General features: G+C 36.7%; 1 long non-coding RNA gene and 1 other non-coding gene across 2 annotated transcripts; one reads left to right on the top strand and one right to left on the bottom strand.

Moving 5' to 3' along the window:
- The first annotated feature begins 128,530 nt into the window (after positions 1-128,530).
- LOC106998492 (uncharacterized) lies at positions 128,531-384,270 on the top strand. The gene is made up of 4 exons (XR_003729452.2): positions 128,531-128,843; positions 132,766-132,828; positions 374,291-374,430; positions 383,783-384,270. It is a non-coding gene; the product is annotated as an uncharacterized LOC106998492 (long non-coding RNA).
- LOC144341196 (small nucleolar RNA SNORD66) lies at positions 206,931-207,011 on the bottom strand. The gene has a single exon (XR_013417981.1). It is a non-coding gene; the product is annotated as a small nucleolar RNA SNORD66 (small nucleolar RNA).
- Positions 384,271-576,716: the final 192,446 nt, after the last annotated feature.

Raw genomic sequence — 576,716 nt, 5'->3', positions numbered from 1 at the left:
TTGATATTCCTTTTAGAATTTTACTTTCTATCTGTAATCTGTAATCTGTAAATCTGTAAATTTACTCTGTATCTGTAATCTGTAACAAATAAACCACAGTCAATAAAGAACAGTCAATCTTCCTTTTCATGTGTAACAATGGGAAATTTGTGCAACCCATGAGGCATTCTGCATGAGAGACAGGATGCTGGATGTAGTCTCCAAGACCTTCTAGCTCCAGTACTTGCCATGTCTTATTCAATCTCCAGCAGTTCTGTGTTGCTTTTTTCCTATTTTAGAGTCTTAGTTATGGAACTGGAACACTCCAAACCTAATTTCAGGGAAAGCAATTTGTATACACATTATACTGGAGATTTTTGAACCTGGCTGACCATTAGAATCTCCTGGGGGAGTTTGTTGAATAGATTCCTAGGTTCTGCTCCCAGAAAACTTGACTTTTTCCAGCTATTTTGGATAAAGCATTTGGTTTCTGCTTCTGTAATAGTGTGGAGAAAGGGACTTTTCACTGTGTCTTCCCAAATTCTGAAATTCGAATATCGTTTTCATCACATTGCTTCTCTGTTTCAAAGAGTAGTGATTTTTAAGCACTAGCATTCTTTCAAGGAAGGAACAGGTATAGATACTTTGGGTGTGTGAGGCTCAATGAGAGTGCAGGCTGGCAAGTGGAGGCCATTGGAGTCTTTGGATATTAGATCTCTTAGCAGCCACTGGGCAGTTAAGATAATTGGAAAAGAATTCAGAAAGAGGGCAAAGGGCATCTAAGCAGAAGCTGTCACGCCTTTCTAACTCTTTCCTTGCTAAGCACAGACATATGTGTGTATTCACTCATCCCTCACCACAGCCAGCTGCTTGAGAGGTTCTGCCCAAACAGCTGGAGGCAACTCCAACCATCCATCAGTGTGGCAGCTCAGTATTCTCCCCAGGCCTGCTCTGTGGGACTTAGGTTAACTCGAAGTCAGTGGATTAATTCATGGGTTAACTCATGACCAACGAAACATTTGAAAATACGGGGCTGAGGAAAACACACCTGGAATGAGCATCAGGAGACAAAAGTTGCAGCTTTAGTTCTGTCATTTGTTAGTAAAGTGACTTCCTTAATGTCTCTGCATTTTAGGGATTTTTTTGTTTACTCAAGGAAGGCTGTAGTAGATAATTTCTTGGATCCCATTTAGTTTTCAATCTATTAGTCTGAGAAGGCTGAGGCTGAGGCAAGGAAGTGATTTCTGATTAAGTTCATTTTTTTTTTTTTTTTTTTTTTTTTTTGAGACGGAGTCTCGCTCTGTCGCCCAGGCTGGAGTGCAGTGGCCGGATCTCAGCTCACTGCAAGCTCCGCCGCCCGGGGTTTACGCCATTCTCCTGCCTCAGCCTCCTGAGTAGCTGGGACTACAGGCGCCCGCCACCTCGCCCGGTTAGTTTTTTGTATTTTTTGGTAGAGATAGGGTTTCACCGTGTTCGCCAGGATGGTCTCTATCTCCTGACCTCGTGATCCCCCCGTCTCGGCCTCCCAAAGTGCTGGGATTACAGGCTTGAGCCACCGCGCCCGACCTCTGATTAAGTTCTATTGCCTGCTATCGTCAAGTATCTGTTGACCAACAACCGCCCCCCCCCCTTTTTTTTTTGAGACAGAGTCTTGCTCTCTCGCCAGGCTGCAGTGCAGTGGCACCATCTCGGCTCACTGCAACCTCCGCCTTCCAGGTTCAAGCAATTCCCCTGCCTCAGCCTCCCAACCAAACCCTTTGATGAGGTTATTTCTCTTTGGAAGAAATCGATGTTTTTGATGAGGTTGGCAACATTGTTTCTACTAAGTATTGACACACCTTTTTTTTTTTTTTTAACGCACTATAGATTAGTCCTTTTTACGTTTCAAAGCCTAAAACTAAGAGACTATGATTTGGAAATGGATCGTGAGTTGCAAACTAATCACTGAATTCCTACCTGTTTGTATAAGGGTTGAAAATTCTCTTGAAGGATTGAGCAATTTCCTGATAGAATCTCAAGATAATTTGTTTTAGTCTGTTTTTTGGTATTCTGAGGGGATTCATAATATGTTACATTTATATTCAGGAATGACTAATAGTGCAGACTTAATCTGCTCTAAATAAACTAATCTTCCACTCAAAATGTGTCCAATTTTCCATGTTCCTTACCATTTAAAGAGGCATATATTTGTAGTTACCTATAATTTTTCTTTTTCTTTCATCCTCCACATTCTAATAGATGGCCAGTTTTACTTGTTTCTACCTCTGAAATGTTGTTCATCAAACTACTGCCACTGACTCATTACTTCTTGCTTACCCTTGCAACAGCCTTCTCCCTATTTCCAATCCTTATCGGCACCAATTTGTCCTTTACTGTCACTAGAAGAGGCTTTTCAATATACCATTCTGACTGTGTCCGGCCCTTGCTTAAAAACCATTAATGACTTGGCATCATTTATAGAATGAAGCCCAATTTTTCCAGTGGGACTTAAATTTTTCTTGTTTGGACATGCCAGATATTCATACATTTTATCTGATTCCAGATATTCATACATTTTATCTGATTCCTCTATTCTGTCGTTCCTGCAACCTGGAGTGTTGTCTCTTCATTTCCACTTCTGTCTGGCAAAGTTCTACTTATCCTTCAACGTCAGGCCAAAAGCGTTCTCTGTCATGAATTCTTACCTAATTATTTTACATCCACATAAATGCTCCTTCATCTGAACTCTTATCACTAATCTTATTACTTTAATGTTATAAAACTCTGTATTTTTTTCATTTCTATATTTCCTCCAACATTAAGGGTTCTAATAAGCTTTAGGTAATCTTCAACCACTGAAATTGATGCAAATTTTACATGTATTTGTGCATTTCTGGTAAGAGTAGCTATATCTTTTATCAAATTTTCAAAATATTCGATAACCACAAATGGCTGATAACAATACTATATACTATATTATAAACTCTGAAAAAAAGTATTTTGTCAATGGAAATTTTAGTATAATGCGTTTAACACAGGTAATAAATAATTCCTCAATAAATAATCAACTGAATAAAAAAATTTGAAAATTACATTTAAAAACAGTTTAATTGGAGAATTGTCTAAATTCATGTTCAGAATCATGCATTGGATTGTTGTTAAAACTTGTTAATGTTTCTAGATATATAGGATAAGAAGGTTTGATATATTTTATGAGAACTTTTTATTTGGCTAAGATACTGTGGGGTTCGATCTTTAATTGGGATTTATCTGGTATATTGGGATATAATTAGAAACCTCTTCAGGTCTCTTGAATTATTCTTATGGTGCCTGAATTAGGAGATAGCCTGTGTTACACTTCAAGTGGGGACCTGAGCTCTGAAGCAGATTCAAATATGTTCCAGCGTCTGTGATCTGGTTTGGCCTGAAACTAGTCTTGGCCCTCTACCTTCCCCTTGCATTCATTGAATCACATCCTGTTAATTTACATTTCAACACACTGTTTGTTTCTCACAGACAAACACTTGAGGAGGCATCCTCAATAGATTCAAGTACCCTCACCAAGCACCCTCACCCTCTGCAGCAACTTCTCCTATACTTCTCTCCACCTCACTTCCCAGTGGAGTTTGGGGGATAACCAGGCCTGATGAAGTAAGACATGGCTGGTAGTTTACCTGTTGATTGGTTTGCTTTTTCTTGTCTTTGAAATTAGGGGGTGGGAATTATTTACAGATTTAGGGAGGGTTTGCCAAGGACAATAGAGCATGATTACAGATGAGAGAGAAAGTGCTGGCAGCCTGAGAGAAGGGTTCTACATACTCTTACTTGTAGTTTCTATAAATACAGAAGGCTGTCTCTGGCATTTAGTGAGCATAATTGATTACAGAGAAAATAACTGTTGAAAAATGCTTTCTACTTTGTAGAATATTCCTTAATTTGCAATATTTACTTATATTGCAAAATTTACTAGAGTAAATCTAAGGGTTTATAGTATGTTTAGAAATAAAATGCATGTACTCAAGAGGAGGATTTTGAGATTTGTAGTTGTATACATGTATACACACAAACACACATACAATCTCATTTAATCTTGACAATAATACTATGAGGTAGATAGGGACAATACTATTAGTCCCATTTGTTTTTTTTAAAAGAAAACGGAAGCTCAGCAGAACAAAATAACTCAACCAAGAAATCAGAACTAAAATTGAAATCCCTAGTCCTGTGCTCTTTAAGTTACATTATACAATAGTAGTAACAGTTTTCAACTCAGTCGTAGTAGTCTGTAACCTGTTGGTAATTTTGGGGGGAGAACAATCTCTTCTACAAAATGAATAGCACAGGCATTTTACACTCTGGGATCAGAAATGCTTGCATGTCCTTTGACAATATGCATACTATTCTATAATATGCATAAATATTATTACCATAAAATATTTCAATTTAGCAATAATAAAGAAATAAAATGCATGTACCTCTACACTAAAAGTTATTATTTTGAGTGAAACAGGGAAGCATCAAGAACTTACTGGCTAGAGATGCTTTGTATAGACGGTTTGGGGGCATTTTTCAAATCTTCTGAGGTAATTCTACAGTGCAGCTAGTGCTAAGAACCAGTGGTAGGAAAGGCAAGGTTGGAAGAAACCAGGGCAGGATGCCAAGGGCCTGGACCATGGCAGTGGCAGAGGAAATGCAGAGGCATTTATAATAAATATTTAGAAAGGAAAGATGATTGAGTTTAAGGAAAAAAGCAGAGGGAGAAGTTGATGTTAACTCTATCATTTCCAATCTGCTAACAGAAATGGCTAATCTTGTCAGTAAGCTGGTTTGATGGAATGGGAGCAGGATAGAAAGACATGAATAGACCTGATTTTAGACCTAAGATAGTAGTAGAGATAGAGTTAGCAATATAAGGATAGAGTTTTCCCTGTCTGAGTGATTTGTTCCAAGCCTTCTTTTGTTAGAACCACAGTTATGATAATAACATTTTTAAAGATTAATAATTGATGGATTTTTTTAAAATATTCACTTAGATCTATCAAATACTCTAAATTGGGTAAGTTAGCAAATACTATCCTATTACGCCTCCCTATGATGGATTTAAATTCAGTAGAGCTGAGGGGAATGGAAGCAACTAGAGTGGTTTCTTGCCTAGCACAGGGCACCTGTTCATGTTGCCACCCTTAAGTGTGGTCAGATTTTTGGACCGTAATTATATTGGCCTTCTTGTGTAGGTAGCGTGGAGACTATTTTTAGGTATAATGGCCTCATAATGGGACTTTTATTGTTTCTGTTTTTTCTGGGGGCCCAGGGTTAAATTCAGGCTTGGTGGGACCCTATGTGTATATTTTGTGGCTACAGACAAAACAGTATAAGGCGTTTCCTTTTGTTCAGTTTCCAGGGTATTTCTGGGAAGTCAGACCATGAAGTATGCCCCAGGAAATTGTTTCTTTGTGGCCAAGACCAGTGTTTACACATTCTCATTGAGGGAATCTTTAATAAGCCATTCCATTTGCACACACATTGCCCAAAGAAGGTATTTTTACCCTCCTTTTATAAAACTTTGGCATTATAAGAATGTATTAAAACAGCAGCTCCATTGTGAGAGGTTATCCAGAACTGAAGGTTTGAGGCTCTTTTTTAAGAATGCTGCACATGTAAGCATCTAAGATGACTTAATCCTGTAGATTTCATGTCTTTTCCTCATTGGAAGGATGGCCCCTTTTTATCTTTGGAGGAAAAAAGTAACACAATGTTTTAGAACTTCTTAGTGTTTTTGTTGGATCTCAAAATAATTTACGAAGAAAGTATAGGAAGATAATTTTGCTTAATTTTACCAATGAGGAAGCCATATCCTTGACCTGGAAAAGTTAAAAAAGAAAAAAAAACATTCTCAAGGCTCCATAGCTCTGCCCAGCTAAAAGTAGGATCTTGGAGAAGGAACTCTGGTTACTTTAACTTTTTAATGTAAGGAATTGTAAAATACTAGAGTTTGAAGAGGTTTAACACAGTTTTGAAAGGGTCTAATGACAGTTCAGTAGATCTGGAATGGCTGTGAGAGGTAAGGCAGAAAACATTTAACTCCCTCTTTGTGTTTGAATCAGGAATATGACATTATTCACTCAAGGGAGAGGCCTTGAATGGCCTGGCTTCAGTGACTTTCTTTCTTTTTTTCCTTTTTGCCTCTACTGATTGTTTTACAATTCAGCTTTTTTTTTTCTTCATATTTTTCTTCTCTATGCTATTTTATGGCCCTCTGCAACATTTACTTCACTTGCTAGCTTCTAAATATATCGTTGTTTACCATAGGATGATAGGAGGTGGGTCAAGATAAGATAGACACTCCAAACTTTTTTGATTGGATGTTGTTGGATGGCAGGAGAGTGTCACATTGGAAGAAGAGTGGAGAAGATATTATGATATTAGGCTAATATTTATCAATATAATGTTGGGAAAATTTCCTCTTCTAAGTCAGGCTTGAACTGGGACATTTACTCTCCTCCCTGGTGGGGTGGGAACTACATGGTCCATAAAATTTTCTAATTCTCTCCCTCTTTGAAGTACTTGAGACTCAAAAATATCTACTGGGGAGAATGGGTCCTATTATGAGTAACACAAATGATTATATATTTATCATCATAATTAATGATATTTCTGCTTTCTCCTCATTCTAGTTTCTGTTGTTGTTGTCAAACAGACTTGTAAGAATTCAATGATGACTCTGACTTATGGTCTATGTAATATACTTCCTGTTCACTGGCTTCTGCAATGAGAAAGGCAGGAGAATGTGAATTGTATATTAAGTTGTTTTCCTGGGACCTGAGGTCTGGCTATGTGATTTACATCCCCAACTCATATTTCCAGATTTCCTGATAGATATGAACTTTTTTCAATATGCATCTTCTTCACTATACAGTAAAATTAAAGATTAACAAGTTCCCTTCCCCCTAGTTTGATGTAATCAGACATCACACTAGTATATTGGAGAAAAATGGAGATTTCCATTCTTCTAATTATCTATTATTAAAAATTCTCTTCCTGTGCTGTTCTGTGCTGTGAGAATACACGGTCTGCCAACTGTCTCTTGATTTTGATTCAGTCTCAGATCTCTGTCCTTTCTACTTTTTCTTTCTTGTCTTCCTTAATTATTAATTGAGCACATACTGTGGCACAGCAATCTGAGATGTTTTGAGCACACAACCAGAAACATATATATTTTGTTTGCATTATAGACAAATAGAGGTTAAAAAGGAAAAGATAAAACTAAATAGAAATAGAAGGTTCAGTAACTTCTTTTATATATAAACAACTCAAAGCGTAAGAGTAATGGAGTGCAAGGAATAGTCTTTTGTCTCACTCAGTTTCAAAAACAGCCTGGGTTGTGTTGCATACTATAACTAATGAAAATATTACCCATGGTAGGCCCCCCAACTTACTGATATAATTTCCATCAAGGCTCATGGCAGTTTTATGTATGCATTCATAAGGGGAGATTCTTAAATACTACTACTGTTCTATATCTAAGGGGCTAAAGTACTTTCAGGGAAGACTTTTTAATCTTCTTGTGTTTGAAAAACATAAAATGAGGTGATGACTGGCAAATGAGAGCAAGCCTGTTTAATATTAAGATTATGACGTAAATTGACAAAAGCCCCAGCATTCCAAGTCCTAGTTGCTAGGCACCTTCTCCTTGCTCCCATCTGAGTATAATGATGTATTGTCAGCCTTAGCTGAGGTACAAAAGGGTTATTAGACTTTTGAGTCCATCTGCTACCCATGCAAAGGAAATAGTCAAACTAACACTGCCTGCTCTTTTCCTTGGTTTCTTGCCACCTTAATTATAGTTCATCTGAGTTATGTGTGTACTTGCTGCCTTGAGTAGAACATTTTCCAGGACTGTAAGAAAGCAGAGTGAAAGCTCAGGTAAGGGAATTGAAGCAGAATTTGCAGTTACAGCTTGGGGGAAGGGGTCATCTGGTGACTTACCCAAGCAATCAAACCAACAGCACGGGCTACCCACAGTTCATGTGGCTTCAATGGCAATTATTGCCAAACTATTTTCATGGAACTTTTCAATTCAAACTTGGTCCTAGTTTTTGTTTTTAAATATTTGTGAGTGTGTGTATATGTGCTTTTTGTTGAGATTGCTATATCAGGGTGTTTTTGTTTTTTTTTTTGAATGATAGAAATTGTCTTTCATTTTTATTTACCTATCCTGTTTTAGATCAGTGGTCAGCCCTGTTTTCTGCTGGGATAAACCTTGTGGAAGATCTCTTCATGCACAAAGTGACACAGGTATATCATTCATCTGGGTCTGTGGCCTAGAAAAGACAGACTCTGAGTTTTGTGCAGCTCCCCGTGAGTTAGTTAACTTCATCTATTTCTTTACAGTCAATTTGAAACTCATTAAGGTTACTATACAACAAAAATTGCTGCTCTAAGAATATGCCAAATACCTTCAGAAAAGGTAACAAAATTTAAATTCTGAAACTCCAAGGAAGTCTTTCTTTCTCTAACTCTTTATAAATGCTTTCAGTATGTGTCCAGGGTGGCTTTTTCTTACTCTTACTCTGTGCAACCAGGACTATTTAGACAACCTTTAGTTTAAAACACAACTTTCTTGCTGCGTTAACTGATACACGCCCCCCGTCCTATACAGTATCAAATATATTCTTTCCTTTTGGGTCTGATTTTGTGTTTTGCAAACCTGTGAGCACAAAGGAACACATTTTGGTTTCTTTAAATAGCATGGAGTTAAGAAATGTGAACAAGCCATTTGCAATGAATGTAAGTGAGAATACATGACTTTCATTATTTCTACAGCTAAAAAATTTTTATTAGTATATTTCTTATTCATTTTAAGAAGCATTTTTTCTGAAAAAATTAAAAAAATTGAATTTGAAATACAAATTTGTCCATATCAATTGGATTTCTTATAACAGTCAACAGTAAATCATGACCCTGGTCTGCATTTGGTTTCCAGGAGTGTTGGTTTATGTGCTAGCAAGGATTAAAATGGCGCATCGGGGATACGTTAGTAGTTCCCCAAACTGTCAAATCATAAGAATTACCTAGGCCTCATTCTCTAGAGATCCAGATTGGGGAAGGAGTAAAGCTGTGAATTTATGCTTTGATTTACTCAGTTGATTTCCGAGGAGCAGGCCACTTTGAGAATTACTAAAGAGACCGTAAGATTTTGTTCCCCCTCTGTAGTTCTAAAATTTCATGACTATTCTCTGTCACGTTTCTAGAAATTTAGAGCTAGAAAGTCTCTTAGATCACATTTAAACTAAACCCCTCATTAAAAATAAAACATTTTTAGAATTATAGAAAGTGCTAAAAATGAAAAATGGATATAAAAAAGAAAAAAGAAGAAAAAAACTTTTACTTCCTATTTTCACCACCTACACATAACTATACTTATGCTTTGGTCATTTTCCTTCCTTACTCTTAAAAATATATATCTTAAAAATGGTAACACACTACATATATGTAAAAATACATATGTATGTTTATAACCTATATTCACTTAATACATGGATAACATTTTCCATATCATTAGAAATCCTGTAAGGTTACTGAGTCAATGGTCCAGCTTTAACACAATTAATTATCTTAATGATTTTCTTACTGTTAGTAACTTAGGTCATTTTCCTTTTAGTTCCTCCTATAAGAGATGCTGAATTAATAGCCTGATTGAAAATTGTTTGTGTACATCCTTAATTATTTCCTTCCTTTCTCAGAAGTTTAATTTCTGGAAATATAGCATGATGGCTGCGTGCATGGACTCTGAGCCATACAGCTTCAATTTGTATTAGTTGTGTGAATTTAGGCAATGTTTAGTGCCTTGGTTTCCTCATGTGTAAAACTGGGTTAAATATTGTACCTATGTCATAGGATTGTTTGAAGATTAAATAAGCTAATATACAAAAAGCACTTAGAACAATGTATGGGGCAGAGTAGAAGTTAAATGTTGGCTATTATTATTCCGGCACTAAAGCAGTGTACATTTGAGGCTTTTTGAGAGTTATTGTGAATTTTCCCTCCAGAAAGGCTGTAGCATTAATGTTCCCATCAGAAAGTTTAGAGTCCACTTTCTTACATCCTTATCAACACTGCCAACTTTTTTTCATTTCTAGATGAAGAAAATGAAGTACAACAAAATCAAGCTCTTCGGCACAGGCTTCCAGGCACCAAGAGATTTGGGACTAGCATACAGATCCACCACCCCACAAACTTACCTTTATCACAGTTACATATTAAGAATTTTATATTTGTACATCTTAATGCACCTTGTTTTGTAGGGCTGATTGAAGACTTTTTTTGCCCTCTGGCGACATTGTAACTGTGAAAGCAATGGACGAATAAAGGAGTCATTATTCTCCAGTGTGCTTTGTGGTTGATTGTAACTTATACATTTTAATTCTCAGAAACAGAAATTGGCGTTTGTAAATATTTATAGGAAAAAATTCCCTGAAAATGCATAATATTCACTTAAACTTTATTGTTCTCTGAAAGTGAGATAAAAATGGTTCTTATCAATGGGTCACTAGAGGGCACTGTGACTCTTCAAGTTCTCAGGTTGCACTGTTTGAAACATTCTCCAAAAGGTTTTTTTTTTAAATTTCAGTGAGATTTTCTCTGGCATCCAGAAAAGTATAGTCAAATACGAAGAGTTTGAGGGGTGCATAGAACCTGATTGTATATGAGCTGATCAGGAGGTTATACTTTTTGGTTACAGGAAAATCCAAATCATAGGAGTTGTTAAAATATGAAAATGGTATGTTTTGATCTACCTTTTCAGCTCCAGGCAGTATTCTGAGCTAGCAACTTCTCATTGTTTTTCTACTTTGGAATATTTTATTTTACAGATACAGTTGTATCTGTAAGCATGACGTAACACATGACATGGATATTTATGAAATATGCATTCACATTATAGTGATTTTAAAGCACTGTTAACCATTATATAATAGATTCTTCCCCCTCAAAGTGACCTGGGCCTTTAGCAGGTACTTTAGAATGTACCTGAAATAGCTTCATTAACATACTTATTTTTACTCTGTTAAGTATTGTGCTAAAAAGAAAACTATTCTTGCCCCCATGATGATATTTTCCACTTGACTGCTAAGCCTGGGTTCAAGTTAGCAAAACTGGCTAACAGCATTGTTTTCCCTTTCAAAACAACTTCCTGAAGGACTTACATACTGAGTAGTGTATCAAGTAGCATCTTTAACAGTAATTTAAATTATGATTTCAATTTACACAACATAAAAACCCAAGAACATTTGAGGTGGTAGTTGCTGGTTTTAAGTTGTTAAATTGGCAAATGATTTACCAAATTTTATTTTATATATTTGCTATTTGTAGTAGATTGTTGAGGAAAGATATCCACGAATCATTAAGTTTGAGTTTGTTCTAGCCTTATTAAGTGGAGTTGGTTTAATTGAGGAGGTGTCTTATAAAGTTTTTAACAATTCAATGCTGGGTTCTTCCCTTAAAAGAAAAGATAAGATAAAAAGACTTTTGATTTCTCCTCCTCCTCCTCTCTGGAAGTCAATCTATAAAAATCACTGTAGTCCCAGTTACATGGGAGGCTGAGGTGGGAGTGTCGGGAGGACCTTGAACCCAGAAATTTGAGTCCAGCTTGGGCAACATAGGGAGAACCCCTCCCTTAAAAAACAATTAGGAAATCAGTCATCCAAGTGGACTGATTTTCTTACTTACTAACCAAACTCATCTTCCACAACGGCTCACCTGCTCTGTTCCCTCTTTCCCTGAATTGAGAGTTTATATTGGCTAGATTATTTAATTCCTTCCTTCCTTCTTTCTCTCAATAATTAGTCTAACAGGCCGTAGGGCTCTATGTCTCCAACTGTGTGTACATTTACTACTTTTATTTCTAGAGTGACATTTTCTAAAAATATCCAAACCTTGCAATATAGCATCTTACTGTACATATGTTGGGTTCAAGTCACGTTTCTGTATCTGAAAGGTTCTTTCCTTTCACTGTAAGGTAGAAGATTTTTAGCAGTGGTGGCAAGTTGTTCCCTCTATATCAGGATTACAGTATGGTTGATGGAAAGTGAAATAAGGGCGAGGGTGGGTATGCTCTGTATCTCCTAGACTGAGTTAGCACTGAAATTGCCTCTGGTATTAGTGGCTTGTTTACCTCTTAATGGTCCCATGCAGATATGGGGCTCACTACTTTAAATATCAATTCTTTTCCTACTTTGGCACTCAGATCAAATCTGCTTCTGCCCCCTTTCTGCAACATGGTAATAATAGCTAATATTGTTATGAATACGTATGCAGGCTAAGCACTTCCTATACATTATAGGGTGCATAGAGGTCTTCATCATACACTATTGACCTAAGCAGGACTAGCAACGTGTTCTTTGAAAATCCAAAATGGAACATACTTCCAGAAAAGTTATCTTGTAGGCAGTAACTGAGAATCACTTGGATGTCAGTGACCTTCAGAATGACTCCAGGTCTTCCTTCACTACACTTAAAAAATAGCATTTTGGGGATGGGATTATGGAAGTAGAATATATGTGATGGGGTCTCTTAAAATATTAAACACCTGTTTTTTCAAACCCTCAGAAATTAGTTTCCTTGCAGCCAATCCACCATTATGATTCCTGAGAAGGAAACACTGCCTGGGGAGAAGGAAAATGGTTGTAAGGAAACCTAGGTAAGACCAAGTAAGCAAAGCGAATGATCAGACAAGCTTGTTTAAGCTTCTCCCACAGAGGCAAACCTCGGCAGGTGGCATAGGTGATAAAAAGTGGAGGGATTTTGGACCACATTACAGGGGAAAACCTGAAGTCGAGGAGGGAAGGCAAGAAGCCTCCTTAATGGGCTTGGAAGGAATTTACACCTGTGCAGGATTTACGTGAGGCAGCTCAGGCACTGGAAAGACAGAGCTGCGCAGGCTCACTGATCACGTGGGACGCCTCCAGTGAGGAGCGGACCTCGGTGCTGCAAAGGCACATTGCAGGGCCCACGCTGCGCAGAGCTGACACTGCGCAGGTCCGAGGTAGGGGGCTAGCTGCGGGCTCGCGGGATACGGGGGAGCCTGGGAATGGTAGGGTTCACTTTGGGACTGGCAATCCACTGCATAAAGGACATCCTAGAAGTCTCCTGTTGCACGTCAGGGGACCCTGCTGAGGCCCAAAAGCCGGGTGAGCCCAGCACGACAGTGGTGGATTCCCGGGCACGGAGATCAAGGCCGGAGATGGCGGCCGAGTGCTGTCTCGGAGGCCCAAGAGTCGGGTATGTCGCCTGCTGATCCTCTGGCAGAATCGGCCAGTACCCCAAAGTGCCCACGATTACCCAGAAGTTACTCTAACCTGGGTCTGTGTGTGTTACATCAGGAAAAACAGGAGTGACCGTAATTGACAGGCTTACTTTTCCTAACTCTGCTGAGCGTGGGCATTGAAAGCCACATTATATCAGTTATAGCTAAAAAAGGAGCCACGTTTTCACGAAACACTTCAGTATAGTGTGTGCTTTTCAGTCTCACAAAGCACACTGTGTTTTTAAAAACACAGAAGATAGAATGAAAAAGTTAAGCTTAATCTGGGGCAGGGAACCGCAAGTCCTATTAATATTTGATGTATTTTCTTCCACAAAGTACACAGTTGTATTGCAAAATTGGGGTCATACGGTGTGTACAATTTTTGGTCCCAATTATACTTTATGCTTTGTTTTGAAAAATTTCCCAATGCTTCAAATATTCGGTGGCTAAAACTTGACTGCACTCTTCACCTTCCTCCTCTCTTTTCTCAAATGTTTCTTCTGGCCTCTTTACTGCCGCAACTGTCTCCTTTATACCTCTCCTGGGTACATCAGGCTTCCTCTTTTTCAGTCATGCTTGCATTTTGGGAAAGTTTTTTAGTATTGCAGCCACCATTAAGTACTCAGAGACTCTGTTGCCTTGTATATATTCTGCTCCATCTGTGAATCAGTGCCTCATTCATAAATTGAATTGGGATTAGGAAGCAATAGGCAGAGTGGCTTGTAATTCTATATATTGAGAATATTTTTGAGAACTAATTAATATGAGCAGCCTTACTGGAAAAAATTTCCAGAACCAGGACAAACCGTGTTTTCTAATCTTGCAGTCAAGTCATAAATACATGTTCTTAGTAGAAAGAAGAGGGAGGGTGATTTTGTTGGGGTTAACATATCATGATCATGAGAAATGTCCACAACTGTAAGAACATGCTTTGCTGAGAATCTGCCTTTCCCCACCTATATAGAGAAGGCAGCTCCTTTTACTAGTGAAAAGTTTATTCTTACCATGGTTTTGAAAAGTTTATTTTTTTTTATACTATGTCTTCAACGTGAGATGCACTTTACTCTCTAACTATGACTGGTGTCTCTGTCTATAGTCAGTATTTTTAAATCTTGAAGTGAGTTTTACTAACATAGTTGTATTTTTGACCTTGACTTTAATCTAGATGAGGAAATGAATCTAGAATGAATAAATGGCTAGTTTTAGGGGTAATTAAAGAAGAGTTCCAGCTAATTATTTCTATATTTTAGATTTGATTTGATTATTTAAATAAGAGTCTATAAGAATATTTTGAAATTACTTCTAAAGAATGAAGCAGGCACTAAAAAGGGAAACATATTCCTCCCCTTCCCCCATCTCAAAGTATACCCTTCCTGTAACAAATCCAGCAAAATTCAAATTTGTCAATTTGCCTGATATTGAAGGGAAATGATTTTGGGTTTGAAATTTTAGACAATGATATTTGCTGGGAATATATGAAGATGGAAGGATAAATAACTAGGAGGAAAGGTTTATTTTAGAAACATTATTTTAAGCTCTGCCTATCTTTGCCTTTTTACTTTCCTGACAAAGGAGAGAGATGCTATTGTGAATTCTATTAGGTTCAGTTATAGTATGTAAAATTATTCTCAGACTGGGCCCTTACATAGCAAATTACATTCTGGAGGTCATCTTTGAGAGCCATTTTCCAGGCATAGCTATGGGAAATACAATTATTTTATAGCAATTAGGAATTTAGAGCCATGGTACCCAGGCTCAGAGCACTGAGTAAAAAGAACTTGAAAGAGAATTAATTTAGCTTAGGCTGAGAAGACTCTTAGTATAAATAGCATCTGGCTATGCTCAATTTAAGTTTTATATATTAGGGAAAAAGCACATGTATTTTGCCTGAATTCAGTACTACACATGATTGCTTAAAGACTAGATATACTGCCATATCTATAAAGTGGAATAAAAGTCAGCTTGGTCTCTGGGCTCTCTTGTACAAAGATAGGACCTTCATGATGGTAGCTAGGTTATGAGTAGAAACTGGAAAAAAGGAGAGGGTGCTCTATATGTATATAATATCACAGGATGAAGTGGAAAAAATAATTATGCAATATATTGTAAATGTAAGGAACCATGTGTTAAAAAAACCCCTAAGAATTATAATAATGTGAGAAGGAAAGTTAAGATTAATGGTAACTTTCATTGTTAGAAAAACTCATTTTTCTTCTATATCATTTGATACCTGCACATGCATTTAAGAAAAGGTGTTTGGAGGCCAGATGCCGTGGGTCATGCCTGTAATCCTAGCACTTTGGGAGGCTGAGGTGGGCGGATTACCTGAGCTCAGGAGTTTGAGACCAGCCTGGGTAACATGGTGAAACCCCTTTATCTACTAAAATACAAAAAAAACCACAGCATAGTGGTGTGCACCTGTAATCCCACCTACTCAGGAGGCTGAGACAGGAGAATCACTTGAACTCGGAGGCAGAAGTTGCAGCGAGCCAAGATCACATCACTGTACTCCAGCCTGGGTGACAGAGCGAGACTCCATTTCCAAAAAAAAAAAAAAAAAAAAAAAAGAAGTATTTGGATCTAGGTTACACAATCCACTGTTCTTTCCTCCAGAAGAACAGTGTACAGCATCTTTGGAGATTTCCTCTCAGCTCCTAAGTGAAGAGAATTGTTCTTAAAAACTCTGTGGCCTGCGGGCGTGGTGGCTTATGCCTGTAATCCCATCATTTTTGGAGGCTGAGGCTGGCGGATCACCTGAAGCTGGGAGTTCGAGACCAGCCTGACCAACATGGAGAAACTCCGTCTCTACTAAAAATACAAAATTTGCCGGTGTGGTGGTGCATGCCTGTAATCCCAGCTACCTGGGAGGCTGAGGGAGGAGAATTGCTTGAACCTGGGAGGTGGAGGTTGTGGTGAGCCGAGATTGCGCCATTGCACTCCAGCCTGGGCAACAAGAGTGACACTCCGTCTCAAAAAAAATCCAAAAAAACAATAAAACAGAAAACGTTGTGGCCTGGAGCTAGGCTTTAACTAGTACAGTTTTTCTACATTATCCTTGCAAGTTTAATGCAAATTGAGAAGAAAGGGAAATAATAATGAGGTTTATTAAGTATTGTATACATTTTGCCAGAGGAAAAATAATGCAAATTATTATTATTTTGAGACTCATTTTCTCTCTTTCTCTCTCTCTGTGGTGGACATTTACCTCATGTGTGGACTGAAAGTCTTTGTTTTACAGACCAAGGGGTACTCAATATATAGCCATTTCTCTTTTATTATTCATTGGTACGACTGAAAAAAATTATATTTGAAAGAAGTCGTATTTATGGAATGTTGTGTTTGAAGATCATATCGTTATTAGAGATTAATAAATTAGTCATGAAAATAGGAAATGTCCTGAAGCCCTTGAAACTCTTATTTGGTATTCGCATTTGCATTAGCCAGTATCTCCCTTTCCAATTTTTAATAGAAATATTACCCTCCTTTCCGCCTTACCTATCATATGTGTCTGTTATATTTAACCAAGTATCTGGGATATATACTCTCAGAATTTAATAAGGAAGTGTTTTCATAAAAATTCCAATAAAGGGAAGGGAAAAGAGAGGCTTCCTTGTGTCTTACAGGTTTTATTGTCTTTTTTCCCCATTATAATCTTGGCACATACTATTACCTGAAGGTTATGACAATGTTCAGAAAAAGTCTTGTGCTATTTGTTGTAAATATCACAAGTTACCAGTAAGTTTCCTTTGTTAAACGATAAATATGGCAAATGGGAAATAACTATCTTCTCAGAATGCTTTTTTGACTCCCCTCTGTCTGGTATTAAAAATGTTGCTGTTTCTTTTTCTTCCTTTGTTCTTCATCTGTCCTCATGCTTTACTTGATTGAAGTCAGTCATATAGTTTCAAAGAATATCTATTCAAAGAATAACACTAGTGACTCCCAGATTTATAGTTGAAGTCCAGAGCCACCTGCTGAATTTCTGACACCTGTGAGCAGAGATCTCCTTTCAGCTGTCCCGTAGACATGGCATGCATTAATTGACTCATTCACTCACTGGATTTTTATTGAGGACCTAATATGTACCAGGTACTTAACATGTCCAGAACTTGCCATTCTACTCGTTTTCTATTTTATCTCCATAAACACTTGTCTCCAGATAACAAAAATCGAAACCTGGGACCAGTTTTCTCCTCATTTCCTTGATGTTGATGATAAAAATATTGGTCTGACACTGTGATAGGCATTTAACGTATTAGTATATTTCATTAAGTCATCTGTTCCATGGTGAACAGATCTATTCTATGCAAACCTACCAGCAAAAGGACAAAGAAGCTGAGGCCAAAGAAAGAGGCTGACAAATCTAGATTCTCAGAAAGAAACAATTAGTAGGTACTTACAAACAGAAGCCGTGTCTTGGGCAGTTGGTAGAGGAGATGGTGGATCCTTTCCCCATTTATCTCCCAAACCCAGGGCTTATATAACATAGGGGTTTGCCTAAGTGCAGGCTTTATGGCAAGCATGTGATGTACAATGCTAAATTAAGTTTAATGTAAAACAGCCTCCTTAGGTATTTTAAGTCTAGCTTCAAGTTTTCTTCCTACACAGTGAACTGTAGCCTAACTGGATGTGTTAACAGGCTATAACCTATTCTTGTGCCAGTCACTGAGTTTTGGTCCATCAAAGGTGACCAGCTGTTCAAATAAGGCAAATGCTGAACTGTAACCAATCTGGCTGTTTCTGTTCCTCACTTCTGATTTCTGTATGTCACTTTCCATTTTCTGTCCATAAATCTTTGAGCACGCAGCTACACCAGAGCTTCTCTGAACCTATTCTGGTTCAGGGGGTGCCTGATTTGCAAATCGTGCTTTCCTTAATTAAACTGTTAAATTTAATTAGTCTAAAGTTTTTCTTTTAACAACAATAGTATCAAGATTGTTTTGACTAAGGGCAAAATTCATGGTAAATATATGAAAGTAGAAACCTTAGAAGCAATCCCCATACTGAGGTTAATCAGAAGTCAATATGGCAGATTAGCATCTAAAATGGAGTTACTTTAGAGTCTGTAATATCAAATCCTTACAACAACTCTATGAGTTAGAAACTACTGCTATTTTTATTTTACAGTCAGGGAGGGAGACATTCGAGTTGAGAGTCATGTATATTATTTAAGGTCACGCAGTTGGTAGATGGGAAAGCCAGGTCTGAACCAAGGTCATACACAGTAACAGGACCAAGTGATTCTCCTTTGTGAAGATCACTGATATGTCCCCCTCTGCTCCATCCTCTCTGCTCTGGGTGTATAGTTCAGCCCATTGACACTTGGCCTGGACTCTTTTAACCATTTTATATTTGTTTTGTATCGCTTCAGTGACTCCTCAGTACTGCTACCAGATAAATCTTTCTAAGATGTGGTCATGTTTATTGTCACCCTTCAATGACTTCTAATTATGTGACATGGTAAAAACTTCTCATTGTGGTCTTCCATGAGCTGTATCTTGCCTTTCTCATATCATCTCGTGCTTTACCTTCTTTGTATTCTATGGTGTAGTCACATGGAACTACTTGAGGATCTTGAAAGTAGCATGTTATGTCATACCTCTTTGCTTTTATTCAGTCTCTTTACTTTGCTTGGAATGTCATTTTCCCTTGGTGCATATATTGAACACCTATTTTCCATTTAGGACTTATGTCCTTTTTTTTTTTTTTTTTTTTTTTTTTTTGCTGGTGAGATAGCAGAATAGGAACAGCTCCAGTCTGCAGCTCCCAGCGAGATGGATGCAAAAGGCAGGTGATTTCTGCATTTCCAACTGAGGTACCCGGTTCATCTCACTGAGACTGGTTGGACAGTGGGTGTAGCCCATGGAGGGCTAGCCGAAGCAGGTTAGGGTGTCATCTCACTTAGGAAGTGCAAGGGGTAGGGGGATTTCCCTCCCCCAGCCAAGAGAAGCCATGATAGACTGTACTGGGAGGAATGGTGCACTCGGCTCAGATACTGCGCTTTTCCCATGGTCTTTGCAACTGGCAGACCAGGAGATTCCCTCCGATGCCTATGCCACCAGGGCCCTGGGTTTCAAGCACAAAAGTGAGCAGCTGTTTGGGCAGACACTGAGCTAGCAGCAAGAGATTTTTTTTCATACCCCAGTGGCACCTGGAACGCTAGCAAGACAGAGCCATTCACTCCCCTGGAAAGGGGGCTGAAGCCAGGGAGCCAAGTGGTCTGGCTTAGCGGGTCCCACCCCCGATGAAGCCCAGCAAGCTAAGATCCACTGGCTTGAAATTCTTCCTGTTAGCACAGCAGTCTGAGGTTGACCTGGGACACTTGAGCTTGGTGGGGGGAGGGGCATCTGCTGTTCCTGAGGCTTGAGTAGGTGGTTTTTACTCTCACAGTGTAAATAAAGCCATTGGGAAGTTCGAACTGAGTGGAGCCCACTGCAGCTCAGCAAGGCCACTATAGCCAGACTGACTCTCTAGATTCCTCTTGTCTGTGCAGGGCATCTCTGAAAAAACAAAGAAACAAACAAACAAATGGCAGCAGCCCCAGTCAGGGACTTATAAATAAAACCCCCATCTCCCTAGGACAGAGCATCTGGGGGAAGGGGTGACTGTGGGCGCAGGTTTAGCAGAATTAAACGTTCCTGCCTGACAGCTCTGGAGAGAGCAGCAGATCTCTCAGCATAGCAGTCGAGGTCTGATAAGGGACAGATTGCCCCCTCAAGTGGGTCACTGACCCCCATGTATCCTGAATGGGAGTAGAGATTGACAGACACCTCCTACAGGAGAGCTCTGGCTGGCGTCTGGCAGGTGCCCCTCTGGGATGAAGCTTCCAGAGGAAGGATCAGGCAGTAGTCTTTGCTGTTCTGCAGCCTCCACTGGTGATACCCAGGCAAACAGGGTCTGGAGTAGACCTCCAGCAAACTCCAACAGACCTACAACAGAGTGGCCTGACTGTTAGAAGGAAAACTAATAAACAGAAAGGAATAGTATCAACATTAACGAAAAGGACATCCACTCAGAGACCCCATCTGAAGGTCACCAACATCAAAGACCAAAGGTAGATAAATCCATGAAGATGGGGAGAAACTAGCACAAAAAGGCTGAAAATTCCCAAAACCAGAATGTGTCTTCTCCTTCAAAGGATCACAACTTACCAGCAAGGGAACAAAACTGGATGGAGATGAGTTTGACAAACTGACAGAAGTAGGCTTCAGAAGGTGGATAATAACAAACTCCTCTGAGCTAAAGGAGCATGTTCTAATCCAATGCAAGGAAGCTAAGAACCTTGAAAAAAGGTTAGACAGATTGCTAACTAGAATAACCAATTTAGAGAAGAACATAAATGACCTGATGGAGCTGAAAAACACAGCACGAGAACTTCATGAAGCATACACAAGTATCAATAGCTGAATCAATCAAGTGGAAGAAAGGATGTCAGAGATTGAAGATCAACTCAATGAAATAAAGTAAGAAGACGAGATTAGAGAAAAAAGAGTGAAAAGAAACGACCAAAGCCTCCAAGAAATATGGGACTATGTAAAAAGACCAAATCAACATTTGATTGGTGTACCTGAAAGTGACAGGGAGAATGGAACCAAGTTGGAAGACACTCTTCAGAGTATTATTCAGGAGAATTTCCCAAACCTAGCAAGACAGGCCAACATTCAAATTCAGGAAATACAGAGAACACCACAAAGATATTCCTCGAGAAGAGCAACGCCAAGACACATAATCGTCAGATTCACCAAAGTTGAAAGGAAGGAAAAAATGTTAAGGGCAGCCAGAGAGATAGGTCAGGTTACTCACAAAGGGAAGCCCATCAGACTAACAGCGGATCTCTTGGCAGAAGCCTTACAAGCCAGAAGAGAGTGGCAACCAATATCCAACATTCTTAAAGAAAATAATTTTCAACCCAGAATTTCATATTCAGCCAAATTAAGCTTCATAAGTGAAGGAGAAAGGATTTTGCTTGTCTGTAAAGCATTTTTACAGACAAACAAATGCTGAGAGATTTTGTCACCCCTAGGCCTGCCTTACAAGAGCTCCTGAAGGAAGCACCAAACATGGAAAGGAACAACTGGTACCAGGCACTGCAAAAACATACCAAATAGTAAAGACCATTGACACTATGAAGAAACTGAATCAACTAATGGGAAAAATAACCAGCTAGCATCATAATGACAGGATCAAATTCACACATAGCAATATTAACCTTAAATGTAAATGGGCTAAATGCCCAATTAAAACATGCAGACTGGCAAATTGGATAAAGAGTCAAGACCCATTGGTGTGCTGTATTCAGAAGACCCATCTCACATGCAAAGACACACATAGGCCCAAAATAAAGGGATGGAAGAATATTTATCAAGCAAATGGAAAGGAAAAAAAAAAAAAAAAAACAACAGTCACAATCCTAGTCTCTGATAAAACAGACTTTAAACCAACAAAATCAAAAGACACAAAGAAGAGCATTATATAATGGTAAAGAGATCAATGCAACAAGAAGAGCTAACTATCTTAAATATATATGCACTCAATACAGGAGCACCCGGATTCATAAAGCAAGTTCTTAGAGGCCTACAAAGAGACTTAGACTCCCACACAATAATAGTGGCAGACTTTAACACCCAACTGTCAATACTAGACAGATCAACAAGGCAGAAAATTAACAAGGATATCCAAGAATTGAACTCAGCTCTGCACCAAGCGGACCTAATAGACATCTACAGAACTCTCCATCCTCAATCTACAGAATATACATTCTTCTCAGCAACATATCACACTTAATCTAAAATTGACCACATAATTGGAAATAAAACCCTCCTCAGCAAATGCAAAAGAACAGAAATCACAACAAACAGTCTCTCAGACCACAGTGCAATCAAATTAGAACTCAGGATTAAGAAACTCACTCAAAACCACTGAACTACATGGAAACTGAACAACATGCTCCCGAATGACTACTGGGTAAATACCGAAATAAAGGCAGAAAGAAAGATGTTCTTTGAAACCAATGAGAACAAAGACACAATGTACCAGAATCTCTGGGACACATTTAAAGCAGTGTGGAGAGGGAAATTTATAGCACTGAATGCCCACAAGAGAGAGCAAGAAAGATCTAAAATTGATGCCCTAACATCACAATTAAAAGAACTATAGAAGCAAGAGCAAACAAATCCAAAAGTTAGCAGAAGACAGGAGATAATTAAGATCAGAGCAAAACTGAAGGAGACAGAGACACAAAAAACCTGTCAAAAAAATCAGTGAATTCAGGAGCTGGTCTTTTGAAAAGATCAACAAAACAGACCACTAACCAGACTAATAAAGAAGAAAAGAGAGAAGAATCAAATGGATGCAATAAAAAATGATAAAGGAGATATCACCACTGATCCCACAGAAATAAAAACTACCATCAGAGAATACTATAAACACCCTTAAGCAAACAAACTAGAAAATCTAGAAGAAATGAATAAATTCCTGGACACATACACACTCTCAAGACTAAACGAGGAAGAAGCTGAATCCCTGAATAGACCAATAACAAGTTTTGAAATTGAGACAGTAATTAACAGCCTACCAACCAAAAAAAGTCCAGGACCAGATGGATTCACAGCCAAATTCTACCAGAGTTACAAAGAGGAGCTGGTACCATTCCTTCTGAAACTATTCCAATCAATAGAAAAAGAGGGAATCCTCTCTAACTCATTTTATGAGGACAGCATCGTCCTGATACCGAAACCTGGCAAAAACACAACAAAAAAAGAAAATTTCAGGCCAATATCCCTGATGAACAAAGATGCAGAAATCCTCCATAAAATACTGGCAAACCAAATCCAGCAGCATATCAAAAACTTATCCACCATGATCAAATCAGCTTCATCCCTGGATGCAAGACTGGTTCAACATACACAAATCAATAAATGTAATCCATCACATAAACAGAACCAATGAGAAAAACCACATGATTATCTCAATAGAAGCAGAAAAGGCTTTTGACAAAATTCAGTAGCACTTCATGCTAAAAACTCTCAATAAACTAGGTATTGATGGAATGTATCTCAAAATAATAGCTATTTATGACAAACCCACAGCCAATATCATACCAAATGGGCAAAAACTGGAAGTATTCCCTTGGAAAACTGGCAAAAGACGAGGATTCCCTCTCTCATCACTCCTATTCAACATGGTAGTGGAAGTTCTGGCCAGGGCAATCAGGCAAGAGAAAGAGAGGGATATTCAATTAGGAAAAGAGGAAGTCAAATGCTCTCTGTTTGCAGATGACATGATTGTATATTTAGAAACCCCCATCATCTGAGCCCAAAATCTTAAGCTGATAAGCAGCTTCAGCAAAGTCTCAGGATACAAAATCAGTGTGCAAAAATCACGAACATTCCTGTACACCAATAACAGACAAACAGAGAGCCAAATCATGAGTGAACTCCCATTCACAATTGCTTCAAAGAGAATAAAATACCTAGGAATCCAACTTACAAGGGGTGTAAAGGACATCTTCAAGGAGAACTACAAACCACTGCTCAAGGAAATAAGAGAGGACACAAACAAAAGGAAAAACATTCCATGCTCATGGATAGGAAGAATCAGTATTGTGTAAATGGCCATAGTGCCCAAAGTAATTTATAGATTCAATGCTGTCCCCATCAAGCTACCATTGACCTTCTTTACAGAATTGGAAAAAACTACTTTAAATTTCATAAGGAAGCAAAAAAGAGCCCGCATAGCCAAGACAATCCTAAGCAAAAAGAACAAAGCTGGAGGCATCACGCTACCTGACTTCAAACTATACTACAATGCTACAATAACCAAAACAGCATGGTACTTGTACCAAAACAGATATATAGACCAGTGGAACAGAATAGAAGCCTCAGAAATAACACCACAGATCTACAACCATCTGATTTTTGACAAACCTGACAAAAACAAGCAATGGGGAAAGAATTCCCTATTTAATAAATGATGTTGGGAAAACTGGCTAGCCATATGCAGGAAGTTGAAACTGGATCCCTTCTTTACCCCTTACATAAAAATTAACTAAGGATGGATGAAAGACTTAAACATAAGACCTAAAGCCATAAAAGCCCTAGAAGAAAACCTAGGCTATACCACTCAGGACATAGGCATGGGCAAGGACTTCATGACACTAAAAGCAATGGTAACAAAAGCCAAAATTGACAAATGGGATGTAATTATACTAAAGCACTTCTGCACAGCAAAAGAAACTATCATCAGAGTGAACAGACAACCTAAAGAATGGCAGAAAAGTTTTGCAATCTGTCCGTCTGACAAAGGGCTAATATCCAGAATCTACAAAGAACTCAAGCAAATTTACAGGAAAAAAACAACCCCATCCAAAAGTGCGTGAAGGATATGAACAGACACTTCTCAAAAGAAGACATTTATGCGGCCAACAAACATACGAAAAAAGGCTCATCATCACTGGTCATTAGAGAAATGCAAATCAAAACCACAATAAGCTACCATCTCATGCCAGTTAGAATGGCGATCATTAAAATGTCAGGAAACAACAGATGCTGGAGAGGATGTGCAGAAATAGGAATGCTTTTACACTGTTTTTGGGAGTATAAATTAGTTCAACCATTGTGGAAGACAGTGTGATTCCTCAAGTTTCTAAAACTAGAAATACCATTTGAACCAGCAATCCCATTACTGGATATATATACCCAAAGGATTATAAATCATTCTACTATAAAGATACATGCACATGTATGTTTATTGTGACACTGTTCACAATAGCAAAGACTTGGAACCAATCCAAATGCTCATCAATGATAGACTGGATAAAGAAAATGTGGCACATGTACACCATGGAATACTGTGCAGCCATAAGAGTTCATGTCCTTTGCAGGGACATGGATGAAGCTGGAAACCATCATTCTCAGCAAACTATCACAAGGACAGAAAATCAAACACTGCATGTTCTCACTCATAAGTGGGAGTTGGACAATGAGAACACATGGACACAGTGGGGGGCATCACACACCAGGGCCTGTCAGGTGGTGGGGGCCTGGGGGAGGGATAGCATTAAGAGAAATCCCTGATGTAGATGACAGGTTGATGGGTGCAGGAAACCACCATGGGACATGTATACCTATGTAACAAACCACATTCTGCACATGTACCCCAGAACTTAAAGTGTAATTTAAAAAAAGACTTATTTCCTTTAAGAAGTTCTTTTTTGGTTTCTGAATATAGTTGACTATTTTTATACTTCTATTATTTCAACTATAAAAGTTTCTTTACTTAATTGTTTACATGTTGGTCTTCTCCCCTAGCTTCTGAGCTCCTTGAGGCCAGAGACCATCTTAACTATTGCATCTAGAACAGTATGTTAAGTACTGTGAATGATGGCTAAGTGACCCTGTCTATATAGCTCAGATAAACTACAGAATTTGCAAGAAGTTGCTCAGAGTCACAGAGTATTTTATAATTTTGGATTCTTCTTCTTATTTTATGATTTCAAGATTAAGAATGTGTAAGAAGTTCATGATTGGCCTAGAATTAATATTATTTGATTGGGTAACGATATTACCTCACTTCCTCTACTAAAATTTCAGAAAATATGAGTTTTTTTTTTTTTTTAAGAGATATGGTCATCCTGTGTTTCCCAGGCTGAATTCTCGAACTCCTGGGCTCAAGGGATTGTCTTGCCTCAGCCTCCTGAGTAGCTGAAGCTACAGGTGTGAGTTAATGTGTTTGGCTTAACCTTCATTTTTTACTTGGTTCTCAGTTACTTTAACCATATTTCTTCATAATTTCATTTGTATGTATTATTTAATTCATGATTTCCCAATGTTTCTTTCTTTCATTTAAAAACAAAATAGTGCAAATGTGTGGATGAAAGTATTAGTAATCTCTGACATTGTGGATCTCAAAAATGCAAAAATGTTTATCAGTATTTTGTTTTAGGAGCAGCCGCATATCAACTGCTGAAAAAGCAAAATAAAGCAGTATAGAAACAACCACATCAAAAGATAGAGTTTGATTTGTTTTGGTGTATCTCTGAGTATTTTCTCAGGACTGATGATGGTGATTTAAGAGGCCAGTTTCTACCGTTGATTATTATTTTAAGAATGTTCGTTCATTATAAATCAATAGCTTTTCTTTAAGAAGCTATTATTTAATAACATCAAGGTACTCCTTTCTGCAATGCAGTAGAAAATTTTTAAATTTTTAAAATATGGGTTAAAGTTTTTCTTGTTCTATTAATGGAACAATATTGTCTTTGAAGATATGTTTTCATGCGTTATAACTTACATGTTTATAATACTTCAATTTTTGGTAAGTATTTTAAAGTATGTGTACAGTTGACCCCTGAACAATGCAGAGGTTAGAGGCACTGATCCCTTTGCACAGTTAAAAATCCACATGTAACTGACCCTCCCAAAACTTAACTACTAATAGCCTACTATTGATTGGAAGCCTTACCAATAACATAAATGGTCAATCAGCACATATTTTGTGTATTATATATATTATATATTGTATTCTTACAATAAAGTAAGCTAGAGAAAAGAAAATGCCATTAAGAAAATCATCAGAAAGACAAAAATATATTTACTTCATTAAGTAGAAGTGGATCATCATAAAGGTCATCATCTTCCTCATCTTCATGTTGAGTAGACTGAGGAAGAGGAAGAAGAGGAGAGGTTGTTTTTGCTGTCTCAGGGAAGCAGAGGCAAAATAAAATTCACATAGGAGGACCCATGCAGTTCAAACTCATATTGTTCAAAGATCAGCTGTATTTGCATAGGAAAAAAATCAATGAAATGCTTGTATGGTTCATCATTGGAGATAGTATTTTAGAAGACTTTATTTCTTTTATGTTTTACTCATATATGTTTGCATGATATAAATAATAGAGGGAAAATGAGATACATTAAAAAAATAAAAATTCTTGTATACACGTAAATATAATTTTAATGTAATGAAATTTTTCTGGGAAATTTTTTAAAGCAGGACTCAGCATTACAAGGCTTCCCCAAAACATATTCAATTCTCTATACGTGTTAATGAAAAAGGGAAATTTTACTGAAGATATCAAAGGGAGCGAGGAATAATTTAAAATTACATACTACATATAAAACAATAAAATTCCTTTTTAAATTTCTTACAATTGTTTTCCTGGTGTAATCCATATCACGTTTTCCTCCAACTTCTTCCCAAATACTTTCTCCAGCCATACTGGGTCTTGGCTTCTTTTCCCTCTTAGATTTTTCTCTTCCCTTCTTCTTCTTCTTCTTCTTTTTTTTTTTTTTAGAAGAGTAATCATAGCTCTGTTGGATTTTTTTGATTTTTCATTCTTTCACTCAATAGCCTAATCAACTGACAAAGGGAATGAAAAATAAAAATGAAAATTATTACAAACACCGGGGGGTGGTGCTAAGATGGTTGAAGAGGAACAACTCCAGTCTGCAGCTCCCAGCGTGAAGGACGCAGAAGACGGGTGATTTCTGCATTTCCAGCTGAGGTACTGGGTTCATCTCACTGGGGCTTGCCAGACAAGTGGGTGCAGCCCATGGAGCAGGATGGGGCATCGCCTCACCAGGGAAGCGCAAGGGGTCGGGAAATTCCCTTTCCTAGCAAAGGGAAGTCGTGACAGACAGCACCTGGAAAATCTGGACACTCCCATCCCAACACTGCACTTTTCCAATGCCCTTAGCAAAGGGTGCACCATGAGATTATATCCCCCACCTGGCTCAGAGTGTCCCACGCCCAAGGAGCCTCGCTCATTACCAGCACAGCAGTCTGAGATCGAACTGCAAGGTGGCAGTGAGGCTGGGGGAGGGCCACCTGTCATTGCTGAGGCTTGAGTAGGTAAACAAAGTGGCCAGGAAGCTCAAACTAGGTGGAGCCCACCTCAGCTCAAGGAGGCCTGCCTCCCTCTGTAGACTCCACCTGTAGGGACAGGGCATAGCTGAACAAAAGGCAGCAGAAACTTCTGCAGACTTAAACATCCCTGTCTGACAGCTTTGAAGAGAGTAGTGGTTCTCCCAGCACAGAGTTTGAGATGTGAGAATGGACAGACTGCCTCCTCAAGTGGGTCCCTGACCCCCGAGTAGCCTAACTGGGAGGCATCTCCCAGTAGGGGGGCGACTGACACCTCATTCAACCAGGTACTTCACTGAGAGGAAGCTTCCAGAGGAAGGATTAGGCAGCCATATTTGCTGTTCTGCAGCCTCCGCTGGTGATACCTAGGCAAACAGGGTCTGGAGTGGACCTCCAACAAACTCCAGTAGACCTGCAGCTGAGGGTCCTGACCGTTAGAAGGAAAACTAACAAACAGAAAGGACATCCACACCAAAACCCCGTTGGTAAGCCACTATCATCAAAGACCAAAGATAGATAAAACCACAAAGATGGGGAGAAGCCAGAGCAGAAAAGCTGAAAATTCTAAAAATCAGAGTGCTGCTTCTTCTCCAGAGGAACGCAGCTCCTCGCCAGCAAGGGAACAAAGCTGGATAGAGAAGAACTTTGATGAGTCAAGAGAAGAAGGCTTCAGACAATCGGCAATAACAAACTTCTCTGAGCTAAAGGAGGATGTTCAAACCCATCGCAAAGAAGCGAAAATCCTTGAAAAAAGAGTAGACAAAAGGCTAACTAGAATAAATAGTGTAGAGATTTCCTTAAATGACCTGATGGAGCTGAAAACCGTGGCACAAGAACTACATGACACATGCACAAGTTTCAGTAGAGATTTGATCAAATGAAAGAAAGGGTATCAGTGATTGAAGACCAAATGAATGAAATGAAGCAAGAAGAGAAGTTTAGAGAAAAAAGAGTAAAAAGAAATGAACAAAGCCTCCAAGAAATATGGGACTATGTGAAAAGACCAAATCTATGTCTTATTGGTGTACCTGAAAGTGACGGGGAGAATGCAACCAATTTGGAAAACACTCTTCAGGATATTATCCAGGAGAACTTCCCCAACTGAGCGAGGCAGACCAACATTCAAATTCAGGAAATACAGAGAATGCCACAAAGATACTCCTTGAGAAGAGCAACTCCAAGACACATAATTGTCAGATTCACCAAAGTTGAAACAAAGGAAAAAATGTTAAGGGCAGCCAGAGAGAAAGGTCAGGTTACACACAAAGGGAAGCCCACCAGACTAACAGTGGATCTCTCTGCAGAAACTACAAGCCAGAAGAGAGTGGGAGCCAATATTCAACATTCTTAAAGAAAAGAATTATCAACCCAGAATTTCATATCCAGCCAAACTAAGCTTCATAAGAGATGGAGAAATAAAATACTTTACAGACAAACAAATGCGGAGAGATTTTGTTGCCACCAGGCCTGCCTTACAAGAGCTCCTGAAGGAAGCACTAAACATGGAAAGGAACAACTGGTACCAGCCACTGCAAAAACATGCCAAATAAGACCATTGATGCTAGGAAGAAACTCCATCAACTAATGAGCAAAATATCCAGCTAACATCATAATGACAGGATCAAATTCACACATAACAATATTAACCTTAAATGTAAATGGGCTAAATGCTCCAATTAAAAGACACAGACTGGAAAATTGGATAAACAGTCAAGATCCATCAGTGTGCTGTATTCAGGAGACCCATCTCATGTGCAGAGACACCCATGGGCTCAAAATAAACGGATGGAGGAAGATCTACCAAGCAAATGGAAAACAAACAAACAAACAAGCAGGGGTTGCAATCCTAGTCTCTGATAAAACAGACTTTAAACCAACAAAGATCAAAAGAGACAAAGAAGGCCATTACATAATGGTAAAGGGATCAATTCAACAAGAAGAGCTAACTATCCTAAATATATATGCACCCAATACAGGAGCACCAGATTCATAAAGCAAGTCCTGAGAGATTTACAAAGAGACTTAGACTCCCACACAATAATGGGAGACTTTAACACCCCATGTCAACATTAGACAGATCAACGAGACACAAAATTAACAGGGATATCCAGGAATTGAACTCAGCTCTGCACCAAGCAGACCTAATAGACATCTACAGAACTCTCCACCCCAAAAGAACAGAATATACATTCTTCTCAGCACCATATCATACTTACTCCAAAATTGACCACATGGTTGGAAGTAAAGCACTCCTCAGCAAATGTAAAAGAACAGAATTATAACAAATTGTCTCTCAGACCACAGGGCAATCAAACTAGAACTCAGGATTGAGAAACTCACTCAAAACTGCTCAACTACATGGAAACTGAACAACCTGTTCCTGAGTGACTACTAGGTACATAACGAAATGAAGGCAGAAATAAAGATGTTCTTTGAAACCAATGAGAACAAAGACACAACAAACCAGAATCTCTGGGACACATTTAACAGGATGTAGAGGGAAATTTATAGCACTAAATGCCCACAAGAGAAAGCAGGAGAGATCTAAATTTGATGCCCTAACATCACAATTAAAAGAACAATAGAAGCAAGAGCAAACACATTCAAAAGCTAGCAGAAGGCAAGAAATAACTAAGATCAGAGCAGAAGTGAAGGAGATAGAGACACAAAAAACCCTTCAAAAAATCAGTGAATCCAGGAGCTAGGTTTTTGAAAAGATCAAGAAAATTGATAGACTACTAGCAAGACTAATAACGAAGAAAAGAGAGAAGAATCAAATAGATGCAATTAAAAAATGATAAAGGAAATATCACCACCAATCCCACAGAAATACAAACTACCATTAAACAATACTATAAACACCTCTATGCAAATAAACTAGAAAATCTAGAAGAAATGGATAAATTCCTGGACACATACACCCTCCTAAGTCTAAACCAGGAAGAAGCTGAATCCCTGAATAGACCAATAACAGGTTCTGAAATTGAGGCAATAATTAATAGCCAGCAACCAAAAAAAGTCCAGGACCAGAAGGATTCACAGCCGAATTCCACCAGAGGTACAAAGAGGAGCTGGTTCCATTCTTTCTGAAACTATTCTAATCAATAGAAAAAGAGGGAATCCTCCCTAATTAGTTTTATGAGGCCAACATCATCCTGATACCAAAGCCTGGCAGAGACACAACAACAAAAAAAGAGAATTTTAGACCAATATCCCTGATGCACATTGATGCAAAAATCCTCAATAAAATACTGGCAAACCAAATCCAGCAGCACATCAAAAACCTTACCCACCATGATCAAGTGGGCTTCATCCCTGGGATGCAAGGCTGGTTCAACATACACAAATCAATAAACGTAATCCAGCATATAAACAGAGCAAAAGAAAAAAACCACATGATTATCTCAATAGATGCAGAAAAGGTCTTTGACAAAATTCAGCAGCCCTTCATGCTAAAAACTCTCAATAAACTAGGTATTTATGCAACGTATCTCAAAATAATAAGAGCTATTTATGACAACCCCACAGCCAGTATCATACTGAATGTGCAAAAATTGGAAGCATTCCCTTTGAAAACTGGCACAAGACAGGGATGCCCTCTCTCACCACTCCTATTCAACATAGTGTTGGAAGTTCTGGCTAGGGCAATCAGGCAAGAGAAAGAAATAAAGGGTATTCAATTAGGAAAGAGGAAGTCAGATTGTCCCTGTTTGCAGGTGACATGATTATATATTTAGAAAACCCCATCATCTGAGCCCAAAATCTCCTTAAGCTGATAAGCAACTTCAGCAAAGTCGCAGGATACAAAATCAGTGTGCAAAAATTATAAGCATTCCTATACACCAATAACAGACAAACAGAGAGCCAAATCATGAGTGAACTCCCATTCACAATTGCTTCAAAGAGAATAAAATACCTAGGAATCCAACTTACAAGGGATGTGAAGGACCTCTTCAAGGAGAACTACAAATCACTGTTCAGCGAAATAAAAGAGGACACAAACAATTGGAATAATATTCCATGCTCATGGATAGGAAGAATCAATATTGTGTAAATGGCCATATTGCCCAAGGTAATTTATAGATTCAGTGCCATCCCATCAAACTACCAATGACTTTCTTCACAGAATTGGAAAAAACTACTTTAAAGTTCATATGGAACCAAAAAAGAGCCTGCATAGCCAAGACAATCCTAAGCCAAAAGAACAAAGCTGGAGGCATCACGTTACCTGACTTCAAAGAATACTGCAAGGCTACAGTAACCAAAACAGCATGGTACTGGTACCAAAACAGAGATATAGACCAATGGAACAGAACAGAGCCCTCAGAAATAATACCACACATCTACAACCATCTGATCTTTGACAAACCTGAGAAAAACAAGAAATGGGGAAAGGATTCCCTATTTAATAAATAGTGCTGGGAAAATTGACTAGCCATATGTAGAAAGCTGAAACTGGATCCCTTCCTTACACCTTATACAAAAATTAATTCAAGATGGATTGAAGACTTAAATTAATGTTAGGCCTAAAACCATAAAAACCCTAGAAGAAAACCTAGGCAATACCATTCAGGCCATAGGCATGGGGAAGGACTTCATGACTAAAACACCAAAAGCAATGGCAACAAAAGCCAAACTTGACAAATGGGATCTAATTAAACTAAAGAGCTTCTGCACAGCAAAAGAAACTACCATCAGAGTGAACAGGCAACCCACAGAATGGGAGAAAATTTTTACAATCTACCCATCTGACAAAGGGCTAATATCCATAATCTACAAAGAACTTAAACAAATTTACAAGAAAAAATCAAGCAACCCCATCAAAAAGTGGGTGAAGGATATGAACAGACACTTCTCAAAAGAAGACATTTATGCAGCCAACAGACACATGAAAAAATGCTCATCATCACTGGCCATCAGAGAAATGCAAATCAAAACCACAATCAGATACTATCTCACACCAGTTAGAATGACAATCATTAAAAAGTCAGGAAACAACAAGTGCTGGAGAGGATGTGGAGAAATAGGAACACTTTTACACTGTTGGTGGGACTGTAAACTAGTCCAACCATTGTGGAAGACAGTGTAGTGATTCCTCAAGGATATAGAACTAGAAATACCATTTGACCCAGCCATCCCATTACTGGGCATATACCCAAAGGATTATAAATCATGCTGCTATAAAGACAAATGCACACGTATGTTTACTGCGGCCCTATTCGCGATAGCAAAGACTTGGAACCAACGCAAATGTCCATCAATGATAGACTGGACTAAGAAAATGTGGCACATATACAGCATGGAATACTATGCAGCCATAAAAAAGGATGAGTTCATGCCCTTTATAGGGACATGGATGCAGCTGGAAACCATCATTCTCAGCAAACTATCGCAAGGACAGAAAACCAAACACTGCATGTTCTCACTCATAGGTGGGAACTGAACAACGAGAACACATGGACACAGGGTGGGGAACATTACACTCCGGCGCCTGCTGGGGGGTTGGGAGAGGGGGGAGGGATAGCATTAAGAGATATACCTAATGTAAATGATGAGTTAACAGGTGCAGCACACTGACATGGCACATACATACATATGTAAGAAACCTGCATGTTGTGCACATGTACCCTAGTACTTAAAGTAAAATAATAATAATAAAAAAGAAAATTATTACAAACACCTGAAGGCTCAGAGGAGATGCTGCAGACACTGTCAGTTCTGAATATCCACGTTTTTGCTAACAGAACACAGATTTTGTTTGGAATAGCAATGTGCCCCTTCCAGTGATGGGCCATAAATGATCTAAGCCAGTGTGCCTCAATGGAGTCACTGTGACATTTTGGGCAGTGCAAGTCTTCATTGTAAAATACTGTTCTTAACATTTCAGTGCTTTTGGAATCACTGGCTTCTATGCACTAAATGCCAGTAGTACTATTGGTATCCACACCATCATTATGATCAAAATGTTCTCATGAATATTATGACATTCCCTGGGGATGGGGAGAGTGATGTTTCTACTGGTTGAGAATCAACCAGTGTAAGCTAATCATGACATTCCTGCCTTCTGCTTCCCAGATTTCACATAGCTAATTGTAGCCCTGTGATCCACTTAGGGGCACTGAGACCTAAAGCAAGTCAGCTATAAGGGCTTCAGAAAAAGCATTCTTAATCGAAAGGATAGATGTAGCCGTTATTGCTCTTTGCTTTCTTCTTCTTGCCCTGCATGAAGAACTAGAGCAAAGATGTAGAAGCCATTTTGTAATCATGAGGCAACAAACTATTCCAAGAATGGTGGACTAAGTAGATAGAAGGATCCTGGATCTTAAAAGATTTTCTCCAACACTAGCCTCTTTATCTCTTCTTATTTAAGAAAAATAAACTCCTTTTGTCCTATTGACTGTTAGTCAGGTCTTCTATTACTTGCAGCTAAAATCACTCCTAACTGAGAATATGATGCATGTCAATGGATTCTTGTATCAATGTCAATATGAGACAAGAATTGAACAACCTTAGTCAAACCCCCGTTTACAATGTGCTTCATTATGCTTGGTGAAAAAATATTATTCTATGAAAATAAGAATGCTATTTAGAAATTTTTAAAAAAGTGACAACTGAAAATAATATTTTCACATATATTTAGGAAAAACCCCACAAATACCTAAATCCACTGGAGAAATAGCCATAATAATCTCTGTTTCCCCCAGGATCTAGATGTTTCTTAAGCCAAATTCAAGAAGTTTTAAATTTATTTTGAGAGGAAGAATTGATTTATTTCACTTGAATTACAAACTTAAATACTCAGGGTTGGTATCTAATGCAGTCTGTGTTCATCTAGAGCAAAGAGAGACATTGAATATAATTCTTACTTGAGCATGGCATTTGAGGCTCTTAAGATTCAACAATCCTTATTCATTGTGTCCTTTCTTCTTTCAGTTGTGACATCATCTTAGGTGTCTATAGTGTTCATGTCTATAGTTCTTTAGCGTTTCTCATTTTCTTTGTTGTTTCCAGACAACTTTACTTCCTTTCTACTTATTCACCCCTTTCCATGACCACAACCTGGACTTTGTCATAACCTAACAGTTCTTCCTAAGAAATAATAAACCACTGTACAACTTCCTATCCTTCAGAGTCTCTCATTCTGTTACTTCAACTACACAGTTTTTTTTTTTTCCCCCTCCCCTCAGATGGACCTCCAGTTTCTCCAGTTTTTTTTTTTTTTTTTTAAACCTGTGTGCATTCTATTGGTCACTTTCTGTCTTTATTTTATTTATTTATTTATTTATTTGAGATGGAGTCTCTCTCTGTCGCCTTGGCTGGAATGCAGTGGTGCAGTTTTGGCTCACTGCAACCCCTACCTCTCAGGTTCAAGTGATTCTCCTGCCTCAGCCTCCGGAGTAGCTGGGACTACAGGTGTGTGCCACTACGCCTGGCTAATTTTTGTATTTTTAGTAGAGACAGGATTTTGCCATGTTGTCCAGGCTAGTCTCAAACTCCTGACCTGAGATGATCCACCCACCTCTGCCTCCCAAAGTGGGATTATACGCATGAGCCACCATGCCCAGTCCCGTCTTTATTTTTTATATTACCCAGTTTAATTTCTGTGGTTCATCATTTCAACTAGTCTTTAAGCAGTTTCCTAAACTTCCTTACATTTTACATGGCCTAGTCATCTTTTTATCTTATTTCTTTAGTTCTACATAGAAGCTCAATGTTTCTATTCTCTTGGACTCCTGCCATGCACATCCTCCTTTGCCAACCACTCCTCTCTTAACAGAATCACATGTATTTTACTTTACAAAGAAAATCTACACTATATCCATCTTTTATTCATTCCATCCTATTATAATTTTTGTTTAAGAATAATCTCTCTACCTGAGCTCTAGATCTCCTCTCTTATCATTTTCTCAGTAATCTGGCTCAATGAATTATTCCCTCTCTCCTTCTGACATATTCGATTAGAATTTAAATAGGGCAAAATGTCTCCCATTTTGTAAACAAACCATATTTAAATCTCTCATCCCTTTCTGAGTACTCTTGATTTCTCTCCACTCCCTTGCAATCAACCATTTTGAGAATTGTTTACACTTACTGCCTCCTCTTTTATCTCCTATTCCTTTTTAAACTCAATGAGATATGACATCTACATCCACACACTGCGTTAATTCCTTGGCGTGGCTGAAACTCCTCTCTTTGAAGTCACTAGTGATCTTGCTAAAGCCAAGAGACATGCCTCAGTCATTATGTTATTTGATCTTTTTTAGTATTTGACACTATTGATCTTGACACACTTTTTTTTCCTTTGACATCCATGACAGATGAGGTTTCCTTTACCTTTTTGGGTGTTCTTTCTTATTGATCTTTGCAGGCTTCTCTCCCTTAGGAGCCTTTCTTATAGCCTTCTCTTTTCATTCTTCAGTTCTTGTAATAGGTCATCTATTTCTGTGACTTGAAGTATCAGCCATACGCTGATGATTCCCAAGTGAATGATTCCTTTGCAACAATCACATTCGAACTTAAAATCAATATATTCACCTGCCCATTAGATGTTTTCACTCAGCTATCTTATTGGTATTTTGAAATAACATATCATCTGTTCCCTCCAGTTTTCTTATCCTCCATTGTTTCTAATCTCTTTAAATAACATAATCCAATTATTTCAGGGAGAAACTTGGAAATCATCTTTGACTTCTCTCTCTCCGTTGTGTTCCATATCTAAATATAATTACATTCGATTTGTTCCACCTTCTAAATATTTCTCTGATCTGTTAACTTCTCTCTGTTCCTATTATTATTTTCCTGGTTTGAATTGACATCTACTTGTCATCCGGATTAATGCGAAAGTCTTCGATTTCATGTCCATGCGTTAATCTTTCCCTCTTTTAATCTACTCAAATGCGTATGTTATTATATTATTTGCCTGCTTAAAATCCCTCCATGACTTCTAGTGAGACTTATAATGTACACTCTTAAGCATGGCTTATAAGGCCCTGTCTACTTCTTTACATGTATCACTCACCCCTTAACCTTTTTTATTCTAAGCACTAGACATCCTAAAGTTCTTTCAATGCATTTTCGATATTCTGTTCTCCTGCTTTCACAGTTTTGCACATGCTCTTTTCTTCCCATTCTTACTTCTCTAACTCTTACTCATTATCTATATTTCAGCTTCCTGCTCATGTGTATTATTGATTAGACTAAAAGCTCTGTAAGGGCAGTGACTAGGTCAGCATGGTACCTTAATGTCTGGCACACTACATGGTACTCAATAGACACTGACTGCTGGACTGAATGAATAAGTGAATGAATGAAGTGACTTCTAATCAATTAAATGTATAGAGTAAGTGAAAATTTGGGACAAAAACCTCTCCCAGTATATGGATATGAGCTCCTGATTGGCTGATGTTTCCATTTACTGGGAAAGTGATCAGGAAGTGGAACCATTTTGGGAATGAGGTGTCTAAAATATCCATGTGGAGATGTCTGGTAAGTAGTTGAGAATATAGGACTGGTCTCAGGAGAGGGAGATATGCTGAAAACTTTGATTGGGAGTTGTCAGCTGAAGTGGTCTGAGAGAGCTCAGGGAGAGGCTGCAGCATGAGAGGATAAGAGAGCAACTAGACAGATTACTGAGGAACACTAACATTTGTAGGGCTGGGTAGAAAAACGAGGAACCACAAAAGCATTTCAGTAAAAGCCAACAGACAGGTAACAGGGGAAAGCACCCTGTTTTGGTGTCATATAAGCAAATGGAAGAGACTTTTAAGGAGGGATGATTGATATTGTCAGATTAATTCTTTTGTGCCTTCCACAAATTGAGTTTTGACAGAGGATATAGTGTCAGATGTCATTTGTGTACCTTGCTTCACTACAAGTTTCTTGCATGCAGGGATACTGTCTTGTTTGTACGTTTAATCTCAGACTTAGCTCAACATCTGACACGTAGTGGGGTTTAATAAACAGATGAACATAAATGCATTTGCTCTCATTAAGTGATGGACTCAAAATGTATGGCAGCATAGCTAATTTCATTCTATAAGAAATGTCTTCTAAATCATGCTTGGATTCAAAGACATTGGGAAAAGTAGAATATAGTTCGGTCCTTCTCACTGGATAATTAAAAAATAGGCCAACTATAATAAACATTTTCAACTTTAAGATCCCTCACTTTTCCATGTTTTTCAACACCCTCTCCCTTTGCTCTGTTAATCTTACAGACATAGTCAATTCTGACTTTCTCATTCTGAGGAATGTAAAGGAGATCTGATAAAACTAGGTAATTGATATCAAAGCGTTTTAACTTAAAATGTTAAAAACTCCCAGGGATGCTTTCATCATAAAGTGAGACTCAGTATAATTTAATGCTTACTTCTCAGTAAGGACTTATTTTTTTAGGATGGCAGTGGTAAGAGTGGAAATGGTAGGAATTTTGAGGGAGATGGAAGAAAGATCTGTTTCTGTGTTTGTAAGTACACTACCCACCATTTACCCTTAAAGAACTTGCCCTAAAAGGCATGTATGGAGAGAGCATTGGTTCTTGACAAACACCTGGTTTGAGTCCTTACTCTTCACTTACTAGCTGAGTATGTCTCCAGCTTTCTGAGCTTTAATTTCCTCATCAGTAAAAGGAAGGTCATAATAACTTCCCTCTTGGGTTGTCCAGAGGAGCAAGTGAGATTGCATATGTGCAGCTAGTTTGCACATGTAAGTCTACTATTATTCTCTGCAGGCACTGCATGGAAGTGTCTAATATTGTTGTGCTGTGTTTCAAGTCTTGTTTCCACTATTTGGTTTGCTGTTTGAATATTACAGGGCTGCAAAAAAGTTTATGATATTATTGTATAATGTAATTATTTGGAGGTAGAAATGTTACAGATATGTAAATGTGTTAAGCCTTCTTCTCACTTTTTTCCTTTTAAGTATAAACCAAAAGCCTAGGACACAAACATTATCTTTTTAGTTTGGTCTTCCTGGAGACATGCAAAGTCTTCAGAGAGGTGATTGGTGTCCATACTTCCCACGCAGCTGCAATTGAACCTGTACAATTACCTCCAGAGTATTGTCTTGGCTCCAGTCTGTTGGATAATTGCCTATTCGAACAACTTTGCCTTGGATAATTTCCCTTTGTCTAACCATGGGACTCACAAATCTACGCACAGGGGGACAGATTTCTGAAAATGATATTTGGCCACAGATAGTTGCAATTTCAAGACTTTTTCAAAGGGTGATAATGACATATTTTTACTGGACAATGTAAGTTTTCAAACTTTGAAGATACATTTTGGGATCTAGATTATTTATGCATCAATGTAGAAAATGCATTGCTTATCCATCAAACTGTTCTAAAATGTTAAGGTCATGAATAAGAATGTTCCACACCCCATAAAATACTTCTCCTGCAGTACAACTTAACCGTGAGGGAATATTGTTAAATATGTAGGAGTTCTACTTTGGTATTCAACAGAGATATAATTTTTGGTACTATAAAATTAGAGAAAAAAAGACCCGTTTCCTTCATAGTATGTTTTCCTTGTAAATTTAAATGTTTAGAAAGGAATATGCAGAGAAAGATTTATTGTTTTTTTGATGCCTTCTTCATTTCTGAATTTTATGTTTTGGTTTCATCATAAAAATCTGGTCGAGTGGCCTGATGGTTATCTTATTTGTAAAATCTGTTAGGGCATAATTATATTCTCTAGAAAATACTATGTGCTAAACATGGGTCAAGAACACTCAAAAAGCAGGATAAAGCAGTATACTATTCCCAGAAAAAAAGAAATAATATCAAGAGTCATGAGAGAGACTTAGAGGTGCTTTCTACAGGATTTCCAGATTTCAACAAAATTGTTTTACCCTGAATAATGGCAGGTTTAGTCTTAGCCAAAATGCAACTGGGCAATCTGTTACTTCCCATATGGAAAGCAACTGTTCAAGTAAATTATATAATTGTACATTACAACTTTGCTTCTGTCATACATTATAAGTTCAATTCTGTCCCACACTGAGACCATTGCATGACTGAGCCAAGTTTAGTGTTGCTGGAACCAGCCATTCTTGTCGTTGTAGTTATATCCAGCAAAAAGTGAATTCTCTTATATATTTGTTCTCCTTCATTTCTTGGAAATAGAAAGTCTGTCTGGACCTGTTAGTAGATGTCACTTTTATCCTGATTTGGAGAATAAGTCAAGCAGGTATTCTAGAGTCCATGTAGCCTGTTTTGAAATGAAGAGCATAACGTAAAAGGATAATTTTTTTTTTTTGCATTTTTATTCTAAATGAGAAGAAAAAAATGAGAAGAAAAGTTAAACACTGAAATTCATAGGGAGCCTGCAAAACCCAAGAATGACTACATGGACCTCTTTATTTTCTCACAGTGATACTCTTCTTTGAGAGAGTTGAGCTCATGGTCTCTGGACTGGTGCTTATAAGGCAGTGCAGAATGTTCCCTGTTTTGTCATGTTGGCAAAGAAAATTACCCCACTGCCATGATTGTCAGAATGATGCAGCACCTCTGAGGAAAGGGATTACTGCCTTATTGTAGATAGGTTAGTGTGAGCTATGCCAAATGTTGAGTGGGATTTGTTGAGTACCATACAAACACAATAAAAAAACTCTAGGTATTTCAACTGTGAGAAAATAAAAGTGTTGATAAGAAAAGAAAAAAATGCAAAAGGGAAAATAGTCATTATTTCCTCAGTTCTTTCAAGAGGCAAAAAGATGATTCCTAAAAGAAACTGAAAACCTTTAAAAAAGTCATAGAAGTTACTGTCAGGAAAATTTTATTAATTTAAGTGAGGCACTTATTTATTTATGCCATTAAGTAGTATGATTTACTTATTTACTTATAATCTCATTTTTACTTGTAATTAACAATTACAAATCAAATGATAATTATACATAATTATGGAATACAATATGATGTTTCAATGCATGTATACATAGTATAGTGATTAGATTGGGGTAATTATCATATTCATAACTTTAAACATTGCTAATACTGGTCATGCTCTGTAGTAAATACAAAAGCTAAGACATGACACTTCCTATGATTTGTCTGGCTCTTTACCAGTGATTTTGTTTTCTTTTACTCAGTTTTCAAGGAGATGGTATGAATGCACAATTATATTCACCTCTAAATTTCCAATGTTTAAAATATTCTAGAACTTTTCAGATTAAAAGGAATGCCTTTCAAAATATGGGCAATGATATTAAAATATAAGCTTTAAACTTTATTATTCATTGCATAAGTAATGTCTAAAGTAGTTTAAGCCGTTTTTTAATGTGTGTGTGTGTTTCTTTTTAAACACTATACAATGACCCTTGTTTGGAATTGCCAAACCATTCATCTTGTTGCAGATTCACAAAGTAAACTTATTTATGTAGTCTGTCTACCTTTAGAAGTGACTCGTGTAAAAGATGAAAAAGCTTATAGTTTCTTTACTGAACAAAGTATATTTTTCTACAAATGTCAGCATTGAGCTATGCAAAGAGCTTGATAAGTACTTGAGGAACGCAGAAAAGTTGCACTTTTTACTATTGTTAATCAGTAATTGTCTCGCTATATCTGTCATTTATAAGTTTATTGTGTGTCATTTATATTATAGAATCATAGATAAGGAAATGAAGGGTAGCAGCAATGGATCAATTTAAAAGCACACATTGCAGCAGTAAATAAGGGTAACTTTTGACTGTTTAAAAATTGAAGAATAATAAATTGTAAAACTTTTAAAGTTAAGCTACTGTAGAATTTTCAGTTTGACAAGTTTATACACCTTTTATATTTGGTTCCACCACTGACTGTAATTAATTAAGACATCATTGTAAATAACTGCAAACTGTCCAGTGAATAACTGACATATCAATTATTGTTTGATAAATAATGTGAAAAACTAGATGTATTCTTGAATGCCTTCTACTTACTTCACCAAAACCCAGTATTCTGTAAACTGGTGATATGCCCCTAAGTCAAGCTGTATCTTCAGTCTGTACCTGTGAACTTCCTTCTCTGTCTGTTATTATTTTAACTGTCTCTTTCATTTGTCTGCATGTTAAGATACAAACAAGAAAATATTTTTGTTATCTTTGAAAACTATTGCTTTCATTTCTCAAATCTTCAGAATATGTAGAAATATATATTCTGACTGATTATTTTGGAGAACCTAGGAAAATGTGAGTTATCTATATTTCTAACACGATAAAGTCAGTAATAAATAAATTAGTAAAGTTCATGCCTCCTGTTAGGAAGACCCAGAAACCTGTACTGAAAATTAAGCTCTGATTTTTATTTTAACCAATAAGCAATGCAGAAAACTTTCCAGAAGTTTTTTCTTTTTTTCTCCCTCCGTGTTATATGACAATTTGGTACTTCATTTTATATTTGGAAGTACTTTTCCTAACTTATGATGCAGCATCAGAAGTGCACAGAAATCTACCATCAATAGCAATAGTACTTTTGTGGAGGATAGAGAGTTTTTTTCTAATGGATAGCAGGAAGTAAAATGAGCTCAACTAATGGTGTTACTCAGTTTGCCTCTAACTGAAGGGATTTTCTTAGTTTTAAAAGAAGAAGAAAAACCATAAACATTAAAAAAGGAGTTAACTCATTGTATTATTTTATGAATTAAAATTTATTTTCCCGCCTTGAACAGTGTAGAGGAGAAATCACACCAGATTAGCACAAACATAAGACAAAGCCATAAATTTGAATTTTCAGAAGCTCTGACTGACTACTGAATGCAGGATTTATTTTGAAGACCTTCTGGTAACCTCAGTTATAATGTTTGCTTCCACAGAAGGCTCAATGAGTCAGGGAAGTAGTCCACATGGTCCCTTTATGTCATAACCGGCATGTAAAACTGATTTCCAACTTGGGGCTCACACTTCTGTTCCAAACCTGAAACTTTTGGCATCAGAGCTCATGCTCTTATGGCCAATTTGGATTTTTAAGCAAAGAAGCTAATTTTAAAAGTCTCTTGGACAACAAATGACTTAAAAAATAAATTTTAATGATTTAAATGGAAACAAACCAGAAGTAGCTGGATTAGATTTCTCTTAAAATGTACATGCTTAGTGATTAGGAGGAAAAAGTGGCTGAAAAAAATTCTGTCTGTTTTTTTCCTTCCAAACCCCAAATAGTTGAACAATTAAGTAGCTCAAAAGACTCAAGTTGGGACATCTTTGTGGGAAATATTTCTGGCAATAAAAGTACTGCTAATACAAGAATGAGAGATAATAAATTTCTCTTTAACAATGAATTTTATGGTTTCTAAACGTTAGCCTCAGTGATGAAATTATTTTATTGAAGTTTTTTTCGGAATAGATTGATCTGTTCAGAAATTTTAGGGACAGAGGGAAAAATAGGCAGATATTTGAGGGAAAATGTTTGGTAATTAAGGTTTTCCTAGATGACATTTACTATCATTGTGTTTCCCAATGCTTTTAATACCAAACTATTTTTAGGTGTCTACATTTTCTTAGCCATTACAGACTACATGTAAATGGGAGCGGGTGAGGAGACCAGGCCTCTGAAAAATGTGGGCTTGATTTAGATGCTGAAAAATTTTGTTAAAGAAGGATGTGTGTGATGGGGAAAGAAATCTAGATTAGCAGGAGATTTAAGTTAGTAGATAGGCGGAATCATGGTAGTTGTTTGGATTCGAGGAGGTTCAGTAAATAATGTCCCTCTCTTAATGTTTTTGGATTAACTGAGAAATGAAGTAGGGCAGATGGGAGATGTTCGTAAAGCTGATGTTGGAGATTGCGGTGTAACTGTAGGTAAAAATAATGGGCTTCCTCTAGATAGACTCCAGAGCTAAGCAGCCTTCCCCACCATGTCTCAGATAGCACAGGACAAGGCAGGCACTCCTCTGCAGGGTTAGAACTGCCCCGTACTACTTTTTGCAGCACTGAATGTTTGCTTTCTGCAGGCAGCTTGCTTCCAAGAGACAGAAAATGGGGAAACCAGCCAAATGTGCCGTTTTATTTTTCTTAAAATTTTCAATCAGTAAGTCTGTATGTCTGTCTTGGGGAGGAGGGAGTAAAGTTTTGGCAGGAGCCCATGAATGTTACTTTAATGGGGTCCCCTTTACATGGAAGTAAACATCAAGAGGCGGAAAGAAGTGTTTTTTTTGAAATTTTTGTTGTTTTAACCCCGTGGTTATAAACCAGGATTGTTATCTGCCTCTAGGAAAGTTTTTGGTTGTAGCAGTGATTGCAGCATACTGATTATGTTTAGTGGGTTGGGGCTAACAATGCTAAAGATCTTACAATGCACAGAAAAGTTTTATTAAAGAAGGATGTGTGTGATAGGGAAAGAAATCTAGATTAGCAAGAGATTTAAGTTAGTAGATAGGCGGAATCCTGGTAGTTGTTTGGATTCCAGGAGGTTCAGTAAATAATGTTCCTCTCTTAATGTTTTTGGATTAACTGAGATATGTAAGGAATAATTGTCCCAATAACATTGCCTCCCTTATAAAGGAAGAAATGTCCCAATTAACCCCCTAGAGACAACCGGAGCCTAGCCCATTGGGTTTTGTCTGCTTCATGGGCTGGGGAAGAGATCAACACTCAGCTAAGAACAATCCTGCTTTGCCTTCCTGAGTTCACTGTCTCAATGCAAACCATCGCTTCCTTGTGGATCCTCTGGTCTATTGATGACAACATAGATTTTGTTCCAGTAGGCTCTGAAATGGGTCAGAATAGCACATTAATTAAATAAATTCCAAAAGTGATTTCCAGGACAGAAATTTCATCCCATAGTCCAGTTCCCATAGAAAACTATGACCTGCCAAATTGTTCAGTGTAACTTAGAAGTTATAAAATGAAATCCAATAACTACATTAAGATGTTCCAAAACTAAATAAGATGCCCTAAATTTGAATATAGAATCTGTATTAGGGTTATCCAGAAAAACAGAACCATAGGATATATCTATATGTATATCTACATCTATATTTGTATCTGTATCTATATGTGTAGATACATAAGAGGAGATTTATTATGGGAATTGACTCACATGATTATGGAGGTTGAAAAGTCCCATAATAATTCTGTTTGTAAACTGGGGAAGAACCAGGAAAGCCAGTAGTATAATTCAGTTTGAGTCCTAAGACCTGAGAACCTGGGAGGCCACTGGTATGATTCCCAGAGTCTAAAGGTCTGAGACCCAGGAGCACCGATGTCTCAGGGAAGGACTAGATGGATATCCCAGCTCTAGAAGGGAGAATGAATTCATCCTTCCATCGCCTTTTTGTTCTATTCAGGCCCTCAGTGGATTGGATGATGCCTGGCCTGCCCACATTGGGGAGAGTGGATCTTCTTTACTCAGTCTGCTGATGCAAATGCTAATGTCTTTTGGAAACACCCTCACAGACATACCCAGAAATAATGTTTACAAGCTATCTGGGCTTCCCTTAGCACAGTCAAATTGATACATAATGTTAACCTTCATAAACACTCTCCCATTAAAAATTTCTTGGGGAAAAATATTCAAAGATCTACCCCTTTTCAATTAAGAATCCAGAAGAATTCAAGTTAATCTAAAGTCCAAAGAATTGAAGTCCAAATTCTTTTGGATTTGTGAGTTAAAAATTTCCCAGAATTGAAGTTTTGTTCTAACTCCAAATTCTTAAGCTTAGTCTTAGATAGTTTCTTGATGTCTGACTAGAATTGCTTTTCTTTCTGCAGTTGTGTCCTGTGCTGTTTCTCACTGGAATTAGTAAAATTTCTTCAAGTTTCCAGAAGTTGTATTGATTCTGAACCAAATCTTTGATAAATCTTATTTTTAAAAAAGATTCTAAAATGTCAACAAACCATCTAAAATGACCACAGCACTGTTTTTTCACTCAGGTAAATCTTAGTCCCCAAAACAGTTATCCCAGGCAAAACTATTTCCCTCACACCTTGTCCTTAGTATTTCCAAAGATGCATGCCAGAAGTTTGGTGGTATATTTATTGAGCTAAGGGCCTTGAAGTAGGTGGCATACTACATTTCTATTTGGGATAATTTGAGGAAAGTATAGTATGGGTGTAGGCAGAGTATAAAGAAGCCACAGGGAGTAGTGTAAACTCCTGGGGTTGGTAATAGGGAGGCTGTTACTACTGCTGGGCCTGAAGAAGGAAGGGAGGGAACAAGTGGAATCCTGACAAGGAGATGACTATGAGAGGCCTCCTGATAAGGGCAGGTAGGAGCCTGGGAGGAAATAGTTCAACTCACTCTGTCCCTCCTTGGACTTTTCTGAACCAGCTGGAAGCACAGGAGCCCATTAATGAGGTACAAAGTGAAGAAAGCTATCTGACATAGTAACTGAGGAGACAAAAGGATAAAATGAAGAAAGAAAAAAATCTCGATTCAGTCTTACTAGAATGCGAGTGAAGTCAGACATCTAGAATCCATGACCAGTGAGTTTAAGCTTAATCGGGAGAAATCCCTTATCAAGAAGTTATTTTTGTCACCATTGATTTACTATATCTGGAGAAGGAAAACATTTATGTATGCTTCCTCAGTCCTCAGAAAGTGGCTATTTTTGTCTTCCTGCTAAGTTTAAAAATTTCAGTCCTGGCAGCCCTACTCACCAACTCTTACCTGAGGTATTTTTCCCCGAGATGTTTTTTACCGCACCTCAGTGAAAATCTGTCAATACACTATCAAAACCTATCCTTACCAAAATGTATCCCTTTGAGCCCCATATTGACCAGTAGCTAATTGTATGCTGTTATATGCTACTGTCTTAGTCCATTCCTGCTGCCTTATACCTTAGACTGGGTGATTTATATGGAGCAGAAATTTATTTCTCAGAGTTCTGGAGGCCGGCAGGTCCAAAATTATGGCACTGGCTGACCCAGCCTCTGGTGAGAGCTGTGTTGTGCTTTATAGATGGAGCGTTCTTGCTGCCTCCTTAGGCGGCAGAGGGAAGAGAAGCAGACAGCTCCTCATACCTCTTAGACCACTAATCTTTTATACCATTACATTGTTGATTCAGTTTCAACATGGGAATCTTGTGGGGACATATTTAGACCACAGCATCTACCAAGCTCAAAATGCTCTGCCGCTTACTAAAAAGCCCTGGTCCCACCTAAAGTCTATCCAACCGTTATTGATTTCGATGTTTAAATTTAATAGACTTTATTTATTTAGAACAGGTTAAGATATACAGAAAACTTGAGCAAAATGTACAGTTCCCAGAGAGCCTCTCACCTTTCTCCTCTGTACCTGCCCAGTTCCCCCTATTCTTAACATCTTGCATTAGTGTGGTACATTGTTACATTTGATGAACCCAATATTGATACATTGTGATGAACTAAATTCCATAGTTTACACTAAGGTTGACTCTGTGTTGTACATTCTGTGGGTTATGACAAATGTATAATGACATGTATTCATCATTAAAGCATCATAGAGAATAGTTTCACTGTCCTAAAAATCATCTGTGCCCTGCCTCTTCATCCCTTCCTCCTGCCAATCCCCTGGCAACCACTGATCCTTTTAATGTCTCCATAGTTTTGCCTTTTCCCGAATGTCATATGGTTGGAATCACACACTATGTACCCTTTTTCAGATTAACTTCTCCAACTGTTATTATGCTCTGCAAATTTCACCTCCTGGTTGTTTCTCAAGCATACAAAGAAGATACCTAGTTTTGTGGTATAGAACTAATTTTACATTTTAAACAAAATTTCAGAATGAATCAATTTACTGTTAGAGAAACTAACAACCCAAGAAGAGCTGATAATTCACTTTGAGTCCAAAGGAAGTAAAAACAAAATGATGTCCCAGCTCAAGGCAGTCAGGCAGGAGGAATTCTTTCTTACTTAGCATTTTCTATTCTAATAACCTAATTGGATGAGGCCCCGTCATGTTAGAGAGAGCAATTTGTTTTACTCAGTCTGCTGATTCAAATGTTAATTTTATTCAGAAACACCCTCACAGACATACCCAGAATAATATTTGACCAAATATCTGGGCACCCTGTGACCCAATTAAATTATCAAATTGACACATAAGGTTAACCATCACAGAGACTGAAAGGAGCAAACTACTCTGTGTGTGTGTGTGTGTGTGTGTGTGTGTGTGTGTGTGTGTGAGAGAGAGAGATAGAGAGAGAGAGAGAGAAAGAGAGACTTGTGAGATCTTTTTCTCTTTCCATAGACACAAATACTATCTAATATATTCACTGAGTTGTGAGTTGCCTAAGAGTGGGCTCGTCTTAATCATCTTTCCATTCTTGTGCCACACAGTATATCTGCTGCAGAGCATACACAGGGTAAATCTTGGATAAATCAAAAAGTGGATAAATAAGTAAAAGTAGCTCTTGCAGTGCAACATACAAAGGGAGTAGGGTCCTTTTTGAAAGAGTTTACCTGATGGCCCAGAGTTTGGCTGTTTGATTTTGGAAATCTATAGTGGTTTTTTTTTTTTTTTTTTTTTTAAACTTTTATTTTAGGCTTAGGGATACATGCGAAGGTTTATTACATAGGTAAACTCATGTCATGGGGGTTTGTCATACAGGTTTTTTCATCACCCACGTATTAGGTTCAGTACCCAATAGTTATCTTTTCTACTCCTCTTCCTCTTCCCACCCTCCACCCTCAAGTAGACACTAGTGTCTCTTGTTTCCTTCTCTGCATCCATGTGTTCTCATTGTTTAGCTCCCACTTATAAGTGAGAACATGCAGTATTTGGTTTTCTGTTCCTGCATTACTTTGCTAAGGATAATAACCTCTAGCTCCATCCATGTTCCTCCAAAAGACATGATCTTATTCTTTTTTTATGGCTGCATAGTGTTCCATAGTGCATATGTATCACATTTTCTGTATCCAGTGTGTCATTGATGGGCACTTAGGTTGATTCCATGTCTTTACTATTGTGAATAGTGCTGCAATGAATATTTGTGTGCATGTGCCTTATGGTAGAATGCTTTATATTCCTCTGGGTATATACCCAAGAAAACGATTGCTGGGTAAAATGGTAGTTCTGCTTTTAGATGTTTGAGGAATCACCATACTGCTTTCCACAATGGTTGAACTAATTTATACTCCCATTAACAGTGTATAAGTGTTTCCTTTTCTCTGCAACCTCATCAGTATCTGTTATTTTTTGACTTTCTAATAATAGCCATTCTGACTGGTGTGAGATGGTATCTCATGGTGGTTTTGATTTACATTTCTCTAATGATCAGTGATGTTGAACTTTTCTTCCAGTGCTTATTGGTCACATGTATGTTTTCTTTTGAAAATTGCCTTTTCATATTCTTTGCCCATTTTTAAATGGGTTTTTCTCTTGTAAATTTGTTTAAATTGCTTATAGATGCTGGCTGTTAGACTTTTGACAGATACTTTCTTCCATTCTGTAGGTTGTCTGTTTACTCTGTTGATAGTAACTTTTGCTGTGCAGAAGCCCTTAAGTTTAATTAGATCCAATTTGTCAATTTTTGCTTCTGTTGTAATTGCTTTTGGTGTCTTTGTCATGAAAACTTTACTCATTCCCATGCCCAGGATGGTATTGCCTAGGTTGTCTTCCAGGGTTTTTATAGTTTTGGATTTTACATTTAAGTCTTACCTTGAGTTGATTTCATTATATGATGTAAGGAAAGGGTCCAGCTTCAATCGTCTGCATACGGCTAGCCAATTATCCCAGCACCATTTGTTGACTAGGGAGTCTTTTCCCCTTTGGTTGTTTTTGTCAGCTTTGCCAAAGTTCAGATGGTCATAGGTGTGCAGCCTTATTACTGGGCTCTGTGTTCTGTTCGGTTGGTATATGTGCCTATATTTGTACCAGTACCCTACTGTTTTGGTTACTGTAGCCCTGTATTATAGTTTAAAGTTGGGTAAAGTGATGCTATCAGCGTTGTTCTTTTTGCTTAGAGTTGTCTTGGCTATTCAGGCTCTTTTTTTGATTTCATATGAAATTTAAAACTGTTTTTATTCTCTAGTTCTGTGAATAATATCATCGGTAGTTTGATAGGGATAACATTGAATCTGTAAATTGCTTTGGGCAGTATGGCCATTTTAATGATAGTGATTCTTCCTATTCATAAGCATGGGGTGTTTTTCCATTTGTGATTTTTTTGTGCAAGGTTTTGTAATTCTCATTGTAGAGATTTCTCACCTTCCTGGTTAACTGTATTCTTAGGTACTTTATTCTTTTTGTGGCAATTGTGAATGGGATTGTCTTTCTGATTTGGCTCTTGGTGTGACTGTTGTTGGTGTAGTGATATTTGTACATTGGGGAATTCTTAAGAGGAATTTATTGGGAACGTCTTAAGAGACTTAAAGAACCCATAAGTTCTATATTTTTAGTGCACTGAAACTCTTAAAAATTAACCAAAGTGGCAGTTTGTCCTTATTTTTAGTGCATACAATTGGAAAGTTAATTTGGAGGATGTACTAGAGTGGCAATAATGGTGCAGTGGAGGCTAAAGTAATAATGATTTACAGAACTCAAAGCATTCCAGATTCCAAAAATATGTGACTTGAAGCTAGACAGAGCATGCCCATTTATATGATTAGGCTTTGTGTCCCCACTCAAATCTCATTTTGAATTGTAATCTCCATAAACCCCGTAATCCCCATGTGTCAAGGGAGAGACCAGGTAGAGGTAATTGCATCATGGGGCAGTTTCCCCCATGCTGTTCTTGTGATAGTGAGTGAGTTCTCACTAAAGCTGATGGTTTTATAAGGGGCTCTTCACACTTTGCTCTGCACTTCTTCTTCCTGCTGCCTTGTAAAGAAGGTACCTTGCTTCCCCTTCACCTTCCACCATGATTGTAAGTTTCTTGAGGCCTTCCCAGCCATGCTGAACAGTGAATCAATTAAACTTCTTTCCTTTATAAATTACCCAGTCTCAGACAGTTCTTTATAGCAGTGTGAAAACGGACTAATACACTCATTTAATTGTTTCCAAATTTAGCTGTCAGGTAAGTCTTTGCTGCTTCTCTGAAATTGTTTACTCATTTGTAAAATAGAACAATAATGCCTTATGAATAGAGTTGTTTTAGGAATTGAATAAGATAATTTACTTTAAGTGCTGAGTATAGAATACATGGACACCAGGGTAGCGTGGGTCTCATCTGGGTCTAACTGGGCTCTAGATATGCATGGGGAGCTGATTCAAAAGAATGAACAGAAATTTTATTTACATAGATTCCAAGGAACCTCCCTGGAAACAACTTTTTGATCATTTGAGTAGTATGTATATCCTAATATTTGAATGATATCTTGTACTTGGATTTTTCTTCCGGCCCAACATTTCATGTTTACATACTATATAAGACTGTGAGAGAAGAGGCTTAACAAGGATGTAAAAAGAGGAAGAGCAGTTTCATAGAAATCTCTGTAAACTATTATGGATATCAGCAGGACTTAGATCCAATTTTTCTTGTAAATGAAGGAGAACATATTTTCTCCCACTTTACCACAGGCCTTTATGTAACATTGACACCCTAAAGCAGTTCTTCTCAACATTTTTTAATATCATGCGAACATAAATACTATAATATTTGTATGTCACTGTGGGGTTACTGGAATAGATCCAGGGTCATCACCTTGGTACTTGATGGAAAAATAAGATAAGGTCAAGGGTAAGGTTAGTACATGAAGCTTGTGCTGGGAGGTACTGTTCTACCAGAGATATAACTAAATTTTTACTTTAAGTTGTATGTTAACCCCAAAAATAAACCCAACACAAAATAAAAAACAGGATCAGTTACAGAGTTCACAGTATTCATGATGTAAAAATAATTCCAGAGTTTTTGTTATTCTTTTTGGTAGTGAGATCAGAGAAAAACATCTCCCATGAGATTTCATTATGAAGACATTATGAAATATGGTAAAAACAAATGTCTTCATAGTCATATTTATGATAAATATAGTGGTGAGTTTAATAGGGATTTAAATAAAATCATCCAGTATAGCCTGACATTAATTCAAATCACTATTCAAGAAAATGAATTTTGTGATGTTTGTGTGGTGGAGAGTATAATATAGTAATGAACTCTGGATACTCAGTTTTATGATGCTCTGGCCTAATCTAAGTATAACTTTTAGAATGGAGTATTTCTAAACCCTGCCTACACATTAGAATCACTTTTGGTACTTTTGAAAGACATGTATGCCTGGGCCCATCTCCACAAATTCTGATCCTTTTGTCTTGGGTGGGGTCTAGGCATAGGCTAAGAATAATAGATGCATGACATTTTCTTCAGATAATCCTTCATAAATATTATTTCTCACCACTGAGTTTGTTGTGAACGTGACACAACAACAAATTTCCTGACAAATATATATTTGTCAGGAAGAGAATGTATTTCCTGACAAAGGCTTGATTCATATGTATTTTATATTTTTAATCAAGTGCAGAGTTTTAACAGTCAGCTGACTTGTAGTTGGGGTTGGCGGTATAGTATAAAATCAAGCAGCCTGACAAGAACACATGCTTAAGAAAGGTGTGAACAGTACCAAGATTCCCTTCAAGAGTTCTGGGCAACTTTTTACCCACATTTGAATGGGTGAAAGAAGCTTCAAAATTCTTGGCCATTGATTATAACCACAGTAACCTGGAATAGTTTTAAAGCAGCTATACCAAACACCCTCCTTGAGCTGTAAAAAAACATCGATAAAACTGCATTAGAATGTCTTTGAGCAATGTGACTTCTAGTATTACTCTCCAAGAAAAATGGATTTCAAAAATATGCAACAAAAGTGAATGATGTGAATCGTTACATGGATATATTAACTATAAATATATAGAAATAAACTAGTTCACATTTAGGGTGAATAAATATCAAAAATATTTATTGGTTTTACATATGTTGATTTGTTGCCTTCCTTGGGGGAAGTATTTAGCTAAAAGATCCAGTTGTCTATTAAGGCTATTTGTAATTCATTATAATGAAAGCATGTCATCTACACACAACAAACGATCTTTAAAAATATATATAACAGTTTTATTAAGACAGAATTCACATATCATACAATTCACTCGCTTAACTTGTACAACTCAGTGATTTTTAGTATAGTCACAGAATTGTTTGATCACTACCACAATCCATTTTAGAACCTTTTCATCACCCCAGAAAGAACCTCCAAACCCATTAGTAGTCACTCCCCATTTCCTCCCAACCTCTGCTTCCCCAACTCTTGGGAACCACTAATCTACTCTTTGTTTCTGTAGATTGTCCTATTCGGAACATTTCATGTGAATAGAATAATACAATATATCATCTTTATGACTGCCTTCTTTCACTTAGCATAATGTTTCCAAGGTAATCCATGTGATAACATGTATCACTTCTTTGTTTCTTTTAATTCCATTACATGGCTATATCACATTTTATTTATCCGTTTATTAATAGATGGCCAGTTAGGCCAGTTTCAACTTTTTGGCTATTAGGTTTTCCTAGGTATTTTATTTTATTTTATTTTTTGTGGCTATTGTAAATGGGATTGCATTCTTGATTTTTCTCTCAGCTTGAATGTTATTGGTGTATAGAAATGCTCCTGATTTTTGTGCATTGATTTTTTATCGTGAAACTTTACTGAAGTCATTTATCAGTTCCAGGAGCCTTTTGGCTGAGTCTTTGGGGTTTTCTAGGTATAGACTCATATTGTCAGCGAATAGAGATAGTTTGACTTCTTCTTTTCCTATCTGGATGCCTTTTCTTTCTTTCTCTTGCCTGATTCCTCTGGCTAGGACTTCCAGTAGTATGTTGAATAGAAGTGGTAAAAGTGGGCATTTTAGTTCTCAATATTTTGCCCATTCTTAAACTGTGTTATTTTATTGTTTTTGTGCTATAAGAGTTCTGTATATATTCTACATAGAAGTCTCTTGTCAGACATATGATTTTCAAATATTTTCTCCCATTCTGTGAATTGTCTTTTCACTTTTCGGATGGTATTCTTTCTAGTGTAAAAGGTATACATTTTGATGAAGTCCAATTTATTTTTTCTTTTGATGTTTATGCTCTTGGTTATCATATCTAAGAAACCATTATTAAATCCAAGGTCCAGAAACTTTTAGCTCTTACTTTTAGGTCTGTGATCCGTTTTGAGTTATTTTTTGGTGTATGTGAAATGAAGAAAGGATCTAAATTTATTCATTTATTTATTTTTGCACGTAGATATCCAGTTGTCCCCTTCCTCATTTGTGGAAAAGACCATTCTTTTCCCACTGAATTATCTTGGTACACTTTTAAAAAGTTACACACACACACACACACTTACATAAGGGTTTATTTCTGGACTTTCAGTTCTATTTCATTGATCTATATGTTCATCCTCATGCTAGCACCACACTGTCTTGATTGATGAAATTGGAAAATGTAAGTCCTCTTATTCTGTTCTTCTTTTCTAGATTGCTTTGGCTGTTTTGAATCCTTTGAAATTGCGTATGAACTTTAGAATCAGCTTGTCAATTTCTCCCAAAAAGCCATTTGGGATTTTGATAGGGATTATGTTTAATCTGTAGATCAACATGGGGAGTATAACCATCTTAACAATATCAGGTTTTCTGATCCATGAACATTTACTTAGGTCTTTCCACTTATTTAGGTTTTCTTAAATTCTTTCAATAGTATTTTGTAGTTTTCAGAGTTTGTTTTGCACTTGTTTTGTTAAATTTGTTCCTATTTATTTTATTCATTTTAAATGCTATGTAAATAGGATATTCTTAATTTCATTTTTTTGGATTGGTCATTGCTGGCATATAGAAATACAACTGATTTTTGTATATTGGTCTTATACCCTGCAACATCACTTCACTTGCTTCTTAATTCCAATAGGCTTATTAGTGGATTCCTTGGTATATTGTATAGAGATAGTTTTACTATTTTATTTCCTTTCTGGATGTCTTTTATTTCATCTTCTTGCCTAATTGCCATGTATGGAACCTCCAATACAGTTTTATCTATTTTTATTTAACAAAATGTTATTATTTTATTTTTCCAAAAGTTATTGGGGTACAGGTGGTATTTGGTTACGTGAATAAGTTCTTCAGTGGTGATTTGTGAGATCCCATCACCAGAATACATTGCATCCTATTTGTTGTCTTTTATCCTTCATCCCCCTCCCAGTCTTCCCAAGTCCCCAAAGTCCATTGTATCCTTCTTATGCCTTTGCATCATCATAGCTTAACTCCCACAGATCAGGGGAACATAGGATGTTTGGTTTTCCATTCCTGAGTTAGTTCATTTAGAGTAATAGTCTCCGATCTCATCCAGGTCATTGCAAATGCTGTTAATTCATTCTTTTTTATGCCTGAGTAGTATTCCACCATATATATATAGTATATATTATATATGCTGTATGATATATATACTATAGTATATATAATACTATATGTAGTATTCCATCATATATGTATATATGTGTATATATATATGTGTGTGTGTATGTATGTATATTTATATATCACAGTTTCTTTATCCACTCATCAATTGATGGGCATTTGGGTTGGTTCTATGATTTTGCAATTGTGAATTATGCTGCTATAAACATGCATGTGCAAGTATCTTTTTCAAATAATGACTTCTTTTCCTCTGGGTAGATACTCAGTAGTGGGATTGCTGCTTTAAATGGTAGTTCTACTTTTAGTGCTTTAAGGAATCTCCACACAGTTTTCCATAGCGGCTGTATTGGTTTTACGTTTCCACCAGCAGTGTAGAAGTCCCTGATTGCAGCATTCATGCCAACATCTACTGGGTCTTGATGTTTTGATTATGGCCATTCTTGTAGTAATAAGATAGTATCATGTTATGGTTTTGCTTTGCATTTCCCTGATCATTAGTGATGTTGAGCATTTTTTCATATGCTTGTTGGCCATTTGTTTATCTTCTTTTGAGAATTGTCTATTCATGTACTTAGCCCACTTTTGATGGGATTGTTTGTTTTTTTCTTACTGATTTGTTTGAGTTCATTGTAGTTTCCCAATATTAGTCCTTTGTCAGATGTATAGATTGTGAAGATTTTTTCCCACTCTGTGGGCTGTCTGTTTACTCTGCTGACTGTCTTTTTGCTGTGCAAAAGCTTTAGTTTAATTAGGTCCCAGCTATTTATTTTTGTTTTTATTGCATTCGCTTTTGGGTTTTTGGTCATGAAATCCTTGCCTAAGCCAATGTCTAGGAGGGTTTTTCCAATGTTAACTTCTAAAATTTTTATAGCTTCAGGTCTTAGGTTTAAGTCATTAATCCATCTTGCACTGATTTTTGTAGTACCTGAGAATGAGGATCCAGTTTCATTCTCCTACATGTGGCTAGCCAGTTATCCCAGTACCATTTGTTGAAAAGGGTGTGCTTTCTCCACTTTATGTTTTTGTTTGCTTTGTTGAAGATCAGTTGGCTGTAAGTATTTGGGTTTATTTCTGGATTCTCTATTCTGTTCCATTGGCCTATGTGCCTATTTTTATGCCAGTACCACACTGTTTTGGTGACTATGGCCTTATTGAATAGTTTGAAATTAGGTAGTGTGATGCTTCCAAATTTGTTCTTTTTGCATAGTGTTGCTTTGGCTATGTGGGCTCTTTTTTGGTTCCATATGTATTTTAGGATTGCTTTTTCTAACTCTGTGAAGAACGATGGTGGTATTTTGATGGGGCTTGCATTGAATTTGTAGATTACTTTTGGCAGTATGGTCATTTTCACAATATTGACTCTACCCATCCATGAGCATGGGATGTGTTTCCATTTGTTTGTGTCATCTGTGATTTCTTTCAGCAGTGTTTTGTAGTTTTCCTTGTAGAGATTTTTCGACTCTTTTGTTAGGTATATTCCGAAGTTTTGTTTTTTTTGCAGCTATTATAAAAGGGGTTGAGTCTTTGATTTGATTCTCTGTTTGGTTGCTGTTGGTGTATAGAAGAGCTACTGATTTGTGCATATTAATCTCGTATCCAGAAACTTTGCTGAATTCTTTTATCAGTTCTAGGAGCTTTCCAGAGGAGTCCTTAGGGTTTTCAAGGTAAACGATCATGTCGTCAGCAAACGGACAGTTTGACTTCCTCTTTACTGATTTGGATGCCCTTTATTTCCTTCTTTTGTCTGATTGCTCTGGCTAGCACTTCCAGTACCTTGTTGAAGAGGAGTGGTGAGAGTGGGCATCCTTGTCTTGTTTCTGTTTTCAGAGGGAAGGTTTTCAACTTTTCCCCATTCAGTATTATATTGGCTGTGGGTTTGTCATAGATGGCTTTTATTACAAGGTATGTCCCTTGTATGCCGATTTTGCTGAGAGTTTTAATCATAAAGGGATGCTGGATTTTGTCTAATGCTTTTTCTGCATTTATTGAGATGATCATGTGACTTTTGTTTTTAATTCTGTTTATGTGGTGTGTCACATTTATTGACTTATGTATGTTAAACCATCCCTGCATCTCTGGTATGAAACCCACTTGATCATGGTGGATTATCTTTTTGATAGGTTGTTGGATTCAGTTAGCTAGCATTTTGTTAAGGATTTTAGCATCTATGTTCATCAAGGATATCTGTCTGTAGTTTTCTTTTTTGGTTGTGTCCTTTCCTGGTTTTGGTATTAGGGTGATGCTGGCTTCATAGAATGAATTAGGGAGGGTTCCTTCTTTCTCTGTCTTGTGGAATAGTGTCAAGAGGATTGGTACCAATTCTTCCTTTAATGTCTGGTAGAATTCTGCTGTGGATCCATTTGGTCCTGGACTTTATTTTTGTTGGTAATTTTAAAATTATTGTTTCAATCTCACTGCCTGTAATTGGTCTGTTCAGGGTATCTAATTCTTCCCGATTTAAGCTAGGAGGGTTGTATTTTTCCAGGAATTTATCCATGTCTTCTAGGCTTTCTAGCTTATGTGTGCAAAGGTGTTCGTAGGAGCCTTGAATGATCTTTTGTATTTCAGTGGTGTCAGTTGTAATATCTCCTGTTTTGTTTCTCAGTGAGGTTATTTGGATTTTCTCTCATCTTTTCTTGGTTAATCTTGCTAATGGTCTATCAGTTTTATTTATCTTTTCAAAGAACCAGCTTTTTGTTTCATTTACCTTTTGAATTTTTTTGTTTGTTTGTTTTAGTTTCATTTAATTCTGCTATGATCTTGGTTATTTTCTTTCTTCTGTTGGATTTGGGTTTGCTTTGTTCTTGTTTCTCTAGTTCCTTGAGGTGTGACCTTAGATTGTCTGTTTATGCACTTTTAGACTTTTTGATGTAGGTGTTTGGGACTATAAACTTTCCTCTTAGCACGACGTTAGTTGTATCCCAGAGGTTTTGATAGGTTGTGTCATTATTGTCATTCAGTTTAAATAATTTTTAAATTTTCATCTTCATTTCATTTTTGACCCAATGCTCATTCAGGAACAAGTTATTTAATTTCCATGTATTTGCATGGTTTTGAAGGTTTCTTTGGAGTTGATTTACAGTTTTATTCCACTGTGGTCTGAGAGAATACCTGATATAATTTTAATTTTCTTAGATTTATTGAGGCCTGTTTTATGGCCTATCATATGGTTTATCTTGGAAAAAGTTCCATGTGCTGTTGAATAGAATGTGTATTTTGTGGTTGTTGGATGAAATGTTCTGTATTTATCTGTTAAGTCCATTTGTTCCAAGGTATAGTTTAAATCCATTGTGTCTTTGTTGACTTTCTGTCTTGATGACCTGTCTAGTGCTGTCAGTGGAGTATTGAAGTCCCCCACCATTATTGTGGTGTTGTCTATCTCATTTCTTTGGTCTATTAGTAATTGCGTAATCATTTTATATATTTGGGATCTCTAGTGTTAGGTACATATATGTTTAGGATTGTGATATTTTCCTGTTGGGCAAGGACTTTTACCATTATATAATGTCCCTGTCCCTTTTAACTACTATTGCTTTAAAATTTGTTTTGTCTGATATAAGAATAGGTACCCCTGCTCACTTTTGGTGTCCATTTGCATGAAATGCCTTTTTCTGCCCCTTTATGTTAAGTTTATGTGAGTCCTTATGTGTTAGGTGGGTTTCCTGAAGACAGCAGATAGTTGGTTGGTGAGTTCTTATCCATTCTGTGGTTCTGTATCTTTTAAATGGGGCATTTAGGCCATTTACATTCAACGTTATTATTGAAACGTGAGGTACTGTTGCATTCATCATGCTCTTTGTTGCCTGTGTACTTGTTTTATTTTTTGTTTTGCTTTTTCACTTGTATTTTTGTTTTATAGGTCCTGTTGATTTATGCCTTAAACAGGTTCTATTTTGATGTGTTTCTAGGATTAGTTTCAAGATTGAGAGCTCCTTTTAGCAGTTCTTGTAGTGGTAGCTTGGTAATGGTGAATTCTCTCAGCATTTGTTCGTCTGAAAATGACTGTATCTTTCCTTCATATATGATGCTTAGTTTTGCTGGATACAAAATTCTTGGCTGATAATTGTTTTGTTTGACGAGGCTGAAGATAGGGCCCCAATCCCTTCTTGCCTGTAGGGTTTCTGCTGAGAAATCTGCTGTTAATCTGATAGGTTTTCCTTATAGGTTACCTGGTGCTTCTGTCTCACAGCTCTTAAGATTCTTTCCTTTGTCTTAACTTTGGATGACCTAATGACAATGTGACTAGGTGAAGTTTTTTTTGTGATAAATTTCCCAGGCGTTCTTTGTGCTTCTTGTATTTGCATGTTTAGGGCTCTAGCAGTACTGGGGAAGTTTTCCTCAATTATTCCCCAAATATGTTTTCCAATTTTAGAATTGTCTTCTTCCTCAGGAACATGATTATTCTTAGATTTGGTCATTTAACATAATCCCAGACTTCTTGGAGGCTTGTTCAAGTTTTCTTATTCATTTTTCTTTTTCTCTGTTGGATTGAGTTAATTTGAAGACCTTGTCTTTAAGCTCTGGATTTTTCTTCTACTTGTTCAATTCTATTGCTGATACTTTCTAGAGCATTTCACATTTCTAAAAGTGTGTCCAAAGTTTCTTGAATTTTTTATTTCTTTTTTTAAAGCTATTTATTTTCTTGAATATTTCTGCCTTCACTTCTTGTATCATTTTCTGGATTTCATTTCCTTGCATTGGGCTTCACCTTTCTCTGGTCCCTCCCTGATTAGCTTAATAACTAACCTACTGAATTCTTTTTCAGGTAAATCAGGGATTTTTTCTTGGTTTGGATCCATTGCTGGTGAAGTAGTGTGATTTTTGGGGGGTGTTGACAAGCCTCATTTTGTTATATTACTAGGGTTGGTTTTCTGATTCCTTCTCATTTGGGTAGGCTCTGTCAGAGGGAATGTCTAGGGTTGAAGCCTGCTGTTCAGATTTTTTGTCCCATGGAGTGTTCCTTTGATGTAGTATTCTCCCCCCTTTTCCTGTGGATGTGACTTCCTGAGCCAAGCTGCAGTGATTGTTGTCTCTCTTCTTAGTCTAGACACCCAGTGAGTCTGTCCCTCTGTGTCTGTGTCTGCACAGAGTCCTGTGATGTGAACCATCTATGGGTCTCTCAGCCATGGATACCAGCACCTGTTCTGGTGGAGGTGGCAGACAGTGCAGTAGACTCCATGGGGGTCCTTAGCTTTGGTGGTTTAATGCTCTCTTTTTTGTGCTGGTTGGCCTTCTGCCAGGATGTGGCACTTTCCAGAAAGCATCAGCTGTAGTAGTGTGGAGAGGGACCAGCGGTGGGTGGGGCCCTAAAATTCTCAAGATTATATGCCCTTTGTCTTCTGCTACCAGGATGGGTAGGGAAGGACTATCAGGTGGGGCAGAGCTAGGTGTATCTGAGCTCAGACTCTCCTTGGCGGGGGGTATTGCTGTGACTGCTGTGGGGGAAGGGGTGAGATTCCCAGGTCACTGGAGTTGCGTACCTAGGAGGATTATGGCTGCCTCTGTTGAGTCATGCAGGTTGTTAGGGAAATGGGGGAAAGCCAGCAGTTATAGGCCTCACCCAGCTCCCACACAAAGTGAAGGGCTGGTCTCACTCCCACTGTGCCCCCACCCAGCAGCCCTGAGTCTGTTTCCAGGTGGTGGGCGAGTCAGGCTTGAAAATTTGCCTGAGGCTTTCTGCCTCCCAGCTGTGAAAGAAAAGGGCTTTATTTCTTCCCCCACCTGTGAAGTCTGCAAGCCGGATTTGCGCCCTCCTCTGAGTTCTGGCTAGGAGGCTTCTTTCCCCGTTCAAATTATTACAAAGTTCAGCTAGCACAGTCCTTCTCCCTGTGAAGTTTTCTCCCCTGCTCCTCTGGCCTCCCTCCTGGTGGATTCCTGTGGTGCCAGGCAGGAATGGGCTGCTTGGGGATCCAGCAAGCTCCCAGGGCCTTTCTGCTGCTTCATCTACCCCTGTATTTCGCTCAGCTCAGCTCTCTAACGTGACTCATCTCCAGGTGAAGTCGGGAACTTTTCTTGCAAACAGGCCTTCAGCTTCTCCAGCAGGGGTGTGTGTTCGGGAGAGAAGGATCTCCCTTTCTCACTTCTGCAGTTGGGGCACTCGCAGTATTTGGGGTGTCTCCTGGGTCCTGCAGGAGCAGCCTGCTTCCTTCAGAGCGTCTGTGGGTTCTCTCAGGATTGCTGGTTTGTCCTTGCAGCCGATCTGGAGCTAAAATTGACAGTACAAGCCTCTGCGTGCTGCTCTATCTGGAGCTGCAATCTAGTCCTGCCCCCTGTCTGCCATAGTCCCTAGATCCCCGCCTCCAATACAGTTTTAAATAGAAGTAGTGTGAGTAGCCATTCTTGTCTTGTTCCTAATTTTAGGGGAAAAGCATTAAATCTTTCATTATTAAGTATGTGGGTGAAATGGTTTGGCTGTGTCTCATCTTGAATTTTAGCCCCCATAATTCCCATGTGTTGTGGGAGGGATCCAGTGGGAGATAATTGAATAATGGGGGCGGTTTCTCCCATACTGTTCTCAGTGTAGTGAATAAGTCTCACGAGATGTGATGATTTTTTAAGGGGTTTCCGCTTTTGCGTGGCTCTCATTCTCTCTTGTCTGCTGGCAAGTAAGATGTGCCTTTCACCTTCTGCCATGATTGTGAGGCCTTCCCAACCAGGTTGAATTGTGAGTCTATTAAACCACCTTTTCTTTATAAATTACCCAGTCTTGGGTATGTCTTCATCAGCAGCATGAAAACGGACTAATACAGGGTTTTTCCCCAGATGCCCTTTATCAGGCTTAGCACGTTCCCAGTTTCTACTTTGTTCATTGTTTTTATTATGAATGGGTATTGAATTTTGTCAAATGCTTTTTTCTGCATTGATTGAGATAATCATGTGTTTTTTGTCCATTATCCTATTGACACAGTTATTTTATAAATTGGTCATGGTATATAATGCCTTTTGTATGTTAATGGTCCAGTTTGCTAGTATTGTACTTTGTTGAGAAGTTTTGCATCTATATTCGTAAGAGATATCAGCCTATAGCTTTTTTTTCTTGTATTGAATTTTTTTTCTTTTAATTGTATTGGGTTTGCTCTCATAGTAATGCTGGCCTCATAGAATTGGAACTGCTTTCTCCTCATTTTTTTTTGAAAGAGTGTTTAAAAAATTTGTATTCATTTTTAAAATAAAGTTTGCTAGAAACTTTTTAACTTTCATCGGTGAAACCAACTGGCCCTGGACTTTTCTTTATGGGAAGGTTTAAAACTATTAATTCAGTCTCCTTACTAGTTATCAGCTTATCCATTTTAAATTTTTTCTTCATTCAGTAAGACAAAAGATTTTAGGGATTTGTTCATTTCATGTAAATTATTAATTTGTTGGCATATAGTTGCTCACAGTATTCTCTTCTTATTTTTGCAAGGTCACTAGTAAATCCTCCCGGGAAAGCTTGGTTTAGAAGAGGGAGGCAGCCAGTAAAAACTTAAATAAGAAAATATCAAGTAGTTATCAGTGTTATAATAAAGTTAAAGTAGGGTGATATGAGGAAAGTGGTCAGGTGGCAATTTTAGATTGGGTGGTAGGATACGACCTTGCTGAGAAATAAAATTTTAATCAAGATGTGCATGATATTAATAATAATGAGCCAGTGATGCAAATATCCATAGCATTCCAGTCAGAGGGAAACCCCTAGTGCAAAATTTTAAGGGGAAACACATTGGTATATTTGAGGAATAGAAAGAAGGCCAGTGTGACTGAAGTGTACTATGTAAGAAGCAAATTAGAGGATGAGGCCAGAGAAACAGACAGGTCCAGATTATATAGAACCTAGTAGGTAGCCATGGTAAATAATTTGGATTTTATTCCAAATAGAAACCATTGGAAGGCTTTAAACAGGAGATTGACATGATCTGTTTTATACTTTAAAAGATCACTCTTGTTCCTGTGTGGAAAACAAACTGTAGGAAGTCAAGAGGGAAAGGCCACGTATGCGAGGCCAATTGTGTTTCATGGGAGCTATTCAGGTGAGAGTAGGCAGTATCTGAATCTGTGTAATAGTGGAAATGACGAGAAATAGGTGTATTCAGGTTACGTTTGGTAGTAGAATCAACTTGCCAATGGCCTAGATGTCAGCGAAGAAAAGAGAGAAAAGAGGAATTCAAGGTTTGTGAGCTGAACAACTCGGTGGATGGCATGAGAGTAGATGATATACGTCATTATTTCTTTGCATGGGTGCTCTACTACCAGGCTATAAACTTGTTGATGGCATATTGTTTTATTCCTTCTTGTATCTCAAGCACCTAGCAAGTGCTAGGTCAGTGTGAACAACAACAAAAAAAATCAGTGATAATAATGCCATGACATACATACGAGGACAGGACATGGAAAGATATCTAACTTAGCAGGGCAATCAGAAAATGCTTTTAAGAAAGAATTCTTAAATTGATTCAGGGAAGAAAGCAGGGGTTAGGGCAAATTTGTAATTTAACACAAAATACTCTGATATAATTTCTAAGCTAGCCTTGTGAACAGACATAAGCTTCTTTTCCTCATAAAATCAAGTCCCTCTTAAATGGCGACTCTAATTTCTTGGAAGAAAGGGTGACACTGGTTAAACTTTCTATATCTCTGTGAGCCCGAGGGACGTGGTCCAATGTACATAGAACCTTAAAGTATGGTATGAGCTTTGCCAAATCTGTACAGCTTTTCCTTCTGTGGTCAGAAAAGTGGTGATCATTAGAACTTATGCTTACTTTGTTGTTCAAGTTAATGTAGGTGTTCTTTTTTTCTATTTAAGTGCTCTTTATGTTTGTTGGCAGTGTTGGCCTTCGATTGTATGTTCTTGGAAGCCTGTGACTATGTTAGATTTTTGATGTTGTTATAACATCTGATACAGTGTATCATGTGTATTTACATGTTAAGTAAGTTTGTTTTTGTGGTGATGTTTTGCTACCTAGTTCTGCTTTGGCTCTCTGTAGAGATTCTAATTTCTAATAATGTCCAGTTGAGATACCTTGACCACCTTCCTAGCTTTTTGTTTATAAAAATTTAAAACATACTGAAAAGTTGAAATAATAGTGCAGTGAATGCTTATATACACTGTATCTAGATTTCCTACTTTTTAATGCTTGAAGCTTTTGCTTAATCTCTGTGTATATACCCATACACACATACATGGACATTCACACTTAATAAAAACGTTTGAAAATTAGTTGCACACATCACGACATTTCACCCCTAATACTTCAGCATGAATGTTTAAGGGACAAGAATATTCTACCTAAATATGAAAACATTATTACACCCAAGAAACTTAACTTTAAATCAATAATATTAATTTAATATAGATTCTGTATTCAGATTTCATCAATTATAACAAAACTGTTTTTTTATAGCCTTTTATTTATTATTTTTCTGGACCCATGGGCCAATTGAGGACCATACATTGCATTTAGTTGAGAAGTATCTTTTAATATTATACATATTTTGTGTTAAATCTATTGTACATCTTGTCTGCTTTTATAGATTCATTTTCAGTCTTTAAGGGTAACATAATTTGACTCTTTTAAGAAGAGTGGATGACATTTATTAACTACATAATAAAATAAGCTGCTTTCCCAGCTGTTGGATAGCCCTGAAGGTTAATTCTGAAAATGACTTTTCCAGTAACCAAGTGAATTGAACTGTTGCTTTAAATATTAGTTTTAATGCTTCTTTCCCAGCCTTTGAACTTTTCACTAAACATTAGTAATTTTAATAAAAATACATTTTGTTTGTAGGCCTTAGAAGCATTTTATCCTCACGAAAATATGGAAAACTTCACCAGATTCAACCAGTTGTAGCTCTTGAAAATTGTTTTTGAAATGAAACACTAAACTACCCTTCCTCAGCCCTCCCAAGTTAATAAATTACATAATTGCTAAATGCTCTGACAGGCTTTGGAGTTTCATAATTATAAAAACTGATGTCAGAGAAGAAATGTTGAAATACTATTAAAAACATCTGAAAAGCACCTCCTGCCCAATTATGCTACTCTAAATACCATAGCAACATTAACCGAACATTTTCTCTATCAATGTAGAGAATTTGGAGATCTTTATTCTTTTGAATGGCTCATTTATTGCTGCATTTTTTGTGGACGAAGCAGTATTATCCAATGTTACCTCCAAAAAGGGTTCTTTTAATTTGATTATTTCATAGGCTCCAGATCTGTAGTTTATTGTTTACGGTTGCAACATGAATGGGAGAAGGGAGGATTAGGTCACTAGTGGCTACAAAGTATTTATATCTTGATTGTATTGATCATTTTAATAAAAGTTCTTGACATTGTTTCTTGAGCCATGTTGAATATGGTTATTTGTTCTTTTGTGTTTTCCTCATCTCCAATTCCCCAAGTTTTCCAATGCTCTTTGAAGTTGTATTTTTAAAATCATTTTCCCCACTTCTCCCCCAAATATATTTTTATGAATCATATACTTAGCTTTTACAATTTAACATTTTTCTTCTTTTTGAGCTCATCTCCAATCCATTTTACTGTTTATACTCATGAGAATTCTATTCTACCTTAGGTCTCTGGAGGTATGTCAACCTCCTTTAAATTTTCCTTTTGCTTCAGAATAATTATCTGTGCAAATATCATTAAAGTGTATCCTAAGCTCTATTGTGTTGGTTTAAATTGCTCATATGCTGAAAAAACTTTAATGAAAATGATCTTTTTCCACTCCTCCAACTTAATGGTCCTGGCTCTCTTTGAGATCTGTGACTCCTATCTCTACTGCATCTTAGCTCTGATCCACTTCAGTTATACTCCAGACCTCCTCATTCATTGCCAGGAAACTTCCACCTCTGAAGTCTCCAAAATTTGTGGAATTGATGTCTTGTTTATTGCCTATTCCACCAAGCTTGCACTGTATTTTCAGTGAAACACTCACTCAACCCCTCCAAGTCCTCATTCTTCAATTTGTCTGTGCTTAGTGTCCAAAGCTAAGCCAGTGGAGAGTCTTGCTTGAACTTTTTTTGAAAGCCATATTTCTGTCTGTCTCCAAGCATCTCTACTAGGTAATCCTGGAATTAACTCAAATTCAGTGTGTCCAAAAAAGAAACTCATCATTAATTGCCCCAGATGAGAACAACTGTGTTTCTTTTGTTTACTGCTATATTCTCCATATTTGGAATATATTGGGCACTAAGGTCATTTTTGTTGGATGAATGAACATATGAAAAGAATTTCCTCAACTAAATTTATTATCCTTCCCAACTTACTATCTGATTCCTAATATCGCCACTTACACACTGGCATGGAGGACATGAGATAGACAGAAATATTCTAATCTTGGAAAAATATGGATTATTTTGGAGAGTTTCTTCAAGGTTGAGGAAGGGGACAGTATTTTGGGAGGTTTTTCATGCGACAGAAATATGTGTCCATTCCTATGCTGAAACCCCAAGAAAGGACAGGTTCTCTGATGGGGTGGTAGGGGTGTGTGTGTGTGTGTGTGTGTGTGTATGTATGTGTGTGAGTGTGTATGTGTGTGTCTGTATGTTAAAACATTAGGAGTCCTGGCCTTTAACTTTTTTCTTCCTAAGCTCTTGATGCTGAAGCAGTCAATTACCATAAATATGGCACAAACATATTTCTGATGATGGCATATATGTAATTGTATATTCTGATTTCACCACATAGCATTAGGTAAACATAATTTCCATGTTGTTACAGTTTTTGTGATGAAAATTCATGATAATCATTGAAGGGATGTTTTATAACTTTGGACACTTCCTCTACTAATACACATTTAGGCTATTTCCACTTTTTCCCATCTTAAAACTGCAATGAATGCCTTAATACATAAGGTTTTTCTTCTTATGGATTATATTTTCAATATTCATATAATAATTTTCCTCTAAAGCTTTGTTTTATGTCTGAATCAAGTTTTAAGTCTGTTTCTCTGAGGATTTTCTGTTTGTGTCACTGTATAAATGCCCAGAAAGCTTAATGTTTCTTCTTCCAAGTCTTTTATAGTTTGAAATGCTTGTTTTTTAGCCACCCACTGTGGATCCAATAATTTTAATTTCTTAGGTATTTATTTCAGTCCACATACCACTGAGGATTTACTGATGTTGAATAAAAAGTCAGATGTTTAAACCAACTCCAACACAGCATCAGCTTTTTTGTTTGTTTGTTTGTTTTGGATAACTATTTCATTTGTTTTTTCTCCAGGGATCCTGATTTTTTTTTTTTTTTGGTCAACCGTAAAACTTTAACAAATAATTGTCATGTCTAGTCTTACAATTAAGTATGAAATCTGTGTGTGAGGTAGATGACACAAGATAAGCCCACCTTATTCTTGTGTTGGCTATGTGGATTCTAGATATAATTATTGTTTAAAAATTTTAATTTAGTATATATTTTTATTTTCTGAAAAAGCAATATATACACATGATAAAAATTTCAAACGTTAACAAAGCATATGTGGTAACAAACATCCTCTAGACTTTTCCTTAGTCAACTACTAGCATCAGTTTCTTTGTTTCCTTTTAATTATTCTACACATACTCTAGCTTTTCTCTATCATACTTATCTAAAACTGTAATGTTTCTGAAAAGAGAAACATCTTGATTTAAGTCATATGTTTATTGTTGTTTTAATAATATATTGTTTGTTTTATTATTTAGATTGTCACAATATAGTTCTTATATTTGGGTTTTCTTTTATCTGTAAATACAAGTTGAGTAAAGATTGGTTCAAATAGTCAGTTTTTTTTTGAGAACTAAAATGAGGGAAATAGAAAGTAGAGAAAATGAATCCGAATGGATGAGAGGTATTGTGAAAGTAGGAGCCAGGACTATTGAGTGTAGTGTTTAAGGAACATGTTCTAATGTATCTATCCATATTTTTATCCTCTCTAAAGTTAGCATGTATGTATATTTTTATTATCCATATTGTTGGATAATACATTATTAAATGCTGTGTAAGTGATTCCCAAACAATGCTCTGGGAATGTTAGTATTTGACAAAATATTAGTAGGTATGTGATGAAACAAAAATTCTATGGTACAAAATGTTTGAGAAAAGTGCTGTAGCATTGATAGTAAACATTTTTAGTAAATTCATAAATTGTTTTTAAGGTACAAGGTGCTAAATTCATCTATCTGAGCTGCTAAGGTCATTTACAATGTACTTGGAATGAAAAGGAAATTTATTACAGAGCTCTATCATTCTCTTAACTCTTTGGCCGATAGATACCTTTGTATCTGGCAGCAGTGTTACTGTTCTTTTTTAGTGTTTGCAGAATGCAATTTTGGCAGTTCCTGAAGGGAATAGAATTTACTGAGGCAGTTTATATTCCTAAAATGCAATAACTTGTTATGTCAGAAGCTGCTTTGAAATGCCAGAAGAAAATATTTCCTCTTTCTCTGCCTTTCTTCCTTCGTAATTGCTATAAACAATGCAAGTTGTCTACATAAACCATACAATTATTTATCTTTAACGTTTGATGGAATGTCTTTAAAAGTCAGACATAGTGCCAGATAGTGAAATGTTTATTTATTTATTTTTCTGAATCTGGGGAATGTGGGAGGACAGCCCTGGCCTGGTGGTGTAGAAGCCTGGTCTGGGGAAGGCAGGAAAAGCAGCAGTCCAATTAATCCTGTTTCACCACCTCTCACTAGCAGTCTTTTATAGTTTAGAAAGGAATTCTGCCTCAAACGCTTTCATGAAATTAGTTGACTGCAAAGTAAATTAATACAAGATAAACCAAGAGGGACTCTGCATTGAAGGCTTCCTCATACATTCCTTGTGAGTTAGGTACGTTTTGCAGCCGATGAGCTCCTGTTTCCCAAGCCTTGAGACTACATTATGTCATGATAATTATTTCTGTATTTGGGAATAAATGCTGTCATTGTTTTACCTCCATTGAAACACTTTCTCTCTTCAGGTTTAGTATCTAGTTCAGATTAGTTATATTGACCTGTGAAATCTATAATAATAAGTTGGCATTTTAGTCAATATTTTGGAATGAAACTTTTACTTATAATCCCCTTATCTTCCTCTTGAAAATGAGAGAGCTGTTTGTGAACTGTGAGGACACCTCAAAGTTGTGGAACTGTTGAAGTTTTCATTTGAACCAATAGCAGAGCCAGACTTCATTAGATGTGATTCTGTAATTGCCACGACATTCCCTGTTCATAACATAAACAAATACAAAAAAGAAAATAAGGAGTGGAAGAAATTTCAGTATAGGACTTGAAAGATACTCTTGGGTCTTATTTGGGGTAAGGGCATATATATATATATACACACATACATTTATTTGTATTTGTATTTTAATTTGTATTATAGGAAACATTCATATTTATATATAAAATACATTTTATATAAATATGTTATTTGAAGTATTTGTGTTACATATATTTATGTTAATATATTTTATATAAAATATCTGCATTCCTAAAACATGTGTATATATTATATAATTTTTAATACTTATTCATATATAAATTTATAAATATAAATAATACATAAAATTGAAAATATAAATAATACATAGCTAGATACATAAATATACATTTAAAAATATATTAAACATTATATATTGTTATATATAAATATATAATGTAGAAATATTTTATATGTGTATGTTATATACACTTATATTTTGGAGGCTTTTATATGATATCCTAGGAATTTCTTTAAAAGAAAAACCAAAAGCAAATACATTCTTGGCTGATCGGGTGTTTTGTGTAAATGTGCCTGGAAACTTAAGTAGGTAATAATGCTTTATTAATTTTTTTAGAAGTATTTAAACCAATTTTTGAGAATGTGAGTGTGCTAGTGGACAAATTTCATCTCAGTAAGAGATCACGCTCTGCTGGCCCCAGTCTAGTTACATATGTATTTTCTACAAACTGGGCACTAGGTGCGGGTGCCTGGCAATGGGCTTAATTGTTTGGTGACAGAAGGCATTAAAAAACTGAGGGAGGTCCCTTGGCACTGCAGAGGGGAGGAGGGAAGAGAGAATAAGAAGCCTGTGATCCAGAATGTTTATTAACTTTGCCTTTCTGTGGAAAAGATCCTTCACCCTGTCACTGGGCATGGAACTGGCAGCTGGGATGTTGTCTCTGGTCCCTGAAACCAGATGAGCGAGGCTGTTGAAGGATGAGTTCAGCTGCGCTCCAGCTACCTCATGCTCTGAATAAAAGTCACAAAGAAACTCATATGCAGGACTGCACTGAGGAGCTAGAAGCTTTTAGCTGCTAGTTTGTTCTGTTTCCAAAGGACTAATTGTTAAGAAGCAGCAAGGGCCATGGTGATGGAAATTATTAATATGTAAAGGTTGCCAGTGAGACTGCTTGAGAAGGTGTTGGTAGGAGTTTTCTTTTGGAGGTGAAGATGCTCCTCCACTTATAATGGGGTTATGTCTGAATAAACCCTTCCTAGATTGAAAATACAGCAAGACAAAAATTCATTTATATACCTAAGCCAGTGAACTTGATAACTTGGCCTAGCCTACCTTAAATGTGCTCAGAACACTAACAGCCTACAGTTGGGCAAAGTCATCTGGCAGCACAGAACCCTGTAGAGGTTGTTTACACTTGTGATGGCTGGCTGGGAGCTGTGACTTGCTGCCACTGCCCAGCAGTGTGAGAGAGTATGGCATCACTTTCTACTGAAGGCATATGGCTTTTACACCATAGTAAAGTAGAAACATCGTAAGTTGGGGCCCATCTCTATAGTAAGTGGCAGGCTAGTATTGAAACTCATAGGTATCAAGGATTTGCTTTCTCCTGTTAGCTCTGTGGCTATGGGCTTCTTGGACTATAGCTCCATCCCTTGGGCACCAGTAGGGCTGAAAGTTCTGTAGTACAGTTGCCGTGCCTGGTGTGTGAGGGACAGAGATGGCAGTCTAGGGTACCTGACTAGATATTCCTCCGTGGTTCCAGAGTAGAGTTGGGTGAATAATTGATGAGATATGACCAGGCATTGTTCCATCTCCTTGTATTTGAATCATGGCCTCTGGATGGAGGACAAAGAATTATGTCAGAATTTAGTTAGTGGTAGTGAAACAGCCCAATTTAGTTGTCTTCTAAAACTTTGCTTCAGCTGACATGGACCTCTAGGGTAAAAAAAAACCCCAAAAAACAAAAAAGGAAATGCTTTGGAACATGAAAGTGATAGAAGGAAACACCCTATTTATCTTTACCACTTCTTCCTAAGACATAAACTCTTTGGAAGTTAAATGTCTGTATGCATTATGTTTTGCAGGGTTTGGATCTTCCTCTGATAGTTCTACTTCATTCTGTCAAAGATCCAATTCCCTAAAGAGTTTTTTCAACATCTTCAAACATCCAGTGAGTGTTTCTCTATGATGTTGCTTTCATGATGCCTCAACCAGGCTGTCTGAGACATCTGGTAGTTCACAGTTCTTTTAAGATTTGGGAGATGATTTAATATTTAAAGAGTAACTTTTTGTTGGAACTTCACATCACTTTTTCCAATTCAAGTTATCAGTATTAACTAAGCTTATGGTGTGCAATGCATGAGATTTGGACCTCAAAGAACATAGGAGATCAGACAGACTTCATACATATTAAACAATTAGAGAACATTACCAGAAAATAAAAATTTAAGCATTCGTTTATGTGGAGGAAGCTCTTAAGTGCAGGACAGATTAGGATAACTTGAGTGTGAGCCCTGGCTCTGCCACCCTGCATAAATCATAGTCTCTCTAATCCTCATGTGTCTAATAGGGATACTATTCACTGTCTCTAGGATTGCTGAAAGGATTAAATAACACCCAAAGGTGCCAAGTGCATCATAGACACTCAGTGCATGTTAGTTAATGCAATGTAGTATGGGGAACACATAAAAAGAAGGAAGAAAATGTGAATGAGATGATGAAGGATGGGGAAGACATGATTAGCAGAGAGGAGTGATGAGGACATTTGCAAGGAGGTTGGAGGGAGAAAGTGAGTTAAGATAGGGAGCTGGGAATGACTTAGGTGTGGCCGTGGGTCCAATTGGGGTGGAGGGTTATATGTAAAGCAATAAGATAAAAAAGAGGACTTCCATGACCAGCTAAGAAGTCTGATGACATCCAATAAGCAGTTGAATATTATATGAACACAAGTGGCATTTTGGAAAGATTTTTGCAGTATGTAAAACTAATGCAGAAGCCCTATGAGGAAAAAAAATTATTATTATCCTTGTTTTCCAGGTGAAAAATAGCATTTGGAAGAGGTTTCAAAGAAACTTCACATGGGTATTTGCTATGTGAATATAGTAATAACATTAATGACAATCAAAATGAAAGAAAACATTAATTCATAATTTAGCCATCCAAACAAATCAGACTGTTTTCATTTTCCCATATTCTCAGTTGGTTTTGCTTTTTTTCTTCCAAGGGAAGGAAAAATTGTTATGAATATTATTTGAGTTAATTTCTGTCAGTGCTTTAAACAGTGTCTGGCACAGAGTAAGCACTCACTACCTGTTACTTATTATTTTTGTCTTAATACACACTAAGATGTCATAGAGCAGAAGAGATAGTCTGTGATGACACAGAGCCTAAGTAAGGGCACTGGGGCAGGTAAATTTTGTGGCCTTCCTAGTTTTACTCACAACCTCGTAACATTCCATGTGCAAACTAAACACAAAGAGAATTCTCAATCTTTTCCAGAATGGAATGGGGTATGACTGATATGCAAAGTTATTTGCTAGCTAAATTCTTTGGTGGCCTATCAGAGGTTTGCTTTCACTAACCTGAAAATGGTGGGAAAGAAAGAACAAATAATAAGTTTATTAAAAAAATTTATGTTCTATTCAATGAGTAATCTGTAGCTTGGATTTATTGTTGGCCTAAAATATAGGTATAATTCTTATACTTTTCTTAGAAAAGATGAATTTTTTAAAAAATTGTTACATTCTTGACAGTTTCATAGGGTAAATACTTGAGATTTTAGTGTATTCTAAGAGTGAGCAAGGCAGTTTATATCATTTTAAACTCCTCATTTTAGAACTTTTTAAAATCTTCATTTTTTTTTTAAAGTCTTCATTTTAAAACTTTTCTGGTAGGCTATGGGAGAGTTAGCAAATGAGTATGTTATATCAGTTACTTAGTTTGCAGTAATTTATTTCTGGACTAGTAAAACTGTAAACTATTCTCTAACTGCTAACCTTGAGTTATTTTTCTAAAGACTTTCTTTTCATGTTTCTAAAACCTTAGCTGTTGATACCACTTGGATAGACTCATTGTTTTTCAAGTGCTGAGATCTAAGTTGTTGAATAAGCAAGACTAACCCTTTGACATGAAAGAAAATTTAGAGGAAAGAAGGATTTCATTAGCTTTTCATTTTCAAGGCTATGTCTTATAATATGAATTTATCAAGAACATGAGTCATATTTTTCACACCTCTGTGTACTTTGGGATATAAACATTTAGGGAGATCCAAAGGTACAAAGACTGCTTTGTGCTGAGGAATATAATAAAAAATTAAGAAACTGGTACTGAAAATAAAACTCCTTTGTGCATTCTTTATATAACTGAATAAGCTTTGTGGGCTTTTGGGTCTTCTCAAATCTCCTTGAAGGGATTTGTGGAACAATTGTAGTGGCTGGACTTGCCATTACACCCTTTCTGTGAAGCCTAGGAGGAAAGAAGGCTCATTTACAGTGTAGTCTGGTAAAATGGGTTACAACTCTGCTGAGAGGAGTGTATCTTTTGTACTTATAAGCAGTATCACAGAACATCAGTTGGTAAATGGATCTGGATTTTATAACTTAGCTGAATCTCCTCATGAAGATATGGAGACATTGATAAAAGTCATTAATACATTCATGTTCAAGGGCTTTAGGTTGCTTTATGCTTTTTTTCTTCCTCTTCTCCCTCTATACTTTCTTTCTTCCTTTCTCCCTCCTTCCCCACCTCCCTCTTCCTTCCTGTGTTCCTCTCTTCCTTGGTCTCTCTCTCTGTTTTTTATTTCATTCATTCATTGTGAAAGCAGCATTTAATAAGATTTCATAAATAGATGATTTTATTCTTACTTCATAGAGAATCTTCAAGATTTTCTGGAGAAGAGATTCAAGCTATGAGGATAGGTAAAAGTAAGAAACCTTTTGTATTTGCTCCTAATTCACTGGTGATATACTAAAGAGAGGTTTTTAAAGCATTACTTATTTGAAAAATCTGTCACTATCATTAGCTTTCATTTTGCTTATAACCTGTTGAGGAAATGATTTTACCATAGAGTTATATACAACACAGATCATTTTTGTTGCTCTCCTGACCCTTTATTTTTTTCCCTCTCTCCCTTTCTCTCAGCCTTCTTCCCTCCCTCCTCACCTTCCTCCCTCCCTCCTTCCCTCTTTCCTTCTTTTCCTGTCTTTTAATCACTTCAGTATCCACAACTCAGCCAAAGTATTAACTAGAGTACAAGCCTTTTTGACAGTTGGACTCTTGTTATTTGGTACCTGGGAGCACTTGCTACTCCTTCCCTCATTGCATTTTGGTATATGCTGTTGGAAAGATGGATTTTGGAGGATTGGATAGCAGAGCGGTAGTCACTCTTACCACAGTCACATATGCAAGAAAAATACAGAATAGGGCCGCAATGAACATATCTTTGATACCACATGTATACCACTCTCGGCTGTACTGGAAAAGATCTGGCTCCTCTTCACCCCACATATGAGCACATGGAGATTTTCTAGGAGGCCTTTTCCTGGTAACCCTGTGCTGTCTCCAGTTACTCCGCTGCTCCATAGATAAGAACTGTAGCACCTGGACAGCCAGGCAGAGATTGGGGCAATTGGGCCCTCTCCTCTGGGATCACTTGGCCCCATGGCTGAGACTGTCACTGAGACAGATGCTGGGAAAAGCACAGGGAGCCTTGCCAGCATCTGAAACCATTCTTTCCAACTTTGTTTCTACATTATGAGGAATCTTTTTGTTTGAAGAATTGAGAAGCAGCAGCTCACTTTCCCTACTTGCTAAACTTGAGGAGTGATAAGCCTGGAACCAGCAGGCACTGTCACATTGAAGAAAGACAACCGAAGAGTGAAGTCATGCACAGAGGAGTGGAATGGAGAGATGGACAATCTGATTTCTTCTGGCAGGATCTGAACTCCTGAATTCTGTCATGCCTGTGACCCAGTACTCCTGTATTTTTTAGAGGATGACGAACGGCTTTCATTTTTCCCCACTTCATGTTTGGAACCAACTGAATGATACCAATAAGAGTTAGCCAGATGGAGATCAAAGTATTAGCTGTAATGCTAATAAAAGCTGAATTAGTAAACATAGTTTACTAATAGACTATACTATTATTCAGGCAGAAGAAATACCACATGAATTCAGAGCACCAGAAGTTTTCCTTATTCTTTTTGGGTACCTGAGCTGATAAATTTTCTTTTGTGCTTTAATTTTCTATCACTTGCAAATGAGAGTCTTGACTAAATTTCATTCATTCGCTCCACCAATTATGAACAGGTATTATGCTTTATTATGTTGGAGTGACAACACTGAACAAATCCTTGTACTCAAAGACTTCACAGTTTAGCAGGGATATGGCTGGCAGGTAGGCAAGTGCTCCCCTGTGTGATAAGTTCCAGGATAGGAGTAAGAAGTGGATGCTATGGGAGTGAATGCCCCACACTCAGGCAACAATAGAAGATTTTCTAGGTTTCTGTGAAGATGGCATGAAGTAATGTAGGTAGAGTTCTTGCTATACTATGATCCATTAATAAATGCTAGTTTCTTTTTGTTTCCTTACTTGAGATAGTACCTGGCACATGAAGAGTACTACAAAATAACTTGCAGAGTGATTAAGGAACTATTGAATAATTTCTGAAATTCATCAGATTATAAGTGGAAACACTTTCAGAGGTTATATATCTGAAAATTTATAATTTTCAAAAACTGAAACCTTGAATATTGCAGTAGACATTAGAGCCAAAAAAACTTCTTTGTGAATATAGCACCAATTCATTTCAGCTACCACCAGATTGTCACCAAAATGCAGCTCTAATTATTACCACCATCATCACCATAACAATATGCCATGGTTTACAAAATACCTTTTGTATATTACCTTATTTTATTTTTAATGAAATTTTTTTAGAACAGGTTTATAATTACAGAAAAATTGTGAAGATAGTACAGAGAGTTCCTACATATTCTATACTCACTTTCCCCCTTATTGACATCTTATAGTTGCACTGTAAGATGCACTATTCATGCACTATTGTTAACTAAAGTCCATACTTTATTCTCATTTTCATATTTCTCACCTGCTGTCTTTTTTCAGTTCCAGGATTCCATCCAGGATACTTCATTACATTTAGTTGCCATGCTTTCTTAGACTTCTCTTGGCTGTGACAGTTTCTCAGACTTTCTTTGTTTTTGATGACCTTGACATTTTGAAAAGTAGTGGTCAGCTGTTTTGTAGAACGTCTCTCATTTGTGATTTGCCTGATTTTCTCATGATTAGATTGGGGTTATGATTTTTGGGGGAGGACCACAGAGGCAAAGTGCCATTTTCACCACATCATATCAAGAGTGCAGACTATAAACATGCCTTATCCTCTTACTGATGGCCTTGATCATCTGTAGGGTTTGTCAGATTTCTCCACTGTAAAGTTATTCATTTTGCCCCCATCTATGGTGTACTTTTTCCTTCATTTAATTTTCAAATTTACAAAGGCCTCATAAGCAATGGTGGTGTCATAAATAGAAATAAGCAAGTTCCGTGAATCATAGATGCGTTATGCAGATCAAGTAGACAATGCTTCCAAACATGCTTTGAGATGTGTTAAGCATATGCATTTATGCTAATATTTTAAATTGATAGTTCAAAGAAATAAATCTTCCAGAAATTTGAGGTCTTGGTATAGGATAATGGGAGAAATGCTCTGGACAACAGAGTCTTTTGATCAATCTGAAAACTTGTATCTTTTTGGGTGACCACCTGCTCTCTTTCAGTACAAAGCCAAAATTATATACCCTTCTGGTGGACACTTGTCAAATACAAATTTATGATGTAGAAATTTTGAGCAAAAGCAGAAGCAGGGGGATCCATAGTGCAACATTTTCTCATATATTTAGGCAAAATTGGAGCAAAAATGGTTTACTTTTACTCTCATTCTCTTTTCATGCTCCTTAACTGAGATCTGAAATATAAGAGAGGAAAAATATGAGGGGAAAAAAGGAGAGAGGACCGGAAGATTTAGCCTGGGAGTGGTAGCTCCTGAGTGATTTATGATGGGCCAGGGAAAGCTTAGTCTTTCTTCCATATTTTCCAGGAAGGATGTGATGAGTTGCAACAACAATCTGGTGACTATTGCAGGCTTGTTTGAATAAGTCCTTCTTTATGCCTGGCTCCTTTTAAACTTGTGTTCTGTACCTACTTCAGGTTAAATGGCTAATCAGTTTTCTCCTGCCTCCAAGAAATAAGTCTCTGAGGAGCTTTACAATTTTACTAGTTCAAGAACATCAACATTTCTCCACATTCAGCTTGAACCAGAGGCGAAGCAATGGCAGTTGTTGCTCTTTGTGAAAATACCTCTCTCTTTGGGCTTTAAATTATATCTTTTTCCTCTCCACCACTGGTTTCCTCTTTTGCAATGGAGTGTTTTCTGATTATTTTCCCACTACTCTTCCAAGAATTCTGGAATCTATGAGAATTAAAGGCACAATCAAATTGATAGCTAATTTTCTTTGTTTGTATGTAGAGGAGTGTCCATACCATTGCTGTGTTCATTAAAAAAGTTATTTAGGGAGATCTTGAAGCAGCAAATTTGATTTTACTTTGTTGATTTATTATTCAGAGATGCTGCTGCAGAATAGCCATTTTGCGGAGTGGGGGGTTTTAGGTTTAGGATAGGCTGTGGGACATAATGTTTAAGGCCATGAAGTTTGGAGCCAGACCACCAAGGTTACAACTGTATTCTACTACTTACTACCTGTGCAACTTAGGACAAAATACTTAACCTCTCTGTGCCTCAGTTTCCTCTTCTGCATTGAGCATAATAGTCCTAACTCATAATCATCCTCCTCATTGTGAGGATTAAATGATTTAATGTATGTAAAACACTTAGACCAGTGACTGGCATAGTAAATTCTTTTTGTGTGCTATTTGTTATTTATAATAATTATAAAAATTCATTGGCATGGATGCTAGACTCTGCATTTGTTCTTCCTCCCTCTCTCACCTTGTGTCCGGGAAGATGGCTGCTGACTGCGAACAGCATTACCTCAGCCCCCTTTTCAGGTGACCTGCAGATGGATTCAGCCCTACGAGGACTGGAAGGTCATGGTGGATAGAAGGCAAAAGAGACGTGATTCTTTTTTCCTTGCTTCTTCCCTGCTTCTGTGTAGCTGTTTCTCTTGCAATAGATGTGGTCCTCTGTGATTCAGCTCCTGGTGGGCAGCCCTTTCTGCAGCTCCAGCTGTCACTGGGCTTCTTAAATACTCTTTCCTCCCTGTCCCCTTTCAGCCCTAGGAGTGGTAATGCTTCCCATGGGTGGTCTCTGGGTGTCTTACCATCTCTCACTTTTAGCTCAATCCCTCCCACACCCTGCCCTATGTCCCTTTAGAAGCCTTTCTTCACTTGAACTATCTGGGGGAGAATTCTGTTTTTTTTTTTCCGTGGAACTGCAACCCATACAAGCTTCTATAACTTTACATTAAGATTTGACAATTTTGGAATGCCCCAGTTCTAAATCTGTTCTTGTTAATAAGCCAGAAAAGCTTCATTTAAAAATTGTATTTATTATTTATAAATATCGTGCCTCTTAATTCTCACATTAAATTTCTTGAGGACAGAAATTTGGATACGTGTGTATGTATGTGTGTGTGTGTGTATTCCTTGTAGCTTTTAGCACAGTGCCAGATATATAGCAGGTGGTAAAAAAAAAAATAACCCTCTACATTCCTATTCAGAACAGTGAACTTGATGGTTTACTCCAGTGACACATTAAAAGCTTTGCAACTATAGCTGCTTTAGTTTAAATCTCTCAACAATTACTTGTTAAGTTTTAAAAGATTTATTGCTTGTGAAAGGTGCCAAAATAATAGCACTGTGGAAGAAAATTCTGTTGTCTCACAACAGACTGTGACTGTCCAAGCTTTCTCTGCCTCCTGCCAGAGAGCCCAGTGGAGCTGATTGAAAGATTGGCTCATTTTTAACTGGAGTTTTAATGTTCTGGGAGACTGGGTGGTTTACCTCCCCCTTAGGAAATTCTAGGAGAGAACTAGGTTAAGTGTTTTCTCTTTCCAAGGAGTCTTTCATACAGCCCTCCTGCTGCATCCTTGAGTAGACTCAACTTCTTAAAGAGGGAGTAGTTAATTAATTTCATATCTATGTACTTTTGTCTGCAGAGGAAGGTGTCTGTAATGTGGGCGATATGGCCCACAGAAATGGTTTGGTGACCTAAATAATCGTAAACAAGATCCTAGATATAACCTGGCTCTTAGCATACAAAGCACTTCAGTGCAATTATAGGCATAAATATTTAACCTTGCTGAGGGCAGAAATGTAAGTGCCTGTGTGAGTTACTTGGACTCGTGGGTCTTAGAGCTCCATTCTCTTAACCTCTAAAGCAAGGGGTAACAACAGCTATCTTGTACATTTATTGTGAGAATTAGAGATGTTTACAGAGCACCTAGAATGTAGCAGGTGCTCAACAAATGTTAGCAAGGAATACTGAGAAAAGCTAGATTGGAGTGTCTCTGTGTGTGTGAACTGAAAATGAATAGAAATGATCACTATGTTTACTTGGTCAACAGTTTTAAAAGGTTGTTTACTGCTTATTTGCAAATAGGCCAAGAGGGAGTCTAAGAAACAAAAGAGAACCTCTTAGGGGCTTTACCAAATTAGTGTCAGGGTAGAATGGCTAATTTTTCAATATCTCAGGAAGATGTTTCAGGCTATTGTTAGAGCTTTGGGTATTTTATTTTATACATCATACTTATTTTACATGATTTGGGAATATTTTAATAAGAAACTGAAACATTTAGTATTCCAGTATTATCAGCTTATTTGGGGTATTTTCATGAACTGAGATAATTAAATCGAGTACACTATTTTATGCACAATAGGATCATACTCTGTTCTTGTCACTTATGTAGCACATCGTCACAGAAGACATTCATTGCTCCTAGCACTATTATTCCACTTTCATAGAAAAATACCTGAGCTTAAATTGTTCACAGGAAAATCATGATAAGAGTGGTTTAAACACTGGAAAGAGGATATATAAGAAATCCAGCAAGAGAGGTGATGGAGAAGAGGCATCGTGATATAGTGGAATAGGTACGGAACTGAAGCCACAGAGCTGCAATTATGCCAGTGGATAGTTGTGGTACTGTATTAGAGTTCCCTAGAGAGGCAGAACCAATATGATAGATCGATCGATCTATCTCTATGCATCCATCCAGTTAAAGATACAGTTGTTCCTTGATATCCTGGGGAGATTGGTTCCAGGACCCCCCACAGATACCAAAATTCATGAATACTCAAGTCCCTTATATAAAATAGCAAAGTGTTTGCCATTTACCACCTATGCACATCCTCCCATATACTTTAAATTATCCCTAGATTACTTACAATACCTAATACAATGCAAATGCTATGTGAATAGTTGTTAAACTGTATTGTTTGTAAGTTTGTATCTTTTATTGTTGTATTTTAAAAATTGTTTTTAAAAAGTACTTTTGGTCTGTGATTGGTTGAATCCATGGATGCAGAACCTGCAGGTACATGTGCGGGCTGACTGTATTTATTTATTATAACGTTTTGACTCATACAGTTATCAAGTTTGATAAATCCCATAATTTGCTGTCTGAAAGTTGAAGATCTCAGAAAGCTGGTGATGTAGCTTGAAGGTCTGAGAGCCTGAGAGCCAATGGGGTAGATTCCAGTATGGGTTCAAAGGCCTGAGAACCAGGAGCATAGGGGGCAGAAGAAGATGGATGTTCCAGCTTAAGTAGTTTAACGTTCCTCTGCCTTTTTGTTCTATTTCAGGCCCTCAATGTATTGGATGATACCTGCCAATACCGGTAAGAGCTGATCTGCTTTCCTCAGTCTACTGATTTAAATGCTAATCTCTTTCAGAAACACCCATACAGACACATCCAAAAATATAATGTTTAACCAGCTAGCTGGGCATCCTGTGGCCCAGTCAAGTTGACACATAAAATTAACTATCACAGTTACCTTAGTCAGTTAAATTCTCTGAGCCTTGGCTTCCTCATCTGTAATAAAAGGGTATTGCACCTTACCATCTTAAAAATTGCTTCTTATGATTCATTTTGCTTCGCTAGTGTATAAAAAAAGATTAGCATTTATTTATCTAATTTCAAAAGTACTTGCTCAATACAGAAAATCTGAAAAACTAAAAAAAAACACCATGCCATGCCCTCCCCTTTCACTTTCATCTATATTCTTCGGGAGTAATCACTGTAATATTTTGGTTCTGCTGAGTTATTCTGAGCACAACTACACTTTTACATTTAAATGCCTTTTTCAGTTAGTAATTAAGTCAAGAAAAAAACTATAAATTTGAGAAAATTTTAGAAAGTGTTTTCCTTTCCTTCCTGGGTGTTAGGTGTATTTAAAATAGCAATCTATGGGAAACAATGCTATCATCTTTGACAGCTAATTTTCCAAAAAATGAATCTAATGTTGGAGTTTCTTAACAGATGGAAGTTTGTTGGTTGGCATTTGCCATAGGAAGGAATATTTTTGGGAATGAAGTTCTTGGAGAAGGCCACTTAGCCCAATCACAAGTGGGGACTCTGGCTAAGGTTTCATGATATGCGCACCAAAGGATAGGCAATCTCCACTAGGTGGTAGTGTTGCCACGTGGCCCAAGAAGATAAGCTGCAAGAAACTGGCTAAAGATTATGTGAATATTAAAGACAGAAGTTTGGACATGAACAGCAAACCTGCTGAGGGCCAAGCAATATGATTTTTGACTTGTTCTAATTGAGAGCCAGCTGAAGACTTGTCTGGAGGACAGTCACATATATTATGTATATGCTTTAAGATGTGTTTATAAACACACACACACACACACACACACACACACGTAAAATAGACATAGGGAATTATGTCATCTGGGAACCAAACTAGAAGAGCAAATTTCCCTCAAAGAGGTAAAAAGTATAACATATAATATGATAATTACATAGCGCACACAAGATGTATTTTGAAATTTTCGGAAATAAACCTTTCAGGCGCAAGTTCTGTTGCCAAATAATAATAATAGCCAGAAGAGAACTATGTCTTGTGGTTTTCTTATAATCCCTTCCAGTTCCTCACACACACCAAATTATACTCAGGAAAGTGGGGATAACACATACTTTTCAGGGCAAATTCAGTAAATTGAACTCTTTGGACCAAAACACTAGCAAAACAACATTGAAAGATCACAATATTTAACTTCTCTTTCAGAGTACACATAAACATCAGGAAAGAATGAAGATGCCCTCATTTAAAAATCATTAAAAATTTTTGGATTTGAAATGACAATGTAAACTTGATTTTCTCAGACTTGGTAGATTTTACTTACAGACAAGTCTTTTTAGGGGTCATTCAATGTTTTAGTGTCTTCTTTACTCTTTACATAAAAAATTGTTTTCCTTTTTGTCTCTCATTTTTTTCTCCATAATGATATTTATATCCTCCCCGTTACTGGAAATAAGATAGATGGAAAGGGATAAACCTCTTACGATTCCATTCTACCATATTTCTCCATTGTAAGAAGATACAGTGGAATTCATTCAGCACAGAGGTAAAAATAGAATTAAAACATTCAATGTACATCAAACTGACATTGTACCTTGACACCTAGAAACTGTACAAGTAGGTGGTTTTAGTATTAGAGTAAAAATAAGAACCTTTAATTTTCTTCTACCAACCTCTTCCTTTTTCTCTGTTCATGGAATGTGCCTCTGAGGTGGATGCTCCATTGAATTTTTCCTAATATTTGTGATTTCTTGCAAGCTATTAATATGTGTGAGTAGCAGAGTTTTGACTGCCATGGGCCTTGGATGACTGCTTTGGTCTGGGGATATTCCTAGGTCAAAGGATGCCCTGAAATTCAGGTGGGTGGCAAGACTGACTCCAGAAATCTAGGTCTACTTTGAGGAAAAATCCAGGAATACTGATCTGGCAAAAACTCTGAAGTCACTTTGGAAGCAGCCAAGATGCTCAGTAGTCTCTTACAGATTAAGGCCAGTGCAGGCATAAACTGGCCAACCATGCCTGCGTGCAGTTGGTTTTGGATGACAGGGATGAAGCTTTCTAAGAGTAAACTACAGTGGCCTCAGCTCTCGGTCAAGTGTGTGTATATGTATGAGTGAGGAGACTTAATTAAGAAGGTGGGATTGTTGTAGTAATTTCCTTTGAGTACTCATTTAAAATTGACTTTAAATGCTATTAGCTCTTGAGGTGAGGGGAGAAGGAAAGGGAGTAGAAGGTTAATTGCTAAGAGTAAACACATCCAGTGGTGGTTCTGCCATAGGCCACTTGAGAGTCAAATTTAGATCCAGATGAGATCTGAGGTATCTTCTGGGCCATAATCCTTCTTGTACCAGGAACCTTTGTCAGTTGTAGTCTGAATCTAATTTTTGTAGAAGGTTGAAAAATTCCTAACTTTGCTAAACCTTGCTAAGGAGTCTGAAGTCTACTTGAGATACCATAAAATTTTATGTGCTTATTACTATAGACTTTGGAACAAAACCAAATATCAATAAATATACAAACAAAAGTATAAAATATTTCTGGTCATATTTAACTTACTTGATTCTTTGGGTAAGGAGATTTTTTTTAAGCTTGGCAAAAATGTTTTACTCTGCCATAATTTAAGAGGAGTAACTGCAGTATGGTGTCCACTCTTTTGTCTGTGAATTTTTATATTTTCAAGAGAATGAGAGCACCATAATATTTTTGCAATCATGGTGGTCTCTTTTTCTTTAAATTCTGAAGGACACCATCGCTGCCAGTGGATAAAATTTCTTCTGGGAGTACAGATAGACTTCCATACAGGATTACTTTGCAGTAAAGTCAGAAATCTGAAGCACATGAATTAAATGGTTAAGCAGTGCTTGCAAGCTGTGATATCAGAGGAAATAACTGCTGTTAAATGAAAGCTGAATAGCAGTGTACAGAGGGAAAAGTTCTCATTTTCATCAGCTAATAATCAAAACAGTTTGACACTGGCCAGAGAGAGCCAAAAAATATGGAAACAATTACTGAGTTAAATGAAATATCACAAAATTACATGTTATTTTGCATTTCGAGTTTTTAAGGTAAAAACATTTCGTGAAGATTCTATTATGTATTGACCAAATAAAAGAAAAATGGTCAGGAGTGGGTTTAAAGGCAAAAGTAAGAAATGTGATATCTTAAGATACAGTGGAAAAATCTTTGGATTATTCTGACTTCCACATGCATAGCTCTACTTTAAATCCCACAGCTCACTGCCTATATTATTAGGTTGGAATAACCAATTCTATAATGGAGTAAAAATGATTTCACTGACAAGAAAAAGATGCCTTATAAGTCTAGTTGGGGTTTCAATCAAATGCATATAGTTCACTTTGTCTTAAACAAGAAAGTGATGGTGATTGTCATTAAAACTCCTGCTCTGTTTTTACTTTTATGGGACCATTATACCCCCTAACTGCATAACACTACAATAACAAAATCACGTTTCCTGCTATTTCAAGAAATCCGAAATGGTGATGAAAGACATTTCCTACCAATGATGTCAGTGGTTATTTAATTGCCATTAAGATGGTAATGAAACTCTTTCTTGTCACTTACACCTGATGAAGTGTTCTTGATCAGATTGTGTGAAAAAATGGCTGCCATTATATTATTGCTGTTTCTAAAAACTAGATTTTCATTGCTTTAATAATGTTAGCAAAGCAAGCTGAATTATGTTTGGCATTAGCTCTTGAATTATTGCCTCTAAATAGTATTATAAGAAATTAAACTACCTTAGTTTTCCATACTAAGGATAACTTACCTTTTTTTTTTTGCAATATTGAGGAAAACCTCATTTTTCCATTACTTGAGATAAAAATAAATCACCCACTCTAGATCTCAAATTGCCTCTGTCTTATTAATTTTAACTACTACTATCATTTTTTTTCCTGAAGTCTAGAGCCATGCTTAAGTCACATCCATGGGACATAAAGCAAATTAAAAATTTCTGGATATTTTTTCTTGGCTTGAGATATTAAGGAATACATAATAGTCATCTCTTCTCTCACATTTATCTTGATATTTTCTGTTACCGGATTAACTGCTTTCTTTACTTGTCTACCTTCAAGGAAAGGCTGGGAGAGAAAGAAAATAAACAAAGACTATAAAACAGGAAGAGAACTTATAGCATCAATTCAGAAGTAGAGAAGCAACATTATCACTGGCATAAGAAACAGTTCCCTATATCTCAAACCCTAAACAAGGCTATTTGATCTTTACCTGAAAGTTGATGATACTATGGTTAGTTGGAAAAAATATCAATGATGGAGTCTATTTCTTAAGCATTATTTTATTTTTATTTTTTGGGGTACATAGTAGGTATATATTTATGAACTGCATGAGATGTTTTGATATGGGCATGCAATGTGAAATAATCCCATCATGGAGAATGGGATATTCATTGCCTCAAGAATTTATTTGTCTTACAAACAATCTAATTATACTCTTTCAGTTATTTTAAAATATACAATTAAGTTATTATTGACTGTAGTCACCCTGTTGTGGTATCAAATAGTAGGTCTTATTCTTTCTGTTTTTTTTGTACCCATTAACCATCTCCCAATGATAGAGTCAATTTTCTTTACCCTTGCAACTGAATTTGACAATGTGACTTACTGTGGTTAATTGGAAACTGGCAGAGGCCAGTGTGATGAACACTTGCATGTTGGAGCTTACCCTATCTTGCTATTCTTTGGAACCCTGAGACTTCCGTGTAAAGAAACTCTGAATGTCCTACTAGAGCTAGCTTGTCCAACCCACGGCCTGTGGGCCACATGCAGCCCAGGGCAGCTTTGAATGAGGCCCAACACAAATTTGTAAACTTTTTGAATACATTATGAGATTCTTTTGCGATTTTAAAAAACTCATCAGCTATCGTTAGTATATTTTGTGTGTGTGACCCAATACAATTCTTCTTCCAGTGTGACTCTGGGAAGCCCAAAGATTGGACACTGCTGTACTAGAGGATGAGAGAACATATGGAACACATATGATCTGTCCTAGCTCAGGTTTCTCTAGACCAACATGCCTGCCAACCCTCAGACATGTGAATGGGACCATACTAGATTATTCAGTCCCAGCCAAGTTGGTGAGGACCAGAAGATCTGCTCAGTCAATTCACAGACTTATAGGAGATAAACATAATTGTTATTTTAAGTCATTAAGTTTTGGGATTATTTGGCATACAAGTAAAAGCTAATTGAAACAAATATAAAACTGGAATATTTGTTTTGGATGAAAGATATTGTCTCACCGAATTTCTGTTTTAATTGCTTTTATTTCTATTATCGAAAAGGTACTTCAGTGGATAAGTTGGTTTTAGTTTCATGAACTCATTGTAGCATGGGTAGCCTGTAAAGATTCAATGACTTGAGTCGTTCTAGTTGAAAACTATACATTTCTCTTGAATTCCTGGGTGCCTCCATAAACTTTGTAAGATCTGGTTGCAATAATCTGTCAAGATATCATCACTTTTTAAATTATCAGCCTTTTCATTTCAATTTTGCCTATATGTTTTTAAACCATTACTTTTTATGTGAACATTTGGGAACCAAACACATTAGCTATTGCTAATTTAACATGACACATCATAGATATAAGTAACATTAGCACTAACACAATTTTTACATTCCCATTGGAATTGGCACCAAATTCTCAGAACTATCTGAGACTTTGCTGTATTTACTGTCAATAAGAATTATATCACAGATGCATGTATAGAACACGTTTGTTCTATCTACTGAGGAATATCTGGATGACAAAAATCCATTTATATTTGAATATATGCTCTCTCTCTCTTTTTTTTTGTTTTTTGAGACAGAGTTTTGCTCTTGTTGCCCAGGCTAGAATGCAATGGTGCGATCTCGGCTCACTGCAACCTCCGCCTCCCGGGTTCAAGTGATTCTCCTGTCTCAGCCTGCCAAGTTGCTGGGATTACAGGTGCCCGCCACCACGCCCAGCTTATTTTTTGTATTTTTAGTAGAGTCGGGGTTTTGCCATGTTGGCCAGGCTGGTCTCGAACTCCTGACCTTAGATGATCCACCCGTCTCGGCTTCCCAAAGTGCTGGGATTACAGGTGTGAGCCACTGCACCCGGCCTGCTCTCTATTTTTTAAAAATTGATTGTATAGGTTGTTGACTGAGTGTGAAACTGTTGGTGAATTCAAGAAATTGCAGGGCTTAGAAATTGCGAGCATTCATCTTATTCTAGGGTTGTCTTGCCTATTGTTATAATTTTGTCTTGACATTTTGATTGATACATGTACTGAATTCCTTTTGGAGAGGTTGATTTGAAAGCTCAAATCCCAGGGATGGACAGAATACTTTTTTATTTTTTGTCCAAGATGTTCAGAGTTGCAATCTTTTCTTTAAAATACATGTTTCACCAGATGATCCAGCTCTTTGGAACCAGCTGGCTGTATATTACTCTGTTAGAAAATAAGTTTTAAAACCTGCAATCTAAAATTTGGAAGAGTTACCCATCTGGATTAGTGACAACTTTGCATTTTCAAAGAGGAAACATAATTCATGCTAAAAGTTATTATTTTGGAGAAAATTATATGTAATGAGTGAAATTTCATATGTTTAATACCTTGCTCCAGGTTTTATTGATAGCAATTTAAAATAAAATCGTTTAGCTTTATGTCAAGGCAGCTATCAAGCCAGCTGTATATCAAACTGAGAGCACCAGACAGCCCTACTTACGAGTATCAATGAACTCAAATATAGAAACTCTCAGTATGAAAGGAAGTAAGTCTACTTAGATCTGGTTTCACATAAAGAATTTATTTTTCTACTTTAACATGTTCCTGTCAATTTTGTTTGAGATGGTATTTGCTATGCAGTAGGTTTAGACTAATCCTGTTGCCTTTTTTTTTCTAAAATAAAAAAATATTTTCATTCGTTTACTTCTGGTGGAGAGGTTAGATTGTATGTGGTCATTCTATTAATAAGAATGGATAAGAATGAATATCTCACCTATGAGTACAGCATACAGTTTCTCTAGCACTGACATATCAAGTCTCAGAGTATTATGCTTTTAAAAAAGGTAGAATTTAGAGTTAGGTAATTTGGGCCTAATCTGCTGATTTGTTGGATAGTCTTCAGTAACTCACTTAACCTCAGTTATAAAATGCTTTGAAATCCTTAGATGAAAGTTTATGTGTTTGAGACAGAGTATCAGACTTGATTCTTATTTTATACAATCCTCAGGGGAAATTTTGAGAGCATTATGTAGAACTAGAATTTGGCACAATAAAATTATCATGGATTTGGGGGTTAAGTGAGCATGTTCAGTCTTTATGATTCTCAACCATTGCAGCAGCTCTGAATGATAGCAAAACATTCGTTTTTGTAGAGAATAGGTGCTGCAGAGAGAAATGAAGGAGGTTCCTCAGTGGCCTGGCAATTAAAGCCAAAAAGAATCTTTGATTCTTCAAAATGGCTTAAACAATGATGAGCATGTGGTGATTTTACAGCTTTTATTCCCAATGAAGGATTAAGAGATAGTTAAATAAAATGCAATTTTCATTTAAAATGTCTCCCTTCATGGACATCCTGCTTTAGGCATATCTGATTCTGGGAGAAGGACCAGGGAAAGCCCTGAGGTGGCACTGGGCTTCACAGTGTCACACATGTCAGGCCTGGTTGCCTAGAATCAGACACTAAAGTGCTATCTCTAACCCTTTCTTTACTGGTCTGAGGATTGCATGTAGCCCTTTGGAAACAGGGTCATTTTCGAGAGGTGTAAAATTTGCTTTTGCCTTTTGGAAATCAGAGATCTCTTAGATTCCCAAACCAAGGTATGATTGTAGAAGGTGTAATATTAGGTTGTTATTAGAATGAATATTCAGACAGGACTGTGATCAGAATGTGTCAACCAAAATCCTGTGGTCCAGGTCTGACACTGCACTACTCATGGAATTAACCTAGTAATTGTTCTGGAAGCCTGGATGTAATTGCACTCCAATCACATTCAAAAAGCTTAGTGAAGGAAACTGAAAACATTTTCAGATTCTTTGAGTCCTTCTACAAAACCTGACTCTGCACCAGTGCTTTACTTGGTTTTGGGGATATGGTGGTTCAACAGACAGACACTATTGGTATACCTGCTAAAGTAAGCAGCCACCCTTCTGAGTGATTGTTGTTTTTAATAAACTTTCTATTCCATGTGAATAATAACCATTTTATATATTGTTCTTCATTTTAGAATGCTATGCTTCAACAGTGACTGCAATCTGAGGTGGTTCCCCCCAAACCATCTAAGATCAACTTATTTCATTTGCCCAATAGGTGTTCATTATAGTAACCTTTATTTTGAGCCTATTTTTTAAGTGATAGGCACTTTCCCTTGGATTGGAACTGAGGTTGTCCTTGGATTAGTATCTGTAATTGGTCTCTGGAAAGGCTACTGCTGTTGTGAGACTGCTCCTGAAACTTGTGATCAGCTTGAAGTGTTTGGTTTTACTTGGTCTCACTGGTTTGTCAACATTTATGTCTTCCTTGACATTTAATAGCTAATGTGCTACCATGTGTCGTTCACTACCTTTACATACTCAGCCCCACAAAACTAGCATGTTGTAGATAATAAATACTTTCACCAAACATTTATTGTACCCCTGCAATGCTCTGAGGAAACACAGTGCTTACCTTCAAAGTGCCTTTAATCTAGAGGGGGCAGATAAGGAAACATTTACAATAAAGGATGATAAATGACAAAACAGACATAAGCCTGGGATATTGGTGAAACACAGAAGAGGATTACCTAAGGATGTCACACTCTAGGATGTCAAAATGAAAAGGACAGAACTCACTTGTACTTGTGATCTATTACTATGTCACAAATTATTATAAAACAAAATGCCTTAAGATGATAATAAGCATTTTTCCCCTTCTCTCACCATTTCTCCACTTCAGGAATTTGGGAATGTTTAGCTGGGTAGTTATAGCTCAGATGTCTTTCATGAGGTAGCAGTTGAGATGCCAGCCCAGGCTGTTGCCATTTGAAGATTTGACTGGAGCTCAAGAATCTGCTGTTGAGGTGATTCACTCACCCAGCTTTTAAGTATGTTTTGTTTGTTGGTGGGAGACCTCAATTCCTTCCCACCAAGGTCTTGTCACAGGACTGCTTGAGTGTTTCCATGACATGGACACTGGCTTCCCACAGAGTTAGTGTTCTAAGAGAGGCCAAAGCAGAAATCCTAATATCTTTTATGACCTGGATTTGGAAGTATTACACCTGTACTTCTGTAGGTATTCTATTGGTTACCTAGGCTAGCCATGAGTAAATGTGGTAGGGACTACACACTGGTGTGACTACCAGGAGGTCAGTACATTGGAGGCATCTTGGGGGCTGGCGCTCACACCAGTCTTCAGGGCTGTTTAGTGTCTTTGAGTCAGTGCTAGTCCCAAGAACTTTAACTCATGTGGGCCTTGGCAACTACCACTGATGATGTGGGCCTTTGAATTTCATATACTATAAAGGTTTCATATGTTACTATTGCTCTTCCTTGAGTCATATGGAATAACAAGATGTTAGGGAAACACTGGATACAATTGTTTCTTAATGCGGTGCTACTAAGAAATTAATCCTGGTGGTGTCATTGGCAGTTAATAGGTTTCAGACAACATCACAGTAAAACAGTGTTTGCTGTTAAACTTGGGGATTACAAAATAAAGTATTATTTCTAATAGTGTTGCTTAGACATTATCATGGGGCTCTAAGTGGGAACTTCTTTCCCTGGAGGCTTGATAATTAGCCAGTTGTGTAGATTGGCCCATATTGTTTGTAGCTTTAATGTGCCTTTCAAGCATTGAGGCAATGAACCATTTAATACTCAATAATGTAAGCATCCTCCACATCCCATCTCAGCATAGTGATGTAGCCAGTAAGTATTTGGGGCTTCAGGCTTGAAATCTTTGTTTTATTCAGAAGGGAAAGTGAATGTTGATGATTAAAAGTTAAAAATTATTACGTATATTGGAAAACAGTATTCTGTTAATACTAGTTTTAGTTTTGTGGTTGTATCAAATGGTGTTAGGAAAAGGGCTTTAACTTTTCTGAATTCTATTAGCCCTTGCCCAACAAGCCAACTCATATAAACATATCATCTAAATACAGAGTATTTGTTATATACACTCCACTTCAATATTCTGGATTATTTTAAGCCCATTGTATATAAAAATCTTAGGGCTGCCACTGTTCCAGTCCAATCACTTTCCTCTTCATATTAACATAGCTATAAATTAATATAGCGAAGACTTTTCAGCCTGTTGGGTTTTGACATGTGTGGTGCATCTGCATTTATCTGCGTGGGATCTGGCCCCTTTTTCCTAATTTGTAATTATTGGGGAGTGTCAAATTGATTGTGGTTACAGTACCTTTTCTGCCTATATCTTGCTTGCAACACAAATTGGTTATTGATCTTCCCATTTAAAGCAAGATTTCCTGCTTTATAGCCACTCTGATACTTTGAAAGAGTGCACAATTTTAGTACCAAGTTTGATAGAGTCTAATGCACTTATGATAGTATTTGATATAGTTTGTAATTTGGTGAAAGTAGAGCTATATTTAAGCACAAAGTTTCAAGCTGCAGAGATTGGTAAGTATATATTTTAATCTTCCCCACATAATTGATCTTCCTTTGATCTATGTAGGTACCCCATTATTAGCAACCCTTTTGCATATAGCTATTATGGTCTCTTCTTTATATTTAACCTAGGCCCTGGGGCACATGTTTATCTATTTAAATTTGTTGTGTGATACACCTTCAATTACATCTTCTCATAGGCCTGTCAACATCTTTCATTCTGTCTTGTCAAAGACTAACCATACTCCCTACTCCCAGCAATGCTCCTATTGTCTATTTTATTTCTGTTGAGTTCTGACTTATCCTTTGGACTTCTGTCTTAAGCAATTTTGAGAAAAGAAACTGGACATGGAAGGGGAAACTGTGATACCCTTTAAATATTAGGGATCTGAAGATCCCCACAGGCCAGGTACTCTGAAAGAGTAGGAATATGGTATTAAGAAAATCAACAAAGCTCTGAGGAAAGTTTAGGAACTCTGATATAGAACCACACTCATAAACTTCTTCAGTTTTTCACGACCTTATGGTCTGTATTCTTTCCTTCCCAATTTGCCTGAATTGCCAACTCTGATTTTTTCCAACATTTCTTCCTTTTTTAAAAAAGTTATTTTTGAATTTTTTTTGACATTCAATTTAGAATTTTATTTATAAACAGAAAGTCATTATTGAAACAGACCAGACACTGGGGAAAGTTGCCTGTAGGAGAATCTTAGAATGAAAGACTATGAATCTTCCCTTAAAGCTCATATATGCTATTTGAAATACTAGCAAATGTCATGTTCATTTCTGCTGAATATACATACATACAGTATATATGTATGTATTCGAGACAGAGTCTCACTCTGTCGCCAAGGCAAGAGTACAGTGGTATGATCTTGGCTCACTGCGACCTCTGCCTCTTGGGTTCAAGTGATTCTCATGCCTCAGCCTCCCAAGTAGCTGGGACTACAGATGCACACCACCTGGCTAATTGTTGTATTTTTAGTAGAGATGGGGTTTCGCCACGTTGGCCAGGCTGGACTCAAGTGATCCACCCGCCTTGGCCTCCCAAAGTGCTGGGATTACAGGCGTGAATCCTACGCCTTCCTTTTACTCATTTGTTTTTCCTCTAGGTATATCCCAAGATCCCTCAACCTTGAAGGAGTCTCACCCTCTTAGCTGCTTCCTTCAGCCTGGCAAAATGGTCAGGAGGCCGCTTTCTAATGGGTCAGTTACTCAGCTCTCCTGGCAATATGCAAGTTCCTTCTTTTGCTGGTAAAAAGAGGGAAACCACTGGGAGAATCTCACACTAATTACCCTCTGTTCCTCATTTAGCTCGTCACTCTCCAGTAGCTCTGAATTACCAGCCATGCCTCTGACTTACTTACTGAATGTTGCTCAAATAATATTTCATGCCTCGGTCACCAGCTCTTCCTTTGTCTACAGCAACCTCCCTTCAAACATTATCTCTGTCTCCAACAGGTGATTTATTTTCAAATTTTATTGAGGTATTTTGGTACATGATATTTCACCTTTTTAGCCCCCAAATCTGAGTTTCTGAATACTAGGGGAAAACATTTTGAAATGATGAGGTTTAGAGTCAATACAAATTCCCCATTTCTCTTAGCCACATTCTAAACTGCTTTGTCCTCTGGTCTGAACTTGAAAAACTACAGGCACTATTCCAGCTTTCATGAGTCCCCATTCCACCACTACTCCAACCCCTTTTGATAGGTTTCTCAGAGAACATTGTGATTATCAGAGGTTCACAGTGCCAATGTCACCACTCCTCCTTTCTTCCTAAAAATCACATGTTCACATACATCTGTCTTTATACTTTTTCTCCTGCTTTAGAGGAAGGGGTAATGCAGTGTAGACCATGTATTTTGACATCATGCAGACAGAATTTGAATCATGGCCCTGGTACTTACTAGTTGAGGGTCATGGTCATTGAATTATTATAGTGTAAGTGTCCTCATGTGAAAAGTGAGCATACTGTCTATCTGATGGGAATGATTACATAAGATAATATATTTAGGTACAAAGCAGAGTGCTCAGAACCCAGCCAAAAATCAACAAATATCAGTTGTATTCCTTTCTCCTTACTTCTTTCCAGTGGAGGCTCCTAGCTCTTCTGTGGTCTTGTTCCATAAACCTGAGAGCTTAGGGTCCCACCCCTTTACTATACACTCACCCTTTTATATAATATACTTCTCTCTAAAACCTGTTTTCCATTTTGCTATTGCCTCTTTTTAATATTCTAGCTTATTGACAAGGTAATCTAAACTTATTGTCTCATTTGCTATTACATGGATCAGAGATTGACTTTCACCTTTATCTGACCATTTAAATTGCTCACATCAAGGTTTCTAGTATCTAGAATAACATGGATACTTCCAATAACATAGATACTTTTCAATCCTTACCTTTAATAACATAGATACTTTAATAACATGGATACTTTTCAATCCTTACCTTTAATAACATAGATACTTTAATAACATAGATACTTCAAATAACATAGGTACTTTTCAATCCTTACCTTTATTGATCTATCAATAGCATACTACTACACCGATTATTCTTTAAAATTCTTATATTATTCCTATGTCTCTGACTGCTCCTTGCAAACTCCATCCTCCTGTCTACCTCTTTAATGTTAGAATTTCAGTCTCTTCTCTTCCTTCTCTTCCCGTCCCTTTTCTCTCCATTCATTTCTCCCGAGGTGTTTTCTTTACACTCAACAACTGCAGAATACTAAGTACATGAGGAATGTCAACAGGATAGACAAAAAGAACAAACTATGGATGCAACTACAGGGATGAGGCTTAAAACATTGTTTGAAGCAAAGAAGTCAAACACAAAAGATTTAGTACCGTATGATCCCAGTTACATGAAGATTATGAACAGGGAGAACTAACTAACATATGGTATTAGAAATCAGAACAATGGTTGCCTGTGGGCATATGGGGATTGCCTGGAATGGTTCCTTGGGAACTTTCTTGGGCTGATTTTGAGCATTTCATTGTATGTAATATTTACCTAAAAATAAAACGTCATTGAAAGTCTTAGAGATGGTGGTAAAAAGCAAATGTTACCCTCTCTCCTCTACCTTCTCCTCCACCTTTCATGGGATCTTCAGAGTATTCTGTATTAAACAAGGTGGGTCTGTTTTATCTCAGGCTGATTTTGGCCATGGCATGGATTTTGTAGTTCAGAAGTTCGACCATCAGGGTGTGACCACCAGAACTGAGGAAGTAGGAAGAAAAGACACCACTGTATGCTAGTCCTAAACTGGGGCTGACACTGACAAGGTCAGATATTTGGTTGCATGATGAGAAAAGTGTTTGCCAGCTTTATATATAGTACAAACACTGAATTAATATAACTGTGTGCAAACAGGATTTGGTTTTTATATTTCAGATCTTTTCAGCATGCTAGGACTAGAAGAGGGATGGAAAGCAACATATGCCAACCTGCCAGATTCCATAAACACAACTATTTGAGGAAGTTCTGGTAAAAACGTACAAGCAGTATGAGTACCACTTACTAACATTTGTAACGATGATGTTAATACACTGTAATCCAATTCAGGCAAAGTAAACAAGTGTGAAAGATTCACTTGCCTCTTTGAGCAATCAAAATGTAATTTCCAAAACTCACATATATCTTAAAATGTATTTATTGGTTCAGCGTATTGAACTGCAATCTGAAGTAATGAGTCAAAGCATCTTGACTAACTCTGATACATTCTCTGCCTGTAAGGCTGCATAGACATGCAGATTGTCAAATCACTTTCCATACCATCCAGGGTCTACTGTATTTTTGCTGAAGAGGAGAGTCCTTGATCTGTAACTCTTTCCTTTACACTGAAAAGTAACAAGAAGTTAAATATAATAACTCGTGTCTTTCTATAGAGATACAACTGTACATATGCAATTGTGAAAAATTTAGCATATTCATGTTTCCCCATAAAAATTCTTCCCTTTACTTTGCACTTTATATAGTAGCTTCATTCATTTATGTTTCCTGGAGCCACACTTATTTATTTTATTAGTTCATAGAAATTGGAACCAGTTTATTCTGTCAGGGTACCATAAAGATAGTTTCAGGAAAACAAAGAAGTATCATTCCACATATGAGACACAATTTTCTGGTTCAATCTCATTTTTTCCTTCATTCTACTTGTCTTACTGAAAGACTTGTATCCAGGTTGAGCTTTCTTCCTTGCCATTCTGCTTTTGCCTCAACATAATACAACCCTCTATTTAAGGCAATATATTCTATTGACATAGAAATGAATTTAAAGTCACAGATTTGACATACTGACTCCATCTGTTAACTAAGCAGTAGAAGTATATGTGCTGGGAAGCTAAGCCTCTAAACCTCTGTTTAGGCGTGAACTCACATGGTAATCTATAAAATTAGGAAGGCTAATTGGATAGTTGTAGATGCCTCAGATAGACTTTTTATTTCTTTCCTTTATTCTATTTGTCAGAAGTTTTTTTATTGATACATAATAATATATGTTTATGGGGTCCATGTGATATTTTGATACATGCATGCAATGTATAATGAACAAATTAGGGTATTTAGGATATTATCTCAGACATTTATCAGTTGTGTTGGGAGCATTTCAACTCTTCTAGTTATTTTGAAATATACAATAAATTATTGTTAACTACAGTATCCTACCGCGCTGTTGAACACTAGAACGTATTCCTTCTATTGAACTGTATGTTTATACCTATTAACCAACCACTCTTCATAGCTCCCTCACTCGCACCCCATCATATCCCTCCCAGGCCCTAGTATCTATCATTCTGTACAGTATCTCCATGAGATCAACATTTTTAGTTACCATATATGAGTGAGAACTGTGACATTTGTCTTTGTGTGGCTGACTTAGTTCACTTAACATAGTAACCTCAAAATTTTATTCTTTCTTTTACTTTTTCTTTTTTTTTTTTGAGATGGACTCTCATTCTGTCACCCAGGCTGGAGTGCAGTGGCTTGATCTCAGCTCACTGCAAGCTTTGCCTCCCGGGTTAACGCCGTTCTCCTGCATCAGTCTCCCAAGTAGCTGGGACTACAGGTGCCCGCCACCATGCCCAGCTAATTTTTTTGTATTTTAATAGAGATGGGGTTTCACCGTGTTAGCCAGGATGGTCTCGATCTCCTGACCTCATGATCTGCCCACCTTGGCCTCCCAAAGTGCTGGGATTACAGACATGAGCCACCGCGCCCAGCCTTATTCTTTTTAATGGCCAAATAACATTCTATTGTGTATATATACAACAAATTATTTTGTTCATTTGTTGTTGGATGCTTAGGTTGATTTCATACTTGGCTATTGTAAATAGTGCTGCAATAAACATGCAGGTGCAGCTGTCCCTTTCATATTCTGATTTAATTTTCTTTGGATATATTCCCAGTAGTGGGATTCCTGAGTCATATAGTGGTTCTCTTTAATTTTTTGAGAAACTGTCATACTATTTTCCATAATGATTATATTAATTTACATTCCCACCAACAATGTTTAAGTGTTTTCTTTTCTCTGCATCTTTGCCAGCATTTGCTATTTTGTTTTTTGTCATTTTGATAATAGCCATTCTAGCTGGGGTGAGACGATATCTCATTGTGGTTTAGGTTTGCATTTATTTGATGATTAGTGATGTTGGTCATTTGCATGTCACTTTTGTGAAATATCTATTCAGATCCTTTCTCACTTTTTAATGGGATTATTTTTATTTATTTATTTATTTATTTATTTATTTGCTGTTGAGTTGAGTTCCTTGAATATTCCGGATATTGGTCCTTGTTGGATGAATAATTTTCAATTTTTTTTCCCATTCTACGGGTTGGCTCTTCACTCTGTTGATGGTTTCCTTTGCTGTGCAGAAGCTTTTAGTTTAATTTAGTCCCATTTGTTTATTTTTGTTTTTGTTGCCTGTGCTTTCGAGGTCTTAGCCATAAAATATTTGCCTAGACCATTAGTTTTCTCCATGATAAACCATTATAATATCCAAAGTTTCTCTTACAATTACTAATACCAAATAAATCAATTAATCAATGTTAGGACTTTCACTTGTTATTAATTAGATTTATAAAGTCATCTTTATTCCACAATATGCCATCTAGCATACTTAGTGATGGCCTTCAGACATATACTGTGTGTCTCACTCTCTCTCCTTGGCCATAACAGACAGGTATATGTGAAAATGTATGTTTCATGTACAGTTGTTGGGTGTGTCTATTTCGTGCATTTTCTCTCTCTCTCCTTCTCTCTTCCCCTATCTAGATACACACACACACACACAAACACACAATATGTGTATGTATATGTATATGTATATGTATATGTATATGTATATAAGGATATTCTGAAAAAATAGATTGATTACATGACATACCCAGTATTTTATTGCCTATTCTCCCTTTCTTTTTTCCATCATTTAGAAGAAATTCAGTGAGCAAATATGATAAATTGATGTGATCATCACTACCATTTGGCCTAGTGAGCTTTTGACTTTGTCCTTCCACACTGCTGTTTTACAACTCTACAGAGCTGGTGCTGTGCATACAGATAGGCACTCAGTCTGCAGAAATAGTTTATGTACTTTATTTCACATATCTGGATACACATTGCACCCAGAGACATGGCTCCCAAGTTCCTGTCACAGGAAATTATTGATCATAAACATCCTGAAAATTGGATCTGGTCTCTTTAATATCATATTTGCTGTTGCAATGGAAATGTTTCCTAATAAAAGTATCCAGACCTGCCAAACCAGTGTAGTGATCTCCAGTGTAATATACTGCTTTCCAAGTACTCTACAATTTTATGATACTAATGTCATGTCGCCAAACTTGGCCACCAAGCTTGCTGCAAAAAGTTGAACTCTTAGCAAAAATGCTTTTATAATGACTCCCATTCCCTTGCCCAGACCAACTTTCAAATCATGAAAGTGTCCAAATTCATTATTAATTTTTTTTATTATTCCTCATTGAGTTCTCTGGTATAGAACTAACCATTTGAAAACTCATCTTTTTAGTCTACTTTATTTTGATTCAGGGCCTTTTGTTGATTCTTTCCATGCAAATTATTTTGAGGCAAGAGGAAGGACAAAATGAGAATTCATATTTTCAGTCTTCCTTCTTACCAGTGTTTGTGTTTTCTTAGGTTAGTGAGTCAGTGTTTCTGAGGATGGCTTGGTTTGTTTTGCTCAGTGGATTTTTTGGTTATGCATGTGTAAGACATTGATTTGTGGCTTTGATGCCCATTTATTCCTTCTTTGTTTTTAATGATTTGAACCCTAACTTAAATATATTTTTTCCAACTTGTTATAAATATTGTTGTTAGTTAAAGCAATGAGAAGCACAAGCAATCCCTGGAGGAAAATGCTGGTGATGTCCTTTTTTATAAAGAGAAATATTGGGTTTGCTTCTGTGTTCTTTTCTGGGACTGAAACTTTTACCTTAGAGTGTGCCATCCTTTAAAATTGTTTTGATTTGGCTTCTTATTCCTATAGGTTTCAGAGTATCTCAGTATCATTTGAAATCGTAGAGATTCCTTTGTGTACACTCTGTTGGGGTAATTTATAACATAAGACTAATTCCAGGATTTATTCTTGCAGACCATGTTTAGAATTTCTGCTCTGTATATATCCCAACTACAAAAAGTAACCCTTGGTATTCCTGTTACTTGTCTGTAATTTAGTTTCCTATCCATGACAAATCAGTCCTCACCATCCTTTACTCAAAATTAATATAAATGTATCTTTTGGTGTAGAACTGTGTCAAAGGAATTTTGAAAATCAGCATTCTACGTAGTACACATTATTTTTATCATAACTTTACTATTAGATACAATATGCCTATGGGAGGAATAATTATCTAATAGTGAAGTTATGATAAAAATGAATATTACTTAATCCTGACTGGAGAGATACAGGCAGAGTTCTCAAGCTAAGGGGTCCTTTTCATTAGAGCAAGAGATTGAATAATGCCAAATAAGGCAAAGTTCTATCCTGATTATTTATAAAACTTGGTCAATCAAGGTAACTATATTCCATACCTGTCATTGGGGTAGAAAATAGAAGAGAGGAATGGTGAAAAGGAATAAAAATATGACCTAAGAAAGGTAGAAAACTCTTCAAAACAGGTAGATAAGTGATACATACATGAGTATTAAACACATATACATAAGTATGGGACTGAAGAGAGTAAAAGAGATGTAAAATGTTTGAATACGCAGGATTTATCTATCTTAAAGATAATATTTATCTTTATTCCTGTTTGTTATTTAGCTTACTAATTTTGAGGACTGTAACAGTGTGTCAGTTTTTGAATGGAATTAGAATGACAGTTGAAAATTCTAGTCATAATGTGAACATATTTTAAATGAAAACAGTTGGCATCTGGAGAAAAATATAGTCTTTTAAATAAATGGTGTTAGAACAAACAAATGGACATCTGTGTGCAAAAAATAAAAACAAAACAGAAAGAATCTTGACACAGACCTTATATCCTTTACAAAAATTAATTAAAAATGGATCATAGATGTAAATATAAAATGCAAAACTATAAAACTGCTGGAAGATAACATAGGAGGAAATCCAGATGATCTTGGGTTTGATGTTGACTTTTTAGATATGACAACAAAGGCACAGTCCATTAAAAAAAGAACTGATAAACTGGATTTCATTAAAAGTAAATATTTCTGCTGTGTGAAAGACATTGTCAAGAGAATGGAAAGACAAACTACAGACTAGGAAAAATATTTGCATAAGACATATCTGACAAACTACTGTTATCTAAATAATATAAAGAACTCTAAAAACTCAACAGAAAACAACATGATTAAAAAGTGGGCCAAAGATTTTGAAAACTCACCAAAGAAGATACACAGATGGCAAATAAGCAAGCATGTGAAAAGATGCTGTACATCATATGTCATCAGGGAAATACAAATTAGAACAACCATGAGATATTACCACAAACATATTAGAATGGCCAAAATTCAGAAAACTGACAATGAAAAGTGCTGACAAGGATGTGGAGCAACAGGAATTCTCATTCATTGCTGGTGGTACTGCAAAATGGTACAGCCACTTTGGAAGACAGTTTGGCAATGTCTTACAAAACTAAACATACTCTTATCATATAATCCAGCTATCATGCTTCTTGGTATTTACCCAAATGAACTGAAAACTTATGTCTACATAAAAACCTAAACACAGATGTTTATAGCAGCATTGTTTATAATTGCCAAAACTTGAAAGCAACCAGGATGTTCTCCAGTAGGTGAATGGATAAATAAATGTTGTACATCCAGACAATGGAATATTATTCAGTGTTAAAGAACTAGAAAGTTATGAAAATACATGAAGGAAACTTAAATGCATATTACTAAGTGAAAGAAGCCAATCTGAAAAGGCTGCATATTATAAAATTCCAATTATATGACATTCTGGAAAAAGCAAAACTATGGTGACATTAAGAAAGCTCAGTGGTTGCCAGAGGTTGCCAGAGTTTAGGGGAAGTGAGGGATATGAAACCAATCTAAAAATCCCATAGATAGCTTTTTTTATTTTTTTATTTTTTACTTTTTTTGAGACAGAGTTTCATTCTTTTCTCCCAGGCTAGAGTTTGGTGGTGCAATCTCAGTTCACTGCAACCTCTGCCTCCCAGGTTCAACCGATTCTCCTGCCTCAGTCTCCCAAATAGCTGGGATTACAGGTGCCACCACGCCCGGTTAAGTTTTGTATTTTTAGTAGAGACAGGGTTTTGCCATGTTGGCCAGGCTGGTCTCGAACTCCTGACCTCAGGTGATCCACCTGCCTCAGCCTCCCAAAATGCTGGGATTACAGGCATGAGCCGCTGTGCCCAGCACATTTTTTTTTTTTTAAACATAGAAATGGACCCTTCTGGTCTTAAAGCTTGAAACTTACATCTGTTTTATCTGAGTTCCTTCTTTAAGAAAGAACCCCCAGGACCCTCATTATAGAACTCAAACCTCACCAGATCACTACATCCAGACAATGAGATAGATGCTGGACCCCTCATTAATCATGGTTGTTTCATTGGCCCTTCGTTGTTCCTGTTTTCTTACACATTGTTACATTTCTTCCCTGCCATATAAACTTCTAGTTTAGTTGGTCAGGGAGATAGATTTGAGATTCATCTCCTATCTCCTCTGCCACAGCAACTGACTAATGCCTTCTTCCTTGGCAATAATGATTGTCTCAGTCATCGGCCTTCTGTTTGGTAAGCAGCAGAACCTAGATCAATACTCTGGTGTTTCAGTAACAGATAAGTGAAGTACAGAGGGTTTTTAGAGCAACAAAAATACTCTGTATAATAATGTAATGATGGATAACATGCCATTATACATTTTTTCCATAGAATCTACACCACTGAGAGTGAGTCCAATGTAAACTACAAACTTTGTGTAAGAATGATGTGTCAATGTAGGTCCATTGATTGTAACAAATGTACCACTCTGGTGAGGGATGTTGATAATGGGGGAAGCATGTGTGAGGGTGGGAGTATATGGGATATCTCTGTACCTTCCTCTCAATTTTGCTGTGAACTTAAAAGTACTCTAAAAAATAAAGATTTTAATAGTAGTAAAAAAAAAAAGAATGGGACAAAACTCCAAATGCTTGGCAACCTCTTTACTGTAAAGTCAGTAAGGAACTGAGGATTGGATAGGAGGACTTAACAGTAGTGAGGAGGGTACTGCCAAACTTGCTGAGAAAAGCAGTTTGTAATTGTTACCTCTACTCACTTACCCCATATTCAATCTATAGAATTAGTGGCTCTGTCCTCATCACTCTTTTAAAAGTGCTCTTGGTATAGTTATCAAATTCTTTTTTTTGAGTGTATATGTTAAATAAGGTTTATTGTTAGCTTTACAGCCTATAGTCTATAAGATGCAACTTTACTGTGTCTTTGCAAACAGGATACATTTTTTTTAAAAAAATGGATCAAAAGTTTTCATTCATATAGCTCTATATGATATATCACAGTGCAGCACTATTCTTGTTACATTATTATAGAAATACTATAGAACCTAGCAGCACAGGGTAAGCAACAGAAATACAATCCCGAGCCATCTGAACAAGATGATTTAATGAATCCTTTTAGCGAAAGTTTAGAAAACACAGAGAAGGAAAAAATACATGCATACTGCAGTCATGAGCAAAATACATTAAACACCCATTTCTTCCTAGGTGCAGGAGGGGGCAATGGTGAAATTTCTGAATCGAAAGTGTCTCTTATTCTCATCCTACTTGCCCTCTCTGTATGCTGTGTGGATCCAGCGCAGTTTGGCTTAAGAGTGATGTGAGGGTTAAAATCATGTTAGAGTGACAGTCTCAAATTAGTAATTCCACCCACTCTTAAGGAATCCAAGAACATCTATAATTCCATCACCATCATTCTGGGAGAAGTGCTTCCCATGTGCTCCATTGACCAATTCTTGGCTACCTGTGGTTTCTGCCATTTTCCTCCTTTCCTGCTACAGCTCAGAAACAGGAATTTATGTCACAGTCACTGGAGGAAGATATAACCACTCTTGCTGCTTACCAAAGAGGCCTCTCCTTCAGTCTGCTGATGTTCCCCAGTGTCAGACATCAGTGGCATTGGGGTAACTGTTGATGCTGGTAACTGTTGTTGTTAGCAGCTTGTTTTAGTTCCCTGTGTAAGTTACTAACATCAGTGTTTCTTCATTATTTAAGTTTACAAATATTTATAAAAATTATGAAACTGGGAATGAATCCTTGGAGCTGAATCTGGGAAAGATCCTAAATCATTATTATTTTTTTAAATAACAGTTTATTCAGATATAATTCAGATACCATACATTTCACCCATTTAAAACATACCATTCAGTGACTTTTTGTATATTCACAGAGTTATTCATCTATCACTACAATAAAGTTGAGAACATTTCAGCATCCCCAAATGAAAGCCTGTACTCATTAGCTATCACGTTCCATTTTTCCTCAACTCCTAGCCTTAGGCAACCACCAATCTGTTTTTTTGTCTCTGTGGATTTTCCTGTTTTGGGCATTTCATGTAAATGGAATCATACAGTATGTGTTCTTTGTGACTGGCTTTTTTCACTTAATGTTTTCAAGTTTCATCTGTATCGTAGCAAGTATCGGTATGTCATTCCTTTTTATTGTTGAGTAACATTCCATTGTGTGTATATGCCATGTTTCATTTATCCATTCATGATTCGATGAACGTTTTGGTTGTTTTTACTTTTTGGTTATTATGAAAAATGTTGCTGTAAACACTTGTGTACAGGTTTTTGTGTGCATGCATTTAAAAAATTTCAGCTTTTAAGTTCAAGGGTACATGTGCAGGATGTGTAGATTTGTTCCATAGGTAAACATGTGCCATGGTGGTTTGCTGCACAGATCATCTTTCCACCTAGGTATTAAGCCCAGCATCCATTAACTATTCTTCCTGATCCCCTACCTCCTCTCACCCTCCACCCTCTGACAGGACCCAGTGTGTGTTTTCCCCAATGTGTCCATGTGTTCTCATCATTTAGCTACCACTTATAAGTGATAACAGTGCATGCATATTTTAAATTTCTTTGGGTATTTACCTAGGAGTAGAATTGCTGGGTCAACTCTAGGTTTAACATTATGAAGAACTGCCAGATTGTTTTACAAAGTGGCTGCATGATTTTACATTTTCACTAGCAATGTATAAGGATTTCACTTTCTATGCATCCCTACCTCATCAACACTTGTTATTGTCTCTCATTTTTATTATAGCCATCTGAGTGGGTGTGAAGTGGTATCTCATTGTGGTTTTGATGTGCATTTCCCTGATGGCTAATGATGTTGAGCAACTTTTCATGTGTTTATTGGTCATTTCTATATCTCCTTTGGAGAAATGTGTGTTCAGAATCTGTTTAATTCACAGATGGAGTATATCTTTTTATTATTGACTTATAAGAGTTCTTTATATAATCTAGATATAAATCTCCTATCAGATAGAAGATCTGCAAATATTTTCTCTCATCTATGTGTTGCCTTTCCACTTTCTTGATGGAATCCTTTAAGCACAAAAAATTTTAAATTTTTAATGAAGTCCAACAGATCTACTTTGTCTTTTGTTGCTTGTGCTTTTGACGTTATAACAGAAGGCTCTTCCTAACATGGAGTCATAAAGACTATTAGTTTAGCTCTTACATTTAGGTCTGTGATACATTTTGAGTTAATTTTTGTGTATGGTGGAAGGGAGGGATTCAACTTAATTATTTTGCATGTATATATCCTGTTGCCCAGGTAAGATGTGTTGAAAAGACTGCTCTTTCCTCACTGAGTTGTCTTGGCACCCCTGTTGAAAATTACCAATTCATTATCCTTAAATCAAACTCTGTGACTCTGATCTCTTTTAATGATGTGGTATTCCTATCCCTCTGGGGGCCACTCAACTCCTCCCATAAGTGTATTTCTCATCAACCTACACTATAAATTCTCCATTCAGACTTCCAGATTACCCTGCAGCAGACAATTCCATTATGAAACTTTATTGTTCCTTGCCCCCAAGTACACTGCTCATTTTTTTTCTCATGGTTTTCTAGCCTGCCTTTCTCAATTTTCCATGACTTCTTTCTCACCCTGCACACAATTTCATTCACTTCCTGATTTCTGTGCTGGCTCCCAAATCTGGACAGTAATTACAGTCAATACATTTATTCTGCACTTCAGACCCTTACTTTTGGATGCCCAGAGTTGACAGCAAAGCTAACATAAATAAAACTGAACCCACTGTTATCTCTTCTCCCCCAAACCGGCTCAATTTCTTGAATTCCCCATTAATGTCACCATCATTAATATAGTCCTTAAGCTGAAATTCCTGGAGTTATTTTAGAGTCTTCTCTGCCTCACCCCCCAACATCACCAAATTCTGTTGATTCTACTTTGGGATTCTCTCTAATATCTGGTCCCTAGTGTTTGTCTTATGCCTAGTTATATTTTTATCATTTTTGTCTACAGTCTCCTACCTGACCTTCCTTTTTCTAAACTTACTCCTTTCACCCCACTGTTCATCCTAATTTCAGAGTTATTTTTCTGTAACATAAATCTTATAATGTTATTCCTCCCTCCAAATTCCCCAAATTTTCGTGGGTTTTTATTGCCCAGAGGATAAAATTTAAATTTCTTTGCAGTGTGTAAACCCCTAAACTCAACGCTTAACCCTGCTTCTTATCTTTCTAGTGTTTTTCTGCCACTCCTCTCCCTCATTCCTAGCCTTTAGCCATATTGAGTTACTATTATTTGTTGAATAGATTCCTCTGTTTTGCACTTCAGCTTTTTGGCACATATTATTTCTGCTATCTTGAGTGGCTTCAAATTCTTCAAGATGAAATATTATTTCCATTAGAGCTTTCCCATTTCTGCGTGGTTAGTTGCTCTTTTTATGCATTTCCTTTTCATGCATTACTCAAATTTTGAAATTTTTGACAAATACCGAGATCATAAGATCATGTTATAGCACTTACCCTATTGAATAATAATTGATCATTCATAAGGGATAAAGCACAAATTAGATTTGAATCAATATTTATTGCCTAATGTATACTTATATATTTAACTATTGAGTAAATAGATGAATGGACTATTTGATATGGCTTGGCTCTGTGTACCCACTCAAATCTCATGTTGAATTGTAATCCTCAGTGCTGGAGGAAAGGCCTGATGGGAGGTGATTGATCATGGGGGTGACTTCCCCTTTGTTATTCTCATGATAGTGAGTTTGGTTGTTTAAAAGTGTGTGGAATTTCCCCTTCACTCTCTCTCGCCTGCTCTACCATGTGAAGATGTGCCTGCTTCCACTTTGCCTTCCAGCATGATTGTAAGTTTCCTGAGGCCTCTCAGTCATGCTTCCTGTACAGCCCATATAACTGTGAGTCAATTAAACCTCTTTTCTTCATAAATTACCTAGTCTTGGGTAGTTCCTTATAGCAATGTGAGGATGAACTAATATACTGTTAGATTTTCCTGCTATTTAGCTTATGAAAGAACTATTATTTTTATCTCACACATTTTATGGAAACTTACTGCAAAATACAAATTCAAGGGAATGCTTATTTATAACAGATAGATTTCTAACCCAAAAAGCACTGTTCTGGGAGAATTTTCTGTCCCTTAACAATGTGAGGTTTGGACTTTTTCCTTTTTTTATTGTAATGAGATCTACAGAGTTTAATAGAAGACACACACTGACCAAAGAAAATCCTTGTAGGTCCATGTACAAATTTACAAAAGTCTTCCGAAGTCCATCATGGGTTGAAATTCTGTCTCAGATATTTTATGTGGGTAGCTTCAAGACTCTTCCCTTTGTTCTGGTTAAATGTCATATAAAGTGATTCCTTACTTTTGTTTCTTGAGTCAGCGTTGCTTATGATTTCTGAATGAGCCCCCTATGGTCTGACATGTTTGAAGCTGAATGTGGCTTGTGGGTCCATGGATTCTTGAGCCGTCTTCCTTACCATTTGGCATTAGAATGGAAGCAGATTGTTAAGATGTGGCATGGTGCTGACACTAATAACTATAATTTACCTCTTTACAGCAAGATATAATGAAAAGTATTCAACTCTCACTAAATACACCTAGGTATTATTCTAAAATGCTAATTTCCATACTTTAATTGTAGTTTATACCTGTGTTAGTCTGCTCTATTGCTGCTATAAAGAACTGCCTGAGACTGGGTAATTTATAAAGGAAAGAGGTTTAATTGACTTACAGTTCTGCATGGCTGGGGAGGCCTCAGGAAACTTACGATCATGGCAGAAGGAGAAGCAAACACATCCTTCTTCAGATGATGGCAGGAAGGAGAAATGCCGAGCAAAGAGGGAGAAGCCTCTTATAAAATCATCAGATCTCAGGAGAACTCTCCCACTATCACCAGAACAGCAGCATGGGGGTAACCACTGCTATGATTAAATTACCTCCCACCAGGTCCCTCCTATCACATGTGGGGATTAAGGGAAACACAATTCAAGATGAGATTTGAGTGGGGACACAGCCAAAGCATATCAATACTTTTTCTAGTGTTTGGGTTCAGGGGATTTTGTGACTTTGGGAGAAATAATACTGCGATAATTTTACTGCATATTTGATGACATTTTTGGCAAATGCCAAGATCATAAGGAGTAATAAAGTTTCCTTGAAGAAGGATATAATTATTTAACATTTTGATTGTAATTATTTAGCATTTTGAGTGGCTTGAAGGTAGTTTCATTGGATTACTTTCCTCTCACATGTTACATACATTTTGGCTATCAATTCTGAGAATAATAGAAATTTCACATGTATAATATAATTTCACATGTATTAATCACACATTTCATTTTAATTTATTCATTCATTCTACAAGCATTTACTATGCATCTGACATGTGTCAGACATTGTTTTAGGAGTAAGAGACGGAACATTACCTTAAAGAACTCTTACACAGAGAGTAAGAAGGGAGCAGTAAGTAAATGAATTATACCATATAACCTGGTGAATCCTAAAAAAGTATAGGAAAAAGAGTTTCTAGAAAAATATATAGAACCTAGGGTTACAGAAGACTTTATTAAGGAGCTTTTACAGTCCTTTGAGCTGAATCTTAAAGGATGAGTAGGAGTTTAAGAAGGCAAAAAATGTAGACAGCTTATTCCATGCAGAAGGAACAGCATGCTCAAAAGCTTAGATTTGTTAAAGGGTGATATTTTCATGAAATCAATTATGATAGAAGAGGCTGCAAAATTTTAAATCACTACAGAAACTCCCTGTTTGTTGCAGCAAATTTGAATACTTCAATAAGGCATTCAAGAATATTCTATTTAATGCTCCAGCAAATGTATATCCATTATGGATTCTGCCTGCTTCCCACTGCAGTCCTGTAGCTTTAATGACATAATCTCCTTAATGTAGTCTACAAGCACTTGAAGACTTTCTTGACACATGTGACACTATTCTGACCCTTTTCTTTCTTTGGCTCACTCTTCCCCATCATAGTTCTGTAATTGTTTAAGGTATATGTACTTTACAATATGAACTTCGGTGGAGCAGAGTCTGTATAATCATTCATAGTGCCTAGCCAAGAGCAATTAACCATAGGAAACACATGAATTCTTGGGGACTATTATTATAGCTCTAAATAAACTTTTATAGATTTTACCTTTATATTTTTATTTTGTTTGTTTTTTTTATAAGCATTTGTGTGTTGTGAAAACACACTTAGAGGACAGTCATGATACCTAAATTTGAGACCCATCTCTATGGCTCATTTATTGTTTGATATATATATTTAAATATCATGGGATGGACCATATGATCAATCAATCTATCATCTATCTATCTATCTATCTATCTATCTATCTATCTATCTATAATCTTTTGTAGTTCAAATATTCTTCTGGTATAGAGCAAGGAAAACTCTGGATGACTTTGTGTGAGGAGATAAATTCTCTGCAACTGCCCTAGCTCCTAGATATGATGATTCCTGTATTCATTTTGTGATTAATTCTTCAATATCTATAATGATCTCAGAGTGCTATAAAATTTTCAAATCAAACTTATAACAAATTCATTTATATCTTTTGAAAATATGCCTTTTATTATACTCTGTATCAGTAAAATCCAGGAAAAGAGGTCCAATAGACAAAGATACAAGACTTGCAAAATCAGTGGTCTAAGTAGCAGAGAGCAGTAGATGTTTAAGGAGAGAAAATTTCTAAGTAAGATGCATATGGGCCAGTGCCAGTTTTCGTTTTGATTCTGGTTATCTGTTGTTGCATAATAACCTATCCCAAAACTTAGTTGCTTAAAAAACAACTATTATTTATTTAACTCTTAATCCTGCAGTGGGAAAGGCTCTTGTTTTCTCCAGAGTGTCAGCTGGGTGGCTTGACAAGGGACTGGAGGGACATTTCCAAGATGACTCACTCCATGGCTCCAAGTTGGCTTTGGTTGTTGGCAGGGAGCTCAGCTGGGGCCAAAGGCTGAGCACCTTAGTTCCTTTCCATATGGGCCTCTTTGTCGAGTACTTCAGCTTCCTTACAGAATTGGTGGCTGGGTTCCGAGAAAGTGTTCCAACAGTCAGGAAGTGGAAACTGCCAATTTTGTTAAAGCCTGGGTGTGGAAACTGGCACCACATTACTTCTGATGTATACTATTGGTCAATCAGCCACAGAGTCCAGATTTGAGAGGAGGGAACATCAAACACACCTTTGAAGGGGAGGAATATCAAGAAATTTGGAGGAATGTTTTAAAACTGCCATGTGTTTCTTCAATGAAAATGTTCCTATTGTATTTATTATAATATTTATTTTCATTGTGAAAAACAAACAATAAAGAAAATTCCCAGGGCTCATTTGATAGGAAATTTGGAAAAACTCTTGGTCTGCTTTCGTAACACTGTCTTTGGTTATCTGTCTAGTTATGTCTACTTTAACGCATCCTTGAGTTAGCCAACCACACATTTGTGTTTTATAAACAAAACATTTACATTTGAGATTTGGTATGTTAATTCTTTATGCTTTCATTTAAAGCTTTTGTTAATTCCAGTTTAGGCCTGGAAGTGATTTTTTGGTTTTTTGGTTTCTCTCTGTGTGTGCTGATCTTTATAAAACACCTTCACCCTTTTATCTTTCAATTTTCTGTGACTTCTGACTCTGAGTCCTATTTTCTACCATACTTATAACAGATACTCTAAAGGAATAATGAGGATCCCTTTTTAGGAAAATGGTGAAACCATTGAGAGTATAGAATTTCTATTTTAGAATTCAGAATCTTAATATTTAAAAAGTACTGTGAAACTCATACAGCTCAGGTATCCATCAACTGCTGCTTGAATTCCTGCTGTAACATCTCTGGCAAGTAATTTTCTAGCTTACACAAATAGTTCCGGTGAAAGTGGTTTAATAGTCTCAGTGGTAGGCAGTGTAATTTTAAAACATCTTTGAATTTTAAAATGTTTTTATTTTATTGGGATAAATTTGTATTCCTGTAGCTTCTTAACATACTAAAAATTCTAAACCTTCTTACCCATGAAAAGCCTCCAGCATTGAAAACACTTACCATGACTCCTCCCTGTTCGGCTGATTCTTCTTACTCCGAACTAAAGTCTTACTTCCTTCAACTGTTCTCTTGACATAGCTTTACATGACTTTCCACCTGACCACTTACCTGTGAATATATTCCTATATTTCTTTTGTTGATGTCCTTAAATGCTGAACAACATTTAAGAATTGAACACTGGGGTCCGGGGCGCAGTGGCTCACGCCTGTAATCCCAGCACTTTGGGAGGCTGAGGTGGGCAGATCATGAGGTCAGGAGATAGAGCCCATCTTGGCTAACACGGTGAAACCCCGACTGTACTAAAAATACAAAAAAAAAAAAAAAAAAAAAAAAAAAAAAAAAAAAAATTAGCCAGGCGTGGTGGAGGGCACTTGTAGTCCCAGCTACTCGGCAGGCTGAAGCAGGAGAATGGCGTGAACCCAGAGGGCGGAGTTTGCAGTGAGCCGAGATCGCACCACTGAACTCCAGCCTGGGCGATAGAGCGAGACTCTGTCTCAAAAAAAAAAAAAAAAAAAAAAAAAAGAACATTGAACATAGCATGCCAGAGGCAGTCTGACAGGGAATGCTCCCTATTTATTTTCAGTTTAGGACAGGTTGCAGGGTGCCTGCTTGGGTTTCTAATAGTCTTAGCAAGGTCTGCTCAATTTCTTTCTTACGTTCTTTCTCTGTCAAGACAGTTTGGGCTTTGAGTTTTAAATCTGGAAGAAGAGAATAAGTCTGTGTCATTTATTTACAATGCAATAGAGAATTCCTTTTTTCTTCCTGTTTTCTTCTGTGTATTCAGAATTTGTTAATCTTGAGGGGTAGTGAAGAACTCAGTAGGCTAAATTACTAACTTTGTCATCTGATTCTTCATCAAGTTATTTGAAAATAATTGTTTTAAAGGCATATGGACATTATAACAATATATTTTTAAAAACTTAAGGATAAGTTAGTGAAGGATTTCTTACTAAACATACATTTTGTGTATTTTCAAGTGAGCAGGTGACTTAAGTGAGCAGTCCGCATAAAGGCAAATGATTGACAGCTGTATGTTGGTCTCAATGTTTAATTTTATAAATAATAGTTAAATTACTGGTTGGTATCATGCTGTTGGAACACTGAATATTGATTCTGAATTGCCTTAATGTAATTTAGGATTACATGGCATTCTTTGGTTACTTTCATCGCCCCATGTCAATTAATTTCTAATTATTTAAGTTAATGAGTTAAGTTCCCTAAATCATTTGTGGATATGACACTTCATGGAGGCAACATGGACACAAATTTTTCTGGCATATTTGTAATGGGTTTAGTTCCGTTTATTCCTTTGTAAAGTTTGACAATCCATGCATAATAAGAGATGTATTTGATACATGTAGGTATTATGTCAAGGGTATTTTCTTAATGTTGAGTCAATTTTGGGAGTATTTTTAGTTATAAAAATGTGAAAATTGCAAGGAGATATGCTGATGTGCTTCCTTGAGGTGTCCACCTGGGTCCATGAAATGGGTGGGTGTGGGGGTACTGCAGCATTACAGGTATGGGCTGAGTCCAGACATGTTCCTTTTGTACCCTCTCAGGCACAAAATGCCAGTAAAGACTGTTCTGTTTGTCAGTAAGAGAGACAGAGGCTACTCATGGCTGTAAGGTAGCTTCCTGCTGGGAAGGCCGTGAACACAGCTGGCAAGTGAGACTGATGCTGGTAGCCCTCGGGGAGAACGACTTGAGTCTTGACATGAATAGGCACTGATTCTGGAGTGGGCTTTGCTTACTTGGTGGAAGATGAAAATGCCAAGAACCATAAAAAACAAACAAACAAACAAACAAACAACAAAATGAGAACAGAAGATACTGCGTGAACTTAGATGGATGACCATCCTTTCCTCAGAGCAAGGGACACATTGTACAGCCCATAATGTCCAACAAGGGGCAGAGAGAGGTCCTCCTTAGAGTAGTAGTTTGGTAGAGAAACAGAACAGGAAATTGAAACACTGGTCACCTAAACGAGGGGGAGATGAAAGCATGATCTGGCTTACGCCTTCACAAGTGTGTGCTCACACTCAACATCAGTGGGGCTAGTGTCCCACTAGATTTTTCTGAGTTTTCTGGTTGATCTGGGGAGGAGGAAATGGGGAGGTTGCTAGTATGATTATGGAATTCTTACCAAGGGAGCAGTGCACTGGTATAAAAACTACATATTTTTTCTTTCTTCCCCCATTTTTTCCCCTTTATCCTCTACCTAATGCAGTAGTCCTAGGACCAAGGCTGCGGATTTTAAGTGCTGGCAGCAGGAAAAATTTCTAAGCAATAAACTGTAACTGTTTTAAAGCTTATATTGAAATTCCTAAGGGCCTGATGGGGATGGGTTGTGTCTTTACACCATCTAGCAGAATGCGGGCTAACAGTGAAGACAGCTATGTTGTCTCGTGGTAAACAGAGCTCACTATGTAACCTTTCCCTATCTGAATGGGGTGGACGGAGGAGGAGCCACTTGCTGGACTGGTATTGCTGCCTCCAATATAGACCCACACAGTGGTGATTCTAATGTCCCTTCCAAAGGTAAAACTGTTTGGGCATTAATGGAGAGAAGGAGAAACAGTAACTGAGAGTAATGACATGAATAAGTGGGTTATGAATTGAGGGAACTTCAATATTACATTAACAACTCAAAAGAGTCTTGGAGCAAAAGCTCAATTATTTTTGATGCCTGAAAGGGTGAAGCTATATATTTGCTGAGATCATGCCTGCTTTTGGAACCTGATAAGATTGAAAGAAAGCCTGCAAACCTGAGTAGTCTCACGCTGGGAGACATTCATACAATATGATGGACTGGACTAATTGTTAATAATTATGCATATTCTTATGCTGTAAGGGATCCATGGTTGGAAAGAAGGGGCTGTCCTATGGTGTTCTGATAATGTATTGGTTTTCATCCACAGTTCCTGGCTCATAACTCCCATAGTCTTTGTTACAGTCTTCTGTTATTGTGTCAGCTGTGTTAGGCCTCAGGGCCAGGACTGAGGAAACAGTATCTCTCTCTTGCCCACCTTTCACCTGCCTCAAGGCAAGAATCTAATCCAGTGGGGCTTAAGACCTTCTGGTGAGAGGGTCCCACCTCTCACTCTGGAGGACGGAATGCTTCTGTAAGAACCCAAGAGGACTGAGTTCAAGGGATTCCAGATAGCTGAACAGATGGAGGTTCCTGGAGGGTGGTATGCCCAGGAGGGTGGTGTGCCCAGGGAGGGCATGTAAACTCCATGCTCCTCCCCCTATACCTCACTATATGCACCTCTTCATCTGTATCCTTTGTCAAATCCTTTATAATAAATGGGTAAATGTTAAAAAAAGTCAAAATTGGTAGAAAGAGACAAGGAGAGAGAAAAATTAGGACTGAAAAATACCATTAATAGTTGCTGTTTGCTGCTGCCAATCCATGTCTCCTTTGCTGTAGTTATGTGCTCTATAGAGTTAGCATCGATGCTATGCATAGATCACATCCAGCGCCTTTGTAGGTATGGTTAGAAAAATATTACAACACCGTAACAAATTAAACTGCTGTTATAAAACAATTTTTAAACTGTTCTTTTACTGCCCATGGAATGCAGAAAATCATATTATTACTTTATCAACCACTGCATAAATAATCGTTTACCACCCTTCTTAAGTACTGTAAATGAAGAACCAAAATCTTCTATAATGGACATGATGGTAGAGAAATTTGGTTCAGATTAATATGAAAACTTCAGCCAATAAACTGTTCCTCTTTGTCTGAGATGAGGCCATTTGGATTTGCCAACCCAAAGTATAAGTAAATGCATCTGCTATGGGTTTGTCCTAGATGACTTTTTTATTTTCCTGTTCAAAAATGGCAATGTGAAATCATATGTGAAAAAATAAATTACATTTAACATGCAAGGCATGAATCCAAGCAGTACAGTTCTCGAAGGGAAATCAAAAGCTAAAGTACACAACATTTGGGGGTAATTTTCAGGAGTTCCTTTGTTGCTTTTTATACATGATTATCCTGCATGAAATATATTTTAGTTTTAATAGCTATTAGATAGCATTATTTTGTGAATGTGAAACAGAGCAACTGAAATTTTAGTTTGAGGCACATAGAAATAGCAGAATTCTCTAGCTTTGCTTACAAATGTTTCTTATGCCTCTTCTTAAATGTTTCCAGGGATAGAAAACTTTTTGCCTTGCTCTGTGGCTAGTTCTCTTTCAAGAAAATTGTAGTTGAAGAGCATTTCTCACACTGAACTAAATATGGCACCTTACAATATTTACCTTTTACTCTAAGTTTTGACCCTTCTAGCTGATAACATTTTACATATTTGAAGATAACCATTATGGATTCTTAAATTTTCTTTTGCTTAAAACAATCAAACATATAAACAAACAAATTTCCTTCAGCTTTTTCACTTGATAGTTGTGATTCCTGTTTGACTTCTGGTCACTGTTCTTCTTAAAATATTTTATTAATATTACTGTAGGACATTTGGGATATAACCATGAAGAGGCAGTGATTTTTCTGATGAACTAATTCTCAATCCAATTAAAATGAAAAAAAATTCTAATTAACTTCATGTAGTTCAGTGTCCATGTTGGTAGGGTCATCGGCTAGAAATAAATTAACACCAAGGAGAATTCAGGCTATGAGCAAGGGAGAGAATTTTGAACTGGAAATGAAATACATGATCCATGCTTGTTCTTTCTCCAAAATTTGAAGTTGCCTGCTGCAAAGATGACACAGGCACTTGCCAACATGGACTTGAAGTGGTATTGTTGTCTGGGGTAAATACCCAGGGTTCATCATCTCACACCAAAGGAATCAAGGATGAAGACACAGTAAGTGGATTTAGGCGCAGAGATTTAATAGGCAAAAGAAAGAGAAAGGAGAACAGCTTTGTTTTGAGAGAGAGGGCAGGTGCCAGAATGGGACTTCTGGCCCACAGTGGAGTGCACTGGATTTTATAGACAGGCTCGAAGAGGTGGTGTCTGATTTACACAGGGCCCACAGATTGGTTGGACAAGTTGTGATGTTTATGTAGCACTGGAGGAAGCTGGTTGTCCCACCCTAATCTGATTATACAATGGGGTCTTTGCCTGGCTAGTGCCATGTCGTCTTCTCCTTACAGTACACGTGATTTGGCAAAGAGAAGGGAATATGGAGCCGCCATTTTGAACATGTCTAGTCTCAGATAGCCTTTTCCTATTGGCACAGGTGCTGGCATTCATCCGTGTGGGCTTCTAGCTTGCTTGTCTATGTTTGCAGCTCAATTTTACAGCTGCTTTTTGTTAGAAAATAAAATGGTTTTGGAGCTGCTTTTCATTAAAAGGAAAACCTTACTGAAGACTTCCTTGCCCTCACTATGCCTAAATAATTTTTTCTTAACTCTTATATTAGAGTGATTTTAGGCAACTAGTAAGGACTATTCTGCATCCAAATTTCCTTCTTTTGTAAGTTTAACCTCGTTAGTTGCAATAAGAACAGTCTCTGGCAAATAGTAAAAATCGAAATTTATTGGCCACCTGTGGACTCAGAACTGAAAGACATTAAAAAGCATAGGAACCAGAGAAGCCCTGTAGATCTAAGGCAAGAAGAAAAGCACATCCATTTTAGGGTGCTTCTTCCATGGTTGGGATGGAAACCAAACATTGTCAGACTTTGAGACACTCTGTCCAAGACACCAAATCGAGGGAGCCAAGGAGATTGTGTTAGGCCCTTCATGCCTGCATTCAAGATTGAGATAAGCAACACATAATCGCTTTATTCCTCTAACTTACTTCTGGATATTCCTAATACCTTTAGTAGGAAGAAAGCTCTTACTTTTAAACAGAGATGTGTTTTATTTGAAGAAAAAATATACAAGAAAGGTAACAGTGACACTTTTAGTCTGAGTTTTAAATAAGAGTCAAGAAATTCTCTCCTATGAATGTTCGTATTAAGATGGAAGCAGCCAGGCACGGTGGCTCATGCTTGTAATCCCAGCACCTTGGGAGGCCGAGGCGGGTGGATCACGAGGTCAGGAATTCAAGACCACCCTGGCCAAACAGCCTCTACTCAAAATACAAAACTTAGCTGCGCGTGGTGGCATGCATCTGTAATCCCAGCTACTAGGGAGGCGGAGGTTGTGGTGAGTGGAGATCGCGCCACTGCACTCCAGCCTGGGCAACAGAGCGAGACTCTGTCTCAAAAACAACAACAACAACAACAACAACAACAACAACAACAACAAAAAACAGATGCGTTGGTTGACTGCTTTACGTGAGTGATATGATGGACTTTCTGCAAGGGCTACACAAGGGGGTTTTGGGTGCTCAAACAGACAAACACACCCAACTCCTCCTTTCAAACCAATTATTCTTATTTTGCCTTTGATAGCCTCTCCCAATGCAACTCTTTAATGCAATATTTGTATTAATTTAAATGACAGACATTTAAAACTACCCCTGCAGGAATTTATCAGTGTCATTGTCTTGATGGGAACTCTAGATTCTACTTCTGACGGCCAATTTGTCTTCTTGGGGGTCTGTCAGTTTATCCCGAGATGAGAATTGTGATTGATTTGGGACAGAGAGTTTACCAGCCAAGTGATGGGCCTTCTTGCTGGGGAATAGCCATAGGAAGTAGATCTAAGGGACTCTGGAGATCATGAGGCTTGGCTGGGAGAATATCACCAATGGTTTTTGATTAAAATGATTATTAGATATGGATGACTATGGTGTACAGAAGCTGCCATGCAGAAAGATTAAGATTTATCCCAGTTCGGAAAGGACTTTTTTTTTTTTTTGAGATGGGAGTTTCATTCTGTCACCTAAGCTGGAGTGCAGTCGTGCAATTATGGCTCACTGCAGCCTTATCCTCCTGGGTTCAAACAATTCTTACACCTCAGCATTCCCAAGTAACTGGGACTATAGGTGTGCACTACAACACCCAGCTATTTTTAAAATTGTTTTGTAGAGACTAGGTCTCACTGTGTCACCCAGGCTGGTCTAGAACTCCTGGATTCAAGCAATCCTCCCATTTCGGCCTCCTAAAGTGCTGGAATTACAGGCATGACCCACCATGACCGACTGCCTGTTCTCTTTAAGACAGGAAAAAATGAAAGGATAATGCAGTGTTTCAAGTAGATTGAAACTAAAAAGTAATTTAAACATTCAGTTTTGAAGAATAGGTTAAGTAAAATAATGAAAAATTGGTGATGAATGAATCATGGAAAGTAATTACCTGAATTCCAGGTAAAATTTTACAGGAGAATATATAATTCAACTATGTGAATTAAAAGTATTAAGAGAACTGGAAAGTAGTCACACAGGAAGGTTATAGCAAACTCTCTCAAAGATAACAAAAGATAAATGTTCTTTTAGTAATGATAGGGAACTAGAAAAGTGATACTGATTTTGTACTTACCTAGTAGCAAATAACTGCATGGGAACACATCTGCTATGTTTTGCCCTTTTCCCTGTGGCATTGGACCCCAGTGGGCCATATTGTTTGAGAATATTTTTTGTTCCTGGGGAAGACATCAGCTTCATTTTGAAGGAATATATGTTACAGGGTTTCTCGCTGTGTTCTCTTGAAATAAAAAGGGAAAAGCTTACTCATAAAAACTTCTGACATCCAGCATTCAGTTGCTATAAGTCACTATTAGTTGCAACTCCTATACTTTGCCAACACCTTGATAGTTGATGATCACAGTGATGACTGGAGCCAATATAACATCTCCAAATGGCTTCATAATAATGAACAATGATTGAATTGTTATGAGAGGGGTATGAGAATTAAGTCATTTTATTATGAGAGTTACGTCATTTCATTATGTTCTAATTCCTTGAATATTGTTATATCATGTGAAAGATATGTGATAAGTGTCTATTAAAAACAGTAACTTTAAATATGGGAATAACAGTTACTATGAACTACTACAGTGGTGAGAAACAGACAGAGGTGTGGGTTGAAAACCAACTCTTGGGGCTGGGCGCGTTGCCTCATGCCTGTAATCCCAGCACTTTGGGAGGCCGAGGCAGGTGGATCACCTGAGGTCAGGAGTTTGAGACCAGCCTGGCCAACATGGTGAAACCCTGTCTCTACTAAAAATACAAAAATTAGCCGAGTGTGGTGGTGGGCGCCTATAATCCTAGCTACTCGGGAGGCTGAGGCATGAGAATCACTTGAACCTGGGAGGTGAAGGTTGCAGTGAGCTGAAATCTCGCCGCTGCACTCCAGCCTGGGTTACCACAGTGAGACTTTTTCTCAAAAAAACAAGAAACAAACAAGCAAACAAACAAAAAAACTACCTATTGGGTACGAGGCTCATGCCTGGGTGGTGGGATTCATACTTCTCAGCATCACAAAATATTCTCATGTAACAAACCTACCAATGTACTTGCTATATCTAAAATATAAGTTGAAATTTAAGGCTGAGAGTGGTGTGATCTCAGGGAGTGGGATCACTAAAAATACAAAAATTAGCTGGGCATGGTGGCACACACCTGTAATCCTAGCTACTTGAGAGGCTGAAACCAGGAGGTGGAGGTTGCAATGAGCCAGTATCATGCCTCTGCATTCCAGCGTGGGCAACAGAGTGAAACTCTGTCTCAAAACAAAAACAAAAACAAAATCCTTATCAAATTGTACACATTAGATATTTACTGTGTATTACATGTTAGTTATACCTCAATAAAGCTATTTTTTTCTTTATTCCTTCCAAAGAAATGTCTCTCAAACAGAATACACGTGCTAGGCGCCAGAGTGAGACTCCGTCTCCAAAAAAAAAGAAAAAAAAAAAAAAGAAATTTAAAAAAGAATTAAAAAATTAATTCTGTTCATTTTTTGGTAAGGGAACTTATTGATATACAAGAAACTGAACTGAGCAAGTAGCAAGTTCCTGGAAACTGGATTTATCAGAGGTTGTACATAAATCCTTCTGATACAGGTGTACATGTGCTCTCCCATGATATTTAGTTCCTACATGATAATATAGGGCCTTCACTTTGGGAGAAAAAGATACCTTTATTTGTTACTACAAGGAGAGGTAAAATTTCAGTCGTCTTCAAAACAATAGCCAGCTGCCATCCTCTAAAAATCCTGAGTCAAGATAATTAGTGAGCTGGGTTTGGTGGCATATACCTGTAATCCCAGCTACTCAAAAAGTTGAGTGAAAACTTAAATAACTCCTGGGATAAAGTAAAGCGAGGATGGCTTGATTTCAGGAGTTTGAGACCAGTCTGGGCAACATATAGTAAGACTTTCTAAAAAAAATAAAAAATAAAAAAAGATGATTAAAGAAACAGTTTGAGATCAGTTAGGGCAACATATAGTAAGACTCTCAAAAAATAAAAAATATAAAAAGATGATTAAAGAAACAAACTAGTTTTTGCTAAGATTGTCTCAAGGACACAATTAATAGTTGTCATTTTTCTCCTCTGCTTTTCAGTTTGGATTTCCCTTATACTTGTCCCAGACTGTAGCTGATCTGGCTTGTTTTCTTGATGGGTGATCTAAATCCTCATCCTAAAGTCATCTAAACCCTTGATTATTTTGCTTTTCTTGAGTTACGATTACTACAACTGTTCCTTGGTAATTGTCACTGAAGAGATGTATTAAAATATTGACAAAAGTTTATGATACACATCAATCAAAGTAGATAGTGGAAAAATAATTTGGTTACACAATTATGTAGCACAATTCAATGTAGCAGCAATGTGAGCATTTATTTGAATTGCTTTTATGTATCCCTTAATTTCAGATTTATTTTGTAGAATTGTTTCAGAAAAATGGTTATTTCAAAATTCAAATATGATAAGAAAGAAATATCCTAGTAGAAGCCAAAAAAGCACACTGAAAGAAAGAATCTCAGAAGCTTCAAAATATCAAAACTAAATACCCTGATGGTTGAATCATAACAATAAGGAAATAATGAGTCAAAAAATATAGATAATAAAAATTTATCAGAAGATATACTAAAGATTTTGAGAATCAGGATACTTTGAAACAGAAAACAACACAGCATTGGGCAGAAGAAAAGAATAGTGAAGACCACAATTTGTATGGTCAACAGAGCATACCCAAAGATCAGCATCAACATCATGTTGGTGAATTCATTTTAATAAGTCTTACAATTTTTCACTTTTTCTTGGTATATTAAGCAATAATTTCATGCAATACTATTTAATAAAATACAGCTTGCTTTTTCAAAATTGTGATCCCTAAAGAATTTTCAGTGAATCAAGCAAAACATACAAGGGACAAAGAAAAGTTGCTCAAGTGGACATTTTGAAAAGAAAAATAAGGTCAAATTTTGAATAGATCTTAGCTCACTTATTCCAAAACTAAGGATGCATATGTTTTGTTTGTAAGCTATTTTCAACAAGATAGATATCATTTCAGTTGCTTGGGTTTCAAATTGCATAACTACACTGAGAAATCGGAAAAGTCATGAAATTCTACACATAAGAATACAAGAAGGTTACGTTTACTTGAATTTTGCACAAACTAGATAAAAATGCACTAGAACAATGTCTGAAGATGTAGACAAGAACAAACACTCATTATTTTGAGGAACTAAAATGAGTAGTTATGATTATTAAAAAATGGAAAGAGATTTCTTCTTCAGCAGATATGATGAAAAGTGGCATTCTTTAAATCAAGGAAAGGTTATGGGTATCATCAAACTAATTATTCAATGTGACTTTTTTCCCTTGACAACTTGGAAAAATTTCAAAAGAAAAAAAGTGACATGTATCCAAAACATTTTTGAAGAATTAATTGATACAATGAGGGAAAATGTATATAAAATAACGGAAGCAAAATAGATAAAGCAGACATTAAATACCATACCATTATTATAGTTTCTATACCAAATTATAACACAAATTTCTAGAAACAAAACTGGATAACTTTTTTCACCAATTGAAAACTATCTGTTACTTTATCTGACAAAATGGAGCAAGTTCTGGACAATTGTAACCAGTCATGACACCCATCCGATGACAATATAGCTGTAATGAACAGCCAGGACGAAAGCAGAAGTGCAGAAGCAGTCTTTAAAAACATCATACATTTATGGGCTGTGTGTTGTGTGCAACACAGTTTCTTAATCCTATTGGAGAAAAAGCTGGCCCATAGCTTCTGAACTGTTTTTTTAAAAATTTACTATTCAGCTACTGCACTCCACCCTGGGCGACAGAGCGAGACTCCGTCTCAAAAAAAAAAAAAAAAAAAAAAAAAAGAAAAAAAAATAAGAAAAATTTACTATTCAGATATCTTGCAATAGCTCCATGTTTTCTGGTGTGTCCCATAGATTACATAGCTTCAACTCAAGCTGATTTAGATTTTTAGGTATAACAAGATGCTGTTCCAAGCCTTTCAAGCTGGGTATAATGGAATTTAAAAACATTTTCAGAGACTTTCAAAAGAAACCAAAGGGCAAAATAGATGTAAGAGTTATTGAAAAAGTTCATAAAGCTAAAATTTTAACTCTATTTTGGAAAAAGAATGTTTCACTAAAATAGGTGAAAATTTATAGGCTCTTGGTTAGGACATTTGTAAAGTGGACCCTCTTTTGTCATGTTTAAATTTACTTCTTAAACAAGAGAATGTGAAGACAAAAGTTAATAGACTATGAAACAAAAGTAATAAAGGTGGGCATTGAAACTAACAGAAATTATTTTAAGATTGAGAAGTGAATTATAACAAAAAAGTGTTTGGATCATAACAAATACAATAGTTTATCAATGTGAAGAGCGAAATTTTGAATGCAAGTAATAAATGCACTCTCTTGGGTTAGTTGATAATCTAATTAATGAAGAGATAATGCATCATACAAACACATTCCAGTAAGATTTAAAAGTATTGCTGACTTGACACAATATACTGTCACCAAAGAAGAGGATATAGAACAAAGAAGAGGATATAGAACTCATGGTATCACAACAGGCATCACCAATAAACAGATTAAAATGTGTAGTCAGTTTAAAGATGATTTGAAATTATTTCTTGTAGAAGAAGATTTGAATTTCCCTGATATTTAATTGCTCACATATGAAAGAAACGAGTCTTTCTCAAATTTGATGATCTTAAAATTTACATGACTTTCATATTAAGAATTATAAAATGGAAAGAAAATTTTCCCACCTATCAATGATAAACAAATATTGACCAAAAATGCTATAGGATGACAGATTTAGCTTTATAGATATTCTCTCTATGGAAAATAAGATTATAAAAATCATTGTCATATGATCAAATGTTATGCAGTCAAAAATTGGTAAGATAATATATGGGTGGGTCAGGCAGTTATAAAAAATATTGTATTTTGGAATGTTTGATGTCAGTTTTTTAAAATTTATAAATTACTGTGATTTCCTTTCTAAATTAAATACTCATTTACAACTTAATTCTGTTTTCATAGTTTTGTATTCTTTTAACCATGCCACCCCATGCATCTCCACAAAATCTGGACCTATACTGGTTATTAGAAAGTGGAAGTAGAGTCCAGATTTCTTTTTCACAATATTTTGTATTGGACAATAGAGAAAGAATTACTTGAGAAAGGCTAGTTTTGTGGCAAGATTTCACAGAATAAGGGTAAACCATAAGTGTGTTTGTAGACAGAGGGAAAAGCACAGTCAGAAGGCAAGAACATCCAAAAGAGAGGAAAGCAAGTTTCCAGAATACAGGTAGGAACAAATGTGGGAGAGAAGAATTGTCTTAGCAAGGAGGAGGGATTCTGCTTCTCCAGGAGTATGATATGGAGAAAAAAATAAGTACAGGGACATCATGGTGATCTCCTTATTATTTATGCTACCATGCTACAGCCATGCTGGTTGGTGGAACTGATCCCAGCTTTGGTTGGGGTTTGGTTCCCGTCTTCCTTGCTCCATTGGTGGGTTCAGACTCAATCCAGTCAACCCATGGCATTTCCTGGTGATAGTCTCAGTGGTGGTTCAGCTAGAATGGTGTTTAGGGTTTTCTATGGTGCTATAAAAGGGACACACACTCCCAGGATGTGAGCATGCTGCTGGCAGCTAGCTTTCAACCAAGGGAAGCTAGCTTGAGGATGACACTTACACAGAGAAAAGAGCAGAATGGAGAAAATAAAAAGAACTGGAACTTGTGCCATGTGCCCAAAGGCTGACTGCTTCTAGAATTTTCAGCGATATAAGCCAATATTTTTCCATTATATCAGCCAGCTTGGGTTGGGTTTACTTTTACTTGCAACTGACAGCATTCTTCTTGCTACAATGAGTGAAGATACAGAGATATTTTGAGATGTAAAGGAGTCAAGAGAATAAATGATGACTTGCCTCTTCTATCTGTATCTGTAAAACTGAAGGAAACATAATCTACAGAGATGTAAGGAACTGCATGTAGGATTGCAGGGATGATAGAAGAGAAAAGGATGGGAAGAACTCCCAAAGGGAATGTTTCACGGAGCAAATATAGATGAATCCCAGCTTTACTTTCCTTCATAATGCTTGTTACTACTTGACATATGTTATGTATTTTTGTCTTCTTCATAAATTGTAAGCTTCATCACGGCAGGGATTTGCTTCATTCATTTATCCATCACATTTCTAGTGAGTAGAATTATGCGTGGCACATGGTAGAGACTGAGCAAGTATTGATGGATATGAATGAAAGAATTAACCTCCAAACATACTTAAGAACCCAACTTACACTGGACAGTGCATCTGTGGTGGAAACCATTTACCCATTTTCTTAACTCTTAGAGAATGCTCTTTAGTCTGGGTACATGAGGGAAGAAAAGAGATTATGGAGTTTATCCATTATTGTGGAATGGCACCTTGCCCAGTGGTTGGCACTTAATGAATAGTAAATACAACATTAATGCTGCATGATGTTATGCACAGAGTGGTTATGGCAGGGGAGAGGTGGTGAGGAAATCCAGTGTGCCAGCCAGGGTAGGGCTGACAGGGTCAACCACTTGGTCCAAGATGGGTAGACAAACAGTTAAGTAAAGTGATTTGAAAGTCAAAATTAAAACTATACCAAACTAATGTCATGCTGAAGCCTTAGTTTTGGAGTTCATAGCATTCTAATTTAACTGTGGAAAACAAACACCTCTAGACAAACTGCTTAAATATAGCTTCCTTCAGGTAAAGAAAGTAATGACAGGACAAAATAAAGTCATAAAGAGATCATTAGAAAACAAAAAGTGGGCCAAAGACCTTTAGAAACAGCTGGGCATGTGTAAGCATCGTGGATGATGTAGGGTCTGAGGAAATCTGTTATTAGGACTTATTTGGAAGTTGGAGAAAAGGAACAGAGGAAGTTCCAATTTCAACCTGCATTAAAAAACAGAAATAAAAAAGCAGTGGAAAAAATGTATAAAACTGGCTGTCATGTTTAAATTTAGTAAGTAGCCTAAAGAAGGTTCCAAACAATGGGCTACACTGTTGTAGCTGCTTATTTTTACTGGGTGTATTGGCAAACGTTTCTCATTTCTTCACGTATACTTTTCAAAGACCCTAGAGTCTCAGGTTTCATTTAGCAGAGTAACAGCTTTCAAATAATAATCTGGTGTCTGTCTTGGCCTCTGGTTCTCCTGTTCCCTTTGTACCCTTGCCCTCTTATTTTCCTTAGTTTCCTCTCCTACCTACCCACTCCCCCGACCCCTGCAGCACACTTTTTTTTTTCTCCTTGTGAGTTTCTCTCCAGATTGCAGAAAATGTCAATTAGTTATAAAAATCATCTCACACACATGAAATGTGTTTGATGACAAAGTCTGGATGTGTCACTAGGGATCCTATTCCAGGGTGGCCGCCATGACCCTACTATAGTTCATTGGTTTTGAGGGTTGGGATCAACCTGAAGGGACTGAATGAAATGAGTCTCTTGGAACTGCTGGAAGGTAGGAGCTACTCTGTATCATTCCAGACAGTGTTGTAATAGAAAGAAGTCTTTGTGAGTAGACAGACCTTGTTCAAATTCCAGTCTTATTTTTTATTAGCTACTTATGATGTTGGATAAGTAGCTGCAACTTTATGAGTCTCAGTCTCATCTGTAACATGAGAATAATAATATATACCTCAAAGTATTTTGTGAAGAGTAAATGAGTAAAGACTGTAAAGTGGTTGTGACAGTACCTTATGCATGTTCTAAGTGGTGGCTAATATCATTGTCATCTTGGATTGATTCTAGTTTCACCCATTTTCCTACTGATGCCCAGCTTAGGCCACATAGAGGGCACTGTTCTTCCAGAATCTGAAGCAAGACTGCAATAGTCAAGGAGTGTGTCACTGGGGTAGAGGGATGCATTTTTCCGTTACAGCGGGTTTTGGTGTCTGAACGAGTGCCCTTAGAGTGAGTTGCTAGTAGGCTTACTATTCAGATTGCTCCTGTTCACATCTTAATGCATTTCTGCTCAGAGCCTGATCTATTCATTCTTGCATTAATCTATTTCCTCAGTACAAAATTTGTGAGCACTCGCTTGATGTCAGGACTGGGTGCACAGTGATACATCAGACCTAGTTCCTATTCTCACATGATATAAAATTCCCTTTTTAGATAATACATAGTTTATATATGGCTTCATTCTGTGACTTGTGTCATAGATGTACCTGCACAGCAACATGGTGACCTTTTTGACCCTGCAATTATTAATCAATTTCATAAGGGTTATGCTGGAGTCTTCACTTTATCTTAGTTTCTCTTTATCACTGTCAGTTTTTCATTATCAGATTAAAATCTCTATAAATTCAGACGGTTTAATTAATTTTGCACAGTTTGTACTTGCAGTTAGTGCATCTTCTTATAGAGCCAATATCCCATTACAGAACATACAGCTGTATATGTTGTTATACAATGACATGCAAAGACTCATACTGTTATTCAAATATGGGAAAATGTAAGGCCTATGAGCTTCTTTTTTCTATTTTAGTGCACCGGCTGCCATCATAGTATTGAATAGCCATTCTAGTAGGTTGAGATGCATTTTCTTAGTTCTAGATTTCCCAAGAAATCAGATACAGAATGCAGGGCATAATTGCATTTTGAATTTGTATCAACAAGACACAATGACGTTTTTCTTTTCTCCATAGTTTTCTTGGAGTACATTTTAGATAAAACAGGTATAAGATTATCGGTGAGGTGTTGTCTTTCAACGTTGCTGTTATCTAAACCAGTCTTTCTTTTTTCTGTTTTTCAGTAGGAGAGTTCTTGTGATGTCTGCAGCCATGTCTGGGGTTTGTATGAGGCTTGGTTAACTTCCCTAGTCCCTATATTTCAGAAGTCAATATTCCTTGGGGTGAGGGGCAAAGCAAAGTCTTGTTATTTTTATAGATGTAAATGCTGTTCTGGTTAGCATGAAATTGTAGGAGCACTTCAGAATCTTGATAATTGGCAATTTATTTGTTTTCTTACTCAGTTTATTTTTGAAATGGAGTTTGACCTTTTGAGTAAAGTTTTTTGGTTTTAAAATTTCATGATAAATGAGAAGTGTAATAATTTGTCTGGCTTCCAAAACTCACATTTTTCTAAATCTGCTATTATCCTACTCCCTTTCAGTTTTAGTCTTAGCTCTAATTTACATTATAGGTTCAATCCTTGTATAAGTCAGAGGAACCTAATTATAACTATAAAAACAACTCATTGGCTTAGGTTTGAGTAAATGTCCTCTGTTTTTGGCACTCCAGTGTCTAAATGATTTAGTTTTCTTTTTAAAATCTCACCTGAAACTATTTGGCTCCTGTTGTGTATTCTGTACTCTCCAGGGAATGGGTTCCTGGTTAACACTGTAGTTCTATGGTGTGGAAGTTCTTACCTTATGCTTAAGTGGGTTATTACCTTGAACTTAAGTTTCCCAGTGACTTAGTTCCTGACATCTGTTTTGGCCATCACCAATGCCAAGAGCCTTTCCTTGTTTGGGTGTCTGCTTTCTATCACCTTTTGTGTGAGCTCTTACTGCTTGATCTACCATGGCTTGGATAGTAATGCAAGTATTTTGCTTAGTTAGTTATACTTTATACTCTGTATGTTCTTTCTCCTCTTTGAATTGCTGCCCAGGGATTTGGCTTGCCACGTGGGCCTGGCTTGGTCTTCTTCCATCTGAATTCAAAATATTCCTCCTAAGGTCAGGCTCAGTACTTCGTTGCATCTCCAAAAAGTTCCATCAAAACAAATCAACAAATTCAATGTTGATTTTCCTCAAGTCTCACCACAAAGCCAAATCTAAAAGTATTGTAGAGTGCTGCAGCATTTACTGAAATTCTCATGAAGTGACAGAAGAGCATACCACAGTACAAAACTTCTTAAAATCTTCTCTAATCATCTTTCTTATCTTCTGCTAGTCTCTCCTATCACATCTTTCTTTCTCCACAAACTATAGCCCCACTCCAACCACAGGGTGGTGTCTCTCTGTGACCTCAGCATTGTAGTCCTTCCCCTCAGCTGGAGTGCTTCACTGAGGAAAACAAGAAACAGCAACTTGGGACTTTTCTAGTACATTCCTTGGGAAACTTGGTGTGTCCTGCTTGAAAGAAAAGCCTAAATAAGATTGCCGAGATCATCCAGAGGTGGGTGACTTTTGCAAATGTGTGTGCTATTCAGTTTAAATAGGCGTGTATCTACTTGTTTGGGTATGAACGTAAATGTATATATGTGTTTTACAAAATTGAGATGATACTACATATACTAATTTATAATCTACCTTTTCATTTAATAAAATGTCATGGACGACTTCTAATTCTCCAATAGTCTTCACTTACATATTTTTGGTAGTTTCAAGAATTGTACTGTATGGTAGTTTCATTATTAATATGTTATCTTGTTAGTTGTTTAGGCTACATACAATATTTTCCTTTTATAAATTGCAATGATTTTGTGCTTTATTATTTCCTTATGATAAAGATAATGGAAACAGGATTTCTAGGTGGAAATGTATGAGCATCTAAAAAAGTTTTCATGCACAATGTGTAATTGACTCCCAGAGTGATTATGCCAATGCCCTGCCCCCTCACCTGGAATATATATACTTACTTTTTCATCATTGTATTAAATGAGGAGGAGTGGAATGCGTTTTTCTTTACATGTTCAATGATTTGATTACTACTTAGGTTAAATATATTATAGGATTTGTCAAGCAATGCAGTCACATAGAACTACCTTATATGTTTCTTTGCTTGCTTGCCTGGGCTCATCCACCGCTAGGTCTTTATTCCTAGTGTTGCTTCTTTCTTTCTCTTACAGGTGGCTTGTGATCTGATTTTAGTCTACATCAATCCCTCTGTTTGCTTTACTTACTTTGCTCATAGGCCATTTTTATACTCGGGTTATTCCTTATCCTATACCACTTTCCAGCCTTACTACTTGACTATGTTGCTAAGAAGTTAAAGATGACCTTAAAGATAATCTGAGAAAAATAGATTCATTTTTGTATAGATTCACACTAAATTCACATTAAAACTACCCATTTGAGGTACTGAGTCTGGGGGCGGACTAAGGATAAGTGGGCTTTGTGGGAAAGCTGGAAGCAGGGATATTTGTCAAGGATCCTTGGGTAATAGCTCTGTTTTCTCCCACAGATGAGGATGTTGTTTAGTGCAAGAACCCAAAATTCTATTATTTGCTTCTAGGGAAACAAATGGGATTAAAGAGATAGTGTAAATTATTTTGGAGTGGTAAATGGTGACGGCATAGCAAGCACCCAGTTTCTCAGAATCACTAAGACCTACCTTGTGCACATACTGTTGCTGACAGCTACTGCTCTGCTGTTTCTCACCCCCACTCCAAGGGAAGGTAAACTTTGAACTCTGCTATGCTGCATTCCATCCTGCTCTCTGCCACCATCTTGTTTTCTATAAGATCTTCTTATGTGTTTGGCTTATTAATCATGAATGTAATCTAATCTTATATTGTGATTGCATGTTGCTTTTAACTTTTATTTTAGGTTTGAGAGTACATGTGAAGGTTTGTTGCGTAGGTTAACTCATATCATGGGGATTTGTTGTACAAATTATTTCATCACCCAGGTATTAAGCTCAGTATCCAATAGTTATCTTTTCTGCTCCTCTCCCTCTTCCCACTCTGCCCCCTCAAGTAGACCCTGGTGTCTGCTGTTTCCTTCTTTGGGTTCATAAGTTTTCATCATTTAGCTCACACTTAGGAGTGAGAACATATGGCATTTGGTTTTCTGTTCTTGTGTTATTTTGCTAAGGATAATAGCCTCCTATCAGTTAGATTTGAGTAGCTGATAAAATGGAGATATTTCTGTATAGTGTATTACAAGGTAATATGCTTATTACCTTGCTTTCCATTTTATTGATGGAGTCATATTTGTTTCATATGAGAGTTGGCTTGCACTTTTACATCCATCAATGTTCCCACAAAAGACACAATCTCATTCTTTTTTTATGGCTACATAGTATTCCATCATGTATATGTACCATATTTTCTTTACCCAGTCTCTCATTGATGGGCCTTTAGGTTGATTCTGTACCTTTGTTATTGGGACTAGTGCTGCAATGAACATGATGTGTGCATGTGTCTTTATGGTAGAATGCTTTATATTCCTCTGGGTATATTCTCAGTAATGGAATTTCTGGGTTGAATGGTACATCTTTGTTTAGCTCTTTGAGGAAACACCATACTGCTTTCCATAATGGTTGAACTAATTTACACTCCCACTAACAGTGTTTAGTGTTTCCTTTCTCCACAACCTCACCAGCATTTGTTATTTTTTGACTTTTTAATAATAGTCATTCTGACTGGTGTGAAATAGCATCTAATTGTGGTTTTGATTTGCCTTTCTTTAATTATCAGTGATATTGAGCTTTTTTCATATGCTTATTGCACATGTATGTCTTATTTTGAGTTTGTCTGTTCATGTCCTTTTCCCACTTTTTAATGGGGTTGTTTGTTTTTCTCCTGTAAATTTGTTTAAGTTGCGTATAGATGGTGGCTATTAAACCTTTGTCTGATAAACAATTTGCAAAAATTTTCTCCCATTCTCTAGGTTGTCTGTTTGTTGATAGTTTCTTTTGCTGTGCGTTAGCTCTTTAGTTTAATTAAATACCACTTATCAATTTTTGCTTCTGGTGTCTTTGTCATGAAATCTTTGCCCACACCTGTATCTAAGATAGTATTGCCTAGGTTGTCTTCCAGGGTCTTTATAGTTTTGGGTTTCTTATTTAAGTCTTTAATCCATCTTGAGTTTATTTTTGTATATGGTATAAGAAAGAGATCCAGCTTCAATCTTTTGCATATGTCTAGCCAGTTATCCCAGCACCAATTATTGGCTTGGGAGTCTTTTCCCCATTGCTTGTTTTTTTGTCAGCTTTGTCGAAGATTAGATGGTTGTAGGTATGCAGCCTAATTTCTGGGCCCCCTATTTTGTTCCATTGATCTGTGTGCCTGTATTTGTACCAGTACCATGCTGTTTTGGTTACTGTAGCCCTGTAGTATAATTTGAAGTTGGGTAACATGATGCCTCCAGCCTTGTTCTTTTGCTTAGCATTGTCTTGGTTATTCAGGCTCTTTTTTGGTTCCATATGAATTTTAAGATAGATTTTTTCTAGTTCTGTGCAGAATGTCATTGGCAGTTTGATGTTGCTTTTTTTTCAACCAATCCATAGCTTCTGTGGGTTAATTATTGCATAGTGGAAAACCCATTTTAATGAAGATTTGGGTAACATAAAATGGAGATATTTTTGTATAGTATATTACAAGGTGTTTTCCGCTTAAAGATGGACTCATATTTGATTCATATGAGAGTTGGTTTGCACTTTTACATCTTAATTTTAATTTATAATCTACTTACCCATAATCTTTATGTCTTTCAGTCTGTATTAGTAAGACTAGCTGATGCTGAATTAACAAAGCACCCCCAAATCACCTGGCTTAACACAATGTAAGATATTTCTCACTTATGCTACCTGTCCTTTTTTTTAGGGAAATTAAATATTATAGATATAGCCCAAAACTCACTATCCTCCCTTTTCTACTCCATCCATCTCTAGAGGCGATCAGATGTAACTAAAGTTAGTGAAATTTATGACAAACTGAATTTCTATAAGAAGTTGGGATTTTGATTGGAATTTCATTGATTCATATGTTAATTAAGGGATAATTGCTGCCTTTGCAATATTGATGTTTTTCTATTTCTGAATATGTCACTCCATATATTTGTCTTCTTTTATGTCTTTCAATAAATTATTATTTTCTCCATTAAGTTGTTGCATATCCTTTATTAAATCTATTGCTAGGTATCTTATTTTTTTATGGGTTTTTAAGAAGTGTCTGTTGCAGACTTTGTGTGTTGGCTAATCTAGTAGCAATTTTCAATCTCCTCTGCAACCAGAGGTGGCCATATGACTTAGTTCTGGCCAATGACGTTTAAGAAGTTCTTATGAGGTGATTATTAAGATTTTTTTTTTTCCTGGTAAAAGAGACAGGTATGTTACTGTGCTGTTCTTTTCTCTTCCTTCCTTCTTGTAATAGAGGTGTGAAAACATATTTCTTGGAGCTACTTCAACTATTCTGTGAATATGAAATGACAAAACTGTGAGTATAAAAAACATGGCAGTCAGGTGGAAAAAAAAGCCTTTAGATACTTGCTGAGATCGTAGAGCAGCTGAAGTACGTAACTTTTTTTTTCCAAGTTTCCTGCCAAGTGAGAAAAATAAGCCTTTATTTGTTTGTCACGGTTGTTTGTGTTTCTATTACTTTCACCCAAACCAGTTCTGACATAGTGGCTATTGTAGTATTAAATGTTTTATTTGTTGTGTTTAGGAATAAAATTATTATTTTATAATCTTGTATTCAGTGATGTTCTTAAACTTTATTATTAGTTCTAATGGGTTTCTATCAATTCTATTGAATTTTTTTTCTCTACCCAATCATATGTTGTGAAGTATGGTAGTGTTTATAAGAATAGTCAGTACAGGAAACTAGGAAGTAGGTACTGAAGGTGAACTATTTCTTTGGTTTGACCACCTTAAGGCTGTATGACTTTTGTTTAACTGTAATCAATTTCATGCAAGATTATAAATGTTTTTGAGTTTCTCATTACTCCCATATAAAAATATAACAGAGCAAGACTCTATTTCTACAAAAAAAATTAAAAATTAACCAAGTGTAGTGGCACACGCCTTTAGTCCCAGCTACTCAGGAGGCTGAGGTGGGAAGATCACTTGAGCCCAGGAATTCAGGGTTGCAGTGAGCTATGATTATGCCACCACACTCTATCCTGGGGAACAGAGCAAGACCTTGTATCAAAAAAAAAAAAATCCAGATATGCTTGGAGTATGGGTTTGACAATAGCAAAGGGGAGATGGTTGAAGAAAACTGTATGAAGTGTGGGATTGTGGTACCACTTACCAAAGAACTCACTTTACTCCCTATTACTGAACATGCTTGACTTAATGGACCATAGAGAGGTCTGAACAGAAGTATAGAAGTAGATTTATTTGAAATACATTCACAAATGGTTAAAGAACAAATGTGAATTCTACTTTTTGCATACACAATTACGTATTTGATTTTTAAAATTTAGAGACTATCTGTAATTATGTTTTAATTGTATCTTTATTTTTTATGTCTGTAAAATTTGTGGAAAACCAAGCTAAGATTAGTCAGAAGGTTTTTTAAAATAATGTAACATTTATTTGGGGTGAACTAATTTTTAATTAATTTTAATTAAAATAATACACTACCTAGGGAAACAAGGGAATTAAATTATGACAAATAATATGAGAGTTCAGCAACATATGTATTTATAGTATTAATATTTGAAAAGTAATAAAAATACTACAGGTTTAATAAAAGTATCGAGTTAGAAGTTTTGTTTATTGTACTTAGTGACAATGTTTTAAGGGTAGATTTGTTTTGTGGAAATGTGAATGTTAAAGCACTCTGATTTAAAACATTTCTTTTATGGTATTTTACTGCAACTCCTTTTCCTATTTTAGATGTTCTGCTTGTAGTAAAATGTCTGCATACTTGAAACTCTGTATCTAGGCAGAAATTACTATCTTCTAATTGGTTGGCAGAGAATGGCGGAGCTGTATGCCTTTTACCTAACTGTAATCAATTTCATGCAAGATTATAAACTTTTTTTGAGCTTCTCATTACTCTCATATAAGCACATAGCATAGGGATACTTTATCTATACAAAACAAAATAAAAATTAGCTTGGTGTGGCGGCACCCACCTGTAGTTCCAGCTACTCAGGAGGCTATGGTGGGAGGATCGCTTGAAACCTTCAAGTAAATTTATGTCAATGTGATACTATTGCTACTGCTTTCTGTTTGATAATTAAACATTTCCACTTTTAATTTGACTCTGCCTACCTTGAGTATCATCAAGATGAAATGTTCTCATTTTTATTTTTTTTTCAATTTCTGAAGTTTTAATATTGAAACTCCAGTTTCCATCCATTAATCACTCTTTCCCTGGCTTTTATAACCGTGTTATTCCATATTCTCTTGTATCTTTTGAAATATTCTTTCATTTTAATTGCTTTTCATCCTCTCTTTCTCTACACATCAACTAGAATGCTTAAGTTAATATGGTTATACTTATCATATGATCTGAAAATTCTCCTCTTAGATATTCACTCCAGAGAAATGACAATTTATACCAATGCAAAAGCTCTTATGCAAACATTTTTAGCAGCCTTATTTATAACAGCTTTACAGTTGTAATAACCCAAATGTCAATCAATGGGTGAATAGATATACAAATTTTGGTATATTCATACAGTAGAATACTCAACAACAAAATGAAACAAACCATTGATACACACAACATAAACTTCAAAACATTTATTCTATGTGAAATAAGCCAGGTACAAAAGACCAGATAATGTGAATTTACATACATGATATTTTAGAAAGGCAAAACTACAGTGACAGAGAATTGGGAATTGCCAGGTAATGAGCCTGTGGGGAGAGGATCTGACTGTAAAGAGGCATAAGGACATGCTTTTGGGTGATGAAAATGTTCTATATCTTGATTTTGGTGGCTATTATATGAGAGTATAGGTTTGTCAAAGCTCATGGAATTATACATTTAAAACTGGTGAATTATATATAAATTATAATTCAATAAAGTGGATTAAAAATACTGAAAAGAAAGACTTCCTTGAGACATCATTTTTGGAAACATGTCAAAGAGAGTTAAAATGCCTCTTTGTGTAAAGGCTTGAATCCTGTTATCCTAATCTAAGAAGTATGTTTGATTGTCTTAAGGTAGTGGTATGGTTTCTATAAAAACCATATTACATTCTAATTAATGAGATTCAAAATATCTAGGCAGCGCAAGACCTAGGCCAGAGGAAGATCAAAGAGAATAGTGACTAAAATGAATACATTCTATGAATCAATTCAAATGAGAGGCAATAGGTCACTATTTAGATATGACTATGAGAAAAAAAAATCTTACATTAATGATCAGAAACACATTTTTGAAATATCTATGTCAAATCTCATGAAATTAGGAGAGACAAGCTTGAAGAGGTCATTGAGTCTACACAAGATATGAAACTCCAGGATGAGTAGGATATCCAGTCTTAGGAGGAAATTCTGGAGATGGATTGACAAGAAAATCTGACAGCAAGGTTTAGTTTACCAATCTTGGCCAGGAGCTAGAAAGAAGGCTGTCATGGCAAAGGGAAACATTATTTTTCTTATATTTCATACTACTATCTACATCCAAGTTTCCAGCCACACTGTCTTGGGCTAAAACAATTGCTGGAAACTTCATTTCTCTTTGCTGAAGTATAATCACTTACAGGTTATTTGAGTGGATATATTTTTCTCTTCCTGTTGGCATTTTTGAATTTTAGATAATTAGATTCTATGCTTCAATGTGAACTGCTTTGTGGTTTATTCGTTTATTAGGGGCAAGTGTGGCCTCTGCCTCTGGAAGATGCCATAGTGGTGTATGTAAACGAGGATGAAGTTTTTGCTGAGGAGAGATGGTATGTTAGCTTTGGCCTTGAGTGCTTGAGGGACCATGATTAAAAGTTGTTCCGGCAGGCATATTAATCTTTTTAAGTTGCCAATTTTGTGGTTTTCCTGTGGAGTTGGTCTAGTTTTCATCAATAGCTGTGGTTAATTTTTGGGAGCAAGGAGTAGCCATTTTAGAGGTGATTCTCCCTTATTCTTTGAATGATGATACAATTTTTTGACTCTGGTTGCTGTGGTATTATACTTTTATATTTCCTTAATTGATAACTGATTAAAAGTGATGGGCTAGAATTTTGCATAAGCTAAGCAGAGGCCTAAGGGTTGTTTACTGACACCTCATGCAACCAATGCAGATTCTCACATTGATGGTTGAGAAAAGGCCATTTGGGTTGGGAGAAGCAAGAGATGAGAACAAATATGAATCGGCTGATGTTCAGGCTCTGTCCATAGCTGCCATTTAACATAGATCTGCATGTGGGTTTTAGAGTGTGCATGACACAATTGCTTATATATGAAGAGTAAAATAACTGATTAGATTTTTTTCATTTCTCTAAGGTACAATTTACATACAGTATAATTTATCCTTTTAAGCATATGGTTCTGAAAGTTTTGACAAACACAAACTCACATAAGCATTTCTATAATCAAGATATATAGTTTTAAAAAAAATTTTAGGGTGCGGTGGCTCACACCTGTAATCCCAGCACTTTGGGGTCAAGGGATCAAGACCATCCTGGTCAACATGGTGAAACCCCGTCTGTACAAAAAATACAAAAATTAGCTGGGTGTGGTGGTGCGTGCCTGTAATCCCAGCTACTCAGGAGGCTGGAGCAGGAGAATGGCTTGAACCTGGGAGGTGGAGGTTGCAGTGAGCTGAGATCACACCACTACACTCCAGCCTGGCAATAGAGTGAGACTCTGTCTCAAAAAAAAAAATTACTTCAATAGGTTTTTTTGGAACAGGTGGTAGTTACATGAATAAGTTATTTAGTGGTGATTTTTGAGATTTCAGTACACCCATCACTGAGCAGTGTACATTGTACCCAATGTGTAGTCTTTTATCCCTCGACCCCTACTCTTTCCCCCAGGTCCCCAAACTCTAATGTATCATTCTTATACCTTTGGTCCTCATAAGTTAGTTCCCACATATGATTGAGAACATGCGATGTTTGGTTTTCCATTCCTGAGTTATTTTACTTAGAATAATAGTCTCCAAATCCATCCAGGTTGCTCTCTGCTGCTCAGTGGGGGTGCGGTATGTGTGTGTATACACACACACACACACACACACACACACATTTTGTTTATCCACGCATTGATTGATGGGCATTTGGGCTGTTTCCACATTTTTGCTATTGCAAATTGTGCTGCTATACATATGTGTGTGCAAGTATATTTTTCATCTAATGACTTCTTTTCCCTGGGTAGATACCTAGTAGTGGGATTGCTGGATCAAATGGTGGATCTACCTTTAGTTATTTAAGGAATCACCACACTGTTTTCCATAGTGGTTGTACTAGCTTACATTCCCATCAACTTTGTAAAAATACTCCGTTTTCACCACATCCCTGCCAATATCTATTATTTTTTAATTTTTTGATTATGGCCATTTTTGCAGGAGTGAGGTGGTTTCTCATTGTGGTTTTTATTTGCATTTCCCTGATAGCAATATTGAGCGTTTTCCCATATGCTTGTTGGCCATTTGTATATTTTCTTTTGAGAATTGTCTATTCATGACCTTAGACCACTTTTTGATGAGATTATTTGCTTTTTTTTCTTGCTAATTTGTTCGAATTCTTTGTAGATTCTGGACATTAGTCCTTTGTCAGATGCATAGATTGTGAAGATTTTCTCCCACTCTATGGGTTGTCTGTTAACTCTGCTGATTATTTCTTTTGCTATGCAGAAGTCTTTTAGTTTAATTAAGTCCCAAGTATTTATCTTTGTTTTTGTTACATTTGCTTTTGGGTTCTTGGTTATGAAGTTTTTGCCTAAGCCAATATCAAGAAGGGTTTTTCTGATGTTATTTTCTAGGATATTTATGGTTTCCGGTCTTAGATTTAAGTCTTTGATCCATCTTTAGTTGATTTTTGTATAACGTGAGAGATGACGATCCAGTTTCATTCTTCTACATGTGGCTTGCCAATTATCCCATCACCATTTGTTGAATAGGGTGCCCTTTCCACACTTTATGTTTTTGTTTGCTTTGTTGAAGATCAGTTGGCTGTAAGTATTTAGGTTTATCTCTGGGTTCTCTATTCTGTTCCCTTGGCCTGTGTGCCCATTTTTATACCAGTACCATCCTGTTTTGGTGACCATAGCATTATAGTTTGAAGTCCAGTAGTGTGATGCCTCCAGATTTGTTCTTTTTGCTTAGTCTTACTTTGGCTGTGCGGGCTTGTTTTGTTTTTTGTTTTTTGTATTTTTTTGGTACCATAATTATTTTAGGATTGTTTTTGCTAGTTCTGTGAAGAACGATGCTGGTATTTTGATGGGAATTGCATTGAATTTGTAGATTGCTTTTGGCAATGTAGTCATTTTCACAATATTGATTCTACCCATCCATGAGCATGGCATGTGTTTCCATTTGTTTGTATCGTCTACGAATTGTTTCATCAGTTTTTTGTAGTTTTTTTTTTTTTTAGAGGTCTTTCATTTCCTCAATTAGGTATATTCCTAAGTATTTTATTTTAATTTTTTTACAGCTATTGTGAAAGGGATTGAGTTCTTGATTTGATTCTCAGCATGGTCACTGTTAGTATATAGCAGAACTGCTGATTTGTGTACATTAATTTGGTATCCTGAAACTGCTGAATTCATTTACTAGTTTTAGGAGGTTTTTGGATGAGTCTTTAGGTTTTCTAGATATATGATTATATCATCAGCAAACAGCGACAGTTTGACTTTCTCTTTACCGATTTGGATGCCCAAGATACAGATATAGTTTTATCATCCCCCCAGATCCGCTGTTTCCCTTTGTAGTTAACTCTTCCTCTGATTATCTGTTTTCTGTCACTATAGTTTTCCCTTTTTCAGAGTGTCATATAAATTCAGTCACATAGTGTATGTATTTTTGAGTTGGCTTCTTCCACTTAGTAATGCATTTGAGATTCATTAATGTTGGATGTATCAGTATTTAATCCACTTATATTCATGAGTGGTATTCCATTATATAGATGTACCACAGTTTATTTTTTTTATTCACCAGTGTAAACATGTATAAGTTGTTTCCAGATTTTGAAGATCATATAAATAAAGATTATTTTTAAATTAGCACCTACATACAAGTTTTGTGTGAACATAAGTTTTCATTTTATTTGGGTATTTAATAGCATTGTTGAGTCATCTGGTTGGTAATGCATGTTTAAATTTATAAGGAACTGCCCAACTGTTCTCATAAGTGACTACACTATTTTGCATTTCTACCAACAATGTATGAGAGTTCATATCGCTCTGCATCGTTGCACACAATTAGTATTCTCAATATTTCATTTAAAAATTATAATCATTCTAAACTGGGGCATGGTACTATGTCATTGTGTTTTGGGTAAGGATGGGTTTAATTTGCAGATGGTCTGGGAGAATACTAACTTTATTTCCAGGATTATTTTGATAACCTGGTACTGATCCATGGTCAAGATAAGAATGACATCAATAAGAGTAATTTATAATTTGGTGTTTTAAACCTAATACTCCCTTGGAGGCACTTGTGGTTTTAAAGTCTGTTTGTAAATTTCCTTCAAACAGTGGAGCTTAATTTTCTATGCTGTCCTCCCCACCCCAAGAGTGGGCTGGCTTTGGTGGTTCATTTTTAATGAGCAGCAAATGATGGAAGTGATAGTGTGTAACATTCAAGACTAAAAGGCATGTGGCTTTCTCCTTGATTCCTCTTCTCTGGAATCACTCCCCGTGGTGAAAACCAGCCAACAGCCATGTCACGAAGACACCCGAGCAGCCCTATGGGGAGGCCCACAGAGGAGAACTGAAGCCTCTTGCTAAGGGTTGTGTGAGTGAGCTGTCTTGGAAGTGGCTCCATCAGCCCCAGTCAGGCCTTCAGTTTACTGTATCCCTAAGTCAACATCTTGAGTGCAACCAGGTGAAAGACACTGAGCCAGATCCACCAAGCTAAGCTGCTCCTGAATTACAGACCTGTAGAGACTGTGAGACAATAAATGTTTGCTAGGGTAATTTGTTATGCAGTAATTGATATAGATTGATGCAGATTTTGGTACTGGATATGGGGTGCTGTTGTAACAAATCCCTACAAATCTGGGAAAGCGTTTGGAATCAGGCAGTGAGCAGAAGATGGAAGGACTTTCTGGGAGAGTCCTGAAGTTCTTTCCTTGATTTTTGCTCTTGTGTTTTAGCTTTAGTGTAAATATTAGGCTTTACCTGATTTTAGGTTCTTACTTTTAAATGCATTTTACAATAGCTGACTCAAGATTATATACAGAGGACCATTTGTTTTAGGATTTTCAAAATGTCACACAGTTACCGAGTAAAATCATAAATCATGAAACACCCTTATTCAATTTCTTAAATATCTCCTTTTTTAGTGATTACTGTAACAGTAGGAAGTCCTTGTCTCAATTTTTGTTTTAAATTTTAATCTCAGTATGAGGTTTTAATGTAAAAAGTTTGGATGAAAATAACTGATTATCTGGTTCCAAAGGACATTTCTAAAAGAGATCTCTTGGGCATAATCCGTGCACCCAAGTTCTCACTGAGTAAGAGATTTACTACTAAGAAGTTTAGTATCATTGGTGGATATTTTACATGTACATTTTTTAAGCTTCAAATTTAATTTCTTTGGCAATCCAAGCTATTCTCTGTATGAGAAACCAGAGAAGAAGCCAGATTCTCGTTCAATCTGGAGGCCCTATGCTATACTAATATATCATACCTGCCTTCCATCAATTCCACAGTGTTACATAAATTGTTGAGTTCTGCTTTTCGGCTTTTTCCTGGCCAAGGTGTGAAGAGGCCCAGGAGAGAGAGAAAAGTAAATCAGAATGTGTATACTGTCTTTTCCTCTCAGTAACCATGTCTGACTTAATCCTTGGCAGAGTCTAAGCACCCTTTTTCCCATGGTTGGGTCTTATTTCTTTCTCTTCTGGGGGTCGTGATGCAAATATTTAAACTTATATTGAATCATTACTATTCAGAATTGACAAGGAAAGGGGAAAAGTACTTTGGAGCACCTACCAAATGCCATTTATATAACACAGTGTTTTAAATGTGTATCAGATTGGCTGGCACAGTTTGGCCAAACTTGTGGTGTTAAATATTGATTAGGATCTCATCTTGTTCAACTAAAACTACCAGCATTTTTCTACTCAATATGAAGGAAATGGTTGCAGATCCTTCTCATGGAGTATATGAAACTGATCTTTTCTACTTGGATAGAAAATTTGGCTGGTTTCCTGAAAATCATCTGGCAGGACATGGTATATACAATATTCCACATAGTTTGAATATTAGCACTAGACCCCAGGCAATCCATTGAGGTCGGCATCCAAGGAATATTTTCTAGACTCAGACTGCTTTTGTGGGAAGTCAGTTATGTTGTTCCTTTATTGTCACGGACTCACTGTCACAGTACTGCCTTTTTCCAGTGATGGGCTCAGTCAGTGGTGAATGCCTGGCAAAAATTAAGCCAATATATACATGTGTGGAATATTCTGTTTGTTAGTTATGCCATTATTTGTTGTACCTGTTTGGTTTTCCAGGAAGTATACTCTAAAATGGAGTTTGGAGTGCAAAAGGGTTGGGTCTAACACCTGTGAAAGAAAAGGAAAGACAGCAGGATTGTATAGGATGAGTCATCAGACTAGGATATAGACCTATTAAAGTTTCTGCCTGCCTGTTGGGCAGCTCTGTCATAAAATCATCATAATGTGGAGTAGTTAGGCTTAAATGCCTAGACTTTTGTATCACCACCTCATCCAGTCATTAGCTAGGGGCCACCTTGAGAAGAATGTGACCTTGGCTCTAAAACTGAGGCAGACCCTAAATAACTAACTTCTAGTGTTTGTTTAGCCAACAATAGTCCTCGTTTCTGGGCACGGAGTTATTTCTTGAAGAGGGATCTGATTAACATATCTCCCTGTATTTGGGTATTTACATGTTGCTAAAGGCAAATCATGTTTTGACTGTTTCCTGTGCCATCTTTACCTCAATTAGGTCCCATAGATATATCTATAAATATATACATAAATGTGGAGATATAAAAATATGGTAAAGCCTTATTTTCTGAAGTAGTTTATTAAAAAAATAACAATCAAAGTGGAAAATGATAAAATGTTTAATGCATATATATTGTAAATATTTTAACTGATTTTTATTGCAGATCTTTTATGTAGGGACAAAACCTTTTCTTTGAGTATAAAAGCCTTCTGACTAGAGTTCCATTTTATTTTCCACACATAAGAAATACCAATAAAACATGATCCTGAAATTACAGTTTTGTGTTATTAAGGTAGGGTATAACTTTATATACTATGAAACAATCTGATACAGGATTCCCTAGATTTTTATTATTTTTCAGCAATATTTTATGGTTTTTTCTTCTTACCAGTTTAACTCAATAGTGTTTGAAAAATTATTCATCTTTATTTAGACTCTTGAAGTTATTCAACCCATTTTTTTTTTTTTTTTTTTTTGTGTGTGTAGAGATTCGGTGTTGCCCAGGCTGGTCTTGAACTCCAGGCCTCAAGTGATACTTCTGCCTCTACCCTCCCAGTCAACCCAATTTTTATTAAAACAACTTTCTTTTCATTTTCACTCATTTTTAAATTTTAGATTATATTTATTAAAATTCATTGCACAAAAGTATAGGTTAGAGAACAAACAGATCAAACTTTCGTATGTATATGACTTAGGAGGTGAGAAAAGAAGTGTTCAGGCTTCTTAGAGGAAGGCATAGTATCTCTCAGACCTCATTTAATTGTGAGCATTGGTCACTATCTTTTGTAGAGGGAAAGGAGAATGCCAATCGATCAGGCAAATAAACAGAAAAAATTACTGATATACCCACAGCAATATCTCCAATGACATCTGTAACTGTATTTATATCTGCTGCATAAAGGACATTTCAGAACAATAAACAGATGATTACCAAAGAGGGATATGGGCCAAATCACTGCTTGGTGAAATGGACTGGGCCATTAAAGCTTGGACTAGGGTAGCCATAAGCATGCTACTAGATTTCTCTCACCTCCTAGACCCTGTTCTGTTGCTGATTGGTCACTCAAGGACATCCTTCTAAGTGGGAGTCTTCCCTAGGCATGATTCACAATACAAGCTGCCTGAGATAGAGTGAGCCAAGTGAGAACTTCAGAAAAGAGTTAAGAGAAGGGTTTGGGGAGAAGAAAATCTTTCTCCTAAATCAGTTCTGTTTATAATTGGTTTCCTGCTCTACCTAAAATCTCCACCCTCTACTTCATGTCCTTGAAATACTCTACTTTTTCTTCGACTTTGGGGATTGAAGAGAGGAATCTTTGTGAGCTAAAGGTTAGCATATGCCATGAATATAATCTTTCTATGTATTTTTAAGTTAAAGAAAATGAACTATTCTTGCATCAGTTTTTGTGGGTCGCCGAAATCTGCGATGCTTGAATAATATTTGCAAGCATCTGACTGGAACATCCCACCAACCTGAGATCTCTTTACCTACTGTCCCAGTTTCCATATTTACAAGGAAGAACTATGGAGAGGAAGTAGCTGATCATATGCTTCACAGGTGCTTCCTCTATTGAGGATCCTTGAATGATGATTAGTTAAGCTGAGAACCCTGGTAAGAGTCTACAAAGTCTTGAATAAGTTAAAGACACAATAGAAATATGCTACAGTGGTCTAATGAAGTGATTCATTTTCAGTGCCAGGATATTTTATGGTTGTCATTGTTTTTTTCTCACTTTGTGATGCAATGTATATTTGTGATTGTGATTGCAATGTATATTTTAAACCTTTAATTTACAAGTAGGTGAGTACATCAATAGGGTGCTAGTATCTATCAAATAGAATGCTGTAGCACAGAAGAGAGAATAGTGGATGCTTTTAAAAAGAAATGGGAAAATTTCTCACCAACTTCTTTATTCTTAACCTTTGTCATGATATTTAAATAAAATATGGTGATTGTTATGTTTGGGTGGAAATAGTTTAGGTGAATATTGTTACATTAGTCAAAATGGTCACCTGTTGTTCGTAGCTCTTAAATTAAAGTTTAGCTGTGAGGCTTTAAAGACATTAATTAAAAAAGAATTATGTAGTCAGAAATTTCTAGGGTCTACATATGTGTGCTTGATGTGCCTATAACAGGTGTTCTCTGGGTAGGGAAATGAAGAATGGAGAGTTGCAGTTTTTAACAGGGTCCTTGTTGTATTACTATCATGATTGTTGCTGTCATTTCTCTTGGAAAAAGTTTAGGAAAACATCAGCAGTTTAAAGTCGTCAGTGGCATGGAGTCATTCAGTAAAATTCACTTCTTAGAGAAGGGTAATGTTTTTTTCTTATGTATGGAGATAAGAAGTGAGCGTTCCTTAAACTACAGTTAGTTAGTTTTGTTTTGTCAGAGATGAAGAACTGTTTTATTTTTAACAAAAAGAGTAAAAGCTTGTGTTTGGAAGAATGTGATATGAGCCATGACCTGTTACTGTGAACTTCTATATTTAAGTGTTAGCCTGGATAAAAGCCACAGTCTTTTTGGATATTCAACTCCCATCAAATGACTGTGAAAGGTCTTTTAGTCCTTACTGGGGTCCCAGGATCAGACAGCACTTTTAGTGGACTTCTTTTTTCTTAATAGAATAATATTTCAATTTTCTGGATCCTTTTATTTTTAGTAAATATCTAATTTTTACTCTGGGTTGCAGTATAAATTATTTACCTATACCTACTTAGGGATAGGTACATAACAAAGGTTTAGTGACTAAATGTAGTTTAAGTGAAATAATCTTTATGCCTTATGAAAATACACAAGTGAGTCATTCTTTATTGGAACTGAAGACTCGAGTTAAAAATTCTTTCCTATAATCTTTTAAACATATGTTCAGCAGAGGAAAAAATCTATTTCACCTGGAGTCTTCTACTAAGTTAATAAAATGTTAATATTTTCCCATGTTATGAGTTCAGACATTTCTAAGGTCCTAAAATTACAGTGGCTAGAACTCTAAATGGGACAACACTAATAGTGGAACTGTGGAGTGAGGAGTGTGGAAGAAGGAGAGATACTCAGATTCCTTTATCTCTGCTGGTCTTACTTTCTCATATTGGCTTGGGCTAAGCAGTTCCAATTGCACAATTAGAGTCTACTCTCCAGATTGTCTGTTTTACTCATTACACAGAAGAAGATTAGACAAAGTGGTGTGTGGTATTGTGAAACTGTGTGTGTGTGTGTGTGTGTGTGTGTGTGTGTACAAAAGGATCTTACAGACTTTTGAGTAAGAGCAGATTGATTCTATTTTTTAGGAGTACATGAGAACCCAATAAGGCCCTCAGATATAAAATCGTCTACTTAAGTTTTATGAGAAGTAAAAATTTGGAATTTAAAAGAAACATGGTAACATGTCATTTTCTTATGTTTTCTTTCTTTCTTTGGTGGATAGCAAGGTTTTTTTTAAATACAAGACTTTTTTATGCTGGTATTGGAACATTTTTCCTCTCTTTGAATGAGAGAGCTTTTGGCACCTATTGATTGCTGAGAACATCCATCTTTCATCCCAAATAGGCAGGATTGACACCTTTGAGGTCCCAGGCACATACATACCCAATAATCCACACAAGTAGCTTTTGGGGCCACTCTGTCATCAGGGCACCTAATTTCAAGAGAAATGGATGAGGTAATGTCTGTAAAGAACTTTGAGAAGGCTAAGCAGCAAAAATAAAATATTTTTAGAACAAGTTATGACATTGGACAAGCAAGACCTAAATGTGTAATGTAAAGCAAAGTGAGAAGAACACAGAATTATTGTGCCAGTCAAAGGCAGCCCTGTGATCACGGCATGAGTGCAGGGACCTGAAGAATAAAAAGATTGCATAGCAGGCACAGAGAGAGACAGAGCAAAGGAGAATCAAGGACTGGATTAAGTGACCAAATGGAGACTAAAAAGCTTGGGAAGGTAGAAGTTCACAGTGGATAACAAAGTAGGGTAAAGGAAGTAGGGTTTGGGCTTCTCTATTTCTCAACTTTTTAAATCAAGTGATTCTTCATTTTAGATTTTTTTTCTCTTTTCCTTTTGTTTTCTCATGTTCTTCAATTGTTTCTTCGGTTTACTTTCTTATTTACACTCTGAACAAAGCAGTGGAATAATCCTGAAACATGATTTTTATCACATTATTTTCTTCATCAAGAGTGTACAGTGAAAGTCTTCATCTATTACAGGAGTTTTTCCATTGTTTTAAAAGATATCTTTCAAATGAAAGATTACTTAGAAGAGCAATTGTAAAATAGTTGAAATTATTTTTGTTCCAGTGCAAACAGAGGAAGGGTGGCTAGAATATTGCCTGCTGATTCTCCCCCTTCTCAGCATCTGGGAGAATTACTTGTAACTCTCTGATCATTGGATGAAATCTAAACCCCTAAGTTGACATCCAAAGACCTTCATGCGATGGCCACTCATTCCTATAATACTTGGTCAGCCTCGCCTCCCCTTATTTTTGAGCATGCCTCTGCTTTTCTGCTCGGGGTCTCTCCATATTGCTTTAACATCCATTTGTATATTTTACATGCTCTTCTTTCCTAGAATGTTCCTTAGTTGAACTATGTACTGTCCTTTTGGACTTGACCAGTGAGGCTTTGTTGCTTTTGACTTATGCCACCCTTTTCTGCTTTTCCTTTTACTTCATGCTCTTTTGCCGTCACTCACACTTTTTCTATTTGTGTTCCACAACAGCATCTGAAGACCGTCAACTTAAAAATTCAATACAACTAAAAGCCTGAAGCAATCTGGACCAGAATACAAAAACACTATTATGAGATCTTTCATCTCTAATAGTTAGAACCTAGAATTACTCCTGATACCTAAAGCTAGGTATTTTATCTAAAGAGGGTGATCTGTGGGCACCAGATAGGTTACTGGTTGGCATAATTGTTCTTTTGTCTGAGTGTGGTATTTGCTCTTCAGTTTATACTCTAGCATGAATCTACCTAGCTTTTCAGTTTATACTCTAGCATGAATCTACCTAGCTTTTCAGTTTATACTCTAGCATGAATCTACCTAGCTTTTCAGTTTATACTCTAGCATGAATCTACCTAGCTTTTGATGTTCCCCTTCTGGGGACTGGATCTTGTCTCTGGCAAGACAGATTCTGATTGAAAGCATGTTTGATCAGGGACGATGGTGTTTCTCTAAATCAGCTTCAGGAGTCTTCTCCATGAAGCTTCTTTGTATAGGCTGCTTTGGGCTTCCTCACAGCAGCAGCCTCAGGACAGTTGGACTGCCAGCACAGTGGCTCAGGGCTCAGGGCTTCCATCTAGGAAGCAAGATGGAAGTTGCAATGCTTTTACGCACCTCATCTCGGAAATCATGCAGCATCACTTTCACCACATTTTGTTGGTTGCAAGTAACTCATAAACTCTCCAAGATTCAAGGGTAGGAAAATTAGATTCTGTGTTTTGATGGAGAGTGGCAAGGTTTTAGAAAAGCATTTGGGACAGGAGATACTGTTGCAGCCGTCTCTGGAAAAGACAGTCTGCCACAGACTACATACACAGCTGTGAGCATTTACGAACATACCACAGATGAAAATAAACTTGGCTTCTTGCTTGGAGAATAGTATAGCATTTTGGACTATGTTCATATTGTCAGTTCTAATACTTTAGATATTTAAATATGATTGATAATTGATAATTTCTTTACTGCCTGTAAATAAGAGGCTAAATGTATCGGAAGGTGACTAATATGTGTTAATTGGATCCTAAGTTTTGGAATTTGTAGTAGGGGCCAATGTTTATTTCTAATGCTTTAGCGATGGCCCATGAATAGACCATAGGGTCTGGCTTGTTGCTAAGTAGAGCTGTTCCTGGAGAGCAGTTCAGCACTGTAATAAAGAAGGGGGTTCCCACTGTGGGCTGAGGGTAAGATGCTGGTTAATATCAGGGAGACAAGGAAGAGTAAAGGTGCTTACTAATTAATTTGTTGGGAAATACTAGAGAGGAGGCAAACAAAAAAAGGGACGTCATAGGTGTTGAAGTAGGTATTTGGTTAACAGTTACACCAGGAACTAGTCTCACAAACATGTCTCACGTGTTAGTTTGAAAGTGAGTTCTTAAAGCAGCAAAATGGCATTGGACACAAGCCTCACTCAAGTTGGTGTAAAGATTAACATCAATAAATTAGCCTGTATAAGATAATATAAAAAACTCATTTTGACTAATAAGTTTGATGAGAGTTGATTTGTCTACAGACACTCTGTGTGAGGTTTTCTACCATTTCATGTTGATAATTATGGCAAATTACTTGGAGATCTCTTCCTATCTCTATCTTCATCTTCATCTCCATCTTCACCTCCCTGTCTAAATGAATGTGTTTCCTCCAAAATTCATATTAAAATTTAATCTTCATTGTGGTGGCATTAATAGGTGATTGAGTCATGAGGGTTCCCCTCTCATGAATGGGATTAGTTGTCTTTTTAAAGGGGTTGACAAAGGGAGTTCACTCTTTTTTTGCCCTTGTATGTTTGGCCATGTGAGGACGCAGTATCTGTACCGTCTGGAGGATGCAGCAACATGGCACCATCTTGGAAGCAGAGAGACTAGCACCTCACAAGCGGATGCTTCAATGTTAAACTTTCCAGCCACCAAACTGTAACAAAGAAATTTTTATTGTTTATAAATTACCCAGTGTGTGGTATTTTGTTATAGCAGCTCAAACAAACATACCATATCTATCTATATCTATATCTATATCTAAATTTATGTGTATATCTCTTTAAGATGTCAGCTGGAGACTAGCTTCTTCTAAAGAACTAGATATGATTGGCTTAAATCTCTATTTACCTTCCATTTCCCTTTTCCTAAGATTTCTGTAATTCTTGTAGGGACAGAGAGAGGTTTATGATCTCATGATAATCTCTGACTTCCCGCTTCTACCGAAGCAGTTCAATTTGTGGATTTTTCCCCAGACTTACAGATATTCAAGTTATTTTCCTCGACAAAGACAACTCCTTTCTGTAATGATTCGTTTTTTGCTGCATAACAAATCATCCCAAAATTGAATGGCTTAAAACAAAAAATCTTTTCATTAATTATTCCCTGGGTTATATGGATTTTCTAAGTCTGGGCTGGCCTGGCTGAGCTCTACTGAGCTCTTTCATGAGTCTGCAGTCAATGGGGGTTAGCATGTAGTTGAATGAACTGGTCTGGTATAGTCTTACTCAAGAGTCAAGAATGGGCAGAATTGTTGGTTTTGTGGGGAAAGAGGTGCTCAGCTAGACTGCCTGAATATGCTCTATGCAGTGTCTCATCCTACAGTGGCTAACCTGAGCTTCTTCACATGGCAATCTCAGAGTATTAAACAGCCACAATTTATAAGTGAGTTTTCAAGCTTCTGCTTGTGTCACATTTACTAATGTCTCATTGGCTCAAACTATTCACATCGCCATGGCCAAACCTAGTGTGGGAGGCAACAACCCAAGTGCATAGGGCAGGGAGGGAAATTATTGTGGTCATTTTTGTAAACACTTTACCACACATTCCTAAGATAAATTTTGATGTCAGCTGTTAAATTTACATATTTTGCATCCTGATCTGACCCTTACTTTCCCAATTTTTGACCAGTGCAAGGAAGTATTTTCCACTTCCTTTGTTTCTGTTTTGAAACAACAACCAGAGCAAACAAAAAACAAAAGCAAAAATCAAATGGGGTTGGGCACTGGGAAAGGTAAAAATATAAAGGGATTTTTTTTTGTTGTTGTTAATACAATGACTGGGAGTTCAACCAGCAATTAATGGGCAGGGACTAAGAGTGCCTAACATTCTTCCAGGAGGGAACAATTTGATACAGCAAATGAGGCTTATTTTGCCTCTGTTGAGAGGCAAATGTACCAAATAAATGCTTTTTCTTTTGAGTGAATTTTCTTCCTCCTTTATTTCACAGGAAGGTAATTTTATGGTGGAGGAAAAGGAACACTGAGTGAGAGGAAACTGAGTTTCTGATCTTGCCTGTGCCCTACTCTGACTGCATGACCTTGAGCCCATCACTAAAGTATTCTAGAGCTCAGCTTCCCAACTTAGGGTAATAGGGATGGATGAGATGATGCTTACTTATTTGTGCATGCATTTCCCCATAATTTCAAATAGAATTTGAGATGGCCTGCAGAATGCATAAAACACGAATAAATATTTGAGGAAATCTATACAAAGGGAAACCAAGAATGGAAGAGTAATGCATAAGGAAAACTGGTTCATAGAAAACACACTTTGAGAATCTATATAATTACTGGAAATAGATGTCAAGTTTGGCTCTAAGCTTCCTGATAACCTAAGTACAAAGAGTAACATGATCTTTATGGGAGTCACAGTCAGTGTGAAAATGAAAATAGAAGATTAGGTGAGGCAAACAATTTTGTCACTGAGATATGAAATAATGTTATCCCTTAAGATATCATAATGATGTGTAGAGAGTTATAGTCTTGAAAGTGTGCTATAGATATGTTAACCAATTTTCACTTGGTGATTTCCTGCAATACCCCCCAGTTCAAATTGATGTCATAAATCTGTAGGAACCCAAACAATGATGTCTAAATGTGCATCTCAGTTGATTTGACTTGTTTCAAGGACAATATATAGATAGCACTTGTTCTTAATGGTGATCCTTCAGGATGCCCTAAGTGAGTATTTATCACAACTAGGTCTCATTGATTTCAAAGCCTTTTCGACCTCTATCATTATAACATGTTTTGGAAGAAAAAAAGATATCTGGTTGTATTAGTCTGCTAGGACTGCCATAAGAAAATACCATAGGCTGGGTGACTTAAATAACAGCAATTTATTTTCTCACAGTTATGGAAACCTGGAAGTTGAAGATAAAGGTGCCATCAGATTTGGTTTCTGGTGGGCCTCTCTTCCTGGCTTGCAGATGGCCACTTGCTTGCTGTCTCCCTACATGAGTTTTCCCTTATGTGTGTGCAGGGAGAGAGAGAGAATTATCTCTGGTCTCTCTTCCTCCTCAAGGACACCAAGTCTATCAGAGTAGGACCCCATCCTTTGCACCTTATTTAACCTTAATTACTTCCTTACAAGCCCTCTCTGCAAATATATTTACATTGGAGGTTAGGGCTTCAATATGTGAATTTCGAGGGGACACAATTCATTCAGTAACATGCTTCTTTAAATATTAATTGATTGACTTACTGAGGGCAAGGATACATTTAACTTAGATTTTTATTTAATTTCATTTTTTTTACATGTTTAGAATTCTGGAATTTTTTAGAATTTCCAGTTTGAAGCTAGTCAAACTATTTTGTTTTTCTTTCGACTCTAGGCATTTTCTGTGGCAGTCCTGCTCTACTTGTGTGTGTGTGTGTGTGTGTGTGTGTGTGTGAGAATTCCAGAGATTTGACATCTACATTTAAAATAATAAAGGAAAATTATTGTAATCTGATGTATCTCACCTCTCAGAATGTCAATTTGGATCATTTCATTAATTACAGGTGAAAGAGTCCCTTTGGCCTGTCTTGAGAGGGTTTCTTTGCATTATGACTCTTATGATACATGAGGGAGATTTGTATTTTGAGAAGCACATGTATGTGCATGTGTGTGCATATACGTGCTTGGACACTGATGCTAAAAATTAAAGTGAAATAAATGCACATAAGTAACTTATTGTTTGTTGATGAGTGATTTACATCTTTTGCAGTATTTCTTGGCAAAGGGCAGAATCCAGTCAATGGTGTCAATCTTATTTAATAACAGAAAATATAGGGCAGCTAACATGTTTTCTGATTTATCCCAGTGGCAGTCCTAGTCGTTCGTCTCCAGCAACAGCTGTATCAAATGAAATCAGAGTAAAGAAGATGAGAAAGGGGAAGTATTGGAGGGGGGGTGATGTTTGAGGTGGAAGTAGCAGTAAAAAGAGAGAGAGCAGAGTTGCAAAAAAAAAAAAAATTGACAGGGTGGTATTTTACTGAATCTTTTTATATTTATGTTAGGATATGTTTTATTGGCTCATAAAATTTAGTCACACGGATAGATTCAAAACTAAAGCAATGAGCCTCAGTCTATTTGTTACCATTTTAACAGCGTGAAAACCATTTTCATCACAGGTGTTTCAAAGGCCCAAAGAGGTTATAGGACTTAAATATTAACATATTATTCTAATAACATGAAGCTGCTACCCTTTGACCCAGAAGCTTTTGACTTTAATAATTTCCAGGTTATCCCTTAGCCAAAATATGTTTCCCCTTCAATTTTCACACTGGTGCACTTTCTCGAATATAAAGTACTGATATAATGAATAAAGCATATCCAGATGAAAGCCTGTCATCTGATACCTCATCCCAACACAATGCCTGCAAATGCTACAGCAAACACTTCCCAACAATGTGCTGCCTCTATCAAGGACAGGGACCCCAGAATATGGACAAGGTGCAGTTTGATAAGATGAAGAGTGAGACAAATGGAGCATGTCTAGGAAAGATTGCCTTGGACATAGGTCTTAGGGGTCAGTACTTGCTTTTTTAATTCCCCATACGTTGGAGGAGGGGATTGGGATGAAGAGACAAAAACAGAGTTGGTTACAGATTGAAAAGCTTTGTGTGAAAAAACCCTCCAGAGTGAAGTCTTCTTCATTATGAAGTGCACCACACACAAAAGAATGACTGCATGGGTTCAAGAGCCATCTGGGAGTGATTGGTAGTCATATTATTTAGCTTCCTGCACATTAGATGGCTGTGATCAGTCAGGCTTTCTGTTCTGTTAGCCACAGAGCCAGTGATTTCTTAAAGCTGTTACTTCTCCTGAGTGAATTCATCTGCTTTATTTTCCGATAGGACGTGCCTAAAAGCACAGAGCGTATCTAACAAGCTGCTATTCACTCAGGTTCAGTAATCTTCCAGTCAGTGACTGCTAAGAAAGAATGGTGGGATTCCTTTGAAAGTTATGTAATACTCTTTTAGGATATTCAGTTCTTATCTGCTGGGTATTATGCACACTCTTTTTTTCTAGTGAGATAGCCAAATTCTCTTCTCTCACTCTTTCTTCCCCGTTTCCTTCTTTTCTTCCTTTTTACTTTGCGTCTACTTTCCCCAGCCCCCATGTTTTGTCAGATAGGAAGAATGAGAAGTAAGGTAAAAAGAGAAAGATTATTTATGGTTGGTGAAGAAAGTTGTAGAAGGAAATACAGATGGTCCCCTGGTGGTAATGTGTTTTGAGTGCATTAGGCTTTCTAGTTGCATGTGCAGGCACACACCCTGTCCCTCAACACACACACAATCTGCGATACTGCTATAGGAATATGCAAGGTCAGGGAGAGAGAGGGAAAGTAAGGGGTTAATATTTATTGAACTTCTCTGGGCCAGGTTCTGTTAGACTACTTAATTTAATCCTCATAACAACACTAGGAACATTAATGAGAAAAGCAAATCTCAGAAAAACTATCTCTGATATGTCATATCTATATATATGAGTTATCAACATTTGGATAGTGCCCAAGCTGTCTAAAAAATACATGTTATTTTCACTAATTTCTCCTTAGCATTATATCACAAACATAAATATAATGACATCAGAAATTCATTGTTGACTCATTTATTCAGAAAATGTTTATGGATTGCTTACACTCTCTAGGAATGTTTTGGACATTGGAAACCCTCTGAGGAAGATAGTAAAGATTCTTGCATTAACTAAGTATTAATTGTGTGTGCTTGTGTGCATGCATGTGTTCATTTGGTTTATGAAAACTACTATGATACTACAGTGTGGAATTACGTAATGATAACAATACGTATCATTACTTGTGCATTTTCTGTATATGAGGGACTCTAGTCTCCTGAATGGGGACTGCATATTAGATTCCTTATAAGTGAGAATTTCTATTTAATTTAAAAGTTTTAATTAATTATATGTTACCTTATTTCAAAGGCAACTTAAAGAGATTCAAATATTATTCAAATAATATGGCAAAACAAATAATTAAAACTAAGTGAGAAATATGAAGTAATGGAAAAACATGAAGAAAATAGATAAGGTGAAGAAAGTAGTAGATAGAGAGTGATGTTGGGAAACAAATTATAGGCCACAAACACCTATGCACTTTTCACCAGAGATGGGGGAAATATGGCAAGGTTCAGGGCTGTGTTGGTCCATTTTGTACTGCTATTAAAAATAACTTTGGGTAATTAATAAAGAAAAGAGGTTTATTTTGGTTCATGGTTCTGCAGGTTGTATAGGAAGCATCTGCTTCTGGTGAGGGCCTCAAGAAGCTTCTACTCATGGTGGAAGGTGAAAGAGTAGCAGTTGTGTCATATGATGAGAAAGAAAGTAGGTGTTGGGGAGAGTGCCATACTCTTAACAACCAGATCTCACATAAACTCAGAGTGAGAACTCACTCATTATTGTGAAGAGGGTGCCAAGCCATTCGTGAGGGATCTGCCCCATGACACAAACACCTCCCATTGGAACTCACCTCCAACATTGGGGATCACATTTCAACATGAGATTTTGAAGAGACACTCATCCAAATCATATAATTCTGCCCCTGGCCCCCCATATAGCATGTCATTCTCACATTGCAAAATATGATCATCCATTCCCAATGGTCCCTCAAAGTCTTAACTTGTTCCAGCATTAACTCAACAGTCCAAAGTCTTATATGAGACTCAAGGCAATTTCCTTCTACCTATGAGCCTGTAAAATAAAATGCAAACTATTTACTTCTAAGATACAATGGTGGTACAGATATTAGGTAAGCATTATCATTCCAAAATGCAGAAATGAACCCAAAGAAGGGGGCAGTAGACCCCACACACGTCTGAAACCTAACAGAGCAGACATTAAGCTTTAAAGCTCCAACATAATCCTTGACTCTTTGTCCCACATCCCTGGCACACTGACTGGTGCAAGGGGGGTGGGGTCCCAAGACCTTGGGCACCTCCACCCCTGTGGCTTTGCAGGGTACAGTCCCCGTGGCTGCTCTTGTAGGTGAGAGTTGAGTGCCTGCAGCTTTTCTAGGCTTAGTGCAAGCTGCTGCTGGCTCTGCCATTCTCAGGACTACAGGGTGGTCCCTTTCCCATAGCTCTACAAGGCAGTGTGTCCTGTTGGGTACTCTGTGTGGGCTCCAACCCAACGTTTTTCCTCAGCACGGCCCTACTAGAGTCTCTCTGTGGGACCACCACCCCTTCAGTAGGCTTCTGCCTGGCAACCCAGGCTTCCCCATATATTCTCTGAAATTTAGGTGGAATCTGCCAAGGCTCTTTCACTCTGGCATTCCATGTGCCTGCAGGCTTATGACCACGTGGAAACTGCCAGAGATTATATCTTGCACCCTCTAGAATGGTGGCCCTAGCTCTACCTGGGCTCCTTTGAGCCAAGGCTGGAGATACAGCAGCCAGGATGTGGGGAGTAATGTCTTGAGGCTAAGCAGGGCAGCAGTGCTCTGGGGCTGGGCCCCCTAAACAACTTTTTCCTCCTAGGCCTCTGTGCCTGTGATGAAAGGGGCTGCCTTAGAAATTTTTGCAATGCCTTCAAGGTCTTTTTCCTATTGTCTTGGCTATTAGCATCTGGCTCTCTTTTAGTCATGCTAATCTCTCTAGCAAGTGATTTCTCCACAGACCACTTGCATTCCTCTACTGAAAATGCTTTTTCCTTTTCTAGCACACAGGCTGCAAATTTTCCAAATTTTTATGCTCTGCTTCCCTTTTAAATACAAGTCTCAACTTTGAGTCATTTCTATACTTCCATATCTGATTGTAGGCTAGTAGAAGCATCCAGGCCACATCTTGAATGATTTTCTGCTTAGAAATTTCATTTGCCAAATACCCTCAGTCATCACTTGTAAGTTTACACTTCCACAGATCCGTAGGGCATGAACATAATGAAGAAAGCTCTTTCTTAGGGAGTAATATGGATGATCTTTACTCCAGTTCCCAGGAACTTTCTTGTTTCCATCTGAGACCCCCCAACCTGGCTTTCACCATTCATATTTCGATCAGTATTTTGGTCGCAATCACTTAACATGTCTTTAAGAAATTCCAAACTTTTACTCATCTTCCTGTTTTTTCTGAGCCTGTCAAACTCTTCTAATCTCTGCTGTTACTCAATTCCAAAGCCGCTTTCACATTTCCAGGTATCTTTATAGCCATACTCAACTGTCAGTGCCAATTTTCTGTTAGTTCATTTGCACTGCTATAAAGGAATACTGGGGACTGAGTAATTTATAAAGAAAAGAGGTTTATTTTGGCTCACAGTTCTGCAGGCTCTAGAGGAAGCATGGCACCAGCATTTGGCTCTGGTGAGGGCCTCAGGAAGCTTCCATTCATGGATGAAGGCAAAGGGCAAGCAGATATGTCACATGGTGAGGGAGAAAGTAAGAGGGAAGGTGGGGGAATTGCCATGGTCTTTTAAACAACCAGATCTCACATGAACTTAGAGCAAGAACTCACTGATTACTGTGAGGAGTGTACCAAACCATTCATGAGGCATCTGCCCCCATGACTCAAACAACTTCTACTATCCCCCATCTCCAACATTAGGGATCCCATTTTGACATGAAATTTTGATAGAACACACATCCAAACTGTACCAGGGGCCCACAAGATTAAAAAAAAAACACACACACACAAACAAACTAGTTGTCCAGGAAAAACATAATACCTGATACTGAGAAAGGAGATCACGTTCTTTATTTGGCCCTCAAGCACCATGCCATGTGAACATAATACTTACTGGAAACAAACAGTCCATTTTTCGTTATAGATTGATGACTTCAGTACATTTAATTCAAAAGAAGTTCAGTTAACACAATTCTAATGGGCAGAGAGAGCAGTTGTATGTAGCAGTAGATAAAGTTCGAAGGGTGGACCATGTAATGTTGTCCACTTACAAAGTTTTCTGATTTTATTATCTTAATCCAGAGAAGGATGACATCAGAGGAATGTGTAGTCTGCCATCAGTCATAAAAATGATTTCTTTCAACCAAGCAGTTAAAAGGCATTGATTCACAGTGAGTTCAAGATTAATTTCAGTGTCAAATATTTGGAGTGTAGATATTCTGGATTAGCTCAACTTTAAGCTTTAACCATCCATCAAACTAAGGAGAGAACTGACATCTAAAAATAAGGCATTATTTATGAATTCAAAAAGGTCCTTACTATAATGTCCTAATTCCTGTGACAATACTCTTATCAAGTTGCTTATGAACTTTTACATCTGCATTTGTGTTTTATTGTGTGAGCCCTTCTTCTCTTCCCTTAAAGAGATCTGTCCTTCATTTTAATGATACTTTCCATGAATCTGGAATAATGTATCAAGCTTATTACCAATATATATTTTTCTGTTAATAAATCCATGCATATACATTCAGAAGACAAGGAATAATTGGCTCATTGTCATGCAAAGTGAAGATTTAGATAATCATCTTTCCATAATTCTTTCTATAATTTCTAAAATAACATACACTATTTTGTGTTTCATACTTTCATTTAGTTTATCCAGCTTTTTCCTGTGGTACAACATGGTGATTGCAACGCTATCTTTTAAGGTTATATGCTATGTATACTATTCTGATGAGTTGATGTATTATAGTTGACTTAGTAATAAAGCTTACTTAACCACTTAAAGGTATTGTGGTGTTAGGAGCAGAAAAGGCAGAGAAGAAGGGGAGAGGAGGAAGGGCCACAATGTGTTATTGCAGAGTTATCCAATAAATGCACTTAAACTTCTCTGCTTTTAAAGATATCAGAAACTTAGAATGTCAAAAAGTCTTTGTGCAATAATAAACACAATTAAGTACAAAATGTAAAATATTTCTTCCCCAGTCTCCATCTCTTATCTCTTGCATTTTACCTGTAGATATAATAGAATATTTTAAATAAAAATAGGAAGTAAACACAAGAGAGGTGAGAGAAAGTTGAGCTGATTGAGTGATATAATAGAATCTGCAGTAAGATCCTAAGTGCTTGATCTAATATAATCCAAATAGTAAGGTCTGGATTTAACTGTAGCTGGAAGTTTTCACAAAATTCCTAAGAGGACCTTTATTTAAAATAATTAAATGAATTGATATTTGCAAAGAGCCATTGTTATGAGGGATACATGTTGGATGTTATTATTACTAATAATAGAACTAAATTTATAAGTTAGTTGAAGAGATTTTACTGAAATGTGGATCCATAGCCTTGGAGAGGAGATGCCTGGCCAGCCACATTTCTTTTGTGACTTCTCTCATCTGACGGATTTATAGTAAGCCAAAATAACTATTAGATCTGAAATATTACCTAATTTCAGAACAGTTTTCTCTAGGCTGCTGTGGACCCTTGAAGGTCTGGGATGGAATAACATGTTCTAGACTCTGGACGGAAAGCTCAGCATGGAAACTTCAAAGGACATCTCCTGGAAAGCAAAGCCTGGGTCTGCAGCTATAACTCACACACCAAGTGCTTCCTCTGAAGTGTCACCCATGAGCTTGGGGAGCTCTTTTATTGCTAATATCACATTTTATACTTCTAAGCATTGTCTTCAGTTACTAGATTTATTTCCATCATTAAAGAATGACATTGCTTTACATATGGTTTCTTGGAGCACAGTGTGGTTGGAGTGGAATATTCTTTAATTTTTCTAAGTAGATAGCTATAATCAGATCCCCATCCAGGTTCTGTCTGTAGGTTTATTTAATAACAGAGTTTAGTTTGTTTTCCTTCATGTTGTCTAACATCATGTTTATTTCACATGTTACAATTTATAGTCTGAGATTCGTTTGGTGATCTGGTTTTGGTCCCTCTGAACAAATGAAACTTTCTTGGGAATGTAATTTTTTTTTTTCCTTAGGGACCATGCTGGATATTTTGTGAAAGAGAAGCAGTGTTTTCTCCCCCGATTAGAGTATAAATTTATATAGGCTTCTGTTTCACTGCATACAAAGGGTTTTGGAGATGGGAATGAGTGGCTGCTGCAGTATGATCTAGTGGAAAGATCAGATCTTGGCTGGAAGTTAAGACCTGGTCCTAAGCTTGATTTTATATAGACCTTTAAATATATATATATAAAAGAAAAAGGAATAATAAAAAATGAACTTCTCTCTGTGTGCATAGGTGTGTGTGTATCTCTTATGTTCCACAATTATCAACATATGGTCAATTCTGTCTCATTTATATCCAGACCCTCTAGCATCCCCATCCTTTTACTTAGAAACATTTTGAAGCAAATCTTAGGTGTTGTATCTGTAAATATTTATCTGTAAATATTTGATTATATATCTAGAAAAGCTAAAGATCCTTTATAAAAAAGACAATCACAATTTTTACACCTAAAAATAAGAAATATCTTTGATACCATCAAACATCCAGTCCGTATTTGCATTTTCTCAATTTTCTTATATATTTTTAATGCTATGTTTGCTTGAAGAGGATAAACATAAGGTTATACATTTTTATTGTTTAATCATGTTACTTAAATCCTTTTAGTCCATAGGATCTGCTTTATTTTCCTTCCTTTTTTGTCATTGCAGTTTTTCTGTTGAAGCAACTGATGGTTTGTCCTAAAGCCCCCATAGTTAAGACTTGGATGATTGCATCGCCATGTTGCCATTTAATACATTTTCTCTCTTTTTATTTCTACTAAATCCATAATCCCCACTTATCCAAGCTTTTGATTTTCCCAGTTTCAATTACTTGTGGTCAGTTGCAGAGAGAACATAGGTCAGTAGAGTATAATAAGGTATTTTGAGAGAGGGAAAGAAATAAAGAGCAATTCACATAACTAATTATGGTATATTGTTATAATTGTTCTATTATTAGTTATTGTTAATCTTTTACTGCACCTAATTTATAAATTAAACATCATCATAGATATGTATGTATGGAAATAGACAGCAAGACAGCATACATAGGGTTTGGTACTATCATGGTTTCAGGCATTCACTGGAGGTCTTGAAACATATTCCCCATGGAAAAGGGGGGACTACTGTAAATCTAAATTCAGATATAGAGAGATTTTTGGCAAGATTACTTTCTACATAGTGTTATGTACTTCCTAGGAGGTACTTGATGTCTTGGCATGTTTTTCTGTGATTTATCAACCTTTGATGTTCATTGTCTAGGTCCATTAATTCATTATGGGTGGCAAAATGGTGATATTCTAGTTCTATCATTTCTTCTTTTCATTATTAGCTGCGGAATTTCTCTAAAGAACTTTCCCTTCTCACTTATCATCCTTCTGAGATATGAGCCATATAAAAAAGGCAAGAAAATTTTTTAATTTTTTTCTCTTTATATACCAGTTTTCAAAATAATGGTGGATCCCTAGATTCTTGCAAAGATGACCATTTTTGGAGGGGCAGTGAGAGTGGGCTATCGAGGCATCATTATGAACACATGGGTTGAAATATAGTTTGTGTATTTTTACATCTTGTTCAGGTATTTAGTTGATTTATGCATGTTGGTTTCTGGGAATTTTTTGACATAATATCAGTACTCTTTGATAGATTCCTAGCTTCTGAAATGAAAAGATGCTCCATATTGATCTTGTGCATTTCCTGTGCCAGATCTGTAATCAATCATTTTTTCAAAAAGCCGTGGTAAGAGACCATAGTCTAAGTGCAAGGATGTGGGAGTTCACTCAGGCTGGTAGGAAAAATTTTAATTATAGTTATAAGAAATAGTAGCAAACCTTCTCGGAAGGACAGAGGGGTTTGCATAAATTCCAGTAATAGATCTGGCTGAAGGCAACCTAATCCTTACCTTGAGTAAATAACTTAGAGTAGATACATAGGAATGTAGAGGAGTTTAAATAGTTTGTTTAGGCTGGGTGCGGTGGCGCACGCCTGTAATTTCAGCACTTTGGGAGTTTAAGGTGAGTGGATCACAAGGTGAGGAGATCGAGACCATTCTGGCTAACACAGTGAAACCCTGTCTCTACTAAAACTACAAAAAAATTAGCTGGGCGTGGTGGTGGGCCCCTGTAGTTGCAGCTACTTGGGAGGCTGAGGCAGGAGAATGGTGTGAACCTGGGAGGTGGAGCTTGCAGTGAGCCGAGATCGCGCCACTGCACTCCGGCCTGGGTGACACTGTGAGACTCCATCTCTTAAGTAAATAAATAGCTTGTTTACTCATGTGGTCCTAAGACCAAGCTTTAATCAACCGCGGGTGCATAATTGCTCTCTTCTCAGGGTCAGCAACCAGGTCAATTACCCTCTAGTGGTGTTTACTCAAAGTCTTTGTCATTTAATGTGTGCTGAATAAATGCCAGCAGGGCCAGCAAGTCAGGGTTGCGGCTACAACTCTTCACAGCACTCTCCTTGGAGTCTGTAAGTGGCCCAGACCCTCAGTGGGACTGACAAGCATAATATCTGTGTCAGTGTACGTTATTCATCTGTTGTTGGGTCAGGGACTGCAGGACAGACCCCTGTACAACGAGTGTTCACTGTTACTGAGTTGGTCATTATTTGTAGTCTTTTTACTAGATAGAGCTTTAAAATAGATACCTATTTTTAAAAGATAAACCATAAATTCTTATTCATACTTAAAATCAGGACTAAGGTATTTTAACTTATCTTACATTTAATCTCCTTTCAGCCTTGCTGAAAATCTTGGTTCTTGGCAACAGTAAGATAAGTACTCATTTGCTTTACCTCACAGTGTATACACAATAATCTCAGATAATTGATGCCAACCTACAATATGATTACTGAAAAGGACTTAAAATGTATAATCAAATTACTATATTTTATAGTTACTTGTAATAAGGAGTCTTTGTGTGGTTATGCTGTTATGTACTTATGTTCATCTTACTTGCAGTTTTTAGGAATTGCTTTTATAAGTTAAATTCATTTTATAATTATATAAAATAATTATATGATGTCAAAGGCAAATCTACAAAATAAGCTACTTATAAAAGTGTCTGGCCTCTATTCCTGGGACCTCTACCCTCTTCACTCTCACCTTTTACAGGTAATTGTTTAAAATTTTTATGGCTTATCTTTCAAGTTTTAGAACCTGCAAATCTATACAAATACTATATATTTGTATTGCCTCTCTTTCTTGGATCAGTGATAGGCTACTATATACTATTTTCTCTATCTTATTATTTTCACTTAATTTATCTATGGATATAACATCACAGTACTATATAGAAATATTTCTTCTGCTTCTTAAAATGACATAAGAGTCCATAGTGTAGATGTACCCTAGTTTTTCAATTAATCACTTGGTGATGAACATTTGAGTTGTGTCCAGTCTTTTGTTAAATAGCACTACAGCAAATAGACTTGCACATATGGCTTTTATCAGAGTATTTTTGGGATACAGTCCTAGCAGTAGGATGGTTAGGTCAAAAGATAAATGTATATACAATTTTGTAAGATATTGCCAAATTTCCTTTTATAGGGATTGCATAGTTTGCATTCTCATCAGCAATATATGAGAATACTTGTTTCCTCACAGTCTTAACAAAAAAGAGTATAAAGTTGACCTTCAAACAAGATGGGTTGGAACAGTGAGGGTTCGTTTATACATGGATGTTTTTCAATAAATATAGTTGGGGGTATCCATGGGTTCCATATCCACAAGGAAACAGGTAAAAGAAACAGAATTCATGGGATGTGAAACTCATGGATACAGAGGGCCAACTTTTCATATAGGAAGGTTCCACAGGCCATATTTCAGGGATTGAGTATGCCTGGATTTTGATGTCTGTAGGCAGTCTTGGAACCAATCTTTTGTGGATACTGAGGGATAACTGTATTGTGAGACTTCTGCCAGTCTGATAGGAAGATGATTTAAATTAACTTGCATTTCTCTTATAAAGACTAGATTGATGATATTTTAAAATGCTTAAAATTCATTTTCATTTCTTTGGCAGTAAACTATTTCTATATACCTAGATGGTTTTGGTTGTTGGGCTTTATTTCTCTATTTTAAACACTCTTTAAATATCAAGAATATTCATTCTTTCCCTTTGATATATGTTCCAGATAATTTTCTCTGCTTGTAATTTATTATTTTTTTTAGTTTATTTTTGTTGCTGTTGATTTTATTTTATTGTGGTAAATGTGAGATCTATCTGCCTCAAAATTTAAGTGGCTATACAATATAGTTAACTGTAGGCACAAAAGTGACGGTATAATAGAATTGACTATAGGCAAAAATTGTATAGCAGAAATCTAGAACTCATGCAGCTCACTTAAAAAAAACTTAACACCCATTGACTGGTAACTATCCATTTCCCCTCTTCCTGTCTCCTGGGCACCCTCCATTCTCTTCTGTTTATGCATGAGACTATTTTAGATATTTCATATAAGTAGAATCATGCATTATTTGTACTTCTGTGATTGATTTATTTTATTCAATAGAATGTCCTCCAGGTTCATCCATGTTGTCTCATATGGTGGAATTTTTTTTATTTTTAAAGACTGAGTAATATGCCATTGTACATATATGTCACATTTTCTTTATATATTCATTTGTCAATGGATACTTAGGTTATTTTCATATTTTGGCTATTGTGAATAATGCTACAATAAACATTTGGGTGCAGATATCTCCTCTACATACTGATTTCATTTCCCCTGGATATATACCCAGTAGTGGAATTGCTGCCTTGTATGGTAATTCTACTTTCAGTCTTTTTTGAGGAACCTCTATACTATTTCCCATAGTAGCTGCATCGTTTTGTATTCCCACGAAAACTGTGCAAGAGTTCCAATTTCTCTGCATCTCTGCCAACACTTGTTATCTTTTGTATTTTTGATAATAGCCATTGTAACAGGTGTGAGGTGATATCTCATTGAGATTTGAATTTACATTTCCCTGATGATTAGTGATGTTGAAAATCTATTCATATACCTGTTAACCATTTGTATGTCTTCTTTGAAGGAATGTCTCTTCAAGTCCTTTGCCCATTTATCAATTGGGTTATTTATTTATTTTCATTAGTGAGTTGTAGGAGTTCTTTATGTATTTTGGATATTATCCCCTTATCAGGTATATGATTTGCACATATTTTCTTCCTTTCCATAGAATGTTATTTCACCTTGTTGATTGTTTGCTTTGCAGGAGCTCTTTAGTTTGATGTAGTCCCACTTGTCTATTTTTGTTTTTGTTGCTTGTGCTTTTGGTGTTATATTCAAGAAATCATTGCCAAGGCAAATGTTATAAAGCTTTTCTCTTATGTCTCCTATGTTTTTCTCTAGGAATTTTACAGTTTCTGGTCTTACGTTTAAATCTTTAATTCATTTTGAGTTGATTTTTTTGTGTTTCTGAAATAAAGGGTCCAATTTCATTATCTTGCATATGTGTATCTATTTTTTCCAACACAATTTGTTGAGATTATGCTTTTCTTGTGTGTATTCTCAGTACTATGGTATAAGAATAGTTGGCTGTTTATTCTTTGGTTTATTTTTGTGTTCTCTATTCTGTTCTGTTGGTCTATATGTCTGTCTTTATGTCAGTGCCATATTGTTTTGATTACTGCAGATTTCTAATATATTTTGAAATCAGAAAGTGTGATGTCTCAGCTTTGTTCTTCTTTCTTAAGATTGTTGTGGCAATTTAGAGTCTTTCATAATTTCTTATACATTTTAAGATTGTGTTTTCCATTCCTGTAAAAAATGCGATTGGGATTTTGATTGAAATTTTATTGTAGGCCACTTTGGGTGGCATGGACATTTTAATAATACTGTTTCCTAATTCATGAACACAGGATATCTTTCCATCTATTTGTGTTTTCTTTAATTTCTTTCATCAATATTTGTAATTTTCAATGTTCATGTATTTCACCTCCTTGGTTAAGTTTATTCCTGAGTATTTTATTTTTTTGGTACTGTTGTAAATAGGGTTGTTACCTTAATTTCCTATTTAGCTAGTTGACTGTTAGTGTATAGAAGTGCAACTGATTTTTCTATGTTGATTTTGTATACTGCAACTTTATTACATTTGTTTATTAGTTCTAACAGTTTTTTTATGGCACCTTTAGGGTTTCCTACATATAAGATTATGTCATCTGCAAACAGATAATTTACTTATGCTTTTCTGATTTGGTTGGCTTTTATTTCTTTTTCTTGCTGAATTGCTCTTGGTATTGTAGAGGACTATGTGCTCACAAACAGGGTGTTCCCCATAAGTCCTGCTCTCGCAAACGAAGCAGGGCGTTCCCAATAAGTCCTGCTCTTGCATACGAAGCAGGGCGTTGGGGGCCTGTTTATATGTAAACATCTTGAAAATCCAGAAAGTCAGGGAAAGGTCAGAAAAACAACGATGTGTCTTGTGACTTGGCAACATTCCACAAACGACTGTATAAAATAAAGCGGGGCGCGCCATTCGGGGCGGCCGCCATGTTTGTCTTGTCTTGTGTTGTCTTGTGTGTTGATTCCTTTGTTTAGGAAACACGTGGACCCCAACATCGTATGACTTCTTTTTTTTGTTGTTTATTTTTACTTCTAATACTACATTGAATAGACGTGGCAAGAGTTAGCATCCTTACCTTTTATTCCTGAGCTTAGTGGAAAAGTTTTTAGTTTTTGCCATGTTAGCGGTGGGCTTACCGTGTATGGCCTTTATTATGTTGAGGCAAATTCCTTCCATACCTGATTTTCTTTCTCTTTAATTTATTTGTGTGTCTTCTATGTGTATTTGTAGTTATCATAAGGCCTATATAGAATAGAAAAGTCTCTTTTAAATCAAAAACTACTTAACTTCAATCGCATACAAAACTCTATAGTTTTACTTCTCTCTTCACAGTTTATGTTATTGATGTCATTATTTACATCTTTTAATATTGTGTGTTCATTAACATATATTTTTACTTATGTTATTCTTAACACTTTTGTCTTTTAACTTTACACTAGTATTAAAAGTAATGAACACCCCATGATTAGAGTATTACAGTATTTTGTTCTTATCTATATAATTACCCTTACCAGTGATTTTTATACTTTTATATGCTTTCATACTGCTGTTTATATCCTTTCTTTTTTTTTCCCAGATGAGGAACCATTTTTAATAAGTTGCCAACTGGTATAGTACTATGGTTTTTTTCCTTTTTCTTTTCTTAACTTTTATTTTAGGTTTGGGGGTATATATTTGTTATATATGTAAATTCATGTCACAGGGGTTAGTTTTACAGACTATTTCATAACTCAGGAACTAAGCCTGGTACCCAATAGTTATTTTTTCTACTCCTCTCCCTCTTCTCAGCCTCCACCCTCAAGTAGGTCCCAGTGTCTGTTGTTACCGTCTTTGTGTTCATGAGTTCTCATCATTTAGCTCCCACTTATTAGTGAGAATATGTGGTATTTGGTTTTCTGTTCCTGTGTTAGTTTGCTAAGGATAATGGCTGCAGCTTCATCCATATTCCTGCAAAAGACATGATCTTGTTCTTTTTTTATGGCTGCATATTATTCCATGGTGTATAAGTGCCATATTTTCTTCATCAAATCTGTCATTGATGGGCATGCTCTTTAGCATTTCTTGTAAGGCAAGTATAATGGTGATAAACTCCCTTAATTTTCAGTTGTCTGTAAAAGTTGTAACTCTTCTGTCTTTTTGGAGGACAGTTTTTTCATGTATTGTATTCTTGGTTGGCAGTTTTTTTTCTTTCAGTATTTTAAATGTATCATCCCACTCCCATCTGATTTGTAAGGTTTCTGCCAAAAAGTCTTCTGATAGTCTTATGAGGCTTCCCTTGTATGTGATGAGTTACTTTTCTCTTGTTTCTTTTATATTGTTTGTCTTTGACTTTTGAGGATTTGATTGTAATGTGTTTCAGCAAAGATTTTTAAAAAATATATTTAATCTATGTGAAGGTCCTTGGGCTTCATGGTTGTGGGTGTTCATTTCTCTTTCCAGATTTGGGAAGTTTTTGGTCATTATTAAAATAATGGCCAAATCTTAATCTTTAAATTAAGATAATTAAACTCATCTTTACATTAAAATAATTAAAATATTTTTAAATTTAGAATATCAAATTAAACTAAGCTTTCTGGTCCTTTCTGTTTTCTCCTTCTTGGATTCCCATAGTGCATATATTGGTTTTCTTAATGGTGTCCTATGACTCCTTAGTCTTTATTCACTTTCTTTCATTCTTTTTTTCTTTTTGCTTGTCTTGTCTGATTAGATAATTTGAAATCATTTGTCTTTATATTTACTGATTCTTTCTTCTGTTTGATCTGATTAAGTCTGCTGTTGAACCCATATAGTGAAATTTTCAGTTCCATTATGGTATTTTTCAGCTCCAGAATTTGTTTATTGGAGTTCCTATCTTTTTGTTGACTTTTGTTGATTTTCTCATTTTGTTCATGTATCATTTCTCTGATTTTACTTAGTGAGCTCTCTTGTAATTTACTTAGCTTCTTTAAGATGAAATTATTTTGAATTATTTGTCAGACAATTCATAGATCTCCATTTCTTTGGTGTTGGCTACTGGAGATTTATTTTGTTCCTTTGATTGTATGATATTTTCCTGATTCTTCGTGTTCCTTGTAGATTTTCATTGGTGTCTGCACATTTGAACAAACAGCTGCCTCTCCTAATCTTTACAGACTTTCTCAATGATGTTTTCTCATTTATTAAATAGGGAATCCTTTCCTCATTGCTTGCTGTGTCAGGTTTGTCAAAGATCAGATGGTTGTAGATGTGTGGTGTTATTCTGAGGCCTCTCTTCTGTTCCATTGGTTTACATATCTGTTTTGGTACCAGTACTATGCTGTTTTGGTTACTGTAGCCTTGTAGTATAGTTTGAAGTCATGTAGTGTGATACCTTCAGCTTTGTTCTTTTTGCTTAGGATTGTCTTGGTTGTATGGGCTCTTTTTTTGGCTCATAATCACTGGTCATTAGAGAAATGCAAATCAAAACCATAATGAGATACCATTTCACACTAGTTAGAATGGTGATCATTAAAACATCAGAAAACAACAGATGCTGGAGAGGATATGGAGAAATAGGAACACTTTTACACTGTTGGTGGGAATGTAAATTAGTTCAACCATTTGGAAGACAGTGTGGTGATTCCTCAAGGATCTAGAACCAGAAATACCATTTGACCCAGCAATCCCATTATTGGATATATACCCAAAGACATATACTGGGTATATACCTACTCTAAAGATACATGCACACATATGTTTATTGCAGTACTATTCACAATAGCAAAGACTTAGAACCAACCCAAATGCCCATCAATGATAGACTAAATAAATAAAATGTGGCATATATACACCATGGAATACTAAGCAGCCATAAAAAGGGTGAGTTCACATCCTTTGCAGGGACATGGATGAAGCTGGAAACCATCATTCTCAGCAAACTAACACAGAAACGAAAACCAAACACCACATGTTCTCACTCATAAGTGGGAGCTGAACAATGAGAACACATAGACACAGGGAGGGGAACATCACACACCAGGGCCTGTCAGGGGATGTGGGGATAGGAGAGGGATAGCATTAGGAGAAATACCTAATGTAGTTGACAGGTTGATGGGTGCAGCAAACCACCATGGCACATATATACCTATGTAGCAAACCTGCATGTTCTGCCCATGTATCCCAGAAGTTAAAGTATAATTAAAAAAAAATATGGATCTCTCTCTCTCTCTCTCTCTCTCTCTCTCTCTCTCTCACACACACACACACACACACACACACACACACACACAATTTGGATTGCATTCAATTTGTAAATTTGCTTAGGGAGCATATCTTTATTTTATTGAGTCATTTTATTGAAAACCAATGTCTAACTTTCTATTTTTTACAGGGTACTTTTGAGTTCTTCTGATGTATTTTATAGTTTTCCTCATATAAATATTGGACTTTTAGATATTTTCTATTCTTTATTGTTAATCTTCTGGTTAGTTTTTGTTTGTAGATATAAAGGCTGTTGGTTTTATAGCTAGCTAATTACTCAATTTTCTTATTGTTTATAATATTTTTTTCATTGAGTCACCTCTTCATTTCCAATTCTAATTCCTTTAATTGTTTTCTCTTTTCTAGCATGGATAATATCTCCACCCCAATGTTAAGTACTTGTATATATACTATCTTTGTGTTAGTTTCAAATTTAGTGGAAAATCCTCTATTATTTTTTCATTAATTAAGTTGCTGGGTTTTGTATTTTAGGTAGTGTAATTCATTCCTGTTTTATTGAGTTAAAAATATGAATGGGCTCTGGATTTTGTCAATGTCTTTTCTATCTTTATGGGGACTGATCACATGATGTTTCTTCTTACCTCTACTAATAGGACTGATTATCCTAATCACTTCTGAATATTGAATTATCTTTGCATTCCTAGAATAAACCTCACTGGGTCATCTATTATGTTTGTTAATATTTTCTTTAAGTGGATTTTTACATCTATATTCCTGAGATTAATCTGTAGTTTTCTTTTTGATGTAATTGTTATCAAGGTTAGAGAAAAATATTATACTTCCTTCACAAAGTAGAGTTAAAATTTTTCCTTTTTATGTTCTAGTATAGTTTAAGTAGCTTTGGAATTATCTAATTTAATTTTTATTTTGTTATCTTATTGAATTTTTATTATTTTCAGTTTCCCACTTGCCAGTGCTGATCTAGAATGTCTAATTTTAAAAGATTTGGTAAAATTTTATTGTGAAACCATTTGGGTCTGATGCTTTTTCGTGAGGGAATCTGTGAACTACTTTGTATATTTCTTTCTTGGCTTTAGATAAAATTAACTTTTTTGTCTCTACAGGGGTAAATTTTCTCAGTTATGTTTTTGTAAAATGTTATCCAGTTCATTTAGGCTTTCAAATTTATTTTCATAGAGTCATACAAAATGATCGCTTCTAATTTTAAATTTTCCTCTCCTGGGTAGTTATTCTAGTTACTTCTAGTTTTGTATACTTATATTTTCTCTCATTTTTCTTAATTAGCTTAGGTAATGTTTTGTCTATTTCATTGATTTTTAAAAAATAACCAGATTTTAGATTTATTGTAGTCTTTCTTCGTGTTTTTTAACTCATCGATTTCTAATTTTATTAATTCCATCTTTCTACTGTATTTTGGTTTGCAGTGGTTTTGTTTTTAATCTTGCTTTTTTGTTGGATATTTAATGAATGTTTATATTTTTCCTTTTTATTGCGTTATGTATTTAATGATGTAATTTTTTTCTCTGATAACTGCCTAAGCTCCATCCCATAGATTCTGACATGTGATCAAGTTTAAAATTAGGGTTAGAGTTAGATTTAGAGGAATCAAATGATCTCGTTTATGTTTTAGGATGGCATTTTTGCTTCAGTGGCAAATCAAAGCCTTGACGTAAGCAGGAAACTACTTATGGCAGTTCGAATAAGAGATGATGAGGACCTTTATCAAGGCATTGGAAGAAGTAAAGGAATAGAAGAAATAGTGTGAATATTTTAGGGGTAGACTTGATAGAATACAGTTACTAATTAGATGAGAGAGGGACAGAGAGGAATAAAAAAAAGAATTCCTGTGATTTTGGGATTGAGATCTCTTATTCAAATTGAAGAACACTGGGGAAGAAACAAGTTTGAGGACCAAGAAGTAATGGGTGGGAATAAGTTTGGTTTTGAGTATATTGAATTTGAAATGCCCGCAGAATATCCAAGTGGAGACATCTAGCTAGATATATTTTTCTAGAGCCCGGGAGACAATGAATTGGATGTGTGGTTTCAGGTGTAATAGCTGAAGCTGTGCATGATCATGAGGCCACTGAAGTCTTTGGATGGTGAGAAGCAGGGTATGGTTGGAAACAAGGCTCCCAGCCTTATTGCTAGTTTTTCTGTAAAATGTGACACCCATCAGGATCACAGACCTTGAGGACACAAAGCCAAACTTTGTCATTATCTCTGAATCTTTTGAGAGGGAACAATCTGGTCAGTGTTTGAGGCTGAGGAGCTTACTCTGAATACATGAATTAAATTAGAAAACATAAATAAGACTAACTGGAGGAACCTCAGAGGAAGCTGTATCCTAAATAAGTCTTGATTTCATTATGAATTGGCTTGGTGGAATGAAAATGGAAGAATAAATAGGATTTAGGTTCAGATTCCTCTGGGTTAGTTCTACTGAGATGTAATGCTTATTCAGATGCATATTAAGTTGAAGGAGTGAGTCACTAAGAGACATGTGATTTGGGGTCAGAGAACATTTGGGAGGGGTGAGCAATGGTGGTGAATGAACTTTTAATGTTTTGATGTTGTTGGACACATTTTGATTGGGAATTAAATTTCAAAAGAGGTCTTGGCCAATCAGTGACTGAAGTGTTTCCTCTGTAGCCACGAGGTGCAAAGAAATGGGAACACAATATGGCAAGGGTGTGGCTGCAGCATGACTCTGGTGCCTCAGGACAGGGGCGGCCTGGAAGGCATACTTTTTACTAGGGTGCAAAATAGAGACATATCTAAATATAAATTTTGGTTGTTGTTGTGGTTAATGTTTTCAAATTTTCCCCTCCTTCAGCAGTTTTTATTCTGTTGCCCTTTTCTTCTTTCATTTGTTAGCCACAAGAAACTAATCTTCTCAAACTTTTTTTTTTTGACTCTTTTGTCCGTGCTTAACAAACACTGTCATTTGTATGTTTACTATTCCATTATCCATCTAACTTCATCTTTAGACGCCCTGTGAGGAAGAATTATTAGTGCTATTTAATATATGAGGATGTCAAGTCATAGAATATTTTAAGAATTGAATTAGCTAACATGGCTAGAGCATTGTAGAGCTGGAATATGAATGTGGATTTCCTGATTTGAAGCTAGCATGCTTTACTTGACTGCATCTACTTTTATTCATAAGGGAAGTAAAGGTGAAGAAGAATAAGATAGCGGAAAGAAAACACACTATTTCAAAGGAGTTTCCAAGCATAAAAAATGTATCTTGAACTGCTAGAAACTAGCTTTGATTTTTTTAAGAACAAAAATTCTCATATGATTTCTAGAGCCTTATAATTTAGGGAAATTACAGCACAATATTCTGTTACAACATAAAAATCCATAACAGCTGTAAAGAAGGGGATGCTCTTTCTTTTAAAGGTGAATTTCTTTTAACTTTTTATGATCTATTAAAGAGCCTATAGCTACAAATGAGGAGGTGAGGGAGCCATAAATTATAGACGTTGAAATACTGAAATCTGTGAACATAAATGTTTCAATAAATACCGAGTGGTATCAAATTTTGCTGTGAAATTCCAAAGTGAAATATAATTCTTTAGTGTGAGGAAAAAAGTCTCCGAGTGAGCAACAGTTAAAGGTGGTCAGCTTGGCTTTTTATATTTTGAAGAGAGAGCAAAACCTTAAGGCCGTTTTGTGTCCGTCCAGAAACAGCCAGGCAACGGCTGTCTTCATGCCAATGGGTTGTTTGTCCTTTTTTTCCACTTTATGCCTTTCTTCTTGTTCTGTATATATACATTATATACCTATTACATATACAGAGGCCTTTTTGACATCAAAGGTTCTGATTCTGCAGCTAGGATAATCTAGAAGATTATACCGACCATAACATAGCAGGCACATGCCAGACACTTGACCCCTAAAAGTGAGTCACAGGCCATGGCATATTTAAACACAGTGAGAAGTGAAGTTAACAGCCAGCATGCTCTTGAACAAATGAGCATTGTTGTCACAATTGAAACCACATGCTGAGTAGTATAACATAGGTGCAACCTAACTGAGAATGTGTGGACAGTTAGAACCATGAATGTATTATTATTATTTTTTTATTTATATTATGTCTGTGAGTCTTGGGGCCCCTTCACTCTGTTTTCTTAGTGGAATTCAGCAACAAAAGCTCAGTTGCCTGGATGGAGTTGGGCACTAAAGGACAGAGTCCTCTCTAGCTGCTGGGACTGTAGAAAGATTTCAGCCACTGCAACAGGCTCCTGAGGACCTGATCTTCCTAAACCATGTCAAACCTGAACTTACCTAAGGGACTACATCACAGCTTTTTGAGCCAGACATCTCTGAATGCAAAGCTATTTCAGTGGTTGTTTATTACTTTCTGGAAAGTTTAGCCATAGACAGATGTATGAAGAGATATTGACCAAACTAAGTGGTTTACGCTTCATTTAGTTAGAAATAACACGTTTATTCTTCTGAGCTCCAATTTTTCAGCTTTAGTGCATCAATTTTTTTGTTTATTGGCAGTCCAAATTAAGACAAGTTAGATATGTTGAATTTTCTCTGCAGGCAGATGAGAATGGTTAAACAATGATTGATTCGTGTGTTCTTTATGTAGTAACAGCTACAGTGGTCTGGAAATCCCATTGGTAATTTCTTTTTGCTTCTGTTCAATATCTTTACTTGTAGCCAGTGATAGCCTCAGGGGAACGAGGAGAGAGAACATAGGAAGTGTCTTCTATTTGTTGGCGGCATTCCTCTCCTTTGGAAAAGGCATGGGGTCTGTGGGGAAGAGTGTAAACTGCTTGGAAAAGGAACCAACGGTACCATTTGCGTTTATTCAGTATACTTTTTCTCACACATTTCTGGGATTACTACTTTCTCCAGGTAAAAGCAAAGGCTGAGGTTAAATAACCAGTCTGTCTGGTAGTAGAGTTCCCTGACTTCATATCCACAGTTCATTTCACCATAGATGATATTTACAGTTCATTTAAAATCTTGTACCAGGGTCTTCTCATGCTTTCTAAGCATTTATTTATTTATTTGACACATTTTTAAGGATCTCTTTTGTATATAACAAGTGGCGGTTATTTGGGGGGAGAACATAAGGAATTATGGCACAGTGCTTTTCTTCAGTGTCTTTTAACTTAGAAGTGAAAAAATGCTCACACACACACTCGTAAGGATAAATTATACAGCAAAAAATTGAGTTCACAAAGCATCATTAGATGAATGGAATATTAAAAAATGCTTTGTAAATTCAGAGAAAAGGAAAAGTCAGCATTTCACCATGGACAGAAATTATTCTTGGGGAAGAGAAGACTTGTGCTGTGTCCTAGTTGCTCTGTAGGGATTGGATGGGAAGACAGGACAGGATACTTCCAGTATTATGGAGTGATGGTAGCCAAGCTGCAGAGGCAAAAAGAGCATTGCACAGGCAGGGAAGTGTGAGTAGACTAGTTTTACCAAGGAGAATGTCGACTTACTCTTTACTTTCTTTCTTTTTTTTTAAGAGACAGGGTCTCGCTCTGCCACCCAAGCTGAGGTGCAGAGATGGGAGCGTGGCTCACCATAGCCTTCAACTCCTGAGCTCAACTGATCCTCCTACCTCAGCTCCCCGAGTAGCTGGGACTATAGTTGCTTGCCGCCATGTCCAGCTAATTTTTTTTTTCTATTTTTTTAGAATAGGATCTTGCTCTGTTGCCCAGACCAGTCTTAAATTCTTGGCCTCAAAGAATCTTCCCACCTTGGCCTCGGAGTAGCTAGGAATGTAGGCATGAGCCACTGCAGCTGGCGACTTATTCTTTAATTTCAACAAAATTGCTTACTTCTCTGTGCGAGGTTCTTGAAATACAAAGATGACTGAGATGAACATGGTTTCTGCCATCAGAAAGGTTGGTGTTTTGTGGGTGATATAAACAATAAACATGGGAATCCATATTCCATTATGAAATAATGATAAATGGGAAAGAATTATTAGAAAACATACAGGGTTCTATGCGTGAAAACAGGATAAAACAATTGGAAAGTAAAAGAACTTTATATGTGGATTATAGCTTAAACAAAACAATATGATGTTGTATAGGTAGTCAGTCAACGGGTTCAATTCTTGGCTCTGCCATTTGTTGGCTATGGGAATTGGTAAATTATCAAACCTGTCTCAGCATAGGCTTCCTCCTTTACTAAGTGGGAATAGTACTATCTGCCTCATAGGATTGCCAAAAAATTGAATGAAATAAATCAATTGTAAAAAAAAACAAAAAACAAAAAACAAAAACAAAACCTAGTGAGCATAACTTTTGGTACCTAGTAGATACTCAATATTAAAACATCCTTCAATCATTCCGAAGTGCCAGAGAAATAAGAAAATGCTACTTTTTCTCTTAGAATAAGATTCTGAAATCTTCACAAACTCCCCTTTTCATCACTAATTTTACTTGTTGGGATGGCTTTGAGTTGGCTAACAGACCAGTCTTAGTCAACAGTCTTAGAATCTGAACATTTCTTTAGTAGCGGCAACACATACGCTTACATATTTGTCTTCTTTACTATTATTTTTGATGTGAGAAGTACGTGCTTTTTTCCCCATTAGTGAATATAAGACATTTCTGCTTAATGATTGGAGGGTGGCAACCAATTTAGCAGTTGCAATTTTTGCATTGATCAAAATAATAATACTGTATAATATCCCTATCCTACCCACAGAAATCCTTTCTTAGCTTCAGGAGTCACTGAAACAAGTTCAAGTTATATTAGGATCCTGAAGTGTTCTTCCTTTCCTCATTAAAGTGGGGGCTCTGAAATTTGGTGGGAAAACATCATCTTTTTTAACCTGACCTGTTGTGTTCCACTAGTATACTGATGGAAGCGTAGTGATGCCAGCAGGATACTCGTGTTGGCAGGTAGTGAGTGTTCAGAACAGGACATGGTTTCTGATATGCTTGGAGAATAACTTATCTGTGAAGGAAAAATTCATACTTTTCCATGTGAATATTCTTGGTGCCATTATTTTCCTTCTGTGGTATCTGACAGGAAGTTACTGAGTCCTGGTAAATATGGCTCTGTTGTTGTTGGAGATACCAAGAAATTGGAGAGGCAATTTCATAAAATAGCAGGGAATTAAGCTAAAGAGCAACTGAACTTCAAGAATCTCTGAACTCATGACACTGGGAAGAGATATTACGGTTTCTAACTGGTCCAGACTAAAGCTCTCAAACTGGATGTCAATAGTCAAAACACTAAATCAATAAAATATCAAATTCAAGCCATTTTATTGTCAAAATAAACTCATTTGTCCTTTGCGCAATAAGATTTTAATCTTTGCTGATGACTGCTGTTCTGTTTTGATTTAGTTCATATATAGGCGTGATACATCCTTCCAGAAAGGATTTTAGGTAGACAATGGACATAGACTTGTAAAGCTGTTACCCAGGAAAAGACCACTCAGAACTTCCAACATACTTTGTGAGACTGGATTTCAAACATTAGTCATACTCTTACTTTAATTCCTCTTGCTTTTGTTTTTATAGCTTTTCTCAATGATTTCCAGCTGTTTCTTGTCCCCTGGCCACTTTTCTTGGCCTTTCCATTCCATGTGGTCACTAACCATGATCGCTGGGCTCAGTAAAGTCTTTGTTATGAGAAAACAAGAAGTGCTCTGAAGAGGACATTGACTCCAGACTCAAATGGAAATGAGAAGTCTGCTGTTCTTGCTTAAATCAAGTGAATAAAGCAGCAAAATAAATGGTGATGTAGATGAAATATTTCACTTCTAAAAGCTCATACTTAATCTGACCAGTAATATCCATAATAATAATACCACTGAAATCCAAACCCTAAAACAAAATACACACTAAAGTATTTTAAACTATACCTGCCAAGAAATAGACATAATTTTCTATCAGTAATGGAAAGTGTTTCACCAGAGCTCTGTCCTGAATTAGGCACATGTTAATTTCCACTAACTACCTGGTCTGAAGTGTGTCAGTCCAAAATGACTGATAGAAATCTGATATAGTTTGGATGTTGTCCCCTCTAAATCTCATGTTGAAATGTAATCCCCAATACTGAAAGTGGGGTCTGATGGAAAGTGATTGGCTCAGGGGGGCAAATTTCTTATGATGGCTTAGTGCCATCCCCTTGTGATAGTGAGTTCTTGTGAGATCTGACTGTTTAAAAGTGTGTGGCACATCCTTACCTTTTCTCTTGCTCCCTGTTTCACCATTTGACATGTCTGCTTCTGCTTTGCCTTCACCATGACTAAAAACTCCCTGAGGCCTCACCAAAAGCTGAGCAGATGTTGGCACCAAATGTGTATAGCCTGCAGACCCTTGAGCCAATTAAACCTCTTCTCTTTATAAATTACCCAGTCTCAGATATTTCTTTATAGAAACACAAGGATGGCCTAACACAAAGCCTATCCATTTGAACACATCTCCCTTCCATGCAAATGTTAAAATGAGAATTAGGTAATGATAACTAAGTTAACAAGTATTTTAGCAAGTATCCAGAAGGCTGAAAGAGGAATAAGTGATGATTAGGGAAACAAAACAAAATGGAGGAACACCATTCGTCCTAGAAGACAAACAGAGGGGCTGCAGCTTTTTTCTGTATTTCTAGATATAGTTATGCACTGAATAATAATGTTTAGGTCAATAATGGGCCATGTATGCAATGGTAGTTCCATAAGATTATAATACTGTATTTTTACTGTATTTTACTGTACTATTTCTATGTTTAGATATGTAAATACTTAACATTGTGTTACAGTTCCCTATAGGATTCAGTACAGTAGTCACATGCTGTGCCGATTTGTAGCCTAGGAGCAATAGGCTAAACCTTATAGCCTAGATGTGTAGAAGACTATACCATCTAGGTTTCTAAAAGTACACTCTACAATGTTTGCACAACAAAATCATCTGACAACACATGATTAAGAGATGATGATGTCTTAATTCCTTCTTTTTTTACCTCCTCACAATCAATAAATAACCCATGCTTACTGAGTTTAACTCCCAAACATCAGTCTGGCATTGTCCTCAAACACCTGAATTTCTCTTTTCTTCTATCATTCTATTGCCTGCCTTAGGTCACACTTTTATTGTCTCTAGTTCTAACTGTTGCTGCAGCTTCTGGTTCTACTCCCTTTAGTTGTGGCTTTATACTAATTCATCTAAAATACAGATCTTACAAACTAAGCCACCTCTTTGCGTTCCCATGACTTTCAGGATCAGCACCTTAGCAGAGAATGCAGTCATCATGGTCTTCATCTTTACACCTTTGACGCCAGTCCCTTTCCTTACCCTTATCACTATGACACTGTTTATGTTCCAGAAGTGCTGAGGTTGTTCTTCTCTAAGATACGGTACAGCTACACATCTCAGTAATTTTGTTCTTGCCACTCATTTTGATTGAAAGTTCATTTTCTAGACTGTTCCTCTATCTCCATGCCTTCTTTTCCTAGCAATTTTTAGTTTATCTTTCAAAATGCTACTTAGCAGTCACCTTCTCTGTGAAATCTTGACTCCTTGCACTTCTATTATAATAAATATCAAATTTTATTTTATTTTTTGTATTATTTTTTCATTTCAATAGTTTTTTGGGAAACTGGTGTCGTTTGGTTACATATATAAGTTCTTTAGTGTACCCATCACCTGAGCAGTGTACACTGTACCCAGTGTGTGGTCTCTTATCCCTTAACCCCTCCCATCTTTCCCCCTGAGTTCCCAAAGTCCATTGTGTCATTCTTATGCCTTTCCATCCTCATAGCTTAGTTCCCACTTATCAGTAAGAACATACAGTGTTTGGTTTTCCATTCCTGAGTTACTTTACTTAGAATAATGGTCTCCAACTCCATCCAGGTTGCTGTGAATACCATTATTTTGTTCTTCTTTTATGGCTGAGTAGTATTCTATGCTATATATACACCACATTTTCTTTATCCACTCATTGATTGATGGGCATTTGGGCTCATTCTATATTTTTTGCGTTTGTGAATTGTGCTGCTATCAATATGCCTGTGGATGTATCTTTTTCATATAATGATGTTCTTTTTTTTCCTCTGGGTGGAGATACCCAGGAGTGGGATTGCTGGATCAAATGGTAATTCTACTTAAGGAATCTCCATACTGTTTTCCATAGTGGTTGTACTAGTTTATATTACCACCAGCAGTGTAAAAGTGTTCCCTTTGTTCCACATCTCCATCAACATCTATTATTTTTTATTATGGTCATTTTTGCAGGAGTAAGATGGTATTACATTGTGGTTTTGATGTGCGTTTCCCAAATAATTAGTGATTTTGAGCATTTTTTCCTATGTTTGTTGGCCATTTGTATATCTTTATTTGAGAGTTGTCTATTCATGAACTTAGCCCACTTTTGATGGGATTGTTTGTTTTTTTCTTGCTGATTTGTTTGAGTTCCTTGTAGATTCTGGATATTAGTCTTTTGTCAGATACATGGTTTGTGAAGATTTTCTTCCACTCTGTGGATTGTCTGTTTACTGTGCTGATTATTTCTTTTGCTGTGCAGAAGCTTTTTAGTTTAATTAGGTCCCATCTATTTATCTTTGTTTTTGTTGCATTTGCTTTTGGGTTCATGGCCATGAAGTCTTTGCTTAAACTAAGGTCTAGAAGGGTTTTATTGATGTTATCTTTCAGACATTTTATGGTTTTAGGTCTTAGATTTAAAGCTTTGATACATCTTTATGTAAGGTGAGAGATGAGATTCCAGTTTTTTTCTTCTACATGTGGCTTGCCAATTATCCCAGAACTGTTTGTTGAATAGGGTGTCCTTTCCCCATTTTATATTTTTGTTTGCTTTGTCAAAGATCAGTTGGCTATAAAGTATTTGGCTTTATTTCTGGGTTCTCTATTCTATTCCATTGGTCAATGTGCCCATTTTTATACCAGTGTCATGCTGTTTTGGTGACCATAACCTTATAGTATAGTTTGAAGTCCAGTAATGAGATGCCTCCAGGTTTGTTCTTTCTGCTTAGCCTTACTTTGGCTATGCAGGCTTTATTTTGGTTCCATATCAATTTTAGGATTTTTTTTTTTGCATTTCTGGGGAGAATGATGTTGGTATTTTGATGGGAATTGCATTGAATTTGTAGATTGCTTTTGGCACTATGGTCATTTTCACAATATTTGTTCTACCCATCCATAAACATGGGCTGTGTTTCCATTTGTTTGTGTCTTCTATGATTTCTTTCATTAGTATTTTCTTTGTAGATGTCTTGTTTCGTTTATAGTTTTTTTTGTAGATGTCTTTTACCTCCTTGGTTAGATATATTCCGAAGGTTTTTTTTTTTTTTTTTTTTTTTTTTTTTTTTTTTTTTTTTTTTCAGATATTGTAAAAGGGGTTGGGTTCTTGATTTGATTCTCAGCTTGGTCACTGTTGGTGTACAGCAGTGCTACTGATTTGTGTACATTAATTTTGTATCCTGAAACTTTACTGAATTAATTTATCAGTCCTAGGAGCTTTTTGGATGAGTCTTTAGGGTTCTCTAGGTATACAGTCATATCATTGGTAAACAGTGACAGCTTAACTTCCTCTTTACCAATTTGGATGCCCTTTATGTCTTTCTACTTTCTGATTGCTTTGGCTAGGACTTCCAGTAGTATGTTAAATAGAAGTGGTGAAAGTGGACAACCTTGTCTTGTCCAGCTCTCAGGGGAATGCTTCCAACTTTTCCGCATTCAGTGTAATGTTGGCTGTGGGTTTGTTATAGATTTATTACTTTAAGGTATGTCCCTTCTATGCTGATTTTGCTGAGGGTTTTAATCATAAAGTGATGCTGGATTTTGTCAAATGTTTATTCTGCATCTATTGAGATGATCATATGTTTTTTGTTTTTAATTCTGTTTATGTGGTGTATCACATTTATTGACTTATGTATGTTAAACCATCCCTGCATTCTTGGTATGAAACCACTTGATCATGGTGGATTATCTGTTTGTATGCTGTTGGATATGGTTAGCTAGAATTTTGTTGAGGATTTTTGCATCTATGTTCATCTGGGATATTGGTCTGTAGTTTTCTTTTTTGTTTTGTCCTTTCCTGGTTTTGGTATTAGGGTGATACTGGCTTCATAGAATAATTTAAGGAGGGTTCCCTCTTCCCCGATCTTTTGGAGTAGTGTCAATAGAATTGGTACCAGTTTTTCTTTGTATATCTGATAGAATTCAGCTGTGAATCCGTCTGGTCCTGGACTTTTTTTGTTGGCAATTTTTAAATTACCATTCACTTTGTTGAGAGTTTCTATTTCTTTTTGGTTTAATCTAGGAAGGTAGTATATTTCCAGGTTCATCCACCTCCTCTAGGTTTTTTAGTTTGTGTGCGTAAAGGTGTTAATAGTAGCCTTGAATGATCTATTGTATTTCTCTGGTATCGGATGTAATATCTCCTGTCTTATTTCTTTTTTAAAAAATTTATATTGATATTTTATTTTATTTTATTTATTTATTTTTTATTATTATTATACTTTAAGTTCTAGGGTACATGTGTACAACGTGCAGGTTTGTTACATATGTATACATGTGCCATGTTGGTGTGCTGCACCCATTAACTCCTCATTTACATTAGGTACATCTCCTAATGCTATCCCTCCCCCCTCGCTGCTCCCCACAATAGGACCCAGTGTGTGATGTTCCCCTTCCTGTGTCCAAGTGATCTCATTGTTCAGTTCCCACCTATGAGTGAGAACATGCGGTGTTTGGTTTTCTGTTCTTGCAATAGTTTGCTGAGAATGATGGTTTCCAGCTGCATCCATGTCCCTACAAAGGACACAAACTCATCCTTTTTGATGGCTGCATAGTATTCCATGGTGTATATGTGCCACATTTTCTGAATCCAGTCTGTCACTGATGGACATTTGGGTTGATTCCAAGTCTTTGCTATTGTGAATAGTGCTGCAATAAACATACGTGTGCATGTGTCTTTATAGCAGCATGACTTATAATCCTTTGGGTATATACCCAGTAATGGGATGGCTGGGTCAAATGGTATTTCTAGTTCTAGATCCTTGAGGAATTGCCACACTGTTTTCCACAATGGCTGAACTAGTTTACAGTCCCACCAACAGTGTAAAAGTATTTTTATTTCTCCACATCCTCTCCAGCACCTGTTGTTTCCTGATTTTTTAATGATCGCCATTCTAACTGGTGTGAGATGGTATCTCATTGTGGTTTTGATGTGCATTTCTCTGATGGCGAGTGATGATGAGCATTTTTTCATGTGTCTGTTGGCTGTTTGAATGTCTTCTTTTGAGAAGTGTCTGTTCATATCCTTTGCCCACTTTTTGATGGGGTTGTTTATTTTTTTCTTGTAAATTTGATTGAGTTCTTTATAGGTTCTGGATATTAGCCTTTTGTCAGATGAGTAGATTGCAAAAATTTTCTCCCATTCTGTATGTTGCCTGTTCACTCTGACGGTAGTTTCTTTTGCTGTGCAGAAGCTCTTTAGTTTAATGAGATCCCATTTGTCAATTTTGGCTTTTGTTGCCATTGCTTTTTGTGTTTTAGACATGAAGTCTTTGTCCATGTCTATGTCCTGAATGGTATTACCTAGGTTTTCTTCTAGGGTTTTTATGGTATTAGGTCTAACATTTAAGTCTCTAATCCATCTTGAATTAATTTTTGTATAAGGAGTAAGGAAAGGATCCAGTTTTAGCTTTCTACTTATGGCTAGCCAATTTTCCCTGCACCATTTATTAAATAGGGAATCCTTTCCCCATTTCTTGTTTTTTGTCAGGTTTGTCAAAGATCAGATGGCTGTAGATATGTATTATTTCTGAGGACTCTGTTCTGTTCCATTGGTCTATATCTCTGTTTTGGTACCAGTACCATGCTGTTGTGGTTACTGTAGCCTTGTAGTATAGTTTGAAGTCAGGTAGTGCGATGCCTCCAGCTTTGTTCTTTTGACTTAGTATTGTTTTGGCAATATGGGGTCTTTTTTGGTTCCATATGAACTTTAAAGCAGTTTTTTCCAATTCTGTGAAGAAAGTCGTTGGTAGCTTAATGGGGATGGCATTGAATCTATAAATTACCTTGGGCGGTATGGCCGTTTTCACGATATTGATTCTTCCTATCCATGAGCATGGTATGTTCTTCCATTTGTTTGTGTCCTCTTTGATTTCACTGAGCAGTGGTTTGTAGTTCTCCTTGAAGAGGTCCTTTACATCCCTTGTAAGTTGGATTCCTAGGTATTTTATTCTCTTTGAAGCTATTGTGAATGGCAGTTCATTCATGATTTGGCTCTCTGTCTGTTAGTGGTGTATAAGAATGCTTGTGATTTTTACATGTTGATTTTGTATCCTGAGACTTTGCTGAAGTTGCTTATCAGCTTAAGAAGATTTTGGACTGAGATGATGGGGTTTTCTAAATATACAATCATGTCATCTGCAAACAGAGACAATTTGACTTCCTCTTTTCCTAATTAAATACCCTTCATTTCTTTCTCTTGCCTGATTGCCCTAGCCAGAACTTCCAACACAATATTGAATAGGAGTGGTGAGAGAGGGTATCCTTACGTTGTGCCAGTTTTCAAAGGGAATTTTTCCAGTTTTTGCCCATTCAGTATGATATTGGCTGTGGGTTTGTCATAAATAGCTCTTATTATTTTGAGATACATCCCATCAATACAAAATTTATTGAGAGTTTGAATTTTGTCAAAGGCCTTTTCTGCATGTATTGAGATAATCATGTGGTTTTTGTCTTTGGTTCTGTTTATATGCTGGATGATGTTTATTCATTTGCATATGTTGAACCAGCCTTGCATCCCAGGGATGAAGCCCACTTGATCATGGTGGATAAGCTTTTTGATGTGCTGCTGGATTTGGTTTGCCAGTATTTCATTGAAGATTTTTGCATCTGTGTTCATCAGGGATATTGGTCTAAAATTCTCTTTTTTTTTGTTGTGTCTCTGTCAGGCTTTGGTATCAGGATAATGTTGGCCTCATCAAATGAGTTAGGGAGGATTCCCTCTTTTTCTATTGATTGGAATAGTTTCAGAAGGAATGGTACCAGCTCCTCCTTGCTCCTCTGGTAGAATTCGGCTGTGAATCCATCTGGTCCTGGACTTGGTTGGTAGGCTATTAGTTATTGCCTCAGTTTCAGAGCCTGCTGTTGGTCTATTCAGGGATTCAACTTCTTCCTGGTTTAGTCTTGGGAGAGTGTAAGTGTCCAGGAAATTATCCATTTCTTCTAGGTTTTCTAGTTTATTTGCGTAGAGGTGTTTATAGTATTCTCTGATGGTAGTTTGTATTTCTGTGGGTTTGGTGGTGATATCCCCTTTATCATTTTTTGTTGCATCTATTTGATTCTTCTCTCTTTTCTTCTTTATTAGTCTTGCTAGTGGTCTGTCAATTTTGTTGATCTTTTCAAAAAACCAACTCCTGGATTCATTGATTTTTTGGAGAGTTTTTTGTGTCTCTATCTCCTTCAGTTCTGCTCTGATCTTAGTTATTTCTTGCCTTCTACTAGCTTTTGAATGTGTTTTCTCTTGCTTCCCTAGTCCTTTTAATTGTGATGTTAGGGTGTCAATTTTAGATCTTTACTGCTTTCTCTTGTGGGCATTTAGCGCTATAAATTTCCCTCTACACTCTGCTTTAAATGTGTCCCAGAGATTCTGGTGTGTTGTATTTTTGTTCTCATTGGTTTCAAAGAACATTTTTATTTCTGCCGTCATTTCATTATGTACCCAGTAGTCATTCAGGAGCAGGGTGTTCAGTTTCCATGTAGTTGAGTGGTTTTGATTGAGTTTCTTAGCCTGAGTTTTAGTTTGATTGCACTGTGGTCTGAGAGAGAGAGTTTGTTATAATTTCTGTTCTTGTACATTTGCTGAGGAGTGCTTTACTTCCAACTATGTGGTCAATTTTGGAGTAAATGCAATGTGGTGCTGAGAAGATCATATATTCTGTTGATTTGTGGTGGAGAGTTCTTTAGATGTCTGTTAGGTCTGCTTGGTGCAGAGTGGAGTTCAATTCCTGGATATCCTTGTTAACTTTCTGTCTCGTTGATCTGTCTAATGTTGACAGTGGGGTGTTGAAGTCTCCCATTATTATTGTATGGGAGTCTAAGTCTCTTTGTAAGTCTCTAAGGACTTGCTTTATGAATCTGGGTGCTCCTGTATTGGGTGCATATATATTTAGGATAGTTAGCTCTTCCTGTTGAATTGATCCCTTTACCATTATGTAATGGCCTTCTTTGTCTCTTTTGATCTTTGATGGTTTAAAGTCTGTTTTATCAGAGACTAGGTTTGCAACCCCTGCTTTTTTTTTTGTTTGTTTTCCATTTGCTTGGTAGATCTTCCTCCATCCCTTTGTTTTGAGCCTATGTATGTCTCTGCATGTGAGATGGGTCTCCCGAATACAGCAAACTGATGGGTCTTGACTCTTTATCCAATTTGCCTGTCTGTGTCTTTTAATTGGACCATTTAGTCCATGCATATTTAAGGTTAATATTGTCGTGTGTGAACTTGATCCTGTCATTGTGATATTAGCTGATTATTTTGCTCACTAGTTGATGCAGTTTCTTCCTAGCATCAATGGACTTTACATTTTGACATGTTTTTGCAGTGGCTGGTACCTGTTGTTCCTTCCCATGTTTAGTGCTTCCTTCAGGATCTCTCGTAGGGCAGGCCTGCTGGTGACAGAATCTCTAAGCATTTGCTTCTCTGTAAAGAATTTTATTTCTCCTTCACTTATGAAACTTAGTTTGGCTGGATATGAAATTCTGGGTTGAAAATTCTTTTCTTTAAGAATGTTGAATATTGGCCCCCACTCTCTTCTGGCTTGTAGGGTTTCTGCCAAGAGATCTGCTGTTATTCTGATGGGCTTCCCTTTGTGGGTAACCCGACCTTTCTCTCTGGCTGCCCTTAACATTTTTTTCCTTCATTTCAACTTTGGTGAATCTGGCAATTATGTGTCTTGGAGTTGCTCTTCTTGCAGAGTATCTTTGTGGTGTTCTCTCTGTATTTCTTGAATTTGAATGTTGGCCTGTCTTACTAGGTTGGGGAAGTTCTCCTGGGTGATATCCTGAAGAGTGTTTTCCAACTTGGTTCCATTTTCCCTGTCACTTTCAGGCACTCCAATCAGATGTAGATTTGGTCTTTTCACATAATCCCATATTTCTTGGAGGCTTTTTTCATTTCTTTTTACTCTTTTTTCTCTACACTTCTCTTCTCGCTTCATTTCATTCATTTGATCTTCAGTCGCTGATACTCTTTCTCCAGTTGATCGAGTTGGTTACTTAAGCTTGTGCATTTGTCACATAGTTCTCATGTTATGGTTTTCATCTCTATCAGTTCTTTTAAGGACTTCTCTACATTGGTTGTTCTAGCTAGCCATTCATCAAATCTTTTTTCAAGGTTTTTAGTTTCTTTGCGCTGGTTACATAGTTCCTCCTTTAGCTCTGAGAAGTTTGATTGACTGAAGTCTTCTTCTCTTGACTCATCAAAGTCATTCTGCATCCAGCTTTGTTCTGTTGCTGGCGATGAGCTGCATTCCTTTGTATGGGGGAGATGCACTTTGATTTTTTGAATTTCCAGTTTTTCTGCTCTGCTTTTCCCCCATCTTTTTGGTTTTATCTGCCTTTCGTCTTTGATAATGGTGACGTACTGATGGGGTTTTGGTGTGGGTGTTCTTTCTTTTTGTTAGTTTTCCTTCTAACAGTCAGGACCCTCAGCCGTAGGTCTGTTGGAGTTTGTTTGAGGTCCACTCCAGACCCTGTTTGCCTGGGTATCAGCAGCAGAGGCTGCAGAAGATAGAATATTGCTGAACAGCGAGTGTTGCTGTCTGATTCTCGCCCTGGAAGCTTCGTCTCAGGTGTGTACCCCGCCGTGTGAGGTGTGAGCTGTCGGTCTGCACCTAGTGGGGGATGTCTCCCAGTTATGCTACTCAGGCAGTCTGTCGATTCTCAGTTCTCAGCCTCTGTGCTGGGAGATCCACTGCTCTCTTCAAAGCTGTCAGACAGGGGCATTTACCTCTGCCGAGGTTTCTGCTGCTTTCTGTTTAGCTATGCTCTGTCCCCAGAGGAGGAGTCTACAGAGGCAGTCTGGCCTCCTTGAGCTGTGATGGGCTCCACACAATTTGAGCTTCCCCTACAGCTTTGTTTACCTACTTAAGCCTCAGTAATGGCGGGTGCCCCTCCCCCAGCCTTGCTGCCGCCTTGCAGTTAGATCTCCAACTGCTGTGCCAGCAATGATGGAGGCTCCTTTGGCGTGGGACCCTCCAGGCCAGGTGTGGGATATAATCGCCTGGTGTGCCATTTGCTAAGACCCTTGTTAAAGTGCAGTATTAGGGTGAGAGTTACCCAGTTTTCCAAGTTTTGTGTGTCTCAATTTCCTTTGGCTAGGAATAGAAATTCCCTTCCCCCTTGCACTTCCCAGGTGAGGCAATGCCTCGCCCTGCTTCAGTTCTCGCTGGTTGGGCTGCACTTGCGGACCAGCACCAACTGTCCGACATGACATGCCCCACTGAGATGAACCCGGTACCTCAGTTGAAAATGCAGAAATCACCCATCTTCTGTGTTGCTCACACTGGGAGCTGGAGGCTGGAGCTGTTCCTATTCAGCTATCTTGGGTGCACCCTGGTATGTATCCTCCTGTCTTATTTCTAATTGAGCTTATTTATATCTTCTCTCTTCTTTTCTTGATTAATATTGTTATTAGTCTATCAATTATATTTATCTTTTCAAAGAACTAACTTGTTGTTTCATTTATCTTTTGCATTTTTTTTTCTTGTTTCAATTTCATTTAGTTCTGCTCTGATCTTTATTATTTCTTTTCTTCTGCTCGGTTTAGATTTGGTTTGTTCTTGTTTCTCCAGTTCCTTGAAGTGTGACCTTAGATTGTCTTTTTGTATGTTTTTGGACTCTTTGATATATGCATTCAATGCTCTGAACTTTCCTCTTAACACCACTTTTGCTGCATTCCAGAGGTTTTGACAGGTTATGTCACTATTATTGCTCAGTTCAAAGAATTTTTAAATTCCTATCTTGATTTCTTTATTGACCCAAAGATCATTCAGGAGCACATTATTTAATTTCCATGTATTTACATGGTTTTGAGGGTTCCTTTTGGAGTTGATTTCCAGTTGTTTTCCACTGTGGTCTGAGAGAGTACTTGATATAATTTCAGTTCTTAAAAACTTATTGAGACTTGTCTTGTGGCCTATCATATGGTTTGTCTTGGAGAATGTTCCGTATGCTGATGAATAAAATGTGTATTCTGCAGTTGTTGGGGAGAATGTTTTGTACATATCTGTTAAGTCCATTTGTTCTAGGGTATAGCTTAAGTCCATTGTTTCTTTGTTGACTTTCTATCTTGATTACCTGTGTAGTGCTGTCAGTGGAGTATTGAAGTTCCCCAGTATTATTGTGTTACTGTTTATCTCATTTCTTAGGTCTAGTAGTAATTGTTTTATAAATTTGGGGTATCTGATGTTATGGGGTGTGTGTGTGTGTGTGTGTGTGTGTGTGTGATTTTGATTTTTCCTGTTGGACTAGTCCTTTTATCTTTATATAATGTCCCTCTTTGCTTTTTTAAACTGTTGTTGCTTTAAAGTCTGTTTTGTCTGATATAAGAATAGATACTCGGGCTTGCTTTTGGTGTCGATTTGCATGGAATATCTTTTTCTATCCCTTTACCTTAAGTTTAAGTGAGTTTTGCGTTCTGAAGTTCTTTCTTCTTCTTGTTTCTTTTGTTGAATCAAAATCCCCTTTCTAGTGTGTTTTGCATTTATCTAAGTGTGTCCTTCATTTCCAGAAGTTATGATTATTTTTATTTATGCTCTCTATTTCTCTGGCGATTATTTCTGTCCATATCCTGTAATGCTCTTTTCATTTCTTTAACTTGGTATTCAACTTTCTGTGGTGTCTCCTTGTTGAGCTTAAAAATCAATGTTCTGAATTCTTTCTCTGGCAATGCAGACATTTTTTCTTGGTTTGGATCTATTGCTCATGAGCTAGTGTGATCTTTTGTGGGTGTTAAAGAACCTTGTTTTGTCACATTACCAGAATTGTTTTCCTGATTCCTTCTCATTTGGGTAGACTATGTTAGAGGGAAGATCTGAGGTTCAAGGGCTGCTCTTCGGATTCTTTTGTCCCACGTGGTACTGTCTTGATGTGGTTTCCTGAGAGTAGAGCTTCGGTGATTGTACTTTCTCTTCTGGTTCTACCCTCCAGGGGAACTACTGCACTCTGGGCTGGTACTTGGGAGTATCTGCAAGGAGTCCTGTGATGTGATGCGTCTTTAGGCCTTTCAGCCTTGAATACCAGCACCTGCCCTGTGGTAGGTAGCTGGGGGAAAGAAGTGGACTCTGATATATGGTTTGGCTGTGTCCCCATCGAAATCTCATCTTGAATTATAGTTCCCATAGTCCCCATGTGTCATGGGAGGGACCCAGTGGGAGGTCCTTCATGAATCATGAGGGCAGTTACTCCCCATGCTGTTCTGTTGTGAATTCTCATGAGATCAGTTGGCTTTATAAAGGGTTTTCCCCCCTTTTGCTTGGCATTTCTTGCTGCCACCATGTGAAGAAGGATGTGTTTGTTTTCCCTTCCACCATGATTGTAAATTTCCTGAGGCCTTCTTAGCCATGCTGAACTGTGAGTCAATTAAACCTATTTCCTTTATAAGTTACCTGGTCATGGTTATTTCTTCATAGCAGTATGAAAATGGACTAATACAATAAATTAGTACTGGGTAGTGAGACACTGCTATAAAGATACCCAAAAATGTGGAAATGACTTTGGAACTGAGTAACTGGCAGAGGTTGGAACTATTTGTAGGGTTCAGAAGAAGGCAGGAAAAGGTAAGAAAGTATGGAACTTCCTAGATATATGGAGAGCTCAGAAGACAGGAAGATTTGGGAAAGTTTGGAACTTCCTAGAGACTTGTTGAATGACTTTGACTAAAATGCTGATAGTGATATGGACAAAAAGTCCAGGCTGAATTCGTCTCGATGGGGATGAGGAACTTGTTGGGAACAGGAACAAAGGTGACTCTTGTTATACTTCAGCAAAAAGACTGGCAGCATTTTGCCCCAGCCCTAGAGATCTGTGGAAATTTGAACTTGAGAGAGATGATTTAGGATGTCTGGTGAAAAGAATGTCAAAGCGGCAAAGAATTCAAGAAGCAGCTGAGCATAAAAGTTTGGAAAATTTGCAGCCTGATGATGCAATAGAAAAAAACCCCTATTTTCTGCGAAGAAATTCAAGCCAGCTGCAGAAATTTGCCTATGTAACAAGGAACTGAATGTTAATCACCGAGACAATGGGGAAAATGTCTCCAGGGCATGTTGGAGGTCTTTACAGCAGTCCCTCCCATCACAGACTCAGAGGCCTAGGAGAGAAAAAGGGTTTCCTGGGCTGCATCCAGGGTCCCCTGTGTGCAGCCGGGACTTGTTTCCCTGCATTCCAGCCACTCCAGCCCTCGGCTAAAAGGGACCAAGGTTCAGCTTGGGCTGTGGCTTTAGAGGGTATAATCCCCAAGTCTTGGCAGCTTCCACATGTTGTTGAGCCTGTGGGTGCACAGAAGTCAAAAACTGAGGTTTGGGAACCTTCTCCTAGATTTGAACGGACATATGGAAATACCTGGATGTCCAGGCAGAAGTTTGTTGCAGGGGTGGAGCCCACATGGAGAACCACTGCTAGGGCAGTGCAGAAGGGAAATGTGTGGTTGGGGCCTTCACACAGAGTCCCCACAGGGTCACTGCCTAGTGGATTTGTGAGAAGAGGGCCACTGTTTCCCAGACCCCAGAATGGTAGATCCACTGATAGCTTGCACTGCACACTTGGAAAAGCTGCAGAAACTCAACACCAGCCCATGAAAGCAGCCAGGAGGGGCCCTGTACCCTGCAAAGCCACAGGAATGGAGCTGCCCAAGTCCATGGGTACCCTCCTCTTCCCTGAGTGTGACTTGGATGTGAGACATAAAGTCACAGGAGATTGTCTTGAAACTTTAAAGCTTAATGACTACCCTATTAGATTAGGGTCTGTAGCCCTCTTTTTTGGCCAATTTCTCCCATTTGGAATGGGAGTGCCTGAGGTGCCTGGGGTAGAATGATATTCCTGAGGTGCCTGGGGTAGAATGACATGGTTTGGCTGTGTCCCCACCTAAATCTCATCTTGAATTTTAGTTTGCATAATTCCCACATGTCTTGGGAGGGACCCATAATTGAATTATGGAGGCAGACACCCCCATGCTGCTATTCTTATGATACTGACTGAGTTCTTACAAGATCTGATGGTTTTTATAAGGGGCTTTTCCCCTCTTTGCTTGGCACTTCTCTTTGCTGCCACCATGTGAAGAAAGATGTGTTTGCTTCCTCTTCCACCACAATTGCAAATTTCCTGGGGCTTCCCCAGCCATGCTGAACTGTGAGTTCATTCAGCCTCTTTCCTTTAGAAATTACTCGGTCTAGGTATTTCTTCAGAGCAGTGTGAAAATGGACTAATACATTCTGTGTGGATCCTTGGTTGTACTTTTGTTTAGCATGCTGTTTCTGTGTTGGTTGGCCTCCAGCCAGGAGGTGGGGCTTTCAAGAGAATATCAACTGCAGTAGTGTGGAAGGGTTACAACCTGGCCCAAGGGGCACCTGGATAGTTATTCTGATTTCTCAGGTGGCGGGAATCATCATAGAGCTCCCAAGAGATTATATCCTTTTGTTTTCAGCTACCAGGGTGGGTAGAGAAAGACCATCAGTTAGGGGCAGGGTTAGGTGTATCTGAGCTCAGACTCTTTTTGGGTGGGGCTTGTTGCAGCTGCTGTGAGGAGTGGGGGTGTGATTCTCAGGCTGATGGATTTGTGTTTACAGGATGATGGCTGCCTCTGCTGCATCATACAGGTTGCCAGGGAAGTGGGGGAAAGCAAGCAGTGACAGGCCTCATCCACCTCCTATCCAGGTCAACAGGCCAGTCTCAGTCCAACCATGCCTCCCCAACAGCACCCAGTGAGAGGGGCTGAGAATTTGTCCCAGGCTACCAGCCTCCCTGCTGAGAAGACAAGCAGGGCTTTCAGGTTTTGCACCTCCTTGCCTGCTGCAGCTTATGTGCTTTTTGCACACCCTGTTCACTCCCTTCTCCAGTTACTGTGAGAAAGCTTCACATTTGAGTGAAATTGTTAGAAAGTTCAGCTGGAAGTTTCCTTCTCCCTGTGGTCTTTCCCCAATTCCACTGGCAGGTCTCCCCAACGACCCCTGTGAGACTAAGTCAAGAATGGAATGGTTTCCCTGGAAACCGTTTGAAAGTGCCCACAGGGCTTTTCCCATTACTTCCTCTACCCCTGTATTTTGCTCAGCTCTCTAAATTTGTCTCTGTTCCAAGTATGGTCAAATCTTTCTCTTGTTATCTGAACCTTCAGGTTCCCCAGTGAGAATGTGTGTTTGGGGGCTTGTGTTTCCCCTTCACACCTAGGGCACTTACAATTTTTCAACTGTCTCATGGACCCTGCAGTGGCAAACTGAGTCTTTCAAAAGGTCTGTGGATTATCTTAACTTTCCTGGTATGTTTCTGCAGTAATTTTTGGAGCAAAAATGTTCATGATATTAGTCTTCACACGCTGCTCTGTCTGTCCGAGTGTGAACTGCAAGTTAGTCCTAACTCCTATCTGCCATTTTCCTGAGCCAACTTGCTTATTTGTTGTGAATGTCTGTTTCTCTTAGACTGTGAGCTTTTAAGGCAGGATGGTATATTTGCAGCTTCAAGGCTCAAGTTTTTTTTTTTTTTCCATCCAATGTAGAAAAATTTCAACCATTGTTTCTTTAAATATTTTTTTCTGTCCCCTCTCTTTACAGAGACTCCAGTGACACTTCCTTTACACTCCTTGAAGTTGTCCTGCAGTCTACTGATGTGCTTTATTTATTTGATTCATTTTTTCCTGTTTCATTTTGGATCGTTTCTATTGCAATGGTTTGAAGTTCAGCCTTTTTTTTTTTTTTTTTGCAAAATTTCATATTTAATTAATCCCTTTCAACTCTGCAGCCATAAAAATAATGAGTTCATGTCCTTTTCAGGGACATGGATGAAGCTGGAAGCCATCATTCTCAGCAAACTAACACAGGAATAGAAAACCAAACACTGCATGTTCTCACTCATAAGTGGGAGTTGAACAGTGAGAACACATGGACACAGGGAGGGGAACATCACACACTGGGGCCTGTCAAGGGGTGTGAGGCAAGGGAGAACATTAGGCCAAATAACTAATACATTTAGGGCTTAAAATCGAGATGACTGGTTGCTAGATGCAGCAAACCATCATGGCACATGTATACCTGTGTAACAAACCTGCGTGTTCTGCACATGTATCCCAGAACTTAAAGTAAAACAACGGAAAAAAAAAGAAAAAAAAATCCCATTCAGTGTACTTTTCATCTCAGATATTGTTGTTGACATCTCTAGAAATTGAATTTCTATCTTTTAAAAAACATCTTCCATGTCTCCACTTAACTTTTTGCACATATGAAATGCAGTTATAACTTTTTAAATATTTTTTTCTGCTAATTAATATTACTGTCAGTATTGGTTCCAAATTGTTTTTTTCTCCTATCATGGCATATACTATCCTGCATCCCTACATGCCTGTTAATTTGTTATTGCATGTCAAACGTTGTGAATTTTTACTTTATTGCGTATTGGATGTTTTCCTATTTCTGTAAATATTCTTGAACTTTGTTCTGGGACACAGTTAAGCTCTTAGCACTGTTTGATACTTTTGAGTCTTGCTTTTAAGATTTCTTATGTGAAACTAGCATAGCATTTAGTCTAGGGACAATTTTGTTCCACGACTGAGTCAAGATTCTTCTGCACATTCTACCAGTTTCTATAAATTATGAGATTTCTAATCTGTCTGGTGGAAACAGACACTATTACTGGGCCTGGGTGAGTATTGGGTACTTGTCTTAGTTTTGGCAGCTATAACAAAGTACACTAGGCTGGTTGGCTTATGAACAACAGAGATTTATTTTTCACAGAAGTTATTTTGACAGTTCTGGAGACTGGAAGTCCAAGATCATGGTGTCAGTGTGGTTGTGTTCAGCTTAGAGCTGTCTTCTGGGTTGCAGACTGGCAGATTCTTTTTGTGTCCTCTCATGGTAGATAGAGAGTGAGCTAGCTCTTAGGCCTCTTCTTATAATGGCACTAATCTCATTCATGAGCACCCCATCTTCATGACCTAATTACCTTCCAAAAACCCCACCTCCAAATACCATTACATTGGGGATTAGATTTTAACATATGAATTTTGGGGAAGGACACAAATATTCAGTCCATAACAATCATGTTCTTTCTAATCGTTTTGGGTAGTTATTTCCTTGGCCATGAATAGTTTCCTCACACACATGTGCTGATCAGTATTCACAGGTTGATTTAAGGAGAACTCTCTACAGGTACCTGAACTTTTTTTCCATGTGCAGGCCTCTGTCTTCCATTATTTTGTTTTGTGATCTCTAACTACCCTGGTCTCCCCAGTATCCCAGTTTCATCACTTCAACTCAGGGAATGTTGTTGATTAGGCAGAAAACCCAAGAAGACTGGCTGTCTCCACCCAAATCTTATTTTGAATTGTAGTTCCAATAATCTCTACGTGTTGTGGGAAGGACCTGGTGGGAGATAATTGAATCATGGGGGTGGGTTTTTCCTATACTGTCCTCATGGTAGTGAATAAGTCTCATGAGATCTGATGGTTTTATAAATGGGAGTTCCCTTACACAAGCCCTCTTGCCTAGTGCCATGTAAGATGTGCCTTTGCCCCTCCTTCATCTTCCACCGTGTTTGTAAGGCTTTCTCAGCCCTGTGGAACTGTGAGTCTATTAAACCTCTTTTTCTTTATAAATTACCCTGTCTTGGGTATTTCTTCATAGAAGTAAAAAATGGACTAATACACTTGGGTACCCTGTCCTTTTGCTATTGGTTGGAAACTCAAGGCAGTAAGTTCTGGCAATTGTGGGATTCCCCTCATTTTGTTTTTCATCTGCTAGAGATCACTGTCCTTTGTTGCCTAATCTCAAATGTCTTAAAAACCTTTGTTTCACATATTGTGTTCAACATTTTTTGTTGTTTCAGATGGGAAAGTAAATCCAGATCTTGTTAGTTGTTACAATATCTTGGCTGGAAGCAGAAGTCCTTTGAAGTTTTTAATTAAAAGCTTATGAAAAGACATCACCACTATATTCTCTAGTTTCAAAAATTCAAGATTATCCAAAATGAAAAGTACTGGGCCCAGATGGGTTCACTGGTGACTTCTACCAACATTTAAGGAAGAAATCATATGAATTCTCAATCTGTTTCATAAGATAGAATTTGAGTGGCTGTTTCCTAGCTCAATTTATAAGACCAGCATTCAATTTACTCTGTTCAATTCTCTCATCACAAAATCCGTAAAATTTCTGAAAAGTAAATAAGTATCATGGTTTGTAACCAGAATAACACAACAAGAAAATAATTTATGTATTGTTTTCTAGAATTGTTAAAATTTTGTGTTGCTGATTATCACCTACTCTACAAGGTATTGGATGACAGGGATGTAACCAGAATTTTTTATTGACTAATATAATTAGGGCCCTGAATGATAAAGCTTTGTTTATTTGATACTTAATTTATGCTATTAAAAATCATTTGATGGTCTATATTGTTCTAATGCAAATGAACCATACTTCTGTGTAGTAATAAGCTTTTGTAGACCAAACGTATATATAGCTACATATGTAGCATGAGTGCCAGAATATTTCTAGCAATTTTAACTATGGAATACAATACCTAGAGGATATTAATTCAGAACTTTAGAAATGTGTCTGATTCTAAAGAGATTTATATTACACATCTTGACAAGGAAGAAAGAATATGAAAGCTAACAGGAGTATTATAAGACAGTGTTTTAGAAAGTGAAGCTCCCAAACCACCTACATCAGAATTAGTATGATTATGGCAAAAACTGCAATTACTTTTGTACCAATCTAATCAGTTGAGAATGATTGAAGTCACGTTGGGGAATGAAATGATACAAATTAAAATTAATTTAAGCAGAGAAGTTCTGGCTTTAAATTCCAATTTTTCCTCCTCCAGAATTAATAAAAATCTCAGCAAGATGTGTTCAATTTCTATTAGTCCTATTCTTCCATTCTATTCTCTATTAAAATAGTCATCTTTTTTTTTGTGTGTAAACTGTTGATTATTAAAAGTGACTTAAGAGAAATTTAAGATAATTAAAAATATGCCTTGTATTTCCTTCCTTTGATACATTGTGTTTGGAATGAAGATCTTTGCAACTGCCCAGGGTTCATATGAAATGAAGAATGTTTGTCAAAGAGTTATCTATTCCATGCATCTTCTATCCTCCACTATGTCATTGTTATTAAACATTTTATTAATATATCTTAATATTTTATTCTCATATATACAGACAGTTAATGTTGTTTTCAGAAATCATTGATTATATTTTGGAGATACTATGCAATTAAAATAATGCAATTTAATTTATAATTAAATAATTATAAGATTCAGAGCCTGTAATGCATAATCTAATTTTAGAAAAACTTATTTCCAATTATATAGCTATTTTATTGTTCGATATGTCTTCTTCAATTGATATTCAAGGCCTTAAGTTAGTTTATTTCCCCATTCAGATACCAGTTCAAGAGGTAGTTAAGCTTGGATCTTAGTACTTAAACATTTCTGTGTAAAGCCAATTGTACTACCTGTGCAAACTATGAATCTTTGAGAAAAGAGACTTGGATGTATTCTGGAAAATGCAATATAATAAACAAAGGCTGGGACTGATGATTTAGATAAACAATGATATTGGACAGTTTATTTTGAATTATCTGGCACTTGAGAAGGAAAACAGGAAAATCATACTGACTTTTAATGAGGAAAGATGGATGGTAACTTGCTTTGGGTTTGACAAGCTATTGGAAAATGTCTCTTACAGCAGTAGTTCTCCAATGCCTGAGACTCAGTTGAGAGCTTTTAAAAATGCTAACTCTCAGGCCCTAACTCAGAGTCTTTTGTGATATGTTTTAGGTAACCCCTATTATTGTTACATATCTATTGTTTTCAGGAACACTTTGAATAATTCTGATGTAGTTGGTTTGTGAGCTTCAATTTCTGAAACACTGTCTTAAAATACTCCTGTTAGCTTTCATATGTTTTCTTCCTTGTCAAGATGTGTAACGAAAAAAATTTAATTTGATTAGAATCTCTGTAACTTTCCATTAATTATTAATATAGGGCTAGGCACAGTGGCACATAACTGTAATCCTAGCACTTTGGGAGGCTCAGGTGGGAGGATCACTTGAGCCCAGGAGTTTGAGGCTGCAGTGAGTTATGATTGCACCACTGCACTCCAGCATGGGAGGGCGAAACCATGTCTCACTAAAAAAAATTGATACAGTACAGATGAAATTTAAAAATTACATATCTGATGTGTCAAACTGGAGAGACTAGGCATGGCAAAAAGAAAGAATAAACAGAAGCTAACAACTTGACACTATTTTCTTTAGGTTTTCACGTGATTTAATATTAATTATTTTAAGTTAGTACTTGTCAAATTTTTAGTTTTATCTCCCATGACCTATACTCAACATAATCTATCAACCAACAGCTGAGTGTAACAGAGCTTCTCCATTAAGATGGTGTTATAGTAATATTTCTCCTTTATCTTGTCGTTTCAGGTATTATTAGAACTTTCTGATACCATGTGTGCTGTTTTCATTTTGTAGTATCCTTCAACACATGTGACTAATTTTTATTATACATAAGGACTTTGAGACACTCAGAACAGAAACTTGGTTGACAACATGAGTGTGTGTATGATGAGCACTCCCTCCTAGAACGGGAAGGTTTAGATATGTGGTTGACCCAAGAGGGAAGTAGAAGGAAGTGATGATGGATAGGGTGAAAGAAATGGGAGATAAGCAGGATGGTAAGAAATTAGAAACAAAATAAACAAAGACGGAAGAGAAAGGAATAGTTAGCTTTGGTTAATACCAAGGTTTAGAACAACTGACTTTTTCTTTAAGCTAAGTGTGGTGGCTCAGCTGTATAGAGTCTACACAAAGGAATGTCTGAGACTGAGCAATATGGCAAGGTTTTCCTCAGGACTGACACAGTCAAGTGATCTGAAGAGTGATTCTTAAGGGCCATTTTCTATTTGCTATAAAAGCATCCTGATCACTTGGGAGGGAAAATGCTAGATTCTCCCATCAAAAGCTAGCACTTTTATTCATTCTTTGGCACGTGTGGTGGTGGTGGTTTTGTGTGTGCGTGTGTGTGTGTATGTGTGTCTGTGGTCAGGGATAGGAAAAAAGTAGCATGAAAGTATGTGGCAGGGCAACTGGCTGTTCAGGGCTCAGACTTAAGGGTGCTGTGGTATGTTGGTTATATCCCTTCAGATGCAGAGTCTGGCCTCCAGATTTCTTAGGCCCAAATCTCAAGACCAATGTCAATTGATGTTTGCTGATTATAAATCAGACTACTAATTTTTTTTAGAGTACATCAGTCCCCAGTGTCTAAAATTGGGAAAGGCTTGGAATGCCAGGATAAATATTGTGTGCCTTATGTGACTGGGAACTAACAAATACTTTCCTGCAAGTTAGTGGAGTAATGAGAATATCTTGTTATATCTTTTTTTTTTTTTTTTTTAAATCAAGTATAACCACTAGTCCAGTAAATTTCTGGCTGTATAGGATATGCAGAGTAATTGCTTATTATATTCAGAATAACAATGGGATTTTTAGACATGAGGTTAACTGAAATTGCTTTTAAATATCCAGTCTCCACCAGATGTTATTTTGGTAGGGTTTCATGAAGAGTGCATGTAAATTAATTTCTTTTTAGTCGTAGATATTTTTGACAATGTTTTGTCAAGCCAGTATGTGTTAATCTGTTTTGTGTTGCTATAATATCTTGTGTTGCTATAATACCTGAGGCTGGGTTATTTATAAAGAAAAGGGGTTTATTTGGCTCAAGGTTCTGTAGTCTGTATAAGAAGCATAGTGCTGGCTGGCATCTACTTTTGATGACGGCCTCAGAAGCTTATAATCACGATGGAAGATGAAGGGGGAGCAGGCGCATCACGTGGTGAGAGGGAACAAGAGAATGAGGGAGGAAGTGTCAGACTCTTTTAAACAACCAGAGCTTGTGTGAGCTTGTGTGAACTCATAGAGTGAGAACTCACTCATTACCGTGAGGACAGGACATTCATGAGGACAGGACATTCATGACCCAAACCTTTCCCAGTAGGCCCACCTCCAACATTGGCTGTCACATTTCAACATGAGATTTGGAAGGGACAAAACATCTAAAGCATATCCCTGTGTATTTATATTTGGGGTATTAATACAGAGTTAGTAATAACTTTATGTCCCATTACACAGAGGAATCAGAATGACTCCCTAAAGACTCTATGCATTAAACTTGATAAGAGTTAAGAAGCTCAAGCTAATGTCAGAGGAGAATTTTACTTCCAGTAGCTTCTACCTTTCCCTCTTTCTATGGATAAGTGTTCTTTCATTTGAAAACCAAGCATTCACTTCCTTTATCAGTAACAAACTACTAAGAAACGCATTACTGACATTTTGGCTCAGAGGTTTGGGACCTCAGAATTTAACTCCAAGCTGGAATTTATGTGCTTATTTTGGGATACGCTTAAGCATATGAAAAACATTTAACTTTCTCTTCTGTGCATCCTACGTTGAGACTATATTAATAAACAAACAAATGGAAGGTATTGGGGGAGGAAGTGCTGGTTGGGATAAGTAATAAGCAAAACTGAGACAGGGCTCTTAGAGAGTACAGCATACAGACTCTATTGACAGAGGAATGGGAATACAATTGTGCTATAAAATGGTGCTTTCAGATTCCCTTGCCTTTAAAAATTTGTATTTCTATTTCTAAGAATAGCCCATGTTCATTGCAAACAATTGGAAAAATATAGAAAGTATAAGATTGAGGAATATCTTGTATACCTCTATTACCCAGAGATAACCACTGCTAATATTTTTATATATGTTGTTTTCTATTTATCATTTTTATAAACATATATGGTAAAATTGCATCACATTGTATGATTATTTGATACCTGGGTTTTAAAATGTATTGTAGTATTGTGATTCTTTATTTCTTTGTCACTAAAAGTTATTCTAAAAAGATAATTTTTAATGACTGCATACTATTTTTCATATGGCTCTTCCATAATTATTTTCTTTCTGATGGTCATTTAAATTTCTTCTTCTCCTTCTCCTCTTTCTTCTTCTCTACCTCCTCTTCCTCCTCCTCCTCCTCTTCCTCCTCTTTCTTTGCCATTATACATTGTGAGGAACATTTTTGTAGATAAATATTTGTCAGTTTCTTGGATTATTTCCTTAGTAATATATGCCTTGAAGTCAATTTCCACATCAAAATCTATGGATAAATTAGCAGTCTGATTTATAATCAGTTATGGCCTTTTCAAAAGCATTTTAAGAAAAAGTTCTGATATAGACTCTGACAAGCAAAGAAATGGCATCTCATTTTACTCTTCTCAGTACTTTTGAAAATTTGAATTTGCACATCTTCAAATTCAAGGCAAAAATTTATCATTTTATTACATGTATTTGATTATCTTCATGGGTATTTTTGTTAGCAATCTTCAGTTGCGTGAGTTTGAAAATCATTTGAAGATCAGTTAATCAAATGAAATCTGTTCCTTGTTTAACCTAGCAAATTTTTTTTTTACACAGAAATAAGAGATACTAAAGAGCTTCAGGTAATATTATAATTTATTTCTGGATCCAGTAATTAGTTCTAGGTAATAGTCCTGGTTTTACAAGTATAACTGAGTCTATAACATTAAGCAAATTATTTGTCTTCTTTAGACTTCCTTTCCTTTTTCATCTATAACATGAGGTGTGTGACTAGAACATTTAAAGATGTATTTTATCTTTATAATTTTATGGCTTCAAGATTTTTAAAAGGTGGCTTCAAAGTAACAATATATGAATTTTTATTGACTACAAAGGTCATTCTACATGAGTTACAAAACTCATTTAAGTTGTATTTTTGAAATAAGTTTATGACCTACCAAGATTATCCTTGTATGAAGCATTAGAAGGAAACAAAAATGTTTATTTGAATATGTGTTGATGTGTTTATAAAAAATTAATCTTATTATGATACTGAGAACCTCCAGTACCCAAGGTTGGGCAAATTCAAGTTCATACAATGAATAGTTGCTTGGTGAACACCTAATTTTTAACAAAGTAAGGCTTCTGTTGGATATTTTGAAGAGGATTACACCTTTTATAATGTCTTTGTTGTTAATGGGCCTGTTTGAATTTTCTGTTCTCCATTAGTAGTAGAATTATAGCAGGAATATATTTCATTTTATATTTATATCTATAGATGATGTATTAACTTTTTTCTGTTCTTACCAATACTCATAAGTTTGGACTAAACTGTAACCATATCATATTTAATGTTTCAAAGTTTAGTAATAACTTCAGTATATGCAAATTTAATAATGAGAATTTCATGTGCTTTGCTTTGGGCTGAAGTAATTTGGCACAAATTATAAAGCAACAGATGACAGTATGTCAGGATTTAAATAGCAACTGATGTTAGACTCTCTTCCACTTAGAATAACTCAGTTTATACCTAGTGATCTTAAGTTGGAAAAAGAAAAATTATAAAAAATGGTTCTAAATTGGCTGTGTTGTGCATAGAGTAGTTATTACCACATTACTGAAATCAAATAAGCCACACCCTTAAAAAGAGCAGTGAAGATTGATACAAACCTTCGGTTTAAGATTTAAATTGAACATTTTCTCATGGAATGGTAGCGAACAACATTTTGGGGAAATAAGTAATGAGAGACTAGGAAATTTGCTAGTAACTGTCATGAAGCCAGAAATCTGTCCCTTACTTTGTGTGTATGTGTAGTGAAGTCCTAGATAATAGTGGATGTGTTTTATTTACCCCATTTAGGCTGAATCACATAGAAAATGTATTTTAGGAAAATCATTAAAAATTTTTTTGGCCAGGCATGGTGGCTCATGCCTATAATACCAGCACTTTGGGAGGCTGAGGCCAGCAGATCACTTGAGGTCAGGCATTTGAGACCAGCCTGGCCAACATGGTGAAACCCCTGTCTCTACTAAAAATACAATAATTAGCCAGGCATGGTGGGATACACCTATAATCCCAGCTACTCAGTAGGCTGAGGCATGAGAATCGCTTGAACCCGGGAGGCGGAGGTTGCAGTGAGCCAGGATGGCACATGTTTATATATAAAATGTAGGCTTTGATAGCTAATGGACTGATTGAGGCTTGGGAAAAGCCATATATGTGTGTATATACAGCTTACTCACTGAACACATAATTTGGATATATTTTTGGCTACTTGCTAAAAATAAACCCATCTCCATAAGAACTGAAGATAATTACTTTATCTTCAGTTAATTTTTAGATAATTACTCATCCTAATTATCTAAAAATCATATGAAATAAGAAGATCTCTTCAAACTGGAAATGGAGGAGCCACCAGAAGGAGTGAGAGTTTAGAATCACTCAGGATGAAGGAGAAGATCGACGAAAAAATACCTTTAAGTCATTTAGCAATGACCAAGAACCACACAGTAGGAAGACCAGGGGTCAAAGCTGAACTGGGGAAAACTAAAGGGGAGTAGAGCTGTGAGCGCCAAGCAGATAGGGGAGTGTAGTTTGGGATGACTAAGGCTGCTTCTCAAGCTCACACCTGTTGACTTGATTTTGTTGTTTGACAGGAGAGATAGAGACGTCTAAGTAACAATGTGGACTTCTGACTGTGGTGGAGAGTACGGAATATTTCTAATTTATATTAAATTTAAAAGGTCACATGACACTCTTAAGAAATCTGAACACATAAGCTAATAATAATAAGCGAAGTGTAAATCTATGGATTAATGTAAAAGTTAAAATGACAATAAAATGTTAAGACAAAATGAGTGTTATTTAAATTTAAATATGAATCCCATATGTATGACTCTAGTACTTTCATATGAAAAAAAGAGTTCTTTTATGAACATTTTTGTTTCTACAATACATGACAGGAAGACAAAAGACTTGACATTTTGATTCTAGAGTGGAGCTCAGTGGAGTGGTTAACAGGACTTTCAAAACTGAACAAGCCATGCTTTTTTCAGTCTTTGTTTCTGGTTCATTGACTAAAGAGACATTTTTTTTCAGACAACCGAAAATTTCCTTTATTTATTCAAGCGCATCTGTGAAATCACTTTTCTTTTAAAAGATATGAAGACTTTCCAGGATAATGTATAGAAGACAGTTCTTTTGAATGTATGCTTGCTGCTTATTCAGTGTTTAAAAAGGAACTTTGATTTCTTGCTGATTTTCGAAGATAAGTAGCAGAGCTACAGATGAAGCCGTAGTAGACTCCAGGGCTTAAATATAGTTATTTGCAATATGGCAGAGAGCAAGTACTCTTAGCTTCATTAACTTAAGAATTCCACCTGGAATGAAGTCACAGGGCTACCTGGAATTTGCATGGTATTATAAGTTCATAATGCCTTCATAACTTCAACATTTCTGGGGGGTGTAGATTGAACATGAAATTTAATTCAGTCTGAATATTGCAGATGTAAATTACTTTCAATTTTAGTTGGAGCTCTAGAAATTCATGAATGAGATAGAAGGCATGGGGTGAGCTCTTTGGCTTAAATCTCTCTGGCTTTCTGGGAACATTTGGGGAACAATTTAAAAGCAGGAGCTTATAGTTCTTATTTTCAGAGTGACAACATGCACAAGAAGGCTATTTAAAGCCTCTTTATTAAATTCAAATATCAAAAATCCAGTAGGCTAAAAAACAAAAACAAAAACAAAAAACCTTCCTACTTTGAGCTCAATAATTTTGACAAATTGGCTGAGCCTTGTTTTCCAGAGAAATGATACATTTATCCATGATCCAAAAGGAAATCTGTTCCTTTTATTTTTCAATGTGTGGTACAAATGTGTTTAGAGTGTGCGTTATGTATTTATTTTTGGGAGTGCTTATTACTGTGCCAATGAATATGCCTTGTATCAAAGACGGGTGTTTCAGCAGCAGATGTTTAAATTATATTTCCACTCTGTAGCAAGTAAAATTATTTTTGAGTGTCAAAATAAATAAATATAGCAGTTTGAGTGATATCTCCCAACTAGAATCTAACCTGAAGAAACTTACCATAAGACAAAAGAAAACATGTTTTTTGGCAAGTATCATAGGAAAGAATTACCTAATACACATAAAATACAGCCTTACTCAGCCAGTTTAAGTAGGATGAACACATGTGATGCGAAGGGCATTTGGTGAGTGAGAATCTGAAGCTGTGGGGAAGTATCTTGAACAGAATGAGAGTAGGTCAGTGAAGATAGGGTTTTTTTTTTTTTTTTTTTTTTTTTAAACATTGAAAGCATTTTTATGAAATGGTCACTTGTAGCTGCATTCAATGTGTATGTTCTCCTTTGCTGGTGAGTTTTATGTACCAATATTATTAAACTAGAGAAATAAGTAGTTGCTACATTATTATCAGTATAACTATCTATCGTTCATCTGTGGATTGTACTTAGGTACAATCTGGCCATTTTTCACTTCTGGATGTAGTTGGTTCCAGTGTCCAGTATGCCCCCTCGCCACACTCATCTACTCAGGATATGTTGTAAACTACACTGGATCAACTGTTTTTTTAATGAGTTCTTTATTCTGTGTTCCCTTCTAGATGATGCAAGTAGATTATACCAATGTGAAGGCTTTTCTGTGGGCTTAGTAATACTCACATTTATGACTGTCAGAAAATTGGTTTTCTCAGCAAATTCTTCTAATTTAATTCATTTATGTTGGCCATAATTAAGGTAGGTTTGGGTTTAGTTGTTAAAAACAAACACCACAGAAATCAAACTGAACTCTGCCTCCATCTTGGCATTTGCAAGAGGAAATTGGAGTGAGGGTTAGCCTTAGAGAGTGTTAGGATATGTGTAGATGTGTGTGTGGAGGACAGATGTATGTGTGTATATGTGGAGGTGGTAAGATTCAGGGCTTAATTTTACTTCTCCAGCAAAAAAGTCCCATTTCTTTTTGATCATTGGTTATTGCCAATGCTTTGTAATACAACAATATGATAACACACATTTACAGGAAACTAATACTGCTTTCCAAATTTAATGTAGAAGTAGTGGGATTCTTTTATCTTTTGACTCAGAGACCAGATATCAGAAGCATGCAAACAAAGGAAATTGCTACAAATAATTTTTAAATGAAAACCTATAGTAATAGTTGAAGTATAATTTGGAGTGTGTCCTGATGATATTATCCCAGTGACTTTATGATGAACTGTTATTATATGTGTGTGTGTGTGTGTGTGTGTGTGTGTGTACTCATTCATTTAATGGAATCTAAATTAAGAGAATGCATCTGGAAGATGCTGGAGAAGGGCCATATTTTTTAAATTGTTGATATCTTTTGAAGTTAGTATCTAAACTCTGGGTATCTGATAATTTAAGTAGGTTAAGTCCTGGAAATTCTGGGTAAATGAACTTGCAAAACCCACAAGTACTTTTGCACCAACCTAATAGTATTTGAATCTAGAGTATCAAATAGACAGTATCCAGTTGGTAATCTGTGCTGTATTCTCAGATCTAGATCCCCTCTCTGAATAGCATGAAGTCTCTTTTGGTGTTCAGTATGTGAATAGTTCCTTGATATTCCTCAGTTTCTGCATGTTTTGTCTTTCAGGGAGTTTGCCTGTGTAAATGGCTCTCAATCATCCATCCCAAGCACTTGCTTCCGACTTTGAATTGTAGAATGAATTAATTTTCTTAGTACTTCATTTTGTGACTTACTGTAAAATTACCCCAACAAGGACTTTGCCCCTTACATATTTGGAAAAATGTTTTGAGGCTAGATAAATGAAGAGGCAGTACAATATATTCTGTTCTTTACCTATAGTCACCATAATTTTGTTCTAGGAAGTTGGTCTTATGAATGTGATCATTAAATATCAGTGGTTAGTACCTATGTGACACTGGCTGACTGCTACTTGGGAGGATATATGGTTAAACTGTATTCCATTCTACAGGGGAGTAGATTACACCCATGCCTGCATTCAACTAGCCATCTTCTAGTGTCTTATGTTCATAATGAGAGACCATGAGAGAAAGTGCAGAGACTTCAGGGCAAACTGTAGTTACATCTATAAAAACAATTTAGTGGAGTGGAAGGAAGACTGGATAAAGACAATCTGAAGACACATCTGGTTTACAGTTTTGTCTTTGACTTTGGCCAGGGTAAGTCACTTAATTTTTATAATTTTTTTCCTTATGTTTACAATGAAGGGGTTCAATTTAGATAACCTGTAAGAGGTTTTAAGAGGTTCTAGGTTTTTCTAGTCCTAATATTCTATCATCCTATATTACTACTAACTACCAAATTATTAGCTTTTTGACAGTTATTGAAATACTCAAAAGTTTTATGCAAGTAAAATGATAGCCCAGGATATTGGCTGATTGGTTACTTGACTAGTCAGTTGTGGAATTGTGCAGGATTCCATTTTGGGACTTGTATTAGGGTTCTTAGGAGAAACAGCGCCAATAGGACACACACACACACACACACACACACACGCACACAATATTCACGTATATAAATTAAGCAATTGGATCAAATGGCTATGGAGAGATCTAGATTCAGGAGAACTAATGATATAGTTTCAATTTGTGTCCAAAGGCCTGAGAACAGGAGAGTCAGTGTAAGTTCCAGGCTGAATCTAATTCTGAAGACCAATGTCTCAGAGACAGTCAGACAGAGGGAGAGAATTCTTGCTTTTTTAGCCTTTTACTTTATTTAGGCCTTCAACAGATTGGATAAGGCACACCCACACTGGGGACAGCAATCTACTTTACTCCGTTTACTGATTCAGATGTTAATTTCATTCAGAAACAGCTTCACAGACACACCCAGAAATAATGTTTAATCAATTATCTGGGAACTCTGTGGCCCAGTCAAACTGACACATAAAAGTAATCATCATAGGATTGGAAGGCTCAACTTCTTTCTAAGAAGAACTTAGAAAAGACATCTTCGAAATTATCTGCTTCACTAGATGACTAAAATTGGTGAGCTCTTTTTCTTTTTTTGGTGAGTTATTGGAAATCATAGTATGGCCAAACATACTGAAATAGACCCCTTAGGATGTTCTCAGATAACAGAACAGTATGGCTCATGAGAAAAGCAACAGCTGATGAGAACACAAATATTTATGGAAATAAGGTGATTAAATAAAAATTAGAGACTGATATGGGTGAGATGAAAATTTTTGGTAAAAATAAATGTCAAAAAATTATGTATTGATTAAAATAATCTTTCTTAAGCTAAGAGTTTTGGAAAATTACCAAATTCATTGGTCTTTTCAGTCATGCTTGTTCAGATAGATGGCAATCCTTTACTACTGTTTTTTTCAACTCAGGAAGAAAAATGCAAATTCATCTATTGTTACAGCTTGGTATTGTGCAAAGAATTCTGGGAGATAAGTGAAAACACTCAAGCCAAAGCCTGGTGTTTCCACTTAAATAGGCATGTCTCTTAATCTCTCTGTTCCTTAATACTTTAGGATATTTTTCTACCTTAATATCTTAATTCTGAAGATATTTTGTTTTTAATCTCTTTGTACATCATCTATAAAGTGGCAAAAAACCAATAACTGTCCATCTAAGAAGCCATACAAACCTAAGGTTTTGTTGTTTCTTTCCTTTATTATAGCCATTTCCCTTGTTTGTTTACTTTAAACTCTTTATAGCAAGAACAAGAATTAGTGAAGTGACATTTACAGGATCGTCACTGCTTTTATTCTAAGTTAACATGATACTTTAATTGGAAACATTATGAAATTTAAAATAAATTTAATTTTGTTTCATTTAAAACTGAAGAAAGGAAATAAGGCTGCTTTTATGCATTTTCATTCAGAAATATCTAACTTTGAAAACAGTGACTCTTTTTGAGCTACTTTCAGTATTAACTGCCCTCTGAGGAATCTCCTTATAATTTTTAGAAACCAAAATCTTCATGCTAAAAGGTACTGCAATTCTACTTTAGAAAGAAATGATATGCTAATAGAAAGCTTAAAACCAAAAAGGGAGAGAGACGGGGAGGACACAATGGAAGTACAGTGGAAGAAGTGGTACAGAAACTAGGGTGCAGGTCCATCTTTCCCACTCCTTGAAGCTGGGCATGGTCATTGTGCCTTGCTTTGTCCAACAAAATTCGGTGAAGTGACTTCATGCCAGTTATAAATGTAGGCTTCAAAAGGCCTCATGTGTTACTGTTTTTCCTTAGCTCAAATCCAGAAGAATAAATGAGTGCTATTTTAACTCACTGAATTTTAAGGTGTTTATAGATCAGGAACTCACTGATATGAGACTGTAAGTTTCTTTTGAATAAGGAGTGTGTCTTACTCATATTTAGATTGTCAGGGTATGGTGACCAGGTACTCAAGTGGCATATTTTGTGAAAAATATAATAGATACAGAAAGTTACAAAGAACAAAATAGTATCATCTGGAACCAACAAAGATAAATTGTTTTCATTTTTTCTTCCAATTTTATTATTAAAATAATGACCTTTTATTTTCTTCCCCAGAGTCCGTCACTATCATGAATTCAGGATGTATCTTTATGATTCATGTTTTGATACTTTAACTATTTTAATATATTTATAAACAGTATAATTGTGCTTTGTGCATATTAGAAATATTTGTACATATATGCATTTGGTTCACATATTATTCCACAATCTGTTTTTTTATTCAATATTGCTTTGTGATCTATATATGATGATATTCATAGTTTTAATGTTGGGAACAGGCCCCCAAATCTGGCCATAAACTGGCCCCAAAACTGGCCATAAACAAAATCTCTGCAGCACTATGACATGTTCGTGATGGCCATAATGCCCACGCTGAAGGTTGTGGGTTTACTGGAATGAGGGCAAGGAACACCTGGTCCACCCAGGGCAGAAAACTGATTAAGATGTTCCTAAGCCACAAACAATAGCATGAGCGATCTGTGCCTTAAGGACATGTTCCTGCTGCAGAGAACTAGCCAGAGCCCATCCCTTTGTTTCAACCCATCCCTTTGTTTCCCATTTTAGTTTATCTGTAATCTATACAAATAATACTATCACTGGCTTGCTGTCAATAAACCTATGGGGAAAACTCTTGTTTGTGGCTCTCAGCTCTGAAGGTTGTCAACCCCCTGATTTCCCATTCCACAGTCTGTATTTCTATGTGTGTGTCTTTAATTCCTCTAGCACTGCTGAGTTAGGGTCTCCATGACTGAGCTGGCCTCGGCAAGTGATGCCCATATGTGGGGCTCGAACCTGGGTTAAAGGGTTGCTGGAGTGACAGTTGGAGAATGTGAAACTATGCTGGAGGACACCCGAGTACTCTAAAGCAATCTCTGTGTTGAGTAAGAAGGGGAGCTCGGAAGAATCAGGGTAACAATGGGACAAGTGTGGGCTCTGGTTTGTTCCACCTTGGAACCTTTTCACACTAATGATGAGGAGGAAGGAGAGTATAGCGAAGTAACATAAGAGTTGACAGAGCAGAGCAGATTTGTTTGCCAGCTAAAGCTAAAGTGGCAAAGGAGGGAGAGGTTTGTCCCTACCCTTCTGCACCCCCTCATTATTTTGAAGAAAAAGAGTGGCCTGACCCTCCAGATCTTTCTTTTCTGGAGGACACTAGGCAAAAAGTAGTTGTCCCAGTGACTGTTTGGGCAGTGGCTCGAGCGACCGCTCTCAGTTCTATTCAGGCAGGAATCCAGCAAGCTAGAAGAGAGGATGATATAGAGGCTTGGCAGTTCCCTGTTAGAATACATCCCCCCCGCCCCCAGATCAACAGGGAAATATTATAGCTACATTTGAGCCTTTTCCCTTTAAACTACTCCAAGAATTTAAACAAGCTATTAATCAATATGGACCAGGTTTTCCTTTTGTAATGGGACTGTTAAAGAACGTTGCTGTCTGTAGTCAGATGATGCCAGCAGGGACGGTAGGATTACTTCTAGGTAGATCTAGTTTAAATTTAAAAGGAGTGCAAGTACATACAGGAGTCATTGATTCAGATTACAATGGGGAAATTCAAATTGTTATGTCTACTTCTGTTCCCTGGAAATCAGAGCCAGGAGAGTGTATAGCATAGCTTCTGATTATGCTGTATGTGGAAATGGAGAAAAGTGAAATTAAATGAACAGGAGGATTTGGAAGCACAAATAAACAAGGCAAAGCAGCTTATTGGGTAAATCAAATTACTGATAAACATCCTACCTGTGTAATAACTATTCAGGGAAAGAAATTTAAAGGTTTGGTAGATACAGACATTTCAGTCATTTCTCTACAGCACTGGCCATCTGCATGGCCAATTCAACCTGCTTAGTTTAACATAGTTGGAGTTGGTAAAGCCCCTGAAGTATATCAAAGTAGTATATTTTGCATTGTGAAGGGCCTGATGGACAACCTGGGACTATTCAACCAATTATAACTCTGTACCTGTAAATTTATGAGGAAGAGATTTATTACAACAATGGGGAGCACAAGTTCTAATTCCAGAGTAATTATACCGCCCTCAAAGTCTACATATGATTCATGAAATGGGGTATGTCCCTGGTATGGGACTAGGAAACAATTTGCAAAGTTTGAAGGAACCACTTCAAGTGGAAAGACAAAGTTTCTGCCAAGGTTTAGGATATCATTTTTGATGGCAGCCATTGTTAAGCCTCCAGAACCTATATCTTTAAAATGGTTAAAGGATAAGCCAATTTGGATAGAACAATGGCCACTGAGTAAAAGAGATACTGGAGGCTTTAGAGGACTTAGTGAGTGAACAATTAGTAAAAGGACACATAGCTCCAACATTTCCCCCCTGGAACTTTCCAGTCTTTGTTATTAAGAAAAAATCAGGTAAATGGAGAATGTTAACTGACTTAAGGTCCATTAATTCAGTTATAGAAACTATGGGGGCATTACAGCCAGGACTGCCTTCTCCTGCTATGTTTCCAAAAATTAGTCTTTAATAGTCAAAGATTTAAAAGACTGTTTCTTTACTGTCCCTTTAGCTGAGCAAGACTGTGAATGGTTTGCATTTACAATTCCTACAGTAAACAACCTGCAGCCTGCTAAGTGTTTTCATTGGATAGTGTTGCCACAAGGCATGTTAAATGGTCCAACAATTTGCTAAACTTATGTAGGGCAAGCAATTGAACCTACTCATAAAAAATTTCCACAGTGTTACATTATTCATTGTATGGACGATATACTTTGTGCTGCCCCCACTCAAGAAATAATACTCCAATGTTATGATCGCTTGGAAAACTTGGTTTCTCACATTGGTTTTATTATAGCTCCTGACAAAATTCAGACTACTACTCCTTACTCCTACTTGGGGACACTACAAGTAGTAAATGACACTACAATAGTGCCACAGAAAGTAACCATACATAGGGATCAATTTAAAACATTAAATGACTTTTACAAATTACTAGGGAACATCAATTGGATACGACCTGCTCTAGGCATTCCTACCTATGCCATGAGTCATCTATTTTCTATCCTCAGAGGAGATCCTAGTCTCACTAGCCCTCAGCAATGAACAAAGGAGGCTGAGGCAGAGTTACAGCTAATGGAGAAACAAGTGCATAAGACTCAAATAAATAGAATAGATTGAGAAAAGACTTTAGATTTGCTAATTTTTTTCAACTCAGCCTTCACCTACTGGTGTTATTGTCCAAGAGCAGGACTTAGTAGCATGGCTTTTTCTTCCACATATAAATTCACGGACTCTTAACTCCTTATTTGCATCAAATCACTACTATGATAGGAAATGGGAGAACTCAGATTGTTAAGTTACATGGATAAGAGCCTGGAAAAATTATTGTCCCTCTCATGAAGGCACAGATACAGCAAGCTTTTATAAATAGTCTTACTTGGCCAACCCATTTAGCTAACTTTGGGGGTATTCTCAATAACCATTTTCCTAAAACAAAGTTGTTTCAATTTTTGAAATTAATTGGATTCTCCCTAAAATAACTAAATTTAAACCAATTAAAGGTGCTGAAAATGTTTTCACAGATGGATTTAGTAATGGTAAAGCTTCTTATTCTGGCTCGAAATGTAAAGTTTTTCAGACGCCCTATACTTCAACTCAAAAAGCGGAGCTTGTAGCTGTAATTGAGGTATTGACTGCTTTTGATATGCCTGTTAATGTGATTTCTGATTCTTCATATGTGGTTCCTTCTACACAGTTAGTTGAAAATGCTCAGTTATGATTTCATACAGATGAATAACTGATGACTTTATTTACCCAATTGCAAACAACAGTTAGGAGTAGAGTACACTCTTTTTACCTTACTCATATTAGGGCTCATACACTTCTCCCAGGACCTTTGACTACAGGGAATCAAATGGCTGATCGCCTAGTTGCTAATGCAATATCTAATGCCAGACACTTTCACAATTTAACCCATGTTAATGCCTCTGGTCTCAAATGCAGATACAGCATTACCTGGAAAGAAGCTAAAGCTATTATCCAGAGATGCCTAACTTGCCAAATGGTGCATTCCTCATCTTTTACAGGAGGAGTTAATCCTCGAGGATTGGAACCTAATTCTCTTTGGCAAATGGATGTCACAAATGTTCCCTCGTTTGGGAGACTAGCTTATGTACATGTATGTGTAGATACATTTTCCCACTTTGTGCTACACGCCAATCAGGAGACTCTTCTGTCCATGTTAAATGTCACCTTTTGCAGTGTTTTGCAGGATGGGCATTCCAGCTTCTACTAAAACAGACCATGCCCCAGGCTATACTAGCCAAACTCTAGCTACATTTTTCTCTATATGGAATATTAAACACATTACTGGTATCCCGTGTAATTCTCAAGGACAAGCCATAGTGGAAAGAATGAATCTCTCCCTGAAACAGCAGTTGCAGAAGCAAAAAGGAGGAAACAGGGACTATGGGACACCACATATGCAACTGAATCTAGCATTATCGACTTTAAATTTTTTGAGCCTGCCTAAAGGCCAGATGCTATCAGCAGCTGAACAACCTCTGCAGAAACCAGCTGCAAAGACAGAAGCACAACAACTGGTTAGGTAGAGAGATCTGATAACAGAAAGTTGGGAAGTAGGTAAAATAATAACCTGGGGTAGAGGTTATGCTTGTGTTTCTCCAGGCCAGAACCAGCAGCTGATTTGGATACCAAGACATCTGAAACCTTATGAGCCAGATGCCAAGGAAGAGATTCCAGGAGGATCCCCAGGACCCCCTGGTTGCAGCCATGTCGAGACTGATCCTGAGGAGGACCCCAGCTGTCACAAACAACATCTGTTGAACACAGCCACCTACCTGGGGACAGATCAAGAAGCTGTCACAGATGGCAGAAGAAAATCTGAGGAAAGTGGGACAACCAGTCACAATGAGTAATTTAATGATAGCTACGATAGTGGCGATCACCATTGCCATGAGTATTCCTTCAATGAGGACTGACACACAGAACAATTATACTTATTGGGCATATTTATCAATCTTGGCTAGCAATAATGCTTGGATGCAGTCACTCTATGACACAGTTATACATGCTTTCTGATCTCAGTATTTACCATACTAAATCTCCTATAATTGAGGCATACAGCCCTCAAAAACCTATTTGTAAACAGAAGTATACCTGGCCAGAAATAATGAATGTACTTGTTTGGGAAGATTGCATTGCAGAACAGGCAGAGGTGCTGTGCAACGATTCCTATGGAATCATTGTTGATTGGTCCCCTAAGGGGATGTTTAGCTTAAATTGCACCTCTCATTCTGCGTGCCATGGCCACACTATGTTCAGCTGGTCTAAACAAAACGGTCAGATGATAGAAATGATAAGAAGTATGGCAAGAGTTCCTATTATCTGGAAACTTGGCAGTATAGTGGCACCTCAACCTCAAATGATATGGGCCATTGTAGGATCTGAACATAAGGATTTGTGGAAACTATTAATGGCTCTTAATAAGATCAAAATTTGGGAAAGAATAAAAAAGCTTCTAGAAGGACACTCTGCAAACTTGCCTTTGGATATTGCACAATTAAAAGAACAAACATATAAAGCCTCCCAGTTACAACTGACCTTAATGCCAGGAACTGGAGTGCTTGAAGGAGTTGCAGACAGATTAGCAGCTGTTCACCCATTAAAATGGATGAAAACACTTGGAGGCTCTGTGATTTCAATGATGATTGTGCTTTTAATCTGTGTTGTTTGTCTTTGTGTAGTCTGCAGATGCAGATCCTGACTCCTGTGATAAGTAGCTCACCGTGATAAAGCTGCTTTTGCTTTTATCATCTTGCAAAAACAAAAAGGGGGAACATGTTGAGAACAGGCCCCCAAATCTGGCCATAGGCAAAATCTCTGCAGCACTGTGACATGTTCGTGATGACCATGACACCCATGCTGAAGGTTGTGGGTTACTGGAATGAGGGCAAGGAATAACTGGCCCACTGAGGGCAGAAAACCGCTTAAGGTGTTCCTAAGCCACAAACAATAGCATGAGGGATCTGTGCCTTCAGGACATGTTCCTGCTGCAGGTAACTACTCAGAGCCCATCCCTTTGTTTCAGCCCATCCCTTTGTTTCCCGTTTTAGTTTATCTGTAATCTATACAAACAATACTGATCACTGGCTTGCTGTCAATAAACATGTGGGTAAACTCTGTGGCTGTCAGTTCTGAAGGCTGTCAGAACCCTGATTTCCCATTCCACACTCTATATTTCTATGTGTGTGTCTTTAATTCCTCTAGCGCCACTGGGTTAGGGTCTCCACAACTGAGCTGGCCTCAACATTTAGTTTATTTGTTGTATTGGATATATGGTATTCATTTTTATGAATTGTTTATTAATTTATTCCCATATTGATGAATATTTAGAATGTTTCCAGAATTTGTACAAACAAACAAGGCTGCAGGGAACATTATTTACTTGTTTGGAAAAGACTCATGTCTGGGACACATGTATAGGAGTTTCTCCAACATATGTATCAATTATTATTATTATTTATTTATTTATTTTTTTTGAGACGGAGTCTCGCTCTGTCGCCCAGCCCAGGCTGGAGTGCAGTGGCGCGATCTCGGCTCACTGCAAGCTCCACCTCCCGGGTTCACGCCATTCTCCTGCCTCAGCCTCCCGAGTAGCTGGGACTACAGGCGCCCACAACCGCGCCCGGCTAATTTTTTGTAATTTTTAGTAGAGACGGGGTTTCACCGTGGTCTCGATCTCCTGACCTTGTGATCCACCCGCCTCGGCCTCCCAAAGTGCTGGGATTACAGGCGTGAGCCACCGCGCCTGGCCCATATGTATCAATTATTAGAACTGCTGAGCCATAGACTATTTCCATTGTCAACTTTATTAGAAATTGCCAGATTGTTCTCCAAAATGATTTCACTGATTTACGTTTCTATTTGAAGTATATGAGACTATGTCCTCACATCCTTGCCAAGTATTGGTAGGCATATTAGTTTTTGCTAATAGAATGGGTATGAAATAATTTGTGTGGTTTATTTTTATTTCACATTATTTCTGATTATAAGTGAGATCAGGCAACTTTCCAGATAGATATTTACCAGACATATATTTGGGCTGTTCTGTTAATTTGCTTATTTTCATCTGGATTATTGCCTTTTTCTTTTAACTTTCTTGGAATTCTTTATGTATTCTGGAAACTTTGTTTATCACATGTGTTACACATATTTTCTCCTTGTTAGTGTCTCCTCTTTTAATTTTTAAGGGTGTCTTTGGTAGTCAGCCTTTAAGTGGGCTCCCTGTGATCCCTACCTTTTGGTATTAATGACCTTGTGTAATCTCTTCTTCCTTGAATGTGGGCTATACTTAGTAATTCACTTCTAAACAAATAGACCATAACAGAAGTGATGGCATGTCACTTCTGAGAGTAGGTTATGAAACAACTATGGATTCCATCTTGGGTTCTCTCTTTCTCAATCTTATGCATGCATGTTTTACTTGCTCTGGTGGAAGCTATGTAATGAGGAGCTTTATTCAGAGATCCATATTATGAGAAACTGAAGTCTCTTGCCAAACAGCCACATGAATGAACATGGAAGCAGATCATCCAGCCCCAGCTGAGTCTTCAGAAACTGTAGCCTGGCCAACACCTTGACAGCAAACTTACAAGAAACCCTAAGCCAGAATCTGGAGCTAAGCCTTCCCAGATTCCTGACTCTCAGAAACAGTGAGAGATAATAAATATTTGTGTTTTAAGCAGTAAAATTTTGGGGATGATGTGTTAAGCAGCAATAGATAACTAATACAGTATGTTTTATCATGTTACTGCTAAGGATGTGATCTTGTTCTTTTTTGTGGCACATACTGTTCCATGGTGTATATGGACCATGTGTGTATGGACCACATTTTCTTCAGTCTTCCACTGAGGGGCATTTAGGTTGATTCTATGTCTTTGCTATTGTGAGTCTTTGAAAGCTTTTTCTCATGTATTCCTTTGTTATGTTGCACTTTCAAATTGATTATGGTATAACAAGGTTTTATGTTTTTATCAGATAATCTTGTTGAAACGTCAACAACAATGTTGAATTTACTTATTTATTTTAATATCTTGTTGATTTCTTGGAGTTCTTATGTAAACAAATGTCAGCAAATAATGACTATTCATGGCTGTCATTCTGATATATTTTTAAAATCTGCTTTATTGAGACATGATTTATGTTCAAAAAATTAATCCGTTTTAGTTTTGATGGATTTTGATATATATGTATTGTGTGTTATTGCTGCTACAATCATGATATAAAGCATTTCCACCCTCCCACCAAATCCTTCATCCCGTTTTGCACTCAATTCCTTCTCCATGCTGTTGGCTCCAGGCAACCACCAATCTACTTTTTAACACTATTATAACACTATAACATTTTGTTTTATTCTTCTTTTTAAAAATTTTTATTTTCTTGTGGTAAGAATGAACACTAAGCATGAGATCTTCCCTCTTAATTTTTTTAAGTGTATAATGCAGTATTGTTCACTATAGGTACAATGATATACAGCAGAGCTTATTCATCTGGTTTAATGGAAATGTTATGGCCATTGATTAGTAACTTCCCATTTCCCTCTCTATTCAGTCCCTGGAAACCACCATTTCACTCTTTGATTCTATGGATTTGATAATTTTAGATACCTTATATAAGTAGAATTATTCAGTGTTTGTGTGACTGGTTTATTTTACTTAGTATAATGTCCCCAAGGTTCATCCATGTTGTCGTATGTTACAGAGTTTTCTTCTTTTGTAAGGTTGAATAGTATTCCATTGCATATATATTCCACACATTTGATATTCATTTATTTCCCAATGGACATTGAAGTTGTTCCTACATCTTGACTATTATATAAATGTAATAGTACTACAATGAACATAGGAGTGCTAACAGCTCTTCAAGTTTCTGATTTTTGTTCTTTTGTAGAAATACTCAGAAGTGGGATTCTGGTCATACAGTAATTTTACTTTAATTTTTTTGAGAAACCTCCACATTGTTTTTCATAGCAGCTAAAGCATTTCACATTCCCACCAAGAGTATGCAAGGGTTCCAATTTCTGCCTATCCTCACCAACATTACTTGTCTTTTGTTTTTTTGATGATAGCCATCCTGATTGGCATAAAATGGTATCTGCTTGTGGTTTAGATCTGCATTTTCCTGATGATTAGTGATATTGAGTATTTTTTCATATACTTGTGGCCATTTGTATGTTTTTTACCGATATATTAATAACGTTGTTTGATTTTGTTTTGCTATAAATTATAGGACTTCCCTATATATTTCCTGTACTATATATTTTAGACATTATCACCCCCGCCTTATCAGATATATGGTTTGCGAATATTTTCTTCCATTACATAGTTTTCCTTTTTATTTCACTGACTGTTTTCATTGTTGTGTAGACACTTTTTGGTTTAATGTAGTCCCACTAACTTGTTTTTGATTTTGTGTGTGCTTTTGATGTCATACCCATTAAATCATTGCCAAGGCCAATGTCATAAAGCTTTTCCCCTATGTTTTCTTCTAAAAGTTTTACAGTCTCAGGTCTTATATTTATTTGTTTAATTCATTTTAAGTTGATTTTTGTGTGTGTTGTAAGACAACACATTTTCATTGTTTTGCATGTGTATATCCAGTTTTCCCAATACTGTTTATTGAGACTATTCTTTCCTTATTGTGTATTCTTGTCACCTTGTGGAAGATCAGTTCACAGTGTATTCTTCGGTTTATTTCTGGGTTCTCTATTCTGTTCTATTTGTCTATATGTCTGTCTTTAAGATAGTAACATACTGTTTTGATTATTGTAGCTTTGTGAATCATTTTAAAATCAGGGAATATTATGCCTCCAACTTTATTTTTCTTTCTCAAGATTACTTTGGCTATTTGGGGTCTTTTGTGGTTTCATATGCATTTAGGATTATTTTTTCTATTTCTATTCTTTCTATTCCTGTAAAAAATGCCATTGGGACTTTTGTAGGGATTTCATTGTAGGGAAATTGTAGGGATTTCATTGAATCTCTAGATCATTGTGAGTGGTATAGACAATGTAACAATATCAACTTCCAATCCATAAGCAGGGATGTCTTTCTTTAATACTATAGTTTGAACTCTGAAAATATTTCATGTAAATATATATATTTACATAAAAGAGGGATATATAAACATATATATTATATATAATATGTATTATATAAACATATATAAGATATAAACATGTATCTTATTTATCTATAGTGTAATGTGAGACTGTAACTTTATTTTCTCTAAATGTATATCTAATTGTTGATTGCCACTTATAGATGATTACTTTTTCCCTCTGATTTGAAATATCACCCTAAACAAACATATATATATATCACACACACACACCCCTCACACAATATACACACACTCACATAAAGTACTTGTATTTCTGTTTTTATATATATAAACTATATAGAGTTTATATATAATATATAAAACTATATAAAAATGATGTATATAATTATATATAATATATAATTTTGAATATTATATATAAAATTTTAAATGATATATAATATAATATATAAATTATATACTATATTAATATATAGTATATATAAATATATATTGATATATAAATATATAGTGTATTATTATATATAATGTGTAGTCTTTGTTATAATATATGAATTATATGTTTTTATATATGTATATAAAATGTGTAGTCTTTTTGTCTGACATTTCACTTAGCCTAGTGTTTTGAGATTCCTGTATTACTAAGTATTTCAGTAGATGGTTCTTTTTATTGCTGATTAATATTCCATTATATGGACATACTACAATTTGTTTATCCATAGAAGATTGATATTTGAATTGTTTTCAGATGGTGGTTGATAAAAATAATGCCCCCATGATGATTTAAATTCAAGTCTTTGCATGGACATATATTTTCATATTTCTTGGGTCAAATAGTAATGTATGTTTTGCTTTATAAAATACTGCGAAACTTTTCCCCAAATGGTTGTACCATTTTGTATTCCCACCAACAGTTTATTTTAGTTGCAGGTGTTCCAACGTCCTTGCCAAACTTTGGTTTTATCAGTTGGAATTTTATCCACTCTAATGGATATGCAGGGGTGTCTCACTGTGGTTTTATTTGCATTTCCCTAATGACTAATAATGTTGAGATTTTTTTCTTGGCTAATTTGCCATACATATTTTTTTTTTGTTGGCACATTATCTACTTAAAATTATTGCCATTTAAAAATTGAGTTGCATGTGTTCTTATTATTTAGTTGAAAGAGGTTCTTACATTTTATTTTTACAAGTCTTTCATCAAATATATGCTTTGCAAATATTTCTCCCAGCCTGTGGCTTAATTTTTTATTTTCTTAACAGTGTTTTAATAGTATCTTTTAAAGAGCAAACATTTAATTTTGATATAATGTAATTTATGAATCTTTTGTAATTGTGCTTTTTGTATGTAAGAAATTTTTGACTCAAGGTTGCTAAGATTTCTCATATGTCTTATTATGGAACTTTTATAATTTTGGTTACACTTAGGTCTGTATTCCATTTCAAGTGAATTTTTGTATATGGTGTGAGTGTACAGCTCAAAGAGGTTTTTTTTTTTTTTTTTGCATTTGGGTACTTGTGCTAGCACCATTTGTTGAAAAGACTTACTTCTCCTTTGAATTGCATTAATATTTATCAAAAATGAATTGCCATAGAGGTGTGCGTCAATTTTTGGACTTTCTATTCTGCTTCATTGGTATGAGATACATTACCTTTTTTTTTTTTGAGATGGAGTCTTGCTCTGTTACCCAGGCTGGAGTGCAGTGGCATGATCTCTGCTGGGCTGAAAGTTCTGCCTCCCGGGATCACGCCATTCTCCTGCCTCCACCTCCCGATTAGCTGGGACTACAGGCACCCGCCACCATGCCTGGCTAATTTTTTTGTATTTTTAATAGAGATGGAGTTTCACCATGTTAGCCAGGATGGTCTCGATCTCCCGACCTTGTGATCCACCCACCTCGGCCTCCCAAAGTGCTGGGATTACAGTCATGAGCCACCGTGCCCAGCTGACAAATTACCTTTTTAACTGTCAAAGTATGAAAAGAAAATTAGAGAGGTTACTTTCATAGCTTAAAAATGTTTATCTCTTTAATCTTTCTGGAAATCTTATTTATCTATAGTGTAATGTGAGCCTGTAACTTTATTTTCTCTAAATGTATATCTAATTGTTGATTGCCACTTATTGACGATTACTTTTTCCCTCTGATTTGAAATATCAACCTAAACAAACATATATATATATATATATGTGTGTGTGTCACATACACACACCCCTCACACAATATACACACACTCACATAAAGTACATATATTTCTGTTTTTAGGCTGTCAATTTTGTCCTGTTGCTCTGCTTTTCTAGTACTGAACCAATTTCCTGCACTAATATTATGCTGTTTCCATGTACATTACTGTGGCTCTGATTTATGGTAGAGAAAATCCTTAAATATTCCTATTTTTCAAAAATTTCTTGGCTATCATTTCACATTTACTCTTCCAACTGATCTTTCTGCATCTTGAAAAAATATATTGCTCCATAATTTTGTTCCTCAGTAGAAAACTGCTAATACTTTCCTTTCGAGAAAGGGTATGATTGATTTTTTTCATCTTATGCACATAGAGAGAAAAGGACTCCACAGGCTATAAAGGAATCAGGCAGAACAGGTTTGGGCATGCCTTCACAGTGTAAACAAATCTGTCTACAGATGTGGTTCTGAAATAATGCGTTTAATAATAATACACTGTAATTGATGTGGTGTCCTATGGCCCCTAGGCATCCAAAGAACTATAACTCAAAGTGTGTTTTCCAAAGCAAAGAACAGAAGGGTTTAATAAAGACCAGAACTGTAGAACAGCTTGATTTCCTACATCTCCTACCATATGATTTAGAAATATGGTATATAGTATGTGAAACTAGAAGATGCATCAGATCTAATTAGAATTTTCTGATGATCTTGTGAGTGTAGGATCTTCTGTATTAATAGCTGTAAACTGCTTTTCACTAGTCCTTTTTTCATCAAGTCAAGTCTTAACACCAAAAAGGAATTCTGATTGGTGCACTGAATCTAAAATTTTTGGCTTCTATTAAACCTTCAGCATTATCTATAGTAATCTCTTGGGACATGTTTCCCTTAAATGCTAAGCTACCTGTAAGAGAAGTTATTTCCCTGGCTTGAGATTCCACGATGTAAATACAGATGTCCATTTTTCATCAGGTTGGATATCCACTATCATACATTCATAATAACCATGATATAATTGACTTTTAGAGAAGGAGACAGCTATGCTGTCCCTCTGGCAGGCTATCATGCTAATGGGGCCTATTGCAGTAAGAGTGAGGTTTTGGGGAGGAGTGCCAGTGAGTGGTCCCACAAGATCATGGAGTCAGAGGTAGAAACAGGATTGTTTGCAAACTCCAAATAGAATCTATGTCCAGGGAGAAATTTTTTTCAGTTTACAATATTATATGCATATGAATATTTCAAATATAGAATATTTTATATACATACCATAATATAGTAAATGCATACCATCTCCCTATTTGACTTGCTAATATTTTTCTCTTTTCAAAAATCTGATAAGTACATTAAAATGTATTATTAAATTGTTTACCAAAAGTGTTTTACAATTTTCCATCCCACTAGCAGACAACATGTAAAACTATCAGATCTAATACACCATGATAAACAACAGATTTTAAATGAGTGTTTTAATTTAATTAATACAAATTATTTGTTTTATTTTACATTTTTATTAGGAAGTTTATGTGTATTTATTTATGATTATCACTGGGATAAGCTGCAGACGATTGCTGCGTAGGTATTATTTAAAATAGATTTAGAAGAATGGTTTAGAATTTACAAGATGAATAAGGGAGAAAGGATATTCTTGGCAGAGAGTGAATCCCTTGAAGAGTTCATAGATGTGCATAAAACATAAGGAATAGTGGTGTGGAATATAATATCTTAGATAATATTGTGGTCTTTGTGCTCTTTTTCTTTTAAAAACATTTATTTTCTTAAAATTTAATTTTATAATTGACAAGTAATAATTTTATATATTCATGGGGTACATAGTAATGTTTTGATACAGATAATGTATAGTAATCAGATCTGTGTAATTAGCATATCTATCATCTCAAAGATTTATCACATTTATCATTTATTTGTGTTGGGAACATTAAATATCCTCCTTTTAGCTACTTGACGCTATGTATTCTTGTTACTTATAGTAATTCTACAATGGTATGAAACACTAGAACTTATTCTTTCTACATAGCTATGATTTTGTATTCTTTAACAAATCTCACCCTTGCCCTCTCTTCCCCCTACCCTTCCCAACCTCTAGTATCCTTTGTTCTACTTTTTCACTCTGAGACCAACTTTTTTTAAAGCTTCCACCTATGAATGAGAACATGTGGTGTTTAACTTTCTGTTCCTGTCTTATTTCACTTAATATCTTAATTTCCATTCACATTGCATTGAATGACAGTATTTCATTCTTTTTTATTGCTGAATAGTATTCCATTGTATGTATATACCATATTTTCTTTATCTATTCATCTGTTGTTTGACATCTAGATTGATTATTTTATCTTGGTTATTGTGAATAGTGCTGCAGTAAGCATGGGGGTAAAGACATCTTTTCAATATAATGATTTCTTTTCCTTTGGATAAATGCCCAATAGTGGGATTTCTGGATCATATGGTCTTTCTATCTGTAGATTTTTTAGGAACCTCCATATTATTTTTTGTGTACAAGCATCTGTACTAGTTTCTATTTCTACCAACAGCATATAAGAGTTCCCTTTTCTCTGCATCCTCACCAGCATTTTTTTTTTTATCTTTTTGATAAAAGCTGTTATAATGGATGAAATGATATCATTGTCATTTTGATTTGCGTTTCCCTGATGTTTAGTGATGTTGAACTTTTTTATATCTTTTTTGGTCATTTGTGTGTCTTCTTATTGATTTGTAGAAGCCCTTTATGTAACAAAGATATTAATAATTTAATCTTAGCTACTGCACAATCTTCTAGTGTATTTTTTTTATTTTTCATGAAAGATTTATGGGCCCAACAAAATATGAGAAAGAGAAGTCATTTTATGTATTTATTTATTATGTAATACTTTTAAAAAATGTATTATTTCTGGACAATATTCTTGTCTGTGAAAATATAGGAATACAAAAACCAAACAAAATTTTTGACTTTGAAGTGCTTACATTCTAGTTGAGAGAGAGAGAGAGGAAGAGTGCAAGAACAAAAAACCAAAAATAAATATATAATATGTCATGTGGTGATAAATGTCACAAAGAAAAATGTAATCAGAATATGGGGTTATGTGACTGGAGCAGTGAGTAAGGGGATAATGGAAGGTGATGAGTTCAAAGAGGAAGCAGGAGGACAAACTAAGCAAATTAGAGCCTTATAGGCAAGAATTGATTATACTTAAGAGCAGAAGCCACCAGAGGGTTCTGAGCAGAGGAATCATGTAATTTTTCTTGCATGACAAAAAGATCATTTGGCTTAGACTTCAAGGGAGTCAAAGGTAGGAGCAAGGAGACCAATAGGAGGCTATTTCAATAGTCCAGGAAAAGAGATGCTACCTTGGTCCAGGGTAGTAACCATGGAAGTAATAAGAAGTGGTCAAGTTGGGCATGGCAGTGTGAACCAATAGTCCTAGCTACTTGGGAGGCTGAGGCAGGAGGATTGCTTTAGTCCAGGATTTGAGGCCGTGGTGTGTTCTGATTGTGCCTGTGAATAACCACTGCACTGGGCGACATAGCAAAACTGTCATCTCTACAGAAAAAAAAGTGTCAGATTTTGTATATTTCAAAGGCAGAGCTGAATGGATTTGTTCATGGTTTGGATGTGGTGTATAAGAGAAAAAAGGTGTCAGGAATAATTTCCCCCATTTTTTACTAATTCAAAGAATGGATTTTCCATTTATTGGAATGAGGAAATCATCCAAAATGACATGTTTGTGGTGTTGGGGAAGGAAAGCAAGAGTTAAGTCTTGAACATGCAGATTATACTTTGGATGTCTATTAGATATCACAGGAGATGTTAATTACAAAATGAAATGAGTTGAAGTTCAGGAAGAGGTCTGGACTGGAGAACATTCACATGCAGATGATATTTAAAGGCATGGGTCTGGATGAGATCACCTGAAAACTTAGAAGTCCAAGAACACACATACACACACACACACACTCTCTCTCTCTGTGTGTGTGTGTGTGTGTGTGTGTGTGTCTTTATCAACTAAACAATTGGAAAAAATCACATGCTATGAAACACAATTGGCTCCTTATCAAAAATTAATGTTCCTTCCATTATCTCCATTTAACATAAACATTAAAGTTTAGCTATATTAAACAATTTTAGAAATATGGAATTTTAGATGACTTTGGAGGTAATTGTTTTATAGTTAGGGAAATTAAATCCCAGGAAGATCTTTCTCAAGGCCACATTGTAGAAGGCTTTGCTAATAGTGTGATTTCTTCTTTATGCTTTTAATCCCTCTTGGAGTTTTTAACACTTCAGGGAATATATGAATTTTATGTAACAAAGATAAGAATGATTTGAAAGCAAAATATGCTGTTCAAATATTTCAGATCCATATTATATTGGCATCAATATAACATGGATCTGAAAATTAGCCATTTGGAAATATCACACCAAATTAATATTTGTTACTGGGTCCTTCAGCTGGGTTCCTAACCAATCTCTTCATTTCTTTGTGCCTTACTACCTCTTATATATATCAGCAACCAGGTCACTGTTTCATTTTGAAAATAACTGCATGGCTATGATAGAAAAGGTGTTTTGTTCACTATGTTAGAGAGAGAAACTATATGTAATGGATATCAGTGTTCAGCTATATTTCACATTGGATAAAAGCTGCAACGTTACTTCACAAACATTTATACATAGTAGAGAATGGAGTTTTGGGCAACAAAATCTACTGCAAATAATTAAGTCTGTGATTGATATCAAATTTTTCCACCAGGTTACTGGAGAAAATTAAAATATTTACTTACTGTTCATTGTGCTTTTCTGTACAGGAGAGAAAACATTTTTCTCTCCTCATATTTCTCTACAGCGATTTGCATTCCACTCCCAAGGGGGAAGTAGTATTGGTGTAATCCTTCCAGCTTCCATCTGCAGTCATTTCTCTGGGGGAAAGCCCACTGCTATTGTCCCCCCATTGGCTGTGGTTATGGTGCTTGTAAGATGCAAGCGTTATTTCTCTATCTCTCCAGGTGGCAAACAAATGGCTCCAAGGTAGTGATTTGGGGGAACATAGTGGAAGAACTAAGCATTCCAGAAGTCGTGTATTTGGATGAGTAATCTTTTATCCATATTCATACTCTATGTCTATCTCACATATTGGATGGAACCCCTAGGGTAAGACCTGTGATTACTTATACCTACAAACTTCTAACATCTCACATTATCTACTTAATGTGATAAATATCATCCTTTTATTGGAAACTCGGTAAGTGTGATAGTCCTGTTTAGTTGCTAGGCCAAAAGACCACCAGGCAAATCATCCCACTTGTGAGTTCTGGAGGAATGGAAGAAGTCTTAACGGAGCAACCTGAATGTGCAAAATCCTAGGGTTGTTTCTTACGCAATAGGAAATGAACAGTGGATTGCAGAGAAAATCATATCCGAAAGAAACTTTCTTAATGAAAATAGTAGTTTTTTTAAGTGCATTCTTTATGCTAACAGTGGCTTTCTTGGCTTCTGAGTAAAATATAAAAAACCCTGATGGTAAGAGGTTGGAACCAATTTTACAAAGGAGTGGTAGGGACAAGAGAGCAGAAGGGACAAATGTTTGATAATATTCATAGCAAATCTGTAAGAAAAACAACAAAAAAAGAGAAATATTTCCTATTGTGCTTACCCAGACACAACTATCTCCCTCCTTCCCTCCCTCTCTCCCTTCCTCCTTCCTTCCTTCTTTCTTCTTCTCCTTCTTCTTTCGTCTTTCTTCTTTCTTCTTTCTTCTTTTCTCACAGAGTCTCACTTTGTCACCCTAACTAGAGTACAGTGGCTCTATCACAGTCCACAGCAGCATTGGCCTCATCGACTTCCTGGGCTCAAGGGATCCTCCCACCTTAGCCTTCCAGGTAGCTGGGACTACAGGCACATGCCACCACGCTGTCTAATCTTTGTATATTTTGTGGAGGTGGGATTTTGCCACATTTCCCAGGCTGGTTTCCAATTCCTGAGCTCAAGCAATCTGCCTGCCTTGCCCTCCCAAAGTGCTGAGATTACACGCATCAGCCAACACACCTGGCTACCCCAGACATAATTTCAATCCACCTTTATGTGGAAAAAAAAATTACTCAAGTTGGGCTTGATATTGGTTGATTTTGCCGAGAATGCTTTTTATACCTCTGGTGGTTTTGAATTATGAGTACACAAAAAAGAAGTTTTGAATATTTTCTTGAGTTAGAGAATTATCTTTTCCCTTTTTGCATTCTTATTACTTGAAAATGTGAAATATAAGTTATAGGCTATATTGTTTTGTAGTACCATGAGTCCATGAGCAGTTTGCCTAGGAAAGAGTAAGTTGTTATTTTACTTTATGGTTCTCTACCTCAAAATATAAAGGACACTCCTACATAGCATGCAGACTTTGAGTTTGGAAACTTTAAAGAGATTTTTGAGTTTACTTTCTTTGTGTCTTTGCTGAATTCAGTGGGCTGTGCCTCGGAGGTGCTGAGTGGGTAATTTATACCCAGTGGAAAAACGGTCCTCCATTAGGCAAAGCCCTTGGAATGCTAATATATTGTTGTGTCTCTAATGGAGTTCTGTTCTCTTTACAGCTCTTGCTCTGAAATGACTGTTCTTTAGTACACTGTGGATTGTGTTGCATAGCAAATTCTTGTTAGAAGTCCTAGATTAAGAGATTAAGAGTACACATGCAACCAAACTTCATATGGAAACTCAAGCATCTTTAATTTGCTTGGGCTAGTACTTTTTTTTTTTTCCCTCTGAAGGAAATCAGCATTCAGAAAAGGATTTGCCTTGTGTGAGGATGTAACACTTTGCAAAACAATCTAAAAATGTAACATTACGTATTATTGTCTTGGAATAATTTTCTTATTATTTGAGTTATTGGCTAATAGGCAATGTAATGGATAGTTTCAATGGCATATGAGGTGGTGCAAGGCATCCAAAAGGAAAAAAAGATGAGGATGTAGGAAGGTTATGGCCAGCAAATGAAGAACAAATGAAAACCTAAACAGAGTTCTTTTCTGGTTTGGGTAATAGTAGGAAAAATAAGACATGAATCCAGATTTTAAAAATAATATTATAATAGTGATTACTTATGGCTTATGGGTGGTTTATGTTGCTTACACATAAAGTAATTATTACTTTGAATTGGATAAATGGAAACTGAGTTTTGGACATTTATAATAAGTATTTGCTTTGACAAATGGGATCTAATTAAAGAGCTTCTGCACAGCAAAAGAAACTATTATCAGAGTGAACAGACAATCCACAGAATGGGAGATAATTTTTGCAATCTATCCATCTGACAAAGGGCTAATATCCAGAATCTACAAGGAACTATTTACAAGAAAATAAAACAACCCCATCAAAAAGTGGGCAAAGGATATGACAGACATTTCTCAAAAGAAGACATTTATGCAGCCAACAAACATGAAAACAAGCTCATCATCACTGGTCATTAGAGAGATGCAGATCAAAATCACAATGAGATACCATCTCATGCCAGTTAGAATGGCAATCATTAAAAAGTCAGGAAACAACAGATGCTGGAGAGGATGTGGAAAAATAGGAACACTTTTACACTGTTAGTGGGAGTGTAAATCAGTTCAGCCACTGTGGAAGACAGTATGGTGATTCCTCAAGGATTGAGAACCAGAAATACCATTTGACCCAGCAATCCCATTACTGGGTATATACCCAAAGAATTAGAAGTCATTCTACTCTAAAGACATATGCACGTGTATGTTTATTGCGGCACTGTTCACAATAGCAAAGACTTGGAACCAACCCAAAATGCCCATCAATGATGGACTAAATAAAGAAAATGTGGCACGTATACACCATGGAATGCTGTGCAGCCATAAAAAGGGTGAGTTCATGTCCTTTGCAGGGACATGGATGAAGCTGGAAACCATCGTTCTCAGCAAACTAACACGGGAAGAGAAAACCAAACACCGCGTGTTCTCACTCGTAACTGGGAATAGAACAATGAGAATACATGGACACAGGGAAGGGAACAACACACACCAGGGCCTGTCGCAGGGTAGGGGGCTAGGGGAGGGATAGCCTTAGGAGAAATACCTAATGTAGATGACGGTTGATGGGTGCAGCAAACCACCATGGTACATGTATACCTATGGAACAAACCTGCATGTTCTGCCCATGTATCCCAGAACTTAAAATATAATAAAAATAAGTATTTACTTCTGTTATTTTTAAATTTCATATGACAAACTTTGATAGGATTTGGTGAAAATAAGTTGTGTGAAGGAATGTTGTTTTGAAATCTCCTTGCATTCCTTGGAAGGAAACTGCATTATGAAGACAAGATTATAGAAGCTGTTATCTGAATATTCATTTAGTTATAATTTTAAAATTATGACTTAATGCATACCCTTACTTTAGTAATTCCGCAAGAATTGTGGAAACATTTGAAACAATGTTTACTTGGTTTTCAGTTATGTAAATGTAGAAAGATTACATATTTTCCACTTTAAAAGCAATTAAATGTATATATATTTTTTTCCTCGTTTGTACAAAGTTCCCAAAAAGAATTCAGTTTTTGAATTTAGAATTTTCCGGGAGCTGTTTCATCATCAAGAGAAACTTTTTCCCTGGGATGTTATAAAAAAAAATTGATCTTAGTTTTTATGAAATAAATAATTTCACATTACTAGATTTATACAACTTTTAATGACTATGGAGTTTCAAAAACACTGTTATTTGATATTTGTTTGTGTTTTTTGCTGTATATCCTCACAAAAGTGGATAATGCAATACTTTTTTGAGAGATCATTTTTCCCCTCATTTTTGATTAAGAAAATACTACCTTCATAAATTAGGTGGAGCAAATGCTATCACTGCTCTGAAAAAGTGATATATATATATAGTCACCTGAAAGCCATGGAACACTAACATTAAAGTGTTTGCTGAGTGGAATACATTTTCACAAAATCTGTGTAAGTTAAATAATTATTGTAATATAGTTTTTAAACTGAAAATGTCAGACATTGTGTAGAACCAATTTTAAAATGTACTCGCTAACATAGTAGATTGTATTATTAAGCATGATTAATTAAGGCTGGACGTGGTGGCTCACGCCTCTAATCCTAGCACTCTGGGAGGTCAAGGCGGACAGATCACGAGGTCAGGAAATGGAGACCATCTTGGCAACGTGGTGAAACCCTGGCTCTGCTAAAAATGCAAAAAATTAGCCAGGTGTGGTGGCATGCGCCTAGAGTCCCAGCTACTTGGGAGGCTCAGACAGGGAAATAGCTTGAAGGAGGTGCAGTGAGCCGAGATTGTGCCAGTGCACTCCAGCCTGGCAACAGAGCCAGACTCCATCTCAAAAAAACAAACAAACAAACAAACAAAAGATTAATTAGCACCTAATTAATTAATTGATTTTTATTCATTCAGCAACTACATATCAACCACATAATCAGTACGCTGCTAGTTATATAGTGATAAATAATATATATTCCCTGTCCTCATGTGATTTAGAGTTGGAAGAGTTTCAGACAAATACAATCTTTCCATCTTCATGCTCCCAAATGCTCATATTTACTGTTCAAAGTAGTTTGTTTAATACAGTCGTTTGGATGGCAGTGGGAAATAGTTTCAAAGAGAAATGACTTCAGAATCAGCAGATCTGGGTTTGAGGACTAGCTGTATCATTTACTATCTTTCCAATATGCGCAAATTACTAAATTCGATTCTCCATCCTCATTGGTATAGTGGGGATCATAGCATCTGTTATCTCAGTGCCCAATGTTAGCCCCGGAGTTTCTAAGTAGGAGGAGGCTAGACGTCAAAATTTGGTTGGAGGAGGGGCCCCTAGGGCTTATCTTGGAGCTGTATTGACAGAGCAAGCACTCTTATTGTTACTTAGGTTGTTATGTTTGTTTGAGATGGACTAATTGAGATCAAGGGAGTGCCTAATCTCTCCTAAGTGATCCCTGGGCGGCACCACTATCAGGACCTAGCCCAGCATGCAGAAATACATACATATATATATATATAGAGAGAGTAATATATATTTCTGTAACATATATGTATATATTCTCTTATTAATATTACATTATTAATAGTATATTATAAATTAATGTAGTAATATATTCTACATATTTCATTATTACTTATATATTACATAGTATATATACATATTTATGTATCCTGTTGATACGTTTTTGGAAATCATTATGTAGAAGGGAAATTCAGCTGAGATCTTGGGTGAAGATTCTCTTTCTAAGCTTAAACACTACTTTTCAGGATTCAGATTTGTGGATCCAAAAGCCTCCATTGGTTTCTGCTCAAATGAGGAGTTGCATGACTTCCAGAGACCTGCTCTGACCACATCATATCCAGCTTCTAACTACTCTCAGAAGGGGAGAGATTTGTGAGGCATTTCACACAGGCTATTCATTTTATGAATGAGTCATTCAGGAAATCATTTTTGCAGATACAATCTTACATTTTTCATTAAATCTCCTTTCTTCTCTTATGGGGACCTTTTGGGAGTTGCTAAAGTGAATTCTTAACACTTTCTTTTTTATACTCTTCATGAGTACTATGTATTAAACTATGAAGGAATATAATTCTTAGATTATATCTGGATGTTTAGAGCATTTAGAGCTCATAAAGAGTGTGATATATTAAGCATAAAATTACAGAAAGTGTTAACTATTTGGTTAAGTTTAGACTGCTTATAGAGTATCCAAAAGATTTATTTAGGTATATAATTCATCTTGTATGTGCATTGATTAAACACAAATACAGCATCACCAAAGACTTTCCAGGCATAAGATATATCAGGGAGAGATATATTACAAACCCAAGTCTGAACTTTAGAGTAATGTTGAAAATCATATTGATTACCTCTAGTGAAAAACTTGCTCTTTGAGTGTTAATCAGAGTTTTCAAGCATAAGACATGCAGAAAGGGGGCTTAGTTATTTTTGTAAATAGGGGTTTATTGTAACGATATGCATAGATGTAAGAAAACTGTCAGCAGTTGAACCTTCAGGCACATGGAGAATTACAATGAAACAGACGATACATCAGAACCTTGAGCAGTTGCCTTTCTGTAACTCAGCTCCCTATCATTTTGTTCTCCCTACCTGCTTCCAGAGGTTTACTCTACAACCAGTTGCTTTTCTTACTCTACTCTTTATTCTGTTTGACTCTTGACTTCTGCTTTCACATGGCTTGCACTCCCTTGTGGTTTTTCATACTGCCATCTCTCCATGTCATGCTATCACTATCATACTAGTGATGTCATATTACCATGATCACTCTCCTGTGTCTCCTTCTTTGTGTCTTTAAAAAGGAATATACAATACTTAATTAGTTACTACCTGGTGTGACAGATAGAAAACCTATGACTTAGATGTCATGAAATAGATCTACTTTTATGTAGCTGAGCCCAGAGCACTCTATGATGAAGGTGGAAAATGCTTAATTTTGCCACTTTCTCTTGCTCGCAATGTAGAACAAATTGTAGCACAATCACATGGCTGGTTGGGTCCCTAAGCTCTTCCAGGGGAGAGACTATTCCTTAGGTCTGTGTCTCCAACACCTAGGAAATTATCTGAGAAAAGGAAGATTTTCAGTAAATATTTATTAATAACACAGAAGAATCCCTTCAATTTTAAGTTTTTAAGGATAGTCAGTGAGACATATTAACTCACCATTAGGAAAATTTGCTGGAGACGGGAGGCAAATCCTTCTGCCTAAGTTTTTTTTTTTTTTAATATAATGGCCATGAATTTGTTTATTGTTCCCATTTCCTTTTGTATTTAACTTTTATTTTTAATTATTATGAGTACATAATTGGTGTACATATTTATGGGGTACATATGATGTTTTAATACAGACAAACAATGTGTAATAATCACATCAGCATAACGAGGTGAGTATAGTGAATAATACTTTATTGTATATTTTAAAATAATTTCTGCCTGAGATTTAAATGTTGCTGTCCCTCAGGCCTGGTTTCTTGGCCTTCTTTCTTTCTCATTCTAATACCTTTTTCCTAGGTAATCTTCTCTATTCCTCTTCTTTATTACCTTGCATATGCCACTAATGACCAAATGGGTAAGTGCAAGCCACATCTCTCTTTTGACTCATCTATTCAGTGCTTATAATTGTTTTATTAATACTTGAATGATACAGAAATCTCAAATTCCCTACGTTCAAAACTGAATTAATAATATTAACCTATCTAGTTCTGCTGCTTCTCCATTATTTTTCAGGTCAGTAAAAGAATAGCATCTCAATCCATTTGCAGCCTATTCATAGCAATTGTGTGTCTGCCATCTGTAAGGAACTGTGCTGGAATGCAGTGATGAATAGGAAAGTCATGGTCACTTCTTTCACTGATTTTTCACCTTTTTGTTCTTCTTTACCCCTCATATCTAATCTCTTACTTAGTCCTATCTTTCTACCAGAAAACGTATTTCCAGTCATCCCTCTTCCCTCCATCGCTACTACCATGATCCAAGTCCAAGCTAGCATTAGTTGTCAGCTGAACTTCCATAACATCCTCTTAAAGTGATTCTGTTGTTCCCATTGTTAACCTCTATTCTATCAATTCCTCTCACTGTAATCATGATAAAAATGCTTTAAATGCAGTTCTTATAACATAATTCTCTGGTTAAACATGATGGAAGGGCTTCTGGTTGCTCTTAGAAGACAGCATAAAACCCTTAACATGACCCATCAGGCCATGAATGACTTAACCACTGCTTACCTCTCTACTGTTGTCTTCTACTACTCTGCCTTCCCTCTCTATGATACCACCACATGGGTGTTCTTTTTGCTCCTTGAGGGCACCCTGCTAGGTGTCATTTCTTCTGCTTGGGAAACTAACCGCTCACTCACTGGTCCTTGCTTCTAGCAGAGTAACTCTCACTTATCCTCAGGGAAGAATTCTAAATATACTGTTTATTCAGTGTCTTTCCTCTGAAATACTGTAATCTCCATGACAGCAGTGTTCTTGACTATTTGACTTACCACCATATGTCTAGCACTAGTATAGCTCTTGGCACACAGCAACTGTGTGATAGATACCTGCTGAATGAATAAATAAATTAGTGTTAAATATTCAGATTTCTGTTTCTTATCAAATGATTCCTGTTTTAGTTTTGTTCTGTTTTGTTTTTGAGATAAAGTGTCACTCTGTCAGCCAGCGCTGGAGTGCAGTGGTGTGATCTCGGCTCACTGCAACCTCTGCCTCCCAGGTTCAAGTGATTCTTGTGCCTCAGCCTACCAAGTAGCGATGATTACAGGCACCCACCACCAGACCCAGCTAATTTTTGTATTTTTAGTAGAGACAAGGTTTCACCATGTTGGCTAGGCTGGTCTCGAACTCCTGACCTCAGGTGATCCACCCACCTCGGCTTCCCAAAGTGCTGGGATTATAGGCGTGAGCCACCATGCCCAGCCTGATTCCTGTTTAAGTCCCAGAATTCACTGAATCTACTCAGTGATCTTATATCAAGAAAAAGATTTCTCATAGTTCTTATGCTTTTCAAACAAGAAAAACGAGATGATGGGAAAAGCCTAACAAATTAGCATTTACAGTTCATTCTATTTTTTAAAAATTTTCATTTTTATGCCAGCCAAAGCACATGAGCTTTATGTGAGATCTTTGCCTGAAAAGTGGCCTCTATTCACTAAGGTGATTGTGTGAAGTATTTTTCATTCCTGCTCTTTCCTGCTTCTGCTACTCTTTGAGATTGAGACATCCATGCTTCAGTGCTTCAAAGGAAGCACCTAGACAAGAACAAAGGAGTAAGTTTTCAGATTTTGGCATCCAAAATAGGATCTTGAGGCCAATTCCTTTGGAAAAAACATTTTTCCAGTGGAATTCCAGTGGAAAAAGACATTGAGAAACCCAAATATTTAATTTGAAAAAGCCAAAATGTGTGGAGAGAAAAGAAACTAAAGCTGCAGAGGTAGGGTAAGAGTATTAGAAACTCAGAGTGAGGAAGGCACAGGAGGTGATATGAGGGCACTTCTCTGTTACCCAGGAATGAGGACAGCCCTTCCTAAACAGCTGTAAGAAAGAATCCTGGAGAGAGGAGACTAGAGAAAGAGAGATGGGGTGCCTGTTTCCTAATCCATGCTTCACCTGGACTTGCACACTTGTCCTTTTGTTGTTATAACTCAAGGAGTTGGATAGGGATCAGCAAACATATCTTGGAGTCCCAAAGCAGAGGAAGTTGTGACAGCTTCCTGCATAAACTCTGGGATGAGGACCTCACACCAAGATGGAGTGACCATAGTAGAGCAGGGATGGTGGAACTGAGATATACTCCAAGCCTTCTGTGGTCAAGAATGGCAAATAGGAGGCCCAGAAGTTCACTCATGTCCTAGTGGAAGTTAAGGAGGCTTAACTTGATGGACTGGAAGAGACCAAGGTTAGGTTTGGAGGGCACAGGGCGTGGTAGACATTGTAGTCCGAAGCCTGGGCAAGGACTACATCAGATGCTAGCACTTGTCCTAAGGAAATGGGTAACTTGATTATATTGTTATCAAGCAAAGAGGGCTCACTACCTGATGCAATAGAAGCCAATACTATGACACCAGGATTTTGAGAAAAGAAAAGTTTTATGTTGAAAGTAGACTCACAAGGAAACAGGAGTCAAGCTCAAATCTGTCTCCTGTGTTGGCTTCAAGGCAGTATTTTTTTTAGAAAATGTTCTGGGGTGGCTTCTGAGATTATTGGCTAATTGGTGGAAGAAAATGGAAGGTCTGCAAAGTCCTTGGGCATGCATGGTGATCTTTTCATGCTTCCTCATGGGTTGCTTATGCAAATTCACGGGCAGTGGTATGAAACACACTGGAAATTCAGGCTGTGATGTCAGTAACTCGTTCTGTGCAAACTCCAGTTGGCCATCTTGGTTCCAAGCGGTTTCAGCCAGTTGTTGTTGTTTTACATCTCATAAGCAGGGGAAGTTTTAGCATTTTGGCAAGTTGTTTCTTTTCTTGTCCGCTGTCCTGCAAACTCAAGATTTAGTCATTAGTTTCTTTAACTCTTTGAGGTACAGTTTTGATGCCAACAGAACAACAGAGGGGTCAGAAGCCAACACCCAAAGACCAAGTAGTGTGAGATGACACAGCTGAAGTCAGCACAGATGCAGAGAAGAACCCCTTTCTTTATTGCTGGGATGTTATGTAGTGTTCTCTTTTTACCTTGATACTATCCCAGAAAAGAAGAGCAGAGAGGAGAGAACCCACAGCAGGGAAATATAGCCCTCATTGGAAGTTTAAACTTTGAAGTGGTTGAGTTTTTGTCCTGAATTAACTGGCACACCAAACCAAAAGTGAAGGGACTGCCTTGTATAGTATAATGATTAAGATATTGGTTCTGGAGCCAGCTTGACTTGGCTCAAGTCCCACGTCTGTCCTTACTAGCTGTGTAATTTTGCAGAAGACTATTTCTCTGTGCCTCAATTTTCTCACTTGATTTGAGGATTAAATACATTATTGTCATAAAATTCTCAGAACAGTGCCTGGCACGTGGTAAATACTCATTGTCAGGTTACTCCAAAGACATTTTGGAAAATGTTTTGTAGAGGGATGGTGAAGGTCTCAGTCACAACAGATTTTCTGAACCAAGAAAAAAAATCAGTTAGTCCAATTTCCATTCACCAAGGGCTAAACATTCTTTCCAGAGGTCAGTGCTCTTCCTGTGTGAAGTAAATGTGATATAGGTAACTGTGGATGCAACTGGCCAGATTTCCAGTTAATCTTCTTCTACTGATTTATGCCTATCCGGAAAAACAAAACCTAGATGCAGAATTGGAAATTCAAGGACAATAGAATTTCTGAAAGTTTTACCATGAACTCTTGTTAGAAGATGTATATTAAATGTGTTTGATGATCTGCTTTTATTTCTCACATCCACCATGATATTCAGTGCTATTGTGTCTTATCCTAAATTTATTGTCTTCTGGCTAAGTGAAAAGACATGGAGGGAGATCAGTTTAATGAGCACCACGGAGCACCTACTAGTTTGTCAGGCATTGTATTTAATTCTGATGTAGCCTCTGGATATATCAAAAGGAAAAGGGCATGGTCCTCCCCTGAGAAGCTCACTTGCTTACAACACACTTTGGGGCAGTGTCAAAAGTTTTATAACATGGTGCTGTGTTAATATGGGATGGAGTGTGTGTGTGTGTGTGTGTGTGTGTGTGTTCACAGAAGTGGGTATTTCCCTCTATTTTAGCTTATTGTGTGTAATTATTTATGTTTTATTCATATTCTCTTATGTTTTTTCTGTTTTTGAGTAAAATTTTTCCAAAGTTTTCCTATGAAAGACTGATAGAAATGGCTATGTAAAGAAGTTCAATTCTCTTTTAATTTTTTTTTTTACTTTGAGAAACTGATATATAATAGTTGTAAATATTTTGGGGGTACATGTGATATTTTGATACATACATACAATATGTAGTTATCACATCAGGGTAATTGGAATATCTATTACATCAAACATTTTTTCATGTTGGGAACATTACAATTCTTTTCTTCTAGCTATTTTGAAATATACAATAAGTTATTAACTATAATTTCACTACTCTCCTATCAAATACTAGGACTTATTTCTTATATTTAACTGTATTGTGCCCCTTGGCTAACTTCTCTTTATCCCCCCTTCTCTCTTCCTTTCCCAGACTCTGATAACACCAATCTACTCTCTACCTCCAAGGGATCCACTTTCATTTAGCTCACCTTTCACATATAAGTGAGAACATGTGATATTTATCTTTCTCTGCCTGGCTTGTTCTACTTAGTGTAATAACCTCCAGTTCCATGCATGTTGCTGCAAATAATATAATTTTATTTTTAACGACTGAATAATATTCCATCGTGGGTGTGTGTGTGTGTGTGTGTGTGTGTGTGTGTGTGTGTGTATTTTATTTATCCATTCATGTACACTTAGGTTGATTCCATATCTTGGTTATGGTGAATAGTGCTGCAATAAACCTGGAAGTATAGATATTTCCTGAATATACTGATTTCCTTTGGATATTTATCCTGTAGTGGGATTGCTGGATCATATGACAGTTCTATTTTCAGCTTTTTGAGGAAACTCTATACTGTTTTCGATAACGGCTGGACAAATTTATATTCCCATCAATAGTGTACAAGTATTCCTCTTTCTGTACTTGCTCGCTAGCATTTATTGTCTTTTGATAAAAGCCATTATAAGTTTTTATAATGTTGTAAAAATGACTTATCGAAAAGACAAAAAATATGTCATTTTGGTTTTGATGTGCATTGCGTTTCCCTGATGATTGTTGATGCTGAGCATTTTAAAAAACATACCTCGTGTCCATTTGCATGTCTTCTATGGAGAAATATCTATTCAAGTCTTTTGCCCATTTTAAAATTAGTTTTTTTTTTTTAACTATTGAGGAATTTGAGTTCCTTATATATTCTGGTTATTCATCTCTTGCCATATGGATAGTTTGGTAAATATTTTTTCCCACTTTGTGGCTTATCCTTCATTTTGTTGATTGTTTCTTTTGTTGTGTGGAAGCTTTTAGCTTGAAATAATCTCATTTGTCTATTTTTGCTTTTGTTGCTTGTGCTTTAAAGGCCTTACCCAAAAAAACTTTGCCCAGACCACTCTTGTTGCATTTACTCAATGTTTTCTTTTACTATCTTTATAATTTCAGGAGTTACATTTAAATCTTTAGTCAATCTTGAATTTGTTTTTGTATATGGTAAAGGATGGGGATCTAGTTTTTTTGTTTGGCATGTGGATATCCAGTTTTCCTAGCACCATTTATTAAAAAGGTTGTCCTTTCCTCAGTGTATGTACTTAGTGCTTTTGTAAAAAATGAGTTGGCTATAAATACGTAGATTTATTTCTGGGCTCTCTGTTCTGTTCCATTGGTCTATTTTGTCTGTTTTTATGCCAGTACCATGTTGTTTTGGTTACTATTGATTTGTGATATAATTTGAAATCAGTTAGTTTAACACCTTCAGTTTTATTTCTTTTGCTCAGGACTGCTTTAGCTATTAGGGTCTTTTCTGGTTCCATGTGAATTTTAGTATTTTTTTTCTGTTTCTGTGAAGAATATCGTTGGTATTTTGATATGAATTGCTTTGAATATGTAGCTCATTTTAGGAATATGGTTATTTTAACAACATTAATTCTACCAAACCATGAAGAAGCACTATTCTTATTTACTAACTTGGAGATGCCATTTTAATCCTCTTTCTGTTTTACTTCTCACCATTTCACGCAAATCCTGAGAATTCTTAAAGTGCTAAGGGTCAATATTTTGAGGAAATCTTGAAATAGTCTTTAATATAACCTAGGTAACTATGATGTCCCCTAATAAAATGTCCCACGTTTTCTTTTCTTTAGTTGACCCTGGCTTTCTTTAGAAGAGATGGATTAGGAACACAGTTTTCAAAACCTTCACTATGCAAACAGGAGTTTGTTGTCCCAAGAGGACTTGGGACTGATTCCTTGATATCCAAGAATGGGCACTCATTTTATTTGTCTACATGCTTAAGCATACTCCTCTGCTATTGGCGAGGGCTTATGCTACATAAAATGAATTTGCACTGATCAGTGGCTAGGAGGCCTCTCTCCTTTCATGCCACCAGGATCTATCTAAGTCCTTGCAGGGCTATAGCTACATTGGCTTCCAATTGTTGTTTTCAAACTCTTATAAAATGGATGACTTCTGCTGGTTGCAAAGGAAGCAACCTAGATCCTCTGTGTAATCTCCCAGGTTAGTCAATTCCTGATTAACAGAAGGCAATTCTTACCTACCTACCTTCCAAACAAGCAATCGGATACTCACTAAGACTTTATTTTCAGGACATTGTCTTGACTGAGCAAAAGTAAACAGTAGTTGCATTCAGTTTTATTTGAATCTATGTATTTTTTTAATGGTAAACTAGAAAAAAGATTTTTCTCTCAAGTTTTATTTTTTCATGCCACTAATGTTGAGAATTTTTAGGGTCATTACCACAAGGAAAAATTATTTGAAAATCTGTTTTGGTGATTATGAGGGCCCAGATGAAAGGAGAAAAAAAAATCAGTTTCTGTATGCTATTTGATGGGATGCATACAATTCTATTAAGAAGCACTTCAATAAATCAATCCAATTAATGGATACAGTTGTGGCTGCGGGCAGTGGCTCATGCCTGTGATCCCAGAACTTTGAGAAGCCAAGGTGGGAGGATTGCTGGAGCACAGGAGTTTGAGATCAACCTGAGCAACAGAGGGAGACCCCATCTCTACAAAAAGTAAGCAAAAATTAGCCAGGTTTGGTAGCACCTGTCTGTAGTCCTAACTGCTTGAGAGGTAGAGGTGGGAGGATCATTTGAGCCTGGGACATCGAGGCTGCAGTGAGCCATGATTGCGGCACTGCACTCCAGTCTGAGTGATAGAGAGAGACCTTGTTTCAAAACCAACCAACCAACCAACTAACCAACCAATGAACCAAACAAACAAACAACAATTCAGTTGTGTAATGTTGTACCTCTGTCTTATGCAGCAGTGATGTTTGCACAGATAGAATCTGAATGTTATAGAGATGGGGTCAAACTAAATTCAAGCATCATGTGGTTTAAGGTCTGCCCAATAATTTTACTGGGAATGTAAGAAATGGGAGTACATTTAGATTTCTCTGCTCACAGCTTATTATTATTTCAGTTACGTATTGCTTAATGTAACATTGCATACCTATAAAATGTGAGAGATTAGAAAATCTTTGAAGATTCAGGTTGAAGATGCTATAATTCCATGATTCTCTAACTTGTGAAGCAATTAGAGAAATGAAACAACTGTGATGGAAATCTCAGTATTTTCACTTTACACTCATAGAATGACAGAGCTTGAAGTGGTTTTTATATCAGATATCTCCTTTTTGGCCCAGACTGTGTTGATATCTACATAACCTTGGACTCTTGGGTTATATCCTATACGGAAATTTGTGTTTCAGTGGGGGCTTTTTAGCTCTTCCTGGCAACATGCCCCATTCTCTCATCAATCCTAAGGTAAAGAAGTCTTACTTATGCCCAGGGTTAAGTGCCTTTGAACACATTGCTCTTACCTATACTTTTAAAAAGTCTCAAAGCTCTTTCAAAAAGTATAGTAAATTCTGCTTTTGTTGGTTATTCTTGTCATGCTCTATTGAGATGTACACTTTACCCTAAAGTATTAAAAGATATTGTTGAGGTTCTGATTCTTTATATTTATATTAATTTAATAAATGACTATTCAGCTTCTATTTTGTTTTTCAAAATTTCATTTTTCTTTTTCATCTGTTTTTGAGCTCCTATGACCCAGGCTAAATGTGAAGTAAACTGTTAGTTCAGAACCAATGCAGCTTTTAAGAATGGATGAATTAATAAAGGTTATGAGAACACATTCATTAGCATTTACAATCGAAAGTCTGTAGTGTTCTTCTGTTGGTTCATATAATATGCTGGCAAGAATTATAGATAATGGCTTTGCCTGTAAAATTAAGACAATGATGCCTTTAATTTTTTTGTTTTTAATTAACACAGTAACTGTACATATTTATGAGGTACAGTATGATGTTTCAGTTCATGCATACATTGTGTGATGATCAAATCAGGACAATGACACTTTGATGGGCTTTTTAGGTGACACCTTGAAAAGTCATAAACATGCACTGAACTGTAATAGGCAGCGTTCGCTGTAAAATACCCATTTCCAGGACATTGTCCATTACTTCTTCCCCCTTCCTTTCTGGTCCATAGGGTTGCTCCTCATATTATTTTCTTGTTCTCTTTCTGGCACAATGAATAACATATGGCAAGTTATCAGCCTCCCTCAGGTTCCAGTGTTCACTGAAGCTGTGATTCTCTTGCCAGATTATGTTGTCTGTATCTCTTTTAGTCACTTTTATATTCTTCTTGCTTCACAACTTGTAAAGATACACCAATGGATACCCATTGGTGCCCACAGATCAGCACTGGGCTGATGACCCGCGTGGTGGTTAGTTTTCACTTTTCTTTCTCCTGATTCAGTGCAGGCAAGGAAATTGAGCAAGAGCCAGGACATGTGGCAGCCCTTAAGTTTCTTCCAAATTTTATGAGCTCGGGATCTTATATGGAGTCTACCCTTCTCTCTATCACTGGCCATGACATCACAGAATTTATACTACAACTCTACCCTTGAAACTTGGGAATTGCTTATTATTGAGGTCACTGAAGGAGTTTGCTTATTGATTCTGAAGCTATTTGGTAACAATTCAGTGTGTAATGTAGAGACCTCATCTCCTAAATCCTGTCTTGTGTGCTCTCTTTTACACACCAGCGTGTAGTTTTTCTTGTGGAATATGCCAGCACCTTTTCTCAGCATGCCCTCATCTAGGCATGCCTCTCCTTGTGCCAGACACTAGTATACTCTATTAATTTAATATTATTCATCTATAGTTATGTGGCTGTGCCAGTTATGCCTATTTTTTTCTGTTCATCTAAAAGATAGCTTTATATTATTATAAATAGAATGCACGTTTAGATGAAAATACAATGTTCATTAGGTATACCATTACAAATCACTGGCCTCTGGCCATGCTTCTCTAATGGTGTAATTTCCATACCCCCAGGGATATGGTTATGTATCCTGTCTTGATTTTGAAGGCTGTAATTGGAAGCACATGTCTTTGACTGGATACCATATATCAATAGCCTTCCTCCACTCTGCCAGAAGAGATGCACCATGCAATACAGTATCAAAGGAAACTCAGTGAATTGTTCTCTTATTTGAGACATATTTAGTCTGTGCTGATACTAGCTCATTGCTAGATTTGAAAATCAAACCTTAGGCTAAGGCTGAGAGGTCTTAGGAGGGGCAACCTTAGTGCTAAATAGATGAGATAAAAATTATAGAGTAGAAAGGGCTCACTTCAGTCATCTACATGGCAAAACCAGCCACCAAATATAACATACATAAACCAGAGTCTCTTATCAGTCACATGAATTTAGTTTATTTACATTATAATTTTCCAGATATGTCTGAACTGATTTGTGAATTTTCAGTGAAAAAGTTGCACTTGTTTCTCTATTTATCTCCATTTAGAAGCCATCATTTGTGAACAGGTGGTCTGGTTATGTTCAAGAAAAGTTTGTTACAAATAAACAAACACCAAATTCTGTAGTGGTTACTTGGCTTGGAGCATGAGATTTACAGTTTACTAATGATCATTTACTGTGGTTATTGTTAGTTTTCCTTCATGTACAAATGTACTGCTAAGCAATACCCAATGAAATTATTTTAAGTGAAAAAAGTCTATTAATAATGAGTAGTAAACACTGAAATATATGTTTTGTGTTTATGTAAAAGTGATTCTGCTTTCTCTTTTTTGAATTATAAATTCTTAAATTAGACTGCATAAAAAAATTCAAATTAAAATATTTTTATTTATTTCACTTTTTGTTTGAATTCTATAGTTCTCACTATAGAAGTTAAAAACGTCATGTAGAATTCCAGCAAGTCTGCAATGCCTTGTGGAAGCCCTGTCTCTAACATTGGTGCTCTGTGCTGTAGGGAAGCACGGCGGGGACCTTTCTAATAGTAATGTGGATGATAGAGTTTACAGGCATGTTGGAAATTATGTGGAAGACAGTGAGTGTGGTTCCTTCATGATCAGTGCCAGGATCACAGATGTCATGTGCCTTTGTTCAGAGGATGTATTTGTGACAGCTGACCAAACCACCTTATGTAAAGGAGGCTGAGTCCTTATTCCCTGCCCTCTTACCCTCCATTCCAGGGCTAGCCAGCACGAGCCAGAAAAGGTCTCTTCTAACCAAGCAGAAGGCTTTTTGCTTTTTAAATATAGAAAATGACTTCAGAATGGTTGACATTCAATAACTAAAATACTGTATTTTTCCAAATGCTTGATTATCCATTGTTTTAAGCTATATGAAATTAGGCTAAATGATAAAAGCTTCTTTAAAGTTTAACTCACACTGTGGCTAAAAAAGAGGATATGCATATAATTTAGTTATAATAGAGAATAAATATATATTATAAATGTAAGTGTTTCTTAGGCAAATTTGAGGGAATTCACAAGATGACTAAATTTGTGGAACTGATGTATCCAGTAAAAACTTACAAGTCCTTGGATCAGTGTTTCCTTACACATTTCATGTCATGGATCACACATACAATGATAGAATGATGCAAAATCAGCTAATAGGTACAATGTACATTATTCAGTTGATGGTACCCTAAAAACCCTGGCTTGACTTCTTTGTGATCTATGAATATAACAATATTGCTAATGCTATCCATAAATTTGTACAAATAGAAAGGAAAAAACAATTATAATATTTCTCTGCTACACTAGAATAAACAGACAAGGCAACTGAGATCAAAATCTGGGGTGGTTGGCTGCCCCTATCCTAAGAGTTGAGGGGACTGATATCTGTGTATGCCCTTAGGCTATGGATTTCTTTCTTTCCTTCCCTCCTTTCTTCCCTTATCATAATTTATTTCAGAAGATCAGTAGGATATAAAAGATACACCTTTTATTCTTGGATTTTCCACTGATTTCCAGGAGTATAAATTTAGGCTAATTTATTTTTTTATTTTTATTTTTATTTTTTTTTTTGAGACGGAGTTTCACGCTTATCACCCAGGCTGGAGTGCAATGGCACAATCTTGGCTCACTGCAACCTCCATCTCTCGGGTTCAAGCAATTCTCCTGCCTCAGCTTCCTAAGTAGCTGGGATTACAGGCACCCGCCACCACACCCGGCTAATTTTTGTATTTTTAGTAGAGATGGGGTTTCGCCATGTCAGCCAGGCTTGTCTCAAACTCCTGACCTCAGGTGATTCGCCCGCCTCGGCCTCCCAAAGTGCTGGGATTACAGGCGTGAGCCATCGTGCCCTGTCAGGCTAAATATTCTTAATTTCAGACCTTCTGTTTCTATCAACAGCTGTTTTGTTGGTTTAAAACAAAAAGCTCTTCTTTAAAACCAAATCTAACTATGCTTTGGTGAGCTCACCATGCCTAGCAGAATACCATTGGCCTGATCAGTATTCACATGATAGTAACTGATGCTGAAAACAACACTAATAACCCCAAAGTTGGAAATGACAGTAATGTGCTGAAAAATCTACAGTGAACTTCAGCTACACTTGCCCAAAATTCAGCTGATGTATTTTTTTGCTATTTTGAATCATAAGCATAAACAATTCATTCTCAGCCAAGGTTCAAAGCTGGGTGACCTTAATCTTTGTATTATATTATGTATATTAGTTCCTATGTATTAGCTCTTATAGATATTTGAAATCCCTTCTTTTCTTTTCTTATTTCTTTTCTATCTTCTCCTTTCCTCCCCATGTCCTTCCCTGCTCTTCTTTCTTCCTCCCTCCTTTCTTTCTTTTTCCAGAGTTTCTGAAGTTTTAAGGCAGCCCTGAAAGACAAGAGAAATGGAAAGACCAAGTGTTTGAGATGTGATATGTGCAGGGAAATAATTATAAATATGGCGTTCTTTATGTTTCTCTTCATATTTCTTCCTTTTTGTCTTTTTATTTCAGAAAGTTAAAAATATTGAGTTCATTAAGAATGACTTTCATGTGGTTACCTTCTGTTGTAATAAAAAATTCATAAAGATGGAAAGTTATCCAGAAATGGAGTTTTATTTAGATTATGAATCAGGTTAATGTTTTCAGTCTATGTTTTAATTAGCAAGGATAACCCTTGGCCATGGTTTGGATTCATCTGGTTTCTGTTCTTCAAACATTTTACATTTAGTAACCTCTAGAAGTTATTATTCATTTATTTGATTTATAAAATGCACTCGTCACCCTGGCCTCTGGGTGTATTTACAACAGTGATGCAAATTTAATTAATACAACATTGCTTGGTTTTCCCCAGCAAGTGGATTTCCTCACCCGCCTCCTGTAGCCACCATGAATCAGGATAAGAGCCAGCTTGAACAGATGGACCATTCAACTAGACTTTAAAGGAGAAATGTAAATTATTGATGTACTGGGAGGGGAAGTGAGTCTGTACAAAATACCTTTCTCTTGCTGGTCAAATGGAGAGTGGATGGAAGCTCCAACAAGGACATGTTATTTGACCTACCTAGCTGTGAGGTAGTGTGGAGAAAAATATGAAAACATTGCTTAAGTTATGCCTTACTCTTCCCCCCTCAAAAGATCCAGGACAACAAAAATTAAAGATTGCTTTTTGTTTGTATCAGACCTCAAATTATAGTGAATGGAGGGTAATAATCTGGTTAGATGCACACATATGAAGTCATCCATGCTTGATTTACATCTATATTTTTCAAAGGTTTCTCATATGTAAAATGGAAATAAAATATACCTAATTCACTGGATTGTTGTGTGGGTTTAATGAGACAGTGTGTACAAAGTGTCTCTCAAGAAGTGGCACGTAGAAAGAGCTCAATAAATATTGGCTGTAGTTTTTCATGGTATTTATAATTAGAAAGTTGCCTGGCTTGGAAGATGCCTAAGTGACTAGTTTTTGGACCCTATAACTCATATTAAAATAGAAATAATATGCTTCCACTATTGAAATGTTTCCCTAACTAATGAATGTTGATGAACATTTCTGGAGAAACTCATTGTGGTACTACCAACATACAATGAGCTAATGGACAGGAGGATTTTCTCCTTGGTTGGTTATGGTGTTGCCAAAACAGAAGCACAAAATCTCTGGACCACACAGCATAGGTGAACTATGCTTATCACCCTTCTCAGGCATTTGCATCATTCCTGTCTACCCCAGAAGAGAGAGAGATTATATATAAGCGTAAGTATTCCATTAATTGCTCAACAATAGGAGTCAGTTTCATAAGATGATAATTTGGGGCTACGGGGAATATAGTAATGAGTGAGAAACTTTGGAAGACATTTATTTTATACTGTGAGACATTTATTGTATTCCGAGGCAGAAGTTGCTTCTAGTCCCAGTGTTTCCCCTATAGCTCCATTTTGTCTCTGCAGGGGATACACATCTGTTTCAGCCATCTCAGCTCTAGAGGACTTCATGGAAATTGAGCCAATCCTAAGACAAAGTTTCTATAGTCTGTGGTTGATCTGGTAGTATCAGTGGGAAGATGAAAGGAGTGTGCATCATCACAGCATTCATGCCATTGTTACTTATCTTTTGGTTTGTCTAGTAACCTAAGTATAAGATTCTATTTCAACATGACACATTAAAAAGGAAAAAAATTAATTAAATAATTGTGCCTTTGTTTACTTAACTCCAAAATATTCATTTAAAAAGAGAAAATAGAGCTTGTCTGGTTGTTCACTCATTAAGCGAATGAATTTTCACTTTTTAAACTACATATTTTTGTTTATCTAGCAATAGTCCTATTTTCTCCCACATCATTAAAATACATAGTCTACTTACATCAGTAATATCTCATGAAAATTCTATGATTTCCTACCACGTGGCATTAGGATTTTACTGGGGTATGAAGTTAACTTGTTCTTTCTTCCCCCATGCAAAATTGGGTGGAATTGACTTAGATTTTGTCAGCGCTTTGAAACCCCAAGGGAGCTTAGGGCCCTTTTCTGTTCTTACCCAAAGGATTACTCAGTCACCAACACACCACATTCCCCAGTCAGGAGGAGAGAGTGCTGCTCTGGATTGACCAAAATGGCAACCCATGCAGAAAAAGAAGGCTCTTTCTTTTCTCATGAGTGTAGATAAAGTAGGTCTGGAAGCAGCTTCTTTGAATCTCTCCCCTTCTCTCACTCCAGCGATAGCTCTGGGATATGTAGTATGGGAATGCACACTCTAGACGTTAAAGATGAGATTCTCTGACACTTCCTCCTCTTGACTCATTTCACTTCTTGGCCCTTTCCCTAGATGAACAGATTTGAGATTTGGCATGTGGTTCTGGGCACTGCATTGAAGTTAACTTCCTTAGATCCGCCTGGGAAGTTGTGTTCCACTGTGGGTGTAGGCCATCTCACTGGAATTCTATAAAGCAATTAGAATGCTTTTTAGTAGTAAAGATTTCACTGGCCCTGGTCATAGTCATTTAAGCATCTTTCATTAAGATGTGACTGGTGAGGAGCAGAATTGGGATATTCCATGGCCTGTAGCCAAATACCATCTTTTAATGTAACCCACATATCCTCATCTATTGCTATTTCAATAGTGAACCTCAACTCCTACTTGAATAGGGTCGATCAGGTTTTTTTCAATGCCACTGTTTGGGAACATAAGACTAAAATTCACTGATAATTATTTTCTCTTGCTCAATATTATGCCAAATGTGGTTGGTCACATCATTTGATTTCTATAATCTCTATCTGCATAGACCATGGGGCTTATTACTTATACAAAGAACATTGTGTATTTGAACCCACAAAGAAACAAACCAGTTGGGAGGATTTTTATTAGGATGGAAATATCTGCAACATCGAGCCATCTAAATGTGCATTGCATCTCTTGGGGAGTGTCTGGAGTGCCTGCCACGTGCTCATTCTCAGAAGGAGCAGCATTGAATTGCATGTGAAAGAAATTGTGGAAAACTTTCCTTTTGGAGTTTAAATTTTGTGACACTCCCAAATCCCATGGAAGACAGAAGAAAGATTATATAAATTTATGAAACAAAATATGTTTGAATTTATCCCATGTCTAACAACATAAATATGAGGTAAAAAAAACATCCGTATGTCTCCCAAAATGCAATTCTGTAACAAACACTAGTTGGGAGAGAATGTGACCCTTCTAGGATTCTAGTCCAGACACTTATTGTAAAATAGGGTAATCAGATGTATTGCAAATTCTCAAATTCTTTGGGGTACAGTTGAGTTGTGGTTTTTAGTTAAAATGTTCAGTGGAATGCTGAGATGAATTCTGTCCTGTATCTTTCTGTCAGCAAGAGGTTTCCCACCATGTGTATTGGAACTAGGCCTGTTATTCTTATTAATTCTCTTGCTAGTACAGTAGCACTATGTTAATTCTGACAGGCTGGTCAGGGTCATATTTGTTTCTAGCCAACTGCATTTTTTGATTCTCAGGCAGTAGACAAATGGGAAACTAGTGAAGAATGGTGTTATAGCTGCCTTTCATTTAATTTTCATTATTGTTAGGTATTTACATCCATTAGCATGTGTGGTCCCCAGAATATGTAATTGTACGTTGGATGCTGTGCTATTCTTTTATGATCTACAGGAGAACACATAGTTATGGAAAATATGATATAATTCTTTATGCCCTAGTGGGGGGAACAGTGAAACTTACATAGAAGTGAAACTTCATGTTTTTCAAGTGAAACTTACATAGAAGCTTAACATATAAAAAAGGTAAAACTGAAGCTGTGCTATTAGATCCAAGGAGATAGAGGGGCCTGCTATGTCTACTTGACTTTCTTTCCTTGTGTTGTCCTAAGAAAAAATTTTCCTAAGTAAATCACAGTGTCTTGAAAGGAAGTGAAATTGCTGAGGTTAATGTTGACAATATTACTTGTTTACTTATGATTAAGTAGAAAACATTATTTATTTATGTTAACAATATTATTTAGTTATTTAACAAATATATATTGAAAGCCCACTATGTGCCAGACTCATTCTGAAGATGATGATAGCATAGTAATAAATAATTGTTGAAAATGTATTGCATTTATCAGGGGTAAATAATCTCAATTCTCTTAATCCTATTAGAGAAGTACTATTAACATCTTAATTTTACAGTTGAAATAACTAAGGCTTAGAGGAGTTAAGTACTGTGTTCGAGGTCCCATAAGTAGCAAATCAGAGAGCTGGAGATTTTTACTCTAGTAGTTTGATTCTAATCCCAAACTCTTAGACATCATGCTCCCTATAATATCAAACACTGATTAAAGGCTTACTATGCTCCAGGCTAAGCACTCTTATATATATTCTCTTTTAATTCTCTCAGTATTCTTTTGTGCAGACATTATTGTCATTACCCCCAATTTTATGTTTAAGGAAACTGAAGCAAACGAAAAATGAAATAATCTCCCTAAGGTCACACATCTGGTAATGGCAGAGTTAAGATATAAACCCCAAAAGCATATATATGCTCTTAAATATGATTCTTTAACAAACAAGAATAGTCCATGGTCTCAGGAAGCTTATAATAGGTCTAGTTTAGATATAGACATGCAAATTAAAATTTTGTGATAGAAAGACCATATCCTCAATGGAAGTGTAGGCAAAAATTTTAGAAAATGTTAATCTTAGCCTAGTGCCCTACTGGCTCTCTCCCTATCTTTAACCTACGAAAAACGTTTATGGATACCCTTTCACCATCTCTAGGATTCCTCTATGTTCTGTCTCCCACCCTTCACTTAAAGCTTTGGCTAGATTTTGGCTTGGTTTGTCTGGTTCTCCTCATATTGGTTTGTACCCACATTTCACTCTTTGCCTATGTCTCAGAAATACACGTACTTTAACAATCTGCCTGCTCTTAGGAGCCTGCTGCAACTTTTCTCTCCCTCTCTGGCCTCTCCACAAATGCATGTTCTATAGCCTGCCCCTGTGCTATACCCTCTCCTTGGATGAAACACTCCACCCTGGGACAGCAATTTGAGTAAGCTTTCTGACTGGGCTGTTGCTTCTCAGAGTAATGGACCAACAACATAGTTATCCTCTGGGAGCTTGTAAGAAATGCAGAAACTTTGGCCTCACCTTAGGCCTACTAATGAGTCTGAATCTCAGTAAGATCCCAGGAGATTTGTATCCTTGAGAGGCACTGGGCTAGGAGGTGAGATCTTACTGGAGATTAGAGGGAGTTCACGTTCATTTGGCGCTGTCAGTGAAGCTCTCACAGTGGAAGTAGTATTTCAGTGATTTTAGAGGAATGAATAGGGGTTTTCCAAGGAGGTAAAGGAGAAATTTTATGCTGGGAAAATAGTACGTGCAAAGACATAATTGGGGAACTATTAGTTCCGTTTTTTTTTTTTTTCCCTGTAGCGTAACACATGAAAGAGAGAAGTGCACATAGTGGTTTTAAAACATGGTTACAAATTCTTTGACACTCCTCTAATCAAGGGTCCCATGAATCTGAGTGGGCTTGTGACTGCCTTGTCCAATAGAGTGTGGTAGAAGTGATATTACTTCCAAAGCTAAACTGTAAAAGGCCCTACAGTTTTGACTTGCTCATAGAACCTTGTGCTGCCATATAGGATGTTTAAATAAACTGAGGCTGTTATGCACATATGCATTAGAATTCATTGAAGCATTTAAAATAAGGAAATAGGATATTTGCAAGACAATTGGCAAGGTAAATTAGTTAAAAAGCTATTTCAGGATTTTAGAGGGAAATTAATTATAAGGCTTTAGACTAGGGAAGTGTTCGTTTGAATGAAGAGAATAAATGTGAAAATTGACTTAGGAAGTAAAATCTGCCGGACTTGAGGTTAAGGCAAAATATTATTTTATTTGGATGAATGGATCATGAGTATTTTTTTTATTTTTTATTTTTTATTTTTTTGAGACAGAGTCTCACTCTGTCACCCAGGCTGGAGTGCAGTAGTGTGATCTTGGCTCATTGCAATCTCAGTCTCCCAGGTTCAAGCGATTCTCATGCCTCAGCACCTGGAGTAGCTGGGATTACAGGCATTTGTCACCACACCTGGCTAATTTTTGTATTTTTAGTAAAGGCTGGGTTTCACCATGTTGACCAGGCTGGTCTCAAACTCCTGACCTCAAGTGATCTGCCTGCCTAGGCCCCCAAAGTGTTGGGATTACAGGCGTGAGCCGCTGAGCCCGGCCAGTATTATCATTTATCAAAATAGGGAACATAGGAAGACAGGGAGATGCTTCGTGGGAAGAGAATGAGTATGTTTCAGAACACATTCAGTTAGATGTATAGACAACTTTATTCTACTTTTTTGGGTTTTGACTGGGACTAATTAATGCATAGGTTACAATATAAAATGTATTCTCTCCTTGATGCCAATTCTGAACAATTGCTGGTGGCTGTATGGAAGGTTGAGTTGAGGATTCTCAGGGTGGTCTTGGCTTGATGGGAGGAAGAGGAATTATCAGTGACTGATGTTTGTCTGGAGCCAGGCCAAGTAATGTGATCATTGGTCTAATGTATATTTTCCCACTTTGATGTTATGGTATGAGGTGTTGAGAAGTGATTTTATTTAGAAGTAGTGATAATCGAATGGAGGTACCATGGGGAACACCAACTTTTATTTCTTATGAAACCTTCCAGTACTTTGTAGTATGATGAAGTCTGCAAATAGGTTTATCTAACCCATCACCATTCATGGAATGATGTTGTGTGGGGACCAAGACACTATGGTCCTGGAGAATTTCAAGAGTTGGCAATGATGATGGAGTAGGCTTCCTTGCATGTGAAAGCAATAGGAAGAAGTAGAATCATGAATTATAGAATTGGAAAGAATATGTGTTTTGTCATTCCAGCCGTCTCATTTTACTGAGAAGGAGATCGAAGCTTGAGATATGACTTGCTTGAGATCACTTAGCTATATAAGCTTTGCAATCACTTGAAATCTATATAATTCGATGTAAATTTTTCTTATTACGGACAGCCAGAACAGGAAGCCAGTCTAACTGCACTGTGATGACATTGGCTTATGATGAACTGGATTGATTGCACAGCAGATAGAAACTGCTATGTAACTGCCCACGGTGAAGCAAGGATTCATCCCACATTGAGGAAATATATTCCCACCCATGACTCTCAGAAGCTGGTCTTCTGCTCGCTGTTGAGCCCAGAAGATACCTTCAAATTTTTAGGAAAGAAGAGATGACTGGGAGAGTTTCCAGAATGGTGGTTTTTGTAACATCTGTAGCCTCAGAACTTAAGAAGAGCAAGCATAAAATGTGTTTTTGCAAATGTTTTTCATGGATTTAAGACCTAAGCTGTTTAACAGATTGTCTTGCTTAAGAAATATGACTTATTTTAGCTGACAAGATGGATTTTAGGAACTGATTGATCCCAGCTGCCAATTGTCAAAGCCAGAGGATGTTCCAAATTGGCAGTCCCCAAAGACCTGGAGTGGATTGATTTAAGGTGGGGAAAGGAAGATTTGGAGGTGGAGAAAATAGAGCTTTATGAAACTAAAGTGATTTTGAAACTATTTGAAACACAAATATCCATTAGAACACAAAAAAATTAAAATAGTTCAAGCTTTATTCTACTTTGTGAGCTGTTCTAATACCTTCTAAGGTTGTAGGTGCCCTCTTCACCTTTTGTTTGCTTCTCATTGGACTTTTAATAGTAAATAGCACAAAGGATAGAGATATATATCCAAGATTTTATGTACGTGTAAAATCTTCACAGCTTCAAAGTTTGAATTGTATACTTTCTGAAGAAGGAACTATGTTTCGAGTTCATGAAATTATTCTCTTTATTTTGACAAATTACCAGGCATCTACATTTTAAGACATGGTGAGGCCTTTTGCTTGGATAGATTCTTGAGATGGTAAATGAGGCATCTGTTTGAAATTCAATTTTTAAATTTTATTGTGATATCTAAGTCCATCTTTGAGCACATTATTGATATTAATATGCTAATAATACTGTTAATAATACCACCTATTGGCTATGCAACTTTAGCTCTTTGTGCCTTACATCCCATAATGGTACTTATCTCATGGAGTTGTAAAGATAAAATGAGTTAACCCATGCAAAGTGCTTAGAATAATGCTGTTTTCATAATTAATGCTTTAAAAGTGTTATTACAATGACAAATTATAACAATGTGGGGGTAATGCTATAGATGTTGCTGATCGAGTACCTAATAAGCTTCTCCATTAGCTGCTAAGGTGTAGGTTAGCCAAAAACATCATTTGTTGTTGTCCAGAGGTTCACATGCCTAGTCTTTTAAACAGTGTTTAGGAGAGATCATCTCTGATGGGTCAAATTGTATGATGAGATTACAAATGTATAGTTTATGCATATTGATATTTCCATTTGCAAGTGGGTTTTGTAGTTCAAGTTGCCATGGTACTGGGTTTCATTCAGGCACTGAATTTATGAGATGAAACTCTCATGATAGCATAAGCTTCCAAAGCACCAATTAGGCAACTAATTATTTGGATTGGTGATATCTTTTTTATCTGCCTTCTTATTGCTTAAAGGTAATGACCATCTCTCTTAATTTACATGGCCTCATTGGAAGAAAAGTCAAACACTTTTGACAATGAATTAGGTTAACAATGAGGGGCATTGTCAGCACTACTAAGCTAGATACTGTAAGTTCTAAAGGGAAAATACAAAATGACAGCTGACTTCTTTCACTTTCCTCAAAGAAAAGTTTCAGTGAAGGGAAAATCTTACCAAATGTAATTGGACAATAAATATTTTAAGAAACCAAAGCATCTGGAGACCCATTTCCCAGAAGAAAGAAAGTACCCTGTATTAAGTGAGATGTAGCATTATGTGAGTCAGTTAATATAAATAAATTAATGATTGACTATTAAAAGTATATAATCTGAATTTTATTCAAAATATAACTAATAAAAATGAAAACATGATGTAATTGTTAGGAGTATCATGACATAATCAGACAGGCATTGGTTTAAATTGTGTTTAGTCACTTTTTAAACTTGTGACTCTGGGCTTATTACAAATGTCTTTGTACCTCATCATGTAGATAATATATATTTGGTAGGGATTACTATATTATCTGGAGTGAAGCAAAGTCAAATTCTGAGAATATGACTAAGTGTATTTTGTTATTTAAATATAATGTCTGGGCTCAGCTTAAGCTTACTCGAGCAGAGAAACCGTAATACTTGGAACAGTCAAGGCAATATTTTAAACCCAGAACTTTCTAGTCTCCTCTTCCTTCCAGGAAAGGGTATTGTCAGGAATAGGAAAATCAAACGAATGAAGGGTTGTCTATGTAAGGGCTTAGATGGAATTATTTCTGATAGGCACCTTCAAGAAGACCAGATGATTCTACTACCCTTTCCAAAAATATTTCATATAAGAAATATCAGAAGAAAACATAGTACATCTACAAAAATAAAGATTAGTTGCGAACTATGTACTAGCTATTATACCAAGTAATTTACATTTTGTGACTTTATTGAATGGATACTATAATTAGCAATGTATAAGAGGTGAAGAAACAAAGGCTCAGAGTGATTAAATTCCTAGGCTTACAGAGCTAGTAAGCTACAGAATTAGGATTCAAACCTAGGTTGGACTCTCTGCTATATTTGGGTATGCCAAATGATGGTTATTGTGTACTCAAATTTTAGATATTCAAAGAAAAGAAATCTACAGGTTGGAATGATCTGGTAAGTCTCAACCAAGGAGGTATGAAGTTATCTGTGTTCTGAAAAGCAAGTAGGAGGGTATTTCAAGTGGGACGATGGTAGCAGGATAAATACAGACGTGTGAAGCTTCACAATACATTCTTGCATTAATTAGTTGACCAGTTTGACTCAAAGAGATTATTCTGTAAGGTGAGCATTCAAAGATAAGATTTTCTTTTAAATAGCTTTATTACTGGGGGGTGGGGCCAAGATGACTGACTAGAAGCAGCAGCCTTTACTAGAAGCAGTGGTGTTCGCAGGCTCCCATTTTAAAAAACATAATAAGCATGTGAATCCTTCACCAGCAACCAAGGCATCCAGGTTCTCTCATCAACATTGACTAGAAGGTTGGCATGACCCAGGGAGAGAAGGAACAGTGTGGTGCAGCGGCCCACCTGAGAGCCACAGGGGCAGGGGAACCCCCTCCCCCCAGCCAAGGGAGGTGGTGAGCATGCTATCCAGCTGGGGAAACTGTGCTTTTTCCATGGACTGTGCAACCCACGGATTGGAAGATCCCACTCATGAACCCACACCACTGGTGCTGAGCGTCCCAACCCTGGAACGTGCAGATTCTTACAGCCTCTCAGCTGGAATCTGCTTAAGCCTACCAAACTCCCAGGGGAAGGGGCGACAAGTGCTGGCTGCCACTGCCTAATGTCTAAGCCTTTTGAGCTCCTTGAGGGAGAGGCAGGAGCCCGCACAGGGACTGGAAACTGCCTAACACACTAAGCCCCCTGGGCAGGCAGAAGGGCAGCACCCATTTCAGTAGCTCTAGGCTGTGCTTTTTCCCCTGCTGGGGCAAGGGAGGCTGAACGGCCTGGTCCCATCACTTGTCCCCATAGCTCAACACAACTGCTGTGGTAGGCGCGGGCAGAGTGCCTCTTAAGGCCTAAACCTAACCCATCTTTCCTCGTTGGGTGTGGCTTCCCTGCAGGATCTCCAATAACTATAGCCAGAGGCTCAGGTACAGAATTTGGATATCCCTCGGCCTGAGACCCTGGATAATAACAATTAAAAGAGCTAGAGAGGCAAGAGTAAACTAATCCAAAAGCTAGCAGAAGACAAGAAATAACTAAGATCAGAGAAGAATTGAAGAAATAACTAAGATCAGAGAAGAATTGAAGAAATAATTAAGATCAGAGAAGAAATAACTAAGATCAGAGAAGAAGGAGGTAGAGACATGAAAAACCCTCCAAAAAGTCAGCAAATCCAGGAGCCAGTTTTTTGAAAAAACTAACAAAATGGATAGAACACTAGCTAGACTAATAAGAAGAGAGAGAAGAATCAGATAGACACAATACAAAATGATAAAGGGGATATCACACTGATCTCACAGAAATACAAACTACCATCAGGGAATACTATAAACACATCTACACAAATAAACTAGAAAAGTTAGAAGAAATGAATGAATTCCTAGACACACAGACCCTACAAAGACTAAGCCAAGAAGAAGTTGAAACCCTGAATAAATCAATAACAAGCTCTGAAATTGAGGCAGTAATTAATAGCCTACCACCCAGAAAAGGCCCAGGACCAGATAGATTCACAGCTGAATTCTACCAGAAATACAAAGGGAGGTGGTACAGTTCCTTCTGAAATTATTCCAAACAATTGAAAAGGAGGGACTCCTCCCTAACTCATTTTATGAAGCCAACATCATCCTGATATCAAAACCAGGAAGAGACACAACAAAAAAAGAATACTTCAGGACAATATCCCTGATGAACATTGATGTGAAAATCCTCAATAAAATACTGGTAAACCGAATCCAGCAGCACATCAAAAAGTTTATCCACCACGATCAACTTGTCTTCATCCCTGGGAAGCAAGGCTGGTTCAACATATGCAAATCAATAAACGTAATCCATCACATGAGCAGAACCAAAGACAAAACCACATGATTACCTCAATAGAAGGAGAAAAGGCCTTCGATAAAATTCAACATTGCTTCATGTTAAAAACTCTCAATAAACTAGGTATTGATGGAACATATCTCAAAATAAGAGCTATTTATGACATACTCAAAGCCAATATCATAGTGAATGGGCAAAAACTGGAAGCATTCTCTTTGAAAACTGGTACAAGACAAGGATGCCCTCTCTCACCACTGCTGTTTAACATAATTTTGGAAGTTCTGGCCATGGCAGTCAGGCAAGAGAAAGAAATAAAGTGTATTCAAATAGGAATAGAAGAAATCAAGTTGACTCTGTTTGCAGATGACACGATTTTATATTTAGAAAACCCCATCATCTCAACCCCCAAACTCCTTGAACTGATAAGCAACTTCAGCAAAGTCTCAGGATACAAAATCAATGTGCAGAAATCACAAGCATTCCTATACAGCAGTAATAGGCAAGCAGAAAGCCAAATCATGAATGAATACCAATCACAATTGCTGCAAAGATAATAAAATACCTAGGAATACAGCTAACAAAGGATGTGAAGGACCTCTTCAAGGAGAACTACAAACCACTGCTTAAGGAAATGAGAGGACATAAACACGTGGAAAAACATTCTGTCCTCATGGATAGGAAGAATCGATACCATGAAAATGGCCATACTGCCCAATGTAATTTATAGTTTCATTGCTATTCCTATCAAACTATTATTGATGTTCTTCACAGAATTAGAAAAAAACTATTTTAAATTTCATATGGAATCAAAGAAGACCCTGCATAGCTGAGACAATCCTAGGACAAAAAGAACAGAGCTGGAGGCATCATGATACCCCACTTCAAACTATACTGCAAGATTATGGTAACCAAAATAGCATGGTACATATAGACCAGACATATAGATCAGTGGAGCAGAACAGAGACCTCAGAAATAACACCACACATCTACAACCATCTGATCTTCAACAGACCTGACAAAAACAAGCAATGAGGGAAACAAGCAATGAGGGAAAGCAATGACAGAAACCATCACTATTCAGCAAATGGTGCTGGGAAAACTGGCTAGCCATATGCAGAAAACAGAAAGTGGACCCCTTTCTTACTTACACCTTATAAAAAAAATAAGATGCATTGAAGACTTAAATGTAAAACCGCAAACCATAAAAACCCTAGAAAAAAACCTAGGCAATACCATTCAGGACATAGGCATGGACAAGGACGTCATGACAAAAATGCCAAACGCAATTACAACAAAAGTCAAAATTGATAAATGGGATGTAATTAAACTACAGAGCTTCTGCACAACAAAAGATGCTAGCATCAGAGTGAACAAGCAACCTACAGAATGGGAGAAAATGTTTGCCATCTACCCATCTGACAAAGGTCTAATATCCAGAATTTACAGGGAACTTAAAGATATTTACAACAGAAAAAACAACCCCATCCAAAGGTGGGCAAAGGATATGAACAGACACTTCTCAAAAGAAGACATTTATGTGGCCACGAAACATATGAAAAAAAGCTCAATATCACTGATCGTCGGAGAAATGCAAAGCAAAACCACAATGAGATACCATCTCACACCAGTCAGAATGGTGATTATTAAAAAATGAGGAAACAATAGGGTGCTAGTGAGGCTGTGGAGAAATAGGAATGCTTTTACACTGATGGTGGGGATGTAAATTAGTTCAACCATTGTGGAAGACAGTATGGTGATTCCTCAAGGATCTAGAACCAAAAATACCTTTTAATCCAGGAATCCCATTACTATGTATATACCCAAAGGAATATAAATCATTCTATTATAAAGACACATGCGCACATATATTTGTGGCAGCACTATTTATCATAACAAAGACGTGAAACCAACCCAAATGCCCATCAATGATAGACTGGATAAAGAAAATGTTGTATGTATATACCATGGAATACTATGCAGCCATAAAAAGGGATGAGATCATGTCCTTTGCATGGACATGGATGAAGCTGAAATATGTCATCCTCAGCAAACTAACACGGGAACAGAAAACCAAACACCACATGTCCTCACTCATAGTGGGAGTTGAACATTGAGAACACATGGACACAGGGAGGGGAAACAATACATACTGGGGCCTGTTGGGGGGTGGGGAGTGAGGGAAGGGACCTTAGAGGGCTTTTCAATAGATGCAGCCAACCACCATTGCACAAGTACATCTGTGTAACAAACCTGAACATTCTGCACATGTATCCCGTTTTTTATTTTTTAGAAGAAATTTTTAAAAAGCTTTATTGAGATATAGTTGACATGTAATACATAGTGAATAGCTAATGTGTACTAATAAGGTTTTTATTTTTTTATTTTTTTATTATTTTTTTTTATTTTTGAGATGGAACCTCACTCTGTTGCCCAGGTTGGAGTGCAGTGGCACAATCTTGGCTCGCTGCAACCTCTGCCTCCCAGGTTCAAGCGATTCTACTTTCTTAGCCTCATGAGTAGCTTGAACTATAGGCATGCACCACCATGCCTGGCTAATTTTTGTGCTTTTTTAGTAGAGACAGGGTTTCACCATATTGGCTAGGCTGGTGTCAAACTCCTGACCGCAAGTGATCTACCTGCCTCAGCCTTCCAAGGTGCTGGGATTACAGGCGTGAGCCACTGCACCCAGCTGATAAGTTTTGATATATGTGCAGAACTGTGAAATTGTCACCACTATCAAGATAATAAACACATCCATCATTGTCAAAAGTTTCTTTGACAAAATATTTGCAAACTATCCATCTGACAAGTTACTATTATCCATAATATACAAGAAACTCAAATAACTCAATAATGAAAACCAAATAATCTTATTAAAAAGCGGTCTCTGGCTGGGCATGGTGGCTCATGCCATATGATCCAATAATCCCACTATTGTGCATTTATTCAAAGGCTAAGAAATCGATATGTCAAAGGGATACCTGAACCAGCATATTTATCACAACACTATTTACAATAGCAAAGATATGGAATCAACCTACGTGCCTATTGATGGACAAATGGATATAGGAAATGTGGTGTATATATATGTATATATACAATAAAATACTATTCTGCAATAAAAAAGAATAAAATCATGCCATTTGCAACAACATGGATGGAACTGGATTCATTATGTCAAGTGAAATAAGCCAGTCGCACAAAGACAGATGTATCAGTTTTTGCATCACTATAAAAAAAATCCCTGAGACTCAGTAATTTATAAAGACAAGAGGTTTGATTGGTTTATGGTTCTGCAGGTTGTATGGGAAGCATAGTGCTGGCATCTGCTTCTGGTGAGGGCCTCAGGAAACTTCCAATCATGGCGAAGGTGAAGGGTGAACTGGCACATCACATGGTGAGAGAGGAAGCAAGAAGAGGCGTAGGGGTGGGGTGGGGGAGAATGGGTCACACTCTTTTAAACAACCAGATCTCACAGGAACTCAGAGCGAGAACTCACTGATTACGAAGAAGATGGCACTAAGCCATTCATGAGGGATCCACCCCCGTGATCAAAACACATTCCACCAGGCCCCACCTTCAACACTGGGGATTACATTTCAACAAGAGATCTGGAGGGAACAGACATCCAAACTCTATCACCCATAATAAATAACATATTTTGTATTAAGAAGAAAAGTTTGAATGTCTTTGTAATTCTTCTCTTCCAGCCCTTCTACTTTTTTACTTTGTGGTTTGCAGGCAACCATTAGCGTGCTTTATTTCTTTTTAATAAATTAACAGCATTGTAAGTATTTATTTCTGTCATTATATATCAGTATGTATTTTCTAGACCTTTATACAAATGTTGTCTGGCTTCTTTGACTCAGGATAATAATTCTGAGGTTCATCTATGTTGTAGTACGTATTTATAGTTCATTCGTTTTGTTGCTAAGTGGTATTCCAGTCCATTCATCTGTTGATGGACACTTGGGTTGCTTCCAGTTTTTGGCCATTAGAAATAAAGCCACTATAAGTGTTCATGTGCAAATCTTTGTATGGACCTATTCTTTCATTTCTATTGAGTAAATACCTAGATGAGAATGTCTATTGTTTTTTTTTTACATGCCAAACTGTTTTTCTAAGTGGTTGCATAATTCTACATTTCTAGCAGCAGTGTGTGAGTTCCATTTCCACTTGGCATGGTCATAGATTGAAAGGAAGGTAGAAAGCAGATAGAGACACAGATGCCTACCAAAGGAATTTGAACTGTAATTTGAAAGCAACAGAGATCCATTAAAGGTTTCAAATGAGGGAGGGACAAGGCATACAAGGTGATTTAGGAAGCCTAGCTTAGATGGCACTGGAATAGTCCGGATGTGAGAAGATAAATGTCTGAACTGGTGGAATGTTAGTAAAAATGGAAAAGAAGGGAAGACGCAAAAAAGGGTTTAAAGAAATTGTTAATGAGACTTGTTTTGTTTTTCCCTTATAGGACTGAAAGGAGAAATTCAGTTGTACTTTTTTTAGCTTGAGAGACTAGACATGTACCATTAATATTAACAGAAAAGTCAGGAGGTACATTTTGGGGAGAGAAAATGAGAAAGAGAATGGGTGGGATTTAGATATGTTGAAATTTAAGTGCATTCAACTGTCTTTCTGGAATATTTTGTGTTTAGGTAAATGTTTGCACCATGCTTCAATTTCCCATGAATTTTAGATGGCTATATAAACACATAAAAGGGGAATGTTGGAAAGAAGTTAGAGGTAAAAGTTGCCAGTGAAATATGGATGGGGAAGCAAAGTAGGGTGTAGGACTGGGGTGGGGGATTTATGGTGGGCTGCAAAGGAGTGGTGGAGGCATGTATTTGGGAGACTTTCCCCCACGTAAATTATAGTTCAAGCTGAGAGATACGGATGACCATTTCAGGGGCCATTCACGGTATTTCTAAAGATAATTCAGGGGTAGAGTGATTGAGAATCCTCTTCTTGTTGTGATAGTTATCATTTTCCAAGTTGGTAGATGAACTAGAGCAGTGGTCCCCAACATTTTTGTCATGAGGGACCATTTCATGGAAGACAATTTTTTGTGGACGGAGCGGTGGGCGTGGTTTCTGGATGAAACTGTTTCACCTCAGATCATTGGCATTAGATTCTCATAGGACCATGCAACCTGGATCCCTCGAATGCACAGTTCACAATAGGATTTACTCTCCTATGAGAATGTAATGCCACCGCTGATCTGATAGGAGGCAGAGCTCAAGTGGTAATGCTTGATCACCCACCGCTCACCTCCTGCTGTGTGGCCCTGTTCCTAACAGGCCACAGACTGGTACTGGTCTGTGGTCTGGGGTTTGGGGATCCTTGAACTAGAGTCAGTCTCTGCCTAGTTCTTTGTTCCAGCTAAGTTTTTCTCACTTCCCATCATTGCTGGGAAAGACTCTGTCCATGTATTTATCTTGATTTAGCCTAGGGATATACAGCCAGGAATTTGAGTCTACTGTTGAATCTTTAAAAGGTATTTCCAGGACTCAACCAACAGTGTTGCATGCAGTGTTACTGAACCTTAGGGAAATGTAGTTTAAAATTTAGCTTCAGGGAAGTTATGCTCTAGGCATTTCTTAGCTTCAGGGAAATTATGCTTCAGACAGTTAGAATTCATATTTAAACAACTTATGCCAAATATTTTTAAAAGTCTCTTAGAGTTTATGGACTAGAGTAATGCTTTATGGACTGCTGGCAGATTATGTGTGTGGCAGTGAGGGAGCCAAAATATGGCACCCACCATGTTGTAATAGAACTAGTTTTTGTGAGAAATGCTTTGGATGGTCATAATGGTGTATATTTGGAGAAGGACTTCCCACTCCAATCCCACCCACAACTAACCACACACATGCTGAGATATCTTACTTCATCATGAAATAGTAACAGTGATACTTCTTAACAGTTTGTAAGAAAGAAAGTGTTTAAGTGTGATTTTTTTTAAAAAGGAAAACACTCTGTAATGATGCCTCAGGAGACATAATGAGTTATGTTGAATTTCGGCCAGTATTTTCATTCTAAAGTGGTTGATTTAAATATAGTGCTTTTTGAGGATTGAGATAAAAATTAAATATTTTTTTCTTGATTCTTTTTCCATTCTCTTTGTTTTAGTTAGGATAACATTCTATCTGTCAATATTGGCATTTCTTGAACACTCAATATTTGTTACATTGTGTAACATCCTGGTTAAGTTCTTTGATTTTTATGAAAGATGGCTGTATCAGTTATCTATTGCTGTATAACAGGTCTCCACAAACTTTAGTGATTTAAAACAATAAAAATGATTTTTAAAAATCTCAGGTGGCTTCTTTGGTCAAGAATTCAGGAATGGCCAAACCAGCCAGTTTTGACTTGGGTCTCATGTCTTGCAATAAGCTTGTTTCAAGACCCAAGGACCTCACTAAAACTTCTTAACTTACAGATTAGGTTGTGAGGACTAAGGACTCCAGCAGCTTGGGGCTGGAATATTGGAGTCTTCCTGCATATTTCTCTATCTGTGTAGTTGCTTCATGCTATTTTTCCAGTATGGGAGCTTCATGACAGGGGGACTTGGTAGATGTTGGCTCTGAGATCTCAAAGTATGTGTCATAGGAGAGAGAAAGAAAAGTGGAAACCATATCATCTTCCATGACCATGCCTGGTCATCAGTGTCCTTTTCAACATAATCTATTGGTTGATGCCATTATGAAGGTCCAGCAGGTTCAAAGTGAGGGAGCACAGACCACACTTCTTGATGGAGAAGTGGTGATATCACACTATAAAAGAGGAGGTGGACTGGGATATGCATTGGTGCCTCCCAGTACTTAGATGGTTGTCTAACATTGATGACTGACTTTTAAGAGTCTAGTTAAATAATAGGGCCTTGAATTTTCTCCTACTCTTTGCTCACTGAAACCTCGGTTGTGAGAAATAGTATTCAGAGAGGATGTTTTAAGTATTCTAGTTTTGTCCCTAGATCAAATCAGATCATCAGACAGCTTTTTGGATCCCTGTAGAAATGCTTGACCTGACTTGACCTTTGTCATGCATTGGGGGAAGCTATGTGAAGTGGCCATGTAAAAGTCACTAATGCACCAAATATAGAGATGTTTAATTTGTACCACTCCCTCTTGCACCAATATTTCTCTTCTCAGCCAGTAGCATGTTGTCCACTCACTTCCCTAGTTAGAAACCTGTGCGTTTTCCTTAAGTTCACCCTTTACTTCATATCCAATTCATCACCAAGTTTTTCTCTTCTTATTATTTCAAATCTATACCCTTCTTTACACATATACCTGGAGATGGTTGTGCACTGTAAGAGATGAAAGCCAATTTGATTTTAATTGTTCATTTTTGGATTAAAATCAATGAGAGAAATCATGAAAAGAGAGCATTTTTCCAACAAACTCCTTAGGGTCCTGAACCACAGACAGACATAGTAATTATTGGACTGATATAATTGCATTTCATATTGAACTAATTAACCATTATTTTTCTTATTATCCCTGGAGTTTTTAACTTTGTCACATTCATACATAGGCTTTGTTGATTGTTATAATTTTTTGGACTGGGGTACAGACGGTTGATATAATCATATTTCTTAGCTCATGGATAGTGCTGTCATGGATTTATACAAGGTTTATTTTCTAAAAATTTATTCTATCTGCATTCTCCACTTATACTTGTCCCACCCACTCCCATAGCTAGCTATTCTAATGTGTTCACTGCATAGTTTTCTGCTTTGATTATACTCTTATTAAATGCTTATTACTGCTTTGTTTATATGTATTTGTATTTTACATTTACATAAATGATATTCAGCTATAGATCTTATTCTGTTTCTTACAGAACTTCTCTTAGAACTATGTTTTAAAAGTACATTCAGATATCTGGTCCAATGCTTCAATTTTACAAAGTAGTTTAAAAAAGTTTCTTTTGACTTAGCCTCAACTGTTCTTTTTTTCACAAATTAAGACAAAAGTATGGGTCTATTGTTTCTCAAATATAGTTTAAACTTTTCTTTCAATTATAAATTTAATTGAAATTTACCATAGCTTGAAAGAGTATCAATCTCCTTCTCTTTTCAAAGGTGCTCATTTTGTACTCATCTTTTAATTCCATTCCTATCATTGAAGGATAGGTTTTCTTTATTCCTAAGAAATCTACTGCTTAAGACTCTTTGTTTAACCATTTCTGACTCAGCAAATGTTTGAAAAAGATCAAAAGCAATGGCACACTGAGCTCAGGAATCCCACTATTCATATCTGAATCTGATTTTAGGGCATATTTTGGGACAGTATTTAACAAATATGCTATAAATTTCTGTCTGGCATTTAACTGTATATTTTTCTAATCATGGGATTAAAGCCTCAGCAACTATGTATTTATTCATTCTGACTATTTACCACCCTCTTGACATACTGACGTGGGTATGGGGAGGTCATTTCCGCCTTTGGCTTGTCTTGGTGAGTATTTGCTGGCTTTGATTAGCAGCACCATGGAGCAATCTGAAATAAATTAGTATCAATGGAATGGAAATCTTAGTGGTTTAAGTATCACTATTAGTATACACAGAATGTCTGAAACTCTACATTCCTGTCTTGGCTGCATCTCCTCATTCCTTGACTTTCCAAGGTTCTGTCAATAAAGTCCTAAGTAGCTGACTACTTGGATAAGATCTAGAAATCAAAAAGACTTTCAACTTTTAGACAGAGGGATCACTTTATTGACCTGCTGAAAGTTTAGGTCCTTGTGGGTACACATCAAAATTAATTAGAGCATTAGGTCAAAAATTAAATTTACGTATTATTCATCTTACTCTTAAGTGGAAGAGCATTACTTGCACATAATGTTTATATCAGACAAATAAGCAGGTATTACTTAAATACTTTGTGGATGGCATATGGACAGAATCAGATGGCAACAATTTCTTTTTGACTTTGTACTTGGCAGAACTCTAATAAGAAATACGTAGGAAAGGCTGGGAAAGGAGCATAGGTTTAGAATTGTTGACATGAATCAATTGTTTGATTGTGCATGACAGGCTTCTCTTTGCCTGGTGCCCTTTTTCTCCTTCCCTTGCAGTTTTCCATGCCCCTCCTTTTTTCCTTAACCCTCCTGCCTGGCACAGAATTCTGGACAATCATCAGGGAGGAATACGTCAAGTTGGAATTGCTGATGGTGAGGATATTTGTTAGCAAACATGAGAAGCCATAAACACTAACTTGCTGGCAAATATGGAGCTGACGGAAAGAAGAGGCGCCCTGTGAGTTCAGTAGGGCTCTTCTCACTCAGGAAGCATAAGGCCATTGACAACTTAGGAAATGCACCTCCTCTCCTCCTCTTTTGCCAGGAAAAACACAACCTTTGGAGAATTGGGGCATAAGAAACTGCTGGTGTAAGGCCTTTCTGTGCCTGCTGGCACTTGAAGTCACTGTTGCTGTGGTTAGTTTTGCTCATTCTTGGTCTCAGTGTGCATGATTTGGGCCTGATTTATCTTTAATTACCCAAGGGCTGTGCAGTTCTGGAGGATTTGAGTAAAAAAATCTTAATCTTGAGATTACTAAAAAGGTCTTTTCCTCTTGAACTGAAGCTGGTGTCCTTTGCTTTTAAGTGGTACTCCTACTGTGTAACAGCAACCTTGTCTTTACCAAAACAACAACAAAAACATCAGCAACAACAGTGACAACAACTTTAGTTCAGGAGACACAAGTTTAGATTGGTTTCTATTTAATTTTTGTTGTGTCCATTTATTTATTTATTTATTTATTTATTTATTTATTTATTTAGAGACGGAGTCTTGCTCTGTTGCCAGGCTGGAATGACAGCTCACTGCAACCTCTGCCTCCTGGGTTCAAGCGATTCTCCTGCCTCAGCCTCCCGAGTAGCTGGGACAACAGGCATGTGCCACCATGCCCAGCTAATTTTTGTATTTCTGGTAGAGAAGGGGTTTCACCATGTTGGCCAGGATGGTCTTGATCTCTTGACATTGTGATACTTAGCCTCCCAAAGTGCTGGGATTACAGGTGTGAGCCACTGTGCCCGGCAGTCCCTGTACATTTTAATGAGTTTTGTGATACTCATGGAACTATGTGAACCGTGAAGCCAATTAGAAACAGGCTCTTTCTCAGCTCAAGATGACAGGTCTCCTCCGTCTCAGCAAAAGTTACAGACAACTAGAGTAATCATGCAAATTCTTAAACAATCAGAATCACCCACTAATCAGAATTCTTTTAACCTTTGAATTTTACAAGAAATAGGTAAACAATAGGACAATAAATGTCAGTGATTAATTTATACTAAACTCTTATAGATTATGACCTAACGTCAGTGCAGCTCTGCTCTATTTCTTAACCTCTGACTTCATAGTTATGGGACCAAAGTAACTGATCTCCAAAAGTATGACCTTAGGGACCTTAAGTATCTGAACCATCAAATATAAATTAAATTATATTCTCTATGCTGTACTCAATAAATCAGAAAAATAGACTAATACATTTATAAACATTTTAGGTCCTGAAGATTGAAATAGGGAAGAATTTTTTTCTTCTTCACTTCTGAGTTGACCAGAAAATTAAATGACCTAGAACATCTCCTTCTCTGAGTTCCAACCAATTGTGGTTTTGGAGTATTTACATGGGGTTCATGTTGCTTGAGCTATGTGGAATCATATTGAACTGGTCATACCCTCATATATCAGGGAACTTAAGTCACTAAGGCACTAGCTTAGTTTTCCAAAGGTGAGTGAGATTAAACTTCTGCCTTTGGAATCAGACCCATATGTGTCTTAGCACACCCAGGATTCCATTCTCCCTTCCCCCACCACCCGGCGTGAGGGCAGTACCAAATCCAGCCCACCTTTAGTCTCCTTTGCCCTCTTTTTACCAAGACCCTGGGTTTTTCTCTCACTAGATCAACTGTTTCCTATAGAGATACCCCAGAGGAAGGCTGTATTAGAAACCCATTACAGGATAATGTTCCAAGAAAATTATTCTTTTGAAGCTTTGATTTGAAACTCATGCTTCTCATTAATACAGGCAGCTGGAAGCTGGGAGACTTGTCTCTGAAAAGAGCTTGTTATGAGCTGGGGAAGCAGCTTGAATCCTCAGCATGGATGTACAGAGTTAAAAGCAAATCCAGGCAAGAAATGAAATCAAGTCTGGAATTATGTATCTGTTAGTAATTTCAGATCCACATGACTAGAGAGCAACAGAGTGGTTGTTCTCTAGCAGTTCTTTTGAAAGACAGATCAGCAAAAAGTTGAAGCAGAGTTTTAATTTTGATTTTTATTCTGATTTGAAAGTTTTTCTTCTTAAATTTAGGCCATGCAGCCATCCCTGTTATCCCTGTTAAGTTCTTGAGACAGAGCACAACTAGCTATCACATATCATCTGATTCTCTCCTTGACATGAAAAAATAGAAGGAAAGAATTCCTTTGGGGACAGAGCATGCTGTGTATCTTTTTATTTTTATTTTTTTAAGGAGAGAATTATCCAGGCAAAACTTGGTTGTCAGTAAAGCTGTTTGTTTTGATTGGCAATCAGCATGTTTAGTCTGAGAAGCAGGGACTTTGGGCTCAGAGGTAAGGCCCGAAGATGAATCCAAACTGGAGGAGAGCAGAGAAACTGGTGGAACAGTGAAGTGGTGGCTTCAGCTCTATTTCACAGAATCAACCTGATTTTTACTTACTCAAGTGGAGTTTTTTACGAGTGTGAAATGTGTACATGTTTTTCTACCTATGTATTTGTGTCTAGGCCTAGGTTTACAAGGAGTATTTGAGGTCAGAGTGGCAAGAGGGAATAATATCGAAGTTCTTCTTTTGGAAGCTGTCATAGATTTTTCCAAAGTGGAGAATGGAATGGATCCAAACCACTCTAGAGAATTCTTCCAGCCTTTTTTCTTCTCATTTTCTGTATCTTGTTCTTTCCACATTTCAATTCATTCAACAAATATTTATTTAATATTTCCTATGAAACTCAGCATAGTGGTTAAGAGCAAGTATTCCCATTAGATCCAAATTTAAATTTCTTAAGCCTCAGTTTTCTCATCACTAAAACAAGGACAAAAATAGTATTTATAGCGATGGTTGTAGTCAAGATTGAATGACATGATCTCTGTTAAGCACTTAGTACAGTATGTCATTCATTTCTCTAATTAAAAATTTTCTCCATGATGAAATCTAGACACTTAGCAATAAATCACAAAGTTAATTAAAACTATATTACTAGTCTTCAGGATGATTTCCCCTAGAAGTGATTTTTAAATTGTAGGGGAGAGAAAGGGAGGGGCAAAAACTTAACGTGATAATTATTTTGACTGAAATTCTCTCTAAAAATATGTGTATCTTCTCTCTGTCTCTCTCTTTTTGGTCATAAATCTCCTTGATTAAAAGGAGAAGTAGAGATGGGAATTTCCTGTTTTGGGAAATGCACAAGGTCAGGGAAAGATCTCTGGAAGGAGAGCAGCTTATTGGACCTGAGCCTGGGTGCATTTGGCTGGCTGAGGACACTCAAGAGCAGACTACTGGGAAACCAGTTATGATATTCAGAGGAGAGCTTGCTTGAAGTCAGGTCAAAAAGTTGACTCAATGCTGGTGCTAAAATTGTTAAGAAAAGACTAGCCAGGAGCCCAGCAGGGCAGGGTCTGATTTTCTGGCTTCAATGAGTAGGCAGAATATGTCAGCAGTGGGTATCCTAGGTTAAGATGTTTTTAGAAACCTAAAGCACTGAAAATATTTGTGCTTCCCACACCCAAGTTGTTTAAAAATAAAACAGCAGTGTATAATAAACAATTTACAGCAGCATATAGCACAAAATTTACATGATTACTGAAAATAAAAGAGATTTTATTTAGATTGTTTTTCTGATAAAATTATTGAGGATGAACTTTGTTTTTGTGTGTCCCTACCTTGCCATGTCCTAAGCATGTGTGTGGTCTGTCTATTCAGCACTATGTCCAGTCCTGAAGGCAGTGATCAGTTAGCAGAGAAAATAAGGCCCAGACTATCTAGACTCATCTATAGTCATCACATAAAGATGAGTGTCTTAGTTTATGTCCCCAAATGGTCACTTTAGGATTATCTCTCACATTAATTACATACATTCAAATCCTTGTCTCAGGGTTGATCCCTGTAAGAATCTAAATTAGACGGTTTGTACCAGAAATGGAGTACTAGGAAGCAGACCATAGATTAGATCACTAACATAGCAACTAGAGGCAAAGAATTCATTTCTGGGGATGTGGGCTGGTGAGACCTCTTGATAAGCTATAATATCACAAATACTAACACTGTTCCCTCTGGTGGATTGGGGTGAGGTGCAAATGGAAAGGGGATGTAGTAGTTCATGCAATAACTCTACACTTGAAATATGTAGGACCAATACTAATCATAAAACCTGTCTATTTGGATGACTGTTATTTATGGTCATAGAAGTCCTGGAGGAAGAAAATAACAGGTTCTTGTCAGCCAAATAGTGTCTTCAGAGGTGGTGTGAAAGCCAGAAGTTCTTCAGACAGTCTTTAAGAACCACTTCTCCAGGAGCCAGAAAACAGATGATGCTAAGAACCAGGTCCAATACTTGATGATAAGGATAGAGAAGTTACAAAGGAAGTTGAACTCATAGCCCTGGAAACTCTACTATAAGGAATAGAAACTTGAGATCTGGGATAAGCACATTTGCATGGCCGGGCTTGAGAGTTTGATGACTTAGATTCTTTTATGCCTCTGGGCTGCAGAAAATTATGCTCTCTCCTCCATGTTAGAAGATAATAGCCTTTCATTGCCTAGAAACCACTTACAGAGGACATAAGGTAGATATTTTGCAAGATGCTGGTTGTCGTTCACAAGCTATGGCCCCTGCCTCTTCTCATTGCTTGGATTAATAATAAGAGTCAAGATTCAACATGGGCTGAATAGGGAAGTATTGCTCTGCTATGAGATGAAAAGAATTACCCAAGGAAAAAACTGCTCTATCTAGCTAATATGCATCCGCAAGAACTAGGGGAAAATGCTTGAATCTTGAAGGTGCTAGAGCAGGAAGAGTAGAATATAATGCTGAATAGGGGAGAGGTTTTTGATATGGGGAACTCTTCTATAACTCAGGATGTAGTACCCTGACAAGGATACCTGGAACTGGCATCACTAATTCTTTTCTGGAAATGCTCCTTGAAGTTGAAAAATAGTGATAGTTTATAGAAAGTTAAGTGGAGGCGTCAGATCTGCCTTCACAGAGTGTTGAGGATGGGACAAGAAGCCCGGAGAGATGTGCATGCTGGAACAGCCTGAATATGTGAGACAAGAGACCAGCCAGGTTCTCTGAGGGTTAGAGATGGCTCCATTCACTGAAATAATAAGGAATTTGTTAGTGGGCATGGGTGGTGTACCCACATCATTAAGAAGCTCAGTGGAGTTGTCCTTCATAGACCAGGGCTGATTGGAACTGAGCTTCTGAGTGTTAATGAGAATGATTGGATTCTGGAGTGGCGGAGGCTAGGTGTTGGCACTTAATTGTCACAGGCCAGGTGAACAAAAATACCATGATGGGCTACACGACTAGGAAGGCAGCTAAGGGACCTTGACACTCAGGGATCTGTGGAAATGGCTATTGTACCATAATGTACCTATGAGTGAGATAAATGTACAGTAAGCAAGGGCATTGCTTGACTTATACAATAAACAAACAAACAGTGGGTTAGCACAGGAATAATGTTAATTACTGCAATGGGAAAAATAAAGCCCCTCAGCTAGGTTCTAGACCTCACCCAGTTTTCCGACCCAGAGTCCTTTGTTTGATAAGAATGCTATATAATTTTCTGCAATGTCAGAATAAGAATGTGAAGCAGATTTTCATATTTTCACATTTTCTCTCATAGGAATGTGGCCATTAACCGGAACAATTTCACAATGGAGAGAGTACAGGTTTACAGAGACCACAGTGTACAAGATTATCTTCACTTTTAACACCACTTACCAGTTCAAAGTTTCCCCAAATCACCTTAAGTTTTACTAATTTGCTAGAAGAAGTCATAGAACTCACCGAAAGCTATTATACTCACAAGTTGTAGTTTCTTACAAGAAAAAGGAAAGATTAAAATCAGCCAAGGGAAGAGTCCAGGAGTTTTCCAAATGTGGAGGTTCCAGATGTCCTCTCTGCATAGAGTTTGGACAGTGTTAATGCCTCCTGGCAGAGATGAATAATGATATGCATGGATTATTGCCAACTGGGGAAACTCATTGGAACTTTGATATGTAGAGTTTTTATTGAGACTCCATGTTCAAAAGCCCTTGTGGCTGACCTGTCTCCCAGCCCTCTGGACGTTGAGCTGTTACTGCACGACTGGAAGCTCCCACCATAAATCACATTGTTAGACTGTCTGATATGGTCTAAAGCCCCCAGCAAACAAAGACACTCGTGTAAAGTATGACCTTCTAGGGGGTTAGAGATTACCTCTCAGAGGTGAGGGGAAAAGGCCAGATCTCTCTTTGGGCAAGATTAAATACTTTACTACACCATCAATATGCAGATCTTCTAAGGACTGCTGGATACTAGATTGGGCTGACAGTAATACCTCAGAAGCTGTAACACTACCAAGGACCTTGTTAGAATGGAGACATGGAGGATAAGTGTTAAATAGAATCCTGGCCTGTGTTCCTCAGACTGTGAGTCAAACTGGTCTAAAGATGCGTCTATGGTATTTACCCAGTTCCTGAGTACATAAGAGGAAATCACTTTTAAGCTGGTAGAACGCTCACACTGGTTCCCTGACCTGGAATTGTAGAGCCCAAAGTGGCAAATATTCTCCTTGCTCTGATAAAATATATGTGTGATAGTTGTGGAAGATAACTGTTAATACTACAGATATTCAGGGCCTGCAGTATCAGTAGAATTTTTAGTTGTTTATTGGTCTTGGTCATAGTGGGGCACACCTTCTTGGTTAAAGGAAAGGTCGTGCATCTTGTGCCTCCTGTCACTAAGAAAAAGGTCCAGGTCATGGTACCTCACAATAGGAAATACTGCCTATCTCTAATTACTGCATATCATGGAAGGCTATCAGTTTTGAGTGGGATCCAGAGAAAGAGAGAACTCTGAAGCAAGTTCAGGGTGTAGTGCAAGCAGCCCTGCTGGCGGAACTATCTGACACACCAGATACAACAATGCTAGAAGTGTCTAGTAGGTAAAAGTGTTCTCTAGATTTTATGGCAAATTAGAATAGGAGAGTTGTAATTCAGACTCCTAGGGTTCTTGAACGAAGTCATGATGCCTGTAGCACAGAATTGTTCCTTTTTAAAAAGCAACTAACTGCCTGTGTTTGGGACACCAAGTTACTATATGACCGAAGTTACACATGATGAGCTGAGTATTATCAGACCCACCAAATTATAAGGTTGAGCAGGCCCAAGAATATCTGGAGGGCACAAGTTTACACAAGCAGGTGGCCCACATTTCATATTGTATCCCTACCTTCGTTATACTAGCACCTACTTCTCAGCTGTCAAAAGAAGAAAAGCTCTGGACCTAGTTCATGGTTAGATTGATCTGACATGTTGATGTAACCTGAAACGGACTACTGTCACCTGATAGCCTCATTCAGGGGTGTCCCTGGAAGATATTAGTTAGGGAAAATCCTCTAAGAGGGTACATTTTTTAATAGTACACTTGGTTGTTAACATTTTGAAGAGGAAGAAATGGCATAAGGTAAGGATATACATTGACTCCTCTGCAGTGGCCAAAGGCTTGGCTCATTGGTGTTAAAAGAAAAACTTCAGTCAATTAAATTTAAAATATTTTAATTGAGCAATGAACGATTTGCAAATTGGGCGGCCCCCAGAATCACAGCAGATTCAGAGAGACTCCAGAAGTGCCTCACAGTCAGAACCAATTTATAGACAAAAAAAGTAAAGCGACACACAGGAATTAGAAGCGAGGTACAGAAACAGCTGGATTGGTTACATTTTGGCGTTTGACTTATTTGAACACAGTTTGAACACTCAGCAGTGTATGGATGGTTGAAGTATGGCTGCTGGGATTGGCAAAGACTCGGTGATTGTTACAGGTACATACTCCTAAGTTAGGTTTTTCAGTCTTGTCTACCTATTAAGTTAGGTTGCAGTTCATCCACAAGGACTCAAATATATAGAAGCACGGAGTTCTCCTCAGGCCATATTTAGTCTGCTCTAACATTGGTAAGGGGTCTAGATGAAAAAGATTGCAAGGTTGAATACAAGAAAGTCTGTGGTACAAACATTTAAAAGGATCTATGGGAGTGGACACCAAACGTGTGGATCTTTGTGTTTTACATTAATGGTCACTAGTGTAGAATGACTGATCCAGTGAAGTTCAACCACACTCTGTCCTCAGCCACCCTTACACGATGGACTCATTAATGGAGTAGTCATAGGACCAGTGATAGAAGCTGTGCATGAGTCCAATAGCATTACCCTCCCTCTCATCAAAGTTATTCTAGCTACTACAGATTTATAGCACTAAATGCCCACATCAGAAAGCTGGAAAGATCTCATATTGAAACCCTAACATCATAATTAAAAGAATTAGAGAGGCAAGAGGAAACAAATTCAAAAGCTAGCAGAAGACAAGAAATAACTAAGATCAGAGCAGAACTGAGGAGACAGAGACATAAAAACCCCTTCAAAATATCAATAAATCCAAGAGTTGGTTTTTTGAAAAAAATAACAAAATAGATAGACTACTAGTTAGACTAATAAAGAACAAAAGTGAGAGGAATCAAATAAAATCACAATAAAAATGATAAAGGGGATATCACCACTGATCCCACAGAAATACAAACTACATCAGAGAGTACTATAAACACTTCTATGCAAATAAACTAGAAAATCTATAAGAAATGAATAAATTCCACCCTCCCAAGACTAAATCAGGAAGGAGCTGAATTCCTGAATAGACTAATAACAAGTTCTGAAATTGAGGCAGTAATTAATAGCCTACCAACCAGAAAAAGCCCAGGACCAGGCAGATTCATAGCCAAATTCTATTAGAGGTATAATGAGGAGTTGGTACTCTTCCTTCTCAAACTATTCCAAACAATAGAAAAAGAGAGACTCCTCTCTAACTCATTTTATGAAGCCAGCATCATCCTGATACCAAAACCTGGGAGAGACTCAACAAAAAAAGAAAATTTCAGGCAAATATCCCTGATGAACATCAATGCAAAAATCCTCAATAAAATACTGGAAAACGGAATCCAGCAGCACATCAGAAAGCTCATCCACCATGATCAAGTCGGGTTCATCCCTGGGATGCAACGCTGTTTCAACATATGCAAATCAATAAATGTAATCCATCACATAAACACAACTGATGACATAAACTGCATGATTATTTCAACAGATGCAGAAAAGGCCTTCGATAAAATTCATCATCTCTTCCTGTTAAAAACTCTCAATAAACTAGATCTTGATGGAACATATCTCAAAATAACAAGAGCTATTTAAGACAAACCCGTAGCCAATATCGTACTGAACAGGCAAAAGCTGGAAGCATTCCCTTTGAAAACCAACAAGGGACAAGGTGCCTTCTCTCACCATTGATATTCAACATAGTATTGGAAGTTCTGGCCAGGGCAATCAGGCAAGAGAAATAAATAAAATGTATTCAAATAAGAAGAGAGGAATTCAAATAGTCTCTGTTTGCAGATCACATGATAGTATATTTAGAAAACCCCATTGTCTCAGTCCAGAATCTCCTTAAGCTGATAAGCAAATTTAACAGTCTCAGAATACAAAATCAATGTGCAAAAATCACAAGCATTCCTATACACCAACAATAGACAAGCAGCCAAATCATGACTGAACTCCCATTCACAATTGCTACAAAGAAAGTAAAATACCTAGGAATGAAACTTGTAAGGAAAGTGAAGGACCTCTTCAAGCATAACTACACACCACTGCTCATGGAAATAAGAGAGGACACAAACAAATGGAAAAACATTCCATCTATCATGGATAAGAAGAATCAATATCGTGAAAATAGCCATACCACCCAAAGTAATTTATAGATTCAATGCTGTTCTCATCAAGCTACCATTGACATTCTTCATAGAATTAGGAAAAACTATTTAAATTTCATAGGAAACAAAAAAGAGCCCATATAGCCAAGACAATCCTAAGCAAATAGAACAAAGCTGGAGGCATTATGCTACCTGACTTCAAACTATAATACAAGACTACAATAACCAAAGCAGCACGGTACTGGTACCAAAACAGACATATAGACCAATGGAACAGGACAGAGACCTCAGAAATAACACTACACATCTGTAACCATCTGATCTTTGACAAACTTGACAAAAACAAGCAATGGGGACAGGATTCCCTATTTAATAAATGGTGCTGTGAAACGGGGTAGCCATATGCAGAAAACAGAAACTGGACCCCTTCCTTACATCTTATACAAAAATTCACTCAAGATAGATTAAAGACCTAAATGTATAACCCCAAACCATAAAAGCCCTAGAAGAAAACCTAGGCAATACCATTCAGGACATAAGCATGGGCAAAGACTTCATGACTAAAACACCAAAAGCAATTGCAGCAATAGCCAAAATTGACAAATAGGATCTAATTAAACTACAGAGCTTCAGCACAGCAAAAGAAACTATCATCAGAGTGAACAGGCAACCCAGAGAATGGGAGAAAATTTTTGCAATCTACCCATCTGACAAAGGGCTAATATTCGGAATCTACAAGGAATTTAAACAAATTTACAAGAAAAACAAAAACAAAAACAACACCATCAAAAAGTGGGCAAAGGATATGAACAGACACATCTCAAAAGAAGACATTTTTGTGGCCAAGAAACATATGGAAAAAAAACGCTCGTCAGCACTGGTCATTAGAGAAATACAAATCAAAACCACACTGAGATACCATCTCAAGCCAGTCAGAATGGCAATTATTAAAAAGTCAGGAAACAATAGATGCTTGCAATGCTTTGGAGAAATGGAAACACTTATACACTGTTGGTGGGAATGTAAATTAGTTCAACCATTGTGGAAGACAGTGTGGTGATTCCTCGAGGATCTAAAACCAGAAATGCCATTTGACCCAGCAATCCCATTACTGGGTATATATCCAAAGGATTATAAATCATTCTACTCTAAAGACACATGCACACATGAATTTATTGCAGCACTATTTATGATAGCAAAGACATGCAGCCAACCCAAATGCCCATCAATGACAGACTGGATAAAGAAAATGTGGCACATATACACCATGGAATATTATGCAGCCATAAAAAAAGAATGAGATCATGTCCTTTGTAGGGACATGGATGCAGCTGGAAGCCATCCTCAGCAAACTAACACAGGAACAGAAAACCAAACACCACATGTTCCACTCATAAGTTGGAGTTGAACATTGAGAACAGATGGACACAGGGAGGGGAACAGCACACACTGGGGCCTATCAAGGAGTGACGGCAAGGGGAGGGAGAACATTAGGACAAATACATAATGCTTTTGGGGCTTAAACCTAGATGATGGTTTGAAAGGTTCAGAAACCACCATGACACATATGTACCTATTTTAAAAGCCTGTATGTTCTGCACATGTACCCCGGAAGTTAAAAATATTTTAAAAATATGTTTTATTTAACTGAATATATAAAAATATTTTAATATGTAATAAATATAAAAATTACTGAGATCCTTTGTATTTTTATACTAAATATTTAAAAACCATGTGTATTTTATATTTAAAGCATATTTCAATGTGGAATAGCCTCATTTCAATTGCTTGATAAGCACAGGTGGGCAGGGGCTACCATTTTTGTCAGCCTATATTTATTGCCTTCCCACATGGTATTTCATAGCCAATAGTAATAATATGTGCTATTCAACGAAAGTATACTCTACATAATATTGTGATGTTCTTAAACGAATACATATTTTATTGTGGAATTGTAAACATGTGGGTCAGCAGGGAATGAAGATGCTCCAAATCTTGCCAAGAATGGGAGAACCATGATATCTTTAGAAGACACAACAGTGTCTTCATAGGTTCTGTTGTGACTATATCTTCCTGTTTTAATTTTTCTACAATGTCTTAATTTCTGCACAGGAGGAAAATCTTTCTTTTCTTCTATCCATCTTAGGCTCATTTACTGACAAAAAATGGATTAACAAAACAAACACAAGTTTATTAACAAGTGCATTTTGCATGCACATGGAAGTATTCAGTGATGAGTAAAAAGGAGTGTTTAGAACATGGACTTATAGGACATCTTAACAATGAACAGTAAATTCATAAAGAAATGGCAAGGCAAAGGAAAAGGACTTTGAGCACTCAAGGGTGGATTGTGGGAAGGCAAATATATGTGGAAACTAATGGTAGATAAGGGGGTTGGTAAAATTTGTTGTGTGGATTTCTCTGGTGCCTTCTCTGGGCTGATAAGGGGATAGGGTTTTTCTTATGGTTGACATCTGTCTTTCCTTGTAGAGAGTGAGGAAGGACACTTTCATATCCTCTTTTTAGGCAAACGAGGGAGGTCAGAGAGATTTCCTTTTATCTGCTTCTTCTTAATGGCCTTCCCTTATGCCAAAGAGGCATATTTTGGAGTGGCATGTTCTGCCACTTTTCAGTTCCTATCCTGTAAATTCTCCAATCAGAGTTTTTTGAAGCATAACCACTTTGATTTGAGAGGGAGTAATTTAGTTAAGGAGTTTAACTTATATAGGTAAATGCTCAGTAAAACATTATTGAAAGGAATTGAATGAACTTAAAGTTAATCACTTTGGAAGTCAGCTGTTTACCCTGGTTATAGTGAAGACTTGAGGATTTTAAAAGCAATTCATTTTTTAATAAGACTCTTTAGTGTTTAAGTTGTAATGGGTATAAAACAGATAAAAAGTAGATTTTATTTCATCAAGAGTTGCCACCAGTAATCTTAGAAGGAATAACTGAAATTTCTTGGGAGAGTTTTGATAATCTCTAGCTGTCATCTTCTAACTCAAAAATTGTTTGTATATGGTTTGTATTTCCATGTTACCTACATCTCATTTAAAAATTATTTCTCTGGAGCTCTTTGCAAGCAGGAAGAGCATTCTCCTTTAGTTCTAGTGTTTAGATTTAAAATTGATAGCTGTTGAATGAATGAATAAATAATAATTACAGTCTTTGTTTTAATTCTTAGGTGTTTTTTCTTTTTAGTCAGTGTTATTGGGATGAAACAGATGTTGCTGGCCAGGTTGCATCTGACTTGCTCACCTTATAATGTCAGTTCATTACTATTTACTCTTAGCAACTATAGTAGATTTTTAGATCCATGTCTTTCATGTTCATAGAAACATATTTTCTTTCCCTTTTCTTTTTTTTCTCAGTTGAACTTTTGCTCTCTTCATATACCACTCTAAATTCCTCTCAAATCTCTTTTATTCTCCTTAATTAAAAAATCATGATGAAGCATAATGGTCTAATATATGTGTACATCAAACTCCAGCCTGGCCTACAGATAAGGTTTCAGTTTCATCTCACTTACTTTGAATTTCTCATGTTTAAAATTAAATTTAAAACCCAATATTTCTCATATGTAACAAAGAAGAAAAATAATCCAACTTAATAGTCTCAAAACATCCACATCAAAATCAGAGTGGTTATAGTCTATTAAATTTTAAAGATCTGACAAGTTTACATTTTTTCTCTCTTAGACTGTATAACTCAATGTGTTCTATGTGAAGAAAGTAAATGACACATGGAATCCACTCTAAATATAGACTCAAGGATTTTATTTATTTGTTTATTTACCAACAGCACAAGTATAGAATGGATGGGTATCTAGTATTTTGTTGCTACTTCAGTGGCTAAGGGAGATGACTGCTACCTTTGAAATATTTTCAGGAAGGATTCGGACTTGATGATCATCAAATCTGGGATTTAGGAAATAGTAGTATAGTCTAAGGGAGTGGAAAGAGTAGAAATAAACCTAAACAACAGACTAACAGATTGTTGTGGCATAAGTGTCTGGTAGTGTGGCCAGCCCTCAATTATCCATGGTATTGGAAGCCAGAGATACATAGATAATTGACATCTATTCCTAGTCCAAAAGCCTCAGTTTAATGAACAGTTTCCACATCCTCTTCATGAACTACTAACAAGGAGCAGAATAGACTGATTTCTGTTCCAGCAGACTATTTCTCCTGCCCAGCTTTGGGTGGGGTTGCTAATGAGCAATATGCTGTCCAAAAGGCCATGAGCCAGGGAGAAAATGAGGGGAAATCAGTAGATGGTGGAGTCCACAATTGGATTATCAGCCTCAGAATAATACAGAGTTGACTATATGTCAATTAAAAAGAAAGAGACAAATAATATCCCCGGTGAATCTTTGATTGTTAAAAAAAAATCTGCCCCCTTCCCACAATCTTTTCATTAGAAACATGTATTCTATGTATTCCAGTGGGTTGATAACTAGTAAGAGATCTGTAGTGCCATGCTTAATTGGAATAGCAACTTACTTTTAGAAGTTCGCTGCACTGGGATTCTGCACCTTCCTTTGTCAACAGCCCACATCATGGCTGGTTTGGTATGGTTTCGATACTCCAACATCACCACAATAAGAATAAGTGATGCAATTTACTGTGAAGGGATTCCCTCCTGGGAAATGCCTGGCGCCTGAAAGCCTTTCCTGTGCATGTATACCGGCAGTTAATCATTGTTTTTGTCTTAAAACAGGGTGGAATTCCAAAATACCACAGAGAGCGAGAAAGAAATGTTTTGCATTTGAGGACAAGGACATTACTGCATAATCTATGTACATTAAAATAAACATTTTTCCCATTTGAACAACTGCTCCATAATTAAATGTAAGTGCCCCATTCCCACATAATATATCCATTCCTGAACACACCAATAATATCCCCATGGAACGCCCTGACATGCCCTCCTTTTCTCTCTGTCTTAAACTGGATGAGTAATTATGAAAACATTCCTGAAACAGTCATGCAGTTTTCTCAGGTCTTTGGCCTACAGCTTGATAGAAGCTAGACCATGTCTGAATGAACGCCGACTTCAAGCATGTAAGAGACATAGACATTTTTGACATGGAAAAGTAAAGTCTGAATCTTGAAACTGCTTCACAGCCATTCAGTGTATTATCAGTATATTGGTGACTTGATTGGAAGGATCACAAAAGCTTGAAGAAATGGCTAATTGTTCTAGTTTTATAAGTAAACATGCATACACATATACACATACATATATACGCCTACATATGCTCATTAAAGGCTGACTTTCTTCTTAAAAATTGAACCATGGGAAAAATGCTCTAGTTATAAAAGATGTTTTATTTTTGTGAATTTTAATAGAATACAAACTATCTTCAAAAAATGCCTGATTAATCCATATGTTTCTATTCCATCAACTTTTCTTTGAAAATATAATAATTTCATGTGTAACCGGAATAATAGAGAGTATATTTATAAACGACCAAATTAAATATGGAAGTAATATTTTTTTCTTGCAAGACTCCCTTTCCAAAACATTATATATATAACAAAAGTCTATAAAAAGGTCATGTTTCACATTACAGATGGGTCTTGTCAAAGTAAAGCTGAAGTAAACAGTTTTTAAATGAACACGTTTTACTTTATTGATTACTCTATGACCTGTTACATTGCAGACAGTGTAGAAATTTATGTGAGTGGATTGACTATATAGGATGGAAAGGGGTGAAGTAGAAAAAGAAATTATAATCTGTTCTTTAAACAAACTTATAACACTTTTTGAGGATGAAATATCCAGAGTTTTTTTGAGTTGGAAGAAATTTGCTCCTTTTTTTTAAAAGAATTAAGGGACATGGCTGACACCAAAGGATAGATTGATGACAGTGGAAATGAAGGCTATTGCATATTGAGGATTAGCCAAGGAAATTTGGTAGCAAATGAGAATCAAGGCAAAGGAGGAGTAAAGCAAGGATGGATAAATGATCCTGAGAAAGTCAAAATGAAGAATACAAGGAACTGGGATCTCAGTAAAGTTCAGGTGAATTTAGTGGGAGTGAAACAACAGAAAGAATGGCAGATTTTGTTCTGAGTAGAATATTGACATAGAAGATTTCAGACGAGGAACAGGGTGATGATAAGGACCAGTCTACAGCCAAGACAGTGTGTTGCTTCCATTCACATTCTCTCACATGCATATGGAAAAGATCAGGAAGGAGAAGCTTTACGTCACCTGCTTCCTTAAAGGCATCCTGATATAGCACACTGGACAAGGGCTGGAGAGACTTGCGTGGTCCCTGGGCTTCTGTGACACAATTCTGTCTCTTCTTGATAAAGTGAGTGTGAAAATATCTGTTTCATTTCTATTTCAGGTATGCTGTGAAGAATAAATTATATATGTGCAAGTCCTTTGAAAGCTGAAAAGTACTATATACATGTTGAGTATTGCTAAAGAATAATTTTTAAAAAGATCTTGGGATATTCTCACTAATACTGTGTTAATTTTTTTTTTAAATTTTAGACTCAGGCTACATGTGCAGGTTTTTTTCGTGAATATATTGCATAATGCTGAAGTTTGGGCTTCTAGTGTACCCATCACCTAAATAGTGAACATTGTATCAAATAGGCAATTTTAAAACTTCACTCCCTTCTCATCCTTCCCTCTTTTTGAGTCCATCTTTATGTGCATATGTACCCGTTGTTTACATATCATTTATTCATTTATAAGTGAGAACATGTGATATTTGATGTTCTGTTTCTGAGCCATTTTACTTGGGATAATGGCCTCTAACTGCATCCATATTGCTTCAAAGGACATGATTTCATTCTTTTTTGTGGTTGTGTAGTAGTCCATGGTGTGTTTATACCACATTTTCTTTATCCAATCAACCTTTGAGGGACACTCCAGTGGCATCCATGACTTGCTATTGTTAATAGTGCTGCAGTAAACATACTAGTGCAGGTGTCTTTATTTAATACAATAATTTCTTTTGCTTTGGGTAGATGCCCAGTAGTGGTGTAGCAGGGTCAAATGGTAGTTCTATTTTAAGTTCTTTGAAAAGTCTCCATACTCTTTTCCATAGAGGTCATAACAATTTACATTCCCTCCAACATTTTATGATTATTTCCTTTTCTCCACATACACTCTAACATATGTTGTTTTTTGACTTTTTAATATTACCCCTTCTGAGGTGTAAGATGATACCTCAAGGTGAATTTCATTTGCATTTCTCTGATGATTAGTGATGTTGAGCATTTTTGTTTGTTAGCTGCTTGTATGTCTTCTTCTGAGAAATGTCTGTTCATGTCTTTTGCCCACTTTGTAATGGTATTATAATTATTATTATTATTATTATTGTCTTGTTGAGCTGTTTGAGTTCCTTGTAGATTCTAGATATTAATCCTTTGCCTGAGGTATAATTTCCAAACATTTCTCCCATTCTGTACATTGTCTGTTTACTCTGTTGAATATTAATTTTGCTGTGCAGAAACTTTTTAGTTTAATAAGTATCATCTATTCTTATTTTGTTGCATTTGCATTTGGGGGTCTTACTCCTAAATTGTTTACCTAAATTGTTTCTGGACATTGTTTAGGCCAATGTCCAGAAGTTTCTCCTGGGCTTTTCTTTAAGACTTCAATCATTTCAGGTCTTATATTTACATCTTTAATTCACCTTGAGTTAATTATTTATGTGGTGAGAGATAAAAGCCCAGTTTTCATTTTACAGCATATGGCTAGCCAATCTTCCCAGCACCACTTACTGAATAGGGTGTTCTTTCCCCGTTGTTTATTTTTGACAACTTTGTCAAAGATCAGCTGGTTGTAGAGGTGTGACTTTATTTCTAGGTTCTCCACTTTATTCCATTAATCTATGTGTCTCTTTTCATGCCAGTACCATGCTGTTTTAGTTACTATAGCGTTGTGGTATAATTTGAAGTCAGGTAATTTCTTCCAACTTAAAAAAACTCTGGCTATTTCATCCTCAAAAAATGTTATAAATTTGTTTAAAGAACAGATTATAATTTCTTTTTCTACTTCACCCCTTTCCATCCTATATAGTCAATCTACTCACATAAATTTCTATCTTTTTTGTTTAGGAATTTAATGCTAAAAAAGTCAGGTAGTGTTATGCGTCTGGTTTTGTTCTTTGTGCTAAGGATTGCTTTGGCTATTTGGCAGTTCTGTGGTTCCATACAAACTTTAGGATTCCTTTTTATAATTCTCTTAAGAATGACAGTGGTACTTTTTGATAGGAATTGCATTGAATTTATAGATTGCTTTTGGCAGTATGTTCATTTTAATGGTATTGATTCTTCCACTCCATGAGCATGGGATGTTTTCCCATTTGTTTGTGTCAGGTATGATTTTTTTCGTCAATGTTTTGTAGTTCTCCTTGTGGAGATTTTTCACTGCTTGAGTAAATGTATTTCTAGATTTTTTTTCATGTGTGTGGTTATTGTAAATGAGATTAAGTTCTTGGTTTGGTTCTCAGCTTGGACGTTGTTGGTGTATAGAAATGCTACTTATTTTTGTACATTGATTTTGTATCCTGAAACTTCACTGAAGTTGTTTATCAGGTCTAGGAGTCTTTGGGAGGAATCTTTAGGATTTTTTATGTGTGAGATCATGTTATCAGTAAAGAGAGATAATTTGACTTCCACTTTTTCCATTTGGATTTTGTATTTCTTTCTCTTGTCTGATTACTCTGGCTAGGAATTCCAGGACCACATTGAATAAGAATGGTAAGAGTGGGCATTCTTGTCTTGTTTCTGTTTTCAATGAGAATGCTTCCAGTTATTGCCCATTCAGTATGATGTTAGCTGTGGGTTTGTCATAAATGGCTCTTATTATTTTGAGGTGTTACTTCAGTGCCTACTTTGTGGAGGGTTTTTATCATGAAATCATGTTGAATCTCTTCAAATACTTTTTCTAGGTCTATTGAAATGATCATATGGTTTTTGTTTTTAACTCTGTTCATGTGGTGAATTTCATTTATTGATTTGCAAATGTTGAATCACCTTTGCATTCCTGGGATAAAAGCCACTTGAATATGATGAATTATTTTGTTGATGTGCTGTTGGATTCAGTTTGATAGTATTTTATTGAGGATTTTTGCATCTAATTTCATCAGCAATATTGACTTGTAGTTTTCCATTTTTGTTGTTTCCTTGCCTGATTTTGGTATCAAGGTGATGCTGGCTTCATTGAATGAGTTAAGGAGGAGTCCCTCCTCCTAGGTTTGTGGAATATTTTCAGTAAGATTGGTATCAGCTCTTCTTTGTACATCTGTTAAAATTCGCCTGTGAATCTATCTGGTCCCGGGCATTCGCTTTGAAAATTTTTTATTTCTGATTCAGTTTTATTACTCACCATTGGTCTGTTCAGGATTTCTATTTCTTCCTGGTTCAATCTTGGGACATTGTATGCTCCAGGAATTTATCCATTTCCTCTAGGTTTTCTAGTTTGTGCACATGGAGACATTCACAGTAATCTGCTTATCTTTTGTATTTCTGTGGTATCATTTGTAATGTCATCTTTATCATTTATGATTGTGCTTGTTTGAATCTTCTCTTTTTTCCTGGTTATACTGGCTAGCAGTCTATCAATTTTGTTTATCCTTTCAAAGAACCAATTTTTGTTGATCCTTTGTATTATTTTATTGGTCTCAAACTTATTTAGTTCTGCTTATTTTTTATTTCTTTTCTTCTGCTATACTTGGGTTTGGTTTATTCTTGCTTTCCTAGTCCTCTGAGGTATGACATTAGGTTTCTATCTTTTTTATTTATATTATAAATGTCTATCTTTGTTATTTAGGCATTTAATGCTATAAACTTTCCTTATAGCAGTGTTTTTGCTGTATCCCAGAGGTTAGGGTATGTTATGTCTTTATTTACATTTGTTTCAAAAAATATTTGATTTCTACCTTAATTTCATTGTTTACTCAAAAGTCATTCAGGGTAAGGGAGTTGGATGGGTCAAAGCTGGGTGATGCTGAGTCAGCCCAGTCCTTAACCAGGCTCTGGAGGAGGAGTGTACCTGTTGACGTTCATGAGGGTCTGGGGTCCCAGTTCTTAGGCTGTTGGGACAAGCCTTCAGTGCAGGGTGGAGGTGCCTCTTCTTTGCCAGAGTCTGTTCAGGGGAAGGATCTGCCTGGGGTTTTCAGCAAAGCAGGCAGCTGTGGGGCCTGCTCAGCTCCTGCTCTGAGGAAGTGGGACAGGCCAGCAGATATTTCCCCTGACCCCTTGAGGTCAAGCACCAGCTGTGATGGGGCCAGCGTTGGGGGAGAACTGCTCTCAGTCCACCAACAAATCACTGAGGTAGGCAATGGAGATAATGCTGTGGACCTCCTGTGGAATGATCAGACAGGCAGTCTTGGGAGGGAATGGCAGGCATGGAGGTTTGTGGCTCAGATGCACCTTGTTCTTGCAACAATGGCAGGGCAGTCTATCTTGGAGGCATGAACATGTCTGGGGTAGCTCTCTTCTGCCAGACAGAGAGCAGGAGCACTTAGGGCAGGACACAGAGCCTTTGCTGGGATGGGTGTCCAGAGTCGCATTTTCGGGCAGCTGCCCAGTACACTGAAGCCTTTTGGGCTCCATTAGAGTTCAAGCAGTGCCTGTGTGTTCTCCCAGCAGCTTCCCCTGCCGGTCCAAAGATCTGCAGGGATCATGGGGACTCCTGTAGCTAAGATCTCAGAGGTGCACAGTGGGAATGTGGTGCCCGGGGGTTCCTTCACTCACCCCTTACTTGGATCTAGTCTGGGTTTAGGAGTTATTCCCGGCACTGGCAACACTAAGCAGGCAGCCCCACTTTTTCTTTCTTCAATCACCATGTTTTCTGTCACCTCTCTGTTAAATTCCGGTGTTTTCTCTCAAAAGATTTGTTTGAAGTGTGGAGATTTACTTGATATTTTGGATCCTCTCAGTGAAAGAGGTGCATCCCAGCTGCATCTAGTCAGCCATCTTAAATCCTTCTCCAAGAACACATTTTTAAATGTCAAAGTGACCTCACCGTGAACTGAGAAGTTAGGACATTTTTTTAACAAATAAAATAAGCATCTTAATTGGTGAAATAAAGGCCTTTATTGTTAAGACTGAAACCTTACCTTGAAAGTTCTTTGCCTCAGACCTGATTCCCAACTCCCCATGTCCCCATGGTGATGGAAGCTTGTTGTTTCTTTTTGGAAACTAAGATGATAACTTGGAATTAAAATACCACTACTCATTCACCTAACCCAGAGTTTTGCCACTGTTGGAAATTCTTGTTTTCACAACCCAATTGCAACACTAGATCTTCATAATAATGACTAGATCCTAATGAATAAAGATGTTGACTTAGATTGAACCAATTTGCTATGATACACTGATCACTTTTATTTGGACTTCTGGCTGTCTTTCCTGAGGTTAGCCCTATAGCCCAGTTTCCAAAATTCTTGTCCCACCATCTTCAATCTTTCATGTATTTCCATTTGATCTGATGTGGAGGTTTCAGCAAGCCTTGTTGTGATCCTTCATGGCTATAGCATTTGAAAATGATTTAAAAGGTAAAAAACAAACCAAACAAAAAAATGCATTACTCTTTTTTTTTTTTTTAGCAAGAGAGTAATAATTGAAGTTATAATATATTTTGAGTATTCTTCAAAGTATATATTTCAAAACTCTTATGTGTAATTAGTCTTATCTGGTGTTTAGGTTTGACAGAAGTATTGCTTGATCTAGCAATAATTTGCAATGGATGGAATATTGCAACATCAATGGTCTTAAGATGTATTTTCCAAGGTAGCAAAATAAAATAAAAAATACCTCATTATGAGAACAAATTTGGGATGAAGTCATAAAGAGTTTTAGCTTGCTTTAGATGCCAATGCAAACAAGAACCATAAAATTGCCTTCTCTGACCTATTATGTCTTGTACGCAATTTTACATTCATTTGCAAATGTTACTGCATAGTAAAACAATTACATTTGGGGAAAAACATATGGAGGTTGAGGTCCTGATACTACATTCCTCTCCTTTAAGCCCTGCTTTTTCCCTCCCTAACTTGCATACACAGAAACCATGAATAGGTTCCAGCTGGCTATCTGTAAAATTGTTCAGAAAAAGAAAACCCCAACTTGAAAACCTTTCTGATGATCTCTTTGAAAAACTATGGAATTATAAGTTTCTTGCAGGAGGCTCAAAATAATAATAATAATAAAATAAAAAAAAGAAAAAAAGGCTCACTTGAGTTTCATGCTGAGGAAAAGAAGTTTAGAAATCTGTTGGACCTGCGTCTAACAAGAATACCACAATTATCAATAGCAAGACCTGTGGAGCTAAATTTTACTCCACTGTCTGCAAAGAATGAGTTTGCTGCAATGTAGTAAACTTATCTTTGACAAGTTTAAGACACTATAATGAAGTGGTTGCATGGGACAGACAGATAAAGTAATTCATCAGATAAATCAGTTCTTTATCCTATTCATGCTTGTATTTAAAAGCTAAGTCCATGAGAGGAATGGGGTAGAGAGATAGTCCTTTGTTATAGTGTTTTCCACAGCTTTCTCTTTTATATGATCCAAGTTTTGTATACATTGTACAAAGTATGGTAAGACCCAGTAAAAAGTTTTGTAAACTATGAAGTGCTTTGCAAATATATGTTAGGAGTGAAAAACAATAAGGCAGATTCCTTGATACTAATATTCAACTCTGCTATGGAATGAGTTGTGGCACCCTCACCCCCGTTCATACATTTTACGCTGAAGCCCTAACCCCTAATGAGATTGTGTTTGAAGAAGAGGCCTGTTGGGAGATGGTAAAAATTAAATGAAGTCCTAAGGGTAGGGCATAATCTGATAGAGCTGGTGCCCTTATAAGAAGAGAAGAGATACCAGAGCTTTCTCTTTCTATGCATACTTAGGAAAGGCCATGTGACCACACAGTAAGAAGTTAGCTGTCTGCAAGCCAGAAAGAGAGCCCTGACCAGTAATCAAATTGGCTGAAGCCTTGATCTTGGACTTCTTGTCTCCAGAAATGTGAGAAAATAAAAATTTCTGTTAAGTCACTTGATCTATGGTATTTTGTTATGGCAGCCTGAACTAATTATTATAAGTTCTTTTAATAAATATTTGCTCAGAAGCTACAGTGTTCTAGGAACTGTTTAGGACAGTGGTCAGCAAACTAGAGCTCATGGGCCAAATTTGGCCAGCTTCCTGTTTCTTGTAAATAACATTTTCATTTTATTTACTCATTTATTTATTTTTTAGAGATGAGGTCTTGCTATGTTGTCCAGAGTGAAGTGCAGTGGCTATTCACAGGCAGGATCAGAGCAGACTGCATCCTCCAACTCCTGGCCTTAAGTGATCCTTCTGTCTCAACTTTCTAAGCAGTTGGAACTACAGGAACATACCACCGTGCTAGGCTTATAAATAAAATGTTATTGGAACACTGCTACACCTAATTTTTTACATATTGTCCATGACTGCTTTCATGATACAATGGCACAGTTGAGTACAACAGTGATTGTATGGCCCGTAAAGCCCAAAATATTTGCTATCTAGCTCTTTATAGAAAAAGAAATATTGTCTAGCCTTGGTCTGGAATTTTGAAATATGACCATCATAACTATACTCCACAACACTTCAGATTCTACAGTTATCTTTTCCTCCTTGCAATTACTTGGGGGAAATTAGAGAAGTGATTTTTTTCCTTTGGATTTAAAGAACTGATTGGTTGTTGTACCATCAGCTAATCTCAGCTAGACATGCTATTTCCTTTCATTGCCTCACAGGGACAGATTGATGATCAATTTGGCAAGATTAGGAAAGGCTTCCCAGAATTACAAAAACCTGAATGTTTTGTCTTTGAGTTTGAAAAATACAGGCCCATATGGTCCATTAATTTCTAATTTCTAAAGCAGGGCACCTAAAGTGAGTCCGTGATGTACATGTTTAACAACAGACTTCCTAGAAAAAAAAAAAAAAAGACCTTGATATGTAGCATTTGCCTATTTCCATAGCATAAATACTCCCATACCATGAATGATTTCAAGTTACCCGCATGTCACTGAACACAGATTTGGGGATTTGGGAAAAGATGTGTAGTGGCTAACCATTTCACCATATTGATAAAATAGGGGCATAGACAATTGCAAACTGCAAAATAATAACAAAGTGACAAACTTTGAATTTTATTATTTTTTAAAAAAATATAGTCAATTTAATGGTAAATATTTAATTTTTAATATTAGTTGTATTTGATAACAGGCATGCAAAATTCTTGAAAATTTAACAATCTGCTTTCATGAGCTGGTGCAAGCAGGCCCAGCGTACCACTGGACTTGAAGTTTAAAATCTTTTTGCAATTTTTCCTTATTCCAAGTATTTTGTATTCAAAGATAAATAACTGTAGAAAAATGGATTGATAAAAATATAAGGTCAGAGACAATAAAGAGTAATTCCTATTTTTTATTCTTTTAAAAATTAACATGAGGTAATTAACTGTGGGTTGCACTTGAAAGTGAATTCATCTTTCTTAGAGTCATAAGATCTCTGAGTTGGGGAACAGACTTAGAAAATATTTTCTTCATTCATCTCCTTGATCAGTAAGGAAATTGAGACCCCAATTGGGTCAGAGATTTGCCCCAGATCACTTCATAAGGGAGTGTGGAGCCAAGACAGAACAAGTTCAATTATCTTTTTACTGCATCAGGCTGTCTTTGAGGATTTTGTTGATCCTTAGAAGGGTGTCTAATTCTCATACTAGGGTAAAAAAACTTCATTCGATGTAAAAGAGTGCTACAGATTTAAAGTAGCACCAAAAAGAGGAAGGTTGAGTTTGTAAACTCCCAGAATCTAGAAAAATCAACTTAAATTTTACATTGCTGGAATTTAAGGTTTAATGTTATGTTTTTCATTTCCTCTAGTTCATGTATATTAAACAGGTAATACTGTTGTAGAATGAGTTTTAGTGGTGATAGCTAAGAGGGTGTGAATACCTGTTTGTTGAAATTATTAAAAAGAAAGGAATCATGCAATGCAAGGATTAAAAATTTTGAGTGGATTAATTCATTTGTCTGTCAATGACAGTTACACTGAAGCAGAATTCGTTTACTGATGCCCTCATTAAGTATTCATTGAGCATGTCTTTTGTATTGGACAGTGTTCTAGATACTAGGGATACAGAGGTGAATGCAGCACTGTTTCTACCTTCATGGCATTTACATCCTATTGGGGAAAGCAAAGTAGAGCAGCAAAAAAAAACAGTGACAGACTGGGAGAGCTATTGTATGTAGGGTGTTCAGGGAAGTCCTCTATGAAAAAAGGTGACATTAAAACAGAAACCTGAAAGAGATAAGAAGAGTCATGTGAATAACTGGAAAGAACAAATGCAAAGCCCCTGAGGCTGGAGAATGACTGGTGTGTTCAAGAAAATTGGAGGCCAGTGCTGATGGATGCTTAGAGGGAAACAGGGAAATATGGTCACTGGAGTCAGATCATGTAATGCCTGTGGACCATGGTCAGCAGTTATATTTTACTCTGTGAAGGGATGCCATTGGACTATTATGCAAATTTCAAAAAAATACCATTCTAGCTGCATTGCAGAGAGTAGACTGTAGAGTTAGGGAGAGAGAAGATTCAAGCAGTGAAACTAGATAGTAGACTATAACATGTACTTTCATATGCACTTTGGAAAGAAAATGTATTTGATCCTTATTATATACATATGTTATGTATGATATATAAATAATATTCCAATGTATCAAGATCAGAAAGCAGAACCACAGTAATTATTTTAGCAGAGTGATTGAAATATATGCAATTGTTCAACAGGCGTTAGGAGAACATACTAAGGCAGAAAGAAGGCACTAAGGAAACATAGAAGTCATAACCACAAAAAGTGGCCACCATGCTTCTTGATGGGGGAACCAAGGGAAGAAGTGAGTGTTATCAGATGCTAGAATCTTAGAACCCAGGAACCCAGAACCGGAAACCAAACATGGAGAAGACAGAGGTGTCCAGCTGCTGCTGCTACTGCAGGAGAACAAAGGAATGGCCTTGTGGAACTGGGACTCAGACTGCTAATGGCAAGGTGCTGCCAGCTGATGCTGATACATTTAGGGTGGTGTGATAAGGCAGATTCTGGGAGAATCACAATGGCTAGAGCCAACTCTTTCTGGAACCAAGTTCTACTACCAGGACTGAAGGACAGTTCCTGGAATGATAACATCAGAAAGAGCAAGCAAAGAGAAAGGAGCACATCAGTTCTTTCCCTCTCTGGTCTTCCAGTCTTGATCTAGTGTCTCTACTAGTAGAAGTTAATATAGAGGCAGCTGGCAAAGGAGAGATGCAGTTTGCTGAGTCCCAGCCCCAGCATTACAAACCAGAGTGTGTAAGTGCAGAGCTTAACAACTGGCTGTAGTTCACCCATTGACTACTTACCATCCATACACATCTGCATATTTGAACTTCCATAAACAACAATAATCATCCTAAGTCCTAGCTGGATTCATTTTCTCTCTCTCTCTCTCTCACACACACATTCCCTCTCTCCCTCTCTCTCTCTCTTGCTCTGTCTCCAAATAGAAGGCTCAATGTCCCAAAGGTTATAACATCCATCTTGGGGAAGTCACACTATCCATCCCTACATGATGTTAATTACTCCTTAAGTTTAGTCCTTGTTCCATTTCAAGAATCCGTAATAAAAAACTAACTCGAAAGTTAACCAGCCACAACAATTCTTATATAAAAGAATAAAAGGAAAGGGGAAGAAAGGAAATATAATAGTACAATTCTAATTTCTGTAAGTGGTCACAAGGCCATAGTTGGTATTTGTGATGTCTTTCTTCCACTACCCTTATATCCTTCTTTACCTTCGACATACTGTTCAATATTCTTTACCTTGTGGAGTGATCCCAATCTTCATTTCTGGAGTGTCTGAATTTTCAGTGGCCCAGCCTTTGCTGTTGTTGCTACTGTAGTTTTTCACTAACTTTTACTATTGGACATGGAACTTCTAACAGGTGTTCCAGAGAATCCTCTGGGTTCTGAAAATTGTCTTTCCCCTTCCCATTTTATAGCAACAATCTGCTATTCTCTTGATGATCGCAATCTATCATCCTAGCCAGTAAAGCAATCCACATCTTTGCCTGTTGGTTGAGTGGCAGGAGGAGCCCAAAATGACTGATAGAAATCTCAACTTTCAAGTGAGTTTTTTAGTGTAATAGTAGGAGTCACTCTCACAACTTCCCCTTGAATCTCAGACCCGTGTATTCTAACTATGGGCATGGGGGGAAAATGACTCAAATATATACTGCATTCTGTAAAACAGAACCCAATTGTTTCTGGGCTTTGTCTGGCAATTGGTGCTATAACTCAGACTTCAGTTGGCTAGTCTGCCATTCTGTCAGGCAAGATGCTTCCAGTTAATGAGGTAACTATTAAGACCTGTGAATTCCTGAGTATAAACCCATTTTCATGCTTCCTTTGGTGTTAAATGAGTTCACAGTAAATAGCAATGGTGTGTAGAGTACCATGATGATCAATAAGCATTCCATATATCTAATGACATTAGTGCTGGCAGAAGTATTATAGACTATGGAGGCAAAGCCACATATAGAATCTGTGTCTACTTGTGAGGACAAACCATACTCTTCCTGACAGAAAGAGTCTAATGTATAAACCTCACATCCAGTAGTTGACTGGTTTCCTTAGGGAATAGTGCCATCTTGGGGTCTCAACACTATTTTTGTTCTTGGCAAGGTAGATACTGAAAGTCGGTAGCCTTCTGAGCAAGCACTTGAATGGTTGAGTAGAGATGCTGAATGACATCTATAGAACATATTATCTGTGTACCTAATTATTGAGAGCTTCCTCTGCATTTAATGTTCTTTGGTAAGCATTCGCATGTGACACAGATCTTCTCTGTGGGTTTATACAAAGTAGAGTTAGCTACTGATGACAAGTCACTTTATATATATTTTTTAAATTTTCAATTGTTGTGGGTCTACAATAGGTATATATATTTATGGAGTACATGAGGATACAGGCATGTAATGCATAATAATCACATCAAGGTAAATGGGGTAACCATCCAGTCAAGCATTTATCCTTTGTGCTACAAACAATCCAATTATAACTTTTAGTTATTTTAAAATATACAATCAAGTTATTATTGACTGTAGTCACCCTGTTCTGCTATACTAGGGCTTGCTCTTTTTTTTCTAACTATTTTTTGTACCTATTAACCATCTCCACTTTTTCCTCAGCTCCTCAGTTACCCTTTCCAGCCTCTGGTAATCATCCTTCTAGTCTTTATCTCCTTGAGTTTGACTGTTAATTTTAACTCCTACAAATAAGTGAGGACACATCAAGTTTGTCTTTCTGTGACTGGCTTATTTCACTAAACATAATGACCTCCAGTTTCATCCATGTTGTTGCAAATGATGGGATCTCATTCTTTTTTAACAGCTGAATAGCACTCCATTGTGTATATGTATCACATTTTCTTTATCCATTCATCTGTTGATGGATGCTTAGGTTGCTTCCAAATCACGGCTATGATGAACAGTGCTGTAACAAACTTGGGAGTGCAAATGTCTTTTCAATATCCTGATTTCTTTTCTTTTGGGTATATACCCAGGAGTGGGCTTGCTGGATCATATAGTAGCTCTATTTTTCATTTTTTGGGAAACTTCCAAACTGTTCTCTTTCTTTTGGGTATATACCCAGGAGTGGGGTTGTTGGATCATATAATAACTCTATTTTTCATTTTTTGGGGAACTTCCAAACTGTCCTCCACAGTGGTTGTACTAATTTTTATTCCCACCAACAGTGTAGAAGGGTTCCTTTTTGCTACATCATCTCCAGCATTTGTTGTTGCCTGTCTTTTGGACAAAGACCATTTTAACTGGGGTTAGATGATATTTCAATGTAGGTTTTATTTGCATTTCTCTGGTGATCAATGATGTTGAGCACTTTTTCTTATGCCTGTTTGACATTTGCATGTCTTCTTTTGAGAAATGTGTATTTAGATCTTTTGTTCATTTTTAAATTAAATTATTAGATTTTTTTTCCCTATAGAGTTGTTGAACTCCCTTTATATTCTGGTTATTCATCCTTTATCAGAAAGGTAGTTTCCAAATATTTTCTCCCATTTTATGAGTTGTCTCTTCACTTTTTCTATTGTTTCTGTTGCTGTGAAGAAGCTTTTAACTTGATGTGATCCCATTTGTCCATTTCTTCTTTGGTTGCCTATGCTTGTAAGGTTTTACTCAAGACATCTTTGATCAGACTGATGTCCTAGAGAGTTTCGCTGATGTAGTAGTTTCATAGTTTGAATTCTTAGATTTAAGTCTTTAATCTGTTTTGATTTGATTTTAGTAAATGGCAAGAGAAAGGGGTTTAGATTCATTCTTCTTCCTATGGATATCCAGTTTTCCCAGCATCATTTGTTGGAGAGATTGTCTTTTCCCCAATATATACTCTTGGCACCTTTGTCAAAAATGAGTTCACTGTAGATGTATGGATTTGTTTCTGAGTTCTCTGTTTTACCCCATTTGTCTGTGTATCTGTTTTTATGATAGTACCATTCTTTTTTGATTGCTACAGCTCTTTAATATAATTTGAAGTCAGGTAATGTGATTACTCCAGTTTTGTTCTTTTTGCTCAGCATGGCTTTGGCTATTCTGGGTCTTTTGTGATTCCATATACATTTTAGGATTGATTTTTCTATTTCTGTGAAGAGTGTCATTTTAATTTTGATAGGGATTGCATTGAATCCATAGATCGCTTCAGGTAGTATTGATATTTTAACAATATGAATTCCTCCAATCCATGAACGTGGAATATCTTTGCCTTTTTTTGTCCTCTTCAATTTATTTCATCAATACTTTGTAGGTTTATATGTTGTATATGTTTTCGTTGTAGACATTTTTCATTTCTTTAGTTAATTCCTAGGTATTTAAAATTATGTGTTGTTAGTATAAATGAGATTACTTTTTTGATTTCTTTTTCAGATTGTTCATTGTTGGCAAATAGAAATCATATAGAAATGCTACCACTTTTTGTATGTTGATTTTGTATCCTGCAACTTTACTGAATTTGTTTTTCAGATTTAATAGTATTTTGGTGGAGTCATTAGGTTTTTCCAAATATAAGATTGTATCATCTGAAAACAAAAATAATTTCACTTTTTCCTTTCCAGTTTGGATGCCCTTTATTTATTTCACTTGTCTGATTGCTCTAGCTAAGACTTCCAGTAATATGCTGAATAACAGTGGTGAAGGTGGGCAACCTTTTCTTATTCAAGAGCTTAAGGGAAAGGCTTTCAATTTTTCCTCATTCAGTATGACACAACTGTGGGGCTGTTATTATGTTGAGATACATTTCTTCTCTGCTGAGGTATTTTTAGGGTTTTTATCATGAAGAGTTGTTGAAATTTATCAAATGCTTTTTCAACATCAATAGAAAAGATTATGTAGTTTTTATCCTTCATTCTGTTGACATGATACATTATATTGATGATTTGCATATGTTGAACCATCCTTACATCCAAAGGATAAACTCCGTTTGGTCATGATGAATGATCTTTTTAATGTATTGCTGCATTTGGTTTGCTGGTATTTTTTTTTTTTTTTTTTTTTTTGTATTTTTGCACCCATATTAGGGATATTGGCCTGTAGTTTTCTTTTCTTGGTGTGTCTTTCCCTGGTTTTTGTATCAGGGTGATACTGGCCTTGTAGAAATGAGTTCAGAAGTATTCTTTTCTTTTTGGGGGGATAGCTTGAGTAGGATTGATATTAGGTCTTCTTTAAATGTTTGGTAGAATTCAGCAGTGAAACCATCAGGTCCTGGGATTTTCTTTGCTGGAAGACTTTTTACAACAGCTGTGATCCCATTTCTTGTTATTGGTCTGTTCAGGTTTTGGATTTCTTCATGGTTAAATCTTGTTAGCTTTTATGCATGTAGCAATTTATCTATTTCCTCTAGATTTTCTAATTTATTGGTATATAATTGCTGATAGTAGTGTATTAGTCCATTTTCATGCTGCAGATAAAGATGTACCTGAGACTGGACAATTTACAAAAGAAAAAGGTTTATTAGCTTACAGTTCCTGTGACTGGGGAGACCTCACAATTATGGCAGAAGGTGAAAGGCACATCTCACATAGTGGCAGACAAGAGAAGAATGCTTGTGGAGGGATATCCCCCTTTTAAAAACCATCAGCTCTTGTGAGACTTATTCACTATCATGAGAACAGCATGGGAAAGACCTGCTCCCTTGATTCAGTTACCTCCCACTGGGTCCCTCCAACAACACATTGAAATTCAATATGAGATTTGGGTGGGGACACAGCTAAACCATATTATTCTACCCCTGCCCCCTCCTAAATCTAATGTCCTCACATTTCAAAACCAATCATGCCTTCCCAACAGTCCCCCAAAGTCTTAACTCATTTCAGCATTAACTCAAAAGTCCACAGTCCAAAGTGTCACCTGAGACAAGGCAAGTCCCTTCTGCCTATGAGTCTGTAAAATCAAAAGCCAGTTAGTTAATTCCTAGATACAATGGGGGTATAGGAATTGAGTAAATACAGCTGTGTCAAATGGGAGAAATTGGCCAAAATAGATGGACTACAGGCCCCTTGCAAGTCCAAAATCCAGTGGGGCAGTCAAATCTTAAAGCTCCAAAATGATCTTTGACTCCATGTCTCACATCCAGGTCACACTGATGGAAGAGGTATGTTTTCATGGTCTTGAGAAGCTCCTCCCCTGTGGCTTTGCATGGTACATCCTCCCTCCTGGCTGCTTTCACAGGTTGGTGTTGAGTGTCTGTGGCCTTTTCAGGCACATAGTACAAGCTGTCGGTGGATCTACCATTCTGGGATCTGCAGGATAGTTGGCCCTCTTCTCACAGCTCCACTAGGCAGTGCTCCAGTGGTGACTCTGTGTGGGGCTCCAACCCCACATTTCCCTTCTGCACTGCCTTAGCAGAGGTTCTCCCTGAGAACTTTACCCCTGCAGCACACTTCTGCTTGGCATCCAGGTGTTTCCATACATCCTCTGAAATCTAGGCAGAGATTCCCAAACCTCAATTCTTGACTTCTTTGTGCCCACAGGCTCAACACCATGTGGAAGCCACCAAGGCTTTGGGCTTGCACTTTTTGAAGCGCTGAGCCATGGCCTCTTTTAGTCGTGGCTGGAGTAGCTGAGATGTAGGGCGTCAAGTCCATAGACTGCAGACAGCACAGGGACCCTGGGTCTGGCCCATGAAGCCATTTTTTCCTCCTAGGCCTCTGGGCCTGTGATCGGAAGGGCTGCCATAAAGACCTCTGACGTGCCCTGGAGACATTTTCACCATTGTCTGGGAGATTAACATTTGGCTCCTGGTTACTTATGCAAATTTCTGCAGCAGGCTTGAATTTCTCCTCAGAAAATGGAGTTTTTTCTTTTCTATCATACTGTCAGGCTGCAAATTTTCCACATTTTTATGCTCTCCTTCCCTTATAACACTGAATGCCTTTAACAGCACTCAAGTCACCTCTTGAATGCTTTGCTGCTTAGAAATTTCTTCTGCCAGATACCCTAAATTATCTCTCTCAAGTTCAAAGTTCCACAAATCTCCAGGGCAGGGCTAAAATGCCACCAGTTTCTTTGCTAAAACATAACAAGAGTCACCTTTACTCCAGTTCCCAACATCTGAGACCACCTCAGCCGGGACCTTATTGTTCATATCACTATCAGCATTTTTGTCAAAGCCATTCAACAAGTCTCTAGGAAGTTCCAAATGTTCTCATATTTTAGTTTCTTCTCCTTAGCCCTCCAAACTGTTTCAACCTCTGCCTGTTACCCAGTTCCAAAGTTGCTTCCACATTTTTGGGTATCTTTTCAGCAGTACCCACTCTATTGGTACCAATTTACTGTATTAGTCAATTCTCATGTTGCTAATAAAGTCATACCTGAGACTGGACAATTTACAAAAGAAAGAGGTTTATTGGACTTACAGGTCCATGTGACTGGGAAGGCCTCATACTCATGGTGAAAGGCATGTCTCTCATGGCGACAGACAAGAGAAGAGAGCTTGTGAAGGGAAACTCCCCTTATTAAAACCATCATATCTTATGAGACTTATCCACTATCATGAGAACAGCATGGGAAAGACCCACCCTCATGATTCAGTTACCTCCCACTGGGTCCCTCCCACAACATGTGGAAATTAAAGATGAGATTTTGGTGGGAACATAGCCAAACCATATCAAGTAGCCACTAATGATCCTTTGAATTTCTGCAGTTTCTGTTATAATGTCTTCTTTTTCATCTCTCATTTTAGTGATTTGGGTCTCAGCTCTTTTATTCTTAGTTGCTCTGGCTAAAGAGTTATTGATTTCCTTTATCTTTTAAAAACACCAACTTTCCATTTAATTGATTTTTTTTTGGTATTGTTTTCTTCATTTCAATTTCATTGATGTCTGCTCTGATTTTTGTTTGTTTTCTTCTAATTTTGGGTTTTATTTGTGCTTGCTTTTAATTTTTTAAGATTCCATGTTAGGTTATTTATTTGAAGTTCTTTTTCTTTTGGGGTGTGGGCACTTATAGCTAGAAATTTCCCTCTCAGTACTGTTTTCACTGTATCTCCTAGTTTTTGGTGTATTGTGTTTCCATTATTTGTTTCAAGAAAATTTTCAACTTCCTTCTTAATTTCTTTATTGACCCATTGGTCATTCAGGAGCATATTGTTTAATTTCCATGTGCTTGTATAGTGTCCAAAATTCTTCTTATTATTGACTTCTAGTTTTATTCCATTTTGATCAGAGAGGAAGCTTGATATTATTCCAATTTTTTGAATGTTTTAAGACTTGTTTTGTGACCTAACATATGGTCTATCCTTCAGAATGATTCATGCACTGAGGAAAATAATGTGTATTCTGGAGCCATTGGGTGAAATATTCTGTAAATATTTATTAGGTCCATCACCACAAGTTACTTTAGGTCTGTACTTCCGAATTTCTCAGCATAGACAAAGTAGAAAACAAGGTAAACTGTATGAAGTGCTACCCACTGGGAGGACTCCTTCACCACTTTTTTTTTTCAGTGGCATTTCATAGTTGGCTCTGCTTAGTGGGTGTGTAATTGCAGCAGTCTCCTTCTAGGTTGTAAAAACATTATGCTGAACCATCTATAAACTAAGACATTTTTGTCCTTGCTCAAATTATCAAAGGTAATTATCCATGAAGTCCTGAGTGTGGACTAGGGGAAAGGGGACAATAAAGCAGGAGTAGGTGATACAGGAGTGTGACCACCTGCTCCTGTAACTTATTTCTGCCATCCAGGTCTCTACAAGCCTAGTCACATATATACTATTTTCACTTGATGGTGATTTGCTTCCATCAGCCAACATTGTAGTTTGTGAGTATCGTATAACACCATCTCAAAATGGATATCTCAGGTCATATGGTTCCTTAATTGTTGTGGGAAGTCAGGGACCCCGAACGGAGGGACCTGCTGAAGCCATGACAGAAGAACATAAATTGTGAAGATTTCATGGACATTTATCACTTCCCCAATCAATACTCTTACAATTTCCTATGACTGTCTTTAATCTCAATTCTGTCATCTTCATAAGCAGAGGATGTATGTTGCCTTAGGACCCTGTGATGATTGCATTAACTGCACAAATTGTTCGTAAAGCATGTGTGTTTGAACAATATGAAATCTGGGCACCTTAAGAACAGGATAACAGCGATTTTCAGGGAACAAGGGAGATAACCTTAAAGTCTGGCTGCCTGTGGGCCAGGCAGGACTCTTATTACCGAAAACAGGTAAGAGAAATATCGCTGAATTCTTTCCCCAGTAAGGAATATTAATAATTAACAGCCCTGGGAAAAGAATGCATTTGGGAGTTTTGGGTTTTGTTTGGGGGAGGGGGGCTTTAAAATGGCCGCTCTGGTCTGCCTTATGCAGTTGCAGACAAGGAAAGAAACACGCCCTAGCCTCCTGCAGCGACCCCAGGCTTGCTAGGATTAGGAAATTCCAGCCTGGTGAATTCTAGTCAGACCAGTGCTCTGCTCTTGAACCCTGTTAAGATGTTTATCAATGACGATGCATACACATAGGAACCGGGAACCTCATTAGTAATTCTAGTTTTGCCCTGACCTTGTGATCTCACCCTGACCTTGTGATCTCACCCTGATCTTCTGCCTTGTGATCTTTTGTTGCCCTTGAAGCATGTGATCTCTGTGACCCACACCCTATTCGTACACTCCCTCCCCTTTGAAAATTGCCAATAAAAACTTGCTGGTTTTACAGCTCAGGGGGCATCACGGAACCTGCTGATATGTGATGTCTCCCCCAGACACCCAGCTTTAAAAGTTCTCTCTCTTATACTCTTTCCCTTTATTTCTCAGACTGGTCGACACTTAGGGAAATAGAAAAGAACCTACATTGAATTATCGGGGGCAGGTTCCCACAATACTTAATGTCTCATACTTAGAGGGTACAGTCTCCATTAGGACCCACTGATAAGCTAGAAGCTATTTTTCAAAAGGAAAATAGTTATCTACAAGTTATCTACAGAAGAAGGCACATTTATTTTTCTAAAATTTGGTGGTTCTGCTCTTCTTTAGGATCTTGCCAAAGTCTTTATCCAGCACCTGTATTTGCCACAGATACTTTGAATGTCATTCAATCATTGAAAAAATCCAAGAAGACCTACCAAGCATTGTACTTCTTTTTTAATGATAGGTGAGTTCAAGGCTTAACAACTTATCTTGCACTTTGGAAGGAAGGTACCACTACCATGCTCCAGATCACTGGCCCCTCTGAAATGGCTTCAAGATAATAGGCCTCTAAATTTTCAGTCACAAATGGAAAATTTGCTTTGCTGTTCAAATTATTTAAGCCATGTAGCTTCTCTTTAAAGTTGTGATATTTCAAGGCTCACTAAAGTCCTTGGGCACTCAGTAAATAGACTTTAAGGATTTAACTTTTCTTTTATCTCTCTCTCTCTTTTTTTGGATGAAATGGTTAAGTGGCCACAGGTGGGAGTTGCACCATCAGGGAAATACCCAGGCCTGATGGCAATTACACAGCTTGCCTATACACCCTGTCCCTCTCCCATCCTTTGCTCATTGAAGATGTCACTCATTGATCATGGCCCTTTTTCTGAGCCTGAATATTGTCTCAGTATTCTTAATACAGGCCTTAAGCCAACCAATTGATAAGAGTTGAAATCTGTTTGCTATTACATGAAACTTCTGCATGAGAATCACTGATGTGTTTGTTAAAAATGTAAATTTCCTGGGCTCACAACAGGGCCTATTGAATAAGAATGGTTGGGCTCAGGAGTTTACTTAACAGGTATTTAAAAAGACAGCTCTAATTTTCCTGTCAGCTTTGTTAATCTTTATAGATAGGTTTCTTTGTGACCCATGGCCCTGACCTACCTTTTCTTATAGTATTTAACTTTAGAAAACTTTCTATTATAACTTCTTTCTCTTCCCCTTAGAGATGTAAATATTCCCAGCCTCTTGCCAGTTTTAAAACTCAAGAATATCTTTCTCAAAGAAAACATAAAAATGGCCCAGAGGTTTATGAAAATATGCTCAACATCACTAATCAGCAGGGGAACGCAAATAAAAATTACTATGAAATGCCACCTCATACCCATTAGGATTGCCATTATCAAAAATACAAGAAATAACAAGTGTTGTTCCATTTGCCACAACGTGGATGAAGCTGAAGAACATTATGCTAAGTAAAATAAGCCAGACACAAGAAGAAAAATATCACGTGTCTTGTAGAATCTTAAAAAATCAAATAGGAGAAAATGGGAGATGTAGGTCAAAGGATACAACATAGCAGATACGTAGGATGAACAAGTCTAGAGGTCTAATGTGCAGCATGAGGACTAAAGGTAATAACAGTGTTTTATATTTGGAATTTTTGCTAAATGAGTAGATTGTACATGTTCTTGCCACATTCAAAAAAATTGGTAACTGTGAAATGTTGGATATGTTAATTGGCTTCACTATAGTAACCATTTTACTATCTATGTATCTCATAACATCATATTATATACTTTAAATATACACAATACAATTCATTAAAAAGAAAAAAAAAAAAGACCTGAGTGTCATTACTTTGAAATGTAATCATCAAGGGAGTGCCTCTATCACTTACCCTTGGTGGAGGGTAAGAGTGTAACTTCAATAAGTACCAACTAGAAAACACAGATGGTCTAATCACATTGACCAGCCTCCCTTTGACATCCTCCTGTACTTTTCTACTGACCTTGCTAGCACTTAAAAACTCCCCTGCCTTTTGTTTCATCACATTGCATTAAATCTCTCTCCCCTCTTGGAATAGTCTTGAATAAAGTCTTCCTTTCCTGTTTAAACTGTTTGATGCAATTTTACTTTGATAGTTTCACAGGTGACTTTCATTAACATTCAAATATAAGACACATCTCTCTAGATACTGAAGGGTAACCTCTAGGGAAATCAGCAGTCATTAACAAACAAACTTCACAAGTACACATTGTTGTTTCTCAGTCATTATCAGTAGGATTTAGTCTTTGAAATGACTTTTTCAATAGGAGCGTTTTAACTAAGCAAAACCTCTTATTTAGTAAATCTGATAACAAACTGCATAAATTTGTCTGATGACTGAGAAGGGCAAGGAGTGCAGTCTGTAGTAATGACTCAGAATGATGCTAAGCAAACATATAAATAAGATCTTAGTGTAGGGGTAGAATTGGTTTAGAGAATACTAGAGTAAATTACCAGCATCCAAACTTTGTGTTTTTATCCCATAAAGGCTCTCAGTTCTTCTCATAAAGCAGTCATAAAACTCTGAGGCATCAATGGCAGATGGCAGAATAACACTGTTAAATGGATATTCTAAGCTATGTCAGGTTGCCTTTCATTTTGAACTGAAGTCAACAAGAAGGATGATCTTCCATAGACCATTCAGTATCTCTGGGCTTCAATTTCTTTACCTGTAAGATAAAGAAGGCTTATCTCACTTTGTAAATATTTTTATGTGTTTTGGCTTCTCTACTATTCCCTCTTTCTGGTCTCTTCCCCCTAGGAAAGTTAAAGTTTCAATGATTCTATGAGTATGCGAACAAGACTTTTTTTAGTGGGTTTTCAATATTTATGTAATCCAGGAAACCAAAAACTTGAGTTGGGTAAGAATTCTTGTGTGAGATGAACATTCCCACTGAATATTTTACCCACTTTTATTACTTATATACTGGTCATATTATTTTCAGGTGATTAGATCAGTGTACCATTTGGATTGCATTCAGGACTATTAAAATTATGATAGATACTGAACAACTTGGGACAGAAGAAAAATATGTGGTTATTTTTGTTTTATTATAAGTAGAAATGTCATGCCGCTGTTTGGTTTTTCTGTAACAGAAATTACTTGACATTCTATTTACTTCTTTTCTGGATTCATGAAGATTTTTGCAACAAATATCAATGTTCATGGTTATCAGTGTTTTATGGGCATAAGCATAAATAAAACCAAAATTTCTGGGACATTTTTCTTCCTTTCATCTATTTGTCCATTTATGACATAAATATCTACTGAATGCCTACTTTGTGGCATTGCAGAGGCTATGTGCTGATGATAAAAAAATTGAAAAGGTTCGGCAAAGAACTACAATATAGAGAGGTAAGTGTTAATGGAGCTAAGTACCAAATATTAAAGGAGCACAGGGCTGGTGTTATGACCTCATGTGGGGAGTGAGGTTTTCTCAGGGAAAGCTTCAGAGATGATTTGACCTGAGTCTTATACAAAGAGCAAGAATTTGGCACATTAAAAAAAGTTGGGAAAAGAAGAGAGCAGAGGACAAAAAAGTTTAGAGGAAGAAATTTTGGAGAAATGATTTTCTAATCAAAGACACAGATGACTTTTGTGCCAATTTCCTTATTTGCATTTCCAATAGGAAGTCACTAACCTTGGTTTTACAGTGAAATTCAGTGTGATGCTGATAAAATGATAACTGGGCCATTACTAAGATTCATGAACATTTTCCCATGGAAAATCCTCATAAAGTCTGCTGTTTCTCACAGATTCATGACCCTGTAAAGCAAGAGGCCTATAAAGAAAAACATTTGTGCTCATGAATCTAAAATCTCGTACCCTCTGCTGTGATTATAGCAGGTTGACTTGAACCTCTGTATAACAAGGGAGTGTAAATACTGTCAATGCAGCCCTTCCTTTTTTGGTTAGGGAGTTATGCCTATTTGGTATTTTCTTATTTACTCCAGGTGATATTAAGCACACAGTTAATCAATTTGAGAGGATTATGTCCCTTTAATTTGCAGAATAACAGAAAAATCAATTTGACCAACTAAAACTTGAAAAGCAATCTTTAAGTGTGGGTATTTTTTTTTCAGTTGTCTCTGGGCTTTTCAAGACTTAAATTATAACTTTGATGTTCCCCTTTAAGCATGATTTTACACCTTATTAGTCAATATTATCAATTCAATGTCCTTTGAAGAAAATCAAAATCAAAATATTTAAAAAGGTGATTGGGATATAATACATTGTTTATTAACAGTTATCAAAACTTTCCTAAGAATGTGTACCATATGCTTTCTGATGACATGGGTAAATTAAAATGATACTGTTCAGATCACTGCACCATCTCTAGTAAGTTGAATATGTTTTGGTCTTAAATGAATCTTTGTTGAGATTAATAATAATTAAAGACACTTTGCCTCTATCATCATAAATTTAGGACATTGGGAAAATATGTATTTTTAAAAATTGTATTTTCTTTAATTTAAATAGCAATGAGAAAATGTTAGGAAGCTCAGTGGTATCTTCCAGGAGATTTACACTTCTCACTCAATTTCTTGATTTTAGATTTCTTTCCAATAGAAAAGCTTAAATTTTGGCACACTTTAAAGCCTAAAAAGATATTCAATGGTCACTGTAGGGAGAAACCCTATTTACAAAGATGTTTAGAGCCCCCAGGTTCTTAAGGGATTAAGGATCTTATTTCACCCCTTCTTATTGGAAAAAGAGGAATTAAGTGATGCATGTACAACCTAGATCCCAGAGTTCTGTGCCTAAGGAATACGTAAAATTTTATGAACTGACTTATGCACTTTCCAAGTTGGATTTGTTATATGTACAGGTATCGGTTTCTTAGTTTTCTCAGTGTTTTTAGGAGCTTTAATACAGGATATTCTTTTCATAATTTGATTGACTTGTATTGCTCAAAATTTTCTGAAAAAATGATTTAATGTTTTGCAAGTAAAAATGATGCATGTTCTTGTTGACTTTACTTAGTTACAACAGAAAGAAAAGAACTATCATATAACATCTAGTACATTAAGAATTAAATTCTAGTTTGGTTTCTTCCATCAGATCAAGAAAAGTACAAACAAACCCTGATTTAATGATGGTTCAACTTACAATTTTTTGACTTTATGATGGTGCAAAAGCGATACACAATTAGTAGAAACCATATTTCAAGTATCCATACAGCCATGTGGATTTTTACTTTTAGTACAGTATTCAATACATAATAAGACATATTCAACATTTTATCTTAAAATAGGCTTTATGTTAGATGATTTTTCCCATCTGTAGGCTAATGTAAGTGCTCTGAGCAAGGGTAAGGTAGGTTAAGCTAAGTTACAATGATCGATAGGTTAGATGTGTTAAAAGCATTTTTAACTTAACAATGTTTTCGGCCGGGCGCGGTGGCTCTAGCCTGTAATCCCAGCACTTTGGGAGGCCGAGGCGGGTGGATCACGAGGTCAGGAGATCGAGACTATCCTGGCTAACATGGTGAAACCCCGTCTCTACTAAAAATACAAAAAACTAGCTGGGCGTGGTGGCGGGCGCCTGTAGTCCCAGCTACTTGGGAGGCTGAGGCGGGAGAATGGCATGAACCCGGGAGGCGGAGCTTGCAGTGAGCCCAGATCATGCCACTGCACTCCAGCCTGGGAGACACAGCGAGACTCCATCTCAAAAAAAAAAAAAAGAAAACAACAAAAAAAAAACCCAATGTTTTCAAGTCACAATGAGTTTATGTGGACATAATCCCGTTGTAAGTCAAGGAACATCTGCAGACTACTGCGGACAGAAAACAAGGTATACTACATCTGAATAGTCCCTTTGTGTATTAGGAGAGTAAAAATCTTGGTAGTTCTCACAGAATTTTTAGAAGAAAACACATTTTTCCTGATGAAATGAAAATGGGGCTCTTTTTAAGGTAAGGATTAACTAATTGAGACTACAAAGAAATACTGCACTCATCTGAAGGTGAGACATTTGTCAGCTATTAAGTTAGAGAGTACAGTTCATAAGACTACTCTCTCTTCTGACACCAATTGCAAGTTTGAGGGTTCTCAAGACTGCCTTTAGGTTTGATAATTTGCTATGAAGACTCACAGAACTCACTAGAAGCTGTTATACTCAAGAGTTATGGTTTATTATAGTGAAGAATACAAATTAAAATCTGCCAAGGGAAGAAGTGCATAGGAGGAGTCCAGAAAACTACCAAATGTGGAGCTTCCATTGTCCTCTGCCTGTGGAGTCGTGGCCAACATTACCTTACCATCAAGAATGTGTGACAACTGTGACAGCATGTACAAAGTATTGCCAACCAGAGAAGTTCATCTGAGCGTTGATGTCCAGAGTTTTACTGGGGCTCCATGGTTGACTGCTGAATGGCTGCCCCTTAGCCTTCATCTCCATAGGCATAGATGCCACATGTCTCGAAGCCCCCATCATAAATCACATTGTTAGACTGTTTGGTGGCCAAGGCCCCAAGTAAACAAAGACACTCTTCCTGGAGATCACCTCCCAGGTAATGAGGGCAAAAGTCAGAACTTTCTTTGGGTAAGATTAACTCTTTAATACGCAGAAACCAATGTGGATAACTGGAGGAAAGAGCTGGATATTTTGAAAGTGAAGTCTCCTTTTCAGAATGTGACCTTTTTTTTTTCTTTTTTGCTGCAGAAGCTACATAAGTAGTCAAAAATGATCAATTAGGAATCAGATCTCAGTTCATGTTCCCTGGTTTGTATGTCTGCTAGGCATGTAATCCAAAAGCTGTTTTATTTTCTTAGCTTCACTTTCAAGGATGATGAAACTAGAATAATCAACCTTGCCTATTTCCTCAATTGTAGTGAAACCTAAATAATAAAAGGTAAAATTGCTTCACAAAGCACTATATAAATGCACTTTATAATATTTAATATCTCTGAAGAAGAGTTTGCAGTTATAAGTTATCAAACTATTTTAGTTATTAATTTTCAAATTGAAATTTTAAGAATATTGTCAGCAAGGAACATGACTGTTTTAAGTAAAATTTAGGGCTACAATATAAAGAATAAATACTTAAATATTTTACTTCAGATATATAATTACCAGCAATAGAGAAGAGGGCATTTTTATGGATAAAACTCTTCTACTCTGCTAAAGTAAAAAAGTGTGAGCTTTAAAGAGAAATAATCCCAGAAACATATATCACTAGGGGACAAATTATTCATATAATGCGTTGATCTACACATCTTATAGGGTTCATGTTATTATTAATAGTGAAATATTTAACCATGGCAGGGACATATTATGCTAATACATTTTATATTGTGAATAATAATGTCAAATATAATTTATAGTTAGCTAGTAAAAAGCTATCTTTGAATAAGACCCTGTATACCTTGGGTATATAGGCATTATTTTAATTTGTTTAGCAAAATGCAAGTTCAGAAAAATAATACTTGTACTTTTTCAAAATTGTTATCATTTGAGAAGCTGAATAACCAGAAGTTATATTCCAGTTACATGCAGAACATTTCATTTACAGAATACTTACAGGAAGAAAATATATCTATGCACACCCATGGACTTTTGCTAGCGGTTATAAACTTGATATATTGTCCTGGTTTATTCTTTTGTTGGAAAAAGAATAGAGAGAAATTATCCATCTGGCTCCTGTCCTGAAGTTGAGCCCAAGAGGGAGGCGATGTAGGGTGAAGACTTAGAATCTTTGCATGAAATGAATGTCTTGCTGACATTGTGAAGCTGTGTATACTTATGAAATGCCAAGGTTCTCTGCATGGTCCCTGTTACCCACCTCTAATTCTTTCACACACAAGGTCTTCCAGATGTTCCTAAGGAGAATGTGTCTCTTTAAAATAAAAGTTATATCCGCCATCATTTTCCACATATTCCTATGGCACCCATTTGCAAGACTTTGTAATAAATTCCCAAACATCTGCAGATAGTATCTCCATAATTACTTTTGAAACTACCAGCCACCTGTCAGCACAGAGATTACTACTATGAAGAATGTCAAATGGGAATTAAAGTTTTTTTTATTAGGTCACCAGCATTCTACCATAGACATATTGTGGGCAGATAGGACCGTTTCAGCACACAATTTTATTAGGTACAATAAATTTGAAGTTTACATGTTCCACAGTTACTGCATATGCGTATTTACTGTGTGCATATGTATTCAGCAGTAACTGAAAACTGCTTAGGATGGCAGTAGTACCTTGGGGTTTGAGTTTCAGATGAAAAAGAGATGTTCAGCTTCTTCATTTCTTGTACAAAAATACATTTGCTTAAAAAGCAACTGGAGCTGCTTAGGACACATTATGCTGCTTCGCCTCATGGAAATGCTGTGAAATTTAATTTTGCAAATACAAAACTGTATGGGAAAGGATAACTCCTAAGATTTATCCTAGGAGGAGAAAATAAAAGAGTTAGAAAGCTGAAGCACTAGTTTGATGTAAGTGGGGAAACAGCTATGAAATATCTCATGGTGCCCATGTGAGAAATAAGAGCAAGGGAGATTGATTTGCCCTTGACCTCTGCTACCCTTCCAGGCCTAATAACCAGCTAATATTTGAATGCCTGTGTTGTGACAGGCCTTATGTTGAGCATTTTATGTGTTATCTCATTTAATATGGAAAACCACCTACAGAATTAGGAATTACTATTGTTATTGTTATTATTACCTCCAGACTACAGTTTTAAAAGATAAAAAAATCAAAGTTTGCCCATGATCACATAGCTAGTCAGTGGCGAAACAGGGACTTCTACCATCACTATTGAGTATGCAAAGTCACCAATTCTCAATGTTGCTAAACCTAGTGGCCATTTCTCAGTCCTCTTCTTGTTTGACCATTAGTAGAATTTGAATAATAGAATATATACTCGAAGTATTCTTTTCTCTCTTGGCTCCAGGGATAGCATATCCTCACTATATTACTCATTCTGGATACTCCTTCAATCTTAGATGGTGCTTCCTCATCTCCTCAGGGCTCAGTTTTGATCTTTTCTTTCCCATTCATGTACTGACGGGATGATTTCATCTAGTAGTTTCAAAACATGCGATACCAGTTCTAGGCAAATGATTCCTCAAGTACATCTCCAGTATGGTCTCCTCCAGACTCAGGATCTCCTCTAGAGTTAGCTATCTTCTGTCTCTCCCTCTTTAGTTGGCTAGAGAGAATAAGACCTGAAGTTCCAGTGTGGACTTAGAGGCCCCTTAGGTCTTTAGTGTAACACAGAGCAAATTTCAGCTTCCTAGAGTAGGCTTCACTTGAGTTTAGGGCTTCAAACCCAGCTAATAATAAAGTTAGTTTTTTCACTGTCTTCCAGTATTCCCGGTATTCTGCTTCCCTTAGGGACCATACGGCAAGGGACAGCTATGGTCTGGGGCAGAATTCATGCATTAAATCTAAATTCCATCTCAACTTTTAACTGTTCAACTTGCCCATTATTACACTTTTTGAGGGTAATTATAGTTGTATTGAATCTTGAGTGTGTATAGTAGTGTTTTTAGATGATGGCTTTTTGGTGGAATTTGAATCACTACTATATGATATGACATACTAAGATATGGTATAATATATACACTTTGTATGAAGTATAGGCATACCTCAGAGATACTGTGGGTTTGGTTCCAGACCACCACAATAAAGTGAACTATCACAAAAAGCAAGTCACATGATGTTTTTAGTTTCTCAATGTATATAAAATTTATTTTTATATTATACTGAGGTCTATTAAGTGTGCAATAGCATTATGTCTAAAAAATGTAGATACCTTAGTTAGAAATAATTTATTGCTAAAGTCTATCATCCAAGCCTTCAGTAAGTCATAGTTTTTTTGTTTTTGTTTTTGTTTTTGTTTTTGCTGTTGGAGGGTCTTTCCTCAATGTCAATGACTGCTAACTATCAGGATGATGGTTGCTAAAGGTTTGGTTGGCTGTGGCAGCTTCTTGAAGTAAACCAACAAGTTTGAAGTCTTGAAGTTGTATGCCAACAATAGTGTTTAGCATATCAATTGACTCTTTTTTTTTTTTCACAAAGGATTTCTCTGTAGCATGTGATGCTGTTTCATAGGATTTTACCCACAATAGAATAGTTTTCAAAATTGGAGTCAATCCTCTCAAACCCTGCTGCTTCTTTATTAACTAAATTTATGTCATATTCTAAATCATTTTTGTCATTTCAACAATATCCACAGCATCTTCACCACAAATAGATTCCATCTCAAGAAACCACTTTTCTTTTACTTATCCATAAGAAGCAACTCCTCATTCATTCAAGTTTTATCATGAGCTTTCAGCAATTCAGTCACATCATTAGGTTTCACTTCTAATTCTAATTATCTTTCTATTTCCACCACACAAGCAGTTACTTTCTCCACCTGTCTTGAACCCCTGCAAGTCATCTATGAGGGTTGGAATCAACTTCTTTTAAATTCCTGTTAATGTTGTTATTTTAACCTTCTCCCATGAATCACAAATGTTCTTAATGGCATCTAGAATGGTGAATTCTTTCCGGAAGGTTTTCAATTTGCTTCACCCAGATCCATCAGATAAATCACTATCCATAGGACTTATAGCCTTACAACATATATTTCTTAAATAGTAAGATTTTAAAGTCAAAATTACTCCTTGACCAATGGGATGCAGAATGAGTGTGTGTTAGCAGGTATAAAAATAGCGTTAGTACCCTTGTACATCTCTATTAGAGCTCTTGAGTGACCAAGTGCATTGTCAAGGAGCAGTAATATTTTGAAAAGATATTTCTTATGAGCAGTAGTTCTCAACATTGGGGTTAAAATATTGAGAAAACATGATGTAAACAGTTGTACTGTTATCCAGGCTTTGTTGTTCCATTTAAAGAGCACAGGCAGAGTAGATTTAATACAATTCTTAAGGCCCCTGGGATTTTCAGAATAGTAAATAAACATTGGCTTTAACTTATTTACCAGCTGAATTAGCCCCTAACAAGAGAGTAGGCTTGTCTTTTGGAGATTTGAAACAAGGCATTGGCTTCTCCTCCTTAGCTATGAATGTCCTAGATAGTATCTTTTTCCAAGAAGACTTTTTTTTTGGTCTACATTAAGAATGTTTAATGATTTGAAAATCTACAATGGTGGCTGTGTAGCCAACCTCATCAATTATCTTAGCTAGATCTTCTGCGTAATTTGCTGAAGTTTTTCTGTCAGCATTTGCTGTTTCATCTTGGACTTTTATTTTATGGAGATGATTTCTTTTCTTCAACCTAATGAATGAATCTCTGTTAGCTTTCAACTTTTCTTCTGCAGCTTTCTCACTTCTCTCAGCCTTCATGGAATTGGAGAGAGTTACGGGGTGCTCTGAATTAGGCTTTGGCTTAAGGGAATATTATGGCTGATTTGATCTTCTATTTGGACTACCCAAACTTTCTCCATATGAGCAATAAGGCTGTTTGTTTCATTTTCTTATAATTTATAGAATAGCACTTTCCTTCAAGAACTTTTTCTGTGTGTTTACAACATAGCTAACTATTTGATGCAAGAAGCCTTTCAGCCTTTCCCAGCTTTCAACATGCCTTCCTCACTAAGCTTAATTATTTCTAGCTTTTGACTTAAAGTGGGAAACATGCAACTCTTTCTGTCACTTGGAGATTAGAGGTCATTGTAGGGTTATTTATTGGCCTAAATTTAATATTACTGTGTCTCAGGGAATAAGAAGGCCTGAGGAGAGGGAGAGAAATGAGGGGACGATTGGTCAGCAGAGCAGTCAGAACACACACATTTATTAAGTTTGTCATCTTATTTGGACACAGTTCATGCTGCCCCAAAACAGTTACAGTGGCACCATCAAAGATCCTTGATCACAGAGTAACACAACAGATATAATAATGAAAATGCTTGAAATATTTCAGATATAAAAAGTGTAACTTTCTATTTCTTCTACTTCTTATCTACTGTTCAGAGATATAAACTTCCATGAAGTAGAAAGTCAGAAGCAAATGTTTTGTTGTTTAAGAATTGTTTTGCTCAATAAATTCGGTATTGATGGAACGTACCTCAAAATAATAAGAGCTATTTATGACAAACCCACAGCCAATATCATACTGAATGGGCAAAAACTGGAAAAATTCCCTTTGAAAACTGGCACAAGACAGGGATGCCCTCTCTCACCGCTCCTATTCAACATAGTGTTGGAAGTTGGCTGGCTAGGGCAATTAGGCAAGAGAAAGAAATCAAGGGTATTCAGTTAGGAAAAGAAGTCAAATTGTCCCTCTTTGCAGATGACATGATTGTATATTTAGAAAACCCCATTGTCTCAGCCCAAAATGTCCTTAAGCTGATAAGCAACTTCAGCAAAGTCTCAGGATACAAAATTAATGTGCAAAAATCACAAGCATTCTTATACACCAGTAACAGACAAACAGAGAGCCAAATCAGGAGTGAACTTCCATTCACAATTGCTTCAAAGAGAATAAAATACCTAGGAATCCAACTTACAAGGGATGTAAAGGACCTCTTCAAGGAGAACTACAAACCACTGCTCAGTGAAATAGAAGAGGACACAAACAAATGGAAGAACATACCATGCTCATGGATAGGAAGAATCAATATAGTGAAAATGGCCATACTGCCCAAGGTAATTTATAGATTCAATGCCATCCCCATCAAGCTACCAATGAGTTTCTTCACAGAATTGGAAAAAACTGCTTTAAAGTTCATATGGAACCAAAAAAGAGCCCGCATCTCCAAGACAATCCTAAGTCAAAAGAACAAAGCTGGAGGCATCACACTACCTGACTTCAAACTATACTACAAGGCTACAGTAACCACAACAGCATGGTACTGGTACCAAAACAGATATATAGACCAATGGAACAGAACAGAGTCCTCAGAAATAATACCACACATCTACAGCCATCTGATCTTTGAGAAACCTGAGAGAAACAAGAAATGGGGAAAGGATTCCCTATTTAATAAATGGTGCTGGGAAAATTGGCTAGCCATAAGTAGAAAGCTGAAACTGGATCCTTTCCTTACTCCTTATACGAAAATTAATTCAAGATGGATTAGAGACTTAAATGTTAGACCTAATACCATAAAAATCCTAGAGGAAAACCTAGGTAGTACCATTCAGGACATAGGCATGGGCAAAGACTTCATGTCTAAAACACCAAAAGCAATGGCAGCAAAAGCCAAAATTGACAAATGGGATCTCATTAAACTAAAGAGCTTCTGCACAGCAAAAGAAACTACCATCAGAGTGAACAGGCAACCTACAGAATGGGAGAAAGTTTTTGCAATCTACTCATCTGACAAAGGGCTAATATCCAGAACCTACAAAGAACTCAAACAAATTTACAAGAAAAAAACAAACAACCCCATCAAAAAGTGGGCAAAGGATATGAACAGACATTTCTCAAAAGAAGACATTCATACAGCCAACAGACACATGAAAAAATGCTCATCATCACTGGCCATCAGAGAAATGCAAATCAAAACCACAATGAGATACCATCTCACACCAGTTAGAATGGCGATCATTAAAAAGTCAGGAAACAACAGGTGCTGGAGAGGATGTGGAGAAATAGGAACACTTTTACACTGTTGGTGGGATTGTAAACTAGTTCAACCATTATGGAAAACAGTATGGCGATTCCTCAAGGATCTAGAACTAGATGTAACATATGACCCAGCCATCCCATTACTGGGTATATACCCAAAGGATTATAAATTATGCTGCTATAAAGACACATGCACACGTATGTTTATTGCAGCACTATTCACAATAGCAAAGACTTGGAATCAACCCAAATGTCCATCAGTGACAGATTGCATTAAGAAAATGTGGCACATATACACCATGGAATACTATGCAGCCATCAAAAAGGATGAGTTTGTGTCCTTTGTAGGGACATGGATGCAGCTGGAAACCATCATTCTTAGCAAAGTATCACAAGAACAGAAAACCAAACACCGCATGTTCTCACTCATAGGTGGGAACTGAACAATGAGATCACTTGGACTCAGGAAGGGGAACATCACACACCGGGGCCTATCATGGGGAGGGGGAAGGGGGGAGGGATTGCATTGGGAGTTATACCTGATGTAAATGACGAGTTGATGGGTGCAGCACAGCAACATGGCACAAGTATACATATGTAACAAACCTGCACGTTATGCACATGTACCCTACAACTTAAAGTATAATAATAATAAATAAATTAAAAAAAAAAAAAAAGAGGAGACTGAGACCCCTTCCAAAAAAAAAAAAAAAAGAATTGTTTTATAAGTTGAACAAGGCCAATTTACTTCTTTCCAGACCATGCTTACAATATTCTCTTTCTGTATTTATTGAGGGACTATAATTTCTAGCATATGAAGCATAGCCTCTGGTGGAGAGGACAGGCATTGGGACATGGGGTTCTGGAAGGTATAATCCATTGTTAGAATGGATAGTGTGAGGAGAAGCCTCTGGGGCTCTGCATTTTTTGAGTTGTAGAAAGTTCCTGGGCAGCTAGGAAAGCTATCAGCCTCCATTCATGAAATGGTATACATCACTGGCAATCTCTCTTTCCAGGCAGCACAAACAATCATATCTGTTTGAAATCATGTATATTGAGAAGATGCAACTTCCTGATTTTCTTTCATGGTCTCTCCAGAGTGAGCTGTGGGATTGTAGTTGTCTATTTTGGGTATTACAAGCATATCATGTAGCACCATCTCTAAACCTAGCCAATTTTTTTCTTCCTCAGTCAACTGGTCACAGGCACTTCCCATGAGAACACAGATGCAGGTTGCAGGAGAGGAGAGGAGATAATGTAGCAGGAATAGGGTCCATGGATATCTGAGTCACTTGCTCATGCAACTGACTTGTAGGTTCAGGACCTCTCAAGCGTGATTTTGTACATTCTACTTATGTTTGATGATTAATGCTACAGTGCAGGCACAAATTTATGGTGTGATGATTCAGACAACACTCAATCCAGAATAGGAATCTCAGGTCACATGGTAACTTTATGGTTGATGATCAAGTATTCACCTCTACTAAGGCCTTATAGTATGACAAAAGGAGAATCATGATCTCCAGAGGAAGGTAGACCATTGCTTAAGATCTAACAGGTCTGTGCTATGATTTACTTATAAAGGCCTGATAAAAGATCTGTATAGCTTTCCTAGCTGCCAAAGAGACTTGAACCACCTGTGGTTTAACCGGATCGTATAACCCAAGTCTCAGAGCAGCTTGCAGGTCATCCTGGAAAAATTGCGTTGCTGTATCTTGTTCTGAGTGCCACTCAAAACTGACAACTTTTTGGGTTACTTGGAAAAAGTTCAGAGTCGCATGCCCGGAAAAGGCACATGTTATCTCTACAATCTAAATAGGGCCATTAGAGACTATTTCTTTCTGAGTGGTAGAGGGAGTCAGACAGCAGTATGACCTTCACCTTGGAAGGAATATGAGCTTAGAATGATTTTTACAGATTTATATGTCAAAAATGGCATTGAAAATAATAAAAAATTTAAATTTATGTCAAATAATATTTTATTGAAATACAGCCATTCTCATTTGATTACCTAATCTGTTTCTGTATATAACAGCAGAGTTTATTAGTCGGACAGAGGTGGTATAGATCATAAAACCTAAAATATTTGCCATTTGCCCCTCTATAGAAAAAAATTATTGCCTCCTGCAAAATACAATTCTAGGCTAATAAATCTATAGAATCAAAATTAAATGGGAAAAATCCTGGGATAATGTGAGAAACCAAAACTTAAGTAGTAAATTAGAGACTTGAAAAAAATTCAACAAATGGTGAACAAATTTAGAAGTGCTGTTAAGGAATTGTTTCTTGAGATTGTGGATCTATGTTGTTTTTATAGGTGACTCCATGTAACATTTGCAAATAAAAAATATTAAAATTATCCCAACTGGATTCACAAAGTCAGTATAATTTTGCATCCCAAATGAAAAATTGAAAACAAATAATGTTAAATGATGTTAAAAATACTGTTTAAAATCCTCTAAAAAATTAGAGAATTGCGGCTGGGCGTGGTAGCTCACACCTGTAATCCCAGCACTTTGGGAGGCCAAGGTGGGCAGATTACCTGAGGTCGGGAGGTCAAGACCAGCCTGACCAACATGGAGAAACCCCGTCTCTACTAAAAATACAAAAATTAGCTGGGTGTGGTGGCATATGCCTATAATCCCAGCTACTCGGGAGGCTTAGGCAGGAGAATTGCTTGAACCCAGGAGAAGGAGGTTGTGCCTCCTGAGTTCAGTCACACCACTGCACTCCAGCCTGGTCAACAAGAGTGAAATTCCATCTGAAAAAAAAAAAAAAAAAAAAAAAAGAAAAAAAAATTAGAGGATTGGGTAATCAAATTTTGGTGTATTAACGAGTTGGAAAATTATTATATAGCCATTAAGACATATAAATATGAATATAATGTTATAGGATATAAGTTTCAAGTGATATAATGTTAAGTGAAAAAAGTCGTATATAAAATTGTTTCTACCCTACATCGTTTCCCTGCATAAAACACATAGATGGAACCAAAGACTTATAAATAAACCTACCAATGCTGACCCTGATCTTGTTAGGGTGTTGAAATTATATAAGATTATTTTTCTTGGTTTTAAAAATCTATTTGAATAAATATTTCATAATGTGATTGTAGTCACTTTATAATAAAATAAAATTTTAATTAAAAAAATTTTAAATGAATTACTGATAGATTTGTGGGAAATGTATTTTCTGGACTATATACAATATTTTCTTTTCCCTGCTAAATTTTATTATGTGAACTTTGGCTTATCCTTATAGTACATTAAATACTTTTTTCATTGTTTACTCATTTGACATTAATGTTTATTTCCTTATGACATCTATAGATTTGATGAATATATCTTTTACTCTGCCTTTATCTATATTGCATATAAAATAAAAATATTTACCACTAAATAAAACCACTGTCTTGAAGTTCTTGACGTACCTTCTTAATGTCAAATGCGGAAGACTATCTCAGTTCTCATTTTTCTGTCTTATAGAGTATTTGACCTCTGCCCTCTAAAGTTTTCTTTCTACTGAACTACAGCCCTGTCCCAGTTTTCTACCATTATTTCTACCATCTCAATGGAAACATTCACTAAGGTTATATATCTTGTTTCTCATTATTTTCCTTGGGTATCTTTCCCACTTCTTATCTCTACATATCACCGCTGTGAAGATTACTCCCAAATATCTATTTCAGGCCTTCCCTCTGAGCTCTGAATAAGTATGTCTAGATGTTTGCTTAAGAATTCAGCTTGGTAGTTCTGCTGGAACTTAAACACAGCATTCCCCAAACTCTCTTCATTTCCTCTGGTGACAGCATTCTTCTTGTCCCTAACTTTGGAGTCATATTTACCCCTCTTCCATTTTCCTGTATCTATTAATAGTTAGTTGCCATTAGGTGCAATCCACCTAAGTGGCATTTCTTGCTCTTTCTCCCCATACTGAGAGGAAATGTGCAGAGTTGTTAAGGGTGTGGCCTCTGGAGACAAACTGCTTGAGTTTGCTATGATCTAGCTCTGTGACTTTGGGCAATGTTTTTAGGCTTCTGATCCTCAGGTCCCTCATTTGCAAATTGGGGAAGGTAATATTATTAGCATATTATCTCACATAATCATTTTGAAGATTAAAGGATAATGTATGTTATGACCTCGGATGACTGCCCAGGACAGTAAGTCCTCAATAAAGCTTGCCTATTATTATTATTTTCATTCTAAGTGCTACCACCTTCATTCAAACTCTTTTAATGTCTCAGAGCTGTTACATTGTGTCACATGATGGATTCCCTGATTTCTGAAGAATAAGTCTATATTATTTTATTTGAGAGATAATTTTAAAGTTTATATGAAACTCACTGAATTCTGCCAAGATTTATGCCTCATGTGACATCTGATGATCTGATGGACCAAATAGGAAACATGCAAAGTAGAGACATTGTATTCCCATCCTCTAGTGGCACATTTAGTGTGAGACCAGCAGGTTAAGAGGAGGCCTAAAAAAAAAAAAAAAAAAAAAAAAAAAAAAACTCCAAAGACAGATGTATAGTTTGGAATGCAAAAATAAAACAAAACAAAGTGCTCACGTAATGTCAATGCAGGCAAAATTAGCTTAGGGAGAATTTACGGATCAGAAGATCCCAGAGCAGGGAAATGGGAAGCTGTGGTGTAGCCTCAGGACATCTCTGTGAGGGTTATTTGGTTATGCAACAACATCAACTAATTCCTCTCTGTAGAGTCATATGCACCCTGGATTACCACATACAAGAGACACAGAGTTCCCCTTTCTGTTTTTCTTTCACTCACAGCCAACCACTTGTAACCTCACTCAAGTCATTAGCTCAGAATGAAAACCTCATTTATATAATTGCTTTACATGCTTCTTTTGCTAATTTGTAGCTGTTTATTTCCCTGAAAGACATTTATGATATTTCCCCATTCTCAGTTTGCATTTAATACTACTAATTTTAAATGGTTCTATTTTGAGTTTCTGACCAAATGTGCATTTTAAAGGGGTGATTTTTAAAAGCATAGAAAGAATTCTCACAGCTTAGAGTTTCCTTGCATCACACTTTCTCTTGAAATGGCACCTGGGAAATATTGACGATTTTATTGTAGTCTATTTCCTCTTGTCTTGTGGCTTATTTCTATCTGTTTCTGTCAGCTATGAAAGATTTATCCATATGCTGAAGAACTGTGAAATATTTTATGAACTTTTCAGAAAGAATGATTGAATATTATGTAAGAGCTTAACTTTGTAAATTTATAATGGGCCTGTGACAATAGAATTCAGTTTCTGCTAGAGCTCCCTGGTTTTGAGCATCATGAAAAGACACCATCTTTGGTGCACTGACGCATTGGATAATTTCCTACATCTGGAAATGTTGGGTTGGATCTTTTATTGTGCTGTCCATTGAGGGGACCAGAAGGTGCATTTAAGCTGGTCTAAGATCAGGAACAGAGAGGTAAGTAAGATGTAATTATCTATCTATCTATCTGTCTGCCTGTGTGTCTGTCTGTTGTCTACCTATCTACCATCTATCCCTGCAGCCCCTCTCTCCATCATGCTGATAATGCTGATAAACACTGATAATCAGTGTCCCACTCCTACATTATCCCTTATAATTGCCTTTGTCTCCTCCCAACAGGATGCAGTATTGAATAGTGTCAAGAGCAGAGATTGTGGAGTTAGATAGATCTGAGTTTTAATCGATCGAGAGCTACTGTTTATTTGCTGTGTGATCATGGGTAAATTGGTCATTAAGTGCTTCTGCAGGTTGTAATGAGGGCCAAGTAGAGAAATGTATATAAGAACTTGACCCACAAAGATGTAAAGGGTGAACAGTCTGTCTCTCTTTTTATTTTTATTTTTTTTGAGCCACTCCTTTCACCTGCACTTCCCAAATCTCTCTTTAAATCTAATTGACTGACTCTGGGGTTTTATTTTTGTTCCGGGTGAACCACTTCTCCCCTTTTTCCAAGGCTAAGGCTTTAATTCTCAATCTTTGGAATTTTCACTTTATTTATCCTCTTGTTCTTGGCTTGGGGCTTCTGGAAGGTTTGTTTAATTGCCAAATCTTATAAGAAATCTCTGGTCAGAGGGACATATACATGGGAGACAGAGGAGGAGGCAGGAGAAAGACAGGGAAAATTTTTCTTTAAATTTTGGGTCTAGCATCCCAGAGGAGGGTTATGCTGACAACTGTTAAGTTCTGAAGATCAGAAGCAAGTTATATAGCCTCATGCATAGGTAATAACTTGCTTCAGTCCTAGGGCAAAACGATGTCATGTTTCATCAACTAGGGACAAACATCACAAATTTAGGTGCCACTCCATCATTTTTCTCACCATAATTGCATTTATTTATCTACCTGTAGTAATGTTAAAACTGTACATTCTTGTTTAATTTTAATCTAGCTATTTAAAATATCTACCTTTGTCCTAACTGCGTAAGCACTGTCTGTCATGGTATAAATGGTTTCTATGGGGTAGAGAGATTGCTAAATTTCAAAAATGATTATCATATACAAAATGTATTTCTTTGATGAGAAGGAGCTGTATACGTCAAGGTCTAGTGAGGAGATAAAAACCACACTAGTAATTCTAACAGAGGATTAATATAAAAAGTGTTAAATAGGTATTGGAGCACTGAAAAGGCAAAAAAGGAAAACTCGGTATTGCAGAATTATTCATTGCAGGAAGCAGCTACTACTCCCAGGGCTTGGGGAATCAAGGGAAGAAGCTATGGAGCTGGGACTCAGACCTCTGGCTGGCAGGTACTGGCATTTCTGAACAGGCTGCTGTGGGAAATGTGGGAAAAGCTAGAAGTGTAAATGACTGATGCCACTCTGCTACTGCCAGAGTGAACGGTCATTGCCAGGGTTAAGCTGCCAGGAACAGCACACGAACAGGAAGAAACAGTTTCTTCTCTATTCTTAAAAATTTTAGTTTGAGTTGACAAATAATAATTGTATGTATTTATGGAGTACAATGTGATGTTTTGCTATAGCTCCAACCTTGAATCCTCCATCTAATGCTCCCATTAACAAAGCCTAACTGAGAATCAGCCAGCAAAGCTGAAATGTGGTTTGCAGACACATATCCTGACAGCACAAAGCAGAGTATAGAACAGTGGGTTGAAATGGAAAAATATTAACTAAATTACCATCTCAAGAATTTATGTGATTACACTGTGATGTTTCAGTGCATATATACGTTGTATGGAAATTAAAACAATGATCAACATATATAAATTTTAAAATTAATGAAAAAAAGAATTTAAAGGACATAGGTTATTCTTTTTTTTTTTTTTTTTGAGACGGAGTCTTGCTCTGTCACCAGGCTGGAGTGCAGTGGCACAATCTCGGCTCACTCTGACTCCCTGGTTCAAGTGATTCTCCTGTCTCAGCCTCCTGAGTAGCTGGCATTACAGGCACACACTACCATGCCCAGTTAATTTTTGTATTTCTAGTAGAGACAGGGTTTCACCATTTTGGCCAGGACGGTCTCCATCCCCTGACCTTGTGATCTGCCCACCTCAGCCTCTGAAAGTGCTGGCATTACAGGCATGAGCCACTGCGCCTGGCTAGGTTATTCTAATTTTGAATGTGTATTAGGCTCCACAGGAAAGCTACCTTTAGGGATTCTAGCAGCAGTAGCTTTTGGAGTTAAAAAATGTGAGTATGTGATACTTATAGTGATAGCTCAATGTCAGATTCCCATATCTGTCAGGTTCAAACACAAATTGGGGCAGAGATAGAAATAGGGGGAAGAATGGGAAAGTTTTCTTTAATGAAGGATATTTCAAATAGGGGCAATATTATTCACTGAAGTTTTATTGACTATATTTGTCTCTTATTCTAGTCTTAATTTAATAGCTAATGTTATGCTTGCTTCTCAATTTAAGACGTTTTAATTTTTTTTTCTGAGTTCTTAAAGACCATCTTCCACTCTCAGCTATTCTCTTCTCCTTTCTCTCTTTCCTTCCCCTTTTTCTCCTTTATCCCTTTTCCTAGAACTTCTTTACCTATTCCCTCTTCTACTTCCTTCCTCCATCTACCTTCCTCCTCCCCCTTTCCTCTCAATTATCACTATTTTATTTGGCAGCTCTTGACTAGAGGTGAGGTTTCAGACACATATTCACGTTTTTTTTTTTTTTTTTCCTGTGACTACTAATAGTTTGAAACAAAGCATTCTCTTGATTAAATTAAATGTTGAATATTAAATCTAAAATGACAAGAAGTTTCATTCATCTTCTCTAAATTTTTTGAAGGTAAGAGGGTATGTTTAATCCAATCGGAAAACAAGCTTAAAAAGAATCTTCCCCTCCATTCTTTCCTTGGTACTTTGTTTCTCTACCTGCAACTGCATCCTAACAGCTGATGTGATGTTTTGGCAGATATGCCCAACTTTATTCTGATGGGACTGGAAAAGACAGAAACACTTACCTGTTGGGGAATTGTCAGTTTTAGTTACAGGCCTTCTAGTATCTGCTTTTCTTTGCAGCCCATGGGCTTTGGAAGTCATTGTCTTTTGTGATGACTGTGATGTATGCAGGCTTCTAGACAGAGTGACTGAGTATGTACCAGTTAGGTTAAGCCTCATTCTAAAGACAGTCTGATGCCCTAATCAGGAAGGCTCTGTTTGGGGATTATTTTCTACATTTTAAGTGAGAATTCTATTACCCAGTGGTGGGTATTTTAAGCACTTCAGTAATTTGTATCAATATCTGTCTTTGACTTTGCTAATGAGCATATTAAATATCAGAAATGGGGTTTTCCTTGTAACTAGTAGCTTGATAACAGCAAGATGAATCTTAGGAATAGATTGTCAGTGATAAAATTAAAGGTATTTAGTATATATGGATTGGCTAAAATATTTTAGAGATATTTCTCATACTTGTCCTAATAGGATATAATAATCCAGTGATATTGTAAGTTTTTCCAGTGAGGGATGGAACCTCAGGCTTGATTTCAGTTCCTTCTCCAGTCACTGATTTAGGTGAGTTGTTGTTGCCTGACTCTGCTTCTGACTATAAGGGAACAGAATCTGGTCTCTGGACTCTTGTGTCTGTTCTGAGGGCAGCGCCAGCTTCATATGCCCATATGACCCAAGGTATCTTGGGTTTAAAGGGATCCTTTTTAATTAAGGGATCTATGCTTGGTTTAATGCTGTCACTTTCTTGAAATTCTTAATAATTTGGAACAAGGAGCCCCATGTTTTTGTTTTGCACTGGGCCATGCAAATCAGCCAGAATTGACTGCATTAACTTTTCATGCAAGGACATTGGGAAGGACAGAGCTGAGACTTCACTGAGTTTGTGAAGGAACTCTTGTGCCTGTTTATTAAGCCAATGCCCATATGTCGGGTAAAATCTGGTTTGAAACTTGCTTCAGTTAAAACCAATGAAGTTGTGGGGAATAGCTAACCCTCAACGCCTTCACTGACTTCCAGATTTTACAACAAAGAGTTGTACAAAACCAAATTGGCTTAGATCAGTTCACAGCAGTGTCATCTAGGTTTTAAGGACTACATAGTTTATCACAGCACAGAGAACTAAAACTCAGGATATGGAACTTTTTAAAATTTTGTTACAGAAAGTTGTGTTAGATGGTTAAAATACAGGCAGCTAGTTGTGCTACCAGGAAACTAAAACCAGATGGTAACAATTAATTATTGTTTTACTTATTTTGCTAAAAACTAGAATTTGTCATTGTATCCCTTTACTCCAGTGCACATTATCTCTGTATACAGTGAAACTGGAAATGGTAGTAGTAGTTTCTATTGTGTTTTTAAATAGAGCATGTGATTTTTGAACGCATCAGTTCATGGACTAGGCAGTACTCTGAAAACTCAGTCTTAGAGCAAGATTTTATTTAAAACTATGTGCAGAGAGGCTGATTATTGCCCAGTAACATTGATTGGTCTGACAGGGTCCTGGGAGATGAGGCATTGCTTTTAATTTTTAAAAAATTTTAAGTAAGACACACTTTCCCCCTCTCTGTTATGACTATGCCTTTTCTTTTGATTTGCAGTTAGAAAGTGGACATATTTTCCAAATGAATGAAAACTCAGTTTGTAATGAAATGGCAAGGGCTCCTTCATGAAGTACAGCCTAGGGACTCATAGAGGCCTGCTTCAGGCTAGACTGGAAATAAAAAAGATTATGCTTGCTGGCCTTTGAGCAACGTTCTGTTGACTGAAAGGTTTTCATCTTATTGTGAAAATGTACAATTCCTTTCTCTACAAACCCACTAGGGACTGTTCTACCTGTTGGTCTGATTGTTGATGCCTTCTGAAGTACATGTTGCCTTTTAAATTTTTTTTACTCTTGTGAATTGAAGAGGAAAGGAAAGTAAGTGACACAGCCTCACTCATTCATAGGTTTACTTATTTTCCCCAAGACAACCCGATGTCTATCTTGTTCTTTAAAAGGCACATCACAGCCTTTGTAGAGGTGACAATGTGGTGGTTGTGGTGGGATGAGGGCCTGCTGCAGGTCTGACTGGCATTCAAAAATGGTCAGTATGATCTGCAACTCCCTCTCTCTCTAAGAATGTACACACCATTTGCTTGGCAGTCTGTGACTGAGTATAAAGGAGGGCATCTACAAGCATAGCTCATCTCTTTCTACATTGTGAACATCGATACTTTATACTTATTGCCTGTCGTGTAAGAAGTTTCACACTTGAATGGATCTGGTAAACTAAACAACAACAAAGGAAAATGCAAAACAACGAAAGTTAAAAACCAGCTTAACTTTCTCAATTTCTTCTATTTTTGGTTGTTTATTGTACCAGTTGTGGGTATGTCCAGTAATTCAGAATAAAGCAACACTTTGAATTTTATAGCTAGACCAACATTTTTTCCTCTTTAATTAGTTTCCGTGGATTTAAAATCACATTGCAAACTTCGGTCTCTATGTTCATTTCAGAAGAAATCAGTACTGAGGTTTCCTTCCCAACATGTGTCCACCACTAAAAAGTCTATAAAGTTTATTAGACTTCTTTCACAAAGGTCATGGAAAGAGAAAATAAGAGTGCTTTATTTTAGATAAAGGCTATGTATTATAATAAGAAGACCATGTCACCTATAGCAGTCAGCATTTTTAATAGCAATAATAAATACGATGGTAAGTCAACATGGAACACATAATTTAATACTAGTAATTATATACCCACAAACCTCATAAAAACTAGGCTCATACTTTTAGTTCAAGTATACACATATCTATCACTAAATGACTGTGGGTTTTCAAATATTTCAGCAGCAAAGTATTTTTTATTCCAGTGCTGGATGGTGTCAGGTCAAAAGACTTTCTTGAGTACATGTTATTCAAGGAAAACCTTACTAAATAGATTTTATGAGAGAGTCACAAGCCCGGATGTATTTACAACTCTGAACTGTGACCAAGCTAAAGAGACTGTAATGATCACATAAATGAAAAAACATGATTGTACAATCTTCATGGCTTTCATAAAAGTGATTTTTTTTTTGCCTAACATTGCAATGTTTAACCCATTTAAAATTTGAAAAACTATAGGAAAATATAAAGGAAGAATACAGTAATGAATATTTCTAACTGGTCCTTTGTATTTCTGTGGAATTCAAGACATAAAAAAAGGAAGAGACGGGGAATATAATACTCTTTCTTTTTAAACCTTTTATTTTGAAATACTTTCAAACTTACAGAAAAGTTGCAAGGACAGTACACAGAAATCTTGTTCAACCTTCATCCTAATTCCGCAACTATTAACATATTTAGCACATTTGCTTTTTCTTTTTACCTATTTACCATCTATCTTCCATTTCAAATGTTTATTGTTAATTTCCATGTGCAAATGTGTTGCAGATGTGATGCTGTTACTCCTAAATAAAGCAGTGTGTATTTCCTACTCATCCACAGTGTATGTATCTCCAAATCAGAAAATTGACATTGATACAATATTATTTTATAACTCACAAACCCCATGAAAATTTCAGTATTTGTTCCAATAATGTCCTTTGTAGAAGCAGACACAAAGGAGAAGAAGAAGGAGAAAAAAAAAAATACAAGGGCAAAAACAAAAACAAAACTTTTATTTTCCCCTTTTTCCTTTCTGGTCCAGAAACCAGGATCAAGAGTTTCATTCAATAGCCATGTATCTTCATTGTCCTTTAATCTGTAGTGACTCTTCAGCCTTTCTTTACTTCTTCATGTAGATATTTTAAAGCTGTACAAGCTGATTATTTTGTAAAATGCCACTCAGTTTGGCTTTGTCTAATGTTTCCTTGTGCTGTGATTCAGAATATAAATTTCTGGCAGGTATATTACAGAAGGGGTACTGTTTTCTTCACAGTGTATTGTACTAGGAAACACATAACTTCCATTTGTGTCATTACTGGTTAAGTTAGTGTCAATTTGGTTTTTCTACTCTGTAGTTCATTAAGCAATATTTTGTACTTATTAAAAATAATCAATACGCGTTTTGTGGGAGATACTTTGAGCCTCATTAAATATTTTGTTTCTTATAAAACTTTCACCCAGTAATAATCTTTTAGATCAGTGGTCCCCAGCATTTTTGGCACCAGGGACTGGTTTTGTGGAAGACAATTTTTCCATGGATGTAGAGAGGGAATGGTTTCAGGATAAAACTGTTCCACCTCAGATCATGAGGCATTAGTTAGATTCTCATAAGGAGCACACAATCTAGATTCCTCGTATGCGCAGTTCACAATAGGGTTTGAGCTCCTATGAGAATCTAATGTCATCGCTGATCTGACAGGAGGCAGAGCTCAGGTGATAATACTCACTCACCTTCTGCTCACCTCCTGTGCAGCCTGGTTCCTAACAGAATGGGGACACTGTGTTGGGGTCCCTGTTTTATGTGATATATAGTAGTGACTAAAGTTTTCACAATTTTTAGATGTTGATTTTTGTCTGAATTAGTTATTTTAAGATGGTTGCCAAATGGTGATTTTTAAAATTCTATCATTTCTTCTATAATTATTAGCTGGAATTTGATAGAAAGCAGAGCATTCTCTCTTTTTTCCCATCTTCCTTCCCTTTCTTCAGTATGAGCTTTGGATTCCTATTATAATCAATGGTCTATGATGTAATTAATTTTAATACTCAGAATGTTCCACATTTGACCAGTGGAAACCTCTTGAAGCTGGCTCCTGAGTCCTTCTGCTGGATCTTTGTAATTGACTGATACTTCCTTTCTGGCACAAGATGTTCTGATCTCACCATGAGTCATGTAAGCACTACCACCATCAAGACGTAGAGCATTTCTATCACTCCTGAAAATTCTCTCAAGCTCATATGTAGTCAACCCTTCTCACCCTCACCTTGTGTTTTGGCATCCACTGATTTGTTTTCAGTTGCGATGGTTTTGCCTTTTTCAGAATGTCATAAGAATGGAATCATATAGTACGTATTCTTGGAGTCAGTTTTCTTTGACTCTGCATGTTGCATTTGAGATTTATCCTTGTTGTTGCATGTGTCAGTAGTTTGTTCTATTTATTACTGAGTAGTATTTCATTACATGAACATACCACAGTTTTTTCACCAGTTGATAGTTATTTGGGTTGTTTCCAGCAAAATTGTTTTGGCAATTATAAATAAAATATTATTTGTATACACATTTTTTAATTGACTTTAAGGACATATGTTTGTACTTCCTTTGGGTAAGTGCTTAGGAGTGGTATTTCTGGTCTTGTGGTATGTGTGTGTTTAATTTTATAAGAAATTATCAAACTGTTTTTCAAAGTGGTTGTATCATTTTTGCATTCATACCAACAAAGTATAAAAGTCCCAATTTATCTTCATTCTTGCCGATACTTGCTACTTTTTTTTAAAATTAACCATTATAATAGTTGTATATTAGTGTCCTATTATGATTGTAATTTGCAATTTTTAAATTATTAGTATGTGGATCACCTGTGTTTACCTTATACCTCTATATCTTCTTTGTTGAAGTATCTGTTAAAATATTCTTTATTGAATTATAGGTGTTCTTATTACTGAGTTATGAGAGTTAAAAAATTATTCTGGATATCTGTCCTCAGAAATGTGTTTTGCAAATATTTTTGCAGTCTGTGGTTTGTTTCTTAATTTTCTTATAGTTATCTTTAGAATAGTAGAAGCTTTCAAATTTGAAGAAGTCCAATTTATTAATTTTCTTCTATAATTTATATTTTCAGTCTTCTAAAAAATTTTTGTGAAGCACAAGGTTGCAAAGATTTTCTCCAGCGTTTTCTTCTAGGGTTTATATTTAGGTCCAGCACAACTTTTCAGTAAGATTACCATCTTTCCACTGAATTTCTTGGCACATTAGAAAAAAATCAGCTGACATTTGGGTGGACCTGTTTCTAGACCCTCTGTTCTAATTAATTGATCGATGTATCTATTTATTTGCAGAGACCACATTATTATTATTGTAGCTTTATAATAAATCTTAAAATCAGGTAGTATGCATAAGTCTTTCAATTTTGCCCTTTCATTAAACTTTTATAGTTTTTAGCTTACAGATTTTGTACGTTATATTTATATCTAAGTATTTTATGTTTTATATTGCTGTTGTAAATGGTACTTTTAAAATTATAATGTCAAATGGTTCATTACTAGCATGTAGATACATAGTTTTTATTTTTATATTGCTCTGGTATCCTACAGTCTTGCTAAATAGACTTCTTATGTCTAGTAACTTTTTGGGTAAACTTTGTGAAATTCTACATAGATAATCATGTTTTCTAAGAATAGAGAAAATTTTATTTATTTTTATAACATATTCCTTTCATTTCTTTTTTTGGTCTATTATTCTAGGTAGGACCTGTAGTATGATATTGGTTAGGGATGGGAGGAGAGGACATTTTTGCCTTATTTTTAATCTTAAGGAGAAGGATTTATTTTTTCCCAGTAAGTTTGACTTCAGCTCAGGTTTTATGCAGATACCCTTTATCAAGTTCAAAACATACTCTTTTATGCCTAATTTTCTTAGAGTTTTAATCATGCATAAATGCTGTATTTTGTAAAAATAATTTTTCTGCCTCTGTTCAGATCATTTTTTAGTCTGTTCATATGATAAATGACATTGACATATTTTCAAAATATTGAACCAACCTTGCTTTTCCCATTTAAACTCCATGATGTTTATATGGGTCATTATGTCTTATTACTCCAGTCATGATGTATTATTATTTTTTATACGTTGCTGAATTTGATTTGTTAATATTTTGTTGAGTTCTTTTTGTATGTTTGTTCATGATTACAATGCATAGTGGTCAGTAGTTTCCTTGTAATTTCTTTGTCTTCGTCTGATTTTGGTCAGGGTGATGTTGCCTCTTCAAATTACTTGGAATGTCCTACGTTTTTGTCTATTTTCTATCAGTCCTTAAAAACATGCAGAATTGGTATTATTTCTTCCTTAAGTGTTTGAAAGAATTTACTAGTGAAACCATCTGGGCCTAGAGCATATGATGTCCATTAGTCATGAACCACATGACAAATAGCAAAGCTCAAAGGAATTCAGAGAACCTCTCCTCTTCTCCAGCTTTCCAACCCATTACTTAGAGGTTTATTGCTTGTTTACCCCTGTGCTTCCATCTTCTGAACTCTGAGTTACTATTTCTGCCACAATTTCTTAAATTGTCTTGTAACTATTTTCATTGATTCCACTTGTCAGCTGGGTTCAATCAAGCTACTGTTATTTTTTCATACTGCTGAATTTCAGGGTGCTCCACCAATTTATAAGATTAATTGAGTTGCTCACAGTGACAAAATTAATTTCTGTGGAGATAGTTTATAAATGCTGAACTTGCAGCTCATTCCATTATGTCATGCCATCTTCCAATCTACAGGCTACCTAATATGAGTTAAGCATTTTCTTGTTTTTGCTTATATTAAATAGTGTTTAGATTTTTGAAGAGGTTTAAGTGTTTGATTTGTAAAAAGCTGCATTTTTTAACCAGACTTACACCTGCATTTTTCAGTGAACCTTGCTGTGTGTGGATTACCTCATATAACCTATTTTCCAAAGAAGTTCAACTCTCAGAATAGATAATTAGGAGTGCTGTGCTCACTTGGATAAAGTTCAAGTCCTTGATTTTTAAATGATTTAAAAGGCCCTTTATAATGATTGCATATTTTGTTCTGGAGACCCATGATTTAATGGCAGGAACTGTAAATGTATGATTTGGTAAAATCAGAGCTCAGTGGCACTGGATGGATACAAATATTTACTTCCTTCCTCATACTGTTAGAATCAACTAAATAGTTAGCTTATTTAGTCTGCATCTGGGATTTGGCTTTGAACAAATTTCTAGCTTAGTGATGGCATGCATGGCACCATTCTTTCCTTCACTCTTGGTAGTTTTTCTTCAATGTTAGGGAATAAAGGATGATCCTGTATTTATTTTATAGCATGCTCTGAATATGTTATTTTTTTCTGTTCTCTTTCAGCTAACAGTGAAGTAGGTGATGCTTGGATGAATATATAACAATGATGTGCTAACTATATCAAGTCAAAAATGCCATGCAGTATTTCTTGATTCAGAAACCCAGCAAAGTCCTTGATTTGAAAACTGTGAATGCATCTCTTTTATCAGCATGAATTTTCATGTAGTCCTTGAATAACATAGGTTGGTTGACAATAAATTAGCGTGGGATAAACAAATAAATAGAAATAATTGGTTCTAATGAAACAAAGAATTAGGGTGTGATTTTGAGATCTCTGTCCTTGTTTTTGTTTAATCACTTGTCAACTAAATAGAAATAGTTGGTTTTAATGAAACAAGGACAAGATTTGGGGTCTCTGTCCTCGGCTTAGTTTAATACCATGACCATGCTTTTCTCAAGTTCCCAACTATATATTAAATGATAATAACGAGTGTGACTTTCAATTTAATAAATTTATTTAACAGTTTTAACAAAAGAAAAGTATTATTATGACAATCAAATCTTCATATAAATAAGTCTACAAGTATGTGTATAAAGGAAGAAAATGGTAATATGGATAATTCTAAATAGTTTTTAGTGGAACTCTTACTGCCTTGTTCCATTTGTGTAGTGAAAGAACTGGAGAATTAGAAGAGATTGTGGATTTCAATGGTATTTCTGAGTGGTGAAGGATGAGAAACATTTTATATCTCTTATACATCAACTTGGATTCCGAGTCTCATCCTAATAGAAGGACGAGAAGATCCACTTCCTGTATCACAGCCTTAGAATTCTAGCCAGATAGGGTGGAGTCAAGTGGGAGAAATATTTGTGTCTTCCCTCAAGGTTCCTGAAGACTCCTTAATGTTTGGCTTTGTAATGCGTTGTATTATGTCAGGTTACCTGATTTGCCTTATAAATGTGCTTGCTTTAACCACATCCTGAGCAAAAAACAAATTACCAAATTATAGTAAGGGGAGTGTACTCTAGAGAACAAAATTTTGCAAAAAAAAAAAAAAAAAAAAAAGTGTACTCTTCTATGACAGCAACAAATTATTTAAGAATATGATAGCACTTCTGAGAATCAATGAATAAATAAGATAAAATGGTGCTGATGAAGGTATTTCCACCTGTGTGGACTTGGGCAGGTCTCTTCAGCTTTTCGTCTCAATTTCCTCATGTGCATTCTGAAGCATTTGAATTTCCTGATTAGTATAGTCCCCTCTGATCTGAACATGCTGTAATTCTCGGCTGCAGAGCACAGAGAGCGTTAAGAGACCTTGGGGATTTGAGACAAGAGACATCAGTATGTGACTTGGTGCAAGGAACAAGGCTGAATACCAAAAGGGAAATGTGCTGTGCATGAAAGACCTGGATTTGTGGCAATTTTTGCTGATCAGTAAGGGAGGAAAGTCTTAAGGGTAAGAATTTTCTGTATTCAAACCACAGTATGAATGTCTGAAAAATGTAATCATGTTTGGAAGATTTATATTTTGGTGAAGACATAAGATCAGATAAGTACATATGTATGACTCTAAATAAAATGTGAAAGGAAAAAATTATTAAAGGTCAAGTCATCTTCCCCATATGTTATCAGAAGAATAGACTGGGAGGGGATTCCAACTGTATTTTATGAAGAAAAAAACATAAAGCCACATTCCTAGACTCAGTGTGTATAAATGTAATATAGAAAGATAGTTTTTTTTGGTACCTTTGACAGTGTTATGGGGTTCTAGCTGAAGCTCATTCTTAGTCGTAGCTAATTTAGACATATCTGAGCCTCTCTGGGAATCTGGTGGAATTCGCCTTCCAGGTGCTTGTTTGTAAGAGAAATTTAGGATTCTTTTTGGAACTAGCCCATCCTAAGGGAAGAAAAAGTCAGCCAGATGAGGTAATCCAACCATGGCCTCAGTCATCAGAGGGACGGGATTCTTTTATGTTTGTCTTGATACTTGTTTCAGAGATATGTTCCTGGATGCAGAATAAAAAAGGAAAGAGCTGTTTTCACTAAAAACTGTTTATGATATAAATGTCCAATGAAGGATTGAATGGTTGCATCAGATGAGTTGTTTCAGTAAAGGGAAGGAGACACATTCTCCCAAAGTAGCTTCAAATAGAATGTGACTCTTGCCTCTCCGTGGCTTCAGTAGGTGAGGTGCAGAATCAAGAGGTACTGCAGCATGGTGGAGGTGCCGAGCACATGCAGAGGTACCTGTGGGAGTGAGAAGTCCAGTAGGGGCAGTAAGCGTCAGTTCAGGTGACTGACAAGCAGGGCTGCAGTGTCCAGAGGACATTGGCTGCCCTAAGGACATTGGGCACAGTGAATCCAATGCTTCAAATGTAAGAGTCAACAAAGATATCCAACTGCAAAAAAGGGGAACAAATTATGAACAGAAATAACAAAGGTAAAAAACCCAAATATTTATTAACAAATGATAAAAGCACATAAAGTTAGAACTAAGAGTATGTGAGAAAGATTGTTAAACACTAATAAAACATTCTATAGTAACATTTTATAGTGGGTCAGTAGAGAATGATGATGGGGATAAGAATAAAGATAGACAGTTGAACATGCACCAAAAGACAGAGATTATAATTTCTATAGATGTTTTTAAGAAAGAGCACTGGACTGAAATAAAGGAAAAGGTAGCAGTTGATAAGAATCTCCTACGCAGCGGGCACCATGCTAGAAGCTTGAAATACATGATTTCATGAAATCCTCTCATCAAACTATTTGCCCTAAGCAGAGCTACTAAATATCAAAGCTGGATTTGAATCCAAGTTGTTCTGACTCCAAAGCCAATGTTTCCCTCTCCCTCCCTTGGAGAAAGAATGCAGACTTATGCTGAAATTTCAGTCAAAGGCTAAGGATAAAAGTGAATTAACAGCAGGCATTTTAGCTCAAGAAATGAGGAACACAGTCCTGTTGTTGAAGAGGGGAAATGATTCTGGCTCTGAGGTTCTTATTTCTGAGTTCAGAAAGACTTTTAAGATTTGTCTAAACAATCTCTTGGCAGCTGTTTCATTGACATATGGGGAAAAGGTGAAATAACCTGTAAAATGAAGTCAGGAGTTTTAACCAAATATGTTTATTAAAAGGAAAGAGGGGGAGAGGATTAGATGCTAGAGGACAATATCATCGTCAAACACCTATTGCCTTACCTCTCTACAAATCTGGTTTTAGAAACAAATGGGGGGCAGGGTGCAGTGGCTCACACCTGTAATCCCAGCACTTTGGGAGGCTCAGACAGGTGGATCACAAGGTCAGGTGATCAAGACCATCCTGGCCAACAAGGTTAAAACCCTATCTGTACTAAAAATCCAAAAATTAGCTGGATGTGGTAGCATATGCCTGTAATACCAGCTACTCAGGAGGTTGAGCCTGGAGAATCGCTTGAACCACGGAGTTGGAGTTTGCGGTGAGCTGAGATCATCCCATAGCACTCCAGCCTGATGACAGAATGAGACTTTGTCTCAAAAAAAAAAAAAAAAAAAAAAGAAAAGAAAAGAAAAAAAAAAGATACAAATGGGAAGATTAGGGCCCAAGAAACATCAGGGAGGGACGTGTAAACAGGTGCTCTGTGAGTAATGCACACACAGAAAGAAGCTGAATGGATACTTGGTTGTATATAAGAAAAAGTTTTGGTTGAGACATGCCATGAATAAATGCTGTGCCTGATTATCTGCTGAAGAACATAAAACCTTATGAATCAATGTTATTAGTTCTACCAGAATTGGGTAAATGTTGACAATTTGATTCCAAAATTCATGTGAAAATGCTAAAAGAGTTAAAATATCAGAAAAAGCTAAAAAGAGTTAAAAAATCAGAAAAAGAAAAAAAAACATTTTTCAGACTTGCTCTATCAGATAATTAAGACATTGTGGTATTGGTGTCAGGATAGACTAATAAACCAATCAAATAGAACAGAGACCAGAAATAGACCACACTTGATGCCTGATGAAGCTGGTACTGCAGAGCAGTGGGAAAAGGGTAAGTTTTAAATTAAATGTTGTTGGGTTACCTGGATACATGTATAAAAAATAACAATTGACCCCTCCATCAGACCATATACAAAAATGAATTTCAGGTCAATTTTAATATAGAAGTAAAAGGTAAAACAATAAGGCTTACAGAGGATGACAAAGGAGATATCTTCATGATCTTCAATTAGGCAGAAATTTCTTAAACAGGACACAAAAAGACTAGCCATTAAGTAAAATATTGGTAAATCAGACTACATTTAATTAGTAATTGTTGTTCACTAAAAGATACCAATAAGAAGTGAAAAGGCAAACTCAGAATGGGAGAAGATATTTGCTATACATTTGACAAAGGTTGTTATATACAGAAACGGACACAGAATTACATATTTGCTCTACATTTATCTGGCAAATAATACATAAAGAACTCCCATGAGCCAATAAAGAAAATCAGACTATCTCAGTAGAAAAATGGGCAAAAGATTTAATAGGGACTCCACAAGAAGATATCCAACTGATTAAAGAACTTATGAAAATAAGTTCAACTCTGTTAGTAAGTAGGAAAATGCAACCTGAAATCATAATGACGAGATACCTCTAATGCATGCCAGATGGCAAACAAACAAAACTGACATACTTAGTGTTGGTTAAGATGTGGAACAACTGGAGCTCTCATTTACTGCTGGTGGTGCAACCTGTTGGGAAAGTGTTTGGAAATGTCTACTAAAACTGAAGACTCTTTTTCTAACCTAGCAATTCCCCTTTTAGATATATATTAAATAACAGTAGCTGTTTATTTTCATTCTGATAATAATGGGAGAAAATGAGTGAATGCTTAAAATACATAATAGAAGAGCCAGATAAAATGATTGGTAACAGTGAATGAAAAGTTTATAAATATTCCAGAAAGGGAAGAATATTGTAATATTAAAAACATAAAGTAGAGGTTAGAATAGTAAGAATATTTGGTGTATTCATTCAGGGAAGAGGATTAAGAACATTAACCTAAGGTCAATTCTTTTATGGTGCAGTGTGAGCCTAACCAATAGAATAGGTGATTCTGTCTTTGGGCATCTTTCTGGTCTCTGCTAATAGTGATTCGAATTGATAAGACTGTTAGCCCACTTTGTATCCCTGAACTTTCCACTTCCCTCAGAACACTGATCCTTGTAAGCTGTTTGGATCTGCCCTCTCTAATGTTCCTTTCTCCTCTCTTCCCAGGAGTATGCTCATTCCATTTTGGGGTCCATTGGTTACTACTGGCTATTTTGCAATTTTGAGAACTGTCAAATTGTATAAATATCATCTCAACGGGAATTGTTCCTTTAGGGAATCTCTTTACAGTAGTAATTTTAAATTCTACTGGTCTACTTTTCCAAACTAGTGGGAGGGAAATGATCTATTAAAGTGAAAAGAGCTGCAAAAACAAAACAAAACAAAATCCGTCAATAAGAATGAGAAGAATGAAAGGAAGAGGACGAAGCAGTGAAGGTTGTAGTCTAAAGGTCTAATGCTGGAAAGCAGGAGTGTACAGCCAGAAAAATGTCAACAGAGGGTGGCAATTTATACAATAAGAACAACTATTAACGTAAGGCTAAAGACATTAAGTGAAAGTTTTAGGAGACTGGAAAAATTAAATAATGGTTTAAAGCAGAGCTGGTGCATGAGATGTCCTATTATAACAGATTGCTCTTTTGAATGGTCATACAATTATGAATCTGGAAAGAATATTCCCGCAGCAGAAGATGTAGGGAAGATCAGACACAGTAACATTCTGTCTCTAAATGTGCCAAAGCAAGTGATTAGGGAGGAAGATATATAAATTTTTATTACAAAGAATCTATTTCTTTAAAGGTAGAAAAAGGAAGAATCACAAAACCATGATTTCTGGGTAGTAAAAATACTGAAAAAGTTAAAACTGATAAAGAGAAAACAATAATAAAGAGAAATGCTCGTTGTTTGTATAACACGCAGAGTCCATATCCCATTTTCACTTTTAACACTTTACGGGGTTCTAGGCTCACAACCCCTCACCCCAGAAGGCTGGCTTTGTAAGCGTTTCCATCTCTGAAAGAAGGGACGTGAAGACATGTTGCATATAGTTTGGTAGCCTGAGCTGCTTGACATTAAGTAATAATCCTGCTACATCCTAGCCTCATTACCTTAGGCAACAAATTTAGCCTCTCTGTGTCTCAGTCTCCTCAACTGTAAAATGGAGATAATAATATAATTTACCTCAGAGTTTTGTGAGGATTAAATGTTATTTAATTATTAAGAGCTCAGTCCATGTTTAGCTGTTATTATCCAAAGCTATATTGCTCGTTAGTGGCACAGCTTAGACTCTAATCAAAATTTTCTGCCTCCAAATTTGGTGCCCTTTTCTGGACACTTTTCTTACCTGTTCCCTAGGAGGAATTAGAGTTTGGGTCTGTGTTCCAGATTTGAGGCCTTGAGAGGTGGGGCCAAAATGTGAGAGGTCAGTTTAAAAAGAATTGGTGCAAAGATGAAGTGTGATCCAACTTCCAAGTCAGTTGATCTAGGTTAGTAAGAAACAGTCCAAAAACATGAGGCCCAGAGAGCCAGAGGGCAGAGAATATGAAGCAGCTCTGAGATGTATGCTCCATAATGGAGATCAGGTAGGATAACAATAGTAGGTTTGTGAAGTGGGACTAGTAGAAATCCCCAAGGCAATGGTGTAGATATTTTATTATTGTTAATTTTCAGCAATGGAAAGCCAATCGTAAATGCTTGTGGAATAATGATCTACTTGGCTTCTACCACTGGCAGCTGGGACCACTTAACACCTGCCTGCAGATCCAATCTTATCTCCCACTTCTGTGCCAATTATGGCCTTTGACAGGAAGATCCTAGGAGTCCAGTAACTAGTCATCGAGTATCAAGTCATCTTTTTAGATGGACACAATCTGATACTGTGCTTTGTTTATTAAACAAAGTCCTTCAGTATGTTAGTTACTTGAGATTTCATAAATTTTCTTAAAAGTGGTTGGAGTAGATGCTAAACCTGAACTCTGCTTACTGAAGCTGCGTGTCCAGAGCCTAAAGCTGCACGTCTCTGAGGTGGAACTCTGCACCTGCTCTGTCCTGGAGCTCTGTCTGCTGCCTGCTCTCCAACCACTCCACCCACAGGACTGCCCCTGTTGCTTACTCATTAGAACTGTATGGTCTAATCCTTTTGGTCAATTTGGTCTCTTGGGCCTGGCCCTGTAAATGAGAACTGCCCTACTGCAGATTAAACATTTCTTTAGGTGTAACACATAGGATGTTTTAATCTTTAAGAAAGTTACCACGTACTAAACATTTCTATATATCAGTGTTAGTGCTTTATACCCATTTTCTTATTTTATTTTTTCCCAGTAAACTATGATATAGATACTATATTGTTAGGCTCAGTTTTCAGATGAAATTAAGAAAATTTCTCAAAGTCACACAGCTGGTAACTGGGAAATTTGGGATTCAAAGCTGGTAACTTCAAAAGCTGAGATATTAAATATTATGCTATATGTTGGTGATAAAAGAAATAATGTAAGAGAGAACATGTAGAATAATCTGAGACACAGTTGCTTTGTAAAGGCAAACTGTTCTTATTTGCATTAAACTCATCATTTCCACCAGAAACATTACTGAGATGCTGCCTTTTTTTTTTTTTTGACATTATATTGTGTCTGAAAGGCAGATGGAGATAATAAAAAGGAAGAACATGAGAAAAAGATTCTTCTTAGAAAAGTATTTCGTAGTCTGTTTGATAAATACTAAACGAATGAGAATTCTGGGCAGCTGTGGAAAGACCCATCCTAATAAAATACTGAGATACAGTCACTGCAAAAGATACAAACAGTCACATCCAACATTGACTAAGAACGGAGGTGGGATATTATGAACTGTACTCTACTGAGGGTCATTTATAAGTGAAAGAGAAAGTCATTGGTGACTAGGTGGATGGCAGTGTTGAAACATCTTTCTCATATGGCCTTGTTAAACTTATTGAAGGGAGACCCTTAGAGCAGAAAAACTAGAATGAATAAAAAGATTTCATTGTGTCAGAACCCAGAACAGTTGTTGTTCCTTTTTAAAAAATAATTCATGAGTCCCTTTGCAAAACTGATAAAATCTATATACACTCTTTGTAAGATATAAAATCCATGTCCCCACACTATTTATTATACAAATTTATGTACTTCCCTGGAGCCTATTCATGGACCCCAGGCCATGAATCAAGAATCCTTGAGTTTGAAGAAGTCTTTTTGAGTTGGGGAGAATTCCAATATTATGATTAAATCCTAGTGAGTACCTCTTGCCAAATACTCCGAGTACCTCTTGCCAAGTACTCCAAATACCTGTGGTATTAGTGACTTGACTATTTGCACTTCCTTGTAAATAGAATGCCTGCTGCTGCCTCAGAATCTGAGGTTTTTCATAATGAGAGATGAGTATAAGTGTCATAATTATTTATTCTATTCTTGTTGATATTTTTACATAGGTAATCTTTTTCCCAAATTCTGCTGAGAGCTTCTGAGATTGGCAAGAGATCTTTTAAAATCTGTCCTGGTGGCTTTCTTTTTGATTGGAATATTATTTTTCCCCTTAAGCCACAGAATTACTCTAGGTTGTGCCATGGAGACATTTTGATACATCAGGCAGCTTTTGGGCCCTAATTCTAGTAGTTATCAAGCCCACTGACAGGCGTGACAGGACCTAGAAACATAATACAGACTTACATAATCAGCCATTCGTCTCTGCCATTTTTATGTTGAATTAATGCTCTGGGCACCTCTTCAAAGTCATACTGTGGAATATTTTTTAAACATTTATTTTTGTAATATTGTTATATAACTTTCTTAAATAAGAATAGTTCATTCTATCCATTTCCCCCTTCCATTCTAAATCAGAAAATAAAGGCACCCAAATACAGATTGAGGCTTTTATTTATTTATTTTTTTGAGACAGTCTCACTCTGTCACCCAGGGTGGAGTGTAGTGGCGCGATCTCAGCTCACTGCAACCTCTGCCTCCTGGGCTCAAGCAATTCTCCTGCCTCAGCCTCCTGAGTAGCTGGGATTACAGGTGCCTGCCACCACGCCTGGCTAATTTTTTGTAGTTTTAATAGAGACAGGGTTTCACTATGTTGGCCAGGCTGCTCTCAATCTCCTGACCTCAGGTGATCCACCCGCTTCAGCCTCCCAAAATTCTGGGATTACAGGCATGAGCCACTGCGCCGGGCCCAGATTGAGGCTTTTTTTTAGTTCTTTCTCAATCTTAGGTCAGTTGATTGATTATTGAGTCATTGTTGGTTACATCCCTGTTAGCCACACCAAAGTCATATGTAAGTAAAGTTTTATTTATACAAAGAAACCTGAAAGGATGGCTTTGAAACATGTCTGCATTGTGGTGAGTTAGATAAGAAAGCCTATTTTTTCTCCTTTTTTTCCAGAATAACACCAATATTTTCCCTCATTTATGGATTTATATGTGATATAATGATAAAGTTGAGACTCATTTGTTAGGTGAGGGGAATATTCAAATTACTAAAAGGTAAAACTAACTTTGTTTAAGCCGGTTTGGCATTAAGCTGCCACAAGGGCAGGGAGGTATAGGTAGATCCAATGGCACTTTTCTCAGTATACATAAGAGCTGTTAGCTCTTGGAATAAGCTGGAGAGAGCTGGGTGCGATAATGAGAAATACAAAATTCAGTGATTTATATTAACAAAGATTCATCTCTTTATCTGAAAATACCATTTTTAAAATATATATAATAAAACCAAAACATCCCTAGTAAATTAAAAGAGGAAAACAGAACACATTTTGTTTTTGGAAAGTTAGAGAATAATAATTAACTGATTTGAACCACCATCTGTGCAGGTGCTAGGTAAGATTTTCTATTTGTCCCTGCCAGTGTACCTGGGCTCTGACTTCAGTGCCCCTGTTTCTCCACTCCCAGTTCTCTCTTGAGAAGGTATTGCCAAAGAGCTAGTCATTAGAAAAGAGTATATAGACACACACACACACACACACACACACACACACACACACGCACACACGCACACGAGGTCTATCATCTTTGTATCAGGTAACTTACTAATAACACCTTAGGAAGAAAATGAAAAAAGAAAATGATGCAATGAAGAGGAGACTGTATTGACATTCTGACATTCTGGACCAGATGAATCAGTGCTTCATAGGAGACACCAAACATACTTTCCAGTATGGCCCAACCCAAGATGTATTTCCAAATCTGCAGACGTGAAAGGTCAGTGTGGTCACCCCCTTGGACAAACATAGATCCTCTGCACATGCAATTTTAATTAGTCATGGTTTCAGAGCAGGGCACCAGCCATTTTTACTTTATGGTGATAGTTTTATGATTCCCTGACAATTCAGTGACTCCACAGATACTAAGTGAGGAAGGCCTCTACAGGATTAACAGAAGAGAGCCACTCTGTTTTAGAAACACATATAGCCTATCTTTTTAGAAATTATTACAAGTGGAGTTTGCACAGTTTTGAATGCTTTAATTATCTCTTCCTGACCATTTTATAATTGCTACGTTGATGTTAGCAATTATAGTTAATCCACAGTTTCCTAAATTGGCACTCATTCAATTTGTCTTCTCCCAACCCAACTGTATGTCAGCAAATGGACAGGCACCTTCCATTGAGAAGCCTCTGTGCCAGCAGGACAGGTATCCTCAGGCCTGAGTGTCTCTGAACAGGCTATGCTCATTCTCATCTATGGAAAACATTTTTGAGTTAATTTATTTCTTTTCCAAACAATTTGAGCACTGCTTTAAGTGACAGAACTGGGATTTGAACCTAGGCCCTTCTGACTTTGGCAGACAAAATAAATAACATCTATAAGTCAGACAGATTTGGGCTGAGACCCTGTCCTGTCTCTAGCTAATTGAAACAGTTTGGTCAAGTTATTTAACCCAGCTGAAGCTATTTTTATTTCTTGACACTTATTTACAATAATAGCTCAAGAGTTTGCTGCTGGAATAAAAAAAAAAACGGATATTAATACATAAAACATTCAATATGGTGCCTGTAGCAGAACAATTATTGGACAATTGGTAGCTAATAATTGCCACTTACAAAGGATTGTATAAATGTACTTAGTAACTCTGAAGGTCTTTAGTTTTGATTTATTTGGTTTTTGTTTGTTTGTTTTGAGACAGGGTCTCACTCTGTTGCCCAGGCTGGAATGCAGTAGTGTGATTGTAGCTCACTATAACCTCTGACTCTTGGGCTCAAGTGATCACCCCACCTTAGTCTCCCAAACTGGGATTACAGGCCTGAGTGCCATGCCTGGCCTGAAGGTCTTTAATTTTTGCTTTCCTACCCTTACCATAAATAATAAAATATTTAAACTCAGTGACTAATATTTTCTGTTACATAAAACTTAATAGTTTTTTGTGATTTTCAGTGGCTAGTACCGATAAGCCATGAAAAATAGGCATTATAAAGACAGGAAAAAGGAGCAGGAATGAACAAGGAATAAGTCATTGAGAAAAGTCTCTCCTTTTATTTCCAAATTTTACATTGAATGAAACTTAAGATTTTGGAAGAAATTGGTAAATAATGAAAATTAAGTTTTGAGAGATGTTGAATGTGACATGGATAAATGTTTTCAGAATCTGCTGTGTTGATGGCTTATACTGTTTGCTTAGATTTGTTTCCAGTCTGAAACTTCACAGGGGACATTGAATAACATATCCTATGATACAGGCCCTGGCACTGGTCACCCTTTCTGAATGGAAGAAGGGCTTATGTAATTGGATCCGGTTTATTTGTTTAGGTAGTGGGGATTCTTAGGTGACTCATTGTTTTCTTCAGTGTAGTCTACTGCATGTTGGAGTCATATTGTCATGTGTTTGGTTATTAATTCTGCTGCGTACCAGTAGTAGGAATTTGAACGAGTTAACTAACCTCCCTTAAACTGTGCTGTTTTTCTTCCAGTTGTAAACTGAAAATAACAATACTTCTCCTTATTGTTGTGAAGATTACACGAAATTAAAGTGGGTATGAGAAGAAAAAAGTAGAGAAATACATAGATCATTAAATACTAAGAAGGAAAGGTAGTTCTTATTCCTCTAGCACAGAGGTCCCCAACACCTTGGTCATAGAGCCATGGTGGTCTGTGGCCTTTTAGGAACTAGGCTGCAAAGGTGAGTGGCCAGTGAACCAGCGAAGCTTCATCTGTATTTACAGCCCCTCCTCATCACTTGCATTATTGCTTGAGCTCTGCCGCCTGTCAGGACAGTGGCAGCATCAGATTCTCACAGGAGCACGAACCCTATTGTCAGCTGCGCATGTGAGGGATCTAGCTTGCACGCTCCTTGTGAGAATCTAATGCCTGATGGTCTGACACTGTCTCCCATTACCCCGAGATGGGACCGTCTAGTTGCAGGAAAACAAGCTCAGGGCTCCCACGATTTGACATTATGGCGAGCTGTTTAATTATTTCATTGTATATTACAATGTAATAATAATAGAAATAAAGTGCACAATAAATGTAATGCTCTTGAACCATCCCCAGACCATCCCCCACCCCCGTGTCCGTGGAGAAATTGTCTACCATGAAACTGGTTTCTGGCACCAAAAAGGTTGGGGACTGCTGCTCTAGAACACAACCAAAATGTAAAGTATCAAACGCAGCTATCTGTCAGTTGCCTGTTAATATAAATTTGAATTCTTCTCCATGTACAGTTTATTTATTTTAATTTAATTAATTTTTTTGAGGCAGAGTCTCACTCTGTTGCTCAGGCTGGACTACAGTGGCACAATCTCTGCTCACTGCAACCTCCACCTCCCGGGTTCAAGCAATTCTCCTGCTTCAGCCTTCCCAGTAGATGGGTTTGCAGCTACCTGCCACTATGACTAGCTAATTTTTGTATTTTAGTAGAGACGGGATTTCACCATGTTGGCCAGACTGGTCTCAAACTCCTGACCTTAGATGATCTGCCTGCCTCAGCCCCCAAGGTACTGGGATTACAGGTCAAGGTACAGTTTATAAGACAGTATTTTAGAAATTGAGATACTTAAATTTTTTACATGTAAGAGCTAAGTGAGGATATTAACTTTTTGAAAATTGTTAGGATGATTATATAGAATTAAAGGAGGCTGTGTGTCCTAATAATAGTTAAGGAGTCTATTACGGTCTTTTGCTTTTCTGAGCTATTTAATTTTTATGCTTAAATTAGTTTAAACTAAAAAAAAATTGATTCACCACAGATGATAGGCTAAGCCAAAATGATTCACTTTTGCCCTAAGGTTGATGCATTATTTTAATTCACAGTTTTTAATTCCTCTGGAATCCAAATGTTACAAATTGAGGATAAATATATTTTAAATGCTTGGAAGACAAGTTTATACACATGGTCTATTTTTTTTGTTTTTCATACGTGCAATTGCGACTTTACAGTCCTTATTTCCAAGACTTCTTTTTGACATTTCTGTGGTTTTGTGTTGCACTCTAGCAGATCTGTGAACCGAGAAGAATTAGAAATAGTGAGTATGGTAGAAGAGCCAAAAGTAGAACATTCGACTCAGGGAAATTGTGAAATGTCCTTTATCTGAACATGTGCCTTAGGCTGGCACATAACAAACTGTCAGAAATTGATGTTGATGCATGATTTTTTTTTTTTTTTGGTGCTATGCTCTGTAAAGCAAGATATTGCAAAGGAAGTGAAAACAGAATTTGTTTCTCTATTTGTTTTGAGACAGGCAAGACTCTCATGTGTGTTTTCTCTGGCCAGGCTTGAATATGGTAGGCAGAGCTGGGTTTTAGTTTTGGTAGTAACAGCAGGACATCTCAAACACTGAAAGAAAAGGAGCCAAAGGGTCTTAGTTTGTTTTAGATTAATGGCAATCATTCTCCATAAAGCAAAGTGCCATCCAATGAAATAATTACTTTGGTATTCTAATATTCTATTGGTCTCCAGTGTTTTGGCATGACCTCATAAAAGTTTTGATTTGTTTGATTTAGCATTTGATTCCAAGTCATCCAAACAGATTTGGGATTCACTTGAGGCAAGGAGAAGTGAAGATACACTTATTAAATATTACCTAGAGGGCTGATGACAATTCTCCTATTGTACAAATGACAAAACTGAAATCTGAAAAGATTGAGATAATTGCTAAAAAATTCTGAGCTAGGTAGTGACAGAAAATCATATGTTAATAAGAAAAATACATTATGAATACAATTCATAGTATTCATTGAAATATTATGGTGAAGAACAAAGATCTATACTTGTTATGTCTATGCTATCTTGAAAATCACATATACTTTTTACTACTTTCTTATCTCTTTTATTGCTTTTGTCATTATTATCATTGTCATTAGAGTCCTACTTCAGATAAGCATTCAAAATTCCCTCAAACACAGAGGAGAGACAATCTATCCAAGAAGGAAAATGCTTGGGACAGGAATGAATGAGTGTCACTGGCAAAAATGGTTACTTCCCAATGATGTTTTGTTGCTCATCATGCTTATTGTGTGCTGATAATTCCTTTTATTTGTGAAGAAGTTAGATCACATTCTTATATATCTAAAGACAAAAAAAATACTTAATAATTTGTATAAATATTTCAAATTTTTTGATGCTATTTTCAGCAGCAAGTTTAGGATTTCAATATGGAACTTTATTGGTTTTCTTTTAATTCATCTGTAGATGAGAGGATTCTGTATACACAGGAGGTATTTTTTCTTCTTAGTGATCTGTAATTGTTAGGAAAACCTTTGAGAAGACAGCTTCAGCAAGAATAAATGTTTTTCTTGAGTCATTGTCTCTATAACAGTGCTGTGTTGAAACAGAGTATAAATCCGACAAAGAATGAATGACCGTATGTTCAATAAGATTATCATTGATGGTTACTGATAAGTTACAGGTTAAGCACGTTATTTTTTCCCCCTCTATCCCAACTTCCAAATCCCTACTCCAGTCACTCAGAAGACCAAAAGCAGCACTACTGAACTGCTCCCACTCCTCCCCTGCATCTTATGTAGCCTGACTTCTCACCTCTGAAGCCCCAAACATACCTCAGCCAACAGATGTTTAACCTGGACAGGAAGCTTGTACTTTGCTCTGAGAGTGGGTATGGAACTATCAGGTGAACTCTACTTTGGAAAGTGTGGTGGCCAGAGAACAATTATTGCTTCCTTTACTTTGTGGCCTTGGTAAGAGCTCAGGAGTGGAACCTCAAAAGTAAGTGCCATATGGCTGTAGAAGAGATGTACTTGGGGTCTACTGTTGTCCAGAAATTCCAGAAGGAATACCTTTGAAATCAATCCTTTGCAAGCTGGACCTTGGATAGCCCAGGCCACCACTCCATGGTGGGAGGAAACCTATTCTTCCACAGTTTTCATCAGACTAATCCTTGCGGTACAAATGAGCTTGACTCAGTGGAGGCAGAATAAAGTCCAGAAAACATGCTTTTTTACATTACATGCCCTCGATTACCTCTGGGTGCAGGACTTAATCTGTTAGTTAGTGAAAAACTTTGGAGGACAGGAGAGATATGCTGAGGCTAAGGGACCAGTCCCCATCTGGGAAGGCTGGACCAAAGCTGACAGGGCCCCGTATCTGAAGACTGACACTAGTCCTGAAGACCAGGACTATTGGCGTTGCAAGTAGCATAAGCTTTAACTGAAAGCAACTTGATTGAAATGAAATAAATTGATATAAAGAGTAGGTTAAACTAATGTATATGTATATTTTGTTTTTAAGATAAGCTATTATCACTATATTCATGGGCATTAGTAATTTATGGAGAGACAAAATAATTAAGAGCCCAGGCTCTGGTGTTAGATTGCTTGGGTCCAAGACCTAGCTACACCACATATGTGTAAACTATCAACTTGACCTTGAGTCTCTGGGTTTGAATTCCAGCTCTGCCATTTGCTAGATATGGAAATTGAGTAAATTACTAAGTTTCTCTGAACTTCAATTTTTTTGTCATCTGTATGTGTAAAACACACCATGTAAAGCACTTAGTATTGTACCTGTCCACAGGAAGCACTCATAGTTAACATAATGTACTGAGAATGGTACACTTTTGGGCCAGTTATTATTCTAACTATACTATATATATTATCAATAAGTGTAAACTAGTATTATTATTGCCATTCTTATTGTTTTGGTCCCTGTGATTTTATTTTGCAACTGTTTTATTACCTTTAAGCATTTCTGTGTTTTCCTACTCTTCCTTTTTATTTCTAGTTTACTTTAGCCTATTACTTCTGCTATGGATTATTTATAACAGTAAAAGAATCAGAGTAACTTAAGTATCCACACATTACACATTAATGTTGGGGTTTAGTCCTTCAGAAGTAGTATAGTTTGGGTGTCAATAAGAGCTATTACTATAAACCAACGTATTGGTATTACTGTATACCAAGCGCTATGATGACAGTAATTGTATCACTCATATTTTACAAATGAAGTGATTAAAATCTTTAGAGAGGCTAAAGAAAATGTGTAGCAAGTGACATAGCTATAACTACTGGTGTAATTAACATTCGAAGCCGGAAGACTGATTCCAGAGAGAATGTTTGTGTATGGTTATAGAACACATGGCTGAAAGGAAAACTGCATCACTAAGGATGAAAAGATCAGTGAGATGTGAAGGTAGAGCTTGATGAGCTGTCCATATGGATGTGGATGTCACTCAGACTAACAGTGAGTCTCTGGTTGTAGAGCTAGGAAAAGAGAGGGAGCCCTCAAGTCAGGAAATAAAGCTTTGACAAGCACATGACACACACCAAAAGGCTGGTGAGTGACAGTAACAAGAAGTGAAGGGTGATACTACTGCTACCACTATTAAAATAATGACAAGTGAATATTTATGAAATCCTTATTGATATGTATGGTACTTCGGAAAAGCGTTATCTCAAGGAATTCTCACAACAATCCTTTGAAAAAGACACTATTATTTTTCCCATGGTATGGATGAGTTAACTGAGTTTTAGAAAAATTGAATAAATTGCCTAAGTCCACATAGCTATTTCAAGTCACCAGTATAGCTATGTGAAATGGTTTTCAAAGAAGTCACCCATCCTTCATCCATCTATCTATCTGTCCCTCCATCCACCCATTCATCCGTTTGCTTAACAAACTTGAGTGTCTTCTAGGTATTAAGCTCTGAGGATTAAAAAAAGTGCCTAAAATCCTAGTACCTGCCCTTGAGTCTGATGAGAAGGAAATTTAAGAGAACAATTGATAAAAGCTATAGTAAAGGTGTAATTTTGTTATTTGTAAAATGAGAGTGCTTTGTTGCCTACTCTTTAATATTTCTTTCAATTCCACCACTGTGATTCTAGAAACAGCAAGAAGTAATCCACAAAAAACGAAACTGTACACAGCCTAGTGGTATAAAACTTGAACCTACTTAACTGTTGTTGGTATAAGACCCATTCATTTTCAATGCTATGCAGACTAGCAAATTTGGCAGCCAGGGAACCCAGTGTGAGGCGGCTGGGCATGATTTTGGATGGGAGACTCAAATTCAATGTTGGTGAAGTGTTTACAGTTTGCATGTGCTTTGCAGGTGTGTGACATCACTTCCCATAACTGATGTGAATGCTGGAAACAGTGGCAGCAGACTGACAGCCTGCCTTTAACCCTTTCCAAACAAGCCATCTTGTGGGCAGATGTTGACCACACCTTCTTGCACATCTCTCTAAATGAGCCTGGAGATGAGCCAATTATTTTCTGATCTAGGCCTTGACATGTGAATGTACAGCCACTGAACTTCTCCGGGAAATGGCATCAAGACTAATTCAAGGGGCTAGGAAACCGAGGGCCTTCCTTTAATGTCCTAGTTAATGGCAATTGTGGGAAAAACAGCATTATTCTCTTGTTTAGGCTGCAAACTTGTTGATATTTTATAATTAAAAAACTTGGGAGGGGGGACATGGGAATGAAAATACGCTTTTTTTGTAGAGGAAGCCCTATTAAAGTAAGAGTGTTCAAAACTAGTAGTGTAAACAAAATTTCAGAGAAGAATATTAAGACTACTTAAGGGAACAAAATCTTTTCAGGTTTCATGTTTTTCATTGCCAAAATTTCTGCAGTGCATCTTTCCATTGATATTAAAGGAAAGAAACCTACTTAGTATAAAAAGTTATGGTAATGTAAAGTCACTTTGAAGCAGTTATTAAAACAGATTATGCTTTCAGTTTACCCGTATCTTTCAATGTTAAATCAGGCATTTGATACAATGCCTCAGTAATGTAGAATGATTGCAAAAAAGTTGCTAGAAATTGGCTAAGGATTTTTCACATTGCCCATATTATATGTTTTCCTGGAACATATGTGTGCATGCATATATACATGTAAACTAGAATGTAAATGTAAGTTTTATATGAATAAAAGTATTAATACTGAATTTATTTTAAAGTAGATTGCATATTAGATTTCCAGTAATTTATGCAAATTTTCCCTCCAATTAGTTAACATTATAAAAATGTTACTAGACTGATACTTTTTTATCTTAGACATTTATAATGCTTTAAGCATTGCTGCAGTTTTTATTCTTACATGTAACTTCAGGGTGAGTAGGTAAGAAACTTGTTACTTGTAGGTTATCAATGGAGAAGGCAGAGCCTGATTCATGAGCTTCTGGGGACTCAAAATACTATTCTTTATCATTATTTCTGGAGTCACAAGGGCTACTTTGAACAACTGAAGAAAAATAGTAAGTCTTTGAAAATAGACTCCACTGCAGAAAGCAAATAGCTATATTCTAGCCTCATTTTTCTTTTTTCTCATATTAGAGTTGGTCCTCTGCATAGGTGTCTGGATCACATTATCTATGAACTGTACTTGAATAAATTGCTAGCTCTCTTGCAGCTGCAAGTGCTGGTTATTTTATTTGAATTTGTAGCTTTTTGATGTTTTCTGGCATGCACAATTTTAAAATTTAGATACAGCCTGCAATTTTTTAAAGTCCTAGACACTTCTGATTGAGTAGGTCTTATTAACTCAGTTTAGAAGTTTGAATCTAAACCTTCACAACCCTCCTTTTGAAAGGTGTCAAGATGTGTGGTAGGACGGGTTATTTTTAATGAAACTAAGCTTGCATATTTTTCAGGTTTTAAGATGAAATGGGTTGTATCTATTAATTTACAGAACTTTAGAGACTGTAGAGACAGGATAGCAATTGACTAGGATATTGAATTTTTAAAGCAATTTCATTTCACAGTATTAAATTGGAATCTAACTGTAATGCTAGAAAGTTTAGATGACAACTTCATTTCTCTAGTACAATTCATTTATTTTCCCTATTCATATGATGCAGGCCACAATAATTAGTTTTGAAAAAAGGCAAGAGGAAACTTAAAAGGAAATTTCTCTTTTGATACCTTATGAAGACATCCACCCCTAAGGATATTTTTCTGTGACTACATTTGTGAGAGGTAGAGTCAACGACACGGATGTAGGCTCTTCTTCCTTCATGGCTGTGATCTGGCATGTCTGAATATACAACTGAAATAAAAATGACCAGTGATCTACCTTGGAAAACTCAGAAGTGAACTGGAGATCCTGTTGCAGCCACACTCAGGCACATAATCAAAACCAGGTTACCACGTGTAAGTTGGAAAATTAAAAATGACATATACTTGCTTTGCTGAGGCGGTCGGGCTCCCCTTGCAGGCAGTGACAATTCATAATCATGCATGAGGAAGGGGCAGTGCAAAGGTCACTGTTATTCACCATATTACACATTTTCATTTTTTTCTAGATATTTCATGGATAACTTTCTTGAGGTGGTGAAATTAAAAACACCTCAAAATGGTATTTCTAGTTCTAGATCCTTGAGGAATCGCCACACTGTCTTCCACAATGGTTGAACTAGCACATGTACCCTAGAACTTAAAGTATAATAATAAAAATACCCAAAATGTATGATTTGCTATTTTTATAAATGTTTTATTATTAGATAATTTTAGATTTGCATGCAGTTATAAGAATTAACACAGAAAAATTCATATACCTTTCACCCACTTTCCCCCAGTGGTAGCATCTTGCGTAACTATAATACCACACCCAGCATACTGGGTGAATCCCTCAGTAATGAATATGTGTCAGTCCATCAGCCTTATTTATAATCATCAGTTTACATGGACTTATTTTGTGTGTGTGTTTAGTATTTATTTTTATTTAGTTTTATTGTAAGTGCAGATTTGTGTGCTCACAACCAAAGTTAAGATGCAGAACAGTTACATCACAAAGATTACTTGTGCTAAACTGTTAATGAAGGATATGCTCAAAAGATTTATTTACCAATTTGAATAGATTTTCTGAGGTTATTTGTATCTAAAATGGTTTGAAAAGACACCAAGTGACTAAGAAGACAGAAGATAAACTCCTCACTAATTTCAAGTGAATTAGTTGAAGGTGAATAGGCTGAAGTTGTGTGAGCTGATCTCTCTGTGGAGTTCTCTGGGAATACAATGAATGACCGTGCTTCTTTATAAAAAAAGAAATTGCTGAGCAGAAAGCAGAGAAAGACTTTAATGGTATCTGTAGCAAAGAATAAAGTCAGGGCTTTAAGGATAGAGGTTAGTAGGCCTTTTGCACAGTTTTAACAAAAGGAAAGTAAAAATTACAGACCCAGATTCTTTTGTATTCTAAAAAAAAGAAAAAATGCAAAGTCAGCAAGAGTGTGTGTGTGTGTGTGTGTGTGTGTGTGTGTGTGTGTATAGCGTTACTGGTCTGTGGTCTGCAAAAAGAGCTTTCTCCCCCTCCCCCGGGAAAACAATAAAAAATTATTTGCCCCTGTATCAAATTTAGGACCACTTACCAAAATGGCTAGCTTGGCAGATGTGGCTGCTTAGCTGGGAGCTCAATTGTACAACTCACTTGTAGCTCAGCATGAACTCTCCTCATAGACAATAGACATTTGTGTTCACACATTTGAAAAATGAACTTACACAAACAACTGCAATTTATACTGTTCCTTGAAACCATAAAACATTAACACTTTTAAACTAATGGGTTTTGGGCTACCCTCAAAATAAAGCTTTGTGTTTTCTGCTGCTGCTCTTTATTTCTAGGTTACTGAAGACCATCTATAAAGGGAAATTGTTAATAGCAGAGAAGTTGTGAGAAGTCAATCATAAAAGCTGCATGTTGGATTTTTTTTCCCCTTCTTTTGTCCCCATTGAATTAAATATTTTTTTTTGTTTGGGTGAGAATGTTGGTTTAGTTATTACATAATTAAAAAAATTCTCCTCTTTTCACTGTTAGGCAGAAAAGATTGCCTGAGATACTGTTGATTAAACCTATTTTAGTATTATCATCTCACCGATCAACTGGACTAAGGTTTATTTTTGAAGACCTGAAATTTACTGCTAGATCTAGATGGTAAAGGTTTAGGAGGATGTATGAATTAGTAATATACCAAGGAGGATGTCATTTCCTTAGAAAATGCTAAGAGGACTAAAGCATAAGAACTTAAGGCTCGAGGTCTTGGAGGTTTCAATTCTGTTGTGCTAGCTCAACCTCATTTCCTAAACTTGCCTCACCCACCCATCCACCACAGGTCCTTATTGCCTCCACCTGCAGGCTCGGCCATTCTCATTGCCTTCTGCAGGACATTTATCAATGATTTTAGCTGCCTTCTCCCAGTCCAGAGTGGATTAGAATGTATAAACCCTCATGGACATGAAGTATGGAGTAGATGTTTAGCTATACAGCTCCTGAGACTTGGGACTTGGTTCCCATGGTTGAATCCTGGGGTCTGTGCTACTCAGCTGTAATTTGTCCCTTCACTTCCCCGTATTGGCCCAGTTACAGGAACTGGGCTTCTGCCCTGTTTCCTACTTCTGAGAATGTTGTTCAGACACTTAATGTAGACATTTCAGGAGTTCCATCTCCCAATTTTGCCTTTTTTGTTCCTTTACCTGGGATTGGAGACTTACTCTGCATCTCATAAGGAGAATGTTTTATTTTTATTTTTCATTCCAATAAATCTTTATTTATAAAAACAGACAACAAGCTGGATTTGGCCCAAGGATACAGTTTGTCAATTCTTGATCTATCATATCCTGGCCATATATCTCCAAATTCTTGTTCTTTGCTATAAAAGCTCATTCAAATGACTTTTTTGGTGAAACTTAAGAAATATTCCCCATTAAGGTTGTGAACAAAGCAAGGAAGTCCAGTATCACTTTAAGAATTTGATGTTCACTGTTCCAGAGTACAAACTGATGCAACTGAAAAAGAAAAAAAAATCCAAAAAGTTCAAATGAAAAATTTGAATAAAAATAACAGAATTTAGAAAGAAGTTTGAGTATAAAATTAGTATAATGAAATTCGTAGTGTTTATTCAAATAGTAATCCTTTAGATAATATAATGGGAAAAATTACAATTTGTAACACAACCAAAAAATAAGTTGTTTGGTAATAAATATAATAAGAAATATTTAAGGTCAATGCAAAGAAGAATTTGAAAACCTGTGATAAATATGAAAGACAACTTGAATTTAATGGAAAAGAATACCTTATTTGTTTATATAAAAACTCATTAGAGTAAAATAACAATTGTATTTTAAATTCTATAGGTTGTATTCATAACAATAAAAATAAAGAATATTTAAATGTGATCTTTTTAGTTGGTAATGCATTTGTTCTGTTCAGAAAAATTTTAATATCAAAAATTAACAATAAAATATTCCTCCTACCCTATACTTAATTCATATAACCCTCTTCCACCAATATAACCCCATTGTTATTATTTTTTCCCTTAAATCATGTCTGTAATACCGCTTTCTAGTTCACTACTTTTGTTCTTAAACATTTTTTATAAGGAATTTTTTTCAGAAGCTAATGTAGGCTCTGGATTCTCTTCGAATAATAATTACAGAAAGAAAGAGAGACACAGAAAGAGAGAGAGAGAGACAGAGAGAAAGAAAGAGAATAAACTTTTGTAAGCAATAGTACATGTATCTGTAGAGTTTTAATTCAGATTTCGAAACGTGCATAGTGCTCTGATAGCCCTCTGAGTTCCATGGATAGATTTCACAGAAGTCTTTGAAACACAAGTCAAGAATTGTTTGATGTATTCTCTTAATCTTCAGATGAAAATTGGGGGCACTCAGGTGGTCGGGAGTGGGCCTTTCTTGGTGGCTTGTCTAGATTTACATAATTAGGCTTTTGCTCAGAAGGCTGGATAATAGTTCAGTTGACTGTTAAAGGAAGAAAAATACTACAACCTTCTTTATAAGTACTAATACCCTTCACTTACTTGATTGTCCTTTTTTTCTTGCAGCTTTAGTTTTTGATTTTGACTGTTCCCTATAACTGTCTTGATTGCATTGCTGGGTGGATATTCATGTGATCTTCTTAGTCTCTCCATCGTTCTTGTTTGCAGTAAAACATTCCTCTTTACCAACATGATTGTGGATTAAAGTAGATCCCAGATAGGGATAGGAGTTTATCTGATAATAATTTTAAAAATACGTCTTATTTATTTATTTTGAAACAGAGTCTTGCTCTGTCATCCAGGCTGAAGTGCCGTGGTTCAATCTCACCTCACTGCAACCTCTGCCTCCCAGGTTTAGGTGATCCTCTTGCCTCAGCCTCCCAAGTAGCTGGGATTACAGGTGCCTGCCACCATGCCTGGCTAATTTTTGTAATTTTAGTAGAGACGGGGTTTCACCATGTTGGCCAGGCTGGCCTTGAACTCCTGACCTCAGGTGATCCACCTACATCGGCCTCCCAAAGTGCTGGGATTACAGGCATGAGCCACCACGCCTGGCCACAGGTCTTAATTTTTAAAAATATATGCATTGGTGGATAATGTGACTTCCTAGAACCACACAGTGGGTGTATTTAATACATTAAATCACATTGTGCATCTGATTCATCTGCTCAGTCTGCTGCAACAAAATACTGTGGCTCAAACACAGAAATTTACTTTTTCATAGTTCTGGAGGCTGGATGTCTGAGATCAGGGTGACAGCATGTTGGGTTCTGAAGAAGCCTCTTTTCCTGGCTTACAGACAGCTGCCTTCTTGTGTGTCCTCACATGACAAAGAAAGAAGGACAGTATACTCTCTGGTGTTTCTTATTAAATGGTCACTAATCTCATCATGAGGGTTGCTACCTCATGACCTCATCTAAACCTAACTTTCTCCCAAAGGCATTATCTCCAAATACCATCACATTGGGGGTATACATTTTGAATATGAATTTTGTGGGGATATAATGTAGTCCATAGCAGCATCTCTGTATGAAGAATACAGTGAAAGGCTTATGGTGACCAATACTTCAAGAACTATGAGTCCTTCAGCTGCGATTTATGTGCTAAGGAAGTAGGGAAAGGAGGGGCAGATAAAAATCACAGACAGAAGGAGAGTAACAAGGAAAGGATACGGAATTTCTCGGGGTAGAAGTTTATTGGATACTTGCATTGGTCTTAAGAATAATCTTTATCAGAATTCAAAGTCGACATACTGGGGACCCAAACAGAACAAGAATTTGTTCCTCCAAAGATAAAAAACATATATTTTATTTTAGCAAAATAATTTGGTTTTGGATTTAGAGTAAAAAGTAGAAGAACAATTCCAAACATTGCTCTTGAGTGCTATTGAACTAACGGAGTAGTGAAGACAAGTGATGCCTGAAAAGGTTTGTTTATAGTTTAAATCTGAGTCAATCTACCAAAATGGAATTTGCTTGTAATTTCCTTTAACAGGGTATACTTAGTGCTTGGAATTACATTCTGAGCAACTTTGTTTATTGAGTTTCCTTGAACTCAACCCTGTGTGGGTCTTGGACTTCACTGGATAGCTGGGAGAGTTTGTGCTGCTAAAAAGCTGAATGTTCTTTGAGCTGGGATGTTGTTATTTTGACAATATTATTTGCTTATTGTTAAGAGGGTGTTGACAAAAAATGATCTCAAGATAATGGCAGACTAGAAAGAACAGTGGGCTGACCAAAGTGAAATGTTCCATTGCATCTTGAAAGAACGGCCTTAAATTCTGATAGAATTCAAGCATTTCTCTTCTGTGAATATATTTCTTTATAAAATTGGGGATGCACCAGCCTAAGAAATGCAAATCAGGGGTTCTGACTTTCAAACAGTGTCCCCATTACTGGGGAGAGAGTGGTGTAGAGCATGAACCTTAGTGTCAGACAGGAATGAATTGAGCTGTGCCATTTATGAGTGAGTGTGACCTTGGGCAAGTTACATTAACTTATCTAATTAGGCTTTAGTTTCCTAGCTTGGTGCTTATACGGACTGGATGAGATAATGTTTAGAAAGAGCTGTGCATAGGACTTGGTACATTTTAAAGCTCTAAGAATGATAGCTGTTATCAGACTGGTAATTCATCAATGCAGTGACTGACCATTCATGCTTGGAAAGAGTTTAAACATCACTAGCAAGCCCAGTTTTATTCCACAAACTGCATCACTGAATTGTGATGCTAACTTTCTCTTTCTTCCTGCTAATAATTATTCATGACTTTGACTACTGTCTCAGAATGCCAGCAAACAACAGTAGATATGTGTAGATTTTCTCTCTTTTCTGGTAATAATAAAATACAAAAAGAGCCTGAAGTGAAATTCAAATGAGAAGCAGCAGTAGACATTCACCTTTTTTTGGGAAACAATTAATTAATTTTGGTTAAGTATGTTTTAATTAGACCTAAACATACAGAACAAGGCTTGCTTATGTGTGTAATCTTAAACTGAGTCAAGATGAAGTCAATTCACTAAGTTTTATGTATTCATCCTATTTAATTGCTATTTGAATAAGGATATATTATTTAAATAGAATTTAATCATTCAAGTTGTTTCTCAAATCAGGGATTTCAGGCATAAATTGAGAGTCAAATATTTCCAAATATTGATATATTGGGTAATTTATGTCTGGTAGGACAGTATTTCAGAGAAAAAAATTAAAATCCAAGATCTTGCAGGAGAAGATTTCTACCTGCCTTCATGCAAAGATCCTATGTTCTTAATGGAAGGTTTGGATTTAGAAAATAAAAAGTAGAATTTCACCCTGAGAGGGTGAAGTAGCCAAGGCAACCACTTCTAATAGTAGGTATTATGACCCAATCTGGTACAGTAGCCAGACCACAAGAGAGGCAAAAATGTTTCATCATGAATAAGGAAGGATAGTTCTATTTTGCTCTATCCTTTTCCTATTACTTTCTCCCATCCAGCTGTGTGGCCTCAGATCAAAATTCTACTTTTATTATACTATAGATGAACCTAATGAGACTCAATAGCTCCATTATGCATTATTTTCTCAACATCTGTTAGCCACAGTTCCTGAACTTAACTTTAAAGCTTTCTCCTTTGCTATTAAAGTCCGATTCATTTGCAATTTTTCATAACCCAATAAAACCACCCCTTTTCAGCCCAAGTTTAAGTTATTTGCTTGCTTGCCTGAGGCCAAATGTGCAGACAAGCTGAACAGTCAGCTAAAGCGTTAACAGGTTATTCTACACTCTGGGTTCATAGTAATCACCTAAAAACACTAGATGGCACAGGAGAGGTATGAATGCAACAAGGAGATCCAAGCCTTCAAACGTGAAATATTTAAAAAATTTTTTTAAGGTTTAAAAGATCAATAATTTAGGATATTCTTGTATGTTCTTTCGTATTTACTTTCCTATTGTTGTCTTGAGCTTTATCCTTGAGATTTTTCAGAAATGGTTGATGTAAGGTAAAATTCTCCTATCTCACTTGAAAGCAAACACTTAAGACAATTATTAGTTGAGTAGTGCCTTTATTTATTCTTTTTAATTAATTACAGAAAACAGCCACACTCATAATACACACCCATCTGCATACTTACATAGTAATGCATACTGTAAATATATATGTTCGGTTATATATGTGTGTGTTATCTTTATGATAAATGAAATATTCTATATCAGGGCACTTAGTGATAATGCACACAATGGTATGTGTAAATGTGCACATGATTCTATTTATTTTTCTAATTATGCAACTAACTAGAGTTAAATAATGAGAAATACTTTTCCAAGAAAAAGCATCTAAACATAGAAGTCAATGTTATGTAATTTCTACTTTTTCTCAGCTTGTAATGAGTACATGTATTCCAAGAAGTTTCATATATATTGTGTTTATTAAACACGAGTTTATTTTATTATTTTCTTTAATGGGAAAATTATAAGCTATGAACAGGAAAGTATATTAAGCAAATAGTGAATGTTAGGACTCAAAAGTGGTACTGATTACAGCAAGAGTACTGTTAACCTTAATTACAGAAATTGTACTCATTTATAAGGCACATTGTACACATGAAGTCACAGGGTAATCAATGGTTTGCCACTGAATAATCTCTGAAATTTAGTGGAGCTAAAAGTGCAAACAGGAAGCTTACAGTTGTTCATGATAAAAAAAAAATCTGCACAGGCATCACTATCAAAGAGTGATAGATTCTCATTTTTAAAAAATAGATCTGTATTATTTGAGTTTTTGTTTTGAAACTTCTTGGACAATTAGTGATAAAGTAAGACCTAGAGAAGCAGTTTTAACATTTTGCTCCCCAATATTTGCAATAGACTTATAAAGTTCACTGGAACAAAAATTGTTTTATTATTTGTAATCTGGGAGAAATATGACTTACCTTAAGTAATTGCTTTGAGAATTAAATATAATGCATGTAAATGTATATATATTTAAATAACCTTAAGCTGAGTAGATTAACAAATTTATTAATGAATTAGGTCCATGAGAAATAAATAAAACTAACTAGAAATACAGAACCACAATATCATCTCCAAACAAAGTTTAAAAGAAAATCATAGAGGCCACATATTTGTAATAGTCATCTGTAAAGAACTGATCTGACTCAGTGGCTTACTCCTATAATCCAAACTACTCCAGAGGCTGAGATGGGAGGACGGCTTGAGGCCAGGAGTTCCAGACCAGCCTGGGCATTGTGAGATTCCACCTTTAAAAAACTTAAAAAAAAAAAATTAGCTGGGCATGGTGGTACGTGCCTGTAGTCCCAGCTACCCAGGAGGCTGAGGCAAGAGGATTGCTTGAGTCTGGGAGTTAGAGGTTGCAGTGAACTGTGATGATGCCACTGCACTCCAGCCTGGGTAACAATGTGAGACAACTTTAATTACTTTAAATTACTTTCAACTTTTCTATATTTTATTTTGGAGGGTATGATTGTATGATACATAATAAAATCATATATAATTTAGTTATCTTTATAGCTAAAAAATTATAGTTATAAACTATTTGGGTAGAGACATCATGCCATATTGGAAAGTGCATGAATTTAAAGTTTCCATGCCCTTAGACAATTTGACATGGGTTGGAATTCTGGTCTCACCACTAATTAACTAGGAGATCTTGGGTACTAAGTTCTACCGGTCTTATTTTCTTTACCTACTAAATACCAGTAGTACCTCTTCCACAGTTGTGACAACCAAAAGTGTCTCCAGACATTGACTAATGTACCCTAAAGGGCAAAATTGCCCCCAGTTGAGAACCACTGGGTCAGAGGTAAAACATAATATACTGGCATGAGAAATGACTTGAACTGAGAACAAATAATGGGATTACATGAATATTTAAGGTGAATAATAATAATAATAATAAAAAACAGAGTTCCGAAAGTAGACTGAGAAGGATAACCACAGAAGAGCCAGTAGATATTCATGAAAGAATGCAGTCAAAGAAACCAAAAACATAAAAAGTTGTGAGAGAGGATAAGAGGAAGACTCACCATTGAACTGACTTCATTTGTGCTTCTAAGGACACTTTAAATGAGAGATCAGAGTTGGCTTACAGGTGATGGGGTTTTGGGAGCAAAATATGCATAGAGGTTTTCAATACTTTTAATTGTGAGTACTTTTAGTTGGGGCTATTCTTTCTCTAGCTTCTGTATGCTCTATCACTTCCTATGCTTTAGGAGAAAGTAGAAAAAGGGGTCAGAGACTGTAGGTCTAAATGAGTATTTTAAATTACATACTATAAAACATATTATTCTTTCATTCCTCAGAAATTTTTTTGAAACTGACATCTTATGAGTTTACTTAAGAGTTTCTAACTGAAACTATAATTACAAACTATAATTATAAATTATAAACTATAACTATAATTAACTATATAGGCGTAGATCTTCAAATTCCCATCTTTTAGTCAGGCAATATCCCTGTGCCTAATACTAATTTTAGTCAAGTTCAAAAAATAATTCTATCATATATTAATATAAAAGTCTATTGGATATCGTGGTATGACCAAAATGTATCATCTGTTCTTCCTTCTCTGTTTCTTAACGGCAGTGTATGTAATTTAAAATACTTCAGCCTAGGCAGTGTCGTGTGTGTATGTGTGCGCTCAGTTTTAATTTGTGGAGTGGGGGTGGGGTGTGGTTACTTAAAATTCATAATAACCAAATATGGAATGCACATGCTGGAGGGGAGGGGTGGTTGGCTAGCACTTGAAAGACGCTAATCAAAATCCTACACTTTGGAGGTGTCTAATCCAAGCAAGTGTTCAGTTCTCTTCATCTCAGATCAACGCCAGATGGCATGGTAATTAGTGCATTGGATGTAGAAATGTTTCTTTCATTGGCAAAATCAGTTATGTTCAAGATGTGGATCTGGGATTGGCTAGATATATTGATCTGGGGCTCCTGCATGGACAGGATTTCAGAATTTAGTGAACTTGATAGCCTACATTTCTTGAGACTAATTTCTTGGTTTAGTATTCCAGACCCATCTGGTATGAGTGTGTTCATCTGAGGGCTTTTTTTTTTTTTTTTTTTTTTCCCCCTGACTCCTACTGGGGTAGCTGAATTCTGCCTCTAGAGTTTGCTTTTTCTGTCTTTCATTAACCTTTTATGCAGGATCCTGTTGAATATCTAAAATTATAGAGAGCTGGTATTTCATCGAGCTTGTAGAGCTGTTTGTGTTAGTATTTTTGTGGCATTTTAACTGTTAAAAGTTTATGTGTGTGGCAGAATGTGGTTTGAACATTTATTTATAACATTATTCTACTCAACAGCAAGGCTGCAGGTAAGAATACCTACTAAAGCTAACAATATGTACCCAAAATAACCCAATAATTGTAAGATACCAAATTGGGTCAGTTTGCTACCATGTGACACTCATTCCTCTGAACGGGAGAAAATAAAAATGCTTATTTCTTTATAGATACCTGAGAAATTTTTGTAACTTAGTGATTAAGATTTAATTCTTTTGTATAATAGTTCAAAAATAATATTTACCTCATGAGTAATAATAGCTAATATTTTCTGAACCCTACACTGAGAATTTACATGTATACCTTATACCTTAACATTTAATAATCACATCTTACAAAGTAGTTAATTATTATTATTATTACTATTATTCCAATTTTTCAGATGAGAAAATTGAGGCACAGTGAGGATAAGTAACTTGTGTGTTCAAGGTCATACGATGAGTAATTAACAGGCCTGAGATGATGAAATCAGGCCATCTGGTTCTTGATATCATGCTTTTAAACACAGCCTTTCAATAGCGTTTAGGTTAAATGAGATAATTTATTTGAGAAATACTTATTAAGATATATATATATATATATATATATATACACACACACACATATATATATACACACACACTCAAAAATTAGTCAAATATAAATAAGACCAAATATTGGTGTAATATGAAAAATCCTAGGATAATTCAATCTTCATGTATATTTAGGTATATTGACTCCTTTTGTAAGAATGGACCTGCAATTATATTTTAAATTAATTATGGCATTCATCTACCATGCATATGACTGGTTCTAGGAAATCATACAAAGAAATTTATCAAAGAAAGGATGCTTATAATGAAGTGAGCCCTTCCTTATTATGCTACTGTGTGTATCTTTATCATGAATATGTTGCATTCATGTTTTACTTTGGTTTTGTTATTTTTAATCCAGTAAAACTTTATTTTTGAGCACAGTATTTCCACAGTTGAAAAATTCCTCAAGAATTTTTAATAAAATTTCCTCACCCAGCAATGATTTTTGCTCCAAAACTTTTTCAGATCTATTAAAAATTTAACTTACCTTTTTGTTAGAAGTTTTCTATAAAGAAATCTGGACTTTCCCGCTAATTGTCGATCAGACCTTGAAAAGTATAATTGGAAACAAGGTTGTTTTTTTTTTTTTTTTCTGTACACTACCTTCACACACTAATTTTTACTGACTGGAGTATTTTCTTGGCTTGGTTTCATTGGAACTAGGCAGGAGATTAAAGAGCTTGCTTTTGTTTTGCATGAAGACAAAATACAATGGGTTTTTTTCCTGGGTATGTATCAGCTTTAGATAAGCCTTCCAAGATCAAGAATGCTACAAAAGAAGTTAAAATATTTCTTAACCAGCTTTAGAGTTTCCACAAATGTGCTCAATTCACCTAACAGCATCTCAATGGGATGGCCAAGGGAATATGGAGGAAAAATGAGATTTCATTCTGAGTTTTAAAGGCAGGAGGAGGGAATGTTTGTTCCATGTGTTCACTCTTTGGAAAGCAGATGATGGTCTGTTTGTCATTAATATTAACATGAATTAGTGTTGCTTACCTCCCACTGGAGCCCTTGTGATATAAAGACAGGGCAGGCCAAACTTAGTCCCAAGAAAGATGGGTAAATACTCCAGAGGACCTAGAGACCTATTGTTTGAAAAATGTAAACAAGAATCAAACACCAAAGCCTATCAGAATGCGGGAGATTTTTTCACCACTGCCAGTGTGCAGTTTGATTGTGGTAGTTTCTATGCTGAGAAACACAGGGAGGGAAAATTCTTCACAAACAGAGTGTGTAGTTTCCTGTGTAAATTGAAATGATTAACTGTTTTCTTTTTTTAAAAGGTGTTTGATAAATGGTGTATCATGTTTGTCTCAATTTATAAAATAGGAGTTAATTTTTTTTCTTCCTTATGTAGGAATTTGTTGTGTTAAGTTATATAAACTAATAAGGAGAAGAGATCTTCAAGAAACCATCATTTAAATTTGGGAGAAGACACAAAATCCAGGTAGTTTATAATGGTAGAAATGAAAATAGAACTTTAACAGTCTATACTGTCATAATGATAGCTAACATTTATGATCATAGTTACCATAGATTTGGTATTGTTTGTAACTTTAGTTTTTTCATTCATAAGTTTTTTCATTCAATAAAAGCAAACCTATAAATATCCTTGTTACTTTACATTTGAGGAAACTAAAGACAGTAGTGATTAACTTTCTCAAGACCTCATATCTAACTGGTGGAGTTCAGATGTAACCAAACACTGATGATACTACTTTCCATTTAGATAATAATCCTTTTCTGAACAAGTACTGGACAAGTTTTTATAAATTTTTAAATGTTCTTCTGGAGGACGTGACATTAACAGATGACTCCACGTTAGCAGTTACAATATGTGAGAAAGCCTGAACGCTCTGCATTTGTATTAGAAGCTGGTCACTTAATTTCTATGGTCTGTGTAATGTATTAAGTAGGGCCTTGACTTGTCAAATGTAAAGAAATGCTGTTGGAAGATTATGATAAATTCTTAAACCTCATCATTTCAAAATTGAGGCAGATTATATAACTCTAAATATTGAGCACCTAAACTCTCAGTAAACTCTGAGTGTGAAATATATGAGTAATGATTTGTACTTTTGAAAAGTGTTTATTCAAAAAGTTCCAGAGTTAAGATGGCCTACTGGATGGAAAGAGTGGGTTTAAGTGGTCATTGAATATCCTCTCAGGCTTTTTGACTGTTAAGAGGCATAACTCCCTTCTGTTCAGAGCCCTTTGATTACTTCAAAGAGAGGGAAAGCCTCTCTTTGGACTGACACCAATCTCTTCAATTTGTCTGGAAATTTAAAAAGCAAACATGTTTATAAATAAGACAATAAAGAACATTGACAATGTCTGATATTATCTAATTTTCAAATATTAAATAATAATTAATTAATTAATATTGGGGCGCTTACTCTTTATCAGAAGCCCTGCTAGACATTTTGTATCACACAACAAATTCCTGCAAAAAGAGGAAAAAAATTACCTCCTATTTTATATCAATGAAATTTTGTTAATGTGTATAGCCAATCAGGAAATGGTACTATTTTAAATTCTTATTTCACAGAAGATGAAACTAAAGTACATTACTTTCCCAAGATCATAAAGAAGAAGGATGATCAGAGATCGTTTGCATTCATGGACAGCAGCATATATTTCTAAGCCTTCCCCAGGGCCATGTTAACTCTCCCACTCTTTGTTATAATATAGTCCAAAGGATCTGCATTGTCTGGACATTTCAGAGAACATCTTATTCATCTACTATATCGATGATATAATTGTATCAAATTAATAAGAAGCGGCAGTTTGTTTTGAAGATTTGGTGAGACAGAAGGAAAGAGAGGAGCACTGTGAAGATTCAAGTACATACAACATCAGTGACGTTTTTGGGAATATTACAGACTGGGGCATGCTGTGACATTCACTCCAAAATAAAGGCCAGATCTTTGTGTCTTTTCTACCCATAAAGAAGAAGTACAATGCTTAGTAGGCCTTTGATTACTCCAGGGTTCTTGTGGTAAGGCAGCAGTAGGCAAGAATGGAGTCAGCAGGCTGGCAGGGATAAATATTTGACTCTGATCATTAGCAAGAGTCAGGGCTGCTGCTAGACAACATGGAAAGGGAATAATATGCTTTGTATCTAGGTAATACATTTGGGCATCTCTTGTCAATCCCATGTTCCTCAGCCAAAGCTGGAGAAAAGCATGGTAGTTAGAGATTCAGATCAACAGCTTGAAGGTCTAGGTCATGCTACAAGACAATCTGTCTAGCTTATTCTCCTAATATCTCAATTGAAATGGCAAGCGGAATAGGGAGGAGAAATGTGATTTTATTATAAGTTTCAGAAGCAGGAAGATAAAATGTTTGTTTCATGCTTGTATTCTTTGGAAAGCAGGGGATTGTATGTTTGCCATTAGAATTAGGATGAATTAAATATCCTAGACAAGGATGAAGGCAATTTGAATTGGCGGTGGAAAGGAGGATGGTGAGGAACAATTATGGCCTGAAGAACAACAGCAGCAGTGGGGGCTATAGTTCATTCCACTAATATTTCTCTTGTAAGTTTCTCCAGAAAACAAGACCAACCAGAATATGGTGGAAACTTTTTTCAGATAGGGTGAACTTACCACGAGAAGGAGTCAATCTGAGTTCAAGGTCTAGACTGCAGTGAATTCTCCACCCAGATTCCCAAGCTGATGTTTCACAACTCTGTCCCTCACTGGAAACATCATTTGGCCCCAGATAACTTCCTGGTCCAAGCAATTCTTCAGAAGACTCGGTTTGTTTCTAGTTTACAGTGTTTGGGGCCTCAGCTGGGAAGACTTGAAGACAGAGAATATTTTTTATGGCTAGAATCTTGGGACATCTGGAGGCATCTACTCTTACATGTCTGAGAGTTGATGCTGGCTGTTGGCTGACACCTTAGTTGGGCTGTCAGCTGAAAGACCTACATGTACAGTAACATTTTCATGTGGTCTCTCAGACTGCATTAGTTTAGATTTCACAGCATAGTAATTAGGTTTTTAGAGCTACCTTCCCAATACAGCAAGACAGAAGTGCTTAGCATTTTATGACCTAGTTTTGGAATTCAGGAACTATCAATTCTGTTGCATTTTATCACACAAGGCAGTCACAAAAATTCACTCTGCTTCAAGGGTAAGGAGATAGACCCCACCAATTGATGGGAGGAATATCAGTGTCACGTTGTAGAAACATGGTATGGAGTGGGGGATATTGTTGTAGTCATCTTTGGAAAATATAATCTGCCACATCAAGGAAGAGACTAACTGCTTTTCTCTTGCTTGTGTATTGTGCATTTTTCAGTACATCACTGATGCCTTAATTTTTTTAAGTACTTTGAAGAAAACATTTCTTTGTCAAAAATAAAAGCAGAAAACAAAGAAGAACGTAAAAAATATCAAAGTCTTCTAGCTGCATATAAGATAAAGTTTAAATTCTTTAAATTAGCATTCAGACATAATTGCTTTTTACCCTCAACTTGATATTACTTCCAGGCATATACTGTGTTAGTTCATTCCCAGTGCTGTAAAAAAAATACCTAACACTGAGTAATTTATTTTAAAAAAGAGGTTTAATTGGCTCATGGTTCTGCAAGCTCTACAGGAAGCATAGTGGCTTCTGGGGAGGCATCAGAGACTTATGATAGAAGGGGAAGGGGAAGTGAGGACTTCACATGGCCAGAGCAGAAGGAAGAGAGTGGGAAGGTACCATACACTTTTAAACAACCAGATCTTGTGAGCACTCCCTCACTATTATGGGAGCAGAACTGAAAGGGAAATCTACCCTCATGATCCAATCACCTCCCACCAGATCCCACCTCTAACATTGGGGATTACAATTCAACATGAGATTTGGGCAGAGGCACAGATCCAAGTCACATCACTCAGCCCCTGATCCCTCCAAAATCTCATGTCCTTCTCATTTTACAAAATACAATCATGCTTTCCCAACAGTATCCCAAAGTGTTAACTTATCCTAGCATTAACTAAAAAGTCCAAAGTTTCATCCTAGACAAGGCAAGTCTTCTCCACCTATGACCATGTAAAATGAGAAACAAGTTAGTTACTTACAAGACACAATGGAAGTCTAGGCATTGAGTAAATATTCCTGTTCCAAAAGAGAAAATTGGCCAAAAGAAAGGGGCTACAGTCCCCATGAAAGTCTGAAATCCAGCAGGGTAGTCATTAAATCTTAAAGCTAAAAAATAATCTCCTCTGACTCCATGTCTCACATCCAGGGCATACTGATACAAGGGGTGGGCTTCCAACCCTGTGCAGCTTGTGCAGCTCCAACCCTGTGACTTTGCAGGATTCAGCCCCACAGCTACTCTCCTGGGGTGACATGGAGTGCCTGCAGCTCCTCCAGGTTAAGGGTGCCAGCAACCAGTGGATCTACCATTCTGGGATATGGAGGATGGTGGCCTTCTTCTCACAGCTCCACTAGACCCAGTGGGAACTCTGCATGGGAATTCCAACCCAATGTTTTCCCTCTGCACTGCCCTAGTAGAGGTTCTCTGTGAGGGCTGTGCCCCTGCAGCAGGCTTCTGCCTGGACATCTAGGATTTTCCGTACATCCTCAGAAATCTAGGTAGAGGCTCCCAAGCCCCAAACTTGCACTCAGCGCACCTGAAGGCTTAACACCATGTGGAAACTACCAAGGCTTAGGACTGGCACCCTCTGAAGCAGTGGCCTGAGCTGTAACTGCGCCCCTATGAGCAATGGGTGGAGCTGGAGTGGCTGGGATGTAGGGAACAATGTCTCAAGACTGGGCAGGGCAGCAGGGTCCTGGGTCTGGCCCAGGAAATATTCTTTCCTCCTAGACCTCTGGGCCTATCAAGGGAGGGGTGACCTCAAAGGTCTCTGAAATGCCTTAGAGGCCATTTTTCCATTGTCTTGGCTCTCAGCACTTGGCACCTCTTTACTTATGCAAATTTCTACAGCCTGCTTGAACCCCTCCCCAGAAAGTAGGCTTTTCTTTTCTACTGCAAGGCCAGGCTGTAAATTTTCCAACTTTTACACTCTGCTTCCTTTTAAATTTAAATTCTAGTTTCAGGTCATTTATTTGTTCACGCATATGAGCATTGGTTGTTAGAAGCAGCCCAGGCCACATTGTGAAGACTTTACTGCTTATAAATTCCTTCAACCAGATACCCTAAATCATCACTGTCAAGTTCAAAATTCTACAGATCCTTGGAACAGGGGCATAATGCTGCTAGTCTCTGCTAAAACATAGCAAAAGTGACCTTTACTCCAGTTCCCAATAAGTTCTTCACTTCCATCTCAGACCTCATCAGCCTGGACTTCACTGTTCATATCACTATCAGCATTTTGGTCATAATTATTCAACAAGTCTCTAGGAGGTTCCAAGCTTTCCCTCATCTCCCTGTCTTCTTCTGAGCCCTCCAAACTGTTCCAACCTCTGCCTGTTACCTAGTTCCAAAGCCGCTTCCCCATTTTCAGGTTTCCTTATAGCAATGCCCCACTCCTTGGTACCAGTTTTCTGTGTTAGTCTCTTCTTGCATTGCTACCAAGAAATACTAGAGACTGGTTAATTTATAAAGAAAAGAGGTTTAGTGGGCTTATGGTTCTGCAAGCTGTGCAGAAAGCATAGTGACTTCTGGGGAGACCTTGGGAAACCTACAGTCATGGTGGAAGGTGAAGGGTAAGCCATGGCATCACAGGGTTCGAGCAGAAGGCCTCACCTCCAGTGCTGGGGATTGCAATTTGACATAATATTTGCGGGAGAACACAGATTCAAATCATATCATATACTGTAACTTATTGTTTATTTATATATCTATGCCAGGATATGTCCTAAAGCTTTTTGCCTTCATATATAATTTTTCCTAATCTCAGAATTCCACCATAGAGTGCTTCCACTGTTCACCTAATAAAGTCCTTAAGGCTTTTCCTTCATGCCCAAATAGGTAGTGATTCCTCTCTGCTTTCAAGCCTACTACATCACCAATTAAGTACCAATCATGTCGTTTATCACAGTGTTCTGAACTACATGTTATTTTAGGACGAGGCAATGCTTTATCATAATTTGTTTGTTAGTAAATACTATTTTCAATGCAGAGGATATCTTCCCACAGCAAATTTTAGAGGAGAGACCTTAACTTTTTCTAACCTTATTGCTTGTGTGAAATAGTTACTCTTTATGATATGGCTCTATCTAACAAACCTGATTGTGGTGTGTTCTAGTTGTTCCAGATTTCAAAACATTCAGAGGGTTAACTCACCTTTCATTGGGTTCCCAGGGTATACAAAGTGTTAATGTGAAAGTATACAAGCTATTTGATAATGTTAGTGATCCACTGAGTGACTGTTATAAAGTAAATTCAGTTGGAATAATGACACAGATTAATTTCCAGAGAAAGCTTTTAAAATGCATTGTATATATTATTTATCCATTCATATGTATTATATATAAAATATATATATATATATAGAACTATCTGTGCACACATGTATACGTGTGTGTGTAGATAGTTTTTTGAAAATTTGTTAAATTTTTTGTGGAACATGAATTTAAACAGTTAATCTTAGGATTTTGATTGCTTTAATTTTGCCAGTATGCTTTGTGTCTCTCTAAGAAAGGCTTACAGTAAAGCAGCATTTTCTATGTTTGTATAGCAATCTCTAAGTTTGTTGGATTATGGGCCCAGAATCTCCTCCAGGAGTTACTTCATTTGGTCATTTTATAATATTATGGTCATAGTATTTATAATATTATGGTAATAGTATGGTCATTTTAATAATATTGATTCTTCCTATCCATGAGCATGAAATGTTCTTGCTTGCAGAGGGCAGCCATGTTACAGTGTGACCTTGCTTCTGCTACTTTGCCTGAGAAAGAACTTGACCCAAAAGAGCCAATGAGTCTTTTCTCCAAGATTTTTGAATTTGAAACTGAAAGAAAATTTGGCCAATTTTGCTTGTGTACCTGGTTTTTGGGTGAATTATAACGTGCAAGAACTGTTAATAGCTTTTCTTGCCATATATGAGTGAAAGAAGGCTGGGTTTTACCAAGAAAAAGAAGAATAAAGTGGGAAGGAGAAAGAGAGAAAAAGTCCTGAGAGCATTTGTGTCCTTGGGTCTTGCTGTCTCAAATCCAATCAGATTCCTGAATTTAGGCTCCATAAGACATTCTATATTCCCTCTTTTAAAAAAATTATTTTAGGTTCAGAGGTACAAGTGTAGGTTTGTTACATAGGTAAACTTGTGTCATGGGAGTTTGTTGTACACATAATTTTATCACTAAGGTATTAAGCCTAGTATCCATTATTTATTTTTCCTGATCCTTTCCCTCCTCTCACCCTCCACCCTCTGAAAGGCCACAGAGTGTGATGCTCCCCTCTATGTGTCCATGCGTTCTCATTATTTAGCTCCCACTTATAAGTGAAACATGCAGTACTTGGTTTTCTGTTCCTGTGTTAATTTGCTAGGGATAATGGCCTCCAGCTCCATCCACATCCCTGCAGAGGACATGATTTTGTTCTTTTTTATGGCTACATAGTATTCCATGGCATATATATGTTAATACTGCATTTTCTTTAACCAGTTAACCAATGATAATTGATGGGCATTTAGGTTGATTTCATGTCTTCACTATTGTGAATAATGCTGCAATGAATGTATATGTGCATCATGTGTCTTTGTAATAGGTGGGTATATACCTAGTCATGGGATTGCTGGGTCTTTGGTATTTCTGTCTTTAGGTGTTTGAGGAATTGCCACACTGTCTTCCACAATGGGTGAACTAACTTATACTCCCACCAACACTGTATAAACATTCCATTTTCTCCACAACCTTTCCAGTATCTTATTTTCTAAATTTTTAATAATAGGTATTCTGACTGATGTGAGATGATATCTCATTGTGGTTCTTATTTGAATTTTTCTAATGATTGCTGATGTGAGCTTTTAAAAATATGATTGTTGGCCACATGTATGTCTTGTTTTGAAAAGTGTGTGTTCATGCCATTTGATTATTTTTATATTTTTTTCTTATAAATTTATGTAAGTTCCTTATAGATGCTAGATGTTAGACCTTTGTCAGATGCATATTTTGCTGCAAAAATTGATTCTGATTCAGTAGGTTGTCTGTTTACTCTGATAATAGTTTCTTTTGCTGTGCAGAAGCTCTTTTGTTTAATTAAATCCTTCTTGTCAACTTTTGCTTTTGTTGCAGTTGCTGTTGGCATCTTCATCATAAAATCTTTGCCTGTGCCTATATCCTGAATCATATTGCCTAGATTGTCTTCCAGCGTTTTTATAGTTTTGGGTTTTACATTTAAGTCTTTAATCCATCTTGAGTTGATTTTTGTGTATGGTGTAAGGAAGGGACCCAGTTTCAATCTTCTGCATATGGCTAGTCAGTTATCCCTGCATCATTTATTGAATGAGGAATCCTTTCCACATTTCTTGTTTTCATCAGGATTGTCAAAGATCAGATAGTTGCAGGAGTGTTGTCTTATTTTTGGGTTCTCTATGCTGTTCCATTGGTTTATATGTCTGTTTTTGTACCTGTACCATGCTGTTTTGGTTACCGTAGCCCTGTAGTATAGTTTAAAGTCAGGTAGCATGATGCCTCCAGCTTTGTTCTTTTTACTTAGGATTGCCTTGCTATTTGGACTCCTCTTTGATTTCAAATGAATTTTAAAATAATAGTTTTCTCTAGTTCTGTGAAGAATGTCAATGGTAGTTTAATGGGAATAGCATTGAATCTATAAATTGCTTTGGGCAGTATGGTCATTTTAATAATATTGATTCTTCCTATCCATGAGCATGAAATGTTTTTCCATTTGTTTCTGTACTCTGTAACTTCTTTGAAGAGTAGTTTGTAGTTTTTCTTATAAAGACCTTTTGCCTCCTTAGTTAGCTGTATTCCTAAGTATTTTATTCTTTTTGTGCAATTGTGAATGGGAGTTTGTTCCTGATTTGGCTCTTGGCTTGACTGTTGTTGGTTTATAGGAATGCTAGTGATATTTGCACATTGATTTCATATCCTGAGACTTCACTTAAGTTGTTTATCAGCTTCAGAAGCTTTTGGGCTGAGACTAATTGGTTTTCTATATATGGGATCATGTCTTCCACAAACAGGGGTAGTTTGACTTCTTCTATTCCTCTTTGGATGCCCCTTATTTCTTTATCTTGCGTGATTGCCCTGGCCAGAACTGCCAATACTATGTTGAATAGGAGTGGTGAAAGAGGGTATCCTTGTTCTGTGCCAGTTTGCAAGGAATGCCTCTAGCTTTTGCCCATTCAGTATAATGTTGGCTGTTGGTTTGTCATATAAGGCTTTTATTATTTTTAGGTATGTTTTTTCAAGACCTAGCTTATTGAAAGTTTGCAAAATGAAGGGATATTGAATTTTATTGAAAACCTTTTCTACATTGTTTGAGATAATCATGTGCTTTGTGTCTTTAGTTCTGTTTATGTGATGAATCACATCTATTTATTTGTGTATGTTGAACCAAACTTGCATCCTGGGGATGAAGTCTCCCTAACTGTGGTGGATAAGCTGTTTGATGTGCTGCTGAAGTCAGTCCGTCAGTATTTTGTTGAAGACTTTTGCATCAATGTTAATAAAGGATTTTGGCCTGAAGTTTTCTTTTTTTTGTTGTTGTTTTTTGTTTTTGTTTTTTGTTTTTTGTTTTTTGTTTTTTGCTGTATCTCTGCCAGGTTTGGGTATCAGAATTATGCTGGCCTAGTAGAATGAGCTGGGGAGGATATCCCACTTTTCAGTTTTTTGGAATAGTTTTAGTAGGAATGGTACCAGCTCTTCTTTATACCTCTAGTAGAATTTAGCTGTGAATCCATCTGGTCCTGGGGTGTTTCTGGTTGGCTGACTATTTATTACTGCCTCAAATTCAGAACTCATTATTGGTCAGTTCAGGGATTCAATTTCTCCCTGGCTCAGTGTTGTGAGGGTGTATGTGTCCAGGAATTTATCTGTTTTTCTAAATTTTCTATGTGCAGAGAGGTGTTCAAAATATTCTCTGATGGTCGTTCATATTTCTTTGGAGTCAATGGTAATGTAGACTTGTCATTTCTGATTTGGTTTATTTGAATCCTCTCTCTTTTCTTCTTTGTTAGTCTAGCTAGTGTTCTATCTTATTAATATTTTCAAAAAATCAACTCCTGGATCCATTGATCCTATAAATTGTTGTTCATGGTTCTAATTTTGGTTATTTCTTGTCTCCTGCTATCTTTGGGATTTGTTTGCTCTTGGTTTTCTGGTTCTTTTTGTTGTCGTGTTAGGCTGGTATGTTGTATCTTTGTTCTCATTAGTTTTGTTGAACTTGATTTCTGCCTTAATTTCATTATTTACCCCAAAGTCATTCAGGAGTGGGTTATTCAATTTTCATGTAATTGTATGGTTTTGAGTGAATATCTTAGTCTTTATTTCAAATTTGATTGTGCTGTGGTCTGAGAGAGTGTTATGATTTCAGTTATTTTGCATTTGCTGAGGAGTGTTTTACTTCCAATTATGTGATTGGTTTTAGAGTAAGTGCCACGTGGTGAGGAGAAGAATGTATAACCTGTTGTTTTTGAGTGGAGAGTTCTGTAGATATCTATCAGGTCCATTTGATCTAGTGCCGAGTTCAGATGCTGAATATCTTTATTAGTTTTATGTCTCAGTGATCTGTCTAATATTGTCAGTGGGGTGTTAAAGTTTCCCATTATTATTGTGTGTGAATCAAAGTCTCTGTGAAGGTCTCTAAAAACTTGCTTTATGAATTTGGATGTTCCTTTATTGGTTACATGTGTATTTGGGATAGTTAGATATTCTTGTTGAATTAAAGCCTTTATCACTGTATAATGCCCTTCTTTGTCTTTTATGATCTTTGTTGGTTTAAAATCTGTTTTGTCAGGAACTTAGATTGCAACCCCTGCTTTTTTCTGTTTTCCATTTGCTTGGTAGATTTTCCTCCATCTCTTTATTGTAGTCTATATGTGTCTTTGCATGTGAGATTAGTCTCTTGAAGACAGCATACTGATGATTCTTGGTTCTTTATCCAGGTTGCCACTCTGTGTCTTTTAATTTGGGGGATTTATCTTATTTACATTTAAAATTAGTGTTGTTATGTGTGGATTCGTTCCTGTCACCATGATGTTAGTTGGTTATTTTGTAGACTTGTTTATGTGGTTGCTTTATAGTTTCACTGGTCTGTATACTTCAGTGTGTTTTTGTAGCAACTAATAATGTTGTCTGTCAGTTTCTGCAATGTTTTATCATGATTTTTAGGTTCCTTGCATTGGGTTACAATGTACTCTTTTAGCTCAGTAAATTTTGTTCCTATCCATATTCTGAATTCTACTTCTGTCATTTCAGCCATCTCGGCCTCATCCCAGTCCTAAACCCTTGCTGGAGAGGTGATGTGGTCATTTGAAGGAAAGAGGGCACTCTGGCTTTTTATGTTTTCAGCATTCTTGTGCTGATTCTTTCTCATCTTTGTGGGCTTATCTACCTTCAATCTTTGATGTTGCTGACCTTTGAATGGATTTTATTTTTTTCTTTTAACAGTCTGACCCCTTTTCCATAGGGCTGCTACAGTATCCTAGGGGTCCACTCCAGTCCCTGGTTACCTCGAATTTTCCAGTACCTGGATGTATCACCAGTGAAGGTTATGAAACAGCAAAAATGGCAGCCTGCAGCCTCCTCTGGGAGCTCCATCCCAAGAAGGTATGGAGCTTTTGTCAGCCTGAGTGGACCTGTAGGAGGTGGTTGGAGACCCTAGATGGGAGGTCTCACCCAGTCAGAAGGAATGGGATCAGCGACCTGCTTTAAAAAAAGTAGTTTGGCCATGTTTTCTTAGAGCAGCTGTGTTGTGCTGGAGGTCCACTTCAGCGCCCACCCCCTCCCTCACCTGTCACCTTGGACACTCTGAAACCCAAGGGCTGGAACAGCTAAGTTACTGAAACAGCAAAGATGAAGGCCAACCCCTTCTCCTGTGAGCTCCATCCTGGGGATACCCAAAACCTCTATCAGCTGAACACCAGTGGGAGTGACCAGAGACCCTGGCTGGGAGAGTCCACCCAGTGATGAGGAACAGGGTTGGGAACAGGTTTGGAACCACTTAAAGAAGCAGTCTGGTCACATTTTCATGGAGGCACCGTGCCATGCTGGGGTATCACCTCCACCTGCTGTCAGCTTGGACTCTCCAAGCCCAAAGGCTGGAACTGCAAAGTTGCCTGAACAGCAAATATGGAGGTCTGCCCCACCCTCTGGGAGTTTTATCCCAGGGAGTTTTCAAATTTCTGTAGACTGGAGAACACTGGTGGGGGTGGCTGGAGACCCCAGTTGGGAGGTTCTGTCCAGTGAGAAGGAAGGGGATTTGGAACCTGATTAAAAAAGCAGTGTGGCCACACTTTTATAGAGTAGCTGTGCTATGCTAGGGTACTGCTTCCAAAGCCCACAGGCTGGAATGGCTAAGTTGCCCAAACAGCATAAATGGTGGCCTGACATTCTATATTCCTTATAGACATTATCCCTTTTTATTAATCCAGTTCTTTATTTTTCATTTTTAACCAAAAGTATTTCAGTTAAAATATCATAGAACTGCCTTTGTTTTTCTCAGAGAATTTTATGGAATTAATGTTACATGAAACTTATTTTGGATAATGTTGGCTATTAAATGGTAAAAATCAAACAAAAGGGACAGCCTCTCCCAATCTCATCCTGTGACAAATTGGACAAAATTCTGGTTCTTCTAAATTCCTAATCTATGGTACATTATCAGTTTTATTTTATATGTACATGTTTCTAAACATAATCATTAAATTTAGAGCTTTAGGACACCTTGGAAATGATGTAATTGAACTTTTAAATTTTACTTAAAAAGAAATGTAAATCCAGAGGAGGTCAGTGTTTTCCTCATGATTACACAGATGAATGGCAATTACCTCAACCGTGCATTTTCCATACATTGCAAACCATAGCATCCCTATTAATAAGGAGTCTCTTTGTGCAAAAACACCTTAGTGAATCTCTCCTTATCCTGCTTGTTTGCAGGAAGTGATGTTTGTAACATTCTAGGTACTTCTTAGAGGTCCACTGCTTTCCCAGTACTTTCTAGTTCCCACTTCATCCTATCCGGATCATGGTGACAACTGTAGCAGTCACTTAAGATACAGAAGTGGAAACCACAGTTCAGATAGAGCTGCCTCCACCACAGAGTCACTGGACAACCTCAGGAATCAGGGTCCATTATAAAAGACAAATTAACCTTTGCCTTTTCTGAGCCATTGCACTTTGGCTGTCTCATTACTGTTACTTTTCTTATACCCTAATTAATATGCCCTGAAAATAAATCCTTATGAATTTGTTGTATGATTAAATTATATATTTACAGCACTTAGAAAAGGCAGGTAAACAAAGTCAGTGTTGAATAAAAAATAACTGTTATTATTCGATTTATTATTTAATTCAGAGATAAATTAGCTCAAATTGAAGACTAAAAGATTGTGGAAGTATAATTGCTATTTAATTTGTGTTAATCTTTCAAGTTGTTGTGGCATATATTATAAGACAAGAAGGAGTAAAATTTCCCATTTACTACCTTACCAGAGATGGTGTAATATGGGGAAGTTTCACATAGGAAGGTGAAAGAGTAATCTGCTTGCTTAATTCTCCAATAACCACGAAGAAGGATAGCAATTAGTGCCCAAATGAGCAATGACTTTATATCTGGGATGGTGCCCAAAAGGTGATGGCCCAAGATGATCCACTCATTCAGGCTTCTGAACTATCACTAGGATTTTGCTTTTTACTAATGTCATTTTCAAAATAGGCAGATAGTCTATCCCTGCCAACAAATTCAATTTCAAAAAGAAAAGAATAATGAAGATTAAAAACCAAAACAAAACAAAGAGTGGGGAGGGGAAGTATATATTCTCTATTGAAATTAAGTTTTATTTTATTTTTTAATTTTAAGTGAGATCCAAAGTGCCTTTGTACTGACATGTGAAATAATCTGCTCTTTTGTGATTGACTAATGAATATCACACAGTGGTAATGGACAGGAAGACAAAGACAACCTCAGAAATAGGTCCTGTGAACCTCACTCGATGCAGAGGTCACTGGCTTTGCTAGAAAACTCAGTGGTTACAGAATGATTACTGGGGAAATGCCTCCCAATTCTTGAGTCAATGCAGATCTGGACAGGGATATATAAAGACATTATTAATTTGGATGAAAGTTTTGTTTTTGCCAATATATCTTTTATTTGGCTCCGGATAAGACGGTTGTTCAGAGCTTTTTGAAAGATCTTAAGTATGCTATTTATTAGAGAAACATTCATTTAATCAAATAACACTCACTTTATAGAGGAAGAAATATTCCTCTGCTTTGAGGGCCATAGGTCATACATTGGAGTATGGCTTTGGTCACTGACAATGCTGACATGATGGGGAGTTTTTTTCTTCTTCCCTTATGAGGATTCTTTTCTGTAATCTCTGGCTACATTAGAAACTTCACTGCTTAACAGAAACAATTGTTCTTTGTTCTCATGGCCAAATGAAAGCTCTTGTTTCCAGTCCAGCTCTGCTGGCAGGTTAGATGCAATCAGGGGTGTCATCAAGGGAAGATGAGAATATGCAGAATACAACCACTTGTTGTTTTTAGAGGCAAAATGCCCACATTTTTGGCAAAGTCAAAGCTAAGCTCATGTGAGAGAAAAGAAGGCTAAATTATGGATCTTTCAATGTGATGGTTAATGCTTTGCACAAATTCAAAGTAAGAGTTGAGAAGTTCGACACTTCTGACCACTTTTATAAGATAGACATCTTCACAGGCAGGCTTAGACATTTTTACATGTTTCAGAAACTCGGAGCTTAAAATGTGATGCATCAAACATATGCATAATGCCAACACCTTAGAGTTCATGTATTTATTCAAGAATCTTTCATTTGATGTCTGCAGTAGAAAGCCTATCATAAAATGATTTGTGGAATATCCTACTAAAAAAAATGGCTGAAAGAATGTAGAGGAATCTCTATTGTTGCAAGTTTGAGGATTTTTAACTAGATTACTATCACACTAGGCTAGGTCTTTCCCTCTTCACAAACACTCCATTTTTCATAATATTGATTAGCCTGCTGCTGAAATAGCTCTCTGGTTCTTTGGTCATTGTTTATGAATTATCTCCATACGGTGAGGTAGCACCTACTTTTGTGATGTAGATTAGGGTTAGGGAATCAGTATAATTCATTTTTGTATTTGTGATTCCTAACTGCACCTGAGAGTCGAAAAAATTAAGAAAGAGGCTAAAATCGAATTCAGAAAAATCCCTCCATGGCTGATAGGTATTGCTAGAAGCTGTGTCACTAGTGTTTTCAAAGATATGTGTCTGGTACAAGTGCAGAGAGAGACGACAGGCTGAATCAGTTGCAGTTCTAGAATGTGAGCTGGCCAGGGAACCATTACAGAGAAGGGCGGGTCACTGAGGAAACCAATGAAAGAGGAAATTTGAAGGAAATGGACATCCTCTTTAATTGGAGCAGTGTTTGAGGGCTGAGAAAAAATCTGTTAAGAGTACTGAGGGAGAGAAGAGTCTCAGGGGAATTGTGAGGCAAAAAAGTTATCTTCAAACAGAAAAATTTCAAAAGTATACATTTAACCATCTGGAGTTTTTTTAAAAAAGGAACATTTATTCTGTCTTTTGAAAGGAAAGACTTGACATTTAATTGCATTTTTATCCCCCAGGAAGAACACATCTTCAGCTTAATTATTCTCCACAGGAAAAATCTGTGTGTGTGTGTGTGTGTGTGTGTGTGTGTGTTCCATATGCTTAGTATGCACTAAACACACATTTTAGCAAAGTTCTATTGGCATGACAAACTAGAGGCAGGCACACACACACATACACACACAAGTAGATGATGTATGTGTGCTTCCAGAATGTTTTTTAAAGCTTAGTTCACGGCTGTAATGAACAATGCTGATTTGGAACAAACCAAAATTCTGGTGGGGTGCTTTGCTGAAAACACTGATTCTTAACATACAACATGGATTCAATATTGACACATCTATTAGTGCTGGCAAGTAGAGTATCATGATTCTGTTAGAAAAAGTAATAGCATCAAGGATCAGCTAAAAGTAGCCATCATGGCATTTTTATCTAAGTTGGTTCAGTGATACTTGTGTTGTAGTCTTATGAGGATTAGTTGAGTCAATGCATTTGAAAGTGCTCTTAGAAGTAGTAAATTTCTATGCAAATGCATGGCACATATATGAGTTGTGTATAAAGGTATTATGATATGACAAAGTCTCTGAGAAAGCATATATATGATACTGATACTAAACTTCAAGTCAGGAATTGGAAAAATGTGTTCCAGGCTCTGGGAGATGTTCTTAGATCAAATGATTTTTTTAGTAAAAATTTATGTAAAATGGTCAGCTGATTCAGGATTAAACATGAAAACACAGTATAATGGGTTTATGTTTTGGTTTAAAAGGACCATTTATTCAATTTTGTTGGTTAGTTTATTCATATGTTTGAGATCTGGCAATGGATGTAATGTGGGTTCCAGAAGAGGCTACCATACATATATTGGATTCCATTAGAATTTAAGAAATTTAACAATAAAAGCACAAATAAATGATTATATGTAAACTACATATAATAAATAATATATATAACTAATATATGTAAACTACTTGTAATAAATAAATATAATAAATTTAAAATTATAACCAAGAAAAAATAAATAAATAATATAAACCAAAGGATAAAAATAGAATGAATATAGATGGACAACAAGGGCTTACAGGATTATGATTAAATCACAAATTTGTGTAATTTTTCAACTTACAAAGTAAATGCAATAAATGTTATTTATAGAAAATGTTGAAAACACAGAAAGCTAGAAAAAGAGAAAAGAAAATCTATAATTTCTCTAGCTAGAAGTAACTATAAACATTTTGATACTTATTGTTCCAGCCATTTTGTTATCTATGAATACAAAACTTTACATACAAATATGAGCCGTTAGTCACGTATTTTTTTTCACATTGCAATATATGTGACCATTTTCCATGACCTTAATAATTATTTGAGAAAAATTTTAAATGGTTGCATATTCTTGTTTGTGTAACCATCATTTACTCAAACAATATGTAATATTAGACATACGTTGTCTCCAAGATTTTGCTGTTATCAGGGTTACTACTCTTACCATATTTGTGTATGACTAATTATTTACTTGAAAAATTTTTCTAAAAAATGACAGAAATTTTGACTGAGTCAAAAGTCACAAAGAGTTGGAAAGCTCTGGGCTTCAGCTGTGTGAATATTGGCTCTCCCACTTCATGTCTCTGTGATTTTGAGTAAGTTAACATCTCTGAGCTTAAGTTGATCTGAAATTAGAGATTATAATGATAACTTCTTCATGAGTTTGTTGTGAGGGTTACTTTGATATTAAATAGGTGTAGTAAGCACTCTTCTTGGCATTCAATGAATGTTAGCAGTTACTATTAATTAGACTATTACTTTATGGTAATCAGTAATAGTAATCAGTGTTTTCAGCAAAGCACTTTGGGGACCACCAGAATTTTGGTTTGTTCCTAATTAGGATTGTTCATTATAACCATAAACTAAGATTTAAAAAAATTCTGGAAGCACACATACATCATCTACTCATGTGTGTGTGTGTCTCTAATTTGTGATGCCAATAGAACTTTGCTAAAATGTGTGTTTAGTGCATACTAAGCATATGGAACAGACAGATGGACAGTGACCCCCAACACACACACACACAAAAGTAATGTTATCATTACTTTTAATGGTGAAAACTGCAATTATTTTTGCACCAAACCTAATGCAATCATTATGTCTCAACATTGCCCTTTGGAAATGTTGTGTCACTTAAAACTATTATCATTTCTATCTCAGAATACATCTTGAAAATTCGTAATACAACAAAGATGTGAACTCATTGTCATATATGGTATAAATATTATTCTAGTATTTCACTTGCATTCTAATTTTTTAGACATTTTATTTGTGTGAGTCAAGTCTGTTTATATTTACACAGCCAATGATAGACCAATGCTTGGCTACAAATACTTGAATCCAACACATATGTGGTGATGTTGACATTCCTTTGTGAAAATTAAGGCCCAAGACAAGGCTCCACATATATTTATTTGTTTGTGAGATGGAGAAACTGCATCAAGACTTGTGAGCATAGTAAGGATTTTGCTCAAGAAATATTTCTGAATGTGTTTCAGAATTTGAATGAAGGTTTGCTCAAATCTCCAGAGTTCCACTTGTTAAATTAGGGCTAAGATGATTTTAGTCTGAAAATATTTGAAAGAAATGGTAAACCATTTCACACCTTCACTAGAAATAAAAAGCTCCATTTCCTTATATTAAAGATTGTTTTGCATCACATGGCTTCTTAGTACAGGTTCTCAGAAGAATTCATTGCAAAATATGTCTTCTGGGGCTAAGTATAACATATTGACCTATCTATTTCATATGAAGAGACTAACTTGGATAATTATGCTGAAAGATTGATATTAGTTAATTTAATTCTTGAGAATAAGTATTTTTTTCTTATAATATTTCAAGACTAAGATCAATTTTCTTTTGATGCCATTCCTAATTTATGGACAATTAAATTATATTGTTAGAATTTTCAAGAATATCTATTCTATTTTCTATGGTATAAACCAAGTATCTACATAATTCCAAAGTTATTAAGAAATATGTGCGTCTACAAATTGTTTCTCATCCCTCAGGAAAATTTGTGACCTGCTTTTCCTCTGGCAGTGGTATTAAATAGCAGGTTGGTTTGAACATCAGTAACCAAAAACCTTTATTGACCTCATACAAAATATCCTACAAATAGGCTGGGCGTGGTGGCTCACACCTGTAATTCCAGCACTTCCGAAGGCCAAGGCAGACAAATCACTTGAGCTCAGAAGTTTGAGACCAGCTTGGGCAACATGACGCAACCCTGTCTCTACAAAAAAATGAAAAAATCAGCTAGACATGGTGGTGTGAGCCTGTAGTCCCAGCTACTGCAGAGGCTGTTGTGGGAGGATTGCTTGAACCTAGGAAGTCGAGGCTACAGTGAGCCATGATTGCGCCACTGCACTCCAGCCTGGGCAACAGAGCCAGACCATCCCCTGTCCCAAAAGGATAACTTACGAATAATCCAGTTCACTGAGTCCAAGGTTGAGGAGAAATCAATAAAACTGTCAAATTCTCTTATATAATTTTGAATCAATTGTGAGACAGATGACAATAAGTGTAATACAATTAAGATTGGAGTAGCTATGTTTGAAGTTTCCTTCATCTCCTTGTAAAGACTGGTCTTTAAACCCACATATACTCTGAAAATATTAAGGAAGAAACTGATGTAAGCTTTACATGCGGGCTCAGTAAACAGATTCATTCTTTTGTGGCAATGAGGATTATTACACAGATATGAACTTAGATTGCACTTATGATTAATTTCATTCGGTTTAGGACTTAATTATTCTAGATGTCTTGATTTACATATGCCAGTTTTCTTCCTGAGAAGAGTTACCACATCTTAGTCTTCCTTTATATTCCTGACATTCTTTAACAGTTTAGGACCCCTTTTAAGTTGTTAATAGACCTGTTGACTAATCAAAATTATTTTGCAGGTGTTCAGTATCATTTTAGGTAGAAGAGTTATCAGGTGACACTGGCTTCAGTTTCCACAATAACATCTTAACTATCAATGCAAGAAGCAATGCATAAGGCTAGACTAGATAGCCTGCTCTCCTGTGCTGACATTGGACACACCTTGGGAAAAAAGTAGATATTTTTTTCTGGTGACATTTGGACTCCTCTGAGTTTTAGGCTTTTTGCTGGAAAGAATGAGAGGAACTGTTTCTTAGAATTGAAAACCTAGACTTTTACCTTTAATCAACCTTAGGGTCTGTTCTCTTGATATTTACTCAATCCCTTTTATACACAAACTTATTTTATCAACATACAAATCTGAAGTTATTAATATTTTAAGAAAATACATCTTTTTAAATACTGAAACTTGAAAATCACACAATCTATTTGAAAAGAAGAATGTATGTCAGGTTAAATTTCTCTCTCTTCTGGCTGATTGAAAGAAGGAAAGAAGAAAATTATAGGCTGGCATAGTAGAAAAATCAAAATTCTAACTTAAGGTTTTCTAGAAACTGAAGTTAAGAGTTGTGGGCTTTAAATAAGAAAGACAGAGAGAAAGAAGAGGAGCGAGTGTGTGTGTATTGGGTGGGAATATGGTTGGGGGATATTTTGGATTATACTTCTAACGTATGATTCAGTGTCAAAATTTGAATTTTAGGATACACATTTCATATTTTAATGAGTTTATTCAAGGCATTATATGGAATTAAATGTCTGAATTTATTATTTGCAAGTCCTGTATAGCCTGACTCAAACCATTTAGCCACTTGGAGATTGTTTCCTCAATTTTAAAATGGAGAGATTGTTTGGCCAATCTGTCTCACAGGATTGTTGGAAACAGGGAAGATCACGTGTGTGAAATTTAAAAAAATACTAAAGATCCAAATAATAATGTGTTCCTTACCATTATTGTGTTTGCACTTACAGTACACACACACACAGACACACGCGCACGTGCACATATTTACATGAACTTAAAGTAGTGGCACCATACATTGAGACCAAGTCTACACAGTGACCTGGGTTATAGGAGACTGTGCCTGGAGTTTGTACAAGCTGACAACATTTTAGTGTGTGCTCACTTGTAAGCATTTACCCTGAGTAAACCTGTGACCCACCATCTAGTAGATGTTTCTGAATAGATTGTTGAGCTACTATGAGCTGTAGTTGTTGACAATCACTGGGAGGTTCTGACCCCATTAATTATGTGTTCAGCAATATAGTATTTGGCACATTAAAAACTGCTAATTATGCCCATATTTTAATCAGAATTTTCCAGTTTATTATAATTTCTTCATCATGCCCAAACTGTCGGAGTAAGCAGCTTATCTCCTAATATCTCCACTTGTCTAACAGATGTTCTCTCTCTCTCAACAGATGTTGGCACTTCCTAGGAAGGAGCCATCCATGTCTGAAGAGAAGAAATGATAATTAACTTCATCATGTGGAAAGCTTTAGAAGGAAGTAGCTTGTCCTTCTATCCAAACCCACCTCCTGCTCCTCACCCCCAATAAAAATAAAAGCCAAACAAATAAAACATTAGCAGTAGCTCTGAGTTTCTCCCTTTCACTTTTTCTCTCTCTTCATCCCTTTTCTCCTCCATTCTTTCCTTCCCTCTTTCAAATCATGTTTACTAATTTAAGAGAATAATTCAATCTATATTTAGAAATCTGACTTCAACTTCAAAAATTATACTGAAATAGCTTCCTCTTAAAGGGTGAACCAGTCATGATAAAAATAACAACCAATAGAATAAAATAATATAAAATTAGCTGAGTTTATAGTTTCTTTTACACCTCCATAATTTATGTGGATTTGGAAATACAGACAGCATACTGAAAACTAAGAAGTTTTCTATGAATTATGAGAATTTGCAATCCATATAGGCTTAAGTCTAATGTTAGAAGATAAAACAAATTGACCTTAAATAACTTTCTGACATAACCTCATTTCATGGATAAAAATCCCTAAAACTCTCATAAGTAAAGTGATTTACTTCAGGACACAAACCAGTTGATTTAGTTTGGATGTTCGTCCTCTCCAAATCTCATGTTGAAATATAATCCCCAGTGTTGGAGGTCGGGCCTGGTGGGAGGTGTTTGTGTCATGGGGCAGATCCATTATCCTTATGAGCTGCTTGGTGCTATCCTTGTGATAGTGAGTGAGTTCTCACGAAATCCGGTTGTTTAAAAATATGTGACACCTCCCCACGCGCCTTGCTCCTGCTCTTGCGGTGTGATGTGCCTGCTCACCCTTCACCTTATACCATGATTGTAAGCTTCCTGAGGCCTCACCAGAAGCAGTTGGGAGTACCATGCTCCCTGCAAAGCCTGCAGAACTGTTAGCCAATTAAACTTCTTTGCTTTCTAAATTACCCATTCTCAGGTATTCCTTTATAGCAATTCAAAAATGGGCTAATACACTAGTTGTGGGCATTATCTATAATGAAAACATACTTTTCTTTCCCAATTATTTAAAATTTTTATTTAGAAATTGGCAAGTTAAAAGATGTGTTCATTTAACATTATACTATTATTTTCCCAGTCCCTAGAAAGGCATTCAAGACATGGTATCTATTCATGAAGTATTTGGTTTTAAATAAGTGTGTTCATGTATAATTAACAGCTTTCTCATTGAGAGACAATATTGAATTGAAGTTATAGATGGTGATTCAGGAGCCATAACTGTTTAGGTTCAAATTCTGACTCCTGTATTTAACAGCAGTGTGATCTTGGGCAAATGGCCTAACTTCTATGTGTTTCCATTCACTAATCTCTAAAACAAAGATAATAAAATCTCCCTCATAGATTTTTACGAAGGTTAAATTAAAGTACTTGGAACAATGCTTGTCTAATGCATAAACATTCAAAAATGTGAACAGTTATTCTTGCCTCATGAACCAGTAAAACACATTTTGTAAGAATGCAAGTGTAATCTTCCTTTAACATAATGTAATATAGAAAACTCTAAACATAAACCAATAAGGGAGGTTATGGGAATAGGATGGAGTGAGGGTAAGTTGCTCATTTATTTTACAAATAAATATTTATTGGCAATACCATGAGACTCAGGTTTTATTCAGTTGGAAAACACTTTTGGTGAGCATCTTTGGGTGCATTGTTTATATTCTTAGTAACATAATACAAGATTTGGAAGCGCCCTTACAATTCCTATTATCTTCTTTCATCTCCCAGAAATGTTAGATAGGTCCCACTCCACAGAAAAGCTACTATAATAAACTAGTCAATCAAAGAGTAAGCATGGATAGAGAAAACATAGTGTGAGAAACAATGTAACTTTGGATTGGGTACCCCTTATTTCTGAAAAATTAGAAGGAAGAGAGTTTTTGTAAAGACATCCTTTTCTCTCGCAGCTTCTGTCAGAATTTTAAGAGGGCAGGCAGAACTTTAAAACAAAGGAAATTGCTTGTTTTTGTGAAATTAACCAGTCTGTTATCAACAGGAAGGACAATATATGGATGCTAATCATTGTGAAGAAACTCATTACGGAATTTTCTCCAATAGGTAGGCAAAAGAGTTAAATATTTTGCTCTAAGATGAATATCCCAAATTGTGGAAGAAAGGGTGAAGTTAAGATTCAACAATTAATTATTCCTTGCTCTTTGGAATTTTGAGACTTATATATCTAAAGTTTTGTTGAGGTATAAATTACATATTATAAAACTTACCCCTATTAACTGTACAATTTGATAAGTTCTGACAAGTGTACACCATTATGTCGTTACCATTTCAGTCAAGTTTACAGACCATTCCTATCATCCCCCAAATATCCCTTCTGATCTTTGTAGATAATTTCCACCTCTCCCTGTCATTCCCTGGAAACTACTAATCCAATGTCTGTTCCTAATGTTTTGCCTTTTTGTGAATATTATATAATTGAACTCATACAACCATGTAGGTTTTATTCTTTTGATTGTCTAGTAGTATTTCATTATCTGGATACACCATAGTTTGTGTACCCATTTACCAGATATGGACCAGTGAGTTGTAACCAATGTTTGATGATTCTGAGAAATCACATATGGGTATTTGTGTGGACATATATTTATATTTACTTTCGGTGAATACCTCATAGCAGGATTGCTGGGTCATAAGGAAGTATATGTTGCACTTAATAAGAAACTGTCAAATTGCTTTCCAAAGTGGCTATACCATTTTGCACTATAACCAGAAATGTAATGCTGTTGCTCCACATCCATATCAGAGGTTGGTACTGTCAGATTTTTTTAAAAGGTATTGTAGTAGAAAGGCAGTGATGTCTCATTGTAGTTTCAATTAGCATTTCTCTAAAGACTATGTTGAGTGTCTTTTTTAACTTTCTTTTCTTCAATTTAAGTTTAGGGGTACATGTGCAGGATGTGCAGGTTTGTTACATAGGTAAAGGTGTGCCATGGTAGTTTGCTGCACAGATCACCACATCATCTATGTATTAAGCCCAGCACTCATAAGCTATTCTTCCTGATGCTCTCGCTTGTCCCCTTCTGACCCTCTAACAGGCCCCAGTGTGTGTGGTTCCCCTCATGTGCTTACCTGTTCTCATTATTCAGCTCCCATTTATAAGTATTTGGTTTTCTGTTCCTGCATTAGTTTGCTGAGGATAATGGCCTCCATCTCCATCTATGTCCTTGCAAAGGACATGATCTCATTTCTTTTTATGGCTGCATATTATTCTATGGTGTATAAGTAGCACATTGTCTTTATCCAGTCTATCATTGATGGATGTTTAGGTTGATTCAGTGTCTTCACTATTTTGAATAGTGCTGCAATGAACATACATGTGCATGTATCTTTATAATAGAATGATTCATATTCCTTTGTGTATATACCCAGTAACGGGATTGCTGGGTCAAATGGTATTTCTGACTATGGCTTTTGAGGAATTGCCATACTATCTTCCATAATGGGTGAATTAATTTACACTCCCACCAACAGTATAAAAGCATTCCTCTTTCTCCATAACCTCACCAGCATCGGTTGTGTTTTGACTTTTTAGTAATAGCCATTCTGACAGGTGTAAGATGGTATCTCATTTTGGTTTTGATTTGCATTTCTCTAATGATCGGCGATGCTGAGGTTTTTTCCATATGTATTGGCTGCATGTCTTCTTTTGAGAAGTATCTGTTCATGTCCTTTGCCCATTTTTTTAATGGGTTGTTTGCTTTTTCTTGTAAGTTTGTTTAAGTTCCTTATAGATATTGGACATTAGATCTTTGTCAGATGGATACATTGCAAAAATTGATTCCCATTCAGTAGGTTGTTTGTTCACTCTGATGATAGTTTATTTTGTTGTGGAGAAGCTCTTTAGTTTCTTAAATCTCATTTATTTGTCAATTTTTGCTTTTGTTGAAATTGCTTTTTGTGTGTTTGTCATGAAATCTTTGCCTGTGCCGATGTCCTGAATGGTATTGCCTAGGTTTTCTTCTAGGGTTTTTATTGTTTTGGGTTTTACATGTAAGTCTTTAATCCATTTTGAGTAGATTTTTGTACAAGGTGTAAGGAAGGGGTCCAATTTCCATGTTCTGCATATAGCTAACCAGTTATCCCAGCACTATTTATTGAATGGGTAATCCTTTTCCCATTTCTTGTTTTTTTTGTCAGGTTTGTCAGAAATCAGATGTTTGTATGTGTGCAGTCTTATTTTGGGGTACACTATTGTGTTCCATTGGTCTATGTATCTGTTCTTGTACCAGTACCATGCTGTTTTGGTTACTATATCCTGTAGTATAGTTTGGAGTCAGGTAGCGTGATGCCTCCAGATTTGTTCTTTTTGCTTAGGATTGTCTTGGCTATTTGGGCTCATTTTTGGTTCCATATGAATTTTAAAATAGTTTTTTCTAATTCTGTGAAGTATGTCAATGGTAGTTTAATGGGAATAGCATTGAATCTGTAAATTACTTTGAGCAATGTGTGGCCATTTTCATGATATTGATTCAATGAGCATGAAATGTTTCTCTATTTGTTTGTGTCTTTTCTGATTTCTTTGAGCAGTAGGTTTTAGTTCTCCTTTTAGAGATCTTTCACTTCCCTGGTGAGCTGTATTCCTAGGTATTTTTTTCTTTTTGTGGCAATTTTGACTGGAATCTCATTCATGATTTGGCACTTGGCTTGCCTGTTGTTTATGTAAAGGAATGCTAGTGATTTTTGCACATTGATTTTGTATCCTAAGACTTTGCTAAAGTTGCTTACCAGCTTAAGAAGCTTGTGGGCTGAGATGATAGTGTTTTCTAGATATAGGATCATGTTTTCTGCAAACAAAGGTAGTTTGACTTCCTCTTTTCCTATTTGAATATGCTTTATTTCTTTCTCTTTCCTGATTGCCCTGGCGAGAACTTCCAACACTATGTTGAATATGAGTGGTGAGAGAGGTCATCCTTGTCTCATACCAGTTTTCAAAAAGAATGCTTCTAAGTTTTGCCCATTCAGTATAATAGTGGCTGCGGGTTTATCACATGTGGTTCTTATTATTTTGAGGTATGTTCCTTCGATATCTAGTTTATTGAGAGTTTTTAACATGAAAGGAAGCATCTATTGAGATAATCATGTGGTTTTTGTCTTTAGATCTATTTATGTTATGAATCACGTTTATTGTTTTGCATATGTTAAGCAAACCTTGCATCCCAGGGAGGAAGTCCACTTGATTGTGGTGGATAAACTATATGATATGCTGCTACATTCAGCTTGCCAGTATTTTGTTGAGGTTTTTGCATCAATGCTTATCAAGGATATTGGCCTGAAGTTTTCTTTTTTTGTTGTATCTCTGCTAGGTTTTAGTATCAGGAGGATGCTGGCCTCATAGAATAAGTTAGGTAGGACTCCTTCCTTTTTGATTTTTTGGAATAGTTTCAGTAGGAATGGTATCAGCTTTTCTTTGTACTTCTGGTAGAGGTCAACTGTGAATCAGTATGGTCCTGGACTTTTTTTGGTTGGTAGGCTATTCATTACTGCCTCAATTTCAGAACTCATTATTGGTCTATTCAGGCATTCGATTTCTTTCCGGATTAGCCTTGGGAGGGTGTATGTGTCCAGGAATTTATCTATTTCTTCTAGATTTTCTAGTTTATGTACATAGAGGTGTTTATAGTATTTTCTGACAGTTGCTTGCCTTCCTGTGGGATCAGTGGTGATATCCTTCTATCAGTTTTTAATTGTGTTTATTTGAATCTTCTCTTTTTTCTTCTTGATTAGTCTAACCAGTGGTCTATTTTATTATTATTATTTTCAAACAACCAGCTGCTGGATTCATTGATTTTTTTGAATCAACGGGATTTTTGGTTCTCTAAATCCTTTAGTTCTGCTCTGATCTTGGTTATTTCTTACCTTTTGCTAGCTTTGGGATTTGTTTGCTGTTGGTTCGCTATTTTAGTTGTGATGTTAGCTTGTTAACTTGAGGTCTTTCTTTTTGATGTGGACATTTAGTGCTATAAATGTCCTTCTTAACATTGCCTTAGCTGTTTCCCAGAGGTTCTGGTATATTGTATCTTTGTTCTCATTAGTTTCAAAGAACTTCTTGATTTCTGCCTTAATTTCATGATTTACCCAACAGCCACTCAGGATAAGTTGTTCAGCTTCCATGTAGTTGTATGGTTTTGAGTAAATTTCTTAATCTTGAGTTCTAATTTGATTGTGTTGTGGTCTCTGTTTGTTATGAGTTTGTTTCTTTTGCATTTGTTGAAGAGTGTTTTACTTCTGATTATGCTACCAATTCTAGAGTAAGTGCTGTGTGGTGAAGAGAAGAATGTATATTCTGTTGTTTTGGGTGGAGAGAGTTCGTAGACATCTTTCAGGTCTACTTGATCCAGAGCTTAGTTCAAGTCCTGAATGTCTTTGTTGATTTTCTGTCTTAATGATCTGTCTAATGTTGTCAGTGAAGTGTTAAACTCTCCCATTATTGTGTGGGAGTCAAGATCTCTTTGAAGATCTCTAAGAGCTTGCTTTATGAATCTGGGTGCTCCTGTATTGGGTGTATATATATTTAGGATAGTTAGCTCTTCTTGTTGAATTGATCCCTATACCCTTATATAATCGTCTTCTTAGTCTTTTTTGATCTTTGTTGGTTTCAAGCCTGTTTGTCAGAAACTAGGATTGTGACTCTTGCTTTCCTCTGTTTTCCATTTGCTGAGTAGATTTTCCTCCATTCCTTTATTTTGAGCCTATGTGTGTCTTTGGATGTGAAATGGATTTCTTAAAAACAGCATACTAATGTGTCTTTTAATTGGGGACATTTATCCCACTTACATTTAAGGTTAGTATTGTTATGTGTGGATATGATCCTGTCATCATGATGCTAGCTGATTATTTTGCAGACTTGTTTATGTGGTTCCTTCATAGTGTCACTGGTCTGTGTATTTTTTGGGTACACACTGTGTTTTTGTAGTGGCTGTTTTTTTAGTGTATTTTGTAGTGGCTGGTAATAATCTTTCCTTTCCACATTTAGTGCTTCCTTCGGAAGCTCTTGCAAGGCTGGTCTCGTGCTAGCAAATTTCCTCAGCATTTGCTTGTTTGAAAAGCACCTTATTTCTCCTTCACTTATGAAGCTTAGTTTGACTGGATATGAAATTTTGGGTTGGAAATTCTTCTCTTTAAGGATGGTGAATATTGGCCCCCAATCTCTTCTAGCTTGTAGAGTTTCCACTGAGAGATCCATTGTTAGTTTGATGGGCTTCCCTTTGTAGGTGACCTGGCCTTTCTCTCTGGTTGCTCTTAACATTTTTGTTGTTTTCATTTTGATTTTGAAGAATCTGATAATTATGTGTTTTTAGGTTGATATTCTCATGGAGTATATCTTATAGGGGTTCTCTGGATTTCCTGAATTTAAATGTTGGCCTGTCTTGTTAGGTTGGGGAAGTTCCCTGGGATGATATCCTGAAGTGTTTTCCAACTTGTTTTCATACTGTCCCTTTCAGGTATCCTAATCAGCCATAGATTTGGTCTCTTTGCATAATCTCATATTTCTCAGAGGTTTTGTTCATTCCCTTTCATTCTTTTTTCTCTAGTCTTGTCTGCCTGTCTTATTTCAGAAAGATAGTCTTCAAGCACTGAGATTCTTTCCTCTGCTTAATTTATTCTGCTATTAATTCTTATGATTGCATTGTGAAATTCTTGTGTGTTTTTCAGCTCTCAGAGGTTGGTTGTGTTACTCTCTGAACTGTCTACTTTGGCCATCAGCTCCTATATGGTTTTATCATAATTCTTAACTTCTTTGAATTGGTTTACAACATGCTCTGTGAATTTTGTTATTTACCACCTTCTTCAGCCTACTTCTGTCATTTCATCTATCTCAGCCTCAGCCCAGTTCTGAGCCCTAGCTGGAGAGGTGTTGCAGTCATTTAGAGGAAAAGGGGCACTCTGGATTTTTGAGTTTTCAGCATTTTTTGTGTTAATTCTTTGTTATCTTTGTAGGCCTATCTACCTTTGATCCTTGAGGTTGCTGACCTTTGGATGGGGTTTTTGTAGTTTGTTGTTGCTATGATTTTCTGTTTGTTTTTCTTTTAATAGTCTGGCCACTCTTCCACAGCGCTGCTGTGGTTGGCTGAGGGTCTGCTCTAGACCCTAGTTACCTCAGGTTTCCTGTACCTGGAGGTATCACCAGTGAAGCTGCAAAAAAGCAAGGATGACAGCCTGCCCCTTTCTCTGGAAGCTACACCTCAGGGGATTACTGACCTATTGCCAGCCTGAACGTGACTGTAGGAGGTGGCTGGAGACCTTGGTTGGGAGGTCTTACCCAGTCAAGAGGAATGGGATCAGGGACCTGCTTAAAGAAGCAGTCCAGCTGCTTTTTGGTAGAACAGCTGTACTGTGTTGAAGATCCCTTTAGTCCCCAATCAGTTTGGGTTCTCCAAGGCCCACAGTCAGGATTGGCTGAGAAGCCTGAACAGCCAATATGGTGGCCTGCCCCACCCCTCAGGCACTCTGTCCCAGTGAGAACACGGGCAGGAGTGGTCAGAGGCCCCAGCTGGGAGGACCTGGCTGGGAGTGAGAGGTGACAACATGCTAGCAGCTGTGGCTCTCAGTGCCTCCTCGGCCTCAGCATCCACTCTAGCAGCACTTGAGGAGCTCTTCAGCCTGCCACAGCACTGTGGGAGCCCCTCTCTGGGCTGGGCGAGGCCAGAGCCGGCTCCCTTTGCTTGCAGGGAGGTGTGGAGGGAGAGGCGCGGGCAAGAACTGGGGTGTGTGCTGCCTGCTGAGCTGGTAGGCCAGCGCGAGTTCTGGGTGGATGTGGGCTCAGTGGGCCCCGTACTGGGAGTGGCCGGCCAGTGCTGCCAGCCCTGGGCAGTGAGGGGCTTAGCACCTGGGCTAGCAGCTGCAGAGGGTGCACCGGGACCCCAGCAGTGCCAGCCTGCCAGTGCTGTGCTCGAATTCTTGCTGGGCCCCTCAGCTGCCCCCCCGCAGGGCAGGGCTGGGGACTGCAGCCCGCCATGCCCCAGCCTCCCTGTCCCCCACCCCCCAACACTCCTGTGCGGCCTGCGCCTCCCTGAAGAGCTGCCACCCCCTGCGCCATGGTACTGGGTCCCATCCACCACCCAAGGGCTGAGGAGTGCCCACGCATGGTGGGGGACTGGCAGGCAGCTCCACCTGCAGCCCTGGTGCGGGATCCACTAGATGAAGCCAGCTGGGCTCCTGAGTCTAGTAGGGACTTAGAGAACCTTTATGTCTAGCTAAGGGATTGTAAATACACCAGTCAGCACCCTGTGTCTAGCTCAGGGTTTGTAAATACACCAATCAGTTCTCTGTATCTAGCTAACTTAGTGGGGACTCGGAGAACTTTCCTGTCTGGCACTCTGTGTCTAGCTAAAGGATTGTAAATGCACCAATCAGCACTCTGTGTTTAGCTCAGGGTTTGTAAATACACCAATCAGTACTCTGTATCTAGCTCAAGGTTTATAAATACACCAATCAGTACTCTGTATCTGCTCAGGTCCCCTTCCACACTGTGGAAGCTTTGTTCTTTTGCTCTTTATAACAAATCTTGCTGCTGCTCACTCTTTGGGTCCACACCACCTTTGTGAGCTGTAACACTCACTGTGAAGGTCTGCAGCTTCACTCCTGAAGCCAATGAGATCACGAACCCACCAGGAAGAATGAACACCTCCAGATATGCTGCCTTTAAGAGCTGTAACACTCACCATGAAAGTCTGCAGCTTCACTCCTGTCAGCGAGATCACAAACCCACTAGAAGGAAGAAGCTCCAGACACATCTGAACATCTGAAAGAACAAACTGCGGAAATACCATCTTTAAGAACTGTAACACTCACCGTGAGGGTTTGCGGCTTCATTCTTGAAGTCAGCGAGACCAAGAACCCACCAATTCTGGACACAGGAGGACTTGCCGTACAACAAGTGGATCGGGGTCCTGCTAAAGAAGCAGTGTGCATCTTTTCTTATGTGTTTCCTTTCCCTCTATATATCTACTTTGGTAAATTCTTGCTTCAAATCATTTGCTCATTCATATTTTTTTGTAGTAGTAAGAGGGTTTTTATACATTCTACATTAAATTTTTTTATCCGATATATGAATTGCAATATTTTTTGTTCTCTATATCTTAATTTTTAACTGCCTTTTGAGCATACATATATAACTTTTGTGAGGTCTGATTCAGCACTTTTTTTCCTTTTTCAGTTTACTTATAACTGACTTTAGCTCTTACCTTTAGGCCTATGAGTTCGTTTGGAGTCAAATTTTGCATCAAGTGGGAGGTAAGTGTCATGGTGGTTTTTTTTGTTTTTTTGTTTTTTTTTAACTCCTTTGGCATATAAATGTCCAATTGCTCCAGCACCACTATTTGTAGAAAGAGTATTCCTTCCTTATTGAATTTTCTTGGCATCATTTGTCTAAAATAAAATTGTCATATCTGTGTGTGCCTATATCTAGATTCTTCTTTTTTTTTTTGAGACAGGGTCTTACTCTGTTGCCCAGGGTTGGGTGCCGTGGCATCATCATGCCTCACTGCAGCCTCAGCCTCCCCAGCTCAGCCTTCCATGTAACTGCCACCTCAGCCTTCCATGTAACTGGGAATAAAGGTGTGCACCAGCATGCTTAGCTAATTTTTTTGTACTTTTTCATAGAGATGGGGTTTGCCATGTTGCCCAGGTTGGTGTTGAACTCCTGGACTCAAGCAATCAGCCTTCTATGGCCTCCCAAAGTGTGGCGATTATAGGCATAAGACACCATGCCTAGCTGCTTCATTCCATTTTGTTGATTTATATGTCTAATTTTTATGACAAATATACATACTACTTTTGTATTAGTCTGTTCTCATGCTGCTATAAAGAACTACCTGTGACTGGGTAATTTATAAAGAATATAAGTTTAAGTGACTTACAGTCCAGCATGGCTGAGGAGGCCTCAGGAAACTTATCATTATGGCAGAAGTAGAAGCAAACATGTATTTCTTCACACTGGGGCAAGGAGAAGTATGAGTGAAGTAGGGGAAACCCCTTATAAAATTATCATATCTCATTAGAACTACTTACTACCATGAGAGCAACATGAGAGTAACCTTCCCCATGATTCAATTACCTTCCACTGTGTCCCTCCCACAATATGTGAGAATTATGGGAACTACAAGTGAAGGTGAGATTTGGGTGGGGACACAGTCAAATCATACCATTCTGACCCTGGTCCCTCCCAAATCTCATATCCTCACATTTCATAACACAATCATGCCCTTTCATCAGTTCCCCAATTTGTTAACTCATTAACACAAAAGTCCAAGTCCAAAGTCTCATCTAACAAGAGATAAATCCCTTCTGCCTATGAGCCTGTAAAATCAGAAGCAAGTTAGTTATTTTCTATTTACAATGGAGGTACAGGCATTGGATAAAAACACCTTTCCAAATGGGAGACATTGGCCAAAACAAAGGGGCTATAGGCCCCATGAAAGTCTGAAATTCAATAGGGCAGTGATTAAACCTTAAAGTCCCAAAAGAATCTTCTTTAACTCCATGTCTCACATCCAGGTCATGCTGATGCAGAAGGTGGGCTCCCATAGACTTGGGAAGCTCCACCTCTGTGGCTTGTAGGGTACAGCCCTCCTCCCAGCTGCTTTCATGGGCTGGTGTTGAGTGTCTGTGGCTTTTCTAGGTATATGATGCTAGCTGTTGGTGGGTCTACCATTCTGGGATCTGGAGGAAGGTGGCCTTCTTCTCACAGCTCCTCTAGGCAATGTCCCAGTGGGGACTCTGTGTGGGAGCTCCAATCTCACCTTTCCCTTCTGACCTTCCCTAGCAGAGGTTCTCAATGAGGGCTCCACCCATGCAGCAGACTTATGCCTGGACATCCAGGCACTTCCATACATCCTCCGAAGTCTATGTGGAGATTCCCAAACCTCTATCCTTGACTTCTGTGCACCTGCAGTCCCAACACCTTGTGTAAGCCACCAAGGATTGGGACTTGCATCTAAAGAAATGGCCTGAGCTGTATCTTGGCCCCTTTTAGCCATGGCTGGAGCTGTAGCAGCTGGGACTAAGGGCACCATGTCCTGAGGCTGGGGTCCTGGGCCTAGCCCACAAAACTATTTTTCCTTCCTAGGCCTCAGGCCCTATGTTGGGAGAGGCTGCTGTAAAGGTCTCTGACATGCCCTGGGACATTTTCCCCATAGTCTTGGTGATTAACATTGGGTTCCTCATTACTTATGCAAATTTCTGCAGCAGAGTTGAATTTCTCCCCAGGGAAATGAGATTTTTTTTTTTTTTTTTTTTTTTGTTGCTGTCACATCATCGGGCTGCAACTTTTCCAAACTTTTATGATTTGTTTTCTCTTGAACACTTTGCCGCTTAAAATTTCTTCCACCAAATACCCTAAATCATCTCTCTCAAGTTCAAAGTTCCACAGATCTCTAAGAGAGGGACAAAATGCCACTAGTCTCTTTGCTAAAGCATGGCAAGAATCACCTGTATTCCAGTTCCCAAGAAGTTCCTCATCTCCATCTGAGACCACCTCAACCTGGACTTCATTGTTCATATCACTATCAGTATTTTGGTCAAAGTCATTCAACAATTCTCTAGGAAGTTCCAGACTTTCCCACATTTTCCTGTTTTCTTCTGAGCCCTCTAAACTGTTCTAACCTTTGCCTGTTATCCAATTCCAAAATCACTTCCACATTTTCGGGTATCATTACAGTAGCACCCCACTCACTGTGGTACCAATTTACTGTAGTAGTTAGTTCATTCTCACGCTGCTACAAAGAACTGCCTGAGACTGGGTAATTTATAAAGGAAAGATATTTAATTGACTCCCAGTTCAGTATGGCTGGGGAGGCCTCAGGAAACTTACAATTATGGCAGAAGGAGAAGCACACATTTCCTTCTTCACATGGTGGCAGCAAGGAGAAGTATGTGTGAAGGGAGGAGAAAGCCCCTTATAAGACCATCAGATCTCATGAGAACTCACTGACTATCATGAGAACAGCATGAAAGTAACTACCCCCGTGATTTAATTATCTCCCACTGGGTCACTCCCACAACGTGTGGGGATTATGGAAACTACAATTCAAGATGAGATTTGTATGGGGATACAGCCAAACCATACCATCTTTGATTTCTGTAGCTTTATATAAATATTAAAATCAGGTAGTGTGGGTCCTCCAACTTTGATATTCCTTTTTAAAATAGTTTTGGCTATACTAATTCCTTTACTGTTCTACAAAAGTTTTGGAATCAACTCATAAATTTCCACAAAATAAATGTTGCAATTTTTGGAGGAAAGTGGTAAATCTATAGAAAAAGTGAATAGGGTTGACCTGTTAACAATATTGACTCTTCAATGAATGAGCACAGCAAGTTTTCCCATTTATGTAGTTTAAAAATGTATCTTAGGAATGTTTTACAGTATTATGTATATGAATCTTGAAAGTATTTTATTAGATTCATGTCTAACTATTTAGCATAAACTTTCACGTAATGCCTGAGGATTTTAGTGTGTGGTGGGCATTTGGGATGCTCACTAGTACTCTAATTCTCTTTTTATTGTGCATCTGGCAACTCTGCCCTTCTCTACCTCCTTGAAAATCAGCATGTCCATATGTTTGTCTTTTGCCAATAGAACATTTCTGAACAAAAATCTTTAAGACTAGATGGATGATTCATCCTGTTCCCTTGCCTCACCACTGTGGAAAAATCATAGGAAAAAATGATACATGCTTATGATATATGCCAGAGTGATTGGAATGTTAGGTACAAGAAAAGCAAGGAAGCTTGGAAAAGTAGTGGTCAGTGACAAGCAAAAGTGCTTGAACTTTGGCTGGACACATTGGCTCATGCCCATAATCCAAGCACTTTGGGAGGCCAGGGTGGGCGGATCACTTGAGGTCAGGAGTTCAAGACCAGCCTGGTCAACATGGTGAAACCCTGTCTCTCTAAAAATACAAACATTAGCCAGGAGTGGTGGCACATGCCTGTAGTCACAGCTACTTGGGAGGCTAAGGCAGGATAATTGCTTGAACCCAGGAGGTGGACGTTGCAGTGAGCTGAGATGGCACCACTGCACTTCAGCCTGGCCAATAGAGTGAGACTCCATCTAAAAAAAAAAAGTGATTGAACTTTATTTTGAAAGCAATGGGGGAACTTTGGAAGGTTTGTGAGCAGGGGAATGAAGCGACCAGAGCTGGGCCATAGAATGTAAATCCAGCAATGGAATAGGGAGGACTAGACTGAAAAGGAGGAGGTACCAATAATGGAAAGAATGTTTAGGAACATTTCCCACTAATCTGTTGAGATCAGGAGAATCATCTATGTTTGTAATAGAGCAAATAGGAAAAAAACAAAAATGGAATAATGGTAGAGATGAATTTGATGTGTGGTTGGGCATAATCAACAGAGAAGACAGAAAATCTTTTAGGAGAAAACTTCCCTGGCAGTTTTGTAGGTGAGTCACCTTTTGGGGCATCTAGAAACTATGCACGTTTCTACTTTAATATTAGAGGTAGCTATCATGGGACAGTCACTTTGTCAGGATTTCCATTTTTTACTGAGATGTGCGATAGGGTTCACACTTTCTCCATGGCAGAGTATGAAGGGAAGGAGAGAGAGTTCTAGAGAGATACTTTCCTGCATTTTGAGACTCAAGAAATGGCCTCCTGATTTACTAAATAAAAACAGGAAAGGAGTTTTGTATGGTCTGCTCTTTTTCCTGGAACTTGAAAGACTTATTGAGTAGTCGTGAGGTGGCTATCGCTGGTGTTTTCCTAATTTTGAATCTAGGACCTATTATGAGATTGAGTTTTATTTTTTCTATTTTGCTAATCAGAGCTCAAGGGTAAGTTTTTCAAAATCTTCATCAGCTGGCAAGCACAGAGGCAAAGTGTGGACATTGTTGTGTTTATATTTATTGAAAATAAAAATTTGGTGCTTTCCCAAGCTTGCTTTCTTGTGTGAGAGACAAACATATTTTCATCAGTTTAAGTGTCCTCTCTCTCCTTTGTTCTGTCCATACGCTATAGAGTTTAAAGCTAGACTGCAGTGAGAATGACCATGACCTGCTTCTAGTTTTCTGAGCATGGGTTTTGCTGTCTAATTGATGACGTTTCCTTTTCAGATCTTGGAATTAATGAACCCTAGTAATGTCCCGGGGCATAGCCTTGTTCCAGTTTATTTTTCTGGCCACTTGGGTCCCTGTGCTATAAGATGTATTCATGCACAGTGAAGGAGTTTGCAAATCTTTTGCATTATATTTCTCTCAGCCTGGAAAACGTATGCATCTGGCAAAGACACCCTCATAGCCAGCTTTATAATTGCTAGCTCTGTCAGCATTGTACGCCCCAAGGACTGATTTGATCCCCACCACTATGCTGCTATGCTTTGTTTTGGGAAGTGATGTTAGTGTTTTACATTTTTTAAATGAATCCTGTAGCATGTAATGGGCAGTAAAAATGTGCTTAATCAATAATTTAAACATACCTTTTAGATAAGAATACATAGACACCAGAGTATAAGACAGACATGGAGCCAAATCTAGCTGCTTCTTTTCACTGTGAATAATGTATAAGGAATGACTTTGGAAGCATCATATCTAGAAGCCAGTAATTTCAAATAATCAGCAGAATATATATCATTAGAATAAAAGTCAGACTCTTTTTCTTGCATTTTCTTATAGAATTTAGTACATCATAGTAATGACAAAATATACAGCGAGAACATTGTCCTCAACTGAGTATTAAAATCTGTTGTTAATCTGGTGTGTTTTAAAAATTGAGAAGAAAGCTGCAGCTGCCTATTGTGTCTGCCAAGTGGTGTTCACATACGAGAGTGAACTTGGCCAATTTGCAGGAAAACTCACCTGTAGGCCAGGTTTTTTCATAAACTCCCTATTCTGATTTCTTTTATTCTTCTTTTTTTCTTGATCTTGGGTCTCTCATTATTCTTCTGTACATCGTTTTAAAATTAAATTGATTCTTAAATTCTATTCCTCTTAACCCTACCTGACAAAATAGTGATGACTTTAGCTCCCATCATATACAGCTCTTTCAAAAAATTAGCTGTCAATGTTATTTATGCTTATGGTATTTCATATGTTTATTTGTTAATTTTTTGTATTCATTTCAATTGGATTTTTATCTTTAGGTGAATTTAGGAACCCTAAGGTGCCAATTGCAGGATTTGTCTTGAAACTCCTAATCACTGGATTTCCTCCTAGCTAGGAGTGATCCCAGCAGTAGCAAGAGTCTTTATTAATAAAAAAAAAAATACTGCTAAGAATGGACTATTAACTGTCTTAAGCATTGGGGAGAATAAAATGAAAACTTACATATGGATTTGGCATCAAAATATAAATCTAATATATGTATATATTGATCAGTGAATGTTATTTTCCATAGATTTTTGTGGTTATTTGATTTTAGTTGAGAATACTCTAAGACTCTGCAAAGCACAAGTTCTATCAACCATAAGCACTTGTAGGCCCAGAAGCCATGCTGTTAGCTTTCAGTTGTCCATGCATAGGAAGAAATATGAACTTCAAAGGAAGCTTTCATGTGAAGAAGCAATTTGAATGAACAGAAAAGTGATGGACTGGAGAAGGCTGGGTTCAAGAAGGCAAAATAATGTCCCACTACTTCATCTTCCATGAGGGAATGTTAGGAGACGTTGAATAAAAAGCAAAATTAGAAGTTAGAATTTCTGGAAACCTGAATGTTGAATTCTATTTATTGATATAATTTATCTTTCTATCCTAATCAGTGAGTAAGCTAGATAGCTGTAGATGTTGTTTGACATTTATGAAGATATAAATACTTCTAAAGCTTGGTATTTTTCTAATTGATCTGGTAGACAATGCAAAATATCTCTGTAGAACTGAACTTACAAGGTTACTTAACTTATAATGAGGGAGTAACTCAGGTGCAGGAAACTGTGGTTCAGTTTTTTCTTGTTTCTGTAGAGAGGGTATAGTTTACCACTCAATTAGATGTGGTCCCTTTCCACTGAATTTAGCATTTAAAATAAATAGGCTTCCAATCAGAGGGGCCTCATTCATTCACAAAAGGAAAGTCAATTCAAGTAGGAGCATGTGTCTGTGCAAACTCATACTGCTGATATGTACAAAAAAGAGGTTTAGTTTACACATGTTTACTATTGCTGCACAGGGATACAAATGAGAAAATCGAGCTGTAAGACTTGATTAAAGTTTCAATATAGGAGCCTTAAAAGAAATAAAATGCCTGTGACACAAGATGCTGAAAATTTCCCCTGGCTTTGCTATCTTGTCGGGTGGCAGTATACTGCCTCTACAGCAAACAAGCTTGATGCTATTGGTGACACAAGATTCTTCCCATGTGGTATAGATCTGTCTCATTTCTCTGAAATGTGTTACCTTGCTTTCCAAAATTCTTCCAATCTTTCCTCTGAAGAAATCATTTCTAATTTGGAAACCTTTGTAGAAGAAATCCATATATTGTTTTACTATTTGGTGGGGAAGCAGCTCTCTTCTTTGGATACTGGATAATAGATTTTGTGAGTATGACAGCAATATGGCCAGAATCTCTGTGAAAAGAATTGCTTTCATGCTGTTATTTGAAAGAAGAATAACAGTCTTTGTTATTGAAGAAATTGCTTCTTTTCATCAAAAATCCTGATGCATCTAATTGACTCTGAGAATATTACCTTTGTGTCCATGCTGAGATTCTGCCTACAGCACAGATGTTGAAACCACAGATGTCCACCACACCAGATCAGAAACATTATTTTTCAAATAGTTTCTTACCTTCTAGCATCAAAACTGAAGATATGATCACAAATAGTAAGAACTCTTTTTTTGTGTAATAGTCTGGGTAAGATGGTACTCTACGTTTGGAGCATTATATATTTGGGGAGGAGGGGAGGCAAAGCAGACTGTCACTGATTATTTATATTATGTTCTTAAAGAAGAATTTAATAAGCACAGTGTTCTAGAAAATGCAACTTTGAAAGGGTCACATTGCCTGGCCACATGTTATATATTAAGGAGAATTAATGAGATTGCAGATAATTTGCGCTATGGTGTTACTATTGCTTGTTAGTGCAAGAGCTGGAGGGTACGTGAACTAAATGTTCCTTAGTTCACAGGGTAGTGCATGATGCATTTTCTTGGCTGTCCTCACAAAGTCATAAATCGATTGAATGAACTGAAAAATAAATCTGAAAGGATTTGCAGAGGGCAAGTACTCATTGGGGGCTATTCCTGACCAAATGGCTACTTGGCTGCATTATCTAGAGAACATCACATAATTTCTAATTGCTTGAATTACTTCATAGGTCAAATGCAGCCCAGACTGTGTCTACATGGCGTTATTGCAACTCTGTAAAATCAAAGCATTCTCTCTTAAAATCAGATCAACTGATTTTGTTTTTCCCTTGAGTTGACAGGTTTGTTTGGTGTTGTATAGGCAAAGCTTCATTTATCAGCAGTAAAACCTCATTCATTTAAACTACTAATTCATAATTTGTGTTATTTTGACTTGGGTGGATCTAAAATTTATCTTAGTACAATCTGTTAAGGACAATGAATAAAATTAGTATACTAATGGTGTAAACTAAACAAGACTGTAGAGGAGATTGGATCAAGATGGAGAAATGAATGCAGAACCCTACTTTCCCTTCCACCCCAAAGACTTAAACAGATAAAATATTTTTATATTTAAAAACTATAGGTTCATAATAACATTGAAAAGCAAAAAGAATGATTATAATCAAACATATGGAATCAGTTGAGGAGAAAGCTACAGCTCCCAAAATGTACAATAGGAAAGTGCAAAATATATGGAAGGATCTTTAGGGGACCTGTAAACTTAGGAATATAGATACCACAACAGAAGTAATCCCCAAAGCAAAGTCTAGCAGTTAATTGGCATGCCATACTGGGACAAACAGGTGGTCTGCTCCACAGTGAATTTGAAAATTCCAAGCCACTGTTTCCCCTCACTGCCTGGAATAGTGAGTGTGGGGATTTGGGTCAGAGAGGAGAGCTGGCCCTTAGTGGTTTATGCTAATCAGGTGAGATAGAAAACTGTCACTACTGTAAAATCATTTGCTGGTACTTCCCTGTTGGTACATTGTGCAACCCCTTTCCCATGGTGAAAAGATATAGTCCATAGTAAATAGAAGTAGTATTTATAAACAGGTGAATAAAGGTTACAAAATACAATTATAAGCACAAAACTGAGAATCATCATGCATTACGGATAGTGAACTGATTCAACATACTATCTAAAGAAAGAGAGCAATGGAGTATGCAGAGAAAGGCTAGAATATAAGTATAGATAACATTCCCAGTGGGAAGAGAAACTGTATATCACCCATGAAACAAGAAATCTTTGAGATAAAATGATATAATTGAAAAAGAATTAGATAGTTTTTTTTTTTTTTTTTTTTTTTTTGAGAGACGGAGTTTTGCTCTTGTTGCCCAGGCTGGAGTGCAGTGGCGGGATCTCGGCTCACTACAACCTCTGCCTCCGAGGTTCAAGCAATTCTTCTGCCTCAGCCTCCCGAGTAGCTGGGATTACAGCATATGTCACCACGCCCAGCTAATTTTTGTATTTTTAGTAGAGACGGGGTTTGTCCATGTTGGTCAGGCTGGTCTCCAACTCATGACCTCAGGTGATCTGCCTGCCTCGGCTTCCCAAAGTGCTGGGATTACAGGCATGAGCCAGTGCGCCCGGCCAAGAATTGGATAGATTTAATATCAGGTTGACATTACTCAAGCATAAACTAATAAGCAGCAAGACTAAGCAAAATAATTCTAGAATATAGCACCAAAAGACAAATAGATGGAAAGCATGAAAGAAGTTAAGCAATAAACAGAACTTTAATCACCAATGCTATAGAAGGTTCTGAGTGAGAAATAATGAAAGAAATGATAGAAAAACTTTCCTAAAGATGAAGATAGACATGAGCTTTCAGGTGACCTGTAAGTGACAAGGTAGGTGAATTGAAAAAGACCCACATATACTTAGATATATTGTGTTTAAACTTCAAAACAAATATATATATATGTAAATATATATATATTTGTAAATATATATATATATATAATTCTAAAGACCCAGAAAGCAAAAAATATATTTCTTTTTTAAAATTTTTTTATTTTTTAAAGTATACTTTAAGTTCTGGGATACATGTGCAGAACGTGCACGTTTGTTTCATAGGTATACATGTGCCAGAGTGGTTTGCTGCACCCATCGACCTGTCATCTACATTAGGTATTTCTCCTAATGCTATCCCTCCCCTAGCTCCCAAATCCTTGACAGGCCCCAGTGTGTGATATTCCCTTCCCTGTGTCCATGTGTTCTCATTGTTCAATTCCCACTTATGAGTGAGAACATGCAGTGTTTGGTTTTCTGTTCCTGTGTTAGTTTGCTGAGAATGATGGTTTCCAGCTTCATCCATGTCCCTGCAAAGGACATGAACTCACCCTTTTTTATGGCTGCATAGTGTTCCATGGTGTATATGTGCCACATTTTCTTTATTCAGTCTATCATTGATGGGCATTCGGGTTGGTTCCAAGTCTTTACTATTGTGAACAGTGCTGCAATAAGCATACATGTGGATGTGTCTTTATAATAGAATGATGTATAATCTTTTGGCTATATACCCAGTAATGGGATTGCTGGGTCAAATGGTATTTCTGGTTCTAGATCCTTGAGGAATCACCACACTGTCTTCCACAATGGGTGGTACATCCGAAAATGGAATATTACTTAGTGCTAAAAAGAAATGTGCTATCAAGTCATGAAAATATACATGGAAAGGGCAACATGACTGAATAGAAACAGCTCTAGTCTGCAGCTCCCAGTTGATCAATGCAGAAGGTGGGTGATTTCTGCATTTCCAACTGAGGTGCTTGGCTCATCTCACTGTGGGGTTAGACAGTGGGTGCAGCCCATGGAGGGTGAGCTGAAGCAGGGTGGGGCATCAGCTCACCTGGGAAGCACAAGTGGTCAGGAAACTCCCTCCCCTAGCCAAGGGAAGCTATGAAGGACTGTGCCCTGAGGAATGATGCATTCTGGCCCAGATACTGTGCTTTTTCCACAGTCTTTGCAATCCTCAGACCAGGAGATTCCCTCTGAGCCTATACCACTAGGGCCCTGAGTTACAAGCACAAAACTGGGCAGTCATCTGAGCAGACACCAAGCTAGCTGCAGGAGTGTTTATTCATACCACAATGGTGTCTGGAATGCCAGCAAGACAGAACCATTCACTCTCCTGGAAAGGGGGCTGGAGCCAGGGAGTCAAGTGGTCTAGCTCAGTAGATCCTGCCCCCATGGAGCCCATCAAGCTAAGTTCCACTGGCTTGAAATTCTCTCTGCCAACACAGAAGTCTGAAGTCAACCTGGGATGCTCCAGCTTGGTGGGGGGAGGGGCATCCACCATTACTGAGGCTTGAGTAGGTGGTTTTCCCCTCACAGTGTAAACAAAGCTGCTGGGAAGTGCGAACTGGGCAGAGCCAACCGCAGCTTGGCAAAGCTGCTGTAGCCAGACTTCCTCTCTAGATTCCTTCTCTCTGGGCAGGGCATCTCTGAAAAAAAGGGAGCAACTCCAGTCAGGGGGTATAGATAAAACTCCCATCTCCCTGGGACAGAGCACCTGGGGGAAGGGGCAGCTGTGGGCGCAGCATCAGCAGACTTAAACATTCCTGCCTGTTGGCTCTGAAGAGAGAAGCAAATCTCCCAGCACAGTGCTTGAGCTCTGCTAAGGGACAGACTGCCTCCTCAAGTGGGTCCCTGACCCCCATGCTTCCTGATGGGGAGGCACCTCCTAACAGGGGTTGAAAGACAGCTCATACAGGAGAGCTCTGGCTGGCATCTGGCGGGTGTCCCTCTGGGACGAAGCTTCCAGAGGAAAATACAGGTAGCGATCTTTGCTGTTCTGCAGCCTCTGCTGGTGATACCCAGGCAAACAGGGTCTGGAGTGGACCTCCAGCAAACTCCAGCAGACCTGCAGCAGAGGGACCTGAATGTTAGAAGGAAAACTAACAAACAGAAAGGAATAGCATCAACATCAACAAACAGGATGTCCACACAAAAACCCCATTTAAAGGTCACCAGCATGAAAGACCAAAGGTAGATAAATCCATGAAGATGAGATAAAACCAGTGCAAAAAGGCTGAAAATTCCAAAAACCAGAATGTCTCTTCTCCTACAAAGGATCACAACTCCTTGCAAGCAAGGGAACAAAACTAGACAGAGAATGAGTTTGATGAATCAGCAGAAGTAGGCTTCAGAAGGTAGGTAATAACAAACTCCTCCAAGCTAAAGGAGCACGTTCTAACCCAATGCAAGGAAGCTAAGAACATTGAAAAAAGGTTAGAGGAATTGCTAACTAGAATAACCAGTTTAGCGAATAACATAAATGACCTGATGGAGTTGAAAAACACAGCATCAGAACTTCATGAAGCATACCCAAGTATCAACAGCCTAATCAATCAACCGGAAGAAAGAATATCAGAGATTGAAGATCAACTTAATGAAATAAAGCATAAAGACAAAATTAGAGAAAAACGAATGAAAAAGAACGAACAAAGCCTCCAAGAAATATGGGACTATGTGAAAAGGCCAAATCTACATTTGATTGGTGTACCTGAAAGTGACTGGGAGAATGAAACCAAATTGGAAAACACTCTTCAGGATATTAACCAGGAAAACTTCCCCAACCTACCAAACAGGCCAACATTCAAATTCAGGAAATACAGAGAACACCACAAAGTTACTCCTCAAGAAAACCAACCCCAAGACATATAATAGATTCACCAAGTTTGAAATGAAGGAAAAAATGTTAAGGGCAGCCAGAGAGAAAGGTCGGGTTACCCACAAAGGGAAGCTTATCAGACTAATGGTGGATCTCTCAGCAGAAACCCGACAAGCCAGAAGACGGTGGCGGTCAATATTTAACATTCTTAAAGAAAACAATTTTCAACCCAGAATTTCAAAACCAGCCAAACTAAGCTTCATAAGTGAAGGAGAAATAAAATCTTTACAAACAAGCACATGCTGAGAGATTTTGTCACTGCCAGGTCTGCCTTACAAGAGCTCAGGAAGCACTAAACTTGGAAAGGAAAAACCGGTACCAGCCACTGGAAAAGCATGCCAAATTGTAAAGATCATTGACACTATGAAGAAACTGCATCAACTAATGGGCAAAATAACTAGTTAGCACCATAATGACAGGATGAAATTCACACATAACAATATTAACCTTAAATGTAAACAGGCTAAATGCCCTGATTTTTTTTTTTTTTTTTTTTTTTTTTTTTTTTTTTTTGAGACGAAGTCTCGCTCTGTCGCCCAGGCTGGAGTGCAGTGGCCGGATCTCAGCTCACTGCAAGCTCCGCCTCCCGGGTTCACGCCATTCTTCTGCCTCAGCCTCCTGAGTAGCTGGGACCACAGGCGCCCAACACCTCGCCCGGCTAGTTTTTTTTGTATTTTTTTAGTAGAGACGGGGTTTCACTGTATTAGCCAGGATGGTCTCGATCTCCTGACCTCGTGATCCGCCCGTCTCGGCCTCCCAAAGTGCTGGGATTACAGGCTTGAGCCACCGCGCCCGGCCTAAATGCCCCGATTAAAAGACATAGACAGGCAAATTGCAGAAAACGTATTTCTTGTGAGAAGTAGAAATCAGATTAAAATTAGACTTCTCAGTGGCAACATTGGAGACTAGAAGAAAGTTGAGAAACATCTTTAGAGTTTATGGGAGAAATAGTTTCACATTCGTAATTGTATATACTCCTGAGTTTGCTTACAATTTATAGAATGGGGATTTAAAATTTTATGTATTTTTCACATTTGCAAAAGCTCAGAATATTTACTCACCACAGATAAATTCTACTACAATATTGTTTAAATAAAATTAAAGAAAAAAAAGGCAAGGAAAAGAAGTGAGTATAACAAATGATAATAAATACTAATAAATTACTTACATAATATTAAAATTATAGTCTTAATTACATAGACACATATTTATTTAGCAGTGCTATTTTTCAGGCACTGCTTTGGGAACTATACATTGACAGAATGTTTAAACATCCATGTTGCAAATGTAAGGAGAAACATTGAAAGACTAAACATGTATGTCTAGCTCTCAAAGTACCAAATGAAAAGAATGAAATGAAAGAATTTGATCAATACAACAAAAGCAAGAAAAAGACATGGGAAGTAATCAGAGGCATGGCTTATTAAAAAAGTAAAACAGATGGAGTGGACCAGCAAAATATATTAAAATATATAGTCATAATCCTATTATAAGTAAAAGGATAAAATTCTTTCATGAAAAGGCAAGGAATCCAGATTAAGTTAAGAAATCAGATCAGATTATTGAATGTATCTGACTCAAGTCTTATAAGCTTCCTCAGAGTCCCTCAGTTGTTTCCTTTCCTCTGAATATACCACTTAACTCTTTATGAAATCACTGGCACTGCCAGTGTGGAGTTAAGAGAGACATGTCTCACAAAGAATTGTATGGCATTTGACAGATGTAGTTGAGTGCCGTCTGACACAAGAAAGACAAAATTTTTCTGAGAGGGCTACAAAGTACCATAAGCATATATTTTATTTTATTTTATTTTATTTTATTTTTTTTGAGACGGAGTCTCGCTTTGTGGTCCAGGCTGGAGTGCAGTGGCCGGATCTCAGCTCACTGCAAGCTCCGCCTCCCGGGTTTACGCCATTCTCCTGCCTCAGCCTCCCGAGTAGCTGGGACTACAGGCACCCGCCACCTCGCCCGGCTAGTTTTTTGTATTTTTTAGTAGAGACGGGGTTTCACCGTGTTCGCCAGGATGGTCTCGATCTCCTGACCTCGTGATCCGCCCGTCTCGGCCTCCCAAAGTGCTGGGATTACAGGCTTGAGCCACCGCGCCCGGCCCATAAGCATACATTTTAAAAAGAGTGGTAATTCAATACCCAAAAGGATGTTTTAATAGAGCAACTTTCTACAGCCAGGAAGCAGGCTGAGAGGAATCTGCTCATCAACCACCGATGGCATCTTCTCCAATGCCCTCTTAAGATATGGCTGGGGTAGATAATGGAGCCAGTAGCCAAGGAGAACTATGGACTAGGATGTTTCTGCAAGGAAATGGGAGTTGGGTCTAATCAAGAGATGCTTTTGATTACAGCATAGGGGGATCTGTACAGAGTGATTAGAATAGCTATAGACCAGAGACTGCTGTTTGCCTCTTGTTCTTTTGTTTTTAAAAGAGTCTTGCTTACTGCAGTTATCCTTTCCCTATCCCACCATTTATGTTGGGCATACTGAACCAAAGGGAGCTGGGGACAGATAACTTGTCTTTTTAGTTGGTAGGTCTTGAGATCAAGAGCAACCACATCTGGATCCATGGTAGATCACAAGATCTGGAACTTTGTGCCTAATGTTGTTTTCAGATGAGCCTTTTGGGGATGTCCTGAAGGGGTGAGTTTTTCCTGTGTGAGAGGGTGAATATTTGTGGCCAAGGGAGTGGTATATGGTAGATTGGATAATTATTCTCAATTTTAACTCCATCTCCATACCATGCTATATTGCATTACCTCTCAGTAATGCCTGTAATTACCTCTCAGTAATGGAGCATGCCTTATTGTAGTGTGCTGCAAGAAGAAGATTTAAATTTGCTTGTTTTGATGGCTTCTTGTGTTTCTACCATCTACCACAAGAAGAAAATGTCTCAGGTAGGTAATGGTCTTGAAGAAAACATACAGAATAGAATGATGTTTGATTTCAAGCCATAATCTCTTACATCCAGAATATCCCAGCCAAGAGCAGAGAGCCTTAGATGACCTTCAGACTCATAAGTGACAAATGAGAGCTTGTTGTAAGGTACTGTTTTAGGGCTTGATTACTATGCGATACTTTACAAAATAAATCAAACACAATGGGAGTTAGTTAGGAAGGGTGATTTACAGACCTATCATTCAGAATGGGCTGGGTTATGCTAGGACAACAATCACAACATCTCAGTGGCTTATAATCACAAAGGTTTGTATTTTACCCATGCCGCATGTCTGTTGAGGATCAAATGTGGCTTTGCTTCACAGTATATTTACATCAGCAGTCAGGCTGATGGAGCAGCTTAAGTCAAGAATATTGGTAGTTCCGTAGTTAAGGAGGAAATGAGGATGACAAAGCACATGCTAGTTCTTAAAGTTTCCAGCCAAAAGTAGCCAATGACAATTCTATTCAAATTTCATTGCCATAAGAAGTCACATAGTTACTCCTAAGGTCAATAGGATGGAAATGTATAAGCCTCCATAACAGATTAATAACAAATTAAAAAAAAAAAAAACTGGATTACTATGCTAAAAGCATTCTATTTGCTTTTGCATATACTCTGTCAGTGGATGTAAAAATACGTTAGTTACTGTGATTAAAAGAGAAAATATTTTCTTACAGTGAAATAACTTCAACGTTCAGTGTCCTTCATGTAATTTCAATATATGTATTTTGTGGCATGTTCTACATTATGTTGGACTTTTGCACTGATAGCAAGACCCCCAAGAATACCCACTTGGCCTTTAAAAGCTTTCTGAATTCTCAAAAGCTATCAATTGCTTGCTTTTTATGGTAGAAGGAACACTGGGTTTTGAGTATTCAAATTCTGACTGCTTTTTTCCTGTCTTTTTATTTGGCCTCCTTGAACCTGTTTTTGTTTGTTTGTTTGTTTTTGAGGTGGAGTTTCACTCTTGTTGCCCAGGCTGGAGTGCAATGGCACAATCTCTGCTTACCACAACCTCCACCTTCTGGGTTCAAGCGATTCTTCTGCCTCAGCCTGCTGAGTAGCTGGGATTACAGGCATGCGCCACCTCGCCCAGTTAATTTTGTATTTTTAGTAGAGATGGGATTTCTCCATGTTGGTCAGGCTGGTCTAGAATTCCCGACCTCAGGTGATCCCCTCATCAGCCTCCCAAAGTGCTGGGATTATAAGTGTGAACCACTGTGCCCGGCCAAACCATTTTTTTTTTAACAGTAAAATGAGAATATTATCTATACTTTAATCTGTTAGGATTAAAAAATCATTTATTTAAAATGTCTATCTAGAGGATTTCTGAATAAGCAGAAACTGCTGCTCCTGTTACTTTTCTTCTTGTTGTTCCTATACAGGAAATTTCTTGATAAATAGCTGTTTTAAGATCAACATTTGGTTAGTTATAGAATGCATGCTATTCAAATAGGCAACAGACGCATGAGTCTTCTTTAGCACAGTAGAACCAAAGTCCCATATAATGACAGTCTGAGACTTGAAGTCTTGAACTGACAATCCAGTTATTGTTGGGGAAATAAAAGAAATTCAAGATGCTTCTCAACTAGAGTAATTCTTACAAGAGGCAATTGTTTGGAAACTACATTATCATTGTTGATGAGAATTAGAGGCATCTTAGTTTACATTTTCAAACATTTATAAAACAGACCCCTCTGATATATTTGGACCAGTCATGAGATTATGTTCTTAGAATTATGCAGCATTATTCCTAGGCATGCACTCAGATATGTGTTCCTTAGAAAGCAGCAGGTACTGTTTTTACAGCTGGCCTAAGTACAATTTTGTCAGATACCTTAACAGTGTTTTTTCTTCTTTTTCTATTATTCAAGCTTTAGGCAAGACATACTATGAAACTAAAAATCCAAAATGTTTTTTCTCAAAAGAAACTTCTGCACGCCCAGCATGCTGGATGTGTTCTCCTTTGAACTCAGGGGGAGGTTCACATGGATAATGCAGTGTAAAAATAAACATCTATTTTTCAGGAAGGCAGATTTGCCTGAGATCTATGAAACTTCGCTCCTTGGGTTGAGAAATGATAGGAACTTGGTCGCCTCTGGGAAGGTTCCTCATTAAACCAGCCAATCATGTACTACTCAGCATTGTACTAGGAATCATCAGGTTTACAAATGATAAGACTTCATGGACTTCACCTTTAAATAGCTTCCAATTGAAATGAGAAGATAATAAATACGAAAAACTATGACATGCTACTATGTCAAACTGAGCAAATATGCTACAAAAATTCATCAAAATTTATAGCGAAGGCTTGGAAGGGAACTAAATTATCATCTTAGTCCTGAACAATCCATAATATTCCAAGTTATGAGAAGATCATAGACAAGAACAAGGAAATAGGGAAAAGCCTGCTTTGTGAAAAGGCAATCAGACTGGGGTAACTAGAACCGAGGGCTGGGATTCCAGGGGAATTCATCAGATAATATGTCTTGAAAGTCAAGTTTAAAGAATTGATTTCTGGAAACTGAGGGAAGAGAGAGGATGAAGTGCAATGGTGTTGAAGGCAGGAAACCTAGGATCAAATTTTGTTTTGCCTCCAAGTAGCATAATGAATAAGACATATAGAATCTTTATTGTTATGAATCCTAAGACTACTGGCAAACAAATATTAAAATAATACACTCTCAAATAATTACATATTTAAAATTATGATGAAGTTTGTAGGACTAAAAGAAGTTACATTTGAGGCACAGTGAGCAGAGAAGGGCAGCATGTGGCTGAGGAGGTAAGCCTTGGCCAGATTCATATTACTGATAGTGGATTTCATACTTAGAGTCATGGAAAAGAAAGTTTCTGAAGCTAGCAATGGGTGATCTGTTTGGGTGTGCATTCTTTAAACAGTACTATGGTTGCAATGTGAAGAAATGCTTGGAAGAAGATAAAATCAAATTCAGGAGGAGTGGTTGGAATGCCACTATAGGTATGTGTGTGTGTTGGGGGGGAGGTGGGGCAGTTACACCAAAAGGCAGAGTGCAGTGCCTACTTGATCCTACTTTCCTGGGACCTAGAGCAGTATGAATTAATCCGCGGGACACTAAGAAAATGACAAATTGCCCTATTGAGTAGTCCAGTACAAAAGGCATCTTGACAATATTTGGAATCCCTATTCTCCTCTCTAGAAGCTTCACCAAATCATCAGAAAACTCTTCTAACTCAGTCTTTTTGCACCCTCTCTCTCTCTCTCTTTTTTTATTATTATTATTATACTTTGAGTTCTAGGGTACATGTGCATAACGTGCAGGTTTGTTACATATGTATACTTGTGCCATGTTGGTGTGCTGCAGCCATCAACTCGTCAGCACCCATCAACTCGTCAGCACCCATCAACTCGTCATTTACATCAGGTATAACTCCCAATGCAATCCCTCCCCCCTCCCCCCTCCCCATGATAGGCCCCGGTGTGTGATGTTCCCCTTCCCGAGTCCAAGTGATCTCATTGTTCAGTTCCCTCTCTCTTTATTTATTACCTCAGAATAATGTCAGGTTTCTAAAACGTATCTGGAATTAAAATAAACATGCTCGCTAGAATAAAAAAGCAGACTTCTAAAGTAGAATTAGGAGTCAAATAGTAAATCTCACATTTTAAAAATAGAGATTCATTATCTTCAGGCACGTTCTTCCTCACTCACATGTGGGACCAGGCAATGCTGTGCTGGATTGTCCCATCACATGTGTTCTAGCCCTTGTGGACACACACCAGATACACAGGACTTTTGAATCATGGAGTAATCTGAGAGACCCATTTGGTCTTCTTGAGTATCCTGCTGCCAGGGTTGCATTGCTCCACACCAAAGAGCTCTGAACTCATTGTCTCATTGAAATTTAAACAGCTCATGCTAACTAGCTCTCTTCTTTTTTGTTCAGGCTCACTCTTCATCTTACTTGAAGTCTGTGAATTCTTTTTTTTCCTATTCTTCACTGTTTTGAGATTTTTTTCTTTCTCACTTTTCATTTTTCTACTCCTTATGTAGAATTTAATCTCATCCTTTTATATTCTGGCACATATGAAGTTTAGGCAAAAACAGCTGAAGCAGGTCAGGAAGTTAGCCTTTGAAATGCTCCATTTTCTAGGTGGTTGGTGTCTTACACTAGGTGGTCCTTCAATGCCATTTGGAAACCTTAGGTGTCCCTGCTGTTCACCTGCACACCTAGAACTGAATTGCAGAGTCACATTTCTCCCTCTGCAAGTGTGTCCCCTGGAACTACTCTTTGGAAAGCTGTTCTAGCCAAAATAAAGCTATTTATAAAAGTAGGGTGTACTTCTCTATTTTTATGTAAGTCTAAAACACTGCACTTCACCTCACACTTCAAAAATCTTACAGCTTCATCCTGCCCTATTTGATTTGCTTGGACAATTTTTATATTAGATTCGAAAGAGATATGTCTCTTGGAATAAAATCTGCCAGGACGTGTGTGCTAAAGGAACAGTGGTGTGATGTTTATTGGTTTGTAAATCTGCCAAAAAGTAAAGAATGAGGTACTGCTTTCATATTGACCACCCTTATCATTAACAGAAAAGAAAATTTTAGTTCTACCCACCAGTGCCTATAACAACAGGCAATTCTATATTTAATTTGAATTAATTATATAGGACTATATTTTGATACGAGTCTTTTATATATCATCAGTTTATTAAAAGAACACAAACTTCCTATTCTTATATATTTCTCAAATTTATCTTTTGATCAACCACAAACTTTCTGAAAATATTCTCTTAGATGCTCAAGTCACATCTGAAGTACAGTAGTTCCCCCTTATCTGCTGTTTTGCTTTCTGCAGTTCTAGTTACCCATGGTCAACTGTACTCTGAAATATTAAATGAAAAATTCCAAAAATAAACTAGTCACAAGATTTAAATTGCACTCCATTCTGAGTAGTATAACGAAATCTCCTGCAGTCCCGCTCTATCCTAGCTGGTGCGCGAAATCATCCCTTTGTCTAGAGCATCCACACTGTATGCACTATTGCCCATTAGACACTTAGTATCTGTCTCAGTCATCAGATTGACTATCACGGTATCACAATTTTGTGTTCAAGTAGCCCTTATTTCACTTAATAACGGCCCCAAAGTGCAAAGGTAGTCATGCTGGTATATTGTTATAATTGTTCTATTTTATTATTATTGTTAATCTTTTTCTGTACATAATTTATAAATCAAACTTTATCATAGGTATGTATATATGGGATAAAAATATAGCATATACATGGTTTGGTACTATTGGTTTCAGTCTTGGAACATATCCCCTGTGGATTAGCAAAAACTACTGTAGACTGCTTTGAGGTTACACCTTTTAAGAAGATATAGAAACTAAAGCCTTGATTTTAGACCATTGATGGGTTGTTTGGTCTCTTTATAACTAGGAATTCTTAACTGAGCTTGAGCATAGATATCTGATTCTGGGATATTAGTCTGTGAGTGTTTTTCCTCCACATTTTCTCCCTTCATCAAATTACCTATTCCTTCTAGTAGATAGTGGTTGTATAATGCCTAACCTCAGGTAGGCCTTTTGCAGGAGAGAAAATAGAAATAGTCTGCGAGTCTTAAGGGCTTAAAAGATGGCAATTACTGGCTATAAAGTAATTATTTCAAAGAACCATGAGATGGATAGGAATTCCCTTAGACATATCTTTAATGTTTCCTCAGAGACATGGAAGGGGTGGGTCATATGGCCCCAAGAGCACACAGGACCTGGCCCTGATTATTGGCAGTATATCGACAAAATATATTGACTAAAAAAAAAATTCACGCCTTTATTAAGAATTCAAGTTAGTCTTATTCAGAATTCTTACTGAGGACTACAGACCAAGGCCTGTGTCCCAGGAGCAGCCCTTTAGAGAGGTTCTATTAGACTGCTCAGCTATGGTGTTTGAACCCACTGCTTATGAACAGGTAGGGGGTTATGGGTGCATCAAACTCTCTCTGAAGTCACATTAAAGCAGAACCAGATCAAAGTTTTTGTCTAAGAGTACAGGTGGCTATGGATTACAGAAGCATAGTCACTAACCCCATCAGACATTATCTTATAGGCAGGAAAAGGCAAAAACCAAGGTTATCTTTTAAGAAACACAGTGACTAAGGCAAGAGACATTGGGGGCTGTGTGAACTATTTTGTCTTCAGAGCATCTTTCTGGAGAGTGGCACATTGTCATAGAGTCAGGAGCTTTACGAAATCATGTTGGCAAACAGAAATGAGCAAACATGGCTTCTTACATTTGCAACTTTGAGTAGTGGCTTCATGGGACATCTAGACTGGCAAAACTAAAAAGCAACCTTGTAAAAGTGTTTTATGCATGGCAGAAATCATTAGAGGGCTTCTGGACCTGGAGAGGTTAGGGTGAAAGAGTCACTAGACATCTCAGTGGTAAACTGTGTGCAGACCCACTAAACACTTCCTGTTGTTTAATAGGTACTGCAGTTGTCTTTTGGTGTACATGGGGATTGGTTCCAGGACCCCTGAATATACCAAAATCCATGCATACCCAAGACCTGAAGTTGGCCTTGTGGAACCTGTGTATTCAAAGAACCCACCATATATGTGGATTCACATCTGATGAATACTGTATATTTGATCTGTGTTTGGTTGAAAAAATCTATGTATAAGTAGAACCACACAATTCAAACCAATGCTGTTCAAGAATCAACTGTACAGTTAACCATAGCTCCCAACACCTTGGTGCTGCTAATAGCGTTCCTGAACTTTGGTATGAAGTGGGGGAACTCCTTATGCCTGATCACAAGTTTCCTACTGGTTAATGGGGATGACATCTTGAAATGGAAATTAAGTGACTGTATAGAAGTCTTGATTATTTCTCACATGCTTGAATTCGTGGTCCAGAATTTATATTCTCTACATATGAATAGTGTTCTCCTAAGTGAACTCTCTTTAAATAGTGTTCTCTCTTTAACTGAGGGGAATTCAATTAAATCTATGTTGATTTTGCATCCTGCAACTTTACTAAATTTGTTTATCAGTCTTAAGAGTTTTTAAGTGGAGTCTTTAGGTTTTTCAAAATATAAGATCATGTAATCTGCAAACAAGGATAATTTGACTTTTCCTTTCCGGTTTGGATGCCTTTTAGTTCTTTCTCTTGCCTAATTGTTCTACCTAGGACTTCCAGAACTATGTTGAATAAAAGTGAGAGTGGATCTTTGTCTTATTCCAGATCTTAGTGGAAAGGCTTTCAATTTTCCCCCATTCAGCATATTAGCTGTGGGCTTTTGTATATGGTCGTAATTATGTTGAAGTATGTTCCTTCTATACCCAATTTTTTGAGGGTTTTTTTTTTTTATCATGAAGGATGATGAGTTTTATTGAATGCTTTTTCAGCATCTAATGAAATGATCATAAGGTTTTTTTCCCTTTATTCTGTTGATGTGATGTATCATTTATTGGTTTGTGCATGCTGAACCATCCTTGCATCCCTGGAATAAATCTCAATTATGATGGCAAATGATCTTTTTAATGTGTTGTTAAATTTGGTTTGCTAGCATTTTAGTGAGGATTTTTATATCTATTTCATCAGCAATATTGGCTTGTTGTTTTTGTCATTGTGTTGTCTTTGGTTTGGGGATCAGGGTAATGTTGGTCTCATAGAAAAAGTTAACAAGCATTCCCCCTTCTTCAATTTTTTGAAATATTTGGAGTAGAATTGGTATTAATTCCTTAAATGTTTGGTAGAATTCAGAAGTGAATAGATAAGGTCCTGGGATTTTCTTTGATGAGAGAATTTTTCCTACTGTTTTTATCTCATTATTTGTTGCTGTTTTTTATTTATTCATGATTCTATCTTGGTAGGTGGTGTGTGTCCAGGAATTTATCTATTTCTTCTAGATTTTCTAATTTGTTAACATATCATTGTTCATAATAGTTTTAATGATCCTTTGTATTTCTGTAGTATCAGTTATAATGTTTCTTTTTTCATCTCTGATTTTATTTATTTGGGTCTTCTCTCTTTTATTTGTATTTATACTAGCAAAATGTTTATTGATTTTGTTTATGCTTTCAAAAGCCAACTTTTTGTTTTGTTGATCTTTTTTCTTCCTCCTCCTCTTCTTCCTTCTTCCTTCCTTCCTCCTTCCTCCTTCTCCTTCTTCTCTCTTTTTGAGACAGAGCCTCACTCTGTTGCCCAGGCTGGAGTGCAGTGGCACGATCTTCAGCCTCCACCTCCTGGGTTCAAGCAATTCTCCTACCTCAGCCACCTGAGTAGCTGGGATTACAGGCACATGCCACCATGCCTGGGTATTTTTAGTAGAGACAGGGTTTCATCATGTTGGCCAGGCTGGTCTTGAACTCCTGACCTCAAGTGATCTGCCTGCCTCGGCCTCCCAGAGTGCTGGGATTACAGGCATTAGCCACCCCATTCAGCCTTTCATATTTTTTATAGTCACAGTTTTATTTATTTATGCTCTGATCTTTATTATTTATTTATTTTTACTAATTTTGGCATTGGCTTGTTCCTGCTTTTCTATTTCCTTGTGGCACATCATTAGGTTGTTTATTTGGAGTCTTTCTATTTTTTTTAATGTAGGCATTTGTGGCTATTAGTGTCTCTCTTAGTACTGCTTTTGCTGTATTCCATATGTTTTGGAAATTAAGTTGCTTTATTATATTGTGCCTCCATTTTCATTTGTTCCAAAAGATTAAAATGTTTTTTTCTTAGTTTATTAATTGACCCATTGGTTGTTCAGAAGCATGTCTTCTAATTTCCATGTATTTGTACAGTTTCCAGTGTTCCTCTGGTTATTGATTTCTAGTTTTGGCCTTCATGGTCGTAAAAGATACTCGATATGATTTCACCATGTTTGAATTTGTTGAGATTTGTTTTGTGTCCTAACATATGGTCTATCCTGGAGAATGTGCCATGTGTTGATGAGAAAAATGTGTATTTTTCAGCAGTTCACGAAATGTTCTGTAAATATTTGTTAGGTCCATTTGATTTAGAGTATAGTTTAACTCCAATGTTTCTTTGTTAGTTTTCTGTCTGGATGGTCTGTCCATTGCTCAAAGTGCAATGTTGATATCTCCTACTATCATTGTATTGCAATCTCTCTCTCCCTTTAGATCTATTAATGTTTGCTTTATATATTTGGGTACTCTAGTGTTGGGTGCATAGATATAATTGTTGTATTCTCTTGATGAATTGATTTCTTTGTTATTGTATAATGACCATATTTGTCTCTTTTTACAGTTTTTATTAAAGTGTATTGTGTCTGATATAAGTATAGCTACTTTTGTTCTTTTTTGGTTTTCATTGGCATAGAATTTCTTTTTACATTTGTTTACTTTCAGGCTATGTGCATCTTTATAGATAAAGTGAATTTCTTGTAGGTAGCATACAGTTTTTTAAAAAATACGTTCTGCCCTTCTATGTTTTTAATTGGAGAATTTAGTTCATTTACGTTCAATTATTGATAGGCAATGCCTTACTCTTGCCATTTTGTTATTTGTTTTCTAGCCATTGTGTAACCCCTCTCTTCCTTTCTTTTTCATCCTTTGTGGTTATGTGATTTTTCTCTGGTGGTATGTTTTAATTCATTGCTTTTTATGTTTAGTGTACCTGTTATAAATTTTTGGTATGTGGTTACCATGAAGCTTACAAAACACATCCTAACATTGTAGCAAGTATTTAAAAATGACCACCTTGTTTTGATCATAGAAGTGAGAAAGAAACAAACCCTCCAAAAGCATTAACTCCCTTCTTCTCACATATTTTGAATTTTTGATGTCACAATTTATATTTTCATATTGCCTGTTAGCAAATTTTCTTAGTTATTATTTCTAACATTTTGTCTTTTAGTCTTCTTACTAATGATGTAAGTCAGTTAGACACTGTAATTACACTATAAATACAACAATCACATTTGTGTTATTTTCTTCCAGTTGGAAATACTTCCTTTAGCATTTCTTGTAGAACAGGTCGATAGTGATAAACTCCCCCAGCTTTTATTTGTATGGAGAAGTCTTAATCTCTCCTTCCTTTCTGAAGGATAGCTGTTTTGGGTACAGAATTATGGGTTGCAACTTTTTTTAACCTTTAGAGTTCTGAATATATTATCCCACTGCTTCCTGACTTCTACTGTTTCTGCTGAGAAGTTTGCTGCCTGGCATTTTGGATCTCCTTTATATGTTACTTGGTTCTTTCCTCTCAATACTTGCAAGATCTTTCTTTTGTCTTTGACCTTTGAGAGTTTGATTACAATACAGCATTAGGTATTCTTTTATGGGTTGAATCAGTATGGTGACCTTTGACCTTCCTATACCTGGATATTTGTATCTTTCTCCAGATTTGAAAAGTTTTATTACTATTTCTTTGAGTAAATTTTCTACCCTTTTGTCTTTTTCACTTTCCTTTTTAACTCTAATAGCCTGCGTATTTGCTCTTTTGTTGTTGTTCCATAGATCCCATAAGCTTTGTTCACTTTTTCGTTCTTTTTTATCCTCTGATATTGTATTTTCAAATAATCTGTTTTCAAGATGACTGATTCATTTTTCTGTTTGATCAATTCTGCTGTTGATGATGCTCATTTCACTTTTCATTTTATTCATTGTATTTTTCAGCTCCAGAATTTCTATCTGATTTTTAAATTGTCTTCATCTGTTAATTTTCTTTGATCAATTTGTAAACTGCTTCTCTGTGTTTTCCTGGAATTCACTGATCATCCTTAAAACAACTGTTTTGAATTTATTGTCTGAGAGATCACACGTCTCCATCACTGTAGGTCAGTCTCTGGTACTTTATTTTGTTTGTTTGCTGAGGGGAATATGACCTCACCAAATGATGCTTAAGGAAGTGTGACAATGTCTGCTTACTGAGGGATTAGGTATTTATTTCAGTCTTCACAGTCTGGCTTTGTTTGTGCCTGTTCTTCAGAGGTCCTTCCAGGGATTCTAAGCCAACTGACTATTGTATTCCTTGAGCTTGTGACCATTGCACCTACCTCAGCACTAGAGGAGACTTCAAGTGTTCAAACTCCTGCAAGTCTCACTAGGCCTCTGAGATTGATGCAGGTTTTTAGCCCAGATAGGCCTGGGGAAGACCCAAGGAAGGTACTGGAGGTGTGTGGGAACACTAGCTGGGGTCCCGAGTCCAGAAGACTATCTTGGTGACACTCGTGAGCATGCCTCCCAGAGCCTGGGTTCTGGAGTTGAGAATGGGTTCTGTCTGGATCTGCTATGGATTAGAGACTAGAATGTCCATCTCATTGGCCCAAACAGATATGCATGTCCCAGCATGTCTTTGCACAAATAGGGTAGTTCTTTATCTGCAGTGAGAGGGGCCAGAGCTAAGACTGTCTCCACTTGGGATATGCTGTTGGGTGAAGCCTGGAGAGCTCATTCATCTCTTTTGCACAGACTGTTAAACATCTGCCAGCAGGTTTCTGCACAGATGTAATAGTGCCAAATTCCAGCAATAGGGGTCAGAGCTGAGACTGGGCCCCTACAGGATCTTCTGTGGGATGAAGGTTGGTGAGCCCAAATGGGAAGCTTAGCCTCTCGAGCTGGGAGATATGGGGAAGATTTCCCTCTGAATCCTCATGTGAGCAGTTCTGAGCTGAGACCTCAGCAGAGAAAAGCTGGAGCAGCACCACAGGGCAATTTTCAGGTCCACTGCCAAGACCAATGTCAGTGGGCAGAGAGTCTTTCTAACAATGCACTAGTGTGTGCTATTTCTTCTGGACCCCTTGGCAGCTGGTTTTGGTTGTAGGCTCATGGCCAAATGGGATTGTAGCCAAACCCCTTGAGGGACTGAGCTGTTTCTGGGCTTGCACCCAAAAGCAAGCTCAGTAGAGCAGATCAGCCACTTGGGTGTTACCTAGGTCTTTGACTCCACTGGGGTTTCACAAATTCCTACCTGAATCCTGAGGCTCCTGCAGAAAGAGTTTGACTGTAGTTGGGTGCAGAATTATTGTTGTGGTAGAGGGATATGAGTGCATGACCTTCTATTTCTGCCATCTTGGTGACATAATAGTTTAAATCTAAGAAATCCAAGTCCGAGAATCTTAAAGGACATCACTCTCTGGGACATAGTGCAAGTGGGTCTTCTTTACACATTAGGCACTTCGGTATTTTAGTTTTCCTTAGGAGAAAAGAGAAAAGACAATCAACTTATTTTCTTTTTTCACATAACTTTCCCACAAATCTGGCTTTGGGAAACTGAACAATGGATGCAGCTCTGATTACAGGAGCCATCATCTCGGAGCATTCTGGGTCTATAGAGGAAATACAGAATAATTCAGGCATTCTTTCTAGGCCATTTTGGCTTCTGGCTTTCAGGACATGTCATCAGGATGACTGAGAAATAAAATTTTTTGCCTGTAATCCCAGCGCTTTGGGAGGCGGATCACGAGGTCAGGAGATTGAGACCATCCTGGCTAACACGGTGAAACCCTGTCTCTAATAAAAACACACAAAAAATTAGCCAGGTGTAGTTGGGGGCGCCTGTAGTCCCAGCTACTCGGGAGGCTGAGGCAGGAGAATGGCATGAAACTGGGAGGCGGAGCTTGCAGTGAGCTGAGATCGCGCCGCTGCACTCCAGCCTGGGCAACTAAGTGAGACTCTGTCTCCAAAAAAAAAAAAAAAAAAAAACACAACCTTTTTTGAAGAAATAATTTCCATCCAGATATTCACTAAGAGAACGAATGGTTTATTGATTATTTTAAATGAACTGACATTTCCATGTATACTTTCCTATATACATATTTTATATATATAAAATATATACACAAGTATATAAATATAAATATAAAAATTATAAATGTATATATGTATGCATATATAATATATATGTATAAATAATGTGTATAAGTATATAAAGCTGAAATGATGTGTGTGTGGGTATGACACGCATTTTCTTTCTGGTTTCTCTCTGTTCTTTTAGCTTCGGTGCAAATGGAGAAAGCATAAGTAAAAAATAAAAATTATTGAGAGAGACAGGAATTATTGACTTCTCTTCTTTCTTACCCTTAGTGGTGACAAAATGTATACAGTTTTAGACAGGTCAAAATATTTATAACAGAGTATTTAGTCTGGGAATCTTTTATGCCAATTCAAAATCTGGGTGATTTCTATTCAATAGACGACAATGTATTTTTGGATCTAGCTACCAATTCAGATTGTACAGTAAGCTTTGCCAAAGAAGGCCTTCTCCTTAGTTCCATCTTCTCAAGAGCTATGGTAGTATAATTTCAAGAATAAAGGACCATTTTGGAAGAATTTATGTTGGATGACATGGAAAATTATCAGAAGATCCTCTGGGGAAGGCTGGCAGTTTTATTCTTCAGCCTTTTCTTATTGTCATTATTGACATTAAACTTTTCTGAGTACAGGTACATGCCCATATGTACTCATGCATACACATTTGTATCAGCATAGGAACTCCTGCAAAGAAACTTGAAACAATAAGGAACATTATTAAGACTAAACTATTACTTAAGAAGGATTAAATTCTAGAGAAAATGAAAGTTTTCAAAAGGAGGAACAGGTACAAGTTAGGAATGCCAGATTTATCAAATAAAAATATAGGTTTCTCAGTTAAATTTGAATTACAGATAAATAAACATATAAAAAATATTGCATGGGATATACTTATGCTTAAAAGTTATTCATTGTGTATCTGAAACTCACATTTAATGGGAAACTTGAATTTTATCTGGAAATTGTTGTACAAGTAGTCATGCTTCCTGGATCATTTTGTCTTGAGGGGCAAAGTATAACTGGCCACTCTGAGAAGTCAGATTCTGGATCCAGAAATCATGTGACAGTCTCAGTTGAAGTCAAGAAAATCCTACCTCCAGCCTGGGGAGGTTTGTGGGTAAGGCCTAGTATCCTGGGGTTTTTTAGTGTGAAGAAATTACTCTGGATTGTTTTGAGAGGCAAATAAGTCAGTAGGTTAGGAGAAGAAAAATAGAAACTGGTTCTTGGAAATGACGATTTTACAAGGGAAAGAAAAACAACAACAACAACAAATACCAGAGAATTTTGAGTGATAACCTGAAGTGAAAGAATGAAGCAGAAATAGTGAAAATGCCCAGGCTAGTTTTTACTCAATCTTCTTCTCTACCTTCCATCCTGATCTCCAGGAGAATCAAGGGGGGAGATCGGGTAAGACTAAATTTCTTAAAACTTTGCAAGTAAGAGTGTCTGTGAGACAGTCAAGAGTCTCTTTTTTAAAAAAAAATTTCTTGATTTATTTTATTTTCAATCATATATATTTCTACTTAATACCTATGCATGCTCACGAAGTGATACGTGGTATAAATTTGGCTTTTAGCTTGGTGACTTAAGATGGTAATAACTAATATTAGTGAAAAATATAATATGCATTTTAAAGGGAATATAGGCCAATACCTTGACCATTTTTATTTTTCAGTGCATTTCCTTGTTCTCTTACTCTGGACCCTGAAAACATAATCCTTAGCATTTAATGTAAATTTTCTTTTGATGTTGATCTTCATCAACTCTTAGTTTAAATGCCAGACAATTCATACACCACAGAATCTTGTTGTAATCCATGAGGGTAATCAGCATTTCATATTCTCCTTCATGTGGTTGCTGTTAGTAAACCTCCAAATTCTGTTCTCAATTACCACAAATATGCTAAATGTATGCATAGCAGAAACTTGCTAATTTGTAACTTAAAAGACTGGAAAACAATGAGCTTAAATTAATTAAGTATCTGGTATTTTTAAAAATTACAAAACAACCAAACATTAACTAGGCTGAGAAAGAGCAATTGTTGTACTCTATGTGAACAGATTATATGAAGGGATAACGGCTTACATGAGACTTCTGAGTTAGTTCACAACTATATGTGTTTATGGAGCTATGTATTTAAATGCCAGTTGCAATATGCCAAGGCCAATTTGCAGAAAATTAATTTACCTAAGAACCAATTTACTGAATGACCAGTTCACTGCATTATAGAAGCATTTCTTAGAGTTGTAGTTTTTCCTGTGTCCCTGCTCTTGCCCTTGCCTTTACCACATTATCTGCACGTGGATCTTTTCCCTTAAATACAGTTTGCTCAATTCTCTATTTATGGGGCTTATGTTCATTCTTGCCTCTGGTAGCAAAATTGTTGAAGTGAACTTTTAGGTGAAATTATTAATTTGGGCCTTTGAGAAACTGAGAAATGCTAAACAGAGAACTAGAAAAGAACACTGGACTGAGAAGGAGGCCTAGAATCTGGCTTTTTAATTAGGGAGCTGTGTGATCTTGAATAAGCAACTTATCTTCTATAGGCTTAGGTTTCCTCATCTAAACATGTTATTGAATATCTCAATTGAAATGCATCTCTGGGAAAGGAAGGAGTTAAAGTGCATGATGCATGTAACTGAGCAGAGCTCATGGTCCCCTTTACCGATGGAGAAGTGTGGTAGGCCACCTCAACTGTTACTCACGTAAATATTGCCTATTGTGTGTATCCTGATGGACAGAGGGTTAGGAAAATGGTCCTCAGGTCCCCTTCAGCCCTGATATTCTATTATTTCATAATCTTTTAACATACTAGAACTACCATTTCTGGGGGTAGGGTTTCTGTGTTTATGATTTGAGTGAGTTTCCACTCCATAGTTCTCCAGGAGACTTATGGCACAGATTTAGATAAGGTGCTTCAGCTAAATGGGATATAAAAGTAAGATACTTATAACACCTTTAGTAATAAACTCTTTGATGCCAAAATAAAATTATTTAATGTATATGTGTATACTCCTAATACATTCATCCATTCATTCCTTTATTTATCAAATATTTATTGCATATCTACTATATACTTACATAGTAGATCTGAAGCTTGAGGGATAAAATTTTTCACAAAATGCTCACAGACTTTTAAAAAGATAGTCATGTGATCATGTAAGCAAATATAATACAGTGTGAGATTTTTTTTGTCAGTTATACACAATGAAATTTTTATTTGGTATGCCAAATCTCGGAATGCTGACACCTGGTAATCCCTTTATGGCATTTGTTAACCATAGATCACCATGCTGCTGCCCAGTGGAATTACTCTGGCCACAGCTAGCTTGATCTGCCAATGCATAGCACAGCTACAAGTCAGTGTTCTGTGGGGTGTGGTGGTAGGAAAGAACACCTCAATAGAGATTCATGGTACCTCATTGCCTTGGTAAAATCTCTTCTAAATGGTTTGAATTCAACATATAGAGGAAGTCAGACAGTTGATAATTGGAACAGAAGCTGGAAGATATTGTGGGATAGCAATGACAGGACCTGAGAAAAGGGCTTTACATATTCTCTTTTCTGAGGAGAATAGTGAGATAAACCATGAAAGCTGCCTGGGGTCCTGAATGCTATTCTATTTCCTGAACCATGCTCCATTTTCCTGGTGCCTGGCTGGGGGTGTACTCTGATATTTGTCTGGGGCCCCTCTTCCTCACTTATTCTTCTATCCTTACAACATACGCCCACTTACGTGTAACCTGAGTGTTTCTGATTTTGGCAATGTGAAGTGCTGAACACAGAAGTACTATGAGATGATGAAAGAGGGAGTCCTGACTGCATCATAGAGAACATGGTTCACCTGAGACTTGAAGGGCACATAGCGTGGGCCACGGAGAGAACAGAGAACCAGTTGTGCAAGTGCAGGGGAGCAAGAGAGAATAAGCCAAGTTCAGGGAAGAATCAGTACTGCACAGAGGAGCTATGTGTAGGGATAAGATATGATCAGATCATGAAGATTTTGCATTTTGTACCACAGATAGGCAGGAGCAACTGTAAGAATTCTCAAACAAGTACCTTGGCAGCAATATGAAAGGTTTATTAGATAAGATTACATTTGGAGGTAAAAGATAAGTGAGTGAGTCTTTAGGGCCTTAACTAGGTGTAGGTGTGCTCTAAGGGCCTTAACTAGGGTAGAAGCAGTGTGCATGTGTAAATTATAAAAGAGATTGTAAGGCAGTAGGATGAACAAGATTTGGCAACTGATTGCGTGTGAGCAAAGACTCAGGGATGATTCCCAGGGTTTCTGGTGTGGATGAAGGAGCAGATGAAGGTAACAGTTCTTGAGTGAGAGAACATGGGAAAGAAACAAATTTGAAGATAGTTCCTTTGGAATTGTGGCACAAAGATGTGTGACTGCGTTTTTATTATGAGGTCTAAACTAATAATGGAAGAACCTGTACGAAGCAAGGTAATATAGAAATTATTCTAGGTTCTGAATGAATCTGACATTGCTCTACTTTTCCTTAATTACAATTCTCTAATTATTTGGGCTCTCACAGCTTAAATTTACAGTAGCTGAGAATTCCCTGACAGATGCCTCCTTAAGTTATGTTCTTTGCCTTCAGGGTTACTCTAGGAGACAGCCGGTTGGGGCACACCCATTTTAAGCTATATCTCCCTAATGAATGTCATCAGACACTGTGCAAGGATGGACAATGGTTGGGGGTTGGGGGTTGGGGGCAGGGGAGCTCTCAAACCAAAATGCCAGAATACAAAAACCTCTCTTTGTTTTTTATTTCCTCTGGTTGCTTTTTCACTGCCTCTAAAGGTAAGAATGGCCTTTGTTTTACATCTTGTGTAGAGTCTATCTCGGGGGAAGTTGAGCTGGATTCTGAAGCAAAGGGTGGCTTACACAGGATAACTTTTAGGCTTCCACTCTTGTCCTCTCAGCTTCCTTTGATCCCTCAGTAGTTTCAAGGTTCCCTTAGTGTTTCTTTTACTATACAATGGTGAAGTTGTTTACCACTAGAAGGAGTTCATCGGGTGAAATTTACCCAGGGCTCCCTTAAAACTGATGCTGCATGCATGCATGAATTGCTTCCAGGGTTACTCACTCCTTTAGCTTTTGCTAAGGAATCTGTCAGTCAAATGAGTTGCTGCTGACAGCAACTTTTTAAGACTCTTTTCTCTTAACCATAACACATTAAACACTTTGAAAACAGATAAGCAAACGTTTTCTCACAGTCTGTTATGTATTTTTCCTTGCTGCCCACTTCAATATAATGAAATTCATGTTTTACAAAAAGAATTCCGGTAAAATGGATCAGACTTCATTCTTCACCATTTTGTCCATATGTGTTTGGATTCCCATAACTCAATGACATATAGGGTTAGTGTGATAGTAAGTTTCCATTTTAAAGATTCAAAGTCCTATGATCCACAGCCCGACTTAAGTTTCCCTGGTAAAAATGTGATGTTTCTGTTTGCATCTATTCTCTTTTGTTTTGGTCATCTTCTCCATTAGCATGAGTCTAGCATTTTGAAACCAAGATAGCCATTAGTAATGTTTTTTAGGGGAGTACCCTCACTGTGATTGCAATACCCAACAAGCTATGTGGAAATGGGCTTTATGATGATGAATTACTGTTGCAAAAAGAACTCAGTGGCACTGATAAATATTAAAGAGCTACTCTTGCCCCCATGGAAATCATTTTATTTATTTGCTTCTAAAACCTATTCTCTGTACATCTCTTCCCTTTTATTTCTGTGCTGATTTACATGACAACAAAGTCTCTGGTCCTCAGGAGCTTGTCTGCTCCTGCTGCTATTCTCTCCTCGGAGTCCTCACCCTCTCTTTGCTGAGGAGATGAGTGACAATGAAGTGAGGAGTAAATGGCTACTGGAGCAGATGAACTCTGAGAAACAAAGATCCCCTTCTCATGCAAATTTCAATAGTGATTTAACATCAAGGAAGAAAAGAAACCAGGGCACAAGGTATCAAGAGAACTGGATGGTATTTGAGGTTGTTCCATGAAGCCTTGACATCTTTTTAAGAGTGCCATCTATCAAAGCATCTCCTTCCCTTTCATATACAGTGAAAACACATTTCCAATTTGAAGAGAAACATGGAGGCACATAAAATCTAACCCCAGTCCCAGGGCCTGGGTGTGCACTCACACCGCCAGGCCCTTCAATGTCTCATTTAACTGGGTCGCTCATTCCTAACCAATGAGAATGTCTCCCTGCATGCTTACTTATTGCCTAAACTATCCACTCTGCCTGGGAGGCCTCCTCCTTTTCTTTTCTGACTTAAACTTTCTCTATCTTTCAAAGATTAATTCAAGCCCATTCTATTATCCTTAGAGTCTTTCCCTCCAGATCTTTCTTCAGAATTTCCATTGTACCAGTTCCTGCCTATAAGCTGAGTTTTCTCCAAAATTTGTTGAGAAAAGTAATCATGTATTATACTGCATTTCTTTTTATCTATACCTTTTGATATAATAGCAGACATATAATACGTATTTGTTAGATAGACTAGCTGTAATTTAAGAATTATGAAACTTAGAAGGATAAGTTTATTTTAGATATGCATCTATCCATGATTGTTTTTCCTTTAAATTAAAAACCCATGGCAGCTTGCCTTAAAGATAAAGCAAGCTACATGGCCTGCTTTTGATTAATTGACTCTTCAGGGATGCCATCAACCACAGAAAGGTCAATTAATGCATTTCAGATAAAATAATTTTTAACTCAGAGGCTTGATACTTACATTTGGTGAGAATATTATTGATAATAATAATATTTTAAATAGTAAATACTTAGTGCTTACCTCGTTACCAGTCCAAACATTTTAAGTATGTGTACTCTCATTTAATCCTCACAAACAACCATATGAAGTAGGTAATATTGTTATGACCATTTTATAGATAAGGAACCTGAGTGTTAAGTAACTTGCCTGCAGTTGTAGAATTTGGACCTCGGCAGTCTGGCTCCCGGGATCTGTTCTCTGAGCCATGATTATTCTGCCTGTTATACTGCCATTGGGTTCTCACTCTGCCTTCCTACCTTTTGTTGTATAGAGTGCCCTTCACTTTCCAAACTTCAGCACTAGACATTCTGAGAATTTTTCTGGCAAGCCTTTTAAGTGAGATCTTACTACTGACTATGCAAAACTCAGAAGAAGATTTAATTTGGATAGAGAGGTTCACTCTAAGTGAATATTGTAATATATTATAGTCAAAGTTAGAACTAAGATTGCTGGAACATTTTAAAACAAGTGTAAGTGTGGTGCTTGTGAAAACATGAATGAAGGCCAGTAGGCCAGGTAGTTGTTTAGAATTCCTTTTAATCACGGTTTCTATTAGTTATTTGTTGAAATTAAATTGTTAAATGGATGAATGAAGATAAAATAATGCACGTGTTCTAAAGTTAAAAGAAGGAATATATATAAAACTGCCAGGAAAATATATAATATAAAGAAAACAATCCCTGGACTTCTTTTCTTGCTATAAGGAACAGGTTTCCCATCAGAGAGGGAAAAGACTCCTTGTCACTGTGAGACTAATTTATGAAGCCAAACTTGTGTTCTGGGACTGAATTGCTATTGATGTTGGTTACTCTTTAAAAAACTCAAAGGGCAAGTATGTGGGGGGTGTGTGTGTGTGTGTGTGTGTGTGTGTGTGTGTGTGTGTTCATGCTTCTTTGGGAAGGATATTAGGACCACTGAGACAAGAGATGTATTTTCTGAGGTAATATATCGTGAAGTTAAGGTTACAAATCCCTCCCATCATCAAGAGGAATGGTAAGAATTAGAAGTGAGAGAAAAATTCGATTCTGTGCAAAAAAGTGATTCCAAGAGCACTCCTTGCAAGGTTGGGGGATGGGGGGTGAATTTCAGAGGTTTCTTCCAGCTGTGCAGCAGAGAAGTGAACCTGGTCACTCACAAATCAACCCTTGTTGGAGCAGAAATAGAAGAAAATGAAGTTTTATATATCAATACGTAACATCATCCTCATAAAGTAAGAAACTTGTTTTCCTAAATCACAGTAAGAGAAAAAGAAACAAAGAACAACCAACACAAGCCTAGAGATTATTCATCTGTCACCCATCTACTGGGAATCTGTTGTCTGCCAGGTGTTGTACTAATCATCAGGGATAGAAAAAGAAAAATTTCACTGTCTGTCCTTCAAAACCTCATAATCTGGGGGTGGAGGGGGCAGGATTAGAGAAAAATTAAAAATTAGTTTTAGAAATTACAATGCAACATAAAAAGTGGTATGTCTATGTTGCCCAAGGATTAAAGAGCAGTAGTGAAGAATGGTTTTTCCACAGCAGGTAACACAGGGAAGACAGGACCTGTCTGAGCAGAAGCATGAAGAGGAACATTCCCCCAGTGGGAATGGGATGCAGAAAGGCATGACAGTGTGACAGAGCAGGGTTTTGTTGGGGAACTGCAAATGGGGACACACAGAATGTGGTAAGGCTGTCTCATTTTGTTATGGCCTATATTTAGAATGTTTGGTGCTTTAGATTACTTAATCTTTAAAACTTCCCTCTGAGAATGTGCTCTCAACTGCCATGGATGACAGGTTGGCTTTGGTGAAAGGTAGGTGTGGGCATTTCCAGGATCTATGCCAAATGCAGGGGTGCCTGTGGGCTGCTTGTCTATGTTGTGGACTCTATAGGATGAATGAGAATGCATGTGGCTGCTCCAACAGTGATAGCCTTTTGGAGGAGCTGATGTGCTGTTCCTCAGTTGTTTATTGCTCTTTCACCTTTCTGTGAACTCACTTCATATGCCTTCTTCCCTTTCTCTACATGAGAAAGTCTTATTTGTAAACATTAAAGACTACTATGTGGAAAAGTTTCTCACCTGGTCTGTGCATATCCACTTTGCTTGTGCATGCTGGAGAAACACATATAAAAGCTTTTTCTTTTTCCCCTTTATAGTGTAAAGTGGTTGTCTGGATTTATTTCAGTTATTTGAATTAGTCATGAGTCAAGACAACATCTGACTTGCAGAAACCATACTCATCATGGTTGGTAATGATTGCATCAGTATGAAGTGTATGTGTGTGTGTGTGTATGTTGAAGAAGCACATAAGAGAGTGAACTTTCTGCTCACAAGTACAAAATGACCCAAAGGAAAACATTCTGAAATTTAAATCTGCAGTTTTTCTCCCCCTGAAAGCAGCTGTGTTCCCTCAAAGCATTATCCTCTACAGAATGCTCCACAGGGTGCGTGGTACCCTGCTGTTAGTACAGTAACCGCAGACACATTGTCTGTAGTGTTAAGAGGGAAATAATATGGTCATAGCCACTGATTTAATCTTTCTATTGGCATCTGAATATAGGCAGTTGTTTTAAGATAGTAATTAGCTGAACCCTGGGGGAATTTCTTTTCAAAATACATGCTAGTTCTTACGTGTCTCATTATTTTGCTTAGGTAGGCTGTCTTGTTCAACTAAATAAAGATACATGGAAGTGAACTGGTTTCTTTAGGATTCCTACTTTAATTTGGTAGAAATAGAGACTGCTGGTAATGCCTACAGTCTGTACCAAAGTCAAAGATATGATGTAACACTATAGGGATATTTATTTGGCTTCTGGGGTTTATTTTTTCATATAGAAAACTAGAGATTTTGACAGATTTTTATATTATGATGTGCTCACACCTGAGGGGCTGGACTCCAGGGATATATTTGCTTGCTGGCAAAAGCAGAAAGGACTGATATGAGGATTTTGAAGTCAGTGACTTCCAATTTTGATCCTACAGCAAAATATATATTGAATTGATTTGTTCATTGCACAGTGTCTGTAATGAGATGAGGTTTCAGCCTTAAGATTCCCATTGCACTCTCAGATAGACAGCCAAAGTATTCTGTTGGGGTTGTTATGCCATCTCTTCAAAGAGCATGGAGATGGGGCTAGGCCTAGAACTCTGTAGAAATAGCAAAACTCAGCCTTAACTCTAGTTTCTTCTTACTATGAAAACTTAGTACAAACATAACTAATTGGATCGATCATGAAAATTATGTACATTTCTTTGTGAATACAATATATATCTCTAAGTGTCCTGAACTTTCTCACTTTTTTGAATCATAATGGTTTTCTACCTTAATATATGCTTTATACTTTTCAATTAACTTATAAGGAAAAGAATTAAGGAAAATAAAAAGGTAAAAGATACAGTAAATTGGAAACACTCTTTGTTCACACAGTTTGTGGTGAGATTCATATCGTAATGAGATAGGCTATCCTTGGGCTACTTAGAAGTTTGCCTCACACACTGTGGACACACTTTACTGGTGAACTAGATTACCACATGGATGATGTTACTCATTGAATAAGAGGTTCAAATTAATTGATTATATTATTTGGCCTTTGTATTCATGTGAAACTGCCAATCCTCGGCTTCCCTACCCCAAATAAATTGTAAACGGAAACCTTTGCCACCTAGGCTCAACTTCCTTCAGTGCTGGAGATAATATTGACCAAGTCTGGCAAGAGATCTCTTCACTGATCTCCTAACTGAACTGTCAATTAATCAGTGTTGTCTGTAAAACATATTGATGATGGTCCAGAGAACATGCAAGCTTCCTGCAAGCTGACTCTTCTTTGATACTATTGTGCATCTTTTCCCTGTAAATTTTTATGTTATGTACTTATGTTTTTAAAAATCAGTTGTTTTAGTCACAGTTAAAGTCCTTGGGGAGCAGATTCATTTATCTTTTGTATTTTGTTTGTTTGTTTCTGATCTTGGTTATTTCCTTTCTTCTGCTTGATTTGGGTTTGGTTTGTTCTTGTTTCTCCAGTTCCTTGAGGTGTGACCTTATATTGTCTACTTGTGTTCTTCATCCAAATACAAGAAGCACCAAGAACAACTGGGAAATTCCCTGCAAAAACATCTTCGCCTGGGCACGTTGTCATCAAGTTATCCAAAATTAAGACAGGGAAAGAATTTTAAGAGCTGTGAGACAGAAGTAACAGGTAACCTATAAAAGAAAACCTAAGGTCAGTTTTTCTAAGAAAAGTAACTATATTGTGTTATAAAGACTACAAAATCAAGGTGTCAAGAATTAAATTAGATCCAAGGTATAAAAAAATTACTCTTTTGTAGGTCCAAATGAACTTTATGACATTCCCATCTTTCAAAATCATGAGTGGCTGAAATTTGGCAATTTTATATGGAACTCACTATTATATATGGGAATATAATAAGTGATGTATGCTCAGAGGAAATCCTTTGACACTGTATCAAAGATCTGGTCATGAGATGCATATTTAGCCATTGCAAGTTATAATAAAATGTTGAAAACATGTCTCATATTTATGGATCACCATTTTATTTTATTTTTTTCTTATTAACCAACCAATTGCGATTTATAATCTTGTTGATAAAAAGAGGGCTTCTACAGTGCAAAGTCTCTGGTGGGGTTTAGAATTTATATTCCTACCCTAAAATTGGGATATCTTTTGCTGGGATGACTTAGGTGCCTTTATACAACAGCATTCAGCCACCTCTATGTGTTGAAAGACAGTCTGAGAACTAGAAAGGAATCCTAGTTCCTGAGTCACACACTCCAGCTTTCTATCATTGTAAGAATCAGTCATTGGCTAAAATCTGGTAACTCCCACCTTTTTTGTTGACTACTTCTTTGTGGTGCTTGTGACTTTTTTTGTTCCTTCCAAGTTGCTGGTTGTTGCTCAATTTATTTTTAAAAATAATTTCACATTTTATTACAGAAATGTGCAATATACCTGAGTATATTGCATGATGCTGAGGTTTGGGGTATGATTGATCTCATCACCTAGATACTGAGAATAGTACCCGACAGTTTTCAACTCTTTCCTCTCACCCTTCTCTTTCCCCTGATAGTCCCCATTGTCTACTTTTGCCATCTTTATGTCTTTGAGTACCCATTGTCTGCTTCCACTTATAAGTGAGAACATGTGATATTTGGTTTTCTGTTCCTGTGTTAATTCACTTAAGATAATGGGTTCCAGCTGAATTCATGCTGCTTCAAAGAAAGATTTCGTTCTTTTTTAATGGCTGCATAGTATTCCATGGTGTATAGGCACAAAATTTTTTTAAAATCCAATCCACAACTGATGGTCACCTAGGTTGATTCCGTATCCTTGCTTTAGTGAATAGAGCTGTGATGAACATACAAGTGCATATGCCTTTTTGGTAGAATAATTTATTTTCTTTTAGATATATGTATAGTAACAGGATTACTGTGTTGAATGGTAGTTCTGTTTTAAGTTTTTTGAGGAATCTCCCAACTGTATTCTGCAGTGGTTGAACTAATTTACACGCCCACCAACAGTGTGTAAGCATTCCCTTTTCTCTGCATTCTCACCAGCATTTGTTTGTTTGTTTTTACTTTTCAATAATAGCTATTCTAACTGATATGAGATACTATCACATTTTGGTTTTGATTCACATTTCTCTGATGATTAATGATGTTAAATATTTTTTCATATGTTTCTTGGCCACTTGTAGGTCTTTTGAGAAGACTTTGTTTATGTCTTTTGTCTATTTTTTTAAATGGGTTTTTAATTGTTCAATTATTTAAGGTCCTTATATATTCTGAATATTAGATCTTTATCAGATGCATAGGTTGATAATATTTTCTTCTATTCCATAGGTTGTCTTTTACTCTGTTGAGAGTTTCTTTTGCTGTGCAAAAATTCTTTAGTCTAATCAGGTCCCACTTACCAATTTTTGTTTTTGTTGCAATTGCTTTTGAGGACTTAGTCATAAACTTTTTTCCTAGGCCAATGACCAGGATGGTATTTCCTAGGTTTTCTTCAATGACTCTCATATTTTGAGGTCTTACATTTAAATCTTTAATTCGTCTTGAGCTAATTTTTGTATACGATGAAAGACAGGGGTCTAGTTTCATTCTTCTACATATAGTTAGGTAGCTATCTCGGCACTATTTACTGAATAGGGAATCCTTTCCTCATGGCTTGGTTTTGTTGACTGTGTCAAATATCAGATGGCCATAGGTGTGTGGCTTTATTTCTGAGTTCTCTATTCTGTTCCATTGGTCTATGCATCTGTTTTTCTACCAGTACCATGCTGTTTTGGTTACTGTAGCCTTACAGTATGATTTGAAGCTGGATAATGTGATGTTTCTGGCTTTGCTGTTTTTGTTTAGGATTGCTTTGTCTAGTCAGGCTCTTTTTTGGTTGCATATAAATTTTAGAATTTTTTTTCTAGTGAAAAATGGCATTAGTGGCTTAATAGGAATAGTGTTGAATCTATAGATTGCTTTGGGCAGTATGGCCATGATTTTTCCAACCCATGAGCAAGGAATATTTTTCCACTTGTTTGTGTCATTTATGATTTCTTTCAGCAGTGTTCTGTATTTCTCCTTGTAGAGATCTTTCACCTTCTTGGTTAGCTGTATTTCTAGGAATTTTATTGTGGCTATTGTAAGTGGGATTGTGTTCTTGATTTGACTTTCAGCTTGAACATTATTGGTGTATAGAACTGCTGTTAATTTTTATACATTGTTTTTGTATTCTGAAACTTTAGTGAAGTTGTATAACAGTTCTGTGAGCCTTTTGGTGGAATTTTTAGGATTTTCTAGGTATAGAATCATATCACCAGTAAAGAGAGATACTTTGAATTCTTCTTTTCCTATTCATATACATTTTATTTCTTTCTCCATTGAGTGCTCTGGTAAGGACTTTTCAGTGTTATGTCAAATGGGAGTGTTGAGAATGAACTTCCTTGTCTTGTTCCAGATCTCAAGGGGAATGCTTCCACTTTTTGCCCATTCAGTTTAATGTTGGGCTGTAGTTTTGTCATAAGTAGATCTTATTATTTTGAGATATGCTCCTTTTATGCCTAGTTTCTTGAGGATTTTTATCATGAAGGGATGTTGAATCTTATCAAAAGCTTTTCCTGCATCTATTGAGATGATTATATGGTTTTTGTTTTTAATTCTTTTTCTGTGGTGAATCACATTTATTGATTTGCAAATGTTGAACCAATCTTGCATCCCAGGAATGAAGTCTACCTGACTATTGTGAATTAACTTTTTGATGTGCTGCTGGATTCACTTTGCTGGTATTTTGTTGAAGATTTTTGTGTCTATGTTCATCAGGGATATTGGCTGGTAGTTTTTTGATCATCCCATCTTTGCCAGGTTTTGGTATGTGAGTGATGTTGGTTTTGTGGATTGAGTTAGGGAGAAGTCCCTCTTCCTTGATTTTCTTGAATAGTCTCAATAAAACTTGTACCAACTCTTCTTTATATGTCTCATATAATTTAGCTGTGACTCCATCTCGTTCATGGCTTTTTTGGTTGGTAGATTTTTTATTTAATTTAATTTATTTATTTATTTATTTTGAGACAGAGTCTAGCTCTGTAGCCCAGGCTGGAGTTCAGTGGCATGATCTTGGCTCACTGGCAACCTCTGCCTCCAGGGTCCCGGTTCAAGCAATTCTCCTGCCTCCGCCTCCCGAGAGGCTGAGATTAAAGGCATGTGCCACCATGCCCAGCTAATTTTTTATATTTTTAGTAGAGATAGAGTCTCACCATGTTGGCCAGGCTGGTCTTGAACTCCTGACCTTGTGATCTGCCCACCTCGGCCTCCCAAAATGCTGGGATTACAGGCGTGAGCCACCATACTCGGTCAGTAGATTTTTTATTACTGATTCAGTTTGGAACTTGATATTAATCTGTTTAGGGCTTCAAGTTATTCCTGATTGAATGTTAGGAGATGGAGATTGTGTGTTCCAAGGAATTTATTCATTTTTCTCTCGATTGTTTACTTTGTGTGCATAGAAGTTTTAAAAATTATCTCTGAGTATTTTTATATTTCTGTGGGATTGGTTTTAATGTCACCTTTGTCATTTCTGATTGTGCTTATTTGGATCTTCCCTTTTCTTCTTTGTAATCTTACCTGGGAGTCTATTAATCTTGTTAATTCTTTAACAAAATAAACTCTTGTTTTTTAAAATTATTTGTATTAATTTTTGCATTTCAATTAACCAGTTCTCATCTACTTTTAGTTATTTTTTTCTTCTACTAGCTTTGGGATTAGTTTGTTCTTGCTTTTCTAGTTCCTATAGGTGTGATATTAGATTGTTAATTTGAAATCTTTCTGACTTTTTGAGCTATATGTTCGGTGGGATAAACATTCCTCTTAACGCTGCTTTTGCTATCTTTTACAGATTCTGGTATGTTGTGTCTCTCTTTTATTGCTTTCAAATAATTTTTGATTTCTGTGTTACTTTTGTTGTTTACCCAAAACAACAAAAGTTGTTGATGAGTCATTCAGGAGACAGTTGTTTAATTTCCATGTAATTGTATGGTCTTGATAGATCTTCTTGGTATTGATTTCTATTTTTATTCCTTTGTGGTCTGGGATTATGGTTGATATGATTTTGATTTTTTTGAAGTTATTGAGACTTGCCTGATGGTTGAGCTAGTGGTCAGTCTTGGAGTATGTTCTGTGTACAGATGAGAAAAATGTATATTCTGTGATTAAAAGGTGGAGTATTCTGTGGATGTCTGTTAGATCCAATCAGTCAAGTGCTAAATTTAAATCCAAAATGTCTTTGTTGGTTTTATGCCTCTGTGATCTGTCTAATGTTGTCAGTGAAATATTGAAATTTCCCAGTAGTATTATGAGGCTAAGCCTTTTCATAGGTCTAGAAGAAATTATTTTATGAATTTCAGTGCTCCACTGTTGGGTGTGTATATATTTGGGATAGTTAAGTCTTCTTGTTGAATTGAACCATTTATCATTATGTAATGTTCTCCTTTGTTCTTTTTCATTCTTGTTGGTTTAAAGTCTGTTTTGTCTTTTATAAGAATAGTGACTCTTGATGTTTTTTAGGCTTCCATTTATGTGATAAATCTTTCTCCAACCCTTTACTTTGAGCCTATGGGTGTCGTGATGTGTGAGATGAGTTTATGAAAGACAGCAGTTGAATGGATCTTGTTTTCTTAATTCAACTTGCCACTCTGTGCCTTTTCAGCGGGGTGTTTAGATAATTTATATTCAAGGTTAATATTGATAAGTGAAGTCTTAATACTATCATGAAGTTGTTTTCCGGTTGCTTTGTAGTTCCTATTGTCTGGTTACGTTATAGGGTCCGTGGGCTAGCATGTTTTGGTGGTAGTAAGTATTGTTCTGTTGTGTCTGTGTTTAGAATTCCCATAGGGATCTCTTGTAAGGTGGTCTGGTGGTCTAGTGGTTGGTCTAGTGGTTACCCCAAGAGTGGTAACTATTTCCCTTAGCACTTGTTTCCCTGAAAAAGATTTTGTTTCTCCTTCACTTATGGAGCTTAGTTTGGTGGCATATAAAATTCTTGGTTGGAATTTCTTACCTTTAAGAATACTGAAAATATGCCTCCAATCTCTCTTGGATTGTAAGGTTTCTGCTGAGAAGTCTTCCTGCTAGCCTGATGAGGTTCCCTTTGTATGTGATCTGACTTTTTCTCTAGGTTCCTTTAAGATTTTTTTTCTTTAGCATTGAGTCTGAACAGTTCTGGTGAATCTACATCTTGGTGATGTTGGTTTTGAATAATATTTTCCAGGTATCCTCTACATTTCTTATATCTGGATGCCTACCTCTCTAGTAAGATAAGGAAAATGTTCTTGAATTATTCTCTCAAATATGTCCTCTAGGTTGTTTTCTTTTTCTCTTCTCTCTCAGGAATGCCAGTATTTCATAATTTTGGTTGCTTTACATAATCCTGTATTTCTTGAAGACTTTGGACATGTCTTAAATTCCTTTTTAAAAAGATTTTGTCTGTTGTGGTTAATTCAAAAGACTGGTCTTGAAGCTCTGAAATTCTTTCTTCTGCTTGGTCTAATCTATTGATAAAACTTTCCTTTGTATTTTAAAATTTCTTAGGTGATTTTTTTCCATTCCAAAATCTCTGATTTATTTTGAAGATGTTTATTTCTTCCTTCATTTCCTGGATTGCCTTAGAAGTTTCTTTATGTTAATTTTCAACCTTATCTTGGATCTCATTGAGCTTCCTTGCATCCATGATTTGAATTCTTTATCTGTCATTTCGGAGTTTCCATCTTGGTTAGGGACCAGTGCTGGAGAGCTACTGTGGTCCTTTGCAGTATCACGTCATCAGTATTTTTCATGGTACTAGAATTCTTGCCCAGGTTCCTTCTCACCTGAAGACACTGCTACTTTTTAATTTTTGAATTATTCTCCTTTGGGTAGGATTATTTTTTTCTTTGTTTCCCTATAATTATTTGTTATTATTTATTTTTATATTTATTATTATTATCAATATTATTATTATTATTATTTTTCTTTTCCCCCTTTCTCTTTCCCCCACTCTTTAGAGGATATGACTGTAGACTTCTGCTGGCAGGTTTTATATTGGACTGTGCAATTTGACCTACAATCAATAGATAGTGCTATGGGTGAGAGCTGACTGTGGCTAAACACATGGCTGGGTATATACTTAATGCTTGTGTACTGGGAGAAGCTCTCTGTTGCCTCAGGCAATAGGCTTATTTGTGGAGTTCACAGTGGTCTGAGCTCCCTGCTTAGCCCCAGTGGGATAAGGGGGAAGATGTGTAGAGTTGGACTATACAGGTCCACCTACAGGGCCCTGGTTGCAGGTACAAACACCAGGCCTGAGGACGAATCCAATGGGCAGCCACCAAGAGCCCAGAATTGTTCCTTGGCATGGAGCTGGAAAACCTCTTTGGCCCCAAGTTCTCTGCATGAGGAACAGGGGGTGGCCTAAATGACGAATCCAGGTGAGTGGGTACTCCAAATGCTTGAAGATCTACCTGACTGTGGAGTAAAGAGGGTCTTATTGCACCACAATCTATACCCAGGTAGTGGGGGTTAGCTCAGGCTGTCGAACCAGGTGAGCACATGCTTCTAATTCCTGGAGATCTGTCTGGGTATAGAGTGCCCCCTATGCAGAGGATCTCTGCACAGGATGGGTAGGGTGACTCAGGCTGCTAGTCTATGTGAATGGGTGCTCTGAATGCCTGAAGATCTGTCTGGGAGTGGAGCAAAGAGGGCCCCATTGCACCAAAATCTATGTCCATGAAGGGTTGGTTAGCTCAAGCTGCTGTTCCAGGCAAGTGGGTGCTCCAAATGCCTGAGGTTCTGCCTGGGGTGGAGCAGAGAGGATTTCTCTATACCACGATCTCAGGGGAGCAGGCTGAGGCACTCAACAATGACACGTGCAAACCAGTTCCAGGTTGCTAACCTGGCCCTGGCTGCCAGTCGTGTCATCCAGAAGAGACTGTAGTTGTAGTAGCTCTCTTCCTGCCCCAGACCTGTAATGGAGGAGAATACAATTCCACTGCCTATTGCTGAGCCACTTTCCACAGTTCTGGATGTGGAGATCTCTAATCTGCTTCAGAGCAGGTGCTCCAGTCTCCCGCCCAAGACTGAAATGCCTGTGTAGCCACGGTGCGGGGTTGACTTTATTTGCACCTGGATTATAAATGTTGTCCTTCTCTTGGTCCTGGTCTAGGCAAATGTCTGCAGCTTTTCCTAGTGTCTTCACCTCACAGCATCTTCAAGCCTCTCCCCAGGTAAGCTCCAGGGCTTGGGAGAAACAAAGTGCTTTCCCTCAGCCTGGATTGCTTGGATCCTCAGTGGAAATGTGAGTCACAGAGGAGAGCTCTCTGCCTCTCTGATGTACTGGGGCTTCACTCACCTCTATCAGTCACACACTGTAATTGGGTCTCTTTTCCCATGTTCTCCTTCCCAGGATCTGGGTGTCCTTCCTGATTCCAGTGTATTCCTATTTTTCTTCTTGACATAAAGCTCATAGAGTTGGTCTTTATGCACTGTCTTGCTATTTCCAAGGGGTTGAAGCATGCTAAAAGCCTCTAATCTGCCGTCTTGAAACAAGAAGAAACAACAGAAAAACTGACGTTCAATTTCAAAATGGGAGCGGTTCTAGATTCTGTGGAGGCTAAAGCTTATACAGTTTAGATATATGTCCTTCCCCCTCAAACCCCTTTCCTCTAAGTTATATATTTAAAAGTTAGGAATAAAGTAATTATTTAGAATAAAAAAGAAACTACAAAAATTACTAACTTATAAAAACTGACAAATCACCGTAATCATCACAAATGCATGAATATGACATAATATTTTATTAATTATCTGACATACATACACATACACACACACACACACACACACACACACACACACACACACACACACTGTTTCTTACATTTTTTGGCCTGCATATGCTTCAAATGAAAATAACTTTTGTTATGTTTGCAACAGAGAGAATGAAAGGATAACTCAATACTTCCTCTAGCATGGCTGATTATATATATGAAAAGTACATATATGTGTTTTTTTAATATATGTGTGTGTGTATATATATATCTGAAAGAGGTTTTTCTAAACTACCAATAATGTTTATTGATAGTTTAGAAAATATGTGTGTTACCAAAAGATTTGAAAAAATTGTTTTATCTAAACAATTCATTATTTGTTATTTGTCATCAGTTTTCAAGATCACTGTAAAACTGGGAGAAATACTGTCATAGGTTTGTGCATACAAAAAAATGGAGAATTTTTAAAAGATAAATTTAGAGATGACAAAAAAGTACTCTTGGCTAGGCATAGTGGCTCATGCCTGTGATTCTAGCACTTTGGGAAGCTGAGATGGGAGATTTGCTTGAGTCTAGGAGTTCAAGACCAGCCTGGACATCACAGTGCGGCCCAATTTCTGCAACAACAACAAAAGCCTGGCATGATATGGCATCTGCCTGTGGTCCCAGCTTCTTAGGAGGCCTAGGTGAGAGAATTGGTTGAGCCTGGGAGGTCAAGGCTGCAGTGAGTCCTGACTACAGCAGTGCACTGCAGCCTGAGTGTGGTCCTTTATTATTTTTATTAAATAAATAAATACAAGAAAGCACTCTTCATACCAGGAGTCTTTTTTTCCTCACTTGATTTAATCAGACATTCCTAATCTAAGGGTCTTTCCAAGTTTCTTCTGATGTCATAATAATTTTACTTTATATTGATAAAAATTCCAGAGACCTATGATCACAGGAACATATTGTTAGGCTTCCTGCTATGTCTTAAGAAGGGATCTGTGCAGGTGAGGGGTCCCTGGATGTCATAAGATTCAAGGTAAACCCTAACAAACCTACTTCTGGATCTTTGTCACTTTTCTGTTATTTCCATGTAAGAAATCACTGTAAATTTGCTCTTCCCCTCCTGACTGACATCTTCCGCAAAACATTTTGGGCCTACAATGGCCTTAGAGACTCTCTAAATGCTGGACCTTGTTCACTCTGTGGGCTTAACCAAAAATTTCAGACTCTTCATCTAAAATTGGTCTTTGATGTCCAGTTTTCATGTTGAGTATACACGCAGACACATTATGGATTTGACCCATTAACCCTGCTTTTTGTTGCAGAGACCATTGTAGATTTGGTCTCTTCCCCTACATTTCCTGAGCAACAGCCCTCCCTTCCAGTTTTCCCTAACCAACTGTAGTCAGTGTAAAAGCCTGGGTTACCCTCATGCAACAGTGTCCATTGGCCAGCGAAGGCCAGTTTGAGCTTAGCTTACAAAACTACGTACATTTTGATTTGAGCTGTTGGCCAAGTTAACTGGGGTTAGCATTAAAGCAGGGTTTATCTCTTACACGTGGCTCTGTCCCCACTTTTCTCCCTTTTGCCTATATTTTTTCATTCTGGGATTTCAACATACCACTCAGCTGAGAACCTGCATATGATTATAACAGGAAGTTTGAAAAACAAAGAACACTCAAGTACATTCTGGAAGAAAAGTATGTGATGAAAGTGTATCTGTACTGAAAAGAAAAGATGCTTTAAAAAGAACAAATAACGTGTACTGGGAACTTTTTTAACTGAAGAAATATGTCTTTCTATTCCCTTGAATTAAATGGTACTACATGGCATTACTGACATATTTATCTGTTAACAGGTTAATGGGAATAAATACTTCTTCCACCCGAATGTGGCTGATCATCATACATCTGGTTTGAGATTATTTAGTGTGAGTGAACAAAGGAAATATCTCAGAAAACTGTCAGAAACTGTGCCAGTAAGAATTCCAGACACTGAAACATGATAAATGGATGCTTTGTTTATTTTAGTTATTGGATGGGATGTTGGATGGCTAAGTCTTCATGTTGTGTGAAGGTTTCTGTTTTACATTTCTTTGGGTTTTGATCTCCTCTTTTAGTCTAGTTTCCCAATACGACAGACCTCAGGTTGTTCATAGTCTAATATCATTCCTGATATTACTTGCATACCTTTTACTGCTGTTAGGTAATTGGATTATTTGACACAGATGGTAGAAACAATATTCCTGCAAGATAAATTACATGTTGTAATTTCAGCCAGCTAGGGATGGGCCAGTAAAGGGTAAGTTACTGTATGTTGTGTTTCACACATGTTACCTGGTGTTCCCAGCATTCCAGAAGCTTGACTGAGTCTTACATTCTAGTACATGCTCACTGGTGTTCAGAAATTGGAAGCAATTCTCTGAAATTGCACTGTAGGAACATGGAAAATATGGGATGTTGTTTTTGTCTGTTTTCTGCAGCTCTAACTGAATGTGTGAGGTGGAGTAATTGATAATGAACAGATATTCATTGGCTCATAGTCCTGAATTCAGGGAAGTCTGAGATAGAGGGGTTAGCATGTGGTGAGGCCTTGTGGTGGCATCCTATGGAAAAGACCAAAGAGTAAGAGAGAAGATGAGAGAGGGCAAGAGAGTGAATAGAGGACAAAAGTTGCCCATTTATAATGAACACACTCTTGCCATGATGACATTAATCTGTTGATGAGAATGGAACCCTCATGGCCCAATCCCATCTCATTAGGCCTCACCTTCCAATACTGTTGCACTGGGGTTTAAGTTTCCAACACCTGCTTTTTGGGGGATATATTCAAACTATAAAAGATGCTAAGGAGTGAAAAAATTAGCATTAGTATGAATAGAAAGTTTCTACATATAAATTGCAACTTGAAACGGCAATGTGATAGCCACTTTTCTCCTAATGAAATATGAACAAAAATATTTGCTTAATTTTAAAAATATATCACTTTTCAAATATAGGGTTGTTAATTTTGAAAAGACAGGTTTTAAAATTTCTATTCTCTATCATTTGTATCAGGCCTCCAAAGATCCTTCTTTAAAGATTCATGCCTTTTTTTAAGAAGCTTATGAATCTATGATTTAAAAAATTCGGAACCTTGTATTAGCTTTTTGATTTGACAGATTTTTTTTGCCCTTTCTTCGTATTTTTAAAAGCAGTAACCCCAAATACCAAATACATGTGTTTACGGCATTCAGGTCTTTCCGATGAGCCCATAAAAATTGAGGCCCTGTATTTCCTTGTGAATTGATGATTTATTACCATAGTGGAATAGTTCTTTTCATTGGCATAGAGTATTTTTTTCAAGGTGTATTTGATCATGATTGATGAGTCTCACAGAATCCTAAAACTCCAAAATAGTAAGTATGTGATTTATCCTTACCAAGTGTTAATTATATAAAAAACTTAATAAACCTTAATTTGTAATGCTTTTCTAGAATTATACTCTAAGAAACTTTTCTATTAAATACAGATAAAGTGAAAAATAATATCTTTTATTTTATGTTATTTATAACTTTAAATGATTTTAAAACAAAACAATAATTATCAAAAGTAATTACTGTATGATACATGTGTGTAGAAAATTACTTATATGCAATTATCCATTAAATAAAACCATATTCAAGAATACATTTTCAATGTGGCTATAGTAAATTTTGTAGATTACTGTCTCTCAAATGGTAAAAATTTTTAGTATATTACTTAATTTTAATTTTTATGATAAAAAATAGTGATTCCCAGTGGAACCTTTTTTGGCTTATTTTTTACTTAAACTAAAACACCATTTTCACAGGTGTAATAACGAAGAAAAGACAAAAGTATCAAGCAAATTCGAATAATTATATCCAACAAAGTTTACTTTCTGTATTTATTTTGTCATGGATATTTCTTCATGGAAATGTTTTCGTTTTTGAAATGAGGTAAATAAAGAGTGCTATGTCCTGAGAATTTTCACTATGCTGCTAAGGTACAAAATATTTGGCTGTCTTTCACCTACTAGCCAGATATGTAAAATAATAATATATTACAATCTATTTAGTTTTTATTATATCTATGCAATTGGCCTCAAATTAGTGACATAGAGTCATAACCATATTAATTCACATTCTAATGCTGTCATTCTTTGGATGGTTTGTTGTACTGTATATGTTGTCCAATTGATAAAAAATGTTCTCTATAAAAATGACAAATATATTAATATAGAATTATGCTTAGGATTTCTTAAAACTTTGTTCAATTTGAATTATGATCCATCTGGAAAGAAATATTTTTCAGGATTTCCAGGTTTGGTCCTTGGTGATTCTCCTGTCTAATGACAGAAGTCAAATTGTATGCTATATTTGGGTGAAAAATATTAAGCTATTAAAATTAAAAGAAGAAAGAATGGAACAGATTTGAAAGGAGCATTAAAACATGAAGAAAGCATTTTCCAAAATCCCTAGTGGGGGTATTTACATTTTGGCAGTAATTACTAATAAAACTAATATCTGAGAAGTTGAAATTCAAATGAATACTAATCAGTGCATATTTTTTGAGTTCCTATTTTAAGTCCATTGTTGATTTGAATATTGTGGAAATAAAAAAAGTGGTAAATGTTACTATATCCACTTTCTAGGAATTTGATATCCATTTAGTGAGACAAAAGTAATCCATATAAAACAGCATAATCCACCTTTCGTGGGATATATAAGAAAAACACATTTTATTGTTCACTATTATTGCAGAAACCTAATCTTTCAAAACAACAGAACTTATCAATGCAAAAACAAGTTATTACTTGAGGAGATGCATCATGATACAATGGAAAGAATCTGGAATTTGAAATCCAAAGACCAGCTGCTTTCGACTCCTTTTATGCTCTTACATTTTTACAGCTCACATTTATTTCTCCAGCTGTTGCCACCGCACTCAACTGGGGCAGGTGTAACCTGACAGATCTTCACGCTGGCTGAATTGAGTATCTGTCACCATGAGGCTTCTTAGCTGCCTCCAAGTTGAAGACCTTAGTAACCCACTCATCTCATCTGGTGTATGCGTAGCCCTGAAAGTGTGAAAAGTTAACACTGAGTTCTGAACCTTGGATTAATGGGGGACAAAAGCTGGCAAATAAATAATTCCTTCTTCTGTTCCTTGAATAGATAATTCTGAGATGTCTTCTCCACATTCATTAGATATTATCCACTGGGATAAGATCCTAGTTGTTATCAGTGAATACAGCTTGATCATAAATCCTTGGACTGGCTTCTCCTTCTTCTGTTTTCTTTATTCCAAGTCCCCTATTCCTGCTTCTTAGGATCAATACTCAAAATGAACTACTTGCACACAAACGTTTTTCTTAGGTTCTGTTTTTTTGCGGGGAAACACAGATTAAGACACTGTTTTTGACATTTAATAGGTATGCGAATGTGGAAAAGAAGACACTTCAAGTCAAGATGTACCCTAGATTGCTTGGGATCAAACTCAGGCTTTGTCAATGATTAAGTGTATGACCTTAGACAAATTACTTTAATTCTTTGTATCTTGGTTTCCACACTTCCAAAATGGGTAGAAAGCTAGTACCTACATTATAGGTTGTTGTGAGGACTACATACAATATAAAGTAGTACCTGACTCATGTTAGTGAGGCTAAAATTATTTCATTCATGCAAAGCACTTATGACAATGCTGGCATACTACTGGCTTAAGAGAGTGCACATTTATTATCTTACAGTATGGAGGTCAAGGTGTTGATAGGGCTGTCTTCCTTCTGGAGGCTCTAGGATGAACTCACTTCCTTGCTTCTGCCAGCTTCTAGTATTGCCCACATATTTGCTCTGGGGATCCTTCCCTGCAACACTGAATTCTGCCTCTCTTGTTACACCTCCTTCTCTGACTCTTGATTCTTTTGCCTCCCTCTTATTGGGCCCACCTGGATAATCTTCCCATCTCAAGAAATATATTTAATTTCCAAAGTCTTCTTTGCCATGTGAGGCAATATATTTACAGGTTCCAGGAATTATGATATAGACATATTTGGGGAGCCATTGTTCTGTGTGAAACAAAGTGTTCAACAAAGTTGGCTTGATAAATGTCTCTAAGTCCCAGTTACATCATCTGTGAAAACCAGAATAATTACAATCAGAATGGCATGGCTATGGTAAGATAAAACAAGAACCGTCTATATATAGTATTTAGATTTGTATCATTACAAAATCATGCTTTAGAATTGGGCCTTCAATAATGCCTCTTAATTCTATACTATAATCATGGACAGCTCTAATAATACTTAATGTTAAGCCCTATGTTCTGGTCATACTAAGAGATTTGTAGTTTCCCAGATGTTCATGATACTCAATGCCAGCCCTTACTGTGCTGTATTTTAACTGATTACTTCTCTTTCTCCCTTAGAACAGGACATGAGGAGCCATGTCCTGTTTATCCATGTGTGTCTCATGTGCACATGAAAAAGTAATGCTTCCTAATTTCTGTTTACTGATGGCGTTGCTGACAATACATATGCACATGAGAGAAGGCTAAGCACATAGAAGAATACTTAAAGGATAGTTATTAACTCAGATATTATTCAATCTGTAACTACTGAAAGGGTCAGTCATGAATCTTTTTGCATATAAACCCCTACACAGCAAAGATGTGACAATCAGTATCTTATTGCAATTGTTTTAAATGTTTTCGTGGTAATATTTTGGATCAATATGTCACAAGAAGTATTTTTTTAAAAGTATGTGAACTACAAATAACCCTTAAATGCTGTTGGTAGAGCAATTAGAAACAACCCAAGGTCGACTTTTCCCTCAGATGAGAAAACAGATACAGAGCTGATGATCTCAGAATTTTATTGTGTGAGCGTTGAAAAAAATACAAGTCCTTTGAAGCCAGTTATTGGGTAACATGCAAGTGCAAGCAAATATCACGGTTGCACTCTTTATCTTTGTAGCAAAAATATGCAACTGTATAGGCAAATTAGGTGGTGCTCTTGGCAGTTTGGAATTTTGCCCAGAGTGCCTCGGGTGACATGAGGTTTTGATTGTGCCCTGAAACTACCTGCCAGAATACTAGCAGTTTCCAATCCTAATTTTGTAATGAAATCGGGTGTGAAAGTGAAGACTGCTGTAATGGATGCAGTACTATCAAATTTATATTTGACATTAATTGTTGTTTCTGGTTACAGTAGTGACTTTCCCAATTTTCCTGCTCCTTGTCTGTAGGAAGGAAGCCATCACAGCACTGTGATATCAGGCCAAGGCTCTCTTTCCCAAAGCTCAAATGGCATCTGTTGTAGGACACTGCAATATTTTGTGTGGGTCACAAATTCCAATTCAAGCCTTAAATATCTCACAGCTGGTTTGAAAGTAGTGAGTTATCAAAATATATTTTTCATAATCAGTTATTAATCAAACTCCTTGTTCTACCCTTTCCCCTCCTGTCACTACCGCACTTCAGTAGTCTAAAAAAGGGTCTTCATTGTACATTAGTGGTGGTGTTGCTCAGTGGAATTGTGTTTATTATGGGAAAAGTGTTTTTGTTTACAATTATTCAAGATATGTTCAGCTTTACAAAATCATTGAAACTTTAAGACACACTACTTAGGATTTAAGATGGTAAAACTAATTCAGTAATTGGTCTTCTGTAATGTTCAGTTTCTAAAATTCAAAATTTACATATGAGCTGCTGTGATGGTTAATTTTCTTCTGTCAATTTGGGGAGGTTATGGTACCTAGTTGTTTGGTTAAACACCAGTCTAGGTGTCACTTTAAGGGTAGTTTTTAGATGTGATTTACATTTAAATCAGTGAACATTGAGTACAGTAGAACACACTCCATGATGTAGGTGGGCCTTGTATAATCAGGTCAAGGCCTTAAGAGATAAAACTGAGATTCCTCTGAGAAGGATGGAATTCTAACTTCAGACTACCTTAAAACTCAAGACTGCAACATCAACTTTTCCCTGTGTCTCCAGCTCTGGCCTGACTTGCAGATTTCGGACTTGCCAGACTTCACTCACCTGAGTCCATTCCTTAAAATAAATTTCTCTCTCTCTCTCTCTTTTGTTTCCCTGGGAACTCTGAATAACATAACAACCCACAGACTAAGAGAATCCACCAAGCAGGGTAAGGCAGAAAAGGCAGAACAGGGCAGTCTTTTTTTTTTTTTTTTTTTTTTTTTTTTGAGATGGAGTCTCGCTCTGTCGCCCAGGCTGGAGTGCAGGGGCGCGATCTCGGCTCACTGCAAGCTCCGCCTCCCGGGTTCACACTATTCTCCTGCCTCGACCTCCCGAGTAGCTGGGACTACAGGTGCCCGCCACCATGCCCAGCTAATTTTTTGTATTTTTAGTAGAGACGGGATTTCACCGTGTTAGCCCGGATGGTCTCGATCTCCTGATCTCGTGGTCTGCCCGGCTCAATGTCCCAAAGTTCTGGGATTACAGGCATGAGCCACCACACCTGGCCAAATTTCTACTTTTTAGTTTAATATTTTGGCTGGATAATGCATACAGGTTAAAAATTTTTGAATGTACACAAAAAAAGTAATGGGAATTGAATATCAGAGAGTTAAATATTATAATATCTGGCAATAAGATGACCTTCCAAGATACTACTGTGAAATGCTGTAAGTGTGCTACTGTATATCTCTAGTGGAGAAATTAAGTATTAGATTAGTTTTTTCCCAAAACAATTCTTATTCATTTCAACTAGAGGGGTAAAGAACACACACATTCATTTATTCAATTGTGTGTATAAATGTAAAGAGAATAATTTTATGAGTATTGGACTATAGTTTATTCAGGTTTAGTGAGAAAAATTTTGTACAAAAGAGATTTTGTTTTTAGATAATGGAGAATAAGAAGTAAATAAATGCTTTTGGATGTGTGAGATATAAAAACAATACTGTAGCAAACAGTTAAGTGAGTGAATTTGGGAGCTAGGTTTGGATCCCAGCTATGCTACTTGACAGTATTGAACATGACAAATTTACTTAACCTTCTCATCTACAAAGCAAGGATAAGTACAGTAAGTAATACTAGAGGATCTTGAATATTAAATGGATCACCATGTGTGAAGACCATAGAATATTGGCTAGCACATAGTAAATGCTCAGTAAAATAATGGTTCTCCTTACATCTTTGTACAGCTTTTAACACAAATTTAAAAAAAAAAATTTCAAAGGCTGGAAACAGGTTATTTTAATTTAGTCTGAATATTTTTAAAATGTATAGCTAACGCTGACAGTCCTGACATACTCTGTGAAAGTCATATTTGTGTTACGTTGTCTAGAACTAGAAATGGAAGTGTCAAATTGTATGGCATAAAGTGTCATAAGGCTTTAAATCTGATTTTTTTAATTGTTGAAATTTTATAATTCTGTTTTGGAATCCTAATCCATGTTGTTTTAATTGTTTATGAAATGCTAAATAGGCACAGCTGCTATAAGGAAGACTGAAATAAAAATAAAGAAGATCGATTACGATTCTCAAAATGCATTGGAACTCAGAGACATTAAAAATAAATTTGTTTAGGCACGGTGTGGTGGCTTACATGTTAATCACAACACTTTGGGAGGCTAAGATGGAAGAACTACTTGAAGCCAGGAGTTCGTGACCAGCCTGGGCAACATAGCGAGACCCCAGCTCTACAAAAAATTGAGGAAACAATTAGCTAGGTGTGGTGGTGCAGCTGTAGTCCTAACCATTTGAGAAGCTGAGGCAAGAGGATTGTTTGAGCCCAGGAGGTCAAGGCTTCAGTGAGCTACGATTGTGCCACTGCGCTACTGCCTGGGTGACAGAGTGAAACCCTGTCTCAAAAAATAAAAATAATAAAGAAATCTGTTTGGAGATAGAAACATAATCTAGGTGTTAATATATTTCTCTCTTTATACTCAACACACACTATATTTATGAACCTTCATTCATCCTTTCATATCAGAATCCTCATGTGTGGAGAATGCATGTTTGTTTCTGTGCATTTTTACAGAAATTACTGCATGCAAATGAGAGTGAGTAATGTTATGTTCTGTTTTCATTTCTTACTAAGGACCTATAAAGCCAGAATACCCTAATGTAAATTACATCACCAATAGTACAATTAAAAAGTATATTTTGCCCCATGATGACCACTTACTGGTCTGACGATTTCACTTCATCTTTCTTCTTGACCATCTCTTGAATGGACCCAGTGTTGATGCCAGAATAATTTTCTTTGGCCAGATCATCTATGCATGTATAATTCTTCATATAGGACTTCCTGCCATCTGTTTCAGATTTTATTTCCCATGTATGCTTTCTTGTTCTGTCATCTGTATTAGTTTGGAACTAATTCTTCAGTAAGAAGTAATGTTCTTTCCTGAATCTGTTCTGAATTGCCAGGGGGTTGGGTATTTGAAAAACTTCTCATGTTAAAAAAAAAAAAAGAAAATAGTGAGCACTCTGAGTATTAGTTAAAATTATTCTACTTTGAATATTTAATGCTGAATTATCTTTCAGATTTATGTTCACTTGGTCTTAGACAGTGTTTACCAACATTGACCTAATTTGAAAGTCGATGTCTCTTTAAGAATATACAGGAGAATTACATGTTTGCAACATTTCATAGCCATGGTGAGTTCACAGAGGGAAATTTGGAACTTACACTCAGATGTTTCATAAAGAACCATTTTATATCTGTTAGTGGGGAAAAAAAAGCTGATAACCAAGGTTTTCTTCACCTTCCCTCTAAAAGAAAAACAGCATATTGTGGTATCTTCTTATAAGCAGAGACCAGTAATAGATGACTGGTAGTTTCTTCACCTTTGCCTGTGGCATTTTTATCAAGAAATGAGACCAACCTTAGTGATTAGCCATGAGCATGAAGGGTAACTGGGCATTAGCAAGTCTATACTTCTTATTGAGTTATAGGTTAGCGCACTAGTTATGGAAGTTTCCAGATCAGTTTTTTGCAGTCTCTTCAGCCTCAGGAGACTTTTGGGGAAGTTTTACAGGATAATAGGAAGTTTATGGCTTGAAGACTTGATGGATGTCTTTGCCTGCCTGAGTAAATTGGGAAATAATGAAAGCCAAGGACAGCATGTCCTTTGCAATTACCAGAAGCACCGATTGCTGCATGTACTGGGATTTTCAGAAAGAGAGAGGAGGGAGAAGGATGCGAGCACATCCTTAGTCTTCTCTCTCTGAAAGGATGCCTCGGGCTTTTGAGTAGAAGACTACACTTCCTTAGAGTAATTAATTAAAATTTTACATCCTAATTTCAAAAAGAAAATTAAACATAACTTACATTCAAGGACATGTTAATTTTTTGCTAAAGTTGAACTGTAATAAAAATTTTTATTAGCTATAGTCAGGTTTTTGGGGAATTTTCTGAACACATTCAAAATGTTCTACAATGTTTAAGACACCTGGATAAGAAGGAAACCTGAACAGTTAGTTTGGGCTGTTTATGAGCCCCTGAACAGCAGAGAGTGATGCCCTGCTGGTGAACAGCAGAGAGTGATGCCTGCATGGGACAATCTGATTGTCCCATGCAGGCATAGCTTCTGTAACCTAAAATCATGGCCATTTTGGAAGCAGAACCAGTTTAGAAACAAAGGGATTCAGCCACCTCTGTTTCAATAAACCATATTGCGATATCTGAAGTGTCATTTTTTTCTAGTTAACAGTGTATATTTTTAAGAAAACACATTCATAAAGAGCATATATGACACCAAGCAGTGTGGTCTTGATCATGTAACCTATTTTCTAGTAGAAAAAATAAGTTCTTGTATAATGTAACAATTTCTCAGTAGTAAAGCCATCAACTCTAAGAAATGTTTAATTATTTCTGCATTAATTTGAATGAAGTGTGCCACATTATAACCTATTTCTATACTCTTGACTGCTCCATCATTGAAAAACATTTTTTTAAAAGGAGTGTTTCCTCCCTGTGCATATTCTACTTAGCATATTAAACATCCTTTTTGTCACACCTCCGCTGTTATAGGATGCTTTCTTTGTTACACAAAAGGGATTGAATGCTAAAATGATAAAAACTGCTTTGTGTAATTCCACAAAAAAAATTATCTATTTATGTTTGGCTTAGGCGTCTTTAGAACAAATCAATAAGACATGCTACATATGTACTTATTTCAGAAAATAAAACAGCCTTAATATTGTCCTCTCTATTTATTCTCTTTCCTGTACAATTTCAATGTTTCTAAGTTTCATAAACTGAGAGGCGTAAACAGTTAAGTGTCTGCCTACGGGGTTGTAGTCTTATTGGAACTCTCTTAGCTAATGTATATAGAAGGGCTCCTAAGTACTTATCTGCTGCTAACGGTTGTGAGCCAGAGGAGTGTTATAACAAGATTTGTATATATATGAGTACGTGTGTGTATGTGTATATATATATCAGATACATATATGATATATATTATATTTATTTTTTCAGCTTTGCTGAAGTTACTAATGCCATTTGTAATGTGATGAAGGGAGAATATACTATGCGCTGCTTTCCATAATGGCTAAGATAAATGACTATTACTTATAGTCCTCAAATGCAAACCATCCCAATCTGAAAGCAGCTCTGCAGAAGAGGAATGCACACCTCATTTTGGGGCAAAGAATTATGCAGAATGTGTCCAAGACACCTGCAGAAAATTAAAGACTTTACTTCTCTGTATGTGAAATTCTCATGAGGTAATTACCCTCAGTGTCAGACATAATACTGCTCCCATTAGATGGAACACATCGAGGGAAAATTGAATAGACTTTTTGTCGGGAGTGCTCCTGAGGATTAATAGGGCTGTCTACAGCAGTAATTGGAAGGTTTCCCTCCACTTTGCATGCAACCATCCTCACTTGTGTCTTTCAGGTTTATTATTAGGCCATTGCCATTCTATTTACCATGGAGGCTCAAGCGTCTTCCTTGTTAATGTCTCCTGCCAGCACCTTTGTTTCTTTGGAATGGGCTGCTGCCTTTAACCACTTCCCCTTTTGTACTGGCCTTGCCTTGCCTCCCTTTATGTCTCTGCCTGGTCTCAGTGCCAAGAGCTGGCAGGAAAGCAGCTCCTTTTCCACGCATCGCAAAGATGAAAGTGACCAAATAGGGCTTGATCAGCTAAAGCATCTCACTTTGTTCGAGGCCTCTTTCATCCTTCAGGGAACTTCCTCAGCAGGGCTGGAGCTGAAAGCTAATCTTTCTGACTGTGTTTTGGCATCTGTAACACCAATATCCAGTTTATAGATCTATACAGCGAGTGGTCTCTTTGTTTGGATTTTTAGTATGCCTCTAATTATTGCATATGATTTCTGAGGGAAAAGGAGATTCAGAAATCTGCATCATATTATTTTCTTTGCTTCTCCAGCATATGGGGCCATGTTAAAAAGATTCATACTTGTCATGCATTATATTATATTATTCAGTGATAGTATTCTGGCTTAGGTTAAACTGAAAGTAGACATAAAAGGACCGGATATAGAATGAGGTTGCTGTATGTTAGAATAACTGATTCAGGTGTGAGGTGAAGGGTGTGTGTATGTGTGTTGTCAGGAGGACACAGAGAGATTGGGATGAGGAATGAGGAAGGGGAATATTTATGTGGGCTAACGATTTGAGATTTTCCTTTTTAGATATTGCATTTGAAGCTAGAGATTTTAGTTTATTAACTTTGCCTTTCAATGCATTTTTGCTGGCTCTTGTATTAAATGAAAAATACAAGAATAAAAAGTTTTCTGCCAATGAAAAAACCCAGTATGATGAATTGTGCTGAAATAAATCAATGAAAATAAAGAGACACCATTTGTGTCCTGTCTCTCTTTATTCTTAGGGGTCAGTTTAATGACTCAGTATTTGAAACTACTCTGAATTTATTTTGAGTTGACTTTTGAGAACTTAGAAATATTAGTTTACCATGGCTGAAATATCAGTTTAAATATATTTTAGGTTAATTTTAAATACACTACCTTTTCTATTTAGAAGAACTTAAAGAAAAAAAATTCTGGTCAATTCTCATTGTCTTCTATTTGTGTGTTTTTATTCTTCTTAGTACATAATGAAGTCCTTAAGGGCACTATCTGATCTCACTTCTGGATAGCTCCTGCTTTCTTAGCACAGCCAACTTTCAATAAATATCTGTTAAATAGAACCCTCCAGGGTAATTTGTTTTGTGATACTAAGGGTAAAAAATAAAATATAAATAATGGCTAAGAAAAATTTTTGTTTTAAATATTGACCATGCAATTTTTTTAAAGTTTAGTAAAATTATCATCTCTTAGTATATAATACTGTTTTTGTAGCTAATTTCATTCATAGGTGAAATAACAGAAATAATTAGTACATGATTATATGTAATTATATAATATTTAATTGATTATAACAAAATTATAAAATATATGTTCACTATATATAATATATACACATATAAACTATCTTTTATATATGGAATATATAATTATACATTATGATTAATTATAATACAATTATAACATATATTTAAAATATATGAATATATAGAATTATAAAAAATGAATTGCAAAATATGATAAAATTAGTATAATGTAAAAATATATAAGCAAATAAATTTAATAGTTAATTTATATATGTATATAAAATCAATACAGTTATGCTCCAGTTAAAGAGAGCAAAACAAGGGCATTTAAGTTTAGAAACTGATAAGAAATCTTCACTGTAATCAAAGGATTAAATAGAGAAAATTCTTGCTATGTGTTTTAATATAATTTAATATTTTCAATTTAGACACAGAATTACAAAGTGCATAATACAATGCTTCATACATACTAGCTGCTTAATAAAAATGGCAGCTCCTACCACTATCTTCTTTAAGTTGAGTCTGGTCTCACTCTGTTTCCCAGTCTGGAGTGCAGCTCACTATAACCTTGAACTCCTGAGCTCAAGGGATCCACCTGCCCCAGCCTTCCAAGTAGCTGGGATTACAGGTATGAGTCATGGTCCCTGGCCAACCACTATCCTTGTTACTATGTTTAAGCCTCTGTGGTGGAGAGGATCCTACAGTAGATTATTAAAAAAAAAATCCACTTTTATTTTAGATTCACGGGGTACATGTGCAAGTTTGTTAAATGGGTATATTGCATGATGCTGTGGTTTGGGGGTATGATTGATACTGTCACGCAGATAGTATAGTATGCAATAGTTTTTCAACCACTCCTTCCCTTTCCTCTCTAGTAGTCTCCAGTGTCTAGTGTTGCCATTTCTATGTCCATGAGTACCCAGTGTTTAGATCCCACTTGTAAGTGAGAACATGAGGTGCTTGGTTTTCTGTTCCTGCATTAATTCGCTTAGGATAATGGACTCCAGCTGCAGTCATGCTTCTGCAAAGGGCATGATCTCATTCTCTTTATGGCTGTGCAGTATTCCATGATGTATATGTACCACATTTTCTTCATCCAATCCCCTATAGATGGGCACCTTGGGTTGATTCCATGTCTTTGATGTTGCAACACTAGACTTTAACTTATGTTCAGAATATGTCCTGGCTCAGTGCTGTACTATCTCTGTGAGCTTAATTGTTTTTTTTTTACTTCTGAAATTAAAAATTTCTACCTCTAAGGGTATGTGAAATCATTTGAAAATTGTAATATGTTGTATAAATGGAGAGTGTTATTATTTTGAGAATGTTATTTTCTGCCTCATTTCTAGAACTGTATCTGTAGTGTAAAACAGTTGCCTATGGAGCACATCCTACTCGTCTACCTATTCTAAGATTCTGCTAATCTGTGGCCGATAGACTTTTGACCAGAATATACCGTGACATCATGTGAAATGTCAGTTGTAAAATTTATGTTACTGATTCAGACAAAGTTATGTTCCTCAAAGCACCTACATTTGTGAAATTTCATCCTGTCAACTAAATGCTGGTAGAGCATTGCCAGATTGACAGCAATCCAAGGTAAAACCCCTCTTTGTTATACTGGATGTAATGACATTTAGCAGCTGGCCTTGGCCTGGAGCCTTCTGTTCCTACCTGGATAGGGCCACTGCAGGCCATGAATGGGCTGTTCAGTCTCCAGACCCTCTTGCTTTTTGGCTCCCTAGCAGATTTTAAGCAAAAGCCTAATTAGTAGTGGTGACACCTGTCCACCAAGGAATGATGGAAGGCCATCATCTCATGGCTCAATGATCACCAAATGTCTAGTAGGTTGTGAAAATATTTGGTCATGACTCATTCACCACTTGGACAAAGTTCAAAGTGAGGAAAACTCAAATGTAAAAGACCTTATATCCATTTCTAGTTTCATCAAATGTCCAGCTACCCTCTCTGAATAAAATGCATACTACCACCCAAAAAAAGTAAAGCTTTAACTCTCTGGAATTTGGGTCTTTTGGATGATTTTTTGGTTATTGTACACACTCACATAAAGAATTGTTCTTTTATTATAACACATCTCTATGTATGTGTTTATTACATGACAGCAGTAAAAGATTAGTAAATTTTCAAGTGCATTTATGTTAGAATGTTATTTTCTTCTCTATTTTTCACACAAATGAAAATGATTTATGAAAACACAGGGTAAACTTTTTCCATCATGAGTACTTGCAATCTGAAGTTAGTTATTTTTATTTGCTTTCTTTTAAGGAAAATAGCTGTTTTTTCCCTCTATCTGTGTTTTTTGGAATCTTTAATGTATTACATTTTTGGAGGCAACATAAATTGGCATGGAGAAAGCAGTGTGTCAATTTTTTTTAACACTTTGTTCAATAATTTCTTATCCTTTTCCACCTACTCCTCTGCTTTTTGCCTATTTAGAGTCCCCCCCCTTTTTTTTTTTGGTAATTTTTGCCCTCATAATAGTTTTATTAGATTTTTTCTTTTCTTTCTAGCTCAGTGATTATTTGCTACTTCCCTACCTTATATTGAGGTATTTTTAAAAATCAACTTCATAATGTTCAAATGATCAAAGTCATTGGTTAATTTTTTTCATCAAAGATTTCCTATTTAAGGCATATGATATTTTCCTTAAAGAGATTTGGAAAATACACTATATATACAAAGGAGTATGTAAAATGCATACATGTACTGTAAAATTACAACAAATAAAATTAACACCCATGTGCCCACCATCTAGCCTAAGAAATAAAGCATGATAGCAGTGTATCCCTCTGAGATCACATTCCTCTCCCTTTCTGTATTTTGTGTCCAACCACATGTATATACCCTAAAAATAGGTTTAATTTATTGGTATTGAATTTTATGATAATCAAATAATAACATGATATATGTGTTCTATATCTTGCATATTTTGGTTAATACTATTTGCGATTCATTTTTATTGATTTATAAAGTACTGTGTCATTCCTTTTCATCACTTTAGATAATTTCAATATATTAATATACTGTAAGTTATTTCCTCACTTCTCATATCACACATAACTGCATGAAAACAGTTAAAACGCAACACACTTTGTTGAGCATACACATATAATACAACACACTTTGTTGAGCATTTGTTTTGGTAAACGTTTGTGATTGTTGTTGTTCAGAACAATGTTGCTATGCATTTTCTTATATAAATCTTGTAATATATAAATATAAAATCTTTTAGTAGTAGAATTACAAGGCTACAGCATACACACATGTTCAACTTTATGTGACAAATAGTTTTCAAAGGGGTTGCACCAATTTACATGTACATTGGCAGTGACTAAGAGTTTTTCTTGTCCCATATTTTTACCAAAACTGACATTGACTTACTTTAAAATTTTGCATGAAATTGGATCTCATTGAGGTTTGAAATTGTATTTCCTAATTACTGATGAGGATGCATGTTTTAACAAGTTTATGGTTCATTTGGCTTTCCTCTTTTGTTTAATGCTCTTTTATATTTATTTCAATTTTTACTTGAGGCTATGTGTCTTTTTCTTACTGATTAAAAAGAACTTATGTATCCTAAATACTAATCCTTGTTATTTATAGATACTGCAAATATTTTCTTTCAGGTGGTAGCTTGTCTTTTTATTCTTTTCATGGTATATTTTAAGAAACAGAAGTTCTTAATTTTAATGTAGCTAAATATATCAATCTTTTTCTTTATCTTCATATCGTTTGTGTCTAATTAACGAATCTTTTCTTACCTGAAGTTCATTAAGATACTATTCTATTTGACAAATTAGTTGTTTGTAGATTTTTCTTTATAAAAAGAAAGTACTTCATGCATCTAGAATTTAAGGTTACTGTAGAGTGTGAGGTAAAATTCGTATCTTCTTTTTTTCATGTGAGTAATAACTCTCCCAACATTTTTATTGAGCAGTTAATTCTTTCCTTACCAATCTGCAATGTCAACTTTGTTAAGGCTCATTTATATATGCTTGGCTTTATCTCTATTATTTCTAAGCCTATCCACTCATATTATTTCTATATCCTTATACCTCTTATCTGTTCTATTTATGATATAATAAGTCTTAATATTTTACAAGGCATGACATCTGACCTTTTTATATTTTAGGCATGTTTCTGCTGTTTTTAAGCCTTACGAGTGCCATGTGGAGTTTAGAATTACCTTCTTATATTCCATAGAGAAGCCCTATTCAGATTTTGCTGGAATTGCATTTAATGTATAGGTTGATTTGACAGAATGTGCATTTAAGTGATTCTTGTTGTTCCTATACGAAAGCTTTATATACCTTTCCAAATAGAGAAGATTTTCAAAAATATCTTTCAAATAAGATTTATAATTTTCTTGACACATATTTTTGGTTAGATTTAGTCTTTTACATTTCTTTTGTGACCTTAAAATGATACCTTCATACATATTTTTTTAATTGGAAATACTATACACCAACCAACAAAGAAAAAGTCCACAAAACATAAAGTTTAGCTTTTTGTTTGAAAAGCTTCAGTTTATTAGTTGAAATACAAACAACCATGTAGCTATCTACCAGGTTAAAAAATAGAATATTGGTAGCTTTCTAGAAGTCCTGTTTATGTGTTTTCCTAGCTGGTGTTTCCTTCCAGCTACCACTCTCTCTCTCTCTGTCTTCTCCTTCATAGTTAAACATATGAAAAGCATTGCCTAAATCTGCTACTCTACTTTGTTTCTTCACTAATTTCTCAACCTTCTGCAGTATGGCTTCTGCCCCCACCCCAGCTGTTGTCACCATAATTGGCAATGACAGTAAATCTATGGAACACATTTTAGGTTATATATATTTTTTTCTCAGTAGGATATATTGACCATTCTTTTCTTTATGAAACCTTCTCTTTGCACTCTCATGCTCAAACACTCAACACATTGTATCTAATCAACTTAAGCCACACCTTCTTAAACTTCTGTTGTCGTTGTTTTGCAAAATTCTCATGCTCTACCTAGTGGATTCCATTTTGGGCCCTTCCTATCTCACTCTAAATATGCAACCTGGGGAATCTCATCCACTCCAATTTTAGCAATCATTATCAGTAGACTGAAGAGTCATCCTTATCTCCAGTCTCCTGGCCTCAGGTGGGCCTATCCAGCTGCATGTTCTACACCTCCCCTGGATGATCCTCAGGTACTAGACAGTCAGTATGTTCTACACTGAACTCATCATTTTTTTCTCCCTAACCCATTACCACTCCATGGTCCCAATCAGAGCAAATGCCACCACTTTTATTTCATTTCATTTCACTTCATTTCATTTCATTTCATTTCATTTCATTTCATTTCATTTCATTTCCACTAACATCACCATAGATCAGCCTCCATCATCTCCTCCCTGAATTTCTTTTTTTTTTTTTTTTTTGAGACGGAGTCTCGCTCTGTCACCCAGGCTGGAGTGCAGTGGTGCAATCTCGGCTCACTGCAAGCTCTGCCTCCCGAGTTCACACCATTCTCCTGCCTCAGCCTCCCCAGCAGCTGAGACTACAGGCACCCGCCACCACGCCCGGCTAATTTTTTGTATTTTTAGTAGAGACGGGGTTTCACCGTGTTAGCCAGGATAGTCTTGATCTCCTGACCTTGTGATCTGCCCGCCTCGGCCTCCCAAAGTGCTGGGATTACAGGCATGAGCCACCGTGCCCGGCCTACTCCCTGAATTTCTATACCAACTTCCTACGTGGTCTCAGTACCTCCAGTCTACTTTTCTTCTGTGCAGCCAGAGTAGTCTTTATACAGAAAAGCATTATTTTCCCATTTTTTATTTAAAACATATAATTTCTCCCTGTTTATCTCAATTAAAAAAACACAAAGAGTGATGAAACTTTTTACATGGCCAACATGGCCATGTGTGATCTGGCATTGTCACCTCTTTCCATTCTCTATTTCCTCTTTATAAAATTTCCTACCATGTTCATCAGGTCTGACCATAGTATATATCCCCTCCCATGGTAGGCTTTCCAGGAGACAGTCCCCATCTCCACTACATCGTCATATCATGTTGCTTCCCTAACATGCTACGTTTCCTTTATCCTAGAACCCTGTTGTTATTAGAAGTTTACTTGTCTGAATCTCCTCTTCATTTAGCTCTGTGAGTGGGGTTACAATGTTTTTAACAAAAATAGTAACACTATAGTTTAGACTACTTTAAAAAATGAAATGTCATTCTATAGGAAATTCATTGATAATAATCTATATCATATCAGTGTTTAGTATTAGGTTGCATTGCTTGATTATATATCATCATATAGTATACTTTATCTGGGGAGAGAAACTCTTATAGTCTGGTATTTTTTCTTTATTTATAAATTCAAATATGAGTTCAAAATTTGCACTTAGCAAACCTTTCCTGAAAATAGATCAATGTCAATTTGTTTATTTTTGTCTACCAAGTGTCTAGCATGGGTACTTATTAAATAAGTGTTGAGTGAGTGAATGAATGAGATAATATAAGAGAGGAAAACAAAATAATTGTGTTAATATTTATCTGGGGAAATTATGTGGATTACTATATATTTATACAAATCAAATATACAGCAATAACTTGGTTATTACTGACCTCCTTTTCAAAATAGCGACTTAGCGAAAGTCTCACTTTTGGAAGAAGTTATTTTATTTAAGAATAGACATTTTTCACTTTTTGTGATCAAGCTGTCCCTTTTTTCTTGTAATAATATTTGTATAAAATTTCTCCATCATGCTAGGCATACATCACCTCTGCCTCTACCTACCTCTGTTTGACAGGGATTACTACTGAGGCAACTGTAAATATTATCTAGATCCGTGGCAGACAAACCTTATCTGCAAAGGATCAGATAGTAAATATTTTTAGTTTTGCAGGCCCCAGTGTCTCTTTGCCACTACTCAATTTTGCTGTGGGAAAGCAGCCAAAGACAATATGTAAATAAGTGGGTGTGGTTGTGTTCCAATAAAATTTGTTTACAAAAGCTAGCTGCAGGATACGTAGGCCCATGGACGATAGTTTGCCAATGCCAGCTGCAAAGGAAATATTAAAGGGAGGTGAAAGTTTTGAGAGCAAACCTAAATTAGAGCTCTGCTGTATATTTCCAGTCATTATTCTTCTTTTATAAAGAGCAGGTAAATGTGAACAGTAAGGCATACATCAGTGGGAAGGAGGGAAGGCAATTGTGCCTATAATTCCCATTCAGCGCTGGCGATCTCACCAAACATGGCTTTGCATTTCCAACCTCCAAGGCGATGCCCTTGACGTTCAGTTTGAAAAGAAACTGGGTTAGAAAAATAGCTTCTCTGAAATAATGGTTTCAATATTTATTTTACATGAGCAAGATATGTTTGAGATAAATTTGGGCTACTTCCAAGGTAACTCTAGGGACTTCTGTGGTATATCTGTAAGTGTTTACAAGACAAAGTTTGCAAATTACTTAAAACCAGGAATAGTTTGGTAACTGAATGCTTCCTCATTGAGAGGGTAATAGATTTCCCCAAGAAAAAACAAGCACACTAAGAACAGTCTGACCACTTCAACAGAATGTTAATAAGTTCCAGCATATGTGGCATGTGGATGTGGCAAAGAAAGAAGCTGTTTTTCTACCATATGTGTCTACCCATGTGCTATATGTAAATGTGTCAATACTGTGCCATCAGCACTATAATCTTGTTTGGGAAGAAATGTCAATAATAATTCTTAAACTAAATTCACATTTTAAGTTGCAACATATTTTCAAAAAACCCTACCCCATGATGTTTATTTCTTGATACAACCAGAATTTAATTTTTTTTTTTCAAGTTCTATGCTTGGCAACCTGGCAGGGCATTTCTCCAGCTTCTATCCATTGCCTTACTCTACCCGTTTGGGTTCCATGACAGCCTATAAAAAGAAACTGTTCTACTTCAAAAAAATATTCTATAATTCTTCTTCAGGGGAACTATTAGATTGGTGCAAAAGTAATTGCAGTTTTGCCATTACTTTCAACCAACCTACTACATCAGCATCTGAGAGTTATGTATACTGAAGACTTCAAAACAGTGAGAAAATAATTAAAACAGTGGCTTTTAAATTTTTAGGGTATATAAAAATCACCAGGTGAGCTTGTGCAGATGCTTGGGACTTGCCTCTAGAAATTATGATTGTATAACTCTCAAGAGGTGCCCAGGAATCTTCATCTTTTATTCATCACTGCAGTTAATTCCAAGGCAGTTGTTTCACAAGGCAGTTGGACTTCACTTTGAGAAGCACTGCTCTTAAAGCTTACTTCAATTGTGCCTTATGGGTCTGCAGCAGATAGCTCATTGCAATAGATGTTGTGTTTCACCTTTGGGTTGCCTCCAAAGTGTTCTCTGGTGTATGAAACATTTTATGATTTAAATTGCGGACTTCATTCAGCAAGGCCCCACTGGCTTACACATTCAACAATAATACCATGGAAGCTACAATAAAGAGGCAGATGCTTGGCTCCTGCTGTTCATGTGGTAGAAACGATCATATTCAGCAGCAAAATCCAGAGTGAGGCTGGATGAAACTCAATCAGTCAAGTCAGTTTCCAGAACTATAATCCATTCCTAAGAATGAAGAACGATAGTATGCAAGTCATTAAAATCATTACATCAGTCAAGTATTTGAAGAAGGGATTTATGTTTCTGTCTTTGTTTTATATATAGCCAGACCACTTAATCCTATAATTTTATCCACTGATTGCCAAGAAGACACTCTAAGAATGAATTAAAATGACATTTTGTGAGTTCCGCACTTGAAATCCTTAAGCAAATTTGGTGATAATATCTGAATTACTAATAAGCAATCTGGAGACATATACTATTGTTTTGTGGTTGAAGAGCTGTCATTATTTTTCCTGAATGCTTTATTCTTTGAATAATTGTTTAGTAAATATTTAGAAGAAATGTAGCTCACCAAGTTGTAGTGTCAGATGCCTTCCTCCCTGCCTTCCTTCCTTCCTGTCTTCCTACCTTTTCCTTTCCCTTTCTCCTTCTCCTCTTCTTCTCCCCACTCACATTTCTTCTTTTAAATGTACACATTTAAGAAACAGCTTTGTTGAATTTTGTAATGGCATGGGCTAGTGATGTTCTTCTAATTTTCATCTTATTGTTGACTAAGATAATTTTAAGCAATGATTTTAATTGCTTAATGACCAATTTCTCCATTTTTTTCAAGAGTAGGGTCATACTGATTATAGTTCAACATACATAGAAAGTTGAAATAATACCAAAACCTTCGCTTATTTCCAAGTAATGGTGGGTAAGCACAGACATTTGTGTCTTCTATGGAAGAGTATGTTAATTTAAAGTAATATATTTTGAAACAGAGTTTTGCATTTTGAAACAGAGGTTTGTTTAAACCATCATTTCTGAGGATGAATATAGCATGTGCCAGAGAAGTCCCTTCCAGAGCTTTACATTTAGTTTAAATGATGCCTGACCCTCTTGTGAATAACTGCTCTTAAAAATAAATTGTTGATGCTGCTGAGGAGAATACACTCTTTCAGAGCTCTGGCCAGCTCCGTAACTTACATCTGATCCACCTTACAACAGGGTCTCTGTTTGTTACACTTACAATATTGGTCATTTACTTTTCTTTTTAGTTTCTTATTAATATTTTAAAATATTTAATTATATTTTGCATGGAAAATAATATGGTAATTTTATTTTTCCAGCACAGACATAGCTTGAGCTAATTTAGATGCAAACCATAAAAGCATCTGTCAATTTTTCTTTCTTCATAAGAATCTCCACATTTCTTTCTGACACTGAGGAGCCCAACACACATGATTCTCAGAACCTGCTTTGTGACTCCCACACACCTCCTGCAAGTTTTGATGAACAGCCTAAAACTATGACTTTAAAGTTCTTCTATAATTTAGTGTCACAGAGATATCAGGAAGAAGATAATGTTTAGATGAAGAAAACAGCCTGTAGAGAAATTGTCAGAGTCATATTGTCAGAGTCACCTTGTTAATATTATATTGACTTAATGAAATTAACATTAACCCCTAGCATGAGGTACAGCAAAGAATATTAAACTAGGAACAAGAGATCTGACAGTGTCATTTAGTGATCCAAGGAAAGTCACCTATTCTCTCTGAACTTCATATTTCCTAACTGTAACTTGGGACAATAAAATAGATTCTTTTGAGGATCATATGAGATAATCTTTTAAAAGTATGTTATGAACTATGAAGTACTAAATAATGTTGAACTTGTATCTATTAGGTTAAGAATGACGTAAGTGGAGAGCTTAGTCTAAAAATGACTGAATTCCAATGAGTTACTAGCTTACTAGCTTATTATTAGCAAGAAGTTTATAAAAAACAAGTTTGTATCATTAGAAAATGGTATTTTCTCAAGTGAGATATTTTCTCAAATGAGAAATTTGACATGTATTAATTAACTGGAAATTGTTGAAAGCTTGGTTTACTGAGAGATACACAGCAGGTAAATATGCTCCTTCTATGAAACTATATTTGTAGTTCGTATTTGCTGGGATAAGGTCAATGATGAGAAACAGTAATGCCTGGGCTATGTTAAAGAAAGATTATTCAGTAAGATTAAAAATATGAATTTTATCAGTATATTATGTATGGCAACTTTAGAAGTCGTGAAATTCCACCGTGCCTTTATTTATTTCCTTCCATTCCTAAATACTTGCAATCAAAAAGCAAGTAGTGTTTCAGCACATAATTCACTGAGTACCACCAGGACCATTAGGGCTAAGTTTTTTTATTGTGAGGTTTATAAAAGAGCTTCTAGAACTGGAAGAATAAAAATGGAAGAAGAAACAATGGTAATACTATGGGGAAGAAGCCAGAGGCTTTTTTTTTTTTTTTCTCTTCATCCCATGACAGATGGTATACTGTATACCTATGTCAATTTCAACAAGACTGTGTCATGAAATATGGACTCTGACAAGGATTGGGGGTTAGCACCATGACATTGAAAGCAGGATTCGCTGTTGAGAATTTGGACTGGGAGCTGCTGGGGTAAAAATGTTCTCTAAATCCTCAGGAACCATGGACATTACATCAAATGGATTTTTTCAGACAATTCTGTTTCTGTATTCCTTCTGTAGATTCAATGTTTGCTTTATTTTGAGGTTTCATTGAATCTCCTTATATAGTATCATTGGAAACAAGAGTACAGTGTTGGCTACCCAACAAATTATGTTTTCTGGATGACTTGTGTAAGAACAGTACTAACTGACTTGAGATAAACTAAAAGGGTGATCAGGGCTTTTACGTTACATGGTGCAATTCTACAGGAAAGATTCAAGTAATTAATTATCCTTTCTTTAGTTCTAAATAATTTAAGGTAATTTTATATGATTTTAAAGGTTACATAAAATTGAGCCAATTAGAATACAATAAAAATGTTTGCAAAAGAAGGAAGTTAAACAAATGCAGAAAATGATATAAAATAAAGAGAGTGTAGGCATGGGGCAGAAAGAATTCTGTCGAAAGTTAATCAGTTGCTCTGCTTGAGTGCTAAATGTGTCTCTACAGTTTCTATTGGCCATTAAGAAAAGTATAATTCTCACAAAGCAAGTGTTTAGAAATACTAATACCTATGATTTTCTTTTAAGGATATATTTTAAAAAGAAAAGTACTCATTTTCAAGTATCCATTAAATAAATCATAAAAATTGCTTGAGGGAATTATAATGTCAGGCTTACAATATAGCAACAATGGAAGCACTCTTCTTCCTTACTTTTTTTTTCTAAAATAAAAGACTAGAACTCTAGTCTTCAAAATAATCTCATTTTTTTTTTTTTTTTTTTTTTGCAACTTAGAAATCATCGCATTCACCATGTGAGGCTGTGATGCTGAGGGAGTGATCAAGCACTCCAAATCAGAAAACTAAAATCCTATCCACGTGTTAATTCTTGGCTTTATTCTCATCATTTCTTACTAGTGAGCACCTTTTTTGTGTGTGTGGTTATAAAATAAGAATAAAAATTAATTAGTATTCACAATTCAGGAAATTTGTTGAAGTTATTCAATAAAGCTTCATAGCTTTTTATAATACCTTCTAATGAGGGATGATACAAAGTTTTTTTAAAAAACAAGTTTAATATTCGCTTGAACAGTTTTGTCTGCCTGATATTCCATACATTCATTTATGACTCTTTGCAATGAAAGGCTGCTTGACATCTGTTTCAAATCACATTTTCCCTAATTTTTATGTATGCCCTCTTTTTCCATCATCTGCATTAAAATTCAAAAGCAGACATGATCTATTCCATACCGGTTTCTTCTTCTGTATTGCAGATCTATAAAACTTATCATTACTGCCTTGTTTTGAAGGTTTCTTTTGTAAGCATGGTCTTCTTGGCATTTCTTTCTTTCACCTTTGACCTGAAATCAGGCATAGTTTTGGGTCCTTCTTTTGGCAGGTTAATGGCTAAAGCATCTTTTTGTAAAGGAGAAGAGCTAATCAAGTTGGCAATGCGAGAGAGGTCTGTGTATTCTCACTTCTCAGATTTGCAACACCTTCTCATCATTCTCTCAGTGCCTTTTCTTATTTTTGTGGAGTTTTTAAAAGTATTCCCCTACATGGTGAAGACATCTGGACATTCTGAATATGTGTCTGGTTGTACGTTGTGTATGTTGTTCTTTTAAAAAGAGATGAATTCCAACTCTTCTGCTCTTGTTCATTCTCATAGGTTTGGTAAAATTCTTGCTTTGAATGGAGTAATTCTTTCTCAACAAGGTAAACCTTGAGGAAATTTTTTTGGAAACATCTGTGTGACATCTCTTCTATTCTGGAAAGCAGCCTGCTCATGCAGTGCTGAGGGATTCATTTAATTAAGAGGGACAGAAGTCTGCTTTGACTTGCCTAAGGGTACAGCTCTGAATTCTCCGGTCTTCTCATAAGAACTCTGGTCTTTGCAGCATCTCACTTAGAGATAGAAGATAGAGTTTCACACTTTCTGGGAATATTCTGCTAATTTGTATGAGTAGGTTTTGAGATAACAATGAAAAACTGTGTCCTTTCCTTTCCTCCTTTCCTTTCCTTTCTTTTTTTTCTTTCTCTCTCTGTATCCCCTCCCTCCTTCCCTCCTCCCTCCCTTCCTCCCTCCCTCCTTTCTTCCTTTCTTTCCTTCTCTTTCTTTCTTTCTTTCTTTCTTTCTTTCTTTCTTTCTTTCTTTCTTTCTTTCTTTCTTTCTTTCTTTCTCTTTCTTTCTTTCTTTCCTTCCTTCCTTCCTTCCTTCTTTCTTCCTTCCTTCCTTCCTTTCTTTCTTCCTTTCTTTCTTTCTCTTTCTTCCTTTCCTTCTTTCTCTTTCTTCCTTTCTTTTTTCCTCTTTCTTTTCCCTTCCTTCCTTCCTTCCTTCCTTCCTTCCTTCCTTCCTTCCTTCCTTCCTTCCTTCCTTCCTTTCTTTCTCTTTCTTTCTTTCTTTCTTTCTTTCTTTCTTTCTTTCTTTCTTTCTTTCTTTCTTTCTTTCTTTCTTTTTCTTTCTCTCTCTCTTTCCTTCTTTCTTTCTTTCTTTCTTTCTTTCTTTCTTTCTTTCTTTCTTTCTTTCTTTCTTTCTTTCTTTCTTTCTTTCTTTCTTTCTTTCTTTCTTTCTTTCTTTCTTTCTTTCAGACAGGGTCTGCTTTTGTCACCCAGGCTGAAATGCAGTGATTGCAGTGATGATTATAGCTCACTGCAGGCTCAAACTCCTGGACTCAAATGATCCACCAGTCTCAGCCACCCGAGTAGCTGAGACTACAGGCACATTCACCATATCCAGCTTATTTTTACATATTTTGTAGATATGAGGTTTTACTATGTTTCCCAGGCTTGTCTCGAACTCCTGGCTTCAAGCAATCCTCCTGCCTCAGCCCCGCAAAGTGCTGAGATTATAGAGTAAGCCACAATGCCTGGCTGACTTTGTGATTTCTATACTCCATTAGGGCTAGTAAATGTAACTGATTAATAATTAAGACCAACTAATTTCGGCCAGTATACATATATTATTCATATACTTACAAAGATGAATAATACATTATTCATACCTCTGAATTTATAACCTAATAACAGAGAGCTAATTGACCAATTTGAAAAAATAATATGAATTAACTGTATTCATGTTGATCTTTAAAAAGACCTAAGTAAAATGAAGAAAACTATTTTACTGTCTTCACATAATAATCTTTTACTTCTGTTAGCTTTGTTTTCAAGTTCTGTGGTTTGTAACATGCTTTGTGGAGGAGGCTTACCAAATGTTTTGTAGTATCTTTGTTCTCTCCATTTGTTCAAACAACTGAAAATTCCTTTGTGTTTGTAGGATAAGTGATTTTTAATTCTTGGGCTTAATCTTAGTGCAAGTGTGTAGATAAATTTAAAATATTTTGATTTGGTTTCTCATGTTGTCTTCAGCTACTATAGTTATCTAGTGACAATTTCTCCTGTTCTTGACTGTTTATCGGCATGACTTTTAACTGGCATAACAGTTAATAACAGTGGTATTGATGATATGAAATGTTTTTTTGATTGACTGGAGCCTTAATCTATGATCTTTGGGATCGGAAGATGCATTATATCAGGTCTGTATATTAGTGAGGAGTCACACTATTGGTTGTAAATGTCACCATCTCCTGCTCTTGGTCTACTGTTACATGTTTTTCTATTGAACTTTTTAAGGAAGAATATGATTAGAACTTATATATAATTTTAAATATGCAATTGCTCTTGTAATATATTCTCTAAACCTCTACATATAGTCTTGGTTATCTTGCTAACTGGTAGGAAATATCAGGAATATAGGAAATCATGTAGGTGATAATTGGTGAAGTATTAAGAGGTGATCAGCATAAAGATCAGCAGGAGTTGGAAAACTACAGCCTTTGAGCTAAATCTGGCTCACCATCAATTTTTGTAAATATAGTTTTATTGTAACACAACCACATTCATTTGTTTATTCCTATGGCTTATTTGTGTTATGAGGGCAGAGTTGAGTTGTTTCAACAAAGACCATATATCATGTAAATCCTAAAATAGTTACTGTCTGGTCTTTGCAGAGAGAGTTAGCTGATCCCTGGTCTTGAGATTGCTCAGTATATCACTATGTAATTTCCCAATGCAATGGTAAAGGCAGAGTTTAATTTTTTTTCTCTTACCACTTCTGACCACTTAGCTGTCTTGAGTAAACTAGGACATAAGAAAATCTCCCAATGTGGTTTACAAAGTCACTTATTTCATTTAAATGAATATATTTGATTTAATTAAAAAACAGTTTTTAGTGACAGAGTCTTGCTGTGTTGCCCAGGCCAGAGAATAGTGATATAGTCATAGCTAACTACAGCCTCGAACTCCCGGACTCAAGTGATCCTCCTGCCTCAGCCACCTGAGTAGCTATAGGATTACAGGTGTGTGCCACCACTCCTGGCTAACTAAAGAACAAAACTTGTTTTTAGAGATGGTGTTTCACTATACTGCCCAGCTGATCTTGGACTCCTGGCCTCAAGTGTTCTTCCCAACTTAGCCTCCCAAAGCACTGAGATTGTAGGTGTGAGGCACCATATCTGGCCCTACATGAATATATATTAAACTCATTATGGCCTGCTGTGAAAAGATGGCCATCTCTTGATTGATTTGGTATTTTGATACTCTTAGTAGGTAATGATATAATGATGTAATTAAATCATTCATTTTAATGACTTCCCCAGGAATGGAAGTAAAATCAGTAGAGCACCTCCTATGATTAGTCTCTATGCTAGTTTCCCGCATCCAGGTGGCAGCTTAATTCCAGAAAGTATATGAGTAACCTAGAGAACAATGTTACCCATGCTCCAAAAGAAACATTTAGCTTCTTATATACTCTCTTGTCCAAATCTCATTTTACTGATAGGAACATTAAGTTCATTATGGCTAAATTGCTTGATTAAAACTAGAAATTGTTAGGCTGTGTATGGTGGCTCATGCCCGTAATCTCAACACTTTGGGAGGCTGAGGTGGGTGGATCACAAGATCAGGAGTTCGAGACCATCCTGGCCAACATGGTGAAACCCTGTCTCTACTAAAAATACAAAAATTAGCCACGCATGGTGGCTGGGGCCTGTAGTCCCAGCTACTTGGGAGACTGAGAGAGAAGAATCGCTTGAACCTGGAAGGCGGAGGTTGCGGTGAGCTGAGATTGTGCCACTGCATTCCAGCCTAGGCGACAGATTGAGACTCCATCTCAAAAAAAAAGTAAAAAAACTAGAAATTGTTGTAAGGGGTAAAGCTAGTATTTGATTGTAGGTCTTCAGGGTTCCAAAGCCATTGCTTCTTACACAACACTCTACTGCCTAGTGTACTATATCGAGACTCAGTGACTTCAGAAACATCTGCTTGAGAGTTGTGGACTTTTTTTTTTTTTCAAAATACCACCAGGATCTTTCTCAAAAGTTATCAACTACTTGCAGAATCTTATTAACTAAACAGGTATAAAGGAATTAAGTAGGTCTGATGCAATCTCATCTGTATAAGGGGAAAGTGAGATACTAAAATCATATGCATTTCAAAAAAGCAACGGTTTTACAGAAAAAGGCTGCCTGGAGCTAAAAACAATCTCAACTGTGTCTGCCATGCATCCTATTTCTTTAGCAAAAGTGGGAAAATGTTCATTTCCCTCCCAAGTTCTTCTGTCTAGGCCACTCTTTCTTATAAAGCTAATAATATACAATGACAAAGGCAGTAGTAGATAATAACGTGAAAGCAAGGTATGATATTATTAGTAAGCTAGAAGAACAGTCGAGAAGTTTTCGAGTTTATTATAGGCCCTATTGTAATGCTGAATAGACTCTTTAGCCTGCCATATCCTTTGATGTTGGTTCTTTTTTTTTTTTTTTTGAGACGGAGTCTGGCTCTGTCGCCCAGGCTGGAGAGCAGTGGCCGGATCTCAGCTCACTGCAAGCTCCGCCCCCCGGGTTTACGCCATTCTCCTGCCTCAGCCTCCCGAGTAGCTGGGACTACAGGCGCCCGCCGCCTCGCCCAGCTAGTTTTTTTTTTTTTTTGTATTTTTTAGTAGAGACGGGGTTTCACCGTGTTCGCCAGGATGGTCTCGATCTCCTGACCTAGTGATCCGCCCGTCTCGGCCTCCCAAAGTGCTGGGATTACAGGCTTGAGCTAACGCGCCCGGCCTGATGTTGGTTCTTTTGGGTTCCTTACAATGGCCAACTCCTGCTAGTGTAATTACTTTTATTCCACTCCTTGAAACTAACTTCATTTGTGAAAATATTGACAGCCACACAAGAACCTCAGATCTGTAATGATATTTGGAATATTTTAGTTATTTTGGTACAACTCATTGGATCTTATTTCAATTTTCAGTTGAAAGTGAAATAAACATCTCTAAGAATAGTGAAATTTTCAGGGATGACATTTCTGTGGAGTGTCTCTTTTGTCATCTTTTTTCCTTATATAGCTTTATATAGCTTTAACTTGGCTCACTGATTTATACCCAGAGGCAATTATAAACTGTTTTATAAATATTTGAATGGAATTTAATTTGAATATACATACAGCTTGAGTATTGAAATGGATAAATCTATTGAATTATGATCTGAAACTATTTTAAGTTCTATTTTTGAATATAGATGTCAAATAATCATGACCACAAGAAATACAATTATTAATTTCTTTTTAATGGTAATATAAAGCATATTAGATGAAAAGAAATAAAACATTGAGGAACAGATGCTTTGTTTACTGATTTATATAGGTATAAACAATTCTAACCTATTTATGGGTTCAGTGAAATCCAGTAGCTATAATGTAAGAAAAAATAAGAGAATTGATTGTTTTGGCTCAACTCTTTAGGTAGTACTAAGTATAAGATTGCATTGGGGGGTACAAACTGTAGAGAATGTGGATAAACAGTTGAAAAAATATGTATTCCATATATTCTACATGTAAAATTGTAACCATATAATAACAGAAAACCTATGTGGTAATATTAGCTTGATTTGAATTACTGAACATGCATATAAGCTCTTTCTTCCAAAATTTTAAATAAGAGCATGCAATTGTAAAGGTTATTTTAGGAGTGTAGAGTACACTGCAAACCAACCTAATGATCAAATAGTATCAAAACATAAGGAACAATTTTAATTAGAAGACTAGTAGAAAATAATATTATACAAAATTGGACCTTAAATGGATGTTAGGGAAAAAATTAATAAACAATTTAGCTTAAATAAAGTACTTTTTCTAAATGTAGGAATCATGACAGTCTTATCTGAATATGATTAGCCTATTAGGAAAACACTGTGATGTTGTTAAGAAAATTAACATATTCCAGGTGCATAATTCTACTGGCACAATACTATTGTGGAATGTGTTTATTCATCTGAATCCAAGAGAAAAATAATTTAACTCAGATGTGCAAAATAAAGTTCTGTTCAAAACTGCTAGTGGTGCTTTCACCTACTAGCACCAAGAAACAAAACCTGAGCTTTTAACAATGTGTTTTAGCAAATCACAAATCTATTTTGCAGAAGCAGTGTTTTCAACTCCAAATTCCATCAAAGTAGTGAATGAGGACTAAAATATATTTTGGGACATTAATTTGATTTTTTTTTGCAGAGGAATAAACATATTTCAAGTTTATAAAGTGAGTTAATGAACTTATGTTCACACTTATACATATTATTTATTAGTAATAAATTTTTTGGAGTGCTTGCTATATGTCATGCTCTGTCTTAGTATATACTGATATGTAAATACCTACCAAATTACAATACCTTGTATATTACATTTGCTTGGAAAAATAAAAATTTTGTTTGTGAATTAAAACTAAAAATTAAAAACAGTTTTATCCTCCCAATTATTTGGTTAAGTTTTATTTAATTCATAAATCAGTTATTTGAAGTATTTTGGAAGAGACACAAATATTGTAATTTGAGGTGTACTAATTTTTTTTAAAAAATGGAGGAAACAGTATTGTTATTCTTAAAATAGCAATAGCATAAAATTAAGAAGACGTATATCTTGCTTTAAGCTGAAATTGTTCGTGAGGGCCTCAAAATAGTTTCAGCCTTTTAAGTCTGTTCAATTTAACAACTGAATTAATGTTTTTTTCATTCAAAATGCTTTTTAAGATTCTCTTTTATCTTATTTTCTCAATTTCTCACAATAAAGAAGAATTGACATTAACAGAAGAATTCTGTGTTTCTAATCGTATAGGAAAGTAACATTTTTCTATAGCACAAATTTTCCCCTAGTAAAGTATTCATGGGAGTGCTAGGTTTGAATATGCCTGATATTTTACTATATGTACTGTTTGCTAAATCAAGCCTATTTTTAATTATTTTAAGTTACTTTTATCTGTTTTGGTCTAACAGTGATTGGCAATTGGAAAGAAAGGAAAAATATCCAGTTGGAATGCAGTTTTCACTAGATTCAGTTGGAAAACGTTTCCCTTTTGAAAACATAGGTGCCTTTTAAATTAGTATCTTTGCATCGCAAGGTATTGATACATCATAATGAAGCCTAAATAATGATTCAGAACTATAGTCTGGGATACTTCCAAACTTCTCTCATCTTAAAATTCACAATTAAATCTATGAAATCCTGTTTCTCTTTCTCCTTGCATTTTCAGGGTAAAATAAATATTCTACTAAATGTCAGCCAAACCTTGATATTCAAATCCACCTCCCCCTTTTATTTCTTAAGTAATAAAAATAAAGAAGGTAAATGTGAGTTAGTCCCTACTATGGTTTCAATGTCCCCTCCAAAATGTTGAAATTAATGTAATTGTGTCAGTATTGTCAACCTAAATAACAAACAGAGAGGGAGACCCTATAAAAGAAAATGATGTTTATTTAGGAATAAACATTGCAGAGGGAATACATATGCATATTCAGGGAGGTAAAAGGAAGATAAAAATTTTAAAGAAAACACAAAGAATTGCATAATTATTTTGAGATAATTATCCTTGGCTACAAGCATCAATAACAAGGGTGGTGCCAGCTTGAATTTGCTCAGGCAGTTGCTGGGCAGATGTCCTCATAGAAGTATTTTTGTGTATGTGCAAGGTTTTGATGGCCTTTGTGCAGGGTTATATTTTTGCAGTCTTTAGTGGTAGTTCTTGTTATCAGGTATTCATGCATGAGAACCCCTCCTTTAGACCTCCCCTAGCTCTATTTGTCAGAGTTTTGAACATAAGTGACTCCATTTTGATTTTGACAATTTGCACATTTCCCTCTTTTGATTAAGATCTTCTCTGAAAGCAATGCTGATCAATTATCTCTTACCGAAGTTTCTGTTGTCCCTTTATGTCAGGATATATCTGTCCTAGTCTCGTGTGGTCTCACATTGGAGGGAAGTGATTGGTGACTAAGAGTCATTATCAAAAACACTTTTAGCCACATTTGAAGAACAAGGGAGGGTTGAAGGAAGTGACTTTCAGGCTAGGTCTACTTGGAGTTAATTTTAAGTTTAATCTGTTTGTTTCATAGGCTTTGTCCTTAATTTTAAAGTGTTGAAGGAGTATGTTTTTTTGGGAATTGTATTTTTGTACAAATTTAAGAAGTAACAGGTATAAAGTTTTAAAAGGAAAATATAAAGTAAAATAATAATCTCAGTTTGTATAATAGTTTTGAGCCATGACCCTGGGCTTGCAGGCAACTAATCCAATAATTTAAATGACCTTGGGGAATTAGGTGAGACTTACTATAAACATATGGCCTTTACAAAAAGTTGTGTATATGGGTCTCATCTTTCCCAGAGGAATTTAGCCAGGTATAGTACATAGTATTAGCAATAGTACAGACATTTTCTTATTTAACTAATCAGAAATTTTACTAATAAGTAAGTGTGTCATCTAGCATCCAATGATTGGGTTGAGTTAAAGGATTCGATCCAATTGTGTTAAATATGTTTTCATTCTTAAGTGGACTAAAGGATCACTTAGGTTAGGTTTTGTCAAATTTCCAGCAGAAACTACTGATTATAAAATTTCAGTGATATTATTACATTGTTAAGTTAAAAAGGAAACTTTGAACCCAGCCATTCTATGTACATATTTAAATATAATATTTTAGCTGAGGCCTTCATAATGTAACCAATAGTTTAAATTGTATATTGTTATAAAGGGAGCAGATTATTATTAAATTTATACAAATAACCATGTTGTTATAAAAATGGGAATAAATATGAATAATTTTTGAATTTTGGAGATACTAAGTAGGGAGAAAAAGTGTTTTTATCTTTGTTTACAAAAGTATACTTTACCAAATTATTGTAAACTACAGACATTTTGAGAGAGAAAAATATTTTTAAATCTGGGAAACAAAATATTTAAAGAACCAACAATGTTTTAAATAAAAGTCATGAAAACATACTTAATCTGTCATTTAATCTCAAGTAATTACATTTTGTTTTGTTTGATCTTGGTAAAACTAATAATTGAGATCAACAAAACAAAATTTAACATTAGGGCTTGTTTACTCAAATTGTATTTTTTAAATCATTAGTTAATAAATAGTCTGAAAATCTTTTGAATTATATATACATGTATGTGTATAAATTTTGAATCTTCAGTTGAAATAGAATTTGAACATGTTTGTTTAAAAGCCTCCACACCTATTTAGAAAAATACAAAGCTCAAAAAGTTTATTTATTTTTTGTTTTTTAATTATTTATTTTATTTATTTTTTATTTTTTGAGACAGAATTTCGCTCTTATTGCCTAGGCTGGAGTGCAATGGTGCGATCTTGGCTCACTGCAACCTACGCCTCCCGGCTTCAAGCGATTCTCCTGCCTCAGCCTCCCAAGTAGCTGAGATTACAGACATGCATCACCAAACCCGGCTAATTTTGTACTTTTTGTGGAGATGTGGTTTCTTCTCATTGGTCAGGCTGGTCTTGAACTCCCGACCTCAGATGATCTGCCCACCTCGGCCTCCCACAAAGCTTTTTTGTTTTGTTTTTTTTTTTAAAGGAAATATATCATAAAGACCGAGAGCTAAGAAAACGGAGGGCACAAATGCAAGTAGATTAAAATAAGAAGTCTTTTATTCATTTATGTTGACTCCAATGACCAGAGTATTAATGTTGAACCCAGGGAAGTCACTGAAGATGTCAAGTGGCATTTTATGAGATAAATCTGCTTAACTATTAAAGCAGTCATTTTTAAGTAGTTGAATTCTTGGTCCATAACTGAATTAACAAAAACACAGCTAGAAATTTCAATTCAAAATTAAGTCATTACTACCATTTTTTCTATTTTGCTAAAAGAGTTAATAAGCAAATATAAATGAAAAGGTAAGGAAAATGATTTAACTCTTAAGTGGAAAAAAGACAGAATATTATGATTCTTATTTACTAAGGCAATTCCTTCAGGGAACTTTCTTGAATGGCTTCCATTTATAAGTCTACTTTTGTATCTAATATAATCTAATTTTATAAATAACATTGTAAATAATATTTTTGTGGTTCTAAATTTTTAGTTATTTAATCAGTTTAGCTTTTGCTTTTTTTTTTTCCTCCGAGACGGAGTCTTGCTCTGTCACCCAGGCTGGAGTGCAGTGGCATGATCTTGGTTCACTGCAACCTCCGCCTCCCAAGTTTAAGCAATTCTCCCATCTTAGCCTCTGGAGTATCTGGGATTACAGGCCATGACACCACGCCCAGTTAATTTTTTTTTTTTTTTTTTTGTATTTTTGTAGAGACAAGGTTTCACTATGTTGGCCAGGCTGGTCTTGAACTCTTCACCTCTTGATTCACCTGCCTCGGCCTCCCAGTGAGCTGGGATTACAGGCGTGAGCCACCGTGCCTGGTCAGTTTAGCTTTTTCTGACATTTTATTTATTTTATTTTCTTCCTTTTGCAGCTCAATATTCTATGATTTCTAAACAGCATATTAAACAGGAGTCTTTTACCAGTACGTTCTTTATATTTTCATTCTAAAGAAGAGACTTCGTTCTTAAAATTTCCCAATGTCCTGATCCTAAAGAAATTATAAAACTGATGAGTTATTCATTACCTGGAAAGACATATGCTTTCTAGACTTGTCCTCCAAAATGGGGCAACACCACGTCCTACCTTTTGGAAAAATTGGTGTTTTAAGTGAATTGACATATATATTTTTTTGTTTTTTTGGTACACTCTCAGATGTTTTTGAAAAAGAGAAACTAGCTGGGCCTGGTGGCTCACGCCTGTAATCCCAGCCCTCTGGGAGGTCGAGGTGGGTGGATCACGTGGTCAGGAGTTCGAGACCAGCTTGGCCAACATGGTGAAACCACATCTCTACTAAAAATGCAAATATTAGCAAGGCATGGTAGTGCGCGCCTATAATCCCAGGTACTTAGGAGGTTGAGGCAGGAGAATCACTTGAACCTGGGAGGCGGAGATTGCAGCGAGCCAAGATCGTGCCATTGTACTCCAGCCTGGGCTACAGAGTGAGACTCTGTCTCAAAAAAAAAAAAAAAAAGAAAAAGAAAAAGAGAAACCTTATTATTAGAATGGTTTACAGAGGATACAAATAAGAAATAGAAGATAATGTTTTAATATAAAGCTACAACTTGTATAGAGTTAGAGACCTAAACTTATTTTTTCCTATTAAGATACATCAACTTCTATATTTTGTTCTATTTATAATACTAGCTAGATTATATTCCGTCCAGAAATACCCAGCTAATTTTTGTATTTTTAGTAGAGATAGGGTTTCATGATGTTGGCCAGACTGGTCTCAAACTCTTGACCTCAAGTGATAACACCCACCTCAGTCTCCCAAAGTGCTGGGATTATAGGCATGAGCCACCACGTCCAACCATGAGTCCTTTTAAAATAAATTCTTATATTTCCTATGATTTATTTAAAATACATCATTGAATAATACAAATAACTCCAATGAATTCAGTTTGTTTTCGTAACTAATGACTATTAACATCATTGCCAAATGACGAAACTGAGGCTCAGAGGAGCCACATGATTTTTTTGATCACCAGCAGAAAGATTGTTAATTGCAGAGCAGAAACAAAACGGGAATTTGAATATTTTTCCTATTGTGTTCTCACATCAACTAGGCTATAGGATTTTAATATGTGTATACTTTGACCTCCAAAGATGCCTGTATCTCAATTCTGGGAACCTTTGAATATATTAGGTGACATGGCAAAGGTGAATTAATGTAGCAAATGAAATTAAGGTTGCTAATCAATTGAACTTAAAATAGGGAGAGTATTCTGGTTTACCTAGATGTACCCAATATAATTACAAGCCTGTCCTTAAATGTGGAAGGAGGAAGCAGAAGAGTCAGAGTCAGAGTGATTGATTGCATGTGAGAAGGACTCCACTGGCCATTGCTGGCTTTGAATATGGACAAACAGGGCAATGAGCCAAGAAATGCAGTGGCCCTCCAAAAGCAGGAGAAGCCAAGAAAACAGATGCTCCCCAGAGCCTCAGGAAGAATGCAGTCCTGCATACACTTGATGTTAGCCCAGAGAGGCCTATTTCAGACCTCTGACCTCCAGCAGTGTAAGATACTAAATCTATGTTTCTTTAGGGCACTAAGTGTGTGGCAATTTGTTATAGCAGCAATAGGAAACTAATACAAGTTAGAAACAGAGATATAACATTTTAAATTGTAAGTGGAAGTGACTGATTTTTATATTTCAGGAATAAAGGATCTTGGTAAAGAAAAGCTAAGAATATAAAGGACATACGTAGATTCTTTCCTTTGGGATTCACCAGTGAGTTTGTTTTCTCTCTCAGAAGTTCTTTCAGATCAGTGTACATCATCCACAGGGAAGATCTGTATCCACAATTGGAAATCAGCACCATTTTTGTGCAAGCTCCTCGAAGATTCCTGTAGAAGCAGTGTGGTGTGATTTGTTAAATAAATATTAAGGTTTCCACTCTATTTCTATCAGCTCATGTTTTTGCCTTAAGGACTTTGTTTCTTTTTCTTTTTAATCTGTGAAATGGGAGTAATGCTGCTCATGTCCTAGATAAGACTGGGATTTTTCTCTTTGAAGACTTAATGTGGTAAAAGCATTCCTTTTCATGTTTATTTTCTACAACTAAAGAGGGCTAGTCTAAAAGAAATTCCTGATGCTTTGATCTTGTTCATTGACAAACTGGTTTTCAAGGCCTACATTGTTTTCTTTTTCTTTGTTTTTGTTCACAAAATTAAATTTGCTTTACTTGGAATTATTTGGGTTCACTGCTATTTTCACGACAGCTGAAGAACTGTGGTTGTGACCTCCCAATTTCACTGTGGCTTTAATAGCTTCCATTCTTTGTTTCCTGGGTCCGTCTCAGCAGTAATGCTGAAAGCAGTTTTAAGACCAGGCAGATTTGATTTCTTGGAAGGATTCCTGGGAACATTGTCACATGAACTTTACCAAAGTCTGTATCTGATAAACAAGGATCTTATTCAGACTCAGGCAAGAGGGTGAGTAAGCTGGCACAGCTGGAAAACAGGCCAACATCGTACAATACGGTGTCTAGTTATTAGCCCTTCGCACTGGCTGATTAGTTTTCTTCCAGGAGTCATGCCAAATGTATCACTAGACTGAGGGTTAACCACCCAGTGGTGCTTAGATTTGGAGCTTTTTGTCTTTAAAGTAATATGTCTAACTTTTAAAATTGAGCCTAAATTTCAGTCAAAGATATCTGCCTTTCTTTTATATCTGACAGGAGAGACAAAAACCTTAAAATCGGTAGAGACTCATTACTCTCACGTTAATGGTTAGATTTACAACTGATAGTAATCTCAGTAACAGTTGGCTCATGGACATATAATATTACACATTTTAAAAATCTAAATTTGTTGATGGTTAGGAAATTATACTACTTAAGACGTCAATAATTTACTTTATTTAAATGCCTTTCAAAGGTATGTTGGAGAATTTTAGTTAATGCCAATGTTGAATACTAAACTATTTTGCCGACATTTGTCCCTGGTTCCTGTAATTTCCCTAGTTATAGGAGTGTCTTTGTTATTAATGGTGGACACCTGGGACCACAGTTGAGTTTATGCTAACAAGGTGATTCATGGTGGACCCCAGATAGTTTCATATGAGGGCTGGCATGGCTGTGCTAAGACTGACCAATCATGTGAGTAAAAGGTTTTCACCTTTCTTTTTCTTTTCTTTTTTTTTTTTTTTAGAGACAGGGTCTCACTCTGTCACCCAGGCTGGTATGCAGTGGCACCATCATAGTTCACTGCCACCTTGAAGTTCTGGGCTTAAGTGACGTTCATATTTCAGCCTCCTGAATAGCTAAAACTATAAGCATGCACCACCATATCAGGCTAATATATTTATTTATTTATTTATTTTTTAGGACAGACAGGGTCTCACCATGTTGCCCAGAGTGGTCTCAAACTCCCGACCTCAAGTAATCCTCCTACCTTGACCTTCCAAATTGTTAGGATTACAGGCATGAACCACAATATCGAGCCTAAGGATTTGACTCTGAACCAAGTGCTGGAGGCCTGATATCCTTACCTCTGAGGAGTGAAGGGAAGCAGAGCTGGAGTTTGAGTTCAATCTTATGGCCAGTTATTCCATCAGTTATGCTTACATAATGGAACTTCAATAAAACTCTGGACATCTGAAGCTTAAGTCAGCTTCCTCGTTGGTGATATGCATGGTTGTACCAGTAGGATGACATCTCCTGAAGACACTGAAGCTTTACATTTGCCATCCTCCTTCCCCTAAGCATTACTTCCTTTGCCCGGTCCTGATTTGTATCCATTAGAAGACAAATGTAATCATAAGTATAGTGTTTCCCTGAGTTCTGTGAGCCATACCAGCAAATTATTGAATCTAAAGGCTGTAGTTGGAATCTCCAGATCTATATTCAGTTGGTCAGAAATAAAGGTACCTTGGGAACCCTAGACCTTGTGGCCAGTGTCTGAAGTGAGAGACTTGTAGAGGACTGTGCCATTAACCTGTAAAATTTGACTTAACTCCAAAAATTTAGTATCATAATTGCATTGTAGCTGATTAGCACTTTCATACATAGAAATCTGTATCTATCCATCTATCTATCTATCTATCTATCTATCTATCTATCTATCTATCTATATCTGAATCATAGAGTTCATTTTACTATTTTAATTTATAATTTTCATGCATATTTTTATCCTGTTACATAATATACTGAAGTAACATATTTTAAAATCATTTTCATATCAATGAATTTCAAATATTTCTTCAGTGATAAGCCATATGAAAAAGAATTATCTTAGTCTTTGGATTAAATGAAAATTGTTTGTTCTTTGATTATCATCCAAATGCTCGCTTCCATTCAGTATAAAATTTGACTAAGAAGGCTGGGATGATTGCCTGATAATCCTAATAAAACACTGATATACATAGTATTGCTAGGTTAAGCAACCTACCTGATTATATTTTAGGTCAAATCTATATCTTGGACTCAGGCATGCACAACCAAGCTGAGCTAATTTTTTGTATTTTAGTAGAGACAGGGTTTCACTATGTTGACCAGGCTGGTCGTGAACTCCTGAGCTCAGGCAATATGCCAGTCTCTGCCTCCCAAAGTGCTAGGATTATAGGCATAAGTACCATGCCTGGCTCTAGCTAAATTTAAATGAGATTTTACTACTTTGAGAGGTCGAGGTGGGTGGATTGTTTGAGGTCAGGAGTTCAAGACCAGCCTGACCAACATGGTGAAACCCTGTCTCTACTAAAAACTGTGAAAAAAAAAAAAATAATAGCTGAGTGTGGTGGCGTGCACCTGTAGTCCCAGCTACTCAGGAGCCTGAGGCAGGAGAATCACTTTAACTCAGGAGCTAGAGATTGCAGTGAGCTGAGATCACACCACTGTACTCCAGGCTGGGCAATAGAGCAAGACTCCATCTCAAAAAATAAATAAATAAATAAATAAATAAATAAATGAAATAAAAAAATTGGGATTTTACAATTCTGAGATTCTTACCAGAACATTTTCCTATTGAAGATTCCTAAATGTTAATTGCCTAGATAAAATTATTTCATGTCTATTTATGTTTTCTTTCACTTGCCAGTTTAAAATTACTGAGGATCCAAATTCTGTTTTTGCTCTTCTGTCACCCCAAATTCCTTTTTGAATTACTATAATCTACTAGTTTTGACTTACAAACCCACAAACATACACAAAAATATACTGAAGAGAAACCGGTTTTCAGATGAGACAAACATATCTAGTTGCCCTTGCTTCTCTACAAAAGCTTAACGTGAAATTTATGACAGAAAAGCTTGAAAGTAAAAGCCATACTATATTTCAATAATTACATAATAAATTATGTGTAAGAATATGGGTCAATGTTATGTACATTCTCAAATTTTGTGCTTTCATATGAGTTGGGGCTTCTTTTCAATGTGAATACAGTAGTCATGTGTGATAGTGATTATTATAACTATTTGACTAATGAATTCATTTTTTTAAATAGTATATTTAGTTAGAATTTGGGTAATTGCTCAGTGTTGGCATTGAGAAATTCGGCCATTAAATGGACATTTAGAATAAATCACCAATTTTATCTAATGTGTGTCAAGAATATCTGAAGATATTTTGTGATTATTAAGCTGGGATTGGCACATGTAAACTGAAGTGAATAATTAAGATAATTACCTGAATAATTTAAGAAAAGTATTTTTTATTATATTGTCTATTTTTTTTCCATCTTTTTTACCTGTTTGGCCCAATTATTCTGAATAATATTTTTATTTATTTATTTATTATCAATCCTTATATATATATAAATATTTTTTATATTAAATGGTACTGCATTTAACTATTAGTATGAAAAGATATGAATTAATATTATCTTAAAGCTATAAATCAAATAGAAAGTGCTTTAGAAATATTGTACTTAAGCTTCCTTCTCTATATGTTCAATAGTAAAACTTTAGGAGGGGATTAAAGTGTTAAAACAGAATAAGTAGGAGGTTATTAGCGTAAGTTTGTCTTTGTACTTACAGCCCCTTACATAAGCACACTAAAAGATAGTTTGGAGGCATTTTCTATAACTGATTACAAAAACAAAACAAAACAAAAATTCTTAATCAATCACAAACATCCAGCCAGCTGACTGATCACATAACAAGGGACCTCCCATTGGTCTGTACTCAAATGAGGCAAATACCTAGCTTTTACCAGGAAAGCAGTTTCTTTACTTTACTTCCATTTTCAACCTCTAAAAATCTGCTGCTCATGCTGTTGGAATGCAGCTCTTCCTGTTCTGACTGCTACCTGATTCATGAATCCTTTAATACTCACTGTTAAATTTATTTTGACTAAAGCTTTTCTTTTAAAAATGTAAGATGTATTTCTTATTTCTGCTCCCTTCAACTTTCCTTTCATGTTAATAAAAACCAAGTAACTGTGTCCTGGTGGTGTGGGCGGGGTGTGTTCATGGAACCTAGAAGACTTGCTCACTGCCTTGAAGTTAGGTAGCTCAGTCATTTGTGCTAGCAAAACTTATTAGAGTGTTGAAAGAAAAAATTTGTTTATATTATCTTTTCCTCCTCCCTCCAATTCTTGATTTTGGTCCCCTGAAAATGAAAAATCTTGGCTTTTTAAGATGACATTGCAACCCTTTTAATACTTTAAACATTCCATGTCCACGATGTTTATATGTAGCTACAAAGAAACATTCATTTTTTCCCTCGTAACAAAATTATGTCTTTGTATCTTGAAATACGTCTTTCAAGAAACAAACAAACAAAAAACCCAAGGAGATATAACTTCACAAAAATAACACAATTGTCTCCTAGTTACTGACCCCAAAGAAATGGGGATATATAAAATGCTTGACAAAATTTAAAATAATTGTTATAAAGGTGCTAAGTGAACTTCAGAAAATGCAGAGAGACAATTCAATGAAATCATGAAAACAATACATGACAGAAACTAGAAATTTAACAGAGAGATGGAAATTATATAAAAAGCAAATAGAAATTCTGAACTGAAACATACAATGAATGAAATGAAAAGTGCATTAGCGAGCATCAACAGTAGAACTGATCAAGCGGAAGAATCTGTAAACTCAAAGACAGATTATTTGAAAGTATCTAGTCAGAGGAGAAAAAATAAAAAAATGAAAAGAAATGAAGAAAGCTTACAAAATTTATGGGTTGGCATCAAAAGAGCAAATGTTTGAGTTATAGACATTTGGGAAGGAGAAGAGAAAGACAATGAAGTATTTTTATTATTACAAAAAATTGTAAAAATCTTTCCAAATTGGAGAAAGATATGCATATCCAGGTATTGCAGGCTCAAAGATCTCCAATCAGATTCAATCCAAACAAGACTACAGCAAGAGAAATTATAAGCAAACTCTTAAAAATCAAAGACAAAGAGCGGATCCTGTAACCAGCAAGAGAAATGAAACAAATAGCATATAATAGAGTTCCAATATTGGCAGATTTCTCAGCAAGGACCTTATAAGAAGAGAGAGGCCGGGAGAGAGGGATGATATATTCAAAGTGCTGAAGGGAAAAAATGGTGACAATAATACTGTATGTGGCAAAGCTATCCTTCAGAAATAGAGAGGAGATATAAACTTTCAGACAAACCAAAACTGAATGAATTCATCAGCACCAAATTCACCTTACAAGGAATGCCAAGGGAGTTCTTCAAGCTTAAAAAAATGATGCTACTTTGTAACACAAAAACATGAACATACAAAACTTACTGGTCAAAGTAAGTACACGTTCGTATTGAAAATAGTTTCATGTTTTAACACTGGTGTGTAAATCATTTATATCTTTATTATGATAAAAGATAAAATTATTAAAATAATCATAGCTACAATAATTTTTTAAGGGACACACAATACAAAAATGTCAATTGTGACACACAAAAAATAAAATGTGTGTGGAGAGTTTGGAGTAAAATCATAGGTTAAGTTGTTATCAGCTTAAAATAGCCTATTATAATTATAAGCTGCTTTTTGTAAGTCTCATGGTAATCACAAAGCAAAATCCTATAGTAGATACACACAAGCTAAAAATTAAGGTATCATACTGCCATAGAAAGCATACCACTGGAGAAAATAATTTAGTCAAAAAGGAAGACAGCAAGAGAGGAAGAAAGGAACAAAGAATCTACAAAATAATCAGAAAACAATGAACAAATGACCGTAGCAAGTCTTTATCAATAATTATCTTGAATGTAGATGGATTAAACTCTCCAATCAAAAGACAGAGAGTGGCTGAATGAATAAAACAAACAGACAAACAAACAACAAAAACAAGACCCAACTATATATTGCCCATGAGAGGCTCACTTCACCCATAAGGGCACAGATAAACTGAAAATGAAAGCATGGAAAAATATATCCCATGCAAATGGAAACCAAAAGAGAGAAGTAGTAGCTATATTTATATCAAATAAAATAGACTTTAAGTCAAAAAGTGTAAAATGAGACTAAGAAGGTACAAATATAATGATAAAGGGGTCAATTCAGCAAGAAGATATAACAGTTATAAATATATAAGCACCTCATATTATAGCACTTAAATATATCAAGCAAATAGTAATATATATGAAGAAAGAGATAGACTGTAATACAATAGTAGTATTTGACTTCAGTACTCCACTTCTAGCGATGGAGATAATTCAGACAGAAAATCAGTAAGGAAACACCAGATTTAAACTATATGTTAGATCAACTGGACCTATCAGACATAAGAACATTCCATCCAACAGCAGCAGAATACACATTCTTGTCATGTACACACAGAACGTTCTCCAGGATAGACAATATGTTAGGCCACAAAACAAGACTAAACAAATTTAAGAATATTGAAATCATATCAGGTATCTTTTTTGACCACATTGGGAAATGTGGGGATAAGTAAAAACATCTATTTTTCTAATGTTGAAATTGGTTTCTGACAATGAAAAGGATAGAATCCTCTACATTCAACAAATTGTGGGATTAAAGAAAAGCAAAACTTTGGTGTGGTTGTTAACTCTAATTAACATCTAGGGGAAGAAGGAAGGATATGGTTGGAAAGAGACACATTGGAGGGAGAACTTTTGTGTAATGGTAATGTACTGTTTCTTGACCTAAATGGTAGTTACAAAGGTGATGAGGCTTTAGTTATTTATGACATCATATATTTAAATATTGTTTACTTTTGTCTTCATGTCTTAGTCTTTCTTAATTTAGGAAAGAAAGCAAAATTGTAATCTTAATAAAGGATATAAAACAAGAACCAGCCAAATTGAGAGATGCTGATGGTCCTGGATCAGAAGACTTAGTATCATTAAAATAACAATCCTTTTAAATTAATTTATATATTTATAGCAATTCCATGGAGAATATCAATGGTTTCAAATATCAAATAAAACTATTGATAAACAAGAAACATTTTTCTAAAGAAAAAAATGTCCTTGAATATTCAAGAAACAAATGAGAAAGGATATTAAACGGACACTTGCCTTGCCCGATACTGAAACTTACTACCAAAACATTGTTATGAAATCAGCATGGCACAGGTACAGGAATAGAAAAGCAGATTAGTTTAACACCTATGAGTCTAGACATAAAACCAGGATACAAAGATTGTTAAAATAATCAAAATATGGTATTACAAGTAGTAGAAAAAGAATAGTTTATTCAATAAATGTGCTGACATAGTTGGTTATCCATCTGGAAAAGACTTTAACAAAGTTAGGATTTCAGATGATTGAAATTGAATCTAACAAAATAATAAATTGTATAACTGTTACCCCAACTTATAGGAAACCATTTTAAGCAAGATAGAAAACTCTGAGGCATAAAAAATAAGTATATTTGAGAATAAAAAGTAAAAGAGTAAAAAATTTGAATTATAAGACAATAAGCAAAGTTAAAAGACAGACTATTGTTTACAAAAAAATGAATTATCTATGACAGTCTGATAATTAATATTTGTAATATATAAATAACTGTTGTAAATTGAAAAGATAAAAATCATAATTTTTAAAAAGATGCAATATGTGTATGCAATTTAGAGAAAGAAAATTCAAAGATCAAAAAAGTACAAAAATGTCATTCTTCTTCTTAGTAAGAAGAGAAGTTTAATTAAACCATCAATGTGATACTGTTTACTTTCAATCTGATTGACAAAATTTAAAAGAATGTTAACATCCCAGAATGTGGAGAAATGGGCTTCCTCATTAATTTTGGGGTACAAGTATGATTTACTGAATACTGTTTTGAGAAGTAAACTTCTCAAGATGACATAAATTACAATGACACAGGGTTTTTGTTCTCACAATCTGACTTTGGGAATCTATCTTCTAAATAAAAATAAAAGTATTAGGCTGATAATACTATATGATGAGAGTGTTCAGTGTTATTTGCAGTACATAAAAACTGGAACTAACTTAGATGTCAATAGGGAAATGATGTAGAACTACCATAAAACAAACAATAATTTATGAATTAGACCTGTATCTTCCAACCTGGAAGGTATCTTTTTTGCCTTGTTTTATGTTATCGGAAGGGTGCAGTTTTCAGAGTTATGTGCACTTATGCTTGTATATGTTTGATCATTATCAGGTGTGAGAGGATAAAGATAGAGTGTTTGCACCTGAGCACGATGAAAATTGAAGTTGGAGTGGTAGATGATTAACAACAGCAACGTAAAAGACAATTTTTTTAAATGCTTGAAATACTGATATATGTTTCTAGATTTGAGAAGTAGTTAGATTACTGTATTTTTGTTTTTATCAGTATGTTTTAGGATCATGTAGACTTGCAACTAACTTTTTTTTAAAGACAATTTTTTTGCAGCAGTTTTGGGCAAAAATAAAGTTGAGAGGAAGGTACAGCTATTTTCCATATACCCCCCGTCTCTACACTTGCATAGCCTTTTCCATTATCAAAATCTGCTATCAGAACAGTACATTTGTTTCAATTAATGAAACTACATCATCATTATGACCAAAGTCCTTAATTTACATTAAAATTCATTCTTGATGTTGTACATTCTATGGGTTTAGACAAATGTATAATGATATGTATTCATCGTTATAATATTATGTGAAGCACTTTTACTTCCCCTAAAATCATCTGTGTTCTCTTTGGTCATCTCTCCACAAATCTCTTCACTCTCCCTAGAATCACGGATCTTTTTACCTTTAGTTTTGCTGTTTTAAGGATGTCATAGAGTTGGAATTATGCGCATTCACATACCAGGAAGGTGTCCATCTCAACTCCATGGAGACAGAAGCTCCTGTGCCCTGGGATTTTCTAAATCTCACTATATATATCTCTTCCTCTGGCCACTCATCTATATCCTTTGTAATAAATCAGCAGTAGTAAATAAACTGTTTTCTTGGGTTCTGTAAGCTGCTCTAGCAGATTATCAGACCTAAGGAAGGGATCAAGGGAACCTCCAATCTTTAGCCATGTTGGACAAAAATTGTGTGTTTTCTGGGATCACTTCAGGTGATTGGCACTTGAAATTGGGGACAGATTTGTGGACTGAGCCCTTAACCTGTGGAATCTGATGCTGTCTCTAGGCAGAGAGAGTCAGAATTGAGTTAAGTTGTAGAACACCTAGCTGGTGTTGTAGAACTGATCCATGTGAAAAAAAAGTCCACATATCTGGTCATAGAAGTGTTGAGATTATAGTAGGGGAAACAGATGTTTTCCTAGTATATAGGAGTTCCTGTCAGTTAATGGGCATGGGCTAGGGACAATACATGTCCTGTAATGCAGGCCAGAAAAACTATCCATTGTTGGACACAATTATGAACAACCTCAACTTGCTGGATATACTTTTTTTTGGAGTCTTGCTCTGTCACCCAGGCTAGAGTGCAGTGGCACGATCTTGGCTCACTGCAACCTCTGCCTCCTGGGTTCAGGCAATTCTCTGCCTCAGCCCCCTGAGTAGCTGGTATTACAGACGCCCGCCACCATCCACAGCTAATTTTTATATTTTTATTAAAGACAGGGTTTCACCATCTTGGCCAGGCTAGTCTTGAACTCCTGACCTCATGATCCACCCACTTCGGCCTCCCAAAGCACTGGGATTTCAGGTGTGAGCCACTGCGCCCGGCCTGGATATTCTTATAGATGAAATATTTGTTTATAGTTACCCAAACCTATAGCTAACCTCCATTTTACAAACAGAGCACAAAATATTGCTTGCACTGATTTAATATATGTTTGATTTTCTGAGAATGTGGCCATTTTGTGATTCAAAGAAAAGGTGTGTTTTCTGTTCAGCATCTTCTAAAAATTGTTCACCATATTGGAAGTCACATCATCATTTGATATTGAATTCTTGCATCGTTTTTCTGTCCTTTAAAAATGTTAACACTAGATGCTTTAGGAATTCATTACATTATACTTTGACAACACGTAATCTAAGGAATCAAAGTGCAAGATTCTAAAATCAGTGAAATTCTCAATTACATTTTTAAAATATATGATTAACCACTTAGTTGATAGATTATTTTACATACTGTACAATGGCTTTCATTCTGGACACAGTAGATGGCTCTTTAAAGTAAATCTTAAAAACATTTTAAAGTTTGTTAATACTTTCTGTTTATATTTAATTGATGACAAGAAAGTGAACATCATAATTGCTACTTTGGTGAAATTGTGAAAATAATTAGAAAGTTTTTGAATATATTTGGAAAGCTGCAAGGAAATGAGACTAATTTCACTAAATGAAGGACATTTTATGTCTTATGAAATATTAAGCAAGCAAACAAACTTGCTTACCAAGAATTTTTGATTTTCATATTTCTAGCAATTATGTAAAGATATATTTAAAGATTTAGATTTGCAGGCCAGGTACAAGGGCTCACGGCTGTTATCCCAGCACTCTGAAAGGCCAAGGCAGGCAGATCACCTGAGGTCAGGAGTTGGAAACTAGCCTGGCCAACATGGTGAAACCCCGTCTCTACCAAAAATTCAAAAATTAGCCAGTTGTGGTGGTGGGCGCCTGTAATCCCAGCTGCTTGGGAAGCTGAAACACAAAAATCTCTTGAACCCAGGACATGTAGGTTGCAGTGAGCTGAGATCGCGCCACTGCACTCCAGCCTGGGTGACAGAGTAAGACTGTGTCTCGGAACAAAACAAAACAAAACAAAACAAAAAACAACCCAAAACAGATTTAGATTTGCAAATATATTGCTTTTACTTGCATACTCTAAAAAGGTATGGTCAGGTTTACAAATCTCCACCTTAGCCTTTCCCAAATCGGTTGATAACAATTCCACCCTTCCAGTTGCTCAAGCCAATAACTTTGGAGTCATTCTTGACACCTCTCTTTCTTTCAAATCTTATGATTGATACTTCAGGTAATCTTATCAGCTCTATGACTAGAATATGACCACTTCTCATCACCTCCACCACCACTGCTGTTTTGGTTTGTTTGGATTTTTGCAATAGACTTCTGCTAGGTTGGTGCAAACTTAATTGTGCTTTTTGCCCTTAAAATGAGTTTTGCCATTAAAAGTAATTACTGGATAATAACTGTCATCCCTTCTTTTACCCTGTTGCCTTGTTGACTTTCTCTATTCTTAATATAGGAGTCAAAATTACCCTGTGGTAAGTCATGTAAATCAGATCATACCTCTCTTCTGTGCAAAGCTTTGCAATGGCTTTTAATTTCACACAAAGAAAAATTCAAATTTCACTCAAAGAAAAATCCAAAAATCCGCTTGACCTTATGTGATCTGGGCCCTCATGTTAATTCTCTCACCTTCCATCCTATGCCCTCCTCTTGCTCACTCCAGTGCAGCCACACTAGCCTTTCCGCTGTTTCTCTAACAGACCTGATAGTCTCTTACCTTAGTGCCTTTTCTCTAACTATTCATTTTGATTGGGAAAAAAATCTTCCTTCACATACAGCTTCAACTTGTCCCTCATCTTCATCAAGCCTTTCTTCAATAACCTATTCAGACCACCTTATTTATTACAACTATCTCTCTTCCTTTCTGAATTACTTTTATAGTTTTATTTTTTTCCACGTATTTATTGCCTTAAGAAACATGTAATCATTTATTGTTTATTATTTGCATTCTGTCTCTGTTTCCTAGAATGTAAGTTCCACCAGGTATGGGATGTTTCCCTGTTTTGTTCATCACAGCTTCAGCAAAATAATAACTGAAAATATGTAAAAAAGATATTTCAGTCTTTTAAAAAATAAGATTCAAACAAAATATTAAGTAGAGATATTGGGATCTCATCACACTTGATAAGTAAATGTCATTTTAAAAGTATTTCATATTATTTTTATCTTGGAATATTTAATTTTTATGGTACAATACAACATTCATGTGAAAATTAGATATGGCAAAAATTTAATAATTACTTAATATTTATTTAAATAATCTATTGCTTTTTAATCTTACTTTGATACTGTCCTCAGAGGTCTAACATATACCCTTTTATTTATTGGTTCTTTTTCTAATTCATTCTCTATTAATCTATCATTTATTGAAGCAGGCATTTTCCAAGGTCTTTTTAAGTACTATATTACGAATATATGGGTTCAATTTCAAGGTAAGGATCTGTTTTCTGTGATTCTCAGTTGCTGCCCTTTCTCATGTTGTGTTGGTTTTTCTATTGCTGTGTAATATACTTAGTAGCTTAAAACACATTTACTGCCTCATAGCTTACATGGGTGAGGAGTCCGTGTGCAACTTAGCTGGGTCCTCTGCTTAGTGCCTCACAAGACAATCCAAGTGTTGGCCAGGGATACGATATTATATGAAGCTTTGGGTTCTCTTTCAAGCCCATGCAGGTATTAGAAAATTCATTTCCCTGCAGCTCATAGAACTGATCAAGACTTGCTTCTTCAAGACCAGCAGAAGAATCTCTCCAACATCTATGTTATTTTTGGAATAGCTCACCTGATTAGGTCAGTCCTACTCAGAGTAATTTTTTTCTCTACTAACTCCAACTAACTAGGGATCTCAGTTACATTTGCACAATTCTTTCTGTAATAGCCCATCACCTTTCCTGTATACTACTGGTTAAAAGTAAATTACAGATATCACTCACACTTATGGAAAGGGAATTATACAAGGGTGTGGGCCATTGTAGAATGTAGAATTCTATTTACTGCACATACCACTATATAGAAAATGTTTGGATACAAAACTCATAGATGAGGCCCAGTGACTTGCAATAATTTTATCTTTTCTTCAATCATTTTTCTTGTCACATCACTTCTATTTCTGTTTATTTCTCTGTTATGGTGATCTGTGATCAGTGATCTTTGATGTTACTATTGTAATTTTGGGGGGAAGGGGCACCACAAGCTCTGTCCATATAATATGACAACTTAATAAATGTTGTGTGCTTCTGATTTTTCCAGCAACCAGCCATTCCTCCCATTGGGCCTGTCTATCCCCTGAGACACAGTGATACTGAAACTAGGCCAAATAATAACCCTACAAGGGCCCTTAAGTTTTCAAGTGCAAGGAAGATTTGTGCATCTCTCACCATTTTTTTTTGAGACGGAGTTTCATTCTTGTTACCCAGACTGCAGTGTAATGGCACGATCTCGGCTCATCACAACCTCTGCCTCCTGGGTTCAAGCAATTCTCCTGCCTCAGCCTCCCTAGTATCTGGGATTACAGGTGCCTACCACCACACCCAGCTAATTTTTTTGTATTTTTTAGTAGAGATGGAGTTTCACCATGTTGACCAGGTTGGTCTCGAGCTCCTGACCTCAGATCTCACTTTAAATTAAAAGCTAGAAGGCCAAAAGCTAGGTCTCTTGTGCCAAACAGTCAAGTTGTAAATACAAAGAAAAACTACTACTTTATGAGTAATAAGAACGTGAAACAATCTTACTGCCGATATGGAGAAAGTTTTAGTCTTGTGAATAAAATATCAAACCAGCCACAGCATTCCCTTAGGACAAAGCCTAATTCACAACAAAGCCTTAACTTCAAGTCTATGAAGGTGAGGAAGTGCATAAGAAAAATTGAAAGCTAGAGAGAGAGAAGTTTAAACCTGCTTTAAGTAAGATTTAAAGAAACAAGTCATCTCCATAACATAAAAGTGCAAGGTGAAGCAGCAAGTGCTAACATGGAAGCTGTGACAAGTTATCCAGAAGATCTAGATAAGATCATTGATTAAGGTAGCTACACTGAAAACAGGCTTCTACTGGGAGAAGATACCATCTAGGACTTTCATAGCCAGAGGGGAGAAATTAATGCCTGGTTTCAAAGCTTCAAAGGACAGGCTATCTCAGTAGGGGCTAATGAAGCTGATAACTTTAAGTAAAAGCCAATGCTTATTGACCATTCCGAAAATCCTAGGGCCCTTAAGGATTATGCCAAATCTACTCCACCTCTGCTGCATAAATGGAAAAACAAAGCCTGGATGACAACACATCTGTTTATAGCATTGTTTACTGACTAAGTTAAGCCCACTGTTGAGACCTTTTCAGAAAAAAAAAAAAAAAAATCCTTTTAAAATATTACTATTTCTTGATAATACATCTGTCACAAAAGATTTTTGACAGAGATGTTCCATAAGATTAATGTTGTTTTTGTGGCTGCTAACACAATATGCATTCTGCAGCCCATGTGTCAAGGAGCGATTTTGACTTTCAAGTGTTATTTAAAAAATACCTTTTGTAAGCTGATAGCTCTCATAGATAGTCATTCCTCTGATGGACCTGGGCAAAGTAAATTGAAAACCTGGAAAGGATGTCATTTAGAACTTATTGATTTATGGAAGGAAGTCAAAACTTCAGTGTTAACAGAAGTGAAGAAGTTGATTCTAAGTTGTTACCAGAAATAACAGTAACATCAGCAGTTACTTCCTTCTCCTCTGCAGTTATAGGTGGAAATAACAACAGAACTAGAATTATAAGTGGAGCCTGAAGATGTGACTGAACTGCTTCAGCCTCATGATACAACTTTTACAGACGAGGAGTTGCAAAGAAACATGCTCATGTATTGATGAACAAAGAAGGTGGTTTCTTGAGATGGAATCTACTATTCTGAACATTGTTGAGATGACAGCAAAGTGTTTGGAATATTACACAACTGATAAAGCAGTAGCAGGGTTTAAGAGGATTGATTCCAAATGTGAAACAAGCTCTACTGTAGGTAAAATGCTATCAAACAGCATCACGTGCTGCTGAGAAATATCTTAAAAGAAAGAGTCAATCAATATGTCAAACTTCATTGTTGCCTTATTTTAAGAAATTGCCACAGCCACCCTCTCAGCACGTTTCACCATCCTAATCAGTCAGCAGTCATCAACATCAAGGCAAAATCTTCCACCAGCCAAAAGATTATAACTCATTAAAGGCTCAGATGATCGTTAACATTTTTAGCAATGAAGTATTTTTAATATGTTCCTTGTTATTCTTAGACATAATGCTATTGCACACTTAATAGACTTTAGTATAGTGTAAACATAACCTTTATGTACATTAGGAAGCTGAAACAGTTGTGTGACTTGCTGTACTGCAATATTAACTTTATTGCAGTAGTCTGGAACAGAATCCACACTATCTCTGAGGTATGCATGTACAAATAGATAGAATAATACAATTAATCTTTAGTTTTATTCTACTATTCATCTATATCAGTGCTCTGTAACTCTTCCTAACTTCTTGTACAGAATGACTTTTCTTTTTCTTGTATTAATTATAATATTATTCACTTTAAGTTTTTGCAAGCACATAACTACTTCATGGTGCTGTCTAATATAGTCATTCTCAAACCTTTTCATATTCATATACTAAATTTATTATATATATTTTATTTTTATTTTCCCCTTTCTATTGCATTATGACATTATATATGTGGGTAGTTGATATTATCTATTACTTTAATTTCAAAATGGTAAAATAATCATAACATTTAATTTCAGGATAGTGAAGGAGACATTACTATATATTTATAAGAACAAGCAGGCATCTGGATTAATTTAAAATGTTTTAGGTTGGAGTGTAAATGGGACATTTGAAAAAAATAGAACCAAGGACTAAACTGAATAAAACATACTAATCTGAAAGAAGCCTAAAAAAACTTCTTTAAAAATGAGAGAGAGATTAAAGAAAAAATATAGGAAATCATTGTAAACCAGGAATAAAATTCTTTCTTTGAGTACAAACAAGACTGAGATATCAGTTTGAATTCCTGATTAAGATAATTATCGTATGCATATGCCAAATATGTATTGTAGAATATTGTTCGTCTTCCCCTCCTTTGGCAACCATGAGAATGTTCCGTCCAACTACAGGGAATATAATTGATAGAACGTGTAGCTGCTCTGCCCTGAAATTTATCAAGGTATTTGCACTGAGGCCACACTTCCTATGGGCTACTTTTAACCTGTAACTGAGTGCAGAAGGAGCACTAAGGCAGGCCATTTCCTGACAGAAGTACAACTCCTTGGATGAGTGACTGTGGTTCCAGGACTCCCTGACAGTTTGACCGAAGCTTCCTTGAGCTCTATGGCAGTTGAGCAAGCTTGTAATTTTTTCTGTGTCTCCTGCACTTGGAGTCAGTCCTGTATCAGGTCTTGTTGTCTCTCCCAGCTTTCCCTGGCTCCCTTTCTATTTCCTCACCCTGGCATTTTCCTTAACAAAATTCGTGTATGTTTAATTCTATCTTGGATCTATTTTTAGGAGGACCTGGATGAATATTTCTCCTTACATCAATGAAATTGCAGATTAGAGTTGTCTCATAAATGTCTAACTAACACAAATAGGATTTTTGAGTATTTTTAATTTCTTTGACCTTTAAAGTAATTATTTCAGCTGGTAGTTTTAAGCCTTTTCTCATTCTCTAAAGGAATCTAATTACATTCCTGGGATGTTAAATATCACTCATGATTACATGTTTTTTTTTTGGCTCAGCATAGTTGATTCTATCTTTATATCTTTTCTAAAAGTAGGGGGCAATGTCTTTTCCAGTTTACTACTAAGCCATTATCACCATTCATTACATACACTGTAGCTTGCATAGTTTTAAGTTACATTGAGGGGTATTAGACATTTTTTACAATGATTTCTCTGAAATAATGCTCATTATTCTTTTCAAAGCAATGCCAGCCTAACACTATCTAACAAGATACCAGGAAACACCAATGTGGATTTAGCTATAAACAAAATCCTTGATGAGGTAGATATATTTACAAATAAAAATATTTTATCTTCAATTGGGAAATTACAATAATTTACATTTTTATTAGCGTGTTCAGAGTTCTTGGAAGAATTTCGAGCACATTTTAGAAACCAAATACCCTGTTCCAGTCTTTTTTTTTTTTTTTCATGATGATACTTACAAGATTTTCCTCAGTGTCAGTGGGATATACTCATTTCCCCTTTCTTTTTTATTAATATAAATGTCAGAAATACTGGGATGAATCTAAGTGAGAGGGTAAATGGATATTTAAGGGCATGTAAGGTGAGAAAAATCTTTAGAGATGCATTAGATTTAAGAAAGAGAATACCATTGATAAGAATTTATGAAGTCAGTTTTAGTTTTGTAGTTATCTAAAAGCAAATTCTGAGTCTTAACTAAGTAGCTGTTGATAAAGTTAAGCATTATCCGGGAATAGGAATTAGCAAAATGAAATTTCGTCTACTACATGGTAGAAGAGAAAATGGCAATACTTTCTAAGTCTTACTTTGTAACCACTTAACCTTACCTAAGCAATGAGAGATGGTTAAAGGAAGTGAGACAGTGTTTCCACCCACATATCAACAATTGGTCATGTCTTGCTGGAATAACTTTGATTTACTGATTTAATATTCTTCATATTAATGGCATATTAATTATCAGCAGCCTCCCTGTAGATCTTATAAAATTATGTCCTTCAGAGGATATAAATTTTCATTATGAAAAAGTATGTGATTTTATTATTTCAATGGATGGTACCTATTTTTTTGTAGCTCTTCATTCTGTTTAATGTCCAAGTTAAGGTTCCTACTGTTAAGCCAATGCAGGGTTAGCATCTGAGTTTGACTGCCTCCTTACATTCTACACGTGGATGTTTTGCTGTGTCTTTCTCTCCGTCATGACTCTATCACACTTATTTGGGAGATCAACTTTCTCAAAGATGGCTAATTTAATACTAAGACATCTCAGTTCCTTAACTTGATCCCCTTTCAAATCATCTTTCTCTTCAGCCATTTGTTTCTATGATTACACCATAGATCTTGTTACTACCAAAGACTACACCATTTCCAAGGCATATTACGCTTCCTACTTTTTAATAACTCTACTAATTTCACGGCTCAGTCTCTCTTGCACCATCATGTGACCAATTCTTATGCCCACTTGAAAAATTTAATGTTCTTCCCCCATCATGCTCCCTCTTACATTCTTGTTTTTCACTTTACATGTTTAGATCTTGTTTTTCACTTTACATGTTTAGAACCCATTACTACAATCTTTCCCCTGCATGCATCTATATTTCTCTATCATTTAAATTTACCAAAACTCAGATCCCATTTAAACCCAAGTCCTCTGCTGCACACCTGAAACCAACAGATGAATGCACTGAAAAAAACCAACCAGCTGGAAAACAGAAAACACAGTGGGCTTCTCCCATTTTTTATAGGTTTCAAGCTTTCCCCTCAGCTATGTAAAAATGTTCCACTAATTTCTCTAGTCAAATTTTTTCCTTATGCTTCAAAACATAGGTATTATACTTTTTCCTTCTCTTCAAACCTTCACCATCATTTCTTATTCTTCACTCTCAGCTAATAAGGCAAGCAGAAGAAAAAACCTCTTCCTATTTATTACAGTTCCCAAATTTATCAGTTCCCCTGAATTTGTGCTCATTTCCTTATTCTTTCAGTAGAATGGATAAACTGCCTCTGACTTTACTTAAGACCAACACTTTGTTGGATCCCCCATCTTCTTTCTTAAAGATTTTACTTCTGATTTATCTCCTCTCTGTTCTGCATAATAATTTTCTCATTTTTTTTTCTAGATCTATCCCATTAGCATACTGATAAGGCTTAATGATTCTTATTTTAAAAATTGAAGAGATCTGTCATTGAATTTATACCACCATCCAGCTGTTCCATGTTTCTCTCTTTCCCTTTAGAACAAATTTCCTTAACAAGCTTTATACTTGCACCAGTTTTATACTTGTATTCAGGGAAGTAGAACAAGTATAGAATAAGAGATTAATTATTGGAAATACAGGGAGAGAATATAGGAAATAAGGCTACAAAAAGGGATTTAAAGGATCAGGGAAAGTCACCAATCACTCTCCAGAAGTGCTGGTGTGGGTGAACAAGTCAGAGCCTATGGGGGATCTGCAAAGCCAGGCGTGTCCAGCTGCTAGAGTGGGGACTTGAAAAAGAGCAAAAGAAGTCTATAAAAGGCTGTTGCCTCTGCACCTGGTGGTGTGCCTGGAATTGTTGTTGGTCCACAGTGCATTGAGGAAGAAGATCTGCAAGCAGAATGGGAAGAGAATGAGAACAAGCTGGTACAGGCTGACAAATTCTATGTCTGCCTCTCACTACATCTAATTCTGATAACTTTCAGAGAGTAACAACTACTGCTTCAGTTCTGCATGCAGATATATCTTTTGTTCAGCTCTAATCTGGAACCATCCAGAGAACGGTTTTATAACATAGTTCTAGCTTACTCCAATCACCACAGTGCAAAAGTACCACCATATTCATTGTATCAACTTTCTCACTTTCCATTGTGCTTGAGTTCATTCATGTCAGAATTTTATCCCAATAATGTCATTACATCAATTCTTGTAAAATTGACTTATGAATCCATGTCATAAAATTCAATGATAATTTCTTAAACAATGTGTTGATTAACCTTTCAACTGTATTTGATGCAGCTCTTGAAATAATTTCCCACCTTGTATCAGGGACATAGAGTCCCCTGTATTTTCTACTTCCTCGTGGTCTAGTCCTCTTCATTCTCCTTGGCAGACTTCTCTTCTTAACCTCTATATGTTTGAGTGCCTTATAGCTTGTTGAATCCCTGCCGAGACTGGCTCGGTCAGGGAGACCCTAACCCAGCAGCGGTAGAGGAATTAAAGACACACACACAGAAATATAGAGGTGTGAAGTGGGAAATCAGGGGTCTCCACAGCCTTCAGAGCTGAGAGTCCCAGAGATTTACCCACATATTTATTAACAGCAAACCAGTCATTAGCAATGTTTCTATAGATATTAAATTAACTAAAAGTATCCCTTATGGGAAACGAAGGGATGGACCAAATTAAAGGAATAGGTTGGGCTAGTTAAGTGCAGCAGGAGCATGTTCTTAAGGCAGAGATCATTCATGCTATTGTTTGTGGCTTAAGAATGCTTTTAAGCGATTTTTCTCCCTGGGTGGGCCAGGTATTCCTTGCTCTCATTCCGATAAACCCACAACCTTCCAGTGTGGGCGTTTGGGCCATTATGAACATGTTACAGTGCTGCAGAGATTTTGTTTATGGCCAGTTTTGGGGTCATTTTATGGCCAGATTTTGGGGGGCTTGCTCCCAAAAAATCCCCATCCTCCATGTTTGTTTTCTACCTAGCTTCATTCTTGAGGCCAACTTACCAATTACTGTTGTTTAAATAATATGTATATACTGAAGACACCCACATTTATATTGTTAGCCATAACCTCTCCTCTAAAATAGACTTGTTTATATTGGTTCTTACTTGACACCACTACCTCAGTGCCTAATAGACATCTCAAACTTGGCCTGTTCAAGAAAACTTCTTCATCACCTTTCTTAAATCAGATACTCCCCAAATTGTCCTCCATAATCAAACAACACCACTGTAACACCAAAAATGACCACATCATCTTTAGTTTCTCTACTCCCCTTATCCTTCATAACCAATCCTGCCAGCTTTATTTAAAAAGTATTTATTTTAATCTGAAAATTTCTCACTACCTTTTCTTTTACCACCCCAATACAAACCAGTACTTTCAACTAGATCCCTGTAACAGCCTTCTCAAATGTTGTCCTGTTTTCACTCTGCCCCTCATATTCTTTTCTCTATCACACAATAGGAATGTGCTTTTGAAAATGGACAGTAGTTCATTTCATTCTTGTACTCGAAATCTTCCAGTGGATCTTCATCATACTTGTTCTGGCTTGCACAAGAACATAATCTTACATAAGCTTCCCTTTTCCTACCTCTTGGAGAGAATGCTCCTATTACTCTCTTTTTTGCTTGGCTCCTACCATCTTGAACTACTTCTTGCTCCTCGAATACATCAAAGTCATTATTATATTTTGGTTTTTATCTCTCTTGAATTTTGATACTCTTGCTCAACCCATTCTTCTTGAAATTATTTCTTTGTTTGGATTCTGGGATGCCATTTCTTCCAGTTTCCACCTATTGTTTTTGGCCATATTTCTAAAATATCTTCTACTATCCTATTGGGTGTGTCTCTAGTGGGCTAAGTACAAAAGATGCTGAAACTGGTTCCACATTCCACAAGGTAGACCCTTTGTTAGTACTGGAGGCATTACTTTGACATGGTGAGATTGGATTGGGTGAGGAAAGATATAAAAGTAAATGAGATATTAAACTATTTTGATATTGTGAATACTCTGTCCCATCTATATTTGTTTAGTTTGGATTAGTTGGGGTAGAAATAGTATAATATTTAGCAAGCTCAAGAAATCACCAGATCTCTTGGGTGATTTCTTATTCCAGAACCATTTGTAATTGACATATATAGCCCAAGAAACATATATAGCCCAAGAATATAGTCCAAGAAATATACCTGGAGCTCTTATGATATTCTTATTCTTTCAAATTATTGCCCCATGCTTCAGCCAAATTCTCTTGTCCTCCCTACTCAATAAAATATATTTTTACTTCTACAAGCTTTCAGAGGCTATACAATTGAGTAAAATAGTTCAAACTAAGATATCACAGGTTCAATCACAGTTAAATATATTAACACTAACTCATCTAACCAGGTAATAATCTTACAATTTTTATATGCTTTCAGGTATTAGCAACAAGGAAACTTAGCAGCAGGGAGCAAACAATGTCAGGATTTAATTCACTGTGGTGAAGCAGGTGGAGGAGATATTTTGTAATTTTTATTTTTTATTCTTTACTATGTGGCCTTTTGAGTCTAAACCTCCTTTTCTTACCCTTTTTTTTCTCTTTTCAGTTTCCCCAAATCAAGAGAACTACAACAATTGGCTAGTATATGGAAATAAACTTGACTTTGGAATTTAAAAATGGGAACTTCTATATTTGCAACAACAGTCTTGGCAATCAGACATTAAGGTGTAAATAACATTAATTTTATTTTAAAATAATCCTGGTTAGTATTGTTTCTTATAAAGGAAGACAATATCACGTTTTAAAAGATGAGCTATTATGCCCTGAAGAAATGGCTTCCTGTCTTGGCAGTTCATTCAGTTGGCCCTCTATCATAATGTGAACTGTCAGCAAATATATTCTAATCACAGTGCGATTCTTATCTCTGAAAATGCATCTCCTGCAGCATTCACCTACCCACTATGAGAGTAGAGGTGGCAAAATCTCTTAAAAACTCGGTCGGGTGCGTGACTCACGCCTGTAATCCTAGTACTTTGGGAGGCCGAGGTGGGTGGATCACGAGATCAAGAGATCGAGACCATCCTGGCTAACACTGTGAAACCCTGTCTCTACTAAAAATACAAAAAACAAACAAACAAACAAACAAAAAAAAACAAAAAAAACAAAAAAAACCAAAACAAAACACTAGCCGGGCGTGGTGGGAGGCGCCTGTAGTCCCATCTACTCGAGAGTCCCAGCTACTCGGGAGGCTGAGACAGGAGAATGGCGTGAACCCGGGAGGCGGAGCTTGCAGTGAGCCGAGACTGCGCCACTGCACTCCAGCCTGGGCGACAGAGCGAGACTCTGTCTCAAAAAAACAAAAACAAAAACAAAAAACAAACCAAAGAAAAAAACACTCTACTCATTCCAGAAAGAACATTATACATTTTGTCTACCTGAACTCAAGCTGTTTCTGCACCACATCACTGCTTTGCAAATGAGCAGCATTTTTTTTTTTTTCTGCTGTGGTCTTTGTGGTCTAATATTAATACATTTTTTACAATGGAAACCCAATGGATTAGATCATTTTCCTAGATTTGTATCCCAAGGGATAGCTAACCTATGTTACTGGTTTTAATTAAATTACCACACTTTCCGTGTGATTAAATGACTGAATAATGAAGACTTATGAGACTAAATTTTAATGCACCATACGTTAATATGATCAATGGAGGAAAACATACGATTTTACTTTTAAGTAAAATTTTTTTGTAGCAAATGTTTCACCTCTTCCCTCCTTTGGCCTTTTTTTTTCCCCCAGAGCAAATGAGAGTTTCAGCATTGCAGAGAACTAAGGAATGGATCCTCCTGCAGTGGCACTCAATGAATAGGAAAGAACATCTTTGAGATTTTTCTAAAGAAGACTTTGAGATATGGATGGAGATTCTGGGTATGGGCCAATGTTTTTGGAGAAGTAATATTGGCTGACTCCCATTCCTATTCCTGCTGGAAGAGGAATACTTGCATTTTTTTTTTTTTTTTTCATCCTCACATGTCAGGTATACTTTACATCAGTCAGCTATGTAGGCCTAGCAACCTATACATATGAATAGTCATGGTCACCTAATAGGAAAATTATGTACAACCATGTTAAATTTAAACACAGAAGAGTTTGTACAACCTTCTTTCTTTTCCTAGCATCATCATGATAGCCTCAAAGTCAGAAATCATTAGGCAAAAAAGAAAAGAATATATCTTGATTTGTACTTCAGAAACATTCCCTAAACTATGATTAAGAAACTAAAAATATAAAACCTCCAAAACGATAGTAAATATTGTGCATACTTTTGCCAGAAGTTATTATATTTAGTTACATCTGAGATCAGTTAGATGTTTTATTTTCTATTTCATTGTTAAATAATGTAAATCTAAAATAATACATTTTGCTGTCTTAGCCTGAATTTAATTGTGTAGAATATGAGAAGGACTGCAAATATATTGAAGGAGGTTTTTTTTGCTTAGTCTGCATTTAAAAAGAAGAAGAAATGCCAGCATCTTTGAAAATTTCTAACACAGTGCTTCTTTTTACTTTGGACTCCTCTCAGAAAAAAAAACATTGAAAAGGAAAACAAATCAGGAAAATACCTTTTCCTTTTTTTTGTTTGTTTTTTGTTTTTGAACTGCTAGCATAGTATGTGGAAGTAAGTGCAGAAATTTGGCCTCAAATTCTGTTACTCGCTAGCTATGTGTGTTGAGGATCTGTTTTTTAGTTTGTGTAAAGGAGTTATCAGTACTTATCTCACAGGATTACTCTGATTAAGTGAAATATCATTTTTGAAGGATCCCACAAGTGTCGTGTAGTAAATGCTCAGCAAATGTGAGGTTCTCTTTTCTTCTGGAAACTTCCACCATATGTGGGTAAAAGAAAAAAGAAAATTCTTTTATTTATTGTTTGTTGTTGTTATTTTCTACCCCTTTAAAGCTGTAAAGTATTTAGGGAAAATACTACACTAAATTCAGAAATGGATAAAACACTCACATTTAGTTTATTAGCTTTCTAGTTAAGAGATTTATTCCCTAACTCTTTTAAATATTTTGAGAAACATACTGTTACATTTAAACAAGAAATCTGTCTCCCCTATACTTCATGAAGCTTTTCCAGTTTCCTGTCTTCAAGTTAGGAAATGAAGAGATTGAACACATTCCGGTCTCAAGACACCAACATTTCTGAGCCGACCACGAACATTCATTCAGCTTCTCACAAATGCCTCAGAACCTTCAAATGTAAAGCATTTGGCCACTAGACTTAGTCCGGCACAAGATGCCAGCCTTCTTTGTTGTACCATTTGCCAGACGCCGATTTGTAGAGTACAAACTTTCCAAGTTGGACTTTTCTTCTTGGACGCTGCATGCCATTCAGAGTATCTCATTCCTTGCTGTTTGTGTTCCTTCTTACCATGATTCACTTCCTATCCTGCTCTGCTGCATATTGTCATAGTTATTTTGCCTGTGGTTTTTCTTCTGCTTTAAGACTTTTTTTCTCTCAGTATTTAGGGTTGTTGAAGGAGATATAAAGTCCAACTCATTTAGAGAGGCTTCAATTTATATTTTTGACAAATATTTGCCCCAAATAGTATCAGTGAAGTACCATTATCTTAGTATATCTCTGGTCGAAAATAGCCTCAGTTTTAACCTCTTAGTATAAATAAACAGGATCTCATAACTTGTAACCATGGAGAAAGCAAGAGTTTACAAACATTTATACACAGTTATAAAGCTTCCCCAGAGGAAAATGGATGCAACTGAAGGGAAGATAAATTATCTTTAAGTATGTTTCTCAGATTGGATTGTTCTTAATAAATAATTCTGTTCCACACATTTTCTGTCTTTGAGCCAAATTCTGCCTTGGGTTGGTGGCCTGTTCTGTTTGCTCACAGGGGGAGGTCCACATGGGAAAGCATGCAGTTGCCTCAACTTTAAAGAATTTAGAAAAAGTAAAAACATGCTTTGCTGTGAAGGTTCATTCATTTCTGTCAACTAGTATTTATTGAGTTCCTACTATGTAATCATCACTGAGTAGGAGGTTATTAGGGAGACAGGCACATGGAAACATTAGATAGTGACAAGGACAACAGATATAATAGTACCAAATGACCACATATTACTGTAGAACAGTGATTCTCAACTGGGTGATTTTTCTCCCCCAGTGGCATTTGGCAATATCTGAAGACATTTTTGATTGTCACAACTAGAGCGGAGGTGCCACTGGCATCTAGTAAGTTGCAGCCTTTGTAAAATGGTTAGTGGTATCCTACAGTGCATAGCACAGTCCTCACAATGATGAATGATCTGGTCCCACAATGCTGATTAAAAATAATGCTGAAGTCGTGGGCCATGTGCAGTGTCTCACGCCTATAATCCAAGCACTTTGGAAAGCTGAGATGGGTGGATTGTTTGAGTACAGGAGTTTCAGACCAGCCTGGGCAACATGGCAAAACCCCATCTCTACAAAAAGTACTAAAAGTAGTGGGGCATGGTGGTGCATGCTGTGGTCCCAGCGACTTGGGAAGCTGAGGTAAGAGGATCACTTGAGCCCAGGAGGCACAGGTTTCAGTGAAGCAAGATCCTGCCACTGCACTCTAGCCTGGGTGACAGAGAAAGACCTTATCTTAAAACAATAATAGTAGTAATAATAATAATAGTAATGCTGAGGTTGACAAACACTGATGTAGAAATATCAAGAGAGAGCAAGAGACCCCATCAGGTAAAAAGGCCTTTGTTTTGCAAAATTCTGTTGGAATATGATAATATAAATAACAACTTTAAAAAATTATTTTCTTTGAAGAAGTTGGAGTATATCTGTCTGTCACTAATATCCTTGTTCTCGAGTAGTAAACAAGCCTTTTGTTGTTAGCTGGACATCAGAGTGGCTTTTCTTGTGTGCTTCTGAGTGTAAGAGATTTTCAGGAAAGAGCTCCTTGAGCTTCAATTTACAGCCTTTTCTTTCTTTGAGCCCAGATGAGCCTTGGTGAAGAACCAATATCCATGACCTACACAATTCTGTATTTTCCCATAGTTTCCTCTACCTATTCCAAAACTTTCACATAAATCATCTCTGTCCTCTGGTGGGGTTTCAGTGTGCCTTGGCAGGTACCCCACCAATCCATCATACCTGCTAAGATGCACTGGAACCCCACTAGAGGACAGAATTAAGGCCAAACCTGGAAGCCCTGTCACTTACTTTAGGGTTTTGTAATATGGGAAACATGGAATGTGAGTGAGACAGGGTGGGGTGTGGGATGATGGAGAGAGAGAGAGAGAGACAGAGAGAGAGAGAGAGAGAAGAGAAGGCAAAAGTGGCGACACTCAGGACCTCAGTTACAATTGTTCTAATGTCCCAGATCCTTTGGAAGGGCTGTGGTTTGGGCCATGTTGGCCCTCAGCTTTCTTGTTCTTCCTTTTCAGAGAATCCTTCCCAAACCTAAGTTTAGGGGACCTTCCTTCATCATCCCACACAGTCTCTGCATCCCTCTAACTAAGCATTTTGTTGTAATTGTCTCTTTAGGTGTTCATTTTCCTTAGTAGGCTGAAACCAACAAGGTCAAGTGATATGTAAGCTCCCTGTCCCTAGGACAGTGGCTAGTGACAGAGACACAAATATCTGTGAAATTAATTAATAAACCAGTACTTATTCTATTGTGCTTAAACCAAAAATTAGACAGGGAGAACACTTATGAAGCTTTTAGTTTTTTGGGTTGCTGGAGGTCCAGTTCTGCCTGGTACCTTTTCCTTGGTGGAAGTCAAAGGGACATTGGGTATATTTTTTTTCTTATTTATTCACCTGTCAGCACAATCACAGTGCAAGCTTCACATCTTTCCATGTCTATCTTGCAATTTCTCATTCTCAGTCTCTTTTCACAATTATTTTCTCTACTTATGTTGATTGTGTGTTTTATCTCTTCATTGAATTTTTGGCTCTTGGATGATGAAGGTTATGTCATGTATTTGGTTTTTATATCCAAAGTACTTCATTTCCACTAATGAGTCTATACTCTGCTGCTGTTATTGACAAAAGGTATATGAAAACGTCTAGAGTTGCTGTACACAGAATCTCTCTTTACTCCCTTTGCCTCATGTACTGAATGGTGGATTTTGCCAAGATGGATGTCCTTCTTCATAAATATAAGATTTTTTCTTCTTTTAAATTCCGATTTCTGATGACTAGAAGATGTGAGTTCATATTAGTTACATTTGAGTTTATTCATAAATAATTTATTCTTTCAAATAATTTATGCTATTGAGTAAAAAAATCCCTAGTCTCTGGTTTAAATCCTGATGTAACACTTAAGCAAATGCATTAAGAAAGATGACAACAGCTGTGGGTTCAACCTTTGTTTACTAATACAGAATGCCGTGAACTAATATTTTCCTTTTTTCATTATTTTGAGTGAAAAAGAGAAAAATAAAAATGAGAGGAGTTGGCAATAAAATAAAATTTTAGTGAAAATGAAAAAAATGATATTTCAATGGGAAGTGAAAGAAAAGAGTTAAAGTTGATAATATAAGTTAGAGATGTAAGCAGAATGGAGGAGGTAGAGAAAGTGAGGGAGAATGGAATATTAAATGGCAGTATACATATGCCCTCAACATGAATTTGTGTATGGAATCTTAGGTTTCCATTCATTTTGCTTGTAACAAAAAGACAAGTCATATATGAAATATGATATATGAAATATATATCATATTGAAAGGCAGTTATCTCAAGCCTTTAGTCTCATTTCTATCCTGATAGAGAAGGATTTCATGTAAAGAAAGAATGCCACTTTTCATACTCAGTTCTATAGTGCTGGGCTATATTTGTTAAGGCAAGATCTGATTTTTCTCAGGTACGATGGGGAATCCCAAGTGTGGGCTTTGTAAATCTGTTGCTCATGTTCTCATTTTATGAGCTTAGGTATCATTAAGTAAAGTTAGAGATGACCATTCTTCTCTCTTTCGTTTTCTCTCTTTCTACATATATGATATAAAATTTATCATAAATTATTATACCTTGACAATTAGAGTGAACATACATTGCCTGATTTCAAAATAAAATTTTAAAGACTTGGTAATTGCTTTCTTATAGCTCAAGCTTTGCTTAGGGATTATACAGCAGTAGATATACTCTTTCCTGTTGGAGAATTACTGAATTGTAAAATAAATGCAACATACTTATACAGTTATGATGAGCAACTGACAAGAGGGATTAAATCAGGAGGCAAGGAGCTCTGCAGAAATTGACTGGAGGCACTGCTGTTGAAATGCCAGAGCGCAGTCTGTGCATATTTTCCCCTCTTTTCACTGCCTAATTGAGAGAGGCGTTAATGCAGTGAAGAGTGCCGGAAGCAAAATGCCAGCTTTGTAAAATAGGAAACAGATACATCTAATTATTTTTTTCAGTGGAACTACTATCTAGGATAGAGCTGAACAAATGTGGTTGCTGCTTTGCCTGTACGATAGTTATGAACAAGAGAGAAATCTGGCATAAATTCAGCGGTTGATGTCATCAAAAACCCCAGAAAATTCATGGTTCTAGTTACTCAGATGATAAGAGCATCATTAGATAAGGGTAGACTAAAAATAGTGAATACACACTTGGTCTTCTGCATTGACAGATATATGTTGAAGGAGGATAAATATTGATTCTCACGTTTCACTAGTACTTTCAAAATTGGGAGAGTGAGTCTTTTGTATTGCCCTGATGTACTCTGGATGAAGCTCTCTCTAAAAAGATAAAATGCAGTTATGGAATAATGTTCAGTGTTAACATGAAAGAAGATGGGACAGGCCAAAGTATCATCATTAAATACAATGCACGTAACATACTGGCTCATGTTAATTAGTCCGTCAGTGAAAAGCAAGGAGCTCCAAGTGACTGTGGGAAAATGACTTGGTGATTTGCTATTGCTGGTCAGTCTCACAAAAGGAGAATTGTCTATTGTGAAAAAATAGAGAATGAGAAATCAAAGAATCTGTTAGAATTGGATATGGAGGTGGTAAGAAAGATGACTGAGAAGAAGCTAAAACCTATTCGGTTAATTTTCTGAAAATACAATCTGATTTTACCTCTTTGGGATTCCAAAGGAGTCTAATGGTTAGAAGACTGGTATTTTATCATGCACACTATTCTTTCATACTTAGTCACATTATCCCAGGGAGTAAACTTTGAATTTAATAAATGAAGAAACAACCTACATTTTAGATACTAGAATATATTTTCTATAGAGCACACAAAAATAGAATGCAGAGCAGAATCACGGAAACTGTGAACTTACTATGCAAATCCTTTATTTGCTTGCTATTTCTAGGTACCGCTGATGCTGCATGCACATTGCTTCTTTGGTTTGGACACATGTAGACCAGACATCATAAATACATAATACAAATGGTTAACAAACAGCAAGCATACTCAAATATTATATTCTGACTTTTAGTAATGATGTAAAAGAATTACGTGTTAGGATAAGATATAAGAATTACCACATTAGGGTCTGCTATAGACAAAGTTACCCAGATTTTATTTCTTAGTACAATCAACTTCCATTCAATGGCTAATGACTAAAATGTAAAGAAGGAAGTAAAGCACAAATTTTGGGGACAAACATGAATATTTTACTATAGAATAGAGGAACAAAGAGCAAAGTAGTTTATTCTGCTAATTGCTTTTATTCTATTGTGTGTTTCATGCCCCAAACTGCTTGAAATATATGAGTTACTGAGTTCGCTATGGCAAATTACTCCCTCCTTCCCTTGCTCCCTCCCTCCTTCCTTTTTCTCTCTTTTCCTCCCTCCTTCCTTTCTCCTTTCCTATATATTGGGCAGTTAACCAAATCCAGGCACTTGGGTAGATACTAGCAATATAATGGTGATCAAGGCTGAAATCATTTTTACCCATATGGATGTAACATTGATTGAATGATCTTTAACATACCCCTCAGATATAAACCTTTGACATTTTGAAGTTTTAGCATGCTGAGATAAGTTTTCTTCTTATTGGGAGAGAAAAGAAGTATTTGAGCACTGAAAGACAAAAAACAAGGCATCAGTCCATTTTCCTCCTTATCTTAACATCTCTAAGATACATAAATATTTTTGATATAAGTGAAGAAGTCTGAATATTGATTGCTATGCAACCAGTTAGTGTGGCAGAGTCAAGGAGCTGGAAGAGACTGTTAGAAAATTAGTTCTATTCTGCTTTCATGAGATGCATAACATTCAAACGAGCTGAGTGAGGTGGGTGGAGAAGCGTGGAGTGGTTAGTGTCCATAACCACATTTATCTATTTAAATGAGTCAAATGTAGCCTTTTTTTTTTTTTTTAAGCTAGAAATGTTTTGTTCTGATGGGACTGTCTTCTTGGGTTCCAAGTTCTCTAACCGAGCATGACTGGCATAGAACTGTAAACATAACGGAAAATACGAACTATGACTGTGCATCCACAAGCCAAATGCCTTTCAATCACATTGAATTCTTTCTCTTGAATATTGTTGATAATAGAAGAGCCTTCTTTATACACTAAAGAATATAGTATGGCACGCTTGGATGTGATTCTCTTGTTTTTCTTCAGAGAATTTTCTGGGATTATACTGTAAACTAGTGGACCAATCAAACTAAATATAAATTATTGAATTTGGGATTGAGGTCCATATAATTCTTTTATTCAAGATAGCATGTTCCTGTTCTATGACTTGTCTTTTCAATTACCAGTTCAGAGGGAGTGTGGGGTAGTAGGTAGTGTGTTAGATCATGATTGAGAAAACGTTGTCCTGACTCTTCCACACTCTAAACATGCAAAGTTGCCCAAGTTGCTAAGGCCTTTGAGTTCCAGTTTCCTCATCTTTCTTAACTTCCTCATAGATTGTGAAGTATAAAAGAGATAATCTGTATGAAAGTATCTTGACAATTGTGAAACATTATATGTAAAGTGTTGTGTTGGTATAAACACAGATTATATTCCTGACTTTAAAAAAAGTTACTGTATATTTAAAGTAAACAGTAAAAAGAAGATTCAGAAATTCTTATACATAATGGAAATGCAGATATATAGTACTAGCTACTCCTGAAATTAGTGTTAATGCGTTTATCTTTTCTCATAATTATAGATCCTTATTAGGCAGAATGAAGCCTTGGCTGAGGTCAAAGTTCTGTCTAGAAAGGTTAATATTTTTGAGCTCATTTATTCACTAACAGTAAGCTAGAGGGTATACAGGTTAATAGGACAAGAAATCTGTTATTTGAGATCTCAAAACCTAGTTGGCATCAGCCATATAAACAAATAATTTCACTTTGATATAATAAGACCTATAGAATAAAGAGCAAATTATTTGAGTTAGAACAAAAGGGAAAGACAATAAAACACACATTTTAAACAAATGTTTTCTTCATTATATTTTCTCTAAAGAACAGTTATTCCAGCATTAAAACAAAATTATTTAAGAAGAAATAAAAGAGTACTTACCTTGTCTAAACGGCAGAACCCACATTTTGTCCTGAGAGAGATTGCATCTGCCTAATTCGATAACCGAATAGACTGTGTTTCAGACATTGCGGTGCTTTGTTTGTAATAATGAATAATATTCAGCAGGACACAATGCTTGAGATGAGTGAGAATGGGAGAAGATAACTTTTTTTTTTTTTTGCTATTTTACTACCTTCCTGTGTGAAAGCTCTAAACGTTTTTTTTTCCAAAATATTCCCAATGCTTTCTTTCCATTCCACTCTCTTATCGTTCTTTTCCCTTTTAAAAATATATCCATCTATTCCTCACATTTTGCCTTCCTTCCTTGCAATTCTCAGATTCCAACCAGATATAACCCTGGAGTACTGAATAAATTGGGCCTAATCTAGATAGAAACCATTTTTTCTTCTTTCTTAAAAACTATCTTCCAAAACAAAGTGTCAGTGTCTCCTTAGCTTAGAATCTCTTCACTTCTTTTTATACATGTCTGGGATATATTAAATGTCTAAAGAATCAGAATTTTTGTCTATAGCCTAATATGGACTCTTCACCTAAAATCATCATCAACAACAACAACAAGCACAACAACCTCAGGCTGATAACAATAATAAAGGAAAAGACAACTACCACCACACTCAAAAGATGGGGTTTGTCGCTGTCCCTATTGGGAATTACTGTGGCTGTTTCTAGGGGGAAATAACAATTTTATGAATTGGGCTTCCATCTTTTAAATATTCTGTCTTTAGTTGAAATGGTTTTCTAATACTATATTTAAGAACTTAAGCATGCAAACTGCAGAAAGTAAAGGGGATACTGTGAATGTGCTTGAGTAAAGATAAATGATATGAATGTTTGACTCTAGGCCTCTGTCTGTTCTCAGGAACAAAACTGTAGTGAAGAGCATAGATACAGTCTTATTCTTTTTTCTACGTATAATCTGAGAATTGAAATGAGTCTTTCAAGTACTACCCTGTGAAGTTTGTGCTAATTTGGGTGGGTGTGAGGAAAGTGGGGACGTTGTTCCTTACTATGTAAGAACTAGCAAAGTGAGCAACTGGGTGGGGCTTTATGAGTGGAGGCTTGGATTTTCCTGGAGTTCAGTTTGGCACATGTATAATCATATGAAATTGTCCTTGCATGTTTGCGACTTTTTTGTTGTTGTTGTACCAACAACGGGAAGACGAGTATATGCACTTGCTTAAGGAAGTGTGACAGCTCTCAAACATAGGATAGGGCTGGAAGAGAGAATTATTATTTATAGGTCACATCTTCAGGGGCAAAGCATAGAGTACACTTCAGATATCAGGTTTACTCTGTGAATTTCCTGCCATGATACTGTGGTTGCCTTGAATTTATGAACTTGTGAAGGACTTGCATTGATTTTGAAAATTAAAGATTGGCTTAGGCAGAAGAAGCTATCCAAGTCATGAGATGTTTTTCTCTGTGATAATTAGATGAATATATTCTAGATATTCTCAAAAGAATCAGTAGAATTATAATAGCAGAACCAAAAATAATGTTCTTTATTGAGAGTCTTCATTCGAAGGAGTTGAAAACACATTGACATCTTTTCCCTCCTTCATCTTTATAAAAGAGATAGGGTAAGTGGAGGTAATTTAGAAAAAAATACTTGAAGACTAGTGTAAGCAGTAGAAAATAACCTAAAACTAGATTGATCTGGAATAGCATGGGCTCTACCCCAAACTAAGAGGGAGGAAGCTTCCTTTGGGATATCTTTGTCCTATTCATGGCTTCCCTGTGTCTTTCAATATTTCTTACTCCAAGGCAGAGTTCTCCTGCAGTCTCTTGAATGTCCAGGGAATCCTGTAGCTGCTTTCTGGCTGTTTGATAACTTTATGAACTCTCCTGCCCCTGGTTATTCCATTTCCCCTGCAACTTGATGTTTGACTGGCTGAATAAGGTGCTTGCTTTCTGAAAAAGGTGCTTGCTTTCTTCAAAATAAGACTTTCTTTTCTCCTTCCTTCCTTCCTTCCTTCCTTCCTTCCTTCCTTCCTTCCTTCCTTCCTTCCTTCCTTCCTTCCTCTTTCCTTTCTTTCCCTCCCTTTTCTTTCTTTCCTTCCTTCCTTCCTTCCTTCCTTCCTCTTTCCTTTCTTTCCCTCCCTTTTCCTTCCTCCCTTCCTTCCTTCCTTCCTTCCTTCCTTCCTTCCTTCCTTCCTTCCTTCCTTCCTTCCTTCCTTCCTCCCTCCCTCTCTCTCTCTCTTTCTTTTTCTTTTTTCTTTCTTTTTCTATCTTTTTCTTTCTTTCATCACTCTTTCTTTCTTTTCCTCCTTTTCTTTCCTTTCTTTCCTTTCCCTTCCATCCTTTCTTTTATTTTTTCCTTTTTTTTTTCTTTTTTTTTTGAGACAGAGTCTTGCTCTGTCCCCCAGGTTGGATTGCAATAGCGAGATCTCCACTCACTGCAACCTCTGCCTCCTGGGTTTCAGCTATTTTCCCACCTCAGCCTCCTGAGTAGCTGAGGGATTACAGGCATCCACCACCACACCCAGCTAATTTTTGTATTTTTCATAGAGACGGTGTTTCACCATGTTGGCCAGGCTGGTGTCGAACTCCCGACGTCAGGTGACCTGCTACCTCAGCCTCCCAAAGTATAAATAAGGCCTTTTCATGCAGAAGGCATGAGGCCAGCAAAATTTTGTATAATCAAACATCATTATTTTCTTTTTATAGTGGAGTCAAGCTATATTATGTCAAGAAATATCTGCAGATATATCTCAAATCTACTTCAGCTTACTCTGGTTTATCTGTTTGGAGGGTAAGAATTGGTTTTGACTGCAGTGTTTATTAAATTATATCTAATTCTCATAGTGTATGTTGGTTTAGTATATTTCTTTAGTTGAACTAAAGAGATTCTTTGGGTAATGGGAAGTACAGATATTACTGTTTGGAGGTCCATGTTAATCACCCATGTCACATTTTACTTATAAAATAACTGGTTCCATTTACTATTGTGTGGTAGCATGATAAACAATTAATTAGTTTTGAAACAGTATGTTGATTTTTTTAAATTTTTTGGTCATTTTTCTGTTTTAAAGGTATTTCTGACAATTATATCAAAGAACACATACTGTTCAAGCCAATCATTTTGTTTCTTGTTTCTTTGGCACAGGATAATGTCAATAATATAGAGCTCTGATATTATAGGAGGGATTCAAGTACCCGGTTATTCTTATCAAGCCTATTCAGAAGAATAAATGATATGTAATATATCATACCTGTTAATACTTGTTTGAACATATTTTTCAGGTACACATAATCTATACTTTGTGCAGTGGTGATTTATGTGGTTGGCTTAAGAAAAGGAGGTTGTTCAGGGCTTAAATGCTCCTGTGGGTTTATTATGCATAAAATCCGGAGATTTAAACATTTTATTGAAGTGGTTCCATGATCATGCAGAGCAAGTTATTCTTGGCTGCCTGTAAAGAAAGTAAAACACATTTTTGGTCTTATTTCTGTCTTTTATTCCTACCTGATGTCATCCTCAAATAGCACAATATCCTCAAACCAGGAGGTTACAACTAATTCCAAACAAACTTTATTGGGGACTTTCCTTCCTGCAGACATTTCCTAACAGAATATACTATAAACATTCTTAGAGCTCCCAGACAAGAGACAGTCCTAATGTTTGGTTCTCACTACAAACCTTCAGCCTTGGTCTACTACACATGATTGTCAGTGAGAACCCTTCCTTCCCACAGCAAAACCTTGCATGGAATACTGAAAGACTTCCATGAAAGCAGACTCACACAGATGAATGCTGATACACCAGAGAAATAAACAGAAGGAAAAATGGCACATTTTCTGGGAGGCAGTCAAAAGCAGTTGGGTTGCTAAGGAGGAGGAAAGCACATAAACATTTTTAGATCCTAAATTCTATTTGGATATCTGAATGAATACAGTTGAATTCATGGAGTAAGTGTAAAATAAAAGAGGAAAAATTTTATAGGCAAAAAAGAAATTATTGATGCGTGTCAATTCCCACCCTTCAGGTTTTGCTTTCTTTTTGTTTCCAAGTTTCCATTCTCCTAAATCAAACTATATAATCGCTTGAGATAGTTTGCATTTGAGATTTGTTTTCAGTCTTTGTCAATCGTTATAATTTACATGAAAAGAAGCTGCAGTTGCACTTTATCTTTCAAATAAGGATTTAATTTAGCTTTAATAGGACAGTTATCATATGTTAATTAAATACTGATGGATTATGAAAAACATATTTATTGAGGTTTACCAACAAGGTACAAAAATATGTTTTTAATCTAAGTTTGGCATTTAGCTCGTTTGCAGATTCTTTTGTAGAGAGATATAGCTCTTCAGAGTTAATATTATGACTATTTTACTGAGATAAAATTGTATGTGGCAGTTAAAGTATTTGTATTTGCAACTGAGGTTTATAGTTATGTTGCAGAGATGTGTGTGGATATGTTTTTGATCAGCAAACACTGAATCTTCCAACATCAATTATATATTTAGAAATAAATTGCTCCTTATTTATAGCTACATTTATACTTTTGGAATTTGACTGGTATCAGGTAGTTAAAAACTCTGACCCTAATGGAATCCTTTCCTTTCCTTTTTTGGAATCAGTTTTTCAATATACTGTTTAACAAGAAATGATATAGTTTAAGAATGTTTTCTTCAAATCAACGCTTGTCATCTACAGGACTGATTGTATTCCCTTGAATTGAGCTCGTTTTCCCTCACTATCGTTTTAAATACACTTGATTGAATCCACCTTTTATTTTGAGAGCCAATACTTCTCCTCATTTCTCTTTTTTGTATGAGTGCTTATAACCCCCCCCCCTTTTTTTTTTCTGTCTCCTCTTCTATCATTTTATCCCTAAAGCCTGCCCTAAGGACTTAAAACCTGGCTTTCCACCAAAATACATTGTCTGGAGTCAGAGATCTTAAGAGTGCTGAGTTAACTTATCTCCTGAGTTTCTAGGCACTTTATAAAGACTACAGAGTTAAACAATGGGAGCCAGTAAAAGTGGAGTTGAGGAATTATCTGAAAAATGTGACCAATATGCACAGCAAATCTGGATCATTTCATCTCTATTTTTCCCCTTCAATAACAGGATTATTTGGGTCTTGACGCTTGCATTAAATTTCTATTTCTTTGTACATACTGAGATGCAGCCAAAGGCAAGAAGTAATTTTTGAGTTTTCTTTTTATTAAAGCAAAATATCTGAAATCCTTGATTCATAAGCTGTCTCATTAGAAAAATAAGAAGATGAAGAAGCTGAAATTTCTTGTGTGCTTAAGAAGAGAACACAAGGTGGCAGGGCCACAGCAGAAATCATGTTACTTCTAATTGTAATTTCTGGTGTTTATTGCACAGTAATATGATGGTGGTTAATAGTAAAGTGTTGTATATTACAAAATAGAGAGGGAGAAGCTTTTGAATATTCTCACCACAAAGAAATGATAAATGCAAGAGGTGATGGATATACTAACTACCATAATTAGATCATTACACAACAGAGACGTGTATCAAACCCTCAAATTGGACTCTATATGTACAATGAGTCAATTAAAAAATATAATTTCTATTGTCAAGGTATGCATTCAAGATAGTTTAAGATATGAATAACCTTAAATTCCCTGTGAAGTACATTTTTTGTCATTCAAATTTTACATACTATATTATTTTCTTCACCGATAGCAAATCACTAATTCCTCTTGAAACACAACAGATCTTAGATTTATTAGGTTAAAGTACACAAGGACAGCAAGCAGACATTCCTGACATGGTAAATTATCTGAAGTCGGTTGCATTATTTTTCTTAGCTCTGTATGGCATAAGCTGCACTTTAATTAAAAAAGTTTTAAAAACAATTCTGTAGGATAAAATTATGTATTTTTCAAGAATCTAGATTATTTCAATATTCTTGGTCTTCGTTACATTTCAGAGTGTTTTAGTTCTTTGAAAATTATTGGCATTTTGGTAAGTAATCAGATAGGGTAAATATCATTGAACTTATCTTTACACTATTCAGTCAAAAGATATATAAAACGGTGATGCATACTTCAAGCTTTTGTTGGTAATAAACTGGAATATTCATATTATGGGAAAAAATGTAAATTGCTTGTGTTAGTTAAGGTAATAGAACTTATATAAAATATAAACACCACAATTTTAGTGACTTAACACAATGGAAGTGTCACGGGATCCTTGGGGTGTCGCTTGGCCAGCCGGAAACCTCTGTGGACAGCGGTGCCTTCTGCCTGAGTATTGCTTCAGCCCACTGGGTTCATTCCGCCCACTCGCACCGGCGGGCTGCGCTCAGCTCACACTACCAGCCTGGATCCCATACCTGTCAAGGGCGAGCCAGATGCAGAGCGGCAGAGGTGTGTGGGTGAGTGACAGCGGGGTCTAGCCACTGCGCACAGCCAGGCATGCTGGCTGCTGTGGCCGGTGGGCAGCTCCCGGCGCAGGCACAGGTGCCGGTTCCACGCAAGGCTGCGGCTGGACTAGATATACAACACATGGCTTCCTCTGCGGAAGACATCTGTGTCTAGATGAGGGGAACGTGGTGACGCAGTGGTGCCTGGAAGCTTGGAGATGCCAGGAACCGCAGAGCCCCAAAGAGGGTGTCACAGTCCTGGCTTGGGGAGCCCCTGTGTCTGAGATCTCTGAAGGCTCGCATTATCTTCTCCTTGCCCACAACATGACGAGTAAGTGGAGGGGGGCAGTGTTTCAGCTTTGTTTGTGTTACAGCTCTTTCAGTCGTGCCGGTTGGCATGTCCTGAGTTCTTGTCCCTGGTTCCAGGAAGAATGAAGTGTGCAGACAATTGGAGGGTGAGCAAGGCGGAGAGGAGCTTCATTGAGCGACAGAACAGTTCTCGGGAGACGCGAAGTAAGTAGTTCCTTTCCACAGGCACGTCTTCCGATGTCTGTGCCCCACTGCGCAGAGAGGAGACTCAGAGTGTGTAACTGCTACCCACAGGCAGGTTGTCCGGACATCTGTTGTAGTCTGGCAGAGTCAGGGTTTTTATGGGTTCAGAGGGGAGGAAGTGTGTGCTGATTGGTCCATGGGAAGCCATGAATGGGCCTGGAAAAAACGCCGTCAATTCTCACTCTGGTCTGTGAATTCCACCCTGAACTGACAGCCCAGCCCTCAGGCTTTGGACCCTCCCTGGCTTGAAGGTAGGGCTTCACTGAGGACCCACCCCTTTCTGCCCAGAAGCCTGTCTGCCTCTTGCCACCATCAATCATATTCATGGTGCCCAGGCTGTTTGTGCTGAGGAGCGCCTGAAGGCCTGCACGGAGCTGGCTCAGTGCCCCCATGCTCTTTGGCACCCAAAGTCCAGAGGGGGCCACAGCGGCAGGGGGCTGACATGTCAGTGCCACCCCAAGAGCTCACACACCCAGCTGGGTTGTGACAGCACGTGGGCTTGGCCTCAGCTTCGCTCTGAAACTGGAGCTGGCACGGGGAGTAGAGAGAAATCAGGCAGTGGGAGCAGGCACTTTGAAGCCTACTGGGGCAGCGGAGCTTTCTCTGGCTCCCAAGAGCGCAGGAATGCCTGGGTCTGCAGCTACACCTGTGCATAGTAGGGAGGGGCTTCCATCCTACCAACACGGAAAGAACTGGGGCTCCTTCCTATTCCTGGCTCCTGCCCGCTCTATGGAGCACGCAGCCCTGGTCTTGCCTCCCCTGCTGCAGCCAGCGTCTTCAGAGCAGCTGCTCAAGATGGGCAGCCACTGCCATCAGAAGTCCAAAACAAGAATTCCTGAGTGGCAAGTAACTTTCTTGAAAATACTGATTCAGTAACCAATTTCCTAATATCAAATCTGCCTCTCAACACCTGGCTTGTAAAATTACAACAGAAGGGGAAAGAAAGTGGGAATTACAAATGTTAGATTGTATAGGCAAAGCCTGGAAGTAGTGGCTACCACTTTTATTCACATTCCATTGGCCAGAACTCAGTCACGTGGCCACATCTAACTTCAGAGGCTGCTGGAAAATGTGGTCTATATGTGTGTCCAGGAGGAAGAGTAAATGAGTTTGGTGATCATCTAGCTAGTGTCTGACGGCATTTAAAGTAAATTATTACTAAGGCAATATTAAGAAGCTTAGCTGCTAATAGTTACTGGAGGAGATTCATGTATCAGTCTGGCTTCAACCAGAGAAACAGAACAGGTAGGAGGGATATACTAAGTGAGCCTTTGCAAGGAATTGGTTTGCATGATTTTGAGGGCTGGTAGCCAAGTCCCAAATCCTTAGAGCAGGCCATCAGAAAGGGAAGTCTGAATTCTCAGGTTGAGGCTGACGCGTCAATCCACAGCAGAATTTCTTCCTCATTAGAGAGGCCGCAGCCCTGCTCTTAAGGCCTTACAGCTGACTGAATCAGGCCCATCAAGATTCACTAGGATAATCTCCTTGTTTAAACGTCAACTGATTACAGACTTTAATCATATGTCCTAAATACCTTTGTAACAATGCTTAATGTTTATTGAATAACTGGGAACTATAGCCTAGCCAAGCCTGGCCTAGCCTATAAAACTGTCCATGACAATGTTTGTATGTGTATGCATGTATAGTTATAATATGTGATAATATAACTCAAAATTCCTTTGCATTTTTTGGTCTTTTGATACTGTGACTACACATTACTACATATGCTATATTTTGGAAGCCAAAAGTGTTTTTCCTCTTTGCACTTATAATTAGAAAATTAATAAGATGCAGCATGGAATAAGCAGGATAACCAGACTTGAGTTTGAAACTTTGTTCCACTATTTACTGGTAATTTTGTGACTTTGGAAAATGTTATTCAGTAACTCTAAGGCCAGCTTCTTTGCTGTTGCATGAGGTAATAATCACTGTATCTGGATATAATATATATATAGCAGTCTTTGGTTCAAGGTTACCTCTCAATAAATGATGGTTATTACTAAATAAGATGGGTTTTAGCCTACAGGTGAGGATGGATGGTCTCTTCGAGATCTGACAAGACTCAGAGGCCTGGAAAAATTCCCATAACCTTGTCTCATACAGTGGAAGTGGCAGGTACATCATGCCTGATCCTGTGATCCTTCCCCTCAGGTTGGATATTAGGAGAGGCATCATTAGGGACAATGCCAATGTCATAGAGAGTAGTTTCCAAGACTATAAAATTATTGCCTCAAATCTAGGTCTTTGTGACAAAAATAGTTCCTCTTCTCAACTCTTGAAGAACAGTATGTATATGATAATTTTGTTTATTGTATTCGTTTTCTTCAGCATATATTTATTGAGTTGCTCCTATCTCCCTGGCACTGTTTTAGATGAGAGGATGAGAGTAACATAAACATATTAAAACTTGTAAAGCGGTGGACTTCAGAGGAATAATTTAAAAATGGGAAGAATTGGGCTAGTAATTAAATGTTTCTATTAGTGATGTCCCTGGTCAGTGTGGAATCACTTTCTTCTGTCACAATAAAGGGTGTTTTAAACAGTTTGAGTTTTATTGATGTTAATAATAATTCTAAATTTAGGATATTAATTTTTTTTCTTAAAACTCTCTGGGAAATTTAAACTTTTCTACTTGATACTTATGTAATATACTAATTTCCTTACAGAAAAGTCATCAAACTGGTTGCTATTTTCTGCATGTATTTGGTAAAATGTCAATAACTTGGAGCCAAACTATAGAAATCTAGGTCCTAAGAAATCTGAAAATGCACAGTATACAAAAGTGGCCATTGATTGTCTGAGTTATTAGGATACTGATAGTTTTCTTAGATATAACAAATTGAAGATAACTCTTTACTCTCTGTTTGGGATAGTTTATATAGTTTATGAGTTCAGTAGTCAAATTTTCAAAGGTCATGAAGTACCTTAAAAAGACAATGACTGTCTAAGGCAACGTCCGCCAATAGTTGGAAGGGAAAAGCTGGGAAACCACTTCCACAATGGTATATAATCTGGCAAACTCTGTTTTAGAATGTTAATAATAATGTGTAGTTGTGTGTGATATATAAAAGCTAACTTTAGATTATATACTATTATATTTTCAGCATAAAGTTTATATTATCCATAGGCAGAATTTCTGATTTTCCCATTTAGTAAGTGCCATGTACTGTTTGATTAACTCTACATTAATTTTCAAAAAGGCACAACTTGTCAAAACACACGTTCTCATATTACATATTTCATGTTTGGAATAGGAACTGAATGTTTATTACATGTAAACTGAAACATAAAGGTGCATTTTATAGTATCAAAAATAGACCACAGAGCAATAATTCCATAAAGTATTTGACTTTAAAAAATATTTTGGGCCAGGCGCGGTGGCTCACGCCTGTAATTCCAGCATTTTGGGAGGCTGAGGCGGGTGGATCATGAGGGCAGGAGATCGAGACCATCCTGGCTAACACGGTGAAACCCCATATCTACTAAAAATACAAAAAATTAGCCGGGTGTGATGGCATGTACCTGTAGTCCCAGCTACTCGGAACGCTGAGGCAGGAGAATGGTGTGAACCCAGGAGGAGGAGCTTGCAGTGAGCAGAGATCGCACCACTGCACTCCAGCCTGGGCAAGAGAGTGAGACTCTGTCTCAAAAAAAAAAAAAAAAATTGGTATTTGTCTCTTAATAAAGACTATAAATATGTTGTAAAAGGAGATAAATCTTTTTCTGATAAAAAGACAAAATTGTTTTCTCTTTTTATTATTTTTCCACATTCTAAAGATTTCTTGATGTGCTATATTAAAATATTGATTAGTTATACACAATTTATACATAAACAAGTTTTGTATCAAAGAAACCTAAAGTTTACAGGTGTTTATCACTGCAGAAGGTCAAATATGAACTTGGCATTTGTGGATGAATCAAAATGAATATGGTTGTGTGTTACAGAAAGATTCAGTCACTACATCCTTCCTTCCTCTTTTCCTTCCTTCTTTTCTTCCTTTCTTCCGTCCTTCCTTCTTTCTTTCCTCCCTTCCTTCTCTCCATTTTTCTGAACAATTAGTTTTTGTTAAAGTTGCTAGAAATTTGTATGGTTTTTAATATACTTGCACCAACTTCCTTTCCTTTACCAAGTTATAAGTGGCATCCACTTTGGATTTTCAGTGACTGTTTCACATTGGATTTTGATCAACAGTAACAATGTTATTTTTATTCAGGGAAAACAGTGACAGAAAATAGATAAAAATAGTAACCTTTTAACTTAGTCTTGCAAAGTTTATCATGGCTGTGTCTCCTAAGAACGTTTGTACTAGTATTATTATTTGATTCTTCTTATTACTGACTGCTTTTAGCTCTACTCTTGACCCCTAGAAAGCACGCCCGTTCCCACTGCTGGTACTTGAAAACAGTTTTTTTCTCATTTATTTTTATAATTTTAAGATGCCCAGAAGCGTTTTGTTTCTTTTAGGTATAACGATGTTAAAGTTAACTTAGTGGGACCGGGCGCGGTGGCTCATGCTGGTAATCCCAGCACTTTGGGAGGCCGAGGTGGGCGGATCACGAGGTCAGGAGATCCAGACCAGCCTGGCTAACACGGTGAAACCCCGTCTCTACTAAAAATACAAAAACAAAATTGGTCGGGCGTGGTGGCGGGCACCTGTAGTCCCAGCTACTGGGGAGGCTGAGGCGGGAGAATGGCGTGAACCCCGGAGGCGGAGCTTGCAGTGAACCCAGATCGCGCCACTGCCCTCCAGCCTGGGCGACAGAGAGAGACTCCGTCTCAAAAAAAAAAAAAAAAAAAAAAAAAAGTTCGTGGTATTAAAGTTCACCGAATGCTACTTTATAAGGTATTGAAAGGTGTTTTGAATACATTAATATAAAAGAATAACACCTGTAAACTGTAACACAATATGGAAGAGATAGCTCAGAAACGGATATAGTTACAACAGTGATTTGTAAAATTGTAGGAGTTGAAGAGCTACAGTGAACTTTTAGTAATTAGTAGTGGTGTGTCATAATGAATAAATACTATTTTGAAATAATTTTTGCCACAGTGTCACTTTTATTATCAGGAGCAGTTTGGGTAATTTTAGACTAGCTTTTCTGACAACATAGAGCTCTGATTGATTTTCTGACATTTGGGATAATCTGAGGTCCTGAGAACTCTCTCCATGTTAATTTTCATAATGCATATACCAAAAATATGCTAAATGCCTCCAGTTTTCCAGACCTAAAATCACATTTTGCAGCCAGATGATCCTTATAAATTTGTTTCCCAGAAGATCATAATCCAGTATTGAAAAATATATATTTTAATATCAGATGTTTTCTTAGTTAGCATCTGTTTTGTAAGGCTCATAACTTAGTAAAATGTCATGTTTCAAAGTACAGAGTATTTTTAAGTGATTAGCAGTGGGTAATCCCAATTTGGAAGTGTGACAAATTTTAATACTATGAATGTTAGGAATGTATTGGTAGAAACAGGAGAAAAAAGGTCTGGAATACGGTCTGTGCTGACATCATAGGTAAGAACAATTAATTTCAACAGAAGGAATCAAATGAGATGTATAGTTATGCATAAATCAATACACAGCTGCGTAGCAGGCACTTCATGTTGAATTCATCAGACTGTTGGCCAAAAAAAAAAAAAAAAAAAAAAAAAAAAAGGTTCGGAAAGTAGGGGAGGGTCATGAAATAATCAAGAGCAGGTAAAAGTCACATTATAATGAATTCCATGAGACAGCTAAATTGTTTGGTAGTGACTAGGTACATTGCCATAAACATTTCCATCCTGCAGGAGATGAGAAGGAGCTTAGGCATAGCTTACCCAAAGCAAATTAAGAAGAAAAATAAAAGCATTGCTTTGAACACGAAATTAAAAATGGAGTGGTGAGTACTGTTCTTACCATATCCTCCTGGCTCAGTAGTTTGTTTTTGTTGTTCTGTTTTGAAAGTCTACATATTTTTAGGGGATAGGGTGTTGGTATACTTAAAGACAGGAGATTTTAGAGACATTTAACCTAGTGTCTTTGATAGAGTAAGTTCACAGAATATGTTGAATAAATGAATACAACTTGAAAGTTAATTCCTGCTTGAGCCGGAGCTATGGTGACAATGTGAACCTCCACCTTGGCCTGACTCAACTTCAGTATTCCCTTTCTTGGCCATTATTGTAGGTGGAGTGCCCTTAGGACTGTGGTAATCTTCTCTTCCTCCAGTTTCCTTTGAACTATTCACAGCAACTTGATGATCAAAGGCATCTTGGATCTTGAATTTACTCAAGAGGCATCCAAATAGTATAAGTGACTTTCACCATGGATCCAGCAAAATCTTGAAGTAAATTGCTTCTCTCCTAGAAGTCAGAGGTCCTTGTCATACAAATTGTTTTTGCAAACATGGTGGAACATTTGGAACACTGTGGTAGTGAGAACAATTAAAATATCTTTTGCATGGGTAGCATTTTGAACTCTATAAATTGATGTCAGATAGAATACATCTGAGCAGTTATGGGTCCTCTACTGTATTCCTCCTATAGTAAACACAATTACCCCTTAATGTACTGACTGCACTGATAAAATAAGAGGTCATAGCCCTCCAAAATTACCCATCACAAACAGTCACCATCCAATGTCTTGAAAACACAGAATTTTGGACTCAGAAGGGTCATTTGGGGTTATTTTACAGATGAAGCAAATGAAGATCTGCTCAAATATTGTTTGATCAGGTATTAGATCTCAGGCATCCTGACTGTCTGTGTGGGCTTTCCTCCTCTCTCTATAGTTTTTCTACTTGCCAGTTCTCAAAATGCAAGATTCGTACCCTGTCTTCCTTTGGATTACAGGGTCCTTTCAATCAATATTAATTAAGCACTTACTAAGTCCAGGAGATCAGACTGGGTAAGCCTGGTTTTTCTCATCAGAAATAATTTAGAAGCTCTGGAGAAATATAAATTATCTGGTCCCACATTAGTCCTCATGAAAAAATATGTGTGTTGGTCCCAGAACATTATATTTAAAAATATTCCAAGGTAAGTAAAATGATGAGACAGGTTTGGCATTGTTGATTAAGGTATATGTGCACATAGCATGTGATACTATTATTATTATTTAGAACTGTACCTTGATCTTCCCCTGTAACCCTTTCCTCCTCTAGTTCTCCCTGTCTCAGTCAATAACAATTGCCACCTACTTAGGTGTTCAACCCAAAAAGCCTGGAGATGTCTTTGATGAGTCTTGCTCTATCATCTGTTCCATTAGTATATTCTACCTCCACAACTTGTAGGATTTCCTTCCAGAATTCTCTGAGAATATAGCCAGAGTGATGAATTTTCAAAGTACACACATTTATGCTTCTGTCCTATGTAAAGCCTTTTGGAAGCCTATGTTAATATTGCCGAAATATGTTCTCTGTTAATATGTAATAGGCAATAGGCATTACGTGGGGAAAAAAAGCCGTCTTAGTCTACTCAGGCTACTATATCAAAACATCATAGACTGGGTGGCTTAAATAACAGATATTTGTTTTTCAAATTCTAGAGGCAGGAGTTTCAAGATCAAGGTGCTGCATGGTCCAGTTCTGATGAGTATCCTCTTTCTTGGCTTATAGACTGCTACCTTCTTGCTTTTTCCTCAAATAGTGGAGAGGGGAAGCTCTAGCATCTCTTCCTCATCTTATAAAGGCACTAATCCCATAATGGGTGCTCCCACCCTCATAATTTAAATCTAAGTACCTTCTGAATGCCCTACCTCCTAACACCATCACTTTGAAGGACAGTAATACAACATATGAATTTCAGAGGGACACAAGCAAAGTCCATAACAAGCCCCATAGTCAAATGAGTTTTGGAAATCTCAAGTTAGCTAGATGAGCATTTGAAACACTGTTGTATTTAAAGCAGTATTTTGGCTTTTATATGCATTGTATGATAGGCACTGTTTTCCTGAGTGACTCAATTGCAGAACTCCTTTTTCTAGACAGTATCCTGAGGATCTAATGTCCAGGAAACACTCTGATGGGTAGCTTTGTGGAAATGGGCATCTCTAGATGTTTTCTGAAAGAAAAAATATCCTTTCTTTACTTCTTTGTATTTTGAAATTAAAGCACCACTGCTTCCTATTTTCTTTCTCAGTTATTCCCATTATTGATGTAGAAGTGCTTTTTAGAAATATTTCTGTTGCTCTTTTGTTCCGCAGTTATTTGTAAAGAAAGAGATGGTTTCACCAAACTTGGAAGAGGCAGTTTCAAGTTTCTAGGTACAGACGTAGAGATCTAAGTAGATTGCTGGTAGGGAGAGTGTAAAGGAAACAGACAGCACCTGACAGAGCACTGTAGCAGTCTTCATCCTGAGCCCATTACCAGATCAGCAGAAGTATAGAGGCCATTGATTAAAAGGGCCAGTTGTGTATTACTGTTTCTTATGGGGCAAAGAGACAAGACATGTTACATGTTTTCTCTTGCCGTGTCTTCTGCTTTTTGGAGACCGAATTTTTTAGAACTTAGAAACCTGCAAATGTTATGAATATTTTGAAAAATGTCTTAAGTGCTATATGTGTGAATGGGCCCAGTGCCTCACAGTCACCAATACAGCCAAGTAGATTCTAACTTTATGATAAGAGCCAAAGCTTCTGTGACAAAAAAGCAATGATACAGTTGATTCCCTGTAGAGAAAAGAATCAGAATACTAAACTAAATTCTTTAATTTTATCACCAGATCATTGACTGATTTTATGTAGTTACTACTTATAGTTTCCAGTTATTGATAAGTAAAGTCAATAAATTCAGTTATACAAATTGGAATCCTATTTAATCACCCTATTAATCCATTTAAATAAGTTCTCATCAAAACTTTTAATTAAATACAATTATTTTAATAACTATTATCTCCTAGGTGAAAATATGTAGTTTTCGTAAAATGAAAATAAAAGTTTTAGACTTTTACTTAACATATAATAATGGAAAAATATAATTTTAAAATAATGTATAAAATATAAGTATAATACTTTTTAACAATAATTTAAAAATAATAATAAATCTATTTAATAATGATGAAAACATTGATTTTTCCATTTATTTAATACATGTTTTTAAACTGTCAGTGCTAAATATTTGCATATTTTGAAAAGCAACATGCCTTTGTTTTGCCAAATAACATTTTAAATTGTTGCTTATTTATAGCCAGGAGTGAAGAAAGACACAGACCGCGGTGTTACACATTTGCATGTAATATTGAAATAGGTCATCTTTCAAAGAAGTCTAGTATTCATAGCTACTTATTCACTCTGCTGCTGCTTATGGTGACAGTGCTCTCTGGGGCTCAGGTAAAGGAGACGTGGAGAAAAATCAATAATTATAACCCAAGAATTTAAAAGTAGTCTTCAGGATATATACAGCTTTCATTTGTCAATTATACCTCACTAAAGAAAGAAAAAGTGTCCAATGTTGGGAAACATCGCATAAACTTTTTTTTTCTTTTTTTTTTTTTTTTGAGACAGAATCTCTCTGTGTCACTCAGGCTGGAGTGTAGTGGTGTGATCTCAACTCACTACAGCCTCTGCCTCCTGGGTTCAAATGATTCTCGTGCCTCAGCTTCCTGAGTAGCTAGGATTACAGGCATGCGCCACCATGCTGGGCTAATTTTTGTATTTTTGGTAGAGATGGGGTTTCACCATGTTGGCCAGGCTGGTCTGGAACTCCTGACCTCAAGTGATCTGCCTGTCTCTGTGTCCCAAAATGCTGGGATTACGGGCAGCATAAACTTATTTTTTAATGCATATTCATTACATTTTCAGTGATATGCTCAATATGGTTTTTGTTCAAGCTCTAGACACTTTTCTAAGGTGAAGTATCTCTAAATTTGAAGCAGTGGGTTCAACTGTTAATCTAAGAAAACACAAATATAATACTTTCTCCATTGTTCTAGATTTTTTTGATACTTTGTAGTGTATTCATTGTATTTTTTTACACAAATTTTCTTGCTTACATTTTGTTATGTGTAAAAATTTATAAATTCCAGGTTAGGCAAAAGATAGATAGCTTCCAGTGAGACAAGCTTAGGGAAAAATGAAAGTATATTAAGGCACTTCTCATTTTATTAATAACATGGGAATTTTGTGTTAGACTTAGAAAAATTTAAATGGAGAGATGAAATATATTACATTGCAAGGAAAATTTGATTAAACCTTTTGGCAAAAATCAAGGTGATTTCATATACTTGATTTATTATAAAATATGAATGAAAAAGTTACATTAAGTCAAAAAGATAGTTTTATCTGTTGCAAAGCAAAGTTTCACTGAATTTACCTGCACTCTAGTCTCAATACATAGCACTGTTTGTATTAGGTTGATTTTATGTTCTTTTTTGGAGGAGTGTATTTCGAAAAACTAATTATCTCTTGTGTGTTTTTTTAAAATGAAATTCAGTGTAGAAATAGTGTAGGCATTTTACTGTCACCTTATATATTAATTTTAAAATATTATTTCTTTCAAAGTAGAAAACAACTGTTGCTAGAGAGAAGTTACAGCAGCGAAGATCCTTCGGGGAATTCTAAATAATATACATCTGTACATTTAAAACAAGTACATGTGCCTAAATGAAACTCAAATCTCACTACTCTTGTTTTTAATGCATAACTAAAGCACATTATCTTTAAAGCTGAAGATTTCATTAAATTCAGCAAATATTTATTAGCACTTTACTCTTATACCTGCAGTATCTTTCCTGTTGCCTATTGCATACTTGGCACTTGATTGACCTCAGTATTTGGAGAATGAGTGAGGAGATGGGAGCATTTTCTTAACTGAAGCAAGGTATCTACCAGCATATGTACACAAGCTTGAATTTCTCAAGCATTTGTTTCTGTTGCTGGCTACATAGCTTGGAGTTTGAGGAGGTTTAGAAATGGGAACTAAGCCTAGAAGTGTGAGTTGATGTCTCATTTTAAAAGATTTTAATACAAACTACATTTTTATTTCAATTGTTATAAAGTGGGCACACCTTGGAAATGCTTTGATTGGAAAGAATATGCAATTAGAAAGCGTAATCAGATGGCAGTGTTTACCAAGTCAACTGCAGGTTTTCAAAAGGGAGTCTGCCTGAAGATGCATACCAGGTCATTCAAGTAAAGTCTATGCTGTGTGTCTCAAATTATCATTATTTTTATTTTCTGGATTCTCATAGGCTAGATTTACATTTGCTGAAAAATCTAGAATACTCTTTCTCTTAATTTTGCTAATGGTCTCTTATATCATAATGCCTTTCTTCTCTTAAGTAAAATATTTAGCTATCATGAATTTCTCAAAATACTGTTATTATCTTACCCATCTCTCAGAAGAATACATTGAGGTTTAGAGACAGTAAATATTTTCCATATGCTAGAAAGCTAATAAGTGATAAAGTGAGTACCATAACTGTATTAGTTTCAAATAATGCTACTGCATAAATTAATATCTTTGAATTATGGCAAAAATACCTTTATGCAGTCTATATTATTATTTCCATTTAGTTTCAGATTAGGGAACAGACTCATTCATCCAGATAGAAAGGGACTAAGCTAAGATTTAAACCCATGGTTTTCAGCTCCATATTTGATAAACTTCATGTTATACTACCTTCCTCACAAACTTTAGGACTAAGAAACAAAGTAAAATACGGAAGGTTTGTGGCCCCAAACCCCTGTTAATGAGTGACTTTTCCATATTATTACAGCATTTTTGTTTTAATCATTCATACACTCAGCTTTAGTTCTGATCATTGATCACAGTCTCAGATTCGATGGTTTTTAGTATCAATTTTATCTGCACATCTATGTTTTTAGCATTTTTTGCTTCTATTAGTTTCTAGAGTTGAGACCTTAAAGCTCTATATTCTTCCCCAGATCTTTATTTTACATTGTCTCTAGTTATCTAGTGGAAATGGTATGCATGACCGTAGGTATCTTCATGGTAGATTTTCCTGCCACTTCTTTTCTGTGTATTCTATGCAGCTGCCTAATGAGTCAATTCAATTTCCACTTCATATTCCCCAGATGCATTTCATTTATTTATCCAATATGCTACGATGCATGAAAAAACACCTCATAAGGTTCTTGTTCAAGAATGCCTTAGATTAGTAGGTGGCTTGGAGAAGACGGGGGGAGGATGACAGAAAGAAATTAATGGATTCCCCACGGAAAGGTAATTCTTTAAAATGTACAATAAATAATTTCTCGTAACCCAAATCACCCTGACAAAATGCATAACACAGTTCGAACACACACCCGTCTTAACTGTCGAATCAGCTCTTAATTTATTAAGGTGAAGGTACTTAGCATTTTCTTCAGCTCACACAGAGAGGTAAATTATTGGTTTTAAAATATTTGATAATACAAAGTTAATTAATGGGTCTTAGGGGCTTAAGATTCTTATGCATAGTATTTTAAAATCTATATTACAAGTTTTAAAGCACCACCTGCAAAATGAAAAAGTGCTCTGGTATTTGAAATATATCAGTATGAATCACCAGAAGTTACTAGAGTGAAGGTTATAAATTTTATTCTGTTTCTTTTCTCAACAAACACAGATTAGGTTTCTATAACGTATGCCTGGGGTGGTCTTGGTCATTGTGCTGTCAGATAGAAGTAAGCTATGTTGTTCCAGAAACAGAGATGTGATATGCTGTGTTTTGGGAAAAGTTGTTTGTAGCATTCTATCATCATTTGACCTGCCTTTTGGATATAATTTTACTTTAATATAGAATAAGCAAAATATTAACAAAAGAGCTGTCCTGAAAAATTACTTTAAAAAGCTACGAGCACTTCAAACTAATTATACCATGTTAGATTTAAGTGAAATCATTGAATGTCAAATAGAATTCCCTTTAGAAATTGCAAATGGTAGCCCAAAGGCTGGATTTGGCCCACAGATGTTTGGCCCACACTATATTTTTAAATAATTGAATTTGTTTCCAACATTCAAATATGGAAACACTTTACCTAAAATACCAGATTTCTGGCTTCTTTTTAAGAGTTTAAAGATCTGGCATCATTGAGCAAGACTTCCCACATGGCCATGGTTGTCAAGAGCTATGGAGATTGCCTTCTACATACATTTGCTAAAATATAAATTCCATGAAGATTCATGAAGAATCATTTTGTTGCTTGATGCAACCTGAACACCTGGAAGAGCTGATGCTCAATAAATATTTATCACATGAATCAACCTGTAGTCTCTCAGTAAACATTTGTTAAATTAACAAGGCATAGGTTCTCCAGTTTGACACCCAGTAGTCCTTATTTTATTATACTCATATTACCTCTCTCATTTATGTTATTTCCCTGGCCTCATAGGCATTTAAAATTTTTATTTAAAAAGTTGTGGTAAAATATACATAAAGTTTATCATTTTTAGCATTTTTAATGTGTAATAGAGTGAGACTAAGTATACTTACAATGTTGTGCAGTCATCACCACTATCCATCTCCAGAACTTTTTCATCTTTCCAAACTGAAACTCAGCACTCATTAACAAATAACTCTTCATTGCCCTTTCCCACCAGACTCTGTCAATCACCTCTCTTTGTTCTGTCTCTATGGATATAATTTCTCTAGGTACCTCATATAAGTAGAATCATATAATAATTGTCCTTTTGGGTGCTGCAAGAATTTAATCTAATGCATGAAACCTGTTTAATTTACAGCCTTCATATGTTAGAGTTGGAAAGAACTAAGGCTCAGAAGGGTGAAAGAGAGTGTGCATGGACACGTAACTAACTGATGGTCCCCCTACTCTGGAAAGAAAGACCGTTTCTGTCTTCCTAGATCTGTGTTATTTGTACCACAACATGCTGAATTACCTATTTTACCACTTACAGAAGGAAGTGTTCTAGACATTTTTTTTTTATTATTCTTTAAGTTCTAGGGTACATGTGCACAATGTGCAGGTTTGTTACATATATATACATGTACCATGTTGGTGTGCTGCACCCATTATATCATCATTTACATTAGGTATATCTCCTAATGCTATCCTTCCCCCCTTACCCCACCCCACAACAGGCCCTAGTGTGTGATGTTCCCCTTCCTGTGTCCAAGTGTTCTCATTGTTCAATTCCCACCTATGAGTGAGAACATGCGGTGTTTGGTTTTTTGTCCTTGTGATAGTTTGCTGAGAATGATGGCTTCCAGCTGCATCCATGTCCCTAGAAAGGACATGAACTCATCCTTTGTTATGGCTGCATAGTATTCCATGGTGTATATGTGCCACATTTTCTTAATCCAGTATATCATTGACGGACATTTGGGTTGGTTCCAAGTCTTCACTATTGTGAATAGTGCCACAATAAACAAACGTGTGCATGGGTCTTTATAGCAGCATGATTTATAATCCTTTGGGTATATACCCAGTAATGGGATGGCTGGGTCAAATGGTATTTCTAGTGCTAGATCCTTGATGAATTGCCACACTGTTTTCCACAATGGTTGAACTAGTTTACAGTCCCACCAACAGTGTAAAAGTGTTCCTATTTCTCCACATCCTCTCCAGCACCTGTTGTTTTCTGACTTTTTAATGATCACCATTCTAACTGGTGTGAGATTGTATCTCATTGTGGTTTTGATTTGCATTTCTCTGATGGCCAGTGATGACGAGCATTTTTTCATGTGTCTGTTGCCTGCATAGATGTCTTCTTTTGAGAAGTGTCTGTTCATATCCTTTGCCCACTTTTTGATGGGGTTGTTTGTTTTTTTCTTGTAAATTTGTTTGAGTTCGTTGTAGATTCTGGATATTAGCCCTTTGTCAGATGGGTAGATTGCAAAAATATTTTCCCATTCTGTAGGTTGCCTGTTCACTCTGATGGTCGTTTTGCTGTACAGAAGATATTTAGTTTAGATCCCATTTGTCAATTTTGGCTTTTCTTGTCACTGCTTTTGGTGTTTTAGATTGATCTAATTGACACATTGGATCTCATTTGTCAATTTTGGCTTTGTTGCCATTGCTTTTGGTGTTTTAGACATGAAGTCCCTGCCAATGCCTATGTCCTGAATGGTATTACCTAGGTTTTCTTCTAGGGTTTTTATGGTTTTAGGTCTAACATTTAAGTCTCTAATCCATCTTGAATTGATTTTTGTATAAGTTGTAAGGAAGGGATCCAGTTTCAGCTTTCTATATGTGGCTAGCCAATTTTCCCAGCACCATTTATTAAATAGGGAATCCTTTCCCCATTTCTTCTTTTTGTCAGGTTTTTCAAAGATCAGATGGCTGTAGATATGTGGTATTATGTCTGAGGATTCTGTTCTGTTTCATTGGTCTGTATCTGTTTTGGTACCAGAACCATGTTGTTTTGGTTACTGTAGTCTTGTAGTATAGTATGAAGTCAGGTGGTGTGACACCTCCAGTTTTGTTCTTTTTGCTTAGGATTGTCTTGACAATGCAGGCTCTTTTTTGGTTCCGTATGAACTTTAAAGTAGTTTTTTCCAATTCTGTGAAGAAACTCATTGGTAGCTTAATGCGGATGGCATTGAATCTATAAATTACCTTGGGGAGTATGGCCATTTTCACGATATTGATTCTTCCTATCCATGAGCATGGTATGTTCTTCCATTTGTTTGTGTCCTCTTTTATTTCACTGAGCAGTGGTTTGTAGTTCTCCTTGAAGAGGTCCTTCACATCCCTTGTAAGTTGGATTCCTAGGTATTTCATTATCTTTGAAGCAATTGTGAATGGAAGTTCATTTGTGATTTGGCTCTCTGTCTGTTACTGGTGTATAAGAATGCTTGTGAATTTTGCACATTGATTTTGTATCCTGAGACTTTGCTGAAGTTGCTTATCAGCTTAAGGACATTTTGGGCTGAGACAATGGGGTTTTCTAAATATACAATCATGTCATCTGCAAACAGGGACAATTTGAATTCCTCTTTTCCCAATTTGATACCCTTTATTTCTTTCTTCTGCCTGATTGCCCTGGCCAGAACTTCCAACACTATGTTGAATAGGAGTGGTGAGAGAGGACGTCCCTGTCTTGTGCCAGTTTTCAAAGGGAATGCTTCCAGTTTTTGCCCATTCAGTATGATATTGGCTGTGGTTTTGTCATAAATAGCTCTTATTATTTTGAGATATGTTCCATCAATACCGAATTTATTGAGAGTTTTTAGCATGAAGAGCTGTTGAATTTTGTCAAAGGCCTTTTCTGCATCTATTGAGAAAATCATGTGGTTTTTGTCTTTGGTTCTGTTTATATGCTGGATTACGTTTATTGATTTGCATATGTTGAACCAGCCTTGCATCACAGGGATGAAGCCCACTTGATCATGGTGGATAAGCTTTTTGATGTGCTGCTGGATTTGGTTTGCCCATATTTTATTGAGGATTTTTGCATTGATGTTCATCAGGGTTATTATTCTAAAATTCTCTTTTTTTTGTTGTGTCTTTGCCAGGCTTTGGTATCAGGACAATGCTGGCCTCATAAAATGAGTTAGGGAGGATTCCCTCTTTTACTGTTGATTGGAATAGTTTCAGAAGGAATGGTACCAACTCCTCCTTGTACCTCTGGTAGAATTCAGCTGCGAATTCATCTGGTCCTGGACTTTTTTTGGTTGGTAAGCTATTAATTATTGCCTCAATTTCAGAGCCTGTTATTGGTCTATTCAGAGCTTCTAAGTCAAGGATGAGACAAAGCATCGTAATTAGACTAAATTTAGCCCAAACTTATGTCATGGCATGGAATTTGAAAAAAATCCTTAATCATATGGTAATGTAGAAAAAGTTACACTCACAAACTTATAAGTAAATTGTAATTATTTAAAATCTATGTATATTCTGTATTGAATTATCTGATTGCATATATCTCTGTTTTTGGCAACCTACTGAAAGAACTTACATTAGCATAAGCATACAAACAAATATGAGAATGTTCCAAATACATGCTTTAAATCCCTCCATTGGCCTCAATTGGATTGGAAGTGTCATCAGAACACCATTCTGGGAACTGATTTTTTTTTTTTTTGTCTATGCATTTACCCTTAGAAGGGGTCAAAAGTGATTTTTTTTTATTTTTTATTTTTATTTTTAGAAAGTCACTTTCAGCTTGGACTAATTTAAAGTGTATTTAACTGAATCCTTTTTCTTTTGGTAAAAACTGAAGACCTGCCTAACAGCCCTTTTCAGGTTGACCTTGGCCTGTGAAGGGGTAAAATCTATTCAGGATACTCTGGCTGTAGCAAGCACACATGATATTCCTGCAGAAGCCCTGAAGTTGTCAGTCGAGGAGAGTTATAAATCAAAAATGTTTCCAATGTCCATTTTCTTAAGCACAGGAATCCAAGGTCAGTCCTCATCCTCAAAGTCATCCTTGATCATAGGTGGTCTGCCTTTCCAGACTGCCTCATTTTGTTCCAGATTTCATAGAGTTCTCTATTGTTCCTAATGTTTTTTCTGACATCTGCTGTAAATCAGATTAAAGATGTGTTTCTCCCTCTCTTGCTCTCTCCAGAGATTTGTATGAACTCCATAGATTTTTATACATTAAGTCAAAATTTCCCAAAATTTCTTTCTTAAAGCACTAGACTAGAGGATGTTAGTTGCTTTTCATAAAAAATTTTGTAGTTAAATAAGTTTAGGAAACACCAAGTTAAGAACAATTGGTAATTTTTTTCTTTAGCTTGTTTCACAGTTTTAATATGCCAAAATGTGAACTGTATATTTACAAAAATAATATATAGCATATTTCCCAAACTTTTTTGAGTAACAAGTCCCATTTTAATAGTTCTTGAGGCTGGAATTCATCCTAGAGAACATTCTCTGGAAAACACTGCTTAGACAATTTTCCTGAGTCATCTTTTTCATTCATTCGAAAAACATTTCAGATAGCAAATAATATTCAGTGTTGTTTTATGTGGTAGAGAAACATTTGTACCTCTGTTATGGAGGACCTCCTGGCCTGGAGAGGAAAGAGTCTAATCAGGCACACTGTGAAAAGTTCTGTGATAGAACCACAACAGGTTATGGGAGGACACTGGGGGACACCTACCATTGGGAGATAGGGAAGACACTTGGAGGAGAGGTGGTGCCTGAATAGAGACTTGAAAGATGAATGGGTGAGAAGACAAAGGGCATTGTTCTAGGAAGGTGGAGGTTAAATAGATAGAAGATGATTTTGATGATTGTTAATGTACTTATCTGTGGACAAAATTATTCAAAATCGTATTCAAAGAGATTGCAATGAGTGAATAGAAGTGGTCTGTAAATGGGAGTAAGACCATAGCAGTGTAGCAAAATGGAGGGGAAGCATCTTAAACAGAGAGGTTCCAAGTCTCTAGAAGTTAGAAAGTGAGTATGAGCTGGGAGGAGTGAATTCAACAATGTATAAAAGACTATTTAAGGCCAGGTGCAGGGGATCGCTCCTGTAATCTCAGCACTTTGGGAGGCCAAGGTGGGCGGATCATGAGGTCAGGAGTTTGAGACCAGCCTGACCAACATGGTGAAACCTTGTCTGTACTAAAAATACAAAATTAGCTTGGCATGGTGGCGTGCGCCTGTAATCTCAGCTACTCAGGTGACTGAGACAGGAGAATCGCTTGAACCTGGGAGGTGAGGGTTGCAGTGAGCTGAGATTGTGCCACTGCACTGCAGCCTGGGCAACAGAGTGAGACTTTGTCTCAAAAAGAAAAAAAAAAAAAGACTATTTAAGGGGCGTAAGTTCCTGAGAAGTTTACAGAAATGTTAGCATATGGCTGTCAAGTGGGATCCAGATAGGCAGGTACAAAGGGGAGATGTGACAAGAGAAGTAGGGATAGGGCTGATGAAAAATTTGTCAAGGAACCCCTGTGCCAGACTTTCCCCATCCCCATCCCCTTGCACTCTAAACACAGAAGGACTTTTTGGTGTTTACTTTCAGGTAAGAAAATCATAGCTCTTCTATGAAGAAAATTAATAACATTCCTAGGGAGAGCCAAGGCTTCTAAAGTGGATATTGGCATTCCAAAATAAAATTGTCTGTATCTTGACAATTGTGGAGCCTCCACCGGGGCTGTACCCTCAAACAGGTCAGTCAGTACCTTCAAGTCATGGATATAGAGTTCCCCGTAAATGTCCCAGTTGAGAAGAAGGCGTGGTGGGAATGACTGCCTGCCATAGTGCAAAGAGGCCAGATCCCTCCACAATTAACACAACCCTTTTCTCAAACATGAAAAGGGAATCACAGTCACCAGCCCTCTAGGAGAATTTGCGGCATGAGTCAGAAAAACCAAGACACACAAAAGTAACAACTGACTCCAGGAAATAGACAGTAAAGGAATGAGACAGTAACTTAAACATTTTTGTTAATAACATCACAGGTACAAGAAGAATTGTGTCCATAAAGAAAGAAAATTCATGAGGGGAAAAGAAACATTAAGAGGACAAGCAAAGTTCTTTATTTTAGAAAATCTAGTATATAAATTTGAGAATAACATCTAGAACATAGAATGGAAAAGCAAGAAGATGAAAACAGTAGAGAAACATTTACAAAGGAGGACCAACAAGCTACTAATTAGTAGGGAACTTGTATACATTGCCTAAATAACAGAACCAGGAAGGAACCTCATACTTAGTTGTGGAAGCAACAAACAAAAGCACATAAACAGGAAATATTTAAGAGTTATTACCTCTTGCTAGTGGGACTTGGCCTTGTATTGGGGTATGGAAGAAGTGTGTAGAGTAGGGGAGAAGCTGTTGCTTTTCACTACAAATTTTAATTTGTGTTAAAAATAAAGTAAGGAAAATATTCTGTTCAACATTGGAAACAATTCCGAATATAGAATTACTATGTCATTGTTGAATTCTCCACTGATTGTATATATATTTTCCCTTCACAGGAGATTTATCCATAATTCCAAAAATTTGAGACCTCTTTATCCTTTTGACCTAAAAATTTTTCCAAAATTTTTCCTGAAATACCACTTCAGAAATTATACTTACTTTGTGATATTTCAGATTTATAATGGCAGGATTTCATATTTGGGATATGGGTTCATATATGGAGGATCTTTCCAAAGACAGTCTTCTAAGTCATTGTGGAGATTTTATTTAATTTTAAATGATATTTGGAAAAGGAGTTTGGGCACTTTACTCTGATGAATGTTTAAGCACCACTTGAGCAAGTATAGATAGAAAAATCTTTTATGTTTTAAAATGAGGAAGAAAATGAGGTTGGGGGTGGAGCAAGATGGTTGAATAGGAACAGCTCCAGTCTCCAGCTCCCAGTGCCAGCGACACAGAAGACGGGTGATTTCTGCATTTTCAACTGAGGTACCGGGTTCATCTCACTAGGGAGTGCTGGACAATCGGTGCTGGTCAGCTGCTGCAGCCTGACCAGCGAGAGCTGAAGCAGGATGAGGCATCCCCTCACCTGGGAAGCACAAGGGGGAAGGGAATCCCTTTTCCTAGCCAGGGGAACTGAGACACACAATACCTGGAAAATCAGGTAACTCCACCCCTATACTGTAGTTTACCAAGGGTCTTAGCAAAGGGCACACCAGGAGATTATATCCCACACCTGGCTGGGAGGGTCCCACGCCCACGGAGCCTCCCTCATTGCTAGCACAGCAGTCTGTGATCTATCTGTAAGGCAGCAGCAAGGCTGGGGGAGGGGTGCCTGCCATTACTGAGGCTTAAGTAGGTAAACAAAGCTGCTGGGAAGCTCGAACTGGGTGGAGCCCACAGCAGCTCAAGGAGGCCTACCTGTCTCTGTAGACTCCACCTCTGGGGACAGGGCACAGCTAAAAAAAAAAAAAAAGCAGCAGAAACCTCTGCAGACGCAAATGACCCTGTCTGACAGCTTTGAAGAGAGCAGTGGATCTCTCAACATGGAGGTTGAGATCTGAGAAGGGACAGACTGCCTGCTCAAGTGGGTCCCTGACCCCTGAGTAGCCTAACTGGGAGACATCCCCCACTAGGGGCAGACCGACACCCCACACCTCACACAGCAGGGTACAGCCCTGAGACGAAGCTTCCAAAGCAAGAATCAGACAGGTACACTCACTGTTCAGAAATAATCTATCTTCTGCAGCCTCTGCTGCTGATACCCAGGCAAACAGAGTCTGGAGTAGACCTCAAGCAATCTCCAACAGACCTACAGCTGAGGGTCTTGACTGTTAGAAGGAAAACTAACAAACAGGAAGGACACCCACACCAAAACCCCATCAGTACGTCACCATCATCAAAGACCAAAGGCAGATAAAACCACAAAGATGGGGAAAAAGCAGGGCAGAAAAGCTGGAAATTCAAAAAATAAGAGTGCATCTCCCCCTCCAAATGAACGCAGCTCATCGCCAGCAACGGATCAAAGCTGGATGGAGAATGACTTTGATGAGTTGAGAGAAGAAGGCTTCAGTCCATCAAACTTCTCAGAGCTAAAGGAGGAATTGTGTACCCAGTGCAAAGAAACTAAAAATCTTGAAAAAAGAATGGAAGAATGGATAACTAGAATAATCAATGCAGAGAAGGCCATAAACGAACTGACAGAGATAAAAACCATGACACAAGAAATACGTGACAAATGCACAAGCTTCATTAACAGACTTGATCAATTGGAAGAAAGAGTATAAGTGATTGAGGATCAAATGAATGAAATGAAGCGAGAAGAGAAGTCTAAAGAAAAAAGAGGAAAAAGAAATGAACAAAGCCTGTAAGAAGTATGGGATTATGTGAAAACACCAAATCTACATCTGATTGGGGTGCCTGAAAGTGAGGGGGAAAATGGAACCAAGTTGGAAAAAACTCTTCAGGATATCATCCAGGAGAACTTCCCTAACCTAGTAAGGCAGGCCAACATTCAAATTTAGGAAATACAGAGAATGCCACAAAGATACTCCTCGAGAAGAGCAACTCCAAGACACATAATTGTTGGATTCCCCAAAGTTTAAATGAAGGAAAAACTGTTAAGGGCAGCCAGAGAGAAAGGTCGGGTTACCCACAAAGGGAAGCCCATCAGACTAACAGCAGATCTCTCGGCAGAAACTCTACAAGCCAGAAGAGAATGGGGACCAATATTCAACATTCTTAAAGAAAAGAATTTTCAACCCAGAATCTCATATCCAGCCAAACTAAGTTTCATAAGTGAAGGAGAAATAAAATCCTTTACAGATAAGCAAATTCTTAGAGATTTTGTCACCACCAGGCCTACCTTACAAGAGACCCTGAAGGAAGCACTAAACATGGAAAGGAACAACTGGTACCAGCCATTGCAAAAACATGCCAAAATGTAAAGACCATCGAGGCTAGGAAGAAACTGCATCAACTAACGAGCAAAATAACTGGTTAATATCATAATGACAGGATCAAGTTCACACATAACAATCTTAACCTTAAATGTAAATGGACTAAATGGTCCAATTAAAAGACACAGATTGGCAAACTGGATAAAGAGTGAAGACCCATCAGTTTGCTGTATACAGGAAACCCATCTCACATGCAGAGACACACATAGGCTCAAAATAAAGGGATGGAGGAAGACCTACAAAGCAAATGGAAAACAAAAAAAAGCAGGGGTTGCAATACTAGTCTCTGATAAAACAGACTTTAAACCATCAAAGATCAAAAGAGACAAAGAAGGCCATTACATAATGGTAAAGGGATCAATTCAACAGGAAGAGCTAACTATCCTAAATATATATGCACCCAATACAGGAGAACCCAGATTCATAAAACAAGTCCTTAGAGACTTACAAAGAGACTTAGACTCCCATACAATAATAATGGGAGACTTCAACACCCCACTGTCAACATTAGACAGATCAACGAGACAGAAAGTTAACAAGGATATCCAGGAATTGAACTCATCTCTGCACCAAGTGGACCTAATAGACATCTACAGAACACTCTGCCCCAAATCAACAGAATATACATTCTTCTCAGCACCACATCACACTTATTCCAAAATTGACCACATAATTGGAAGTAAAATACTCCTCAGCAAATGTACAACAGAAATTATAACAAACTATCTCTCAGACCACAGTGCAATCAAACTAGAACTCAGGACTAAGAAACTAAATCAAAACCACTCAACTACATGGAAACTGAACAACCTGCTCCTGAATGACTACTGGGTACATAACGAAATGAAGGCTGAAATAAAGATGTTCTTTGAAACCAATGAGAACAAAGATACAACATACCAGAATCTCTGGGATACATTTAAAGCAGTGTGTAGAGGGAAATTTATAGCACTAAATGCCCACAAGAGAAAGCTGGAAAGATCTAAAATTGAAACTCTAACATCACAATTAAAAGAACTAGAGAAGCAAGAGCAAACACATTCAAAAACTAAGATCAGAGCAGAACTGAAGGAGATAGAGACACAAAAAACCCTCCAAAAAATCAATGAATCCAGGAGTTGCTTTTTTGAAAAGATCAACAAAATTGACAGACTGCTAGCCAGACTAATAAAGAAGAAAAGAGAGAAGAATCAAATAGAGGCAATAAAAAATGATAAAGGGGATATCACCACCGACCCCACAGAAATACAAACTACCATCAGAAAATACTATAAACACCTCTATGCAAATAAACTAGAAAATCTAGAAGAAATGGATGATTTCCTGGACACTTACACTCTCTCAAGACTCTACCAGGAAGAAGTTGAATCCCTGAATAGATCAAGAGCAGGCTCTGAAATTGAGGCAATAATTAGTAGCCTACCAACTAAAAAAAGTCCAGGACCAGATGGATTCACAGCTGAATTCTACCAGAGGTAAAAGGAGGAGCTGGTACCATTCCTTCTGAAACTATTCCAACCAATAGAGAAAGAGGGAATCCTCCCTAACTCATTTTATGAGGCCAACATCATCCTGATACCAAAGCCTGACAGAGACACAACAAAAAAAGAGAATTTTAGACCAATATCCCTGATGAACATCAATGCAAAAATCCTCAATAATATACTGGCAAACCGAAAAGGCCTTTGACAAAATTCAACAGTCCTTCATGCTAAAAACTCTCAATAAATTCAGTATTGATGGAACGTATCTTAAAATAATAAGAGCTATTTATGACAAAACCACAGCCAATATCATACTGAATGGGCAAAAACTGGAAGCATTCCCTTTGAAAACTGGCACAAGACAGGGATGCCCTCTCTCACCACTCCTATTCAACATAGTGTTGGAAGTTCTGGCTAGGGCAATCAGGCAAGAGAAAGAAATCAAGGGTATTCAGTTAGGAAAAGAAGAAGTCAAATTGTCCCTCTTTGCAGATGACATGATTGTATATTTAGAAAACCCCATCATCTCAGCCCAAAATCTCCTTAAGCTCCTTAAGCTGATAAGCAACTTCAGCAAGGTCTCAGGATACAAAATTAATGTGCAAAAATCACAAGCATTCTTATACACCAGTAACAGACAGAGAGCCAAATCACGAATGAACTTCCATTCACAATTGCTTCAAAGAGAATAAAATACCTAGGAATCCAACTTACAAGGGATGTGAAGGACCTCTTCAAGGAGAACTACAAACCACTGCTCAGTGAAATAAAAGAGGACACAAACAAATGGAAGAACATACCATGCTCATGGATAGGAAGAATCAATATCGTGAAAATGGCCAGACTGCCCAAGGTAATTTATAGATTCAAAGCCATCCCCATCAAGCTACCAATGAATTTCTTCACAGAATTGGAAAAACTGCTTTAAAGTTCATATGGAACCAAAAAAGAGCCTGCATTGCCAAGACAATCCTAAGTCAAAAGAACAAAGCTGGAGGCATCATGCTACCTGACTTCAAACTATACTACAAGGCTACAGTAACCAAAACAACATGGTTCTGGTACCAAAATGGAGATTTAGACCAATGAAACAGAACAGAGTCCTCAGAAATAATACCACACGTCTACAGCCATCTGATCTTTGACAAACCTGACAAAAAGAAGAAATGGGGAAAGGATTCCCTATTTAATAAATGGTGCTGGGACAATTGGCTAGCCATAAGTAGAAAGCTGAAACTGGATCCCTTCCTTACAACTTATACAAAAATTAATTCAAGATGGATTAGAGACTTAGATGTTAGACCTAAAACCATAAAAACCCTAGAAGAAATCCTAGGTAATACCATTCAGGACATAGGCACGGCAAGCACTTCATGTCTAAAACACCAAAAGCAATGGCAACAAAAGCCAAAAATAACAAATGGGATCTAATTAAACTAAAGAGCTTCTTCACAGCAAAAGAAACTACCATCAGAGTGAACAGGCAACCTACAGAATAGGAGAAAATTTTTGCAATCTACTCATCTGACAAAGGGCTAATATCCAGAACCTACAAAGAACTCAAACAAATTTACAAGAAAAAAACAAACAACCCCATCAAAAAGTGGGCAAATGATATGAACAGACATTTCTCAAAAGAAGACATTCATACAGCCAACAGACACATGAAAAAATGCTCGTCATCACTGGCCATCAGAGAAATGCAAATCAAAACCACAATGAGATACCATCTCACACTAGTTAGAATGGCAATCATTAAAAAGTCAGGAGACAACAGGTGCTGGAGAGGATGTGGAGGAATAGGAACACTTTTACACTGTTGGTGGGATTGTCAACTAGTTCAACCATTATGGAAAATAGTATGGTGATTCCTCAAGGATCTAGAACTAGAAGTACCATATGACCCAGCCATCCCATTACTGGGTATATACCCAAAGGATTATAAATCATGCTGCTATAAAGAACATGCACACATATGTTCATTGTGGCACTATTCACAATAGCAAAGACTTGGAATCAACCCAAATGTCCATCAGTGACAGACTGGATTAAGAAAATGTGGCAAATATACACCATGGAATACTATGCAGCCATAACAAAGGATGAGTTTGTGTCCTTTGTAGGGACATGGATGCAGCTGGAAACCATCATTCTCAGCAAACTATCACAAGAACAGAAAACCAAACACTGCATGTTCTCACTCATAGGTGGGAACTGAACAATGAGATCACTTGGACTTGGGAACAGGAACATCACCTACCAGGGCCTATTATGGAAAGTGGGGGAGGGATTGCATTGGAAGTTATACCTGATGTAAATGATGAGTTGATGGGTGCTGATGAGTTGATGGGTGCAGCACACCAACATGGCACAAGTATACATATGTAACAAACCTGCACATTATGCACATGTACCCTAGCACTTAAAGTATAATAATAATAAAAAAAAAAAGAAAATGAGGAAAAAAAATGAATTTTGGAGATACACTAACCTAATGCAACCTAGTTAAACTGAGAGTTTATCTTTACAAAGCAATTTCTTCTTGCCCACTCATTCTGTTTGAAAATTCATGTTCTCCTAACAATCTAGGGATGTAGGTTCATTTGCTTATTTTAAGAATCTGTAGCTATGAGGTTAGGTGACTTACTTGGATTTTGGGTCAAGGTTTGTAATCAGTTCAGTGCTTTTCTCACTGCACCAGTGATTCGTGACTGTGGGGATCTTGCAAAATCACCCAATATACATATTAAAATAGTCTGGAGAAATATATATGTTGTACATTTATTTTCTTCTCAATGATGAACAAACTCGATAATAATCTTAACATTTTAGCCCAGTCTTGGTGACACACAAACCTCTTGCTATGGGAATTCTTTGGATTTGTGTTTAATTAGCGAACGGCACATGTAAGACAGCTGTTTTATAATGGAAAAGGCTCATAAACCTTGTTAAAGAATAAGCTGATCAGAAACAATAAAGATTTTGTATCAAGGACATTATATTTGCAAAGCCAAGATTTTCTTTAAAAATTAGGTGTTTTGCTCTGACAGTGAAATTTAATTAAGTTCTGCAGACTGCATATTTTGCAGTTGAGAGCCAATGAGGTAATCTAATACTCTTTTCTCTTCTCACTCTATCAATGCGTCCCCCATCCTCGTTTTATAAACTCCCCTAAAACCATATAATAGGTTCAAATGGCAAAGAATGTTATACTAAAGGTATTTAAATTTCTCATTTTTATGTTTCATTTCAAACAAATTAATAATATTTTTTTAGATATAATACTTAATGAGTCCAGTGATTCATCTCTTGAGAAACTAACACATAATTGATAATAAAGATATAAGATTTTGACAAAAATCATCCCTCTGACTTTATAATGATGTTTGAGAAGTCCAGATGTATATGTATACATTCCAAATTATTTTGTGGAAAGGCATCTTTATGTCAGACATAATTAGTGATGAAGTACTTAAGTTTATTGCATCCTCACAATTATGACATACATTTCCTAAGCTCTGACCTTTTATCTTGATTGCAGCTGGCTTATTATTTACTGTTATTTTATCTGATTAGCCCTGTGGAATTTTAATCTTTGTGTGCTCTGAATTTTCTCTAATATGTTATTAGGTTTTCATTGAGTCCTTAGATTATTTTAATCTTTAATTAACTTTTTACATTTATTAAAACATTTAAAAGTTTTACAAGGTAAATAAATGCTTAAAATGCATATATTTGCTTGATAAACCCATAGAACAATGTTTTGTATAGTGTAAATGACCCCAACAGTGGATAATTGTAGAATACTCCCTTCTCTATATAACAACTTTTTTTTGGTAATAATAATTGAAATGAAACAAATACTAACAGTAATAATAACAGAAAAAAGAAATGCAGAAAACTTTCTTTTATTAAATTTTGTATATTTAATCACACCAGTAAAAAAAGTAATACTTTTCAATTTCATTAATATATTTTGAAAAATAAGAAAAATGATGAAATGCATCCAAGGGAATAAAGTCTGCAAGATTCAGAGAATAACTTTTACCTAGAAGGACAATACTAAAGTAACTCCAGTACTGTTTCTTCATCTTTACTATCACTGTGTTATTATTGTTTATTTTGAATTTACAAATGCAGTAATATGTTGAGCCACAAGGGCTGGAGTTGTGAATTGTACCCAAACTGAGCTCACATTTTTTCAAACCATTAAAAATTTACTATTGAAATGAAGGCAGAGAACAGAGGTAGCTGATTTGGTTTGTGCCAGGGCCAACTGGGTAACTCAGTTCTTTATATTAACTTGCCCATAGAGTACTATTTTTGCTAAAGGTAAGAAATGAACATATGCTAATTTGGAACATACATATGTATTATTAAAACTCAACAGTTACAAGAACAATGTTTAGAACTTAGAGCAGGAATTTGCAAACGGTAGCTATTGGGCCAAATCTAGTCTTGCACCTGTTTTTCTGACTTGCCAGCCAGCTAAACAATAGTTTTATATTTTTCAAGGGTGGGCAAACACCAAAAGAGGACTATTTATTAACACATAAAATCATATGAAATTTAAGATTCAGTGTCCACAAAAAAACTTTTGTTGGAACACATAAACATCCATTCATTTGTGTATATCCATGGCTGCTAAGAGCAGAATTGATTAGTGTGACAGAGACTGTATGGCTCATGTGTTAGTTATCGTAGGCAGCCATGACCAAGTACCACAAACTGGGTGGCTTCACACAGTAGAAATTCATTCTTTCATAGTTCTGGAGACTTGAATCTGAAATCAAGTTGTCAGCAGGGATGGTTCCTTCTGGAAAAGTCCAGGGAGCCTCGGTTTCATGCTTTCCTCTCAGCTTCTGGTTGCTACCATCAATCTTTGGCATTCCTTACCTTGTAGATGCATCAGTGCAATCTCTGCCTGCAGCAGCACATGGTGCTTTCCCTCTGTGTCTTCATATCATCATCTTATATGGATGCCAGTCATAATGAATTAAAGTCTCACTCTATCCCAGTATGATATCATCTTAACTAATTACATGTGCAATGGCACTATTTCCAAAAAAGGTTACATTTTGAGACACTGGGAGTTAGGACTTCAACGTTTCTTATTTTGGTGAAACAATTCAACCCGTAACAGTCTGCAAAATTAAAAATATTTATTATCTTGAACTTTGCAGAAAAAGTTTGCCAATCCATGACTTAGACCAACAACATTTTGCAGGGGATGGGAGATGGAGAGAAGAATTTTATCATTTACATCGTTTTTAATTGCTGATATATGAACATCATAATAGAAAACTTCCTGAGTTTTAGTTGTCCTCATTGTCATTTTTAACTCCTCTACCTGCAATCCACTCCCTTGTAGCCTGCACCAGGAGCACACAGCCTCTCACCCCTCTTTGTTTCATGCTGCAAGAGAAATGCTTACAAATTACTACCTCTTGTTATCCTCATTGTCAGCTTTCTCATGATGATTAAAGGCTTCCTCTTTTTTTTTTTTTTTTTTTTTTTTTTTTGAGACTGAGTCTCGCACTATTGCCCAGGATAGAGTGCAGTGGCACGACCTTGGCTCACTGCAATCTCTTCCTCCCAGGTTCAAGCGATTCTCCTGCCTCAGCCTCCTGAGTAGCTGGGCTTACAGGTGCCCACCATACCACCATGCCCAGCTATTTTTTGTATTTTTAGTAGAGACAAGGTTTCACCATGTTGGCCAGGCTGGTCTTGAATTCCTGACCTCAAGTGATCCGCCCACCTCAGCTTCTCAAAGTGCTGGGATTACAGGCATGAGCCACTGGGCCAGGCTTGTCTTCCTCTTTCTTTGAGTAAAATGATCACATCATCTCAGCTGAACTATTTTTGAGGAGATCGAGAGGGAGAGCAGGAAAAGACTCAAGCACCTATACTGAACATGTACATCTACAATGGGGCTAAATTGTTGGGTATGCGAGTGTCCCTCTTAGCAGGTTGTACTTTAATTCCCCAGTTGCTATTATCTTAGGTGTTAACTTTCTAGTAGTAAGTGTGGTTACTTGAGTGTGGTTGAGAGCCTCATGTGTCTGAACCCCTGGTTCCTTTTTTGGGAGCTATTTCAAGGTACAGAATTAAATCAAGGCTGTCAGGGAATTATATTTCTTCAAGGAATTTGATCTTGATATAGTTTGTTATCTTTTACATTTTCATTAAAGATAGTTTAATGACTGGAACTGTTTTTACATAAATATCTGCAAGCTACATCTTTGAAATAATTTCTCCTCTTTTGATCTAACCTTTTTCAAATAAATGTTGTTAATTGTGCAATTAAATTTCCTTGACTTATTCTTCAAAGTGCATTACTTTATTTATAGCATCTCATTAAAAGTTTTCATGTATTTTAAAAATTTTAGCCCTGTCATATGTTTGCAGGCAAGAAAACTAACTTGTAAATAAAATCCCTTTGTATTACCCTTTGTTTTAGCTGTATAGACCATCATATTATTACTTTCTCTGAGGAATAGTCTGTGTTGCCCTTTTTGGAGATTATAGATCAATATTTCTAAATTTATGCTGCATCGACTGCAAACTTTGCAGGGTAGTTTGTTTGACCATAGTATTTTAATTATGCTTGTTCTTTAGTGATTTTTATCCATTTTGTTTATATAATACTAAAATAACACACACACTGAAGATGCCAACTTTATAGCTTAAACTATATTATTGTATATATAGTTAATAAAGATATATGACAATATAATCAGTACATTGTAAATTTCCAAAGCTTCAAGAATGTGTATTTTAAAAAAACTTCTTACGGTGTCATCTAGCTGCATAATTTAGAAGAGTAAAGGCCGAAGGGCTGGCTTGTGTATTCTCTTAGACGTAAGACCAAGAAGGCAGCCATGGGGCTACCATCTGTATGTTGCATCCATCTTCAATGTAAGTATAACCTGTCAACCCCTTTAAAAGAATTAGGAGGCTGAGGTGGGCGGATCATCTGAGGTAAAGAGTTCGAGATCAGTCTGCCCAACATTGTGAAACCCCGTCTCTACTAAAAATACAAAAAAAATTACAAAAAGTTAGCTGAGCGTGGTGGTAGGCACCTGTAATCCCAGCTACTTGGGAGGCTGAGGCAGGAGAATTGCTTGAAACTGGTAGGCAGAGGTTGCAGTGAGCCGAGATCGCACCACTGCATTCCAGTCTGGGTGACCAGAGCGAAACTCCATCTCAAAAAAAAAAAAAAAAAGAAAAAAGAAAAAAAGAAAGATGTAATCCCTGTGGAAAATTTAATTCTAGAAATAATCAAATTCTGATGAAACACAACAAGAATAGGTGTAAAATGCTTCCCACAATAGCCAATTGAGATGTTAGGTTAGAGGAATTAGTACTGACCCTAAATGTTGCCTAATAGGCACCAAATTCTAAATAAATGAAACGTAAAACAAAAACTAATTGAAAAGATTCCCCTTTGTTAAGGTGGTAAAGATCAAACTTCATCCCCATTCTGAAGGCAATGTACAGAAAGACTTATTTTAAAGAGATCAATAAACACTAGGGATCCAGTATTTAGGAGAGTCAATGGAAAGATGTCCATTCTTATGAAAGGTGGCTTCTTTACCTTCTCTTTTTTCTCCTCCTCTTTCACTTCTGTGTCTGTTTTTTCCTTTCTTTCACATTCCTTTAATTTTTACAAATTATTATGAAGGGTAGATCAATAGATAGGGATCTAAATATCTAGATATCTATCTATCCATTCTTATTGATTAGTTATGTATGTAACAAATCAATAAGAAAAAGGCCAGTAAGGAAAATTTACAAAAGCCGTGAACAGGCAGTGAAGTTTCCCCTTGGCTTCTCTTCAGGAAAAGGGAACTATTGCTACTTTGTTGCATAAAATGGGGGAAGCTAGTGCTGTGACTCTACAAGGAATCTTTTGCCAGCTACTCTATGTCCCTTATCTGAATTTTATTAATAGTCCTCTTTTTTTATTTTTCTTTTTTCCTTTATTTCTTCTAAAAATATAAAATGGAATGTATGTGCAGAATGTGCAGGTTTGTTACATAGGTATACATGTGCCATAGTAGTTTGCTGCATCTGTTGACCCATCCTCTATGTTTCCTCCCCTTACCCACTGACCCCCAACCGGCCTTGGTGTGTGTTGTTCCCCTCTCTGTGTTCATGTGTTCTCAATATTCAGCTCCCACTTATGAGTGAGAACATGGAGTGTTTGGTTTTCTGTTCCTGTGTTAGTTTGCTGAGGATGATGGTTTCCAGCTTCATCCATGTCTCTGCAAAAGACATGATCACATTCCTTTTTATGGCTGCATAGTATTCCATGGTATATATGTACCACACTTTCTTTATCCAGTTCATCATTGATGGGCATTTGGATTGGTTCCAAGTCTTTGCTATTATAAATAGTGCTGCAATAAACATATGTATGCATGTATCTTTAAAATAGAATGATTTATATTCCTTTGGGTATATACCCAGTAATGGGATTGCTGGGTCAAATGGTATTTCTGGTTCTAGATCCTTGAGGAATCGCCATACAGTCTTCCACAATGGTTGAACTAATTTACACCCCTACCAACAGTGTAAAAGTGTTCCTACTTCTCTGCAGCCTCACCAGCATCTATTGTGTCCTGACTTTTTAATAATCGTCATTCTGACTGGCATGAGATGGTATCTCATTGTGGTTTTGATTTGCATTTTTCTGATGATCAGTGATGTTGAGCTTTTATTCATATATTTGTTGGCCATATAAATATCTTCTTTTGAGAAGTGTTTGTTCATATTCTTCGCCCAAGTTTTGATGAAATTTTTTTTTTCCCTTGTAAATATGTTTAAGTTTCTTTTAAATTCTGGATATTAGATCTTTGTCAGATGGGTAGATTGGCAAATTTTTCTCCGATTCTATAGGTTGCCTGTTTAGAAACCAAATCATAAATGAACTCCCTTTCATAATTGCTACAAAGAGTAAAATACCTAGAAATACAGCTAACAGGGGATGTGAAGGACCTCTTCAAGGAGAACTACAAACTACTGCTCTAGGAAATAAGAGAGGACACAAACAAATGGAAAAACATTCCATCCTCATGGATAGGAAGAATCAATATTGTGAAAATGGCCATACTACCCAAGTAATTTATATATTCAGTGCTATTCCCATCAAACTACCATTGACATTCTTCACAGAATTAGAAAAAAACTACTTTAAATTTCATATGGAATCAAAGACAACCCCATATAGCCAAGACAATCCTAAGCAAAAAGAACAAAGCTAGACATATTATGGTACCTGACTTCAAACTATACTACAAGGCTACAGTAACCAAAACAGCATGGTACTGGCACCAAAACCGACATACAGACCAATGGAGCCTAACAGACACCTCAGAAATGACACCACACATCTACAGCTATCTGATCTTCAACAACCCTGACAGAAACAAGCAATGGGGAAAGGATCTCCTATTTGGTAGCTGAGAAAACTGGCTAGCTATATGCAGAAAACTGAAACTGGACCCCTTCCTTACACCTTATACTAAAATTAACTCAAGATGGATTAAAGACTTAAATGTAAAACCCAAAGCCATAAAAACCCTAGAAGAAAACCTAGGCAATACCATTCAGGACATAGGAGTGGGCAAAGACTTCATGACAAAAACACCAAAAGCAACTGCAACAAAAACCAAAATTGACAATTGTGATCTAATAAAACTAAATAGCTTCAGCACAGCAAAAGAAACTATCATCAGAGTGAAGAGGCAACTTATGTTTTACTTAAAGACCTCCTGGGCTCTTTTCAACTTAGCATTTTAAAGCCAACAACACAAAGAACAGGTCTTAAGGCAATTATATAGTACTGATTTCATGTGATTGAATCAACCTGACAAATACACAAATACTTGGTTGATAGGCTATTAATTACTGACTCAATTCAAGTTATTATTTGGTCTATTCAGGAATTCGACTTCTACCTGGTTTAGTCTTGGGAGGCTGTATGTGTCCAGGAATTTATCCAGTTCTTCCGGATTTTCTAGTTTATTTGCATAGAGATGTTTATAGTATTCTCTGATGGTAGTTTGTATTTCTGAGAGATCGGTGGTGATATCCCCTTTATCATTTTTTATTGTGTCTATTTGATTCTTCTCTCTTTTCTTCTCTATTACTCTGGCCAGCAGTATATCCATTTTGTTGATTTCTGCATTTTTTAAGGTTTTTATTTGCTGCTAAAATATCAAACTACATTATGGTATATATGGATGTGTATCAGGTATTTGGTGGATTTTAAAATATTTTTATGTCATAAGTTTTCAGGAAAATCTCAGCTCTTATATCTTCAAACATGGCCCCTTTGGGGTATTTCTATATGTTTTATTTCTGGGATTAGGCAGATATTTGAGGTCCTCAAATTTTTCTGCACATCTCTTAATCTCAAACTCTCTCTGAGAGATTCCCTTAGTTCTGTCTTTTGATTCATTAATTCATTAATTTTGTCTTTAAATTTCTTTGACCTAAAGTTTTGCCTATAGTTTGAAAGAATTTTTAAAATTCCCCTATTGACTCTACTTTTTTTCCAAAATTTTTAATTTGTTCATTTTCTTGTGGTATTATGTATCAGTCTTCGGAGTATTTTTTTAACCACTAATCTTTGATTGCCTCCATGTTTCTTTTCAAGCCTGCAATTTGAATCCACCATTCTTTTAAGCTAAACAAAACTTTCTTTAGTTTCCAAATAAACACTTCTGATATCTTAAGTATTTTTCTGGAATACTTAGACAAAATATAAACAAATAACACTTTCTATTCTAGATTCTCCTATAAACATGTAATACTCACAAAATGTTTCTATTACCTTCAAATATTTTCTCAAATTATTGCCCTGTGATTACCATATTATGAATGAGTCATATCTATTTTGTCTTTCTTTCAAACTTGTAGATAACATTTTTTTTTAATGGTTGTGCCTTACACTATTAAACGGTAAATAGTAAAAGTTGCATTAATTTATCTGGATGTTCAGCCTCTATAAAAGCAACCATAGACTTAGCTGACATACTTTCACATTTAATCTGTAGATTTGATGTAACATAATGGCAGCTTTAGTATAAACTTCTAAAGGGACTTACTCTCTTTGTATCTATTTTGTTACTGTAAGGTACACAGTGCGTAGTAGATACTTTTAGAAAAGTATAGTGATTCTGAGAATTTATATTGAATTTTAAAAAGTAAACTTTACAAACCAGTTGTATTAAATTAATATATGTTCACTTATTGCACAAATAATTCAAATCATACAGAATTTTATGAAAAATACTAATAGTCTCACTTTCCTCCTCTTACCTGTCTGAGATACCCAATTCTAAGGTTAGGGTAATACACTCTGGAAATACTTAAATAGTGCCTTTTCTTTTCCTGTTGTGATCCTTAAAATTGACCGTATTTGCTTGTACTGCATGTTGATTTTCCTTTATGATTTTGCTATTTCTTCATGATCCTCTTTGGCAACATAATATAGTTTCAACTTTTATATCGTCTCAGTTGATGTAATAGTTCTTGGTACATTTTGCCAAACGTGGCATCTACCCTTCACAAGTCAAAATGATAGTACTATTGATCTTACTTTTTATGTGTACCATTGGCTAAATGCTGGAGAGTGAACTACAGTGACTTTACAATGATTTCTCTACTGTAATTTATTGGAGGAACTTCTAGCACTTGTCACAAACAGGTAAGTTATACTTTGATGCTTTCCCTCTGAATAATACTTTAGCCTAAAAGATCTTACTGCAATTCCAGTTGCACCAGAAGAGTCTATTAAACTACTATACTTTTAGAGAAATCAGTACATATTATTATCTTCAAGTTTCACTGAAAAATGTGGAATTGTTTGAATTAGTCTGAGTGTGGCATAATATCTTGCGAATGCATTTTTAAAAAATTTATTATAAGGATTTAGTCTAAATCAGGCTTATGTATGTGCAAAATGTACAGCTGATAACCTGAATAAACAACAGGAGAGTCAGTGTTTCAACTTTTACATGTTTAACAAAGGATTATGGAATTGTCCCACAAGCATAAGCTAAATCATGAAAATTTACATTTTCCTTCTGTAGGACAGTTCCTTCTAACATTATCCTCTGAACAACAGCTCATTTTCTTGTGCCAGTATTCTATTCCCTGAACTGCAGCTTGGCAGCAGCCAGGTCTCAAATTTCAACCACATGTATTTCAAAAAATCAAAAGATCCTTATTTGGCACTTCAGTCACATATCTTTAAAAGCAGTGTTTGTGCGTCACATTTAGAAATAATTGAAACCAGGGGGTTCAAAAAAACCAAACTTTTCTTCCAAGATGTTTCAGCTTCAACTGATTCCAAAAACACTGAAAGCAACAGAATGGAAACGAGAATAGAAACCGCATGCAGCCTGCAGCATAATGTACTGAGAGTGCAGGCAGAAACAGCTTCAGAATGTGCAATCTACAACCAAGCCCAGATCAGGATCCTTGTAGGCCCTGACCCTATTTCCTCAATAGCCCGCCTGAAAACAGTCCTAGGGATCTGCAAGTCTCAGAGCAAGAGTGTCAGCTCATGAGGTCACTTTCTCTAAGACTGAAGATGGGAACACATGTAGAAGTTTTTAGTTAGTGATCCAATCTTGAAAATCACATTAAAAACTATATGCATATATATTTCATGGTCACAATTGATTTTCCATTCCTCAGGTTTGTTTTTTTTTTTAAAGGAGGGAGTCTTACATCATGTTTTTGTCCCAACCTTGAAAAATCTATTGAGGCTGTGCTTATGTCCTTGTGAGCAGCATGGTTTGTTTCAGTTTTGATTATTTGTCAGGTTGACTTAATCACATGAAAACAGCACTATATAATTACCTTAAGAACTGTTCTTCTATGTTTGTTGTCTTTAGAATGTTAAGTTGAAAACAGCCCAGGTGCCTTTAAGAAAAAGGAGGCCTTATTGTAAAATGCAGATAAAGGACACAGAGCAGTTGGCAAGGGGTTTCTTGTAGATTCACAGCACATGCTTCCCTCATTTTGTGCGATAGAGTAGCAATGCAATAATTTTTCCAGTTCAAAAGAGCAATCAGTACTCTCCTCCTAAAGAGAAGCCAGGAAAGAACTTCACTCTGCCTACAGATGAAATAGAGACTTATAAAAAGGAGTAAATAGAAGACTACTCAATTTTATGTAAATTTGTTTTAACTCTAATGTTACATTACTGTAATGTAAACCTTCTTCTGTATTATTTAAGAGCATAAAATACTGGTTATCCGATCAAACAACCTTTAATTTAGACCACACCACTAATTTAATAATTTGTGGGTTCCCCAGCTTCTATTATTTTTCCATCACATGTATTGTTCGTATTGTATGAACTTGCCTTTACATAACTGATTTGAATGTTTTCCTGATCAGCTCAGCATCTCTCACTGAATCACCATTTTCAATCACTTCCAAGCTCTTTAGCCTGGAATTAAAGGCCCCTTAAAGGTTTACATTTGTCCTCCAAATCCCTTTCCTGTCTTCCAGCCCAGTATCCTCTCACTACCTGCCCTTTTCCCATCCTTATTTGTACATTAGAACACCTTGTTTTTCAGCAGAATGTATTGCAGAGAATACACGTTGGAGTTCAGTATATCAAAACCGAAGCTTCAACTTCCTCACTTATTAGCTCTGAAAACCAAGAAAAATAATTTAATATTTATAAAATGTCCCTGTGCCATCTAGCTCTAGAGTGATTGTACTTCCAAATGAAAAAAAAAAAAGGCATAGGAAACATTGTAAAATTCTAATGTGGTGTACTAATGATTCCCAAGGTGTGTCAGAACACCAATTCAATATTACTGTCATTGTTTTATGAAGAGGTGGTTTCATGATCACATACATGTATTTGAATCCCAGCTCCACAATTTACCAGTTACTGACTTTGGGTAATTTATTTAATTTATTTACAATGTAGATTTTAGTTTTAAAATTTGTAAGATGATAATAATAATAATAATAATAATAATAATAATAATGGCTCCCTCAAAGAATTCTTATGAAGATTAAAAGAGTTAAAACTTGAGCAAATGCCTAGAAGAGTGCCTCCCACAAAGGACATGTTAGATAAGGGTTTGCTGAATAAATAAGTCTTGCATTAAACAAGGTTAAGTAGATTTCTTGACTCCAGGACATATTAGCAGATATGCAGTATTGCTTTCCAAGAGAGAATATAATAAACAGCATTTCTCAAAATTATTTCCTAAAAGAAACTTTCTTTTGAAGAGTACTTTGGAAAATGCTTAGCTTCACCAATAATTGTTCAATTTCTTTCTAACAAATAGTCCATTATTCTCACTGCCTAACTTCCTATGAAGGAATGATATACACACTGGCAAGGACAGCTAATTTGCAAAGCATTGGCAATATTATCTTTTTTTAAAAAAAATAAACTTCATGTTTTAGAATAATTTTAGGTTTACAGCAAAATTGAGTAGAAAGTACGGAGAGTTCCTATGTTTTCCTGTTCCCACACAGGCACAACTTCTCCAATTATGGATATCCAGCACCGAGGTGGGACATTTGTTACATCAATGACTCTACCTTGATGCATCGTTATTACTCAATATCCAAAAATTTACTTTAGAGTTCCCTTTTGGTGTTTGTTGCACATTGCATTGATTTTAACATAGAGACTATAAAAAGTCATACAGAATAGTTTCACTGCCCTAAAAATCCTCTGTGCTCTACTATTTGTTCCCCACTTCCTGCTTACCCCTGGAACCACTGATCTTTTCACTGTCTATAGTTTTCCTTTTTTTCAAGAATTGAATATATTTGTATTTATATAGTGTTTAGTCTTTTCAAGTTGAGTTCCTTTACATAGTAATATGCATGTAAGTTTCCCCTATGTCTTTTTATGCCTTAATAGCTCATTTTTTAGTGCTGAATTATATTCTACTGTCTTGATGTACCACAGTTTATTTTATCCATTCACTTACAAAAGGACGTCTTGGTTACTTTGAATTTTTGGCAGTTATAATAAAGCTGCTATAGTATCCATATGCATGTTTTCTTGAATGGATATAAATTTTCAATTTTTTTGGGTAAATTCCAAGGAGCACATTATAACAGTATGTTTAGTTTTGTTTGTTTGTTTGTTTTAACTGTCTTCCAAAATAGTTGTACCTTTTTGCATTCCTACTGGCAATGTATGAGAGTTTCTGTTGCTTCACATCCTCACCAGCATTTACTTGCTGTTGCCTGTGCTTAGAATTTTACCCAGTCTAACAGCTGGTAAGTGATAATTCATTTTTGTTTTATTTTGCAATTCCCTAGTGACTTATAATGTTAAACATCTGATATGACTTGGCTGTGCCCCACTCAAATCTCATCTTGAATTGTAGTTCCCATAATCCCCACATGTCATTGGAGGGACACAGTGGGAGGTAATTTAGTCATGGTTGCAGTTCTTGTGATAGTGAGGTTCTCATGAATTCTGATGGTTTTATAAGGGGCTTTCCCCTCTTTTTCTTGGCACTTCTCCTTCCATGTAAAGAAGGATGTGTTTGCTTCCCCTTCTGCAATGATTGTAAGTGTCCTGAGGCCTCTCGAGCCATGTGGAACTGTAAGTCAACTCTTTCCTTATAAATTACCCAGCCTCAGATATGTCTTTATAAGCAGCACAAGAACTGACTAATACAATATCTTTTTATATGCTCACTTTCCATCTGTATATCTTCTTTAATGAGCTGTTTATTCAGACTTTTGCCTATTTTTTCATCAGATGGTTTATTTTCTTATTGTTGAGTTTTAAGAGCTCATTGTATTTTTTGAATAATAGTTCTTTATTGGATGTGTCTTTTGCAAAACATTTTCTCTCTGTCTATGGCTTGTCTAATTATTCCTTGACAATGTCTTTTGCAGAGCAGATGTTTTCACTTTTAAAGAACCCCGCCTTATTAATTATTTCTTTATGGACCATGCCTTTGGTATTATATCTAAAAAGTCATTGCCATGCCCAAGGTTATCTAGGGTTTCTACTGATATCTTGTAGGAGTTTTATAGTTTTGAATTTTACATTTAGGTCTATAATCTATTTTGATTATAATTTTTGTGAAGGATGCAAAGTCTGTGTCTAGATTCTTTTTTGCCCATGTGGCTGTCTAGTTGTTCTAGCACTATTTGTTAAAGGAATTATCTTATTTTTCTGTTACATTGCCTTTGCTCTTTTTTTTTTTTTTTTGAGACAGAGTCTTGCTCTGTAGCCCGGGCTGGAGTGCAGTGGCCGGATCTCAGCTCACTGCAAGCTCCGCCTCCCGGGTTTGCGCCATTCTCCTGCCTCAGCCTCCGCAGTAGCTGGGACTACAGGCGCCCGCCACCTCGCCCGGCTAGTTTTTTTTTTTTTTTTTTTTGTATTTTTAGTAGAGACGGGGTTTCACTGTGTTAGCTAGGATGGTCTCGATCTCCTGGCCTCGTGATCCGCCCGTCTCGGCCTCCCAAAGTGCTGGGATTACAGGCTTGAGCCACCGCGCCCGGCCGCCTTTGCTCTTTTGTCAAAAATCAGTTGACCATATTTATATGGTTCTACTTCTTTTTTCTGTATTCTGTTCCACTGATCCATATGTATACATATATATATATATATACACGCACATATTTTTTGTCCAATAGCACATTGTCTAGATTACTGTAGTTTTACAGTAATTCTTTAAGTTGAATAGTGTCAGTTCTCTACCTTGGTTCTCCTTCAATATTGAAATGGCTTTTTGAGTCTTTTGCCTTTCCATACAAACTTCAGAATCTGTTTGTCAATACCCACAGTATAACTTCCTGGGATTTTGACTGGAATTGCATTGAATCTGTGAATCAAGTTGGGAAGAACTGACACCTTGAAAATCAACATTGTGTCTTTTTACCAATTAACGTAAAATGTATCATCATTTATTTACGTCTTCTTTGGAATCTTACATTAGAGTTTTGTAGTTTTCCTTGATAAAGATTGTAAAAGTTTTGTTAGATATTTAAGTAATTCAATTTTTAGATGATAATATAAATGATAATATGTTTTTAATTTCAAATTTCAGTTATCCATTGCTAATACAGGAAAATGATTGACTTTTGCACATCAACCTTGTAATCTGCAACCTTGCTATAATCACTTATAAGTTCTGGAAGATTTTGTTGATTCTTTCAGATTTTCTACATAGATGATTATGCTATCTGTGAATAAGGACAGTTTTGCTTCTTTTCCTCTCCAATTTGTATACCTTTTATTATTATTATTTTTGTCTATTAGCTAGAACCTCTATTACAGTGTTATAAAGTGGTGGTGAGAGGTGACCACCTTGCCTTGTCCCTAATCTAGGGCTAAAGCCTCAAGTTTCTCACCATTAAATATGATGTTGCCTGCAGATTATTTGTACATGTTCTTCATCAAGTTTAGGAAGCTCTTTTCTTTTTCTTTTCCATTATGAGTTTTCATCGTGAATGAGTTTTGGATATTGTCAAATGAATTTTCTGCATCTCTTGCTCTGGTCATACGATTTTTCTTCTTTAGGTTATTAATGTGATGGATTACATGAATTGACTTAAAATGTTGAGCCAGCCTTGCATATCAGGATGAACCCCACTTTGTCAATAGTATATAACTATTTTCATACAATGATTGAATCAATTTGCTAATATTTTATTGAGGATGTTTGCATCTATTTTCATAGAGATATTGATGTGTAGTTTTCTCTCTTTTCTTGTAATGTATTTGTCTGGTTTTGGTATTAGAATAAAGCCAACTTCATAAAATGAATTAGGAAGCAACCCCTCTGCTTCTATCTTCTGGAAGAGAATGTAGAGAATTGATATAATTTCTTCCTTACCTGTTAGAATTTACCATTGAACCCATCTAGGCCTTGCACTTTCTGTTGGAAGGTTATTAGTTGTTTCAATTTATTTAATAGATATAGACTTATCCAGGTTGTCTATTTGTTCTTGTATGAGTTTTTGTTGATTATTTGTTTCAAGGTAGTGGTTCATTTCATCTAGTTTATCAAATTTGTGAGCATAGAGTTGTTCATAATATTCCTTTATTATCCTTTCAATGTTTATGTGATCTACAATGATATTCCTTCTTTTATTTCTGTTACTAGTAATGCATATCTTTTTTTCTTAGCTTGGCAGAGGCTTATTTATATTATCTTTTTTTTTTTTTTTAAAAACTGCATTTCATTTTATTTTCTCTATTGATGTCCTATATCAGTTTTGTTGATTTATTGTCTAAATTATTTATTTATTTTTATTTGACTACTTTTTGGGTTTAATTTGCTCTTCTTTTTTTAGTTTCCTAAAGTGGAAACTTAGAAAATTGATTTTAGGTCTTTATTCTTTTCTAATTCATGCATTCAGTGCTATAGATTTACCTTTGGTAAGTTACATTTTCAATTTCATTTCCTTGAAAACATTTTAAAATTTATCTTGGTAATTCTTTTGTGACCCATGTGTTATTTAGAAATATGTTGCTCAATCTCCAAGTATTTGGAGATTTTTTCAGGTATCTTTCTGTTATTAACTTCTAGTAGAATTCCTTAGTAGTCTGAGAGCAGTCATTGCATGAATTCTATTCTTTCAATTTTATCTTAATTATTTGTATAAATTTAAGGGATATGAGTTCAGTTTTGTCATATGGATATATTGCATGCAATGAAGTGTGGGCTTTTAATGTAACCATCATCCAAATAATGTATATTTTATGTATTAAGTAATTCTTTACTCCTTACCTCCTTTCCAGCTTCCCTCCCATTCAAGTCTCTGATGTTTTATGTGTACACATTATTTAGCTTTGACTTATAAGTGTGAACATGTGGTATTTTCTCTTTTCTGAGTTGTTTCACTTAAAATAATGGCCTCCAGTTCCATCCATGTTGCAGCAAACATTTAATATTTGTCTGTATTTTGGTTTTGGCTTGAAAGATATTAAACTATTTCCTAATCTTGGCACGATGAGGTTAAACATACATGTTAATTTGAATAATCTCAAAATCTGATCAAATAATCAATGTCTTATTTTGAGAGATTTCAGTGAAAATTTTTGTTGAAGAAAAGTTCAATCAAATGTGAAATAATATATGTAAAATGATATGATGAATAATATGTTAACCTTTTTCAACTATGCTTGTACACTTTAACTATAATTAATACTTTTAAGTGTATTTTCTAATAGCTGTTATTCTAAAGGAAGAAATATATAATATATTGGATGATTTCAGCATTTCTTTTTGGTTACCTTTATCATTCATAAATACCCTTTGCTTAAGATATTAAATACTCTAGCTCATATAAACATTAGGAGCATCTATAATGTGTGCACATATTTCTCTCTTGGTATCTTTATAGGTTTTTAAAACACAATGAACTTAGGGAATCTATTCAGCTTTGTTAGCCAAAATATTTTAGGTAATAAACAGAGCCTGAGAAATTCCTTATGTCACAGATCTTTTTGTTGTGGTCTTTTATCATTTGGTTTATCAAGTCAGGAGGTATCAGTCTAATAAACCAGTGGAACTTAAGGAATAATGTCATTTTTCTTTAAGAATAAGCTGAGCTTTGAAAGTGTATCTTCATTGAAAAAATGTGAATAGACCCACTGTAAATCTGAACTGAAAAGGACACATGTTTTATCAGTCTGAAAGTTGTATATACTTAAATATTCAACATAAACGTGACCTCACCCTGGCCCCCAAAATAGCACTGTTAGTTCATTTTTCTTTTTTTCTCGGACATTTTGGATGTCTCATAAATCTCTGACAGATATTTCTATATAATTATACTCAAAGACAAAGCATGTTGTTGACCCATGCCCTTTAACTATACTTTTATATTCATTATTTCTCTTTAATAAGTATTTATACACACATAATTGTTTAAAAATACAATAAAAATGTACAGCATGCAAAAGATATAGTTAAAATATTATTTCCCAAGGTGATGTAACCATACCATTGGTAAAATGTGAAAATAATTTTATGGAGAGTCACATGAACAATCTTCTTTTCAATTGTAATTGCTACTCTTTTATTTATTTTTTATGGGTTTTAGAATAATATAACAAGTACATCCAAATCTTGTTTCATGAGGGTTAGAAAGATATCTTAAAAGAATGAGGCATTAAAAAATAAAAATGTCAAGTAAATTACAATGCAGGTTGTATAAAGGTCAGGCAAAATGATAAAAGGCATTAGAGAAGCTTGGAAGTTTGGGGAACAGTGATTTAGAAGTCAATAGCAGCATCAGAATGGCATTTGATTTTAAAGTATAGTTAATTCAGCATTAATTTTTACTGGCCTGTCTTCCTAGTATATTTAGTTATAATTTCATTCACAAAAGCTAGATTAATTTTTTTTATTTTTTTATTTTTAATTTTTTGAGATGAAGCCTTGCTCTGTCACCTAGGCTGGCGTGCAGTGGCACGATCTCAGCTCACTGCAACCTCCACCTCCCGTGTTCAAGTGATTCTCCTGCCTCAGCCTCCCAAGTAACTGGTACTACAAGTACATGCCACCACGCCCAGCTATTTTTTTTTTTTTTTTGTATTTTTAGTAGAGATGGGGTTTCACTGTGTTAGCCAGGATGGTCTTGATCTCCTGACCTCGTGATCCACCTGCCTCAGCCTCCCCAAAGTGGTGGGATTACAGACCTGAGCCTCCACGCCCAGCATAGATTGATCTTTATCTCATTTCAGGTTTAGGTAAAACAAAGCTCATGGCTGTGTGTATATCACACAAGGAATGAAGCAAAACAAAAACCACTAACTTGCATTTATTTAATGAGACAATTTTTTGTGGAAGTGCTTTACAACCTAAAAATATTGTATGCACACACAAAATAAGGCACATTCTAGGATTTATCCTGGCGGCCATACAGACTGAACTCTTAAACTGTGACTGATCTCGCTCCTTGCATTATTTTTCCCCTAATTTCCACTGTAGCAAAACTATTTGTCTCAGTACTGTTGTATCTCACTGGTAGATTCTCACCTTCTCTACTTAACTCATGCTTTAAAAATGTACAAGGTTTGCGGCCAGGCTCGGTGGCTCACGCCTGTAATCCCAGCACTTTGGGAGGCCAAAGCGGGCAGATTACCTGAGGTCAGGAGTTCCAGACCAGCCTGATTAACACGGAGAAACCCTGTGTCTACTAAAAATAGACAATTAGCCGGGGCGTGGTGGCGCATGCCTCTAATCCCAGCTACTTGGGAGGCTGAGGCAGGAGAATCGTTTGAACCCGGGAGGTGGAGGTTGCTGTGAGCTGAGATGGCGCCATTGCACTACAGCCTGAGTAACAGAGCGAGACTCCGTCTCAAAAAAGAAAAAAGAAAACAAAAAGAAAATGTACAAGATTCGTAATATAGACACAATCTTAATACGTTCATGGTATATACCTTAAGCAAAATAATTCTGAAGGTGGTCTGGAAAAAAAATGATATTTTGGGAGAAATACATTGACTTTAATCATACGTGCTATTAACATAACCATGTTTACAGTTATACAAATCTTCCCATGTTCTCTATTATTCCTATTTGCCATATTACATGCTTTATGAGCTATAAAAGTCTTTTTTTAATGTTTGTTCTTACCCATTAAAATTTTTGAATTATTAAACTTGTGATACAAAAAATTTATTTTATTATATTGTATTATAATAAAAATGAATCTAAAGTTTGAGTCCCAAGACTTTTTAATCTTTGTAGAAGAACTTCATCATATTTGGAAAATAGTTATTTATTTAGGAGGAAGATATGCCTAAACTTTTAGTGCCTGAAGAGGCAGTAACAGAAAAGTTATTTGAGGTAAGTTCAAAAACTTACTTTGTAAATCTCTGTACCGTTGGAATGTAATCTATACTGTTTTTATGTTTTGTTTTGTTTTTTGTTTTTGGCTTTCTCAGGAGGTGTCCTAAGCATTTCCTTGACTTCTCAGATGCCACTGAAACCTGGTCCTCTGATTCTTTGGAATCCATTCCCCAGATTTTTGGGGGGTTCTACATGTTTCTTCATAGTATGTTATTTGTTGAATAGACTTACGCAAAGAAATTCAACCTGACAATTATTTTTCTTTTTAATGTCAAACAAATTAGGTGATTTACTTCTTAATATTCACATCCATCACCTAAATAACAACCATTTCAAAACTAAAGAGATCTTAAAAATAATCTTTGACTAGTTCAATGGGTGATCAATTTTTAAAACTTTAAGTCCTGTTTATTTTCACCTGATAAAATATTATAATAGCATGCTGTGTTTCATATATGACTATACATATTTTATCTAGAAGTGAATGAGGAGGAAAAAAAAATGAAGAAAAGAGGAGTGGGAGAATTTTTCTATGGGAAAGAACTTTCTTATGTAAAAAAGCACATATATGGGATATTTTGTTAGAAAGATGAGAACCTCTATGCATTATTAGGAAAAGAGAAGGTAAGTTGATTTGCAACAGAAAGAACAGTGCTCTTTGGGGTATGTCAAGCCAGATAAGAGGGTGGTTGAAGTTGAAGAGAGAGGTGTTTTATTCCTTAGAAGCTGATGTTATATTTTATTAAAGGTTGTACTGTTTATGGTCCTACCTTATTATGAGAAATCCTCTTCATTACTTCCTTTTGGCTTAGAGTTGGTGGTACTAAGGAAAGAGAAGGGGACTGACTCCATCCAGCAGAATGACATGATATGGACAAGGCACAGCACATCTAGAATGTGAAATGCTGAATATACTAAGAATTAAGCTGAATAAACATCTACTTCTGACAATATGGTGGACTAGAGGCTCTAGAGTACTCTTCTCCTACAGAACAACTAGATCCTGCATAGATCACATTCCCCTCTCTCAGGACCATTCCTAATTCTACCTCCAAAAACAATCAACCAACTAACCAACCAAATGAAGTGCACAGGTCCAGAGCTGAGAATAGTATGCATTGGGAAATGGGAAGCAGGGGTGCTCCAGGTTAGTTGCTCAAAGAAACACTGGCATCCAGAAATGGACCAGTTATGAGTGGATGATCTGGGCCTGAGACTTTCTTGTCCACTCTAGTGGGTGACTGAAATTATGCTAGGTTTATGGCAACCTCTAGCTACGTGCAGATACAGAAAAAGCATCTCAACTCTAGTTCTTCAAGAGTCCAACACATTTTCAAGCTCAAAGAACTCACAATGATCACCAAGCACTGGAGGAGACAAGCTGCTATTAATGACAATCAACAGAAACCTTTAGCAACAGATTTAGACCTACAAGTACTTTAGATATTAGACATGTTAGGATCAGAATATGGAAAAAAGCTATATATGAAATCTTTAAATAAATAAAACATGGAATCACAAAAGCAGGCATGTAACAAAAATGGAATTCTTAAAATGAATCATTGAAAACAATTAAATGGATGTAGTAAACAGCATTTTATTAGTCTGCCTTTGAGTCAATGGGTTGACATGAGTTGACATGTAATGAAATAGAGTTTCTCATGGTGTCCTGAACTAGAACACCCAGAGCTTCTCCATAATGAGAAAGGGCAAAATGTTTGCTGATGGGAGAGCCCTTTGGAATGGGGAAACAATTTGACAGAATTTGTAGCTACAATTACTTAAATTAAAATTATTTTAGTAATTTTATATATTTTAATTTCCAATTAAGATAAATTTTAATTTTTTGTTTGTTTCCTTGTTTTCCTTTTTCATAATATCATGGTCTTACTTTGCAAGTGCAATATTTTGGCTGAGTGCGGTGGCTCACACCTGTAATCCCAGCACTTTGAGAGGCTGAGGAGTTTGAGACCAGCCTGACCAACATGGCAAAACGCCTTCTCTACTAAAAATACAAAAATTGGCTGGGCATGGTGGCTCACACCTGTAATCTCAGCACTTTGGGAGGCCGAGGCAGGCAGATTGCCTAAGTTCAGGAGTTCAAGACCAACCTGGCTAATATGGACAAACCCTGTCTCTACTGAAAATACAAAAATTAGCCAGGCGTGGTAGCAGGTGCCTGTAATCCCAGCTACTCGGGAGGCTGAAGTGGGAGGATTGCTTGAGCCTGAGAGGCAGAGGTTGTAGTGAGCCAAGATTTTGCCATTACACTCCAGCCTGGGTGACAGAGTAAAACCCTGTCTCAAAACAAAACAAAAAACAAGTGCAATATTTTCTTGAATTAGTCTTTTTTGTTCTCTGCATTATTCCTATTTTCTTGAGATCAATTATCTGTATTTTTGACTTTCTCTTTCAAACTGTTTCATTTTTGAATATACTAGTTGTCCATTTATGTTGAAGGTTGAGGAACAGGATTATTTTTTCTAAATATTTCTTCTTCTGCTCTCTGTTTCCTGATAAGGACAGTTGAGTAGAAGATGATTGATGGGGACCCCTGTATTCTTAAGCAAATTAAGTCTACTGTCAGGTTCTATTTTGGATAGGAGGATGGGGTGACAACCTCCTATAGATGGGCCCAACATATGAATCTGGGGTGACAATGCCCATTCAAAAAGTCAGAGGGAGTCCTCCATCTTCAAAAAATTAATTTATAGAAGATATATTTGCTTTTTTTTGCCTACGTATAGATACTGCTTGGGTTGATGTTCTGAGTGCAAAATGTGGCTGAACCATCTGTTCCTTATAGATGTTCAGTCAATCCCACCTTCTATAATATTAGCTGATTCTGAGATTCTGGGATCTTCTCCTGGGTTCCAATGGACAAGTTTACTGTTACCTCAGATGCAGGCCCCTAAAAGCATATTCTGGGATACAGTTTCCTCCTTTTTATTTTATCAGCGAGCACACTTCAATTGTCTTTCTTTCTTCAAAAAATGTATTTAGATTTTATATTTGCTGATGAATCCGCTTCCTATTTTCCTGACTTTTTGCATTGTATACTGTTTTTCTATGAAATCTTGCAAGGCTAGTAAATATGCTCAACATAATAGATAATTATTGTTCTTCATTCTTAAACCAAACACTATTCAATACACAAGGAAGTAAACTATGCATTTATTTCTAAAATATGTCTTAATTTCACAGAGCTTACATTGAGGAGGGGAGTATGAACAGTTTTTCTAAGCAAAAAAATTACAAGATGGAGTAACAAGTTGTCTGAGTGAGGAAATGCAAAGTGCTTCAGTGTTACCCATCAGATCATCAGGCATTAGTGAGATTCTCCTAAGGTGCAGACAGTATAGATCCCTCCCACGCACTATTCACAATAGGGTTCCTGCTCCTATGAGAATCAAGTGCCTTCGCTGATGTGACAAGAGGCAGAGCTCAGGCAGTAAGCCTCCCTTGCCCAACCACACACCTCCTGATGTGTAGCCATTCTGCAGCCTAGGTGTTGGGGACCCGGGTGTAGAGGACAAACCTTTTAAATTAAGAAGGGAAAGATCAGTAAGAGACAGGTGGTTTCTTATAAAAGGATTCAATAGAAAAGAGGGTAGAAAACAGCAGTTTTGCCAGCAAAAGAAGGAAAGGTCTGAGAGATTATTGTATATTAGAAGAACTACATAAAAATTTCATTGGCAAGGCCATAGTGCTATGAGACTAGAAAGGTAAAGGGTCCCATTATTGCAGTCAGTTTTGTTAAAAGTTTTTACTCTTATTCTAAGTCATTGAAAGCTTATAATCTGTGGAGTAATAAGAAGTATTTCAGAATGGTTACTCTGCTGACATTATGAAGAATCAGTTGGATGGTGAAGAGCTTGGGTATGCGCAGTTGAGTTAGGGAAACTCCAGGACGCACACGTAGGAATTCTGGTCTAGGATGATGTCAGCAATCATGAAGACAAGTGAAAGGATTTGACTGCATATTCAATATAACTTGTTGAACATGAGAAATGATGAGAAGGAAGAATTCAAAGATGACCCTCAGGCTGTGCTGTCTTAGAGTTGAGTGAAGGCTGGAATAGGAGCCGGTGTGCAAGGAAGGTGCAGGTGCCAATGATTCCTTAAGTGGGAAACCTTGAACTTAGCCGAAACCAGGATCAGCAAGATAGAAAGAAAAGGTGGTAAATTTACTGAGGTGTCGGGGTGAGGTCCAGGTCCCTTGTGTTAAGAGTCTTAGCTGGGTTTCCCTTTATGTGAGAGGGCTGAAACTTTTTTTTTTAAATTAAGGATCAAAAACTACCTGGTCAACTTTATACCCACAATATAAATACAACACTTTTTTTAAAAGTAGAAAAACAAAGTGTTTTAATATGAATAAACAAAAATAAATGAGTTAAATAAGAAATATTGCTATTTTGAATTTGAGAGAAGATGTAGAAAGATAAAGAGGTAGATGTATCCTATGGCAATGTTTCTAAAAGGGCATATTTGAGGGCTTTCAATTGGTTTATGGCCTGTCTTTTATAAATTATTTTCCACAAGGGGTGAACCATTTATTCATTATAGATCTCAAATATATGTGTGTATAAATATATGTGTGTGTATATAGACATACACACACATCTAGCTCCAGAGTCTACCCACTTAACCATCAAATCATCATATATATACACACACATATATATGTCATCACATGTATATACATATTTGTGTATATATGAATCATCACATACACATAAAAATCATTATATATACACATATGTATATGTGTGCATATATACATATACACACACACATATACACACACATACATATACACACACACATATATGAGATATATAATAGGAAATCTCAGGGAAGAAATTAAGGAGCTAAAAAGGACAATAATAAGGAAATAATTATTTCTGCCAGGTCCTGTTCTAGGTTCTTTCCATGTGTAAAATAATCGAATCCCCACACTATAAGATAGGTAATTCATTTCACAAAAGAGGAAAGTGAGGACAAAAGCAATTAAATAACTTTCTCAATTTGACACTCTTAGGAATTGGTTATATCAAAATTTAAATGTTGGCAATCTAGCTTCAGAGTGTACCCACTTAACCCTCAAATCATTATAGGCTTTATATAAATGTATAAATATCTATATATTACATAGCTATAAATAGAAGATATGCAACCAGAGAGCATATCCCAGGTATATACGTGGCAGAAAAACTGCATAGAATAGCCAAATGCTTGACGAAGGTGTAGATATTTTTATTAATGAACCACAAAAATCAAGTTAACTGTAATAAATGACTCTGTCCATGCTAAATTCCTCATTAAGGTAGACATTACTAAGTTGTAAATGATAATAGGCAGAATGGGAAACTCAACAAGTTTCTGTATACATCATCTATTTCTTTGATAAAAGAAAAGGCTCAAAAAGAAAACTTTAAATGATTAGTCAGAGTGTTTGCAAGGCAGGCCAAGAAAGTGGCATCACTGTGCTCCAAGAGTCCCTAGGCACAGCAAGACTGGAAGTAGAGTGACCTTTGAGTGACTGAAGAAGTAAGAGGAACTTTGGAAATTGTTATTTGTATATACACCATTATTATGTGTGAGTCGCTCATAATGTGGGCATTGCCAAGCACAGCTATGCTCTTTTTAATTTTAATCCCTTTAACATGATTTGATGTGAAGCAAGCAAAACTTGTCTAAATAAATATACATGGTCTAATTTTGAAATTTGCCAACAACAACAGAAAATTTCAGATGAAAATATCCATATGCATATTTTTGTGAAAAATTTAAAAGTCATTTAAAGCTGCCTGTGGTCATTTTGAAAGTATGAAGATAAATACGGATTTAATTTTCTCACTCAAATATTTTCCTAATTTGATGAACAAGCTGAAAAAGTAGAAATGACAGCCATTTAAATGGTATTCCAGAGATGCTTAAAGGGGACCTCACAATCTTATTTTTTTTCTTAAAGGCAGCTCTGTGTGTGTGTATCCAGGCATACATCCATTTTGTAATTAAAGTTAAGGCATCAGAGTGTTGCCTTAGATTCAGCCATCTCATAGCTGTGAAGAAAAGGATGAACTGAATCAAAGGCCTTTGGAAAAATTTAAGCTGGGAGGATAATACCTAGCCTCTGGGAGACTAAATCTACTTATGCAAAAGTATAAGAATGGAGAAGTCATGAGCATGAAAACCTCACAGATGAAAAAAAATAATAATCCTAGATGCTAACGGACAGAGGATTGACCTAAAATAATTGGGTATACTCAGATATTCCTCATGTTGCTAATATATATTTACTGTTGTTTGTTTTTGACTTAAAATCAGTTACAGAAAGACAAAGGTTCAAATGACACACCACATCATTCATCTGTGACTCACAGTGAATAACAGGTCACTGACATTGTCAGTGCTAACCAGCTCCCTGATATTTGTCATTTAGTTAGTGTGCAGTTACCAGTTGATGGTTTTCACAAAATTAAAATATTAAAAGCAATTTTAATACTATAACCTTTTCATAATTACCATAGATATGCTGAAGCATTTATACTGTTATTTTTATTTGGGTGATATTGTTAAGAAATCCTCTCCCACCCCCAATATTGATGTATGTATGGATAGATATGAATACCTATTTTGGGAGACAACATATTAACAGGATTGATTCTTATACCATGTCACTGATGTTTATCTGCAGTTGGAGAGCTTATTTCTGGTCTATACATACCTAGTGGAACCATGAGATAGACAAGATAGAATAGCCATATACCTGACTGAATTGTGCAGGTGCTTTGAGTAATGCACCTCCAAAATCAAGTTGACTAAAACAAATTGCATGCAATTAGTTAGTGTGGTATTAAAGTTAGTATTAGGTTCAAATTATCTTTAAATTTATCATGTAGAATTATTTTTCAACTTGGAGCTGCATAAAATAACATAGGAACCTAGTGAACTTATTTGTACCTGAAAACTTGTTCTGACAGCCTGATTTAAAAGCCTCACTCAGGAGATTTTTATTTCATTTCTTTATAAACTGTTTACTTCCAAAATATATCTATTCAAAATGTCATGAAACCTTGGAGGTAAAAGTTGTTGGACACAGTTGCTACTTTTAGTATTGTTACAGTTATGTGCAGTACCAAAATAAATGGTGAATTGTGTTCTTTAAACTATTTTTACACACTTTATCTTGAGACATGATTTTCTTTTAAACTAGAAAAGTCATATTCTAACTAGAAGATTATAGTTCTTTTCTTTATACTAAATCAAAGATAAAATGTTTGCACTTGTTGAGTTGAGTGCACATTGGTATCTTTCAGGCATAGTTATACACAAACAACTCTGGTTAATTTTAGTAATAATAAAAACAAATAAATGTACAAAATAAAGGATGAGCTGAGAACATTTCTCAGGGATTGGTAGTAATCAAAGCACTTGGAGGAGAAGCATCAGACAGCTGGGGAGACTCAGTGGCAGGACCTTGTGGAGCTTTTCTTGAAATCTTTATGTTTGTGAACTACAGCCTGCATACCAAATGCCAGACACCACCAACTGCTTGTTCTGTGCAGCCTGAAAGCTAATAATATGTGCATCGTTTTTTTAAAAATTTGAATGTTTTAAAAAAACAAAATAATTCTATTTTGTGGCATTGAAAATTATTTAAAATTTAAGTTTTAGGGTTATAAATAAAGTTTTATTGGAACACAGTCCCACTTATTCATTTATGTGTTTTTTTCTTTTTTCTTTTTTTTTTTTTTTTTGAGACGGAGGCTCGCTCTGTCCCCCAGGCTGGAGTGCAGTGGCGCCATCTCGGTTCACTGCAACCTCCGCCTCCTGGGTTCAAGAGATTCTCCTGCCTCAGCCTCCCGAGTAGCTGAGGTTACAGGCACATGCCACCATGCCCAGATAATTTTTTTGTATTTTTAGTAGAGATGGGGTTTCACCGTGTTAGCCAGGATGGCCTGGATCTTCTGGCCTCATGATCTGCCCACCTTGGCCTCCCAAAGTGCTGGGAGTACAGGTGTGAGCCACCGCACCCAGCCCATTTATGTATTTTCTATGACTGCTTTTGTGTTACAACAGTAGAGTTCCAGTGACAGATTCTGTGACATGCAAAGCTGAATGTATTTACTACCTGGGCCTTTACAGAAACCTTTTTTTGACTCATGAACTAAGGAACTGACTTATAATAACTAGTCTCTAACAACCCTCAGTTGTGTTGTCTCCATTCAGGTTCCAAATACCCAAGAGAGACAGTCGGTGAAGCTCAATTAACCTTGAGTCAGGAGTCCATCCCTTGGCCTGTGATCACAGGTAGGGCTACTGGTTTGTAATTAGACCAGCCTGGTTTTGCACATGCAACACAATGGAATCTGTCACAAACAGAAGGAAGAACCCATGAGGAAAAACTCTGGGCATACAAAAATAATGGCCATGTCAGTAGTACAATCAAGTCATTATTGTTGTCTCTTCTCTCATTTCTTTATTCTCTTAATATACTTTATATTTCAATACATCAATAAGCACTTAAGAAGCATCTATTTTATGTGTTCCTTTCGACAGACCAAACACCAGGTATATAAAATAGTTCCTGCTTTTGAAGATCTCATAGTTATATGAGGAAAATGGTCATTCAAATGTTAATATAAATACTACATAATAGTTACTTCAGGAGAGATAGCAACCAAATGGTAAAGGAGTGAAAAGAAAGAAAGAAACAAGTGAGTTTACCTTTAGAATTCTAGGATTGTATAAAGAACAAATGAATTGTGAGCTGCAACTTTAAGGATGATGTTCCATTTATTTATTATTATAAAACAACGCTGAAGTTTAGTGACTTGAAACAGTAACAATTTATTTTTCTCATGAATCTATATTTTGTACAATGCTTGGCAGAAACTAATTGTTTTTGCTTTGCTGGGGTAACACAAATAGTGGCTAAAGGACTTCGAAGGTGACTCACTGTCTGGTGGGTTGGTTTTGCTATTGATTGAGTGGTCCTTGGGTATTTTACAAATGAGCCTCTCCAGAGGCTGATTGGACTTCCTTAATAGCGTGGTTTTTGGGTTCCATGGGCTAAGTTTCCAGGTAACTAAGGTGGAGGTGCATAACATTGTTTGACCTAGCCTTGGGTTTTACATGATGTCACTTGTGCCTTACCCTATTGATTGAGACAGTCAAAAAGTCCCACTCAGGTTCAAGAGGAGACATAGATTAATTCTTATTAGGGAAACTGCAAAGTTCTAGAAGAGCATTTTGACTTTGAGATATTGTTGCAGCAGTCTTTGAAAAATACTGTATTGCACAGTTGAGAAGAAATTTGAAAAACTGAAAAGATAGGAAATATCAATAGAAGATGTAGAAATGTACAAAAGCAGGGATTTATGAGAGGGTTTGCATATTGGTTGAGCTTCCAGTGAGTTTAGAATGCATATATATGCTAATATATGCACACGTTTATTATTATACATATATTAATGTGCATATATGTATGAATATATGCATTTATATATATATTTTTATATATATATGAAGTGGGGTAGGAGAAATGGGGAACCTTGCTAGAAAAAGACTAGGAAAATAGACTAAGAAATGATTGCAAATGGCTCTGTATCATACCATGCCAGAAAACTTGGATTCTATTTTGGTTGTTTGACTTATAGCAATTAATAGTTGTAACATAATCCTTAAACAGGTGTCGCCCCAAATTCATTGTTCTTTATATCATTCTTAGAATTCTTAAGGTAAATTCAGTTGTTCCCTCCTTTCTCTTTGTTTCTCTAACACTTGGTTTATATTTCTCATTCAGTACTTATCATATTGGATTTTATTTCTCCTTTTGAATGACTTCTTCATGCAACTGTGAGCACAAATCTACCTAAGGATTTAAATGGTAGTGTTATATTTTCAGGTTTGTATTATAAGAGATAACTCCTTTCACGTGTTAGTTATATCCTTCCAGTTAGACATGTAAACGTTAATATAATTATAACCATACATTGCAGTGTAAACTTATACTAATATCTGTACTTCTACAACTATACTATACCTTCATTTTATTATTTTAATTGAAGTATCACAGGTTGAATCTATGTTCAACATGGAATCTTTCAGTGATCAAATGGAAATATTTCCTGCTAAACACTCAAGCCACAAATCACAAACCTGCAATGTTGTCATATTTGCAAGTAAATCATTGTGGCTGTTTATCACCAACTTTGATTTAAGAGTTTTCAGTTCTCAGAAAGATCTTTGCTTCTTATATATATCCTTATATTTTACCAGAATCAAGTTTGCCTCAGCAACCTGATTGATCATAATTTAAAAATTGGTTCTTAAATTCAATCAAAACCGCTGAACTACATGGAAACTGAACAACCTGCTCCTGAATGACTACTGGGTACATAACGAAATGAAGGCAGAAATAAAGATGTTCTTTGAAACCAATGAGAACAAAGATACAACATACCAGAATCTCTGGGACACATTTAAAGCAGTGTGTAGAGGGAAATTTATAGCACTAAATGCCCACAAGAGAAAGCAGGAAAGATCTAAAATTGACACTCTAACATCACAATTAAAAGAACTAGAGAAGCAAGAGCAAACACATTTGAAAGCTAGCAGAAGGCAAGAAATAACTAAGATCAGAGCAGAACTGAAGGAGATAGAGACACAAAAAGCCCTCCAAAAAATCAATGAATCCAGGAGTTGGTTTTTTGAAAAGATCAACAAAATTGACAGACCACTAGCAAGACTAATAAAGAAGAAAAGAGAGAAGAATCAAATTGATGCAATTAAAAATGATAAAGGGGATATCACCACCGACCCCACAGAAATACAAACTACCATCAGAGAATACTATAAACACCTCTACGCAAATAAACTGGAAAATCTAGAAGAAATGGATAATTTCCTGGACACTTACACTCTTCCAAGACTAAACCAGGAAGAAGTTGAATCCCTGAATAGACCAATAGCAGGCTCTGAAATTGAGGCAATAATTAATAGCCTCCCAACCAAAAAAAGTCCAGGACCAGATGGATTCACAGCTGAATTCTACCAGAGGTACAAGGAGGAGTTGGTACCATTCCTTCTGAAACTATTCCAATCAATAGAAAAAGAGGGAATCCTCCCTAACTCATTTTATGAGGCCAACATCATCCTGATACCAAAGCCTGGCAGAGACACAACAAAAAAAGAGAATTTTAGACCAATATCCCTGATGAACATCGATGCAAAAATCCTCAATAAAATACTGGCAAACCGGATTCAGCAACACATCAAAAAGCTTATCTACCATGATCAAGTGGGCTTCATCCCTGGGATGCAAGGCTGGTTCAACATTCGCAAATCAATAAACATAATCCAGCATATAAACAGAACCAAAGACAAGAACCACATGATTATCTCAATAGATGCAGAAAAGGCTTTTGACAAAATTCAACAGCCCTTCATGCTAAAAATGGTCAATAAATTCGGTATTGATGGAACGTACCTCAAAATAATAAGAGCTATTTATGACAAACCCACAGCCAATATCATACTGAATGGGCAAAAACTGGAAAATTCCCTTTGAAAACTGGC

Source organism: Macaca mulatta, chromosome 5, assembly GCF_049350105.2.
Source record: "Macaca mulatta isolate MMU2019108-1 chromosome 5, T2T-MMU8v2.0, whole genome shotgun sequence".
NCBI classification, from domain to species: Eukaryota; Metazoa; Chordata; class Mammalia; order Primates; family Cercopithecidae; genus Macaca; species Macaca mulatta.
Note: the sequence above shows the minus strand (reverse complement) of the source record. Positions and strands in the feature narration are given on the sequence as shown.